Here is a 463,608-nt window from a genome sequence, read left to right on the forward strand (position 1 = left end):
TGTCACTTTTTATATGGTAGAAAAGACCAACAGCCGCCTCACTACAACTTCCTTTCAGATAGTTGTAGAGAGCGATAATGTCCCCCTGAGCCCCCTTTTCTCCAGACTAAACACCCCCAGTTCCCTCAGCTGCCCCCCGTGAGCCTGGTGCTCCAGCCCCGTCCCCAGCCCCTGCCCGGCTCCGGACACGCTCCAGCCCCTCAGCGTCCCCCCTGCAGTGAGGGGCCCAAACCCAGCCCAGGGTGCGAGGTGCGGCCTCACCAGGGCCGAGCACGGGGACGGTCACTGCCCTGGCCCTGCTGGCCCCCTCTGCCTTTTATTTGACATTCATAGGTGCTGTCTCCTAAAACTGCTAAAAATATATATAGTCATGAGACCACAGCACTGAATGGTCCTTTGTGGAATAGTATCTAGGAAAATATCAGATGCTTGAAACAAAAACAATTTCATTGACAACTAAGAATTCAAATAATTTCATACTTCTTTAACCCTCCAGAACATCTTTCCCCTCCAATATTTTTAGCAATGTTGACACAGTATCTTTCTTTTCTTTTTTCTAAATGTGATCTGTTGCTAGTTGCTGTTTTTCTACATATTTGGCTTTCTCCAGAGTTTATTACTTTGAAAAATGTGTAAATGGGACTCGGGATCTTTGAAGCTGAGAGTAAGTCTTTGTAGGAAAAAAGAAATGTTAGGCTTAGAATGCCAAACAGAATTCAAACTTTCCACTAACTAAAGACTTCCAGTTAGCACCAGGTTTGCAGCCCAAAAGATAAAGTTAAGTTGCAACATATTTGTGAATACTTGTAAACCCTAGAAATCTTTGATATTAGTTCCTACTGTAACAGACAAGAAAATGCAGAGGCACATTTTAATTACCTGTCAGGAACTAAATAAAAGATTTGTTTTATTGAATACTCCCTGTGTGTAATATAACTATGGAAACAAGTCTGAAATCCAATTGACTTTCTATTTACAGGCTCCTAAAGAGCTATTAAAACATAAAAGTGAACTACTTAAAACCTGTTTGAAGTTTTATTCTTCTTTAATGTATTTTTCACCTGTTTGATGATTGTTTATACTTTGTAGCATGATGAACTGTGACATTTTTTGCCATTTCATCATGTTGAAGATTTTGTTATATTTAAGTCAAAACATAACAAAGTTTGCCACAAAAAAAGCTGTTGTAAGAAACCTGACCATGGCAAAAATGTGTTTTAAGCCAACAGTGACAAAGCTCTTCATGTTAATTTTCAAGCTCTTATTTCAGCTTCATTTCAGATGGACAGAACAGGGCACTTGCTGCTCTGAAGAGATGATAGTCTAAACAAATTAGTCAGCTTAGAAAAGTACTAAGAAATGAACTTCTCTTACTACCATTGCAGATATGACAAATGGAAGCCTAGAAAGACGAATGATTTGCATGATAGTTCTTCAGGAAGCATAGGGCAAAGGCAGGAATGGAACTATCTGGTGACACCCTAGTCAGTAGATAATCAGCTATTATTTATGTTCCTATTAGTGATGTGCATCACCTGATGATCTAAAGTAGAGCATTAGTCTCCCTGAATAAACACTGTGAAATGCTGTGCTTGTCCACGAATTTGGTTTGTATACTTACAGAAGATCAAATGTAAAATATTGGTCTCCACAGAGCAGATATTTTGAGTCTCACCTAGGGCACACTTCCAAATACAACCACAGCACAGTCTGCTGAAACAGATGGAGAGATTGGCTCTCTAGAGGATCAGAGTATAATTTTTCAATGGTAAAATGCTGCTTTTTTTTCATTTTGACCAATTCTTCGTGTTCTGAAACAGCTGAACTTACAAGACAAGCACACGCCAGTGAGATCAAGATTACCTACAGTGTTGTAGTTATTATCCAACCAGTATTACCACTCATTACTATTGACAAGACCCAATACCTAGGACTTGGGTATATCATGGTGATCATGGGTGAATACCTGGTGGCAGAAGCACATTTTTGGGGCAGAAGAAATAATTTTAAAGTATTTTATTTTGTTTAGTTTCATGTCTTAGAAATACTCTGGTGTCTCACAAGGATATTAGCTGATTTTAATAGCAAACAAGTAATGCTTCTAATCATTACCTTGATACTCTATCCTGGCAGATGATAACTTCCATTTAACTACAACATCCTTCCCTGACGTACGGACTAGAGCCATGTGACATACCTACATAGGAAGTAGTCAGACCTTTGGAAACTCCAACTGATGTCAAGTACTAAAACACATGGCCCTGAACATGTCACTTCTCTGAGCAGGGAGACTGGACTAGACAATCTCCAGTGATAGGTACCTTCCAACCTCAGTGATGCTGTGATACCATCTCCTCACTAACATGAGCCACCATAAGCTCATTTCAGCCCCGTCTCAGCTCCCTGCCATGGTTTTCCACAGAACTTGTGTTCAGAATTCCCAGTTCATGTCCTCAAAGGGTTTCCTAAAAACCTCAGGTGTGTATCACTTCTCTCACATAATGGAGCTCTCCATAAAGCAGAGCTTGCCTCTTCAGGAGACAGAAATCTTCTCAGGGACATGACTGGGCCCATGAAATGAACTCCCATTTGAGGGATAAATCTATTCTTAAGACCTAGTTCTACCATATTCTGGTTCCAAGTGCAAGACGTTTCTTTCGCCTTGTGTTCTCCCATAGAAATAAAAAGCAAGATGTACACATGCAAAACCAAATCCAATCTCACAAATGAATATAGCAAAACATAATATCCTAGACACCTTTCATTCCTTCTGATAGAAGATGAGTGCAGAGACATGATGGATTTCAACTGTCAGACCGAACAGCTGGAGAACACCCAAACCCAAACAGGTGGAGTGCACCCTTCAGGGCATCAAGGGGTGCACTATAAGAAACGATGTGGACTAGAACTTGCAACCTGCCTAGCACTTCTGAAAACCGTAAGTAAATAATAACAATGTTTGTCTGATCATTGTACAATGTCTTCTCTCTGCTGGCCTGAGGAGTAGGGAACAATAAGGTTGATTGTACACTGGGTGGTCCTGAGGTTTTCCTTTAATTACAGTAAAGTGTATCTAAAATAGAACAACACAAAACAGTCTGCTTGGAAAAATCAAACCAGCAAATAATTTTACACACACTTACCTGCTTGCACGGTTTGCCTTCCTTTTTTTCATTTTATTGCACAGATAGGAGCAGGTGGGTCAAAGACATGTTTCTGACTCCGTAACCTTAACACTACTAGCCCCAGGCCATACAGCCTGCAGTGAGATATACAGGGACATTTCTGTTCATTTTTCCTGTTTCAGTGGACCTTACTCATTAAGTCCCAAAGTTCCTGATAGCCACACGTTGTTGGAATATCCTTTTCTCTTATTAATGGAAGCTACAGATACCATAAAAATGAAGTTCTAGAAAACTTTTGCCATTCATGCTCTGCATTCAATTTGCCTTCTGAGCTTTGCCTTCAGTGCAGGGAGAAATGGACGCATTAGCAGTGGTAGTTAATGAGACTTTGTTGAGCAGCGGTGTGTATTCTCAGGGTTTTTTGTTGTTTCAGCTTTTTCCTCCTTTCGTGTGCTACAGCCCAAATACAACATTATTCCAAACAAACAACATGTACCCTGCCCATTTGTAGCTACACCTGAAGGCATGGATTAAGCACAGACAGTCTCTTCCAGTAAGTAGAGGGAATTTTAGAGTTTTCTTGGACGTTAACTCAGTTTAATTGTGTCTCTAAACTGCCTTATGTGCATAGACTGACAGGGGTGGTTACTTGGAAACCATCCCCCCCAATTTTGGAAGCCCTGTGCCAGTTGTCTAGAACTATTCAGGACTGTGTATCACATTAGCCCCAAGGAAATTACCTTAAGCAATTATCTAATTAGGTAGAGTTTTCTCTCTCTCTTTTTCCACTTATATCCCATCTCTACCACCATCCTAGCTGTCATCTCATTTGTAACAATCACCCAAGAGGCATATACGATGAGAAATTCTCTGGCCAAGTCTCCCACTGCTTATACACAAATGACAGATTTGAAACACATTACAAAATTCCTTCATTCCTGCATTCCTAAGACAGCCCAAAATACTCAGCTCTATTATGTGAAATCTGCCTTCTGTTACAAAGATAGGAAAGCCATTCAGCTCACAAAAACTGCTGAACAAATTGTTTGGAAATTTTACATGCATATGCTAATACACTCGCTCTGCTTAGGTGGAGGTGCTCCCTGTAGCATCACTGATTATCGGATTATCTAGAAGACACCACATTTTTAATTTAGCTCTGTTTTTTATAAGCTGTGCTAATAAAATCTGCACCCCATGGAAAGCCCCTGCTCATTAGCTATTACCCAGCCTCAGGCAGCACAAGTCTGTTTACATTACAAATAAAAGATAAAATATGCTCATTGCCAGCTTCCCCCTTCCCAAGGGACACTTGTCATGAATCTATCCCACAAAACTATCTCTTCACTACTCTCCCCTGACTTCCCCTTGCCCCAGGACACTTTGCCTTCATTTATCTCTCTCGGACTTAACAAACCACTACAACTACCTTAGATCAATTTCTCAAATCACAGTTTAATTATTTAGAAGGAAGTGAGCTTTTGCTCTCCATTAAAACAACAATCCCTACCTCCAAGGAACAACATTAAATCATTGTTTAATCCTTATTACTGCCTTAGGCCTCCCTTGGTACTGCAGCATTGTTGAAACTTCATTTCAATATTTACCACTTTGATCACTTAAGGGCTGTCAGCTTTAATAAAATTTTATCAATTGGATACTTATATTATTCACAGTTTCATAAAAACAACAAGACCTGCCTTGGTATTTCACTCATATACAGGCTAATTCCTTTGACTGCTAAGGGATTTCATTTTATTAGCATTTACACATAATGTGTGTGATTTTTTAAACTGATATATATTGCATGAAGTTAGTAAACAGTGTCATACTAAGTTACGTGAATTTTAATATATGCATCACTAAGTTTACAACTGCAATACACACAAATAAGCCAACAAGGCAGATTTTACTGTGCAGCCTCCTAAAAAGCTTGATCTTTAAAGAGATTTGTCTATCTCAAAACCTCTCTGCAGAGTATAGACTAGTGGCAACTCTCTCTGGTAGGTACACAATAAAGATATCCCAGAGTCTTGGTTTGCAGACGGTTTTGCTGTCAAAGAACATGTTAAGACTTCCTACACTCAATAAAACAAAGCACAATTTGACAAGGAATATACCAGCTCAATCAATAGGCTAGCAGTAATACAGTGTTACTTCATATTACCACTCAGAGATCAGAGCAGAAAACTATACCAGGTCTGAAAAAGGAATTTCCAGAGAGTTTTGACATTTAGCTGTACTCACTTAAGTAGGAATGGCCAATTTCTATGTACTCCTCTAAGTGCTTCTTGAACAAGAGAGAATCCTGGAATCATCCAGTCACCACTACAGCCCCGGCACTTCCTAAATTTCTCTGGCAAGTGTGTGGTTTGTCACTAACAAAACCATGACCCGTTTAAAGCTAGAAGTTACAGTTTCTGTGGTCTCAGGTCTGCAATACATTCCTCTGAACATGCATAGTGCCATACATCTGTAAGACAGATCCTTCTTTGGATGGATACTACTGGCAGATTCAGCGCTGCATTTTTGCGATGATCAGCTTTGCACAGACTTCTCAGACACAGCTTATTTATCATACTGTAGAACTGTATCCTTTCTGTTAGAAGAATGGACAAGGTTTTCCCCAAGTGGATGTGAATTTATACTTTAAAGGCAAGTATTTAATATTAATAATAATTAATGCATTGCACAAGTCTGAGAAATTTGCACAAAAGAGATATTGAATACATCAAACAGTTCAGTGGAAGAGGCAAAAAAATCTGCATACTTTAAAAAATACTACTTTTTTCAAAATAACATATTACAGACCAAATAACATTCCCAAGAGTATTCACATCTATCCATTCTGCCTTTGCCTGAAAACATCTCCCATTCTACACTCCATGCTTCCTTTTAGACTTGCCTGCCCTTACCATCACCCTCTGTAGTCCATTTTTTAAATAGGTACTCCCTCTTCTAGCAGCAGACTTTCTTCTGTTTCCCTTTGTTTTTCAATTTTTGACCTTCATCAAATCTCTTTTGAAAATATCAGAGGACTTGTTTCTTATAGATAATTTCGGCTTTCATCAATTTTAAACCTCTCTGACCGCAGAGCCCATGTATTTATAGAACCTAAGTAAAACTTCGGAGAAAAATGTAGAAGACTTAAAAGATCCTGGTTCATTTTAAATAATGAATCATACACCAAGGATGCCGAGTGTGAAAATGTCAATTATTTAGAGATCTGGATGCTGTTAAGTCACTTTTGGATATAGGATTCTTGACAGCTTTCCTACACATAGTCAGGAATAACTATTCAGAAATTGCATGAAACTGGACCAGACTGAATAGGAAAAATGTTCTCCTCCTATGGAATAACAAAAGGTATTGCATTTTAAATTGAGACTTTACCACCTTGCTTTAATTCACTTTGGAACACAGATTCAGGTGCCAAAGTCAACTGGCTGCTTGCAAATCCTCTACCATTACTTAGCTCTGGAGAGAAAAGTCCTCCAAGGCTGGATTTTGCATTTAAAAAACAGTGAGAAAATTAAATAATAAATAAAAAGAAAAAAGGAACTGCTTGCATTACACTTCTTCAAATTCAGCATAATTTTCAAGACAGACTTTGCCGATCAAAAGTGATCAACTCTGCTACACACCTACTCCCTACATGCAAGTGTGCAGACTTTCAGTATTTTGTCAAAAACAGTGATTTCAATTTTTACAATGATAAGGAAACAATGCTTGGAAAACATCACTGGTTTAGCTTAGATGGTAGGGTAAGTTAGCACCCATGGCCATTTACAAAATGAGAGCCACAGCTGCACCCCATTCCTGTTGATGGTAGTGGAAATCCTGCCATCAGCCTCAACTGGAGCCAGGGTGTACCTATGAATTGTTTGCAATTCATCAATTGAATCTGCAGTAATAGAAGAGTTTTGAGTTGCAGACTGGGACCCTCAGCGTGCTCAAACAAATTCAGCAAAAAGTCAAAGAGCTTCCAGTCTACAAATAAGCCATACCAAGGCAACGGAGGGCCACAACCAAGAACTGTGTACTATGCAGTGGTCATAGGAACACAACTGCCTAGGGCTTTATTATAATTAAAAGACACCAAGACAGGCTTAATTTTAAGAGAAGCCTGGTAATTAACATTAAAGTTGAAAGAGTAGTAAAGCAGGGAGCATGACAATTAAACATGCCTGAGAATGTAAATATATGGATATGAAGTGCAGAGTGAATGTTGCCAATTTTCAAGTCAATTTTCCTAGTGAAAGCTCTAGTGGGGCAGACAAGAAACAGAGCTTATAAAAGAACCTGGTTGCAACCTTAGCCACAGAGTCTTGACCACAGCTCCATAATAAAATTACTAGTATATTAAGCATGTGAATGTGGGGTGATACAGAAAAGAAGATGGGGCCCCCATGGCTGGCTTGCAAGCCAACTGTGATTTTAACTAAAAGCAGATGCTGTTCAAGAGCAAATAGGTGCAACTTGCTCTTTTATGCAAGTCACGCTCAATCCACAACCATTTTCTTAGATGTACACCTTCAGCACAGGAGTTCATGTGGCCTAAATTGAATGTAATAATCCAGATGGGAGTATAGCGATTCTGCATCCTTTCAACTAGAGGGTCATGTTACACAGCTCTCCTATTTAAAAGCATATAAAAACGCGAGCTATTCAGTGTGCAGCTGAGAGTGCAAGAGCTTTAATCTTTACATTATCCATATGAACGCACTTTCTATTTTTGTTTATTGTGCCACACAAAGCTAATTGCTGTTGCTTTAGAAACAGCAACCACTAAATGGCAACAAATAGCTTCAGGCTTTGGTAACACCAACTTTTACTTTTAGGTCATCAGCTCTAACTTAACCCAGGTCAACCACAGCCGAAAGCTGTCACCAGCTGGGGGCATATGTAAAGCCAGGGGTCTGAATCCACCTGCACTTATAAAGTGAAGACAAAGAAATGCCCACAAACAGCAGCACGATCAGTTGGCTGAACTGCAGTGTCAGCAGGGAAATTGAGCTGTACCCATGTCCAAGGATGATCCCTCTAGGCACATGTGGACTGAAGAGCTGCTCCCATCTACTAAAATATTATTTAGTTACAGGAAAGGATTTCAGGCTCTGAAACCTCCAAGCTCAGCCCCTTGCTAAAGAGCAGAGCTCCACCAACATCATCAAGCTGTGACTAATTCATCATCTTAACAAGCACTGTGATTTCTAAAGCACGTTTTTTAGCATTTAATGTGAAATCTATTTGATGAAGTGATAGGTTTAAAAAGACGTCTTCAGGAGGATGGGTGGAAAGCTAGATAAGCTTTTTTGTTTGGTAGCTTCCCACCTGTCATGCTCTGTCCCTCTCAGGTAGACTGAAATAGGCCCAATTGCATAGGCTGCTACCTTACGGAGCTTCCCACTCACAGAATGCATCTTTTGTTACATATGGAGGTGTTAATCCCTAGGTAATCAACAGCTGAATTAGTTCATAACAAAGATGAAAGGCTCCCTGGCTTATGTTGTTGCTGAGTCTTATAGGTTTTCTTGTTTTATTTTATTCAAAGAACTATGGGGTGTTAACAACTTCTGCAATAAATCAAATAAAAGTAATATAAAACAAGGCCTACCAGTAGCTCCATCCTGGGTTTTGCTTGCACTAGGAAAGGCAGCCTGGCGTCATTGCAGGCACGTTGTTAGACACTGGAGGAAGCACAGAAACTTTTACCCTGGTGTCTCTTGAGCCTCATCTTCTTATGCAAATGTATCCAACCATGCCAGTGTGCTAGCTCAGCCCTTTTCCATGCAGGACTCTGGAAAGATAGAGAAATCATTCGAGTACTCAGAAAACAGTTTACTTAGGGTATTATTTGCCTCATATGTCCTCCTTGCCTGTGAATGAATCCAAACTTGTGATGGACTGCAAAAGCCCCAAACAGATACTGTTCATCCAATCTTTTTGTTGAAAGTAGAAGATGAGACTGCATGTTTGTAACTATATTTTCATCAGCTGCATGTACATTTACTAAAAAGATCAGAGTTAATCAGTTCTGCTGTCACTTACAGTATTATTTATCCTTTTTACTGGGAAATTATACCAATTCTATACTTTTGATAAAACCCAATTAAAACTTTCATCTTTTTTTTTTTTTCATCCTCACAGCATCCATTCAAAGTGGCATACTGATGGAAATCTTGAGATACAAAAGAAATTGGCTGAACCCACCAAAGTTACCCAGAAAGGGTTTGAGCCTCAACCTTTCCACTCAAATCTCTGCCTCACATATTTCTCAACTTGCAAATCTTTTCTACACTTTTTACATTTAGCACTGCACCATCTACTCTCCAACCCACATGTATGCTGAGTTTACCTGCTGACTTTCAAGTGGATTGGCTCTTCATTTTTTTCCCCCCCATTCCTCTGTACTTGAAAGCAAATTGATCAGTAACAAACAAAAACTAATATTGTATGCTTCCTACCACATGTGGGAAGCAGTAGAAGTGCACAGTGCTCTTATTACCCAATCCAATGACCATCTGTAGTGCAAAGATGCAACACGATGCCTTTACAGTGATGTCTCTTATTGGTTACCCATTTTTTGGTAATAAAAAAGGAAATTGTACATTCAGGTTGGGATATGCAACAATGGGTCTTCAGCCACTGAAGGAACTCAATACAGAATTCCAAATGTTAAAAGAATGAGATATGCTGTAAATGACCAAGGACTCTAGGCGGTGACTCACATTTAAACACTTACACCATGAAGATGTGAAAAGAAATGTTCTGTTTACATCAGTCTTCATTTAAAAGGCAGGTTACAATCAAATGCAATGCAATTTTGTATTATAAAGTAATCAAAATAAAACAAGGGAAAGATAAATCAAAATGCACAAACCAAAATCTATTTATGTTATTTGGAGACACTGTGGACTTGTCAGTTACTCTAGAAGAATTTTATGAAAATATAATTAAACTCCAAAATCGAATCACTTTTTTCTCTCATTATATATAGGCTGCTTTATAACAAGGCATATTAGGAATACTTGCCTTGCTTTCATGATGAAAAAAAAATCCTGTTTACTTTTATTATCAAGCATCATATTAAGAACCCCAGTCTGCAAGTGCCATACCACCTTTTAAAGAAACTAATTGCAAGCCACTTTCAATATTTCTTCTGTTTTTAATTTAATACCCTCAGAGAGACATAATTGGGCTGGAAGGGAGAGTATTCACTGAAGTCATGAATTTGCTGTATAAATACAAACAAGGAGGAAAGCTAATACAGTAAGGGACTGTGGGATTAATTTTGAAATTGTCTGATTAGTGGATTGCTGCCCGTCAATAATTGCCTTAGATTTTCCCAAGGCCCCGTCTTTATTGGAGTCTGGCAAGTGCATCTGCCCACAGATTCCGTCAATCAGGTCCTGCAGCTGGGAGGGTCTTCGGAGAGAGCACAATTGTAAGCCTGCTGGGGCGAATTGTTAGACAAAGCAATATATACCAGGCATGATGAACAGTCAATCTCTCTTCCATTGATAACATTTTACTTACTAGAATTTTCCTATTCCATTTAGTATAAGCTCCTTCAAGACTTGTTTTAGTGAAGTACTGTTTAGCTGAGTTTGAATGAAAACGTAACAAAGGTGTTTCTGCAGGATAGTATGAACACCGCACACACTTAAATAATACAGTACACTTGTGCCTCTTGCCTCTTTTTCCCCCCTTTTTCATTTTTTCTGGTGAGATGTGCTTTGCTCCCTTAGGATGCTATTAGGAGAAGTATGCAACATCAGAATTTTCCAAGTGCTAAAGCCACTGAAAGGATAAAAGAAAAATTCAGAAAAATCACCCAGAGAGTGTGGAGCAGATGTTGCTAAGGTGCAGCTTCATTTAATTAGCTCTTTAAATAAATAATTCCTGTAAACAGTTCTAGGAAAATAAAACCCCAAACCTTGTCTCTGTTTTCTGCACCAGTAGAAAACTATGAACCTGCACCCTCAACCAAATGAAATGTGTACAAGCGTTTCTTGGTGTATTGATCTGCTGATCTGCAGAGTGAAGATCTGCTGATCAAAACTATCCTATTTTTAAAAACATCAAAACATATTTTTTAAAAACTCTGGATAGTTCATTTATTGCATGTCCGTTCCTAAACATATTTATGTCTGTCTTGCCAGCAATTAGCCAGAAACATACAAAACGGATTTCTCTATGAACATAGTTTACAAACAGAGTAATGGAACAAAGATGTCATACATACATACATTTTTGTTCTGCAATGAGTATATTTGATATGCATTTTCCAGCTACAATTGTACTTTTTTATAGTCATCAAGATATAGAAGAGCTCCTGGAATGCTGTTAACTGCTTACAAGCAATGCAAAGCTGAAGTCTCCCTCCAAGGCCAGTGTCCTTCATTTTATTATGACCGGCAAAGCTTCAGTTCGAAATGCTTACAACGTTAATGTTGTAATTAACACTACTTTTACAGCCCACATCGTTAGCTTCTGTGGATTTGACAAGGAAGCTGATACTACTGGAACACAGCTTCGCCTGTGCCGAAACACGCCACCTTCATGCAAATCCCATCTGAACAGTCACACTCCTGTTCAGACACAAATGAAATCCCAGTTCACTGACAGTGGGTTTAAGCTTGGCTGGGGTCTCCCCCATTTATTTCTGTTTTACACACAGAATACAATCACTAGCTTCTGTTGGGTAACATTGCCAAATGGCTTTAAAAAGGGATTCGATAAGCTTATGAAAAGGGATCCTGCGATGCGATGCCTGTGATGGAACGAGATCGAACCCGATGGAAACTGGACTCAGGACGGCTATCCTGCCTTCTCCTAACCAGTTTTTAGTCTCTTGTTTAAAAACAAGCCAGGAAGAGACCTTGTAACATTTCTAGAAAAAGACCTTCCTTCATGCTACAAAGTCAAGCACTCAGAGGCTAAAAAATACCATCTATATTTATGCTTGGCCTCTTATAGTTATGCTATAGATATGCACTACAGCATTGCCTTGTCCCAGACAACACTTCTCCTGTGGAGTCCATGCCCTGCTTAGTGCAGAGGATCAGCACTGACAAGGATACCCTTAAACCCTTTCCTGTTTTCAGGTGCCTGATTTGTCAGTTTAACAACCAATCTTTTATTATCTTTTCCCACATTTAAAGATCATACAATATCAAGAAGTTCTCCTTGAACAGAGACAGACAGTCTGTACAGAGTTACGCCTTCCCACATGGTTGTGATCTGATAACCACCAAATCAGTTAACGCCGTAACTGTCACCCTGATTATAAGGCAAGTATTCTAGTATTTCTCACAACAAACCCAGATACAAGTTACATTTAAAGGACATAGAACACATGCTGAAATAATGAAATTGTACTTACATTTGAAAATAAAGCTCTGCAGTGCTCGGGTTTACCTATGAGTAACTCACTGCAGAGCATTAGCCGGGGGGGGGGGTGAAGAAAAAAACCCTACTGGCATAGAGAAATAATGATAAACCAGCAATATTCTGTTCAACAAAGACAAGAGAAGACTCGAGGAAGCCACTCCTCTCGCAACTGGAAAAGGAGCAGAACTGTTTCAAAGGGTTTTGACTGTGGGCAGTCTTGGGTTTGGAGATGAGCTGAAGGTCCACTCCTAAAGAATGGATTTTTTAATCGTTGTTTTGCTGGTATCTAAAAAGGGCCAGATTGTCACTGGTCCAGCAAAGCCTGCAAGCAATGGGAGGCACACAAAGTGACATTGGTCCTCCAAGAAACACAACTGCAACTTGATCCAAGCGAGAAGCTTAATACTCTGAAACGTGGGAAACAGACTGTAACAGAAACTGTCTTTCCTACTGCCAGGCAGACATTTTATGTAGTTTTGAAGGTTTTTATTCATTTTATAAGCTTCACCACCTGCCCTTCCCATCCATGAACAGTGCTCACATTATCATCACACACACTGAACTAAGTCTGTTAACAACAAACGTCAGAAGATGCTTCTTTCAGCTTTTAGATTATTGCTCACCGTGTGTTCCAGAAAACACAAGGCCTCATAAAACATACTGAAGATTAAGACACTCGGGCTATTTTGGACCAATTCTAAACCAGACAGTCCATAAGAGACAACACCTTGAGAGCACGCTCAAATTTAAAACTGAATAACTATCTCAGCCATGGAGCGCACCAGGAGAGATGGTCTTTCAGGTAAGCAAAGATTTGATTTCTTTAGAGGCTAACAAGCGTGTGCTTACATAAAAAAGTTAATCACCAGTGCAGATCTTAAATCACTGATGCTGTGTGCTCTTAGAAAAAAATTTTACCCAGTATGCAAATAGCTGGATTTTCTGCTATTTTCAGCTTCTGATTGGCTCTGCATCTATTCCCATGCACTGAAGATAGCAGCATGCTGATTTCAAGGGATCAAAGAAAGCTATGACAAATGAGTTTTCCAAGGACTCTTCCCACTAGGTATAAGTGAGTAAAATCCTGGTGGCTGAAAGTGCCCATGGTGTCAGAGCTCTCCTACTTCGCCGTGTCAATGGACAACACGTATGCTACACATGACAGCTGCACTCTCTCAGCCAGAAACGCTGATGAGCAAGGATTGATCTACTTGTAATAAACTAGTTAGAAACTGCAACACTGGGAAATGAGAAGCGAATCAATTAACAGCACATACTTTCTATTTCTTCCACTTGAAGCCAAATGGTTCCATACTACTCTTTAGTTGCACTATGCACTGTGCTGTGTTAAAGGAGATATGCAATTTCCTTTAGCTATAGCAAATTTTTACACTTTTTTTTACCTTCATGTGAGGCGCAGGGAGTCAGAGATAACTAGGCTCAGATTCCATTACCACTACATTACTACCATTTGCATTTCATCATCTTAACTTCATTCCCACAAGACCATTTACATGTCCAGGATGTTCTTCCCCAAATCCCTCCATTTCCTTCCATTGCCCCCTTCCTGCCCCACCCTCTCCTCATCACCCAAAAAAAAGCAGTCACAGTGCCAACAAACAGCCTCTGGTATGTAGCAGTTTCTGCTCTCTGCCAAGCTATTCCACACATTTAATTCTGAGGTGAAAATACTTTCCTAAGATTTCAGTTCTATTCAGTCTTTGTAAATGACCCAAGCATAATAGTGCTTCCCATGACATTATTTCCACATACCTCACTGTGAGTCACACACAAAAAAATTCACTGCTTGACCACAAATAAGGGCATAGTCTTTACTAGGAACATGACTGATGAAGAGATAGAAGAATGCAAAACTCCAGCTTAGCTGATTGCATACTGAGAACACTTCTCATTTAGCAACATACAAGGGTGGTAGGAAAAATAGATCTGTAAGATAAGGAGAAAATAATACTTTGATTAACTTTTCTATGGTGGTGGTCTCTTGATTACTTGTTGAAGACAAACAACCTCTCCACAAGTAAAAGCCTGAACTCAACCAGATTTAATAAACCTAAAGAAATCATGTGGCTCCTCAGTTTACTAAGTGTTCCTGTTACATTGCTCCTTGTGGGGAAGAACAAGGGAGGGAGACAAACCAAACAGAAGTTTCTAATAATATTAATTGGACTGCTGTGTTGAGCATGCCTTATTCCTCTTCTGTTCTAGAAGCCGCTGAATAAGGTAAAAGCTCTAACCAGTGAAACATGGAGTAAGCAGGCCAATTTCAAAAGCTTGTTAGTTGCTACTCAGGGACAGAGAACATGTGAGATGAGATTTGAGTTCTTTAGCCTGAGCTTTTGGGGAGGTCTAACATTCTCAGTGGCATGAGGGTCATCCTCCTCTGGGCATGGCCACCAGTCCTTTTGCGCTTCCAAAGAGCGGAGAATCTTTTAGGATTTTTGATGCAGCTAGAACATGCCCAGGGGAGACCTAACAGCTATAGGAACAGCACAAAAACCAGCAGACTGATTAACAGCAGCAAGCCCTGTTGTACAAGCTCACATAGAAGCAATACTCCAGAATTGGTCCCTCCCAGACTGAAGAATTTTGACTTGATCTCCAAGTTGCAGAAGCTGTATTAAAATCTGTGATGCAATATATGATTTGCTATTCAATTCTAGGTCTCTACAAATTGCCAAAAAGCTTTGAGAGAACAGGTTGATCTGTCACTCATGTCCATCTGGAAAAATAGCCAACCAAAGTTCCAACATGGATTAGATGGAAGCAACCGGTTGGCTCCTAGAGACACCTCTGAATAAGCAGCACTCTTCAATAGCCTCCTGGCAGGAGGTACCCGTAGCCAGCATACAGTTGTAATATCCACTGATGGGACCATTTTAGAGGTTCAACTGATGTCCTGGTCACAGGCCACAGTTCTCCAAAAACTAGTCACTGAGGTTTGCTGTAAGAAATGCAGACATATCAGTTACTTCTGAAGATTTATGGAATACCGATTCACAAGCATTTCTCAAGATGAAACACTTCTAAACACTTACAGCTTCTGCAAACCTGTGAGGAAGGTGAAGAACAGTTGGGACCAGTAAACCACAGTGCTCTCAAACCTTTAGAAGGTCTCTAATGGGCAGGCAGGGAATTACTGACTTGCCTAGCTTTTACGTATGCCCAGAGACACCAACTCCTTCACAGCTCCTTAGGAAACCTTGAACAACAGGGACAGAGTAACACGGACCAGCATAACCAGCTGACTTCCCCCACTTTCTAAAAGTATTGATAGTCTTGAATTTGGATGTCCTTAAGCAAAGCCAAGTAGCTACATAAATCACCCTCAGGAAGGCTAGAAAAGCAAAGGTGCTATCCAGGCTGAACCAAGAACTCGGCACTCACTTCAGAGCAGGTGAGGCTCCTTATGTAAAGCTCTGAAATCAGGCAAATATGATTCATGTTTGGTTTGTAGCTTCCAGGCATAGAGTTTCTAAGTGTATTTGTTGTTAAATAAATACAGACACCAAGTTCAAGAGGAACTACCACAAAGCTGTTAGATTATTTGTTCTCCTGAATTATGCATTACCTCTGCTCAGTATGCAATTTTTTCTAACACAAGTACCCCACAAAGCCCCAAATTCCAGCATGTCTATATGCCATATGGACAAGCTTCTCCAACCGTCTGCTCCTCATGGAAATTCTATTTGTTTTCCTATTGATTTTATTATGTTTAACAGCATACTAAATCATTCCTGAGGTTGACAAGTTTCTGGAAAATTGATATATGCTGTCTAGAGCTGCCTGAGGCAGGAATAAACCCAAAACAAATGGTTTCTTTTAAACTCTTGATTTGCATTACTACAGCCAGGCATACAAGTGCCATCTTGTTTGGTAGAAGAATTCTTCTCCTTTGTGTAACACCTAAAGCACAGGAAATCTTTAGAAGCTCTTCTTATGGGTCTGCATATTGGAGGAAGGCGATTGCAAAATACCAGACTATTTGAATGAGGGTGGGACTAAAAAAGCAGATTGTCAACCAAGATCAATGGGCTGGATTCTCTTGTGGGGAGGTAGAATGATGAGTAGATGCCTTGGAATCTACAGCTTAAGGCAAAAGTAAAATTTTCAGTGAGACTTAAAGACTTGTATTTAATTCTTCCCCTGAGAAACTGTACTTTGAAGCATTTAAGTAAGATCAGGATGAAGCAGGGTTTTCTTGTTTTGTTTGTTTATTTCAAATCTTGGAAGCATCACCATTAAGCACTAGAGAATTTGTTCCAAAGATTAGACTGCATCGTGAAGAGCATCTCAAATGGGAAAAAGCACCCAGCCAGTAATTGTTTCTTGGTTCAGAAACTAAATGGGCAGATGAATTAGAGAAAACGGTCTTGATGTTTTGAAGTAGAAATCTGAAAGCCGCAAGAGTTCAAAAGGAAAACTGATTAAGAAGAAAATATTTTAAAATCTCCAAAGATCTGACAAAAACTGAGAAGCTCATACCAACACATATTTTGCCTTGTTAGACTCTCATCAGGTTGTTATAATGGCTGTGTTCTGGCAAAGAAAAAAAACCCAAAAAACCCCAAGAACTTTCAAAGTAAAAATATTTTTGTGGGAAGTAGTTAAGACACTGAATTAGCTGACAAATAATGCAATTATATTTGCAGAGCTGCAGACATTTAAGACATTAATAGTTGTAAACTTGCCATTTTGGTGTGATTAAAAAAATCCAGAGGCAGAGATGACATTTCCCAATAGTCCCTGTGATGCCACAGAATAAGCTTCTGAGTTTCGCTAAGGAGAAACCAAACTAGCTCATAAGTACTAGGTCAGTCCACTGAGTAAGCAAGAAACCGCCTGTGAATTAACAGTGAGAAAAACAGTCTCAAAGAGATGTGTTTCATTTAGAGACTTTTATGATCATCCAAGGGATATACACAAATATGCAGAAGATGCTACAGCCCTCATGATCTTAAAGATTAAAAAAAAAGGAATTTCCATAACAAAACAGTACAAAAAGAGAAAATACTCATCTTAGCCATTGTAATGAGCTTCAGCAGAAGATCAAGTTTACCTCCTTAGAGAAAGCCAAGAAAATTCAGTTCATTTGCTAAGTGCTTATATACTGTAGAGATCACCTATAAAGCTCAGCAGAACTTAGATAATTATATTTATCAAGACAGTAGAAAATACATCAGCATTATCAATGAATGCATCACTTACAAAAGAAAAAAAAAATCTCAGCTTGTTTGCTTTGCATTGTGTGTTTTCAAGGACAGTAGCATGATATCACAGTTTCTATTTTCATACCAACAAAACCTACAAAATCTACTGCAGAAATATTACAGGAAAATTTCAAAAGGCCTGAGAAACATGATTGTATGCTGTGCTGACCTTCACACCATAGCAAATGGTCTTTTTTTCTCCAGTATACAAATGCAGTGAAGCTAGTAAGATCTGTCTCCTTTTTTCCATCCATTGAATTATTCCATAGTCTCCAAAATACACTGTCTACAGCTGGCTTTTAATTTTTATAATTAAAGCACAGAGCTGGGAGATTAAATGATGCCAGCCTTTTCCTAACTAATATATAGTCCCTGTGTCAACAGTTATTTGGACATTTGTAGTTAGAAACCTTGTCAAAGATGTTTGACTTTTGCTATAGGTGCTGTCTGTGCTCATCTGTTAAAAGACTGGAGTTTCTGCCAAGTTTTCAGGCAAGTTTGATGATTTCAAAGGAATAAATGTCTAATACACCAAAAATTCCCTGGAAAGGCCACATACACCTGCTGTGGCTGAAGGCTCTTCTGCCACTATACCATTGCCTTTGCAAACTTGACCAAATTGGTAAACCCTTTGAAACACCAGAAAAAACACCACCGAAACAATGAGCATTCTTATTAAAACAGAAGTCTAGAAAACTTCTGCAAGCATCTACGAACAGCAAAATTTTTATGGAGAATCATGCCTTCACAAGCACAGTGAGTGAAGACAAGTGTGGTATAATTGTTCTCCACTCAAAATAGGTAGAAAAATATATTATATCAAAGATGGAAAAAAAAAATTAATGTCAAGTTAAAGGAGTCCAAGACAGACTAGAATTATTTTATTAAATCAGGAACAACATCAGGCCGTGGGCTGTAGTTCAGTATTAAAGCCCAGGAAAGCGCATACCATCCAGAAGGTCAGACAAGTGCATCCTCACAAGCTGCATCCTTAAGGTGAAGTGTTACTCATGGAACACGCGTTGGAAAGAAAGAGAGCTAGGACTGTTAAATCAACTGTAGAACCAGTACACTGAGAAAAGATGGCCAGAAATGTTTTTATTTTGCACAGGTATAGAACAACATAAATGTCTTTTGACACCCTTGAGAAAAGTTCCTTAAACCCCAAGGTACATTCAGGTGTGTTAGTCGATAACTGAACAAGCCATAATAAGACAGGTAAGCAGATCTAATAATGTTCCTCAAATAAACTAAAGGCGAACATTTCCAGACCATCAATAGTATTAGCAGATGCTCTTTTTCAGTCTACTTTCAAAGCAACGTGAGCATTGACTAACTTAGCAATCACTTTTTTTCTACAACTACATACCCTCTTTTAGACTTCCAAGCATAAAACAGGCAAACTGAATGGCTGTTTTTTGAAGGGGACCAGTAGATGTATCTGCTTGTGCAGTACTGACTAAAGATTGAGACAGCAAGTCTTGCCCAGACAGAACAGATAAGAGATCTGTCTGAAAGTCCACTGGAATTTCATTTGCTCTGCAGACAAAACAAGGTTGCTTGGAGGTAATCCAATAAGTTGTTTCAACCATTATTAACAGAAAGGATTCAAGAAATGTGGCAAAACTGTTAGATTAAAAAAAAAAAAAAAAAAAAAAAGAAGCAAGGCTGAAGGTTTCAAGATTTGTTCATTTTCAGCACTCATTAAATGCCTGAATCTCCAGAACCTTGCTGACATTACTTAACCTTTAAAACAAAGGCTCAATCATAAAAAAACATTCTCATAAAACACGAATAAGATCCAATGTTATCCTCAGTCGAGGAATATCAACATTAAGCACTTTAACTTCCACTCTTTCTCCAGGACCTAACCCCAGGCTTCTTCTCTGCTTCACTTTAGAAAGTTTTGCTTCTGTTATGTTTCGCACTGGAATCAAACCTGCTTTTCCCACACCAATATCAACAAAAACTCCAAACGGTGTTGCGTTTTCAACTTTTCCAGTCAGAACAGCACCAACACATAAGTCTTCAAAGCAGACTATGCTTCTCTTGAAGTCAGGTTTATCAAAATCTGTAACAAGAAACAAGAAACAAAAATAAGACACTGGAGAGAAACCTTGTATTTTTTTCTAAGGGCTGTTTCCAGCTGATTGTTTCTAATTAAGAAGTCATCCCAAGGTAGCTGTAAGGTCCCAAATACTGCTTCATTACATTTTTTGAATAAAGACCCGTCTGTGATAAACAACTGATTTCTTGTATTTTATGAATCACTTTAAAAGACTACGATTAATGGAGTATTAAGTGTAGTGAACTCTGAAACTATCACAGGGGATCAGAGGTGTGTAGTATATTAGCTAGTGACTGAAAGATTCCTTAATTTTTCTTGGAGCTAGAGAGAAGGGACTTGAGGTGACTGACTTGAGCTAACCAAATTATACCTAAAACTTTATTCTGGTAGCAATTTATATACAAGAAGGTGAATACTCAGTCTCATCGCATTCTAAAGAGAAAAGTCAACAATGCACTGTTCTTAGGCTTGCTTGTTCATCTGCACTATGACATCACACAATCAACTGCTTCCTATGACATCGTATGATCAACAACTGCTTTGCATTGACAACTTAAAAATCACAAAGGCATGATTATAAGCAGGCAATACTGTCTTTCCACTGAAGATTCTCTTTTGCTTTTATATCTTCATATGTTAATAGCCCATCCTAGTGTAATTTAGATGTGAAACCACCAAAACAAATGGAGATCTAGAAAATACACATTTTCAAGATCATTAGTGGGAAATACTTATAAAATCTGCAAGGAAACCACTAATGAATCCAAAAAAGGGGGACAGAAAAGTTACTTTATTTTAAAGCATAAGTGTATTATTTGTTATTACAAGCCTACATCCTTGCTGCCTACCTTTATCTCTTGCTGTTGTAAGAGTATCCAGCTGTAAGTTTCATTAAACAGCAGCATCTCCAGATGTTTTACTCCACTGCTTACCTCTTCTTTCTTCCCCTCCACCTCAAACTGTTCAGCACTACTGCAAAGTTTTAACCAAGGTAGCACATGAGCCATGTGCTCCAGTTACACTTGTCTCCAGGATCTGGTGCAATAACAGAACAGAACTACGCACTACTGCACTATTGTTCCACAGACATTTATTACTACTGTTTCAGCTTGGTCTCAGCATTTCCCTCCATGGTGGAGGGCCAGCACAGATTTCATCAGTACAGAGTCAACATATTGAAACTATTTCATTTGTTAACAGCCATACAACTCCCCTTCCTATGGCTGAACATGCCATGACTTAAGACAGGATTCACACTCCTTACCTACTGAGCTGGAAAGAAACATCTGACAATGATATAGCTTTTACCTTTCCTGAGAAAAGAAATGGAGTTCCATGTCCATGAAATCCTGCTACTGACTTTAGAAGAAAATGCGCTCCTTCAGAACTGCTATGTAGAACAACCAAACTGAGATTACAGCCTTCAAAACAAAGGTTTACCTGTTCGGATGTCAAAGCCTTCAGGCTGAGTCAGACCATCAATGATCAGCTGCAGTGTGTGCACCGTTGTATTTAGCCTCTTGGCTGTACCTTCCAGCCCTTCCTTTTGAATGACTGCATTTACTTTTTGCTGCATATCTGCTTTTCCTATCTCATTTGTGTTTCCACCAATGAAAGATAAAAACCTGGGAAGTTCAAACAAAGGTAGATTTGTAACACCCTTTAGCGGGAACTGAACGTTTGATATATTTATGATTTTTAATTACTTTTGCATTGACGAGTGAACAAAACTTCTGATAAAAAAAATCAACAGCTAACAGTTTCTCAAGTGAGTACCTTCTCAACTCATCACCAATCAGACACATACACATAAACCTAGAGTCTATCTGTATAAATGCATCTCCTGGAACAGATTGCAAAACTAGAAGGAAAATTTCAAAATGTAAATTACTTCTCAGACCGATGATCTCATCTCATGCTAAAATCCAATCTGACTATGAATGAAAGATGTTTTTTACCATGAAAGTTCCCTAGAAATAAGTGAGAGTGCTGTAATACTGCCATTTTTATTGCCATTTTCATTCAAATTAAAATGAAATAAAAATGAAATAAAATTGTAAAACAACGAGCATTTTAAATACTAGATCAATATGAATATTCTTTAATCAAATCTAAAATAAACTTTACATACTCTTGTCTATGAACTTCATGATTAAGAATAATTAGTTTTTTCCAGAAATTAGGAAATTATCAAGTCCAAGTAGTTACACAACACAAACACCCTTATCCTTCCCTTTCATCACATACACACACACACATTGCAGATTGAGACACATTTGGCCTGGCATTTAAAAAGGCTGAAAAATACTTTAAAATAAATACATCTTGATCTGTAATGTCTTTTCTTAAAATAAAACAACAAAACCACATTTACTGAGGTTTTTAGTTAAACAGTGTTGGGACATACACTGAGAAGTGCAGAGAAGAGATGACAAAAATTCACGTGCAGACCCTACTCTTTGCTATCGGTAGTGATGCCTTACACGATGGTCTTTGAACACTGAATAAGCGCCCTTATTTTTACTGAAAGACTTAAAAATGCAAAGCAAGTCTTTAATGGATATAAACCAAGGAAATGATGATGTAGCTCATAGAAGCTGAGCCACATTGTACTAAGTAATTTGTCCTTTTCTCAGTAGATACTTCAGTTTTCTGTCCTGCTGCTCTGCTCCACACCTCACCATGAATAAGACTCTTCTACCCTGCTTTATCAGCTCCCTTCTTGCTGGAGGGAGGCAGATCGGTTTTTTGTGTGCTCTCCACCACAGCAGACAGATAGAATTATTGTCTCTGTCTTCCAGAGTCCAAATAAACGTTCATTCCAAATTCCCAAGAGATATCCCTCCCTCCTGTCCTTATCCTACTGCACAACAGGTGTGAACTACAAGCCACAGAAGAAGTGTGGACCAGCAGGTTTATGCCCTAGGTGTGGGGAGACATTCCACTCAGTAAGAAAGCTAAAGCCCCTGGTACTCAACCTCATTTCCCCCATCAAAAAGACATGCTGTGCTTTTATCAAAACCTAAGGCTAGTATTATTTTTGGAAGGCGACACAGTGGTGGTGTGGTTTTCTTGTTTTGTTGCTTGTTTGTTTGTTTGTTGGTTTTTCTGTTTGTTTGTTTGTTTTTTTACCTGAGGAAACTAACTGGCATGATTTCAGTTGGCGAGGGATAAAAAGCTATGCCCTGAAATACAAATTTAGATTTATTTTTGAGAAAGTCTAAATTGAAGGAACATAATTAAAGCAATAGCCAACTTTCAGTAAATCACAGATTCATCTTTGAGTGCAAGGGCAAAGCTTCAGTCCAAAATGACCACTAATTTCACCAAAAGGACATCCGTTAGAACTTGCCGTCAGAACTTCCACTTTTTTACTGAATTCGAGTGCAAGCATGGATATAAGTGTACTCTTAGTTCAAACACATAGATTTGCACTTAATAGTAATAGATACAGTTTTCACATTACTTTTCTTAGTGCATACAGATCTTTCATGTGGCAACATATGAAGAAAATAATTAAAAATTAGCAAGGATTTAGTGGATGATGATGTTCTCAGGATTTACTGAATTTTGCTTTGATTGACTGCATTTCAACTTTTAACATCACTTTTTGAAGTAGTTTAAGGTGGTCTGAAACAAAGTAAATACCAGAACAGACACAAAATTGTCTATAATATTAAATATAAATTTTTCTTTTCCAGAAACGAACAAAACACTACTCCTCCTCAAATATTTTGTCTAATAAGAGCCTATATTAAAAAAAATACCAGACCTTCTATGAAACCATCTTCTGTTGGTCTCAAAAAAAAGCACCAAAAGTGGTTGCGATGATAATACTGAAAATGCGCATACACCCAGGTAAAGCGCTCTTCATAAAACTCCTGGGGGCTGCTGGCTGCTGCCGCTGAGGGATGGACAATGTCCCACCAGAGCTCTAGTGACAGGCGGCAGCTGCCCCAGCTTTGACTGACATGCCAGATGTAACACAACAAACCCGACCCGACCAGCCTCATGACTCAACCTTCTAAATAATGTATGCTTTACCGCCCGCCTCTATAAACAAGTTTGCTGACATTCACGTACTTGACTTCATTTCACTTCACATGGAAATTCAGCTCTAGTACCTCCAAGTAACATTTTCTCACCATTAGGATTTTGCAGAAGAGCATTCACTTTGTAAATTGATAACGGGGTGGGTTTCGCTGCTAATAAGTGCAACCACATGGAGCAGCCATTGATGTATAGGAAAACCCCCTCTTCCATATAAAACTATCAAATGTGTGGATAATGCAATCAGAATGCACAGGACTATGTGTAGGCTGCTGGAAAGAAAACCAGCCCAAAAGAGAACACAACCTAGGTGCCTGAGCCCTCAATTACTATTCATAAAAGTTATGTGCCCCGGCCCCCCCTCTGGAAATCCCAAGGAAAGTACTTATCTAATATTAAAATAGATTCCTCATCTAGGAGAGGGTGATAGGCTTGGGCCCTATGTTATCAATTACAGTTAAATAACTTAAGACAGTTACTGTTCAGAATAAAATTTTGGCTCCACCTGAAGATCATGCTTAAACAAACACTCTGGTTTAAGTATATGAGAAGTCCACTGACCTCAGCAGAATTATTAACATTCTAGAAATCAGGCAATTGGTTAAGAATATTTCAGAATTAGGAAGTATATTATAAGCAGAACAGAGCACTGTAAAAAGGCCCAGCATGCAAATAAACACAAAAGAAAGAATCTTAACAGAAACAATATATTTATATTTTGGAAATTCTCACCTTTTTAGGTTAGGTTTTGGTAAAACCTATGTATTAAAATATTTCCAAGAACCAGTTTCTTAGTGATTACAGATGTAGTTTTTAAAAATACTGTTGAATCTATTTATATATGACTAACTAACTATATATATAGTTAACGTATCATTTTCACTCAAATGAACATAGCCTGAGGGCACTAAGAATAAAAAAAAATAAAAATCAATATAAAGCACAAATCCCTAACTGAACAGTGATGCATAATATTGATCATTTCTACTTCTAAACGTCATTGCTAACAACAAAGTTAAATCTTTCCTTATTAAAAAAGCAACCCAACAACTTCTTTTGAGAGCTATTTCAAGATCAGAAAAAAAGGACATAGTCAGTAGTAAGACTGGGATATGGCTACGGAAGGGGAAAAGGAGATTTCCCTTAATTTACATATTTTTATCTTCATAATGTTAAACTATCTCACTATGATCTTTGAAATATCTCACCCAATTTGTAAATGACAGTTCCAGCTGCACAACATGAGAACACAAATGATCTGCGCAAAAAATGAAAGCCCTTCAAGTATTTTCCTGGCTACATATAACATGCTATATAACACGTTGCAGTAGTTCAAGTGTTATGTTTATCTACTAGAATGATAAAACCTAAAGAGAAGTTAACAGAAATGGAAATGGGAAAGATGTTTTTTCTGAAGTGAGGTCATTCTCAGAAGATATACTATCCTTACTTTCTCCAACGCTGAGTGACTGACAAACCTTCTGTTCAAGGCACAACAACTCAGATAAAAGCTGCCAGAGTCTTCGGAGAGTCAGAACAGAGTGAAATTTAGCTGGTTTAGAGACTTTCAGTTTTACGGTTTTGAGATTTAGAGGCTGCTCAGAAACCTCAGCAACCACTTCAGTTCTAAAAGCAATCTTTGCAGTCTTACAGGACCTGCAGAGAATGGTCATGGCTAAATCACTGATGTTTTTATTTAATACATAATTTCATCCATCTTACTCAGATAAAGAAAGAAAAGTAGCATAAATGTAACAAATAAGCACATCATGTTCACTTAACATACACATCTGCACAAAATTATAGCACAGCCCTTGCAATGTTTAAGAGATAATGCAAATTTCAGTGGAATGCAAAAAACATTAAGAAAAGAGTAAAGATATTACCAAAGGAAGCCTTCAGTAAATTTTTAAGAAGTTACATTAAACCTCCCAAAAAGCTTCTTATAACGTGCAGGAGTTCTAAAGATTTGCAAGGGTTTTAGTCACAGTCATTTCTGTTTTATGTAATCATTTCCAGCAACACGACTTAAGAGCTGGGAGTACTGGATTCATTGCATTAAAGCAACATGATACGCCATTACATCTTGTCACAGTGCACACATGAATTAATGGTAATGCAACATAATCACTCTGAAAACAAAACAACTTCGCATTAGCACGCGCTTTGTTAGGTAAAATGTAAATTCATGACAGTAGCAAACTTAAATTATGTAGACATTTATATTTTAGTAATGTTTTGAAAATGCAAAAGCATTATTTGTATAATGCAGGTTTTGACTGTTCTTGTTCCCACCAGTGATAGAGATCCTCAATTTTCAACTGCTGATGCAGATTACACAGCAAACATTTGTGCATTACTCTCTGTAATTAGTTGCTGGAGACAGAAAGTTAAAGTTTCAAATATATTTAAAACTACTTACGTGGTTTAGCCAGATAAGGATATTTTCCCAGTATGTTTTTCCTCTAATGGATAAATTATTAATATTATAGATTATGTGACTACATGCAGAAGACCAGAAAGCACTCAGATAGGTTTATATGTTCAAAATGTCATAAACTAAGAATCAATGAGTTTCTAAATGCAAAAAGAAATTCAGACATGGTTACACGGCATCATAGCCACTTTGCTACCATACCATTAGGCATGCTGTTGTTAGCTGTTCTCTTGACTACTGATATATCACATAACTGAAGCGTAACCCAAGATACAAAATAGTGAAACATGATTAATTATCCACAATGAATCAGTACTACAGTTAAAGGAGATCATTCTATAAAGAAAGTTCATTTTTTTAAATTCCTTTTTTTTTTTTTTTAAATGCAACCAGTAGGAAGTTATGTAAGTTTCAAAAATTTCAACAAATTAAACAATACCACTTGAACTACGGGTCTAGTATTTCTAGTGTAACTGGAGGATAATTCTTTGTTATTTCTAAGTTCTTCTAATCATTCATGTTAATATATATTTTGCCTCACATAAAAGTTTAAAAATGTCTTTATTGGATAGCAATTAGCAGTGAAAGCCTTTCCTGCTCTTCTACTTAGTGACAAGATAACTTTCAAAAACGTGTCCTTGAAAATCCAGCTACTAATAGTCAGACCTGTGAAAGAACCATTCTTCTAAAGCGATGAATATAAACTATTAAGTATTAGGCTTAACAACCCTGATTCTGCAAGTGTTCTCCTTAATTAGGGCTACCCATTGCCTATGGAAATTATCATAAAGATTCATTAATTTACTGAGATGCACTGGTTTTAGGCTTTTTAAAAAGAAACGGAAGAATTTAGTAAAAAGTCTTATTTTGCCCAATAAATAGCTTGAACACATATACACACACACGTGTGTGTGCATGCAAGCACAGTCTTACTGAAGTGGACAAGAGATGCCTCTGATGATTTTGTAGTGAATTTAAGGAAGGGTATCCTACCACAATAAGAACTGTCCTCTGTAAAACACTCACATGTAGACTGCATTATTAAATAGAACAACAATCTTTTAATGGTTCAAACACCGTATCAAGTAACCATTTCCTTCCTGATTACTATTCCCCTTAAGCATTGCCTCAGTTGCTCAGTGACAACTAAGAGACCTGAACAGAAGCAAGGCAGCCCAGCAGAGAGCTGGAAAGGCTATCAAAGGACAAGCATGAAATTGCATAAAGGGCAGGAGAGAAAGACCACTTGCTTTCGGCGGCGTCTCCCTAATTAACAGTTTTCCTTCTGCATTTTCTTATGTGTCAGTACTTGCCTTCAAAGCTAGCAAGTGCAGCTTTTCAGCATAGCAACTAAGATACTATGGATCAGCTGCTACATCCCCCCACGTACAGAGCAGCAGAAACACCAGAGATATTTGAAAAATGATTGACCCAGCTATGATGGAATATAAAATGTTATCAACATAAATGCTTTGCTGAAATGTGCATCAAATCTAAATGTTTTACTTTGGTGAAGACTAAGCGCATGAACGAATGCTTTGCTGATTCCTCTTGGGGTTTGGAAGTCTTCCTGGGCTTATCAAGCAGCGTTATCAATACACAGCAAAGGGCAAGAAATGGATCTTCACTGCAGGTCAGTCTGCTCGTACGTCAAAAACTTCTCTTAAAGGCCTAACCAACCGCAGTGAGTAGTACTATCCTCTACCAGGCAAGGTCATAAACCTGAGCAATTAGCCAAGGAAGATCGTCACCTGCCATTTGCTAAATCACAACTTAAGATCTGTTATAAATATCAGTAAAATATTTCTAAACCAGACCGAAATGCAACCTGTCTGCCAGATGCTACAATCTGTGAGCAGCAAACACACATTCTGAGTACCAACCTTTTGCAAAAAGCATTTTTATGATTTATTTAAATAAAAGTCAGTAAATGTTAAGATTCAGTCATATGAAACCAACTGCATCCAGCAGACTGATACAACAAAGCAAAAATATTGTTCTCTTTCCAGCATTTTGATTTATAAGCATAACCTGGTTTAACTTCTTGGGGCTTCCTAAATGTTTCCTTGGTTTTTTTACCAGTTCTTTTACATTATGTACCAAGAAACTGGATATGCTCTACATGTTGTATTAATTGTACGTAGAAGATTCTGCCACTATAAACTGGTTTTCACATATAGACTTTTCAGAAACTTAAAACACAGCTCTGCTTTGCAGTAAAATACACTGCCTACAAAGTTGTCTTTTTTTTTTTTTTTAAATTTATTTAACTTTTAGGAAATTCTGATTCATATATTCAGAGGTGTTCACAAGCTTGGTCACTGCACATGACAAAGCCAAGTTTTGACAGTATGGAAACCATGAACAGAAATGTTCTGGTCATCTGCAAAGTGTGTTAAATCACCAGTAGGATGTTTACCAATACTTTTACAGAAATCGTACAGATTTTAAGTTAAGATGTTTAAATGTCATAAATCAATCATAGCAGCACCACTTGTGCCACTGTAGTAAAGATTACATCAGTGTTTCCATTATAAAACCCCTATTTTTCAGGGGTTTCTAATTCAGCCATAAAAATTGGCTCCAGCCTAAAGCTTGGCAACCAAAGTCACCACTTGGGAGCAATTCTTTTAACCATTTTTTTAATTTTTTTAAAATGGATTGGCCTTTCAAGCTACAAAATAGTTCAGAAAATTAGTGGTTTCAAATTTTGGTGAACTTCTATCCCTCAAAAACATTGTTTTCAAAACTGATAATTTTGTATGTCATAAATCTGTAATGTGGACTGCTGCTTTGCGGTAATTTGGATAGAAGCAGTGGATAAAATTCACCAGCTTATTTTGTTTAAAAATAAATGTAATTTCCCATGAAAACTTTTAATCCAATAAAATTTTCAGAAATTACTTTCTCATGGCAAGATGTGGTAGACATTGCATGAGGAAGCCTTTATGACTCATTTATGCAGCATCTATTCCATTCATTTTAATTTCTGTGGTAAGAGGTATGTAATACAGTATTTTGATGCTTTGAATTAAATCTATCCATCTTCTTTAAGACAACAGTTTTGCCCTTTGGTAACACAGATCCACCCGTGTGCTTGACATGGTCCCTGACAAAGTTCTGTGTAAGCACAGAAAAAGAAGAAAGAAAAACTTTGATAGCAGCAAAGCAACAGAACTCCTTTAAAATGTGTTTTGTTTAAAAATCTATTATTAAATACTAATTCTAACCCACTTATAACAGTCTCAATTTTTCTCATGCACATTATTTAAATTATAAGAACTATCAGTTAGGTTTTAAACCTAGCTTAGTTCTAACATATTAACAAGTCCTTTGGATGTTGGTTGATTTCAGTAAGACAGCTCAAATTAACAACATGAGCATGATTTGATCTTCAGGCTCTCACAAGCTTTCTCATGAACATAGGCTTAGCAAAAGAGAATGACAAGCCCAGTCCCCTGCCTGCCTATCAAAGTCAGCAAAAGTCTTCAACAGGCCTGATATACTTTGGACTGAATCCTTGACGCAGCCTGAATTCCGAGTAGAATTTTTTCTTGATTCATATTTAGGCAGCAAATTGGTTTGGAAAGCTGTTTCCATAAGTTCCAGGAAGCTTAACAGCTCATGCGCTTGTTTTTTGAAAAGTCATTTTAAATATATAATCATTGCTAAATTATAGCATTAGTTGCTTGAGGGGAAGATGTCTGGTTTATATTTAGCCCTTATGTCACCAGTGTCAATTTTTAACACTACACTTCTTGGCTTTTGTCAGTCTGCTGCAGACCTGTATTTTCTTTTCTTCAAACAGCTATTTACCATGAAAACACATGAGACTTATTTGCCCCCCCCCCCTTCCCTGCACCATTTGGTGATATCAAGCTAGTGTACGTCAATACAATCTATATCATAAAAGTTATCACCTTTGTATTTAACAAGCTTTCAAGGAAACTATCTTTTGATTGCAAGAAAAAGAAAAATATTGTTGAACAAAGTACCTTCACAGAAAGCACAGAAAGCACTTTGAGACTTTTTTTTTCCCCTCCACATCAAACTATGTGTACAGTTACTCAAAAATATAAGAATACAACAGAGAAAAAGCCCAAAGAAAATAGAAAAGTGATTCAGTTAATTGCAGAGGCAGACTACACTTACTAGTTTTGGTGTTCCATTAGCAGATACTGCTGAATTTTTATATTTGTATTGATATAAACTGATATTCTTTTGCACAAAACCCCCTGTAAGGTACAGCACCTACAACACACACTTGGATCCAAATACTTCACCTGAAAATTCAATCTAGACAGGCAAAGTGGTGAGAAACAGAACAGACAATGCCACAGCTGAAAACTTAAAAGCAACTGCATTAGCTAAAGAGAAACGACATGATCGGTAGCACTGGCCTGCAGCCATGCCATACTTCTGCAAGGGCTTTGCAGCTCTGGAAGTCCAGCAAGTCTGACCCTGAGAACATTTTAAGAAACAGCAAGGTACCTTCCAAGCAGTACTGACTGTGCAATAGGTGGCACCCTCCTCTCTGAATCATGCATAAACCTGTAACTCAAATCACTATCTTTTGGTTGTAATGTAAAACTTGTGCTCATTAATTATTTTTTTTTTAAAAAAAAGGGTTCCCAGCCAAATTCCAAATCACAATTCTATGATTTGTGATACCTACTAAAATTGTCTCCAGAATTTCAACTGTATGTGAATAGCTGAGCTACCCTATACAGTAATAATCCCACTCACAACTTCAGATACAAAAGTAATCTGCACTGCTCTGGGGAAAAAAAAAAAAGAAAAAAAAAAGACACAATTCTTTATTTTCTAACTAACCTGTGTGATGGTACTGTATGTAGATTAATTCCTGTAGTATTCCACTATTAACTGGCTACACTTTGCTCCCTGAAGCAACCTTTCCACGTCAGCCTTTAAGTGAAGCTGGTAACACTGTGAATACTTTTACTGATTATTTTTTAGTGTACAAGGGCTGGAAAGCTAAATGTACTATTAACCGAATCCTGAATACTTCATATTTAAATTGAATGAAATACAATATTGAAAAATCAACATAAATTTTAAATAACCAATTCTTATTTTTTTTTCTTTTACACTGACTCATTCTGAATAATCTCCAGTAGGGGTGACCAAGCTTCCTTACCCTCTAAGCCACCTACCTAAATAAGGTCATTAAGATCAGGACCTGATTTTTTTCCACAGCTGTGAGCAGGGCAAAGAACTAGAAACAAAGGAAGATGCATAAGGAAAAAAGGAGAAATAGTCATAGAAGATGAGAAACTGAAGTTACCCACACACTGCACGAAGAGCATGGGCTCTAGCAGGCAACTGCACAGTGGCCCTGGAATTAGACACACAGAAGAGCGAACTGTGGCAGGCAGGGAATGAGAACAAAAGTGCACTGCACACCTAGCAGAAGGAAAGCACACAGACCTACACACAGAAAGTTGTATATGCAATTGTATCCACTGGAGACAGAATAGCACACACACTGTAGGGAAGGTGTCCTAAAAATGCAAGGTTCTGTAAGACTTTGTTAGATAAGAAACTCAAGCTTCATGAACGCAAGAAATTTAGCGTATCTATCTGAGGCTTAAAGATGGTTTTGTTTATAAAGCAGGAAGCACAACTCTGCTTCTCCAGGAGTAATATTCTCAGAGATCATAAGAATCCTAAAGCATGTAGCTACTACTGAAATCAGCTCTAGCACCTTTTAAGAAAAGAACCTGTTCACCGCAACTCACTTCCAAAAATAAATATGTGCTGGTTTATGGTGGGAGATAACGTTTTTTCAAGAGGACAAACAGAGCCCAATTTCAAACAGGGCTGATGATAGCAAAGATCACAGCTTATACTAGCATTTACCGGCTGCAGTATCCCTTAACCAGGGGCACACATGGATTCCTAATTACTTTTTTCTGACCTACACAAAACCCATTCTCTTCTTTTAGCCAGAGATCACTTGGTAAAACCACCATGGTGTTCGTGTATTTGGGAACTTTATATATACATCGTAATTAGATCTCATAATATCAGAATTTAATTTAAAGGCTCATAATAATGACATATGCTCACATATGCCCATGTACTTATGTGCACACTCAAACACACAAACAAATTATGGTGGTCAAAATTCACTAAGCAGAAAGTCTGTTTGGCACATGCTGAACGTAAGCAACAATGTAAAAGCAGTTCTTAATGATGCAGAGGTATTAAACAACCACTGACTGAAAATGTGCATGGCATTTCAATTATTTTATTAAAAACAACAAATAAAATCATGTTTTAGTTATGGCCTTTTACATAATTTATGGGGGCAAGGTAGAAGAAAAAAATAAATCAGTTTTTAGACATTTTTAGAATGAGTTATTTGTCTCCATACTTTGTGATCCTAAAGTCCAAACTGAAAATGATGTGTGGCAAACAGAAGGAAATTGAGAAAAGGGACTTCAATGAGATGCAAAGTGGTGAAATGAAGATGACATTGTCATGAGAGGAAAGTCTGGCAAAGTTTTGAGAATTCACTGATTTCCTCACTGAAAAACAATGTGAAAACCAAACAAAGAATAAACTTAAAAACTTGCATGGAAATAAGAAGCAAAACACACCAATTGAAAACCCTCACTTGTAAAGAGCTTCTGAAGCACATCTTTTTCTTGAAGAAAGGGGAGAAAGCATCAAATTAATGTAAGTATTCCTGTCTCAAAAGGCTGAGCAGGCTGCTGTCTGAAAAATCAGTACTTTCATTTAAAAAATTTACAACATCAATTGTTCAAAAGCTTTTCCACCGCTTACCTCATTGCAATGCTGTAAGACTCTGGATGAATACAAGTTTGGTCCAAAGGATTGGGCTGATGGGACACACACATTGTTGGTTTACTCTTCTTTTTACCCTGTGCACCTGCTTTAGTCAAAACTGTGTGACTTCCAGATTCAGTTTTCTTATTACTGTCAGAAATCAAAAATGGACATGTCATTCTTAACAAACAAAATCCTAGCCCAGTGCCCACATGTGAAAAATGCAATCAGACTCATATATAATGTTCATTCTTAAAAAAAAAAAAAAAAAAAAGTACAAAACCCTTAAAAACCCATTCTGGGTGAATCTTAACCATACAATTACTGCACACATTGATATGTTATACTTTTATGCCATAATTTATTTAAAATAAATAAACATTGGGAAGGGATTCTGTGGTTCATAACAATTTCTTCACGATGACAAGATTATAAAGAAAACGCTACACAACCTATTGTATTGTTTGCAATCTGGATAGCAACTTCTGTTTGTAAAATGGGGACAACCACACCTACTTGATAAAAATCTTGAGGATACTTTCACACTTAACTGTCAATTAATAGTCTGCATAATTTTAAATCTCAAAAATTTATAAACAAAATATCCTGTTCATACCATCTTTAGGTAAGCAAATGGCATCTCAACTATATGTATAAACCAAGGAAAATATGTGAATGCTTAAACCTCAGAAACTCCTTAAACCACATGTATTGACTTCCTATACTTAAATTTCTGAAGAATTCTCCTCAAACATGGGCTAGGTAAAAATCTGAAAAATTTCAAATCAAAGTAACTCAGACCAAGACTTGCTTAGAACAGGAAAAAGCTAAAGGTTGGATATACCACCACAAATATTCAGAATTTATAAGAAACTTTTGCAAAAAATGTTTAATACAGCTTGCCTTAAAACTTACTGAATATATTACTGACTCCTAATCAGCTTCAGTTAGCATTTGGATTGGGCTCTGGTTTTGGTTTTGCTTTCTTTAATTGGCTGGATGATGAAAAGGCTGAAGTCTCAGAGACATCCATGGACATATTGCCCACATTGGTAGGAGGTCTTTACAGAAGACAGCAGAAAAAGAGATCCGTCCTCATGTGTGTAGCATATTTACAACTGGCACACTTCTTCCCTTAAAGTTTCCCTTAAGTAAAAAAGTATCCAGGATACAGTAAAGGCATCAAATGACTCCTACTGACAAAGGTTCCTTTAATGCCTCTTTTTGTTTGTTTTTGTTTCCTAAATCACAAAGTGTTCCTGCTTTTGCAGGACAAAAGAGACACATTGAAGGACCTGGACCTAGCACTCACACTTTGGGCTCTACCTATGCAGACCATCAGCAGAAATGCAGACATAACTTTCCATTATCAATTTTTTAAATAACCACTAGTTATTAACTTTCAAGAACGAAGCACAAAACCTAATTCACACAGCACTCTATAGCCATCAAGATGATTAGAGAGGACAAAAATGAAACCTTCTCAAAGTCTATTTCAAAAACGTTTGGTTTTGCCACCTGGGCCCACAAGAAATGTTGTGGAAGGCGATGGTGTTAGAGCTTTATTTTGGCCTCAAACTCCAAAGTTATAGCAGATTTCTCAGGTTCTACAGTGTTCTCAAGTTTTATAGAATCTGACTAACATCAGAAGCATGCTCCAGCAAGGAAAAAAAAAAAAAAAGCTATGTTCTTAAACATTTCACCAGTGAACTTATTGCAGCATTCACTAGAACAGATCTGTACAATATAAGACCTATCGATCATCTACAGCCTTGAAAGCAGTATCTTTGGTCTTCTGGTGCTTACAGCGCACACCAGTTGGCCTGCAGCATGTGCCGCCCTGCCAGATGGGCAACCAAGCTGTATACCTTCCAGCCGGGCAGGACGCCAGTCCTAATGGGCCTGCCTCCTGCCTGGAAGTTACGCGTGTGCTGTTTGGCCAGCAGCAACTGGGAATACATTATTGCTTCTGAGCATCGGGTTGGCTAAAAAATTGCATGTGCTTCCCAGGAAAATATTTTTTGAGAAGAGTCAGTGGCAAAAGGGTGGGGATGGTGCTACCACTGTGCCCTTTCTCTTTTCTTTATGTTAGAAGGAGAAATGGGAAAGGCAGGAGAAGAGACACTGCCCTAGAAAGGGCACTTTCAGTTGTGGAGAGGAAGAATTTCAGGTCAAGAGGAGCACAATGAATAGCTGCAAGAGGAAAAGGTTTGGTAGAGAAAGAGGGAATGAGATGGCAGGGAAAAAGATGACCCACTGTTGACAAACTGGACTTTGGAATGGGATTCACATATCTGAGACAGAGGGCAGTCACATCACGCTTGCTCGGCACAGGAGTATAACACAGAGAGTTTGATCCAGGCAGCTATTCAGCTTTCTCTCTCTCCAGGTAATGGATTTGAAACTTTCTGAAAATTCACTCTAGTTTACTACTGTTATCACCTGCAGAGTAATCTTTACCACATTAAAATGAATTTTAAAATCTCTAAATAATACCTGAAACAAGACTAAGGTTTTAATATCTCAGATCATGACACTACCGCATGCCAACTTTCTTCTACCGATTCAGTGGCAGAATTTATAATTAAACTTACATACTTATCAAACCCCTGAGTTAAAGGATTAGGCTTACTAGCCAGTATTATTCAGAGAAAGATCTATCTTCAACCAATGACTTCAAGAAGTTTCTTAAGATGTTGTCTTTCAAAGCACAATGGCCTGGGACTCAAGTCTCAAGCCTGAATAACAAACAGAAGAGGAGAAAAATATCTTCTGACACTATTTTGGATAGCTTAATCAAGATAGCTAACATCTCTGTTACCTGCAGAAGGTCTTTATATATTCTTGATTGAACCTGATGAAGCCAGCACACTGTTGGAAGGATTTGGGACCCAGACCTTTAACTTCCTTCAGCTGTTCTCGGTTTATAAATGGTCCATTCTTCTCTCGCCATTCAATTATATTTTTAGCTCTGTTAGCATTCAGTCCTGCAATGTGTCTAAGAGAAAAGTTTATCGAATACATTTATTACCATTGAAAAGTTATTAATACAAATGCTATCCATTATAAGGATACACATTATTGTAGAAAATCTGGTTTACAAAACTTAAAAACAGCTAAGAAATTTGCAAATAGACTCCCAGACCAAAGGCATCATCTGAAAAAGGATCCTTTCTCTTAGTTCTATGGAAGGAATCCACTCAAGTCAACACAACTTGGTAGAGCAATACAGTTCTGCACATACCTAACTAGTAAGCCAGGGACATTTAATTTATGATCTGTTCGCTCTTTCTGTAACGCCAATTCAATTTGTCATGTCTTATGGCTTGCCCCCAGCTGCCCTCTTCAGGAAATGATGTGGGAGAAGGGTTCGGGACAGATAAATTGTTCCTGTGAGAACAGCCGCCTTTCAGCTATTCTCTTCCAATGGTACTGCAACACCTTGCCCCAACATGAAGGGCTGACGTCTGCTATCCAGAAGGAGGGTGGCTGGGAGCAGCTTGCCTTCCTCACACAATCTGACAGATCCACAAAGCTTGTTCCTTTTCTTTCAGCTGCTCTTGACATAAAAGAGCAGCTGGGAACAGGCTGCATGACTTGTTCTGAGGGCAACTCAGATCTGGCAAAGAACTTACCTGTGAAGTGCAGCGGCAGTTAGCCAGGATCCTTCAGGAAGCAGCGGGTTTGCTGCACATTTTCTGTGTGTACATGAGTACAGCTTTCTGTGCATGGAGTATGTTAATCACAGAGGAAAAAGAGCTGTGGTGGGCAGTTACTCCTGGCACTAGAGAAGGAAATGTCACCCATCTGGCTCTATATATCAGATGCCATTACTTTAAGTCAATGGCAGCAGAGACCTGTTTGTGGAATGGCACAAACTGTTTCTAGAAAAACACCACCAGCAAACCTGGCAAGAATAGTCAAAAATCAGGGGGAAAACATATATTGAAAAAGTGTCTTTCCATTATTCTCATCCTCATGCAAAAGTTAAAAAAAATAATCCAAAGTTGGTGAAACCTCAGACTTAAATTGGAGAGACACACCTTTAACCACAGACAAAATATTAATCATTAGGAATGGAATTTTCTCCAAAAATTTCTTAGAAACATTATGAAATCCAGCTTATTTACACTGACAGAGGAACATGACACAGAATTCACAGAATTTTCCACTGATGATCTCAAGTTTTTCAGGTGCAATACTCAGCAGTAATGCAACTACTGTAGCACTGTCACCACTTCCACTTGTAATACACGTCAAGAAGTATATTTGATGCATCAGAAAGCACAAGCAGAAAGCCCTGCTCATGGTATATTCCAGCTAGGCTGACAGTTTCATACACTGTACATCTGAGGGAAACTTAGACTGCATCTACACAGCAGAACTGAACTGCTGAGGATCAAGTCAGATCCAGAACTTGATGCAACACATGCATATGATCATAGGCCAGGTTAATTAGACCAAAGTACTCAGCCAACATGGTTATCACCTGTAACCATGACAGGACAGTGTTACTCCATGTTCACAGTTTTGTGGCGACACTGCAGCACCTCAGCTTGGTACCCCCCTGCTGAACTGCACAATATAGTGTAACCTGCAGAAGGCTGATAGCATTCGCCCACTGCGCTTGCTCAAGTGGGCTTTTATTTGTGCAATGAAAACTGGTCAGCCTCATTTACCAACAGGTACTGCTTGCTTTCTTACTAATAGCTGATCTAAATCTGAAAGAAGGCAAGTAAATCAGGAGTCAGACCAAGGACTGGATACACAGAAAAGGAACATGGAAGAGAAAGTGGAAAACCAAAAAGAACTGAAAGAGAGCCTCTTCCAAAATATGGAAAAGCATTTTCAAGAATTATTATAAGGGGTTAAAAAAAATAAAGACAGAGCTAGCAAGAACACATTTTTCCTTTGATATCTACTATAATTGTCACTATCAAGCTTATGGACATTCTTTTTCTTCTCCTCCCACTGCAGATGAGGACAGCAACACTTTTGCTCTTCTGAGAGGCTGTTCAGCTAAACTCTTCTAATTCTCTCAGGAAACAGAATGACCTTTTAATTTCTAACCAAGAGAAATAAAACCCAGAACATTTTCCAAGTAAATAATTACTTAAAAAAAAAATCAGTAAAAAGGGATAAATTTTTAAGCAGTTCCTTTTAAATCTTTCCTTTTCTCCTTTCCTCACCCAACTTTTACAACGTGTTCCACTTAGCAGTACCTATAAAAATACCTTCTAAGAGACAGAAAGTACATTTGAAAATCCCTTTCTCAGTGTAAAAATACAAATTAATTATATGAAGTCCTACTAAAATTGCAGTGTTGGCTCAAAATTTTTAAATATCTGGTTTTCTCCAAAGAATAGTTTTACCCTGGAGAATCACACATACCCTTAAAAACTGACTCTTAATGATCCAGTGAAATACTGTCTTAACATGTCATTTTCATGTAATTGGAAGTTTAACACAAGAGCCATTTGCTCCAGCTGAGCTTGAGTCAGATGGCAGACTAAACAGAGACTCTGTGATCCAGAGCCATGTAATTACTGGAATAGGAAAATGTTTGACTCACCTTAATAGTATTTCTGAGCAGATGTTAATATCAACTCCTACAAAGCTGACACACTCTTCAACCACACTGTCCAGAGTTGCTTTGAGCAAAGTCTGTGATACATCATGCTGAGAAACAAAAATGGAGATATCTAGTTACTGAAATATCAAAGCATAGATAAATAAGAACTTTAAACAACACTAACATTAATAAAATAGTTGCTGGAACTCATCAGTACCTTATGTGAGGGTACCAGTTAAAAAGATAAATTGTAGAATGTATTTTTGAAAGGTTTCCATTATCTCTTTGCAACATGTTTGTTATCATGTTCATCCCTAAAATAAGGCATTCTTCATGTGAATTTTTAATAACTATTTTTTTGCATCATGTAAGAACAAAACTATATTAAACACATAATGATTACTCAAAAGGAGTATGCTTGTGTTCATACACTATGTTTTGTCTGTAATCTGATGCTTATTTACCTCTCAGTTTATTAAAAAAAAGTCAATATTTAAAAAATAAGGTATTTAGAGGAAAGATCACAAATGCTGTACTTTTTGCACCTGCACACAAAATGTTTGCAAAATTGTCCTATTTATGAGCATCACGCTACAGTACAGTTATTATTTATTAAAAGAACAAGTCAGGTATTGTATGAGGGTGGGCAATACATAAGGTACATATCAGCCCTGCAGCAACAAAATGTTTCAGATTTTGAACAGATATTTCTGGGAAGATTGGCAGGTCCTTGACCAAAGCACCACTAATGGAAATTCTTCGATTTTTTCCATTATTGTTCATGGTGTTTCTCCTTTTTCCCTGCCCAAAAGAAAATCAGTCACACTTGTCAAAGATAAAAGTTCTGAAGCTCTAAGATTTCTTTTTTTCCACAATGTAGGCATACTTCAATCTGTAACTGCACGTTCCCCACAGAAGCCCATCAGTGCTTAGAAGTCTGACCTGGAGGGAGAAGCCTCTCTAAATGCAGGAGCTAATTCAATCACTATGTTGGCTTCGCTTCAGGGCTCTTATACGTCACTCATGTAAATCTGGGTTGATCTGTTGTGGTTTTGTGATGCATTCATTTAGGACATCAAGCTGGATCCAAGCCAAGACACCCAAACACTTCATCAACTACTTTGTTTTACCTTCTAAGCTATTCAGATCTTTTAAAGATTTAACAGTTAAAGTAAACATGCCAACAGCATCAATCCCAGCTTACTAATATTGGTAGTTCATCAAGCAGTGCTTAATAACTGAAACAATCTTAAAAATTATGGCAGTGTATTTTCATAGCCCTCTCATTTCGGGTAATGGTAATGTGATGTATTTTCATGATGCGATACAAAATGAAGTTACAAACAGAAAGCACAAATTTCACCAGTATTATTCCTCCTATAAAAAGTTTGTATGCAAAAAGCCATGTACATGCATAAGTATGGGCATTTGCACACAGCCTTGGCCTCACAACCACAAAGCTTACTTTACACTTAACAGATGAAATGACGGTTTCTACTTACTAACGTGTTGCTACTGCAACACAATGGCTTCTTTTCTGAATAAGGAGATGTAAATCACGCCCCGCCCCCCCCCCCCCCAAACCACCAAAACCACACCTTAAACCACACCTTAAAAAGAAGTCTTATGGTTTTGATTTTTCTGACTAACTTAAGATACAGTTTCTCTTAGTGAGGATGTTCTATATATTCCCTCCTCCTCCTGTCATCAGCCAGGTAATGTACTAGAGATAGAGGCTTCCAGCCCACAAGCACGCTCATGCAAGGATGCATTTATGTAACAGTACAAGAACCAGAATAAAACTGTTCAGAAACATCACTCACATTTATTTTCTCTTCTTCGCCAAGTACAGCTGCCAAATACTGGGCTAGATTTTCTATAACGAGCCACAAATTAAAAATTTAGTAAGATAAAGATACTAATTTAACAATTGTTCTCATTATGATGAAGGCAGGCAAAAGAAGAAAAGAAATATGCAGAGTATTCAAAATTTTCTTCCGCTTTTAGGAAAAGCTACTGACTCCAAGGTACTGGGAAGCTGTTTATTATATAGTTTCAGAAGTTATATTAACAAGTTCCATCAACTGTCGCAAGTTTTGGCCACCTCTAAAAAACTTTCTCTAAACCAACTACTTGGAATATAAAGTCTGTGGCAGAGAGTACGGGTAGACTGCTGTTTCCTTAGGTTTCAGTCTCATTCCTTAAGATGATGATCATTCTTCAGAAGGAATAACATGCAGTTACGTGATTTCGAATAGAGACATTAGCAATTATCTCCACAGTGTCTTATAGCATAGGGTGTAGCAAAGAAGGTAATCCATAGATCAGGCCTAATCTTTCTAAGCAGTTCGTTGGCAGCCACTTGATTCAGCAGAAGCTTTATTTCCAGTCTGCTGAAAGTGAACCTAGATAGCAATTCAGCCAGTTGTACTCTGCCCAAAACAAGGGAACGATATATCACAATCACAAGCTAAGCATCCTGAAATACTTCTGCTAGTGGAAGAAAGACCAGTGCTCTCAGATCCTCAGTTTCAAATACAAAATTGGCATTTATTTGAAGATTTAAGTTTGTGTAAAATTCATGTGACAGAATACACACAATCTGGAAAAACTGTAATACTCAACTGTGTATTTTTTTGCCAAGACAACAATAAGTTCTCAGGTCTCTCAAAGATTATTTGCATTTTTTAACTGCATTCCTGCTTGACTGTCATCATTTAAAAAAAAGCAAAAGAAGACATGGCCCAAGTTGTTCTTTATTACTGCAACACCTAACAGTCATACCACTTGGAATGGACATCACAGCATGAACATGAACACATAGATAAAGAAAAGGTGAATGGGCAGATGTGACAGAACAGGATAAGCATAAGACAGCATGGCTAAAACAATCCCCAACCTACCAATACCTCACAGAAGTAAGACACACTCAGTTAGTGAATGACGTTCAGTGGCAAACTTAAGGAAAACTTTCCAGACTGCAGATCTGCCTCCCAAGATGTAGCTACTGACCATTACAGCTTCCTTTTGCAGTAACAAAGGAATTTCCACATCCCTCTTTACATTGATACAAAGCACAGAGAAGGATTACGAATTTAGTTTCTAAAAGTAGTTTATTAAAAACCTTATTATCCCAATATCATTGTCTAGGCTTCCTACTGCTAACAGGTTACACTTCAGATAGGTTTAAAGTGAAGTGCCTTTTCCAGTCTTCCAGCAATTTCACTCATCTTCTCAAATATCAGAGGTTAGATGGTATTATATACTTCTATGTACTATTTATATGCACTGGGGTGGTATCAGATTATTCGCACTAGAAGCACCCATACTCCATGCTACTCACTCGCTACAACAGATCTGTAAAGACAGGAATCCCTCTTAACTGTTGCATTAAGCACATCAGAATAAACCCTGCACAAATAGTGCTCAAGTCCAATATGCAAGGCTACTTTCAAAGCGTGCTTATGCAGAATTCTATGCTGCACAGCCCCAGCCCCTAACGATCCCTCCACACGCCAACATGGCAGATTGCTGCTTCAGCTGATCCCCTGCAAATCCTGCGAAATAAAACATTTTCATATTAACATTAACTCTGAATATACACCCCTATGCATGAGTGTGTACCTGCTAAAACTGTTCAGTATTGTCTTCTCTGTTTAATCAGAGTAACTTATTTATTAACAGTCTTTATTCGTGGAACAAATACCACAACTGCCTCCACCACTCCCCTTACAAAACCAGGAGAAACTAGCTCCGTCAGCCAGCTGAACCATTTGAATCAGGAGCTTACTCGAAATCAAGCAGAATTGCCCCAACAGCTATGCTTAACAGATAGGAGCATGTCCTTTGGTTCAATTTTCAAACATGATCTTGAATTTACCACCCAAATAAATTACCAAGGTTTTATTACAAGGATACTCAGAAATGACTACCATTGAAATATTCTCTGCTGGAACAGTATATTTGGAGCAGAAGACTTCATTTTGTATTATGATCTCTGAGCAATAAAAAGGATCGATACCCCCAGCTTATGGAAACTGAGGCCAGCAGAGATAAGGGACAAACTGCAGGATGTCCAGTGCAAATCTGCAAAGTTTCTTTTATCATCACTCTACAGAAAACAAAGCCACCTTGCTTCACAGATAGCATTAGGAAGTACTTAGACATCTGTTTGGTTTGAGTTTTTCGTGGGGTGGACTAGAAAATTAACCTGCCTGTAGAAATAACAGGCACTGTAACTGTGTTTTAGTATTTGTTTTCTAAGGAATTCTCAAGTGAGCCAGGCAACAAGACACATAAAGTTAAGTTACTTTATTGAAACTGCTGTAGTAAATCATTGTAGTTGATCAGTAAATGAAATTCAACGATTACATTTTTCTAATATTTTTATAAAGAGTATCCCAAATGCAACTTACGTTCATGAACCTGGAGAAAAATCAGAGGCCGCTATATTTTGATTTCTGATCATGACTACCATTCAAATTAGACTGTGGCAATTTTGTTAAAATCACCAAAAAAAGATTATATTGCATATTTCAAAACCACCATTCTGCAAACCCATACTAAAAAGCCAAAATAACTTAAGTTCATATACTTGCATTAAACTCAGCATAGAATGTTTAACACTATAGTGTTTAAGAACACTTGTCTATTATGCACATTATAGTTTTGTCCTATTATTATATCCCAATACTTCAGATATTTTTTTTTTTAATATGGTATGAAGCAGAGAGCAGGACTGCTGTGTCACCCAGTTTCAAGAGCTACAAACACTCACAGAAAATAATTAACATTACTAAGAATGTATTTGTTCCTTGAAAGGGTGCGACTACAACTGTAACAACTCCATTTTCCAGTTTCAAAAACCTGCTGATGTACACAAAAGGAAAGCAGTATTCTAAATAGCCTCTCTTATTATTTCTAGCAGTATACAAGTACAGACACTGTAAAAATAAATTTGTCATCAGCATGACTAATTTATCAAGTCAGAGAACCACTGTTCACATGAAGCCTGGAGGCTGTACTTAGTCTGTATGAGCATAGATGGTGGACCAGTACACTGACTTTGCCTGATCAAACACACTATACTAGTGCTAGACCCTAATTGGAAGCTTTTACACAGAAGTAAATTACAACTCTAAGCTCTTTACCTTCGACAGCTTGAAAAAAACCCCACACATACTAAAACAATACACATAACTATAATGCATTTGGTAACCTTTTCCTGGTCCCCTATAAAATCTTAATTTCAGAAAATACGGTATTATTGCATGCCTCTGAAAGAGAAATTCAGACAGCTTAAAATTCTACTGCAACACACAGCAATTTTTAAATACTATTTTACATTTACAAATAGTAGACATCGACCCAACTTGCCTGTGCATTGTTATTACTTCACCAAACCCAAGAGCCAAGCAAGGCACCTTTCAATGCAGTTGAACAAGAATTATTTGTACCCTGCAGAGCCTATGAACATGGTGCAGACATGACCTAATGATGCTGGTCACAACACAGTGGGGAGGGGAGTTCTCAATTCTGGGCAGCAACATGCAGGTTCTTGACCCAGGCTCAGCATTACGGTATTATAACAAGATCAATATTCATCCTAAATAAGACCTGAGCTGCACATCAGACAATCTATTTTGATTTTTGATCAAATTATACCTCACTTGTTCTTTGAATCCAAAATTCAACCTTCAATGAAGTAAAAGCAATTTATTTTTTTCTGTCTTTAAGTAAGTCCTGAGACACTTCTAACACCTCATAAACCATTATTTTGTTGGTACCTGCCATTAGCTTCTGTATCCATGAATTTTAATATTAGCATGTGAGACTAGAGAACATGCCTCCTGAAAAACTACTTTTCTTTAAACAGTGGTATAACTGTGCAAACTGAATGACATTTACTGAGTGAGAAATTAGGTGAGACAACACATCCCAAGCAAAGCTTTATTTTACACAGATTCAATCCATGGAAATGTCTTTTAAAATTTGAAAAAGGAAAAAACCTTCCTCTACTATTGCTGTGGCCTACATACAATGAGCTGCATTTCAAATGCTTATGAAACCACAAAAGAGAAATGCACTCAGGACGAGCCCTTAAGTATGGCAGGATTGATATAACACAAACAGTGTAACGAGAAGTACCTTTTCATGTGTAGAATTAGAAAAAAAATATAAAAAATGCACCTTACTTTTCAGGTGGAAAAGTTGGAAAGTTCAGGTGGGGGGGGTCAATCTCTAGTGTCCTCTGGAAAATCCCTTTCAGTTAGATTCTAAGAAAACAAGCTTATGCCTCTGATGTTTGATAAAAGGACCTAACTTCAAGAACTTCTTTTGAAGATTGTTTGTGGTTTCTCCAAATGTTATATTGTTATAGAATATATTGTTATCCTATGTACTTAGCTCTGACTCATTTCTTGTTTTCAAAATTCCAAATTCTGTTTATTTTAACAGCATACTACTATTACTGAAATAGCCCAAGAGAGGCAAATGGATTTATATTTTCCAAGAAAATGATAAAACAAAAACAAAGTCTGTCAGCTCTGACATTAAAAAAAAAACAAAACAAAAATGCATACTTTATCATGTAAAAGCTTCAAGCTACTTGCAAGTTGCTGGAATTCATGTTATATTTACTTGTTCTTGTGTCGTAACAGAAGGAATAGTACTGCTAAACTTGTTAAACAAATTCAATCCCATTACTAATATGTCTGATTTCTAAACCTAACTTCTTGGCGTGAGCAAGCTAGCAGCAAGTGACATATATCAAAAATCACCCTCCCCTTTCCAGAGCAGGTAGCAGCAATCTCCGAAACATATTGTTATGTGGCTAAGGGGGAACAATGTGAACTGCAATTATAAACAACCACATAATTCCTCGATATTTCAGTGGGACATTTTCTTTTGCCAATAACTAGCAAAAGTGATTGTCCAAACTTCTATAGAAAGCCTTACATTTCAATTTCAGACCCAACCTGCATTCTGGGGCTGTTAAAGCTCCACAAATATAGGGGATACCCTGCAATACTACAGAAAGATAAAGAGGGGACCTTATCAGGAGTGGAGTTTCCTAAATCACATGGCTGAAAGGCAACAACTTCAGTTGGGGATTTTCCTGAAAAGTGCTAAAGGATAAGAGGGGGAAAAATAACAACAACAACAGATTACACTGACAGAGGGAGAAAGAATAGTACATCTTTAGAGGGACAAGGCAGAAGTCACAAAGCCCAGGTGAGCCTGGTTATCTGTGGGAATTCTGTTTAGTCTGAAGTCAGTGACCATCTATCACCCTGCAGCTGATGGGTGAAGAACAGCAGCTCCTGGGTGTAGAGTTCCCACTGGCCTCACCTGGAGCAAAGGGAGCCCCCCAGAGATGTGAGTAGCTTGGTAAAAATCTATATAAATACTTGCATGTCTTCCAGCTCCACTAAAGACATGTTGGAGTTCCTCTCACCCTAATAAAGAATGTGGTACTTGCAATATTATTAAAAACTACAACAAAAATGCAAATTAATTTAAGGGTATTTTCTAGAAAGGAAAAATGTATCAGTTGCTATGCATTTGATTGTATCCTAGATGTTTAATATAAGCAACTTCTCATGCTCCCTAGCTTTCTCAATTAGTATCCAAACACACTTAGCTACTGCTGTACCAGGTGACTCATGCTAGCTCTGCACTGAGAACGTATTTAATACAATGACACACCCATTCCCTCATTAGAAAAAAACATGTATGCCAAACAAGGACATTCAGCAGTTTTTTAATCCCACACCAACAAAATTAGACATGATACAATTAAGAAGGGAAAAAATATTAATGTAACACCACCTCTTGAAACATTTGCTGGGAAAAACTTTTAGGTAATTTGACTTACCTCAACCCCTCCATTCACACATTCCCCTCACCGCTCCCCCCCCCCCCTTTTTTTTTTTTAAATAGATAACTTCAAACTGAATATGCTTAAAGAACACTTTCAAATCCTGCTGTTTCATTTTCTCCCTCTCTTCTGGCTCCTCCTTTGCTTTCAGGGGGCACTCCTTCCCACTTGATCCCCAAGCTCTTCCACTGCACAACTAAAGGCAAAAATAAGCTAGGAATGAAACAGAAAACAAGACAGTGCCCTGCAGAAGACACAGCCAAAATCAAATAAAGGAAGCTTATTTTCTCTGCTTACTAAAAAGCATGCACTTCAGTTTGATTGACATATGACAACTCAAAAAGTTATCCAGGGTAGTGTTTATTGAATGACCCATGGAAGACTGCAAGCTAACAGAAAACCAGGGAACATTAAAAAACAGAATGTTCAGTATCAGCGTTTAGGGATTCAAGAGGCAGAGCACAGAAGCATCCATTGTGTCATTCACATCTTTGATAATTGAAACCATTTTCAGCACCACTCATTACATGTAACAGCAAGTTATGTTTAAAGCAGAAGCATAAATAATTGACAAAAAAATCTCTATGATGCAGTAAGTTTGTGCCTTCTAAAAATCTGTTCTGCACTAAGCTTAACAAAATTTGGATTATAATGTATATTTAGTACTTCCCTTATTACATATATAGCACAAGCAAAATATTTGCACATTGGAGTTTGAAAAATTGACAGGACCGAATAACAAATCAGCTGCACTAACTTGTCAGCACTAAAAAAATTAAGTTCTTCAATGACAATTTTTACAAGTGAAAGAGAACACCAACATTTCTTTCATTCTCAAAACCAAGGAACATTTCAGAACCACCATCACTATTGACAGCATATGACTTACTACTAAAGCGATTAGCATAATATAAAAAGTGAGAAATGAACTAGTAGAATGGCATAAACAAGTATAATGCATGCACTACCTTGTACATGGAAATAGCAATTGAGTAGTCTTGCAATATACATATTTTTAAAAATAAATAAGATCTCAGCAGGTAGGAGGGGAAAAAGCACAAATCAAAGAGCACTTATTTCCCCAGTATCCCTGACACGACACTGTGATTTGTGGCCTCATAACATAACCCTTACTTTTAGTCAAGGTCTGGAAATTCCTTCAAAAGGCCTCTTCAAAACATTAGAAAAAAAATACAATGTTTAAATTATTTGTAAACTTATAAAATAATATAAAATTTTGTAGTGCAACAAAATAATAATAAATGCTTGGAACAAAGCTTTCTTAGGTATTCCCTAGTGGAAGACTTGTAAATAATCACTGCATCACTATTATCAACTCGCAAAGTTTACAAACTACTTACAAAGTCAGAGCTTCTAACGATTGCATATATGAATATATTAATTGCGAATGTGTAATCTGATTACAGATTATGGCATCATTCATTTTAAAGATTGACCTCTATTTCCCTTGCAAAATCTGATTTTTTTATAAAGGATCAAAAGCTTAACCAAAACAACTTTTAGGCAAGCTTGGGAAATCATAAAAAAAATAACATTAGAAAAAGTATTTGGAAATTCAGCATCCAATAGTTTAGAAACTCCTAAAGTATCTTTACGAATTCTGATTATAAAAGCATTTAGTCCAAAAAGCAACAGTACTGCCTCAGGTTTGGTTTTGCTAAAGTTTCTAAGGGAGGGGCAATAGAGTTCTGTATTTGTACAAACATTTACAGCTGCAAGCTGACATACCATCAAGCAAAAAGAGAATGAAAACCACCTCTGATTTTGCAGCACTTATGTCTGCCCGCCGCTGTTTGCAGAAGCATACCCTTACTTTCCAACCTGAAGAGCAACACGGAATCATCAAGGCCTGCTCCACTGAAATCCCTGGCTGATGTCCCACTATGGTAATTATGGACAGAAGTTCAATAGAAGTTTTATTTATGTTTGAGGTACTAGATGGATCAATCAAATGATTAGATAAGCCTATTCAATTTGTGCCTGCTTTGGAAAATTATTACTTATACTACGACCCCCCAGAATTATTAAATAAATAAAAAAAATTATTGGATGTTCCTTTCTATATAAATTTGTATTTTAAGAGCACCAAAAGACAATAGTTGTTCTAAATCACTTAGATTAAGGCATCAAGCATTCAACATTTCCTCACACAAGGCAGAAGTTGCTCTGATCAGAAATCAGACAACTGAGACACCTTAGATCAGCTATGGCCAAGCTTCACCTTCTGGAACACACAAAGCTTGGTAAGAAAGCTCAGGTACAAGTGTTGTAGAGGTCTACAGCACATGGCTGGCTAGGCTGATGCAAGGAGCAGAGGTAGTCCAAATAACAGTGAGATAAGGAAGACAGCTACGCCTGGCAAGTCATCATCACTAACTCTGTCCCAAGAAGGACAGATGTTCTACAGAAGAAAGACACATGGACAGCTAATGCCATTCCCAGCCTGCAACCTCATCTCAGTGAGATGTAACTGAGGATGCAGGTCTCAGCCACACAGCGATTTGGTGTGTACCACCTGAGCTTCAGATAAAATTCCTACATCCAAAGGCAAGCCTGCAAATACACACTTCTAAGTTTATTCAGCTGGAGTAAAGACCTATCACAATTTACTGATTAGCCACTTCAATATCGAGCATATGCTCATCTCACCTAAAAAGAGAATCTAGTAGGAGATGGGAACTTTTCATTAACTATGGTAGATAGTTCAGTAGACTTCAAATCGTAATTAGCTTGTCATATGATGATTGTAAAAACTAAGAAAAGTTCAAGGAAGACAATATGAAGCTGCATTAGAGGAAAAGTTTCAGAAAACCACTCTCTTTTTTACTCTTTACAAAACACAGGCAGTCAAGAATGTGAAGAGGAAAATGCAGCCTTAAAAAGTAATAGCATTGGTGATTTTGTGCTGCATGGAATGCTCTCCCATCACAAAGCCAGAACAATTTCCTCTTAAAATTGTTAGCTTAGCTTATTTAAAACAAAAACAAAAACCCTAAACTGCCCACATGATAAGCTTTTTTTTTTTTTTTTTTTTTTTTTTTCTCTAAAAAGCTTGTGATGTGCAGGTTAAAGAAGTTATACAAAGATGTTTTAATTGCAACATTCTGCTCTGTCTTCAGGAACATTTCAGTGCCAGGCAGAAGACTCTTGCTTTCTGACTTACACAAAGATATAACACTTTCAACAGATCAGGACTAGCTGCAGTTCCAAAAGGGGGTTAGCAGCATGGCACAACAGTAAGAGATCAAAGTCTAGAAAATCCACACATTCCAGAAGTACATCCTCCAAAACTATGGAGTCTCTTAATAAAACATTAAAGTACTCTTAACTTCTTCCAAACTTTCAGAAACATATAGCTGGTAGTACAGAGATACACAGTGGTGACCCTTTGGTTTTGGTGTACTTAATCTGTATATGTTGACCTGTAGGTGACAGAACTTCTGGTAGGTACAGTAACAGTGCTGGTTTTGCTAGGACATTGTGAAGTGAGAATAGCAATGACCTCCCCTGCCACAACCATACATGCACAAACATTGCAGAACCTTTAAGCTTCATGCTACTGAGATACAGGTACCTGAAAACAGTCCCAGTTTTACAAATGACATATCAAAACCACAAGAACTTAGTAATTTCTCTTAAGCCAAAGCAGTAGTAAGTGAAAAAGAAAGGACCACAATTCTTCATTTCCTGCCTGCAACCTCACAATTCTTCATTTCCTGCCTGCAACTTTAGCATCACTACTCAGAAGCAAAAAGCACACATTTTGCTTCTCCAATATTTTATGATGTTTGTGCACTGATCACTATGTTCTCTGATTGCAAGGTCTAGGGTCAGCTTACAAATGTTTTTATATCTTTGTTTTGAGTTGTCCCATGCCTCAATGGCAAACAATTAAAACATATCTCTAAATGTCCTTCACTTTAGAAGCTAATAACCACTTCTCATTAAGCAATTGTCTTGATTATCACAGCTTGAGAAAAACCCACACATTAAGCTGCCCTCTTTTATAAATTATTTTCAAGTAGCAATCAAGATTTAAATGCAAGTAGGCTACCCCCTCAGACTAACAGATTTAAAGTCTGGACAAGAAGTTGGAAAATAAAACTATTTAATAGCACAGATGTCATCAAATCATAGCAGTGGGAAAAATGTCTGCAAAAGCTGGTCCCAAGCTCTCCTGCTGCTACTTAACTGCAAGCAACATCAACTAGACCACTTTACATGCACAACCAAATAGGATGAATGGCTCAAATTGTTTCAGTAACTTTTAAGTACTTTCAGTCTTCTCCATCATTTGATTCTAGTGCCTCAGAAAAAGACATTGATACCTCATGATTCAGATTTTTCAGGAGAGCTTAATTTCTTCCCCCTCTCTTCCCACCTGCACACACTGCACCACATCACACTAAAATATGCATTTCTCAATCTGAAATTCTGTCTGCAAGTCTTAGCTACTGAACGAGTTTCCTTGGAGAGCTGCAGCACTAGAACATTTCCAATAGCTACTAATGCAGAAGCAGCACAAATTCTGCGAACAGATTGCAATGCAATAATTACATTACACAACAGCTTGAAATTTTAGCATCAAAATTCCTTTGTCACATACAAGAGCATTCTAATACAGTCCAGTTCCAGCTTGCTGTCTCTTCAGGTATCAGGAATGTAAATACACACCAGCATTTTCAGAAGATGATTGCATTTGCCCAGAATTCACTCTCATTTCCATCAGATTCAAAGGTTTCATAAAGCATTCACATCTTTAAATCATTTATATATTAATCTATTTTCTGTTTGTCTTAGTTATGTACCTCGCATTTTGTGACTGGAAGGAAAAAAGGCACAAACCCTACCCACAGAAAAAAAGCCATTGTGAAAGGCATCTCTAAAATTTAGGATGCAGACACTCAAAGACACAGAAGCCTTAGCACGCTTGTTCCCAAAGCTCTGAAAAACAAATCCCCACAAAACATTTAAGATACTCCATTTAGTCCAGACACTGGCATTTCAGAAAAGATTATGGAAGAAGCATAGCAGCTTACTAAATAGAACTGGGAAATTATATGGCACCTAGTAACAGGAACATGTTCAGATCTCAGGATGTGATAAAACAGAAAGACAGTCTAATGATGTGTACACAGAAGGAGGGAATGCTATGAAAACAGAGCATGGACATACTATTTTGCACACTCTTCAGGACAAAATCTGTACCATAACCCTTCTTACCTACACTTACAAGTGTTTTCAGCAAAATAGCTGGGTTCTTTACAGTGCTACTCAGAGTGAAGTACTTCTAACAATGGCCCTCATATAAGTAAGGAAAAGCTATGGCAAAAACAAATTTACCCAAGATATCTCTAGCATTAATTCATCATAACATACATACATAACATTCAGCAACGTGGATTTACTACACCACCGTAGAGAGAAGCAGCTGCAGAGACAGAAGGACAGCAGGCAACCCTGCCAACTTGCGCCTTCTGAGAAGGCAAGATTGAGAGCACGTTCGGGAATGCTATTTTAGAATAGCCTTAATTAACATTATAAGCAGTGTTTTGTTATAATTTAGGAATAAATGGGACCTATCACTGATATAAACCTCTTCCACTGAAGAGACAGAAATTTAGGAGGACATAAGGGAAACATTTCCTTAACTCCCCTCTTCCAGTTCATTAATATATAGTTACATCCATCAGCCAAATTAAAATAAAATGAAGGATGAGTACACAGCAGGAATGAAGGGTGGGGGAAAAACCACCAAAGGGATGGGGAAGGTTTTAGTATTTACAAAGAACATCCAGATTATCAGACCACTTACTCTTAAGTTTTGCGATGTCTAAATTTTTGCTAATCTTAAGGGAGCAAACAGGTAGGAGAATCTTTGTTCACAGCGGCATTTCTATACAAGTTGAAAAGTCACATTGAAATATGGTATCATAATTTAAAACTTAAAAGTGAATTGGGGGGGAGGGGCAGGCAGGAGGGAAGTGTTACAAGGCTGCTTAATTATTCTGCCCACATAAATGAGCAGAGAAAGTCCAGGCTCACCAAAGAATTTTCATTTTGCTCTGTAATAATAATATACAATACTTACACCATTGCAAATAAGCGTAACACTTGCTCTTGTAAAACCAGTGAGTTTGAAGACCCTAAAGGTACACTTACTTGGTTGAAATGAATATTTTTCTTTAAAGTTTTATCTTGCAATCCAAGATTTCTGTGATGGCAAATCATTATAGCGTTTCAGTCCCCAATTTATTGGTAAACATTGTCTTAACAGATCCTTAAAACAAAAAGACTATACCATATGACATGACCATATACATTATTGAAAATTTGCCACAGAATGCTAAAGAAAGAATAAAGTTACCATTAAATATGCAATAAAAGAAAAAGTTACCAATTTTAATGTTTAGTCCTATTTCTGGGACAATTAGAAGAAAAATCCAACCTGTTTTACTTGGAATGGGGACAGTGTGAAGCTGCAGCACAATGGCAAGTCTCTCCTGCTCTCTGTATTCTGCTACCTACTTTTAAACGAGGAATGTTCATTTGCAATCAGTAACACATGAAAAGAATACTTTCCTATAGAAAATGACACGGAAGACAGCATTTCAAAACGGTAACCATGTTCCACTGCATCGGAGGACAGTAGCCATTTACCTGTAGCCCTCAGACTTCCAAGTGCAGTTTAAGGTCCCTGTACTGCCCTCTGCATTTTGCACAGTTTGGGTCAAACTTCACAACAGCTCAGCTTTCCTTTGAAACACTGCTGTGTTTGGTCTGTTGAAGAATGAAATCTGCTTGCCCTTAGGGCTTGATAGAGCGAAAGGGCAAAATCCTGGCTCCATTTAAAGTCAGCGGGCAGTTTGCCATTTAATTCAATTGGTCTAGTATTTCACAGTGACCTTAAGGCTATACCAAAAAGCTTGTACCTGTGTATCCTGACCGCTTGGAGGAATAGTGGTGGCGTGTATTAGTTTTTAACAGTAGCATCTGGGTGGCAATTTTTACTTCGAAAGCTCACTTGAAGCTTGTAAGCATTCATTCAAAATTACAGGACAGAAGTGTAAACTGGTTCATCAGCATAAAATTTATCTTCTGGTTGGTACTCAAAAATTCACGTTAAAATTTAGAAACTACAGAACAAGCATCTGACAAAACATTCACTTTCACTTAGTCTAGATAATTTTAAAGAAAAGGATCAAGGAAATCATATTTTCTTTCACAGCAAGAACACACATGGTTTTTAACACTAACCAAAAGAGGCTGTACCAGTGCCCTATCGCAAGTGACTTAGAAGACATTTCAGAGGCAGAATAAGCAGGACATATTTTACATTAACATCTCAGCACCCTAAACAAACTACAGTGGCATGGGGTTGGATGATTAAATCAATTTGTGTATCACCATGGGTAGGTGCAAACTACAGAGAAGGTTTTATAAAAGCAATTAGCTAGCTAAGAGAACAGTAGATCAGATACCCTATGTTATGCAGAAAATAAGGTTTTCTAATCTATCATCACCTCAATGTACAAAGACTTGACAACAACAGTATTATCCATTTCCTTATAAAACAACATTCAAACGCTCCCTCATACAAATCACATGAATTTACTCTTATGGGACTGTACAGTTAACTTGTGGAAAACCCCAGATATTTCTTGTGTTTTACTTCTCACACTCAAGTAAAACAACAGTAGACATCAGTGATGGATGCCAGGATGCTTGGATCTCTACTTTTTTCAGTTCCTTATGTAAACAGTAATCTGTTTCAAAGCTAAAAATACTCCCCTTCCTTCTCAACTAATGTATATGGGTACTTTTGTATCCTTATTTAGAAGCTTGGCAAGAAATACAGTGGGTAACTGATTTTGTATAATGTCTCTTTCCCACTTTCAACATTCCGGTGTAACACTAAAGACCAATTTGATAAAGACAAGGGCTGAATAATGGTGTTATGCACTGCTTGCTTTTTTTAATAGAAATTAACCTGGTAATCATTGCTTAGAAAATTTGTTAAAATCATAAACTTGCCCTTAACGTCCATAACATCAAAAATAAATAGTAATAAAGGCAGATAATCACTTTTATCTGAACTTGTACAGTTATTAAAAAACATTTTCCACTTATTTTCATCATGTTAAATGAAAATATATTCCATCACTCAAATTATGGAAGTGCAACCTAGCACAACCTGCTAGCCTAGGGGAGGGAGAAAAGAGGAGAATGTGAATTAACCCAATTACTGGCAGAGAAGATATCAGGATGAGTACCCACTAGGTCAGGTTTAAAAACACATCAGAAGCACCAGTGTTAAAAAAACAGAAAAGAAAAATTAAAAAAAAAGAAAAAAGCTTGCGCTCCCTGTGCTGAGTAGCACTATTAAATTCAGATGCAGGGTTGTGTTTAGGTTGGACAGGCCCCAACAGTAGAACAAAGTCAGTCTGTCTTAGTACCATAACCAAATTCTACAAGTTAACAGCTTTTCATGAAAAGCTGCCATTTCAAAATGTCAATCAAACCTGAATATAAGTGGGAACTCCTGCAGAAATAACCAGCTGCAGGTTTGAAAAACATTTTTCACTGGAAGTGGAAACACAAAAGATGTTTGAATGAGATCTCTTTTCATTCCTGTAACAGTAGACGGTCATTTTCACAACATCAAGGACAAAAACACAAGACAAAATTGCAAATAACGTCTTGAAAGAACCATTTGCAGGGGTGATGAATGATTCAAGTTACAAATGACAGAATTATTGGCAAATGGAAACTCATTAATATGAAAAAGCTTCTCTTATAAGATTGCAGTTTGTCTCCACTTTTTCTTATTGCATCTGAATGATTAGGTTGTACGTATTAATTTCAATCCATGTTTAATATTCGCTTTCTCACCTTCAAGCAGCAGCTTGCACCAAGATTATCTGACTTGCAATAAAAGTACTATGTCTTTATGGGGGTTTAGGTGTTTATTAAACAGAAGAAATAGTCTCAGTTAATCAAAAAACAGTTTCTAACAAAACAAAGTTAAAATTTATAAACTGCTCACTGAAAGAACTCAAGTTTTCTCATTCAGTTCTGTACATCCAAACATACGTCACATTTACTCAATAAACCAAGGGAAAAATATTATTTCTGCAAGTGTAGACTATAATGGAAAAGCTTACGTTTTCCTTTCTAAAGGATACAGCAGGAACAAAGCTATTTTTTCTATTCTTTGAAAAATGTGTACTATCTCTGAAAATGGGTTTGCTATTCAAATACCAGCTTCATCAACTTCTATTCAATAACTGGACTGATGTAGCAGTGATTTATTTCACAAATCTCTATATTCAGGGCTGTGAAACAAATCTAGCCAATACAGATGCTTACTGAAGAGTTATACCAGTACTGAAAAAATTGCTGCCCCAAAAGGTAACAACTGTACTGTAGCATCAACATTCACTATGCAGTTTTCTCATAATAAACAAGTAATAAAAAAAGAATAGATTGCATAGTAGATTAACACCTCAGCATGTCTCTAAGTTTACAGTATTAATGTAGACATACTGCCTTATACTTATTTATCTCCTTTCCAGCATGACTATTGCTAAGATGATCGTGCGAATGGGATACCATTAACTCTTTTGAACGACACCATCTTTTTCTTGTTACACTTTTCACCAAAGTGAAAATATGTTTATGACTTACATAAAATTCATAAATTAGAATGAGATAAAATAGCAGAGTTATATTTAATATAACTGAACATATTCAAGACTTAAAAGTTTGAAGTTATCAAAATACAGATATGATTCTTCAGCAGCCTTCGTTGAAAACTAAGATGATACCCAACATAAAACTCAAACAACTCATCACTACAGCCTCACTGTAGTGAGATATCAGTTACATCATCCAGTTTCACACCATAGCGCTGTTTTCTATAGCATACATTTCTGACATCCAAAATCTTAATATTTTATCAAGCTGCATTTCTCTACCTGCAGGCTGCAGCACACTACCAAAGTTACCTGAGATTTTTTTTACATCTAAACTTCTCTTCAGCAGAATCACAGCACAAATTGATCACTAATGATTCCAACAAGAAGACAAAAATATAGTGAGATTTTTCATCGCTAGTCCTTGTTCTTATAACTTTGTATCACCAACATTTGTTTTTAGTAAACTGGGATATATACAGCCTACTCTGAGGTTTTGGGGATGAATAATTAGCTGTATGAAGCAACAGTTGAAGTAAGATTAACTTAACCATAAAATGTTGCTACCAAACTATTTAAAAACTGAGACAGAAGACAGAAAAGAAGGAAAGAAACAAACCGTGCCAAACCTAGTGCCTTAGCAAAGTGTTTTCTGAACATTCTCAAAAGCATAAGGTTTCCTATTTACTTCAGGAAACAGCTTACAAGTCAAAATGTGCTGGAGATTTTTTCATTTTGTTTTGTTTCGAGCTGCCAATTGTTAGTCAAAATTACTATTCATTTTACAGGAGTGTTAAGAATGCAAATGGTTAACAGTAGTATAAACTATATAGTTGGTTTAAGTTTGAATGTCTAAAACTATTACACACTGCATTCATCTGCATTCCCTGTTTATGGGAATGAAATATGTAGTCATTTGAAGTCCACAATATGTATACTGTGTTTGTAATAACTGCAGATTTTACAAGCACATTATTCTTTCCATTAGGATTAAAACCTCACCGAATAGCAATTTGTGAAAGAATTCTAGCAGGGCCCTGAGCCCAGAACTCTGACCTCTGATGAGATGCTTGGCAGCAACAAACTCTAGGTCTAAGCATAACATCTGGTTTGAGTTAGACTTCCTGAAAAAATAGCCCCTGTACTGGGGAAACTGGTATTCACTCAGCTTTGTCTATACACTTTGACTGACTTCAACACTGTTGCAGGGGATAAAAAAAAAAAAAAAAAAGAAAAAAAAGAAAAAAAGGAAAAAAAAAAAGAAAAAAAGAAAAAAAGCTTTGCCAGAATGCACGTCAATCACTGTAGACTTCTTGGTGGCCTCCAAAGAGCCAGGCACTTACATTAGGAGACACTGTACACATTCACTCATGCTTCTTGGGCTTTTTGCTATTGTACTTCATAGCTCAATGTTTTTTTTCAGAATTAGTGCCAACTCTGAATTATCTAATCCAAAACTACAGTGGAACACAAAAATATAAATTTTGCCTGAAGAAAGAATTTTTGTAGATTTTTTTTTTAAACAGTAATTATTTTAACTTCATTTTTCTTGCAAATTTAGACAGTGTCACTATAAAATAAATGGGAATATTCCCAAAAGAAACACAAACTCCCACTGCCAAGAAATCTGTATGAACAGCAACAGCTTTTGGTTGGCTCCCAAAATTTTTATACATTTACATACATTACATAGATAATAGTACCACAGAAGGTTAACTGTAAGGAGAATGCTGATACACTAGGGCAGGGTGTCCGGAGCCTGCTGCTTGTATGCATAATCGGCACAAGCTCCCCTAAGAAAGAATAACACAGGGATAGACCTGGTGCCTCCTCATTTTCCTGAGACAGAAGGTATGTTGTATCACAGAGTAGATGAAAATGAGGAAATTAACAACTTCTGCAGGCTCAGTACCAGTTGCACTTTGCCAAGTCTGACAGCCCAGGTAAGGAAGACAGGTGGTAGGTAGGCTGCACCTTCAGTAACGTACGTGGCTGCCAGGAAGTACGTGGCCAAACTCAGATCACCAGACTGATTTTCTTTGCAGAAGATTTTGTATTTTTAAATATCATGGTGAAGTCTTTTGAAAGTAATTGAGCCATAATAATGAAACAGCTAGCAACACCCAATGAGACCTGTTAACATTAACAGATACACACAGTGGCATTAAGCATCTTACACAGAATCAGGAAACTCAAAATATTTGAATTTGAAAGTAACAGATACAGAATTTAATGGAGATCTCTCAACACATTCACGGATGTTGCATATACATGCAGGTATCTGTAAGAGATTGTATAAGAGATATGTGATAATATTTATACACAATTTTGCTATGTACAGGTGAATTTTACCTTTGCTGGCACTATTAGTGGGACCTAATTCTGTTAGTAGAATACTCTTCTGCACCCTCTCTACTTGCTAAAAATGTGTTGTGGTGAAAAAAGCATCTGAAAAAGTATTTTCTTACATCTGCTCTATTTTACACAAGTCTGCCATGTGACTGTATATTGTCAATGCACTCAGTTTATTTTCTTCCTGTGATTGCTAATGCAATAATATTTTTATGCCTGATCTAGCAGTAACTTTACACTGGAATTAAATGTCAATTTCTATTTTCCATCCCCAAAATTCTAAATTAAACGTCACTGATACCGACCCCCTGCATTCAGGCAAAAATGCAGCCACCAACCCACAAAGGGACATTTATAAAATAAGCCTTGCTTGTTTGAACTGCAACACTGCCATCACTGGCGTTTCAGCTGGGAGACTTAAATAAATAAAAATAAACCAAAGTAATAAACACCATGTTTTATGGAGCTGCGCAGAGGGGAAAGAAAAAAAAAAAAAAAAAAAAAAAGGGTCCTCCAGGCTTAACTTGAATGAAAGATTAGACTTAAAAGCTGCCTCTCTGCCTCCGGAAGGCTGAAGGCCCACACTGCTCACGCCATCTCCGAAGGACAGTCAGCTGTGGCCAGCAGGGCCACCCACACCAGGGTCCGCGCTGCCCCTCGGTGCTGCAACGCGCTGCCCTTCTGCACACAACAGTACAGGAAACAAAACAATGCTCCAGATTAAGTCAACTTAGAAATTTCTGAGTGCAAAAGGAATAATGAATCACCTACCGGCGTCTCAAGCAACATAAGGTGTGTTGAAAAAAACTTGCCTCTATCCCAAGGCTTTGTAATATATAGTTCTGTTCTCCAAGGACTTTTCAACTACTGATGGTGCTCCAGTGGGCATGTTGTCCAAATGTCTGATGCGAAGATGTGAAACAATTTTTTATTTTTTTTTTTTAAAAGACATAAGTCACATCTGTCCATAGACTTTAGTTTTCTGGAAGACTGAATATAATTTTAGAACTATCATCGTCAGCTGGTTGACAGCAATAAAGACAACATTCACTTTAAATAACCCTAAATTATATACAGTTGAGTAAATTTGAATTTGTTTTGCTTTAAGGTCTTCCAAAGTTGAGGCCAACATGCTGAACAAAAATATTAAACTATCTATAACCCTGTGTCAACATATGATGCTACTGGGAATGGTAAGCGAATTAATTTTCCAAGGAAAATTAATTACTTATGACTTACAGTTGTAAAAGCAAACAACGTAACTCTGGATTAGGGCACATTTAATTTCTGTTTGGAGTAGCGATTAAATTAATTTCATATAATTCATGGTATGTAATGGAAAGCAGAACAAAGATGAAATCTTAGACAATGACTGACACAGAAAAAAGTGTATATTTATGTTCCTGATACAAAAATAAAGGTCACAGATATTAAGCACTGTCTAGTGAGACATGATTTTAGTTTCTAAAATGATTTTTTCAAAACTGTTTGTTAGGAAAAGTGTTATTAGCAAGATAAAAATCTAAAAAGCAACAAATTACAAAACATCAGAGAAATCTTGCATGTTATATTGTCTTTTAGTGAAAAGAGACTACAATTTTCAGTGATATCTATTAAATGACATAACTGCCACAGAAGTACTATGAGGAACACCACCACTAACTTAAATTCATCCTATGTTAATTAAAGTTCATCTCACTTTAAGGAATACAGGAAAAATTTGAATACAGATCCAATATTTAAACAAATACGTGCACTAACAGTGCATCACAACTTTACCATAAAATGTCTGATTTTTATCAGTTACTTACACTTTATAGTAAACAGCTACTGAGAAAAATAAAATCATAGCTCAAGTGAACCTATGAATGAGTTCTTGGAGCATTCCATAATTTGATATTGGTTCAAAGTAAAAACAATTATTTTATGTATTTCAGTGTAAAACATACCAAAAGTTCTTATTTTTAGATAATATCTACCACTAGAACCATACCTACTAAGAAACCATTTATGGGTTTAAAATATCGTAAGAATTTAAATTGCCAGTTATGGTCTCCTACTGAAGGGGAATACAAATTTATTGCTGATTCCAGATTTTTGGGTATCAAGTCAACAGCTGCTGTGCTATGAACTCACATGGAATCACTCAAAAGTACGATAATACTAGTATTTTTCCTTATGAGTCAAATGAATATACTGTTAATTCATGAAACCAAAACAACAGATGCAACAGATGACCGCTGCACAGCAAGCAGTGACTACGGAATTCCACTAACTAATGTAAATAATGAATATTTACATTCATGATGTTTAAATTGACCCCCCATACACATTCAAAGCAAGTGATTCACATCCCCACTGTCACTTTTACCTGACTTTGCACACTAAAAAGATGCTTTTACTATGGTCATAGTTTAATCAATTTTATCATTATAATGTTTACATTAAGATCTGACTAGAATTCATAACATAGCATCTTAAAGATTAAATTACTTCACATAAAAGATGAATGTTTGAGCCTGAAATGCAAGTTCTGTGAATACAAATATCACATCATGGATATAGGTAAAGCCAAGAGTAATCATCAGTGGTCTGGCTGTTGTTTTTTTTTTTACTGTAGTATTTTTATGAATGTTTAAAAAAATGTAAAGAACTTAGGTTATGAAAATTTAATTGAAACCTCAATGAAAGGAACTGAATGTTTTTTTCAATGCTAAAATTATGTATTTTCCCTTCAGGTTATTAAACACCTGAAATGTAAACAGGAAACCCAACAGCATCTCACCCATTTCTGAAGCTGTTCAATCAAAATACTTTTGCAAAGACAGACTTTTATCATCCTCTTTTCTGTTCCACCTTTTAGTCAACCAAGTGTTTCCAAACCAATGCACCAAGAAGTCTCATCCAGCCTGTTTGCAGGATCTCAGCCTCTCACAACTCCTGTTTTGCTCCTCTTGCCACTTGGCTCCCACATCAGAACAGTCTCTCAAAAGAGTTTAAATCTGCCTGACTGGATCATAACTCAGCTTGCCCGTGTTTGAACTAGCTCTGCCCAAGTACGTTTACGGAACGAGGAAAAAATAAAACTGAAATATTAAACAGGCTACCCTGTACCTGGGCAGTTCTGCTCAGGGGTTCCTGTCTACCTTTTTTGCAGTAGTCTGGAAGTCAACAACCTTTATACCTATTTTTTGTGAACAATAACATGTGCAATTTTAATCCGATTAGCGCACAAATCACATGAGACTTTGCACCAAGGCTGTTGTCATATGGCAACAAAAAACTTCCCAACAAACTTCTGCCAAGACAGCTGGTAATTAAGCAATCAGAAACAAACTGAAAGGGAGGGCAAACCTGTCCAGCAGCTGTTTCCTATCAACACCTTCTTGATTATCCCACCTGAGTATACCAACATTTCTGATTCTTCCCTACTTTTGCTAAAACCTCAGCAGCTCTACGAAACCCCACATATGCAGATACAAACTCCCTAACAATTAACAGCTGCAATGCAAAAGGGGGATTATTAGCAGTAATATCTAAAATTTACGTGCAGTTCAGGTTGCTTACAAAGGCACACCTCTGACAAGTTTTCAAATGTTGCCTACAGTGCATTTTTGGTGACAGCAGTGAAAAGAGATGCAGTCCATGGGCAGCTCTGTGAGTGACATGTGCAGATGGGGTGACACCACTGTGTTCTTGCACTCTTTGTAAATACACACGCACATATTTTCCTTCATTTCCTTAAAGTGGCAGCATCTCACCTCGCTGAGCTGGCATGTTTTCTCGGAGATGCCAGTAAATATATACAGATTACTAGCTAAAATAATTAAGAACATAACTTTTCTTCTTTCTGTATCCCTTTGTTTTGTTATAACTGGGCATAATAGACTAGCAAGAGTTTATTGTGCTTTGCTGGTGGGACAGCAGATTTTTGTTTGCCAGCTAGGGAATACGTAGACACAATCGGAGAGACTGCCAAGTTACAGGATACCATCCCTGGCAGCCAGTAAAACTGCTGCTGAAGATTAAATTACACAAACTTGCCAGAGGTGTAACTTACTTGGAAAGGAATCTTAAGTTTTACACACCTTTTTCATTTTCATTGGGGTGGGGAAGCGTCCAAAAACATTATGGGATGATCACCTCTCTCTGACAAAGCTGTCTGCAAAGATTTTACTCTCATGGACGTCAGATGGCTTGGTTCACAAGGCTTTACTTTTCAAAATGAAAAGCACATAATTTACCCTAAAAATGACGTTGGGCAAAAAACATACATGAATTTTGCTTGCTTTCCTCACAAAGCTAATCCTTCACCACTACTACAAGACAATTTAGGATTCTGTAAGTTGCTGGGTGTTTAAAATCCTGCATTAATCACAAACACATTCACCAGCCTACTCAGCTGCTTAAAAAAAAAAAGAAAGAAAAAATTCTCCCTACTGACAAGACATTGATTTTTTTTTGCCTGCCCTTCACAATATTTTATAGGTAAAGCCACCACACCCCATCCCTCAAAAAGTTTGTGTACACCTGAAAACTGAGTACTCCTCTCCTCCACAAATTTCAAAGCACGCAATCCCTTGCAGTATGCTGCAGAAACATTCTGTGACAATAGTGTATTTGCAGGAGACTACAGGTTCACAGGAGGGGTTGAAGTTTCCTTTATTGAGATACATTCCAGTCTTTCAAGTCCCAGTGAATTTGTTCAGAGACAAGATGCAATACAGAAGCAGCCCAGAATTTGTCCAGTTACTATTGTAAAATTTTATTTACAGTAATGGCAACATATCCTTTAGTCCATGTTGTTTAGGAATTTCTTTAGTATCAGAACAGCCAGCTTTCCCTCATGATATCCTAACAGTTTCACTCAGATTCTAGTCCACCAGCATATTTCCTACTAGATTTTTCAACTTAAGGTACACCCATAATTAACTAGCTGCCATATACTGCCCAAAAGGAGTGATATACATTCATTAATAAGTGGTCTGATTACTGTGAAATATATAGAACTGAGCATTGGTATCCTCAGACACCTAGTGTTTAAGCAAAGGTTCTCTTTATGCAATCATTTCAATTATAGTACAGAAAACCATAAGCAAACTCACAAACCTGCAATTTTATCACCGGAGGTTCACTTCTCTGTCTAACTGTATGCATAAACTCAGTGTAGCAATACAGAAGGAATGCTGAAGCATTTTGTAGACAGGCTGTTCAACTGGGTGCTGAAACCAGCAACCTACAATTCTGACCAGCAAACGTTCCGGCTGAACGGAGTTTCCACAGGAGCTATGTGAATCATGCAATATAAAGCACTGCTCACCTAATAAGACGTCCCATTTTCTTAATCAGAAAAATGTAAGTTGTAAACCCCCATACATTTGTTTTAATAAGCTTAATAAAGCAAGCTCAAGTTTGAGGTGGTTTTGACAATCACACCTCAGAGATTTAAAAGAAGACGCTCTTGCACATCGTATGTCATCATATTCTCACATCCTACATGAGCGATTCTCCTATGCTATCCAAGTAACACACCTAACTACTCATATACCCTATGGGTCAATTAAAAAAAAAAAAAAAGTTCTTAAGTACTTGGTGAAAAATGCGTATTTTTGACTGAAAAGTCAGCTAGCTCCAGTACTTTGCTCCATGATATTAAACAACAGCATACTTTGTGAAGGATATATAAGCAAAATCAGACACCAAGAAGGATAAAAAGTCTCCTATTTCACCATTAAAAAACTGTGTATCTACTTTAAGAAAAAATGAAGACAAAGACTTTCTTAAACCAGACACTGATTCTTTGTGATGGCAAATGGTCAGATTATGACAACTCTTGTTTGCAACAACTACTTCACAACTCTTTTCATTATAATCTTTCTATTTAAACACTAATGTTCAAGTTTCCACTATTAGAGAAATAATACAACGTTTAGTTTACCCAAAATATTGGTTCAGATAGTAAAGAAATGTATCTAAAGTTTATTAAGCCTCAGAACAGCTTAACAAATAAAGCTACCAAGTTATCTTTGCTAGGATTTTGTAAGAACAAGCTGACAAGCACCCACAGCGCAGAGGACAACCCAGCTTTTCTTGCAAGAAAGACAACAAGCAGAAATAATGCATAGGCTTGTTCAGCCCACACCGCTATCAAGCTGACCCAACGGTATCTGATCTGAGTCTTGTACTTAAAGATACCCTTCAGGTCCCTTTGATCCCTGTGTTTCTAAGATGTTGCTGTAGTTCACCTCCCAAGTATCTCCAAATTTAGTAACTATTAAGCATTAAATATACAGTCAGTTTCCTCAAGTAAATCATTTCCATGATGGGTGTCCAGAAGAGTAATAAAATCTTAAATGGTTTTACTGTCAAAAATTGGCTTAACGCCACTCCTTTCTAATACCAATCCTGTCACACAGGTACCTGCTGGAGGTATAGAAACGCTTGATGGGGTGTGATGCTACACACATCTTTTGAGAAAAAAGTGATTAAAGAATGCAACAAACTAAAAGGGCTACATGCACTTTCAGTCACGTGCAGGAGAGGCCAGGAACACTGTTCCACCATCGCCCACCAGATCTCCCCCGCATCAGCATGAGCATGGTGTGGCACTGAGGCAGGGAAGGACGGACCCACACGGGGATGGCCTGCAACAACAGAAAGCGTTCTACACAGCCCTCTGTGAGAAAGGGAAAAACCTCCTTCCTCCCCAACACGAACTGAGACACGACTTCAGTGAGATGCCTCGCTATTAACTAGCTGGCTGTAGATTTTAAAGTGGTTTATAGCTGCAATGCCATAATTATGACAGACCTGGTCCAATTAAGGAGGAAGCATATCTGATTAGAAGCATTCCCTAAAGTTGCATTGTCATTTAACAAAACATACCCAATCTTTTCAGGGAAAAAATCCTAGCCTAAAAGGCATATCAAATTGCAGCTGAAGTAATAAAACATCCTACAGGTAATAATCACATGCAAACCTGGTGCATTTCAATAACGAGAGGAAAATGAGGAGGAAAAAGGACAAGAGGGACATAAAATGCATTCCAAATTTAATTATTATTAGGCATGCTGATGAGGCTTTACAAAATGCTCCACTGACCAGGACCTTCCAGCATTATCTAGAAAATAAACTAAGAATTAGCTCAACCGTATTTTTTTTCCTGAAGGAATTGCTACTTAAGAATACTGTTTACAAATTTTATTTGGCACAAAATTTTCCAGCTACATCTGGGACCAAGTATCTTACCACTTCAGAGGCTACAAAACTACATATATTATCTCTTACATCCTTTGGGGATGTTAATTTTCGAATGTGTTAAACAGTGAAGATGGTACCATGTACAAAAATACATGATTAAGAGATTTTTGCACTCTAGAACTTATAAAAACCAAATAGGATATTGCTTTTTCAAGATCAGACATGGTGCATTTTTTCTAATATTATACATAACTTAGCAAAAATTCTGACCCTTCAACACACACCACATTTTATTCTTAGGCTACAAGTGAGTTTGTGCTTCAAGTAGCTCTCTCCCTAGAGGTTACTGGGGTTTTAGTATCCAGCAATTTTGCATATTAAATGAACAGCAAAAGACCAACCAAACTTAGCATAGTCCCTCAGCATTATTTCACCTTTCTGTGCCTTACAATACAAATTCAGATTTTGAATTTTTAAGAACTTTATTAATTTAATTCCCCCTTTACTTGAGGCTATTTGTCTTTGATGGGGACTGATAGACAAGGTTTACGCTAGTGCTGTTCTATTCTCCTATGAAAAATCGGGTTTCTATTCGAGAGGAAGGAATTTTTTTCTTCTTTAGGCATCTTTTTTTAAACTTTTTATTCATCTTCTTTGCTCTGGAATTCAATTCCCTAAACACAATCTTTGTGAAGCAGCTTTGTTCTCAACTCTTATCTACATCTTCCAAGACCATTACAACTGTTGTGGTAATTCATCAGCCAAAATTTGGTTTGCAGCGAAATAATGTCTTAAGCCACTAACTGCTTCTTCCCCGATAGGAATTTAGCTTTGAACTGGCAAGGAGAGGTGGCAAGGCAAGCGTATTCTGTATCAGGCAGAGTCTGGGCATCATCTTCATGTTCAACTACAGAAGAAATCATAGTAATATGGCCTGAAGGTGATAAATTAATTTTGGCTAGGTTCCTGTCTGGGAGGAAAGAACAATTTTCCTAATGAGATAAAGATGAAGGAAGACAAGGACCTTTAGGCAACTGGAATTTAGTCTGAGAGAGGCCCTAATAAATCAGGTTGTGCTTCTCTTTGTTTAAGGAAATACCTGTTAGGAGATCCAGGACCTGTTTATTTTTCTCTGACAAACCTGATTTTCTTGGTAGTGCACAAACTCAGAATCATAACTTGTAATGAGAAAAAAAGCAGGTAGTCAAGTACAAGTTTCAATTTTTTTTGTCATCTAAAATAAGTAAACACAAATCCCAGCTGATGGGACTCAATTTACAGAGATCTGCTACCTGGAAACTCCTATTTCCATACCCCAAGTATCTATATCCAAAAGAGCAGATTTGCCTGGGTAACTTGCACTAGAAGAACTAGAAAACAACAATACTCTCAGAAGCGTGCACATGAAGTACCAAGAGACCAGGTGGGAGGGATCCAAAGTCCCATGGAAGCAGTGACCGCAGAAGACGCAGCCCCTTCCGGCACAGACGCTGAGAAAGCTCGTGTTGTGAGCAGCAGATCTAACACATGGCCACTTCACTCTCCTGCAGCGCCACTGTCACTGCTGATAGCAGCACAGGGGTCACTCAGCTGAACATACAGCACTCCTGTGCCACAGTCCCGTTACAAAAGCTACAGCCTTCTTCAGGCAGGTTCTGCTTCACCAGCCTCTCACTTCAACCTCTGAGAAAATTTTCCCAGAAAAGGCAAAGAAATCAATGTCTCTGCCATTGCCTTTCAAGTAGAGTAGTCTGGGACCTCTGGCTATCTTAAACTGGTGTGTCCCAAGTCAGTCAGAACTCAGGGCTAGCCCCACTCCTCCCACAGGCTACGCATTGCTGCCCCATTATGCCAACCAGCACACCACACAGCCAGTACCAGCACCAGAAGAGGACTGGGGCGCTTGGGCAGGAATAGCAGAAAAGGCAGGAGCACGCCTTCGGGAGCCCGCACCTTGATCCACACACAGCCAGCATGGAACCATCCCTAGGGAAACCTCCACCCTCCCTGTGCTGCATGGCCTCTGTACGGCCCCCACTGCCCCCGGCAGCCTCCCGCAGCTCCAGCCTAAAGCAGCAGAGGCTGAGTGCAGTGCTAAGCGCTATGGCTGTCCTTCAGGACAAGAACGCCAAAACCTGGATTTGTCAGATTCTTAAATATCCCTTTCAGGGTGTTTAAGAAAGGAGAGGTCATATTTAAATGCTAGGTTTATAGTTACAGTGGGCTAAGGAAGTAACCACTTCTGTGAAAAGCCTGTTACATTTCTGATCGTTGTGTATTTCATCCTAGAAATAAATATAAAAGCTACAGCCAGATGTTAGATTATAAATTAAACATAGTCAAACCTTTAAAATTGTCTTGGACAATATAAAAGTAGGTACCTGATATACTCTTTTATCTGAGGGATTATATCAGCTATTACTCTGGGACTCCCTGTACAACACAACAGCTTTTTCCATGCCTGCCCTCTGAGGTGCCAACAAATGCCTGTTCTCTCTGAAGAAAGACCAGTTATAACAGCTTAATTCCCCTTCTCACCCTTTCCCTGCCACGAGAGAGCTCTCACGCCCAAAGGGCAGCAGAGCTTCTGACTTTCTTTTCAAAAGTGCAGGTTTGCTTACCATAGTGTCACAAAGCTCTAGTACCTCAGTATTTTCTGTATCTTTGAATGAGCATCTTACAGCTTCTGTGGTGATACTTAGGAATTCTGACAGGAGGTGTATCTATCTCAGAGGATTTATTCAAACCATGATGAGACTTAAAAGTATAGACAGCTGGGAATGAACAATTTTTTGTCTACTTCTACCAGGCTTTTAGGAATTATTTCTCTGAAACTTTTCATGTAACCAGTTTGTACATGAAGAAATAATGTGGTTGGGCCTTTATTGTAACACACCTGTAGTGGACCAAGAAGCTTCTCTGAAAGGGCCAGGAACACAGTACTTACCCTGCTCTGTTTCAGCACAAAGTAAATGATGCTAGCTTCAGCCATTGAGGCAGTAGCAAACTGCTGCAATACCCTCATTGCAAAAGTAATCTGGTAATAGGTCATGCTCAAAAAATCACACAACCACCACCAGCTCCATGCCTTTTCACTTTATATGTATGCTTGTACAATGTGCACATGAGACATAGTAAATAGTGTGCATCTATACCAATACCTTCTAGCCACAGCACTACAAATTCCTGATACTTACAGTATTCACAGTACACTTCAAATAGTAAAATACTCCATTTTGGAACTGATTTTTTAAAACTTTTCTTACCAAAAAAATGACCAACTTCTTCTCAAAGTGCTGAAATACCTTTTTTTTTTTAAATACTTTTTTTCCTTGAAGCATGGACCAACAACAACAATGAAACTGCATCACTTTTCATTATTGTTGCTATTGTTATAGATAAAACCAGTGGGCCTCCACAAGCAAGAACACAAACTATGCTTCAGACTGAAGCTCCTCTTTTTGCTAGATGAGCACCTCCTGATGTATAGCTGCCATCATTAAAGCACATTTTAAGTGCAATCTCGATATATGTGTTACAGAAATCTACAGTATCTCAGCCATTCAATCTCATTTTCCTCCAAAACTGTGGTATAGTCCATACTGAAAGATTAATCATATAAAGTTACCTTTTCCAATAAGCTTCGCAGTGAGCAAGCAACATGAGTAAATTTTATAGTCTGTGGCAATACAAGTAGGGCTTGCAAAAGCAGTACTGAGCAGCACCTTAACCAACAAAAATGTTGACCTCAGTTCTTTAAAAGCAAAACAGGATATACATTTCTTGGACATTTTTCACAGCACCTTTCTTTGTCATGCTACTTTTAGCAGTAGCACTAAAGCTAATTGCATTCTATCCCATTAACTGTCATGCACTAACCTGAAAGCACAGATCCAGACTGTTCTGTGCTTTCTGTTCTGAATTCTTTCCAGACTTTCAAATTTATTCACATGCTAAAGTTTCAAAAATAGAGAAAAGCACATGCTTAATTATCTTTTTTTTTTTACCTCTCTATTTGGTGGGACCTAAGCACATGCATAAATGCTTTCCTTAATTGATGCCAATATGCTATAAAATGACAATAACTTATGTACCACTTCTCAATATCATTCACTTCGTTTTGAAGGTTAAACTTACTTCTCAGAAATAACCTACAAAACTGCATAAAAATAAGAATTGTCAAACATTTTCCAATTCAGCTTTAGTAAATGAAATACTTCAAAACAAATACTTTTATTACAAACTTCTAAGAAGGAATGCACCTACGAGTACAAATTAATGGCTTCTAAATGGAGGATCAATATCTCATTGTATTTTACACAAAGAGCTAAAACCCCATTGCTGTAACAATACAAAAAAAGAGAAAGCTTTACAGATCAGGTTACCTGTCTAATTTGCTGTTTTTAATAGACTATACATCTGGCTACAGCCATTACAGAGTCTCAATCACAATCATTAAAAGTAGAGATTAGAAAAAGAGGTAGTTTATGACTTCTAAGCATTTACTACCATTCTATCAACCCTACAAATGTCTTTGAAAGGACATGTAAAGAGTTGACAATTAAAAACCTGCATTTCGGTGTTGCTCTATATCATGATAGATCACCTAGATTAAATGATGCGTATTATCTTACCTGATACATTCCAACTCCTATGTGCTTGGGCTCAATTTTCACTAGCTCAGCTAATGGGTCTTGGACACGTCTAGCTATGGAAACTGAAAAACAGAATTAGAGAATAACTATGGGTTTTATCTGAAAAAGCAGAATAATTTAATGGCTTTTTCTTTTTTTTTTCCTAAAAATCTTCTACGCATTAAATATACTTTTTTTAGCTGGAAATAATCAATAATATAGCAAAATCCTTTTTCGCTGTTAAGACACAGGAATGAAATGTACATGAATCAAACTCTTTAATTGAATAATTCAAGCAAAGACCTAAGGAGATTTTAAACTGTAATCATTACATTAAAAAAGCTTCTTCAGGCCACAGAATTAACAACAGAACTGTGTAAGCTAAATTTTCCCCTCATATCCATACTAAATGCATATGTAATATTTCAAATTAAACTCTGAAATAGCCTTTAAATTTACACCATAGATATGTAGAAACAAACAAACATTTTAAAAAAAATGGAGCAACACTTCACAGACTTATTTATCTAATATAGCATTTCCTAAGATATATATATTAGATACTCATGTATTATACATTTACATAATTCAACCATAAAATTCAGTGTTCGCTTCGAAAATGGTTCCTGGACTTCACTAATATAAACTGCATACCAAACCACATCAATTTGAAATCTGTCATCATTATAACCATGTTTAGAAAAAAAACCCAACAATTTCCAACATTTCTGGTGCCAGTAAGAGCATATGGGAAGTACCTTTGGTTTTCGAAATCCAAATGTTGAATCAAGACTGTGTTTTTGAAGCCTGTATTTATTAATAAATCCTTTACTTACTGAAATCTCAGAAAAAGCCTTATTTGCAAATGTCAGTTTTCAACTTTGGTCTAATTCTGCAGACACAGAGCTGCATCAAGTATTTGCAACTGTGCTCCCTTCCACATACACTGTACATTTACAAACCTTTTTACTTCTGAGTAAAGACAAAACAGGTTAGTTAGTTTAGCAGCTCTTAGAACATATATTCTTCTTAGTGAAGTAAACACTGAGGAAGAACAGGAGTGTCTGAAGGTACTGCAAAAGTCTTTCCAAAAAAAAGACGAAATGTCATTCCAAAAAAAAAGCCAAACCAAAAAAACACCAAACCAACAAAACCCCAAAAAACCCACACCAAAATCCAAATCCACCCACCCACCAACAACAAAAACCACCCACAAAAACAAAATCTAAACCCAAAATACACCAAACAAATAGAAGCAACCCCCATCCCAAAACCAATGAAAACCAAGAAAACCTAAAAAACCAAGGCCAGGACTTATGGCTAAGGCTGCTTTTCCTACCACGTGCACTTGTGCAAAAATGAGGGAAATGGGGTGGGACAGAAGAAAGCTACGATCCTTTTATAAGTGTCTTCAGAATCACCCACACAGCTGGTATTAGTCATTTAAAAAGACATTTCCTAAGAATTACTTCACATTTAAATACATTTTGAAGCAAATCAAGAGAGTGTTAGAGGAAGAACAGACAGGAGTCAGGAGTAAATACGTATATGCATAGTGGCTTGGTCAACAATACGTACATGACTTTTAAATACGAAAACTGGAAGTATCTCTAGTGGTTAACAGCTGATTTTATACTTACACACACATATAAAATCATGAGCATGATTATCATACACATATGGTATATATAAAACTATATAAGCACCTTCACCGAATCACAGAATCGTTTAGTATGGGTACACTACCTCGTCTAACACCCCTGCTGAAACAGGGTCAGCTAGAGCAGGTTGCCCGGGATCACATCCAGTTAGGTTTTGAATACCTCCATGGATGGAGATTTCACAACCTGTCTGGGCAAGTCATCCCAGGGTTTGACCGCCCTGACAGTAAACAACTGTTTTCTTGCATTCAGATGAAGTTTGCCATGTTTCAGTCTGTGCCTATTGCCTCTTGCCCTGAGTGAGTACTACAGAGAAGAGTCTGCCCCTCCTCCCATTGGGTATTTGTACACATTTGTAAGATTCCTTGAGCCTCCTCTTCTCCAGGAAGAACACTCCTAGTTCTCTCTGTTTCTCCTTGTACAAAAGGTGCGCCACTCCCTTAATCATCTCTGCAGCCTTAATTTAAATTGCAGCTACCATACGGAAGGGTGCTAAAGAGTTCCCAGCATTTCAGAAAAGGTCTTGACTAAACATTGACACTTGAAGCCAAAACAGTAAACAGACCTAACATTTAATGGCTATACAGGCTCTTCAAACCACAACTGCAAAGTTTATCAATTAAATGAAAGCACTGGAGATTTCACTTTTAAAGATTTGCACTGCTAAATGCACAGTTAACATGAAGTTCACCACTTGGTCATGCAAGACTTTTCATATCCTTTATTACCCATTTGAACATACGCTGGCAATGGCAGCTCACTAGCCTGGCTCAGAAAGCACCGTGCTGGCGACACCTGATATGCCGATGTCTCTGATAGAGAAGTTCTGAATTCAAAGGCAATCACACACGCCTTCTTGTCAAGAAAAATTACAAAAGGTTAACCAGTGTAAGTACACTGGTTATCGTTTACACAAGTATAGTTTACTGCAGAAATGCTTTCCTGTAACAATAATTCATATTAATTACATTGAAATACTAGTGGTACCTATCAATCATCACCTAACAAACAAAAATGGAACAAAACACCAATTAAAGTAGTATTGACGCAAACCAGGAAACATTTAAAACTGTATTTCTTCTGAATGCATTTATGTCTATGTATAGGTACTAGTCTTTCAGCCAGCTTTCTTAAACTCAATTTGATTAATAGCTGTACAACGTTTCAGAGAATTTTCTTCTTGTTCCATGTAATGGTAAAGCACATCTCAAAAGTTACATTTTAGATAAGCCAAAAGCAAATATCTCTTGCTGTCCACATCCCCTTTCATTAGATCTTCTAAAAATAGACAGCTACATGGATAGGTTGATCCAGGCATTTTCCAACCATAACCTTCTCTTGCAAACCTTCAATTAAAAAGTAAAAATTAGACTCTTCTTGTCATAATAGCTAGGTTACAATGCCGCCATATCCCTAGGAGGCTTCCAGCGAAGGCGTAGGACCTGATCCAGGAAAACTCTTCAGCACAGATGCATGCTGGTGTTCCCACCGGAATCAGCAACACTATCCACCCACATAGCGTTACACAGGCATTTAAGTGCTTTCCTAGATCAGGCCTAATAGTTACAATATTGAAGCGCAAAGATCAACTTAGTTGTTTATACAATTTAAGGGATGCAGCTCCTACGACCGATACCAGCAAGATAGCTAACCTGCAGAATTCCCACTAAAGCTGCAATTTTACTCCAGAACTTTTCAAATTTAAAATAAAAGAGCACAATAGGGAAAAGGCAAGACTTGACCACATTCTCTCTAGGTGCAAATTCAGTCAAGATTAGCATCTCCTGTCTCTTGTACAGGCAAAGAACACTTTTTCTTTGTTATAGTACTAGCACATTGCAATAGAAAGATCTTTTTAGGGGGCAGTGAGGCTCCACTCGGCGATTTTATCCACAAGGCTGAACTCTCACAAGTCAAGCAGAGCATTACTGAAATCATGAGGGCTCTGCAGAAGTGCAAGGTCTGTGCCCATGAACCAGTCAGAGACAGTAAAACCTGATGGTTTCACATTTTCCCCTTAAAAATAAAATCGAGATATTTCAGAATTTGTTTATATTGAATTATTTTACACTAATACAGGTATTCCCAGAAACTGTTTATATGCTTAAAGTAAGTTTTAGGAATGGCTAGAAAACATGGATTTTTAGAAGACTAACAATGAAACAGGTAATGCATTGTTACTTCTACAGTTAAGTTATTCTTCACTTTTGCCCAAACAAATACAAAATAAATTATATGATGGCATGCAGGGCAAAACCCAGAAAATCAGATTTCTCAAAAGTAATCAGGTGCCAAACATAAAATGTTTGGGATGCCATTCTTAAAATATGCTAGTCTATGTGAAAAAAACCCTATTCAATATTAAGTAGGTTATTAAGATCAGCATGACATGTCCCTTTATTAGAAAATCGTCACAAGAATTGCACACCCAATAAATGAAAAGATTCAAGTTATCAATTCAAAAGAAAACATTATTGCAATACTTGCATTGGCAGTAACGTTGTGATGCCATGCAGTAAATCCACGTAAAATATTAAAGCTTGGGAGGACAAGATGCCCTAGGTGGTCCTCTGAATTTAATGTAGATTAACTTCACTTCTAAATGCAATAAAAAATAAAGACGGTTACAGAAAGTATATTTACTGGAATCCCATCTTGTCATGAGGGCATATTCTGCCATTTTGTGAGAAAGGCATTTCAGCTGTTTGGTGGTCTCTATTCACTCCATACTTTATTTAACAAGATAAACCCATCAGACAGCTAAGTACTTTTGCCTGTCAGCGATGACGTGCAATGACAGTGTGGTGGGCGAAAAGCCTCCGTAAGAGTTGCTTGCACAACTTGTGTCAGTCTCAGTGTCTGATCTTCATAGAAAATACAGAATTATGTAAAAATGTTTTGTTTCCTAATGACTAATGAACAGATGTGGCCTCATGAACTTGCAAACATACTTAATTATCTGGTTACTCCTGTCTTAAAAAAAGATCATATCTCTCTTAATTCCAAACTGACAAATTTAAAATTATTTCCCTCACACATACACATCACACAATTCTGTTTTTACTAGTACTTTCTACAGGAAGTGATATCATTTTTCACAGGGATTAAAAAGGAGTTTCCACTCCAGAATACTGGTAATAGTTGTGAGGCTAAATCTTTTAGACTAAAGATGGAAAAACCTGCCCAGTCTTAACAGTAAGGGGCAAAACCAATATAGCAGGTTTTCAACTATTTCACTAGATGGTATCTGTACAAGAGCCATGTCAGCTGCCAGCCTTAAAAAAACCCAGAAATAGTGCTAACTTCTTAATTAGGCTACCTGCCTCCCTTCAGTAATGGAACATATCTGGAGCAATCGTTATGGCCCAAGTCAGACATGCACACTATTTAGGGTGCAAGGGAAACTAGAAATTTTCTCAACTACATAACAAAATTTATTATAAATGGTTTCAAGTATTGTGGCTGCTTGGGGCACAGCCTGCCAACTTCTGTGTTCAGACAAATCACAGATTAAAATGTTCTCCTTTTGCATTGCTGTATGCAAAAGCCATACCATAAAGCAAAACCTTAACAGCTATAGATAGGGAAAGAGTAAAAATACAAAGTTCTGCCAAATGCAGTGTGATAGATTGCCAGGAATGATTATGGGTGGAAGAAGAAAAAAAAAAATTTTTTTTTCAATTTATTTCAGTTACAGTGGTGCTCAAATGTTGCTTGCACTGCAAGCAGAAAAATATCTTTGGCCAGAATTCCAAGATTATGGCATTCCTTCCTTTAAACACACATGTCTTTATATAAGGACAAAAAGATGTCTCTGTCAACAGCAGTGACAGTTTCGCTACCTCACAAGAGTGGGAGCATTTGTTTGTGTTTTGAAACAATGTGAAGCTTCCAGCTGTGAAGGCAGTGGATGGTTTTACAAATGTTTTACAAGTATATGGCAAACACAAGCTATTAGGCTGATTGATTCAACCTCAATTTTGTCATAAATGAGACCATTCTGTATTTTTATTATAAACCCTCAGTTTTTCGCTCTTGCTGAGACATGCTACTATAACATCCAAGTAACTCATCTCCCCTCCTATTCTAAAATCACCTTTGCACTTAAAAGTCTGGGTTGAAACTTCTATGTCAATGAAATAAAAAAATAATATATTAAGGTAACCAGAGACTAACTCACAAATGCGTATGTAATTACTATCAATATATCATACCAGGGTAGATATGGAAACATTACAACTTACTTAAATCCTTTTATAAAGCCTATTATTGTGTTCAAGATCAATTACTCTCCATAATATCTGCAATAATGTTTACTCAGTGATCGATTGTTCAGGTTTCCTGAGTCCTGGAAGCTTTCTATCCTGTTGACCTGAATTTCACCCTCCTTGCAAAGGATACAGTGAAACGTACAGTAGTCTTTTCATTAAGCATTCTTTCTCAGTAGGTCAGGATTTGTGACACAGTTTTGAATCCTCATATATCTTCTTGGTGGGTTTAAAGTATGCAATTTATTTTAAACAACTGCTCAACAGCTGCAGTTCATCCAAAATTCTTCTGTGGCAAGCGAGCAGGTTTTTGTTTTAAAAAGGTTACATTTTAGTTTACTTTTAACTCCATAAAACTGATAATCTGTTATTTGCCTAAGATTAATGAAATAATGAATGACAATGTTATATTTGTTTACTACAAAAATCTTTAAAAGAGACGGCTTGAATACAAAAAGGAAGTAAGAAACACATTTGAAGAGAAAGCCTTGACAAGTGAATATTACAATGCAGCTTTTTAAATTCAGTATTTTTACTTAGAAACACACTCTCAAAACCACTTTTCCCAAATATTAGTAATTTCTGTGTCACAGGATGGTAGCAGGTTTTTTTTATCTAAGGTGAGATGGGAGACATATAATCATTTAATTGAAGCCTGATGTGATTTTTTTTTCTGTTACAGAAATGAGTTAGTCTTACAGGATGGTATAAATTCAGAAAAAAAAAAAAAATCTTTCCCCATCTGTTCAGCTTAAAAGGTAGACATCGTCAGTATGCTTTTCACATTCTGACCACTGGTACTAATTTTAGCTGCATCACTGTGCCATTTAACTGCATCACCATGCCAGTTATTACTACAAGTGAAAAATTACTTGAAGTTCTGTACTTACAAGAGTTATTCATTTACATCAGCAACAAGAATTAACCTTTCATAAGCGACCAGAATGTTCTTTCCTATGCCTATAGTAAGAAAAGCAGATGTAGTGGGTAATGCATCATACTGCTATATTAAATGCAAACCAAAACTCCTCTAGTTGAAGAGCATCCTTGTACTCATTGTTCCTCTGGCTCCACGCTTCAAAGAAGCAACAAAGCCTTTTAAGGAAAATACACAGACACGCACGTGCACAGAGTTACATCCAGAGGGACAGAAGTAAATCATTTTCATAACTCTTATGTTAAGGGAAACTAGCTTTACCAGAGCCTGCAGTAGTGCTCTGCTTCTGGAGACTGCTGTTAAACAGAACTGTTGGGGTATTTTTAGTTCAGAAGCGCAGAAAATGATGCTCTGTAAATAGAAGGCCAAGTCCATCTGCTGAACTCAGATTCATCTGGGATATAAGAAATAGGTAAATGAGAGGAAGGCAAGGTGAACATCACATCTTTCCACAAAGCATGCAAAGATCAAACATCAGCTGCAAACATTAACATGTGCACAGAAAATGATGCTCAGTTAACAGCTACACATACACACATCTTAGCATAGTGAAAATACCGATACAAAACAGGCAGACAGAAGAGCTTTTGCCTGGCTCAAAATAATACCCTGTTTTAATTCTGTAACAAAGCAGAATCCTAGGGGAACCTAAGCAGGTCTTGATGTTGCAGATTACAGAAGATCAAACTCCTCTACTGCAGCCCACTACTACGCTCTACAGCTTCAGGGGAAATACAGTGCTGATGAGCAGCATGCCATGAAGTTTGCATGGATTGGAAAACATTAGATCCTTGTCTAGAACAAGAACTTAAAGACTACAAACACCTCTAACACCTGTGTAAGAGCCCATTCAGCACTGTGCCGCTGGTCTGGGGTCAATTCAAGCCCATTTTTCTCTCTCTCTCAAAATCCTGATGCAGGCCCATGTGTCCATGCACAACTGCAAGAGGCCCAGTCATTTCCAGACTATCTGCAGTTAGGGACTATTTTCTAAAGTTATCCACAGATTCCTATAACTTCTGTTTAAACTGTAGAGCCTAGCTCACACCTTGAGGTGAGCTTTTGCTCATTAGTAGGAACTGGGTCCTACGGGGAGAAAAAGAGCATGCCCCTCTTTACATATTACTGCTGTTTGCCACAGTATAATCAAACTCATTCTCAAATGCTACAGAATACGGCAGGTAAAAGATGGAATACAATTTTACTTTGTACAACTGTAATTGCACACCACCCAACTGAACGGGCTGGCAAAATGTTTTAATGCCCAAGAATTCAGTGCTTGCTTTGTCCTTTTTGAAGACTTGTGGAACTTGCACCAATCCTCTACAATTAGCTGTAGAAATAAGCTTCCACTCAGAAAGCAGTGCAAATGGTTTAACCATAAGACTTCTGTCCAATCAAGTTTTTGAAAAATGACCTTCTCTCCTGAGTAGCCAAGGGGGAATACTGCTCTTTTAAGAAGAAAAAGAAATTAGCTTGAGTAGACATCAAGGCACTATGTCCCACACATCTAATCATCAAATTGTTTTACTTTCCTTAAGATAAAGTCAAAAGAAATTACATTTTTTCCGATCTCTACCTTCTACTTGCTGGCTAGTATGACAGCTCTGAACTGTATGTCTCTTATCTTTAACAGCACCCCAGGGAACAAAACCCTGTAGCATGACAGTCTCAAAGTCCTAACAAGCCCCCAAAGCCTACAAGGCTTTCTTTCGCATGGAAAAGTGCAAGTGGTGTGCTGAACTTTGAGTGTACAATAATCCAATGCGTTCTGCCCTGTGGAGAGGAGACAAGCAGATGGGATTTGACAATGCTAAGGCAAGTTGTGTGACCTTTTGCTCTCTTGGATTCTTCTTTATCCTCAGAAATCATCCTTTAGTAGCAACACAGTTTCTATACTGGATCATACCTGTGCATGCAGCACGACATACATGCTTGCCCTGTTAGTATTCCAAATCTGCAAAAAAGTAACTTCAAGGAATATTTTATCCATGTTCATCACCTTCCTAACCGGGTGACACAACTATGTGGTCTTGACAGAGGACCCCAGGCCCTTCATGTCTGAGAGGAAAACGAGCATTTCTTGGAGTTGCTGCATTAGACAAGCTCACATATGTTGCTCTTTTTTCAGCATCTGAACACAGAAGTGCAAATATAAAACCAAATATATATGATTGCACCAAGGTATGGAAACAAATTGGACAGGCTTAGCATGAGATCTCTAACAAGTGGTTACACAAACATAATATCTGAAAAGACATAATCCCCTTTCCCAGCTCATCCTGTGTTTAAAGAATTCTATGTATTCAGGTTTGTCTACATTTTTATAAATCAATGCAATGAAGCACATTAGATTTTATTTTGCTTTTTAAATAGTGAAAGAAGGAAGAGATTGCTTATTTGTCAGAGCAGTCATCCCAAAAGGAAAGGTAATTCATCAATTCAATGAAATGAAGGCATTTTTCATTTAATGTAACTGAGCATGTATCAAAAACAGGGTAAAATCCCAGTATGACTACGGCCTTGTATCAATTCTTCACCGTCAGGCCACTGTCTCATCAGAATTCAGCAGTTTCCTCTGGTTCTTAGAGTCATTAATAGACATTTATTTCATCATCGTATCCACTTCAAGAGGTGGAGAGGGAGCAAAAGAAAAAAATTTCTGATGTGAGCACATGCAAAACAACTGGTGCATCCTTTATCCTCCTTGGACTAAGGACAACAAAAAAGCCATCAGTAGCTGACCATACCTTAAAAAGTTTCCAGGCATCCAGGAGGTATATAAATTCCCTATTTTTGTGCATCAATCCTTCAACACAAGTCATACATGCTTACACGTTCTATATATACTTCACCCGTCCCTCCACAGTCTTCCCATTTTGTCTAGCCAAACTTGTTCAAGCCAACAGGCATTTGCAATGGAAATGCACTGAGAAATGGAGAAGCACTGAGAAAAACCAGAAAGTGTGGCAGTGTCTATGCACTGACATCTGCACAGACTTACTTTATTTCTCATCCCAGAAGCCTCATTTTTATTAGGAATACAGGTTTTGCACAACAAAATCAACTATTGGGCAAAACTCTATAGGACAGGATGGAGGTAGAACAAAGAGGATATCAACCTTTGGAAAACCATTTAATTCCAGAGGTCACAAGGCCAGTGATAGCAACTGAAAACAAGTCAGCACTGATTGTCACAGAGTCCATCCATTTGAAGGAGAAACGCTCGTCACCACTGAATTTTGCTTTTTTTTCTTTCACTCATGCAAAGAATATCACATCAAGACAGTCTTCTCAACCACTCAGATAACGGAAGACAACTAATGGCGAGTACTTTGCAAGGCTCAGTGAGCTGTTACTTACAACTGCTTCCAAGGGAAACGTGCATCCAGGCCTTTCATAAAAAAAAAATATAAAAAAATACAAGCAAATCTGAACCACAGAGACCTAGAGTAATCCAGAAGATCTTAAGATCTTATGGACAAGTTACACTGAAAAACTCCTACTTGAAGTTGCCATGAATAAAAGCTAACCAAAGGTTAAATATGAAGTGTTACACTGATGGTAGGTCAGGAGAAAAAAAAAAAAAAAAAAAAGAAAAAACAACAAAAGAACAGCCAAGTAAACATGAATTTGACAGCTTTACGAAAATTCCACCAAATTATACATTTAACAGCTTCTCTAAGAGGGTGGCCAGAGGACAGATGCTGGGGCAGAAACAGAGCTGCAGCCAGCCAGCCAGCCTTGCAGCTCCCTCACTACCGTTCCGCTGACTCTAGAGCGGGCAGCCACAAAGCCTTGAGGCGACACACATTAATAAGCTTTATAAAGGTGATCAACATTTCCAGCTTGCTAAGTACTTTTTTTATGATGTCCATTCTCCCTTGCAAAAATCCCCATCCCAAATCTTCAGCTTGTCCTTGGGCACAGCTGTTGGGAAGGAGAATTCAGGGAAGCCTTACATTCTCCTCTCCGTCAGGCTGTAACCCTATTGCAAGTCCCCATTACTGAACTCCAGTAGCGTGTTCTCTAGGCAGAACCCTCCTAATCTGCTGCAGCTGAACTTCCTCAGCCTTCAAGTAGGAAATCCTTTTATTGCTCTGGTCTATAAGCCTCTTATCTCCTAATTCTGTGAGGCTGAGAAATAGCTGTTCTACTCATTAATCCCACAGTGACTGTCAGAAGGGGATATATACCTTCTCACTACTGAAACACAAGTAACTAGGTTTCATCAGGTTCTTTACTATCTACTTAGTTGAGTCTCACTCCACAAAATCTTAGAGGACTTGAAGTAGCAGTACAGCATACTTCTGCACTTCCGTGAAATATTCAGATTTGGTGCTATAAAAATTTTGAAAGAACCTGGTTCAATGTAAAAAGATGATATCAGGAGCTGATACTGCCTAGGACAGAAAGAAGGTAGACATCTCTGGAAGACAATTCTACAGTTGGAGAGACCCTATTCCATTCTCTGCAATGTAGATACTAGCAAGTTGTTTAAGAAGTGAGCGTTTACTTTCTTTTCAAGCAAGTGCCATTTTGGCTAAAAGTGCTGTATGGATGACTGTAAAGACTCTGCACTACAGTTTATACATACACCAGTAGTTTATAATGAGATCTTTCGCAATCATTTATTACAAACCCACATCATCCATGACCTTCAAAGACAGCTCAAACTGGAAAAAAAACAAAACCAGTTGAGTTCTTGGCTTAACTAATATATTTTACTAGCATCCCCAAGAAACGCTGAAGGTTTCTGGGTTTCCCTCCATAAACAACACTTGGCTAAGGAGAAAATAATGAGGTAATATTCGTATCAGGACTGATGTCTTCTATTTCTCTGTACGAAGTGAAAACCTACTACAAAGAGTTGTAAACAGTGCTTCAAATATGACAGAGATCATACAACAAGATTGGAAACTAATATCTTATATAATATGCATTATTTAATATTTTATATTTATGCACCTGATGGACAAACATAGGCCTACCTGTGTATTTCAAAAAACCCCAAAACCCTTCAATAAGTTTGTGTTGAGAAAAATGTTAAAAGTGGCAAAATGTGTTAAGATCACAGATACCTCACGTCAGTTGTACCTTTTATTTTAACTATAAATGTCACACTTCATCATGCAGCTGTCAGCTTCCTTTAATGTACTAAATGCTATCATGTAAGCACAGATTCTGACATGATGTAACACAGCAATTAAAATAAAAAGCAAGTCAGCTTTGACACCAAGTCACCTTTCTGTTTGCTGCAAATTAAAGGAAAATCAAAAGTGCGAAAGTAAAAGCTAGTCAAGAAAAGTTTGCAAAAAAATCCAAACATCAATTAATGTTTCCCTCTAATGTCACATTTTTATGTTACGTTTTAAAAAAATGTCCACAGTTTTAATGCAGCTAATTACAAACTGACACCAAAAGAGACTAAGAAGAAAGTCTAAAACTTCTAGAAAGACTCTACTCTAATAAATATATTTCTACCTGTCAGTTCCACAACAGCCAACATCCATGGAACTATTTTTCACTTTCCATCCTACACTTATTCAATTTCTATCCATTCTGTGGCACTATACTGCAGCACATTAAAATTGCTGATGCTTTTCAAACCAGATGCAACAGCACTTAAGTTATGCCTGAAGCAATTCCTAGTAATAATGAAGAAATTATGAACTCTACATAATTAATACTGAAATTGGTCATGTATTACAAATCTGATTTTCACTTACTGTATTTGATGCACAAGACTAAATAAAAGTGTCTCAAATGTTCAAAAATTAATTTCTAAAAAAAAGAAAATCATATACATCTGGAAAAGTATATTGTTAATAATTAGATTTCCTCCTTTTCAGTGTTTTTCTGTTCATTTACATCAACTCTAAACCCACATTTAATATATCAGCAACATAAAAAACTTTGCCCCAAGGGAAAGTTAGTGGCATCTGTCACAAATACAGAAATGTCACATGCATAGTATTCACTCTGGCCATACCATGACACATTCAAAACTTCTGTGGCCCAGGGAAGAAATAATCACAATGGAGTCCATTTGCAGGAAGGGAGGAAAGAGTCAAGCAAAAAGAGGCTAAAGGCCTGTCCTGCAAATGGAAAGGCTGATATAGACATTTAAAGAATATTCCTGTAAAAACGCTCACTTGAAACATCAACTTAACACAAATCTCTTTTCCCTCTTCGTGGAAATAGGGATGAAGGGAACATGGGGCATTCTAGACAGTTTTACCCCCAGATACCATATAAATTCAGAACTGGTTTTTGCTGATCGACTACTATAACTTCCCAAGGATTTCCAGACCAGTAACCTGCCAGAATAACTTTAAAATTAAGAACAGTAAAATTCTGGCTGAAAAAGATTTATACGCGAATGTTACTGCATTTTCAAATATGATATACTGAGTATGACAGTAAATAGCAGGAAACCCAAGAAAATAAAAAAATGAGGTAGATAAACCAAAAAGGCACACAAATAAAAATACACAAATGAAGTAATCAAAAATAATCTCAGACTGTACAGCTGTCTCCCAAGAAACACAGTCCATTATTAGAATTTGGACACCAAAGAACCTGCTAGGAATTTGATCTTTAAAAATTACTTTTAACCAAACACTGAAAATAGTAACAGTCGTGGCACTTTTATATTTTTAAGAACTTGGGATGTATTATACCCCAGTGACATTTATGCTGAAGACGACAATTTTTTAAAAACTAAACCTAAATATTTCTTGAGGACTACATTCAGCTCCATGAACACTTCAAAGGGATCACAATGAATGCACACCTTTAAATTATCTGTTCCATTCTTATACTTTTTCCTAGTCTTTGAAGCATTCAATTGTTAGAGATATTGTGTACATACAAGGGACAAGAGAAGAGAAGGAAGGTCTAGCTCTTGTGTCCATGGACATGTCCATCTGCGAAAGTTTATGCAATTCATTGGTTATGTTAATCCCCATAAATTCTCCTGTACCAGCCTATTGAAGGAATACATGCACAAGGACCTTTACATTACAGGCCTCAGTAGAAGATGATGTCATAATTTGTATACCTACAACTTCAAATGTGAAATGATAGAATAATTCAAGTTTAGAAACAAAACATCCAAAATGTTCACTTTTTATGCTTTTGGCTATTATTATACTTAATATTATAAACAATACAATCTGAGAACTGAGACTGGAGCTCCATGTTGAAATGGTGATAAAATGAAATCCACCTCATACCTGCGCTTCTCAGGTTTGGGTCTAGGTCTGGCATTTCCTTGGACGCTTCTGGACTGACACTGTAGATAGATGCTCCTGCTTCACTGACAATGCTGAAAAATAAAATGGCAAATAATCAAAACACCACACAGACAAACAACACAACTGAAAGACTTAGTAAGTGACTTAAATATTTGGATTTTTTTTCAAGCCTCATGTTTTAAAAATATTTTGAATCAACTTAATACTTTAAAAAGTAAAACAGTACAGACAAAGGAAAGGATCTCCATTTAAGCCAAAACACCCCTCCTTGACCTGCAACATCCACTCTTTCTCAATTCTGGCACTGTTACAAATAAACACTGTGTGTGATATGAGCCCATGTAATCTTACAATGGAGAAAATGAACATGAGAAACAAATGTTACCAGAAGTAAATAGGCAAAGCAGCTTCCATAAACAAAACAAAAACCTACCTGACAGTATCATTAAAAACACCTACATTCTAAAGTCTAATATCAGTTAAACTATTACATGAATCCAAGTCACAAGCGTGCAGACATTGTCCGAAGTTAGCTGCCTAAAATACTCGGAAAATCCCATCTTGATACAGACTGAGCCAGAGCTGCAGTTCGCTTCTCAGTGGCATTTAATACCGGCTTCTCCCTGCTCTCACTGCCATCCCCAAAGAAAAACACAGACTGCATGGCTTCAGTAACTTAAGCTACAGTTCATGTATCTACCACACACCTCAAACTTATTCAGTAATAACGATAAACTCACCAATTCAAATCACAACACATAATTAAAAAAAACCCTCGAGTGCACTAGTTCCACTCAAGAGAAAACGGCAATCAAGTGTTCACGGTGTAAGTTTATTTTCAGCTGTGAAATTTTGTCACCACTGAATCAACAGTGTATTTCTTCAAATAACTTCAACAGAACTTGAATTTCAGGTTGCTAATTAAGGCATCATAGAGCTACTGCACTGGAGAGAAATACTATCGGATTCAGAACTATTCTTACTTTTACTATTCCACTCTTAGAAGAAACTTATCTTTGCCATAAGGAGGGAAACCACAATCCTTAAGAACCAGACCTTTCAATAAAAATCATAACTTTGCTTTATATTGTTTTAAAATTAGACGATAAGTTTTCCTTTTAAGAACACTTAGTAGGTCAAATTTTTAAATAAAGAAACTGATACCTAGAAGCCCCTCCCTTTAGGAAAAGCTGGAGAATAGCTCAGAGATAAAACACATTCACTTTCAGCGGTCTAAGCATGTTAGCAGTAAATAATGTAAGATGCAGATATAAAAGGCAACAATTTCTTATTGTTGTTTTTAAGTTCCCTCCCCACCCCAGTCAAAACTGGAATTTGGCAGAGTGCTTACACACAAGTCAGATTTTAGCTACTCAGAAGTCAAAAGACCATTTCAATATTACAGATAGACTGGATCTTTCAATAAATACAGAGAAAAAAAAATCCTGTCCTCTTTTGTATTAGCCTAACTCCAGAAGCATTCAAACAAGCAGTTTAACAGAGCAAAAAACTGCTCAGACCCACTGAACGGAGCAAGTGAAAATGAAACTATTTACATGATCTTTTAAAAAGTTTTAGTATTACGGCCATTCCTTCACTATAAATGACATTCAGAAAACAGTCCCATAACCGAGTTCAGAAATACAGTCATATCACAAAAACTTAACTGCTGAAAAAAAAAAAAGATGTTGACAGAAGCCTCATCAAACTGATTTTTCTGATGAACGGGTAGTTTAAAGAACAATGCAGCAGAAAGTATTTCTTAACCTGTTCACACCTTATAAAGGCAGCATCTGGCAAGTGCTCCCTTTTTGGATATTGCTTCCAAAAAACCACACATGTTAGCACATACTTCTAACAGCTTTTCACTAATCACTCTTCAATCTTTGTGTTCAAACAGATCCCAAAGTTACTTCTCATGCTATTTCTAAATTTAATACATTGATATTACACTTAGATTAAAAAAAAAACAAACAACAAACCAACCAGTATTTTGCACACATTTTTACAGTGCTGTACTATAAACTGTATTACTGCACACAGCTTATTGCTTCATCCCTCCCAGTATTTTGTGCAGTGAAAAAACAATGTGACCTGGATGGAAAGTTTAACACACTTGACATTTTATTGATTCTCTTTAATGCTACACTGACAGTTTTCAGAAGTGAGAGGATTGCAATACTATTATTCTATGGTACTAAGAGAATTGTGCCAGATGTTAAGTACTACAAAACCTCCTTGCTAAAATAAGTACATAAAATTAAACTCAGGATGGGAGAAAGAAACATCTGAATAGATCACATTTCCTTTCCTCAAGTGCAAGAACATTTATACACCAGGGGGAGGGGGGTGTAAATAAAAAAAAAATATCTCAAGCAAGAAAACAAGATATAAAAAGCACTTTCAGAAGCAGCATACACTGGCTATTTGACATCCACTCTGAGATGGTTTTGTACATGCATGCAGTTATGCTATGAAGTATTTGGTGTAGCAGACTTGGAAAAGGGGGGTGGGGTGGGGAGAGTTTCCGCTCACAGAGAACCCCATACTGCTGCACCTGAGACGGTAAAAGCCAGACGTTAAATAAATATGTTACCCAGAATAAAAGCATAGGGCTACAAACCCCAAAGAAACCATCCTCTGGTTCGTTCAACCATAGTCAACCAAACTTTTACAGACCTATTAGTGGCTTTCATGTGGTTTTATTTAGTTTGTTTTCAGCTATACTGAGGCAGTTACTAATGTGATACTGGCACATGCAACACTAAAACATTTAGCTTGATCACAACACTAAGATCATAAGCAAAATAGGTTTGGGAATATTTGTTTGCAGTTGTTCTGAATTTTGCTTTTTGACTAGACAGGAAACAGTCACTTTGGTTCACAGACATTTTGTTTGTTTCCAAATTCTAATAATTCTTTTTAAAAGGGGGGTGCTGTATAGGACAATTTAAGCTAATTTAATGTAAAATGCTGTACATCACGCTTTCAAAGGATACACACATTTTATGTCAGGGGACATCAAGTAAAGCCAAACCTGTTCAAATTGGTAGGTGGTAAAAATTTACTCCAAACTACTGTGGTCCACACTGTTCTTTAACATCCCACCTCCCCTTTTTTAAAGGATAACATTTTCAAGACAGTCAAAAGAAAGCCCTCAGAGTTGGCAAAAAATGTTATCTAAAAATCTGTACATCTTCAGAACTACAATTCATTTCCACTTTGACTTTTTAAGCCACATAATGCATTAAACCAGAAAACTAGATTTCCCCACCCCCTCACAGAATGAGATCCTTATTTCGGTGCATTCCTTAAGAGGAAAGATTCTTGCACTGACAAAAGTCTTGACAGTTACAACATTACTAAAAAGTTATTTTGCTATTTAAAGCCAAAATGTAGTAGGTAAATAAGGAAGTGGTCATATGATATGCTTATAGTGCATGAATGGATAGGTTTCATAAACTGCTCTCTAAATTAACAAAAAAGCAGGTAAAGAATCTGGGACTATGCCTCCATACTGTCTGCTTCCCACATCAGCCATCCTACAGATAAGGATTTTTCCTCAGTATCTCTATCCTACTTTTAAAAAATTCGAAGTGCCCTAAACCACAAAGCCACTACACAATACTTCTATTAACTTCTTAATTGTACAAGCAGGCTTGCTGCACAGCAAGAAAGCTTTCGTGTGCTGCACCCTCTCATTCCCATTTGTTAAGACACATTTTAAGCACTGTTAACCCAACATTAAATCTATTCCACGAGCACCACCTGGTGGACCCTCAGCTTCATGCTAGAGACCATGCCAGCGGTATTTTTAAAGAGCCTTTTAACATTTACTAGAACAAGTTATTTTCTTATTCAGCTTACATAAGCATATTTTTGGTATGAAAAGATAATTTGAAGATCCGTTAAAAACATTCAGATCTTCAATGTCTTCATTTTTACCTGAAAAAAACCCTTTCTTGTTATAAGTGAAGAGAATCTAAGAATACTTCCAACTTACAGTTGGTTTTTGTTTTTTTTTTTAATTCAAAGCTATTACATACCTACAGAAGTACATAATGGTAAAGATTACATGCTAAAGTAACAAACTGGAGTTACCAGCAGTTGTTTAACTATATTACAATTTCACGTACATGCATGTAATGGCACATTTTTTAGAACTTACAAGGTTCTTGGGTAGTAAGTTTTGACTGAAAACCTTTTCAAACCTATATGAAAAAATCTAACGTATGTATAACAAAAAAGATATATCGGGCTAGAGGGTTCTAGACTAAAAGCTGCATGCAGCTTCCTGACAACTATTTTTACATTGAAAAAATTTCCCCACAATCAAATGCAACAGTGGATTAATAATCTACAGAGAAAGAAAAAGTAACTTCACCCAACTTTACGTAACTTAGGGTTCCTACAATCTCCAAACCCCCGATTTACAGCTTGAAGCCTGTAAAACAACATTTTAAGAAACAATACCAGTACAAAGAAGAGAACAGTGTTAATACTTGGAAGAAAACCATGGTCACTCTAAAAGCAAAGGGTATGTCAACCTCAAAATCAACCCAGATTTTCATATTTGGTCATAAAATGATGGTCTTCCAAAGTATAACTCCTTTCCCAATCAAAATACAGTAATTGTGGTTTACTCCTTGTCCTGGTTTCAGCTGCAATGAGTTAATTTTCTTCCTAGTAGCTAGTATAGTGTGGTGTTTTGGATTTAGGATGAGAATAATGTTGATAACACACTGGTATTTTTAGTTGTTGCTAAGTAGTGTTCACACTAAGTCAAAGACTTTTGAGCTTCTCAGTCTCTGCCAGCAAGGAGGCTGGAGGGGCACAAGAAGTTGGGAGGGGACACAGCCAGGACAGCTGACCCCAACTGGCCAAAGGGATATTCCATACCACAGAACATCATGCCCGGCATATAAACCGGGGGAAGTTGGACAGCAGTGGGAAAAAAAAAAAAATCACTGCCCAGGGACTGGCTGGGCATCAGTCAGTAGGTGGTGAGCCATTGTATGGTGTGTTACTTGGGATTTTGGGGTTTTCCCCCCTTGAATTTCATTTCCTTTCTCTTTTTTTTTCTTTCTTTCTTTCTCCCTTTTCATTACAATTATTATTATCATTGGTAGTAGTAGTATATTTTACTTAATTTAAATGATTAAACTTCCTTATATCAACCCTTTTTTCCCCAGTTCTCCTCATCATCCTACCAGGGGGCAGTGAGTAAGCAGCTGCATGGTACTTTGTTGCTGGCTGGGATTAAACCACGACACACCTCTAACCCAGCTTCTTACATATTAACTGATAAATATGTTCTTCATACTTCTGGCAACAAAAGCTAGAGGTTTCCACAAAGGACAGAAGTACAGAAGGATTTAAGGATTATTCAGTATAACTTAGTAAAATAATTGGTTTAAGAATTATCCAGGAAAATAAAATGACATAAAATGACATAATATTTGCTATAAAAGAGCACTACATTTAGAAGCTCAATTGGAACACTAAAAGCTTTAGTTATGTTGATAGATTTGGTGATCAAAAAACAACTGAGGAGGGGTAGGGAACACTTGCTCAAGCACAGGCTCAAAAGATGACTGAGCTGTTTCATGAATGAGAAATCCATTGGGCCTTACTGAAAAGACAGAAGTCACAACTAGCCCCTGAGAGCCTTAAAAAAACCCAGAAAACAACAAATGGTTGAAAGCTACAGGAGTACTAGAGAAATAGGATGTCTGCATCTGTTCTTACCGGCCTCCCTACATACCGATTTCTGGCAACTAATGAAAACCACCCAGGGGTGGTCAAAGAAGCTCTTCACAGGAAACAGCAGTAGTCCCTTTATTTGCATTTTGACTTGTGTCTCGCTCTTTCCTCTCCTGTCAGGCAGGACACTGCCCAGGGCAGAAGCAACTTTGACAGCCCGTCCAGCTCCTCCTCATTACCACAGGCAAGCTGCACGTTTATTGCTGTCACGGGCAGAGTTACCTGCCATTCCCAGGACCTCGCCTTTGGGTACGTGAGTGCTCCAGCTCCTGTGCACCATGCACAGCACCGTTCCTTCTGCTGGGGAGTTGAATAAATGCAGCCGGTTGGCGACGGCAGCCCAGCGCAGGCTGAGCAGAACAGTGTGATTTATTCAGCCACATGCACTCGGCCACGGGAACAATGGGACACCAGGCGTGACAGACCCTGGCTCTGACACAGCTAAGCCATTACTTTTTTTCCTTATGAGGAACATATGTCATGGAAGCGCAAGATAAAAAGGTTCTGGTATATACTCAATGTAGTCAAAGAATAAAAAGCCTGAAAAGATTATTAAAAGCCAGTTCATTCTGACAGGTGAGATTAAATTAAAAATCTGCTCTTTCCCCCACCTCCAATACGTTAACGGTAAAGAAAGATGTTAGGATCACGAAAAAAGATTTTACTAGAAAGCAATCATTAGTCAACAGAATCAAGCCAAAACCCATACAATTCACCTGTGGTTTTAAATAATTTAAAGATTTAGCTTTAAATTTTAACAATATATTGAACTCGGGAGATATTCCAGTATTAAGTATATTTTTACAATGGTAAAATATACTGTTAGATAGGAATTTCATCAAATTTCCATTGCTTCATTCAAAACTTTTAGTCACTATGTACCACGTGAGTTTTGCTTATACAGAAGTCAATATCAGCCATATTAGACAAGAGGTGTTATAGTCTTTTTCTGCAAAAAATACTACAGAACAGCTCATAGTGAAGCCATTCAATAAGATTGGGGCGGGGAGGGGGGAGCAGGCACAAGTACAGCTCCTGCTCAGGAGCTCCCAAGCATGCAAGAAGTTAAGCCCACAGAGTGTCTTAAGACAGCACATCAAATGACAAGCAATGATACAGATCCAGCGTTGTTGCTTAGCCATATTCCGTAAGTTTCCACAGAAAATATTAAGTGAAATTCTGCCTACAACTACTGTTTCGAATTCACAACAAGAAAGTCTGTAAAGGTTTCTACCCATGTATAAATGAGCATGCTTGATATTTCACAAAGTTTACCAGAAATTACACCATGCAAAGAAGAAAGTACTTTTGTCTTGACCAACTCAATCTACTTTTTAAAGTAAAAACTATTAAACTATTTCAAACCAGGAACTCAGTCACGCAGCAAATTACAACAGAGAACAACAGTAGGTCTTTCAGTCACAAACCCCTACTTTTAAAACAGCTTGCTGACCCTACATCAGAACAATAAATAAATACCTTAGAGCAGCTTCTGAAATGACAGAATTTCAAGGCAACCATTCTTGCATTAGAGATTATTTCTCTCCTAAACACAAATGACATTTAGCACCAGTTAACGTGATGGCTTTCCTGGTAGACAGTGTAGATCTTTAGAACCTAGTGAAGGGAAAAGTATTAGGACTGTTTCTAACAGTGTTTATCAAGATAAGCTAATCACAGTTTGTATCATTGTTTCAAATCATTAAGTGCCTTATCTTAAAATAACATTGTCTTCAAATATATGATTTTCTGTTCTTCCAGTGTGTTTATGCAGAACTAAACTTCACTACAGAATTGAGTACACACTTTCAGATGAAGAACAATATGCAAAAGAAAAAAATAACTGTTTGAAAAACGAAATTATAGTTTTTCAACATCAGATAAAATGCAAGGATTCTTCAATGTCTGTTTTATAAGAAATTAAAAGGAAGAAGCCAAAGCTAGTTTAACTACAAAGACCTGCATCCAAATCTCAGCAGAAATGCATGACAAAGACCAAAAAAATAAGAATATTAAAAAATGCTATTATTGAAATAGCTGTCATCAAGTATTACCCACTTCCCTGCAAGCTGGGAAATATTAGAGCTAACACCACCCAACATTTTCGACTTTCACTGCTTGCGAGCATGAAAGAGGGCTGCATGGAGATTTTACATTCTAAGAGCATTTTGCCTGTAATCAAACATAATAAAATGATATTTCAAATGAGGAGAATTATGTTCAGGGACAAACAACCCGATTGCCTATTAGTACAAAACAGGTTTCAAGAATAGGGGGGAAGCAATTGTGGCACAGGATTTAAAAGCATCCCCTTTAAAAAAGTTACTGCTTTGGAAAATGCAGCCCAGTTCTACTAACTTCCAGATTTGGATGAATGCAGAAAACACATCCCATAAAGTATTTCACTGATTTCAGAAGAGTTCAACATTTTCTGATTTCAGCTCCTCAACTACCATCATTCCCCTGCCCAAAGAGAAGTGGTGTGAGAATTCCTGCCATTAAAACAAAAAGACAATTGCTACTTGCATTAGAGTGTCATGGGTTTGAGAGTTATTGCAAGATGTAACAAGTTACCATGCTTTAATTTCTTCCATATTAGATACAACTCTATGAACCCCTAAATAAAAAACTACTTAGCATACTAAACTAATAAAACAAACTGTATAGGTACAGCCTGGAATCCTTTATTCATCTGTGTATGAACCATGCCCTCAGCACATCCCTGCAAAGGGAAGAATGATCAGATATCTGTCTTCATCTTGTCTGAAAACGCTGACATTTTTCAGTAAGAAAAGGGTCCAAATGGCAGGTGTCAAAGAGCTTTAGCTTCACACGTGGTGCTAGGAGGCAGAAAAAACAACAGTAGCGTGTGGCCATGTCAGAGCTGCACAGAAGCTGCCGTACAAGTGCATATCTGAAAAGAGCAAACCTCATAGCCTGTTAAATCAATCTAGTGCCAGATGCTGTTATCAGAACAAAACCGGTGCTGTGGATTCATCCCCAGAAGAAATACACGTCCCATGTCTGCAGTGAAAAGTGAAAGACCAAGGGTGGCATGTTTCAAGACTGAAGGTGACAGTCACCTGTGACTGCCCCCACTGCTTTCACTGACAGTTTCAGAAAACAGGTCCTGTCATTGCTCATAAAGCAGCTAGAGTTGAAACTTCTTTCTGCTCTTGCAGAGAGCTTTAAAATATGAACTCCAGGTCCAAAAATCTACTTCCAATCTACCATCCAACTAAAAAGCAGTTAAGTAATTTATTTTTACTTTAAACACTGTAGTACAGTAGGAATTCCACAGACAAAATTTAGCTACTGCTCTTCTCCCTGTTGCAGCAATGCCATGAAGAGAAATGCAGCAATGTAGATTAACATAGAATATAATATTATCTAATGTAAGAGCACAAGTTTAAAAAGGAAAAAGCACATTTTATGTGATTACAATATGATAGCATTAAAGTAGTCCTAAGCAAAATTAATGACAATTAGATATATTCAAATACGTTAAAAAGTTACCTATCTATAACCAATTTACGTTAACAGTAGAAAAAAGGAAAGACAGTACAAAGAGGCTTCAGGATTGACAAAGAAGATGAAAACTCTAGAATTCACTCAAAAAATATAAGAGGCATGAAGATGGGTATGCTCCTTTATGAATACAGTTTATAATTTCAAGACCAATCCTGCCAGCACTCAGTTTTACACAACTAAATTATTCCAGTGACCTCAGGGGAACAAACCATATATACAACAGTAAAAAATATAGCCAAACACTGCCAAGATTTTACCTACCATCCTTTTGCTTACTGTGAGGGGGGCACAGGGAGACAAAGAAACACAACTGATTATGGCAGTCACACTTCAAAAAGAAGAGAAACACTAGGCAATGTTAAACCTCACATTCCATCTATTTATAGAGACCCTTGAGATGAAATTGCCTAGATGCATACATTAAAAACATGGCAGTCCAACAAGATGATGATGATGCTCCCCCAGAAGCCTAGCAAAACTGTTCCACACTGAAGAGCTCAAAGAGCAGCCTTAATTAGCCCCTGCCCCTCCCACTTCTCAAGAGCATGGTGAAGCCAACAAGCCAGCAGACCAAAGGAAGCTGCAAATTCCAGAGCACAAGCCTTCACCAATGCTGTCCTGCCAGCAGCTCCTTCTCAGCTCAGCCAAGCAGAAACGCCTGCAGTGGTCAAACATGGGAAAAGCAGGTGTTTCATCCAGCCCATCTCCAGCCACACAGGATCTTGCAAGAGGTAAGACCCACCCTGGCTGCTTTTGGGAACAGCAGAAATGTGGTAAAACACTGGAACTTGGCAGTTCATGTTCATGCATCGTTGCATACTCACTCAAGTTGGAGCATTATAAGTAGAAAGAACTAAGGTTCTGGGAACAAATAAGACTTTTTATAGGCAGGATTATTTTTTTTTTTAAGACATACCTAGATGTTGCTGTTACCTCCTACATTTGGCCTTGTCACCAACAGTTTATAATTCGTGAAACTGGTGTCTGTCTAATTTTCAAACCAAAACATTTCCCTGTTGCATGCACACACCACCCTTCTCCTGTGGGACACAGGACATTTAAGACACAGATGATCTATTTAAGGATCGTCCATCACATGCTCCACTGAACACAGGCTTCTCAACCAATTTATCTGTCAGTGAACTTCATAAAGCATTCAGATTTAGCCAAATAAAAATTGTATCAATAAGTGTCACATGTGAACAGGCAGTTTGAAATTACCTGGAAAGGCCACAAAACATGCTATTCAGTTGCTATTATTGCTCTCAGGAATCATTTTGGTCTGGTAGAACGCGCAACACAGATGCAGCAACTGTTGCAGCTAAAACACAGTTAGAAGGAGCTTAGAGTCACATTAACTCTCATGGAGACTTTGTCCCCAGAGTGGAATATAACTGGACCAGACCACAACATATGGAGCAAAACGCCTCTTGGAGAACGGCACCTCCAGCAACTGTCATTTTCTTTAATGCTCACTCTGGGCAGTTGGGAGGCAGCATGGCCAGTGCTGCCGTGCAGCCTCCACAGCCCTGATTCATGCAAAATTTTGACCTGTAACTTTGACTCCAGTCAGGCTTAATTAGGCTTTTCCCCTCACTTCCTACAATATCACTGATCTCCATACTCAGTCTCTCCTTAGCAAGCGACCCTCTCCCCAGCACAGGTCCACAAGGGAAGGCTGGAGTCAACTATATCCCTTCTACCAGGGCTAAGCAAGGCAATGCAGAGGCCCTCTGCATGGTCTGAGGGAATCACAGAACCCTCTGCTGCTGTTCCTCTGATCCCTCCCCATCCCTCTTAATACCTAGGCTGTATCTGAAAACATCATATTAAATATTATTAATGTACAGACACTTCTTGGCACAGTTTACTGAACTCTGAAGTACCCAGGTCTTCCACATAGAGAAACTCAAAATAAATTAAGAATTCTGGTATCAGAATGAATGTTGGCAGGAAAACTTCTTTGAGGTATCAAATACTAAGGAAAAGTGTGAGTTAGCTGTGTTTTTTCTTCTTAATTTACTTTGATTTGGAATTAATCTAAAAAACAAAAACAAAAAAAGGCTGTCTGCTTTAGTTCACAGAGGATACGTTCACCTCCTGTGTTTGTTCTCCAGCTCAACATACTCAAGACAGACGTTACATCAATAAATGGTACTTCATGCAGACCTGATCAAAATTATATGCTGCTATCTCACAAAATAATTTCTGCCAACTTAATCATGACAGTGCTCTACATTTTTTAATTCCTCATTTTTGGGTTTGTTTTTTTTTTTTGTGCTTCATTTTTGTAATACAGGAAAAACAGGTTGCTTTGACATTTTCTTATATTCTAGTTTATGACTATTTAAAGCTGATGCTAATAAAGAAGTGCTCCATTCTGTCCATCGGGAAAATATTTTTCTTCACTGGGAAAAAGGCTGTAGAACTGAGGTACTAGTTTAGTGCTTCCAGCAAAATCTATTAACCCTCTATGAAGGGGATGTAGCATTACAGTATAAAAAAAGATTATAGCAACAGACAGGAAAAAATCCAGGAAAGTTAAGAAAGAGTAGATTAATCATTCTTCAGGAAAAGGTAAAATTTTTTCATGCAAAACTGAAAAAAAATAAAAACAAACAAAGCTTGCTTTATACCTTAACAAGCATATTTTAATAGCTCATTTACTTTTCTCAGGCACAGATTTAAAGGTAAGAAGACATACTCAAATGTCTGTAGACCAACATAAGTAGATGGAGTGCTTTGCTATTAAATGATACGTTTTTCTCTTTTTAGGCCTCTAGGGTTCTTTCATGTCTTCTGTGGTGTTCCTCATTGTCAGTTTTAAATATTATTTTACTGATATCATATGCTACTGCTGGGCATCTACAGTAAGAGATGCTAATCTGAATCAAATATGTCTCCAAATGAAAGTGAGCTAAACATTAGGTGTATTTATAATTAACCATTTAAAACAGTGGATACTGCCTCATTTTATATTACAAACAGAAGTATGTATCAACCTAAGTGAAAAAACCAAGTAAAAATAGCCACCAAGTCCCCATAAACTTGAAATTGATTTATGAATTGCGTGTTTTTACAGAAAACAAATTCCTTTAGTAAGACTGTAACCAAAAGGGGGGGAAAGCCTGACATAAATAAATATCTGGAGTTAGTGAAATAAAGATTTAGTTAGGTAGTGCTATATTTGTTTTCCCCCTTCTCTTAAAAGGGAATAATTTGTTCCCTCAGATTGTGACAGATCCACACTGGAGACTTCCCATGAGTAATATCACTAGAACTGGCATAAACATATGCTGAAAGACCACTTCATTTAAAATATGTTTTTCATCCAGTTACAAACACTTCAAAAGAGTTATTCTTCTGTACTGGAGAAACTAAAAAAAAAACAAACCCAAAAACCCAAACCAAAAAACTTAACTATGAAATAGTCTTCTTTTTTTTTTAAGTTATCAAAATACAAAAGCACATAAGGGTAAGATGGCTTTCTAGTTTTTGAAGAGATATCCTTACATCTAAATCATAAAAACACAGCTAAACTATTTTAGGTCCTACTTTTTACACTGCAATTTTCAAAGTGATATTCCAGTCACAGGTGTGTTACACAATACTTAGATACTCAATCACCTGCAATTCTAACAATAAAATATCTTACAGTAAAGGTTGACACATTTATACATCTAGTTACTTGTGAGTCCAATGACAAATATTTTGCAGGAAAAAATATCTTGGAACATGCATCTTTTTAATCATGTTAGTCTTCTTGACTCCCCTTTTATAATGGGAAAGTCTCTTAAAAACATTTGAGGAGTTGCAGGTCACAGTTACGTGACTTCAAACAAAGGCACTGATGAAACTAACAAAACTGTTAGCTTATCCTTTTCAAATACAACTATGTAGCTTTCTCTAACAGATGGCAAAGTTTGCACCAGGAAGTTCATACTCAGTTTTTTCTTGGAAGGGAAAATAAATAAATAAATGAAAATCCACTAACAGCCCAACTTCCACCCAAAACCAAAGCCCTAGAATGAACTAGATTTCTTCCTTCCCCTATTCAAAGCTCTGTTCTCTCCTCAGTGCACACATTAATTCAAAATGAGAGCAAGTTATTTCAAAGCTTTCCTGCCGATTCATATTTGGGCAGCAAGAAAGGTAGACTGGAACCCAATTGAAGAGTCTTCTGGAAAGCATTGTAGAGAAAACACAAACAATCAGAAACTATGCTGAGTGCCTGCAGAGTCTGCAGTTGCCCCATCATGTGGGCCATGGGCATCTACCTCACACCTGCTTCTCTGGACCGGTCATTAGATCCTTACGTCTGGATCCTGCAAGACAAGCCCACAATGAAGAGTGAGGGTCTTGGAATGACATTTTCAGCTTTTGGAAACTGCTGAGTGACAGGGAATGACTGTGGTTGAAAGGCACCTGTGGAGATCAGCTGATCTAACACCCTCACTCAAAGCAGCATCAGCAAAGCAAGTTGCTCAGGGCAGTAACCAGTCAGGTATCAAATATTTCCATGAACGGAGACTCCAAAAACTACTACGTATTATCAGGAAAACTTGGATCCTCTGTAGCTGAGAACTGATGGTTTGATAATACTAAACCTCAGATGTATTTTTTTTTTTTTAATGTCAGTTTAAAAACTTAGCACCATGTATACATTTCAGAAAAGTACATATCCACCCTGGAACTGTCTCAGGAACAAATGGAGATTTTTTAAAAGTTAATGCACTATTGTATTCAAAGAGTGCTGCACTGAAAAGTCCCTAAATCCTAGCTTCCTCAAACGCTGTAAGTGAAACAAAACCCTGAAATTGTTTGGGAAATGAAAAGAAAGGAAATGTGTCCTTCTGATTCCTGCAGTAACAGAGTAAGCCCACTTAGTTTTAACTATCTGATGTTAAACTGTTAAAACTGTTCTTCTGTTGATAACTAAGAGCTGTTACTTAAAAAAATAAAAATAAAAACCACAAAAACACCAAAACCTCAATAATTTGGGGATCAGGGCTATAGAAGAAGACACAACACAACATTAAAACAATAATTGTCTGGATGAGAGCAGGAGTTTATCTGCTAGAGATGCCACGGCAGTGCAGCAGCGAAGGGCTCGGAGGCACGCTGGCTGATGCAGACAACTCCTACAGGGGGTTATGGAGAACATATGCCAGGGTGGGATACACAGCACCCTTTAATACGGCAGAGCATCTCCTGCCCTCAGGCACCTGCTCAGCTCTGCTGGCTAGCGAGGAAGGTGGCGGAGCCAAGCCTCATCCTCTGCCTGCCCCTGGTAGACAGGCCAGTACTATTGCTGCCATCAGCATCTCTGCAGCCCTGAGCTAGAGCAGCACGAAGCTTACATTCACACACCAATGCTGTCACATGCAACAACATGACCGAGATCTGTACTGGACCATCCCGGGGCTTTTACTGGTCAGGCTGTTATGAGGCTGACAGCATTTCTTACATCTGCTGCAGAGATAGGGTAACAAGCTCCTTGCCCACCAAAAGAACAAGGCACAAACATTAAATATTTACCCCCAGAGAAGGGATAGGCTTCCAAGTGTAAGCATAAATAAAAGTTCAGCTAATTCAGATCCAAATTATATTAAGGAAGTATTGATGTAGATTTTAATATTAAGGGTCTAATTGCTACTTTCCTTCCCCCCACCAATTCATGAAATTGCATATAGAAGCATCTAATCATAAAAAAACATGTAAATCGTTCTAAAATGCATATTTGAAAATTATTTTCTGAAGTCAGCTAAAGACTGTTCAGAATTCTGTTCAAGATGTTGAAACATTTTCTTAGAAAATATAAATTAAAATTACTAAAAACACAGACTGGCATGCCCTAGATTTGGGTTTAATCAAACCCTGAGAACCAGAACAAACACATTTCACAGGCTCCAAGTTTTAACTTCCTCTGAAGTTCATAAAGGCTCACATCACCACCACCATCACATGCACCATGTGATTTATGTGATTTAATTATATCAACTGTGGGACAGTAAAGAAGAAACCCCAAACTTATGTTTTGTCATTAAATCCAATGGAAATTAACTTACAAATGCTTTATAAACAAGGAGTACACACGAACGTTCCTTTAAAATTTTTACATGAGACCTGTTTTAATCATTAAAAGCTTCAACTTGTACTGAGTACAAAAGCTGGTATTTTAGATGACCCAAAGATGATTTACATAAAGAAAGCATCTCCCCCGAAGTTCACTGTACAAATTACAAATTTCACTTTATCACAATCTAATATTAATCACAAATTAGTTGGGTTCATAATGTTGGTGAAGTTGACCAAAAAATAATGAACTTTGCATTTTGTGCATTGTATACTAAAATATATATACATACACACACACACCCCTATTTACACAAATCATTATTATCAACATTTACTCTGTATCTTCACTTATAAAAACCTGGAAGGAATTTCCTACAGACCATAAAACTGAAAACAATCTCCTCTGAATTAGATGTCACCATTTTTTCCTTCTCGCTTAGCACCAAACAACCCCTTTATTCAAAATCCTGTCTCAATCAGAAAACATCACTCCTGCAAAAAGCAGCCAGTGAAAGGAAAAATCATTTCCCCTAACTTGCTCTGCTAATAACGACCAGAAACACGGTCTTTCCAGTGAGTGGTCTTCTCCAGAAATGCCAAGAGGTCATTAGGCAGTTTCCCTAAGGAGAAAGCTACAACTGAGGAGGGACCAGGCGGCTGTGGACATGCAGGTAAAAGAGACAGCAGGACGTCAGCAGAGCCAGACAGGGACAACAGGAGCAGGGAAAAACAAGAGGAACAGAGGACAGCCTTAAGCATTCCTTTGAAGGGAATTAAACATTCCTCTAAAAGTCCTTTTTGGTTGTTATTAGCTAAAGAAACAGGATATATTAAAAGGATGCTATATCATGATTTCAAAATTATTTTATTTTAAAACATTCAAATTGACAATGTCTCTTTCTATTTACTCTTATAGCTGAAGATTAGAGTTAACATTTCCTTCAGCTGAAGGATAATCACTGAGAAGTAACACAAGAATATCCAGTTTGATTTACTTAAAAATGACAAACTAACTTCTAAAAAATAACTTTAATAAAAGAATGACAAAGTAACTTTGTGCTGTGATTTTATACTACCAGGAAAAATAAACCAGGAACAAGTAATAAATGCATCACTGATCTTACTGAAAGCCCTCTTCCAAAGTACAACATCGTAACACTGACAAGAGAATCACCCATGGAGGATGCATGTCTAAACTGTTTCCCTGAAATATTTATGTCAAATTCAAATGTCAAAATGTATTTTATCCAAATGTTAGTTCTAGTTCAACCCAATAAAAGAACTGAACAGGCAGTAGGCATGTTGCCTTAGCTGCCAAAGCTATTTAACAAAATATAAAAATTAATTAGGTTTGAGAGAGAGGTTTTACGTGGAAAGCCAATTTAACATTACCAATAACTGTAATTTCATATAGACGGACAACTTCCCCCTGCCCTCCACCTCCAGAATTTTTATTTAGAAAGCTCCAGACAACTGAGCTGTATGATATTACTGGCAGTTGCAAACAGGATGAAAGTGAAAACATTTCTCTGAGCAACAAATCTGTTTTCAGGAATGCTGGGTATTTAAGAAAAGGAAAAAACACTAATGTACAGAACTCCTAGAAGGACATGATAACATCTACAACCATACTCTAAGCCAAAGCAACACAGATCTCCCAAAACTGAAAAGGAACAGGAAAACCAGTACCACCCTTCTCTGCCCTTTCGCTTCCCTTCGCCTGCTCCCAGTTGCTGCTCAGAGGGCCTGGTACAGAGGAAGCTGCTTCATGTAGCTTGTTTTTTGATGTCTCCTTTCAGACATACTTTTTCTTGCCTCCATGTCACCCACCACGAGAAATGGAACATTTCTCCTTCCCTCCACTTACTCATCATTGACAAAACTGCTGGGATCCAGTTATAGAAAAGAATTACTCTCAATAAGCACCTTTAGTTACAACTGCCTGACACTGCAGACATCTAAATTAATCCCTTTTCAAGATGAAATAACCTACTCAAAGTCCCTTCGAATCACACAGCACATCTATGCTCTCTGTCTCTCATGCCCTGAAAACATCATGTTTGCTGCAGTATCTATCACTGCTGTGGCTCCTTTCAATGCATTCACAAAGCCTTCAAAACTGCCATATACTTTGTTGATAAGAAAAGTAAGCATAGCCTGCAGTTTCACACAAAATTACCCCAAGTGAAGGTGCAAGATGGGTACCACTCACCCCTACACTGCCAACAGCCTCTAAGAGTCAACACACTGAAATCAGAAAGAGGAATAACAATTTTATGTAACTGCAGAAGGAAAGAGTCCTTGCTTTACTGACAGATATGCTGTATTTGCTCTCCAGTCCTGAAGATTCTTAGGCTATCAGCCACGTATTTGTCATTAATGTTTAATTTTCAAGTCTCCCTAAAATCCAAGCCATTTTGGTTTTTTTCATAAAATTGAGGTTTGTAACAAGTTACTCTCCTGGTACTGGAGGAATCTGTTAGCAGCTGCACAGGTGGCAATTTCCTGAGGTTTACTTCTCAAAACAATCCTGAAAGTATTTTCAGAGGGATCCAAACTTTGGATTTGCCCACCAACTTTCATTTTTACTGATTCTCAACAGTATTGATAATTTGAAGAATAAAGAAACTTTTCCCCACTAATGACAGCATTTGTGCATATGCTTACTCCTTTATTTTCTTAAACATTTCTAATTATTATTTAGAAATACATGCAACCCACACACACTCTCTAACAGAGATCTAGATCGAAGAATTTCATTCCAAAGTATCTAACATAGTGTTAGACAGCCTAATGTAATCTAACCACCTAACCTAAGCTTCTGCTATCAGCATCAATAATAATAGCACAGTATATAAAAATAAATAAATAAATCTGTATATCACATCACACAACAATAAAGGAAGCCCAGTAAGAGCTGAAATGCAGAGCACCAAGTGTTTCACAAATGAATAGGTATGAAGTTTGGCAGAATCTCAACTTAAGTAAAAACATATTACTGGCAACCTCACACAAATGGAAAAATGCTTACTTCTCCGTTAGGTTCCTACAGCATGTCTATTTGAAGACAAAACACCACCCAAATATACAACCAGGTCAGACTGTGCAATAATACTCAGTCTTAGTACCTCACAAATCAGAGGATACATCTTGTATTTATATAATTTTAATCTGGATGCTCTCAGCATTAATCACGATATTTGGATGCTTCCATTTAAATTAACTCCTGACAGTATTCCGCAAGTAATTCCTGCTGGACCTTTTTTTACATAGTGAGGAGGCTAAATAAATGTTTCCTCTCTACTAGTGAAAATTTACCAATTGCCACAGCTATTTCATGTCAATGTCACTTAAAACACACAAACATATGTTTCTGATGTCTCTTAAGTATGAAGAGGAGACAGTAATATCCCAAACACCACAGGCATCACTTATTTTAGAAAGGCAATATTGACACAAATCACAAGTTAGCATTTTAATGGGTTTAATCTACATTCACTTCTCAGTATCAAAGATTTTGTTAGCATGGAGATACCATGCTACTGTGGAGCCATGCTGTATAATCTCAGGCAATGGGTAAACGCTAGCAGTGTAAAATGGACAGACAGGGGTAATAAGCATCACACTGCGCGTTTCTGTAATCAGAGTTCTGCAAATGCAAATGAGGGGAGGATTGCCTATGCACAATTTCATGTATTTTAAATATGAAGTTTCTGGGTCCTTAGTTCTTTCTGTAGTTCACAGGCTTCTTCCAATGGGTTCACAAAGGACATGGAAGAAACCAGCCCACTGTCAGAAGGTTTACGGTCTCTGGAATGAATTCTACACTGCCACTAGTGAATTTTTTGACGCTCTGCAAGTCAAAAGTACGTCAAAGATCCATTGTGATTCAGCTTGGTCACCATCTAACCTCTTTTGGCTTCTGTTTGAGCAGGTAACATCCAAATCTGATTACATTCCATCTCTACTACAATGGAAATGGAGGTAATCACACATGCTGTTTAACTTTAAAGCAAACAAAAAAAAAAAAAAAAAAAAAACCACCTAAAAATACAGAGACACTGAACCAAACATGCTAGTTTTGGAAGCACTTAAAACAGTGCTGCAGTCTAAGCTTTTCTGGTTTGTTTGAGATCAGGATCAATACCAAGCCTGGAACATTTAAGGCTCATATCATTAAACTTTCACATTCCTAGCTGTGTACAGAGTATGACTCATTTTCTTCACGTGATGTCTTACAGTAACTGACCAAACCCTAACTTTCTAAGCCTTATAAGGAATAGACAGCAATTTAAAACACTCTCTGGCGTTACACGGAACAAGCATACTTCAGCTCACTCCAGCTAGAGAAAAAAAATAATAAAACCCTGTAATATTGGGAAAAGTTTCATAGATGCAGTTGCTGAGAGTCTGGCTCCAACGCTTGTTGTGAGAAGCCATAACATGTCATTAGGTCACATTTTTCAGCTGAAGTCCAAACCTCAGTTTTAAGCTTGGGCTGTACACCATTCACACTCACAAACGATTAGGGGAGGGAACTGTTCTCTTGACGTAGCCTGCATTGAAACGACAAAGAGCTGAAAGCCGTGTGAAGTTCCCATAGACTGTACTTCAGTGCTTCTGCCTAGAGGAAGTACCTTGAAAGTGCCCTGCCTGTTATTCCCTGACTGCACCCTCATTCTTTCTGCACCGCTTCCTCCACCAGCTACCCAGTCTCTCAGGCTTCTTGCATTCCTTAAGCCACCCCGTGACCTTGGCCACCACTCAGACACCTCTGAACAAAAGGCTCCCCACCTTCTCCTGCCAAGTACAAGGCAGCACACGCAGTGCAGACCTGCACGTAACCTGTCAGACACAGATGATGACTTGGAAGTTTTGTCCTTCAGTATCTCTACTAATACTCCAAACGTCATGTAAGTGATGCAACAGCCACCGTGAAAAAGGGTGGTTTGGGGACCCTTCAGCAAAAGAAGGTCAGACCGAATAAGAACACCAATTCTGGCCAAGTGGGCATGTTATAATATTGCCTTATGTTACGTTCATTCTGCTAAAGGTATTCCTGGAAATCTTTCCTTGAAATTAAACAGGTAAGAACCTTGTGGTGTCAACCAAATGGCACAGAAAAACTTTCAAGGTTGTAACCACGTTAAACAGTGACCTGAATCCTTTCAGTCTGAAATAAAAAGCTTATTTTTAACCTGTACAGTACCCCATCCCCTCAAAAATATCAGACACTCACATGAACTACTTCTGTTTCACTGTAGCAATCTAGCAAATTTAATATCTGGTCATCTCTTTTTCTTTAAATCTATTAAATCCTTCCTTATTTCTGAGCTCTGAAAGTAGCCTTAACAAGGGACTTTAGGCCAGAATAATTTTCATTGTCATCATAGAAAGTTCTTAAGAAGGGAGATTGCATTTGAAAGACTGACCAGCACACAATGTTAAGTGATAAAAATAGTGTTTTAAAGACTTCTACTACTGAGCCAAACACAGCCCACAACTATAATTCCCTAACTGGAAGCATAGTAGTATAGCAGTTCTATGCTGAACATTAAAATCGCTGCTACAAATATTTGGTAAAAATCTGACTTTGTTTTAAGTGAGCTTTAGGAACAAAACACCCAGTTGTTGCTCTATGAATACACCCCATGAAATACACATTCCAAAACTGCTTCCAGGGGACCTGATGGGCACAGACTGTGCAGAAACAGTAGCACTTGCTCATTGCTCATCCTTTGTCTGTCTCCACCTTTTACCTATCCAACATGTCCTTCTTTTGTGTTTGTAAATATTTTTGGATGGCTCCCTTTCTTCACCTGACTTCTGTTGTACTGCAATACCACATCTCTTCTAGCTGATTATCTTAAATAAAAAAAAAAAAGTGGGCTTTTTTTTATCTGAAAATAACAAAGTTCTAAAAGAAAACAGCCTGTGTACAAATTACTGCTCAGCAGGGAACATAAAATACAACTGAAAATAGAGAAGTAATACTCAATCCTAAATATAAAAAAATTACTTTTCTGTTAAAAAACAAAAGGGGAATGGTACAGGAATTATTGTGATCAATTTCTCAAATTTATTATCTGATTGACGGAAGTGTATTTGAGATCAGTATATTTCCAATTGAAGAGCGTGCAAAGTTGCCCTTAAACAACTTACCACATGCTTAACGGCTTTGCATCCTAAACTCTTCCCTAATTATACAGAAGTGATTTTTTTTTTTTTTTTTTTTGCTTGTCTGTTTAGTATCCTTTAAAGGTCTGGAAAGATTTACATACTGAGAATACATAACTTTTAAAATCAGTGCTTGACATTACTGCTACTATGATTTTCTTTTAGAAAGAGAAAACATAGAAAGGAAGTTACATGAATAGCTTTCCTCTCTCCCCCAAGACTGTTTTCCCATAGATTGCTCTGGATGCAAGTCAAACTACATGTCCTAGTGTTCTGGAAAAATGAACTTTTTTCTCAAGATTCAGCTTTCTTTCGCTAGTTAAATTTACTTCCTGACCCCCTGCCTTCATATTGCTGAAGTCTAGACTCCACATACATTTTACTTTTTCTGAACTTAAAGGAATTAATCTCTAACTACAGTGACATACTCAAATAGTTCCTGTTCTTATCTTAAAAACCTGTGAGTTATTTCTCTGAAATAGAATTCAAAGATGGCTCCATAATCATGTCAAGTGTATCGCTTATAAATTTTGTTTTAAAAAGTTTCAAATTCATGCTACACAAGTCAGAAATTATCACCTATTTCACTTGTCCCACTGTAACTTCACTTACCCATTTCTCCTCTTCTGCTCAGAAAAACACACCTAGAGATGATACCGGTGTCTACACTAAACTTTTAAAACAAGCAACAGTGCAGGGGCAGAGGGGAATCTTTACTTTCTTGGACTGCTTCAAAATCTAAGATTTTCTGAATCTTCTGAATTTCGTCTTTTGAATCAGCTCAATGTAGGATACCAGTCTGTGGATGCACAAGGAACAAACATTTGATGCCATTTTAAATGCGACACTTTTAACAGCCCATGTTGTGCTTATCAATAGACTATCTAAACTTAAGAATAATCAAGAATAGCAGGAAGAAGTCTCTATGCAGAGCGAGGTTCCAATTTACAGGACTGACTCCTGTAAATATAAATATACAGAAAGTGATTTTTCACTTGAAGTGTGCATGATCACGAGTTCTTACTCAGCTATGGCAAATAATCACAACAGAAAACAAATTCTAAGTGACAGAAGACATTTTGGCTGTAAATCACTACATAATTCAAAATGTTTTTAATTGACTATGACCTCTTCATGCACATTGTAAACCTGTTTGCTCCTCAGATTATTTCTTCATTGTTTAGGACTTCTCATGACTCCACTAGAGATTGAAAGAGATGAAAGCAGAACAAAGGTTCTTCAGTGCACATATTGGACGTGTGCATTGTTTCTGCCCTGTATGTATTCCTTTTTGCCAGAACTTTCCAAATTCCTTTATACCTTCTGTGTCAGACATCTAATGACCTAAGGTGTGTAGGTGTGCATACATAAATGTGTCGTCAATGGAGTTATATAGCTTAAACAGACAAAAATAACAGCTTAAAGAAAATATAATAAAAAAGAAATAGGAATAAAGTTTCCCATAACCCTACCCCCTTTGTACTCTCAAGAGACTTGAAACAACTGCATTAATGCAGCAAGCAATAGCTTGTAAAAGGATGCAAACCAGCTGAAACATTTGACAGACAGTGTTAAATACCAGAGGATTCATATCAACCACTTTATTTGAAAAGGTGCTTTGATGTTGGGTATCTTTCATGTACCTCTTTCATGGCACATTAATAAGGAAAACTGAGATGGGGTAAATTAAGTCCCAAGGTCATATCTAGAGTTACAGCACTGTGGGTACCTGATGAAATACGGATTAATGCTGCATGAGCACTGAATAAATAAAACCACTTCTGTTAACCACTCAAACAAGTTTTACAAGTAGTTCTGAACTTTATTCAGCAACTAGACTTCAGACATCTTAATCCCCCCACACTGCTTTGAAACCTAATTATCATAATGTGAACCCGAATGTTAGGTCCCTTTCAAACTGCGAGTGCTATGAAGCAGAAAAGTAATGGGAATTAAGCTAGTGTAACATTAGAAATGTAGAGGCATGGAACTTGAAAGTGGTATTTGTTAAAGCTGAGCGAGTATAATGTAGATATTCAACAACATAAAACACACATTTAAATTGAAAAGGATATTTAAAGCATGTGCAGACACCTATAAAATACAAGCGGACCTAAATTCCTGTAGAACAAATATTTCCAAATCAATTTCTTGCCACCAAGGTCCAACTTCAAAAGGTATTAAACAGTCCTATTCTACCTTAGCAGAACATTTCCAAGTATTCTAAAGCAGACAATTTAAACATTAAAAGAAAACTCAAAGAAAAATTTAAGACATTACGTTACAGACTTTCCCTATTTGTCACAGTACAGAAGTGCTTGAACTTAAGCAGCAGTAAATTATTAATTATGTTGCTTATAAAGTCTCAAGAGCAAGAAAAGGTTTTGCTGAAAGTGGCAGAAAAGGATTTTGTATCAAGTTTTTAAGCAAGTATAAGAGATATTAAACACCGAGACACCTAAAAAACAGCAACAAAAAAAATACGCTTGCCTGTCTGCATTCTTTACTGGTTGTTAAAAACAATTAACAATTCATGACACCTATTAAACTTTTTTTTTAAATATGAGCTGGAATACTTTATTCTGAGTGTGCATTAATGTAACAATCAGACCAGTAAGAATGTCTGTATTGTGACAATGAAACCACTGAGGCTGAAAGAAAAATTAAAATTGTGACTTTATCTTTCCAAATATGAGGATTGAGCTGTCCTGCTCTAGCATAGTTCACCTGTCATTCAGATAGGTTTCATTTCCAAGATGCCTACAACTGACAGCAATCAAAGAAAAACAATTGCAGTGATCGAAATGTGGAATGAGACTCCTGAAATATTTTTTCAAGGTTTTCATTTGATCCAAAAAGGCCAATGAAATCCTACAAGTTCATCTTCTGTCATGTTAATGTTGAACACACTGTTGTTTCATTTACATTTCTGGTCTTGTTAAAACAAATACACTTATCTAAAACAGAACATCTGTTTTGGTTATAATACAATGTATCTTTGGCAAGAACTCACAATGGAACTAACATAAATAATCAAGAATATTTATTGAACCTTGTAACAAAAACTGATTTGTAACAAAAAACCTGAAGACTAGATACGACTGTCTCTGGGCTCTAGTCCAGTCCTAATCTAAGTCAATAAACACGGCTCTAAAAGGGAAACTATATTCAAAAAGAGAGGAAAAGAAAAAAAAAAAAAAAAGTCAGTCCTGCAGTTATTTAGGTTGGATGTAGGTATCTGAAAGCACATTTGTTACAAAAACAGTGAAAAATATTTGCCTCAAACAAAAAACTGTCAAACTGAGCCCAGACACATTTCAAGCCACACGAAAAAATCATGCCACATGCCTCCTCTGCTACTACTGTCTTCACCGATATGTCTTATCTTTGGAAAACTTTAGTAAAACTGTATGTTGTTTGCACTTGCTATTGGTGAGGATTGTTCCTTTAATTGCTTGATTTTCATATATGTATCAGCATTGAAAAAGACAACGCAGTCATCAAAATATTGTAATGGTTTTGAGGGAAAATGAAATGAAGAAAATAAAGAATATTATTTTGGAAGTCTCTTTTCATACTGATTTTACTTATTTTAAAGTGAGAATCCGTTAATTTGGTTCTTGCCACACAACTAAAAAAAAAAAATAAGTGGTGAAATGGTGGTCCTATTTAAGTCTGTAGATCAGTGCTGTGTAGTCCAGTGCTGACTAGAGTCATATACTAAAGCCCAGGAATACCTTCATGCACAATTCTGAAATTATTGTACAGGACTTCAGTAACAGAGAGACTATTTCAGCACACTTCAGCATGTACTGCACATACATGCAACCAATTAAGTGTTCAGCTGGTTATTATAATTAACCTTCATTAGAGTGCATACCTGTCCAGATTATTTCTGCATGTATCAACCTTCTTTCCCAAAGTACAGACTATTAATGTCTCAATTCCCTGGAAATGCATGATCCAAGTTCCATATGATGAACCGGACAAGAAAGTATGAACAGATTTTTTTTTTTTTTTTATAAAGATTTCTGTTTCTGTTCTCCACTTTTAAGAAAAAAAAATAAGTAGTGTCATGTTACAAGCTTTATTTGCCAAGGAAGCTGAAGTCTGTAGTACTTCTCTATCAGCCACCTTGCTGAATGACCACTTAAGTTGATTGGGATTTTGGTTTTACAGCACTATAAAACAATCCATCCTCATCTGCCAAGCCACTTGACATTTGGACTCCTTTAAGGAAAAAGATTGTAAATGCAAATACTACTGGTGATTTTCTGAAACTTGCACACAGCAACGAACTGAGCACTGTTTTGCTGGGCAAGGTTTTCCACCTTCGTGCAGCTCAGTGCATCACTGCAAGAAGCTGAAGGCTTAGAAAATGGTACCATGTTAGATGCAACTGACTCATTCTGTTACAGTTTAAGTACTGGAGAGTTTTTCTTTTGTTCTGAGTTTTTTTGTTTGGTTTGGGTTTTATTTGGGGGTTTTGTTTTGTTTTGTTTTTTCCCCCTGCATTTCAAACACTAAATTGATTTTTAAACCCATTTTTTATACAGTAAATCCATTAAATGCAACCTGCTGAAGCAAATCTTTAAAAATTAACTGTTCCAACATTACTTAAATTGTTTCTTAGATATTTCAACAGAAAATCTATTTAAAGATCACTTAATTCAAAAGCATACAGTGGGTTTCCACAGAACTGATTATAGATCTGTATTCAGTCTATATATAAACAAAGCTCTCATTTTCCTCTATCAAGAGAAAAGAACATAATCAAGGGAAGACTCTACATGGAAACAGAAGTTTTTTGTGATCTGAGAGCACATGCTCTGGGGGATGTTTTTTTAATTAAAAAAATTTAAAACATAAAAAAGAGGATGAGCAGAGCACACGCTTCCAAATCACCTTTCATAGTTCCCCTCAAAAGGTATAGCAGTTCTCACAATGTATGCCTACTGTCACCTATTACTCAAACAGTAATTCTGTACTAATTGCTCCTCATTTACCATGTATCACTTACATTTTTGAACTCAGACTGACATAAATACCAGGCATCTCATTGGATTATCGGAAGTGAGGGGTGGATGACTGGACTCGTCATTCCCTTCTGTTACTAAGAAATACCAAGTAGATTAAGAAAAAAAGCTTTCTGGAGCTAGAAAGCAAACAGAATAGCTACCCTGCAGGATTTAGCAGCATAGCTGGGAAACCCCAGCACTGGATAATGCACTTAGGTGCACATAAAACCAGTTTAGCAGAAAGAGCAACATGGGAACCCCAATCTTTAAGAAACTCTTGTTAGGACTGTCAAAATGTGAAGAGACACACAAGAACGGCAAGCCCAGCTTCATACATAAACGCACAAACATACAGCAGTCTACAAAGTTCACCACCATCAAATGTCACCTATAGCATGCAGTACAAAAAAATATCATTTTTATAATTTTTATTTTAATATGCAGTACCTCAGTATTCCGCATACCAATTCTGAAGTAGGGACTAGCTCTTTACCATATATGAGCACAGCACAATAAAAATATTAACAATTACATATACCGAAAGTAAAAATGCTTTTGATAATGTTAATTTTCACTTCCAGGAATTAATCTGGCAGGCTAGACAAATGCATTTATATATTCAACCTACAAATACCACAACAAGTTTCAGAAAAAGTGAAAGGTTAAAAAAATTATCTGTCACTGCTAGAAAAAACAACCAAGTTGATAAGCTGACTTCTGCCTTAGAGTATTTATAGTAAATCCTATTTCACAAGAGCTTTTGTCTGTTTCAAGAACTTGGTAGCTCTACTGGCCCCAAAAAAATCAATACTGATAATTATGTTGCAAATTCTATAATACTGAACTATAAATATGGAGAAAATATTAAAGCAAAAGAGGAAAATGCAGTGAGAAAACCATCCTGCACAGTATTATAGAAATACATTTTTCTGGGTAAACTAACCAGTTATTTACATTTTATAGCATATGATCAATAAATGAACTCACTATTACTCTTTCAGACAAAAGTGCTTATGTCAACATAACAGATTTTTAAACTATATGAAGTGAACGACAGTGAAATTAAACATTTGCCAAAAAACACAAAGAAGATAAATACCTTCACTAGTTCTGCTAGGTATTAACAAGATACTTATTTCCAGACCATTTAATACCCATAGGATAAGCAAGGATTCCATACTGTAGTTGGAAAACACAAGCTTTACCATTTGCATTTAAATCTCATTTATCAAGAAATAAACACACAACGTCAAACAGGTTCTTGGCTGTTTGAGCTGCTATTCTCGCATACTTGGTTACAATGATAATAGCAACAGATTGAACCTCAGGAAGAGAAAATAAAATGCATCAGTGAGCCTCTCTTACTGACTCAGGAGAGCTACTCTCATGCTCCAAAGAGCTACAGCCACTTTCCTTTGGCTAGAAGGATGGGTCAAGCTTGACTCAAAGACAAGGCAACAAAAAGAAATACTTCAAAAAATTACATTTAAAACTACCTGTTGAGTTAAAATATGATGAACCAATTAATATCCCAGCAAGCAAAGTGGTCTTACCAGTAAACAACATCCAGTGGTGCAAAATATTTCTTCATAATTAAGTCAGCAAAGTAAGCTTCTGTTTCCCTGCAGGCCGTGCCATTGCCAATCACAACAGTGCTACAGCTTCGCACAGGATAAAAAATAATGAACAATTATGCTCTTTTAGACTTTTTCATGTATTGCATTCAATCCACAACAACGATGAAATATATCTTATTTTACATAACACAAGGCTTGGATTTAAAGAGAACATACTCCTAGTAATATCACATTGTGTTTAACAGGTTTTCAATGTGACAGTTCAAGAGATGAGTCAACGTTTTCACTCATTTGTAATGGAACCGAACAGTGGTAATATCTGCAGAAAACCCAAAAATGATGCTTTGTAAAATAAATGTAATGTTATTTACAGTTCTCAAACCCTTTCATCTCCTATTTCCCTCATCTGTTATGGGTCATGAAAAAGGGCAGAAGCCCAAGCAATCAGAATCTTAATTCCTTAATGGGAACATCAGTTTGCAACAGCTTGCAAGGTCATTGCCTCTGACTGCCCCCACCACAGTCAGCCAGCCATCAAATCGCCTTGTTTAAAGCCAGTCTAATGCTTGAAGACAAACTGGACTGTATGCTGTGGCAGTTCAGTGGCTGACTCAGTAGACCAGATGTCTGTCCACAGGGGATCCCAAAATAGTGGGGTACAATAACCTTTTAATCATGCTGCCCCTATTTGCGGGTCTGTCTGGAGATCTACCTGAGCAGGATTTCCTTTGCTTAATAGAACTCTTCCAAAAACTAAACGCGGCTTTTGGAACAGGGAAAGATCGATGAGTGGTTTGGGGGTTGTGGCAGGGGGAGGTAGGAAGCGTAAGGCTAAACTTATTCCTTAGCTAAATGTTAATTTCTATTCCTAAAAATAAATGGATTGACAGAGCTTTATAGGGATACATTCATAGCATGCAGCCTTAGTCATAGCCATGGCTTGATTTCACATTTCTAACATACACATAGTGTAAAAGCATGAACATAAGACTAAAAGAAAAATAAGCTCCAAACTACATAAAAAAAGAATATTTTCAGTTAAATCAGTAGAATTCTTGTTCTACGCAAAAGAAAGTATTTGTATAGTGAAGATTTTCATTATGTTTGGTACAAAAGGGTAATAAATGGCAGTTTTTTTAGCATACTTGAACTGTAGCAGAAGCCTCTTTATCTTCTCAGCTTCACAAAATCCTTGACCAGAATGCAAGTAAACGACATCGGTATGGAGTATCTGACCTAGAATAATGAGAAGCAAACCCATCTGATAAAAAACACAAAGATCAGAAAACTATATCCCGCAAAATTACTAAAGTTAATTTTATGATTCACAAAGAAAGTTTCTTAATAAGACATATTTCCCTTTATCAAATTAGAAGAAATTTCTGGTGGGCAGAGGACAAAAATGCTTTGACTGCTGAAGTAAAATGTGTTGATATATTTTCTAATTTCCTGGGTACATATCTACAGGACAAATAATGAGCATCTAGTCATATTAGGCAAATAAACTCTATTACATTATGAAAAACAGCAATCCACTGCAAAAGATTTATTGCTCTAGTCTAGTAGATTTTACAGATCCAGTAAAGAGAGATGAAAATTAGGAATGCAGTCTCAGGACTTCCAGTCCAGGAGCAATAAAACTCCAATGCCATCATCTCATCTATGACATTTGGAAACCACTGTATTAACTGGCAGCGATAGCTCATGGTGCAATGCAAGCTAATAACCATTTACCTTACCTTTATTGCCATTTTAATATGCGTCAAGAACACACCTTTCCTTATGCCCACCCTGGGTGGACATATTCTCAGACAAAAGAGCAATAAAATAAAAGGAAAACAAACTATTGTTGCATGGGCCTAAACAGGTAGGTATCCCCAGATCAGACTAAGATGTTCTTTATCTAAAATCTTAATTTAAAAGTTCTGCAAATACAATGTTTCTGACTTCTCACATTAACACACACCATACTAAACCAAAAAAACTGATAAAGTGTCCAGAAGTTCAAGATATTACACATTAAAAAAAAAAAAAAAAAGCCAAGTTATTAAAAGTATTTCAATTCAAATTCTTTGTTAAACAATAAAAACACCAGGTGTTCTCTTTGGTGACTACTGAGAGGCACAATTATTTGAGCCTCTATTCAAGAAGGCAGAAGGGATTTTAAATTCTATTTTACAGAGGAGTAATAACACCAAAGGAGACAGTGGAATCCAGGTGCCAGAAACTTAACCTTAAGCCTGAAGAAAGGAATTTGCACGACAATGTGTGGAAAACACTAGAAGCTTAACAAAAGAAATCCATTTTATAAAAAAGCAGGTTTTGAAACTATCCTTTCCTCTAAATTTTTTATCAGTCCTTTCAAAAATATTTGGAATCGAAACTTACTGGTTGGTGAAATAATTGCCAACTTGCAGCCATGTTTGTAGCCAGGATCTACTCCCATCAAAGTACGGCCCCTCACAGGGCTGGTCAGAAGCAACTGCCGCAGATTTCTGCCAAACATCATCACAGACTCTTTCTCTGCATCAGATGTCAACTTTGATCTTAGAAGGATGAAAGCAAATAACATTTTCCCCTCAGTTTTCAAACGCACTTTGTAATTGTTCCAAAGTTGTACGGCTTTTTCCAGTCATGTTTTCATTATCTTTAATTAGTATTACACTCCCAATCATGTTTTTGACCCTTTTTAAAAAAGGATCATCTAAATGATCATCTCATTCTGGCTCTAAGAAAGTAAATCAGCATAAAGAGTATAATAGAAACATCTACAAGAATGTACACATACTAACATACAAACATCATTATTTTGAGCAAAGAACACCTTCCCATCAAAGCAGATACTTAATTGCAAAGAAAAGTGGATTTGAAGAAGGCACGGACTGAATTCATCACAACTTCCCACTTATGAAGAATCACTGTCAGCTGGGAGGTACTTGAGAGAAACTGGAAGGGCCGATCCAATTCATTGCCAACACACCATGATTCATGAAGCATTTCATTTCATCTATGAATTACATTATTTAACAGTCGTCACTCTGTCAACTTGAGGTCTTTCTAGGAGGGTATTCTGCTTCCTTAGAACCAAACTAGTAAGCTGATGGGGCCATGACGTTCCCTACCTTTCTTTTCAATGTTCTTCAATAGAAAGAAGTGAGTTAGTGCAACAAGGATTGACTTCGATGACTTTAAGCAAGAACACTTACTGTAGAGTGTTATGAGAAACACATCGGCCTTGTTGAATGAAGGTGTACAAGACGCATGATGTCTTACTTGTCAGATGTAGCAAGTAAGACATCGACTGATAAGGACAAGTATTTTTGTCATGGTATGGCATCTTATATGAAAAACACAAAATTGAAAAGGTAACGGGGACACAAATATTCATCACCTACCTGATTTTTCTTTTGCAGGTACTCATTGCCATTTTCAGCTGCATTACATTGTCAATAACGATAATAATTAGGCTAGCAAAAGCAATCCAGTAAAGCCTTCATGTAACTTAAAGGTTATTCTCCTTTTCCTTTTACCCATCATGGAAAAAAGTAAGATCTGGATTTATTTTTACAGAAGAAAAAAACCCTGTATTCCAGTTAACTAACCCTATATAAGAACAGGGTGGGGGAAATTACTCCAGTTGTTTAGGTCAATCAGTGTGTGATACAAGCAGGCTACACACAGTTCAAGGACAACCCTCATGAGGGCTACTTGACATGACGAGATACGAAGCTGTTCTGAGCAATTTTCAGATGTGGAGGAACTTAAGAGTCTGATTTGAATTTGCCCAGGATCCAAACAAAACAACCAGTTCAGCCCTGTCTCATCCCAGCGTGGTACAGAGAGAGCTGTTAAGACCTCATAATCTCTCATTTGTAAAGCAACCTAGACAAGAGATCTAGATTCTCTTTCAAACGTCACTGATTTAACATTTTCTAAGGAAGTCTTCAATAGCAAAAGGCTCCCTTAATATCCCTGTGCTTTTTGATTGTGTATCACATGTGCCAAATTAACACAGACATAATTTAAAGTGAGATGGTGAAGGGTATATGTGCATTCCAAGACTCCTTAGCAATTCAAATGTGCCCTCACCGCCAAAGGGCAGCCACTGTGTATGGCCATCACTAAAAAGAATAACATGGGAATGGCTGCCCTAGTTCAGGTAAGTGGTCCCTTTATCCCAGTATCCTGTCTCCAAGGTGGCTATAAGCAGCTGATACAGCAGCACTAGTATACCTGTCCCATAATCATATCTTAGCCTCCAACTATTGCCAGCTCAGAGTATTTCCTGAGCTTGACAAGATTTGTCTCTTCGGTAGCCTGTAACAGATCTCTTGTCTACACTACCCAGCCTCCTACTGAACCCATGCACATTTCTTGTATCCACAGAGTCTGTTGGCAGCGAGTTCTGCAGGTCCATCACAAACTGTACAAAGTTGCCACCTTTTCATTGGAAGCTGAGTCTTTTTAATTGCTATGCTCCTCTAGGTCTTACACTGGAAGAGAGTAAAAATTTATCTCTAGAAACACTGTGCAACGCTTGATATGCCATTCACCTCTAAGCCCTCTCTTTTCCAAGCTGAAGAGTCATAGCATAGTCAATCCTTGTTCATGCAAATTATGTCATACCTTGTTCCCCTTCACTGGACCTTTTCCAGTTCTAATGAGCCCTTTTACTAACTCACTACCACCACGAGGTGAGGGGACCAAAATGGCCAATAATATTCCAAATATGGGCCAACTAAATCAATGATTCTGTTTTGTCTTTATTCCTTAAACAAACAATCTTATCTTTTGAGCACTTAACATTTATGTGGAGCTACCTTCTACTGTACCAAAGCATCTTTCTTGTGTCAGGATAGGTCAGAGCTCAAAATTTTCTTTATGAAAAGATAATTACTCCCTCTCGCAAGCATCATTTTATGCTCGTCTCCACTGAATTTCAGTTGCAATTTCATTTCCTGATCATCCTTCTGCCATTCGTAAGAAATTAAACAAAAATAGCCTAAACCACAGAATTAACTTCCAGGGAGAGTCCAGGGACAGAACAATTTGATGCCGCTTCTGAGAAAGTGGAGAAAACAAAGGATATACCTAAGCCTCACTGCCATATGAATCTTCTACATACACACACAACAGAGATTCAACCAATCATATGTGCATGCAAATGAAGTTCAGAAGTGGACTGTAAACAAAGGAAGATGAATTCTCTTAGACTGGAGGCTTTGCACAGATACAAGCCGAATCCCATCTTTCCTTCTACCCCAGAGATACGGGGTCCCTATTGCCCACAAGTCCGAGAGTCCTCCCACACTGCAAATTCACATTGGTCCACCTGTGAAGGGAGACTTGCACAGAAATTAAAATTTCCCCTAAACACATGCTATTAGTTATGTGCACCTTATGGAAATCATGTTTAAAATTGGCATGGATATACAGAAACTTTTATAGTAACAGGAAATGTTACTGAAAGTGCCAGGTGCGTAGGGGGAACATAACGTATGTCCTTTCTATTACATAATATCCTGTATTTTTTAATTTCAAATATAGACCTCTCTTCTCTCTCTAACTGTCTCTCACTCAACACTTGTATCAATGACATGATCTACTGTCCCAAGTACTGGCCCTTAATTTCAAGTTTAGGATAGTAACACGATCCTTGAAAAAATATCATGCTACCTCAAACAATCCAGCATCTTTCTCTTTTTCAGTGCACTACTGGCTTCATCCAAATGGCAAGATGCCCAGCTTCATGTTTTTCCAATCTGTGACAATTCTCATTAATAAGGCAGAGATACAAGGCAGAGGCAGATAGCAGTCCTCCTCTCCGAACAAAAAGAATGGTTATTTTGTAAAAAAACCAAACCAACAACAATAAAAAAAGTTGCTACTTTATGAAAAAGTATCTGTTAATTCAGAATTTCAAGCCACTCCCCTTGAAGTATACGAAGCACTCAGACTGTGTATCACTAACAGGTATGTTGTGATAAAAGCAAATAACCTAACCATGACCTACAAACTTCTATATTCAATGTTGTAAGAGTCATTTTTTAAATTGAGATTTATAACTCCCCACTACCATACACAGTCTGAGAGGCAATCCTTTCTGTGGAAAAATATCTGCAAACTAACTTCAGGTGCGAAACACGACATACAGAGGAATGTTTGTGTCCCTGAAGACAGAGGAGAGAAAGCACTCACTTCAAGAAAGCATGGAAAATTAGGAAAGGATTATCCATTAAAAAATATGTCCATGCCACATCACTTGCATCAAATCCTGATGGAATCATTCCATGAGTACTGCAACAAAATAAAATGTATTTCAAAGAGCCAAAACCAACACTGGACATTATTATACCAGATACAAGAAATGATGGTCCCTGACAGAGTGGAAGAAAGGAAATTAAACAATAAATAAGGTAACTGTCTTGCTGGCAAGTTTCATTCTTCTGATCACTAGGAGCACCAGATTTTTTAATACACTCTTGGAAACTTTCTGTTCCAACATTTAATGATAATAAAAAGAAAAGAAAAAAGAACAGTAGGGGCTGGGTTGGAAATATTAATACTAAAAGGAGGTATTGAATACTTTAGCAGCCCTTTGCAAGAGTCCTAAAATCAGCTTCTGGTGTGGGCAGAAAGAGAATAAAAGAAGGATAAGGGTTAAGTGGTCATGGATCAGGAATAACCCTGGCAGGTGCTTTGCATTCCGCTGTATAGGAGATGTTTCAGCTTTTCCTAACCAGACACCACCAAGCATGCAAAATTATCACAGAGTAAAGCATAAGAAAATAGCCACTCAGGAATAAGCAGCAAGCTTTGTTATCCTTTGTATTTATGACTCGTGAGCTACATCTAGGAAGTAGTAGGGAAGGAAGCTTTATTTTTTTGTAAATTAAGAGAACAGAAAACCTTCAGCAACCTACTGCTGCCACAGCCCTCAGTGTTATATACAACACACTGGCCACAATGGTCCTGCGGTAGGAGCCATGAAGCAAAAACACAATAAAAGAGCCTTGAAGGACCCTTACATCAGTTTTCTTTTTTATGATAAAACCAAACCCCACTCCAAAGTAAGTCTTTTTTCTTTATTTTAAAAGAGTTTGATTGTAGAGAAGGCTACGAATGACAACTGCTTTCACAATCACATAACAGAACCCAACAGTTGGACTCACCATCACAAGATGTTCATCATTTTGGCCAAACAGTAAACAGTACCTCCCCTAAAGTAGCTACATGTACTAGGGTCACAAAAAAAAAAAGTGAACTCAGCAGTTTCAAAAATCGATGAAATTCACAGTAGCAAAAAACAGGCTTATAATCAAGAGAGGTGAAGCAACTCCATTTGGACTACCTCAAAACAGGTATTAAAATTTAGGTCACATATCAGAAAGCCTTGCCAGAATCAAACAAGTTATGCTTTGAGGAGCTTCTCTTGAATACAAGAGAAGAATCACACCATCAGTACTGTTAACCATTAGAAGATAACACTTTTAGAATTTTTAACTTACTAATTCATAGACTTTTTAACATATTAATTCATTTAAATTATGTGGTACACTCCCATGAAAATACTCCATTTAATTCATGTTAGTTTGACACTAAGTGTTAAGCTTCCTTCACATTTAGAACAATATTATAGATCTTACAAATGACACTTTGTCTGATGACATCAATACTACAGTATCACCAGAAATAAGTTCACTGACTTCTCTAGAGCCATCACAATACCCACAAAATGGTATCAGACTAATGCTATGACTGATCTGTTCACCACAAAGTACAGATGACAAACATGAGGGACTTCCAATCACAAGTCTTACTTTGCTAGTTTCTTTGAGACAGGTAGAAGAGAAGGAGTCAGAACAATGTCACTGACAGTACTATTCCTGTGACTTGAAGAGATGCTGGGAAAATTTAGTGAACTAGTGGCTTACGTTAATTCAAAGAAAAAGATACAATTGTTATGGTAATGTAGATCTAAACTTACTTTATTAGATAAATGTACAAGCAACAGATATGAAAACATGTAAAATGTGTTCACACAAAGGCCATTTTTCTACTGTAGCCTAAACTAGAGAGGGTCACAAATTAACCAAGACTACATAGTTCATTTCTTCTGTAACCACAAAGGATTAAAAACATGCTGATATTTTCAAATGGATAAAAGACATTCTAATAAAAAAATTGGGGAAGGAATTGTTAAGAAATTGGTAGTATGAAAATACACGTTCATTCTGGGCTTACCTGAATTCTCTACAGAGGAGAGGATATATAAGGCGTTTATATGCATCCTCTACCGAATTTCGTAGTATCCTCATCAATTCTGCTTTTAAAAATTGTTTTGGTCTCCATCTGCAAAAGAATAGAAAAATATTTTAACAACATACACCAAAACTCAGATAAAAAGGGAATTTTCAAAAAAAAGACTTCTACATTGAGTGTAGTGTCCTATAAACTGCAGAATTACTACAATAATGCGGCAATGAAATCATAGCCTCAAATACGAATGAAATGAGAAGTTGCTCGTGGCTCTACTATCAGACAAGGCCTATCTTTTTTTTTTTTTGTAGGTATTAGAATGCAATCATATCTTATGTTTTAAAGAAAATATAAAAAAAAGTTACTCTTCATTTTGAGAAGTCAAAGCTTACCACAACTGAATGAAGAACTTGGCTCCATATTACCATTAGACTTACATTATTTGTTATTTCTCGACACACTAAAAAAATGACTACATCCTCTATGAGTGTCACTGCAGAGCTACTGACGCAAGGCAACCGTGCCAAGAGCTAAACTAACATTAAACAAACCCAATTCAAATTTCATTTGGAATGCTTTGAGTATCTATATTCAAACTCAAAATGACACCATCAATTTTGCAGCAGTCCTTAAACAACAAAACCCAAACAGTTTGCAAACGATTTTTGTCTTTTACTTCTTGCTAATATATTTGAAGTATAAATAATATTCTGGGAAAAGGGAAAATTAAATAAACAATACCAAACACAAGACTATGTCCCAACTTTCTCCAAGGCAAACTCTTTGGAGCATTCTGTTTTTTTAAGGAGACTGCACAGTGGTCATAGCTGTAACAACGATTACTTTAAATTCTGTCCTAAAATACACCTCAGTTTCAAAGCTCCCCAAAACAGAGATCCCAGATATTTATTCCATTGATCTTTTCAGTTTGGGCAACATTACTTGGGGGTGTGTGTGATGTACTTGAACAAGCACAACTGACTCACTGAGATTGTCCACCCAATGAGAAAGGAGAAAGACGGAGCAAACACAGCCAACTGTATCATAATCAAACAGAAGTAAAGACAGTGAACATTTTCTGTTACAGTCCACCTGTTTTTTATTTCTTTTAAAAATATTGATAACATTCAGATTCTTGTTAGTGTATTTTTTTTACATGCCTGACTCCCTAAATGCAAAGTGAGATACATACATATTTTTTAGTAAGTTTTATAAGTTTTTGTGGTTGCTTGGTTGTTTGGTTTTTTTTTTAATGCAACATGATAGAATTATGCCACTTGATAATGTGTCCAGGTGCAAGCCTAGGCCAAAAATAGGACTGAATTTTACTTTTGACTTTGTTTACTTGCACTCACTCAAATACTGGGAATCCTAAAGTGCTTGTACCCAGACAGCTTTTCAGTTGTTGAAGGGGATCTACAATTTCCTGAAACAGCTTTTCTAAGTGTCTGTGCATATAATAGTTGAGAAATGTGTGATCGAGTCAACATTGCATTAATACAGACAGACATGGAAGCAGAATTAAGCTTACCATTTAGTTTTACAACATTCAGAGTTGTGAGTCCTTAGCCACATGACCTCATCACTTTGCTAACAGTTTTTGCAAATAGTTCTATTATACTTATTTGTAACTAGAGACTCTTTCCATACCTATATAAAACTGGTAAAGGCTTTAAAGCCTCTTATTGCCATCCAGTTCTATAAACATGAAGTTTTTACAGGTGGCAAGTATGACTACACTCCCCCAGAGAGTATCCTCAGCATAAATATGAATGAATTTGGAAACCTGGCAGCTGTTTCTCCCTCTCTTTATCCATTCAAGCCAGTTCGCAAACCTTTCCCCTGTAAATAGGTTATCACAGCAGATGTTTTTATTACCTGCCTATATAAGTAAAAATTATTTAGACAACATTCTATTAGAAATTGCAACAAATGCAAAAATATCCAAACAATAAGTTCAATCATAGAAAATACTGCATTTTAATCATTCCAGTATTTCATGAGAAATGAGAAAAATCCACTTCGCTGCAAAAAACAAAGCAAAAGCATGTGTGTATATTTTTAAAGATCATTGCTGCCTAGTTAAACTTCCCTCTAAGAACAGATTTTTCTTGATTATTTAATCAAGAGCTGACTTTTGAAGCCCTTTAAATAAAGCCCTATTTAGAAAAGCCCTGTATAAATATTATCATCTTACTCTACTCTTCAGCTCTCCACGTGTGCATGCTCACAACCAGGACCATACCATAAGCATACGTGGCTTACACTAATGATACACCTCAGAGGGTGAAACTATACATCAACATAATTAACATAGCCCACGTTAAGAACCACTAGTAGTAATTAACAACTATTCCAGGAAAAGCACAGCTAGGCTTTGTTTTCCTTCAAGACATTATATGAAACGTACCAAATTGGTGACCACAGATAAAACATGCCTTTAAGGCCTGTACCATGGCCTTTATACAGAATCAGAGTATTTTGTCTGGAAAAATGGGAAGAAAAATTATCAAACACCAAACTTAATTTTCAAGGTTGCAATTCCACTTTGGAACAAACTCTTGCCCCTTCCCAAGGAGCAACTCTATGTTGTCTTTACACTCAAAGCCAGCTAAGCAGCCCCTCTCCGGTTGTTTCTCATTGATTCTTTTCCTGTGTCCCACTTCACAACCAAGTTTTTGGGACCAGTGCAGCTCTAGGGTTAATGGAGCTAGGTTCACTGTCAAACCACACAGATGCCATGTTCTGGGGGAAAATACAATACACAGGGTGAGGCAGAAGGGTTTTCCTTAGTTCTCAGCACAAACCCAAATTTGAAGAAAATATGGATGCTTCTACAGGATAATAGATATTCTGAACTCGCAAAGAAAATACAGTAAACTTATTCGAGAGCATCTATATAGAGCTCAATGCAAAAATGAAGAACTCTAGTCTTCCAAATCCACTTTGCTTCTCAGACACTTTTAATGCTAAAAGATTTGCCACAGCACACAAAGGTCAGCATATTCGCTACTAATTCAGTAGGCAGTAGATGATATTGTTTTGTTGCTAGAATACTGGGCAAACTCCGTAGCAAGGTGGCATTTCTGGTTCTGCAACTGATTTTAGGTGTGACCTTTAGCAGATTAGTTAATACCTTTGCAAAGCTTTGCAATCCTTGCCTCAAACAAAAGTTCTTAACCTTCTGCTCTCACCAGTAAATCAATACAGTGAAAATAATGCAACTCCCACCCTTGGACAGTGATTTTCAAACTTGCAGGGCAGAATGCACATTTACTATTTATCAGTTTGGTCACACCGTTGTCAACCTAATGAGGAAGATCAGAATCTGTTCTAGATGTCAATGCACAAATATCCACTAAAATAATTCCTTTGGAAGTTTTCTGATGGTGCAGAAGTTGTCCTTAAACAGTAAAAAGCCATAATCACATATAGCTTCATGAATGCTAAGCATTAATAAGTAGTTCCATTTCCAAGGTCAATATTCTTATCAACTCAGGATGACTCAGAAAAGTGTAATCAACCAAAAATATCTCAATTTACATCCCACTTTCATTTGTGTAGCAGTGACAAGCTGTTCCATTATCTGTGGCTCACAGTGCTTCCAAGTTCTGTCATAGATGCAGTAAAAGCAAGACTGACAGATATGTTCTGCCTACAGAATATACATCTTGCAGGGAGTTCAGAAATTCCATTGCAGGTATTAAAAATAGAATGATACTTAGGTGTGTTTATGAATCCTGATACTTCCCCCCCCCCCCCCCCCCAAAAAAAAAAAAAAGTTACTATTAGTCCTAGATCATATTATGTTATGTTATCTGGCCAAGCAAGTATTTTAATTCTTTCAGAGGCTTCCATGTTGGAAGCAGAACCATTGGATTTCTACAGTGAAAAGGAACATTTTTACCAGATCCCTTTCTCGGACTTGATGTCAAAGAAAAATACACGTTAAAGCAGTATCACAGTATACAACTTTGTACACTAAGAAAAGTGCATCTTTTCCTATCTTTTTTCCTCCTTTTGGTTATTCAATTTTAATGCAAAGGTAGGAGTTTCTAAGACATCTCAGCACAATGCACCATGTCTCAAACTACTGAGAAAGACAAACCTATCTTTAATACATACAAGGAAGAAGCACAGTTTGAATCACAGTATTCTCCAACACAGGACATCAAGATACAGTTTCCAAGAAAGACTGACAGAGATATTGCACAAAACATATATTTAACCTAAACCTTTGCAAAAAAAACCTCAAAATTATGCAACACTGAACATCTCACTACAGGCTTAAAGAAAGCAACTTGTAAGAGCCAATCAGTAAGAAATAAAAGAATCACCCAAAATTTAGAGCCCAGTTTTATAACTAACTTACTCAGAGATCAAAATCCAAGAGTCAAGATACACTATCACAGATTGAAGACAGCTACATTTAAATTTGTCTATTAAACCCAATACTTTTTAAAACATGCAGTTCCTTGCATTTGTGAAACCCAAAGTTACGTACTGCACTGATCTAAAATCTGAGGTAGTCCTCTTTAATTGTTGTAATCAGGCATGTGAAGTTATTTTTAGAAGTTAGAAGTATATTCTATTGGATTCTACAAATTCCTTTCAGTAAAGACTACTGGATGTGATGCATATTGCAATTTGAAAATGCATTCATACTTCATCAGCCATCACATTTAAAAAAAAAAATTGATTGCTTTAAAAATGATGCCAGAACTCCCCAAATACAGCCAAAGGCACAACCTTTTTAGCATAATACTACAACAATTGGAAATACAGAATAAGAATTATCCACTTGCTAATTCCATTTAATCTAATAAGTATTCATTTAAATTGTTCTCTTAATGCAACAAGACATGTGAGGTACATTTTGGTATGCAGCTGTCTATAGAAAAAAAAAAGATATTTCTGAAAGAATATGTATCCATGCAGACCTTTCATTGACACACCACCAACAGAATTCATTCTTCACCCCGTCAGGAATGTTGACCTTCACTGTCAGGATCTTCAGATTTTCCCCTCGGTTAATGGCCAGAATCTGAGTGCAAACATAAATGGCAGAGACAGATGACACACAGAATATCCAAAAGATAAACTTATCAACATTTGTGTACGCACTTGCTTGACATTCTGTAGAAAATCATGATGGTGGTACAGTAAATCAGTTCACAAAGTACTAGCACATACAGATAAAATCCACAATTTAAACACAGATTAAATCGTGCCATGGCATAACAAATCATACATTTTTTCCTGGAGTCTGCAATCTGAAGATCCAGTTTATTTTAAACACACATAATACAAGTCAGCATAAAATTATTTGATGGAATAATCTTGTTTAATAACCCAAATTCAAACTCAAGAAATTAATTGAAAAGTGATTCCAAGCAGAATCAGAGATCAGAAAGGGAAAAAATTAGTCCTATGCTTTAGGCTTCATTTTTCTTCCCGAGATCAAGCCATATTTAAAATTAATTAGGAATCAGAACTTGTGACAAAAAGGTAATCAGTTAGTTTGAAAGAGAATGAATTTAGGGTTATTCATGCCTAACTCATAAATAGCTGAAAATATTGTATACACTCTTTACATTAATATTAACAATCCAGTCTTAAAACATATGCACATATTTCTGGCAAAGTCTTGTGTACACAACTGCATATTCACGATCTAAAGCTAAATCTGGCTGCACACATGCTATATGCGTACAGACTTCGATTTTCAATGGAAGTCTGCGGCTCTATATTCACAACCAGAATCACAGTGCAAGTGGTGGATTCTGGAGGATACCGGTGGGTATCTACTAGTCTAATCTCATTATGAAGACGTTGAATGTTCACCTGAAGTAGGCCTTAGAAGATTAGAGAAAACTCACTGGCCAATGGATTTTAGAAACAGAGTAACAGTTAGAAGCAGCTACAGATAAAAGCCATATTTTCAGATTTCATTTTCCCCTCCAAAATACTTCGAAGTAGAAAAAAAAAAAAAAACAAACCAAAAAAAAACCTGCTAGAAGTTGACATTCCTGTATGACTACACATGTTGCTGTATGTAGCAGGCCCTGAGCACTGTCACAACAGAGCATTCTGTGTCAATCATGAACTTTAATTCAATCACTAGCTAACTCAGACATGTCACATATGTTAAATACAATGGTTTAAAATGACTCCAGGACATAGTACCAATTTATATTCCTCAGCCTTACTGCTCCTGTGACATACCAGGCCTGACATATCATTGAACAACAAAGCTAATAATAAAGATTGCATGTGAAATATTATAGTATCTGGTACCTTGACTGCCAAAGCAAATGTTTTCATGTAGAGATTAGAAAGACACATTTTAACAAATCAAGTGCTTTCACATTTATTCTGATATTATTTTTTTAAAAAAGAGAGAAAGTTAAAATGTCAAGCTAAAATGAAATCAAGATTATGCTCACGACAGAGAATGTATCTGATAGAATTATAATGTCATCATTCAGCATGCTGTTAGCGGGGTCAATATTTGCATCATGTTTTGTTTCCTGGCACTCTTGTCTGCAGTATGTGTCAGTCACCTGAACTTAAACCAGCTGTACTGCAGTCGCTAATATTATTTACATTTTTATTCTTAAACAATCTGCCTATTCTGAGTGACGTGCATTCAGAGAAGAATTATCATCCAAGAAATGCTGAATTAATAAAGTAATTAGCCCATTTCTCCCTCTAAAATAATAAAGGTAATTTTTTTTGTTGGTTGGTTTTTGTATTTTGGGGGTTTTTTTGTTTGTTTGGGTATTTTAAGGTGACAGGTTAAAATCTGGCTGTTCTAGAGAAAGAAATCTTTCAGTTCTGGAAAAAACACTCAACTGTTTCTATGTACAACTGGAACAGATCCAGGGGAAGCATTAATAAAAACAACATACATTTTTCAGAAAAAGCAAGAATAATTGATCTAGTCACAAGATTCATCAAACCTTAGTCTGTTTATCAGATAAATACAACATTCTTCATTTTGCACAACCCTCTTCTATGTTGCAGACAGACTCACAGAGTAAGTTCCATATATTTTGCCAAGGACTTTAATTTCCAGTTCCTTTTTAAGTATGAGATTCAAAATAGAGCACTTGCCTCAAACTTTATACTTTATTCATGGATTCTTTTCCTCCCACCAGTTTAGTCATCTCCAAATAGAGAAAAGCAACCCCAAGGAGTACACAAACACGGAACCATTTACGATTAGTCAAAAATTCAAATAAACTCTTGAAAGATTTTTTCCCTTGATTACAACAGTGCTGGTATAGCTACCCAACTACATCCTAAGAGAGTCCAGTCAGGTTCTCCTTGTTGCCAAAAGGAAGGAACTGTGTCTGAACCTCCCAACAGCAAAATGTTCCAGCTGGAAACACCCACAGGTATCTGACCGTGTCAAAACCTGGAGTCAGGCTTTTTAAACAAGGTTTCTTTCTCATTTCAGGTTCAGTATTTTAACTTTTTCAGTCACACAACCTGACTCCACGCCAGTCCCGATTATTTCATGGCATGTCTAAACACCCAAAGTAACAATGGCACAGAAAGTAAACCCCAGAACTACAGCATGTGCAACACCAGCTGCAGAACCAAGCTGCAGCTTAGTGCACACCATTTTAACTCATTGCAACACAGGCTGCAAGATATGCTCATAGCTACAAATGTTTTGGTCATAAAGATACAGTTTATTGTCTTACAGGTAACAGGGTAGTCTACTGCCCGTCCCCTTCACCTACATGTAATCTAGACCAGAGTTAGGGTTTTACACAGACCTTTAAGAATACTAGCACTTCCATAGTCAGACAATGACCCCTTTCAGTGCAGAATTTTAGGGAATCCTTTATTTGCAACTCTGCAGAGATTATTTAAAGCTGATCTCTATTTCTGCCTCTAGCTAAACACATTGAGAACACTTGTCTGTGTACAGTCACACAAGGAGTAGAGAAGGTGTTCAAAACAGTGAATTCTGCAAGTGTTCTTCAAACACAGCTATTTAACCTGCAGTCCTGAGGGATTAGTAAATGTTATAAATACCTCTGAGCTTCAGGCTTCCCTGTATCTTTTTTAGGTATAACCTGCTTCTAAAAATCCTGAGCCAAACCATAGAATTTCTTCACTTGAAGACACCCATACCTCTCCCAAAACACGTTCAAGAACACATTTTTAACCAGATTTTTGAATGCAGAAAATAAGTATTTCTCCAAAGTCTTAGGTGAAGGAGAAACTAAAGACTTTTAGGTATTAAAAAGGGTGGTTATAACCCAAGAAAACAAGAGAGAAAAAAATGGTAAATTGCATCAGTGGGCTAGTAAGGTCAGGTAATAAGGGAAATTAGAGGTTATGAGAAAGCCTTTTGGAAGTACAATACTAGGGTTTAAGCTTAAGAAAGAAATAGCAGGTAAAGAAAACTTTCTTTCCTTATTTAACCATCAAAACACAGAGGGGAGACAAAAATGCCATAGAGGTCTAGGCTTAGGATAACCAAAGACACTTCACAGCAGGTAATATTAATTACTTGCAAGACAACCCCCTTTTTGGGGTAGTGCATGGGATGTTCCCCTGAGCTGCTTTTGTAGGTCACCTTCAATTTCATTTTTCTGGATCCTTCCCTGATACTTCTCACCAGTTTCACCTGACAGGTTTGGTGTCAAATGGCTCAGTGCACTCTCAGTGCTGCAGCAAATATCCAAAAGAAACAAACAGTAAGTTTATCCAAGTTTGCTTCAAATACACTCCAACCAAATAGCTTCCACTAGTATGCAACCACTATCCCAGTCTCACCTCTAGAGACCATAAATTATCACTTAGCCTTTATCCCCCTCCCAGTAACACTTGCTATGCGCTTGTCACTAGGGGCAGGAAGGGAAGACATGACACATGCTGAAAATAAATCACACCAGTATTGAAATCTCAGATACATAAATCATATATATTTGTTTAATGAGAATTAAATAGACAATGGGCATACAAAATAAGCAGGCCTTTGCTCAGTTTCTTAATATGGAGATTAACAGTTTAGTCCTGCTTTTCAAGAATTTGAAAGCCTCTATTACCTTTAACTGAAAAGCAAAATCAAGTATCTTTAGAATCAGTTTTAAGCAACAAAATCCAAAAGCTATATTTAAAATCCTAAGAAAAAAATACAAATTTGTAGCTGTACCTGATGATGCTGAATGTTCTTTATATTACAAGAAAATTCATGGTACAGTTGGAATTTATCAATATCTTTTTCATTTCCACCTTTGGATGACATTTTTGCCAAGGCTGACTGGATACAAATGTACCTTTGCTGACATCTGGATAAAAGAAACAAATGTTAATAAGTATTTTAGCATAAAACTTCTACCAAGTCATTAGTGCTTTTATTAAATAAAAACGAAGTTTGGAGTCTGCTCAGTTACAACTTACACTAATTGCCTGCAAAACTGTATTACATATCTTAATGCTGAGACTGACATAACATATATTGATTGGAACATACCAAGAGAAGAAATTCAATCAGACCTCAGTAAAAGCTGCAGATGGCCCTTCTCCTGAAGGGAATGGATACTCAAAAGCCAGCATCTGCACTTGCTTGGTCAGTTATTTGTTCAACTTCACACAAAAAAAATTGGGAAGTTGCAAAAAAGTTATAGTAGTTATCCATTTTCAACAAATACAACATCTCTCTTGAATCTACCCAGCCTCAGAATTAATTTCTTGCTTTGCACACTTAACACCCATAAAAGTTTTCATTATTTTTAGGAGTCACAGGGTTCCCAAACAGAAAGCTTCCTGAACGCTCCTCATGATTATTATACATACAACATACCTTAGCACTGTGTATCCAATTAAGGAGCTTCTAGTGGTCAAAGGAATGAACGTGATAGTACATCCTTTACAAAACTACCCCTCCATTGAAATTATCACACCGCTGTGCTCTAGCCTTTTGATGAAGTTAGCCATTACTCATGATAAACAGCAAACAAGGGTCAATGAAACAGAACTGAGAAGATTCAAACTAACACCGCATGCTCCTAAGGCAGCACCTGTTCTTTGATAACCCTGTTCTCTGTCACAGATGGTACACAGCAGAGGAAAAAAAAACCCAAACTAACAAGCAACTATCACCCTGTCACACCAAGCCCCCAGACATGACAACCTTGAAGTCATGTAATATAAGAAAACTTAGATTCAGCTAATACAAAGGATCAGTAACTCCTTCTTTAAAAAGTTGTATTTGTTTGCCTTATTGACTACCAATGCTAAAATTAACCATTACTGCACGCTAACGAATTCAACTGGTGTCAAGTCATAAATATTGGAGCAATAGCTTAAGCAGATGCACCTCTGAAAACTTATAGCTTGAAGGAAGTGCAAGGAGAGAAAGCTTTCTCTTACACGTCACTAACTGCAAGGGCGATCAAGTCTATATGGAGCAGAGCCCCAGCGAATTTTTCAGTCTTTGGGAGTCAGTGTCATGCCATGGTCACAGCAGATCTCTCCTCCACTGATAACCAGAAAGGCAGAAAGACTAATGAGTGTACCTCCAACACAAGTGAAGGAATGGACCTAAATCAATTTCACAGTAACACTATTTTCATATCACTAAAAAGACAAAAAAAAAAAAAAAAAAAAAAAAAAAAAGGCAGTTACGTATCTGCACACTGGGAGACTGAATCTTACCATGCAACCAGGAAAGTTTAGGCAGTAAGAGTCAAACTTACAATTGCCTGATAAAATCCAGTGTAACTTTATCTTTAGCAAACATGTCAGCTAAAATATGCTGTACTCCGGCCTCTACTTCCTGGATAGTTGAAAGTCCTTAGAAGAAAAAACAGTTAACAATCGTAAAAAAACTAGCATGAAAAGTTACTTTACACACCTGCACATGCACTAAGAAAAGATATACAAGCTGAAAGAAAATTGATGCAAGATATCCAACTGATTTGTAGAAGTTTCAGTGAAGAACTCTAAATCATTCTAATTTTATTAACTAAGTTTCCTTTCTAAAACACCTGAAACAATTATATTTTTAATGAGCCTAAAGTGACCAATGCAGTATTGTAAGTCAAAATGACATTAAAATAAGAGAAACAATTTTTTTTTTACTTTGATGCTAACAGATCCTGACATTTAGGATGCAAACAAACTATTTACAATTGTAAAACTGACTATTCAAATATCATTTTTTGAGGTTGTAATAAAATGAGTAATTGCAGCAGAAGTCTACACATTTTGCTACCAATATGGAAACTGCCTAAAATCTTTGCAGGCAATCCTCTTTTCTCTGTGTAACAGGTTTTGTATTTCCACTGGTTTGTATCAGGAGTTTGCACAGTGACACTTCTGAGATCACAGTACCTTCATTCTCTCCCACGAAACACTGTTCAAACAATGAAATTATAAAATGTCTCCATAGACAAAGTATTCTAGACATCTGGTAACAGAATCATCCAGCTTTACAACACACAGAACCATCCTCACTTCAAAAGACTGGAAGAAATGGCACAGCATTCTCCTTCGAACAGTGGTTGAATTGGACCAGAATCATGGTAATGAAATTAAACGGACATCATGTATTTTACATCAATATATCTAACCCTGTTTCTAGCAATGGTCAGTAACAAATGTTTCAGAGCACAAAGCAAGAATCCTAGAGTTGGCAGATGCAGCATTAACTGTGTCCTTCAACACAGATTATTTTTCACTCCGTTGTCTGATGAACTACCATCTCAAAAGAGCTTTATTAACACCATTTTAAAAGAAATGCATAGCCCTAATAATAATAATATTTGTAATGAATCCAGAATCCTGCTTCTGGTTGGGCTATAGAGTTACACATCATATAAAAAAAAAATAATAACTTAGCCCATTTTTAAGAAGGGGAAGCTAAACTTTCCTGCCAGAAAGAAAAACAATGTGACGATAAAAAAAGTGTTATTACATGCCTGAATTGATCAGAAATGGAATTTGGATCCTTACACCTATGAGTTTGTGTTTCTTATGGTAAAAGTAATATTCATGCCAGAATACAAAGCTAAGGGACTTACAAGACATGTGTTATGCTGAATACGAATTAGGACACTCAAGTACCAGAAGTGTACATGGCAACACTATTTTAATTCTAGCAGAGAATTTCAATGAGACAAAATAGGCCAAAACCAGTCAGGATTAAAGAAATAATCCAACAGTTCCCATTCAATTAAGCATCACTCACATGGACATTTTACTGTGTCCATTACAAAAACACCATATGCTTGTTTAATTCGAGAATTATTTGACCATGCATACCTTCAAAAGGAAGAACAAAGTTTTATTTGCCTGCTTCCTTAACTTTGAAACATGAACTTCTGGTTTTATTTCAGTTCATTTTTAGTATAAGTTTAAAAACATTGAAAATTTAGAAGAATTGAATATTAAGATTTCATGAAAACATTCTGCACAGAAAATGCCTCATCCCTCTAAAAAAAATTCACTCTGATCTCAGGCTGTATATAGGTTGTCAAACGGGGTCCCAAGTTGATAAAAGTGACCCAGTTCATAGTTTCTGATGAGCCTTTCAAATACAAACCATTATATAAACTTAAGCAACATTATTTTTAGCACAAAATTGAAAATAGGTGTACTGATTTTCAAAACCTATGTTTATGCTGCAACAAGCAGCACTTCCTTCTGAATGCACCCAAAATAGTTTATTTGAACTTTCACTGTGAAGATTTTCTTTTGGCTCTTTAGACTCTGCCAGAATAGTCAGATATGTGGTTGCAATATACTCCTGTATGAAGTAATGGCATATGCTAACACACAGTAATTAAACAATCAGAATAGTTTGTAACTGATTATCAATGCCAAGTTAGGATCAATTTATAAACAATATTTAAATGAAATAAAAGAACAACTGAAGTGGGAAGAGTAAGAGTGAGCCTCACTAAGGAGGTTTGATACCTTTATGTTAGAATTCAAAAAGTAAATGTTGGGGCAGGGAAGAATAAAAGTATGTCTCTATTTTAACATCATACAGAAGGTTGCAGCAATCTTCATATTTTATTGTCAGAGGTTGCCCCCTACAGATTCACCCATAACTGCACTCACTAAGAAACACAGTTCTGTAGTCTCTATGTGACAATCATATTGTTAAAGTTCTGCTCAAGTTTCAGAGATTACATCTCCAATCCCTACTGTCATTCAGCAAGAAAAACTCAGCCAATCGCCAAGGTCAGGTTTTAGCAAGATATGCTTTGATGGGTGACATATACTTGAGTACAGAGTATGAGCATAATGAGCCTCATTATCAAAAACCAGCACTCAATCTTCAATAAACAGTTTAAGGAAGAGTAGAACCATGGAGAGGTCTCAAGTGCGCTGAGCAGTTCCCTCTCTCTTACCAGCAAATCCAGATGTCAACTATAACGACTCCAGATTTCTGTCCCTTGTATACCAGAATTATTACTATTTACAATACAAAAAGACAGGAAAGGTTGGAGAACCATGGCATTAAATGTAAACTCTTAACACATGTTGCTAAAAGAACTGCTGAATTTAAAACAGTTGCATAACTTTCAGCAACATCAGAACAAATAAGAGTAATTCCCCTTTCAAAATATTTTCAGACATTTAGGACATTACTGCTCATAGAAGCAAAGCACTTACCTTTGGTATTGGGTCTAATGTAAGAAAAGAGATTGAGTTCCATTGGATTCTGCAAGAGGGAGAGAGCAGCAGGTTCTAATCCCAGCTGCTTGGCCCTCTGGGCTTTGGTGCCTTTACTCCCAGTTTTATAAGGTGCAGACTTAAAACAAACAAAAACACCATTATTAAAAGGCAAGGAAGTACTTCAGTCATGCTATGTACTTTCCATTATGCACCATTTAGTTACTCAAGATTATGTTTAAGCTAAGGATGAGCTGAAAAAGACTAATGAACTGACCACATGATCCAATTCTTCCAAAGTTCTGCAATTTAATAGTGCTGTTAAAAGGCATCCGGATAACTTCCCTTCTTTCTTCAGCTTCTGTATCATTGTATGTGTCTTCTTCGCAACAGTACTAAAATGCAAGAGATTGGTATTAACAGTCACATTTCACAGTAGATTAAAAAGGCTATTGATTTTGAACTTGTTTATTAGACTGCTGAAGCTCTCTGAAACACCTGAAGATTGTATCTCCTGCTAATCCCCAACAAACCAAGTCTGATAATCCGAAAGAGTTTCTAACTATTACTCTCTTTCTCCCATTAGTTCAAAACTGCATCAAAATATCCTGTGGTAGCTTCAACAAAAATCTTCAAATACTGATACTCATTACTGCTATATACATTTTTACATTTGACCTGGAAGCCAAATAAAAAGCCCTTAAATTAAATCCATGCTTATGAGCACTTACAGCTGTAATTCTTATCAAGATAGTTCTGCAGCACCGGGTCTAGAGTACTAGATTTTAAACTCTTAAACCTACAATATGATACCTGGGCAATGCAAGCAGCAGAGGTGTTTTGTTATGATTTAAATTCCTTGTTCAGACAAGAACTCTCTCAGGCCACTTCCCCTCTTTGGAAAGAATCTCTTGCTAGGGTATAGTGGGGAGTACAAGGAGGAAGACACCTTGTTGACAGAACAGCTAGCAAGTCTGCTCCCTTGCCATCTCAAGAACACAGCCATCCAAAAGAGGGGAGGAATGAGAGCAGTCTCATCTACTGCTGCAGTAGGCTTTACTGATCATTTCTTTGCTGCAGTGGCCTGGGATAGTTTAGCCTGCCCTCCTGGTACATTACAGCCTCAGGTAGTGCTCTTCGCTAGAGACTTTGCTGCTCTCCAAGTAAGAAGCCAAGGGATTCTTAGTGATCTTTTTTCTAAGGGTACATCTTACATTTAACCAGGCTATGTACCTCCAGAACCTATAAACTACTCTTTTGGTAAGAGTTAGTTTCTCTGCAGTTTTAGTAAACTAAAAGATGGGTCATTGTCACAGAAGACTCCCTTCTGAAAGGAACAGAAGGGTCAATATGGAAATGGCCTCAAGCTGCACCAGAGGAGGTTTAGATTGGATATTAGGAAAGATTTCTTCACTTAAAGCATTGGAACAGGCTGCCCAGGGATGCGGTTGAGTCACCATACCTAGAAGTATTTAAAAGATGTGTAGATGTGGTGCTTAGGGACATGGTTTAGTGGTGGACTCGGCAGTGCTAGATGAACGTTTGGACTCTATGACCTCTAAGGTCCCTTCCAACCTAAATGTTTCTATGACAATTACCTCAGTTTTAAACTTTTTTTCTTTTGAAGTTCCTTTATAATTGTAGTGTGTACAAAGTACCAAAATAAGGGACACAAAAGCAGCAGCCAGTTGTTACTTATCTCCCCAGACACCTCCCTGTATTAACTTACTTACCGCAGCTCTTCCAGTGTTTGCTGCACTTCTCGCAAGGCATCGGCCTCCAGATTATTGATGAGCTCCTTCCGATACCGAGCAATAAAAGGAATTGTATTTTCTTCTTGAAAAAGGCGAATTAAGTTTGCACATACCCATGGTTCAACATTTGTTATTTCTGACAAGACCTGTCAAAAGAAGAAACAAACAACAAAACTAAAGCAATAAAACCCACCATTTAAGACATTTAAGAAACATGATAGATTGCTTTAAACAGCCCCTCATTCAACATTCGAAACCACTCCTAGAATATTATGCTGGCCACCAGGGACTACTGTCCTCCCTAAAACATGATGCCAGGTTTCCCATGCATCCAGCCACCACACTCAGTACTTCAGAAAGACATATAGCAACCAATGTTTCCAGAAACTTGAAACTACAGAAAAACAATGCAGAAAGAAGTGCCTCTTGGGAACAGAAAAAACAATAAAAAATATACCAGAAAGAAACAAAATACACAACAACTCAGAATTATTTTTTTTTTTAACAAACAGTGACATATCTCATGGTTAAACAAAACCAAAAAACACAAATCCAGAGGTGATCCAAATCCAACTCAACCAGTTTTTGGAAACTAGCATGATACTACTAAAGGTTTCAAGATGAACCAAGCCTCACAAAGTTAAACATGATTTTGTACAAATTGGGCTTTAGTTATAGTGTATCAATATGGAATGGAGAACAAACTACAAGTACCTTAGCTTAGTAACACTGCAACTATCACTGTTTGTTTGTACGTTGCTACAGTTACTTGCATAGATGGCTGATATAAAAGCCTTTCAAAAGTTTTATTCTGAAGCCTAAAAATATAACAACTCCTGCACAATCATATTCACTGCTTTTACAGCAGCAATATATAAAGATCAAATTCTCCATCCCCATTTCCAGGAATATTTTTGAAGACTCAAAAACAAAATATTACACCTTTCAATATAAGTACCAGGCAGTACTAAGGATAATGACTAGAATGTGTCCAATCTATTCTCATTCTGCTCATACTAGTCTTCCACAATCACACCCAGTCTCCAGAACAGGAGCTGTCCCAAAACTGTCTTCTTCACTGGAACAGCTTCAAAGTTAACATCCTACAACAACAAAGATGATACTTCCCTTGATGTCACTGTTATTCAATAAGCAATCTCCTCCTTGATAAAACTGTAAATTGATATACACTCTCAAATGAGTCTCTACAATGAAATGATCCACACTAACTATCTCTTAAATTCTGAAACTGTGCACAGGCATCCCAAATCTTTCAACATCCCTTCCTGCAGAAGTTTCAGTTGAGCCTATCCACGGAAAAACCACGCGTGCTGGTAGAGGAGAAGTGTGTAAACTGTTACATGCAAGATTTATATACTAAGGACTATCAAAATCACAGATATTAGAATAATGTTCAAATTTTAAGTTTTAACAGTTACTAACCAATAATAATATTTATGCATGCATTATGACAATTTAAGCAGAGTTTAAATGACTACTAACAAGACAATGCCTTTGACACTCCAACTGATGCCAAGAGGACTGAAATTGTATGTTAAGATTCTAAGTGCTAATTATGCAGGAAATTGTTTTGTTGATACCTCAAGAAAAGGAAAAGGTCTCATACCTGTACAATATCCCAGTTCATTTCAAATTCTTCTTTTACTTTGTTGCCTCCTAGATTTTTAACTGGCCTTCCTTCAGGACATGTAGTTGACTTAATCTTTTTAAAAGGTGGTTCATCAAATGCCAAATCCTCAGATTTCTCGTGTTTCACTTGATTTCCCACTATAGGAACACTTGTTGAGGGTTTTTCATCACTTTCTAAACTCTTTACATTCTTCCCTTGGAATGAATTTATTTCCGTTTTTTTAGGCACTACTGGCTTTTGATGTAAAGTTTCTGGTTTAGTGCCTACATCTTCTTCCTTCGGTTTTAAAAGCTGTATTCTATTATCTTCTGCAGGAGCAACAGGCAAAGATACATCCTGCCAAAAAAGGCATTGAAAGAGTATTAAGCGTTGACTGTTACAAACTGGTTCAACATTTCAATTAACACCTAGGAAGACTTGATACCAGACATCATTTTCCCAAGTGACATCTCTGTCTGGCAGCAAAATGCCAAGCCAGACATTGAGTAATGTGAAGTGTATTTTGCATGGAAGAAAAGATACAAACATACGCAGCAGAACTGCTATTTAAAAGAGCAAATAAAATTAGCCTGGAAAGACTTTATTTGGGCTCTCCTTCAGAAGAGACTGACCTACAGCCCTTGCCTCCACTCATCTCAACAAATCGGGGAACAGCAGAGCAGGAAAGCACTCTTCTAATCAGGTGTTAGGTGCAGCACGGGAACTGGAACTGAGATTTGGTCTGCCAAGATCTAGTTTAATCTTGGACAAGCCACACCATCTTTCCTGAATTTTGCCAGAGAACATCATCTTCACAAGCCAGAAGGACTGGCTTCTGTCATGACCTGACCATCTTTGACAGAAGTGTGCCTGACAGAAGTGCATCTTATATCCATCATAATAAAACTACAATCCTTACTGAGTCAAACAGCCATGCAAGGAAATATAAGTGCAGGCCTTCTTTTTGTTGTGGTTCCCAGCTGGTGAAAAGGTAGAAGACATCAAAGGTACAACACAGAAACCAGAGATATTAGTGTTTAGTTTTCATTATACAAAGAAGAACAGATGTATTTATTTTCATTTTAAAAGAGATCTCCAGGGAAAACCATGTCCCATTATCATTGGTCAAAATTTTAAAGGAAGGCACTTAGATCTGGGACACTTAAATATATAAGAAAGCCACATTTATCAAACATACTGAATATTCACAGTAACAGTAGAATCATATGAGCTGATCAGACTCAGGCAACCAAGTGAACCGGAATTGGGAAAACTCTGCTCATGTTACTTGCCAACCACAGTCTCCTGCTTACAGGTACTCACCATTTCCTCTTTTATTGCTACCTTCTTGACTTTCTTCCTGGCTACAGCTGACCGTGGAGCAGCAGCTTTTTTAGGTTTTGCCTCATTTTTCTTTGGCAATCTAGGTCTCTTGGCAATTTTGCTTTTTGGCTCCCATGCCTCCTCTTCCTCCTCTGATTCAGAGCTCCTGAAAAACAAAGGAGAGAACAATATTGATTATGAGAATAATAATAAAAAAAAATACATAAGCAAGCCAGTCTGAGTGTTTTCTGACATGAAAGGAAGTGAACAGGAAAAATTAGCAGAAAGGTAGGCAGTCTCAAATACAGGTCTTTCACGCTATTGCAGAGTGAATGGCTGGAACAATTTACCAAGCCTTCCTGAACCTGGTCACGGGGATGTGTACACACCTGATTCTGTTTCAACACAAGGCAATTCAGTTTCACCCTATCTTCACTGTGATCATGAAACAGCACAAGTAATTTGTGTTTTATGTTGAAGTTTTGTGCATTTAAGCTTTTTAATCAACCTCTCAGAAACTGAGTGCTGCTCTTACGCAATCTCTCATGCTTATCATAAACCTTAAAAAAATCCTAAGGAAACAAAAAAAACCTTACGAATCAAGAAATGAAGGTAGTTCATTGTCTTCTGATGTAAGGACTTTGGCTTCAGATTTCACCCTCCTCGGCAGAGAAGACATCTGAAACAGAGGCAAGAAGAGAGAAATAGAACATTTGGTTGAAGTTGTATTCTCTTATTCAGCCCTTTAACTTACTGCCAAGTATGTCCTCAAAACGTCTTCACCCATCACAAAATCCTCCTCTAGAGCAAGTTTGGATTTCTTAGTATCCAGAGAATTTAGGCCACAGCAGCACACATTCAACGATCTTTTCAACTGAGCAAACAGACCATCCAGCGCTACAGCCTCTGAAATTATTTTCCTCTTCAAATGGAGGTAATTATTTGGCCTGCATGTAAAGCTATCCTAGCAAAAGGAGTTCTGGTTCTCAGCCATATTATTGGGTGTCACTTATATACTATGCCAGTCTTTCCTCCATCTATCTAAGAAGCACAGAAAATAAAAATAAAATGTAGTAAAGTGAGCTCATATATGGTTTGATACAAACAGGACTCTAAGAAGATTGTCCATTTTGATCTGGAATTTCACCTTTAAAGACTCTCTGTTGTTCGTATGTGTAATAAAACAATGATTTTGAAAGAGCTGCTCATTAGCATATAGAAAGTATATAAAACAATTATCAAGAGTAAAAAGGGAAGGCATAGACTTTCTCTTGACCCAAGATTCACACCTACAATAGCCGTATTTCAGTTAACCAAGTATAGACTTTTTGGTAATAGCTGAGCCCATGAATTTCAATAATCACATTTGACAGTTTTAGAGAATTTTCGGTACCCTCGAAATTCTACCTGCCAGAAAATTAAAACTAAAAAAACCCCAAAAAACCAAAAACACCATAAAGCATTTCTGTAACTATAATACTCTTAAACACATTTTACCTTTATCTGGTAGAATTTCATCATTCTTCACATTATATTCTCTAACTTTTTGCACTTTGACCTTTGACCCATGCTTACTACTGCAATGCAAGCCTTATAGTCCCATGTTTGCACATACAGACTGGATAAGCATTTTGCAGAGTCCTATTCAACTCAAGGGTGAAATACTCTTTAATCCAGCTTCATTCTGGCCTCTGTTCAGGCACTAGAAGCATAACTATTGTTATAAATGGCTTTCAGCAAGTTTTCCTTGTAAAGCAGCACCAGAATTTCAGCGACAATTTTCAGCACCGCAGCAGGAGGACTGTTGAGGCCCACATTACATAGTACTAGCTGTTAGCTAGCTTGCCAAACACCACCTTGTAGCGACCATCACAGTCAGTAACAGGTCAGCATTTCTGTGCTGTTCCACTAGCTGAAATCCCATTCTGTGACTGGTTAGAATACGCATCTACCACGGGAAAACAGAAATCTCCACACAAACAAAAAAAAATTACTCACCTTATTAGCTTCCCAGGTGACTTTTTACTGTCAGTTCTGAGACACCTGCAACTTCACCCAGCCACTCTGCTTCTCTGTTTTCCTTCGCTTTTTACACCTGAACAGTCATTATCGTAGTCCTGAATTAATTATTTATTTCTTCCTATTACCTCAGAGGCAGAAAATAATGTTTCCATTTTATATTGTGCTTCAACCTGTGAATGGGAGAAACAAGAAACATTATTAACGTTTCCAAAACCAAGAGTTCCAGAGCTGGGTAACATCTGAGCCAGATGGATCTCTGATCCCTTTTTTTCAGGCAATGGGACACTTTTCACATGGTTGGGTCCCACAGTTCTCTGTCTTCAAACAAGGTTTTCATCTCACAATATCATTATCTGCCACACTTCTCCAGCTAGTTCAGCTAGCTGAGTATTTTTCAGTATTCCAGGCAATTTTGGAAACCGATGATCAGTTTTTTAAACACTAACCAGCTTCTTCATAGTTACCCACTGAATCATAGCAAGGAAGAAGGAAAAAGCCAACATGCATGTTCTCTCACCAGAGGTCTGTATTGCCTCTATGTAACACCACCCTGTAAACTTCCCTGCCAGTTCTGAACACTCAGTATATCACCACAATAGTTTTGGGGCTTACTCAAAAGCCCAGGTAAAAAGAAAGCCTCACCTGGAAGGTCTTTTTTCTGCTAACTTTTCCCTCTCACCTCAAGCAGTCAAGGTCAGGGTCCCAAAATATCTCAACATTTGTATTGTTAGATTAAGTAAGATTACAGCAACAGTAAAGTTAATTGTACTTCCTGCCATCCAACACTGGTGGCTGATTTAACTCTTTATATCAGCATAAGAACAGGAAACGAGCTCCTTGGTTTATGACACCAGGCGTTTTCCATATTCTTCATGAACAGATTGGTTTTCGCTCCTACATCCTTAAATCGGAGTCTAGTTTTCTTCATACAGTGCACTGAGTGAAGCAGAACTACCATACCAGCAGAAGAAAGCAGCAAATAGACTAGTAAGTGACATGCTATAATACTAAGTCTTTCTGGGACACTTCAATGTTTGTTTGTTTTTTTCTTTTGATTGCTCGGATTTTCGACTTCAAAAAATCATTAGATCATCTTTTGAGTGTTTGTTGTCCTTCAGAAAGCTCAAAAAACATCAAACATGTTTGATCCAAAAGATCAAAGTAGTTAAGACCAGCACAGAATCTGTCCTTTGTCCCACTCATCAATATTGTGTCAGTTCTGACAAGCACATAGTAAGTCGGGACTGTCCTCAGATATATAAACTCCAGCTTTAATTATTTTATTAACCTAAATTTTCTTGAGAAGAGTGGTAACTTAGTTCCTAAAGGCTTTTGTACCTGCACTTAAATTTAATTTGAACTAAGATGAGATGTGAATTTAAAGCATAAAACTTATCTGAGAATAACTCTGCATGAACAGACAAGCCATGGTCAGAAGCCAAAATGGAGTTCTACAGCTCAAAATGAAAGCCCAATACCAAAAAGCATCTGTGAGACTGACATCAAACATGGGGTATCGCAAAGGGGAAAAAAAAAAAAAAAAAAAAAGTCATGATATTTGACTGTAAGGCGGGGTGAAGTTATAACCACCTCCCCTTCTAATAATGCATACAACAAACCGTATTTCATATTTGTAGAACAAGAACCTTACACTTGCCATGTATATTCTTTTTGTTTACAAGGAATCATTTTTTTATTTGAATTCACAAAAGTACTTCTGATTTGAATCCAAATTACTAGACAGCTGTCTGTGAAATTTTCCTCCTGAGCTGCCTGCGCTAGGGTGTGCTAACACCTACAGTTAATGACTAAGAAAAACAGTTCTGTGATTCACTGCAGAGGGGGAGGCAGGGAAGAGGAGGAAAAAGCAACAAGTCTAAATGCCACTGATGATGATGAATAACTATTACAGTTTTTTTAAAAAAAAAAATAAAAAAAAAATAAAAAAATCTTAGAGATAGTCCCCAAAGGCAGGCAGGAAGACCCAAGAAACAGGCTGTAGAAAAAGCCAACTACAAAGGTGAAAAATTAAGAGTAACCAGTTTATACCGGAGTCAGGTCATAGCAAACATTTCTCCTTCCTGCATCTGTATTCACTATTGCTGTATGTTATTGCAGGCATTCACACTGCTCAGCATCTCCTGTACTTAGCACCTGAAGGAAGTAAACGTGCAGTATCCAGTGACGTGCACAAGTTACCCAGGCACCCTGTGCAGGATTTCACTGGACTATCGACTGGCATACTGAACTCCTGCAAGCTCTGTTCTATCAGCTCTCCTCAAATCCAAGGCTAGCAAACTTCCATGTAACATATGCTAACACATTTTTTCCTTATTTTATGTACATTGTCGGAAATTTTGCCTTAATTTTTAAAAATGTTGTTCTTTGAGAAAAAGAATTCTTAACAATCGTCTCACCAACAGTATTTTACTTCCATGCCAGGCAACACTAGCTAGGCCCTGGAAACTTTGGCCTTGCCCACATACTTAAGCTCCCAACTCCTGTTTCATTTCAGATCTGTCCACATACGATCTTTTGCTCCTGTGTGAAAGGCTGAAACCTGAATACTGAATCTTCACACTAGACCCTTGATCTTCTGTTCAAGGGAATCAAAACTCTTCTGCTTGTCCATCTCCCAAATGACAGCAGGCAGCATGAAACATCATTGCTTGGAACACCCAAATTCTCTTTGCTTCACACACTCAATAATCACTAAATTTGCTTCTCCACAAAACCCAAAACAGTTATAGCGTATTCTTCAAAAGTACTTCTCACTTAAAAATGAAGGAGGACTTTGCAGAGCTATTATACAGTCCAGTAAAGAAGAGCTGAAACCATTTAAATTACTGCTATTGCATAAAAATGTATCTCCCAGGTCTACTCTTCAAACAGTTTGGCATCAGTTTTGTTGCCAGTTCTTTTGTTCCCACCACTTCTATTCTCTGCATTCAATGCAGAGCTCCGCAACACGCTAGACCTATCCTGATGGCTGTCTTCTCCCTGCCTCTCAGCAACTCATTAAAATAAGGCTACTGTAGTTTGGTGTTGGGCCACACCAAGAACAAAGAAGAGTGACAGGGTAGCTCTTGTTATACTTCACTGTACAGAATCCTGATATGGGTATGCATAAACCAGACATTCCTCTGGTCTCTCTCCCCAAATAGGAGTTCTAGGCTGCATGTAGAACAGAAGTAGGTTGAGGCTTTAAAGGCCTTATTACGTTAAGGAGCAATCCAAGTCTCATTTAGAGACTGAAACCATCTTCAACCTCCCTATTCGTGCAAAGGTACCACCCATTAAAGGTAAATTTTGTATGTGAATCCAGGTGGCATAAGCAACTGTTTGCAGAAATAAAAGTAACTAGATGAAAAAACACTATTCCCTCCCCTTTCTCCCAAAACATCAAAAAATCCCTGCACTAGCGCAAGACTATGTTTTGTAGCTCCATGATTTGAGCAACAATTTTCTAAGTCAGAAATTGCTCCAGTAATCTTAATAGACTTTGACATCTTCTACAGGGCACTTAAGAAAAAAATTGCATTGAACATTTGAAAGTTACAGAAAAGATCATACTTCCACAGTATAATCAAAGGAATATCATTATGGCAAATTTAAAACTCATAACCTTACTACACTAGGTCACATAAATCCCTCATGACTACAGAAATACAAAACTGAGTATCAACAAAGTCTACTGCACCTTACAACTCAATCAAATAGATTTCTTTTACCTGAAGGTACAGGATTTGAAAAAAACCCAAACATCAAAACACCACAACACAGAACCAATGAAACACACCACTACCACACATATACTTGGAAATTAATTTCATTTCAGTAACTGCAAAAAATCCCTTCCCAGCAGAAAAGGACACAGAAACTTCTAAAGCTCTTTTGCAATTGAAGTAATGTGTTCCTTCCAAGAAGGAAATTGCCTATCCAGGAAGATATTCAAACTTTGCTCTGCAGCCTTTGCTTCACTAGCATGAATAAAATAGCAAGGATAATAGAATTTTGCATTTTAGTTTCTTCTTAAATCAAATAGTACTAGCCAAACGACAGTTTGTAACACCATCAAGCATCTGGGGCATGACATAGAAAGCACTACGAATCCCACATGACAAGTAAATTTCAGACCATTATCAGTAGCAGCAGAATGGCCCACTTCAGTATTTACACATAGGCTCTAAACAGTTGATTTTGCTTGTCATTTTAAGACACCTCCATCGTATGCCAGAGTAACATCCTAAGAAGAAATCAAAGTGTGAGCGTATTGTCAACAGCAAAGGTGAAACAAAATGCCAGACAGATCAACGGTGGAGACTTGTATGGAAATTGTTCTATCACTCCAGAAGCTTTTTATCACCTATAACAACCAAGCTGTACTTCAAAATCTAAATCCAACTTACTGTAATCCTCTCGAGGTTAAAACCTTGTAGAACTCAGAGCAGCTGGTGCAGTAGATTCCCAAGGACTTTTCCCGCACAAAGCCAGTCAGGCCTGCCTGGACAAAGGAGTTGCAAACACAGCAGAAGACTCCAGTGCTAACTGGAAAATTACAGCCAGAAAGAAAGGGAGAGACACACAGGGTACACACATACAGCAAAACAGCCCCCAGTGTTAATTGAAAAGGTGTAAGTCTGGTAGGAGTACCACTTACTGCTACTACTTACAGAAGTACCACCAAAACTGCAAACCACAAAGCCTGTACCCTTACAAAGCACGCTCTCCTCCAAGCCTGTTCCTGTAACTTATAGTGGTCCCACTGGGGAAAAGGAACAGCCTGCATTATGCAGCAGCCTGTTGCATATGAACCAGAATGAGGTTTGTGCAGGAAGGGGGATGGGACAAACACTTCCCATGCATTTTTTTTAATCCATTTACCTCAAACCACCTATGAAAATAGACAACTTTATCTGAAGTCAGAGGGATACTGCTTCACATTCAGTAACAGGCTGCTGCACCATGTGCAGCTACTCCAACCCACCAACCTAGTCATACAGTTAACACTCCCGTGCAGCTTAATTCAATGGGATATATTCGCCCCTGAAGGATGCGGAAGGTGCACATCTGTTCCACATGGCGACATGGGGGTTATCACACCTTTAACACACGTTTTGGAATCTTGCAGTCACAAGGGGAGTTGAGAGTAAAGTGCTGCTTGTGTTTCGGTGACTCACTACCCTCCAAATCGTTGCTTTTTGGCCCAGCAACGTGACTGAGCTTAAGATACACTTTACTATTCTCCCGCAGGCGACACCCTGCTCTCCTCAGACCCGCTGGCAGCGCTCGGGAGGAAGGACCAACAGGTAAATTTCACCCTCCTCGCCTGGAAGGGCGTCAGTTTCCAGGCAGAGCCACGGGGCAGGTCACCTCACCGCGCCCCGCTGCCCCCACGGCAGGCGGCGGGCAGGGAGCATCCCGGCGGAGGCCGGCAGCCCCGCACCCCCCGCCCCAGCGCCAGCCCCGGGGGCCCCCCCGGTCCCCACGGCGCTGCCGCCCGCGTCCCCGGTCCCGCTGACCCGCCCCCGCCGCTCCCGCACAGCGGGGCCCCGGGCACCGTGCCAGGGGAGACCCGAGCAACCCTTCGCCCCCGGGCCGGGGGCGGGCAGGGCGCAGACACGGTGGCCCGGGAACAAGATGGGTCGTTTCTACCCGAGCAACCGAGACAACAGGAGACCCCCTCGCTGCCGGCGCGGCGCGGCCCGGCACAGAGGACGCCGGGGCGAGCGCAGCCCCGCAGGTCGCTGCTCACCCTGCCTCACCCTCGGCCCGGGCCCGGCGAGGGGCGGGAGGCTCCCCCAGACGTTACCCCCTGCTGCCGGCTGCCGCGTTTGAAAGGGCCGCCAGGGCAACCATGGCGGAGTCGCCCTCCCGACGCGCCGCGGGGAGGAGCAGGAAGCGGCAGCCCCGCCGCGCCGCAGGAAGCGGGCACCGACAGGGGGCGGGGGCGGCCGCGCCCGCTCCCACGGACCCGGCCGGACCCGCCCCGTCCCCACCGCCCCGCGGCGCCCGCCAGAAGCGGAGGGGCTGCCGGGCGGCGGGGTCGGGGGGTTCCTGGGCTGGCCGTGCTTACCGTGCAGCCCCGCTGCCCTCCCGCTGCCGGCGGGATACGGCCGGGCGGCGCCGCCAGGTGGCGCTGGAGCGGCGGCCGCGGCGTGAGTGTGGCGCGGGCCCGGGCGCGGAGGGCCGCGGTGGCAGGGCCGGTGCCGGCGGCGGGCAGGGCGGGAGCCCAGAGCCCGTGCGGCTGTGGGAGTCTCTCCCCCCGCCAGAGCAGACCTGGGCCACGGGGCCGGGCCAGGCCGGATCCCCCCGCCTGCTCAGGCGGGCCTGGGCTGCAGGGCTCCCCGGGGAGGGCCGCACGCAGCCCGTGGTGACGGTCGGCTCCCTTCTGCCCCTCGTGTTGGTGCCCCCCCTCGCCGTGAGGGGGTGAGGGGCCCGCGCCTGCCGCCCTGCGAGCCGTCAGCCGCCGTCACTTAAACCGGGGACAAAGAGTGGGGGTGCAGTGTCTAGGTTCAGTTCTGGGTTGGTGGGCGTTTGAAAGGTGTTGGAAACATTTCCAGTGCTTTTTTTCTAGCCAACCCCCCCCCACACACACACTGTAATGTGGGGCTCGTTATTTTTCACAGGGGGGCTGGGAAATGGAAATCACATTTGTGTAAAGCTGAGGTACCGGGCCAAGGCTGGCCACAGAAGACACACAAATAAAAACGTGTCCTTTAAGCCCACTGGGTAGGTCAGAGTATGTACATCTACATACACATAGGATGTTTGTATTCCCCTACCCACACAGACTAGAACTTGCATTGTTTGTCCTTATAGCTATAAATATTTGTGCTCCAGTGCTGGAAATGATGTCCAAGTGTCAGCTGCCCATCTTAAGGCTTAACGTAAAGTTACATCTCCCTGCAATCTCCACGTGTTCCTTTTTCATCTCTATCCACCAAGTTAACATTCAGAAGGATGCTGTGAAGCCCATCTCATGCATGAAGTGTAATGGCTGCTGGTTTCTGGGGCCATCACTAGAAGAGTGAAACAAGTGGGCTGTAATGCTAAAGCTGCCTTTCGAGCTTCCATTACCCTAAAAGGTCTTCTGCTTTGTATCATAAATATTTGTAACTTGTGGTCATAACTACCAGCCAGCTCCTCCAGCCTTGGAACGGCAACGTCTTAAATGTAACTAAGGTGTAATAAACTTAAATAATTCATAATTTTTCATCTTGACTGTATAATAAATGCATGTTTAACGGTCTGGAATTACTTCAAACACAGTAATGTTCAATGCAGTCTCTCTCTTCCCGTGAAGTTTACCTGACCTCTGTAGCTTTCAGGGGCCCAGAGAGAGACTTATGCACATACTTGTCTTTATGCATGGGGTTGTATCTCTGGTGCCAAATCTTCAGCTGATATAAACTGTCATAGCTCTGTTGATTTAAATAGGCCTGTGATTTACACAAGTTGAGGATCTGACTCACAGACCTCAATAAGACTGTTCACGTCTTTAAAGGTAATCGAGTGTGTAAGTGTTTGCAGGCTCGGAGCTGGTTCACTTGGAATTTTGTCCTAGTAAGAGCTAAGCAAAGGGTAGTTTAGTCTAATAGTAGGGAAATATCCATTGCTAAGGCTGAGCTGTTGCAATTTAACCAGCTAATGTCATACATATGAAATCGTGTTAGAACGTCAGACAGTTTTTCAGCTAAACCCCTGTCATTTATAATAGGTAAGGTTCTGATTTTTTTGTATTTTGGACCAGATGCTGCTCTTATGCCAATGTGAAAACAAACTTTAAATATAGGAACTCAGTGCACTATATAACTAAGGACAAAAGGTTGTGACTATAAATAGCTTTAAAATCATATTTAAATACTTGGTCTGATTATATTTTGTAATACAGTGAAACTTTGTGCAGAATATAAAAATACTGCCTGTGTCATCTGATTCCTTTGATGCACTGCATTAAAATTCCTACGTCTAAGTACATATCATGGAGTCAACTTTATTTCTCTTCTATTAATAGTTTGAAATTAGGTCACTGTTCTTCTAAGGATGGGCTAAGCCTGTACAACTCATTTTAAGGAAATTAACTATATAAAATTGTTTGGAGATTTTTTTCATGCTCACCTACAGTGATACCATTCCTTATCTATAGTCAGTAATTTTACTGTCTGTTCTGATATATATGCATTCTATGCTAGCAGGGTTATTTTAGATTTGTTTATAGAGACCCCTGCTGCAAAAGATTAAGACTGACATGTCTCTAAACTTTTAAAAAGGCATTTACCCAATTATTTCAGAGTTCAGTTCAAAAGAACTAACCAGTTGTAAATTCAATTAGATATATAAAATGTGAAACTACCTAATTTGGATATTTTTCAATAAAGTTAGTCTAATCATACAAGGCTTTTTTCCTCTCTTACATGTGTAGGATTTACTTTCTAGTACAATGCAATGTAGTTACAAAATGAAATAGCTTTTCATTTCCCAAATGGAATTCTAGTTCTTTGTGCCACTGTTTTTTCAGAAGGGCTAGATTTGACACTAATAAATCATTTTCTGAACTGCTGCACATTAATGTTTTCAGAGCTCAGCTCAGGAAAGCACATGCTTACATTTATCTCTCTCCAGGATAGCGAAATAGTAAAAAAGGAGATTAAAGCATAGGACTAAGTTTAAACACAGATTACCCCTCTGGTTTCAGAAGGACTTAAGTCTCAGACTTATTCCAGTATTGCCCTGAATAGAATGCTTTCCCAAGCTTGGGCTTAAAAATTCCTCAGCACAAGGTATGTGCATGTGCTCTTTTACAAGCAAAAGGTCCACCTATGCTCTGTGCTGGCAAAAAAAGCTGTGTAGCCATAGCTAGTGCAGCATTAACCTGAACTAATGGGCCCTGCTAATGGAGAGCACATGAGCTCCAGCTTTATGCTGTTACAGCTTCCTAGCACTCTGCAGCCCGGACAAATGAGCATATACTTGCTTGCAAAAGATACGCCAGCTATAACTGTGGTAAAATCTCTCATCTGTGTATTAGTACAAGTGTTATCACACAAATACATATGCCCAATATGTTTTTTTAAAGCTGTGTTTAAAAGTATTATTTAGGCTGCAAAGCCAAGCAGAAAGCCATGCTTAGACGTCGTTGTGTAATTTTTGTACTGCCCTTTGTACAAATATTTACTGATGAATGGAAGCATCCCATGGATAATTGTGAGACTAGCACAGTGAAATAACCACAAGGAGGCAGAATGAAAATCTGACAAGCAACCTGAATTGTCCCTTTCCCCTGCACTGAGTCCCTCCATGTTGCATTCTCAGCAGCATACTCCTATGGCTGAGTGCAATTTCCTAAGTCTGATAGAAAGGTGAAAGCCAAACTGGTTGCAGCTGTCCCATATCCTATATTATCAGTGGGGATTGAAAACCATATCTTTTCTATGGTAGCCATAGTTCAATATAACAGCAGTCAATTTTTTCATTTTAGTGTAAGGTTATGGGTCCTAACAGTGGTCAGTGGGAAGAAACTCAGCATAGCTGCATTTCTTTCTCTTTTTCTGGGAGCCAGAAAACTGATGCCACCTGAAATGTCAGGAAGTGAGGTGAGCCATTGGGGCAATCTGCTGGGTCTTCCTCTCTCCTCCTTGAGAGCTGGAGGAAATCCAGTTCCTCGCAGTGTTCCCAAAAATTTGCCATTGGAGGCAGATGTGGCATTACTTACGGTATGAGAGTGCAACCTGGTTCTTGGCCATGTTGCGGGAACATGCTGAGGGTCATATGGTCTGTACTCAGGCTTCATAAAGAATGTAATCCATACTCCTCTGTTTCCTACATCAGCAGTTTGGCAGCTTGGGAGTTAGCTTCTTCTGCAGCCATTACTGCTGTTTTGGTGATGGTGTGAGCTGAATCATGAGATGCTCATGTGTTTTGCTATCAGCTTGGCAGACTGACAAGAGTTTTCATGGGAGTACAACTGGGAGATTTTTAACAGTCCATTTCTCAGCAAAAGGTGACAACATGTAACGACATAAAGATATATGTACATAGAGGAGGCCAGAAAGACAGGAAAATTCTGCTGGTGCCCTTTGCTTGTCAGACACTGGAAGGCCCCAGTCCAGAAGTAAGATAACTGCATGAACCTAAGCTAGTGAGCACTACTGAGAGGCAGAATATGTTAATTTGGGCATGGTGCCACATTAACATGACTCTACATCTTCCAGATGGAGGCTAGCTTATGTCTGGGCAGCTCAGAGCATGAGCAGAGTTTGCTTGTATCTGTTCGCACCTGTCTGCGTGGCCCTGCAAAAGAAAAAGCAGTAATTTTCCAATTAATTAGCAAAGGCCTTTTGCAAACAAAGCAGACAAAAGAGCATCTGCAAAAAAAAAAAAAATAAAAGTGCCCTGCTTTAAAACCTCAATTTATTTCTGTCTACAAGGCCTAGAAGAACATGGCCAGTGTTAAGTCTACTATCCATCTTGCCAATATATTCCTAAAGTGCTTTTATAATACCCATCTGGTTCTGTTTTCTTCTGTTTCTTCCTGCCTTGTATTTATATAGAAAGGTCTCTGAGAAAGAGACCATCTCACTGCCTGTGTTTGTACAAAAATACAGAGTGATGGCACCGTCCTCTGTGCCTCTGACTCCTAAACACTGCTGTGTGTCCAGCAGTGGTGTGGGTAATCTCTATTAAGTAACCATTTTATTTAGGCTGATAGAAACGTCAATCAGCAGAAGCAGAGATCTGTCAGGAAATAGTCTGCACTGTATTCATGTTTTCTACTTGTCAGCTGGACAAAACACTATTATTTTTATTTTGTTTGGTAGTGAGTACTTGTAAATGGAAGTTCCATGTCGCTGTTACTTTTGCCACTACTGCAAGCTTATTGCTTTGGTCAGATAGTTAGACCCTACTTTAGCTTAAGCCCTGCCTGTCCAGGGTACTAACGTGACCTCCACCGTCACAGACTTTGAGTGCCCCACAGTCTTCACAGTATTTATCATGATACCTCATAAAAATGAGGGTCGTCTATGCTCAGATCCAAAGTTTCACTTTGAAGAAGACACTGCAACCAACTTTCCTAGTTGAGCCAGCTACTGAGTTCTACCGGCCATTGCTGTGTAATTGCTCAGTATGTGTTTACGGTAGCTCTTCTTTGGGTGTGGATGACACAGGGAGCATGGTCCATATAATGTAGAGTCCCTACGCACATATAGGATGAAACACCTATTGTCAGAATGTGTTCAAAGATCTTCTGAATTGCTCCAAGAAAGCACTGGTATTTGTCCCTGCAGCCTTGTTGTTTCCCTGTTGTGAAGGCCAAAAGCACAGACAAATTACGTGTCTTGTGCAAAGGCAGAGAACCATATTCTTTGATGTGTATCTTCAAAATCCATTGATATTCCATACATGGTCCGTTACCTGTACGGCTGCAGAGAGGAAGATAGTGTGGCTCGTCTCTCACTTAATCTAGCAACTGTTTTGCAGAATTACTCCTGAAGCTCCGTTACGTGCTAATATGCCTAATCTATATACATAGGGGAATGGAAAAAGAACTAAGTCTTGGAAGAAAGGTAAGGGATACCAAAGGATGTTTAGATGAAGTGTAGACCATTGCTCCTGGGTTACTGCATGCATCTATTTTAAAAGAGAAGGTCTCTTCAGAATCAGAAGCAAACAGAGGAGAATCAGAGCTGAAGAACTCCACACAGTTAGTCCATTGAACTAGCAAAACCTGTACTATTATCAATAAAAAAGTATTTATCCTCTTTATTTTACTGCATATATACATACATATATTTACACATACATATATATACATATATATATATATGTATATATGTATATATGTATACACACTTGCTTGTCAGTTCTCTGCATGTGGGATTAAGATGCCTCAAAGACAAGTAAGTCTCCGGTTTCCTCTGCTGGCTCTGCAGAAGCAACCAGGTCAGGACCTTCACAGACACGAGGCCACATGTCTTGTTACAGAGGGACCGAATCCATCACTTCTGAGAACAGGAGATGGTGTTGGCAAGTGGAGGGGCCTCAGAATGTGTCCATTACTTTGTTCTGTTCTAACAGCAGCTTGAGTGCTTGCAAATTGATCAGATGCTTTCAGCAAGTTATGAGAAGAGCTTTGGTCTAGGGAGCATTAACCTGAATCTCAGGCTCAATTTTCTTCTCTGCTACAGATGTCCTGTGTGACCTTCAATGAGTGACTCTTTCTGTGCCTCAGTTCTTCATTGTTAAAATGGACTACTAATAACATTTCCTAAAATGATGACTGAGAAATAAAGAAGTTATCTAAATGCTAATTTGTCTCAGGATATCTAGTACTATGACTACATTTTAGCTACATACAAACTTTCTTTTTTCAAATTATCCAGATTGCTTGGTTAGAACTGTTAAAATATACCTGTATAAACTGTCATGCCAGTAACAGGCAGGGAACATGGCAAACATCAGATATTGTTGCTGTCCATGCAATGACTGGAACTGGTCAAAATTTTTCTGCAGGAATCTTCCTCTAAAATATAAGATTCTTATGCAGCCCCTTTATGTGCTAATACCTGATCATATCATAGTCATTATTTATCCTCACACACCATTTTGGATAAAATTCAAAAGAGGGTTTTTATGTGTGTGGCCAAATCCACACAACTGTAAAGGTGAAAATAAATCATGTAAGGCCATTATCACCTGCCTGAAATTCCTAGCCTGATCCCAGATAAGATCCAAGAAAGACGAAGCTCTTGGCTGCAGGGATGTGTTTTCCCTTTAGATCAACCCCTTCTGGAGCCAATGACTGCTGCCAACAGCTACTGCTGGAAGATCCTGATAGATGGTGCTGTGGCCATCCCCTGGTGAAGTCAAGGCTTGCTTTCTGGTTGTGGTTGTAATGTGTGTCAGTATTTTTACTAGCATGGCAGCCTGCAGTTTTGTTAAAAATACTTTGAAAATGGCTCTGTTAGCAGTCCTAGTGACCATTCTTTTAAGTAACTGCTATCAGCCTTGTGGACTCAGTCACAGTGTCTGTTCAGTTCAAAGTGTGCACAGCTTTCTGTAACCAGGCCAACATTTTAGAGTCACATAAACATACGCAATGCCTCATCTTTGCTAAATTTAAAGCAATGTTGTTAGGTTCAAGAAACAGTGATCCAGCAACCTTGGCTTTAATAGTAATAGCAGGCCGGCCACTTCGGTTGCTTGTATTTATTCTAGTTATCCTGCAGCATTGCAGGTCATTTGTTCTCTGACAAGAAGTTCCAAAAATTCCAGTGAATGGAGAATGTTGACACATAAAACTTTGTTGCTATTTCTGTAAAATAACTATTACAGTAACTAACTATATATAGCCAGAAGTAATTGCCTCTGTAAATAAAATACCAGTGAACACATTACAAGATTAAAAAGACTCTGAACTTCCATCACAGCTATTTGCTGACTGCCACCCATATACACATGATGACTTTGCAGTCATAGCTCTGCAATGCCACGAGACTTAATTTAGGATATGCATGGCATATTACACTTCCTCACATTCCTCAATGAAATGTTCTTCCACTAGCTGCTTAATTCTCATTTTAGCTGGTCACGTCACCTTTCATTGGTAAAGAACAGTCATTTCGTCAAATATACTGCAATGCAATTATTTATTAGTCTTACTTTACAGTCAGGATTTATAAATGCATGCTAAATTCTTTAGGTGACCATGGGGATTTGGATGTATTAGTTAGACAATATTATTTTGAAACTCCCATGCTTTAAAAGTCTTTTTGAAATGTCAGTTATAGGTTGTAAGAGTGAGATACATTGCTGGAAGATCAGGTCAGAAGTAATAAACATGTGGTCAATCTTTAAGAAGGAAGGTGGTATTAAACAGCTTGATACCATGCTGCTATAGGAAAAGACACTGGTAAAATACCTTTGAAGGTCGGTTTACAGTCATCTCCACCATTCAGTGAAGGAGAAGAGTTATTGTGCATAAACTGTGGGGGGGTTCTTACTAATGCTGAAAAAACTACAAAACCTGCTCATCCTTTATACCTTTTGTTGGTAGGAATTTAACAAGTTCACAGGTGAGAAGTTTAAACGGCACCTACATGAGGGTTTTAAAGTCCCTTATTTTTTCTTTCCTAATCTGTCATTATTTAGATGAAGCTGGTTTTGCATGTGGACCTGTCAGAAAGTATAGAAGTCTATTCCTATAAAATATCTTTTGCTGATTTGGTCCTTATTGTTGTTTCTGTTGATATTGTAATAAGATCTGGGAGTTGCTGTGGTGGAGCAGAATCCTACCAAGCTGTAGGCAGAAGAAAAGCAGATCGGTATCGTGTGTATTTGTAGGCATCACAGTAAAGGAGAGTTTTGAGTCTGAAGCCCAATGGGCATATGGGCAGGTGTCTCCAGGGAACTCCTAGGCATAAGGGCAGCATAGGAAAAATACTTCTGTACTTGAATTAAAATGTAAGAAAGGAGTTTTGCCGGCTTCTAAGAGTCAGTGATCAGAGAAGGGTGTTGACACTTTATTAGGAAGGAGCCATTGTAGGCAGAGTGGGGATGGGCTGCATAGAAACCTGAAAGTGAAAATCAGCAGCATGAGTTTATGTGAAGAGGAATAAAGGAGAGCAACCAGTATGTTGTTTTAGGTAAAAATCTACACAAATCCTTACAATACTCTGAATGAACAGGAATGGTGCGGGAATACATCTGTCATAACCGAAAAAGCAGGCTGGTGCTCCATTGTATCTTGGACAAGCTATGATTGAAGATTACACTACTGAAAAAATCAGCAAGACAGACTCTGAAGATAATTCTGATTAGAAGATGACACCTATGTTATTAGACCTGACAGTAGTGTGACAAGAAAGCGGATAGCAAGAAAGATTCACTATTGGAAACAAAATCATATTAACTTATTTGTTTTGTCTCTTTGTGTTTGAATACATTTGCAGCAGTTCAATCAGCTCCCTCAAAAACGCAGGTATTTGTGTTCTCAATTTGTTGTCAAACAAAATGACAACAAGCCACAAGCCATACGTCAGCAGTGCTGCTTCTGTAGCAGTAATAAATGCTGTTGATGGGCAATAACCCAGTGTCACAACAGTACCCCAGTCATGAATACACACGATGCCAAAGAGTACTCCCATTACTCCCCCTTTGTGTACCTGGATAGACCTCTTCTTCCCGGTTTGAGAAACACTTCTCCATAAAGTGTCTTTCTGGAAAAAAGTGAACTGGAAGGTTGAAAGAGAAACAAAGAGGTGCAAGTCCCAGTGCCCAGCCCATTAAAGGAGGTACTGAGTGAGTTTCCTGTGGAGTTTGGAAGGGCCCTCCATAGTATTAGATGAATTTTGGTTTGCCCTCCTAGGAAAGCTTTGGGAAGCTGTCTTGTAAAGCAGAAGAATGTGGGCAGGTAAGTTGAACAGCTGTTTGAAGGACAAATCTAGAAAACATTCCTATCCAGGACAATTCCCAGGAACATGATTAATCATGCCGTGTAAATCAATCCTGTATTTCCCATCTATTGAGGATGGAGTGTTTGTGCCTTTCCATTGCACTAATTGCACCTTCCTGGTGCAATAACTCACTGCTTCTTAGTTTCCCCTATCTTCAGCTGAAGATCCCTGAACTTATGACAGAAGGAGAACCAGTTCAGAAAACCATATATGCACAGCATGGCCTTTTCTATTCTGAAGCACTTTGCTGAAGTTACAGATGCCTTTTTAACCTGAACATATGCTTCACTACATAGCTTCATGGCTTTAGAACATCTATGATATGACTACAGGTTGTCTCCTGAGGCAAATAAGCACTCACCTGCTGAGCTGGGAAAAAAATCCCTATAAAGGGTCTTTCAGACAGCTTGCAATAAATACATTGTCAACCACTTCTTGCAATCCACTAATAATCAAGAAAGAGAAGAAAACCATCCACATCTTATATTCCACATGGTGATGCGCTCTCCTTGTGGGAAAAGGTGAGTGGTAACATGTCACAGCTTGCCAACTTCAAATACCTTTCTGAACACTGTCTCTCGTCAGTAGATTTGTATTCCCAAGGTAAGGAGTGTTGAGTTTCAGTGAAAGACTTGAAGGACAGTTCTATTAATGACCTAATGGATGAAGTAGGATTCAGTGGTTTTTACTCAATCCCAGACTTGAAAGGTTTGAACTCCCTCTCATATCTGCTTGTCTGTTTTCCTGATAGATATTCGTGTAGATCCAATCATCAGACAAATTTTTGAATCAAGAAGAGATCTGAACTCTTTCCAAAAATACAAAATAAAGGTCGTTAAAATTAGGTATTTAAATCCATTATATCTCAGTACAGTGCCATATTTTTAAAAGGTGCCAAGTACAATGGGAGCTTTGCCTCACGATCTTGTCATCATCCCTGGACACCTGAACTTTCATATTTAGATATCTCAGTGTGTTTGAAATTGTTAGTTTCTGTCCTTTCAGAGTGAGAAGAAAAAGAAACCTTGACAATTTTCTTGAGGAAAATGTCTCACTTAAAACTCATAACTTTGAAACAAAATAATAAGAAAAACCCACCTCAAAACAAACTAGGTTTCTGTCCTCTGCCATTATTAAGGCATAAAATATGCTACCGAAACATAAGAAAAATGTTATATTATTAATCCAAAAATAATTATTTTATGAAGTTACGAATTTATCAGCACAGACTTGGAAAAATGTATTAGAATTATAGATTAAATTCTACTTTGATTATACTGGATAATAGCTGTTTCAGTGATCATAAGCACTTGCTAATAACAACACCATATTACAGTTTTTAACCTGATTGGTATCCCCCCTTTCCTTCCTCTCTCCCTTATGACTTCTTAGTACAGATCACAGCTTTCTGTATTTTGGAGCAAGTGTAAGCTACTTCCATATGTTGGAGGAAGAGATACATAAAGGAACTGCTCCTTTAATTTATAAATATGTGTCTATCGTATAAAAATCCAACATTTCTCACCAGGGCTATATCTAGTGTAAAAATTTCAAATACAAACTGGAGCATGGGAGCACAAACCAGAAATCTCATTATTTTGAAGGGGATACAAAGGTATGTTAATGTCAGCGTAAACAAGCAGATTAAAACAAATAAATAGGGGAAAGCAAAACTGAAGCAATGATGTGCTACAATATTTTAATAAATATATACTTCTGTTTATTTATTTTCTGAAAAATGAAGTGGTGTGGGGACTGAGATACCTACAATAATAGTACAGTAATTCAAAAGAAGAAACATTAATATTTTCTCCATGCTGCTTTTTTAAGCATCACATCTAGACCTCTAGATGCAGTGAATTTCCTCCACTTCCCCTAAGAATGGGTGAAGGATACTGGACTCCCCAGGCTCAGAATGTTAAAACTGATACTGAGAATCTCCTAAGGGACTTCTTCAGTTATATTAATATTAGAAATGGGAAACATTTTTCATGAATAGCCCTTCAGAAAAATAACATGCACTTACACTTAGGAAATACATTTCCATCGAATTATTTTGACAGTTATGGTCAACACAAAAAAATAAATACACAATTGTTTTATTAGCTTTTTTCCCCAAAAAACCACTCTAACTAGTCTAATTTAAATATTTTAATTAACATGCAGATTACCTGGAAAAAATAATTCATATAACTTGCCCTATCTTGGATTTGTTAAGAGTCGGCAGCCCTACACTTGATTCTGTTGGATCAGTTACCTATTTGACTTTACAAAAGCAACGTTAGGGCAAGTGTACCCCTGGTAGTTCATTTCAATTCAGATAACAAGAAGTAACTGATGTAATTGTATGAGATTTAGATGAAGGCAGTCAACTCTAACACATTTCTTTTGGAGTGTCAGCTTTCCTTAAAAAAAAGGAAAGCAAAACCCAACAAACAAACAATCATTTTTTCATATGAAAACTTTAAATTCCATAATGGATTATTTGCAGTTGAGAGCTAGATTGGTTTCAGATACTAAACATTTGTTGTCTATGGTATTCTTTTTTGGTTTTTTGGCCCAAAATGCTTGGTATGTCCAAAAGTAGAAATATTTATGGTAGAGAGAAAAAGGATGTAATTTAGAAGTCATCTGCTAAACATAGATAAACTTAAGACTTATTTTTTGAATGTATTTAGATAAAATAAAAAAAAATAAAACAAACCCCCATTGGTTTTTTTGATTTTCATACAGAAGAAAACCTGTTTTCTACTTAGAACAAATATAATTTTTCCTTGCCTTTATGGAATACCTATCATATCCTAAAATGAAAGTATGAAAGTCAAGAGGGTGCTGTAAGGATAAACATGTGAAAGTTTTGAAGATAGCAATGAGGTGACAGAGGTATATTTACTAATTAAGTAGCGCTAACTCGGACTTGTAGTGTTTTGCTTGGGCTCAGAAGTTCCCTGTTACCTGTATGTAATAGGAGTGGATCGTGCCCTGTCTTGCTGCAAGTGTTGTGCTTTGCAGGATCACATCTTTTGCTTACTGCCCCTCTTAGTGCTGTTAGAATAAACTGGGATTACACTGAAGGAAGACATTTTTTACATTATTGACAGCTTATACAATCCAGTACAAAAAAAGACTAAGAAAAAGAGGAGCAGCTTTTGTCTGGACAGATAGTGAGGTGGGTATGTTTTGGGTGTGTAAATGCAGAAGAAAAATGGGGTATGACAAACTTAAAACCACACCCACAAAAGTAAAAAGGAGAAAGAAAAGTATAATAAAATGTGGAGGAGTAATTGTGACATGCTAATCCTTTGTGTCTTTATCCTGTTTGTGAACTCAGGCCCATTAAGGCATCCACATGTGGGAAAAGACGTCTCTGTCAGTCCATACCTCAAAGTTTTCTCCCAGCATTGACTCTCTCCCTTCCCTTAGGAGAAGTATGTTAGAGGAAAACCCATTGCTGGACTGTCTGTGTCTTGAAAAACTTGAAACTGCCACATATACTGGGAAATGAACCTTGGCTTTAGCGACTTCAATGACGTAAATATTATATACTTGTATAGCTAGGTACTACAGTTCTGTTCTCCAAAGACATGCAGAAATAAGTTTACTGAAGAGTCCTGAATCCTGACGTTTCAAATTGTATAGTGTTATGCACATGCATACTGGCCTTTTTAGGCTCCGACCATCATCATAACCAGTTAATGAAGCCAGGTAGAAAGCACAGCTCAGCATATCCTACATGTCCTGAGTGGCAATACTGCAAATACTGTAAATGATGACATCACTTCTTTGTTCTGCCTTAGGTTCTCAATTTTAAAACTTTTGAGTTCTTGATACTACAGTGGGAAAAGGCTGGAGGAAGGCTGTGGGAATCATGAGATACAGGTTTTATTAATGACTCTGTTCATGAGTTCATGTGATTTTAAGCAGGTGATTAGGACTAAATTCTCAAAATCGTCCACTTGAGGTACCTAAAATATCTCTAGTCAAATGTTATACAATTAAAGCACTCAAAATTCAGAAGCACTTCCAAAATGTAGCCCTTTAATCATTTTCTTTCTCACTCCTCTGCTCTGTAAAGTGGTGATGATACCTACTTTGGAAAAGCCTGTTCTCTTTACATTTAATTGGTACTACTGAACTGATGCATAATTTAAAATCATCAAAAAAAATTATCACAAACTGGTAATGATAGTTACGCCTCAGGCACACTTATTACTCCGCTGCAACTTATCAGCTGTGAAATGAGTTTACTTTGGAGTGTCACACATAATAGCAACAGATGCTTCAAACCCTGTACAGGGTTCTGGGTGAGGTGGTAGGATGAATCCTAGCAATGCTTCAGTACAGCGCACACACCCTGCCGCTATTCTCAGGAGGCTTACTACATCCAGCGATACCTGGGCACACAAGTAGCAAGTTGCTCTGACTCAGAGCTTCCCTTATTTTTATTTTTTTTCCCAATGTACCCACACTAAATAGTTCAGCAGGACAGTAGGCCATTCTAGCCTGTTCTTCTGGTATGCTGTACCCTGCCGTGTGCAGTATGGCTTGCACTCCTGGAGTGTATGAGGAAGTGGAGAATCATTTCTGTTGTCTGGAGGCAAACACACTCAGATTCCCTCAGAGAGTTTCTTTTGGGTAAGTCTACCTCAAATGAGGAACAGTTTCCAGCGTGTTTTTTCCACACTGTGGTACTCTATGGAGAGAAATAACAAGAGCAAAAGCCAACAGGAGTATGGGTAAATGATAACTGATCCCAAAATGCATTGGGTGTCCAGCCTCAGGGGGCTGTGGCAACCTGAGGACCAGTTTTCCTATGATGAATGGAATTGCATTTAGCACTAGACTGCATTTGCTCCTTGCCCAAAATTGCTTAGCTGGTAGAGAAGCAAGGAATGAAAAAGACCTGTCCTTTTCCCTACTTACTCTGCATGGTTGGTTTGCATTTGTTTGGTTGGGTTTGGGGGTTTCTTTTCATTCCATACAAAAACATTAATTCAAGAAGCATATATACTGGTTGGGTTTTTTTTTGTTTTTGTTTTTGGTTTTGGAGTTTTTTTCGCAGTGTGCTGCTCATGAAAGCAACAGCTTGGAAAGGCAAGGCTGAAGTTCATGTTCCTGTCCTTTTCTGGTGCTGATGCAGAGTGAGCTGCACCTTTAGAAAACAACTTCTTCGAAGGCTCACCCCATGTACATGGAGAGGCTGGTGTAGGGCAGAGGGTTCTCTCTTGCAGCCTGATCCATTCCAGAATTCTTTCCTTGTCACTCTGTCCCAAAATTACTCGCAGAAAGGACAATGTAATCATTGAGTCTGCATATCTGCAGACTCCTGTTATAGTCCTGAGAAATACCAGTTAACTGCAAGTTTCCCTGCCCAAGAAACCTGATGTAAATTCTCCATATGAGGGCTGATAAACCAAGAACAGGTCAGGTTTAGGTTTTACCCTTCACAAGTTTCTCCAGCAGCTCCATGTCTAGAACAGCAACAATCCCACAAATGTCAAACCCAGAGTGAATGTTGCCAGCAAGCAGAACTGCATATGTGAAGCCTGAGAGAATACGTGTACTAGACCAAGTGGAAGGCTGTTTATACATTTGGGGTACATTTCCAGTATAGAAATACCACTGTATTTGACCAGAGATGTACAGGGCTAAAGCTTTTTATATCAGTATAATAAGATCACCATTCACAAGCAAGAAAATAATAATAATAATAATGATAATAATAAAAAGCACACAATGGTGAGGGTCCCTGGCCCAGCTGTGTTTGTCTGGGATCATACTGCTCTACAGCCCTGCCTGAGCCAGACATTTCCAGCCTAGATGTGACCTAAGCATATGTTCTGCAAGTGGCGGTATGTTTTTGTAGCACATGCAGATATGCTTAAGTTGGCTGCAATCTATCTAGCTCAGATAAGAACTGCTCGGAGGGTATGACATCATGAGTTTCAGTCTTGGCTAGCAAACCAGGTGCATACCTGAAATCAGGCTGGCTGGTAGATGCTGCACTGAGGTCACCACATCACTGTGTCTGCCAGAACCAGGTACCTTAAAGCTGCAAATCCTGCAGTCCCACGTCAGTTGCAATGCAGATGTATTCTGAGAGATTTATTACCAATGAAAGCTACAAATCAGGTAGTGTTTAGTATGTTCTTTTAAAAGAGGTTGGGAAGAGTACCAAAAATATAATTACATTAGAGAGAGTTGGAAAGCTAATTCATCACACATTGACAAGATCTCTTTTTGCTGAGACATTTCGCAGAGGACTTCAGGAGTGCCTTAAGTAACTTCCTCAGGTGCATGCTTTGCAAGTGAAGAATAAATCAGTAGGAAATGGGCTGGACACAAGGGAAACCCTGGAATGGAGTTGGAGGTTGGACCAAGCTTTTTCTTCATCTTTAGAAAAGATGAATTAGCTGTTGGTACACCCTAAAGTTAGTTTGCAGCATGACAGGGGTGCAAATACTCTGGAGGATGCTTTCTTCATAACCATGGGTCCAAAATTAGATATCCAAATAATAATTTGACTTTCAAAGATAGCCCGCCTTAGCCAGTTGAAAATTTGATTTCTTGCCAGGGAGGGACTGATCCCACTAACACTCAACTATTGCCCTTGTATAAGTATATCCATTAAGTTCAAAGGAATTCAGTGAATGTATTCATACTAGCGAACATCTTCACATACATGATGCTTGGAATATCTTCATGTCCAGTGTGGATGCAGAGCCAAATTTCCTCGAATTTCACAAGGTTTACACCTTGGGTTCTGACTTTTATTTCATTTTTGACATGAAGATGTTTCTGAAAATCTCTCCTGCAAAATCAAGCCTGATTTTATTCCTTGTGTATCAGTTTAGTATAACTTCAGGAAATGATGGTCCTTTAAAAAATAAAACAACACAAGATATCCTCTTGTCCTTTCATATTGCTGTACTTGGAAAATCCTGAAAATTCCTGAAATTTCTTCAAGGTTTAAGCAGCTCTTCAGGAAAGCACTAGAAACTGATATAACTGATTAGTTTTGTAAAGACTCAGCCAGATGTATTCCCCTGCCACTGGGACTGTAAAAAAAACCAAACCCATAATCCAGTCAAACTACCAACCTTGGGCAAGAACACCTCAAAAGCAGTTGCAATTGTGGCTGCAATAACTGAACGAAGCCCATTGCGAGTCCTGGAAGGACTTTACAAACTCTCTCCACCAGATAGTGCTGTTTCTCCACAGAGCTATTGGAAATCCCCGGGCCAGGGAAAGGTCAGGGGCTGACTCGAGGTAACAGGCTGCCTGCAGCTTGCTCATCCCTACCTGCCACTCTACCTGCCGCTGCCACTGCCACTCTGCGTGAAAATACGCGCAACTTAGGAGAGATTTGCAGGGGCAAACCCGCATTGTCTGCGCCTGCCTGCATGCTGATGTTGCCATCCATTACCAGTTCAATGTAGTCTCTTTTCTAAAGTAAGAATGCAAATAGAAGCTGAAGCAAACAGGCTGCACTTTTGTGATCTCTTGGGGGTCTTTTCCTTAGAGCTTTACAGGACACTCCAACCATGCAGCAGTCTGTTAAGTCATCGGCTGGACTGAGGCAACACTAATGAAAAAGCAAACCACAACCTGCAGGCCCTCCCGCAGGTGAGCAGCGCATGCCCGGAGCAGTCCTGGCACAAAGTCAGGCGCACTTTTGTCTCAGAGCGCTCAGCAGAGGGACCTCTACCAGCAAAAGTTACTTCTGGGGAATAGATAGGTCTCCTTAACCAGTCCTGAGTCTATAGGTATACTGTAGGCCCTCTGTGTCCTTTTAAAAAAAAGCACAGCTGGGAAGAATACCTAAAACATAATTAAACTACAGGGCATGGCTTACTGCTGTGCTGTAGCCTTTGTAACAGAGTACAGAAATGCAGCTAGAGTGATTCTTGTTGCCTTTCTGCAGGAGAAATGTCGCGTGTGCTGCATCTTCCTCTGCTGACCTCCCAGTGAGAAACAGAAGGAACAGCATTTACCCTTCAACTCTTACAGAACCAAATCCTTCTGAATGCACAGCAAGAGAACAGAAAAAAAATAATTCAATAAACAAATATTAAAAAGCCTTTTAAGTGGAAAATGGTCTTACAGTTGGAATGTTCTTTGCAGTCTCTCTGCTCTTTGCTCTCTCTGTGACTCTCAAAACTCTTCGCTTAAAGTTTTTGAAACCATTGAGCCAGTTTTTCAGATGAACTTTTCAGGAAGCATTGTAACGTTGCTGAATGTACCCAAGTTGCTGGATTTTAAGAGTATTGTTCCAGGGTCATTTGGTAAGTTAATACCTGCTTAGTGTTAAAAGTTCAGTCTTGACATAAACATGCTTTCTTGAACTGCAAAAAAACCCCAAAAAACCAACAAGAAAACCCAAACAACATGGAAGGTATGTGTATTTTCCTAAGCAGTGTAAGGCTGGAGCTCTCTGATCCTAAGTGAACTTGTAAATCCTTATTAATGCAGGCAGTCTTCTTAGAAAAAAATGAGTTGTGAAACCAAACCTTAGCTTGCTTCAGCACATGGAAAAGTCCAGATGGCTCAAATCTCAAATTAGATATCAGGGCTTACCTATGCATGCAGTAGATTGTATATGTAATTAGCCAAATATAAGGTTTAATCATATTATTTTGTATGCTGTGTTAGTATTTTCTGTATTTGTTCAGAGTTTCCTAACACACGTTCAGGATCTCACAGAGAAGTCAAGTCATGAAACTCACCAGGAGATTGTTTACTTAAGGGCATTCAGAAGATACATTGTTGCAGGTCTCGTTAAAACAAACAAAAACATTGAAACAGTGTATCAGTTTGGCTTTATGTTTTCCAATACCTAAAGAAACAGAGTACATTGTTTACATTGCTGTTATGAGAGACCACACAAACACATCCAGAGGACAGATTTAATTACAGCATTCTTTCTGACACAATAAATGTAAGACCATATAGCTTAATATATAGTACTATATATGCTAGGTTGTGAACGGGGGTGGAAGGAGCAGGTGGTTCTTGCATTTCTGGTGGGGCCCATGAGTACGGACCTTTGTCCGCAGAAGTACCACGGTAGATGTGTCACGGCTGCTGCGAGCCTGGGAGAGGCTGAATTGCGAAGGAAGACATGTCCCATAATTGGCTCCATCTCACAGCTTTGTATCAAACGATTCTGCTTGGGGACTGTCAAGATGATAATTGAACATGGAGATTTTACTGTACTTCTATTTTGACTAGTAGATTAAGTGGCAACAGTCACCAAAAAGTCTTCCTTCCATTAACGTGAATGCTCTCATGACCCTTAGGGTTCATTAGTACCATATCTTCTGTCTGGGAACTACTCGGGAAGCACAGATACTGGAGCTATTTCATCAGCTCCAAATATAACACCTGCCTCCTGAGCCATTACCTGTAGAAATCCATAATTATCTGTTCTGTGCCCTCCAGTCAAGAATATCAGGTCCAGATCAAGGACTGGGTGTTCATGCTTTATGCCCTTACTTGACTGGATGCAGGCAATGGAGCTTCTCCCCTTTACGCCGCCTGACTCCCCCAAGCAGCCCGGCTGCCCAGCGCTGTCCCTTGCAATATGACATGAATTCAAATCCCGCCACAGGGCAAAGTCCAGCCCTTTTCCAATGACTTTCTCACAGAAGACTGGCAAAACCAGTAACCAAAAATAAATAAGGTGGTAGTGATTTTCATCAAAAGATTTCATCTAGATCCTGAGTACGTTCGTTCTGAGGAGGGGAAAGCCAGGCTGTGTGTAGTTTCCCGGTTATTTAATACTGTAGTTGGTGCCACGGTGATGGAAAGGACTGAAACCTTACATGTGTAGATAACGCTCAATTACGTATTAAGTACACCCTTTCAGAAGATTTTTTTTCCCCCCCTTGCGGGGCAGCGGCGACTGGCTCCCCGCGGTGCCCCCCCCAGCGCCAGCTCGGGGCCGAGGGCAGCGGGGAGGCGCCGGGGCTGAAGTGGGGCAGCCCCGGGCCGGCTTCGCCGGGCCAGGTGACCCGCAGGGAACAAAGGGGCTGGCGGTGACCCACCGCCACGGGGGGACAGGCGCCCGACACCCACCGCCACGGGGGGACAGGCGCCCGGGACGCGTTCTCTGCCCGCGCCGAGCCGCTACCCCTGGCAGCGCCTCCCGGCCGGGGGAAGGGCGGCCGCGGGCCGGGCCGGGCGGGGCGGGCCCCGGGAGGCCGCTTCCCCTGGCGGTGGCCGGCACTTCCCGGCGCTCGCACACCGCGGGGAAACTCTTCCTCCGGCCCGGCCCCCGCTGACGTAGCGGTGTCTCTGCCGCCGCGGCGGCGGCCGGCGGGCGGGGGCCGCGGGGGGGCGGCTGTTGGCCGCGGCTGCTGGCGGCGCGGGCCGGGGCTCGGCGCTGTCAGGCGGCGGTGGCGGGGCAGGGAAGCGGCGGGACCCGCCGCCCGTCAGGCGTGGGCCGGGGCGCGGTAGGGCCGTCCCGGGGGCGGCGCCGTCGCGGGGCGCGGAGCGGAAAGCCCTGCGGGAAGGGGCGGCCGCCGGCCCCGCCGCGCCAGAAGCGCCCGGCGTGGTGGAAGCGGCCGCGGCGGTGGCGCCGCCCGGCGGCCAGGGGCAGCAGCGCCGCGACCGACCACGTTAATAAAAGCGGGGGGCGCTTCGCGGCCGGGGAGGGGGTGCCCGGGGGGCGTTTTCAGCGCGCTCCGTTCCCCGCTTTACCCTGGGAGGAGGTAGGCGGCGGGGAAGGGGGGTGCGAGGCCCAGGCCCCCGCGGCGAGGAGGGCCGCCCGGCGGGTGCGGAGGGGCAGCGACCCCCGGCGCCGTGTCCCGGCCGGCCGCGGCTCCGTGCTCCCCCCCCCTCCCCCCCAGCCGGCACAAAACTTTCTGCGGGCGCGCGCGCTCGCCGGCTCACGCGCGCCCAGAGGCGCGCAGGGGCGCGCGCAGCCGGGGCTGCCGCCGCACACTCGCCCCACACACACTCGCACACGCACGCACACACACACACTGACGTCTTTTGCGCATTTCCTGCGCTGGAGCGAGCGGCGGAGCGGCACCGGCAGGCGGGCTGGGCTGGGGCTGCGCGGCGCGGCGCGGAGGGAGGCGGCCGGCGGGCGGGAGGCGGGCGGGGGGCGGCCGGCGGGAGGCGGGAGGCGGCGGCGGCTCTGCCCATCGCCAGGGCGGCGGCCGCCCAGCCGGAGCCCGCCGAGACCCGCGCGGCCCGCTCCGCTGCCGGCGCCCCCCATGCGCGGGGGTCGCGCCGCTGGGTCCTCGGCCTCGGCGGCGGAGCAGGAGGCGGCGGCGCAGGACGGGCGGCTGCGGGCGGCGGCGCGGATGGACGGCGCCCGGGTGGATGTTTGCTGAGCGCAGGCTGTGCGGTCGGCAGGGCCGGTGGGTCGGCCGGCGTTGCTGATCGGTGCCGCGGGCTGTGCGTGTGTGTGTACGCGTGTGCGCGTATTGTTGTGCGGCGCACGGGCGGGACTGGCGTGTGCGGGAGCCTGGGACCGCGGCTCTGCCGCCGCTGCCAAGCCTGATCCAGGATTATGGTCTGGGCGAAGGGAGAGGGCTCTTGCTCGCCCCGGGGGCTGGTTATGCTCGGGTGTTGATCGCATTCGGGGGTTTCTGCAGCCGCGGCCGCCTCCCCCTCCCCGGCGGCCCCCCTCCCTTGCTTTCCGTTAGAAACACGGGCAAGAAAATAAATGTATTCACTGGGTGTCGCAAGAGCAAAGGCTAAATAATCCAAGGTAACAGCAGCAGCAAGGCGAAGAGCCCCGCACCGTATCCTGCTCCCCCACTCCCAGACCTGCCCTCCTATTTATTGGCGAGACCTCCCTCCCTCCGGCCCTCCCTCCCTCCTTCCCTCCCTCCTTCCCTCCCTCTCGGTGCGAGTGCGACGGGCGAGTGTTTAATCCCGGGAAAAGTGCAGCCATCCAGCCATGGTGGTTTTCAATGGCTTGCTGAAAATCAAGATCTGCGAGGCAGTGAATCTGAAACCCACGGCGTGGTCTCTGAGGCATGCGGTGGGTCCCAGGCCGCAGACCTTTTTGCTGGACCCTTACATAGCCCTCAATGTGGACGACTCCAGGATTGGGCAGACCTCAACCAAGCAGAAGACCAACAGTCCTGCTTGGAATGATGAATTTGTCACCGACGTCTGTAACGGCAGGAAGATAGAGATGGCTGTTTTCCACGATGCCCCCATCGGGTACGACGATTTTGTAGCTAACTGCACTATACAGTTTGAGGACTTGCTGCAGAACGGGAGCCGCCACTTCGAGGACTGGGTGAGTGTTCGCGCTGTAGGTGCATACACGTAACATATGATTTTCCGTGGCATGGGTCCGGGTACAACATCTGTCTTGCAGAGCTAGGTTGCCAAGGGCATGTAATGGCCCTGAAGGCTTTTCATTATTTCCACACTTTGTTACACTGAGATAGTCATGGTTACTCTACATGTAATGCATGTGGTCTACGGGCAAGGGAGGAAAGAAAAATATGCTGAATCTAAGTCAGAGATGTATAATTACCACTTCAGTTTCTGAAATTACGTTACATAAATACAAGTCTGGTTATCTTGCTGTGTTTGAAAACCCCCAACCAAATGCATCTGTACAGACCGTTACTGCAGAACTCGGATCTGGCACATAGACCAAATTTATCATTTCAGTGTGAACGCTCTTGGTCAGCCTGGCAATGACGAGCCTCAAAAATCCAGACCTGACCTCTGATAATGAGACGCTTCGGTGTCTTCGTGTCACTTGAAAGCTCACTGCATCAACACTGATGCTCCTCCTTCCTTCCCCCAGCTGATCTACACCTTTATGCATAGAGCTAACAAAATGCTTCTTCAGATGCTCAAAACTGATAAAAGGGTCCTGGTGGATTTTGGCCCTAACCAGACAAATTCTGTCACCCATATACACAACATGTCTAACAGCTTCTGCAGTGTCTTAAAGACCCAGAGGCTAATGTGCCTCAGTGGGAAAACAAAACAAAACAAAAAACCAACAAAAAACCCTGGAAAAGCCTTGGTCTGACAACCTTGGGTACTATGATTTAACACAGTAACATCAAACAAACAAAAAAAACCCCTGCAGGAAACGTGAATACGCACATTTTGCATTTCTGCAGTTAAGCAGTTAAATGGTATATCCTCTAAATAAGATGTATAATATGACAATAGTAGCTGTCTTCTGATTTTAAATGCGCCCTGCTCGACCACCCATTTGAAATGTGTATGCTCATCTTTTTGAGTATTTACCTGTTCTGGTCAAGGATACTAGTCAGGGCAATATTTCTTTGGCAAACAGACAAAGAAACCAGGACCAACGTAAAAATAGCAAGAGTTAATAGCTCTGAGTTTCATGTATTCTGTGGGGCTTCTTTACTTAATGCAGTGGTATAAAGACATGTCAGAATGATGGAGAGGTGTGAAAGAATTAGGCTCTATTTATGCTGATTAGGAGCTGAATAACTTTACTGTTAAAACTTTTATGTTTACAACTTCAAAATATTTTTCACTTCTGCTACATATGTCACATTGTGATAATTAGGATCTAGATTATTCTGATGCTCTATAAAAGCTGCACATCAGTAAGCTGGGATGGTAAAGCTGGGTGATAGGCAGAGGAAAAATAGCCAAATCTGGAAAAGACAAATGCAGCGGTATTGCAGATGTCTTTTACCTGGATTGAATGATAATCAAGTTGTGGCTCTCCCAATATCAAGGGGTGTGTGCATGTGTTTCATCTTTGAGACCGATGGGAGGAGGACATAATCACAAATATCTAGTGAAAGAATAATAATTTTGTATGTTCTTTTTGTGTGTGGTACGTATTGTGAGTTTGTCACCAAATCTGGAAGGCTGCAGATGCCAAGTTTGAATTTTGGTGGTGCTGGTTGTGCTGGGATACATCCTGGCTCTGATTTTTAAGGTGAACTCAAAACGTCTGGTCCCTAGGTAAATAGTGGAATTTAACAGATTGAGGCCTATTGTAAACAAGATCTGGGAGGATCTACATAACTGAATCAGATAAATGCTGTGTTTTATTGCACCAGGATTCATTGCTGTCCAGCATTCACTGGGTGGGAAGAGATGAGGGACTGATTACGCATGTTGTCTGTGGATGTGACAGAATTGGGGACATGGCAGCAGATCATAACTGGTCATCTCAATATAATGCAGCTTCTGAAGCATTGCTTACCTCGTTTTGTGCTGTTAAATACTCATAGTTTGGATTGTGTTTGTGCAGTGCATATAATACACAGTGAACACCACCCTCCCTGGGTTGCAGTTAGAATTGATGGGGAAGCAAGTATTTATAGGATTATGCTCTAACCTTTCCAAAATCTTCCCATTTACTGACCGTGTCACTGTAATTGTAAAATCGAGTGTCTTTATTGCATTGTTAATAGGTGGGAACCTTTGGAGAACTGGCTCTTAGAAAATTGCAGGTTTTTTGGGTGATTTCACAGAGTTAAAATAAGGCCTGTGGCCATGATATCTCTGTAGAGTCCATAGTGAAGTAAATAGATTTATTGGTATCTTCATCAGTGTCTGGAGTCTATATTAAAACCTGAAAAAGAGAAGTCATCTATGAAATGAATGGGTTTCACAGTGCAAGGAAAATGCACGTGGCCTAAACCAGTGTTAGACTAAGATCTGCTGGTATGATACAGTCAGTTTCTTCTGTTTAATAAAAGGACTAACTCCTTCATTTCACTCTTGGCATTTAAAGCAGATAGTTTTGTAGTACTCCTTCCTAACTTTATAACAAGCAAATTAAAAGCAGCAATCACAGGAACCCATTTCTCCTTACTGCCTGAAATACCCAGTAAGTGCAACCTAAGAAACACTCCTGGAGACGATAAAGTCTTTTTTTGTGCCATTCTGAGGGTTTCTCTGTAGGCAGTCAAAAGTTTGAACTGGGTACCACATACTTGTTGAGTGTGTTCCGTGTAATTGTGCTGCTGCCCCTCTTCACCTCCAGGATGATGCAACAGTTCTTGCAGGACCGGACTGTCACTATTTAAATAGGTTTGAGAAAATGCTTGTGTGCTGAGAATGCCTCTTGTCAATATATTAATTACTTTAATGCTTTCCATCTCGTATAATTCTGCACATATTTTTATAAGGAAATTTCAATATTTGTTTTATAATTTCTGCACTAGGGTCAAGGTTACATTACTTATACTGTAATGTATTTCTAGGTTGTTGTCAGCAGTCCAAAATGCAAAAGAGACTTGCAAAGAAATAATGTTTTGGTTTTTTCCCCTAAAAAGAAAAGGTTTCTTTCTTTAGCCAGCTCACCTACTTTGATTGATTTTTGCCATTGTGCAAATCCTTCTATTTCTTCTAAGAGATGAGTTTTTTAGGAAAATATTGGGTATTTTTCTCACTGTTAAGCCTGTGCTATATACTGATGCCATGGTTACAGTGGAAACACTAATGATAAACAAGTACCAAGCTTGAAATCATGATAGCGTCTATTGTATTAGGACAAGTCAGACAAATATGCAAAATCCTGGTTCCTTTTATCTACAGAGTATTCAGCAATTGCAAAAATGATTTCTAACCTTATGATATGTGTAGTCCTTGAATATATATATTTAAAAAAAAATCAAAGTTGAGGCCTAAAACAGTGGTTCAGATTTTACTGAAGGAAGCTTTTAAATCAAACGTATACTTTTTTCTTTATTTTTGAAGATCAACAAAAAAATATTTGTTTGGGTTTCTAAAAAAGGTATAGTGACAATTAAAAAGATGGCTGCTTTTCCAGTGGTGCATCAATACAGACATAGCACAGTGAAAGTGTCAGTTTTGCAGATTCTTTTTAGTCATGGCTACACTGCAGTTTTAAAGAGAGCTTTGGATTTATGACATTAGAGGCTTTTCTGTAAGCACATAAAATGTTACACAGAACGGCACAGAGTATTCCTGAGGATGTTGGTGAACTTACACATTGAAAAATATGAAATACAGAACAATGAACAACCTGCGAGTTCTGAGTGAAAAATAAACTAATAATATGAAAGCTGTCGCTATATTTTTGAGTTAGGTAATTCAGGGAATAATGAAGTATGTCTTTAGCTTTCTGACATGTGGCGTACATAAATGTTGCACTTGAGCTGGTAATGCAGCTACATTTTAGAATAGAGTAGAATTGAGATCTGAAAGGAAAATTCCACTGATATTTAGCCTTGTGGTTTCACCCCTGTGAATTAGCACGATCAATGTTTATGTGTTTGGATGATTGGTAGTGTGGGTTCTGAGTTCAAGTCCACTTTCCAGAGTTGAGGAAAGATGAAATCAGTGTGATTGGACCTATGCCAAACCTTCCATCTGAGGGTCTTAGCCATTAGCCTGGCTGTATACGAGAAAACCTATTGAGTCGTCCTGAGAATCCTGCAGGCTGAGTAGTGGAACTCACTAAATCAGTCAGGACATCACAATGTTTAGCAAGGAAAGCCTCTATTTCCACTGAAAATATTTTACAGCTGTAATTAGGTTAATGAAACAAGTTTAATTTTCTGCTGTCTTGAAAAAGTCCCTAATGCTGTCAGGGAAAAAATAAAACGCAGATTTCAGTGAGCTTTTCTTTGTTGGTCCCAAATATCTTCTGTACCAATTTTTTTCTCTTCAGTGCTGCTTCTCCAGATCCAAATTTAAAACATTATACCTTTTTAAAAGCATCCTTTCATATTTCCATTTTATCAATATGAAATTAGTCATGCAACTGTGCCACCATTGCATGAAGCAGGTTTGTTACAAGTTAATGTAATATCTCAATATCAAGTTGATGATGAGTTAGGGGAAATGGCGTGGGGAAGAAGTACACTCTTTTACATCCTTGTTAACTGCCGAGTTATGCATTTTTATGTCATGCTTATAACGTAATATTGAAGAATTTTTCCTATTGGAAAGACTAGGTCTTTGAGTTGCAGTCCATACAGTTAGACACACAGGTTAATGGAGCTCTGAATGTCACCCCAAAGGCAACAGCAGGGGAGGGATTACAACATTTTTGCGTCCTTGGTCCCATAAGCTGTCCATGGATGTAAGAAATAAAACTGTCTCCTTCCAGCACCTCTAGTCAGAATTAACTGGAAAGACTTCTTAGGTGCTTATCGGAGTTTTTCTGTTTTGGTTTGGTTTTTTGTTTGTTTGGTTGGTTTTTTTAAAGTGCCATTTCTGTTGCTGAAATGGGAACTCCTTTCAGTCAGCAGTTGATCTGTTGTAGCTGGTAGACAGTGGAATTGTCATCATTTTAGTGCAGGTCACTGCATGTTGGCCTCTGCTTGTGCCATACACTGCAGAAGGTTGGCGTTAGGCTAGCAGAGTGTCACTGTGGGGTATTTCTATTTTTGCCTTCTGGCTGAACTTGTCAATGCTGATGGCATTGAAAGGCCTAGGATTTTGCTTGTGAAGGCTTTATGTCTCAACTAAACTGTAGTTCATGGGCTGCTGAAAAGCGTTATCAGAAGAATATTTGTTGAAATGAGAAGAAAGTTGCTGTCCTGTTTGACAGGTTTCTGCATGGCAAAGCTGTCACTGAGCAGCGCCTGTCGGGTTTGGGGGGCAGGGGTGAGGGAGCTACAGGGGATCAGCAGGGTTTCACAGGGACTAAGCCTGATTGTGAGGTTGAGCAGTTGTCAAGAGATCGCAGGTTTTGGAGAGTGATTTGTGCAGGTGGGGGTCTTCCTTGTCTTCTCCCCCAGCCTGTCTCCCTCCTGTGCCTTCTCTTTTTCCCTCTCTGCTGGGGATGTGGTGCAGTCACCACGCAGCTCACCCACTATCTCGTACCAATCCCTTTCTACAGCTGCGTAAATCTACTCCTACTCCCTGCTAGAAATGTTCTTTCCTAACAGCTCCTGCTTACCTGCAGTTCTACCCAGCCTGCTGAGAAGCAATAGAGGGGGGAAAAAGCTGCTTCTGTGGTTGCAGCTGCAGGGAGAGAGAAGGGGCAAAGTGGGGACAGGAAGAGATGAGGCATGGCGAGAATCCTGGAGGAGGGTAACGAATAGTTGCTGCTGCCCCACATGCTCCAGCTGCCCTTTTGGGAACAGCAGAAGGCTGCACATGTAGGAGATATGGATGAGCTGGCATAGGCAAATTGACTAGTTGAAGGCCGTATGTTGCTCACTGACCTGTTTTCCTTTGTTTGGTGTTTTTTGTGGTTTTGGTTTTTTTTTTCCCTACTTTGCTTACTGTATAGCTTTTGAAGTCTCAGTTCAGATGTGAAAAAAAATTGCTCAGGGCATGAAAAGCATGTAGTAGAGCAGGCATTTCACTTGGCACTGAATTATCATACACGTAGGTCAGGATTTGATCCCATGACTGATCAGAACCTGGTCCTGTTGTTGCTAATACCAATACTGATAAAAAGTTCCACATAGTGAAAGTAATTCTAATGAACTCTGTAGAAAGTTATTTGTTAGAACAAAGTTACCAGTTACAGACATCAGTTTATAGGTGTTAATTCAAAGCTGGACTTTAAGAAATGTCCAAGTGTGGTGAAAATGATTCCTACGTGTCCTTCTTGTGTTAGTTTTCAGGCAGTGCATATAATTATTCCAGCTCAGGTGGTTCCACAGACACTGCAGAACTTCACAGTTGTGAGTAAACCGCTGGGTTCACTGGATTTCACGCAGATGTGCTTCAATTCTTTCCTCAACAGAGTCCTGTGTTCCAAGTTTTCCAAGGGAAAACTGAGAATAAATAACATTTAAGAACATCCTTTACTTTTATTTTACTCTTACTGATTTATTATTCTTCTGCAAATCTTACACATGCAGACCTGCTTTCTACTGTCCTCAGCCATCAAAACTAAATCTGCCCTCCCCATCCAGAATTCTTTAAATACTGCCCAAATGAGGATTTGATTTAAGTTGGAATTGTAGGACTTGGCATCTAAGTGTGATTAGTTTCCACTCCCTAACTACACTTCTATTTAAATGAACATTTTGGGGTTTTTTGAAGTTTGAAGGGAGGCTGTGAATGCAATTTGTAAAAAAAAAAAAAAAAAAATAGGGGTGAGAGCCTTTCTGCTTGGAATTGGCTGGTAGAATTCAGTTCTGCTTTACCCTGTATTGTCTTAATCTCCTTTCCCTCACCCCAGTTATCAGACTGTAAGAGGAAGGCATCTACAGTTCATGGTAAGAGAGGTTTTGGAAACAATAGGGTATGCAAGTAATGGGAAGTCTGTGGTCAGGGAGTAGTGAGAAGAGACTTTCCCTCCATCCACATGGAAAGGTAGGGCTGGAACTATCTGGATATGGAATAAGATCAGAAGTCCAAAGACAGCTTGGAAAACTGCCGGTTCTGGGGAGAGGAAAGCAAACAAACTCTTTTGTCAAGCTAGACAGGGCACGGTCTGAACGGGCATATTTTAAATGCCCTTTTGAGTCATTGACATTGTAGCAGTTATAGGCGTTGCTACCATTTGGGGGCAAAGTGGTCATTACAGAACGCTGACAGAGTTTTAATTTTGCATTTTTAAGCAACTGCTTTCCTATTTGGCAGGCAGTAATTAGAAGATTTAAAAAGTATATTCGGCAATATTAACATGAAACTGCAACTGTAAAGCTAATAAATAATTCTAGAGATTGGGTAACTTTCATGGCAGTTATGTACTTTGCCCTATATTTTAGTAAGGTGAAATGCAAATGAAGATGATGTAAGAACATCTGCAGAATTATTTTCTGCTCTGATCATTATCCACAGTCAGTAGCTTGAATTACTAGTAAAGTTGATTTCTGAGTGTCTTCTTGCTTACATTCCTCTTAAGAGTTAAAAAATCTTAAATTATCATTGCTGTGATTTAACAGAAGTTACAGAAGCCAAGATTTCATTTATTTCTGAATAGCACAGCTAAAAAACCTAGCGATATTGGCATGCACCCATTAAATATAACAGGAGTTTTAACGTTTATTTTATTGGAAGCAGAGTTAGAGAAACACTACAAAGTTCTAAGAGATTTTCCCCCACTGAACTCTGTAGGGCTTGAGTTGTTCAAGAACAGAAGTAAAGACAGACCGTTGCTTTTAGAATTAAAAAAGGTGAAGTTTGATTCCATTGGAGGCTTGCAGGCAGCCATGTTTGCCTTATATCAGCTAACTTAAGCTGATTTAATTGTTCCAGACGATAGAATCATTTTGGTTGCTTCTGGTGTCCCGCTGGGCAATTTCATCACAGACAGGAGCAAAAAAGCGTGAATAATGGCTAGATGTTACCAAATAAATTTCACGTCTGCGTTGTTTAAACAGCGAGCCCCCATTGTATCTCTGTATCTTAAATGAAGAGTAGGTAAACTTAATACTTAGGGTTTCCAACTTAGTATCTTTCAGTACTTTACAGTATAAATATGTAACAAGCCATTTATCGTGGGGGACCAGGGTCTCATGCATTTTAGAGCTCTTCATTCTTCAGTAGGTTGGCTGTTTTAATGTAATTGAAAAATACATGGCTCTGTCAATGGTAATGTTTATAAGTATCTTTACATTGTGACGTGGTAGCAATGAAGCAGATGTAATGGTGGTGGAGACAAGAAGGGAAGGCTGATGTTTACTCTGCAGAGGTGATGAGGAGATGGTTGGAATTGCTTTGCTTTGTTTCACAGAGTAAGAGCCAGCAAGGCAGTAGTGTGTTCTCCTTCCTTGTTTTCTTTCACTTTCCTCTTTATCATCTGCTCTGTCTTCATGCTGCCAATTCTCAATCTTTCTTTATCTGTGCTGGCTTCAAGATGCTCAAGAAATGATAGGGTGACCTTTACAGGATTGCATAAGATTTTGATTTTGGCAATGCTAGCAGGCTACATGAATGAAATGCCCTGCAATAGGTCTCTGTACAGAGACCTATTGCAGGTACAAATTTCTTGCTGGGACCAGTTTACTCTTTGCATAAATAAGTCTTTGTGGTGTCTGTTAACTTCCCTTTATTTCAAGGTGAGATTGGTCCATGGTCTTTGAAAATGATGTCTGAGAATGTGTTGGAAAAGGAAGTGCTAAAGGTCACTTGTGCTGTGTCCGCTTTGTTCTCACGTGGTTCTAGTTGGATTTATTGAGAAATCTTTTTTTTTGTTTGTTTGAGTTTCCTTGCTTTTTCCTTCCTTGTAACACCATAGTTCCTTGGCACCTCTTGAACATCTGACCTCATCATGGCTCATTTCTCCTTAGTCCCACTGCTATCACCTTGTCCTTAAGTCCTGGCTCTGTGTTTTAACTTTCCCTTTATTGTTCTTGTTTTTACTTCCAATATATTCATATTGCTGTCATTCTCATCACTCCAGCTCCTTCCTTCTTCTTGTCACTGTGGTGGACCAGTGAGCTCCTTGTGTCAGTAGGACTCAGAAGCATCTTCGGTATCTGAAGCTGTATGGGATTTGCCCAGTCACTGTCATCCAGTCCGTGTCCCCACCGTGCTTCTCAGCAAGCAGCAGGGAGCTGACTGATCAGACAGGGGCAATTGACTGCAGTCAGAAGATGCACTGAGTTTGCAGTTAGTTGTGCTGTAGAAGTGGTTGAAGGAAGAGGTGTGATATGGTAGCTTTGAACTTCAAGCAAAATGCTCTGGTTTTAGCAGTCAGTGGGATGTTGAAGGAATGTGATCTGTCCCTGAAAACTGGACTCTCCCAAGCGATGTAAAATTTTAGTTTGTACTGACTGTTGGGATTTTCAGGGACTCCTAATCACAGAAAAGACCTAGTATTGTTTGGTATTTTTATTTTATATAAAGTGAAATTATGGTTATGGTCTTCAAAAATTACAGGCCAAGCACAAGTCAAAAAATGCAGATGAGGAAGCCAAAAGAAGTAGTAGGAAAATGCTTACCAGTGTGAAAGGTTGTAGCAGTAGCTTAGCAGCAACCTATCAGTTCAGCTTTGCTTGGTGCCCCTAACTTGAAGTCTGAACGGAAGAGGCAATAGTGGAGATTTTCCTGGAGGTATTTGGAGATCCTGATGCTTTCCATGATGTGGTGTTCCTGTTCAAGGAATTGACAGGGTTAGAAGGATAGCCCTCTAGTCCATGGTTCCCAAATTTCTAGTTATTTCTAAGTATCCCATATAGCTTTAAGAATGTTTGGGATCACCCACTTTTAGGGAACTGTACAGGATTGTTCTGTATAATTTCATTAAAGCTGGCATTAACTGTATTGTTGCATTTGAGCTTTTTTCTTTATCATTAGCTGGGTTAGAGCACTACCAGTACAATAATCAGATGCAGACACAATATATAGGGTTAATCTTATGCCCTAATGTCATTGAGCTGAGATAAGCTTTGTTAAGTTTTATTCCACACCTTTACTCTTTGTGCCAGCAAGTTCTCAGAGCCATGTCTAGGCTCTGAGGGGAGCAAAGAAGGATTTTATTAACCTCTTGTACTGATTTTGTAAAAGTGTTACCCATTGTATCAGAAGCAGGTGAGAGTGCTTTTCACCTAAAGAGCAAAACCTTGTAGCTCTTTCTGATGACCTTTATGCAATACTTTCTTAATATATATTATATATATAATATATATATAGTGAAATCCATTACTTTAGAAATAATATTGGTTTAGTGGTCATATTTAGGAGGTAGCTTTGCATGTGCATTTTTATAAGGCCATGTAAAAGGTTTTAAAATACAAATTCAGCTAAACTGATTTGTAACAGTTCTGTGATGCATTAGCAGCCCAGCACTGTGACCTACACAGGTTCCTGTGTTCTCTTTAGGTGCTCTTGCTTTGCCATTTCACACGTGTTCTTTGTGTCCGCTTTGCCCATATGTTGCAAGATGCCTTGTGTAGGGGGTCTCACATTACCTTCTTGTATATATAATTTAATAGGACTGTGAGATCCTGATCCTTTTTCTGAAGGCATTTACTGTAGGACAGGAGTATGGTATAAAAAAATAGATCAGGCACAGTTTACCTCTGTTTGTCATAGCCCAGTGTAGTGCAAAAAGCAGAAACTTTTCTGTGTTGGTTTTGTTGTTAAGTAGATGTGTGAGTAAGCAAGACCCAATATACCCTAAACAAACAGGAAAGAAGTTTAACTCTGTAGCATGTGCTGTATGCTAATGACTGGAGAGCAGACAGGGCATAAATTGTCTCGCACACCAATTCAAAGCTGATGTTCCTATATTGATTTTAATGGGAAATTCTTTGAGTGGTGTTCTTTGTTGCTGAAACTGTTGAGAGTACATGTATCATGGAGTTGCATGCATAGTGATTCTCTGCTGCCGGCTGAGTTAGGGAGATGGATAGTGACATTGCCATCAGTTGAATTCCTTCTATGTTTAATATTGCACTTTATCTATTTCTCAGAATTGAAGCCTATTGTAAATTTTTCAGATGTATGGAAGTCACACAAAGAGTTTAGGCTCCCGGTTCAGCAGTCTTTCAAAAGTGTTACCCAGCTGTCTTTTCATCAGTGGTTATTTCAGTGTTGTATCTGTAGTAAGCTCAGCTTCTGAACTGTGTATGAATGAGTTTGTGAGTGCACTGTGAACTGCTTGTTGAACGTGTTGGTCAGAACTGTGATTTCTCACCAACTAGCCTTGTCTTCAGTTTGGTACGCACATGTTTTCTTGCAAGTACTATTGTTCAGAGTGTTTTTAAAGGAAAAAAAACCCCAAACAACCAAATACCACAACCCAAAACCTTAGCGTTTTGCTTTTTCTGGCTGATACATTGGATATTTGAACAAAAAAAATGAAACTGATCTCTAGCCTTGTTTGACAGTGCTCTGGACATCAAACTGACAGGCTCTGACATGTTTCAACTGTTATATTTGGTTTAAAATGTGTACACTCTCCAGCTAAGCACTGTTTACTGTATCAGTGTTATTAATGCCATAAAGCTTTCAAAATCCTTAGTATAATCCAAACTTTACAGGTTTTTAAATCAGATTTAAAATCAGATGCGAAGTGTGAGATTGTAATTTTGTCTTTTATGCTGTTCCTGGAAGACCAAGGTCAAAAAAAGTGCATCTGAGTAAAATGGGAGGCAGGCAGTGAGAAATGGGGGCATCTCTGGTGAAGCCTTTTCTCCCTAGAGCAATCTCCCACTCGACTGTATGAGCTGCTTCTCTTTGGGACTTGGGTGTAATTGTGGCAATGATCAGTAAGACAAATTACAGGCCAAATGTTTTGTAGAACTGCCAGAAAGTTTGCAGTTCTTCCAGCAACTGTGAATCAGCCCTGCACCCTATGTGCAGACTAGTAAGTAAAATCTGCTACCCAGTAGCAGCGTGCTGGTCTGCATAACCCCTGCGTATAAGCTTTATGCACAGTTAATCAACTTACGATGCAAATTATGTGAAGTCTCGGAGACATTTTATGCGCCTATGAAAATGTACTTGATGCTTGTGATATCTTCAGTAAGACAGGAGTGAAGTGCTGAAACCTTCTTGGAGCATGGATGCGTACATTCTGGCAGGGTGACAGTCTTGAATGTGGGAGTTATTTCTCTTTGATAACACTCACAGTGTGTTAGGTTTTGCAGAAACAGAAAATTCATAGTTTCTTCCTGGAGGAGCTCATGCTGTAAAGTAAGAAAACTTACTATCTTTTGGATAATGAGGTCATAAACTACAATGTAAGATCTATAGAGGTTTTGGATGTGTGTATCAAGACAGAAGTACTGTGCAAAAGCCATAGAAAATGCATAATAATGTACAAATCCATACTTTTCAGAACAGAAATATGCAAAAGAAAGAAATGGTGTGCTATTCCAACTTTTGAAAATGTATTTGAGCCCCTTGGGGAAGCAGTAGTTGAGTAGTTAAGGGAGAGAGGTTTTGTTCATGTGAGTCAGCAGAGAGAGAGGCTGAAGCTTGTGTGCCAAACCAAGGAACATGTAAGACGGACAGTCAACAAAGTGAAGTCACTTTGTGATAGGCCAGATTACAAATAATGAAGATCATTATTTGCAGCAGGCTTTATTTAAATAAAAGTTTCAAAATGTCATAACAGGTCGCAGCATAAAAAAGGGCTGTCATCAGTATTGCCTGCTTTGCCTTAGTGTCTGTGGCAACAGGTGAGGTTGGTGAATTAATTTTCACAGTGCACAAAGTGTTCTTGATCCTGATTATTTTATGATCTGAAGTTTTAGTGAGCCATGAGATAATGTGTAATAACTCCATCAGAATCTTGCAGGCTGTGAACTAGTTGGACAAGTTTTTGCGTACTTAGTTGTCCTGCATCTACTTGTGATATCACGTTATCTCCTTTCTCCTGTCATTTTTGCCTTTATTTCCATCCACGTAATTCCTTCAAACAAATGAGGATGTCAGTAAAGGGAAATGATGGGATGGGCATTCACTCATAATTCAGGTAAAAGATCTCACGAAATGTAAGCCCAGCCTTTTGTATCAGTGGTTCCAGAAGAGGCCTTTGTCTGCTTTAGATGTACATGTAGTGATACATAGATCTTATCTGTCTCAGGTAGTAATGAAATTCATTTGCAAAATATCTGAGTCTGGAGAATCTTGAGCATAGTCATCTTCACAGCATTCCTGAGAGGAAGTGTAATGGATGGAGAAACTGTATTCCTCCATGTCACCCAGAAGTATGGCACAAGCGTTATGGTTTTAGTCTCAGAGTTTTGCAGGTGGTATCAGTATCCTCATTTGTACAGAGGTAAGACTGGGGCTGAGACCTACGCTACTGAAATAATGCTTCTGCCTGATACTTTTTAGGTAGCTCTCTTTCTGTTTTGCAGCTTCCTCACCTGTCAATCACTCTTCTTACTCTCCTTTTCTAAAACAAGGATTCTTACCATCACATTTCTGTTTTTGTGTAGCATAGCTTTTGCAGGCTATTGGGTTTATGTTTTTTTTTTGTTGTTGTTTCTCCCCCCCCCCCCCCCCCCCCCGTTTTAATTATGCAACCACTTTGTTGTGGGGATGCTTTCCTTCAGTTGTGAACAAACAGAAGTGCAGGGCTTCTGTATTGCTGCATCCTTGATGCTGGAACTTTCCCTTTAGAAGTATGGATCTATAAAATGAAGCTTCCAGGCTGTCAAAGCAGTGTCAATAGTGCAAAGTGGTGCTGCCTCTCTGGATGACTAGTTGGAGGCAGCACCGACTTTATGGTTTCAGTGAAAAAATTACCACCTAGAGGTATCCTACATGCATGTACTTGGAATGCCTCTGGTATTGAGCTTACCTGTGTATGAATATACATAGGCTGGCAAAGGGGCTGAAGAGTTGGATGTGCAAATCCCTTTGAAATGTAGAATGAATTGTTTTGAGCACCTTTGACAGTTGTCATCTTAACTCATAATTTTGTATATCATTTATAATCCCATAGCTGTAGTTAATATGGTAGAAGACAACAGGAGACAAAATGTAAAATTGAAGTATTTGTTTTTTGATAGTTCATAGACTAAATTCACAGGAAAGGGGACCTCCATTTGGGTCACTCAATTGAAGAAACAGAAAGTTTAATTTTCCATTTTTAGGGCCTCATCATTGCTAATAGCAGGAGAGAGGCTTAGGATCCTTCAGCTGGAGTTGTGTGAAGAGGGAGTAAGTGCAGCTGGTGTGTGCTGTGGAACAGCTGTGCAGTGCAGCAGAGCCTGATAGCCCAACACCTGAGCGTGTTTATAAAACAGATACAGTGAGATTACATTGGTGTTGCCTGCCTGGGAGACTACTAGCCTGTGGTTTACACAAGGCTGTCCCTGGTTTTGAAAAAGCCACAGAGTAACTACACCGGATATGCTAACATGGCTTGGGGTTAACATATTATGCTTCAGGATTGATCCTGAGTGGGATAAATTTGGTGCGGATTATAGCAACTGAGATTTTGTGAATTTGGGGAAGGGAGGTTTTGAGGAAATTGATGAAGGAGGTGTCAGTTTAGCTGCGCAGAGTTGTTTTGCAAAATTATTCATTATTTACTGTGTTTGGGCCTCAATGGAAGTGGGGGAAGGACACAATATACCTGCTGTGAAGAAGTGGCATTCTGTTGGGTCTTTTGATACTATGTATATTGTGGGGCTTACTGATCAGTATAAATTTAAGAGATGGATTTATAAGTGTAGTAAAGCTTTTCACTTACAGTTCTTTCATCCAAAAGGTATTGTGCAGACACTACAGAAAAAAAAGTCAAAATGTGGATTGTTAAGGTCCTTCATACTAAAAGTAGTCAATGACTGGAATATCGGTTTTGTAGTGTTATGCGAAGCTGAAGGCATTGGAGTGCAAAGGTGATGAGCTTAGGGCTTCAGTTACGTAGGTTTTTCATCTGTTTATTAGAATTGACTTTAAACTTACAACTTGCACATTTATGTATGGCCATCCAAAACTTAATAATAACTTTGCAATACACTGGTCAGCGATCTACAACAAGAAACCAGTGCCCTTAGAATATAGTCTTACGGATTTCCTTGATTTCAAACATATGTGGCTCATGAAATTAAATTAGAATAGTGGCTTAAGAGAGTATGTCAACAGTTTGATTTCTTACTGTAGGTTTATAGTAGAGTGACACCTTTGACTGCAGAGAAACTGCGATTTTCTTGCATTAGACAAACGTGGGAAGATGTGGTGCCCAAATATAACCAGTTCTCTTCAGATTCTCCTGGTGCCCCAGGTTTACGTTCCTGGAACAGTAACACTTATGAAGGATGAGCTTTATTAAGACAGAATGCTTTGAATGTATACTAGAATTGAATTAATACAGATATGTTTATTAATATTGTTGGCAGGTCCACTGTACAATGTGAGACCATATCAGTCATCGGTGCTTCAGTGTGAAGTAAACATCTGTGTCCTCACTTAAAATACAAATGTAGTATGTTTGGTGTTCTTGTCAAGGCTGACATATTTTAACAGCAAAAAAGAGAGTGCATGGGAGGGGTACCCAGCAGTCCTGGCAGTATCTGTGCTCACAGTTCCCAGTAAGAGCAGTAATGGAAGACCCTGGGCAGATAACTGCTTTGTGCCTCAAAATGCCACCTGCCCTGAAGCTCGGATCCTGCATCCCAGGGCTTACATCTTCAAACCAGGGCTCAATGCTACTTCAACCCTGCTATCCTAAGGGATACTACTTTTGCAGTACCACTTCCCTCTTGTACCTTACTCTCCCAGTGGTACTTGTAATCACGGTTTCATTGGCTGCTGTTTGCATCCCCTCAGTTGAAAAGCACCTCACTTCTGCTTCTGGCAGAACTTAAAATCATGTTGACAGGCCGCCTTTATCAAAACTACTGTGAAGGATCCTGGTTCAGAAACAGAGTATATAGGCACAGAAGACCATGCAGACCATACTAGCCTGATTTAATAAAAAACAAAAAAATTGGTTTGGCTCGGAATAATTGGAGTACATCAGTGTGAGAAGGGATGAAATAAGCTATCTTCATTTATTTGGGTATGTATGTCCCAAGTCATCCTGCATTTTCTTTCCTGTTAGGAATCTAGGAAAGGAGATGCCATTCTCCACCACCTGTGTGTTCTTTTTTTCCCCTGGAGAAAGAGATACTGGTAGCAGCTTTAGTTACAGTTAACGTATTTAATCATTAGAAAGCTTAATTTGAAGACCTACTTTGTTAAACTGTGTTTCCCAGTGGCTCCATCCAAATGTGAGATAGGTATAAGGGATAAAACACATCAAGGCTGCGAATATGTGTGGCGGGAGGAGGTAATGTTATACTGACTGGAAGGGACATGGGCAGCCTCCCTTTTAGGGTTTGTCTGAATGATAACTTGGCGAAAGCAGATACAGAAGGAAAATATGTTACTGAGGGAGAACAAGAGCAAGTTTGGTCAGGTATTTCAAGGCCAAGGCAACTCGGTTGTTACTGGCTCTTATTAGCATGCCTGAAAAAAGTAATGTTCTTTGCTTCAGCTGGGTGGCCCTCGGAAAGGAGAGGGATTCTTTCCTGCCTTTTGAAATCATCAAAGAATATGAGAGTAATCGTTTCCAAAGTTATCTCTATGTCGGAAAGCCTCGCTGTTCAGGATAAGCCAGGGTAAACAAAGGACAAATAGGAAGTGACTTTTAAAAAGTATGGATTTGAACCTGTGAGGTGCTGAGTGTCTCCAGTGAAATGCTGAGCTTGCTTGATTTTCAGTAAGTTTATGGCGCTCAGTTCCCGACAGGATCAAGTCCTAAGATTAGATCTACTCTCTGAAGTAAAATGAAGTTACTGCTCTCAGCTTTTTTAACTGCCAATATTTCTTGCAGTGCACATCATCACTGCTCTGTATGTACACAGACATGTGCAGCACTTGAGTAAAGACAAGCTGATCTACAGGGACTGTATCACTTTCCCATTTTCATTGTTTGTCTGTTGTACTAATAAGAACTCTGATATGAAAGTAAGACATCAAGAGGATAAAGCAAAATACCAGATGCTTATTGGCAAAAGGAAAAATCCCTCTTCAGTTTTTCTGTCATGTTTAGGAGCATTTGTACGTGGTTTTCTTTATGTAGAGTAAAATAATGCCAAATGTGTGTAGTACTTCTCATCAGTAGATTCCTAAGTGGATATCACTTTGATGAATGTATTCAATATGCAATCAAGACCTTTGGGTAGAGAAGCATGTAGTGGTGTAGTGCTTCGCTTTCAGATGAATTGCAGAGCCCTTCACATTTAGCTTTGCTGACTTCATTGGAGCCTTTCATGCTGTATGGGTATCTCAGTACACCATGGCCTGCATGGAGATTCAGAGCTTGCGAAGGATGTTTGAATTAGACAGCTCCTCTCCCACTAATGCATACTTTACTGTCCCTGTGAGGTTAATTTGCTACCAATATTCTGACTGCAGTCATTGTTGGTGTTATTTGAACTAAGGGTGGGTATAATGAGACCTGACTGCTAGTCATGCTGAAGGGGAAAACTACCTGTTTCTTCACAGGAGTTTCTAGAAGTTACACAAGGAAATCATATGCTCGAAGCATGAACTGAGAAATGTACATAGAATGGTCAGACTGATTCAGTCCCCTCATAATTTATTGCTTTTATGATGAACAAGTGGCTAAAATTTTTGCATCGGGTTATTGCAGCATGTAGAAATGAAACTGACGTGAAATGGTATTGCAGTATTTAATGGCATGACAGAGAGGCATGGTCCCCAGTCCCCCTGTTAGAGCCGCGCCCCCCCCCCCCCCTTAAATTTATGCTAATGTTGTACAAAAGGCTTGGACAATCTTGAGTCAAAGGGAATTTGATTAAGTTATACCTTTCCCTGGGCTTGTGTGTTGCCCTGTTTTCCGTGGCTTGAATAGAACTTGTGTGTTCATTGACCCTGCCAATATATGGGTTACAACCAAATTGGAGACAAAGGGAAAGAAAAATTAGACAGACTTTTAAAAGAAACAGTGCTTAATTCTACCAAAGCTCCTGCCTCAGGCTTCAGTGCTCAGAGTCTCATCAGACAGGTTCTTCTACTTCTGTTTCCTCATTCCTCCTGAGGAGAGTGAAGCTGACCATGCGCGATTAACCACCAGGCTGCAGAGCCTTCCTAGTGCTCCAGAGAAAGAGTGCCTCCATGCCTGTGGACCAGCAGCACCCAGGAAATATCTGAAGTACAGGTCCTGAGCTATAATCACTTAGGGTGGGGGATTGTTTTCTAGGGCGTTTTTTCACTTGGTGTGTGGTGACACCTTCTGGGAGGCCACAGGGAGGCTAAGCCAAATTTAGCAAGCAAGAAAGTTACTCCTTTGTGGTGGGAGGCAGTCTCCTGTCAAGCCTGGAGAGCCTTGTTTCCCTTTGTGCAATGATGCAAATCGCCCAGAAAATAATGCAAGGGACAAGCCTGGGAAATATGGCATATTCCTTAATATACAGTAATCTTTAGAGGACAATATTTGTAATCATGACATCAACATGTGGGAGAAGTCAGTATCTTGAAGTTGGTCTTTCTCACCTTACCTAAAGGATGATCTTAATACTGAAAAACAAGGTGGTAGAAAGGGCAGCAAATGCTGGTAGTTGCAATTCTGACCTCCTTTAGGATATAGACTTCCCGTTACATCTTCTTGATCTCAAGTATTTGGTGTACAGGACTTCCCTGAAAAATACTGATAAGAATAACTTCCTCTGAAACGTTTGCAGACCGTCCCTTGAATCTCTGGGTTCTCAGTGTGAAAATAAATGTGCTTCAGACAGTACTTACTCTGGGAAAAGACTGGACCAAATCTTACTCTTCACTGTACAGATAGGGTCAAAATTAGTTGAATATTAGCAAATAATTTTGGAACAGAAGATATGACTCCGTTTCCTGCAGCCAGGCCTGCAGTGATCAATAGTTGGGAAAGAACTGTAGCCAGTTTGTTTACCAATACAAGGAATAAGTAACTGTGTGATTTTTTTTTTTTTAATTTTTTTTTTTTTTTTTTTTTGGCTTGCAGACTGTTTGCTTCAAAGGGGGAGTCCAGAAGCCTATAGAGCTTTAAAAATACCTTGTGCTGGTTTAGAAGGTTAGGGCTAAATATTCCTGTTGTTTCCCTGAGTGTCAAGGAACAAGGAGAGCCACATTTATCCCCTCCTTCTCCACAGAATCTGCAGAATAAAGGATAGGAGTAGAGGTAGACCCTCTGTAACTCTTACTTCTCTTTTAGCTCATGAAGATGATCAGTAAATAGTGATACCTAGGTTAGTTTGAATCTGGTCACTCTGGGGGCTGTGAAGCCCTTCTCTGTTAAGGCAGTTGGGGACCTTGTGAGAAGGTCTCACACAGGAGGACACCTCTGGTAAGGTACTGTGAAGCACAAGGATGGACTGTTGCTTGGAAAGTTCTTGAAATCTGTGTGCTTATCTGGAGATCTGACTGGGAACTGAGCAGTCCTTCTCTTAAATGAAGGGGGTAATGCTCGGTCTTCCTTTGCCCTGTTGTGTTCTACTGGAGAGTGTGAATCAAAGCTAGCAGGGCTGTTGGTCCTGCTAGGAAGCATTGCCTGAGTGGGGAGAGGAGGGAAGAGGAGAACTGGGATCATAATTGCAACATTAAAAAAAAAAAAAAAGCTAATGTCTGAAATACTTCAGTATTATCCCAGAGAAATATGTGTCCCTGATAAATGAGCCTTGATATTGTTACTAAAATGCTTAGGAGAAGGTTATCATCACAGGTCATATGCAATCCTCTGTGGTGTTAACGCATCGATCTGTGTGTGTAGCGTGATCCTGTGACCTGGCTAGAGCAATGTGGCTCACAAGATGTACTGCAGGTTTATTGGATAAAGGTTATGAATCATTCCATACTGGATGATAAATAAAATTTGTTTATATTTGTGGAACTCTCTGCTCCCTATACATCTCTGACACCAATGCCTTAGGATGCTAACTACAAAATTGCATAGGCTCTTCTGGTACCTACAGTCCCAGTGGGCACCTCATCCTCAGGTGATCGTGCGCCTGAATCATGGGCCAAATACAGACTGAGGGGGCTCGGGCAGCTGCTCTGCCCTTGCTGGTCTGGTTATTCAGGAATTGCCCACTAGGAGGTTTCTTGTACCTTTGCTCGGTGTGTTTTGTTGGGGGCTACTGAAAGGCTTCCTCGCTCTGCAGACCTGACAGGCATGCCCGTTCCTCTAGCCCATCTGAGGCCGCCAGAGGTACCGGTTACAACTACAATATCAACAAAAACCTGCTATTTTCCCGGCTGGTGTGCGTGATCATCAACTCCTTTGATTAACCAGTTCTGGGTCTAGAAGTGAGGCGTTGTTTTTTCCATTCTTTGTAGTGTTTTTGGCAAGGGGTGGAGAAAATGTAGTTATTGCTGCTTTTTCTCTGAGTTTGTTTTGTTTTCTGCTGTTTGTACTAGAGCACAAAATGAAATGCTTTGCAAATAAACTAAATCTTAAAACTAAAAGGTACTTTATATTCCATCCTCACAGAGCTTGCGTGAAGATAAATAGGAACAGATCGTATTGGGAAAATATTTCTTTCCTCCTGGTCCTGAAAATAAAGCAAACTCCCCGTTACTGAAAGTTGCTGCAAGTAAAGCACAAGCAGACAGGCTGAGTGCAGCCGGCTACGGGCTGATAGCCTTGTTTTTGTTGTTGCTGGGGGTTTTTAACTGCAGATTTAGCCATTACAAATTGAACCACTAAAAACACATCAGTGTTATTTTGAAAATTCGTAGCAGATTCAGCTCAGACCAGGAAGTGAGGTGTTGTCCTTTTAAAGCCTGATATACAGAAAAGGGTATTTCTGACGCATGACCTTCAGTGAACAGGAATTCCTCTACTCAAGATCTCATCCTTACCATGAACTTCACTGCTGCAATTCATCCTCTCACAGCTGTGTGAAAAGTGACATACTGTGGAAAAAAAACCCAACCAAACCAACAACCATCCATTCTGAGAGATTTTGATCATAGTTTCTTAAATAAATAACAAGGGCTTGCAGAATACAGAGCATGATTTTTTTCTGAAATGTTTTATATGTAAATAAATGTAATTTTAAGTTACAACAGTTTGGTTTTCAGTAGGGTTCATTAGCTGTTAACTAAATAACTAATCAGATTGTTAAAATCTGTTTATCTAATTGTAAACAACACAATAGAAACTACTGGGGCTTAGTTGTTTTTTTTTTTAAATCTGGTTTGAATTTTGACTGGTGATTATTTGAAACTCCACACTGAAAAAAAATCTGGTTCTGTGTGCATTTTTTTGTGTATGTTTGTTTTCACTTCCCTTCCCTCCCCCCCCCCCCCCCCCTTTTCTTTTGCTCTCTTTCTCTCTCGGCCTAAGTTTACAGGCAGTGGAACAGCACCTCGTAACTGGCAGGTTTGAGAGCTAGGGAAAAATGTTTTTATGACTATAGCAGGTAACATGCCATACTTAGGCTGTGGTGGAGCAAATTAGCAGTAAAACTTCTGTGCAGATACTAAGTATGACTACAGTTGAATGCACGTGAAACTACAGTCTTTCTGCCAGAGATACAGACCCTGGAAAGCATTGAATTGAAGCCTCTTTGGAGCGGGAGAGGGAGGTATCTGGCAGGCATCGTTTTTAGGACTCTGCATTTCTAGAATTTGCCAGTTCCTGCTGTTTAACAACCCAGATTTGCTAACCTCTGGGACATATGGCAAGGCCTGCTTTTTTCTTCTGGTTCTTTGTGGAAGTGGGTGCGGGCTAGAGCTAGATAAGGATGAAGAAAGGGTATGTTGCTGGGATTCCTCCGTTTTTACTTTTGCTTTTGTTTTGTTTGCTGTATTTGGTTTATCCTGAGGCAATTTATTTCTAGTGTTTCATTTTAAAAGCTTGCCAGTGACAGAGAGATCACTGAGCAACATTCCATTGTTTGAGCAAGAAAATGAATAAATAATAGTTTTGTAACTCTAATTCCCTGTAGAAGTATTGCAGCTGCTGATTATATGGAGGCTGTATTGTTTTTATCTATAGGATGTGGTAAATATAGATAAGAATTTTTTCCCTGTGGGAGGTGAATTCTCAAAACCAAGTGGGTGCAGTGCATCCAAATAAATGTAAGTGATAATCCCTAATGAAGTGAAACTAAAGATGTTGTGGGACTTTGAGGCGCATTAGAAGGCAGTATGGCATAGGTGTCCCAGTGGATGCTGATACTTCCGTGGAGTGGGAGTGCAGATCAATCAGTAGAGAGCTTTAATCATAGGAGTTTCTACATTCATTCATAGGCTGAGGATGAAGTAGAAATTAAAGAGCTTGTGCAGTCATACCTGGAGAGGTGCTACTATGCCCTACCTGAGACACAGGTAAGCATTGTGCCAGGTAGTACTTATCTTTAGTTGCTAAAAAGTTTCTCGTATTTGAGTTCAGTATAATAAACTTCTGACAGTTTTACCAAAACTATTTTCAGAAGTAATTAAAAATTAATCAGTTGAGGAACAGAGCTGAATGGTATTTTACAATGTTGGCAAAATAGTTTATGATGTCTCAGTACCAAAATTTATGAACGGTTACAAGCCTCGCTTCAAAAAATCTGCATAATATGACTTTGCAGAAAATGTTCTAGCTTAATTATAGTAATGTGCTTCGGATTTTCCGCTGGGGTCATTTATTTTGAGTATGTGTCTTGTCTCTTATAACTGTAACTACGAATAAGTCTGTTGTTGCGCATGTGTTGCCTAAACGTTGCACGTAACTTTCCTGGAATTTGTAAAGCTATTCTGTTTGACATTAGTTGGCATACCTTGTTTGCAACCCTTGTAATCCAAAAATAAAATATTTACGTGTCTCTAGTAGCAAAGTACAAAGTGCCATATTAAGAACAACCATATACGGGCCTAGCTGTGTAAGATGCTGACTGTTGTTGATTCCCCCTAGCTCAGCAATTGGTTTTACATGTCTCTCGAAACCTTCTGCAACTGCTCTGAAGTTGCAACTCTGAAACCACTGTCATCATCTGGCTTGGCTGTGTGAGGGAGACGGAGACTAAGCTCTCTCGGTTTAGGGTGCCATCGAGCTGAGGTGCTGCAGTTGCAAGCAGACATGGGCAGAGATGTTGGCTGCTGTGGTTCAGCTCCTGGGAAGGGTAGCTGCCGCTGGATCATCAAAGCGAATGGAGCTATTGGAAGGAAGCAGGAACTTTTTGAGGAGTGTATACATGGGAAAGGTGTTTCTTTTTTTCAGAAAGGGGACTACCTTCTGGCCATCCTCAGGAGCTTGGGGGAATTGCCGGGCAGGCTGGAGGAGGATGCACTGGTCTGGCACCTAGAGATTTACTCAGAGCAGGAGTGTGTGATCCTCCAGGTTTCTGGCTGTAGGAGAGCTGTGTTGGCTGATAGGCACCCAAGCTACAAATAATGCACTTTTTCTGTGTTTGCTTTATTTGGATGTCCAATTAAATATTTGTTTGGATTCTGTCCCTAGCTGAGGATATTTTTCCTATGGGCTCTTGGTGTGTGAGAAGGGAAGGAGGCATGGGGCAGGCTGGTGGGCTTTCAGAGGTATGTTGAGGACTTTGTTCAGGAAGAATAATACTGTGCCAGCCCTATGGTCTGCCAAGTAGCATTTTACTCTTCACTGCAGAAAGACTTGTTTACGTACATCTTTACCCGTCCTATCTCCCTTTTTTTTTTAAAAAAAAAACCAATAAAAAAATCCAGTGTAGGGTAACAGTAATGACAAATCCTCTAAAAATTCATGCCTCAGTGTTAATAAATCAGATGTGCAGAGGTAGCAGTGGAATCTAAAACACATCTCAATGCTGCTGAACCATAGCCAGAGGTTTAGAAGGAATAAAGCATAGCTGGATTTGAGTTAGTCATGCCCTTTGACTTTTGCCTTGCATTATAATTTTTAGCTTGGAGAGGCTGAATACAGATGCAAAAGGAATATGATGAGCACTGCTTGCGTTATTTTTGTGTCATGGTGAATTTACCACCTGATTTTCTGTAATAGCATGAAAATACGTAAATTTCTTAGTGAACATTGAGCTATGCTGTGACATGGTGCTTTACTTAGAGACAGGTAGCCATTTTTCTTTGGGTTAGTATCTTTACATGACAACTAGTTGTCAGTTGGTGGAAAACAAAGAGTCATATTAACCCCATATGAAAATGGTGTTAATAGTTACAGTGACTCAAAACAAAGCTAGTTTAGGCTATGAAGGTGCAACCAGAGTGCTGCCAAACAGACTTTTCCTCTGACTGCACCAGGATTTCTGCCTTTATAAGGGTTTGCAGGAACTCTGAGAGGAAGTCTTGCTGTGGTAGGGGCTGCTGAGTCCGTCCCATAGGAAACCAGTGAGAGGAAACACAGGGGTGGCTGCAATCAGGAATAGGCTTGCTGCAGATCACAAGTGGAAACAAATGCAGTAAGGAAGCAACCAGCATCTCTTGTGGTCACTGGGAAGACACAATGAAATTTTTTGGCAGTGGGGCATGATAGTAAACCTGCATCATGAAAAGCCTTGGTCCATTTGTGATTGTGGGGAAAGATAGGAAAGGGAGAGGCCATTTCAGGACATACAGCCTGCAGAGTTGTCTGAGGCCTTTTGTGGTAAGGAACTTTTTAGTATTATGCGCCAGCTTCATGCTACTCGCCTTCCACTAGACCGGGTTGCTCAAAGCCCCATCCACCCTGGCCTTGAGCACTTCCAGGGATGTTTTAAGTATCACTTGTGCTTTTGTTCAAAGCACTCCTGGAACAACTCTTTGCAGTGGCTACTTGGGTTATTTTATACCTTGATTTAAAAAAAAGTGAAGACATTTGAAAATAAGCGTTGTAAAGTTGTATCTGTCAGTTCTTTGGCAAATATGAACATTATTTTCATAAAAAAACTACCAACAGATCTTGACCAACAAATTGGCAAATACATTTATTTATATTTTTCATTATAAAGCTTACTGCATCTATGTTAACTTAAGATTTTCAAAAAGTTTCAGGCACCTAGGAGAAGATACTGAACAGTACACTTTCTAAAAAAATAAAATGTTTGATCTGTAAATAAGCAAAAATATGTATTTTCTGTACAGCAAGTCTCAAAGCCAAGTAGCATGCTATAGAATTTTACGTATTGTGTGGCTTTGACTGATTCATATGAATGCTAATGCTCTGGTTCTTTCCACTGCTTCGTTTCTGCCAAGAACTGTTTTAGCATTTCAAACCTTCCAGCAGTATAAAACTGGAAGGAAGAGATTCTGTGATTTGCAAGGCCCAAATAGCAAAGTGTTGATGTATTTTATGCTTTTCGTAATACATGTATGTATATATGATTAATTCACATTAGTTTGTGCGGAGAAATATTAGTAGTATAGCATTAACACTGTTCTGGAAGGGTAACAATTTTAGTTCATTGCTGTCTTTGTTCCCTTTAATGTAGCCATCCTGAAATTGTGCCTAGAAAGCCTTATACCACATTGCAGCACAGTATTGTCAATGTAACCACTGCTCAGTGAGCCTGACCAATGTGATGTAGGGGTGTTTCAAGCTGCATGGCAAATCTATATGTTATATGGGTTCAGTTGCCCATAAAATATGAGATTATGTATAGTGTTTGCTATTTAAATTAAAATATACAAGCAGCATCTAATAAAACTGTATATTTCTTGGCATGATTTTGTAATTCTCTTACATTTTTACTTTAGTTGGAGGGTGGAGAGACATAAAGCTTTTCTAGGTTAGGTGCTTCAGCAGTTGTGGTTAGATGCGAGTGTGTAGGATACCTCCCCTGTCAACAGCCTAGAGGGATGCAGGAATCCTTGTCAGTTTTTACTGACACACTTTGATTCACATATAAAATGCCATACATGTGTCATCATGTATAGCCGGTCAAATGCTTGTGGGCGTTGGCGCATCTGCCAAAGATGAATTTTGCCTGGACGATAGCTTGATAAATCATTAGTGTAGTTTCCATTGTCCGTGGAATGAAGCTATAAATTCCTTGGCAGTCAGGGTTACCTGGAGACTAATAATAAAGGTTGCTAGTATAAAGGTAGCTTGCTTTGTTACTTCAGATGTGCAAGTGTGCCAAAAAGCAAGGCTAATGGTCTGCATTCCCAAGTTCAGGAGAAAGCCAGATCAGCAAACTGGAGACCTCTAGCCTGTCCTGTTTATTCCAGCTGGTCAGGACTTTTTTGTTAATCCAATTCTTATTTTGGAAATACTGATCTGTTGCAGTTTTGTCAGCAGAGCCTAGCTGTTTTCATGTAATTTACACAGGAGAAGTATTTATGAGGTCCTGTGTGGAATTACCACTCCTAGCCAGCAGCTCGTGATGGGAGCGGTTTGATGGCATGCAGGAGAGCGTTTCCAAGGCTGTGTTTCTTTGCAGTCTGTGGGTTTCTATGTCACATCTGAGTAGCCTAACCACGGTGCTATCTGGGGGTAAATCTCTCTTCTCCGACCCCATTTCATTTGAAGACCTCCAAAGATAATTGGTTTCATTCTAGTACACAATGGAATATGTTTGAAATTCAATGGGATGGAGGAGGGAAACCATCTTCTGACCAGTGTTGCACCGTAGTTAGTGCCCTGGGCATGCGCAAATGCTCTGTGCAGATACTTTGCCTGTCTCTGAATCTCACCTATGGTGGTCTCTGTGCTTGGAGAGTGTGAGAATTAGAAATTCCCTGATCTGTGGTGTTCTTGACAATTTTATCTAGGCACAGAAGAAATTCTGTGCTGTGGCACATTGTCAGCTGGTGTTTATTCACTGCTCTCTTTACATCATTAATCTTGGTTTTTGCCAATTTAAACCTCCCCGAAACTGCGGGTGCAACTGGTCCCTTTATTTATGATGGTAGTAAGGATTAAACTTCTTTATACAACCAGGAAGCTAAAACAATAGCAGCCTCCGCCCTGCTATGGATCCTGGGGGTTGCTGAGTGGGAGGCAGAAGAGGCAATCTGAACCGCTAGGAAGAGGTCAGGTTGATTGCCAGCAGTAATGGCATTCATCAGGGCTAGTTTTCAGATGCTTGGAAAAATGTGTGTTCAGTTGACTCCTTAGTTTATAAAACATAGTTTGATAGCAAATTCCAAAAAATGTGAGACCAGTTGGTTATGTAGATTTTTAAAGGGAGGCTGGATTACTTTATTCATTGGTAACAATAAGCTGTTTTCTAAAGAATGAGCAGTCAAATGACAATGCAACGTTGGGTATGACAGAAGCAGAGTCTCCGTTATCCTTCACATCCTGCTTTCTATTTCTGTTTTTAATTTTGTTGGTAATGCTAGCATTCTTAATAAATAAGAAACTATATACCTGATTCGATAAACTTTTTCCCAGCAGCCTTCGGTTCACAAATTATGTTTCAGAGTACTAATTAAATGGGGAAGCTAGCAAATTGTTGCTAGTTAGTTTAGTTAGCATTAGTCACACAGCTCTGCAAGAGCTTTTTGAGTGGATAGCATTGTTCTAAATACAGATGTAAATGTCATATTATTTCTATTTTTGATTGTAGTTCCTGAGGCTCTAATTTTGGTTAGACTGTAAGCAAAAAAGTAAGTCTTGTTTTAATAGGCATTTCAGAAAAAAGAAAGTTGCTGCCTCAGAGTGAATGATGTGTTAGCCATTTTTTTTGGTGGTAGTTCATTTAGCTTGAAAGGGAGTAGAGAGGGGAATTAATTTGTAGTAGTAGAGCACTACGCAGACTCCTATCTGTTGGAAGCATATATTAGCAAAGAAAAAAATCTGATCTATTGCATCACATCAGATCATGTCCTTGCATTCTTGCTTTGTCTGTGATGTGAGATAGTTCAACTCCTTTGACACAGGGGTATGCAGTAGCCAAGAGGTGGAGAATGAAATCATGAGGGGTGTGTGTGTGTGATTATAAAGAAGGAGGGAAATGGCTTGTTTCCCTTCTGAACAAAGTCTCATCAAAGTATCAAAAATTCTTCTGAGGTTGTGGAAGTAACTGATGCTGTGCTTTTAGTCTTATGAACTGGAATGTCTGTTTGGCTCCTACCTGTGGTTCACTTATTCCTAGAGATTTAAGGAAGGGAGATACAACTTGATTTCCAAGATGTCTAGTATTGCAATTTTTACTGTTATTTTTACGTGTTATGTTACTATCTGGGGGCCAAAGTTCCATTATTGAAGTGTTATGTGGAAGTAACAAATTACAATTATTGTGTAAATGATTCTGCTGTGTAGTGGATGCAGCAGATGCCTAGGACAGCAGGTTCAGCTGAGTTTTGAGATGGTTTTGTTTTTTTTTTACAGAAGTCAGATGTCTGCATAAGAAGTAGAGGTCAGAGCCATACAGAGACATCCAGATATTACTGTCATTGGCAAGTTTCTGATTGAGTGCTGGAGGCAAACCTCTATTCTCCTCGATTACATAGTGATACAAGCATTTGTTCTATTTGATACTGCCTGTTCATTTACTGTTGCTGGTCAGATGATAGAACATTGATAGCAGGTTAAGTCTTGAAGACTTACATAGACCCGCACAATGCCAGTTTTGATTAATGTTTACGCAGCTCCTTTAATTTAGTCTGTTTGGATTTAGTCATTGCAAGTGTGTGGTCATGATGACTGAGCATAACCTTACACACTATAATGTGCGTAGTCTGTGATTTTAGGCACTTGAAACTCTAGGTGTGCTCTTGGAAGGACCCATTTCCAAGTGCTGCACAGTTTTTACCGATAGGTTGTAAAACATACATGGAAGACGGAAGCGGATTCACTTCCTTGACACATACAGCGGGAACTGAGGTACTTGTATGGCAGGTACACTAAAGCCAAACTGGGGAAAGTTGTAAGAAATTTCCAACAGCACAGTCAGATATCTGAAACTTTATTTTTCTCATAAATATCATAACATACACATTTCTAACCTAGTCAGGGCAGTTTCTTAGATGTTCTAGTTGAGGCTTTGGGTTTTGGATATTCTTGATAAAAGAAGTTTCTACAGAAGAGTAACACTGGTCATAGCAGAAATGCCTGCAGAAAAGGGGTGCCTTTGTAAATAATCCTTTGCATTTATGTTCTAGTAAGCTCATCAGATCTTCCTTGAAAATAGTACAGAAAGCAGAGATGAGTCCCTGTAGTGAAATGCAGGAGAAAGCTATTTGTCCTCTGATTTAAGCTTCTATATGTAACTCTTGAATAACCTAGAGGTAATTATTTTTACATTGAAGGGGCTTTTAATTTTGCTGGAGTCCTATACTTTTGTGTTAAAAGTAGATACTTTTAGAAAATAATGACCTCTGTAGTAGTTTGAATGCTTAAATATTTAAACTCTGAACAATTTTGAGGCTGCCAGTATAGTACCTTTTATAATTGTGACTCAGCTTCTTGATACACTTCTCTTTTCTTTTTTTTGGAAGCCAATTGCCATCTTTTAAGATAGTGATGTTCACACTAGAGCTTGGATTAATTTCCTTCTCAATTTGCATCTTTTAGCAATTAAGGGAGTCTCCAACACTGTCACTGACATGTGAAAGGATAATACCATCTGTTGACCTTGAGAACCTGAATTGTATTGCTTGATGTCCAGCCTGTGATTGTGAATTTTTTCCTGGTTTTGTAAAATGATGTCCATGCATACTGTGGATGTTGTTTCTAAGCAGCAGTGTGTAATGACAATAACAACCATGAATGCAGGATAATAACTTTCAGAAGATATACTGATTCAATAATTTTACTGATGTTAATGAGTAATATGCTTAAACTTCCTCACTGTACATGCGTAGCAGATTATGAGTTCTATTGAATCATACAATAATTTGTCCGTCGAAGGCAACTGCTAAGAACACAGCAACCAGATATCATAGTGTTCCCTTAAAGGGAATTTAGTTATTTGTTAGGAGTGCTGCATGAATTGTGTGTTATTTTATGTGCTTCTGGTCCAGCATTCACTTTTGTCTCCTGTCCTGCTTCATTCTATGCTCAGACCAAGCGTACTGCTTGTAAGCTCTTTGTTTATTTTGGTTTGTATTCATCTCTTCTTCCCCGTTTCACCATGTTCCAGCAAAACTTCTGTCATCGTGTTTACAAACTATCCAAAAACATTTTTTCTTTCTTCAAGGTCTTTTGTGAAGCAGCCTGTGAGGAACAGAGCTTGTGAAAGTGTGTACGCTGCTAGAGATAGTCCATAGAGCATGTGATGTGGGATGAAGGCATAAAGAATTATGTTACCTCTTTAGGATGGTAAAACTGTAAGTGCAAGCTCTAAATTTCTGGTGAGGTAAAAATTGAAAAATACCATTGTTGTGTCCTGAACTGTTTGGCAGAAACTTCCTAGAAAAATACAGTTTCACAGACACTTCATTAATTTGAAATTTACTTTTTTTTTTTTACAGAAAATATTGAATGAAATTCTGTTTTCAGTGAAATGAGTGGCAGCATTTCAAGGAGTTCTTTAGTGGCAGCTTTGCCTGAATTTTAGTGGAACCAAACTTTCACTCTTCATTTTTACCACTTTTCATATTGAAGGATTCAACAATGGTTCATTTTTAGTAGATATGCTGAGATATTGGTGAGATACAACATTTTTATTTTTTGTGCTTGAAGGTAAAACCTAGTAGGTCACATCAATATATAGAATAATTTTTGAAATACTCTTCCTGTCTTGAAACTTACGTGAGATTCTTCAGGCAGAGTTCCTCAGGTGTTTCCCCTTTATATCAAAGAACAGCATCCAAGTCCTGCCAACACAAATAAATGAGAACTTTAATTATGATGAATATCAGACTTCTTATTCTTCTGAAAAGTAACATCTGCAGTAGCACAGTAGTCCATGTATTAGGTGTGTAACTTCCACTGAGTTGTTAGGAATTGCAGGGTTTCATAGAAGGTGCAAGAGGTATAAACATGAAATAATGTATCCTGAAGCTGGAAAAAAAATAATAATGCTGTTACAAGTTACTCCTGCTGTTCAGGTGCTTTTACTACGCGGAGCAGAAACAAAAAGATTTTGGGGGCTGTGCTGTTGGTGAGGCGTTGCTGGATTCCCATTATCAGTCTGAATGGTGGATCTTTGCGAAGCAGACACAGCAGCCACGCAGCCGCTGAAAGCTGCTGTTACAGCAATCCTTTTGTGCTGCTCTTTCAGGGTTGGTTCTGTTGATTTCTTCAACTCTGTGACCAAGTCTGGATTTGGCTGGGGTGACTTTGCATTCTCACTGTCTCACATGTCGCTTTTTCTTATTAAAAATGTACCTGGGTTTAGATGGTTTTGACTTAGAATTAGGAATGCTTCACACCTGTGGCTAAAAATGGTCTAATTAGCAGAAATGTGGGGAGAACCATGCACTCAGCATCACTGAGCTGTTAAATCAGATTCATAGGCTCTTTCCCTCGAGCAGGTAGCGTGTTGTTTTGGTCCCAGATTGCTTCTCTGGCATAAGGGCCATGCCAATAATTCATGAAATAAATCTTTGTGAATAAATGAAATTGATTTAATGTTTTCCATGTTGAATTATGTTGAGTAGAACAAACCTGTGGAAATACTCCTACTGGCTTCAGTGGAGATACAGGATGCACCCTTCAAGAAATTAACCGTGACAGTTAAAATTAATGCTGAGATTTGTGTAACTTTACTTGGTTGGAAAAAAGCTGTACTGCATATCTTAAGAGAAAGGTGTCAACAGCAGTGAGGAAGAATCAGAGTAGGAATCCACAAACTGGTGCCAAAGAATAGCAGAGTGTTTACACTGATTTGCTTGCAGTGGAGACCTTGGGTTTATACCAACACAGCAGATTAGTCAGTTCCAGTTATAACTTCACTAAAATAGTCCTCTAAATTGAAAGTTTTATTGAATTTGTTTCCCTGAAATAGACTCTGCACATAGAGCCTTGTGTTTTCTGACTGTGGGAGGTTAAAACCACTGTCTGTCTCATGGGGTGGTTAGCACAAAGTAGAGACTGAAGGTGTTCTGTTTTTCCGCTGATAGCGAAAAGACAGCAAGGCAACTGCATTTCATTCAGTTGTAATCCTGTAGCAACTGCAGAGTTGTTACAGGAGGTGCACAATTTGCACCTTCTTTACTATTACAGGTTATGTGTATTCCAGTTCCCTTGGCTAAGATTATACTTACCCACTTAACAACTGCACATTTTTAAACCGTTTTAAACTAACGTATCAAGCAAGCTAATGTGTACAAATTCCTGCTTGAAATTCCTTTTTGAATATGTGAGATAGGTAGGTAGCAAAAGAGATATCTTAGTATACTAATTTTTACATCTATTTTCTAGCACTTTGGAACCTTTTTGGTGTCATCTGGGAAACTTTGGGTAGATAAGAAAATAGATTCATAGAACCATGAAGTGTGTTCACATTTCTCCTGTTTCTTCTTAATACCTTAATAGAATAAACTTGTACAGTACGCAGGTATTTGCATAAACAAAAATGTTAAGAAATATTGTTTAGCTCTATGGAATTGTTGGATTCTTTTGGAGTCCAGATACATAGTTCATGTAATTTGGCTTAATAAATTGTAACAGTTACTCTACAGAAAGGAAATCTGTTGTGGAACTCTTTATGCTACAGTACAGATCCTGGAACAGTCTTCCGAGTTTATCTCGGTGTCACAGATACAATCTGTAACTTGATTAAATTTTTCATTTTCTTTGAAAGTTTTCATGCACTTCAATCCAAAGTATGTACATGGAGCATGGTATATCAAACACATTTGGTACCACTGGCTTGTAGTCTAAGAAAATATTGGTTAACACCTTTATTTTCTGATGAATGCCAGTGTGGGTCATAATACTAGTTCATTTGGAGTCCATCTGTATTTTTGTTGCTTGCTGACTTAGGATGACTTGTTGAATTAAGGTATGAGAGTAATGTATGTAATGTGAAAATGTGTGGGATTTAATTACTTACTGCAGTAACATCTAACTGTAATGGTCTGTTAACACAATGGTGAAAAACTACTTAGAGTAGAAATTACATGTTTGTTGGTGTGTTATATTATGACATTTATACCTTATTATGGACTTGTTATATTGTACGTATTTGTGTGCAAAATCAAATGTTTGTAAGTCCGGTAACAAAATCCTTATTGGCTTCAGCAGTGCAGATCTGGTGCAGTGGTGCAGAACTCAAAAGCTAATATGGACTGGAATGTAAGAAGAGGTACTATTACATGAGCAGTAGTGATACAGTAACTCTTTTCATGGCAGATTTTACTAATGTGAAATTATTTCACTAAAAGCTTAGATTTTAATAGAAGATTTGTAAAAATAAAATGGCTTTTGGAAGGTTATACAACAATATGTAGGATGCTGCTTTGCCGTATAAATTTAGTTGCTGTTGCAGCTTACAATGTTTTCAATAACAGCTCAATGGATTCTATACATACCATTTTTTAGAGGGGTTTTCATGATGATTATGAGAGACAACTTTACCGCGCAAAAAGCATATTTCTGAGGGATCTTCAGTATGGGAAGCTAAGCTGAATAGTAAATTTTAAACAAATTGATGATGGCCATCTCCTTCTAGGTGGGTGATTCTGCATGCTTTAAAGAACTTGATTTGGGCACAGTATATCTTAACACATTAAGGAAAAGGGTTTCAACCTCTTGGCACATTTGGTGCCAGTTAGCTAGACAATGACCTCTTTTTTGGATATTTTCCATATTGCACACATCTGTGTGCATGAAACTCCAAACTGTGTCTTCTAGCTGGAAGGAAAATATTCAAGGCTCTTGGGCTGAGCAGCAAAAGTGCTTTGTTGATTAAAGAGAGCACAGATTAAAGACAATTTACCCTCATTTTTTTTGTATATTTATAGATTTTAATATATAACCTTGAAAATAAAAAAAAGTACAAATAAAAATAATATTCATTTTTTTCTTGAAATTTAAATTCAGCATCTTTTTATTTTAGCTCAGAACATTGTTTTAACACAAGTTATTTAAATACTTCTTGCAGAAAACTTTCATAAATTATTATATGTTTTGGAAAATACAGCTCCAACCAAAATAATATGAATATGGTCCATATTCATAAATAGCCTGATACTATGAGTCTGTCCTTTGAGAAAGTTGCCAGTTTGAAATCTTTTACAGGATTCTTCTACTGTAAAACTTAGCAGTCCTGAAGGAGTTGCCTTTGGCTTCCACTTCTTAAGACATTTGCTAATCAAGTCTCTTCAAATGAAGGAAGCTGAATGACTGTCCTGAACTGTAGTCTTTGAATGTCAAGCATCCATAAAATGAAGTTTTTCCTCAAATCTTGATGAATTAGAGTACTTCATGAATTAGCTGAAATAGCTTTAAGCATTAGAATACAGTAAGAAGCTCTTTACATATAATTAATCGTATAAGATGGTATTAAACATGTTTGGAAGAAATGAAAGGCCTTGAATAGAACTTCATCTCAAGTCATGCTGGAACAAACATAGAAATGTTTGCAAATTTTAGGTCATCTGACAACTTTTGCAGGAGAGGCAAATTTATATCACTTGAATAAATATGGGAGTTTGAATACACATGTAGTAGTTAAGTAGCAGATATGCAAGCAAAATCCTTCTGAAGCTGGAAGGTTGCTACTGTACAAAGAGCAGGACTTCAGCCTGTTGTTATGGCCCAAGAAGTATATTGTTGCAAATCCGAAGTAATGAGTTCAAGCTCTCTTTGAATCTGCACCAAAGCTTGCTGCTAGCCAAACCAGTTCCGTACTGGTCACTGGAACCTGAGTGGTGCTGATGTGGGGTTAATTTCTTGGATTCACCATGCCTTAAATCGTGCTAGCTCTTAGGCCACCTTGATTACCAAAGAGTGTAGTGTTAGCACGTGCAGGTTTTGTAGTAGTTTTATAGTAGTCATGAGTAAACTTAATACTGGAAATTAGAAAGAAGCTTCTGGTCACATAAGGAGAAAAGTTCAAGAGCAGTATTCTTGGTTGATGATGGTGGCAAGATAGAAAGGTCGTTTTGGAGATGGGACATGATAATTTTGTCCATGACAAGACAGGAAAATTCCAGGAGATAGAAAATTGAGTCATGATATCCTTGGCAGTATTATGTATTGGTATCTCTCAGTGTGATTGAAAGAGGGTGTACTGGTTTTTGTTTCTGCCCTTGCCTAATTATAATAGCCTCATGTTGTTGTTTGGCTTCTGGTGGTCACCTCCAAAAGCTGGAAAAAATATTTTTTATCTTTGAAACCTATTTTTCCTTCTGATTGTTATTTCCCCCCCCTCCCCCCGCCCCCCCCCCCCCCCCCAAAGATCTGACAGATGTCACAGTTAGAAACACAACGTACCCAGACGATGGCTGCGCTGTTTAAGCCATTCAGGCTGTTTAGGGGTACCATATGTACATGCTGGCTGTTAAACTGATTGATGTTTCTGGGGTTGGGGAGTCTTTTTAGCCTTGATTGTACTGGCACGTATATGATCTAGGACAGGATCATCCAGGGTGGGAGAGGTGAGGTTCGTCTTGTGTTTGGGGGATGGCTTTTTTGTTCCTTTTTTTTGTAAAAAAAACCCCCACCCCACCTGTCTAGGCTGTCACAGACACTTAGGCTATCTCTGATTCCCTCCATCTCTCTGGTGAGATGTTTTGCAAAATTTCAGTCTTTTTTTTTTATCACCTTCCTGAAAATACTTTATCCTAGAAAATTCTATTAAATGAAAGAGCGGTTCTTCAAACAGGCAAAGGACTACCATGTGTTTTATCTGAAAAGGATCACAGTAAAGCTGGTTTAAAGGTATACCATCGCATCTCTGCTGTTACCTGGGTGTCGGTGTGTCTCTGCACAGTTCTTGAATTCACCTAGACTGTAGAGCAAACTGCTGCGATCGTGCCCTTCACTAGAAGGCAGTCCAAAGTCCTTTCTTTTGCATTTTCATCTGTGGGGAATTGTAACATGGTTTTCAAAGTTGCTTCATACTTGCAGCTCCCATGGATGGGTGTTAATAAAGTTATGCATCTTGTGGTGTAGCCCATTAGCAGAAGGACCCACTACTTCTCCCAGGTGTGATTAACCAGCCAGCCAGCAACCCGTGCTGTGAGATGATGGTCCCAGAGGTAGTGGGTTCTGGAAGGACTTGTCTTGAAAAGAGGTTTGAGTAGGCAGTGCTGATGTGAGAGATGCAGCTGTGAGATTTGGTAGAGAATGGTGAGGTACAGCATGGTTTGGTAGGAAGGTGGTGTGCAGTAAGACAGACAAGAGGGAGAGCCAGACTTGCATCGGTGGACAGAAGGCTTTTCTGCCAGACCTGGCTGTGGTTGGCCATGAGGGGTTTCACTTGGGCACCTAAAAATAGTCCAAACCTGATGGAAATATGGTGTATCATTTGTGTTAACAGTAACTTAAAAGTTAAAAAAAATTGATGTGACAGTTGTGATAAGTTGTATTTTTAATTATGGATGCACAGATACTTGCTCTTACAATAGGACTTATGTTTTGCTAAAAAATGAAAAATTTATGTTGTTATGAACGTTTAGTCACAGGTGGTTTTTTTCTGGTTTTTGTTTTTAATTTGACAAACATATTGCATTAAATTCAGGGGGTGCTTTAGTCAGTCCTTTGTGTGGAGATATGAGTAGATATGAAGTTTGGTTCAAAACTACATGAGACTGTAGCCAAAAAATTGTTTCATCTGCAGAATGCCATTTAAGATGAGTGATTTCACAGGATGCCACACAGATGCTGTTGTTCTGTGTCTCTGACAAGACCTATGAATATCATGTAGAAGAGACATGTTTTTCTTCTGTTTGCTGTTAAGCTTCTTACATGAAGCATGTCCTTAATAATTAACAGATTTTACTAGTGTGTTTTTTTTTTTCTTCCCCTCACTGTGGTACAGAATTCAGACACTGCTATGCCATGATCTTTGGTTCTGACCAGAACTTACCTTGGCTTGCTTAGCCAGTCTGTACTGTCAACCACCACGTGCATTTGCATATGGTATTCCTTACACTGGGCATTTCAGATTGCTGCTGCCTCTAGCTTGGGTCAGCTAACATAATGTGAAGACCATGGTCTTGTTTCCATTTCGCTTTGCTAAGAATTTCCCATATTCTCCTAAGTTGGAAATTTGTCTGGAAAAGCAATCCCTCGGAAGTGTGTGTGTGTTTTCCCCATGTACCGTGTTTGTTAACGGATGACAAGAAGCAATACCAGACATAAAAGGTTCTATGAAATGCACTTCTTTTGAATACTGATTCCTTGGAGCTAGTGCTTTGGTGTGTGCCCTGTCAGCTCCCTTTTCCCATAAGAGCTAGCGAGCCGTTCGTCTCTGCATGCACATTGTCTCTCCCTCAGTCCTCCTTGCAGAGCAAGGAGGACAGCGACTGGTATTTTGTATTGTGTAATGTTTTCGTTATAGCTGCAGCAGCACAGTCTAATTGGCAGCCAGAAACTCCGTGAAGTTAGCCTGTGTCCCCTTTCACTCATTTTTGAAAATTTTCCTGTCTTTTGAAGAAGTGTGGTTGCGCTTCTCTAATGACAGTGCTTCCACATAACTGAGAAGGAGAAAGGGTCTTTCTGCAACGGCAATGATCTCCACAGCATTGCTTGAGGATTATGTCTAACTTCTTGGCATCTGTGTCCTGGGGACCAGGTTCAGCTGACTCCAAAGCAGGCACCACGCCATCTGAACAGATGGGTATTAATGTAAGCATTGGCTATAGATGTTATGGACATGATTCCCAGTTCCAAATGTTACAAAATGTTGTCTGTCCTGAGTGTGTATCTTGGGGTGTAAAGGATTTGCTGTAAATCCAGCTCAGTGAAATGTTAGCTTTATTAAAAATGTAAGTCTTGGATCAACAGTGTCATTTGCAGTGTTGGATAAGGGTGTGAAGTTGCTCAGAGGAACTTGATTGTATTTTTGGAGAAGTTCCCATGAGCAACAGATGAAAAAGAAATCTGTGGTGTTTACCATTTTCATATGAATAAGTTACATTGTGAAGCTACCATGGAACAAAAGAATTATTTTTTTTCTGCACCTACAGGTAGAGATGGCAATTCATTGGGAATCTGATGAACTTCCCTCAGCTCGCCAGGCTTGTCTGCTCCCTTATGTAACCTGATGATTGTTTAAGGTGAAAGGCTCTTTCCCCCATTTGCTCTTTTTGTCCTGTATTTTTCCTGTGATGTCTGTATGGTACAATTGACAGATGTTCTTTCAGTCCTTGCTGACAACAAGGTGGTGTTTTTCTTGTCGTGGTCTAAGCAGTCCCTTGATTCTTCCCAGGCTTCTTCTAGGTCCCACCAAAGTCACTTTCAGCTCTCCTGCTGGAGTTTTTATAAGCCCTACTGTGTCCTGAAAGTTTTTTCAGGAGCTACCTGCTTCTTCCACTCTGCATCCTAACTTTAGGTGTAACGAGACATTTCCTGAGCGATCTAAGTAGAGGTGCCCAGCGATTAACATCGAGCTGAATTCTGAAATGAAGAAGCGTCCCTGGGAGAATAAACGGCGGCATCACCAGCCTTAGACCGTGACTCGTGGAAAAACGGGATGTGACGTGACTGGGCCCACTTACATCACGTGGAGAGAGGCTGTGTTGAAGTCAGATGTAGAGCCTACCTCTCAAGGTTCTCTGCAGTGTGGAGGATATGACCTAAATCCTATTCGTTTTCTCTTTTTATAACACAAAGAGATTAGAATATGTATTTATACTGGAAGTCAGCTCCTTTTCCACATGATCAGATTATTTATCTTTTACATCCTGCCAAAAGTGAACAGAATGCCATTTGTTTGTTTATTTGGCATTTCCAAACTATCTTTTAAAATAATTTCTTTTGGGAAGAAACATCCCCCAAATTGTTAGTTTTCTTACAGCATGTCTAGTCCAGATAATTTTAACAAAACGTTGATGTTAGTGGGATCATCCACTGAGGTCTTGGCTCTCATTCAGTCTGTACAGATGTTCCTTTAGACTCTTATCCTGTCTAGATAATAGGAAGCATGCCTAGTAAGCAACTGTGGAGCATGTTAGCATAACTCACGTAATTCACAGTGCCTCAGCATCCAGCCTGGGGCTGCGGACTCTAAAAATAGAACAACAGATTCTGCACAGCTTAATCCTACCTGCTTGTTAGTCATTATCTTCTTAATAAGCAACTAGCAGCTGTCTTTTGTAGAGAATCTTTCGTTCAAATGGTTTTACTTTTCACTTGGGAGTGAGTGTGGGGCTTTGGCCATCTTTAGTAAAGCATTGTGGATGTGTGTGCTGATACTAAAACAGTCATAGATACATGCAGGTTTTAGGATTACTTTTTTAGTTTATGTAAACTGAGAACAAAGAGGAACAGACGTTGCTTAGTAAGAGAGGAATAACTGAAGTAGCTGTGATGCTGTGATTTTTTTTTTAAAAAAAGTTTCAGTTTGTTTTTTCCTTGGGCAAGTGTATTCAATAAGGGCGAGATTATCTTCTCTCTTTAAGGATGTGCAGGTTGCAGGGGAAGGTGCAGAGAGTTTGCTCTCCTGGCAGACATCCTTTCACCCATACCTCTGCTCTCAGAGGCAACGTGCCGCTGTCATTATTATGCTGAGGGCTTTTGCCCAGACAAGAGATTTACGCATGTTGAAGCGAAAGTAGTACATGAGAACGGCAATCAAAAATATTTATGGCAACAGATTGGGAAACCATCAATTTGAGTTTAATTTCTGCAGCTTCTGGAGATAACTTTTATTAACGTCTGTAATTTTAGGAAGTAACTTAAGCCCGTGTTCTCGAATGCCCCTTGCCTGTTTAATTTTGTAGGTCTTGGTCCTAGTTTCTGTGTGCCTTGATATTTAACAAGGAGAAGGTATAGCTTCCTTTGTCTCTTTCTAAGCTCTGTACAAACACATACACAATCTAATGAAGCTTGGTTTGAGCCTCTAGGTCAAGCAGTAATACAAATACCCTACTCTAATGAAAGGATAAGAAATGGGAGAAAAATATTACGTAGTGTTTATGGAAACAGCAACAAGGCTGAGAGAACCACAAAAACGTTTTAAAATAATTGTCAGATCTGCAAGAGCAGTTCATCATCTAGGGATACATATGTCCTGTTCATTCCAGTTATTTCTTTTTGAAAATAGGACTTAGACATCTAAATAATTTAAACATTCTTGAAAATTTAATTGGTTTATAAATATGGATCAATATACTGGTAGCATAGCTGCTGGAGTTAAGAAATGCGACAGAAGAAAATGAAATTAGTGAAATTAGTACTTTTAAATTCCAAGGTAAGTTTATTACATGTGCTAATGATTTTATACATATATATAAAAATAAAACCTTTCTATTTTTAGAGATTTTATTTACGAAAATATACTTGGCTCTTGGTGAGTTTAAATAAATTGACTTTGCTTTCCCTTGTTTATGCATCTTTCTGTCAGTGATGTATGCCTTGAAAGAAGGATGAAGTTCACCAGCGGATGAAAAGTTTACGTGATTTCTGATGTCTATGTGGCTTAAATTCTGGATTTGGGAAATTTTATGGTTTAATTTGAGAGATAAATGAAAGCTGCACTGAAATGTATCCGTTACTGGTGGTGTTTCTGGACTGTGAGTCCCAATGTAGCTAACGTTAGTTCATCTGCTTTTAAAAATTCACACAAGAATCTTACTAGGGGCTTTTGAGTCCTCTGAAATCACTGGGAGGGGGGAACAACATATCTTGTTTGGTGTTGAACACTCTTCTGGATATGCATATATAAGACATGTGATTTACAAGGCTGAGAGTGGTAGTGATTACCTAACTGCTCTGTTGCTGAGCTGGCAGGAATTTGTGCTTGGTAGACCAAATTTTGACTGGAAAATTGGGACATCTTTCAGGACACTGTAAGTGTTCATATTCTGAAAATTAAACCCATTTCAGTTCCTCCTGTAGCCTCCCAATATAGGACCCAAACAAAACCATTAGCTGCTTTTGAAAAGCTTTCCCTACTTGCCTGGGGATAATATGGTTTTACATGGCACATAAAGCTCCGGACTTGCTGTTACTTGCTTCTAATACCCTGAGTTACAAGTTAGAATTTGACTGTTAGGTCCTTGTTCTGTTTTTCTCTGTTTGTACGTTCTACTGTCAGTGCCAGAGCACCACAGCTTTGACCTACGTCCAGTTGAAGGTTAGGAAATGTCTGGTTATTTATAACCAGCAAGCACAAATCTTGTCTTTTCATGTAGCAGTAGCTACACGCAAACATACTGTAATATAACTTTGTTGGTTTTGAATATAGCTATGTGATCTCTGCATCAGTCATCAAAACTGGAGATGTCAGGTCTAGTTTAAAGCAATTCAGCAGCAAAGACTTGGTATTTTAAGGCAAAACGTCTGTGAGATTGATGGATTGCATTTAATTTCATAGAACTATTACACATAAGTGAAGTTAGGTTGAAATTTGTACAATGAGCTATGGTGCAACCACTCAGATGTCAAAAGGATTTAATGCATAGACAAGTTATATTTAATACATATTTTGTAATGCAATTAGTTCCTAAATATGCGAGTTTATCACCTGATAAACTTTAGACACTGGCATCTTCTTGTACTTGACACATTTTTCTTTTAAAGGCTGGTTCACATCCCTGTGAAAATTGGTTTCTTTTATTGCACTGTTTTGGGTTCATGGGAAGTTACCAGCTCCTGGAATCCTTTCTTGCTGAAAGTTCTTACACAAATTATGTTCTAAAGCTTTTTAAATCTTGAACACACCCATAGTTCGTAATAAGCTATCCTCATATGCAGAAAGTATTGCTGCTGCTATTCCAAGTCAGAAAAAAAGAGTAACACCCTTGAAAGGTTGGTTTTAATATTGCACCAGTTGTTTTGTTGTCTGGATGCATATGATTAAAACTGTCGGAAAAAGGAGAAATTGTCACCAAGCTGTGCAAGTCCGGAGAGCTGCAATCTTCTACATACTTCTTGAGTCCCCACGTGAAGAAAAAAAAAAAAAAGTCCAAATTGCACAGTATTGATGGCACACTGACCAGCATGAAAGAGCAGCCTCTGGAGCAGAGGCTGCCTCCACTGCAGGTGCTCACCCGGCACAGTGGGGTGGCTTGGCTGCCGTGACAAATGCAAGCCTGATTACAGGCTGCAGGATGTTCTGTCAGAAATGAACTGTTGTGGCAGAGCATGCGGGAAAGGAGCTGTGAGAGTTCTGTGCTGTGGGACATTGAAGGCTTGTCTTGAGGGGTGTCCGCGCTGATCCCTGTGCTGGTGAGCAGCATAGTGAGTGTCTGAACTCGGCTGCCTGCTGCCCCTGGGCTGCCGCGCAGAAGCTACCCTGGTACTCGGTAGCTTTGATGGCATGGATGAAGTTACTGAAAAGGCAGTAGGCTATTCTCGTTTGATATTCCTTTTGCTGCCTTCTCGGCTCTGATGGGTTTTGTTGTTTGGTCCCTGGGAGCGTGCATCAGAGCAGCCAGCTTCTGTGCTTCACTTAGGGATCTTGAGACCTGGCAGGCATGGACGTGCTATGCTATGCAAAATATAATATTTGTGTTTTCTGGATGCTTTGAGTGGTTTGAATACCTGAAGCTATAGCATTAATAACAATTACAAAGTAACTTGAAGGGTAATTTTTATTTCTTTGGAGCTTTGGAAAGCTTAACTTAGCACAGTTGTCTTGTAAATGCATTAACTCGGGATCTCTGAAAACGTGTGCCAGAATCAGTTTGCCACGCTCCACTGGAAGGCCAGTGTTCCTGCAGGGCAGGTAGAAGATAAGACAGATGGCCACCTTAGGGTGAGGAAAGGTTGAGAAAGTCCTATTTCTGTGTTGGTAGAAGAGGACATCTTGGAAGTGCTCTGACCTTTGAGAACCTTCAGAAAATGGCTTGCAAATACTAGCTAGCAACGTGCTCCAGGAAATGAGAACTATTGAAGCAATCCTGTTGTCTTCATTCAACCTGCATTCCCAGTGGAGTCATTAGTGAGTCTGAGCTGAAGAAAAACCTCCGGTATTTTGCCCATCAAACACTTAGTCATTGTAGTGGTTTTGAAGTATTTATCATGCTGCATACTAATTTGAAAAAATCTTGAAACGTTGTTTGAATGATCCTGGGACAAACCTGGAATAATCTGCTCCTTCATGAAAGCAATGGTATCCTTATTATGGTAGAATGTGCTTTTTGGTTCTGTTGTCCAACACTGAAGCCTTGAACAGTCGCCTCCACCAAATAACAGATCTCCCAAGAGGTGATGGGCAGCCTAGTCAGTTGGTGACAGGACTCCAGTGACCTGATAGCTCTCAAACTCTGATCTAAACTGTAGTGAGAGGTTCTGTCCGATGCCTGGCTAGGTGTGAACTGGGCAAGTGGTCTGGCATTTAAAAGAGAAAAATCATTCCAGTGGGTTATAACAGATAATCTTATTTTCTTGACAGCAAGCAGTTGGCTTGTGCTGAGAGCGACAGCGCCCTGCAACTGTATGAGCCACGGGCTCTGTAGCAGTAGTAAACCAGGAGGTTTGAACTACTTCTCTTTCCCTCTAAGTGACCCTGGTTGGCCAGAGTGGGGACGTATTGGTGAGGGAACACACGTATCTCAGCTGTTCTTTGTGCGAGTGGAAAATGTGAACCTGATTTGCACAAGCACGAAACTCACATCTGTAGAGTTTTAAAGCAGTGACTGAAGTGGAGCTGCCGTTCCTGACAGCCTGCCCAGCCCTGCACCCTGTTCTGACTGGATGCACAAGTTCTAGTGCTCAGCTCCTCTGTTTTCGGCTTGAAACAAAATCTTCGTTGCTAGTTGAGCATTTCTCTCTGTGCTAATATTTCCAATGCGTCTTTAGTTCTGTAATTGTTCCACTAAGAAAACTGACACATAGATAATTAAGTAAAATTTTTTTTCATATCTGTAAGTTCTGCTGCCAAAAACCAGCAAATCCCTTTTTTTATCTTAGTGCGCAAATTGTTTCTAATATGCAACACATTTTTAATTTAGCCCTCACATCCGCATTATTACTATTTAAATGCCATAGCATATCTGTGGCACTGTTTGATGTATTCTGGATAGGAAGGGAGTTCTGCTCGAGCAGTATCAGATGTAACTCCATATGGCATTGTTGTGTGAGGCTAAGATGCTTGCCAGTTCCAATTTGGAACATGACATTCAATGCAAATATATCATGATACAACTGCATTGCAAGGATTTGAGCTGATTGCTGTGCTCTGCTGGTTAAAGGACAGTGTTGAGGTTATGGAGTATGCTTTTGCATTCAATACTTAACGAGATAAAGGTGCTCTGTATACTCAACTGTAACTTTTTTATTTCCCTGTCTCATGGGCATGCAATGCAGTAACCATTGTATGAGTAGGCTAAGGGGGGCATTGTTTGTAGGGTACAACCAAAACAGAACATTTTGGTATGTGTTCTGGTGATGTAATATTGTACACATCTTCTCTGGGGCAAAGAAAAAGGAACATGTTATGTTTCTGACTTACCTGAGTCCTTGCTACCAGAGTTACGTCCTAAAGATCCGAACAAAGACAGAGGTAGTTCCGAAAGGGCGGATGAGAGTAAGCAGGCAATCTGTCTGTGTATTTGGGGGTTTGAATTTCAGGTGCTCTTTTACAATATTGGCACCAGATGCTTCAGAGGGGACAGGTGGTTGGTGGGTTGTTATCTTCCTCTTCCTCCTCTTCGATACCAGCTAGTGGGCCACAGTGACGCAGGGGAGATCAGGCTGTACTTTGGAAAGGCTAGCCGTGCCTACGGCGATGTGCAGTGCAGTACCTTTTCCTGCCCCTTCTTTGATGTGGTCTGTGTCTTCTGCTGTACGTTTGCAGTGATAGTTGCTTCCAACAGACCCTTGTGAACACTGTGTAAGATTTGCCTTTCATGCATCTCTTGGCATACCATCATCTATATTCCTTCAGCGTGTTTTTCTGAGATTGTTCCTCCTACATCTTGCATGTCAGCATCTTCGTGGCTTCTTGGAAACATTGTCGATGTCTTTTGCTTTCTATCTTCAGCATGCACAGTTCATCCTGGAAACAAAATCCTTATCAAAGGTTATCTTAAGCTTTATGGAAAGAAAAATAAATCCCATAAATTCCAAGTAATGTGCCATTCATTTTGACCCAGTATACAGCTGAGCTAGAGTTGTGAATATGTCCAGAATTGCTCGTAATAGGATGGGAAAACCACACGAAATAACATGCTATATGTACACCTTCGCCTTCGCACTTTGCCTAAAAAAGAAGTGATAAAAATAAAGGATCAGAAGTAAAACAAGCACTTACTCTGTTGTTCGTAGTGACAAGTGAAGTATATCAATAATTTTGAAGTCACTGAAACAATTTTAGGATATTGCTTCTAAAAAAAACCATTACATTTTTGCTTGCTATATTAGAACTTCTTAATGTTATTTCACATGTGAAAAAAAAATCATGGTAAAAAGAAATAAATGTCATGGCAGCACATGGGCATAGCAAGAACAGATGCTGATTAGGTCATCTTGTTAGTGACTTAAAAACGTCACTGCAGATGGGTACAGAACTGACAGCCCATGCTGAGGAATGTATCATTAGTAAGTTACACAAGCTGCTAGGGAACAAGAAGTGGGGAGATGGAGAGATGAATCTGGGATCCTGGAAACCCTTATAACATGCTGAAAAACTGTTCTGTTGTCAATAAGAGTCCAGAATGCCTGAAACAAAATCCATTTTTCATAACTTGTTGGCAAGAGATTTTGAAATAAATGTCTGACATGTTTTCAAGCTGTGTGCAAATCAAAAAGATGATTACTCTGAAATCCGCGTGATAAAATGTTCAATTCATGTGATACAATATTTTAAATCCTTCTTAAGGGGACTAAACTTGTTAGCAGATGTTGCTTGACACACTTATCATTGCAGAAACAGAGGTACGAACTTGGTGGTTTGTGTGCTGACAGCTGCGTAGCTAAGTTAGGAGTAAACCAATATTGGACATGACTTGCAGTAAGTTCCTAATCATTTGTCACCTACAGGGTATGAGATGGCTCAGTTATTTTGTGTACAGGGCTATTTGCAGAGATCCTGAGCTGGCATGCAAAACATTGTGTGAGAGACTTTGTTAGAGGGTGGCAATGACAGATTTGAATGATTTGAAAAAAAAGTTTTCCATACAAAGGAGGATAATGGTACCAGAGCCTCCTGCAGCTCTGAGCTTTCAGTAACCTGCAGTGACAATTCTTTTCCGTCACGGCATGTTTGCCTAATTTTGCCAGCTGTCCGTTTGCTCAGGTGATATGTAAAGAATGAGGTTTGGCTTTTGTGTCTATTGAAGGCCATATGTATGGTTGCTGGTTGAATGGTGTGTTATGAAGGTTGGTACACTGTTTTGCATTGTGTTAATTATTGCTGATATTACTACTAATGGTGATATTACTTCTAGTCTCTGCTCTCAAATTTTAAGTCAGGAGCACAAAGAACATGTGATAAGCCTTAAAGATTGTAAGTTTTACATAATTTACATAATATGTCTTCTAGTTCTTGTCTTCTGTTTTTTGTATTTTCGGGCTTTGGTTTTCCTGGCAGGGGCTTGAAGGGTAGAAACTTTAAAAAAGAATATACAACTGAAAGCTGAAATTGCTGTGTAACTGTCTCAAGCCCAAGCGTTTTAAAAAACCTACAAATGAAGCAACACTGAATTGATCTTCAAACTTTCTCCCAAGTAACTACACTTGATTTGTCTGCATGGTGCTTCTCATGCTTGGGTTACAGCTGTGTTGCTTTAAAGGCAGATGTTTAAAGATCTGCTTGTTGCTTGCTTTGCAAGTTCTATTAACATACTCGTCAAAGTTACTGATACGCCTGGCCTCCAAAACTGGAGAAAGAAATGATTCACTGAATACAATCCATGATGGTACTGCAGCCATAGTTTTCTGAACACTTTGTGTGTCTGTTTCATTATTAATTTGTGTAGATTAATATGACCTGATCCCAATTTGTTTTATTTTTACATAGAATTTTCTTTTTTTTTTTACTGCCTCTTTCTTTCTTTGTTTTGACTTTGTGTCTGTGGGGACAAAGCTAGTCTTTACATCAACTGTTCATTCACAAAGCTCACCTCTGGGAAGATTTGCATCTATGCAGTTGTTCTGACTAAAATTTCCTGTGCGAAACAAGGAATTTGCATTTCAGTTAAAGAGAACAGAATCTGTCTGTTACAGTGTCTTCTGTTTTTCCCATCACCATGGTGTCTTAGCACTTGGTAATTTTGCAGGCTGAAAAAGAGCAATCCAATTTTATTAAGGGAATAGAGAGGTATCGAACATTTATTTAATGATACAATACAGTCGAAGAATCACCACATGGTAGACCTCTTGGTAAACATGTGTAAATGCATTAACCCTGAACACGGAGCTAATGTAGGTGTAACATTCTCTGGATGAAGTTCCCCTGACAGATGTGGTGTGTAGCACCCTGCATGCCCAGCAAGCAGTGGGGAATCAGTGTAGCTTGGAGTTGTGCTGTTACACGGGATCATCCTGAAAATCACTACATATATAAGCCACTGCAGTATTCCCTGCTGAAACTCCTCTCCCACATTTTCATCAAAGCGCAGCCATGGGTTCAGCAAGAATTAGGTATGCCAGCAAAGTTGCCGCTGTGTGAGCTGAACCACTTGCATCAGGGTTTCCTGATGCTGCTACCCAGCTCCCCTCTTGCATCAGGGTTTCCTGATGCTGCTACCCAGCTCCCCCATCCCCTTCTTTCCAGGAAGAGACGGCAGCTATGAAGAGCAGGTATTATATAAAAAGGTGATAAAATCTTTCTGATGTCAGAGCGTTTTGAGAACTATGCAAAAGACATTGCTGAATGCAAAAGACAAGGAGTTTAGTTTCTTTGTTGAAAAGAAATTTGGCAGGTTGAAAAGGACATGCTTTAAATTCAAATCTCTATATAAACTGTTGGCCCACTCTTTTTCTTTTGCCCTGGTGCAAATATGTGCAATTACTCTGCCTCCATGGGCTGTTCATAGAGACTTTTAGTGTTTTTTAAGTGTCAACTTACAAATGAAATCATGTGAACACCAAAATGCACAAAACTTAAAAAAACAAATTTCTACTCTGAATTTGTCTGAGACTAATTTTTTTTCCTGCTTTGAACTGGGAAAGTTGTAGCATTAAGACGAGTGGATTAGCCAGTTGTATAAAAATTTTACTGCAGTGGTTTATGAAAAAGTGAGGTATGGTAGGAAAGACAGAAGACAAATTAGAGATTGAAGAAGATGGGTCACAATAAAATGCATTTCCAACAGCTGACCTGATTTTAAAAAGGATTGGGTATGGGTAACAGAGACTAGTGATCACAAAATGAGGAAAAGCATCGGCTAACTTGAACACTTAAAGCTGAGTGAAGCTTTTAACATCTAGATTAATTAAGACTATACAGTGCTTGGGAACATACAGAAGTATAGATACATTGAATGGAAAACCCCAAATCCTCATTGTTGCATTTACTAGCATATCAAATTCAGGACTGGTTGGCAGACTACTTTTTTTAGTTTATGCCTTTGTATTTCAGACCAGTAAAAGGCCTCGCTTCAGGACTTTCTTCAGTATCTGTAACCACCGTCCCTTCACAGATTCCCCAGTCTTTTAGATAACCCAGATCATTAGGTAAACAGGGACTTTCTTCTGTGGGGACTGTTAGATCTATTTCACAGAATCACAGAATTGTCAGGGTTGGAAGGGACCTCTGAAGATCACCTAGTCCAACCCTCTGTCTGCTAAAGCACATTTCACAGTTTATATATTGGGACTATATTTTTCTACCATAGAAAACACATAGTTTTGACTGTCAACATTATTGCAGGTAAATTTAGATGATACTCTGAGCAGTACAGGTAGAAAAATTTTCTTTAAAACAAGTTCTGGCAAGCAGGTCTTACTATCCTCTAGGGACATTTGCAAATTTGTGACATGTATAACACCGTTTATGCAAGTCTTATCCCTAGAGTAAAGAGGATTGATATTGTAGTTATGACTTCCTACAAGATTTGTAGTATCAACAGTCTTGGTGAAACGGGATCAGTTTGGATGGCTTACAGAGGAAGCTCACTTTCTGCACGGTGATTTCCTTCTGTGGTGAGTCTTTGACTATTCTGAGAAAAACTGCTGTGGGTAAGTGAAAAAATGACGGCTTTTCCTCTGGTATTATCTGGGCTTTGGCACTGCAGTAAAAGGCAGAGGAAGGGAAGCTGATACTCTACAGCGTGAAAGTAGAGAGAGGTAGGTGAGAGATTGCCTACTTAGCATGTGCATTGCTCCTAATCCTCCTTCTGTCTAGGAGCCACACTTAACGAGAGATACCCAGACTGAGATGTAGGGTGTTTGTAGCATCCTGATATTTATATATATTTATAAAGCACCTATTTTGATAAATGTTCTTCGGAACCACTGTTGATGACATCTTGATGTTTGTAGCATCCTGCTACAAACTGATGTGAAAATGAGAACTTCTTGAAGTGAGGTGGGACCTACAAGTTGACGTACAATGTGAGGTTGCATGACACTAAGTAAGTTATACTGCCTGCTGTAGTACAGGCAGTAAAATAATAAGCACAGCTGAGCAAACCAGCTCATAGAAGTAAGCAGAATATAGCTGTAATACAGTGGCTTTCCCCATCAACTCAAGCATGGGTTAGCTATGCCACAGGAAGCAGCACTATTTATGTCTCTGATTTAATGCAATGTTCAGGTACCATGATGATGAGCACGCATAAAAGCATATATAGATTAGCAAGGAGCATTAAACTTTGTGAGAGGGAAACAGAAGAGGATTGTCTAAGCATTGAGAATTCTTTTAAAAATGTACAAGCCTCGTTCTGCATGACCTTTTTTATTGCTAGCCTCGTATAAAAGAATGAAGCTTATACTTTATCCTTTGGCCTCATGGAGCTGAAGTGCAGATAACCAAAAAATATTCAATTATCCTATCAAAGGAACTTTGGCCTTGACTAAATGAAGAGATAAGGCCTTTCATATGAGCCTTATCTGTAGTTTTCTGTATCTTCTTCATCAGTTGCAATACCTTCTGAATAAAATGAATAGAAGACATTTTTACTGATGCTAGGCAAGTAATGCATCTCTTGACTCTTAAAAGATGTGGCGCTATACTAGTTAAATGTGAATGACAAAATGGGTTTTGTCAAGTGTGTTCACCGTCTACAGCACGAGTGTCTCTTTTCCAAGGAGGAAGATTCAAACGAAAATTTTAGGACTGCAGGAGGAGGCATGTTCAGCAGGGTACTGTAATTCTGAGTGTTATATTCTTCCAGTTTCAGCTGTTAAAAGTTCCATCCCTTGTAAACTGCAATGACTTCAGGAGGATCAGCTTCAGTATTAGAGGTGGGAATGCAGGTATTCCCTGGCCTTGTAGCCAGTAGGTAGGAGCAATAATTGGGATAAAGAAGCTTCCTTCTTAATAGCAGTTGCTCTCTGCTTGTCTTTGCCTTGATGGTGGCTAAAGGCAAGCCAGGGATGGGTGTAGGAAGGGGCATCCCCCGCAGGCCAGGGGCACTGCTGTAGTGCTAGATGTCAGAGTGTGCTGGGGATTGGTGGCAGATGGAAGTGTTCCAGATCTCAGCAAAGTCATTCTAGGGATCTCATTCCTTCTTAAAAGTCAGTTCATAGTTATGCATTTGAGGCTTCTTACACTAGGCTTCTGACAAAGAAGTCAGTCAAATAGACCAGGGTTATTAGCAAAGGGAAGAGGGATAACCACCATCAGGTGTGTCTACAGCAAGTAGCTACATCATGTCCTCAGCAATTCTGCTTGCCATGGAATTGGTTTCAGTGGGAGTCTGGGGCACTCACGGTATTGTTGGATGGGCTGTCAAAGTGAGGAGGGAGTAACTGATGTGCATGGTATCATGAATATGGATAAAAATGTTGAAATTACCAGAATGGATCTTCCTAAAACTTTAAAGCCTTGTGTTTCTGCTGTGTGTGGCTCGATAATCAGTTACAGGCTATAAAATAAAATAGTTCCTTCAAATCAGAATGCCAGGCAAGGCAAAAGTCAGGCAGGAAAGGGTATTCAGGCTTTCTTCATTACGGAGCTGACTTCAGGAGCTAAACTGAGATAGTAAGTTTCCTGTGGAGCCAGTTAGTTAAAGGGTGCTTTTGCAGAACAACTCAGAGCAGAAGTCTCTCTCTCTAAACCAGTTCCATAGAGAAAGTAGGTGCATGGCACAGGCACCCAAATTTAGATGTCTAAAGAAGACTGTGTGAACACTATCCTAGAGAATATGTTGCCATAGTCACAAGGAGGACAGTCTGCATCCCATGAAGTATTTCTGCCTCATAATGATTTCATCGAATAGCTGTTGTAGTGTTTGGTCTTCTGAAAAACAAGATTATCAGTCCAGTTGGACCGTTATTTTTATGTTCAGGGTGGTGATTGGATTTTTCTGTAACAGAGTGAATGAACCAATGCATGTACTAAAGCCTCTCTGCTTCCAGCAAAACATGTCATATTTCACCTGCCTTGAGACTCAAAACTGGGAGTCAACGAGAAGAGCATGTAGACTTCTAATGTGCCTTTTCCATGAAATGACTTTTCCACCACCTTTGTTTTTACTGCAGACGCGTTGCATTTCTTTTCCTGTACGGTGCCAGATGTTTGATATTCAGCCTCCCTCTGCATATTTTTTATTTAATGGGAAAAGGAAAACTCCCCCCCCCACTCCATTCCTCTGTACAGAGCAAACATGAATAGGAATGCTAATTGACTTAAATCCATTGCAAAGAGCCTAATGTTAAGAGGAAATTAGCCCTCTTCCAGAAAGATTATATTGTGCTTCTTCCTAAAAAAGATGCCTTACTTCTTTAGAAAAGCAGTTGTTCCTAGCAGCAGATTGGGTATGTTACGAAATAGACCACCGGTCTGCTTAATGCGTGATGTTAAGTAACTGGCTGTGTGAATTTTACAGCCACATCTTGTGTATTACATGGAAGCAGTTTTTTTGTTGGAAATTTTAGGGCCTGTTCATTATCGATACCACTATGTTGTCTTCGATAGAATGAATTTTGGCACCTGGTGTACACAGAGAGGCCAGCATATCGCTGAACCTGCTGTCTGGTCAGATGGGACTCACACCCCCTCTGTCAGAGCTCAGTGCCGCCGGAGCCCTCGGTGGTCCCCGAACAGAGCAGCCTTTCTAATGACTTCTTCGAGGCGGTAAATCTTCCTGTCTAAAACTATCGCAAGTGGTGTTTGCAGAACTAAATCAACCTAAAATTTATGTCGCTTAGTGAGGTCACTGACCAACCAGCTTGCGAGATTTGGTTACGTTGTACTTTCTAAAAGCTTATTAAAAGATGTGATTTGTGTTTAGTCTGCTTTAAATGATTTTGAATCTCAGAATTAAATCTTCAGGCCAAGCTGGGAGGTCTCATCACAGCTGTATATATTGCATAACCCTGCAGAGTACAGGCTGTGGAGTTTATGCAGAGATCCTTGGGGAATAGGACATAAACATCACTGACTGACAGTTGTGTTACAGTAACAACACAACTCACATCTTTGCAACAGATCTGACTAATTTCCTTGTCAGCAGGTTTTTCAGTTTCCACTTAAGTCAGTTACCAATAAGGTGGCTTAGATAGAGATGATACCAAAGCTTTTTTTTTTCCTTCTTTTTTTTTTTTTTTTTTCAATGTACTAAGTGGTCCCTTGTGGCCCTGTTCAAATATGTGTTGCACTTGGTTGCGGGCAGCTAGTGGCCTTCGTTTCCCAGGAGGGCTGCATGCCTTTATTTTCAGGACATATAAATAGTGATTAAGTATGGGAGAAGAAGTGGCATAGAAACAGGTAGCTGATAATGCAGGTACAAGCTATTTATCTGCCTGACTTTTCTGAATTATGGATTAGAAGAGGGCTTATTAAATCCTTTCCTGGTGCTGATCTGTACTGCTGAGTATGGACAAAACTTAATAAGTGTCTTTTTCCTCATACCATATCAAACCAGTGGTATGTTACAGGGCTGACTGGAGGTAGAAAGCACGGTACTCTGCTTTTGTAATTCAGTTTTGCTTGAGCCTCACAGTATCAGCGTTGTGTATAGAGCAGCAAGTTGCACAAGATAAAGAGATGTTGCATTTCTGAAGTTTCACAAGCTTTATAATAAAACATTTTTTGAAATACGAGAAGATGAGAATCTTACAGCTTGACTGTTATTTCAATTTAATGGCAGACTTCTTTTAAAAGAACATAAACTGTCATGTAGCTGCTACAAAGCACCAGTAATTTCATGTTCGGTCCCCATGTGAAAACTCCTGTCGTTGGTTGTGTTTTGTTTTTGACCACTAGAAACCTCAGACATTGTTTTGTTTGCTGTGGCTACACGTGCAGCAACCGCAGCAAGTTGTTTCAAACCACTGATCAAAGTTCTGTCTCTACTGGTCATAGCTGTAATATTATTTTTTGTTTGTGCTCTCACGTTCACTTTGGCTTTCAGAATGCAGTAGGATAAAAGTTATATTTTTAAGAGGTGATTTTTTCCCATTTCAAACACTAATAGAAATGGCTGACTGACTGTGCCCTTGGCTCTAAGTTTGGACAGGGGGGCTAGAGCAACAGGTATTGTTCATAATTGCAGGGTTTGATGTTCTGTATGAATCTAGTTACTGCAGTAGCCTGAAAATGTGATTAATTTGGCCCGAGGTTCTTAGTGACAACTGGGAAAATTTCCAAACTGAAATTTGCAACAGAAGATATTAACACAGTAAAAGTGACTAAAGAAAATTTCATTTGGAGGCCAAGGATTACCCTCTGTTAAGCCAGATATGTCTTACCCTGTCTGTATGTCCCTTGAAATCTTCTTTAACGGTAGGAATTCCTGTTGTGCTTGCTTTGGGGGAAGTATTACTTAACCTGTATCTGCTCTTGCTACCATCTTCAGTCTCTTTCCTTTTCCCCTATCAAAAATTTAAAGAATCTGTCAGATAATGGATTCTCTTGAAAACCTGCTATTAGCAAGTAAAAGATTATACCGCAAGGTGAGGCAGAGCAATCAGCATGAAGACACTTAACAGTACTCTGTGCAGTTGTCTTATGAGGCTGGGACTTATGTCTTGCTCAGCATAATGAAGAAGCACCTGTGCAGCCTGAGTCATGATCTCTGCTTCTTGCTGCTGGGACTGTGACTACTCTTGAGAGGCTGCAATCGTAAATCTGCCCTCTTTAAAAAACACTTCCTTGCATATGGGTTGTCTTTATGGGAGATCTCAATCAGTGCTGGAAAAGGCAGCATCCACTGATGAGAGAAGGTGTTGAATTGGACTTTAGAAAAATGGCCAAAAAAAATTGCTAACCTTTTGAGATCCAGAGGAAATATCTCCTAAATTGCTGTGGTCTTGGCTTCACTGTACCTTTGCTTTCTTAACATTGAACTGTGTTTTATAGTCTTTCTGATGGGACACATACAGGGTTTCTTTGCCATAGTAGGAATTGCAGACATGAGACTTCAGGTATAATCTCCCTGGGTTTAACAGAGTTTTTCATTCACTATTAGAAGGTGATAATGGTGAAAAATCATCACTGTTGTTTAATACCTAGGAACTGTGTTTGTTTGGTTCTTGAATGTAGAATTTACCTGTGTTTAATGGCTAAATACTTGGTAGCTCTTAACACCTGCCAGCTAATGAGGTGGTTAATACTGTATGGTGTCAGACCATCGCTGTGCCCTGACATGGGAATGTCAATGGGAATGTCCGCCTGTGCAATGGGAAGCTTGCTCTTCATCCATTCCAGGGATAGCCCTACTAGGCTACTGCTGGCTTCTTCTGGGACCTCTCAATCGTGCTGGCTGTGCCTTATGCGTGGAGCAGGTGCAAAGTGATTGCCTGTGGATGTGGGATAATCCTGGAGCAAATCCTTGACTCACTTTGGTCCCAGCTCTGGGACTCCATCCTCGCGCTGGGACCGAGGTGAACAAAGCAGCAAGCTTGGCCAAAAAGGCTGAGCAACGCAGGTGCAGTGTGACCACTGGATGGCAAGTTAAAAACATTTGAGGTACATGTTCTCATAAAAGATTTTTGAGAAAACGGTGGTCCTCCAGGTTGGAAGAGGGCTGGAGAATTGGCAGGGTGTTTTTCCTATAGGTGTGTACTTGGTTTGGAAAAGAAATTGCATGAATGGAGTTGTTTGGCGGGGGGAGCAGCAGAAGTGAGGGCTCGTTTTTGCTTTAAGAAGAGGCACGCAAGATGGAGGTGTTGATAGAGATGTACACTCTGAATTTATTTATTACTAAATGGATGCCATTGTTCTTGTTTCCTTCTTTGTTTGGAGTAGGAAAGTGGTAACCCAATGGGGACTGTTTCACACAGACCCAAAATGAAGCAAACTAGGCCCAAGTGCTGGGCCTGCAAGCAGAGGATAGCTGATATCCACAACCCCATTTTGCTCCACAACTGAACAGCAAGTGTCTTGGCCCCTTTTCTCCTAAAGGTGCTTTCTGATTATTTTTTCCCCTGTTTCTTTCTCAGTTTTGTGGCCTAACTAATTCTCCAGATAGAAGAAAAATAGCCTCCATTTATTTTAATGGTCTATATTTCTGTCTGTAAAGGTTACATCTGTTTTTGTCCAAACTGTTCCAGTTCACAGGGGAACATTTCTGAAAGTGATTGGTCTTTGCTTCTGGATGCTGATGTTTTGTCTGCTGAAAAAACTGACTTTTCTGGTCACTGGTAGAATGCATTTGGAAAGATACGGAGCATCTGTTCGTAACTTGTCAAACAGATGGAGCCAACTAAGTGAAAAAACATTTTTGTGCCCATAGCCCCTTTAAAGCATTGCCTTCCAGCTGCTTCGTTCTTTAGAAAGGGTATCTTGCAGAAGACATACTGAGTGTCTGGAGTTGCTAATGCTAAGTCCAAATGCTTGCACTCAGATGCTGAATTAATTACAATACTAAGTCTGGATGGAGTCATCTGAATAGTTTTCTGTAATGCCTAAGCAGACATAACTGTAAGCCAAATCTCCGTTTTGTTCAGAGGAAAACTGAATTCTCCAGTTATGTGAAAGCTTTTGGATATGGTGCTAAAGTAGTGAATGAACAGGATGATACAATTTAGACATTTAGAAAATTTTTTACAGAGTTTCTCACAAAAGGCATTCAAGTCATAGGATAAATACTTACAGGGCAAAAGGCAGTGGTGTATCATTACTTGGAAACTGGCCGAAAGATGGGAGTAGGAATTTCTGCAGTGAATTTTCACAGTGGTTCAATTATTAGAGCATATCTGTCCCTGAAGATTTGTTTGAACTCTTTGCCTTTGTTGCTGAAATGAAGGTTAACTCTAACCATAAAGGTCAAAACTATGGACCTTATTGTCAGTGAATGGGATTGTTTTGTAGAGGAGTGGTAAAGTAGTTATTTAGCATATAGAAATATTTCTCCTCCTGAAGCTGGAGATGGCCAACCAGACTAAAAGGCAATACGTTTTACAAAATAAGTAACAAAGAGCCTTCTACGTAAACTGTAACTACCTGTAATTAGCAGAGCCAGTGAAAGAAGATGAACGTTCAGCACACAGGCGTACTTGCCTTCACTTACTTTGGTAAAGGAGCACCCTTAACTCTGTTAAGCTGTTGCCGGTGATGATCCCGCAGCCTTCAGAGTGGACTTACCCACTGACTCTGAGTGCCCTGCAAGGGACGGAGTGGAAGTCCATGTGGTCTGACACCTACTTCAGCTTCAGTGACAGGTTCTTCTCTCTGCAGCTATCTTTCCAGCTCTTCCCCTTCTGCAGCTGGGCAGCATATCTTACAGCACTGCTAGCCTGGAGGAGGATCAAAGATACAGAGTTTTAACTAGAAGACTTGGGCTGTTCGTTTGAGAGCATGCCTTTGAAGGGGGGGTGTCATTCAGATGGTGTTTGTGGCTGGATCAATTCCATGCTAATGCTCGCTTGCCTGGTTTGGGGAGAGAAGATACCCAACAGCAGTCTGTATAAAGCAGAGGCACTGCCCATACAAAGCTGGGAGAAACTTTTTTATGATTTCAGATTCCTGTAATAAACTGAACCTGCATACTGACAAAAGCAGAAGTCCCTTCTTTCTTATTTTTCTCTGCCACTGCTGTGTACAGCGAACACTTTTTCAGCCTTGCTAAGTTTGTGGTTGCACACTTCCTCCCTCTGTCCCCCTGCCAGCAACCTCAGCCTTACACCCAATCTGCAGAGTCTGCATGTACAAAGGAGAATTTCGTTTTTTCTTCTTCTGAAAATCCAACTCTCATCTCCGTTTACCTACCTCTGAAAAGTAATATATGTAAAATGATTGTGGAAGGGCAACCAGCTATTCTTCTGAACCAGGATAACAAGGGAATTAAAAGCCTCTTATGTAAAATTTGGGCTAGGTCTCAAAAATTTCTCTCTACCATTCTTGTTTTTCTTCCTAAGTCCTCAGCTTTGCCATCTGCACTCTCACTAGGGGCTGGGATTTTGGCTATGTGTGAAGTAGGGTAAGGCAGCTGAAAAATCGTAGGAAAAATGGCTGGTAAAGGTGCTCTGAATTCAAACGGTAACTGCTGAAAAGGAAGCACTTCCCTGCTTCTGTTAGTGACTTTACCATGATTGTTGCTGCTCTTTTCCTGTGCTTTAGGTTTACTTTCAGCTAGATTCTGTTGGTATTAGAGAAATATTTCCACTTCTAACATTTACAATTACAAATCAAATGTCTCTCCTTTTCACAATTTGAGAAGCTCCTTAGACACTGCTGAGTAAACTGGGCTCAGCCTTTTAAATGTTCTCTGTCCTGCCTTTTTAGCCTGGGTTTGAAGAAGAATGTACATGGACTTTTTCTTTCCCATGAGGACAGCAGGAGCCAAACCATTCTGTAGCCCAATTCCTCTCTTGTCTGGCAGCTGCGCAGTATGGCTTATGGCATGTGGAGTTTGGTGCATTTCCATTGGAATTTGCTAGAGTTGCACTGATTTATACCTGGTGTGAATCTTGTCTTTCCAAAATACTACTGTTGCAACAGAAAAGTGGATCTGAAAATTCCTTAACTAAGAAGCAATGTGGTCTTTTGTTTGTTTTGCAGTAACTTAATGGATCATTGTTGTCACGGAATCATTGTTATCGTGAACTTCAGTTTTCATTATCAGCTGGAAAAACTTGAATGCTTTCAAGAGTATCAAAAGAAAAACACCAGTAAAAATACCTTATTCGGTAGTTTCTGGTAGAGTGGAATCCCTGAAACTTTGCTATGACGGCTTTCCAAGCTGCCAGAGCATCTGCCTCAAATTGACATGCTGCAAACCTGACCTTCCCTGTTTTACTGGAACAGATGCTGGTATTCCTGTGGGCAGCACTTCCCTGTGTTCGTTCAAGTGCCAGTTTTTCAGCAGTGGTTTAGGAGGGGTGGTAGTTGGAAATACTCTCTTGTGATTGGAACAGAAATGGGAAGAGCTTCAGTTGTAGTAGTGACACCTGTGTTGGTTTTTGTAGCCATGGCACCCAGGCCTTGTTTTATGTGATAGAAACAGGAATTTTATGTTGTTTTTGGAGTATGAATCTCCCTGTTTGGAGACAGTGCATCTCATTTTCCAGCGGGTCTGTAGCACTAGAAGGACAGTCGTGCCCAAGAAGGAAGTCAGTCACTGAGTAACAAACTTTTCATTTCAGTTGTATGTGACGTGATTCGCTTCCTGCTTCAAACCCAGGTTCTGCGCTGGTAGGCAGCTGGCGTTTCGCACCCAAAGGCTGTTTCTCTGCAGCAGTTGAACCGATTCCTGTAGATGTAAGGCCCTGCAGTCAAAGGGCTGCAACAGAGAGTATACCATGTGCGGGTAGGTATAGGTTTGCAGTTGCCTACAGGATGAACAGACTACGTCATTATAAGGATACTGTTGGCCTTTACGAGACCCCCAGCCTCATAAACAGCCTGTATTTTTCTGTCTACGCTGGGGAGAGAAAGCCAAGTGAGGGGCTCTGAAGATAGTGGGGGAATCACTTGAAGAGATGTATCTGTAAAAGTGCAAATACTGTTTATGGTAACGGCTTCAGGTCCTGAAGGTTAATGGAATACTTTCAGAGTTTTGTAACTAGTCTGTTGTATGAGTATGTGCTGTGTAGTTTGAAAAGCAAGGATCTGCTTTGTTATCGTGCAGCTGTTTTAGTGTCAGCAGCTAAATAAATTGGATCCAATTGTGTGGCTTCTAGGATTCTGTGTGTTGTGAGTTAAATTTGCTGCTACAGCCAGTGCAGTTCATTGTAAGTTCAGTATGTTACTGAATATTTATGAATGAATATTTTTTGTGTTTTACAATGACATTTAGCAATACATTACAGCTAGAGCCAAATAAAATAAAACCTTTTTACAGAAAGAACAGAACTTGGGGGAAAATATCTCATCAGATACTTGCTTTTCCTTGACAGATAGTTTGGGGACCTGTTCTGGAATTTTATAAATGACTTGTTTGTGAATCCGAAATAAAATCTTGGCCTTGCTGAAGTTAATGAGTGTTTTACCACTGAGTCCAGCAGTGATAAAACTGGAGTTCTTGCTTCTACCCTTCTGTCGGCTTCTCTGTTCCTGAAGTGTGGTGAGGTGCAGGGATGCAGACAGGGAGAGGACTGGTCTCTTTCCAGCTCAAGAAGTGACTGCATGGAAGGACTTTCAGAGCTGGCCTGTCTGTAGAGAATACTTTTTTCCCCTACCCTCTGCTCTCCCCTCTGCTTCCTTAATCCTGCTGCCCACCTCCCACGCACTCTGTCTCTCTCTCTCTAGGATTTTCTATAGAGAGCAAGGAAGGAAGACCTGGGCGAAGAGGTTGCTGGCTATTAGCTGAAGCAGGTTCTGCCTTAAATGTTTACTTTTGCTGAAGGAAGGAAGGAAGACTGTTTGGATTTGCCTGATCTTTTAAGGGTCTGGACAATATTTGCATTTACTTTTATGTACCAATACAATAAAGCCCAACATAGAGGTGTTTTAAACTTGACCCTCATGTGCAGTGTTCCATCCCAGCGCTGACCAATCTGTCTTAGCTCTGAGCGATAAGATTGTTTTGTTTGTAACCACGTTGATCCAAGTGACTTACTCACCTACATTCCTTCTGATGTGCTTGGAAGCTCTTTTCTTGTTTTGAGCTTGGAATATTTTCAATACTTTTTTTTTTTTTTTTCCTGATGAATTCTCTGAAGCCAAGTTTAATGACTCCCTTTGACCTCACAGGTTCTGTCCTGCCTCTCTCTGTTGGTGCAATAAATTGTTTTAATTTGCTGCAAAATGTTTTTACTGAGATTTTTATATTTATAATGGCTGTTTCCAGGCTAAGGTAGAAATGAATAGCATATGGCTATTGTGAGAATAAAATATTAATTTTGGCAAATTCAGTCAATTCACAGTGGGTGTTCTTAGCCTTTAAAACAAAATTATCACATATTTGGCACAACTATCAAGTGCCTGCGTTTTGACTCTAAGCCTTAATCACCAAATGAAGAGAGCAATGTATTATTAACATATTATGAAGACACAGTAGCTATGACTGTGTGAGCTGAGGGCGGGTGTTCTACATGGCTGCCACATGGTAGGAAAGAGGACAGGTTGCAAAGTTAGGGCAGTATGCAACAATTAATACACTCAAAATGGAGTGCACTGAGCGATGTGTTTGGATCAAGCATTCCAGAATGAATTTGGATTCAATACCTAAAAAATTCTGCAAGTGTCTAGCTGTGTCTAATGTTTGATATCATCCAGAATATTCAAGTGTGTCTTGGTCTGTTGTTACCGTTGAGTCTCAAGGAAGAGGGAGACAGATTTATGCATTGAAAAGGAGCAGAAGAATTTCTGTTGGTTAATTGGAGACTCACTGATTATAAATACCTGCATAGCACAGCATCTGATGGGCAGTGCTGTGTGACAGCAACATAAACCGTATCACTTACAACTTTACTGTGCAGAGTCCTGGCAGCTTCTGCAGAATCCTCTCCTTGGGAAATGTGAAAAGTCAGTGTTGCATAGGAGGTCATTTGAGATTTTTTTTTTTTATCTGCACGGGTACATTCAAGTCACCTTCATTTATTTCTGAATATTTCACCCCTTGTCTGACTGCAGTCCAGAATGATATTCATATTTCATATTATATGTAGTGGCCCAGTGATGTTATTGATGGTGATTCTTATTTTCACAAGCACTAACAAAGCATGGTTTCATAAAGTATGTCATTGTGTCTGTGCTCCACTGGAGCATGATCTTCTGTAGTACCACCAGCTGATGGAAAATACAGGCTTGGACACAAGGCCATTTTCCTTTTGTTGTTGCATATAATATGGCCTTCAAGTTATGTCTGTTGTAAGATACTACATATCCTTATGAAGGGCCTGATGTTGATGCTATTGAAGGAGATCCCTAAACTGGGACAGATCTGTAAGACACTGGCGCTGTTAGCGAGCTGACTGGTGCTGTTGGTTATGGATTCATGAACGATCTTTGGCATTTAAAAACCGTGGAGCCAACCTTGTAGGCTTTGGGTATCTTTTGAGGATGATGAGGGTTTTGGGAGGGAGCACTAAATGAAAATTTCCTAAGGTATGAACATTTTTCATTCAGGTAAAACCTAGTTTCAGGAAAACTTGAATACTTTCTAAGAGTAGTTGGGAACATGCTGGTAGATGTACAATATTTTTAACTTGTGTGTATGTGCATGTAAGTTTGTGTGGACAGGCGTTGCGTCAGAGGCAGATTGCCCAAGGGGAGAGCAAGTTTCAGTTACCCTGCATATAATTTCTGCTCCCTGTCTGGATTGCTGTTTGGAAGTAATGTGACAGTATTACCGGCTCCTAGAGGAGAATGCTTTTTCTATGCATCTCATATACTAAGCAAATACAAACCAGAGGAGAGAAGAGGAGAGGAAAAAGGATGGGAAAGGGAAGGGGAAAAGTCCATGTATTAAAAAAGATTTTGATAATGACTTTCTCTGGAAGCCAGTGTCCCACCACAAGAGCATACGTTAAGTTGTAATTTGGAGATATTTTGATAATGTGCAAAATGCTTTCCAATGTCTTTAAGTAAGCTGTTCTGAGACCGAACCAGTTAACTGCTACTAAACATTTCTCATTGTTTTCTGGCACTGTTTAAAAGATCCATGAGGTTCTCACTTATTTCAAGGCCTTGTTCAAGACCTGAAATACTGGGAGGTAGATGGGCAGTAAGTATACTTGGAGCAATGGTTTTGTATCATGCTTTGCTCAATTGTGTCAGAGTTGTTTAATGGGATTACTGGAAAAGGGCAATAATAAATTATGAACAGAACTTAAATGACTGTCTGTCTCATGTTCTGAAATAGCTTGAGTTCAGGAGTCAGGAGTGATCTGAGATGGCAAGCTGGTGCTTTTATTTTAAAATGAGTTATGAAATAGGTGATTAAACTGTAGAATGTGTCAGCATTCTAGCTTACCGGAAGTGGGTCTCTTGAACAAAATGCTCTGTAACTGGGATTAGTATTAAGTTGCGTCCCCTGTTGTTGTGTCTGATCATGTCACAGAGCATTTGTCTTCCACATTTAGTCCCCATTCTTCCTTGGCTTCCAGTTTGTAAATAAGAGCCATTGATCAGCACAGGAATTCAAGTCAAATTAACCTTGAACTGGATGCTTGAAAGTCCTAGGTTCCTAATCCCTAGATACCATCCTTCATCCAGTGTGCTGTGTGTGTCTGGATCACTGTGCCTTTCTGTCATCCTTTCCACGTTGCTGTCTGTGTTCTAGACGTGTCTATACCCTGCTCCTTCAGAGAATTTGAGAGGGCTGAATTAAACATAGGGATTAATATGATGACTGGCATCTGGTTATTTCTTTTTAACTGTTCACAATGGAAAATTCATTTTTATTTTTTAGGCTGTAGCATTTTTTGAAAGAGCATGTTTGGGGTGGGTTTTTTTGAGTGAGTGATGATTTCGGTGCTTTTCTATGTTAGCTTTATTCTTACTTGAATATTTTTAAGGCTGCCATAGAAACCTCCTAAAATGTTGTTTGTAGAATGATTTGAAGAATTTAGAAATATGTCTTCATGCATTTCAGTTCATATGTATGCATACAAGCCATTTGGTCTCTTTCAAAAACTGGAAGGTTTTACTTTTTTTTTTTTTTTTTTTTTTTAAGTGATCAGGATGCTCTTTCTAGGCCTACTGTCATAGTGACCCTTTCTCTGTCCATGAGAGCTGGAATTGAAGCCCTCTTTAATCTGGAGCTTCTTTAATACTGCTCTAAGCTCCTGCTTAATGTCACAGGAGGTTGTTTGAGAGTAAATCGAGATGCTCTCTCCTGCAGGATTTAAATGTGCTGTTTCCACTGCCACATCCTGCTGATACAGTGGTAAAGGATTAAAGTGAAGATCTAATTTGATATGGGCCTAATTATAAGGCTAGCAACTTTAAAAGTGTATATTGCATTTCTTACTCATGTAGTGTATTTTTGAGGTACTGTGGGCTCTATTTATGGTTCAGTGCATATGTTGGCTAACTTATACATATTATAAACTATTTTTTCCCCACTCCTGTGATCAGTAAAGCCTGGCTTGAATTTTTCGGGTTTTTTTAAATTGAAAATGTAACTTTGGAAAACATGAAAAATACTGCAGTTTCCATTCGATGAGAGCATATTCTGCACTTGCAAAAAAACCAATATTGCCATCTAGTGGGAGTGAAGATTTTGACCTGTCATGCTCCTCCTAGGTTACTGTTGTCTAGCTGTTCTCTTGGGGTCATAATACATGTTTCAACTGAATGTACAGCAGTTCTTTTTCCCCAGAGTAGGGGGAAAATACCATGATTTTATTGCTGAAGTTACTCTTGCATGTACTGATGGATAATCAGAAATATTTTGCAGGTGTGGAGAGCCACGTGTGGCTCGTACAGCAGCTTTCTAAAGCATACCGCTGAAGGACCGGGTAGTGTTTCTGTGCTACAGTCTGTTTGGTTAATGTTACTGTGTTGGTGCCTCTCCAACATGCAGATGAATTCAAGCCTTTGAACATGCTAATTTTCTGGCACCTGTAAAGAATATTAGATAAATCCATCTTTTCTGTCTTTCAAGCCTTTGTGCAAAAATATATTGAAAGTCTTCTAGGATATATGTATAAAAGATGTATTGAAAATGTTCAGTGGAACAAACCAGGAGGTAGGATTTTGCTGAAGCTTTGGGATAGTGATTTCCAGAAAGTTTTTTCTGCTTTATTTTCCCCCCTCTGTTTCAGATCAGGGTCCGCTGGCGTTCGTAGAAATGGAGGCAGGATGACACCTGATTAAATTAATTTTTTTCATTGCCTTGTAACACTTCATACAACTTTTGTTGCCTTGTAACGCTTTTTCTTCTGGAATTGCCACTGGCTAGAATTGACTAAGTAACAATTTTTTTCTTGCATTTAATCATAGCATTTAATTAACCTCCCTGCTTTAGTCATCGGTCTGCAGCTTAGAAATGGAAGGTCCTGAGAATCTAAGCATTACTTGAAAATACATTACTAATGGTTTTAGTTAATTCTCATGCCCAGTCTTCGAGTTTTTGAATCAAAGTGCTAAAAGAGAAATCAGTAACGCACATTTTACCTCAGTCTGCTTCTAAAGAACAGAACAACAGCAGAGTGGTAGTTATGACAGTGGCACTGTTATTGCTCTGTCTTCTCTTTCATTTTTCCCCTCAATCCTTCAGTAATGAACTGAGTTTGATCTAGAATGCTTTACACATCTCCTGGCAAGCAAATTGCTACCTGTCTTTCTGAAAACCTATATGATCCATAAAAGAGACAAATTATGTGTTTTCATCATATTCAATACTGTTGACCCTTAATAATCTTTCTTTGCTTGAGGATATTTATCTGTTTTTCATCAATTGCAATTGGTACTGCTAAGTTTGTTTGTTGGTTGTTTTGTTTTTTTTTTTTTTGTGCTGAGTGCTGCATCACTGCTAGATGTCTTACCGTTTGTGTTTGGGTGAGGCATGTATGGCATGCTTTGGGAAGGTCAAGTTTGTGGCTGGAGAAGGTTTTTAAGTTCAGAGTTTGAGTTGGCTTGGGATGAATATCTGGGAGCCAGCCTCCTCATGAGAAGCACTGCATGATGTTCACTTCCTTAATTTGGAACAGGACTTCAAAGCAATGAGAGGATACTTATTACAGGTCTATATTTCTTATAGTGATAGCACTGCTCACATTTTAGTCTTAGCAAAGGTAAAAGAAAAAAAACTGCATTAGGAGCTGGTATCCATAATAGTGGCAAGAAAGGAGGAATAAAGGGGAGGCTGGCACACAGTAAGTGCTGAAGCATACAGGAGATGTAAATGACCGTGTCAGTATTGGATACTGGTGGAGACTCTGTACTTATCGCCTTTCAGCCTAATCTGTTTCGGTGGCATTCAGGGCTCAGGTGTCTGCCATTTTCCATTTGTTTCTCTAGCCCCGCAGAATCAGAATTTAAATGTGCTGTCCTGTAGTTGGGAATGGAACTCTGGGTTCATCCACGCTCTTCCTTACTCCACATAAAGTCACTCTTGCACCTTCAAAGCCTCTATTAAAACTTTGCAACCTCAAGCCTTGTCATAGGCTGTGTCCCTTTTCATAATAACCCTAGAACTTTCATATTATTTCTTTCGGTGACTTTCCCACTGTTTCCTGTCATTTTATTTATTGCAGGCTGTACCTTCTGCTGGACAAAGGCTGTGAAGGCTGTATCTTGTTTACTGTCAGTTGTTGTTCAGGCTTAAATGATGATGATGTGCTCTAGTTTGGGTGATGGCAGCGGTTTATATTTCAGAAGTAATACCACTGCCTCTGTTATAACTAATCAGGACTTTAGAAGACAGTTACACAGTATGTTCAGGATTTCTCAATAGTAGTTATCATTACCTTTTGAGTTTCAATTACCAGGGAGTATTTTAGTTTTTAGAGAGGCAAGTATATGCCATTTGTGGCCAAGTAGTGTTTGAAAAAAGATAATAATAACCTGTGAATGTGATTGATCAAAACTGTACCGAAGTACTAGAACTCATGCTGTTTGTCAAGGTAGAAAATCTGTTCATGCATGTGATCTGTATGTGATCCACTGCTTTTTGTGGATCCTCAGGTGTTAGTCATTCAGATGTGAAAACAACTTTTGTAAGCAAAAAAGGGTATTAAAATTTCTACTGTAGACAAGATTTGTGAAAACAGAGTTTTTCTTCTCAGAACAATGTTTTGAAATATTGTCATGGATTCTAAACCATCTTCTCGTCATCTCTCTTTGTCTCTCCTAGTACAATTTTTTTGCATGCTAAAGTAGTGTATTTAGTAGTAATTCTGTGACAGTATATGACGCCAAGAGAAGAAGGACAAAGCTGGTAAGGGGTGTGAAAATAAATTAGTCAGTAGCTAATGGTCTTTGTTAAAAGGTAAATATTTTTTTAAAGGACTTAAAAGGTAATTAGAATTAATCAGCAAGTGCTGTTACATTATTATGATACAGAACTGACAGAAATACTTCAGTTTTCATATTTTACATAATTTGGAAAAAAGGATCAAAGTATTTTGAGTTTTTCAAAGTTTCTTTTATTAATATTATTGGATTTCTGATACTATGTGAAAAGTATTTTGAGTGAAGAATAGTCTGTGATTGCATTTCCCTAAGTCTCTTTTTATTTGCTTTCCCATATTTTTCTTTGTTAGTTTATTTTAAAAAGACTTTTTTTTTTTAATATTAAAACTTTATGAAAGAGAATTGGCTTGATAAAAGGAGGAATGGTTCTTCAATCCCTATTTTAAAATCCCTCTGCATTTCTGAGGAGCTATTCCCCCAAAACGTGGCAAATATTTATGGGTATGCTACAGCAAGGATGATTTCTATCTGCTTACTTTCCTCTTCTTTCTCGAAGAGGACATGGGTATCCTGAAGTTACTGCCTTGGTTATTGTGTAGCCTGCAAAAAACATTACTTAGAGAGAACAAAGTTTAATTCAGGCCAGCTGCCTAACTTTTCCTGCTAATTTTCCTGCAGGTTTTCCAATCCATCCTACACCCTATGCTTGTAGAGCTACATTGCTAACCTTACTTGAGCTTGATTTTTTTTTTTTTTTTTTTTTGAGAGAGTTTGTATGTGCAAAGAAATATGGTTCAAGTTATTATGAGGGATATATAATATCTCTTATTATTGCTGTTCTCAATAAGCCTGAGAACCTATTCATAACCTCCTTCCCAGGGTGAATATTGTGTCGCCAAGAATGTGGCGACATCTGCAACCTCCTTTCCTCTTATCTACTCCTGAAAATTGAGATAAGGAACATATATTCCTTCTGTTGGTTGTTGTGGTTTTTTACCTCAAAGTACCATTTTTTGATTTTAGGGGAAAATAAGATTGTGTATGTAACTTTAATTGCCTTATTTTATGGCTTGAGAAACAAAGACCTTGATTTCTTGAGCAGGTATTTTCCAGGTATACAAGCTGTTCAGAGATCCTCCCTCCCTCTCTCCCTCTTTCTTTTTGAAATTTGTCTTTCCTGATCATTGCTCGATAGCTCATTACTATTCATATAGGGTTATTCTCTTGCTGCTTGTTGTATGTGTGCAAGGACACACAGTGGGTAGTTGAGACAGCAACTGAATGATCTGAATAATGAAGTTTAATAAAAGATCTAGAAATAAACCATATAAACAGGAAAAATTACTGCAGCTTTGAAATGGCTAATTATATTGTACTTAATGTATTCTGTGATGCATCCTATTTGATATCTAATTATAAGTACGTTTCCTATGCAATCATTTTAAATTCTCAAGACCTCATTCTCTCACCTGTACTCTCGCTGAGCGGTTCCTTTAAATTGTACCTATATGCCATTGTCTGTTGCAGGAGAGAGCACTAATCGTCTGTGTTGGAAATTATCAGCTGTGTTAGGTATTACAGAATGTGATGATACGCACAGCCTTTAAAAATAGCTATCACCTTTCTTGATTTTGTGTGCTGACACTGGCATGTTTGATTTCAGAAGGAAATATGGAAAGCTCTGAATTAACACCCACTGAACTCCTCTGGCTTTCACTGTAGTTTCTGTACAAGTTCAGCAAGACGTTGGTACTCCTACTTCTGCATATGATGCGTAGCCCATATATTTTCTTTTAACGAGGTCCATCAGTTGAACACTTAAGGCTATCACTGCGGCTACCTCCCACTTGTCGTGTAAGTGGATTTTCACTGATAGACCTGAAAGTGAGAGATAAAAATCTAAATTAAAACATGTCCTGGCCTGTTGTGATCGTTGCTGTAAAGGAGTTAGAGCACCATGCCCTGTGCCAAGGAACAACTTCAGTAAAACAGCTGGGATGCAGAAGCAGTGCGACAGAGAACATTTCTCTTTGATTACAGGAGAGGAGCTTTTAAGCTGGGCTGAATTTTATGTCTTGGAGGTAATTAGTAAACCATAGTGGAGGCTGTTCTTAGATTCCTGCCTGGAGATGGAATTGTGCTACAACTAAAAGGAAAATCTGCAATACTGGTTTTTGATGTAGCCAGTCTTACAAACTGGAGGTTTGGTGTTGTAACTGGGACAATAGAGTGAAAAATTACCTCAGGTCACTGCTGAATTGATTTTTTTTTTTTAAAAACACAAAACCGAAACAGTAAAAGTGCTAAGTGTCTTTAAATCTGTTACTCTATTTACTATGTATTTCAATTTTTGTGCTGTTTAGTAGAATATGACGAATTTGAAGCTTCATCTTCAGTATTTCTTCAAATGTACATTGCCAAGTTTGCCTGCTGTCTACGAAATATATGTTGCACTGATACACAGTGAAAGGAAATTGGATAAAGGGAACAGCTGGTATATTAAAGGTTTCACTGTGAGTAGATTCTGCTATGACATTAAATTCTGGAAATACAAAGATCTGTATGCTAAAGGTAAGCATATATATATAAATACACTATTAAGAATTAATTTCAGAGAGCGTATATTTTATGTATCTTTTGTATGTCATTGTCTTCTGAAACGGTAATGGTAATCCCTTTCCTCTTCCATGTCCTTGTCATGAAAATTCACGATCTCTCACTCCTTTTATTTGTGAGCCATACTGAGGCAAAAGGGCTTCTTTGCTTCCCCTCTCCCCCATTTTCCCTCCTAAGGACTCTTCACTTCGTAATTTCCAGAAACTTCCAATGTTTGTCTTGTTGCCTAAATGTAATTAAGCAAAAAAACTATCTCCACCACTTCATCTGTGTTTTGTAATCAGTTAAGATTTCTATTCCAATCTCAGAAACTTCCCTCAGTGGGAAATTGGGGAACATATTTTCCAAGAATATGAGAGTAATGATTTCTGAGATAGACAAATTGAAGACTGTGTGTGTCCATCAGAGGAGAGAACTTCCAAAAGCCAGAGCTAGCAGGATCCTCAAAGTCCCAAGTGCTGTGACCAGGGAAGTTTTGGGGGGGGAGTCAGCCTGAAGCTTTTCTCACTTCTGTTAAGTCTAAAATCTGTACAGATCCCAGGGTCTTAAGGAGTATGTGTTGTTCACTATATATAGTATTGTGAATGACATTCATTTTCATAGGTGCATTGAAGTGTCCTTTGCAAGTCAAGACTGCCTTTCTTAATGTAGTTTGTGCGTGTGTTTATTGGCTCCCATGCTATTTTGGACTAGGCTTCTGAAGTTTGTACTAACTGCAATGTCTGTCAGTAAATATTCTGAAACAATCTGCCTTTACATAGTTGAATTGAATTCATTTTAATTCAACTTCAAGATAAGGAGAGTGTTTGTCTTTTCCCCCTTGTTCTGGGTTTTATGTTGTGTTTTGAAGGCTGCAGAGTTGTTGTAGAGCTGTAAAGTGTTCCTGAATTATAATAGCATTATCAAAGGTCACTAACTTTATCCATTTTCAGGGCTTCATACTAGGTGAGTTAACAAGCTGTCCTTTTCATCCTGATCTCTTCTATAATTTGCAGTTGAATTTAAGACACTTAAACTACAATCCTAGTGGTAAACTGGAATTTTTAGAATGTTGCTTTTGTTCTTGGGAAGTGAAGTTTACATCATGCTTATGAATGTTTGATAAAAAGAACCAAAACTCTCAAAATGTGTCTGTCTGGTATTTCTCACTGTGTGGAAATGCTGTCCGTATAAAGCTAAAAAATGAACACTAGCAAAACTTTATTTATAAAAGATTATTCTTCAGGTACTGTCAAGATTACTTTCAAGTGCACATAATGATACTGCATCGATAATTGCATGCACATTTTAATGAACTTGTTCTTACTCTTGTGCTGAAAGTGCTGGTTGATACAGTGCTGTGTCCTGTGGCATTTCATCTCAGATGTGATGCGGTTCAGAATCAGACCACAGAATCCCCAACAGCTATCCACCAGACCTCATATAGTGTTGCCTATGGTCATTTTGGAGAAAATCTTCCAAACGCTCCCTGTCTGACTTGTTTCTTCTGTTCTTCGTTGCAAAGCTGAAAACGCCTGCCAGCTGTTTTTCCCTTCCATCCACTCCGACGCATTGCGAAGGTTGTTTCTGGAACTATTTCAGGGAGCTTGTACATATGGCTTTCTATTAGATGGGATCTATAATTCCTATAGCAATAGCTGCATCCTTTTACCATCTCAAATGATTCTGGGAAGTTGTTACATTATCAAAAAGCCTCATTTTGCAGAAGTTGCAAATGTAATTCTCCTTGGTATTAGTGGTATGTTTATCACAGTGTCGTGAATAGCATATCCACAGATTCTTATTTCCAGAAAACATTTATAATGTTTTCTATTACAGGGAGTATAACATCATTTGTACATACATATAGATAAAATGAAAAATAGGCAGAAAATTATGGAAGTCTCAAATTCAGTGAATTCCTCGTTTCATTGTTTTTTTTCAGATTCAGTGCAAGAGTTGAATTTTATGGAAAAGAAATGTTAAGATCCCATAGGTTACAAGCTTACAAAGCACCTTTTCAAAAGGTTTTGCCAGGAAATTTCAGCTGTGTGGTACAGGTAGACTTTGGCCACTGAGTAGACAAAATCGAGACATTGGCTGTGTCCTCTCTCCTTAGCTACCGCCCCCCCGGCTTTCTGTGCGTGATGCTGACCTGCACCAGCACCCGCCTGCAAACCCTCCCAGACGGTGCAGCTGCTGCAGCTCCACCACTGCAAATGTGATTACCTCAGTCTAGAACGCCTTTTAGGGAGCAGTGTTATTGATTTCAGAATAATGGCCCTTTTATCTTTCACTTATTTTTCAGCTTTCAGCGATTGGCTTTTTCTTATTATTGCTCCCATGGACCTATTTTGAAACCAGCACAATATTTGTAGTTCAGCAGAAATAAATGGCAAGCAGCGTCCTCTGTCCTTTCCATGAATAATGAAGCAGCAAGGGAAGGATTTGATCTTCAAAATCAGTAAATGTATTGATGGGAAGGACAGGAAGGAATTAAACACTTCTAACTCTATGTAAGCTTTCTTAATTCTAATGAAGAAAGAGTTGGGATTTTGAAAGTATTTGAAGGCAGATATTTGAGTACCTATTGGAAAACAGTGTAGGGATTGTAAATTAAGTATTACTTCAGTTCCAGGAATTAACTAACAGAGAAAAAACTTGCATCTACCTGTCTTCTCATGGCTTTTCTTCACTTCCCAGAACTACTGTGGGAGAGCTGTTCCTGCTGCTGGCCCCAGAAGTGCTCAAGCTCAGAAGTTCTGAGCACAAGAGCCCAGAAGCTCTGTGCTTTCATGTGTACAGTCCTTTCTTATTGACAACTAGCTTACTTAAATACTTTGCCTCAATTAAAAGGACTTCTCCCTGCCCACCAGCAATCGTCTTGCCTCCTCATCTCACCAGCAATAATTTTTATCCTTGCTTAACTGGTTGTATACCAAAAACCCTTCAACCTTTCCATCACACAACAGCTTTCTGACCTGAAGACCAGCTACTCTTCCTATTCTCAGTAGTCTGCCTTTCACTGGTATTGTTTATCCTAGAGCTGTTAGGTTTAGTGAAGCTACACTACGTGGACCCCAATAACTTTAAGGCTAACCTTCGCAACCTATGGTATCTTATCTTTCCTGTGAGATTTCTGGTAAAGTGATAATAGTATGTTGTAAGGATGACTTACGATACAGACATTTACTAAGTAGGATCTGAATTAGGACTGTCGATATTCCCCATGGGTACTCACCACCAGGACAGTGAGAACCATGCTTTCCTAACAGTTGGGTATGTTTGATCTTTTTGAGTGGAATCCCGTCCCCCTGCCAAACATCTGTCAGCTGTAAACTTGAGTTGGGCATGCTGTGAAAGAAGCCTAGCAAAGTAAGGAACTTAATGTAAGTTGCCACTCGTGTATAAAAGTACTAGACTGAATAGCTTTTCCCTTCCAGCTAAATAAAAGTACATCACTGGCAATCAGAGGGGTAGTGCTGCGGGTGGAGAGTGGAAGAGGAATATCTCTTCTATGCTAGTGCTAAAAGCAGAGATACGAACCTCATGAACACTGCTGATCAAGGTGGGGTTAACCCTGGCCAACAGCCTGCCTGGTGGTTTGCAGAATTCATGTTCTGTTTCTGGTAAACTGGGAGAACAGTTTGCGAACCCCGCTGGGGTAGGTGCTGCTGCAAAAATTCGCACAAGCTTTTGCTTATATTCAACAGCAGATGAAATCATATGAATATCGTTGATGTTTTGTGAGGTTAAAGCTGGGTCAGAATTTAACCTTGTAAACTAAATACTGTGTAATGCTTTCTCCACATTAGGTCATTACAACGTATGTATTCGATGGAGATACAATATGGACTTGTACGGGGTGGATGAGATTATGAATAATTTCTCTTCTGATGCTCTTAAGCAGCCCTGTCACCCTGAGAATGCCCAACTGGGATATTTTTTTCTTTTTGGTGAATTGCAAGAAATAGGATCTCATTATGTGATTTCTAAGAGTAACAAAAGTGCTTGGGAAAGACGGTACATTGCATTTTTTTTTTTTTTTTTAATTTGACCTTCCTGTGCCATGTGGTGGATCACAGTGGAGCGCTGGAACTCTGGTGATGGTACAGTTATGTGGCAAAAATATTCTATTAAAGATTTAGAGATGCATACAGCACTAAAGTAAGAAACGTTCAGGGATTTTATTATCACAGGATACTTTGATCTTTTATAACAATTTTCCAAAGAATAACATACTTCTATGGAATTCTCTGTGCCGTAGCCATCCATCCTACTTTTATCACAAGGTTCTGAGTGATTAATTAATAATGTAATTGTTATGTCCTCTAAAAAGTATGTATTGACATGAACTAGCAAACCTTTCTAAAATTGGAGGTTGAAAATTCTTCTGCAGATTGAAAATTCTTCTGCAGATTGAAAATTCTTCTGCAGATTGAAAATTCTTCAGGAACTTCTGATTCTTGCATAATGGGACGGCAGTTTTAAAAAGGCAATGAAGAACTCTTATCAAAAATGAGATGACTGCGATTTCAAGTCCTGAATGAAATGCAAAGCAGTTGGAGCTTGCATGATAATTCTGAGCTGGTTACTTCCCACTGCAGCAGGTTTTATTTATATTTTCATATTGGTATTTCTGTAAATGACACTGAATTTAATTTGACTAATCTGAGAATTATCCATTTAGTGTTAGTGCAATACTGAAAATTCAATTTTATATCAGAAGCACAAAAGCATCCTATCATCCTTCTTGTCTTTTGAGAAGTTCCTCAAGTGAGTCAGTTGTTAATATGAAAATTAAAGCTCATAGTAACAAAGGGATTGAAGAATAACTTAGTTCCATATATGAAAAAAACAACAGGGTATCTTAATTCCTGAGATGGATTAGCACTGTAATAAATGAAGTTGAGAACTCACTGGTGCACACACTGCTGCTAACAGAATATGTAGCAGTTTGGATTGGGTTTGTTGCCACATTTTTCGGGGATTTCTGTGATCTCACATGAGTTTTAGCTGCGCAGGAATCAGTGGGCAGTATTGAAATAGCCAGGCTTGTAGGAGTTAAGATGCAGTTTTAAGAGCCGTTTGTCCTTCTCTAGGCAGATCTTCACTGAAATGAAAATTGGGTTGAAAAAAGTTATTGCTACATAGTAAGCCAGAGAATGTTTTATTGGAACAGCAGAACTCAGAAATATTGCAGGGGCTGTAAAGCATCAAATGTATATAAATACGTCAGTGGCTGCGGATAAAAGGAAGTATAGATATTTGTGTTTGTCATGATTGATTTATCCCATGAAATTTTGAAAGAGTGCAGAAAAGAGTACAGAGCATCAGATTATATTATAGAAGTGTTAGCCAGTTTTAATTAGGGAGTGTTCTTCATCTGTTCCAGCCTTGCTTGTGTGGCTGCTGAAGCTTTCAAGATTTTCCAGGCTTTTTTGTGGGGATTCTAATTTTGGTTTTTTGTTCAAGTTTCCTACATCACCATTTCTTACTGGTGGTAGGGCGGGTTAGCCCCATACGGCACTAGGAGGCACGGAGTGAAGTCCTGTCCCCAAGCTGCCAGACACCCTGCAGCTGCTGCCAGCAATCCAACAATACAGCCTAACAGAGCCGGGGGAGCTTCTTGGGGAGGGGGGGAGTGTTAACAAGGCTAATTGGCAACGTGCACTCCATTCCCCGCAGCTGGAGGACATAAACCATGAGCGGACAGGGATTTGGTGTGGAGTTGGTGGTGGGGAGTACAAGCAGAGAGAGGTGCACAAGCTGGATTGAAGTAGTTGGAGTCTAATTTGCAGTGCTACCTCTGTGCAGCGTGGCAATGACCTTTGTTGGCCAAAGAAGGATTTCTGAAGGAAGACAGCAGTACCTGGGAGATGCAGGTCCCTGCCTGCCAGCTGCCTCGGCTGCCTGAAAGGCAGGCTATCCCAGAGTCAGTGCAAGTGGGCCCTTGAGTAATTAATGGGATCCATCAATGAAATCCCATGCTTTGATCCTCTGTGGTGTAAGGCCAGCTCCTTGGTGTCCCATCCCACCCTGGATCTCATCCCTTGTAGCAGGCTTAGGCTGTGCAACGCTGTGTCTGTCCCTTGCAGCCACAGTTACCTGGGCAGCAGTGGGCTTCCAGCCTCAGGTGCAGCCCTCGCTGTCCTTGCCCTGAGTTACTGCTGGGACCCCTGCTCTGTAAGCGAGGGGAAGGGGTGGTGGTGGCAGGGAAGGAGAGGTGCCTGTCTCCCTGCGCTGGCGGGGCTCACGCCATGGTGGCAGGCACTGAGTGCCGGGGCGCTGCCACGGCTGGGCTGGGGTCCCGTGGTTAGGCGGTGCAGCTACCTAAAGCCACCCGCTGCTGCTGCAAAAGCCAAAAGCTGTTAGCAGCAGCACTTGCCTTGCAAAATTGCAAAGTAGCACCTGCAGGTGCTGTGGGAAGTCAAAGCCTCAAGACTTGGGGCAAAGCACAAGTCCCGGAGAGCTCCCTCTCCTGAGGCAGAAGGTGAGAAAGGAAAGCTGTTGGCCAGTATGATGCAGAGGAAAAGGGTTCACAGATAACTTCAGTCTCCCCTCCTGTGTCTTTTGTGTCTGAGGTCTTCTGTCTTTCATCAGCCTACTAAAAAATTCAGCACTGTGCAGCAGTTGGGTATGCCGGGCGTTTCAAGGTCTGATTTGTTAGTATAAAACCAAAATGTTTGTTGTTTTACAGTGGTGTGTGGAAGTGGTTGTATATTCAGACCAGTGATTTTGAACCTTTCTATTCTGTGTGTTTTCTTCTTAAATGTTGATTTCTTCTGCAGATGTTCCTAACGAGAAGGATTAACAAAGTAACAGAAGAAAAATGAAGATTTTAAAATAAAACTAATTTTATTAAAGATGTTAAGCAGTTAGTAATTAATTTATAGATTTCTTTTAAACTATTCTTTGTTTTTAGATTAGAGCTCTTTATGTAAGCTTATAATTATTGTTGTAGGGCTTTTTTATTTGCTTTGTGTGGGACAACGTGTATGAAATTAAAACTAAATTCTTTCAGTCATTTTATTTCAGAGGAGGGTGTCTTCTTGGTTGTGTTAGTCTCATGTTGACCTTTGACAGGACCAACAGTTTTTGGATAGGAGCTGTAGTTGTTCTGTTTGAGCTAATAGCACAAATGTTTAATAAATTGTTTCCAAGCTGCGGTGGTAACACACTTGATTTTCTTTTCAAACATATATCTACTTTAAATTCTAAATTTTAAATCAGATATTGAGCGATATTGAATTATTGAAAAGCTATCCATTTCTAAGCTTTTAGAAAATGACAGGCATGCAATTTTAAACTTAACCAGAAATGTTGTAAATAATTAATTTTCACAGGAAATGGCAATGGATACTGAGGAGATTTAGAAGCTAAAGCTACTGATGGTCAAGTCCCAATGAATTGCTTGCATTTTTTAGAGTCATCTGCTGCTTTTTGTTCCATTTTGTCTTTCCGTAGCTTTGCTTGTTCTTTGGGGAAGAAAGGAAATTAAATTCTAACTCTTTTTCATTGAAGACCAATATGGTTGTAAAAAGTCTGACTACTTGGAGTCAACAACCTTGTGTGTATTGAGGTCTTATTTGCTGCAAATGAGGTCATTTTTGACAGCAGAATTACAAATGTTCTTTCAAATGCATGAATTGCTGCCTTTCCCTTTAGCTTCCTCTCTACTTATGTATTTATTTATTTGAAATCTGGGGGGAGAATTTCCTTTTTAATCCTTAGAAGTGGTTTGGTAAGGTTATGTAAAGAAACAAGATGTATACGGACCGGTAAATCATGAAGAATTTTTCTTCTCTTTGAAGAGCAATGGATTTAATGGAATAGAAAGTGCTTGTATGAAAGGCAAGACAATTATCAATGGCTGTCAATAACCCTCCCAGAAAAACCACTACCCTAGAAACAGGGCAGCTAGAACAGAGGTAACATTCGTGGCACTAGTCCAAACAGCTATGGGTTTTGTTTAATGCCTGTACTCTTTTATCCAAAGTCGTCATATTTTATGAATGGCTGCTTTCTTCTGTGTAGGTTTTGGGTGGGTTTTTGTTTTGCTTTAAGTCTTGTGTGGTTTAAAAAAACTAACTAAATAATTGTGATTCTGCCAGTATTCGTGACCTTAACAATACAGAAAGCCTTTCCACTGTGTTTGATGGCAGGGAAGGTCCACGCCTTTCCAGCTTGGACCTGAAAATCCTTTCCTTCTTGTGTAATTGCCTTACAAAATGGCCTGCTGCAAAACTGCTTCCTCGCGGTCTAGGATGAACAGCTATGCAAATTCTGTCCAGGAGAGAAGTACAGACAGTCATGTTTGGAAAAAACTTGGGTGAAAACTTCAGAAACACCAAGCTGATTTGTACGCTTCTCTGAAAAGCCAAAGGATGCGAGTGCCCACATGGCTTTGGGAGGGTGTTTGAGCACACCAGCCCCCTAGGTTGTGCTTACTTTTGGAGGGGGTTGGGCTCCCAGATCCACTGGGTATTTCTGAATGTCTCATTGTATAAATTAAGAAAAGAGATGGGGAAAGCAGGTGGAAATCTCTCTGGGGGATTTTGTTTTTAACTTGCTGTAATGGTTTAATAGTTAGCAGTTAGAGCAAAGCAGGTGTTTTAAGAGCTCTTATTTAACAATTATCACTCATTTCCGGGCTTCCTGTTTGTTCCGGCTGCTGGAGAACATCACGAAATCAGCCAACTGCTCTCAAAACCTCTTTTAACCCTTTGTCATCCACTGAAGCTGGGAAAACCCTCCATCAAAACTCCATGTGGCTGAGAGGCTGAAGTACATAGCACAAATCTGTTGTGGTGCAGAGACTGGCAAATGAAAACCAGGCTCTTGAAAATTGTTTGCCATAGGAGCGTTGCATTATTGGGAAAAGATTGTATCATTGTTTCATCTCTTTGTTTGATTAGTATTTTGGACCAATTGTAGGGAAGGAACTTGGGGAAGCTTATGGAGCTCATACAAGTTGGAAGATTTTTGTGGGTGTTTTTGTTGGTTTTGGTTTTTTTTTCTTCTCCCTTAACACTGTTCATTAATTAGTGGCCTGGGACGTGACAGATACATGAGTCTTTATAAAAACGATGGATTTATAATTCAATTTAATTTAACCATTATTGAAAAGCTCATATATGCTCTGAATATTGTTTGTCCTAAATCATCGAGATAGATTCGGACTTAGAAAAAATATTAGAAAACCATGAAAGATTTCCTTTTGTCTTCAGCAATTATTGTTCTGATAATATGCAAATGAGTTTTTCAATTACTTTATAAATGTTGCTCTATGGATTAGTACTACACTATGGTGAAAGCATAACTTTAATCAAGATTTTAAAATTAATCAGCTGACAGCACTCTGGAGTCTGATATTTTGACACAGAGCAAAAACTGTAAGACTGTGAGGGCTTTTTCGGTTAGTACTATAAAAAAGCTAACTGTCAAGTGGCTCATGTTAATATTTAATCATAAAATTAAATAAATGTGGGCAGTTATTTTCTGGGGCACATGCACAGTTTGCGTACTCAAAATGTCTTTTCTCTTTCTTTTTTTCCCCAAAGCAGGGAGCCTTTAAGAAACTGTTTCAGTAGGTTGAAAAATACTGCTGTACTTACTTGAGAGATAAAAATGGAAAAATGCTTTTTAATTCTGCTAGAAATTGGAATGCATCTGGAGGTTGCAGAGATGGATAAGAAAGGACAGCCTACTTACTAGTAATGGCCCTTGAGTGATGAGTCCTGGTGAGAGTGAGAAATCTGGGATTATATGTCTGTTCCTACATTTGTGTGCTGCTAATGGTATTTGTGCCAACCTCGGCTCAGTTTGTAATGGTTTAAATATACTTTTTCTAGTTTGCCTGAAATTATACTTCTGTCCTCAGTGTAACGGAGACTAGAATCAGGCCAGGTGTAAGCTCTGCCCTTGGTGAAGAAGCTGTTCCTACCATCAGAAAAGCAGTTGTTCTGCATGGGGCAGTGGGGAGGAGAGACTTGCGTGCGCTCTGCGTGTGCAAGTGTGTATGTGCACATGCACACCACAGATGCTGTGCAGGGTCAGTGGAGTTCCAGGGAAGTGCTTCATTATGCACCCTCTCATGAACATATGTCTATTCCCAGTGTTTCTGCTGTCATGTGTACTGGTACTAGGTGTTCAGGAACGGATAGTGAGTTTAAAAGTGTTACTGAATATAACGTAAGCTTTCTTCAGCTGAAACAACAGAGCGTTTTAGTTTTACAGTGTTAACAGGCTTGGGTTAGTTTGCATGATGATGAAGCAGTATAAATGGATAAAACCAATTTAATTTAAGCATGTAAGTAGTTAAATTGATTTTCAGTTTAATATGCTACAAATTCAGTCTTCAAAAGAGAACAGGGAAAAGAACTTGTATTGTGTATGCTGGTTCAGGTACCTTTCAGTTTTCTGGTTAAAAGTATATCATAGTATCTCTTGTTTCCTTTCAAGATAAAGTACATTTTTCTACAGTTTATCTCTCTCCCAGATTTCCTGTATATTTTCTAATACTGTGTCTAAAATCAAATTCCACTAATTCATTAGTGGGAATTAATAAATCCTTATACTGAAAACCTAAGGAGACAAAGCATCAGTGCAACCTGTGAATGGTGTCCAGGGAAAGGAGCAAAGTGTTTACCTTGAAATGCCAAACCAGGTTGTTATTCCTTGAAGTTCCCCAGAACAGGAGGTAGGTGTTCTATCCTGGAGCTGCTACGTGGGCTAAAATGTCTCACAGGCACACTTCAACATTACTGCTACAGAAGTAGTAATTCATTACTCCTGTTGAGAGCCTACATTGTCTTGTAACATTTTGCTGGAGCTACTCAACTGAGCTGAAATCACTATTGGCAGCAGAGTTGGACTTGATAGTGCGGGCATCTGATTCAGCTTATGATAAGGTCAATATTCTGGTCCACATAGTCCAATATTCTGTGCTGTTTTGGGTTGATTTTTTTTTTTTTTTTTTCCAAGGGGGTGTTGAGGATTTGGAGGCACAACAGAGGAGATTTTGAGTACTTGAATCCTCAAGGTGCATTTTGAAAACCTAGCCTCAGTTAACTTCCAGTGAAAGTTGTCCATATGTAGATAAATCAGCTGGTAGGTAGATGCTTATGAACTACAGTATTTCTATTTTTCTCTGTCCAAGCATGCTAGTAGTTGAAGGATGCATGTAGTTGAAGGGTTGCATGAGTAGCATGCTAGATGTTGTCTTCTAGTATCCTGGTCTTAAATGAAGTTTGAGTCTTTTCTGGTGGGTGATAGATCATGTGTGTCTTTCAGCTTTTGTTGCTTGAAATTATCTTCCTCGCTTGTTGTGCCTTACTGAGTCTTTGGCTATGGTTAGATCTCACAGGAGGATCTGTGTTTTAGGAGGAGAAATGGTAGTAGGAAGGAGGGTTTTGTTGCTTGAGCTGTGCAATGTGTCTTTCATTATTTCTACTTAGCTTTTTTTTTTTTTTACTGTAAACAATGTGAATTTCTGTCAACAATTTGAGATATTTTTAGGATCACTGTATTGTATAGGTAGTAAAGATATAATTTACTGTTGTACTATGGGCAAAAAAAATAATCACAGTTCAGTCACTTTTTTACTTTTAAAATATCATTACGAGGGTTTAGTCAGTGAGTCTGTGACAAAGGAGCATGTCAAATCCTTAAAAAACTGGGGTGCCTAGATGACTCAAGTTGATTATTTATAAAGAAATCTTTTCTTTATAAAGTCTGCGTCATGCTTTTTTTTTTTTTTATTAAATTCATGCTTGACCTTGAACTGTAACATTGAAACACAGAATAGCTCAGTCAGTGTGGAAGCAGCAGGAACTAATTCAGCAGTTGAATTTGTGCTCAGGTTCAGATTAATCAGTAAGTGAAGTAAGACCCTATGAGGTCACTGTTGCCAAATTAGTGCTGTTTCTCTTTCATATATGTATTGCTTTCAGATTACTTTTATTCCCCATTGTAGTTTCAGAAGTAGTTTTGTTCTTTCTCTCTGTTGTAGACAGCTTATAACAATATCAAAGAAAAAGCTTGATTATAAAATTTGCAAGATTTCCTCTTCTTCTTTTCTTCCTATCACATGCTGTGAATGGAGAAGTTTCAAAACTTTTCATGTATGTGGCAACTAAAAATGGATGTGTTTGCAGTTCTGAGAGACGGAACATTAACAAATGTTCTCCAAAGCCAACAGGTAATTCCTTGGCAATTCGTCAAGAAAGAACATGCAACCTAGGGGAAACCAGGCTTCTTGTAAAGGGAGCATTCTCAGCTCCAGGTGTATAAATCAAAGATTTCATGTTATGTACCGGGCTCTATTTTGGTGGGCTGGGAAATATAACCAGTTTTGTGTAGAAAGGATCAAATCATGCCATTCCTATAAAAGTTGTTGGAGTGTTCTTTTAGTGTAATAGGAGACTCCTCGACAGCTTTCCTCTGAGGGAAGGCAAGCATTTCTTCATGTTAGTTATTTCTTTTTCAGCTGCCTTAGTCTTCTCTCTCTTCAATAATAACATCAGAGAAAATCTTGAAATCTTCCGTGAATCTTATGTCTTGTAACACAGCAGTGCACAATTCTTTGCTTATCTGAAACTTTAGAAAAACAGGAATGTAGTGGGCACAGACTGCAGTGCCAACTTACTAGCCCTACTTCTGCCAAGTGAGGGTCAAGCAGATTTGCATCTTAATTCTTTCCTAATGTGTTTTTAGTAGGTACATCAAGACTGAACTCTTAAGAGAGGCTTAATGGATGTAATGTTTTCACATTCTTAGAGTCCAAAATCTTGAACTACTTTTATAATAGTACTTAGAGATCACAACAACTTATAAATATATCAGGTAGGTTGCATGGAAATTATGTGACTGCAAAATAGCAAAAATATGGCACAGCTGAAGTTGTAAAGAAGGGAAGAAAAATCTCTGTAGGGCCTTCAGATTAAAGGAACTGTGTGTTTTTGGAATAGGAGCTTGGCTTGTGTTTTGGAATAGGAGCATGGTGTTCCATATTCCTCTGTCCTTCAAAGTTGTAAGGGTTAGTATTGTTTTCCATTTGTGTTACTTACTTTCATTTGCTTATCTTCTGTCATCCATGAATTTGCACTTGTGCTATGAAAATAATACAACCTCATGAGCTGCCCTTGCTGTCCTGCTTGCAGGCTGCAAAGACAGCCGATGACAGCGCTGAATGCCATTTATTCAGTAGGAGCCACAGTGCTGGGTGTTCCCTGCAGTCACTGAACAGCTTCAGGCACACCCAGGGTCCCAGATAATGCTGATTTAGTAACACTCTGCTAGAGGTTCGGATTTAATGTGCAAAGATGTTTCTTGTGCATATGAAAGTTCTCATCCTGTGCAGAAGCATTTCCAAGAAGAGAGCAAAAATAAAAATAACAGGGAAGGCTTTTTGAATGGTTGCTTACCCCTTTTTCAGTCCTTAGCCTCCCACAGAGCAGTAGTGTTTTTCTACATTGGAAATTATTTCTGAAGATTATTCTACGTGGGAATTTTATTTATATTTGTCAAAGTTTGAGGAGTTAAAAAAAATCCACAGTGTTTGTGTACACTGTTTTTAAAGTATGAAACGTAAGCTAAATCTGGACTAATCTCTGTAAACTAAAACTGGATCAATTTTTCAGATAGAGATTTGTGGACTAGTGGGTTTGTTTAATACAGTATGTAGAAACCACAGCTTATATCTCTGCTCAGTGTCTTGATTTCTTCAAGTAGCAGGTATTAATCCCCACTTCTAATCTACAAAATTTGTCTTAGTATGCAGTTTCATTTTTAGTTTCAGGGTATTTTATTATTGGTATTTGTATGATGCATACAGCTATAAAATGAGTAAGAGAATTAATTAAACCTTAGGTTTGGAATGCTGCACTCAAATACAAGTCCACTGAGACATTCCTTTTTTGAGTTTGCTAAAATTAATGAAATTTAAAGAGAGAAGTTTTTTTTTTTCCTGACAGATTTGAGCCTAGCAGCATTGGAATGGTATTAAAGGTTCTGTGGTAGAGCTTCAAATGGGACTTCATTCAGCATTCTTGTTGAAGTTTTCCTCATTTGAAACCTACTCTGTATTCTTCTGATGGTGCTTTCCAGGGATAGCTACATGTGGTTTCTAATAAACCTGACTCATAAAAGTATCCCTGACTGTCATTGCATGGGCATCTTTATTTTTGTCATTCAATTAGTGACACAGTAAAATCAATGCATCACAAATAACGGAATGAGACAGAGGAAAAGCATGGACATCCTGATAACCATTACTGCAGTACCAGACATTTTCAAGGAGAGTAACCTTGAGACAGGTAATTGGATGGTTTTCCTGTTACGTGTATTCAGGTTCTTAAAGGGATCAAATATCCTTTTCTGGAGTATGTCAGCCTTGTATTCTGTTTTTACTGGCTTCATCTCTTTGTGGAGCTTTTGTGGAGCTGTTCTCTAGCAGTAGAGGTAGTCATGAGAGGGAGGTGATTTAGGGTAGAGAAACAAAATACTGTGCCAGTAAGGGCATAATTTCTTTCTGTCTTTCCCCAGATATGTTTGCAGTAAACATGGAGCCTTTAGGTCTGGCAGATATTTTTTTTCCCCTCTTTTAAAACCTTTGGATGACCAAGCCCAAAGAAGCTATCTGTGCAAAAGACTCAGAGTCACTGGCAGTGGTCTAATACGAACTGCAGTGGGTAGGAGGTTTGGCAGTTTGGTTGGTTTTGTGCAGCTCATTATCTTCGGGATATCTTTGGAGTTCAGCTGTTTTATTTCTAAAGGGTGATTCAGTCGTTGCTTCTAGGATGCAGCTGAGTAAGCCCACTGCGCTGCTGCCATGTTCTCCAAAAGCTGCTTTCAGTTTTGCCTTCAGCATCTCAAAGCTTTCTGGAAGGACCTGCTGTTTGCAGAGTTGAGCACTGCAGTAGCTTTTAGTTTCTGTTCATTGGTGGTGGCTCACAGTCCTCTAAAGCTGGGGTGGAGGGCAAAGCTGCCGTAAACTAGCAGCGTTGCAATGCGTGATCCTTCACAACAGCTCTTACACTGCCATTAAACTTGATTTTTTTATAGGATTTTTTTGCAGTATGAACTCAGGAATTATCCTGATTTATGTACAGAGTAAGGGGAGGTAAAAGGAGGATAAGTAGTTGAACCTAAAGCATACAGTGTCGTTTGATGTGTGCTCTGCTTGCTTAGCCATCTGAGAAGGAAGTAATTTTTTTATATATATTGTATTACCATTTTAATGCCTTTATAAAGGAAACACTACTAAATATTGACATGGTGCAGAAATAACAGTGATTTACATGTCTCAAATCTTGATACTCAGTAATATTTTTAGAAAATGACAAATATACGTAGTAATAATTAAATGTAAATAATAGATTTTATCCTTAGCTACTGAAATCTTGTTGTATAAAAGTATCTTTTCAAATAACTGCTTAAATTCCTAGGAAAAGCTACAATAAAATAGGAATTCAAGAGCCAGTGTAGGAGGGATTTGAATTAGTTGTTGCTGTAATAAGTTAATTGGACTGTGGTTCCCAGAATAAGCTGCTGTTTCTTGAACACTCAGGATTAACTAAAATTTCCAGCATATAACAGATAGCGCTTCACGTTATAAAAATGTGCCCTGGTCCACGGTTATAAAATCAAAGCCATGTGTGATGCAAATAACTCTGAGTGAAATATTGATTCATTGATTGTTAGTTAATTCTGTACCTGAAAAAAAAATCCTTGAAGTGTTGGTTGTGCAGACAGAATGTCAGGTCTCAAAATGATGCTGACTTTTGTGTGTATTCTCTTTTATTCCAGTATTGCTTTTTCTTGCCAGAAGGTGTGTTAGAGCTTGTGAGATCTGTGCAACATGCCTGTGCACTAGGAGAGCTAGTCTTCCTCTGTTGTTTTTAATGTTAGCATGTCTGCTGCTGCATGTATTTTTCACCGTGCATTTTTTATAACAAATGTTTAAGGGAGGATGGGAACCTTATGTCATTGAAATGATGATAAAATAAGTTCAAGTGCACTAATCAGGACTCAAGTTCATGCATTGCTGAGTTGGAGTGACAGCGAAGTGAAATAAAAAGCTCCCTTACTTTGTGGTAAATCTCTGGTAGCAGTCAGAAAAACTGTCACTGTCTAAATTGAATAAAACACTACAATTTTCAGAGGAGTGAAGGGTGCAGTGGGTGAGGAGTTTCAGAAGAGCCCAGTGTGGCTGCCAGGTTGTGCCTTCTGCTCACTTGTAGGGTGTTTCGCAGAAGCACAGAACAGTTGGGGTTGGAAGGGACCTCTGGAGGTCATCTAGTCCAACCCACTGCTAGAGCAGGTTCTCCTAGGGCAGGCTGCACTGAGTTGTGTCCAGGTGGGTTTTGAATGTCTCCAGAGGAGGCTCCACAGCCTCTCTGGATAGCCTGTTCCAGTGCTCTGTCACTCTCAAGGTGAAGAAGTTTTTCCTCATATTCAGAAGGGATTTCTTTTGTTGCAGTTTATGCCCATTGCCCCTTGTCCTACCACTTGGCACTACTGAAGAGAGTCTGGTCTCGTCCTCTTGACGCTTGCCCTTAAGATATTTGTAGATATTGATAAGATCCCCTCTCAGTCTTCTCTCCTCCAGGCTAAACAGGCCCAGCTCTCCCAGCCTTCCCTCATCAGGGAGATGCTCTGCTGGACCCTCTCCAGTACTTCCCTGTCTCTTGAACTGGGGACCCCAGAACTGGACACAGCACTGCAGATGTGGCCTCACCGGGGCAGAGTAGAGGTTCCTCCGAATGCACCCCAGGGTCCCATTGGCCACCTTGGCCACACGGGCACACTGCTGGCCCATGGGCAACTTGCTGCCCACCGGCACTCCCAGGTCCTTGTCCACAGAGCTGCCTTCCAGCAGGTCAGCCCCAGCCTGTGCTGGTGCCTGGGGTTGTCCCTCCCCAGGTGCAGGAGTCACCTAACCCACACTGCCTGACCCTACCGATGGGGACGTTATGGGGGACAGGGTCAGAAGCCTCACTGAGGTCAAGCCCCTATCTCCTCATCTACCCAGCCAGTCATTCCATCATAGAAGGCTGTCAGGTTGGTCAGGCATGATTTCCCCTTGGTGAATCGATGTTGACTGTTCCTGATGACCTTCTTTGTCCTCACATGCTTCAAGATGACCTCCAGGATGAGCTGTTCCATCACCTTTCCAGGGATGGAGGTGAGGCTGACCAGCCTGTAATTGCCTGGGTCCTCCTTCTTGCCCTTTTTGAAGACTGGAGTGACATTGGCTTTTCTCCAGTCCTCAGGCACCTCTCCTGTTCTCCATGGCCTTTCAAAGATGATGGAGAGTGGCCTGGATATAACATCTGCCAGCTTGCTCATCACTCATGGGTGCATCCCATCGGGGCCCATGGATCTGTGGGTGTCAAGTTTGCTTAAGTCATGTCTAACCTGATCCTCCTTGACCAAGGCGAGTATCTTCCTTTCTCCAAACTTCCTCTCTTGCCTCCAGGGTCTGGGAAACCGAAGGGCTGGCCTTTGGCAGTGACGACTGAAGCAAAGAAGGCATTCAGTACCTCTGCCTTCTCTCTGGCCTTCATCACCAGGGCACCCACCTCATCAGCAGTTTCAGTTTCAGGGTGTACCTGTTTTATAGATGTTACTTGGATGCCTGTAGGATCCTGACTGTTCGAGAAGTAACAGCTCTCCTTGTTGCTGGGTTAGGCAGACAGTGTTCAGCTTTGTCATTAAGTGGAAGAAACTTCATTAAAATATTTCTAAAATACCATGGTAATGTTTCAGGCTTATTGTTGGGACTGTTCATGGTGTTAAAACCTGTTGATTTTCTTTTACAATGATCCAGGATGATTATGCGAACAAATTGCAGGTCAGGGTTCAGATTTAACCTGTTTCTTATCAGGTTTGAAAAAATAAAAATAATAATAAAAAATAACCAATGTTCTTTAAGACGTTTTAAAAGTAAATCAGGAATTGTAAGGTTTTTTTCCTCAGCCTTTTCTAAGGTATATGGAAAATGCTGCTAAATTGCATTACTTCAATTCTGAACACACAGTTCTAAAGTTGCATATCTGTTTTTTCTTATTTTCTTCTGGACAGTATGAAAAAAAGACCAAATTACCCAAAATTAGTCACTTCTCCACGGCTGAATACCAACTACTATTTGAGCCAGATCCTGAGAATGCTAATTTATCCTTTTATCTTTACTGGATCCCACTGCATCTTTATCTTCAATAGTTAACAACTTTATTAGCATGCATGCATGTATGTATGTATGTTGAATTTTTAGAAAGGGAACCTTTTTTCCTTGATGGAGGAAATGATTTTGTAATGGGATAAATTGAAAGCACTTTTAAAGGCAGCTGCTTTGCAGAGAATGAAATCTGAAACAACCCAAAAGAGAAATTGTGTAGGCTCCTGGGAAAAGTTAAAATGCAGTGTATTTGACTGAGCCACAAGGAACAGATTGGATAGGGTCAGAGAATCAGAAATGGAAACAGTCCAAAACTCTCACTCTGCAGTATAACACAGACATCATGGAGATCTACAGGATTCCCCAGAGAGGTTTACTTAAAGGAGGGTTGCCGGGATGGTTAACGAGGTCATACTTGTGTGTGAATCATTTTCATCTTTGTTACTAGTAAGAAAAAAACCACTGTGTTAAAGGGGTGAGAGGAGGGAGGAGGGACACAACAACAAGAAAATCCCAAACCCACACACTCAAAACCTTTCTTCCCCAATACAAGGGTAACTTTCCTTCCTCTTTTGTCTTTGAAGTCTCTGCAGTAAAGGGACTGTTGCTGTTGCTCTGGATATTTGGGAACTCTTTCTGCACCTCTAAGCAAAAAAAATATATATGTGGCTCCTATTTCAGATCACCTTCAAGATAAATCTTTTCATGTAAGACTGGAGAGAGAGTTTTGAAACAAACTTTGATAGGGCTAGGTTTTGGTTATAGGGCTAGCCGAGGCAGAGATTTCTGCAGGCTCTGCAGGATAGTGCTTATGCAAATTGTAGGCCAACCAGAGATGGAGGAATGAGAAACAAGGGTATCCAAAACTTAGATGCATTCTTGAAGATGCCTATCCTGTCTGCCTCCACGCTCCTTACAGATGACAGATTTTTCATGACACTTCCCCCAAGTGTGAAATGATTCCTCCTCCTTCTGTAGGCTGCACATAGGAGGATTTATGGGTGGTCAGTGTTTTAAAAACTGGTTGGAAATTGAGGCAAAAAGTGTACCAAAGGCTGGATAGACTTGCTGCAAGGCTTATCTCTGCCCTCTCTGTGTGGAATTAGAATTACAAAACCTCATGCTGTAAGCCTCAAATGGACATGTTTTTGTAAATCCAAATGGTAAGGTTTGGGGAAAGTGATAGATGCACCATAGCAGAAGTATGTGCAGGTTTATCGATAGGCTACAATAATGACTGATTAATTGTAGTCCATTTAGCAGTTCAAATAAAGCTGTTAATATGGCAGGATGCCTAGAACCTGCAAACTCCAATGTAGGTAATGGTAAAGAGATCAGAGTCTAATTGCATAAAGGTGCTAAGGAGAGCCTGAACTCTTTAGAATTTGAACGCTAAATAAGAGTAATTATAGGAGGTGAAATAAGCACGTGAAGGGTGAATTAAGTTCATTGCGCAGGGTAACCCAGCAGGTCCGTAGCAGAGCTCCCAGTAGGATTTCTGAAAGCATTCATATTTTGAAGAAAATTCTTTATAGGGAGAAACTCTGAGCTCACTGGTTTTCCTTAAATAAAAGGAACAATGGGAGGTTACTTAATTTGGGTATGTAAAGTACCATTTAAAAGTTAAGGGCTTTTTAATCCTAGAAGGGTAAAACAAGAACTGAGGGCTAACCTGATGGATTAATATGAGCAGCAAAGCACATATTTCTTTTCACATTAAGTGACAAACTAGTGAAATGAGTTAGCAAGGGATGTAGCAGATCCTTCATCCCTAGACATTTCCAGAAAAGATGCAAAGTTAGCTTGGCTTGATAGAAGACTAAGTAGGCAGCGTGCTGTGCTCTCCATTACCAGAACTGGATCGTTCTTACACATTCAGAACTAAATTTTAAGATCTAAATGAACAAAAATTCTTCAGTTATCCTGAGTTTGGTTCCAGGAGACCTGACTAGTTGGCTGTATAAAATCTAACTGAAGCTCTTTCAAAGAAATTACCTAAACCTGAATACTCTTGTATTTAAAAAACCAAACAAACAAAACAAAAAAACAGTTGATTTATAAGCATTTTTTTCAAAGAACAAAATCCAAAATGTAAATGAGTGCACTTCCTATTTCATCATGAACTAAAAGAGGAACAACCACATTGCTGCAATACAAAGCAGGTCAAGTGTCGGGGCGTGGGTGTGTGTGCGTGCACGTGGAATTTTTGTTGACACCCCACCCCCCCCATATCCAGGAAATACCGGAAAACTTGCATGCATGTCTGAAGAGTGAGATTTTTAAACAGGTTAAGCCAGCATCTTTCATGCCAAACTCATATCTAACATGTGAGAACTCCACATGTGATTCAGTTTAAAACACTGCAGTAAATGAAAATAAATGCTAAAGAATAATACCAGTAAATGCACACACACTAGGATGTGTTTGTTCTTAGGGAGTTTTGAAGATGTGTCTGTTCCTGGTGTGCCATTTCTGGCTGGCGTACTCTACTCTGCTGTCTAACTTTTCAGGAACAGTAATAATAGCAGTGGTTATTTTTGCCGTTTCCTTTTCTGTAACTTCTGTATTCAAGATGTTACATTCAGGTCTATCCATTTTATGGAATATAGGTTGCCTGGCAGCACGTGTCAAGCTAATAAATTTTATTTTACTTGGGTTTCCCTTTCGCGTTTAAACATGGGTAGCATGGTCTATAGGCAGTTCCCTGTTCAGTTTTTCTTTCAACAAAGTGTTTTGTAGCTGACATCCAAGGAATCTTGGAGTTGCTCGGCATTTGTTATGGCTAAACCTGCAGAGGAAGTCCAAGTGAATTACAGATAATTGTAGTCCTCAGGATAACCATTTTGTTAACAGAATGAGCTTCATTAATCTTTCTAATCTGATAATTAAACGGAGGTTAAAACATCAGAACAAGGCAAAAACTATGTTAAAAAATAAACCACTGTTCAAGGGTATCTAAAGTTCTTATTGTAGTAAAGGGAAAAAAAAACCCAAAAACAAAAGAGAGAATGTTCCAATGATATTTTCTACTGTAAATAAAAATTCTGGTTCTTCTGGCATTTTTTTTGAAAGGCATATGGGATAGCACTGGGGGCTATGTTTTCTGTCAAATTTTTGAGGTATTTCTTGCCAATTCTGAATCTTTGTTCAAGAAACAAACAAAAAGTTGTGTTCAAGAAACAAAGTTGTGGTGCTATTATTGAATTCACTTTTTTCAGAGATTGAATAATTGAACATACATAAAATATGAATAATTTTATGTGATTGAAGCTGCCACATTTACTAGTGAAGTGTTTGTCTAATAACAAAGTTTTAGAAATGAACTTTTTCTTTAGGAAACAAGAATGACTTTGCTATTTAGATATTGGACTGAGACTTGAGAGGTGCAACCAGTTCCCGGTCTGTTATAGGCATCCCTACTTAAAACCCTAGTGTGGAAAGGGTGATGGACAGGGAAGTTGGGGGTCTCTGGGGGGTTGATGCAGGTAGGGTGTCATTGCTCTGTGCGTGTGTTCAGTATGGCAAAGGACTAAGGTATCTGCGTGGCAGCCAATTTCTGCAAGTACTGCTTGCAGTTGTGTGTGTCACATAGTGTGAAGGCAGAATGAAGTCTTTCATTCTAAACTGAACAAACATTTAAAAATATTTTAATTTAAAAAAAAAGCAAAGATACTTTTGCAAGTAACTGGTATTTTATTTTCTTGATTCTGTTTTCTTCTTCCTTTTTTCAAATTTCTTTAAAATTTAACTTTTAGTATAACTTGAACAAAGTCTCTCAATTGATGGAATTCTTGGCATGCTGTAAGTAGGAGAGCTATTTCCAGGAAGGATACTTCTGTTTAAATACTTGATGCCAATTCTGTTTTACTATTGTGGTTTGTATATCATGCAATGTTTGTTTATTGTAATGTCAGTGTTTATTGTAAAGGCAGCTCAGGTTACAGATACATATGTGAAAGGACATAGAGAATATTTGTGTAGAAAGTACTTTTTCCTTCCATCTTCACAAGCCAACAGAAGAATGTTTATTTGTAATTCTTGAAGATTGTGTATTCATGTTTTCATCTTGGAACTTTCTGAAGAATATTCTTTTTTAAACTGGGAAATAAATATTTCTGTGGTATTTTTGCAATCTCCTTCCCTTTCTTTAGCCAAATTTAAGTAATTCTATAAGGTGACTATTCCTTTTTTGCTTGTATTTCCAGTTTCTTTCCTCAAAAATAGAAGGTATCTGTGGTGAACCTGAATAGGAAAATAGGAAACACATTTTAAAAAATTGCTTTAAATTTACTAAAACAAATCAATTACAAAGATATCGAAGCAGAGACATCTTATTTTAAAAAATGACAAGCTTGCAATTTCCTGGATGAATAATAAACCATCTTAAGTTATAATGTTTTTGGTCTCTAGATTTAAAATCTGTTTTAGACTCAGAGTGAAGTTAAAAGAAGTAGAATATGGCTGTGTTTCCAGAATAAAATTTGGCATTTTTGGAGTAATTCTAGTATAACTTTGTTCTTGAAATATAATTTGACTTCTTTTTGTTTGCTTGTGACAACTTCATGCCAATTCTAAGCTGTGTATGTAATTTTTGTCTCCATATGTTCCCAAGATTGTGTCTCTTCCCTAGGTCCTTTGTTCTTCTCATTCGTGTTTTTTTATTTAAGATATTTTGCTCCCTGTGTTATGTTATGTCATGAGCTTGCCTAAGTTCTGCCTACCTGAAGTACCGTTCTCTGAGTGGTGTTCAGCAGTGCTGACAGGTTGATTATAATCCAGAATTTCATGAAGGGTACGCTAAGGTAAATTACTAAGTAAAACAGTGATTTTTGTCACGTTAAAAGACCAGTTTTGCAAAGAAAGAAGAGCAGTTTGGATGCTGGAGAATTTTCAGGCAAGCCTTGATAGCCTTTAGAGATGCTTCCTACAATAAGATATTGTTTGTTTTCTGGAAACTTGGGGGGAAGAGCTTAGTAATTTGTAGCTAATAAATGAGATAAAAGATGCCTTTGAGCACACCTCTAGGGCTATCTTAATTGCATATTCTGTAGTTTCAGCCACCAGTTGGGGGCTGGGGGGGAGGGAGTCTTATATCTAAATCAATTTGACAAAATAGAAGATTAAGAATTTACTAGTCAGTTTTCTCTGCTGATAAACCCTGGCTTGCAGCTGATGTTGGCGTCACACATCAACAAGCTACTTGAAAGTTCCAGTGAGTGTCATTAAAGTACAGTTTGTCCATTTGCAGCAATATTGAGTCAAGCCATTTCCTTCCTAATGGAGGATTAATTTCTATTGTGAATACAAATAGAGAGTACAATTAATGTGGTTGCCTTTCAGATAAGAAAGGCCTCTAGTCCTTTCTTCCCAGGGAGCTGAACTGAACTCAAACTCATAAACAGTTGTTGTTGTATTTTTTTTTTTTTTAATTGGAACAAATCCTAGATGTGAGTTTTGTTGCTAACTGGAACAAAGCCAGCACAGCTTTACTTACAACTGAACCTGAACTAGAACTGAACCAAAGTGGTTTCAGTTCCCTGCTGCTGGCTTCTAACTGGATAACTGACAATTGTAAATCCAGTAGGACCTCTCTTGAAAGTTACTGAAAGGTGTTGTGCAGTAGTGTTTGAATGACTGAAAACATGAACCTCTTGTGGGAAGGATCTGAGGTCAATGCTGAAGTGTTTGCCTCGTCTGTGTTGAGGTTTCATGTAAGGCATACTTATTTTTGAATAGTTTGTTTGGGAAGATCTTCCACATCAATGACACCCTGGTTTGAGTAAAGCTGTCAGCTGCCTCAGAGTTGGTGTCATCAATGTTCCTAACTTTTGTTTTAAAATACAGTAGGTTTATAGGCAAGTTCCAGAGTCTGTCTTTTCTATAGTGGGCTAGAATAAGATTCACAGGTTAAAAACTGCAGTGCAATTTCACATGATCTAAATATCACCATTTCCTAGCACTTATCTTGCCTTTGGAAATGTTGTCCTTCATTTAAAAGAAGATTTGAATTTACGCCACATTAGTTTTGGATCTTCCAACTTTTGACCTCCTTGATTTTTGAGGTCTAAAAATGAGCACAGCTTTTTCCTTTATTCTTTGTACGGTAATGCTGTGTGGATATTCCCGACTATATACTGTCTTTCCCAGACTGTACCTGGCATGAGGAGAGCACAAGAAAGCAATTTTTCACTGTAAAGAAAAGAAAAATACCATACGCTTTACAGGAAACAGGTAGCATTGCTTTGATATCTTAATCTGTAAAACTTAACAGAAGTTAAGTCTTACTTAAGGGAAGTAAGGAAACACGGAAGTTACTTCAAGAAGTAAGGAAAAATGTATGCAGTGCACCAAAACTGTTGTATGTGACCAGGAAAAGTACCAGTGAATCCTAAGGTTTATCCTCTGCTTATCCAAGTACTTACTGTTATGCAAATACCTATCTCATAAAGATTGTCCAGTGTTGCAAAGGTGTCTACTCAGAGGAAATACTACTGCAATTTAGGAGAAACTCCAAATATCTGTGTGAATAAATCATCACATGTGATTGATTCCTGTGACTGAACAAATGTGCCAGCTAGGACTTTGGCTTGGCGTATGGGCAGTTGGGTTATCTGAAATTGTACTGTAGTAAAATAATTTGACAGCATTTATCACTTTGTGCTTGCAGTCCTGATTCTTTCTTCAGCATTTTATTCCTAGAAGGGAGGGGGTTACCTATACACCTGTTTGTAGTTCTGTAGGATGACATTAAAAAATGTCCATAAGCAAGACGATAAATGTGTTTTAAATAATTTATGTCAGCTAGTTATTTCCTTATGGTTTGGACAGTGCCACTGTACCTAATGAATCAAAAAAAAAAAATGCTCTTGAAAAGCCTTGTGATGAAATTACAGGTCAAATTTTACCACATTATGCAGCTCCTTTATTCTTAAATCCAATAACAATCTAAATGCATTTAGCAGATGTTTCAAGCGAATGGCTTTATGCAGGCTTCTGTTTTGTAGGTGGTTTTACTGTCCTTTTACTCAGGTCTAGTTGAATATTGTTCAGCCAAACCCAGCTCTTATCCATCATCCTTCATGTTACCTCTGGGCTTGCATAGGTTCTTTGTACTTTACCTTCATTACTATTACTAAAGTAATGCAACCTCTGTTTCTAGTGTGGAGACGGTTATCGTACAGTGAAAATGTACTGTGTAACTCTGGCTTGTTCCTCTGCCTTTATAAGACTCACTAACAGAAGACATTTTACATCATCAGATAACCGTACTGGGTTAAATAAACCAACAAAACAGCACGCACATGTGCCTGGAACACTCATACTGGTATGAGTCTCCATGGAACTGTTATGTTCAGAGTGCCCTGAGTGGTTAGTCTAGGAAGTCTTGTCTTTTAAGATTATTGATTTCTTTTTCCACTCGTGAAGAAATTTCTCTGTCTGATTTATTTCCCTCGCTCACGAATTCTGATTGTAGGTATTTAGAAGCCCTAACCAGTTTGGGTATATAACTGTTGCAGACCTTAATAATAGTTAATACCTTGTGCCATACATACTCTAACCAACTGAAGCTTTTAAGAAAGTGACGACAATCTCTTCCTTCCGATCAGGGAGTCAGAAACCTGGTTTTGTACAGTGACCCTCACGTGGTCATGCTGCTTCATGCCTTTGCAGCTGTTTGTACTGCTCTGCTGTCTTGTTGCATGTAAATATAGCCATCTGTCCAAGTCCACCTTCTGGACTCTACCAGAAAATGAGCCATGAACACCGTAGTTCCAGTACGGTGGTTCACAGAAGGTATTCTTCCTTGTGGGGCTCAAACTGAGCATGTGAGTTCTGGGTGTACAGATGTGCATGCTTGTGCCCAAGCACACGTGCATTCGTGTGTCACCATGCATTCAAAAATGTTCCTTCGTCAGTGCCTCAGAGGTCTTAGGTACAGCGGATTGTGGAAGATCAAAGTTGTATCCCGTGTGATTCAGGGCACTCAATTGAATATCGGTATATGCTATATTAAGTAATAGAAGGATTCTTGTTTCAGAATTGCTTTGTGAATACTGTGGTTGTTTCAGCTGAATCTTGTTTTTCCCTGGCTGCTTCTGTTCTGTATTATGTCTGTGCATGTGTCTGGCACTGGAAAGTGTTTGATCTTTTCTGTAGGTCATGCAAGATGTTTGATGTCTTTTTGTTGACTTTTGGGTATGAGTAAATAAATGATAGAATCCCCTGTGGTCAAAATTTCTTAACTTTTATGTATATCATTGTGGTCAATTACAATGCGGCAAGCTGTGTTAAGTTTCTCTGTAATTGTAATAATCAAATATGTAACATTCATAATGAAACACAGATTTCCAAACTTTGTGGTGGTGCACTGGCTCTGAAAGAGACCTGCTTTCTTTGGCCAGAAGACCAAGAGGCTGCGGGGGGAAAAAAATCATGGAGGTAAACAGAGATTCTAGGGAAGCTTTCTCAACATGTTTTCTGGACAATTTCTATAAAAGTCAGGTTCACTTCATGTCATGAATGATCTAACATGTGAAATTTGTTAATTTTCAGATAATGTTATTAAATAAAATTTTCTCGGCTCTTTTGCTGACCTTACGGAGCCTATTACAAAGCTATCCATTTTAGGTTGAGCTTGCTAGGGATTCAGGTGTAAATGCTGGGGGAAGTTTGCAAGTTTGGTCTTACCTCTAGCTGTTGTTTTGGTCAAGAATTTGCTTCTGTTCTAGTAATCATATCATGCAAACATAGAATCATTTACATTGGAAAAGACCTTTAAGATCATCAAGTCCAACTGTTAACCCAGGACTGCCAAGCCCACCACTAAACCATGTCCCTAAGCACCACATCTATGTGTTTTTTGAACACCTCCAGGGATGGTGATTCCAGCACCTCCCTGGGAAGCCTGTTGCAATGCTTCAGGGAAGAGATCTAATACCCAACCTAAACCTCCCCTCATGTTTCTGTCCCTGAGGCTGTTTCCTTTTGTCCTGTCACTTTTTACATGGGAGAAGAGACTGACCGCCCTGCTGCCTGCAGCCTCCTTTCAGGGAGCTGTAGAGAGCAGTCGCATCCCCTGTGAGCCCCCTTTTCTCCAGACTAAACACCCCCAGTTCCCTCAGCTGCTCCTCACAGGACTTGTTCTCCAGCCCCGTCCCCAGCCCCTGCCCGGCTCTGGACACGCTCCAGCCCCTCAGCGTCCCCCCTGCAGTGAGGGGCCCAAACCCAGCCCAGGGTGCGAGGTGCGGCCTCACCAGGGCCGAGCACGGGGACGGTCACTGCCCTGGGCCTGCTGGTCGCGCTGTTTCTAACACAAGCCAGGAGCTGTTGGCCTTCTTGGCCACCTGGGCACACGGCTGGCTCATGTTCAACCAATGATGGTGGCTTTGAAAGTTTTTAAATTACTTGGTCTGCAGCCATTTTGACTATATTGAAAAGTGTCACTATTAATGTTTTCTTTTATATTCAATAAGTTAAAACAGGTATTCTATTAGCTATTAATTGAAGCAGAAAAATCTTGCAGTTAAAGAACAATACACAGCACAGACTGTTTCCAGTCATTTTCTATTAGATTACAACTCTTCCGATTTACTTAGAAGTTTTCATGGAAATAGTATTTTATCAAAATTGGAGAAGTAAATGCCCTTAAAAACACCAGATGTAACCCCCTCAGCCTTTGCAGATATCAGCTCTTTAAACAACATCCCTTCCCTCCTCTTTTCAGAGAAATTGTTCAAAGAGAAACTTTCTGTTATGCTGTGCTCAGTAAGGGTTAATACATACTGACTTCTCAAGTCCTGCGTGACTCAAATAGCCATCTGCAGTGACAGATCATGTGCTTTGGGGTTTATGCTTTAAGCTATCCAGATATCAGATAATCCTAGAACATCACAACAAGAGGTGCAAAGCAGGTTTTATGATTTAATTCTTATTGTTTGTGCAGTTGCTTGTTGCTTATGCAGTCCATTTAGGTTTACACTGTTGCCAAAATCCTAAACAGCTTCATGGTTGAAGGGGTTTTACTGGGTTTCATATACTGTCTAGCTAAGGAACAGCAAGAGTAAAACTTACTCAGCCTTTATGCTATTCATTTATGCAAAATGCATTTTTCTATTGATTGTTTGTTTCAGATCTGAGATTTATGCCAATGACTGTCCTTAAATTTCTCTTGAGACAAGCTGGCATTTAAATGCATATAGTGCACCTAATCTTAGTTGATGTTCTGGTGTTGGAACATGAATGGCTGATGAACTCATGATCAAAAGAAAACATATGGTACTGGGGCAATGAGCCACTGAAGATAGCAGTTTATCACTTCTTTGAAACAGGTCTCTGTTTGCTCCACAGGGCATGCAAAATCTCTGTGCTGGTGCTATCAGCTAGAATGAAAAAAACACCCTCAAATGTTAATGGAATGATTCAGGCTGTACAGTGGTCAAGAACATAATCTTGTTCATATTCAAATATGAAGTATCGGTGCAACCGGAATAACTGCATAGCATATTCTGATCTTCCTCATCCCTGTAAGATTAGAGAGAGTGTGTGGTTTCCTTAGCAAAATCTTAGTCTAAGACAATTCTGTCTTGATTTTCATTTTTTTGGGGGTGGGAATTACATCTTGCATCTGAGAGGAGGAAAATGGTGAACTTCTAAACAAGCTTAGAACTCATTTTTTTCAGAACACTTTGGAGTTAAAAGCTTGCAAAAAGAAAACCTTGAGGAAAAGCTGAACTATTTTCACAGTCTTTTGTGTAGTTTGATTAAATTTTGCAGTACTTCAGAGTTACCCAAGAATTGTGATGCTCTGGAAACGCTGCAGAGAAATGTTTAAGCAGTTTTTTTGTTTGATATTGTTTTCACTGATGAGTATTCACTGAATGGAAAAGAGAGGAAATTGCATCTTAGATATGTACCCATTAAAGTTCTTTAAACAAACAAAAAACCCCCAGCTTGGGCATCTCTGGTAGTGTAGGAAGACTGGATGCGTATCGCTTGACAAAGGGAAGCTTAACTGAGGAACAGAAGAAACGGTCCAGTGGGCAGTCTGGGCCTCCAGAGACCAGAGTTCAGTTCTTGTTTAACTGTAGACTTCTTGTATGGTGTTCTGGCAAGTCATTTAGTCTAGCTGGTGCCTTTGGGAGTATCTCATTTTACAGATGGGGAACTGTCTCAGAAGGGTGTTGAAAATAAAATCCATTAATGACTGTGAAACTATATAAATGCCTTCAATATGCTGAAACTTGGCCATGGCTTCAACGCGGGATTTTTCCTCTAAGTATGTCTGGTTTTATGGATGGTTGCCTTTTGTTCCCTGAAACAGGCTACTAATATGCTTTATTCATGCCTGGAGCTTTTCAAGATCTGTTCTGCTTTCCAGCAATCATTGTACTCATCTCAATACACTGCCACATCAGGATCCTTTTAGCAGCATAGAAGTTGTTTAAAGTACCTCCACAATTAATCTTATTTGCACCTACTAAAACTGTATTTTACCAAAAGTCACAGCAATAGTGTGGGCCAAGATAAACTGCTTTGGTAATCAAACATTTTGCTCAGTGATAGTTGTTATATCTTTTGTTAGATGTGAAGTATGTGACATGTATGTGCAAGGCATATATTTTTCAGTGTATCTTGCTTACAGCAAAGCTGCTGTTATATCATCTCCTCAGTCCCATCTCTGGCTTGCATCTTGCCTTGTTCCCTGTTGTCCTTCTGAACAGTCATGTCTGTTTAGTTATCTTCTCATGGTGTCTCTCTGCGTGTATAAATGCTTGGCTGCTTTCAGAGAGAAGTATTTTTAGTCAAAGAGAAGGGTCAGAATAAGAACTGCCATAATCAGACTATTTCTGTTGCATTCAGGGTGTCTGTTACATTCAGCTGAATTTGGCCAGTCATTCTGTTTCTGGTTACATACGTCTAAGGGCGTTTCACATGTAGTAATTTTCAGGGCATTTGGTGAAAAATTCCTGGAAACTTTAGATTGTGCTGTATGCATCCTTTGTTACTTATTTATAAAATGACATTGCATAGTCTCTAACTTCTTCAAAGTGTTGTTTAATGTGCAGATTCAAGGAAAAGGCATGTAGTTTATATTCTAATAATCTGACTGTTTTGAGGGTATTTATACACTATGTTTCTAGGCATTAAATTAGAAATGTTTTATGCAAAATTAGAATTGAATCAGTCCTTCTCATTCCACACTTGATTTGATACGTGAAAGACCTGAGAACAAAAGAAAGATTCCTGTTGATTTAGGGGATTCTGCTTTTTTTGGGGTGTTCTTTTTAGATGTAAGGTCAGCTGAGGGAACTGAGCTACCAGTTTCTGCAAAATTACTAGTTCCTGTGACTGATGGGACTGTCAGTGTAGGTACTCACTGAAATGAAATGTGGGTATTTTATACATGTAAAATCAGAACATGTCTATTTCATTCTTACTGGTATTAGAATGTTTTCAGACTGAAACATACTTTCTTTGTGAAAGAGACTCCCTTTTATAAACAGTTTGTTCTGCTTAGAGCATCAGCAAAAGTTCTGAATCAAAATCAGTAAGCAGCATTTCTAATAAATGGTATGTGAGAACAGTCCACTTGATGGGTAATGGAAATGTGGGTTCAGTGCTGCAGTCTGGTTCCCGAGTTGCTTCCAAAGCCATTTGTACTTCAGTGGGCAGAACAGAGATTTTGTGATGGTGATCACCAGCTTCTCCAGATGCCTGATTCTTCTGCAGGGATGGTGTTGCATTTTTGTTTGTGCATGTGCACACTGGGATTTTAACTGCATAAAGTATTCTGCTGAAAGCCTAACCATGCAGTACATAGTGCTGATACGAACAGAGTATTACAGACATCTGTTGAGTGCTATAGCAGTTTTTCAAAAGCCTCTCTCTGCATAGACATCAAAATTTATTCATGCACCTGTGCCTCTGATCTATTTTTTCTCGTTAAAAAAACTGCAAAGGGAGAGGAAGAGTATTTCAAAATCAGTAGCTTTATTGAAAAACAAAAAACATCCTCCACAAAATGTCCCCCACAAAACCCATGCTACCAGTTCAGAAACTGTTTTATTTATGGAAAAACACTCCACCATGATTTCATTTTCCTCTCCTCTGAGTAGCCACTGGCCTTGCTAACACCTACGTCCTGCCTGGTCTGTTCACAACACAGCTGCTGAGGTCATTTTCTTGATCTGTTGGTCTGATGACATCAGCTGGAGCCGTGCGCTCCTCTGCCGGCTTGCTCCCGAGTTGCGCAGAAGCATTTTTATGAGAAACTGCTTGGTGGCCGGAGGAGCTTGTGCATCTCACATCGCCCCGATGTGTGCAGCAGCCGTGGCCCAAAGGAGGAGTAAAAAAGCAGGACCCCCCCTTGTAACGGCCCTCTCAGGTGCGGAGAGAACCTGGAGGCAGAACAGGTGACCCCATGAAGCCGCACGCTGAACATAGGTGGGCAAGCCCTGGCATAGCCTGGACATTTTGGCGTCTGCTTCCTTTCCTCATTTACTGGCTGGTTTGTGAAGACCAACAGATTGCTCTCCCAGGTTATTAGTGTGAATTGGTGACCCCTGATTATTGTCTTATTCTGGTCGAGTGCCCTCCCCTGAGGTGGCTGGTGACGCAGGAGGCAGCTCTGTGCCATGGCGGCGAGGCAAGGCCCACCTTCCCCTGCTGCGTGGGGAAGCCACAGGCTCTGTGTGTGGTTGCCTTGCTGTAGTACAAGTGTCAGGAAAGTGAAGTTCTGGGGTTTCTGGAGAGCCCAGCTTGGCCAGGCTGGGCGATGAGGCACATGAGGTGTCTGTTTGGTCTGGCACCAATGACACATAATCCTACTGCTTTTTCACTTGGGGGAAGAATGGGGCTTTTGGGGGCACGTCTCCTTTTCTCATTTTCTCACCTGCCCTGTGTACCCCAGTTTGGTATGTGGCAGGCATGAACTCAAGTTCCTTGTGAGTGCCAGGGCCCTGGGGGCACCAGCAGGCCCCAGTGTCACTGCCAGGCCCCCCTACCCTGCCCATGGCCCAGGACCCCATGTCAGCACCTGGGCTTTCAGCCCCTGCCCCAGCAACACCGTGTCCCAGCCTGGGCCTGGCACTGTCCTGCTCCCATCCCCGGGGAGGTGTCTGATGCCGGGGGCTGGGGCTGCCCTGGTGCCTCCCTGTCTGCCCACTCCTGGCTGGAGCACTGGGGCATAGGACAGGCCCTGGCAGGCATGGCCCCCCCGAGGCACCCTGGCAGCGCACATGAAATTTTATCTGTGTGCTTTGCTTACTAAAATGGACTGAAAATACAGTATTCATGTATACCATGTTGCTTTACTCACTCTCTGAAATTGTGTGAGAGCTGTCATGTGACAGTAAGAGCTATTGATTACATAGTGTTTTAGTTACCGTTTAATTTTTGAGAGATGGGTGGCAGCAAAAATTGTCTTTTATGTGTGGGGCACCATTAAGATACTCAAATCCAGCAGTATTTAGAGTTGCTGATGAAATGTATGGTAAAATACAGCAGGATTTGTAATGAGCTCTTTATTGCAGTGCCTAAACGTACAGGAGCTTATTCTCACAGTCTGTGAGAGTATAGTGGCTTGATACTGAGCACCTGTATTTCATGCTGAGAGAAAGTGATCTCCCTAAGACCAAAGACTCCTTTAAAATCTACCAGAAGGGTGCAGAAATAAATAAATTTTGTATTTCAAAATAAGAGGATAAAGCATGTATTTCTTTCTCCCAGTGGGAATACAAAGGGGGTATTATAAACACGTGTTAACCAGCCGTCCGAGCCCTGTGTGTTCGTTTCCCCTGTTCTGTGACCAGAGCTGATCTGTCCCCCTGGGATCTGAATAGGTCACAGTGTTGTTTTTCACATTTGCATAGCTGGGCTCAGTATGAATTACAGTAAAAAAAATTATTTGATACTAGCACTTTTTAACTTATTGCCTTGTTTCCTTGGAAACAGTGGTGCAAACGTATGGCAGAACAGTGTTTTGAATATTTGATTTGTAAAATTCACTGGGCTAAAGCTTTCCAAGTGTTGAGGGCACACACTTCTTAACTTCAGTGAAGGTGCAGGGTCCTCAGGGCCTCTTTGTGAAAGGAGGCTCTGTTGGTAGTGAACTGTAGACCTGCCCATGTGTCCTGCCTACACCTTAGCTTCATGAGTTTTGGAAACTGTTTCCTGCATGTGCAGTCACTTGCTTTGGGAGCCATTCTAAGTTTTACTTCTAATTCTCTTCTTGATTGCAGATTGACTTGGAGCCAGAAGGGAGAGTGTATGTCATCATAGACCTTTCAGGATCATCAGGTGAAGGTAGGGACTTTCAATCTTTTATCTTACTCTTTCATGAATGGCATCTTCCAAGGGCCTCAGCAGTAGAAGTATTGGAGGAGGTGCTGTGCCAATATCCTCTTAAATCTGTATGAGCTCAAGTTAAAGTGAACACATTTTGATGTATCTGCCTGTGAATCAATAAGCAGTCGCAGTTTATCTTACCCTGTTAATCACTAATGGTAACAATACCAGCTAAAAGGACGATGATGAAATGAGAATAGCTTGACAGTATTAATTATCAAAAGAAACTTCCAAATTCTTACTTTTGGACGAATGTACCAATGATAAGATATCAAAGGAGTGTGTGTGTGTGTGAGCTTATTTGCTTTTCAAGTTATTCTCATATTTGATATTTTTCTACTAAATGCTTTTATTTGCAAGTAAAGTAATGACCAAACTATTGTAATGATACATGGTGTTTTCATTTTTATGATATAGCAGTTACATGTTGGAAAAAAACCCAAAGAAAGATGGAAGAGAAATATTTATTAAACAATTAAGATATTTTTCTGCTGTTAACTGGGAAGAGTGTCAGGTGGTATATGGTGGGAATAAAAGAATTTATGAAGAAGCACATTGGTTTATCTTAGTCATGGTTTTGATGACAACCTGACCTGTTGAAATGGCCTAGGTGGCTGGTTTAGGTTTGCGTATTTTAAAATTATGTCCACTGATCAGCTTTCCCCAGTAGCTTATAGAGCTCAGCTAAGTGACATTTTCATTGGTTCACAGTATGTAAAGAAGACTTATGTAAACCCTGACAGGAGCTGAAACAGAAAATGTTATGAAATGAAATGAAATGATTTTGGCTGGCACAGTTGAGAAACAGCGGAAGAATGCATTTATATTTCTGTTCTTCATAATGAATTGTTGTGCTCTGACCAATTAGTAACAGTTGCTTGCAAACCCACATATTGCTATAAATGCTGAATTTTAAAATCAAAGCAAGCTATTATTTAAACTTCACCTTATAGCCACATTTTGTACCCACATAAAATATGCTCTGCCTTTTTTTCTTCCTGCATATTGAAGAAAATATCAGTTGAATAGTAGTTTCCACGTGACTTGCTAATGACATGCCAATAATGGAACTAAAATGTGGTTAAAGATGGTGTAGTTCTGTCTTAGAGCAGGTAGATGTTCCTCCAGCCTTCCATTGGTAGTTCTTGATACCCAAACGAGCATTGTGTTACTGTTCCATCACAAGATGCATTCAGGTGTGTCGGACTGTCAAAGAGCAGGAAGAACGGTGTTATGCTGTTCTTCAAAAGTTCTTTAAAACTCTATAACCTTTTATACAGGAAAATAAAAAATGGCTATGGTAATGTCTCCTATATTATGTAGTGCATTACCCTGTGACACTTGAAAGGGCTTAGAAGGAAATTTGCAGAACTAGAATTTGTGTTGCTATGTTAGCATTGAAGTGGAGCACTTGAATGGAGACAGGCCACTGAGGGGAAAAAAGCTTACGAAATACTGTCTTATGGGAAGCCCTTGGAAAAACCAAGAGGCTTTAGTGAGGGTGAATTTGATAGAATCCTTCAGAAGCTGGTGTGCTTACAAAATGAAGTAGAACTTGTGTTTTAGAGCTTTCCCAGCCAATTTAATAACCATGGAGAAATGTTGTGTAGAAGTATTGCAGAATTCTCTAGGAAAGTTAGTTTTCCTCACAAGGGAAATTGGATCACGTTTGTACAACTGTTCATAAACTATTTTAGTGGGGTTTTTTTAGCGATGTAATGAAATCCTGTTTTTAGACTGCTTTAGTAGGGCTGAAGTCTAGCTAATTTTGGATGAGTCCCCTCTCACTTCAGCTGTCTTGGTGAAGAACCCTGTTTAACTTAACAACTGTATGCATCGTTCTGTAGTGAATAGAAACACTTAACCCACATGTAAAGTAACTTATTCTACATATTTAAAAAATGCCTATTTAATTTGGTTTATGTAGATATACTTATATAAATATGTATGTAAATAGAATACATCTGATATGTATTTTATGCGTTTCAGTGCGGCAGTTCACTGTAGTTGATCTGTATGCATTGCCTATAAAATGAACATAAGATTCAAGTTAGACTAAATGCATGACTTCTGAGTGGCTAGGGCTGGTGATTGCTATTTTTGACTTAATTTGTTAACTAGGATCTTGTTTTTGAACTCTCATCTTCATTGTGAATAGCAACAGGGTACGTAGCATTCTTTTCATGGTCTGAAAATGAGTATAATTTTTCATTTCAAATTCTGGAGGGGAAAAAAAATAGCAATTTATGAAAATAAAAATACCTATAGCAACAATGTTACCTGGAGGAAGCAATCATGTTGCATGTAACTCTGTTAGCAGTATTTAAAAAAAAAAAGGCAATAAAACATTTTTTTTTGATCCACTGAGATGTAGTATATACATGCCAACCAGTATTGTCCTGTAATTCTGTGTACTGGAAATCAGACTTGTTTCTTCTATGCAGGTTTCTGATTATCAGCAATCAATAACATAATTCAGTTATCTGGCACATCTCAAAGATTTTTAAGATAGATATCCAAATTCTGTTTTGGTATAATTGACTTAAGGTTAGTTGAATCCATTAATATGGGCAGAGAACTTTGTCCTCTATTATACTGCCTCTGAGAGGCAGAAGTCCTAATTTTGCAAGTGAACCCTTATGTGAATAAATTGCTATGTAAGTCAAAAGTTTACATATAAAATCCTAAATAGTAGGAAAAAAAGAAACTCTTTAGTAGTATGTTCTCAATATTTTTAGTATGCTTTTACAGAATATTGACATAAGATGTTGTTGCCATATACCTGTTAATATTCAATTGTCCCTTACTCGCAGCTGCCAGATTGCTTACCCCTCTGCTCCATTTGACTTGCATGGCAAAACAATGAGAACAGTTCATTGTTATAAGCAGACTTCCTGAACAGAAGTACACAATTACTCTTCCTCTTCCCCCCTCCTCTAAACTGAATCATTCATGGAGTTTCATCATTTGAGTGGCTTAGGAGTACAGAACAGATGGAAATACGGCAGCTTACAAAAGGAGGTAAAGAGCACTTCTGCTTCTCCCTGTCACGTTGAGACAGACTAGTTAAGAGACACCCATAGATAGCAAAGCCGCCTTTGCTGCCAGATGCTGATATTGCTACTTGCAATTTTTTTCCCATTCTAAAGACAAGCTATAAATCCATGGGAGGTCATAGTGCTGTGCCAGCTTCCTATATTGTGAAATTTCTTTCAGAAGCTGCCTGAAGGAGAAGCTCTACTCCTCCAGCACTAACAGTGCACTTGTTAGGGGACAGCCTGGAAAGCCCAAGGCTTTAGACTGCTCTCCACTGGGTGGCTTTCAGCATTGCCAACTCTTCCACTGGATTGCTCAAATCTCAGGGAATTTGGATTTTTTTCTGAAAACATAATTTTCTAGAACTTGCTTCCATTCAATTCTAGTCTTTGAAGCAGAAAAAGGTTGGAAAATACAAATGCTAAAGTCTGAGAAGTGAAAAGCAAACTGCATAAAAAGCCCTTACAAGAGCAACAAACCTGACAGGACCATTTTTATCATCACCTTTTTTTACACTAATCCTGTTTTGGACCCTGCTTGTAGCTGTTGAATGCTTGTTCTGTGTTGAGAGGGAGGGTGAGTAACTAGTCATTTTAGCAATCTTTTGTAAATTTTGTAGTAGGAACTGTGTGGCCCACATACTGAAAAGAAAATGCTAATTGAACTGTTTATCACACAGAAGGTGATGTTCTCGAAAGTAGGATTTAGTTTTTTCTACTAGAATTTGAACATTGCCATGTTTTGCTTTCAAAACCAGTTCTGCAAAATACTTAAGCATGCTTTGCTGATGTGGGCATTGGAAGAGGGAGAGAAAACAGCTCTTAAAATACAATTTAAAAATTCTCCATTTTAAACTGTGTAATGAGTATTTCTGTAACAGTTGTGGTCTTTACACTCTCTATGTCAAAACTGATCTGCAGGGTTTTTTACCTTCTGTAGATTTACTTTAAAATTCCTCTTTGCATTCAGTGTAAATACCTATTTATGTTTCCCATGAATGGAAACAGCTGTGTCAGTGGAAACTTCCCAAATGTAGGTACACACTGAGGTGTTCATTCACAGGCTAAAATAACTGCAACAGTTAATCAGTAAAGTTACATTCCTAAAAATATTTGTTTACAGTTTTAATACATTTATTGGATTTTTAAAGTTTTGACAAATAGTAACTACCCACTTAGCACTTTAAGGGATATTTTTAAAAAAATCCATTTGGTCAAACAAACAAATGGAGCTCCTGTGGACTTGTCAAATCATCCGGTAGTATTAGCTGGAATATTTTTATTAACTTCTTTGAGCCATGTTCTGTCCCATTTGCAATCATGTAGGATCTTTAAGAATAAGCATTTCTAATAACTTACTTTTGGGAGACAAGATCAAGGTGGTGGTGGTTGTTACTCTGCCAGAATATTTTATCAGACTTGCAAAGCATGTAATCAGTCAATTCTGCTATTAACCAAACATTGGGTGACTTCACTTTATATATGCAGTATATAAGAAAAATGAAGTTTATAGGAGGCTGGTGTTTGTAAGAAGTAATTAGCTTGGGAAAGATCTGTCATATTTATTTGCTGTTACTTTGCAGACTGCATCTAATGATTGCACAGGTTTTTAGTCTTGTATCTTCATCTGGAGAAGGGTGTTTATAAGTCTTTCAATGAACAGGAGACCCTATAAACATGCTGTGTTATTAATTTCTTCAGTGCTGCTTGTTGTCCAAGGTCATATTGATTTTTCTGTATTAATTCAGTGTTGCTGTGGTGTATGTGTTGTTTCTAGACTGAAGTACACTTATTGACAGTTGAATTGACATGCTTTGTCAGTGGTTTTTCATCTGTTTTAGTGCTTATAGAGTTTTGTGAGTGAAGTTGTTTGAATGATTTCAGAAATACTTAAGAGTTCTGGTGTAGCTGATAGAGATACAAATGCAGGCTGAAAGTTTAAAACTTAACTAATATGATGACACAATGATTAGATTTAAAAACTAGAATAACAGATGGCCATTAAGTGGGTAAGAGAGTTAAATCGCCTGAGGAATGATCAAAAACATTTTCAACTAAGTTAGTTTTACATAGACTGAGAGACAGATGCTGGTGTATGTAAAAGCTTGTGACCTCCCCGCTGCATTTATTATTGTAGATTTCTTCTTTCTTTGGAATTATTGGTTTATGTGTGACACAAATGTATACAGTTACTTATGGTAGCTTTCTACCAACTTATTAAGTTACCATTTGCAATATGTCAGTATTGAATCAACTGTAGCGTGACTTAAAAATGACCTTGGCACATTAGGTTTTTTTCTTAACTGTATTTATTATAGGCAATATGTAATTAAGAATTAAGAACTATTCTAAACTCTTTCTGTATGTACTATGTCTAATCAGTTGTAATGATTATTTTTCATTGTTATATGTCCCGATTTACATTATGCAATTGTATTTCTATACAATTACAGATTCCCTATTTTAGAGTGGGGAGTTGAACTGCAATAAAACACCGTAACTCATGCTGGAGGTGGTAGGTACTGCAGAAAGCAGCCTGTTGGAAGTTCTTGGTTACGTCTACAAGTTATGTAATTACAAGAGATTACGTTTTTCTAATACATTCATCTTCAAACTCATATGCTCATAAGATAACTTGTTTCACAGGATGAAGAACTTCAGGTGATATTTAATGATAAAGACTGTTAGCTGAAGTCATGGCAGTATTTTGTGAATGCATAACATTTTGTTTAGGTTGATTATTAGACCTTTTGCATCGAAATATCCAACAAAGTCTTTAGAATTGTGACTACATTAGGTTATATATTTAAATTAAAATATATGAGCTTAGAAGAGATTTCCTGGTTCTTCTCAGTTCATTTACTTGAAGGCCTTAAGTTTTGCAAATACAATTATTGCTGATTGTCATGTGTTATGGCAGAAATTCTGCTGGAAAAATGAAAATAGTACCAGTATAAGCAGGGTCATAGTTGATAAATCTTTAACACAGATATAGCTTGTTAAGCACATTATCCACAGGATTTTTTCCAGGCATTCAACTTTGATAGAATCAATACAACAAGAAAAATAGTATTTATGTTCTGTGTTGCAGCATCCTTTTGCAAAGATATGTTACTAGAAAATATCTCATGGGTTCCAAACCATCTCTACAATTCTCCGTGTGTCCATTTATCAGAGCTTTTGTTCCTTAGTTGTTCCTTGTAGTTGTTGTTGTTGTTATCATAATTAATTGTGCTTCTTATTCTTTAAGGGCTCAGAAAATGAGATCTGGTAGTGCTAGGAACTGTCTGAACATAGAACAGAAGAAGGTGCTTACACAGAAATCTGTCTAAATGACATGCATCCAGGAGCTAGTCTTTTTGCTTGGCTGTTTCAGGAATTTGTGTTAGTGAAAAGTGGTGTTTTCTTTCACTGATGTCTTCTATTGCAAATACAACTTTGGATTGGGTGGCTGTTTTTGTATTTTTTAAATTATCTCTGATTGTTGCAATTTTGGGAGATATGTGGTGCTGTTGGAAAACTGATGAGCCAGGATGTGAAACAGTTTCTGGTAACTGATGTTGGGGTAGTAAACTGGCTGTGAAAGAATGCTTGAGTTTGCTCAGAATTTCTAATATATGACTAGGTAGACAGACCTCAGCCGAATATTCTTCTGGTAGGTGAGGAGCAGTTCACCTCTTTTTCTAGAAACATTTCTCAGGTTTTTAGAAGCTACAAATTATTCTTTATTCCCACTGATACATCTCTTCCATCAGGATGTATCTCTAGCCCACCTTTGCTCTTCCTCCTGGCATTAGCATTTTTCTCTAAAAGAAACTTCCAAGTTAATCACCAGCTTTTTATTGCAAATAATTGCATTTTAAGATTTTAACACGGGAGTCAGCCTTCTTTATTGTATTAGTTTTGTCTGCTGGTTTAACCACTTGTTTACAAAGGTTACCGCTTTTCTAGACTTTTTTTTTTAATTTGCTTTTTAAATGAGAATGAATGGAGAACCTATTGTATAATAAGCCATGTTCCTTGTGGTAAACACATGGAAAAGAAGACTCACAGAGCCCCTAACTAGCTTCACTGCAGAGACCGTCTTATCTCTTATTTTGAAATGCAGAATTTGATTGAGCATTCAACACACACATATCCTTAACTTCCTCTGCGTTTTCATGTCTGAGAGAAGCTGATGTGTTGGAATTGGCTTAGGAAGAGTCTGAGGAGAGGCAAAGGTGGAGTTGGACTGTGCTGTTCCCAGTGGGGCCCCAACAAGCCTTTGTAGCTCCTCCAGAGCTGTAGGTGAAGCAGAAAGGATCTACACCACTGGATTATTTGTGGCGTTCGGGCAGGCAGTCTTCCAGGTATAAAATGTAAATTATCTGTGAAGTAAGGATGCTGCTTGGTGCCTGGGAAGCTGCCAAGGCTTAGCAAGCCACATGGATATTAAGTTTTTAGACTCGAGGCTGGGGCTTTTTCTGGGAGTTAAAATAATCTGAAACTATCTGAACAGGACAGTGCTGAACTGGCAGTGCTAACTGAATGGTGTCTGTCTTAAGTCACATTACTCAGGTAGGTTCATGAGTTAGAGCTCTTTCATAAATGCAACTCCCCCTGTAAGTTCTTAGGAATACTGCGTGCTGGGGGATACAGGGTTTGAAGTGTTCATACTGTATAGCTTTTCTCCCTTCCTGATGTAAAGAAAAATATCCAGTCAGAGAAACCAGGCACACATTTGTTATGCTCTGTTCAGTCTCGGTAAGTTGCTTCTTCTAAAAACCTAATCTCATTTTCTTATGCATAGCTTGAGTAAAGGTAGGATATTACACTGACTGTTTGGTTTTCCTACTGTAGGCTTCCTTGCTTAATAGAACACCAGAAAGCAGTAGCATGTGAGCCAACTTCAAATGTAACTAGAATCTTTGCTTTCAATGAGAACCTACTTCCTTTGAAGCTTTGGTTTTATGTAGGTAGGGTTTGGGGGATTATTTCATCCCTGTTCAACTCAGTACCAAAAGATCAGCATTCAGACCACAAGGGAAAAAGGGTAAAATCAAAGAGATAAAAGAAGCTTAAGCTGATTTACAAAGTTTTCTCCTTCTGCTATTGACTTCATTTTCTCCTCTTAGGAGGCATAATTCAAAACTATTATTAGCATGTCTTTTCTCTTGTGTGTTATTTGGTTTAATCTTAAAATATATCTGTGCTGAAGTGTGGATGCTTGTTGCAAAAATGAACATTCTTTTTTTCTTTCTTTTTCTTCTTGGAACTAGTCATCTATTTATGACTGTGTTTACAACTGGAAGAAATCTTTGCCTAGCCAAATCTTGAGTTTCTAGATTGTTTCTTTAAAACAAACAAACAAACCAAGAAACCCAGGAAAAAAAAAACCCCAAAACAAAACCAAAACCAAAAACAACCCGCAAGCCTTGCATTTATATTAATGTGGAAACTTGAAGGTTATGATGCTCAGCCAGACAACTTTGTCATATCCTAAATAAACAACTTTAAATAAATCTTTTGTCCCAAATCTGTTAGAATAAGTTCAGGTCAGTGGTTATCTGTAATTCAACTGACTCTGGTCTGTATTTACTTGTTGGTGTGGTAGGGGATGCGTTTTTTTCCAAGACAAAACTTCACCTGTTGATAGCATGGCTTCTGAAAGCAGACATTTGTGCATTGTTACCTGAATGACAATAACTGGAAGGTCTAAGAAGAGGAGCTGTGAAATAATAGTGTGAGAGTCCATATTAAGTTCTTTGTCCTTGCAAGTTAATACTGACTTCAGTAATGGCACAGGCATTTGGTTGGGAAAATGAACTTTGCAGGCTAACTGTTCAAACCCCAAATTTTTTTTAAAGGTATCAGTGCAAACACAAATCAGCACTTGGTGACAGTTCAGTCTGTCGGTACATGATTCTTTTAAACTGCACTGTTCAGTGAAGAGGTTCTCCAAAGGCTGCCTATGTAATTTTGACTTTGTGTGGCAAATGCCTTCATAACGAACATCTCTCCATGGATTTACAGCTGTCCCTTGGACTGTATCCAGTTAGCTGATTGAACATCTGGTAAGCATTGTGTGTTTGTAATAAGTCCTTACTGTATAAAGCTGGCTCAAGCTTTTCAGGCAAAGATGGATGACCTTGTCTTGGCAGGCTTCTAGCTGTTTGCCAAAACAACTGCCTCACAGGAAGCAAGACACTGGTAGAGGATTTGGTTTAAAGGCACCTTTGTATTATACTGTAAGAGTTTGTAATTGTTTAAGCAAAATTGCATTAGGCTGAAATAGAAAAGTAATGAAACTCTCATACATACCATGTTCCAAACTGCTGTCCCTCTTCTCCATTTATGTAGTAGAAGCTGTAATTTCCATATGTTATTTTTTGCCTAACAACATTGTGCAAGACCTTTGGAATAGGCATGTTTAGTTTTACTACTGCATATGCCTAGTGTGTTTTTGTAAGAAAACTGGAGAAAAGAATAAAATTAAAATCAATAGGGGTGTTTTCAAATGTAAGAAAGACATGAACTAATAATAATATTTGAAATAGACATACATCTTTGGAAATCTCTGTATGGGTAGCTATTTCATAATATAAGACACAATAATCTAACGCTTTTTGTGTAGCATGATGTGATATGAAAAATATAGTATCATAGTTTATATATATTGGTTTTGTTATACTTCATAACATACATAAGCTATGCTATGTTATGATTTGTTTGTATTTTGCTCTACACTGTTGTTGTTGTAGTAGTGTGCTGTGAATCGATCTGTTCCTTCACCCTTTTGCTGCCCAGCAAGTCTATTTATTGTTAGCATCACTGAGCAAAAAAGACTTGATATACTCTGTTTTGATGAATTGATGGAGGGATGAATAGATGAGGTAATACATACATTAAAGACAGGTCTAGCCGTGTTCCTGGCTATTCCATGTACTGGTGAGGTTGTGAAAACTTTGGCGTGTTGATGTCTTTTGTGAACATCAATAACCAGATGTTTACTGCCTTCAACGTAGTCTAAAAATGTACTTCTACTTTTAAAACATGAGTTATACACTAGCATAAGTAACTGGAGTAAAAAAACTTGGTTTTTTTGCTTGTAGTCTTGCAAGGTTAAAATATTTGAGTACAGCTGGAAACAGGAATCAGTTTAGGAAGTTCTTTCTTAGTGGAGGCTCAAAATCTGCATACGATCACATATTTATTCCATGAATCCATTGAAAATAAGCATTAAAAATGTTGTAATATATTAAGTAAAGGTTAATAATTGTTTTTGTTTTAAAAGCTATTTGAAAGAATCAGTAACTTAACTGAAAATTACCATTGCTATTTCTTAAGTAAAAGCCTGAATTTCAAACTTTTGGATGTTTTTAAAAAAGCGAATGTTCTAAAAACACAGTCCCATTACCTGTGCTCGTTTTCTACAGTATCTTAAATCATTTAAGTCTTTTGCACTTAGCATTCCAGAAGAGTGAACAATATTAAAAACCTGTGGTGCATAATATGGAGTTTCAGTAAAGATAAACCAAAGCATTTGAGAAAAGTTAATACATTATGTATTTTGCAAATCAGAAAAACTTCTACTTGCTGTTACTTTTTGTTTTGATCATGCAGTACAGCAAATGTCCCAATAATTAGACATTAGTTACAGTAATAAATAAAAATACTATATATAAAATAAATATAAATAAAAATATAAAAAGGGAAGCCCTTGTCTTTAGTGAAGATAGAACAGGTAGAAAATTTCATTTATATTAGAGTGTTATAAAGGAACACTGAGAAATACACTGTTTCTACTTCTCTGTTTATTATTCTTGGATCAGTACCAGGAAACTGGATCTTTCCAGTTAATTGTTAAGCATATACTTTTCTTCTTTGTTAGACTCTTATATTATAAAAAAATATAACATTTTTAAACTTCATCTCATCATCTTGCAAGTCTGCTCTGCTGTGAGTGGTGTTATTTAAAGGAAACATCTTCCATTGAAATTCGTGAATTTTCCATCACAGATAAGTGACCCAGGGTATCAGTTCACCTCTGTCTAAAATACTAGAAGCAGCCGTATTTCTCTCTTTTCAAAGCAATATAATTGTTTACATTTGCATAGCAATACCATAAGGCAAGAAAGAACTAGGAAGGAAGAATTACTTCTTTCCCCATTTAGACTTCAAAAAAATGCATCTGTGAATGTATAATTGCATTCATACTTTGGTCAGGGTGCTTGAAAATCTAGTCCATCCTTAATTAAAAATATGATGCTGTATTTAACTATTGTACAACACAGAACTGAAGCCATCTGGTTTTATTTTTTGAAAGAGTGTCCATTTAACAGGACCAGTCTCCCCATAATCTTGTGCAAGGACTTTATTTGTGGCTTGGTAAAAGTCAGATGACTACTGTGGAATTGGCTTCGCACCTGAAGAAAGTTTCAGGTGCAGAGGTCAGAATATTAAAATCGTCCTTGAGGCTTTGCCTCACCGGGTGAGTTGTTAGTTTAACAAAAACAGTCTTCTGCATTTCAGTTGTTTAATTAAATAAGCAACGCGCCCCCTCGTGTTCAATTAACATTATACTTAATACTATATTCAGAAGCAGAGTTCACAAGTATTTCAATGTTTTGTAAATGTCAGTGTAAGAATCACATAGAACACATGCTGAACAGAGGAAAAAGGAGAAGGAAAAGGTCTCATTAGCTGCAAAAGCAGTAAGTAAAATTTAAATAGTGGGGGTTTTGTTTTTTAGACTACAGCAATTTAAGTTTCAGTATCTGGTTTACTTTGGTGTTAGAACAGCTTGTGCACTAAATATGTTTTTATTTACTTTCAAAGACTTTAAAGTGTTTCTGGAAAAAACCCAGAGTTAAAGTTTATAAAAAAACCCTAAGGTTTTTTTAATAATTAATTTGTATGCATTCCTTAAGTACAGCAGATTTTGCTAATATCCATGATGTTTGTTTTAGTGCACACAGTTTTCATGCATTCATAGTTTTTAGAGTGAATAGAAATATATAGTGGTTATACTGAATACACTTCAAGACTGGTTCAAATACAGTACTTCATCCAAGATTAATATTATAGCTCTTGATGTATGCAATGGAATCACTGCTGAACCCATTTTATAAGAATGTTGTTGACAATAGAATTGTCTGATTAAACCCCATAACTGGAGCAATTTGTACATCTGTCATCTTGACTTTGGGCAAGATTCTTCTGTGAATCAACAGAGTCCTCTGGAAAATAGGAGTACATCTGCCTATTGTCCTGCAAGGCTGATAGTAAGTGGAAGTTCTCCTTGAGAGAAGGAGCTTGATGAAGACTGGAAAAGGACTTAAGATTTAGATTTATATCTTGTTTTCAGTCAACTGTGTGCTTTTCACTGAAAGAGTAGAAAGTACACTCAATGTGATCTAATGTTCTTGCAGTTATTTAAAATACAATTTATCCCTGTTTCAGAATCTTAAATGAACTTTTAGTTTTGGGGTGGTTTTGATGTTTTGGTTTTTTTAAGGATTCATTATTGTTAAAACTGGTTTTACTGGCTGTATTTACTAAACTACAGTTGAGGATCCTTTTTCAAAATCCTTCCTCTGGACATTTTACTGAATATATTATCTTTGTGTACAAATGCAGGAGTTATTAGTTCTTAGTTATATTTTAAATTTGAAAGTGGAAAGTTGACCATAATAGATTTTTCTCTCAGTGTGCAGTAATGTAGTCAATTTAAGAACTGATCTTAAACCAGCAAAACCAAAACAAAACAAAAGCTGAAGACTGCAAATTAATTTCAGAATTTCAAGATTTAAAAACTTTTAATAATAGTTTGTTTGGGGTTTGGGGTTTTTTTGTGTGTGTTTTTTTGGTTTTGGGTGGGTTTTTTTAAGGCTGTCTTCCCTGGTCTTTATTAAAGAGATAAATTATACATGCTCAGGGAAGGTCAGACATCTAGTCTTCATGGGGTATAATCAATATCAGAATCAACATTTCTTGTTTTGTTGAGATACTGCTTTGGAGGGTTAGATTGTGTTCATTTCAGAAGGTATACATCACTAGAGGTTGTTTAGCTTCTGTTAGGTACATTAAGCATTTCCCTTATTTGTGCTTGAGCATTTGACTAAGTTATATAAGGAAACCGTATCTTGTTCTTCAAGTATTTTTTCTAATTTTTTTGAGCGGGAGAAGGGGAGAGAGACTTCATGTACTCAGTAGTATCTTGTTTGATGTCTTCTCTGAAGGACTGTGTGCTCACAGACTTTCTACCTCAGGTAGCCAAGCCTTTTGGCATATTAGGATGTGTCCAGCTTTTCATGTTTCTGTTTCTTAGCAGCACCACAGACAGTCCTCATTATTTACAAATCTCTAACTCTGTATTGCTCCAGAAAGGCTAACTTGGGATATGAGCAATTAAATAGCATGAGCCTATATTTCTGTATTCTTTTCAGGCTTATCACCCATTTCCTGGGCCTCAACATGAGTCGGTGGAACTCTTGCCACCAGCTGGACAGCTTACCTGAGTTGTTGGGTACACTCTTTCCTTTAAAAACTGAGAATGACAACTCAATGAAAGGAAATACAAACATCTTTCTTCTGTGCCAGTTGAGCTACACGTAACAAACTATGAAAACTATTGGAAAATATTTCATTTCATTGCTTCTGCCTTTGGAGAAGAAAGCCTTTAAGAATCCTGAAATCATTTGCAAATAACCTTGTGAAAAGCTGATGCAACTAATACTGACCAATACATTCTATGCCAGTTTCTGTGCAGTATTAATATTTTTTTCTAGGGAACAAGATTCCTGATTCCTAATGTTATATATAGTAAAAGTAGTAAAAGCAGTTACCCTTTGCTGTGTGTATGGCAGATGTACAGGCTATAAAAGTTGTATTTGAGAGCTTGCATCTTTATTATTTCTTGTACAAACTCTTTTAACCATATAAAATACCAAAATGGAATTACTTTGTTACCAGATTCTTTTTTTTTTTTTTTTTTATTATAAATACCATATGCTGCTGAAGTCACAACTATCATCTCTTATGGTTGTATTTACCTAATATTTTGATTCCGTCTAGCATTACTGCTATAGTTAACATTACCAGCATTGAAGGACCGTATATAAGACTTTAAAGGTGGATTGGATTTGCAGTAGCACAGGTGAAACTGGAATTGTTGCCACTTTTTTTGGATAACATGAGGTATGCAGTATTTCTTCTGTGATTTTAATGAGGCCAACCCAGTTCCACTGGAACAATTTTACATCAATAACAGGTTTGGAAGACAACATGAAAAAAATCCATCTTGTCTTCCAGTTTCATACCTACACAAGAAAGACTTAAGTAAAGAATCTGCCTTTAAACATCTGGAATCTATTTCTTCAGCCTGCTGGTATCAATGTTGGGTTTTCTTTTTATTCGTTCTTCTCTTTATTCCCTGGAGACATATGGTTGGGGTTTTTAATTAGCTAGAAAATGGAAGTTTCTGTTAAGGCTTACTCAGAATAAAGTTGAATAATGGCACTGTTAAATTTAGTGGGATCTAAATTTTATTACTAGTTTCCTATTTTTATAGTATCCAACTTTTCCTTTTCACTTCAGTCCTTCTTCCTCAGATAACAGTTGAATACTGACTTCATAAATTGATATACATTAATCACAGGTGAGCTGAACATGAAGTGTGCTCTTAAAGATTAGGTAATTTCAGTTTGAAATTTGTTTAGTGTTCTTAATACTGACATCCTTTTTGGAAATTTACTGCTACTTTTTTGTAGCAACGTAATCAATAGCATTTCAGAAGGTTGTTTTCTAAGAAATGGGGGAAACCTCAGCAATTGTGAAAAAAGAGTTTTTATATTATTTTTTAAAGATATATATATATTATTATTATTATTTTCACTTGATTAGTACCTATTTGTAGTAGCTCCCTCTAGAGAACCCAACGGAAAAGTTGCAGCAATCACACAGTCTCTTGAGGCAAATACCTCTCCACAGAAAGAAACGTGGAACAAGCCTTTTTCTCCCTTTGTTCCTTAACTTCTGTGGGATGTAGCCACCTATCTCATTTAGGTTCTTGTGAAAATCCCACCTGATATCTGTCTCTGTAGGCACAAAAGCATTAATCTGTCCCATGGTTCTTTGTACAGGGTTTGATTATGCACAGCTCTCGGCACCGGTGCATACAAGTAGTGTTTGCTCTTGCTCTGAATGCTAAACCAAACAAAGCTCGTTTTATGCCTTGTTACAATGGGAGGAAGAGAGCAGATGACCATTAATCGTATTGTTTGAATTTGGAGCTAAAAATCAAAGTCAAACTTCTTTTTCTCCTCGTTACTGTAAGGTTGGCTTGTATTCATTATCTTGCTGACTGGCCTGTAGCTGCCTTCCCTCGCTTCCTGCCGAGCTGTTATCCTGGCCTCAAGTGCGTTGCTTCCCCTTCCACTTCCTGCCAGCTTCATCTCCAGAAGCGCAGGCAGGCCAAAGTCTGAAGTCCCTGCTCTGGCAAAACTGATTCTTACTCGGATATCGATATTTGGAGCTGTAATTTCCTGTAAATCCTTCCTTGCCGAGATCCTTAAAGCTTGCTATAGTTAGGATAAGTAAAAGCAGTTACATAGATGATGAAATCAGTTGAACAGCAGAGTGGATTTTCCACTTGGAGTTATTTTGGAAAGGCTATTGAAACATGTAATTGCTCTGGGGTGAAGTCACTATTTTGGTGTGGCAGAGAAACTGTAGCTGTCTATTGTTTAGAGTTCATTCTTAGCAGGGAAAAAAATCATTGCAAATTGTAATATTTGCATTTTATTACAAGTTTGGGGGATAAATTACACTGCCTTTATATAGCAATAATGAGGTATGGAGCTGCCAATCCAGCAGGAAAAAAAATAATTGCAAATTGTAATATTTGTGCTTTATTATAAGTTTGGGGGGATAAATTAGCTTGCCTTTATATAGCAATAATGAGGCATGGAGCTGCCAATCCAAAACACCACTTCTTATATGTTTTTCACTTGAGAAGATAAACAGAATCCATTGGGAAAATGGAATAAATAGGAGATACTGTTGTTAAAAGACCATTCAGATTATAAAACCAAAATTAATCTTACCATTGAAAAGATGAAAAAAAATTCGACTAAACTGTTTCTATCCATCAAAAGGACATACGTTTGTGTATGTGTACACACACATATATATGTATTTTTGTAGTTTAAAGAAATATTTTATAACTTCTTGTGATAAACTTTTATTATTAATACTTCTGTTTACTGTTATAAACTTTATTATTAAACTTCTTGTGCCTGGAAAATATTAGCGCTTGATATATTGCATCAGAAAAACAAGGAATTCCATTATGATTTTATCAAACACATTAATAATCAATAATGGTCATAATAGTATTGGTGTATTTATTTATATTGATTTAGTGTGTATCCTTTTTATGTTCAAATGACCAGGTTATTTAGAGTTTTAATTCAAGATTATCATTGTGCCTATCTAGAATAGGGATAATAGATGTTATCACTGAACTGGAAGATGCTAGTGTACACAAAAGAGCTTGTTACTTATTTGGTTGACTTTAAGTTCTCTCGGCAGTGCTACGTGTTCCTGTTGCACTGCATTGTGGTCTCACCTAAATACCAGTGCTCATCTCAGATCTTTATTTCGCACCTGGTTTCCCCCACCACATTCATCTTCATTTAAATAAAGAAAACCAAAGCAACTTATGTCATGTGTCTCCATCACAGTTGGTGATGACCTCCAAAATAAGTACTTCCTTTATTTAATATTGTTAAGTTTGAGATTGCTGCATCTCAATATTTAAATCCCATGCCAGAGAACAGCACTGTTTTGTGAGACTGTTATTTGCTTTTACTTCCTTTTTCTGCTTATGGCCTAGTTGTAATTTTTATATTCCTTCTGGCAAAAGCACAGAAATAGCTATTTGAAAATTAAATAAAAAGCCAAAAGGGAAAACAGAAGACATTTAAGAGTTTCTGCAAATAAGGAGTATGAAAAACTTGCTAAAATTTAAGCAGCAACTGACTATGCAGCAAAACATTATGTAAGGTATTTTCAGTGCTTTATCAACATCTGAGATAGGAAAAGAGTGTGTTTACAAACAAGTTGCAGGACAGAATGTAATGTAATTTGGAATTAATATTTAGAACATACAAACCATAGTTTTGATACCATGGTCTTACTCCTTCTGCTGGTATTGTTCATGTCCTTTATATGATAAACAGCTGAGATCTCCCATGTATGGCAGTAATTGCATTTATATGTTATTTTGTATCATCATAGAACACTTTATATATTGCGTAAGTTTTACAATGTCTTTAGAAGATGGGGTTTTGTGTGGAGAAACAGAGATATTGCCAGACTGGGAGGTTTATAGGCTAATGGGTTGGTCAGTGAATGCAGGATTCAGGAGGCTACCTCAGGAAAATGTATTTGTGGCTTTGGACAAGTCATGAATTTACCCCATGTCTCAATTCTCTTTGTGCATGAACATTGTTATTAAATAGGACTGCCAAGGATAAAATACATGGAAAAATGAATCAATCAGATAAGGCTGCAAAGAAGAGACAGAAGTGTGTTGGAGCTGAGATTAAATCTCACGATGCCCGTGCTACCACCCTGAACTCAGTCAGGCACTGTAAAGAAAAGGCTATGTAAAGCTAATGGATACTTCTTCATCAGATGCTAAATGACGGTAGCCTTTTAAATCCTTTTCGTTAAGAAAAAAAAAGCGCAAGAAAGCGCTTTTCTGATTCTGGAGGAAAATATCATTAAAATGTTGATATTTCTTGTTTTATTTATTTCTATCTCACCCCACCCCACCCCCCAATGCAGTACTTTAGAGCCTCCAGCTAGTAGCAAGTGCTTTATATTTTGCCTTAGGCCATTTTATTATAGCAGATTACAAGGCGGAGTTGCTTATTGGGAGCTGGATATGGAGTTTCAGTTCAGCTCCCTAAAGGAGGGCTATTGCCTGTGTGCTGCCTATTATAGTCTCAAATCAAAACTTCTGAATACTCTGAAAATGGAATAACTTTAAAATATGAATTTCTGAATTGCATACATAGATGAAGGAAATACAGGAAGTCATTCTGTCAGTTTAGAGGAGACATGATTGGTGTAGTTTCTGGTTTGCTTTACTTCCATGACCTGTCAGCTGATGAAGGCTGAGACAAAGATTTGGCATGCAAGTTTTTCCCCCCAGGATTCGTGCTAGGCAGTCTTAAGTATTTCCATTCACACTCTGTCACTTCAGAGATACATTAGAACCCACACTACGCTTCACCTGTAACCCCTTTGAAAAGAAAATCAAGTTTGGGATATAAAGACGTGCAGTAATACTGACATGAAAGTGATTAATTTTAAAGCTATTAAATTATGACTGAATCCCTTTTCAGGATTCAGAGCTGTGATCCTTATTCACGGAGGGCAGGTGGGGATTGCTGATGTACAGGCTGCAAATCAGGTTCTTTATCCTGCCTCATCTGTGTGACAAAAATCGGGGGAAAAAAGCAGCAGTTTATTGAATGGGTGCTAATTAGTTTGGGTTTTTTATTAAATGTTCTGCATTACAGATTTAGTGTAGAGTACCAAACTAGCTCCCTCTTGCCAAGTCTTTTATCCTTACGCTAGTCACCATAATGTAAGATATGGGCATTGCAATTTCCACACTGCATTATTTGAAAACTCTTGGAAAAAAGAGCAGTTGATTATGAAAATAGCTAAAACATCCTTTCAAGCTGCAGAAAGCCATGTTTGAAATAGGCAGCATGTGTGCTTTTAAAGAGGTAGAAGGGTGATTCTGCAGGTCATTCCTGGACTACTGCTTAGCTCATTTTGTGAGAGAACTTCAAACTATTTAAACAATCCATGACATTGTTAGAATATATTGTTAGAACACAATACATGTTTATAAAAGAAAACAAGAAGTTGCTTTAGATGATGGAAGAATTACTTTTAAAAGGGAAAATCCTTGGAGGAGTTTGTTTTGCTCTTGTTATTCAGAATTCATACACCATTAATGTTTAGTTCAAAGTATTTCAGTGCAGTGCTTTTACCTGAACAAAGTTGTGTTCATTAATAGTACAGGGAATGGATTTTGATTTGTAATTGATTAACTGCCTTAATGTGTTTGCATCAATTGAAAAATGCACTAGCACAAGTAAAAGTGCAATATTGCTCCAAGTAATTTTCCAGCCCTTTGTTTCAGTGGCTGGATGGCATTTAAGGTAACCGTGCAATGTAACGGATGCTGATTTCATCCTATATTGCTGTTATGGTAATGACTAATAGTGCTGATAAAAGGCAGTTGAGCGTTTGCCTAGGGCATGGAAAACAGACTCTAGGGTGAACTGTACCATGATGTCAACATTGTTTGCAATGCATGGATTCCATCATGGCTCTGTGTTTGTCCCATCTTTAAATAGTCCTTGCTTTTATGCAGAGTTCCTTTGTTTTGATTTACAGTAAAAAATCTTGCATCCGTGTTGGTGTTCTGCTGGATTAAAATGCTATTGGTACCATAGAGAAAAGCAAAATCTTAAAGTTTTAAAAAGGAATCGTTCTGCTTTTGATATTGAGGGAATACTTGGGTGGTCTGTATGAAATCGGTTGGTGGTCTAGCTCTAATTCCTTATGGATACATCAAAAACCTGTTTGTTATAAACAACACCCTTGCTGATACATGTGCAACATGGAGCAAGAACTAAGCTGCGGACAAATGAAATCTTCTGTAACTTTTAGATACAGCTTCTCCTCGAATACTGTCCATATTGGCAGAGAAAATTGCATACTCTTCACTGTGTTGTTTTATTACTGGATTTCAGAATCAGTGTGCAGATACAGTTTAAGAAGGGAACTCCATCCACTGTTCACTTATTTCTGAGCAAGTAGAGGAAATTAGGAAAGTTGTATTTGGATACCTTGAAAAGCAATTTTGCTGTGTCTTAACCTTTACGCATGCAATATACTTAAATCTTACAAGTTTTTATTGCCTTAGCCCTTACTGGTTAAACTAACAATTGGTAAATCGTATGTAATTTTTGATTCTGCTTATGGGGTTGTATTTTTGCAGCTCAGAATGGTCCTCACCGTCAGTCCAAAGAAGGAAGAGAAGCAACTGTAGCATGGGACTCCACTTGCTAACACTGTCTCCTGTTGGGTGGGGCTGAGGAAGTGCACGTACTGGTTGATGGGAGCCAAATAAATACATTTGTTTATTGGTGAGATACTTGAAAACTGTCATACACAGCACCATTAGATTTTATCTAATTACATATAAATATAAACAGAGAAGGTAGAATTACTTGTGATAGTTTATTACTGATATTTGGAGAGAAGCCTGTTACTTTCTTCCAATATAGAATAGGTTTTTTAAGCAATGATGTCACATGCAACTGTGGTAATTTTTATTTTGCTTATAATCTGTCCATAATGATTTTTTTAAAAACTTATGTAAGAAAAGTACATCCTATATTTAAAAAACCATGGCTTTTATTATTACTGTGAAGATATTGCTTAAATTAACAGGGATGTGAATAAGTATAGGACAGGGTAGAATTTATAAACCTTGAGCCCCTAGGTGCTATGTGAAACTTAATAATTTGCCTAGTACTCAGAAGGGGTATATTAGGGTTGCATCAATGTTGTTATAGCCACCTATTTTATGACTTGTTAAATAGATTTGGTGTGCATAGGAAGGTGTTAATAAAGTCTACAAATGGCTGTCTTACACCAATGTTTCTTAGAAGGATTCTTTGAGGGTGAGGGTCTTTAGAAGTTATAGCTCTTTTTTTCTAATTCCAAATAGAAAACCAATAATTTTAACTGCTTGTGGAATTTTAAAGTAGTATCTGTTACTTGGTTTGTGTGTAGATCTCTGCCTAGATGTGTTTATATTAAGCTTTCTTCAGTGTGATCCTGTTTATTGAGAAATGTTATTACATAAGTAAACAATGTATTGAATAAGTATACTTAGATGTTGGTATACTTTTCCAGAAAAAGCAGAAATGATAGATAGTAGAATTGGTAGATCATATAAAATAGACTGAAGACAAAAAGGTTACAAAAAGTGTGACTTTTCTGATGTGGAATAGTCTGGTTCTTGTGTGTGTGAAGTTTCAGAAACTGCGGAATAATATGAGTTTTGCACCTACATCCAGAGGCTCTGTTTATCTGTGGTCCCCATCTACACCTGTTGTGACTGGGAATGCCGCAGATGGTCTGATTTCAATGTCTGCAACATTTATACTATTGATGATGATGCTTTTAGAGGCATCTCTCTGGGCAGCTGTACACACAGCTGTGCAGCATGAGAACAGAACACAAACTATTCACCTAAACTTCTGTATCTGTCATCATTATAGGAATGTTTTGCAGTTTGTGTTTGTGGAAGGTGAGGATTCTCTGTAGTGCAATAGTTTTCCTGGTGCTATACGCCCCTCTTGTGTTTGACTGAGAGCCTTGTTGCCTCATCCTTTCATATGCGATAACGCTAATGCTCAGCTCCTTGCTGAGCCCAATAACCCAATGGAGTTTCTTGTTGGAGGATGTTTTACTTTAAACAAACCATTCATGTTTCTGCTTATGTTGTTTCCCAGTATTCTGCAAACCAGGAATCAGGAATGGGAGGTGCCCTAGCCGAACAGTCGTGCAGCTGAAAGGCTGCACACTTCCTCTTTACTCTCTCCAAAACCACTTTTGTAAGACCAGTGCAAGAAGTTTTAGTGTAGCTTAACTGACACCTTTCCCTGTGCATCTTTGGCAAGGATCACTATGATGAAACTTCATAAAATTAATTCATCAGCATGTTGCAGTGTTTTCTGTGTTGCTCAACAACATTTTTAGTGTTGGTTGAGAAAATTCTCAATGACAGTGAACTCTAGCAGTAGTAGAAGTGGAAACATAACAGTGTATTTCTGTTGTGTGCTTAATAGCAAATGCAGATCCTTTAAATGTTTAGTCTAAGCTGGCTTTCTTATTTGTGGCCCTGTTTTCATTTCAGTTTCAGAAATGTGTAATTTTGTTATGCTTACCTTAAATTTCATACACAAGTTGTGGACAAAACAATACTTTCTTGTTTTCAGTTATATCCAGAATGCTCCTCCTTATGGGAATAACCTATAGAGGGGAAAAGAAATGCTGAGAATATCAGATCCTGTTGATGGAACTCAGTGTATTTATTTCAAATTATCATTCTCCAAAGATGAGATTCAGGAGAGACAGTACTCTTTCTTATACAAGGCAAAGGGACATCTGCAGGTGCATCTGGAGGAAACACTTGGATCCTGTGTGATGCGCTCTGTTTTTACGGGGCTATTATTATTAGTCACTGAAAGGCAAGATGCCAGAACTGGACAGGAAACTTTTTTTTTTGTTTGTTTCTGTGAGAGTTTTTGACAAAAATATATCTTGCATGGAAGCTTCTGAAAATATACAGAGTTTTTTCAAAAATGTGATTTCCCATCCTCTCCCTGATATTTTTCCAAAAGGTGCTTTGTCAATCAAAATAGAATAAATAAATAAATAAGTCATCTTAATTAAATCTCCTTAAGTAGTGTGGGGTGCTTTTAGCTGAATTTCTGATAAGTAGTGTTTCTACTCAGCTTTGCATTTCGACAAAATAGAACAGAAACTTCCTGATTTTTTTAGAAGGTGCTAGAAACTCATAAAGGAGATATGAAACTCTTCATGCTCAGGTACATACTATTCAAAAGCACTGTGATGACACTATGGTAAATCTTGAAGGATGTACTGACAAAGAAATATTCTATGTAAGTCCAAATTGTTCAGACCTATTCTCTCTCATGATGTTTAGCATGTTTTTCCTCCATGCCCCAGCATATGCTCCCCCTGGAAAGAACTTAAAAGCTATTCCATCTTTCTGTGTCTGTGTCCCATAATTCCTAGCAAAGGAGATACTGTTTCTTTTGGGAACCTGTTGGCTTCTTTCAAATGTGATGGAGCAAGAGAAGTGCTAAAGGTAATTATGCTCCTATATGCACAGTGAAAAAGAAGTGGCTTGGTAGAGAAGGGAGAGTCTTCATGGAGGGTTCAGAAGTGCTTCCAGAGAGTTCATCTCAAACTGGTATGAAAGCAGACTTTGGTAATTCCAGGGTTTATGGAAGCACTTTTCTCTGTTGTGGGCATCTCCATTTATTTCACCTGTTGTTTTTCTAGCCTTTTTTTTTTTTTTTTTTTTTTTTTTTCTTAGGGGGGCTGTTGAAAAAATGCTTATTTCTTTGACCTCAAGTCTGTCAAAACACATGTAATTTAAATATGCAGGCTGTTTGTAACAGTCCTTTTCTCTGCACCATGTAGCTGCTAATTCCTCACTTCGCTGTCAGGGATGGACCTGATGGTTACAATTTGCCTTCTTGCCTGTGGCTTGAAATCAAGCTTGTGCCCCTTTTGAGCACTCTTGTGATCTGAGGGGCTTAATAGTCTGAGAGTTTGCCATACTTCACTGAAATGAGAACCTACATTTCGGTGTATTAGTCCAGTCTTTGACATTGAATGATCCATCCACCTCCATCTTGAAGACCTCACATAAACTCTAAAAATAATTGTCTCATAAGATACAAGTATTGGATCTACAATTGTGATTTCTAGCAGATGATGTTTGAGAGCTTTAGGAAGCAGGTCTGTTGCTAGGGTTTTGACCTGTCCATTTCGTAGAAAAAACATCTGCAGGGAACAAAACCAGTCTGTTTTTCTATGAAGCATCTATCTAGCAAGACCACCAATTCTATTCTTGAGGGAGTTTTGGGTCATTCCCTATTGAAGTTCAGCTGATTTCTGGTAGGGTTTTTTTGGGTGTGGTTTTGGGGTTTTTTTGGTAACAGTATTTGTTATTTCGGTACATGCATATTGTGATAGCAAAAGAAAAAAATATCTTTGAAATAGGATGAAGTTTCTGTGGTACCCCTACAGATTAGGATTAATGGGATTATCACAATATAAATTTAATCATTTGGTTGAATGCATACCAAAAGCATCTGTGCAAAATTAATTTATTCAATCAAATTTATTGTGATGACTGTACAATCTAACCTCATTTGAATTTTTGACTCATTAATATTTTGATTAGGTTTTAATTTTTTATGAACAGCTCATTTATTCAAAGGACCAAGTGATCTTGATGTCTAGAACCTATTATACTAAAGGCAACAGGATGAATTTGTGTTATGTCATCAGTTATAAGTTCTACTTTTTGATTGTTACATTCAGACTGTAGGTGGTACTTTGCAGTAACAGTATCTGGTTTTAGGTGGATGAAAGATCTTGGCCACATAGGTAACTTTTCAAAGGCCATTGTTGCCATTGGAAAAGTTTTGGTAGATCCTGTTTGGTTTTATGCTGATCCTCAGAGCTCAGTTTTGACCTTGGCAGCTCATTGCTGTGGTGCTGTTGTGGGCAGGGCTTTACAACTGAACCTGTGTAACTTGATTTTACAGGTGTTCACTACCTTTACAAGGGACTAAACACAGAACTAAGTTGCAGACTGTTCAGGTTCTGTGGAACAGGACTTCAATTTGTAATTGGTTGCCTTTGTTACTTTTGCCTGATACATTGCTTCCCAGAGGGATGGGGGAGGGAAAATAAGTTACAGGTGAATCAGTGATTGCCTAATTGTTGAGCAGAACTACCACAACGGAGGTCATCATGGATGAGCAAAATGGAGTAACGGTTTTTACTGTAACTTGAAGTACACTGTTATTTCTCTTGATTCCTATTGTTATCGTTCATAGAATGTATATATGTCTTGGTTTTATTCTATTGGTGTTCATGGAGCAGCTGAAAGAAATGTCGGAGACTGAAATCCTTTTAGCAGGTGCAAAATCAAGTCAGGCAACTTCATTCATACAGCTGCCAGTTTTTAGAGCATTTAACATCACAGCTTCCAAACATTTGGAGCCTTTCTGCCCAGGGGCATGGTAGCATCAGAGGCAGATGCAGAGTGGGTTTACATTTAGAATTAAATATGGCAGCTATTTAGATTTTTAGCACACACTTATGATGAGAATAAAGTGCCTTGAATTAAAATTTTAGAAAGTATTGGTAGGAAGGACAATCAATAAATAGGCCTGTCTAAATCCTAGAGAAAAAATGACTAATACTTAGGACTTAGAAAAAATAACTTAAGAAACTTCATTTCAAAACAAATTAATAAACTGTACTTGCCTTTTTGTGTGCAATGAAATTTAACTTTTGAGGGTAAGATCTGAGTCCCTTAAGAGTGAGTAGCACCTTTACCCTTGGCTGACCGCAGTCTTCCAAGGCTGCCCTATTTAGGAGGCAGCACATAGTTATGCTACGTAGTCATGGTCTGCTGTTTCCTCCTTTGGACTGGCTTCAAGAACAAGGTCCCACCCTCTCCCTGTCTATAGCTGCTAATTTGTTCAGCCTTCTGTGATCCCTGCTCAAGCACGTGCTGAAGATTTCCCTACAAACCCTCCACATGCTCTCAGGAATTTCTTTATAACTGCTTGGGATGCCAGGGACTAAGCTGTGATAAGGATATTGGAATTCAATCATTTATATAAGTTAGTGTTTTTGTATCGAAGTGTGAAGAGTGACTACAGTGTGATAAATAGCAAACACATCTGTGTCAGTTACATTTGGGCAATGAATTTTTGCAGTTCTATAAATCAAAGGTGCTGGTTCATACATGTAAATGTTCTTACTTCAAAAATGCACCTAAATACTAACTGAAAGTTTGGAGTTTTGAAGACATATCTTTTGGGCTCATTATGCTTCCTTCCTAATTAGTTTTACCTTTGAAATTGTTACACTGTTGGGTTTTTGCTGACAGAGTTGCTAATTGGCAGGTATTTCAGCTGTGAAACAGAGTGAGAACAGTGTGAAAGTGCTTTGAATTTTTAATTTTGGTTCTGTCTCTGGAGAAAAATGTTGTCCTTTTAGATCATATTGCTCCAAAAATAGAAATTTCTGAATGAAGATAATATTTGGGCTTTTATGCCATGCCCAAATATGAATGGTGTACCTATGAATAACTCCAATTAGGCAATCACTTTCTGAACCATGTTTTAAGGTTATCCTGCAGCATAATGTAGATTTGCTTTCAATGTGAGGAACGAAAATGCAGACGTTATGGCAAACTGTATTTTGGTTTGTATCACTTTTAGGTGAATTTCAGGTGATTCTGGAGGTATAGTACTGCATAAAATATGCCAAATATGACTCTAATCTCGCTCTGTCTTTACTTAGGAAAAGTCTCAGATGCAACAAAAGTCAAGCCTCAATAAAAGATGCCTACATTCTGCTGTATTTCCTTCTAACGATGAGAATGCTACATGAGTCATGTTTTTAACCAAGGAGATTAGCTATAGATGCACTTGCTAAGGTAGAATAATTTACTGCTTTTACTTTCTGACTACGGCTGACAGTTTTTCTTCAGTCTTACCATTTGAATGGATTTCAGATTGATAAAAATGTTTCACCTTTTCCAGATACTAAAATTTTCAGTTTGAAATACATGAAGCTTGGGTTAGATTAATTTTCAGTAAAGAAGATTAAAGCAATGTAATCAAAAGCTTTTCTGCTTGAACACACTCGTAGTGGACCAGTCTAAAACCAGTGTGCCCTTATAGTCTAAAAGTCTTTAACCATATGTTCACATTAAAGAAGAGATTAATCTGCTAATCTTCTGTGTAAATATGCATATATATATGTAAAATTTATAATATGTTTAGATTACTTTAGGAGCCTTCAAATTACATTTCAATACTAAATCCAAATTTGAATGAAAACTTTACTTTTTGACAGAGAAACATTCCAGAGTACAGAAGAGAGCCAGCCTGGCAATCATTGAAACTTTGACACATACAGTGACTGATCCATAAAAAAATATTTGAAGGGGGACACAGACACAACCCCGTAAAAGTATGTGTACTAATATTTTTCCATCTTGATTTAGTCATATGTAGTTAGTAGCAAACATGCCAATAACAATGTTATAGTTAACTATAATGGAGCAGCTGCAGTTGTATCAATAACGTTTTACTAAATGACTTTTGAATCCAGATGATAGGTTCTGAGTTAAAGATACTATTTTTTTTTTCAGAATCCAACTGATTATGTACTTGCCACCCTTCAAGGACATTCATTCTTGTCAGTTATTTCTGTAGTTTAACAAATTATTTCTAATTTCTACTTTAGATTTTTTCGAACTGTCTTGTTCTCACTCTTTCAATTTCTTAAGATATGAAAAGGAGAGTTGTTACTTGTGGTTTTGTGTTTCTTGTTTTGTTTCTTTTTTTTTTAAGTGAGTTCTTATTGAATATAATTCTTCCAGGAAAGTTAAATTTGAGACTAAAAGATTAATTCACACTCTAGCTGTACTGTTCTGTTCTTATCTTTCCAAAGAAGAATGCTTGCCACCATTAATGTTGGACTTACGAAGCAGTAAAAGATTGGCCGTTAGAAACTGTTTGCAAAATGTGTTTATTTTGTACCTTGATGCTGATAAACGGAATAGATTTTGTTTGCAGAATCACCATGACATTGAAAGATGTTATATAACTGCCATAATTTTGGTTAGTGGGAAGTCAATATTATGTAAATATCAGAATAACCCAGCTGACTGCAGCAGGAGGTTATAGCACAATCAGATTGATTTTCCGTAATGAATGTTAATAATGATCTGTTAATATTAACTACTTCTTTCTGCTGTGTGATAACAAGGGCTCCTATTCAGTTGGGGATAATGTGACAAAGCTTTTAGTGTTGTGTGACATCTCATACAGGTGTGGAGAAAGTCCATCCTATCGGACTACGGTCAGTTAAAGATGCTGTGGTGGGTTTTATCCTGTGCTGCTTGTTTCTGCGTTAGTACCAATGTCTCAAAATATTTTGAGCAAGCATCTAGGTAAGTCACAAAAGTAGAATTGCTTTGGAGGTCACGATGACTTTGCGTAATGAGTCCATTAGATGCGGTAATCAATATAAAGCTCTTGGATCTTATGAATATTAATGAAGCAATTGTAGCAAGGAGGTAGATGGGGAATTGAGATGCATTTTGATATAATCAGAGAAACAGTTAATGGCCTGGGTAGAATATGGGTCCAGTAACCACCTTACAACATTTTGGAACATTCTAAGTTATCATTAATAATGGAAAAGCCATTACGGCATTTGCAGCGGAAAAAAATTGTACAAGGCTTACATTGCATTCTGCCCACACAATGCTTCTAAAGACGCTGGTGTTGCTGCATTGTTTGAAATATTGTAAAACCAGTGGATCACAAGGTGAGGAATTATGTCATCTTTTCAATAGAAAGTAATATCAAATGTCGAACAAGAAAATGAGAAGCTAGCTAATAGGTCACTTCTCGCCTACTGCAGCAGCACTCTGAACTTGAGAAAGCTGGGATAGCTGTCTGGCATCCTGCATACTCAGTGATTTTAACTGCTGATATCTGAATCGTTTTTTCTGGGAGTTTTTGTCCTTACGATTCCCTCTTTTCTGTAAAGGAAAAATAATTGGGAAGGTTTTGTGAGGAGTTAGAACGTTAAGCCAATTTGTGCATGTGCCCACAGTTGTGTGCCTTTTCAGGCCTGTTTTCAGTGCAATGGCTACATCCCTCTGAGCCCTGTAAGCAGCATAGAAACTTGTGAAAAATCTCTGCTGACAGCTGAAATGTAAGAGCTGACTGAAATACATTGTGCTGGTACTATGGACTTTAAAAGCACAAGTGCTTGTAATATATAATCATCTAATCTCTGGCTCAGTTATTGGTCTGCAGAATAGGGTAAACAAAAATTTCTTACCTTACAGAGGTTGACTTGAACATATGTCAATAAATAACTGGCAAACATAGGGAGTCTGAGGTCAGTTCAGGCCTTGTCCTGAGTGTGGGACAAATCAGTCAGATGAAAGAGGGCAAGGGGAAAGACACAGAAAATGTAAAGAGAAAAAGGTCCTGCGTTATAAAGCAAGAAAAAAATCCTTGACAGAAGCGTGAAATTTTAAGTGTGAATTCAGTAAAAAAGCTCTGGCCTCTGAAAAAAGGATGCACAGTTTTCATTTCATGCAACAAACACAGTATTAAAGCCACAGCCTTTCTCATTAGGCCATGGAAACAAATGGCTCTGAATTGAAAGTCTAGGTCAAGGTTACTGTGCAGAGAGTTTGTAAGAAACTTGGTTCTACGAGCAATGACCACCTCACTCAAGTCATAGTACAAAATCCTGAGACTTGATTCGTATTCTGGCGTTTACTTAAGAAAACCAGTGTGCAATGCAATTAAGTTGTTGGGGTTGTTTTAACATAAAACCTAAGGGAGAGATTTCAGTATCATGTCTTTTACTTTGGAAAATCACACAGCTTCCAGATGCCATGGAAATGTGATTAATAAACTCAAAATGCACATAAAGGGCAAAATATGGTTAGAGAGAGCGACAAAAAATTTACATTGACAGAGGATATTTCAAAAAATAGATTTCCAGATAGTAATAAGTACATTTAGCTGCAATTGTTCTCCAGTGACTAAAATAAATATCTAAAAATAAATGTTGTCTATAAATAAATATTTGGCTTAATGCCAACTTTCTCTGCTGTTTATGGAAAAGCAGACGGAAAAAAAAAAAAAAAAAATCAGTTGCTGCGACTAGTTTTCCAGTATATGACCTATTTTGACCCTTACTCCAGCACTGCTGAAATGAGACTAGTGTGGCTGAAAATTGTCAGCCACAAGTCCCATGCCAGCAGAGAACTACACTAGGGACATTCAGAGGAAACTAGACATACCAGTTTTAGATAGAAGTTTGAAATTACAAAGGAATGATGTTACATAACTCTGTGTGTGTGTTTTGTTAAATATCTTCGCTAGGTGTGACCTTGACTAGATCTGGTTAAGTCTTTAGTAAATACTCTTTTGTGTTTATTTTGAAGATGTTAGACATTTTATTATTATTAGGGGGGTGTATTATGGCTCTTTTCTGTTCTAGAAGAATTTTGAAGGGCCCTTTTGCTTCTTCTGAATACTGCTAAGATGCTACAAATGTCACCAAATATACAAGCTTACAGCACTGATAACTTCCTCCATCTCGTAACATCCTCTTACTGAAGCTGGTGTCTCACACTTGGCATAGAGTTGTGGTCTGATGGTGGTCTAACGTTACTACCTGCTGTTTCACTACATGTCTTCCTGGGAGTATTTTTTTGTTTCTGCTTGGTATCAGTCAGAAATCCTTACATCAAATTTCAGTACCACTTATGACTGTATCATTAGTGATACCAAAACTTGAAGGCATGAGATATTTGCAACTGTATCTACTCTTAAAAAAAATACTGTACACCTTTATCTGGAATTACTGTACTCCCCTGTAACATCTGGTAATACTATTCAGATATTTTACTGTCTGTCATTGCCTTGGTAATTTTCATTCATAATCGTATTTGTATAGTTTGAGGCTAGACCTTGTAAGTTCATAAGTTCATTCATGACTTGAATTTCCCTTTTTTGATTGCCAGGTTTGTGGGGATATAAACATACAGGTGCTAGAGTATTTTTCAACCTTTTTTTTTCCCACACTCTGCAGTTGATGGACCACTAAATTAACATCACTGCACTGTATCACAGTTTATACTCCTTAGTTCTTACATGCACGTATATTTTAATTTTCTCCTTAATAATGAGGTAGAAATTGCTTCTATGTCTTGTAAGTAGTTTAACAAAATATGTTTTTATTTTTCTATATTTCTATGAAATTCTGCATCTAAATTTTAGGAAGTGGCTTCTCCACCTTACAAACTGCTTCCATTCTGCCTTTGTTTTTGATAAAGAACTTTTTCATGCAAAGCTGGGAATGCAACCTGAGTTAAAAATGCCTTTATGAGCAAGTCATTCTGCTTTCTCACAATCTTATTATGGTTTTATTAAAAATTGTTTAAAATTGTAGAGGATCCATTTTAATGTTGAATTATAGCCTTCATTAGTCCCAAACAGTGAACCATAAATATATGGCTGTAAAGGTATTTATTCCTTCAGCTATTTTTTCTGCTAGTAGTCCTAACTTGTTCCAGAATGTTACTGCTTTCTGTGCTCTGCAACAAATGGCATGGTTGCTGTTGGGCAAATAATTTCCGTGCTGCATCTCTGATGGCTGTGCCTACAACTTAAATATTAAGTGAAAGCTTCCGTGAGTGCTACTGTAGGCTCAACCCTCTTAATCCCAGTTCCTTGAATTGTTTCACCTGAAAGTGCTCCAGAGATTCCCTATCACCCCTCCCGCAGCACCCTACACCTGGAGTTCGGGGAGTGCAGCTTTGTCATTCAGACCTTTCACGTGGATTTCTGTATTTACAGTCACCAAACAGCTCCCTTCAGTTTGTGAACTGGAAAACAATTAATTGTATTTACTTTAATGCCATATCTGAGTATACACGTGTGATTTCTCAGCTTTGCTCAGACTTGTACTGGTTTTGGTTTGTACTTTTTTTTTTTTTTTTTTTAACCTTATTCTATGGAAAGACAAATTTCCTTCTGCAGGTGGAAGCACTGGTTCTCAGAGGATAAAATTTAGACCCTTCTTGGCTTCTCTGTGAAGTTTGCATTATTGTGGTGGGGTTTTGTTGTCTGTTTTTCCCCCCAGTTTTTAGGTGTTCTCTAGAGAGACAGGGTGCCAGGTGACATAGTAATCAGGCTTTTCATTTCACTGAAATGTCTACAGGTTGCACACAGTTTCTGACCCATTCTGTTTAGTGCTACATGGGCTTTAAAACAGCCTTTAAAATCTGGGGATTTTTATCTTTTCTCAAATAACCTCTGCAGCTACCAAGTATCTTAAGATCATTGTAATGGTCTGTTATTTTCCATCTTTCAGTTCTGCTTTCTAAACTTTTAAGGCAAAATCTGTAAAAAATGTGGGAGCCCTCTGGTGGCTGCTCCGACATCTACAGATGTCCCTGTTAATAACAACATAAAAGATGAAGATGGTTACTAACCTGCTGCCAAAGTGAGAAAACCCCGAAGTACATGCTTATTCTTACATGCAGTTGGTTTAAGTCCGATCAGTCACAGTTCTGGTAATAATTTCCATTACTTCTTGAATTACTACCAGTTTTCTGAAATAAATGCAATTTAAATAAAAGTTCTGAAACCCTTCCACCCATACGCATCACTTGTTTGCAATGTTATTTGCCTGAATCACTGGTTTGTATGTGCATATGGCAAGGTCTTGGGGAAGAGGTACCCATTCATGTGAATTATGAACCCACCCCACCTAAGGTCATTCCAGCTTATTAGGGGGACATAACCACAACCACAGCCCAAGCCCTGGCCTTTGCTGGCAGTGAGGAGTACATAATACAACCCTCCGTTGTTACATTTAATATTTTGTTTTCCTGTATGGTCCCAGCCCATGCTCTGAGGGCTCTTCTGTTTGAGGATTTCATAAAAATCAAGGCAGAGAAAAAACACTTGTATGTAACAAAAATAAAGGGATTCGGTTTGGTTATTGTTTCAGGTGCTTAGAAGGGCTAACCATTTTGAGAAATAAGAATGTTAGTTAAGATATAGACAGGACTATTGTGCTGCCTTTCTCCCTTGGATGCTCTTGCATTCAAAATGTATATACGTGATTTCACTACCTGAAGAAAAAGAAATCAAATACTTATGGAAGTTACTGTATAAAAGCAAATGAGCTCTTCCCATCTTAAGGGCGGTCGGTTTTGGGGAAAAAAATGAAGTTAATTTTTTTGACAAAGGCTTAAATAATTTAAATTCTTTCCTCTTTACCCTCTATTTCAGTCTACTTCAGTGGCAAATGGGGGGAAGGAAAGAGACAAAATGGCAATATAAACATTGAATGAAATAAACTGAAATGTCAGTATACTTTGTTTAGATTGCAGAGCAAAAATCAATCTACTTCGATTTTTGAAAAACAGTCATCTTTATTTTTTACCTATTTTAGACTCATTTTGTATGAGCACTTAAATTCTTGTTCGACACCCAGGTTTATTTTTATTGTCTTTAAATAATGGAATTCTGTTTCTGTTTAAAACAGAAATCTTTTGGCCTTCCTACACAGTATCTTAAAACCTAAAGATTTCCCCCATTAGAAGATTCCCTCTACAGATGGACTACTTCACTGCAGCAATATTGTATGGGATGTCCGAAATCATGCTGGAATCATCTCCTGGATCACATGGTTGAGTAATCTTCCGTTCAACTCCTGGTGCCTCTCTTACCTACAATATTTTTCAACCTGATCAATCCCTAGAAATCGCTTAAGAGTTGTCTACTGTCTGAAAGGAAAGGGAGGGGGGATTAAACCCATATGAAATACTCCAGTGTATGTACTGAAAAACAGTGACTCTTTCACGTTGACTCTTTATGAGTGTTGTATTACTCCACACAGCCGAAGCCTCAGGGTGCCTTGGCTTGTACTCTTTCTTAATGTGTAAAAAAGCACTTTTTCTGAAATAAGAGCATCTGCTGTGGGAGCTGCTGTGGAACAGCTGTTCCAGCTTGCTTCTCCACATAGACAACAACTTACATTGTACTTGCCGTCCTTTTTGGACCACTACAAAGCTCTCTTTCTTATAAAGTTGGCAACTAAACATTTGGGAAAATTTAGACTAATTTTGCCAATTCAAAATATTTCTGCTGACTGTACTATTCATAGCAGTAGTGTAAAGGGGTCAGACTTTATTTTTTAGTGCTATAGTAAGGTAAAGCACCTCACAAAATCTAGGAGTTTGTATACCAATACAATAGAAACAGACTATTTAATTTCTCCTTACTGTTTGATGATGCTGTCCCAGCTCCAACTAAATATAACAAGAGTATTTAGACAAAAAAGATATTTGCAATTGAATAATATAGCTATTATTCAAATTGAAAACACAATAAGCAGAGAAATCCAATTGTACTACTTATGACTTATGTGTGGTGGCTAGCAGTGTTATTACATTAGTCTAATAGAGCTGACTGCTGAAGAATATAATGAATTTCTGGAAATATAAGATGTGTACTTCCTATGCATGATTTAAATTGCCATAGTAATGATATACAATTCCATGCAAAAAAAAATTCCAAATGTTTCTTCATATCATTTAAATTATGCTTGATTGTAGTGTTGGAAATGAGTATTCTTCTCTGCTCTTCCTGAATGTGTGTGGTGGCAAATAATGTGTTGGGAAAGACCAAAAAACAAGGAACATGTGTCGTAAGATAACTAGAAAGACTCATGGTAAAACTCGAAACATGAAGTGAAATTCTGTTCTGTGTTTAGCAGTAAAAGAAGTTAAGAGCAACATTCTAGATACTGAAGGGGAAAAAAAGTAGGTGATGGAAAATTAGGTAGTTGGGGTTGGTTTTGTTTTGTCTTTTGATTTACACAGAAGTAATATAGGAGGTGTTTTTCCTTAGAATGGTAAGAAGTTTGAGGACCTCGAGTAAAAAATAGCAAGAAGTTTGTGGAAACATAGTGTTTATTTGTATGATAGTCACATTTACAGAGGTCAAATATGCAGAACACTTGAATGTCTAGATAAAGCACAATTCATGTTCACATTTGTATTACAGGTTTTTGAGGCCTTTCAAATAGTTGCAAAGAAAACATTCCAAACATGGAAAGAGCTTCAGAAGTGTTGAAATTGTTTCCTGAGTTTACAAGAGGGCCTGAAACAATAGCTATGAGGTGTGAATTGCTTCCTTCATTTCAGTTAAATGTAATTTGAATTAACTTGCTTGTAGGTCCTACTTTGAGAAATAGTTCAGGTAACTAGGGTTTAGGAGAGATGATTTATGGACCATATCTGCTTAGTCATGTTTGCAAATCCACAGGACTTTCATTTCCACCCTTAAAGTTCTATCTGACCTCGAAATCTTAAAACTTCATCAACTGGTGTTCCTGGTAAGTGGAAGTTTGTTTCATGGAAGTGTGAGGTTTGGCTTTTCTCTAGCTTTAGGAAGTCCTTATGTATTTTAAGCATAATGAATATTTTTAGTAGTCTTTCCACGAAAGATGAAATGACTGGGGGAAGATCTTCCCTTACCTGTTCCTTATTCCTCTGCCTTGGATTTGGGGAGGGAAAGGAGCAAAATAGCCCTACTTCAGCTATCAAATACAAGCAGGCTGTCGGCCTGGATTAGCACGCCAGGCTTTCACCCACGTGAGGTGGTGCTCCATGACCAACTATGTTGCAGTGCATAATGAGCAAATATGAAATTATGTGAAGAAAGGGATAGAGCAGCAGTGTTAGAAGTATTAAAATATTGTTAGACAAGTTAGTTTTTAATATGTTTTATTTCTGTTGATAGATGTGTTACTATAACTATTTCACATGCAGAATAGTCCTGGAATGAGGACAGCGAAGTCTTTGATAGACTTCTATACATCAGAAAATTATCATTAGTTATCATAGAAATATAATGATTGAAGAGTATAGCAGAAGCATATGTAATGGCCATTAGGGAATATATTTCTGTAAACTTTTCCTGAGAAAAGTTTGAGAGCACTCCAGTAAAACTAAGAAGCAACCACTTTTGATAGTCACCAGAAATCATAGCCAATATGGCTGATAATCAGCAGAGTATTTGGACACAGGAAAAATATTGTCATATCTAGAAATTGCATACAGACCCATAGATTTCAGTGTAAAAACCAGCATTTTGTAAAGTCCAAGCCTGAGAACTTGGAGGAGTTATGCCAAATGCATACGAGGCTTGCCCTCTTACCGTGTTCACTAGCACATAATGCACTAGGAAAACAAAAAGTAAATGCAAAAAGGATCAGGGAGCTTTCTTCTTCCATGCCTGTAGGAATTATCGTGTTCGTCGTCTAGCACAAGATATCCTCTCAAAGATACCATTAAAGCTGTGGTGGTTCTGAAGAGCTGCTAATTTCTGTCGTTCAGTTGCAAATACATTTTGAGGAGACAGCCCAGGAAACAGTGAATTATTTATCTTAGTACACAATACTACTTGCATTAAATTACATATTCAGCATTTATATTTACAGCTAATAGATCTTTTCAAATCTGTTTTACTATAGGCAGTTTTTATAGCAAACTTCTTCTGTGCCCTGTTATTTAAGTACTTTATCATTTCTAAATGAGTACTGCAGGGAACAGGGATTGATTTGAGATTCAGTTGAACCCATGACCAAAATTGTTATTGAAGATGAATGAGGTTCTTCTTTATTGTTTTCTACAGTTCTTAGAATCAGTCTAACTGGTTTTTATATGGTTGCTCTGGAGCAAAAATTAAAAGTATCTTATTTTTAATTTTATGGGTTTTGAATTCCAGATTCATTAAAATTGCAGGAAACTTTATCGATGCGTACCAGCTTGCATGCATATATTTTAGGTTTAATTCTCCAAAAGCATATTTTTTGCTTTTGTTTTAACCTCACTAAACCAGCATTAATTTCTGCACTGCTGTTAAAAAAGCCATAAGGGAGAAGACTTGGCTTCAAAATTACTGAAAGTTATGAATTTATTTCTTTCTGCTCTCTCAGATAGAGCTCAATAAATCTTTTTCTGAGAATCAAAACAACTCTGTGCTTGACGAGAAAAGCTGTTTGTTTAAACAAAGGTCCTATATTCTTTACATTCTATGAATTAAAGAAAACAGATTAAAAAAACGTACATTAAAATAGACGGTGAGGTTATGCTACTCTTATTCTTGCTCTTCCTGCTGGTAAAATTTGTGGAGTTGTAATTTACTTCATCAACATTCTCACTGGATTTGAATTAATTTTAACTGTTGGTATTTGGATTGCTCTCAAAAGTCTTGTAAGTAATTCATTGACTGTTAATGCCCTTCTGCATAGGATTTTGATTTCTTGCCATAAAAAATTATTATCTAGCAGTACCTTTTCTATTGGCATTTATTATTTTTCCAGCTTGCTGATGTGTAGCTTTCAAGATGAATGCAGTATTAATATTACCTATTCTACAGCTTCTTTGCTAGACTTAATCATTTTTAGTGTAGCAGCACAGGAAACTACTGGAAAGATGATTCTTAGCAAATGACATTAATATTGATGGCACATGATTAAGTCCAAAAATGTGTAAAAGTGGTAGCAGCACTGGGTGTCTTTACTGCACTTATGAAAAGGCAGGTTAAGTTTTAAGTATTAATACTTTCTATATTCAATAAAACTTTAAAAATAAAACATCCATCTTTCCCATCAGCAAATTCTGGGTCTTACCAAAGAAGAGGTAGAGAAAGTCAGTGCCACTCATAGTACAATATGCAGTTTGTTAATAAAGTTTATTTCTCTTTTCAGTGTAATTATGGATGCTTCAGGCAAGTGGAAGTTGTAGTGTGTTTTCTGAGATTAAGGTTATTAGGAACAGAAAGTCAAGTTAATAACCTTTAGAGATTTAGTATTACTTCCACAGTATAAGAGTACCAGTGGTAGTTTTGGGGGATGTAAAGAAAAACTTAATGTGCTTTGGCCTTTTTATTCTTTTGTTTTTACTTTGTAGGTTAGTTGTGGGTTTTTTTATTTGTTTAGGTACTGCTTTTTCTCAAAGGTTCCACAGGACTAAAGTAACCTTAATTAAGTAGTGACACTGTTTATTTTTATGTTTGAAACCACCATACAAAAATCAAAACTTCAGCTTCATTATCTGTAATTGTTTTAAGATTTGGAAAACTTATCAAGCTATTTGCCACTTTTTGTTCAATAAGCAAGTGGCCTATTTTTGGAAATCCTACAGGAGGAATGGTAACAGTGCTGATATTTACAGATCTTGACTTTACTCAAGTTGCCAGCATTTTATCCAAGAATATGCCTGCTGTTTGTATCAGTGATCATAGATTAGAAAGTATTTGAAATCATAATGAAGTTGTCACTGCTTGGACTTGACGCTTAAAGCAGTAAGACAAGTGAGGACAGGGGAGAGGGGGTGATGTTTGGTTCACTTTGTTGTGTGGTGTTTTTTATTTTTACAACAATCTGTTGTTTTTTCTTTCTATCTGAAGAGACCTTTGGGCTTCATATCTAATCAGTTGGGGAGGGTTATCTATTTTACAAGGAGTAGAAACTATTTTTTTTTTAATGGAACCTTGTATTATTGAAGAACCAATGAGGCAATCACATGCCTATATGGTTTTCTACTGAGTAACAGCTACTCTTTCTCCTGTCTTATTCACTAGACTGAAGAAACAATTTTTTGTAAAATGAGTAAGGTTACATCAAAAGTAGTATCACTTAAGTGCTCCGCCTTGTCCTACCCAGCTTGACTGGTGCACATGCCTAAGTGACAGGAGTGTATCCGTCGCAGTGACCCACTCTGTTCTTGTACAGAAAGCTGTTTGGACCACAAGCACTTAGGTTTTTGATGTGCTGCTGATGAATATTTCTCGTTCGATGTCAGTCTTGTTCACCAAAGGATACCTTGCTGTCTTTGTTTTCAAAAGGCTGAAATTTGCATTTGGGTTATTGAAATTAGAAGCTAACCCTACTCTGTATTTAGTACTTGAAAGATGAATTTTTTGGAAAATGCTCATAATCCACACTTCCATCCAGATATGGGTGACTGACAGCATTTCCTAATACCATAAAAAGTGATTCAAATGTGAATGCTGGAAGTTCTTTGTCCTTCACATGCACTGACTAGATATCCTGGGCTCATCATGGAGTGAGTTATCCCAGAAGATGGCTTTCAGCCTAAAAGAAAACCACTTTTGTTATGCTCTGTACTTACATACCTACACGTAAGCTGTTCTACTGAAATCTATTCAGGATAGGTAAACTCATAAAAGGCATTTTGGTGTGAATGCATATTATATACTACTCTATATTGTGATTGCTATTCCTGTGAGGACTAAGGAAAAATACACATTTGTGGTCATCACAACAGGTTCAGAGCATGGATCATTTCTACATATTTGTTCTTGCAGATTATCAGATCCTTCACTGAGGGAACTGTATTTCAAATTTATATGCTTTCAAAAATTTTTGGTAGACCAGGCCTCTATTTTTGTGAACATTACTAGGGCAGTAGGATTATTTTTGACTAGAGCAAATACTTGATGGATTAGTCCTTTTGATGTTCAGGAGCAACACACAGTAAGATGATGGAAACTTTACAATGGAATTTGGTTCTTGCAAGAAAACTAATGCATCAGATTTTTAATAAGTAAAGTATATATTTGAAATCTGGTTTCTGTTCCTAAACTTTTGGATTGTTATGCTTTGAAGAACTTTTTTGCAATAGGGTGTAGATGAAGATTTTAGTGCTATGGCAGTTCAGTGTCCCACAAAGATGTCTGGCATATCTTCTAATAAGGTGTCCCTTTAGTGCGGCGCTACATCATCTGGTTTGAAGTGGGAATAACGTTGTGACAGAAGCATGAACGGTCTGCCCTTGTTGCCTTCTTGTTCATTCAAATCGGAGAAGAAAGCAGGTGCTGAAAGACAGTAATGGTTTGTCTCTGTATAGTAATGAGGATTCATCTGCTTTGATATGTAACCTGACCAGCACAAGAGACCGTGCCTGGCAATTACTTGTGTAATGCAAACCTAAACATGGCTACTGTTGCTAATTTTAGACTTTCTGGCCTTGACAGTGTCCTTTATTTCAGTTAATTTTATTTATTTATTTATGCTTTTGTTAGGTCTTCAGGCCATGTGAGTTATGGCAGAATGCCTGGATTTCAGTCCTTGAATTTGGCTAGTTGTGTGTCCCCTGCAGACAAATATTCTGAGTGCTGGTCTCTCCCCAGGATATCCATTTACTCCTCTGCTGCATTGTCACTATTTATTATGGCTGTGTAAAAAAGCATTATGAATGATGATTAAAATCTCCTGAAGAGACTTTGCCCGCAAAAATCTTACTATCTAGCTTAAGCTTCAGATATTTTTTTTCTCTAGGAAACCAGTTTACATCCTTCAAATGTTGAAAATTTGATGTCTTAGGTATCTGAAACAAAGCGCTCCACTGGGCTATGATAGTCAGGTTTTGAATTTTTCCTTTTTTGCCATCCTCACGTACTAGTGGCCTGTAGATAGGTATGTAATTGTCCTGGTTTCAGCTGGAATAGAATTATCTTCTTAGGAGCTAGTGCGATGCTGTGTTTCGGCTTTGATGTGAGACCTTTCATTTCCTCAGGCCTTGTTAGTGGAAAGGCTGGAGGGGCACAAGGAATTGGGAGGGGATACAGCCAGGTCAGCTGACCCGAACTGGCCAAAGGGGTGTTCCATACCATGGGATGTCATACCTGGTATATATCCCAGGGGGGGGTTAGCTGAGGCAGGCCAACCATTGCTCAGGGACTGGCTGGGCATCGGTCAACAGGTGTTTCTTCCTTTTCCTCTGGATTTTATTCTTTTCCTCCCCCTTTTCATTATAACTGTTATTGTCATCATTTTTACTGTTGTTCATTCATTTTTATTCTGTTTCAATTATTAAATTGTTTTTATCTCAACCATCAAGTTTTGCGTTCCATTCCAATTGTCCTTCCCATCCCTCTGGGTGAGGGAGTAAGCAGGCAGCTGCGTGGTACTCAGTTACCAGCTGGGGTTAAACCACTACAGTCATGCAAGGTGTTGCTTCCTGTATTAAAAGTTGTATGTGCTTTGTACCAGAAGCAAATCAGTGGTTCTGAAGAATGATGCCTTTTATTGAGATTAGGCACCTCCATCATTCTTTTCTCCATTCCTCTGAGTCAGAGGAACGCTGTACAGCTGCTTGCCATTGGAAGTTGAAGGATGGGGGAGAAGAGGAAGAAGTAGCATATCTAGGGTTGTGACTGTCTTATGAGTTTGTAGCAATATTTTATTAAATTCCATTAAAATTGTTAGATGTGCTTTTATCTGTCATCATCGAACAGTTACAAAACCAGGCTCTAGTGAGGAAAGAAGTCTCTTCCCTTAACTACTAGTTTGGAACAGACTTTACACCTGGCTATATTGTGTGTAGGGCAATGGTGTTACAGGTCACTGCGAGGTTAAAATTATTTGAATTAGAGCAGCAACAGAGTTTAGCACTGGAGTTCATTAGGTGCTGTGTTAACACCAAGTTCCTTTGAGAACAGGTCAGTCATGGACTCATTTCACTGCTTTTAGTTTTGTTTTACAAAATCAAAGCAGCGTCTGAAAGAAATTAGTTGTATATAGTCTCAGCTATAGACAACTATAAAAGTTTAAAGACTTCAGTTGTGTGTATTAATCTGGAACAGAAAGGAAGGACTGTAGGAGTCCTTAAGAGTTAGGAAGAAACTTTCCAACTGACAAGCTATTGTCTGACAATCTACCCCATGGTGCGGTTACTCTTTTTTTGCTGAAGCAGCTATTTGGGCAACTCTGGGATAAAACACTGAGTTAAATGTGTCCATCTGTACAGCCTCTGTGGCAAACAGAAATTTTTCTTACCTAGTGGGTATAGGCTAAGGCAATTTTTCCCTGATTCCCTTCATGAGATATTAACCTCTTGTACCGCTATTATTAGGTACCCACATTGCCAGCTTTGCAGATTTGGTTTTTCATTCACTGTATGAGTCTCTAAGAGACACATTAGCAGGCTGTAACTTAATTTTCTCAGAATCTTATTGGGATCTAATTTCATGTACTGCTGTTTGTTGTTATGGAAACAGTATAATGAGTTCAGTTGTATAAGGGTGGAAATATCACATACAGTTTCTGTTCAGGGTAAAAATGACAAAATGGCATTTCTATAAATGGTGTTCCAGAATAAACTGCTTCAGTGGGACTCATGAAGTTTTCCTTCTAGCTAATTCTTCATCATTCTACAGTTTTTAAAGTAAGTGGCATAAAAAAAAATTAAAAATAAAAATCATAGAAGACTTTTTTTAGAAAAATAGCAGGAAGCTTCGTCTTCTCATTTAAAGTGTAAGAAATAATCAGAAAAGCCAAAGTGTATCTTTCTTTGAGATTATTTTAACTGTCAACTATTTTGACTAAGAGAACAATGCTTTTATAGTGTCACATAATTGTCTCAAAAATAAAATTATGTCCCAGTAAATTTGATATAATGGACGCTGTTACGCTTGAGGTCTTGGTTCCCTTCTGGGACTCTATATGTAAGTCTGGTTATAGGTGTTATTTATTTGGGTAAGATCTCTCTCTATGTGGATATGATGCAGTGCTTGCCTTACTTTATTATAATATCAATGTATCTCCTTTCTTTCTGGGAAGTTGGCAGATAAACTCACTGGAAGTCCTGTGTCCATGTCACTGAATACTCAAGCAGATTTACCATTGACTTTTACTTGTTTATCAGTACAGAGATGGATAAATGTTTGAATGCTTTGGGATCACCTCATACTTGGTGTAGTACTAAATTTACACCAGTTGTTACTCGGGCTTATTCCGTATATCGTGGAGCGTTTCTAAGAAGCACGGACTCCATTGCATCAGAATGATGAAAAGAGAAAACCAGAAAGCAAAAAAGATAGCATTTGCACTGAAGAGGTTATAAAGCAAAGAAATACTATCACTTTTTGAGCAGGAAAAATCCATTTCTGCATTGATATCCTTAAATAACAGTTGCAAAGGTGTTAGGTCAGAGAATTGCTTTACTGCTTAATTAAGGGATGTGAGAGGCAGAACAGAATTTAATGTCCCCAGAGTTGGGGCAAAACAGTAAGTCTGTGGCTGTGGTTGAAGCTTAACTTTCATAGAAGAGCTGGTAAATTTTTCCTGTGTTCCTTGGGGTATTTGCTTTGTCATCATCTGCCGTTTCCAGTCTGTCAGCATGGCAATGCTTCTTATCTTTTCACTCATCTGAAACATTCAATGTGTTATTAACATCAGTTTAAAAATAAAATGAAATATTTCCAGCAATAATATTAGTTAAAACAAGGCACAACTATTTCTCTTCTATCAACCTTTACTTAAAGCTTTTATTTCAAAGAGAGATGTTAGTAAGTGTGCCAATCTATGAAAGAAATTGAAATGCCTGGTTAGCAGTAAGCTGACACAGTGCATCAGTTGTGTCACCTTAGTGTGTTCTGGGTAATGTTCGCAGCTGGCTTTGTGTAACATCAAGGAGCACGCAGGTAGCTGTGGTGGGGCTGTTACTGCCTGTAAGGTTTGTGTGAAGGCAGGGTGATGATTAGAAGGGGGTGTGTGCTCAATGGTTGTAGCTTGGGTTACTGTCTATGCAGGTTTTATGATTTGCAATACAATAAACAAAAAGACCAGGTTAAAATATATTCAGAGAGAAACATCTGAAAGTCTTTATTCTTTCTTGGAGTATTCTAGAAATTTAAATGTGGGTTTATGATGAATTTAAGTAGGCTAGGTAAGTAGTTTTGGGGGAAAAAGAGAATGGGGTAGGAAGCTTTGTCTGGTATTTTTTATGTTTAATAAACCCTGGTTTGTCTGTAATGACATCTTTAACCTCCTCTAGCTATGATCTGCTTATTAATATGCAAATAAAGCAAGCAATTTACCACATAGTAATAAACTAGGTTTTGCATGACTATTCAAGCTTAACGAAATCAGACCCTGGCAGTCTGGCCAAATCCCAGAGTCCAAGGCAAAATTACCGTGATGGAAAAGACTGCAAGTTTGGGTCAATTTTCTTGTCTACCTGAAAATATTAAAAGAATACCATCATGCACTGTGAAATCCTTTTGTATAATCTTAGGTCCTGGTGCTGATAAAAAGCTGATAAAAGAGGAGGTGGAGATAGCTGAAGCTAGATGGACTGAGCATCTGCCCTAGCACAGGGACAGGATCACTCATATATATATTTCTGGCTGGAATGGAGAGAAGGGGAAATGTTATCTAACTATGGGAAAACCCCATGCAGACAGTTCTGATTATTTGCCACTGCCACTAGTAGTAAAATTTCCCTCTCTGTAATTTGCAAACATAAGAAATACAGCTTACCTGTTTTAATTATGCATCTTTTCTCCATGTATGTTCTTAAGGCAGTTTTTTCCAGATTTGGTCAAATAGACCAGATGGTCAGAACATAAATAACAAGAATTAAGCCCAAATATGGGTAGAGATACTCATCTCCAAAAGTCACCTGCCCTTTAAAAAGAAAAAAAAAAAGTTTTAAACTGGTAGTACTGCTAACTTCTGCGTGTTTGTGTAATTTACCTCCCCTCCTCCTATAAAGAGAGATGTGTTTCATTGCATTAAGAACTGGCAGGGATTTTTAGGTGTTCAGGCCACAATTGTTTAAATACCTTCCTTTAAAATCACTCTTAGGCACTGTTTGGAACATACTAGCTTCTGAACACTTCCAGATTATCTAGAGCTACCCTTATCCAATCCAGTCTGCATTTCAAATTCTTCTCATACTTGTACAAACAACATTGTGGTTCTTCCTTTAATACGGACTTTTACTTGCTAATGTTCTGCTGAAGAAGAAGAAAAGGGTAGAATTAAAAAACTGTCAAATAGTGTAACTGTTTCTCTGTGGGTAATCTTATTTTGTATATTTTTCTCATGATATTTGCTCTTTAAATGGCATTAATTGGCAGCATAATTATAAAACACAGAGGAATTAACATGCTGGGCATGCAGTCCTTATAGACATTGGAGAAAACCTTATACTCTGAAAAATAAGCAGTATCAAGAATGCCTTGTTGTTTTGTGAGCGTCTTGAAGGTCACTGCATGAGATTTTTTGTATTGCATATGCTAAATGTAATCATTATGCAATGAGTATGCAGATAATTGGTTTAGGCTTACATAGTTATGTTTGGGGTTTTGCATTTGTGGAACCTTGCTAATACTTCTTTCGTATTGTTCTAGCAGACTTGGGATGGAGGAGGAAAGACAGAGGAATAAAACCCTATGTATTTCTGGCGTGCTGGTGCTGTGTATGTGAGCATGTATATACGTACACGCACACATGTGCTCTATTACCTGTGATACATCCAATTGTTAGCTCTAGCTCTATATCCAATTGCATCATGTTTGTGTACTAAATAGATTGGTTAATAGATTTAACCCTGGAAGTTCTCTTATGTTTTTTTCTCTGGAAGAGGCAAAACTTTTTGTTTTTCAGAAGGCCCGAGTAGTTTATCAGATCTTTGTTCAATATCAAGGTGAAATCTTCATGTTTCTGCTTTTGCCAGAAGTGAGTATCTTCTGTTCTATGAAACGTATTTTGTAATACCTTTTATAATACCTTTAAAGATATTAAAAAAAGACATTCTAAAAGCTGGTGAAAGTAAAATTACTATTTATGTCAAATTGAGTATCCAAGAGAGTATTTACCTAAAGAATTTTTTAATAAAGTATCGATGTGTATGTTTCATATAGGGGACCCAGCACCTCTTTTGCAACACTGTGGTATCAAAAGCACAACATGTAGAGACCGGTAGTAGAGATTGTAAAACTTCAACAGTAGATGGTAATGTACCAACGTACAGGTCTTGCTGGAAATAATATATAATTTCACATCATGGTATATGGCATCTTTGACCAAAATGTAGGTGTTGCTGATATTCTCAAATGTGCTTGACAGAGTTGTCAGGTCTTCTGAGTTTGAGAGAAAGGGAGGGAAAGGATGGATGCCCCTGCCGTACAGGACAACCCAGGGCAGAGCAGACTGTTGGCTTTGTCTGACCTGTCTGACCAGGCAGTTCTCTGTGGGCACCATGTTTTGTTTGAGGGGACCTGGGGAGCAGCTGCCTCAGCAGCTCACCCCACCAGCATTCTTTGATGCGGGGCACTGCAGGCAGGGGGGAAGACAAGCCAGGTTTTTCAGTTTCTTGTCTCTGCTGGCTCCTGTCTGCCAAAGAAATCACAAGCAATTTCCTTTCCCACCCAAGGAAGCAGGAGAGAGCAGAGGATCTCCCCCATCGCTCCTCTGCATTCGTAGTGAGCTGTGGATCTCCCTTTTTTGACCGGCAAGGTTGTTTACCGCTGAGGGGTAAGAAAAAGCTTAAAGTTATCTGTTGCGTGGATGAGTTTTCAGAGTGTGGGATGTGAGGAAATTTTAAAAAGATGACGCCTTAAAGAAAGCTCCCGTTACTTTTCTGTGTTAGTGCTCCGTATTCTGTTTAAAAAACAGCCCTCCATGAAAGATTACAGCTGAGTGAGGGAACAGTTGGTTGCAAATTAATAATGAAAGCTAGACTGAGGATGGTTTGACAGTATTTTAAAATTAATGACCTGCCATAGAGTATTTCGCTTTGTTTGTCTGGACCTCTGACTGCCTTGGCAGTATAAATGAGTTTAGTAAATTAAGTTTATGTGAACTAGGTTTTGGTGCTTTTAGTAGAATTATTAATGACACAATAATACCATAGATGCTTCTGATTAAACCCAAGATATTGGTGAACTATGAATTGGGAAGCCAAAAGTGGAATATTGAATGATTATCATAACAAAAAATATAGTTCTGGCAGTTAAGCAAATAATACCATTTATTTTAAAATGCTTTTGCTCACAGTCATACAAACTAATTTGGCACATCTATTTTTCTTGAGATAAGTGTCTGGTTTTAGGAGAATTGTGCAGTGGTTTATGTGAGAGAGTGTTCAAAGAGAGCAGCCCACACATGAAGAACTTCACTTTTTGTATGTGTAATACAATTTAAGGGATTTATTTTTTTAAGACAAAGCTTAATTTCTGTACAAGACTCAAAACTGGTGGAAGTATAACATAAACATGTGCCTTGGTGCAGACATTTTCACAGCTATGTTATTTAGAAGCATTTGTCCAAAGTTTTAGTGATTGTGTCTGCAGCAACAAGGATTTGCTTGGTAGTATAATTACATGCAGGATCTGGCAAGAGATCTGATGTGTAATTAAAGCTTTGTATTGGGTTTGCATGGCAAGACTTGGTAGCAGGGGGGCTACAGGGGTGTTTTCTGTGAGAGGCTGCTAGAAGCTTCCCCCATGTCCAACAGAGCCAATGCCAGCCAAGACCACTGCTGGTCAAGGCCAAGCCAGTCAGATGGTGGTTGCAACTCTGAGATAACATTTTTAAAAAGGGGGAAACAGAGACTGGTTTTTTCATTATTTGTCTAATCTATGGTCACCGTGCTTGCTATTGAGAGCGTAGTTTGGAGCAAATTAAATAGCTGGTGACAGCATAGCTTTTAAATAGATGAACAGCAGTCATTATATGCAAACTTAATAAATGTATGTTTATATATAAGATTGTGTAGACTAGCAGATAGTCATCTTTATGGAAAACCAAGAACAAAGCAACTAAATATCACTTAGTGGCAATCCCTGTGCCTATTAGTAATCTGAAATCTACTTGAAAGGCTAGTGCCTGAGAGTCTGATTCTCTTACTGTCTGGCTGTGTTTCCAGCTACAGTTAGCCTTAAGTTATCCACTAGCAAAAAGAGCCTAATACTTACTACTTTCATAGACTGTAAATGCTACAGAAGTGCAAATTATTATTACCAATAACTTAATTGGAAGATAGTGACAAATGTAGATCCTTATAAATTGTTAAGAAAAATCCTTGTTTCTACTATGTCCTCCTTTTCCAGTTAGGTTGATAACCATTAGGCCATCCTTCCTTTTTATTTTGCTGCTTTAATTCTGCTCCTACATTGTGGGAAGGATCTCAGAACAATTCCTTTCCTACCTAAAGAAAGAATTAGACTTTGTTTGTTCTGACTATAAGATGCTAGTTTGCTTGTCAGCTTATTTTGTGGTACTGTTGTGGCAGGGCTGGGCAGCAGTGGTAGGTCCATGTCACCATGGGAGCACAGTGATTCATGGTGACTCTGGCATGAGCAGTGTGGCACAGCTCCTGTGACTGCCTGCTGCCACACACAGAGCAGCTGCTCACCTGAACCACTTTGATTTAATATCGGAGGGCATTCTGGAACCCAAAGACCATTGAAAACAAAATGGTTTAAGCATGTAAAAGCCTTGGCAAATCTCGGGCCTTCCTTAGATTGTGTGCCTGGTACATGGGTGTGCAGAGTGCGATGAGGTCCTCCTGGAGGTGCTGCAGGTATGTCCCGTGGCTCCTGGAGGTGCTGCAGGTATGTCCCGTGGCTGAGTTGGAATCTGCCTGAAGTGAGCATAATTTTCTTGCCAGGTGTGAGCAGGTGAAGTTGGTTTGATAGCTCTTCTGGGAGTCCTCATGAAACCTGAGCCCATAAGCTCTCTTAAAATACAGATAAGTAAGGAATACCAATACTGATAATAAACAGGTTTTGGCAGTGATACCTCTGTGTGTGAGTGTAATGTGGCTCTCAAATAAAGTAGGACGTAGAACAGACTGAGAAACACTGGAAGAGGAAGTTGGGGTTTTGTGAATATGAGCTATGGGAAGAGGAGGAGGAATGGTACTTGTAATGGATCTTTGCTTCTTGGAATTAATAATTCATCTAACCATAATAGTCCTCACCCTCCTCATATCTTTGAAAGATTTCTGAATGAGCTTTCAATGAACTCTTAAGAACAAGATTGTCTAGTTACAGTAGCACAGAGCTCTGTGCGTGTTAATCAGTCTAAGACACAAGACATAAAAGATCCAATAATACCTTGCAGAGTCAATACATCTTTTTTTCTTTGTTTTAGAAATTAATTCCAATTCCTGTCCTTTACTGGTTAAAAACGAGAGTGAGCACGTGCAAACATTTAGCCTGTGTTTGCTTTGCAGAACTATTCCATTAGATCAGCAGGCTGTGGATGAATAATTGAAATGTATAATGTAGGCTGTTCTGTATGTGTGTTTGTTGAATGGAGTTGACCTCTATTCTTTGTCATGATACAAAGTGAGTTCATGAACTGTTATTTAGTGTATTGATAGTGATTTGAAAGCTATTTCAAGGTATTATATGAGCATGTACGAATAACAGAGTACCTCATCCAACTCATAGACAAGACAAGGAGCAGCTGCAATTGCTGTAACTGCTTCTGGAACCTAAGCAAATTCATATTGGAAAAAATCTGTATTTTCTATTATCTCTGTTAACAGTTAGTCTGGGCATAAGCAAAAAAAATAATAATAATAAAAAAAAATCCCTGGCAGAGCAGTTAGGCACAAGGGGATTTGGGACCAACCGTTCTCATTAGTCTCTCTATGGTTTTGTCACTTTTTATCCATTATAGGCTTCTTTGGGCCAAAGGGACAGGCGTCACTGTGCACAACTGTTTAGGACTTTGATTATTCAGGAGTTGCTTTCACCCCTCACAAAGTACCCATGAAAATAATACTCATTTCCTTAAAACAGAAGTGAAAAAATTAGGCTACTTCTGTTGAAGGCCTTGTGGCGCTATTTTCACTAACCTTCTCGGAGAACTATGTTGGTGTTAGATGTAATTCTGATATAAGGAGAGATGCTTTTGCATCATCAGGGTAATTTAAATTGAAACAACATTAAAACAGTTGTAAACTTCAGTTTAATTGCAATCACAGAAATATCAAGCAGAAAAGGACAATCTTGAGATACAGAGTGGGAGTGGAACTGCCAAATTCAAACAGGTGAACATAGACCAAGGAGAGGGAAAACACTGAGATATTTGGATAGCTCTTCTTTAAGGATTTAATTCAGAAATTAATATATTCATTTGGGTAAATGTGTGATTTATTTTTTCTCTCTCTCTCCTTACTGTATAGCATAGCATGGCAAGCAATTTAATGTCATCTTGCTACCTTGTTTCAAAAGAATTTTATGGCAGCACCTCTCCTGTCTGCCTTGATCCAAAACTTGAATCTGGGAGTGTTTAGAATGCAAAGGCATAATTCCTGCTCTGGCAGTACACTGGGCATTTGCTTCTCCACAAACTACTTCAGATATAGCATATAAAAAAATAATAATCTGTGACAGAGTGACAGTGTTCACAGCTTACTCTTCCTATCTAGGTGATCCCTTCTATTCAGGAAGAATGCTTTAAAGTATCATCAGAATGTGTCACTCAGGATGGGGTGGGGGGGTGTTAAAAAGGCAACTACATCAACAAAGTGATCATTTTTGGTTCCTGATAATTCTGCCCCTGTTGCTTGTGAGCAAGAGAAGTGGGGTAGCCTGGTTCCAACCATGCCTCTCCCTCTGGAGTCTCCTGTCATACTTAGTATTTCTGCTTTGGCATAGGGTATGTCATATGGCAGAAAAGGTGGAAATTGCCAAATGAAATGTCTCTTCACTTTAAAACAAAGAAAATTGCTGTCCTTCAGTAGCAGCCTGCAATAGCAAGTGTGGCAAGTAAACAATGATAATGTTCGCCGAGATGTTCTGTGAGATGTCTGCAGGATATTGTAATAAACTTTTCCATGATTGGTTTCCCCAAACAATTGGCAGTCTAACAGCACTAGGGGACTGCAGTAAACAGAGCAGTTCAGTTCTGCTTTGTAAATGTTTCCTGGAATAAATAGGAAATACAACATTTTTTTGAACAAGGGAGGGGGAGAACATCCAAGTCAAGCAGCCTTATTTCATTCATGTCCTTTTGTCTAGTTTTTCCTATTGTCTGGATTTCTACCTTCAGAGGTGCCCCAGCTCTGGGAGCCAAGTAACCTAGGGGTTTAAACAGCATTTAAGTCCTCAGAATCTGGGCCATGCTTGGGATGCTGTTCTGTGCACCAGAAGTGGTGTGAAAAAATGGTATGAAGTTGGGAACCAAAGAAAGAACAAAAAGAGCTGTGGCACATCAGTGGCTCAAAAGGGGAGGAATTCGGGCATGAATGTTCAGAGAGGCAGAAGCCCCATTTGTAGAAGAAGCTAGCAGAGCACAACAGTTTTATCTAAGCTTTTAGTGTTGGCACTCTGTCTTCTGGTTTTGGCTGGTGTCTTGGGATAGATGTGTGGAATGTGATGCAGCAGGGGGGTGGGAACTTTAAAAGGGGATGGAAGATGGAAAACAGAAGGAGCTGGCCCAAATGAGCAAGCTGTGCTAGTTCCCTAGTACAGGGTGCAGAAGTTGTTTCTAACACTTTGACAAGGAGGCTTAAGTTTGTGAATGGCAATTATCAGTGCAGTCTATAGGTAGAAATTGTTTGACAAACTAGAATGTTTCTTCCTCTCTGTCCCTTTAAGCAAGCACAGATCATTCAACAATGCACAGCAAATCCAGCTTTCTTTTTGTCTTGTTCGAATCCACTGAAATAATAAAGGATTTCTGGGAACTGCTGCTTTGCATCTTTTTTTTCCAAATTGGTGCCAAGATTTGGATCTATCCCTGAGAGTCAGAATGCCATAAGGAATGCATTGGAGCAAAATTATTTTATATGACTGTCATTTCTTTGTTAAAATTAATTGATTGTAAATTTATAGGATAGATTGTCTCTAAATTTCATCAGTGAGTTTCAGAAATTACCTGTGGCAGGAAGGCTACAGTTGTGGCTTTCAGGACTGCTGAAATAACACTTTTAGAAGAATCATCAAAAGCAGATTGAAGCAATTCTCCATTACTGCTATTAAAGAGCAGTTTGACAACCTGGGCACTGATGCCAGGAAGGGGCTGTTTCATAAGGCTGGTTATTAGATGAAGTTTCTAGTTTGATACTTTCCTTTTATTTATATAAGTAATTTCAAAACCTGTACTCTGATGCTAGTCCAGCCAGATCTCACCAGATACAAATGACGTGATCACATACAGCAAGGGCCCTGGTTTTGTTTAGGATTTAGGTTGCAGTGCTTCAGCTGTCACTGCATGCCTCAAGGGCAACATCAGGTTTTCTTGGCTTTGGAGCTGAATGCTGGCAGATAGGGTTTCATAAGATCTAGCTCTGAGTTTAGCTCAGACCTTCTCAAAAGCATGGGTGAAAATACATTTTGCCATCCTGAGGGTGACAAGCCAGGGTTTTCCTACTTTAGGGAGGATAAATGAAAGCAAAAAATACATAAAGCATTCCTGCTCTCCCTGCAGGGTAGGAAAAGCAAAGCTGGGAACTGCTGCTGTTTAGCAAGGGCCACCCAACCGTTAGCTCAAACATCACAACATTTTAGTCTTAAGTAGAAATCTTGCTTTTCCAGGGCTTTGTTGGAGGGAAAGGGAACAGTGGGACATCATAGTTACAGATGTTAAATCAGCTGGTGATAGTCCAATATGAAAGCGGCTATGCAAATGTAAGAGCATTTCATTGTGTAAAACTAATGTACCTGTAATTACATCTCTAATTAATAGATGGATATGACAGTCCTTGATGTTGGGGGTTGAAGCCCAACATCAATATGCCTTTTTGTAGGGGCATATTGGCAGTGTCTTTTGGAGAATCTTGCAAATGTACAGCCTTATGTTTCCTGTTTGAAGGCACAAATTTGAAGAAGTTGTTATGGGAAATTGAAATGAGACTGTGTTTAAACTTGTGCTGTAATCTGGCACAAGTTTGTGCTTTCCTCGGACCTTCTTGTGATGATTCTCAGCATGTCGGTGCCCTGACCGAACCTGTCACGCAGCAGCACGAGAACAAGAGGTGATGCTCTAGGAGAGTTGACAGGGAGAGGATAATTTCTTCCACTGGCAGCATGGATTTATGACAGCCTAAAATGACTTTGTAACAAGAACCTCAGTGATTTATTTTTTTTTTCTTCCCCTCATAATTTGAATAGGAAATAGCTCTCTGTGACCAGTGTTAGCATTGCTTGGATCGCTGCTCTTCAGCAGCCAGCTTTCTAGCCATGTGATTTCATAGAATTTGGATCTAAGATAACTTTTCTTTTTCCCTAACTTTTTCAGTTAGAGAATACACCTGAATATCTATGTGCTTCTTCATGTACCTTTTTCAAATTAAAGTTTTGTTTTCCTCGGTTCATATACTTTATGTTTTTATCTTAGTTTCAAAGGGGTGTATACACATTAGTAAAATATTTCACAAGTTACAAACGATGTACTATTGTTATTCTAGTACTGTGGCTAGAGAAATCAGAGACCTTATGAATTATTCAGATGTATGTCATAAGGCTGCAAGCAAGAAATGGAGAGAGCCTTCACAGCCGAGTGCTGTGGGCTCTGACTGACATTGGTGTTAGAGCCATGCTTTGAATGGGCTCCCAGCCAGATGACCCTGTTAGGTCTTTTCCAGGCTAAATTATGAATGCACGCGCAGGGTTGGGGTGCAATGCTACCTCAGTCCTGGATGCAATGTAGACATATAAGCAAATAGCAATGTGTGAGTTAATAAAGCTAAAAAGAAGCTAAGTGTTACATTTCTTTGTATAAGGGAAGAAATTTTTCATAAGGGTAACTATAATTTAAACTTTTTGCTGCAACTGCAACAAAAATCAATTTAAAAAAAAAAAACCTTCTGCAAATTCAAACTTTTGTCCTTCTTATAAGTGACAACAAACAAACAGAAATTAATTATGTACAGTGGGAAGTTGATAACAAATACGTTCCACTATGACTATGTCTGCTGAGCTGAGCTGAAAAACTATTTAATACCAATGTTTTCCTTTAGTCATGTTTATTTTATGTTTTAGGTGTTGCATATTTCTCTTTTCAAATTTCATTTATCTTGAAAGAAAATCACAGGAAGAAAAACGTTAACATTCTGCTTAACTGCACATCTCTGAACCTAGCTTAATTGCCACTTGCCAATACGAGAATTTTTCAGATGCTGATGATGCAAATATCCTCTGATGTATTTACTACAGGTTCCCATTGTAGTTTCTTGGTCCTGAGTATGGTGTAGTGACTGTGATTTGGGGAAAGAAAGGAAAATTTTATTGCTTGGATGATTTTCAGTGATTTTTTTTTTCCCTGTGGTTTTATTTTTACTTTTTTCACTAATCTTGCTGAAACCAGTAACCAACCTGGTGCGGATATTCCAATAACTGTATGTGGTATTATTTTAAAAAGCATTTAGTAATATTTTGAACAAGTTTTTTCTGGTTTTAATACACTTTAAGGTACTACAAGTAATGAGATGTGCCATGATAGACACATGGAAATATATGGAGAGAAAGCATTAAAATAATTTTAGATAGCAACAACCGTGGCTTCTATTTCCAGTTCCTGAAAGGTGTGCCAAAACCTGGGGGTCTGCAGTAGCACAGCATCCAGCGCCATGGCGTTAGACCTGTGAGACAAAGCCTCGGTGCTGACAATCCAGTGTCCGCACTATGTGTGGTTTGGAAGTTTTACTTTGGGCTAGCTCTTGCCTGGCTTAGCTGTCCTGAGAAGAGCATTCAGTAATGCAAAGAAAAGCATGGTAGATAAGGATGATCAGGAGACTTGCTTCAAAAAGGCACACTTGATCTGGGATAAAATGCCAGTGTAAATGCACTTTATTTGCTGTAAAGAGGGGAGCCTCGTGCTGTCATTTTTGCCTCCATACAGAAACACTCAAGCAAACTGAAAAATCTTTCAATGATTATCATTTTGCTGCAGACTTGACTAATATCTATGAATACTGCAGGAAATCATAAACATAATTCTGTATCTGTCATCATTCATTCTTTTATTTTGCTGCAATCTAGCTGAGGACATTTTCAGTTTTGTCAGTAAACACTGAGAAGCAGAAAATAAATTGCTGTGGAGAGGGAAATTTAGTGAGCTGTGTAAAAAGGCTGCAAGATCCCTTCAGTTTGTTCCTTGGTTTTCATTGCAAAACAGAAAAAATTAATTTTATATATATATATATAAATATACACACCAAAAATCTTTGCAGCAGGTGTTCTCTGGAGCTTTCCTTCAGTACAATTTCTGCCTGGTTTCACTTGAGCTTGGTGAGCTGTAAAGCTTTCAGGCTCATTCAGGAATCATTGGTTTGGGTTATCAGGTTAACCATTTTTGAGAGTTTGTGCCAGGATTTTGCATAAGTCGAGGAGGGGGAATGGTTTATTTTGCGGCTCAGGTGCAAGTGTCAGCTGGCATGATGCTGACCTATGCTTGAGCAGCCATGCGGGGACCACTCTTGCAGGCTGGGGCCGCGCTAATTCTGGCTGGGTCTTGTTCAGCCCCTGCTCTGCTCTGGCTGGCGACTGTAAGGAGCCCAAGCTTTTCCTGGCTTGTACACGGCAAAATAAGTTCAGTTCTGGGAGGGTCTTGCTATCGTATGAAACACAGAAAAGTAAAAATAGACTGGTAGCAGGAGCGCCTGTTTATTAATGTAACCAGCGATATGGTTTGAAAGTCATAAAAAAACCTCTTAGAAATTACAGGTAATTGGATATGGATAAATTTTTTGGTTGTGCTTTCAAATGGGAGTACTTACACATTTTTTAGGCTGAATGTGGCATTACAATGATAGTTTGTTTGGGTTTTTTTCCTGAAACTTTATTAACAATTAGATATAAAATAATCGGATCTTGGTTTGAAGTTTCGAATGATACAAAACTTTCAGTCTCTAACAATTCAGTCTGCAGTAGCTGGAATGCTCTGGGGAAATACATACCTTTATCAGCCCTGGAGGGGTGAGTTACACGGAACTAATGCGTTTTTCATCAGTTATTAGCAGCAAATCATGTACTGTGCCCTGCACACCCGTTCGGTTCCAGGGTTTCCCGAGAGCCATACCGTGTCTGAGCAAGACATTGATTCTTCTGCCACCGTGTGGTTCTGTTGTTTAGAATCAACGACCATTTTAAGAAAGATGCACTACTGTGGTTTATATAAAAACTGAACATAAACTATCACAGTTGTTTTATTTTTGATCGCCTGAGTTTGTTAACTCATGTTGTGCTGTTTGCGAAGATTAAACTTTGAAATGCACGTTTAGAAGAAAACACCTCATTCAGGAAAATTGTGTCTTTTCATCTGCTGGCATTTACAGTAAATTACGTATCCTTGCTTCAATCTTTTTTTCCTGTTGAACAGAAATAATAAAGCTCTTTCTCTGATATTTTAGAAAAGGATTGGTTCCTACATTTTGAAATCAAAAGTGAAATTAGAGATTCCAGCACCACAATTGAACTGTACTGATTAAATCTTTTTTTCTCTTTTCCCCATTTTGCTACAATGTATTAAAAAGTTAGGCTTTACTTTAAAAAAGTGAGAAAATGCCCACTCCATATTTAACAGTTTTTATTTCAGTGGGAAAGAGACTTTCATAAACTTGTTTGCAGATGGATTCCTTAATACTTTTTTCTGCAAAATCCTTTTTTATCTATTAATAGGATTCAAAATTGGACCTTCAATATGAAAACCAGCTAAAGTAACAAAGGACAGACTTGGTATGCTTTGTAAAAGGGTATCTACATGTCAGACCTATTTCTTTTCTTTCCTCCTTTCCATGCTATTTTCATACAGCTCTTTCACATTTCTTGTCAAAATAACCAGCTGCCATAAACCCCATGATTATTACGTAAGCCATGCTGTTACTGAAATACTCATTAACATAGGAAGGTACATGTCATTTCACACCATGCATTGTCTGAAATTATAATTTTTGTTCTGAATAAGCTTTTTGCTTTTACTCCTCTATAATAGAAGATATTTTTAGTAGTAGGGATGAAACTAAGTTTGAATGTTGAAGTATGGGGTATATGTGTGCAGGCAGATTTGAAAGGTGTAATTAAATTGCTTAGCTTTTTTTTTATATATTTAATTAACTCTACTGAGCATTAACTCTGAGGCTCAGTCATCTCCCTTATACTGTTAATGTAGTTAGAGTACATTCAATAATAAAACCTGATTATTTTAATTGGTTTTGCAGATTTTGAAACCTTCAGTAAGTCAGCCTCTCTAGACAACAGCCTTAGTAGTTGATTCTCAGTGCTCATTCCTTTGTGCTTGACCCACTAGGTCTTACATTAATGTATTAATCAACAGGGCTCTGTCATGCGGTGTTTTTTAGGTCATGTTTTGATAGACCCACGCACCTCTCTGGAGGTTTTCTTGGATGCATTTGAGTACATTTCTACTGAGCTGATGGGCATTGTTGTAGATGTATTGAAAAGGCTTTAAAATTGTTTTGTAAAATACAATGAAAGATGTTTCGCTAAAGAAATAATGGGTTTTGCAAAGTGCTAGCACTTTCAGTGTGCACTGGAAGCAAATTCCATACTGCTGAGTATTGCTTGGGCAGATAAGGAAAGGCACCACAGCCAAAACGATTCAGCAAAGTTTGTAAATGCCAAAAAACCTTGATTTAAAGAGCCAAAAATATAATCCTTTTACATTTTCTTAAAACTAGGTCATAGAGCTGTTCAGGAGCAAATCTTTGGAGAATCCTTAAGTGAGTTCTGCTAAGCAAAAAAGGTAGTTCAGCCACCTGAAACAAATAATATTCTCATTAATGTTTTGTGGGTGTGAGCTTTATCAGCAGGGTAATGTAATTTTTCATTCTGGAGTTCCTGTTTGAGAATCAGACTCAGTATTCAATTCACTTAGCAAAGGAGACCCATTAAAGCAAGTGACAGCACAACGCTGCATCTAATAACAGCTTATATTGTCATGTGTCTATGTCACAATTTCTTAAATGTAAACTAAGCTTCTTCTATTAATTTTAAATTTATTTGACATTTTTACATATAGTGGTTCTCTATTTAATTTTTGTCAGGTGGTCTCTCCATGCAAGTTACAGCATTTTTTCAAGGTAGTTTATTTATGACTAGGTGAAACTTATTTATGACTAGGTGAAAAAAACCACAAAACATTGAAATCACATTGTTGTGCCTATTAAATGGTTAAGAAAAAAACTATGGTAATTGACATGAGATAATTGAAAGTTAGCTTGAATAGTTTTTCTGGAAAAACACTCCTGATAGTTTTCCGTACCGACCATAACTGAGTGTATGAGGATAAAATTTTTTAGGTAATTAGAACAAGTAGCAGAAGTTAAAAAAAAACACATTGTGCAATTTACGGGTATGATAAAATACGTCATGGTTGCTGCCTACTGTCATAAGGCAAAGTTAGGTGCTGAAATTTCTGATTATATGTTGGATCATAGATTAAAGCTTTCGGGGATCCTTTATAATTTATGGGGTATATATGGGCGTTATGCTTATGACTGAAATGTTTGTTCAGATTGGAGCCTGGAAGGATGGGGTGTTTGAACTGTCGTGTTCAAAGGTTTGCTTGCATTGATTATGAGTCCTCTTATTTTTAAATGCTTAGGATTTTTATAGCTCCTGTAGTCTTCCTACTTTAACAGCTGACTTGTTTCTTTATCTTTAATGATTTTAAACATTAACATACTGTTTTAGTTTTTAGAGAGGCTATGCTTCCTAGGAATTCCCCTTTCTCAGAAGTTTCTCACTTAAAATTTCTAAATGTTACTTCCAGTTACTTAGTAATTCAGCAGCAATTGGAAGCAGAGTTCATGGACCGTCACTGAACAGAAGTAGTCTTGAAAAACCTCAAAGAGGAATAGATTTTCTGCAACAGGGAAACCAGAACACTTTTACTTGTTGCTGCCTCATAGGATATTTGGTCATGGTTTTGTATGAGAGGCCCAAAATTTATGCCTGTATTTGACAGAATAGGTAAAAGATGGTAATGAAAGGGCTATCACAGTGGCAAAATAGAATTTACATTAGTAAATTTGAGAGCCTCTGTGCTGATAAATTAGCTTTCTTCTGCAGTGCTCCAAATTCCACAAATCAGGTGTGGTTATAAATTTCACAGGGAAAGGAGGGCACAGCAGAACTGTGTATGTCTCTTCAGACATCAGATTTGACAGTGTACATACCTATATGTGCCCATAAAAATGTGCCACATAATATGTACATTAAATAAAATATTTAGCCTGTCTTTCTAAAATTTTGCTTCAGTGCATCAAACATCCACATCCCTGTGCTGAAAACTCTATTTAGGAACACAAGTTCAGTCTGTTCTGGAGAAGTCCCCATACTGTGTGCTGCTTTAACTGCTTGGTTTCTGCAGAGCTTGAGTCCAGCTTGAACTATAGGGCTCTCTGCAGATCCTTATATGTATTACATGGGCAGAAGTGCTGAGCCTTCATTAGAGATCTAATCTTAACTGTAGCAAATGAGTGTTAAATTGTGCAGGCACTGTGATTAAAAATATTCATGTGCACTGATCTTTCTTGAAGACTAGTGAATGAATCACGATCTGTTGGAAAGATATGATAACCAAAAATAAAACAGAAAATCCTGAACTCCTGTCTCTCACGAAAAATATCTCCTTTCACAGTAAACCATACATACTAAATTTAAAAAGTTGATTGATTTATCTGCCTGCTTGCCTACCTACCTACTACATTGTAAATTATACATTAAAATCTTGCCAGCTTTTGTATGTGCTATTTTCATAGCTCTAGATATGGAAAAAAATGCGGGGGGGAAGGGGGCAGCCATGGCTAAGTCAGTGTTATGAGTAGGTTTTATAAATAGGTTTCCAACTTTTATTTAGACTCCGTAGTAATATACCCCTTGAAAGACCATGTATAATATTTTATTAAATATGACTCAATTTTTAGAATGCTGATGTGATAAGTAAACAGGTATTTAGATGATCATAGTGGTCATCCTCAAGTTAAGTGATACCAAAAGACTTTGGGTATCAGTCCTAGCGTTAAGCAGTAGTGAGTTTTCATCTGTTTCCTGCATTAACTCGTTTTGTGTTAAGTACTTTAATTATTATGTAATATCCCCTGTATTTTTTTTTATTGGTTGTGCTCTACCTTCTGCTTTTTAATTTGTATTTCTCTAAAAGATCTTTGCATCATATAAAAAGAAGATATTAACTAAGAAACTTTATCTTGCACATAGACATTTGTGCCACAGATCACATGACAGTAAATTAATTCCTGTAGTTAAATTAAGGAGAAAATATAATCTGATCATATTGGATCAAGGGGTCTAAACTTGGATTTTTGGGGATATCATCCTGGTGTTGTCATTGATAGTTTCTGTAACTAAAATTAGGCAAGGCAACAGAGGCTACTTGGAGAATAATTGTTGGAGAATGGATGTGAACCTTGGATACACTTGAATTTTGGACTGGCCAAGGCCCAGAGTAGCCTGCTTTAGCTGGGGCTGCTTGGGGCAGGGTTTGGGCCACAGACTGGACTCCAGTAATGCCTTCCAGCCAGAATTACCCTGTGGTTCATGAAAATGGTGTGTGAGAAAGAGTCAATAGTTTTCACTTGACATTTAATTATGTTTTGGGTTGATGATGATCTTCAAATAAAACAACATTTTATAGAAAAAAGTGTTGTTGTGCCTTTAAAATACATTAGACAGGTTTGTTATAAGTATTATATCATTTTGCATTCAAACACAAAGGACAGCTAGATGGTCATGAGCAGTCAGTCAGAATCACAAAGGACAGGTAAAGAGGGTACAGGATTAAGTGACCAGAGAAATAGTGATTACAGACTTGTTAAGAAGCCTAATTTTGTAGTATATGTACTACATGTATAACTGTTATGAACAAAGTGATGTATGTGGATCCTGCTGTCTTTTTATTTAGCTAAACACATTGTGATACTGGTTTCCCTTTGAAAAACACATCTATGGGGTGTGTGTGTATATATGTGTGTATACATTTAGTATATGTTAAAACCACTTGATAGGTATTCTTTAAGGTGTCAGAGATGTTTCTAAGATTTCCATTGGCTTTTATCTGCAACTGATTTTTGATTACCAGTTTCTGCTGAGCTGGGAGATGGTGGAATCTGTAAAAACAGTTGTAATGTGCTACAGAGTTAAATATAGTTCAGAATCAGAGATATAGACTTAAAGCTACTGACTATGGGCTAATGCCCTTTGTATGTTTCATGCTATGGGGAAAAGAATCACAGGAAAACAAAATATCCTTATTTAGTGATCAAGCAGTAGGATTCAAGGAAGCGATTATTTGATATTAGTTCTAAGCACTGTATCAGTCTCTAAGTGCTTAGAAATAATGGAAAGAAAATCCTGGGTGAATTCTTTGAACGCACCATGCACAGGTCATCTGCCACAGGTTTTCTAGGTGACCTTGGGCATGTCGTGCATCTCTGTGCCTCCTGGGTAAAGCCCTTTGTAATGTAGCAGTTAAAAAACAGGGTATTTCAGAGGAATTGTGACTACTACTGACAGTCGCATACGCTCACCACTGCTGTTGTACTAACCAAGTTAGGCTGGCTATGGGGGCAAGGCTGTATACTCAAAATATGGTTTTTTTTCATGTATTTGTGATATATGAATAATATATGCATGGGATAACATCAAAGTAAACAATTACTAAGGAAGAATAACACAATGATTTCTCTTAAATCCATATATAGAAGCCAATTGACTCATCCAGAAGTTATCAGCCTTACTTGTATGTTATTCTGAAATTAAAAATAATATTATTCTAGTATAAACCATTTTATTTATGTAGTTTTTCCATATTTTTACGTATCACAGATTCATTTCATTATTGGACTATATTTCTAGAATTTGAACTGGCATAATCACTGTGATTAGTGCATAGAAGATGAATACAAAATTCCTTGAAAGATGTCGTAGAGCAGATGAAACCAGCCATGTCATTTCCAGCTGTTGTTCCACTGAGACCCGGGGGTGGAGGGAAAGGGAGAGTGGTGTTTGACAGTGTAGGAGAAAAAAATTGATTGTAGAGAAATGGCATTTTTCAGCAGTTAGACTTAAATGAAAGGAATAACACCATTACATGTAAATAAATGGATAAATTTTTAAAAATTAGCAGGTGAGTCATTATTAACTAGTTCAATACAACCTGTTTTTTAATTTTACATAGGAGAAAATTTCTATTTTAATTTCTTAAAGTCTCACTTACTGAGACTCTTGCCTTCATTTTGTTATGAGTAAGGTATAAAGCACCTTAAAAACCTGTTCCAAAGAACTGTTCTTCTGAGAACTATTAATTTCTTTATTTTATATGTACAGAAACAGATTACTTTTGTGTGAGTTTATAGCAATATAATTCAAAACTCCTGGCAGTTTATCAGACTCGATCCCTGACAGTGACTATTATATTTTACCATGTACCCAATTTCTATCTGAAGGGGAATACGGTTTAGAGGTAGCACTTCTTAAAGACTTGAGTGATAGGCTGAAAGAATTCCTGTCTTAGGACCAGTGGTATAACACCATGTGAAAAAAGGTAACTTAACAGTTGTATTTCAGTAGCTATTAGTAGGAATTCACCCTCATGTTGCATGTATGACCAGGTGATGTTCTGAAATGTCAGATTTACGCATTTGTGGGAATGAAAGGAAGGTAAAAATGTGATACAACTAAAACAAGATTTTCACTGGTCTGAAGCCGAGTGCTTCCTGCATCTCATGATTGCCCTATTGGTTTAAAAACTTGTAAATGCCCAGGTCAGTTTATTTTGATGGTTCCATGTTCTGGAAAGCGGCATTCAGAGACTTTTCATCTTTATTGCTATTTCTCAAAATGCATTACATATTTTTATTTCATTACAGGTATGCTAATGGAAAAGTTAATGTTTTATTAAAGAAAAGACATTTAGAGAAAAATTTTTAACATGTAAAAATTTATTTGATTTTTTTACAGGTATTTACTTAAAGGAAGAGGTTTTATAGGAGACATTAGCTCTTACATATGCAATTTCTGGTAGTAAAATCTGTTTCTAGTCTGGGAGATGATCTCTTTCTTAAGGTGTTTTTGTCTCCTTATTAATGAGGAAGCAGCTTTTTTTTTTTTTTTTGTGAATTGAAGTGGTTGTAAACATCTAATTCATGAGTGCTGTGATGTGTCATATGGGTAGTTAAGTCAGAGGCTCCAGCTATAGAGCTGTCAAAATCATTTTAAAAAGAGGGAAGAAAAAAAAAAAAAAAAAAAAGTGGGACCTTCTCTCTAGTTCATTTTCCAAAGACAACAAGTGTTAAAAAGATTTTTTCGAGGAACTTCTGACACCTTCTTAGGTAATTCACACTTAGAGAGAGTAAGTGGGAAATCAAAATCTCTTTGAAACTAACTTGGAAATGTTGCCATATGTCTTACTCTTGAGATTATACAAGTGGGGTTTTTTTGAGGGGAAAAAAAAAAAAAAAGAGGGGGAGGGGAAAAAGAAAGAAATCCAGCCTCCAGCTTTCAACTGCCACATCCTTCAACCAGACAGTTCTGGGAACTGTTAAATCAAATCTCCATGCACCACACATCCCAACTTGTGAATTAGGTGATACAGCTTCCTGTGGTGGTATTTGACTTTACCATGGGAACAGCTAAATCAGTGACAGCAGCAATAAGGAGGCACTGAATATATTTTTTTCAACTTAAAGCCAGCTGACTTTCACATTCTTATTCAGCAGCCTGATAAAGCTAAGTTAAAATGAATTATGTAGTGTTTGAATATGAGCAGAGGTGCTTGGGAAACCAAAGAAGACAGAAGGCATTTGAGATCATGAGCTCTGACTTAAATTTTTTTTAAGGAAAGCTTTTTTTAAAATGTCTGCTATCTCTTGACCTGTTAATAAACAATAAACGGAATTAAGTTTTATAGGTTAGTATTTTACAATGGCTAGAACATTTTGTATCCTTACAGTCTGGACATAGGCAATCAAGATTTCTTTTTTTATCTCTACTGTAAGTAAACTGAGCCAAATTCCACTTGTTTTTTGTATCTGTTCTCTGGCATAACTGTAGAGCTGTAGCCAAGGATAGATCTTATCCTCGTGTGACTATGTATGTAGAGCATTAAGATGTACAAACAGTCCTCCATTGTGCTGCAGGCAGTCTCCTTGTCATTCCCTTGGCTCTCCACAGATTTTGCTTGGACCCCATCCTCCTTGTGCTGTGCACAGGTTTCCAGACGAGTTTGTGCTGTCAGTGGCAGGAGAACTTACCTGATACATTAGAATACCCAAAGGTAGTAACGCTGGTGTGAAGATAGGGTCAGTGCTGAATGGAAAATGGTTAGTACACTGGAATAACAACAGAAAAATTAAATCAGCAATCATGCCAGGAATTGTTTTGTCTCTGTTTTCATATTCTGATTTAGTCTCTGGACTAAACAGGGAGAAAGCTGGTTGGATCTTGAAGTAGCTTTTGGTTTGATCTTTGTGCTGAAGTGAAGAAGAAAAATCAGTATTTTTTTTTTCTAAGTTCCATTTTCTCTTAGCTACAGTATACAGATGCACAGTCCAGAGTTTAACAAATATTTTTCTTGGAAGACTTACAGGTTTAAGAAATGTTAGAAGCAGGTTTTCTCCCACACACATTGATTAATTCTTGTATAGTCTTCATGTGGATTTTGAAAGTCAGCCTTCAGTGAGTGCTGTGGGAATTTCTTACTACTGAACTGCGTTTAGTCTTAAGAAGTAACAAAAGGTGATTTGCTGCAGGAGGAAAAAAAAAATCAGTTAGAGTAATAGAATACTATACGTAACTGCCTTGATTTATTAAGCTGGCTTTCTGTACCTGTTCTTCTGTGTAAACATAGTTTGATTTAGCTTTAAGTATCACGTATCTAAAGAAAGCAATAGCAGGTCTAAAGCAGCATCTATTTTTTAGAAGTTAGTTGATTCAGTGAACTTGGGTGGCTCAGTATCTTTGGGAAACATCAAGTCTAACATATTTTCTGTAAGCATGAGGATATCCATTCCCTTAGAGCGCTTCAAGATGGGTATCTAGATCCCTGTGGAAAAAATATGGATCTTGAGTGCTTTTCAGTAGCTAGCTCCTTGTACATATATACCTGCTAGTTCTTATGTATGAGTTTTCTGTAATAAGAAGAGTTAACTTTACAGCAAATGGGTAGAAAGGAAATTAATTTACTGATGACAATAATCCTAAACTGAGATTAGACTTGGAGTTTGGGCCACTGAGTGATGTGAAGCCGCATTGCTCACAGTTTGTCCTACGGGGAGGAAAAGTAGTGTTCCCTGATGTGTTCTTTTTCATCAGCTCTAGGTTCACTTTCATTCCTCTCTCCCTTTTCTTTCATGTACTATTTTTCTCTGAGTTCCTTTCTCTAAAGTGACATGATTAAAACTCTGATTCTATTTTGGTCTTTTCCTTTTTTTTCCTCAATTCCCACAGTAAGGCACCTCATCATCCAACATCCCACCCTTCCCACTTGCCAACTGCTGCCATCAGTAAGTTCTTAAGCATTCTTGAATATTATGTCAATTTTAGAAAAATAAAATAAATCTTAATCAACACATCTGTTGCCTCTTCAGAGGCTGTTTGCCAATTCTTTTCCTTTGTGAGTATACTTTTTATTAGAGACTTAATCTGCCATAGGTTTGGAAAAATGGCTTAGGTCTGATTAGGTTACTTCAAGTAGTTGATTGTTAAAAACTTTACTGAAATTCTGACTCAATTGGAAATTACATGTCCAGTTAAGCACCTTTTCATAAGTCAGAAACATTTTTCATTTTATGTGAAAGATTGAGCCACACGGTCACCAAATCACTGAAAATGTGAAAGACACTGATAACATCTGTCTTAAGAAAGGTTGGAGAATTGGGATTAGATATATATGTGAACACTGGAGGTAGGAAGTTTGGAGTGTCAGTAAGGTAGAAAAAGTTAAGAACAAGTAAGTTTTTGTAACCCATATCAAACACAGAGTCTTGTCTTCTACCCATGTCTATATGTTATACAGTAAGACACAAAGTTTGACCAGTTGTAGTGGATTGATCTTGGGTGGATGCCAGGTGGCCACCAAGCCTCTCTATCACTCCCTCTCCTCAGCTGGACAGGGAGAGAAAATATGAGAAAAGGCCCACGGGTCAACATAAGGACAGGGACAAGACTCGCCAGTTACTGCTACAGGCAAACCAGACTCAACTTAGGGAAATCAAATTAATCTATTACCAATCAAATCAGAGTAGGGTAATGAGAAATAAAACCAAATCTTAAAACAACTTCCTCCCAGGCTCAACTTTACTCCCAAATTCTCTACCTCATCTCTGCAGCCACACAGGGTGACAGGGAATGGGGGTTTTGGTCAGTTCAGCACATGATGTATCTGCTGCGCCTTCCTCCTCACACTCTGCTCCTGCTCCAGCATGGGGTCCCTCCCACAGGATACAGTCCTCCACGAACTTCTCTGATGTGGCTCCCTCCCATGGGCTACAGTTCTTCATAAACTGCTCCAGCGTGGGTCCCTCCCGTAGGGTATAGTCCTTCAGGAACAGACTGCTCCAGCTTGGGTCCTGCCCTGGGCCACAGGTCCTGCCAGCAACCTGCTCCTTCCCATGGCATCACAGCCTCCTTCAGGCATCCCCTTGCTCTGGCATGGGGTCCTCCCCGGGCTGTAGGTGGGGATCTGCTCCGCCATGGACCTCCATGGGCTGAGGGGCGCAGCCTGCCTCACCATGCGCTTCACCGTGGGCTGCTGGGGAATCTGCTCTGGCACCTGAAGCCCCTCCTGCCCTGACCTGGGGGGCTGCAGGGTTGTTGCTGTCGCATTATCACTCTTTTCTTCTGGCTGCTGTTGTGCAGCAGGTTTTTCCCCCCTTCTTCTACACATTATCCCAGAGATACTACTACCATCACTGACTGGCTCGGCTTTGACCTGCAGCAGGTCTGTCTTGGAGCCGGCTGGCATTGGCTCCATCAGACATAGGGGAGGCTTCTAGCAGCTTCTTACAGAAGCCAGCCCTGTAGCCCCACTCCCTGCTACCAAAACCTTGGCATGCAAACCCAGTACTAATTTGAAGTCATGTGTACAGTGTACAGAGATATGTAAGATTTTCCATAAGAAAGTTTTGGGGTTGTCCTCCACTAGGACTCTTTTGTGCTTTTCAGTCTTTAGATGTGTTCATGTCACAGTTTTCAAGCTTTTCTCCATAACCTGAGTGCTAGATATATGTTGCTTTTTTAACAAGAGCCAGGGTTTTCATGTAATTATGTATTTCAGCTAGCATACTATACAGAACCTCAAATGCTGCAGAACTTTGCTGGGAGTCATAAGAAGCAGGAGAGAGATCCCTTTACTGTTCTTTTGCTTAATGACCTGCAAAAGGAAAAATCAGCAGTACGTTTATAAGTAGCAATCTAATATTACAAATTGGAGTGTATAATGGAGCTAGCGGCAAATGCATGGTAGGTCCTAAATCGCTTCTACAAAGTAAGATGAGTTAACACTGTGGTCTCACCTTACAACTCTGTTTTTTTTATTGTTTTGCAGAATTTGAACAGTAAAATAACCTGTATATTGAAATCCCAAAGCAAATAAGAAGTGTTAAAACTTATCATACTTAATCTTGTCAGTAAGAAATACTACTTCTGCCAGTGAGAGGTCATGAGGGTGATCATATCCCCCCCCCCCCCCCCCATCCCTGTCATGTGTCAATCCCCCTCAGTAAAAATCTATATAACATATTCAGGCTCTGGTGACAACATGCAAACTCACCATTTGCAATTACCTCATGATGCTGTGCCCATAAGCCTGGCAGGGAGAAAGAACATGCTGTTTAGCACATTTCCATTTTTACCATGCAGTAGATGCATAGAATGAACATCTAGCAGAGCAGGTAAGTAGTGCCTTAAATATTGGAAGACTTCCATTGACATCCGTGGCACAGTGAATACTTTTTCACATAGACATATCCAGAAATGCTTCGCTAAATTGGGATTTTAAAGTAATACACTGATAATAAATCATATGAGTCCTTCAGGATTTACATAATGTATCTATTACTGTTCTCTGAATGGAAATTAGTAATAATATATTTCATGTTGAAAGACAGATGGAAGAGTTGCTTTAATAGCGCTGCTTGTGAGTCAGAGACATTCTTAATTAAGCTTTTTTTGTGTGCGTGGGGTGGGGGGGTTATTGGGATAAGAAAAAATCCTCCTACATTTGCAAGAAAGACAATGGAAAGGAGGAGTGAGTTCTTTTGCTGCTGATTTTTGTCTCTTACAAATGATGGCAAGAACTGCCCACTTAGGAAATGGGCAAGATGAGGAAGGATGTTGGTAGAGGGTGACAGTATTGTCATAATAGGGCCCTTAGAAAAAGACACAAACCAGAAAGATCAGTGACATGTTGGAACACTGGTGAAAGTGTGTTACGGGTTATACATTGGGGCAAAAAGGGAAAAATAGTGGCAGGTGTTATTTATTGGTGGCAGCTGCCTTAGAGAACAGTCCTTTCTAAGGCGATGCTAACACTACTGTCTTTCACTTGCTTAATTCATTTCAACATTAGAGTAGTAAGAAATGAAAAGTGCAATGGTTGTTTACTTATAGGCGCCTACACCCTCCAGCCAAGAAAGGAACACGTTATCTGTGCTGTTCAGATGAGGACCCACTCTTTTACCTGTTGGGTGCCCTACAGGCTCCACTACAGAGCAAAGGTGTATCATGATTTTAGCGTGCAGAACCAACTTATAAAGTTGTAAGTGATGAAAGAAAAGGAGAAACATGATTAAAATTGCTTGCAATTACATTGGAAAGCTTGATCTTTCTGTCAGGCTGCCTGGCTGCTATCCATGAGGTGGCTCTCAGGGTTTCCTTGGTGCAGACCCAGGGCCTCAGGTTGCCATGGCGGGTCTCTCTCAGAGCGCGTTTCAATGACACCCCGTTCCCCAGCTGTTCCTGCAGACTGGTCCAAAGTTTTACCAGATTTGGCTTCCTGGCTGGCTGAAGAGCTGGCATTGAGGAGTTCAGATACCACTGGCAACCAGGTGCTTGTTTCTAACATGTATAAAGATACTATGGTGCATTCTCTAACTCTAAAAATTACCATGAATATGTCAGAAGAATAAGAAATAATTTATGAGTGGCCAGGTATTGTTTCTATGGACAACCCTAAGTATCAGCTCACTTCAGAAGACAAAACCTTTTAAGTCATTTTGAAATCATAACAGTTTGCTTTCTTGTTTCACTGTTGAAAGATTTCTTTCCCAACACTTATTGATTTGAGTTTTCAATAGTATTGTAAATTATTTGCCTAAACAGACAAAGCTACTGTAGTTACAGTGAGAAAACAGGTATAAGGCATCCTGAAACTATTTGGCAAACAGTGGCTGTGAAGATGATTTTCTCAGTTGTTACTTCTAATAACACATCCTGTTGCTTGGGGACAAATCCACTTGTGTTTATCAGAACTATTACAGTCTCCTCAGTAGGTTTCTCTACATGAAGGTACAGATATTTTGTGTCTTACGACTTTAATACTGTTGGGGGGAGATAGCTTCCAAATTTTTACAACCTCTATTTTAATTTGTTGAGAAAGATCATTGCCATTATTTGAGAGTATAAGAAAAAAGTCTAAATAAAATATTAATATATCACTGCCATTCTGCCTGCCCTTGAAACTCTCTTTGGCTTTCCTGAGCGTTTTCTGAGCAAAGTATTGAGAATGCAGTGCTGCTTAATTTATACCAAAATCAGTCAGACTAATGGAAAGGATTATTCCTGCTTGGGATAAAGGAGCTGCTTTGCAGTCTTCTCTGGTTTTCTCATCTATTACAAGTGTTGTGTGAGGCTCTTTTGAATCACAAGCAGTTCTGCAGTGGGTTCCCTCCGCCTTGTGGTGTACGAAAGCAAGTAGTTAGTACTTTATTAAGATAATAATATTGATAAAATAAATAGCAAAAAGAATCACTTTTCTAAAGTAAACTTACTGTAGTTTGTGTACACTTTTCATGTCTGAAATGGTGACACCTCAGAATGGCCTTTTTTCCAATTGTAGGTAAGGAGATTTCACTGCCACTGCGATGCACTCTGAAACCTGAATATGTGTATTCTATGTCACAGGCTTGAGCTTCGGGAGGAGTATAACCATTATACAAATATGTTTTGAAAGCCATCTTCTCTGGCCTGTGTAGGTTATACATCATAGGTCCTTAACGTGATTACATGGAGTCGTAAGGTTTAATATGGAGAATGTAGTGCAAGCAAGCTTTTTTACATGCATTTCTAAGCTTGGGTGGAAACAAGTTGTCGCTATCAGGAGGGGTGTCTGGAAACGGCATCAACAAGACGACTGTGAGATTTAGTGGCTTAAAGGCAGGAAGTGGTTTTCATTCCCCTTTTTACCTTCAGGTATCACAGCTTTTCTGCAGCTAGCATGTGACTGGGATGTCCATGGGGACCTGTTCAGTTCAAAGCAGCTTCTGTCCATCTTTGGCCTGAGAAGCATGTAAAATTTTTGCAATCGTCTTTTCTCATATCTTTCCATGTCTCTGGCTATCCCCAGCCCCTGGTCTTTTGCATGGTATACAACGGCGTAATGCTTGCCTTGCTACAGATACTTCAGTAGTTTCTGTGCTGGCAAACATTTGCTTTTTCAGGTTGCTATTCACCCATCCAGCATTAACTTATTGCAAAAGGATTTAGGCAGGCTATTAGCAAAACAGCCTGCCTGCCAGAGTAGTGAAACAAGATACATGTGAAAGTTGTGGAATTTCCCTCGCTGGAGATTTTCAAGAACCGTCAGAAAAGTGGAAGCTGAGGATGCCTGAAGTACATGAGAACCTTCCCCACTGCAGGAGGCTGGGCTCGGCCATCTCTTAGGTGCCTGCCACTTATGCTTCTGTTATTCCGTGGCAAAGGAACAAAGCTGGGCTTGAAAAAATATTTAAGAAATAACTCTACTGAAAGATGAGAAACCGCCGTCATACGAGGTTGTGTTTCATCAAGCTCTATATAATGGATTTCACAACTGTTAGATCAGAGAAGTTCAGCAGTCTTTCTATCACAAACACGTGCTTAAAATACTGTCATTCAGGATCTGTCTGGTTTAATAGTTACCTCTGAGAAAATAGCTTTGTCCTGAAATTTTCACAATGCTTGCTTTCCTTCTTAGCATCACAACACCATTTCCTTTCCAGGAACTGACAAATGCCAGCAGCTCAGATGTTGACCCTGCAGAGAGGTCACTTGACCCTGCAGATACTTCCGTAGCCTGGGGCTCTGTTAAAATATACATGCATGTGTACACCACTTTGAATGTTCATCTTCAACAGCAGCCCTGACTGGGATGTTTTGTCACATTTTCCTTCTTTCCTTGAAGATGGCCAAAGGACAGTCAATATAAGCATGTGTCATCAGAGAACTGACCACCAGCACTACCACCACAAGTGGTTGGGCGTGCTCCAAGGAGCACACTGCAGTCACATTGCAGGACAAGTCTCCATCTAGTCCCAAGGATGGCTTTTGGTCTGATTGGAGTTATAATACTCTTATAATAATAATGTAATGTATTATATTATATATGTAGTTTCTTAATTCCAGAGATAAGCTACTATGTTATCTTTAGTAAGTAGTTGATTTAATAAGACATACTGCACCTTGTTAGCCTTTCAGGACTTAACACAATCAATACTAACACCAAGCTACTAATACTGTTTATTACTAACACTGTTATCAACATGAATCGAATGTCAGTGACACAAACTATCTTAATTTTCTTCCTGTAAGTTTATCATGTCAAGTTATGGCACAAAAGCTGTTCTACAATTCACAAATTTGTTATTTTACGTTACTAATTAGGACATGAGTAGACCCATTACATTCTGTGGAGTAAGATTTTTCTCCTGAATAATGGCTTCAGTATTTACCATATGTAGAATGCATTTCCACCTCTCTGATTTCAATTGCAGATTTATTGACATAAGGGCATTGTGTTTAGAGTGAGGCTGTTTGTTCCTTCTGAAAGATAACACTGGAAGACCAAAATAACCGTAGTTAGCATGGGGGGTGGGGGGGTGGGGTTGGTTGGTTTTGTTTTTTATTTTTGTCCTGTTGTCTGTGACATCTCCTTTTCAACTGAACAAACTCTAAATTCTGTCTTGTGGAAAAAATCCTGGAAGTTGAAATTTTATTTTAAAGACCTTAAGAGGTGAAACTGAATTTTCAGAAAACCTGTCATATAGCAATAACTTCCCTGTGGTATTTTTAGCAATATAACTTCTTTTGTCAAAGAAAATATAATATGAAAATTGTAGTTACAAATTCTTTATTTCAGGAATACCATATTTCTTAAAATCATTAATGTTAAATACCACCCAATGAAGACATTGAGAGGGAGTAGGAAAAATCTGCCTGATTTGCTTACTTTGTGGATCTGACAGTTCTTTATCTATAGGAATTGCTAGATTCACCCTCCAAGATGAGGTCAGTACCCCATTATCTGTGTGAGTCCCCAGGGGTCTAAAATATAGATGTAGCACCCTATGTTTGTATCCATCCCCTACTTGTCCAATCAACAGTTTCTATAGAACAGAAGTATGTTCATTAAATACTAGATTTATTAAAACATGCTGTATAATCATCTGAGGACAACCACATGTAATTCCATGGTGTTAATATCTTAGGCTTGTGTAAGTTGTCACTAATTCAGCAGGCAGTGTATAGATGGAGAGTAGAAACTTGTGAGGGCTTATCTTGAAGGCTTTCTTAAGGCAAATCTCCAAGTCATTTGAAGGAGAGTTTTGCTTGAGCACGTATGGGAACAAGTTCTCCCTTGCCCCAGCCTCTGCTACAGCAAAGCAGATGGACCACACAGCTGGGGCAGCAGTGGTACTTCACCTGGTTGCTTCAGGTACCATGCTTCATGCTTCTGGTTTTGAACACTTGGTCAAAATTATTGCTAGCCAGCACAGTTGGGACATTTTTGAAAATTAAATCACACTTCGTGTACTGAAATTACAAGCAGACCTTCAGTATCTCTGGGCTTGGTAGTCCTCTTTATTTAGCAAATTCAATGTGAAAATACTTCCATTTGAAAGGATGTGGGGTGTTACTGTTGTCACTTCAGGTTTGAGTGAGCTAATGAATGTGTTCATGGTAATAATTAAGGGTGTAGAGAAGGTTTGAACCATTAATCATTTGGATTGCTTTATAGGCTTGGTTGGTTGTTTTGTTTGTTTTTTAAAAAAAGGAAAGGAAAAACAAACCCTGAAACAAAAATGTGTGCCTGTCACAACCCCCAATCAGTTTTATCTGTTTGTATGTCAAGGGAAGTCTTTAAATATATACAGGCAGAATCTCTCTTTTAGACAAGAATTTAAACATATAAAGATAAACATGTTTGAAGGTAAAGAAGTTGAGCCTCAGCCCATGCTACAAAGCCACCCACCATATTTAGGCTTGATTTACTTTAAAATGCAATTTATTCTTCAATGCATTCAGTAAATAGCTCATGTTAACAGACAGGACTTGTCAGACACCTATCTCTTCTAAAACCCATCCTGTGTGCATTTTTTCATTTCTTTAGTAATACTCATCATCGTTTTTTTCTTTAACAATATAGTATTATCTAAGGATCTGATTCTTCTATTAAACAAAGAATTGCCTGTCAGCTTTCCTAAAGAAAGCAGATTTGAGATACAGTAAGCAGGACCTGTATGTTATTCCTTGTTAAAGAAATAGTCTGGATATATTATACTTCTAGAAAAGACAAAGAAAAATTGCAAGCTTTTTCCATGACTGTAGTAAACTATCCAATTGATTCCTGTGTTCATCAGTAGCAGCTTTATGAAATTATGTGGCATATACTTTGCTATTTTTTTTATCTCTAATGTACACAATTAGTTGCATGTGTTACTACTAAGCAAGGAGCTTTTTTATTTTTAGGTTGTTTGGTTTTTCCCTTAAAGCATTAAAGGCAAAATCCTGTTAACAGTTTCTACCTAGAGAAATCTTGGTAACAATATATGCGCTTCTAGTGCAGAGGCTCAAAATAGTTTGGGAGTAATCCTTTGAGACCTAATTTTGATGCATAATGATCTGGTTACACTCCATCTTGAATCTGAGGAGTCCTGGACATTGTTCCTGCCTTTCCCACTTTCCAACATAACTTTAGGCAAATTACCTCTCCTGCCTCAACATCCTTCTTCCATTTAGACATTGTGTCGTGGCAAAACAAAAGCTTTATTTCAGTACATACACACTGGTTTAAATGGTCACGTTTAAATACAACACAAAGCTCTGAATTTTAATCTTCAGCAATAAAACATCAGTACAATTGTTCATCTGCATTTGTTGTTCAGTTAGGCTCAGTTGTAATTATTAAGGGTTGATGTGAAGCCAGCTGGTTTTTCTGGGTGGTGGTTGTAGTTACAGGTGACAGCAATGTGAAGACACCCAAGAGATCCCTGGGGTGAAAAGCCCTTTGTGACAGAAGTGCTGTGGAGGTGTCAGTGTTCTGTTGGACGCGGTTACCTGGCAGCTACGCTGGTTGCTGCGAGTGTTACTGTTGTACATGGCCTACAGTTTGTCTTTGATGGGGCAATAACCATTTAACTAAAGCATCTGATTTTGTTGCTGTTCTTCTTCCCCAAACACTGTCACTGTTAGATGCCAGTCTCCTCCAGATTAAGAGAAATGCCCAGCGTGTTCCCTTTTAGAAGTCGGGATTCTGAACAACAACAAATGCTGAAATACCTCTGTGCATGTAATCTCTCTCTCTTTTCTGCCATATTTTTTCCATTTTTTTGGTTTATTGTCAGAATTCTGTAAGTACTCAAAACATAAAGGATAAGAAATGGAAATGGCACATTTTGCTGTGAAGGATAATTCTGTCTGTTGTGGTTAGTGCTCCACACTGAACCCTTCTCATCTGTGTTCGAACTGTTTTAGTACAAAACAAGACCTGTCATAGTTGAGCCTTTGTTATTTGGTGTACAGGGTCTTTTTCCTCCAACTTTGGCCCCTTTGAGGGTTGCTGAGCGTTATGTGTTGCTTTCTTATGTCATGACTTATATTTCACGCATAACAGATACCACACAATTAACAGTGTTAAATGTAGTTCCAGACAGTTCATTTAAACATCCATTTTGCAAATATTTATAAATTCTGTGCAGTTTTGTATGCTAGATACTTCTGACTTTTATAACACTTCTTCAAGAGCTTGGAGTCAAGCCTGCAAGTCTTTTCAGTCTTTGAAATTGTAGACAATATGTTTATACGTACGTATGAGTCTATAAAAGCAATTACATGCTATTGCTTTCCAAATAATTCAGAGTTACTCTTGGCTGCAATGGAAAGTAGTGGCATTACTGGGTATAGTTTTGAGACAAAATCAGTTCTAAATTTGCCCATTCTCAAGTACTATCATATAAAGCCTCGACTCAGTGTGCCGCATTGACAGTATTCTCCACGAACACTTGGAAATTATCATGAACCTTTCTTACTGCTTCTTTTGAAAATGAAAGTTAAAGAAATGCATTTTAAAAGGATAAACATAATAATATAATGGGCCGAAGGACTCAAAATCAAACAGGGAACAGAATGTACGTTACGGAAAGAAACAGCTTTTACTGAGGGAACAATAACCCTCTGTGACTATTTAGTAGAAATCCTGGGAGAAGAAATTGTTTATATTGGAAATTGCTTATAGACTGACTGCATAAAATCCACTTAATTTTAATTTTAACTCCTCTGCTAAGAATAGAAATGTCACGCACAATATGCAGTATCCTAATGATATTTTCTAGAATCTATTACGTACCACTGTAATACCTTTTCTTGTTAGAATATATTTTAAAGGCCAATTTTTTTTATGTTTATATTTTCTAAAGTAGTCTTGAAAATGCTAGTTGGCTGTATCACACAAATGTCAGGGAATTTCCCAAATACTCCCTGTGTTCTGATAACATTTACTAATCTTTCTTTTCTTTCCTGCTTGCAAACAATCAGAAAAGTTTGGGGAGAGCAGTGTATCTCCCTTTCTAAGTAGATGTCTTCAGACAGTTAAATGGATGTCTCTAATATGGCTGTTCAGTATGAGATAAATGGATTTTAATTTAAATATATGACTATTGTTAGTGCTACTAGGAATGAATGGTTTACAGCCCTGGGTATGAGCCAGCACAGATGTGATCATTGGCTTCTGAGTCACCTGGGAAAGTTACTGCCTGGTTTTGTGCCTGTGGTCCACAACAGTGGTGTGAATCGTGCAATACGTGGCAGTGTTTTGCTTGAGGAATGTGGAAAAGCATTGTTTATGTGTTTTTGTTGGGTAACAGTGAACAAGCTAGCTGAACTTTATGTAAACTGAGTGTAAAGCTCATGGGTGAATTAATTCTCTTGTGACTTGGTCTGCTTTGATGAAAGGCTGGTGTCCAGTCATACAGTGTCCAGCCATGCACTGTAATGCCAGATGCTACCCCATCCCCCTCAAACAAGTTCTGCTGCTGACTGACGAGGTGGGGACTCTACATGGGCTGTGCTGAGAGGTGAGGTGGAGGCAGAGTCACCACTGGGGCGTCATTGCTCTTGAACATGCCGTTCAACGCTAAAGCAGGTTGCGGTGCACAGATGTGGCCATGTGCTAGTCTTAAGTGATAAATGTGGAACAGCAGACTGACAGGAGAGACAGTTTTGGGAGAACTCCTAATGGATCTCCAACGTCATCCAAGACAGGCCAAGAAAACTACCTTTCCCTGAGCTGGTTGAGCATTGAGGCCTGGCATTTAATCTGATAGTTTCAGGTGTATTGCTTGTATCTGTTCTCAAGTCAGTGCATTTCTGAAAATGACACTGTTTGGTTGTTTTATTGTAACTGTAAGTATTGTAAGTGGAAAATGGAATTTTATAAAAGCATTAACTATAGAACTGGAACTAATACAGTAAAATTTGTTTTAAGATTTTATTGATAAAAGAAAAAATAAGTAGTGTCATGATAATGTGTTTACCTAGCTAAAACACAAAGAGGATTTTTATCTGCTCTGTAAAATTACAGATGTTTTATCTGTGAAGAATTACACTTAAGATGAAAAAAATGAGAAAGGCAGTATTATAGAGTGATTATCATACCAAGTGTGAACTGTGCACTGTCAGAACATCCCATTTGTTTCTTATAAGCAGATAACTTTTGGGGAACCCTTTTCAGGAGAGTGGGATTTTTAACTTTCTTACATCCAGGCTGCAGACTTCAGCAAATTCTACAATCTGGATGATAACAAAATAACAGTTGTGTGTTAATATAGACTTACTTCCTATAATATTAACTTAAAAGATTTTTCAGCGGCTTTATAAAGTCAGTAAATCCTTCAGAATCTGGGAATAGGAGTCTTTGAATTTCCAACTACTTGTTACGTATTCTCTGCGGAAGGCAGTCTTTCTCTCAAGGAGCTGTGGTATTTATTAGACATCAGAGTTTTGCTTAGCGCATAAAAATAAACATAATTGATAACTATTTGGTGGTACTTAATCTCTTTCTTGAAGGAAGACCTAGAGCCATTCCTTTTTGATTGTTCTTTGGCATAAATAAAAGGGGTAGCTTTGCATCTAAGTCAATGTTTATTTAGTGAAAGCTTACTTAAAGTGGAAAAGAGTTGCCATTCTGGTCATCCCATAGATGTGTCTTAGGGTAAAAACCCACTCTGGGTGTGAAAGTTTTGTATGATGTTAACGTGTAAGGAGCTTAGGATTTTTAATGCAAAAATGAATTTGCTAGTGTCATGGGTTTTAGCCCTTGCTGTGCCGTGAAAGAAACTGATCTCAGTTCATGGGTCTGTGCTCTGTATTTTCCCAGGATACCCCTCTATTAGCTCTATTTAAGACCGTTTTCTAGGAATTCCTAAATCAATAACTTTTAATTTTACAACCATCAAAACCAGAAGTTTTTTTTCATGTTTGTAAAAGAATTTGAAACTATTACAGATCTGAGTTATTCTCAGACTTCTAATCTTCTTTGTGTTATTGTTAAGTACTGTACTGTTGCATAGAAAACTCATTCGTGTACATAAAAGCTTGCAGCAAACCAAGGTTGGCATCTTTGGGCCATCATAATGATTCAGGGTAGCTGAAATTTAGAGAATAACAAGTGTTAAATACATTTCAAAGTGTTATATGCACTGAAGTAGTGAGTGCATAGATTCAGTTGGCAATAGATTACTGAATGTAGTCCCCTCCGAATCTGATACTGTGTTTTTTCAGAGACACAAGTGGCTCAAAGAATGCTTGAAAAATATGTCTTTCATTAACAACTGTGTACTAAATATCCTTCATTGCCAATTAATCCTCAACTTTTGTTTAATGCATACAGAATACTATGGAGGCATTAGTGACGCTTTTCAAAATAAAGCTTTGGGGAAAAAAGACCCGATGCACTCTGGAGTATTTTTTTCCAAACTTTTTATTCTGAGATGTATCAGCTTCAGTTTTTACTTCCTCTACCATTAAATCTCTTATGCAATTGAACAGGAATTGGTTAAAGGGAACAACTTCCTTCTCTTGAACGTTTTGCTGAAAGTATGTTAGGATCAAAGTGGATTATTGGAGGCTGAAGCTCAGATCCTAATCAGGAATTCTACAAAGTAATCAATTCTGGATGGAATTTTTGTTCTACTTTGGAATATGTATTTGGACTCGGGTTTCTTGTACTTGTGTCAGCACTTTCTGAGTGTATGGGGACCAGGGGTTGCTGGGATTTTTTGTTGGATTTTTTTTCCTCCTCTGAAGATCAAATGAGATAAGTCTGAGCTGTTAACTGTGTAATTACTGTTAGAGAGGTTGTCAGTGTGCTTGACAGTGATAAAGCATGGAAGACTTATTCCCAGATTAGCATGAATTTACAGGTAAAGATTTAGAACAAGTAGAAGTTCCTCTTTTTGGTAATGAAAATGCTTGCCCTTTAGTAATTGGTGCTAAAAAAGAAAAAAAACCCGACCCATAATTTAGGGAGGTTATCTTGCACTGCTAGGTAGAGAAGGTTATTTTTAGTTTTGGAGAATATCTACTTATGTATTGCATTTGAGTTTTCCCATATTTGTGTTTGATATAGCCAGTGCTTATTTTTCTTCCTCTGTTTCAGCACCCAAAGACAATGAAGAACGTGTGTTCCGGGAACGCATGCGCCCCAGAAAGCGGCAGGGTGCTGTGCGACGCAGAGTACATCAGGTTAATGGACACAAGTTTATGGCCACCTATCTTAGACAGCCAACATACTGTTCGCACTGCAGAGATTTTATATGGTATGAAGCAACCCTGACTTTGCTTTCTTTGCAACTTTGAATTTAGGGGTTACCCTTCTGTTTTGCTGAGGTGTAAATGACATAGAGTAGCGTTCTTTTCATTTTAATATTAAACTGTCATCAGTTTTGCAGATGATGATAAAAGACACTTAAATTTCCATCACAAACCTTAGAATTTGTTGTATTTTAGTTTTTTCTCCTCTGATCCACAAAGTTCAATCTTTTCCTGCCTAGTACATACTATAAATTCTAGGTAGATGGCCAGTCTAGTGTTCTGTAGGTGCATAAGTATAGATTCAGATGGAATATTAGACCTTTACATTTTGCCGAGCTGATTGAATTCTTCCTTAGGTACTTAAGTATCACCATCCTCCTCCTAGGAAATGCCAAGCTCCTATACATCCTACTGAAGTTAATGGAATATGGGAATATTAGACTTCTAATGATCCAGGGGTTAGGGTGCTCAGTGTATGGGGTCTTTATTATTATAATGTATGTCAAGAACTCCCTTTTAGAAATTATTTACATTGATTTTGAGTACTCACAGTTTTCAAATAGGGAAAAGTTGCGGAGACATTCAGTTTTCTGCTATTTTTCAGCAACTCTGTTGATGTTTTCCAAAGTTACCTAGAGATACTGATTTACAGATAAGATCTGATGTGATCCATAATTGCTATTTCTTAAGAGTGTAATGAATCAGTCTTTCTTAATGTGAAACAATGTGAATTGTGCATGAAATCAACTGCATTCCTCTGAGAAGCGTCCGCAGGTTAGGCTTTACATTAGCTAAGATGATTTTAGGCAACAATATTGGCATATGCAATCTTCTGTCTATTTACAGGCCTGCTTGATGACTGTTTTACCAGGTTGTGGCTTCCCTGTCTGTGTACCCTTTGGCTTTATAGTAAATGTGTCTTCTAACTCCCTTCATGGCCTATTGTCCTACCTGTTACCTCTCAGCTGCTGAAATGTGGTTCCTAATTGGAACTGATCTCAGTGTAGGCATGCAGTTATCATATTGTTGGTTATAGGAAGCTATTCTTTTAAACTTGTGCATGTCCAGTAAAGAGAGGAAAAGGTGTTTATCATTCTTATAATCTATATTCTTTATTTTCTAAAACACTGTTTTATTTTCAGGGGTGTAATAGGAAAACAGGGATACCAATGTCAAGGTAAGAGAAAATCTACTGGGTAGCAGTTTGAATATATGTATTATGTTGTAATATATAAATAATAAGGTATTTTCATTAGGCATTGTATATGTACAGTGCCGAGAATTTAGCACAAGATGATCAGGTAAAGTTTATCTCCCCAAAGATACAATCTTTACAGCAAGTCATGGTAAGATTTTTTGAAACTTTTGGTCTTAGGCATCATATGTGAAGTAGGGGCACAGTTAACATCACTGAACAGCAGATCCTGGGTATCTCTTTATGTGCATCCAGCTAGGGGGACATATCTGTGGATGTTGGCTTCTTCATTTTTCACTTCTTGCATTTCAAAATTGTGAATCCTTTATTCTGCTTAAGATCCTTTGTTTAAAAATGCCAGGTAGTTGCAAAGACTGTAATTAAATAGATGAGATAATTATAGAGGTCGTAATTAGGGAAAGTTATAGCAAAGACTGCACAAGTACTTCATTTTCAACTCCATTTTTCAACTCAGTTTCTTAGACTCTTTAATTTTGTATGTAGTTAGCTCTTGGGATGATGTTTTTCTATTTAATTCTCATCTGTAAGATATGAAATAGAAGTAATGAACTCAGTGATGACTTTTCAGTTACAAAAGACTTGACTAAATATAATTTCAAACAAATAAATGCAAATAATGGTTTTACATGTTATAGTAAGAATAGAGTGTTAACATACAGCAGAGGTTCCTTGCGTTCTGATTATTTTTTTTCTTACAATGACCAAAGCTAGAAGAAAATGAAATTCATTATTTCTCTTGAACTCAAAAAACTCTTGAGGGTTTTTTCTTCACTTAATGACCTTGAATCCCACAGTACGATAGACCTTATAATTGTTAACCTTATCTTTCATATCTGCAAATGTTATTTATTGATTAAGTAATCAGTATGAATATTGACAAAATAGTTTTGCCTCCTGAAACCTTTTGCTGTTATCAACTTACAATAATGTGTTCTAGAAAGAATATTCAACTTTGTTTTTTCTGTTTGATGACTTTTACAATGAGTTATCCTTATGTCTCGTTTTGATGGGAAGCTCTTCAGACAGGAGTTGTTGCCATTGTGTCTCATGTGATGTGGAGATCATGGACTTGATCAGATAAATCAAATATGTAAAAATTGAGAAAAATAGTGGTTAATATTTCAGATGGTAATTTATAGTTTTAGATACTGAGATTTTAACAGATATGCTTAAGTTCTCTTAAAATTATTTGATCTCTTGAAAGTCTATTATCTTCTGGTTTTATAAGCCAGATTTACTTCATATGACTCAGCAAATCAGTCACTTGCAGCCTTTCAAGTCCCAGCATTTCTAGTCTTCCAAGATCAGTCTTATGCCTTCAAATAAATCTTTATGAAAACTTATTCTTTTATCTATTTTTTGTTTATAGTTTGCACTTGTGTAGTCCACAAGAGATGCCATGAACTTATAATAACGAAGTGTGCTGGCTTAAAAAAACAGGAAACTCACGATGAGGTAAATGTTTATAAAATAAATGTTCTAGATAAAAGTCTTTCATCTGTTCAAAGTAGTGTCATCTCCTGTGTTTAATCAATAAATGTTAGACGGTTTTGTGCCCTTCTGGTCATCTTGTGGTGTAGCATTTACTTTGGAATAACAGATTACCCTAACAGTTTAATTTACATGGGAATTATTATACAGCAATTTATTTCTGACCAGTAAACTTTTTGTAACATCTGAATGTTTAAAGTCTTAGTGAGCTCTTTGCACTCATTTTTATTTTAAAAATTCTCCATTTCTGAGTTTTGTCATTTTAAGTCAAAAGAAGCAGGCTGTGACCCTTTGTCCATTAAATGCATTTTGTGTGGCTGAGTCGTTAGCAGCTGATAGGATAGGCAGTATGCTTGCGTATCTTGCATCAACATAAAAGACTGCCCAGAATTTGCTTGCAAAGTCTCACCTCAACAAATACTGCATCCAAACTGTCAAAATGCACAACAAAAGCCGTCTGTGTGTTGAAGGTGGCCCATGGATATTGTTGTATAAGGCGGTAGTGATAACACAAAGTACTGCAAAGTTAATAGCTTGTCCAGCATAATTACTCCCTACCTGCAGCAAGCTTTTGTATATTAATGGAATTAACACAATATCTGCTTTATGTTATCATGCATTTAAATAAATCAGACATTACCTGAAAATGAAATTAGCTGCCTTCAGAGCCATACAGTCAGGGAGTTAAATACATCTGCCAACAGCACATTCAGCTCTGGATCAGAAGAGAAAACAAAGCAATCCTTTCACTTGGGTTAAAAGTGTCTCTCAGCTAAGGTGGCCCTTTCAGGCTTGGTTAGGGAGCGATGTGACCGTAGTGTTCAGCTCCCTTAGACTCCTCAGCTTTGGGTACCCTTTTATGGCTGGCTCAGTAGGGGACAGTTGGGAAGGGCAGTGGAGTTTTTGTTTTTTTTAAATAGTTGTAGCCCATAACTGTAATCAGTGAATGCCTTACCTTTTACAGAAGGTTTTTCTGTGTGTTTTAACAGAAAAGCTAATGAATACTCACTGTCTTGTTCTGTTTTGTGCAACAGCAAGGGCCCACTGTCTTTCACCGTAGGATTAGGTGAAGTAGTCTGTGGGTGATCCCAGTTTCTTGGCCACAAAGAAAAAGTACATTTCTTAATTTTATTTTTTATTAAAAATCTCCATTGAAATGCTTGGAAAAGCCTAGTCTTAAATTACAAATCAGAATTGTATGTAATGACAGTTTTAAGCCACTCTTTCAACTTTGATACGACTTTGGCTGAGACATTAACTGATCTCATTCTTCTGCACAATTCACTACAATTTCCCATACTGGAAGCATTCTTTAATACCTGCTTCACAACCAGTATTTTACATTTGAAACTTGATCACATGCATAGGATTGTGATAAAGGACTGTTTGGCTGGTGCTGGTTTTGTGTAGTACTTACAGGAAGATACAAAATCTTGCATAGATTTATATTCCCAGGCTCCAGACTGGTGGAGACTTGTATGCTTTGCTGATATAATGCTCTCATTGTTTAGAAGGGGTACTAGATCACTGGAGAGAAGCCAGCAGTAATAGGAAAGAGAAGGAAAAACATTAAAATAAATCTTATTCTATGCAGTGGCCACTAGAAAAACTTATTGGTTACATCCTTTAATTAGTAAGTAATCATACCTTGGAATCCCTGAACACAACAATTTATCGTTGTCATTATCATAACCTAAAGAAGAGTGGGATATGAAAAGGCAAAGGGGTTGTGGTATATTTCTCTTTCTTAGTCCTGTATTAGTTTGGCCTCCTGCTCCTAAAACAGTTGGGAGTGACTTCCTCGACTTCCACATTAAGAGATCCTTCCTGATAGCTGTGTATTTGTTGTTCCCAGAGGTACCCAGAAGTACATTTTAACCTTTATCTCTTGGACAACAGCAGCCCTTCCCCCTCTTTTCCCCAAATAAAGTAGTGAGAAGAGCTCTGGAGCTGGAGTGTATCTAATGCAAAAATCATCACCTGAGCACAGGCCTATTTCATCTTGTTTGAATTCTGTGTGGTTTCAAAGCATAACAGGGCCTCAGTGTACACTGATTATAAAGAAATCAATTAGAATGTAATATACTGTGCTCTCCTTTTTCAGCAAGTAGGATCCCAGCGTTTCAGTGTCAACATGCCTCACAAGTTCAGCATTCACAATTACAAAGTGCCCACCTTCTGTGACCACTGTGGTTCATTGCTCTGGGGTCTTTTGAGACAAGGTTTACAATGCAAAGGTAAGGATTACCACTTCAGAGCTTTTCTTTGTATGACTTGTAGACTTGGAAAGACTTCAAGTTCTTCTTTTGCAGCATGTACAGAAATTAATAAAAAGTAAACAGCAGACTGCGGTAAGGATTGCTGTCATGGTTAGAAAATAGCCCTTTACCCTGTCTGCAACACCAGCCAGTAAGACATACAGAGGACAGACGTGCAGAAGCACATTTTGCACTCACTGCTGCACCGGTTTATTGCCACATAGGAAATTAGAAGTTGACAGAAAATTGGGAGCATGAGAATTACAACCCTTCAGCTTACATGCCTTCTGTGTTTTCACGTTTTTGGTCTTGGTTGTTGAACTTTCTAAGCATCATTACTCAAGCTACTTTTCCCTTTACTACCATCTTCAAAAGTTACTATTATGTATTGGCTGGGCGAGGCAGAATCTGTCCTGTATGCCTATATCCAGTAGATGAGGTGTTCTCATGTTTAGCTAAATCGTCCTTTGTGACAGTCTGCCCCTCTATTCCAGAAAAGGAAGGATTCATCATGTTCTTCAGCTTAAGGACTATGTACTCTGTACAGTACCTGTATATGAAGGTACTGCTGGAAGGTGCATTCATGCCGTTCTGTCTAACAGAAATGGCTGGTTCCGTCTCTCCTCGTTCCAAGCACAGCTATATATTCTGGATGGGGGAGAAAACAGTACAAACACTTGCAAAGCATAGTAATACTTTAGAAATAGTGAATAAAATACTTCAATTAGTGAGTTGATGGGAATGATGTCATGAAGATTTTCAGATTCTTAGGAAGTAGTACCTAGTGGGATTCTAAGCATTTTCATTTTGTTACGCCTATATGAATGAGTAAGTCCATTTTCATAAATACAAAAATTATGTTATGTGCACATCTCAAGTACAGAAACGTGGAGTCACATGTGTATATATAAACACGTGATCTATGAAATATATCCTTTGCAGTATTTAGTATGAGACATTAGTATAGGTGAAGGTAAAACCTAATGTTTCGTGTCACAAAATGCTGAGCAGCAAGGGAAAGAAGAAATTTCTTTCATGGCAAAGTCATACACAGTGAGAGCATTCTGAAGTTCAAGCCTTCCCCTGTGGTTTGAGCTAGTGGGCAGACTAGACTATTTAGTAGACTAAATACTGTTACTTTACTACTAATGAAGATTTTGTTGAAATGCTCTTAATTATGGTAGAGATGTGTTCAGACAAGATTTTTCATTTAAACCTGATTTTTTCCCCTCTTTGATTTGTAATCAGAGATATAGTATCTCTCCACTTAATCTGTGAATATAGTAGTTCATTTTCATATTCTGTCTCAAGTACCATAGTGGTTCATTTGCTCTTAACTGTAGAAAATAATGTTATTTCTCATATGTATGCATTTAACCATGTAGCAGATGCATAGAAACAACAGTTCAGGGAGCCTACGTTGCTTTCTCCATGTCCATAAAAATACGGTATGATCTGCATAAAATCTAGAACTCAGCTGAGCTGGAAACGTCATTTTCTCTGTTCTTTGTTTTCTCTCTTAAGTGCCAAACAATGCTCGCTTCTTCAGAGATGTACTTGCATGCCCAGTGTGGTTATTAACACCACGAAAAATGTATTCCAGAGGTTTATTCCTCTAAAGGTTTTCTCTGCTGATTCCTGTGTTTCTTTTTATGAAATATGTTAATGAAGTTGGACTGTAGCAAATTTTCCTGGTTAGTTTATTTCAAGCAATTCCATTCCTCAGTGTCCACTGTTAAGGATCCTAGGTCAAATATTTTACTTACCACTGAGCTTTTGTCACTGAATGTACATACATGCCATGCACTGAAAGTGCCATGTGTAGCAATTTCTTTTTGCTCTTCTTGTGAGCTGAAACATATTTGAAAAGGAAAGGCGCCTGCTTTCTGAAGCATATGATTAGTCCTGCAGATATAGTACCTGTGTGTAGTCTCAGAGGCAAACGTGGTTTGTTTCTTTAGGGCTTATACTGTGAAAGCATCGTTGATGAACAGTATAATGAAATGCAGCTTTATAAATACGTACTTTTTTTTTCCTTTAAAAAATAATGGAGGAATTGAGCAATTGAATGTTAGTCTAGTATTTAATTACACTTGCAGTTTCACTTTCTTTATGTCTTGCTCCACAAGAGGGCACTGAAGTCTAAGCTAAAACATGTCAGCTGCTCCTAACAAACCCACACTACTATATTTTTACTGGAGCTATGTTCTCCCCCCTGTCCCATAACCTGGAAGAAATGCAACCTTTTTCCTTCTTACTAGTACACAATAGAGTAAGAAGCAATAATACACGAGGAACTAATGCTGTGCTTTCCGTATGAGAGTAGAAGTGGACTGCTAAAATGCAAGCTTTGAAGGACTTTTCTTCTAATTCAATTTCTTTGTAATATATATAGGATCATTACCTATTTTCATTGTTCTGTGTCTGTTCTGGGTACTGTGTAAAAACATTGTTCTGCATTACCATAGCAGAAGAATGATAACCAGGCTAATAATTTTATATTAGCATTGAAGTGTCACTGCAAATCCAGCTAAGTATTTTTCTACTGACATTACTTCTATTTGAAAAAGTTATTCATAGGTCCAATAAGGTCTGATTTAGTAAGGCAAATGCATGCCAAGGTAGTATTTAATTTACTCTGTTACTTTATCTTTCAGTTTGCAAGATGAATGTACATCGACGCTGTGAAACAAATGTGGCACCAAACTGTGGAGTGGATGCTAGAGGCATAGCTAAAGTTCTTGCAGATCTTGGAGTCACTCCAGATAAGATCACTAATAGTGGGCAGAGGAGGAAAAAGGTAATTTTACTATGTAGTATCACATTAAAAAATGAGATAAGTATGGCTGTATTGTGACTTCACTAGTTGGGGTTCAATCCCACTTTTTTTTTTTTACGTCAGTACAGAATTTTTTTAAGTCAGTACAGAGCTAAGACTTTGGCTTTTATTTATAAGTGCAAACGATCTATTCTGAATTTTGATCTGAAATTTATTTTAAACTGGTACAATTTTGCAAACCTGGAGTCTGTATAGATTCTGGAAGGATTTCCCCTTCTTAATTTTGAGGAAGGAGATTTGACAGACAGACAGTGTCTGACACAAGAGTTCATGAAAACATAAATGGCTCAGAATTGGCATCTGATAATTGATTGTTTGAGACACAGCACTGTTCCGTAACATTATAAATGCTGATAAATGAGCAATGTGCTGATTCTTATGAAGAGGAGCTATTTGCCAGGTGATGGCTCCAGTTATTACAGGAAGAATTAGGCTGTTCTAGAAATAAAAAGCATAGGTCACCCCAAGTATATCCAAAGTTGATGGAGTTATTCTGGATTGATAATACGTATCCTGGATCAGAATTTGGACACACTTTCTATCGCTATTTTTGTGGCTGGAATAACAGACCCGGTGCTCTCACTTATAGAAATAGGCAATTTTTCCCATCATTTCTTGGAACATTGACACTTGGGTCTGTTCATTTTCCTGATTATTACACACTTGGATCCCATGTACACTGTTTTAAAATGTTACAGAAACATGGAAAAAATCTGTGACTTCTGGGAAAAGATGTTGTTGTGTTGTTACTGCAACAACAGTTACTGTAACTGTTGTTACTTTAGTTTGCAGTGCTTGCTGATACTTGTAGTTGAATGTATTTATTGGATAGATTTCTACACAGACTTGTGATGGCTATGCAAAACTTTCCCACTCTCTGAGTATGCTTATTACATTTATTTAAATTTAGGAACCTATTTTTCTTTAAATTGCTGGTTCTGTCTCTGTTTATATTGTGCTCTCCATTTGATGTGATGCCATCTACTGTATGGTTGAGGTCCTGCCAGTGAGAATCAGTAGAACATTTTTCCTTTCCTTTGTACTTCTATGAGTGAACTACTGTTAAATTAAATTTCCTCTTGGCACCGGGGGATCTCATAGCTAAGTACCCCTTTTGGAATTGTTCTTAGCTAATTGCAGGTGCAGAGACTCAACAACCAGTTCCTGGAAGTGCATCATCAGAAGAAGATAGGTCAAAGTCAGCACCAACTTCTCCATGTGATCAAGGTCAGACATCTCTTTTTATTTCCTAATTGATATATATTGCCATATATTTGCCTTCTGTATGAGGAGTAAAAAAGCTATGAGCTCCAGCTCATCGTAGAACCAAATTAATCAAGTAGTTAACACCAGAAAAAGAAGCATTTCAAATTACAAACTGCAAAAAATTTTTTCAAAGGCCACCTTCTTATTTAAATAAAGTGACTTTACTTATAAAAGTAAAATTAAGTGACTTTTAAAGGGAAAATTTTAGAACACTCATCTCGAAATACTAAGTTTACTAGTTGAGTCCTTGCCTAACCAAATACTTTTATGTAAGAAGGTTATGTATTCTAAGAGTGAGAACATTTTAAATAGTACACAGAACTTGAGAGAGCCTTTAGTTACCTGAAAATCCACTCTGTTAATAAGTTTTTTAGATAAAATTGCCTCCTTGCAATTCCACAATGAACATTTGTGATAATAAAAACTTACATCCAGTTAGGTGTGCTGTGTGGTCTCTAGAGGCTTGTAAAACCACGTTTCCTTTCAGTGATATTTTTATTTAGGTTTTTTTGGTGCATAGATTTGGAGACAAATATTTCAGTCTTCACTGATATAACATAATTTCATTGAGCTAAACAGCCTGATTGACAGAATGTCAATGTCAGCAGCACTTCTTGAATCTGATCTGATTGTTCTTAAAAATCAAAAGTATTTGAGGTATCTTATGTACCATCACGTGTGTAAACTGATGATGAAAAATCTTTACACCAGGGCACAGGAAGACACTTTTTTGTCAAATTATTTGAAAATTATTTACAGTTGAGAAATTTCTCAGCCTTATTTTTAGGGAAGACACGTCCAAAGCTCCATGGTAGTAAGTACTGTAAAACTCTTGAGTTGAGAACTTTTTAAAATTTGTCAACCTTTTTGTTTCACAGACAGTATTTTGGTTAATGATTCTTAAAGTATCTGATGTTTTACTTAGAATAAGAACAAAGAATTTGTCTAAATTTTCTCTTAACTTTCACTTTCATAGCTGTCAGGTAAAGTTGCTTCCAAGGCCAGCAGGCAGAAGTATTATGCAAGAGCTTGAGGCAGACCCCAGTACCGTTAGTCACCAAGACTCCCTGTATTTAACACTGAGAAACTTTCAAAACCATTTAGCAGATCTACACAGTTGCTGCTTGAAGCAGCTAGGAAGTAGCCAAATACGTTATTGGTAGGCGTCTGATAATAGCTGGAGCCGAGTAGGATGCTCCATCCATGTTGACTTCAATGAGTGGGACACCCAACTATACTTTGAACTTTTGAAGTCACAACTCTAAAATACTTAAGCAGGAAGATGACTAAGGGCTGCAGGAAGATAGGGATATTCAGAACAAAGCACTTTTCTGTGGCAGAGGAACACCCAAAATCACTAAACGAACTATTTGGCTACTATTCTGACTTACCTTTCAAGTTTTGGATATGTCATTCTCTTAGGTTCATTTTAAAAGGCTTGTTAGAGGAGGGTTTGGGTTGATTACTGTAAGGTGGAGAAGCAGTTTGCTAAATATGTATTCTTAACCACAGAATGCTCTACACTGTATTCGAGGATGATGAAATGTCCCTTTCCAAACTGATACAGACTAACACGGGCTATTTTTCTGATGCTTGGCTAAACACTTTTTTCTCACATTTCCACAGAAATCAAAGAGCTGGAAAACAACATTAGGAAAGCATTATCATTTGACAATCGGGGAGAAGAACACCGAGCAACCGCTACAACATCAACAGACAACCAGCTTAACAAAACTGGGGAGAATGGTGAAAATGGGGAGCTCAAACAAGCTGAGACCAAGCGAATAGGCCTTGAAGAATTCAACTTCATCAAAGTATTAGGGAAAGGCAGCTTTGGCAAGGTGGGTAGCTTGCTTCTCTCCCCCCCGCTTCACTGTGCAGGCTTTTTTTGACTGTATTGCTTTGAAAGTATTCATAGTGACATTCAGAAAGTGCATCCACCCTAGGGTTTCCTTTTACCCATTGGGTAAAAGCAGCTTTTGTCCTACAGATCAGGAATATCAGCCTCCTGATCAGCTGGCATTTTCTTTGCCTTAGCTCACTTCGTTAACTAGGGTCAAGCCTTTTGAAACAAAATGTTAATGTTTCACTGTTTTAGGATATTGGTAATGAAGACGTACAGTTACATACATATTGTTCAACAATTAGTTGTGGTCAAGCAGGAGAAAATATCCCGGGAATAATGCTGTGGAGTCCTGAGTACATTCCGGTTTTAGATAATACCCAGTTCAAGTTTACTTACTTCACAGAACAGTTTGTGTGCTTGTTTTGCCTCGGTGGGTGTGTTCAGTGCTGAAGGAAGCATTTCCACTCAGATACTATGACTGCAAGAGGCTTGGACAGCTGACTGAAATACGGTGTATGTGGCAAAGGTGTAACTCGCCAGGTATCTTCCCACAGTAGGGAATTGATGAGGGTGGAAGGGACATTGCTTTATTTACAGGGCTTACAGTGCTGTGCAGTCAAAGAGCAGGACTGAAATGTGAGTGTTTCACAAGTACACTCTTCCTTCCTTGGTATACGGGAACTGCAGATGCAGGGGAACAGGGCTGAAGCACTTCTTTTGTCTCCCTGTTTTCTAATCCTTTCTCTGAAGATTACCTTGGCTCCAAGCCAGAACTGACCTTAAACAGAGTATAGGACTTGAACCTTAAACAATAGTAGTAGTTAAAATCGACAACATTAAACCAGTTCAAATGGTACGTGGGATTGTATACTAAGTTCATCACACGCTAATCTCACTACCAAAAGTGGGAGATAAAAGTGGGATAAATTTCTGTTCTATGTCAACTTCCTTCCTTAGTGTTTGACATCTCATTCATTAGTAGGTACTCATTAGGATATTTGAATGACAGGATAAAAACTTTTTATCTTCTGCATTCTTAACTAACAAACAAAGTAGATACCATCTGTTTCAAATTTAAAGAATACTAGAGGTATATATTTTTTAAATTACATTGGTTTTAATTTTATAAACGTGCAGCTTAATTCAGGCATGTATGTAACTGTCTTATTCTGTGCAAACTCACGTGCAACCACGCATTGATGGTATTTGTTGTTTGTGTGTAAACAGAGTTTTTGTTTGTTTTAGGTAATGTTAGCTGAGCTGAAAGGAAAAGATGAAGTATATGCAGTGAAAGTCTTGAAGAAAGATGTCATACTTCAAGATGATGATGTAGACTGTACAATGACAGAAAAAAGAATTCTGGCATTAGCACGGAAACATCCATACCTAACACAACTTTACTGCTGCTTCCAGACAAAGGTAAGCTACGTGAACCTTTTACCAGTTTCTGCCCAAGGAACAATATTCACCATTTCCAGAATAAAACAGTCATGTGAAAAGTACAGCAATATTTTGAAAATATTTCTGAGACATTTTTGGCGTTTCAGCAGGACTGAACAGGAGCACTGGCTACTGTTAAATAGTATAAATGCTATTACCTTGTAAGTACCAGGAGATGGCAGTAAATGAGTTAAAAAAATAAAAAACCCCAACACATACATAAACCACAAAAAAACCCCTACTAAGGTGCCATTTTCTGGGCTTCTTTGGTACATTAATAGGTGTATCATTTGTTGAATTAAGTACAAATATTTTTAACATGCAGTATTCAGTGCAAAAAATCTAAAATTATCTGGTCAGAAATAAGATTCTGGTAGAACACTCACCTTTTCAGTTTTCTTGTGTTGCATAATATACAACATATTCAAAAAATAAAGGAAATAGGTATACTGCTTATCAAATAAGTTCCTACAGTGCTAATGCCACCCATGTACTTGAGGACCTGGGAGAAGGAAAGGATGAGAAAGCTGATAATGAGAGCCTGTTCCCATGGCATGTTACTTGTTTGTAATTTATTGTATAGAATTACACTTCATAGCATGTTTTGGATTTGCTGCTTAAATGTAAGTGAATATTTGGGTGGTGTAGCTGACTCCATAGGATTTCTGAATCCCGTCAAAGTGCTTGAAACCTGCTGTGTTCACAGAATATTTCTGGGTTTTATTTTAGTCTCTTTATTTCTCTTGACATTTAGCTGAGTGGACTGTTTCTTACCTGATTGTCCAAAAAGCTTTATGGACAAAAAAAACCCCAAAACACAAGGTGAATCTGCCTTGCAGATAGAATACCAAACATATAATTTTATTTACAGTAGCATCCTTTATTTTTGAAGTGCCTGATAAAATGTTTTCGAAGCACTAAGGTTTGAATTTTTGACTGTTGAACTAAGTATTCCATTCATTTCAACAGGATGAGGTTTTGACCTGTAGGAAATAAGTTTAGACGTTAATATATATGTATGAAAGCAATGTATATAGATTGAAAAGCAATCAGCCTTTTTCAAATTTCTGTGTTTTGTGGTGGTTTCTTTCAGTAAGACACTACGTTTGAGTATGTGAGTCAATTTAAGGGAAAGGTTTCAAGATTAAATGAATAAATTAGCATTTTGAGTAAAATTAAAGGTTACTAATGGTGTATATGAGTGTATGTAAGTGTAAATACCTACATATTCATGTATTATAACCAAAACTATAAATGGCCGAAATGAGCTATTGCAATAATTATGTGTGTAGAATTAGAGAAAAGCTCTGACTAAAACATCTTCCAGCAAAGTTGACAAGAAAGATAGATAGGGTAGCGGGAAAACTGTAGGAAAATGGCTAGTAGGATCAAGATTATAGTGTGTTGAAATATGCAAATAATGAATGTTTAATATGTTTATACATTTCTTAAAATAGTGACAATGCATTAATATTTTATATGCTTTGAAGACGACCAGGAAGCTGTGTATAGAATTTGTGTCTACAGGATGTTTCATGTGTTCAGACTTTCATTTCATTTGAATGTGTGTGAACATAGTGTTTTAAGGTTTTAATGTATTATTTTAAAGTCTATAACTAGAATTGAGCATATTATTTCAGATGAAGAAAGTGATAAAAAAGATTGTACTGGAGTGAGGGACGAACTCTGTGAAGAGAAGGGAGACATTTAGGATTAAGGCAGACCGCACTCCCTGAGGTGTAAAATGTATATGCAGCCTGATGCGAGTCATGTGGCAGAACATCAGTAAAGATCAGTTTTACATTAAGTGAATTATGACAGAAGGTTCTCCTGCTATTCCTCTAGTTTCCTGAAGATTTCTTCCCTTTTATATTTCTCATCTGTTCTCTTTTGTGTCATGCTTTCTGCCTTCCTCCTTGCTCTCCAAAGCCATTCCTCAGGGTAATTCATCAGAATTCAGAAATTCTTCTTACCATCTTCTCTTTTCCCATATTTCTTGGCCAGAGAGAAACTATATGGCTTTGCTTGAACACAGAGGATCTGATAGTTAAGTGATGTATAGTTACAAGTCATAGGCTAGTGACTTATGAAACAACCAAAATACACCTAGTGAAACCCAATCACATTAAAAGTCCACAGCTGAAAAATTGAAGAGATTTTTTGAGTGTGGCCTATGAACAATTTGCAAAGAATTCTTTGTAAAAAGAAAAAACAAAAAAAGAAAAATCCCAAAAAACCCTCAGCTGCTAAAGCTACAAATTATTTATGAATGATAAATGAAAATGTACCAAATAAATTAGTCACTGAATGATTTGCTCAGGTTGAGAGGAAAAACACATAGAAAAACTTGCTCAAACAAACATGGACTGTGGTTAAAATAGCTTTACTGAGACAAAGGCTATTGTACGATAAAAATGTGTTTAACAGGAGTGTGTAGTTACTTACGCTGTGATTGTATGCTGTGCCATGGCTGCAGTGCTTTGCAGAACTGGTCCCTGAAGTGATCATGCTGGAATTAAATTTTACATTTCAAGTAGAGCATATTTGTTGTATACACCCTGACTTAATGGGAAGATTGACTCAGTATGCATTGTCAAAGCATTCAGAGGTTGACTTTATGTAATGACATTACGTGCTTTGTTCCTTTTCCACAAAAATGCGAACATATGAGTTTGACTGTATATATTGCAGTGTTTTCCTTCAGTAATAGGGTGAAGACACTGAAGAAAAGTTGCCTAATATGTTTTTTTACTGTAAGTATGCTTCTGTATTATGTTTTTTACATGGAGCAGACCATTTAGTAAATGATTCTGTTATTATCACAAGTTAAGGGATCATATTTAAAATTATCTTGGAATTCAGAAAGCATGCCAAATAATGGCTAATAACAGCATACCTTATACACTAATGTGTTTTTAGCCCTACAGATCTGAATTTAGCAGTCCCATGTAGCTTCTTCATTTTAAAGGATTATTCTTGGACTGGTATTTGTCATATACCTAGTTAATCCAAAAGCTAACTTTGATCAAACCAGTTTGTTTTAAGCCCATCAAAAAATGACTCACACCCCCAAAAATCAACATTCTGTATTGAAATTATATATATTCAAATATTGTACTTCAGGGGTTTGTTTGCAGTTTTCTGCAGTGACCTGGAAGTTAAGAGAGCTGGGTTCTGTTCCAAAGCTTGGGGTAAAGTGTGCAAAACTGATATATGATGGTTTATTAGCAATATTTGAGGTATGAACTCAGCAACCCAGTCCTACACATTAGAAGGAACAAAAAATTTACAGACAGGACCTCAGCTGATGCATGTTTTTACATGGAAGGAGCTCAGATATTTCAGTATAGCATATCTTATGTCACAGTTGGATAGTATTTTTCAACACCCTATACTATGGCAGCATTTCCCTTCTCGTTTTGCCAGAATATATGGTCAGTGCATCTATCGGTGTATTCAGAGGTTTGAGTTCTGTTTTGCATGTGTCTGTCAGCTGTTATATAAATGAAGAATACTGCGTTCCGTATTTGGTACTCCCATAGCTAAAGTTGCCCAAGGCATAGCACACAACGTACAGCATTTTTGTAATAACTGACCTTTGCTTATCATCCTCTTTGATTTATTTGGGACTTTGTTGTGTCCTTTGTTGAGAAACTGTCAGGTGTTTTTTCAGGACTACTACCGTTTACATCCTTTTTTTTTACTCTTCCTCATATCTTCTCTTTCTCCCCTTCTATGTACTGGTTCCTTACCTGATAGTAATGCTGATGCTGCCCAATTCCACTACCCAGTGTCCTCCTCACTCCAACCTTATACCATGTCTCAGTGATCAACTATGGAACGGTATCAGCATTAAGTTTTATTGATAATGCTTCAGTCAGGTGGCTGGCAAAGAGGATTTAAGTATTTATCTGAATTTAAGTATTAAGTATTTAAGTATTTTCTCTGAAGACCTTCTTGTATTTATGATACTTTTTTCACAGTTGGAAGTTCAGAACTGTGAAAATGAAAGTATTTTTTAATGGCAAGTTGAGATTCTACAAAATAAATTTATTACTAGCTTCACTTTATTCTTCCTGCGCCCCTGTCAACCTTCTTCATAGTACTTAAAATTTTCTAGACCTCTGCCCTGTGAGATGCATATATGTGCATACCTTAAAATTTATAATGAATTATTATAAAAATACTTAAGAAGTAAAATGTTTTAGAAATTATTTAAGACAGTGAAAGCTTTATTACAATAATTAATTATAAATTTAGAAGACTGGGGAGCTCCTGCTTTTAACATCCAGTGTTTGCTTTTTAATCCAATTTACAAAATTAGGTAAATTTGAAAATAATGCTCTCCTGCTCTTTGCAGAGTACTGTTTTTAACAAATTTGCTTTATACACAGACATAGTAGAGAGTACTATTAGTACAGAGTGATGTTCCTATTGAATGATAGAGTTACGTAACTTGTAAAGGACCCTTAGCATTATAACTATTTCTCTTAGAGAAAACAATTAATTAGAAAAGGATAGAGTAAGTCAGAAAGTCATTTACTACAGGTAAATAGTTAAACTTATCCCACCCATAAAACCATTATTTTTTTTCCTTATAATTGTCCGCATGTTAAAAGCAGTGTATCTGTTCATAGCGTAGCTCCTGTGCTAACTTGCAAAAGGCCATTCACATCTGTCCTGTGTTCTGGTGGCGTAAGGCAGGGTTTAGCCACATGACAGTGGCAGAACTGAAGGGGCATGTAGGAATGGGCTGTAGTGACACTATTACAACTATGTCGATGCCTTAACTTATGTTCTACCTAGTGGCTTACTACTGGTTTATCCTAGATTGTGAGTATTGTGGTTCAGATACTATTCCTTTCTCTGTGTTGGCACTGTGTATAGCACACATATAATGCTAGAAGGCTGGCATTTATAAAGCTAAGATTTAGGAGATTTTATTTCCGTTTCAAGCTGTCATGATGTTCCTTTGTGATTTCGGCAAATCTCTGAACCTCTTTCTGCATCAGACCCCGCTGTGAAAACCAAGAGTAGTCAGTCCTTCTGCTTACGACTTGTATTTAAATGTTTCCAAGGAGGGTTTCAAAGTCCAGCAGTACGACAGTATTGTGTACAAGTGTCAGTGGGGAAAATTAGAACGTTGCAAAAGGTGTAAAATGGAGTTACATTCTTAAAGTGACTTGTTTTATTTGTGTAAGAACATACTCAACAGCAAAGGGGAAAAGAATTGTATGCTTATGATAGTCATGTTTTCTAAGTTAATTTAAGAAGAATCATTGTAGTATATGACCAAAACTGTCTTTGGTAATGTAAAAGCAAGTCTTATTTTTCTTATGTGTGTTTGTAAAAAAGTAAATGTCTTCTGCAATAATAGCTCAGAGGAGCGTCATTTATGATATACGGTGCAAATTAACCTAACTGACTGGCCACTGTTGCATTCATCTGGGACTAATCAGAGCCTATAATCCATTTTATCTGGTATTCTTGTACTTTCGTTGCTAAGCAGCTAAAGCCATTATGCAGATATTGCTATATGGGTGTAATCAGTTTAACACAAGTTTGCATTGCCTTTTGTTACTGATTAGTGTCAAATTAGAACTTTTTAGAGCCCAATTCTGATCGTTATTGTCCCTGCTTCAGTGGATTTGTACGTGTGAGACAAAAGACTAAATTAGCCCCTGTATTTTTAGCTACTTTAGTGCTAAAATATTTTAATACAATTTAAATATAAAATTATTGACAAAAGTTTCTTAATGGTACATGTTAACTATGGTAAAAAATAGAATAAAATGGTAGGTAAGCATAGAGCATTGTTATTTCTACTGCTTTATTATGGTACTTTTTAATATACAATTATGCACAGCTATGTTCAAACTTAATTTTAATCTTTGTAAACTGTATTATTATATATACATATACACAGAATTTGTGCAATAGTAGCTATTTTTTAATTCCCACCAAGTTTGTACAGGCAGTTCATATCATAAGAAATTAAAGTGAACTGATACTGACTCATTCTTTGGAATATTTCCTGAAACACTAGAAGTTAGAGTGGTATATGATCATGCTTCGAATATCATACAGTCAAGAAATCATGTAAATAAATGAAATGTTGGCAGAATAGGGTTTTTCAGACATTTAAGTACTGCGTGTGTTAAATTTAGATTTCCTGTTGACTGCTACACAGTATGAATGTATTGACCGCCATCACTGTATTGTCTAAAAGTAGACACAGTGGTCAAGAATAGTTGGAACGGTGAAGCTGATGATTAAATACTGTAATCATTGTCTCACACACACACAAGCCCCTGTTTCCAGCACGATGACCCGGTTTTGGGAAACTTGCTATTATGCTGCTCAGTTATTGCTAGCTGCTCTTGAAGGATTATTAAAGCCTGGTTAGCTCACTGAAGATTCATTGTTCACATTAGTCCTTTTAGTGTTAAACTTCAAGTCAGGCTATCAGTGCAGCCAGGCTCATCAAGGGCCTGTAGGAGAAATTACTCCTCCAGCATCAATCAGAAGCATCTAAATGCTTCTCTTTCAGACAGGAAAGACTTTTATTTTGTGATGTTGCACCCAAACTGAACGGGACTCTTTCACACCCTCTCAAAGCTAGGGCTTGTTTCTCGTTTGCATGTATACAAGTGAGTGCTGCAGCTGCAGCTCCTTGGATTGCTTTGCTGTAACCAACTGAGGCCTCAACAACCCCTGGAATAGTCCCGGGTCTGCATCTGTGGCCAGAATTCACTGCAACTGCCGTCATGAAATAGGTGAGGGCAAGCTGGAGTTTGTACTGATTTTATTTACCTTGGTCCTCATGTCTGCATGTTAGGGTTTTAGCATTAACTATGCCAGTAGTTCACTGTGTTAGAAACATCTTAGTGTAGCCAAGCGTGAAGTTCAAGATTTTAATCCTGATGTGATCCTGTGCAGACAGGAGGTTTTTAGGACAACGGGTAGAGCTAAGGGCCTTTTAGGCACAGTTTTCATATCTCTTGGACAGTGTAGCTGGAACTACATATTGCACACTTTTCCCCTTGGGAAAAATGTGTTTCTCCAGTTGAGGCATGTTTGAGGGGAGGAGTTTTCAGACTATCTACCAGATGCTTTGCCAGTAACTTTCCTGGCAAGTCTGTCTGGCTTGAACACTGTGCTTTAGCAGAGATCAGAGACAGGAATATTGTCATCCAAACAGGGCAAAGGGGGTAGCAGATTTTGAACAGTAGACCCATTGCTTACTGGGTCCACAGAATCTCTGTATAAACTTTCCACCATGGCTGTGTTAACATCGTGCTGGTTGGTTCCTCATTTGCCATTCTTAATGTTACAGCTCCTGTGAGAAGGGCATACTGTTCCTCCTCCAGCAGGATAATTGAACAGTACTGCTTTAAATGAAATCCTACACATTGAGGCTGGATTGTGGCTTGTAGTTTAATTTAGTTTTGGGAGAGAGGAGTGGGAAGGATAAGGGTAATCCGCCTTGTGGCAGCAGCCGCTTGGAAGAAATGTGCCTGAATCATTTGTAGCAGGATCTGCCACCCTGCAGCCATGTGCTGTGACCCTTCTTTCTGTCCTTCCTCTGCACCTAGGTCTCAAGACCATCCTCAGACCTGCTGTAGGACAGAAGACACTTGAGTACGTGACCTATGTGAATCCAATGGTCCTTTTTCCTAGCATCCTTTATGCTTTTTCTTGTATTTTACAGCTACAAAGCTTTATTCACAATTTGCCTCTAATGGGTTTATAAAAATGAATTTGTAAAAATAAAATGTATATTTTAAATAAGTGGAAATGTAACGCTCACATGGATAGCTATAAGGATGCCTCATTTATGCTAGATAACAGTTTTAAAAGCTATTTAAAGGAAGCCTGTTCTGCCCAAGTGATTGTGGGAAAACATTTAATACTGTTTGTTAGGTGTTGCACTTTCTTAGAGTAAACAACCAATGCACCCGAAAGGAAGAGTCAGGAAAAAGGAAACTGCATGTAAAATTTGATTCTTCTGCAACTTCTTTTCTAAATGCAGGAAATTATTCTCTTTGGAATTCATTTGGGCACTTTAATACGACTTTTTTTTTTGGGGGGGGGGCAATAGGTAACAACTGTAAGCTTAGTAAATGATAATTGTACATGAGAGAACTTGACTATGGGAAAGAAGTGGAATTTACAAAACATTTGGTTTTGCATCTGTAGTAAAATCTTCATTGCCTTTTTTAACACATGCGCAGAGTAATTTTAGTTTTGGCAAAACATGTCTTCTGTACCATACAACATGTGAGAGATGGGCGAAACTTGAGTAGGGTATAACTTAAATTACACTTTATCTCTTCTCAAAACCATGCCATCAGATTGTTTTTACAGTGTTGAGGTGTGTGTGAGAAGGTTTAAGGGAATCCAGTTTATGCCACTTGTAGGTGAGTACTTTTAGCAGAAATACACACACTTTTTTTGAGGGCAGCAGAGTTTACTCTTGCTTAATCACTGTGGGCTAAGAGTAGTGATGCCCAGCCTATAGTCTCATGCCTGTGTGTGGGGAAGCATGTAGAGAGCTTCTTTGTGTTCCCACGTAAGGTGAGCCCAAGGCCATTCGGTAAGCTGAGAAATATTCAGTGCATTGTTTTATCCCCTTTAAAAAGATGACGAGGCAGGTGATCTATAATGTCAACTTAGCAGTTAGGAAAAGTGACTCCTTGGAGGAGGTTGAGTGGTGTATCACTTGTGAGCCTGTGAGTCCGCAGTGTCTCTACACTAGGGCTGAAATGCTGTGTAAAGTGTGTATACAGCTTCCACTAATAGGGAGAAACAGTAAATGTAGATCCATAAAACATACACAGGTAAACTGTATCTAATCATTAATGCTTTCTCTTCTCTTCTAGTAAACTGATCAGTCATTAAAAAGTAATTGTTCAGAACTAAGGAAACCTGAATAATGAAGACTCCTTCCAAGTCCTGGCTGTGCTTATTAATACAGTAGCTCATAGGACTGCAGAGAGTGTTTAGCAATTGGGAAATCATGACAGTGGATGTTAGATTTTGGACTTTTCTATTTCATCTTACAGCAAATAGCAATGAACTACCGTGAAACCCTTTCTTTTTCCATTCTGCACTTTCCATGTCTAAAAATGTGTGTAGTGACCTTAAATGAGACGGAAGAGAGGGAAAGGGCTGTGAGTTTTAGTTAATATTCCTTTTCATAGTAAGTAGCTTCTGATTATTACTGAAGCATTAATTGTTTATAATCTGGTCTCAAAATCTATTCACTAGCGTGTCTATTATATTATAAAACTAGTATAAACCAGTGTTTTAATTTATTTCCCAGAAGGGAAATCCTTCACTTAATTTGCTCAGTCTTTCTCTTCCTACACAGTGCAGCATAAAGATTTCACTTTTCCTGCATTGGGTGTACTAATCCATCTTTTCCTGCATCACAGTGTATTTAACGAGACTGTAAGTCTCTTTCCCATGCACAGGGACTCTGTGTGTGTAAGGTTAGCTTTGTTGTGATCAGATCACTAAGTCTGCTAAGGATTAAAGAGGTTTTATCAGAATGGTATGACTTTTAAAAATAATAGTCATCCAATGACACTACATTAAATAATTTAGATAATAGCAGTAGTGATGCTGGAAAAAAATCTGTCCACTTTTAAAGGTATTACATTATAAGGGAACTGAGCGCTCATGGAAGACACTCTGAAGGTTAACTTGCAGACTTAACTACTTCAGCTTGTATTGTTCCATACACAATTAGTAGTAAGTCTGCGTATTTCCATAGACTAATTTTTAAGTTACGACCTAGAGAAGCCACCCCATTTTATCCTTAATACATCTGAGAAGGACCCAGTTATAATTCTTCCTTTCAGAGTACGTATACCTTGCCAAGTACAAAGGAAGGAAAATTGTTCTTTAGGTACTTAACTTTCCATTCAGCCAACAGAAAGATGAAAAGGATCCATTTCATAAGTTTCTATAAATAAGTTTTTCCAAGAAGCTTTGCAGAATCACACGAGATGGGTAAATTCAAATACTCTAATTGGCAAATGGTTTCTTGAAAAGTCTGTGGTGATACTTATTTTCTCTTTTTTATCTTCAGAAACCCAATATTAAAATAATCATGCAAAATTCTGCTCCTTAAAACTGCTTCCTGAGTTGTAGAAAAAACTACCCTGAAGATGAAACACACTATTTTCTTCTGTGCTGCTTTACTCATTTCAGAGGGTTTGGATGGCTTAAATGATGGCAGAATTTTGGACAGTGTTTCCTGTTGTCTGACTAATTTATATTTGTGAATTGCCAGGGTTTTCAGCTGCGTGAAGCATACGCTTTGCCAAAAATTAATCATGTTCTGGAAACAGGGAAGTATGGAAAATAAAGTAGATACAATTAATGCTTTTAAAGGTCAGTGTTGCATTTATAGAACTACAGAAATCCAGACAGTGAAGAGAGGTGTATGAATAATAACTTTCAATAGGTACTGAAAAAGCCTGGCTCAGGTAACTCATGTTTATCATATAGCACAAAAAAGTCAGTGTATGGTGCTTACACAGGTCAATGGATATTTATGAAGAACTTCATTTTCAGGAAGGGTTATGAAAACATCTTGAACAGAGAATGTTATATGTAGACTAAGGATTTTACATAGGTTTATCAGGTTTCATTCATTCTGTGTGCTCATGTAATTTTTCTCTTGAGATGTGAATTTTTAACCTCTTGCTAGATTCCTTTCATGCTGTTTTGGGAAGCTGATTTGTATAAAGGGACAAAGAAAAGGCAAAACGAGGCTCTGGTCTCATGAAGGACTGCAGAAGACATACTAATGTAAGAACAGCCAGTGGTTCGTTTGGCCCAGTATCCTGTCTAGCAGTGCGAAAGCAGAGCCCAGGAATAATGTAGGTACAGGGTAAAGCTTATCATGACATTTTTCCAGAGTACTATCACAGTATCAGGAGATTGAAGAGTTGGGCATTTCCTGAGCCAAAGATGGTTTTGCATGTAATGAGGTGGCATCTTTGCACATAATATTGTTTGTGGGAAGTGTTAAAAGTTAGAAACTATTTAGAAATATAAATGTTGGAGAACATTGTGCTTTGTTCTACAGCCTGGAGTGCAGAAATCCTTTTAATACCACATCTGCAAACAGACAACCCTATAATGCAGCATAAATATTTATACTGTTTCTTTTTAACAATATTTCTGAAAGTGTCTATGCCATTAAAGATCTCCAAACTGTTGTAGCTGCTGTATTTCTCTTATCTTCTACAGTTGTAGAATAAGATATCTGATCATCTGAAAATAGCAACTAAACATACTGAGGTTTCTCAGATAGAAAAAAAAAACCAGGATTCCCTACAGGTGTTTTGATATGCATTTCCATAATGTATTGTCATGCATACAGCAGAGATAAAAAACAAAATTGCATGCTGTAATATAGGCATATTTGATAAGAACAGTTCTCAAGTTACGTGCTCCATCACTGAGAGCTAAGGTACTGAAAGAAAGAGATAAGTGTTACAGTATCTTGTGCTTTCCCATCAGGAATGTAAGCAATGAACCACAGCTGGCAATGTCATGCCAGAGCCAAAAGGGCATCATGCATAATGCATTAGACTGAATTAAGAAGCCTGCCAAAGAGTGATGCCATCCTTTTTCTGATTTTCGGTCTGCAGTGTTCTTTTGTTGAATTTCTGAAGCAGAAATGAGATAAATGTTATGTTAAACTTAATTCAGCCACTTCTTAACACATTTATTTGAGCATTTCTTAAAGAAAAGATAAGGTATAAACAACTCTTTCAGAAAGGAGAATAGCTGTGTTGGATATATTGATGAGTATAACCCATGGATTCATTTATGGACCCGTACAGGAGAGTAAGTTCTAAAGGAGAAGTTAATTAGCTTCTTTGGACATCCAAGAAATCTACTTGTATTTTTATACAATCAAAGAGCCAAAATGAAATAAGGTTTGGGCAGGAAAAGGGGCTGTCTTCAGGAGTTTAAAATTCGCTGTAGCCCTGCGATGTATTTAACCCCTGGGAAGTACTCTGTGGTTGCATTCAGATGTGAGAAACTTGGTGGTTGTGCTGCTGCGGTCTCACTCATACAAGCTTGTGCCACATGTTCGCTTTGTGCGTTGCATGTATAAACATCCCCTTCATGCTTGCAGTATTCAAGAACAAGTCCCTTAATGGCAACTGCTGTATTGCAGCAGCATAGGAAAGGAGGCTTGCAGGGCTTTTCTAGCATAATGAGAAATGGGAAGATCATATCTAATGAGATTTCTGGATCAGAAATGTGGGAGTTTTAGATAGGAATCTGAATGTAAAGAGGCTTAAACTCACCAAACCTCTGAACTTTTGGAAATTTGCCATGAATCTGTGGGAAAAGTTAGGGAAGAATTGTTGCTGGGTGATATGCCCGAGGAGATTAACTGCTTTCCACAGTCAGTTCAATGTGGTATTATTATATAAAACACTCAAAGTGGTTCAGATATCCCTTAGGCTAACATGTAATCTCAGCCACATGTGTAACCCAATATCTGAGTATTGTTTCACTCTGCTTTTTAACTGGATTTAGACTGACGATTTGGGTCTAAGAAGCCACAGGCAGCTCCCTAGAACCTAAAATATCACCAAGTTCAGGATTTGGTATGCAATACAGATTTCATTACAATTTGTTAACCATTATCTGATTGCACACTTAACATCGTTCTGCAAGTAGCATTGACAGAAAGGAGTCTTGTTTACTGGCCTTGTCCAGAGAAAAGCAATGTTTTATCCATTAGTAGTATGTTGTTTTTAAAGTTGTTTACATTCTTTGAGGAACTGCGGAAGCTACTGCTTGAAGAGGTTAGAGGACGTTCGAGTTTATGGGTTCTTTTTGAAAATATTCTTGAAGCAAATGCTAAATTACATTATTCAAGTAACAGACAGTGGAGAGAACATTGTGTCTTGGCAAACTGAATTTACTGTGTTATATTTGAATAAAGAAATCTAAACTATGAAAAAAGAGTTCCCAGATCTTATCATGATACAGTGAAGAATTATATATTTCTTTTTGATCCTACCCTCAAGTTTTCCTTGCAAGTTACTACCTTTGTCAAATTACTGCCTTTGTCAAATTACCGATGGTCTCGTAATGATAAACAGACTACAAATAAAATTATTTGAGGGTTACAGTAGAATCCTTAGAAGGTTAAAACCATAATAATCTGTTAATGAAGAATTCTGAGGTTTTTAATTCTTCTTCTTTTTTCTTTTTCTCTGCAAGGGTAGATGTCTGTTAATTTAACAAGTTACAATGTATGATCATTCCTTAAAGCTCTCCTTTGAATTATGTAAATTGTTGTCCCCTAGAAACCTTAGGCTATAAACTTCAAAGGCATCTCATGAAGCCTTGAGGTGAAAGTAGAGGAAAATTTCAAAAAGACCTCTCTCTTGTGGAACTAAGGACATGGGAAATTGTGTCAGTACAACTGAAGTTTGCTTTGAAATACTGGGTTAGCTCGAACACAAAGTGCCGAATGGGAAGCTTCAAATCACTGGTGGTGTACTTATTGAATCACAAAGGCTAGGTCTGTGCAAATTGGTACTGCTGCTCTTTTGTTCCTAATTCCAGAGAACATTTTTAAATGTTTAATATATTTTTTTCTTAGAATGAAATATTGCACTGAGCCAAGGTTACAGCATGTTATATTCCCTGAAAATGTTATAGTCCAGGGATAGTTGTAGAAATGCAACGTGAAACCGCTGCAGCAAATATAAACTCTTGAGTTCAACATTTTGTAGTCTTACAAGGCCAGAAATTTATCCCACTGAAGTTCTTTCTCTCCTAAAATATGAGATTTCTTGGTTAGATACCAGACACTGATTGCATCGTTCTGCTTCACCGGCTTGCCACGTTGGTAAATCAGTTCAGTTCTTGTGGCTTGAACTATGAAAGGTAAAAACTTTGCCCTCTCCTTACCTTGTTTCACATAACACCAGAACTGCTATAAAAGTAAAATAAACACTGGAAGTTACTACCCTTTTTTATTATTTACTTTTAAAATCGTTATATGAAACTTTGATATAATTTCTGAAATATGCAATTCACCAGATGTTGTTTTTAAGACACTGATGACTGTGAACAAGAAGTTGTTCATATATTATGTTCTTCAGTGTGCTGAAAAGCTTTGCTACTTCAGGGACAGAACACTCCACAGCCTGGAGTTTGAAGCCTAAAATAATTGAAATAAGAAAAATAAATACAGTTGTGTTTCTCTAATACACAGTGTAAAATCAGTTAATTTATAATGAAAAGAAAAATAGCTTCTTTTTTGTTTATTTTTTTTTTTAATAAGAGCTCAAACTTAAATACATCTACCAGAAGGGAGAGAGGGATAGTATGTGTCAGCAATCAGATACAGGTACTCATTTTTTTTTTAGTAATTCAGCAAATACCTATTACGAGTGGTGTTTTAAATTTTTTAGTTGCAATCCTGTGTGCATTGTCTAAAGAGAATTCATTATTCATGCATTATTTAAGGAAAGGCATTTTGCCTTAACTTTGCGTATGTAGTAGTAAAAAAAAATATCCTGAAAGGAGTTTTCTGTATCTTCTCAAACCATAATGAGGCTTCCATCACTCCACTGACATTTTCATAGCTGGTGCCTGTAATCTCACCAAGACACTGACCGTATCTGCTTATTTTCTTGATATAAAAACCTGTTGAATCTACTTTAAAACTTACTGGTATTAAACAGCAACACAACACAGTATATGGATATTCTTCTTTTTTAGTTACTGCTTATCAAAACCTGTACTTATTTTTTTATGTTTTAAATCTCTCTGTGTTCTTTGTAGTCAGCTTTGTTACTGAGAAAAGGGTACTGAGAACTCTGTTTTTAAAGGCATGTCTTAAAAAACAAAGTTCATGTTCTTACATAATCACTGTTTGCATGGAACAATTATATGAAGCTACAAAAGTTGTACCTGGAGTTGTAATTTGATCTAGAACTCATAAAAGTTATTTTGGTTTTGATTAGGCTCATAATAATGTAAGCAAGATACTGTGTGATGGTACTGTATAGATTTTGGGAATGTTTTATAGCATTTTACTGCTGCAGTCTGTCATCTGATAAGAAAGTTTATGGAACAAATACAGAAAATCAACGCAGTCCATACCTGCCAGCCAGGTATAAGTAATTGAAAACTTCTTCCAGGATAATGCAGAATTTGAGTGGGGTGGGGGCATTGGGTTTTGTTTGTTTGTTATAATAGTGACTACATTAAATTTCATTAAGCTGAAAAAGTGAAATTAACTATTGAGGGGTGAAAAATGTAAAATAAACAGTTTGGATCTGTTTGTACAAAACAAAAACAGTGGTGTTTTGTTCCAGGCCTTTTGAAATTGACCAGTTGTGGTTTCACGATGTGTGCAGTCTGATTTGAGACCATGTTGCTGCTGATGGTGGATGAGGACACCTCGTCCTCTGCTCCCTCTTGCCAGCGCTACTCAGTCTTTCCTTTGCATCTGTTCCAGTGAGCCCTTGAGTGGATGACTTGGATCAGTTTGCTGGTAGGGCTGAAAACTGAAGCAGCAAAAAATAATATGTGTGTCAACAAGCAGCTATAACCTGCCTGACACTCACTGATGCCTGTGAGGCAGCAAGTGAGAAAGAGACCGTTGCTGTCCTCAGTAGCAGTTCGCTGCTGGGACAGGAAACCAGCTGTGAAATCCCATGTAGCCCTGCCTGTCCAGAGAGCAATGGATTTTCTTCAGAAGAGTAATAATAATAAAAAAAATTGAACGGCATTTTTTTCACATTTGTGCTTTGTGACTGTAATCACCTTAAATGTGATCCTGAACTCTTTATTCTCATGATTGCTATTAAGTCGCTCATGAGAATGGAAAACAAGATTTGTGGGTCAGTTTTGATCCTTTTGAAGATAATGGTTATATTCCCACTGACTTCAGAAGGGTCAGAAATATTAGCCTTTTTTTTTTTTTTTTTTCTGTGACCAGAAAGAAGTAAAGAAGTATGTATTGCAGATGAGATGTGTCATTTTGTCTTCTGTTAGAAATTCAACTTTTGGCACTGCAACTATGTGAGCAGCATGTGCAATTGCTATTTTGTTTCTGTTTATTTATTTATTTATTTATTTATTTTTGTTTGTTGTTCTAGTGTTTATAGTCAATGAAGCCTCAGTAGTAGTTGTTATACATAATTTAATTACACTCTTAAGGTGACATGCCCTAATTTTCTGTGTCCATCTTTGAAAGTAATTATTTCACTTCTGCACAATATTAGATTATGTGGATTAGACAGTATGTTACCTATGCAGTAGCGGACTTAGAATGCTTGATCCCAAATGGAATGTAAAATATCTGAATGTGGATTTTTACCACAGGAAGGAATTGGCTGGTAGATTTCTGTGTATCAAATGCAGCACTTGATTTGCAGAACAGCTAGAAATTGCAGAGCGTTTGTATAATAACGTACACTTGTGCTGGCATTCTCCAGACACAGCAATCTTTCAGGAACTTGCTTGTCCTTGTGTATTCTCCTTTCTTCAGGCAATTTTGTCTGAACTTTCTCAAATATCCCCTGTGACTGCCTGGCGCAGGACCGCGAGCTCTCTAGGCAGGACCAGCCCCACTCCTTGACCGCTGCTCTGCTTAGCATCACTGCCAAGTGTATGGCTGCTGGTTTGAAGTCTGCAATCTTGACATCCTGTGTTTGAACAAGACCTGGCTCAGTTAGATAGATACAAGTCTTAACCTGCTGGCTACACTTAGCTTGTGCCTTACCAACTGTTACAGGAGTTTGTGGGATGAAATGGATAAAATAGGGAAGTTGAATAGACAAAATGACGAGAAAGGTATGCACAAGTGAGTTTTGATTGTGTGTTGTGAGGTGTTTTCTCCTATGTCTTGAAACCAGTTGACTGAGTATTTCTGCACACTTTTGGCTGCTTTTTGAAACTGTTTCTCTTTCCTGTTCTAAATCGGAAAAGAGGATGCAGGAACAGTATGTTTCAGGAGACAGAAACAGGTTAGTCTGTCACTGTTTTTCTGGCCAAACCACGTCTATAAAGCATTCGCAGGAATATGTTTGTATACTCATGCACTCAAAGCACATACGCTTTTTCTAGAATGTATTACTATCCTGGTTGTTCAGTGTTCATGTGCAGGTTAGTTATTTTCATAACCATTTCTTTATTGTGTCTGCTATGATTCTAAAACTTCTAGAGATGCTTAAAGAAGTTCGCCTTTTTATTTTTTTCTTACTGTCCAAAAGATCTTGGCTTTATTCTTGAGTTGACCTGAATTTTTTGTATACATCTTTATGATGAAAATGACATTCACTTTACAGATGAAAGCTAGATCTGCTTCAGTGATTTTAAACATGGGTTCTACTTAAATTCATTGATTTGTACTAACAGAAGATTTGTAAAATATTTTTTTACATTGTTATGTGACTCAATACTAGAGAAACAGTTCAAATCTCACATAAAAATGCTTTGGACTGCAAAAAAATACATTGAAACTCATTGGCACTAGGAAGAAAAATGCTCAGTATTGGAGGCTTGTGACTGATGATGCATGGAAATACCTGGTGGTTATTGTCTAGCAAGAGGAGGGTCACAACAGATGCCCATATGATTAATTTTCTGTGTTACAGCACAGTCACATTTTTAATGCAGAGGGAAATTTTCTGTGTGAAGAGTAATACATAGGAGTATATTATATTGGTAAGCTGTTCATATCTGTCTTTCAACAGAAAGACTCTTTTTGCTGTAAATAAACACTGTACGTGCTGGAGGCTAGGTGATTTCATTTTTCTTCCAGTTTTCAAACCACAGTGTCTTTCAGCTTTCTATTTCCAACTCTTCAGTATGCTGAATATGCTGAAGTAAATACTAAGCTCTGTCCTAAGGCAACTTTCAAGATCTATGAAACTATGGATTCACCTGGATTCAGAGGTAGATTAGCTCCTGTGTATATCCAAGTTATCTCTGTTAGGAGTTCTTGAAATTTTTTTTCTCTAAGGATTCCTGTAAATTTCTACAATCTACAACTAGGTATGTCTTTTCGTGTAATTACTTTCAATCTGGATACAGCACAGACATTTTAAGTCAAGCTTGGTACTAGCAAATTTTTGGGTTGGATTTTTTGTCTTCCTCCCCTTAACGTATGCACCAGGACTCTCGTTGACCTCCATTAAAGGTGTTTGTTAAGTGCAAAATTTTATGTCCGGGATGTTAAACTGTGTGTGGTTTAAAGAAAAAAAAAATCTAGGTTTGCACTTTTAATGACCCAAACTTTCATTCATCATAGATTTCTGCACTTAATCTGTTCTAGGATCTCTGCCATAATCTTATCGCTTTAATTATAATCCCAAAAAATGCAAAAAATGTTATATAACTCTTTCTGAACTTGTTTGGGCTTCTTATAGACATGCTTCTGTTGCAGAAAAAAACATTATGCAGTCCAACAGTGGCACAGGGAAAAGTCATGCAAGCAACAATTAGGGTCTGACTTCCTAAAAAGAAACTTCTAGATATATAGCGTTGAAAAGAAATACACCTTGAAACATTAGACATTAAATCCCAAAGAAAAGTTTCATTATAGTTCTCTGAGAAATGTAGACTTCCAAAGACTGGAGTTGAGTAAATTTGAATTTGTCAAATTGAAGTTACTGCAAACTTCCAGGGTTTTCTTATGAAATCAGGTTCTAAAAGATTAAAAATGTGTGCCATAAAATTACTAGAATCATCTTGTGTCTGTAAATTAGAAAACTGCTGTTTTCTTGGTTTCATATAGAACTAAAACCCACTTGGGATTTACGGATGTTGTAAAACTCTATGCCTGTAGGTGTTACCCAGCTAGAATCAGAATGGCTTTCTGCCTTTCACCATGGTGAAGGGTCTCTGCATTTCCTTTCAGGGGTTCCTGAAAGAAGGACTTTTAAAAAAGAATATTCCTGCATATTCTTGCCTGTGCGAGGAAGCCATTTACAAGTTCATCATTAATGTTGTCATAATTATAATGCTAAAGGCAAGGAAAAAAAGGAGGATTTTTTTTCTTTTCACAAAATCCTTTTTTGTGTGTGTATGTGTAGATTAAAGGTTTTTAAGGGCATTTTTATAAGCGCTACAGACATCTTGAATTATTCATTAACTCTATTTCTGAGTTCCCCTGTTTATTTGCACATGCTTTTTCTGTGTCTTCAGACTCATTAAATCTGTTATATTTTAATACTTCTTTTTTTAAAGTGTCAAATAACAGGTCATATAATCACAGTAAAATTTCGGTTTAGAAGGGACCATTTCACCCATTGTGCCTGTGTGTGTGCCCAGACATACACAGAGACACTGAAAGCAGGGTCAGCTTGATCCGTTTGCCCAGAGCCATCTCTCTTGCCTCAACAGTGCAAGCAAATGTTAATGTGACAGTAGTCAGGCCATTTGCAGAGAACTCAAACTCATTTGGTGGGAGCATAATAAAAAACGTTTCTGCAGGATTAACCTTGTGAATAGTCTACTGTGTGTTAAAGCGTTAAAAGAAATTCCATCAGGTATCAGAAACTTGTTGGCTGTTGAATAATTTCACAGAAGTGATATGTAGCTGTACATATTTGTGGGTACCAAGAAGAGAATGGCAAAATGAGAGTGCTGTATAAGCATTTTTACTGGTGTTTAGGCCATCAGAATTATTGGAAAATATGACATACATGTTGGACCAGAGCACTCATTCTTGGTGAATAACTCATATGTTTTACAACCTGAGAAATTGTCCACACTCGAATAATATGAACATCATAGCTGCCATTAAGCTGCCACCATTATCTATGTCACATTAATTCATAACTCTTGTGGCATTCATATAATAGATTTTACAACTATAATGTACAGGACACAGAAGTTGTTGATATTTAGGAACAGCCCACTTGAATGGGTATATTGTTATTTTTAGTAGATATCCAGACTTCCAGTTCTTGTCTGATTTGTCTTTGAAGTTTCTGGATTACAGTCAAGAATAATCTGGGCATTTTGAGGGGTATGTCACGTTTTCATTTTGATAATGGGGAATTGCTTGTGTAATTTTTTGGCTTTGATGGTTGCCACGTCAGAGTTTTGCTTGAAGATCACAGTAGCACAGAAAGTCATTGTTTTATTTCCCCTTTGTTAGAGCTTTAAAAGTCACCCGTGTATGATTGGTGATAGTGAGTGTCTACAGTACCAGTCACATCCCTGTATCGCTAACAGAGGCTGTCAAAGGAACCCTGGGGGCTTCCACAGTTGTTCTGCCTGGAGCAGGGGACTTTCCTGGCCAGTTCTCCAACTGCGCTTCGATTTGTAATCCTTTTTCCATTAGTCGTTGTTGTCCGTCCTAGAAGAGGCTCCATTCGAAGTTAAAACCCTGTGTGTATAGTTGGCAATTTCCTCTACAATGGATTTTTAAGAACTTTGTTTGGACCAAGGACTGTCAGGAGTTTGGCTGCTGCTTTCAGACTATAAAGATCACCTTCATTTATTTTTAGAATGTATGTACACTTTATCTTCTTGTATCAGGGCTATTTCTTACCAGACAATCTCAGTATTTTTTACTTTATTTTAGTATTTTTAATGTAGTTTTGCTTGGAATACGTAAGAGTAAAGTGTAGCAGCAGTATTTGGGGAGATCACTCAGGAGTTTCCATTTCTAGCCAGCATCCACATCTGAATTACTGCCTCTGAGTGGAGAGAGTGACTTCTGAACCCTCAAAAGCTGTTGGAGCATTCATTTTGGTTCCCTCCACCCCTGCTTTTTTTTTTTCCTTCTATTTTTGATAGGGCTAAAATAAATATTGCTGAGGTATCCAAGAATCCACGGAGTGGGGGTGGAGGTGGGGTAGTTTCTCCGAGTGTATCTCCTTACATGGCACTTATCACAATAGTGCTTGTGTTATACATTCCTCTTCTATGAGGCAGCATCATGATATGTAGCTGCTTTTTTATTTCCTAGAAACAATTTTTTGCAACACTTTGAAATTGCTCAAACACTCGGTTTTTCTGCAGCAACAAGTTTAGAGAAGGGAGAATTCCAGCAATGAATAGCTCCAAGAAACTATGTTGGCATACAAAGTATCTTATATAAGAAGTCAGTTTTCTTCTTTTTTTTTTTTTTTTTTTTCTTTCTTCCTCCCTTTTCTGCCCACCCCTTTCTGTGCTAGTCAAGGCCTTTGTTATAGCAATAGGCCAGCTGGATGCTACTTCCTCTGCTTAAGTGAAGTTCAAGAAACCAGCTGCTGCTTAAAAGAAAACTGCTTATTGTTAAGTTCCTCTTCTTCCCCCTGCCAAGGTTAAACGTGTCCCTTCTCCGTCAGCACCTCCAATGTAATGTGTCCCTAGATATTGTGGGACACGCCTTCAAGGATATAAACCTCGTCTTTACCAAGCTACCTGCTGACGAGGCAAAAAGATAGACAACAGCTTCTAAAGTTGACTTAATGTTAGCCAGTCACGCCAAGATCAGTTTCCCTTCCTTTAGAGGATTTTTCTTATCCCCAAAGTAGTGCAAGGTGAAATTTTGGCTCTGTGGAAGTCATTGAAGACTTCTTTTAGGAAGATGTTCATTTTATTTTTCTTACTCTTGCATGACTGTCTTCATCACTCTAATAAGGAGCAGTATTTTTCCCTCCTCCTTATAAGCCTCTTAAGATCCTGTATAAAAACTTGTACTTTGCAATTTTTAATACAAGAATTTGCATGATAGCTGCCCAGAACTTTTTAGTCCAGTGATTCACTCACACTTACATCTAGTTGGAAGTGATTGGCAAAGAATACAGTAATATCTTCCTCCTATATGCAAACAGCTACTTTTAAAGAAATGAGTCAGCAAAGTCTTTAAATGTTTAGCTTAAAAACAAGAACTCTGTAGCCTCTCCTCAAAAGTGTATCGTGGAACACCAAGGTCAAGTCATACAGGCAAACACAAGTTTAGAAGAATTCATGGCTGTATACTGAGACTCCCTGTGAAATTCAGCCTTCTGAGTGTCCAGTATGATGCAGTCCTTAATTCCGTGATTGTGTACATTTTTATCCCAGACCATTGCTGCAGTAAAGGAGCAGGTATCTTTTCCTCTAACTGTGATAATATAATCAGTTTGATGCCTTGTTCAGGTGCCAGGTACGAACCTTTATTTCCCAGTCTGTGTGTTTGTGGTTCTCTCACCGTGCTGCCTGAATGCTTCACAAAACAATAAGCAGGGTACCCCTGGGAGCAGCTCAAACTGCTATGGCTGTTTTACAGCTGGAGACCTTAGGCATTGCAGCCATAATCTTCAACACTTTTATTTTTGTAAAACATCACCTGTACCTAGATTTATTCTGCCTAATGGTAGCACTGAAATTGGAGATAAACTTTGTCTTCATGTAGGGAGCTGAGGTTGACAAGGCTCCAAAACTAGGCATCTTTACTAGTTATCTTAAATTTAGATGGAATAAAATTGTGCCCAGAGCATATGAAGACATTTTCAGTGTGTTTTATACTCTGTGAACAATGTTCGTTTTACTTCACATGTCACTGTTAATGTCCTAAGCTTGTGCAGAGAGGGTGAAGGAGAAGAGAAATAGGTTGCAACCAATTCCTAAACACTTTTGGATAAGAGGTCTCACTAGCAGAGTTGATGCTGTAACCAAGACAAGGACAGATTCCCTCAGTTTAAAGTGACAATTAATTCTGAAACCATCTTTTCTCAAAATCAGCTTCATTTAGGGCATTTCTTTAAGCTTTCCTGTAGTAATAAAGTGGCGTTTCAAAAGAAAATATAGTCATCCTTTAAGTGAATAACATCAAACTGCAGGCTAAAGAAGCAAAGAGGGAATAGATGAAGATGTACAAGCATTCTTAATTCTGGTATTTCTTAGGTTTTGGGGTTTTGACTGCTTCTGTAATGCTTTTACGTATTCTTGTGTGTGGTTTTGTACGTTTATTTACAAAACACATATGCACTTTTGTGTGTGTGTATATATATTCACAGTGATGGGAAATCAGGCTTAGTCCTTTAGCACCAAATCCAGCTTTTACTGTTTAGGAGCAATTTCACTTAGTTCAGGGATGTACATTATTTGGCCCTGCTTCTTGTCTTTAAGGAGTTTCAGATACACTGTTTATTTTCTTCGGGGAGATCTATTCTTTGCCGTACTTTGCCTGCGTTTACTAAATTTGTGGTAAGTCTCCAGTAAAGCGAAGTCTACAGTGATGTCTGAAGCCTATCATAAATGCATTTATCAGAGTTATTTCAGTAACATACATGTTGTTGTGTGATTAATGATACATGATTTGATGTCAGAAGAGTTTAAGTGTTATTGTCACCTCCTAGTTTGTACATCATCACATCTATTCAGAGTCAAAGGAACTGAAAGGTAAAATTAAAGGCTTTTCCCAGGTCTTTCAATAGGTCATTTCCTATGTAGACATACCACATCAACATTCCATGTAACATATCCATTTCACTATATCCAGCATTCTGTGTGGTTTTGTCATGATTTAGCCCCAGCTGGCAACTAAGCACCACACGGCTGCTCACTCAGTCCCCCACAGTAGGATGGGGAGAGGATCAGAAGTGTAAAAGTGAGAAAACCACGGGTTGAGATAAAGACAGTTTAATAGGTAAAGCAAAAGCCATGCACACAAACAAAGCAAAACAAGGAATTCATTCACTACTTTTCATCAGCAGGCAGATGTTCAGCCATCCCCAGGAAATCAGGGCTCCATCATTTATAACTGTTACTTGGGAAGACAAACTGTAATGCCAAACATCCTCCCCACCCCTTCCTTCTTCTTCCCCCAGCTTATATATGCTCAGCATGATGTCATATGGTATGGAATATCCCTTTGGCCAGTTCGGGTCAGCTGTCCTGGCTGTGTCCCCTCCCAGTTTCCCGTGCCCCTCCAGCCCTCTCACTGGCAGGGCTCAAGGAACTGAAAAGTCCTTAAGTGTAAAACATTATATAGTAACAACCAAAACCCATCAGTGTGCTAATAACTTCATTCTTACACCAAATCCAAAGCACGCCACTGCACCAGCTACTAAGAAGAAAAGTAACTCTGTCCCAGCTGTAACCAGGACTGTTTAAGAGTGCATCATTAATAGCGTGTAACATGGCAGCTTGTGTTGAGCAGAGATTGTTGTAAATCTGTAGCACGTCTTTCACAGTATTATTTACAACCCTGGCATCTGTCCTGGCTTTGTATCTTCTCCTGATGACGTTGTTTCTGAATTCACATCTCTTCTAGAGACACAACAAGAACTCCTTTGTCTCTCCAGTGGGATCCTGAGAATGCTATCTGAAGTGTTAGCATAAGTTTATTTGTAGTAAACCAAAAAAAAATAGTTGTTGGCTTTTTCTAAGCTTCTGCCTGGTCTTTGCACCTGGCCAGTGGGGGACAGTGTGCTGGGCTACTGTTTAATATGCATCTCTGTTGCACTTTCATTGAAGTGAGAGGGGGTTGAAGCTATGTTTATTGAGTCTTTGTGATAGTCCTCAAAGGCTAAAAAAAAACACAACTGTGTCCAACAATGTTAAATTAATTTTGAAAGCACTGTGTTTAATTGTAGCTGCTCTGTTTATCTTAAAGTATTTCTGGAACTGTGTATAAACCGTAGTTGGATTTCTAAAACTTGGTTACCTAAAGCCAAGTTCCTAAAAGATAGCTAAACAAACAGGCAAGTTGTTGAAAAGTTGTTTATGAAAAACCTAGAATCTGAATCCAGCATGAGACAGAAACGTATGCATAATTTTCAAATAACTGACAGTCCTTTTCTACAGAAGGTTTCGACAGATTTATATTGCATCATAATGTTGTTTATTTCAAGTCAGTTGTCCAAACAAAGCAATGCTAGATGTTGCAAATCCATCAATACTTACTACATTGCTGCTGTGCTCAGTGATAAAATACATGGATGATAGAAGTGTTGTTATTTTTTTAGCCGTTCCCCAGAATATTCCATGAATGGGAAAAACAGAATAAATCTAGGAAGGCCAGAACTGTGAAACTCACTAATAAAGGAATAGTTTAAAAGAAACAAAAAAAAACCCAAAAAAAACCAAAAACCCCACATGCTTGCTGTGATGTCTTATCTCAGAGATAAATAATTCACAAAAATTATCTGCTGAACTCTCCAGAAGAGAGCCAGCACAGCAAGTGATGTAGTCCCCCAAAGGCTGTGTAATGAACACCTCCCAGGAATGAAAGAAGATGGCTTTACAAGCAAAATTCAAAGAAAAAGGAAACACATCCCTGTCCTCCATTTTACACCCAAGATCCCACTTGAAATATAATCATTGCAGTTGAGTGATGAATGCCTGCTCATAAGTAGAAGCCACTAATTTAATGTTTTCCAATTGCCAGAAGGCTATGTATAGCATAAGGTAGCAATATTGAAATATAGCCCACATAATTATTAATTTCCTGGCTGCAGGACAACTAAGCCCAGTGGAAATCAAATAGTGAACTCCTGTCTCTCACCTGTAAGATAGTCCGCAGGTAGGAATGAACGGCATAACTTGTTAAAAAAAAAAATGTATTAATGATTTTCCCTGGAAGAGGTGCTGATCCACCTCACCAGAATGGTGCACAGCAGCTGAAGCCTTAATGAAAATGGCTTAGGAGTATATGACACTTGGGGCTTGAATCCCCAGATACATGATTCATGGAACCAGTTGGAAAAAGAAGAAACAAACAGGATAACATTACACTTAGATTTATGTGCATTTCTTATTTTTGCAGTTTAAGCTGATGGTAATGGGACATGTAGTCTTTCCACTATCTGTAGTATCTGTTTAACCTCATATATTACTTTTCCTCTGCCACACAGAAGCAAGTTGCTTTCTGTTCACAGAGAAATCAATAGTGCAGAGTCTGACTGTATAATTAGTGAAATTTCTTGGGTCTGGAAAATATTGTTCAGTAAATTTATTCCCTGGCTACTTTTCTCCTTCACACACACACCCACCCTCATTCCAGGGGATTCCAGGGAGTCTGCCTCAAAATGTAACTGCTTAGAGAGTAAACTCTTTATTGCCTGCTACTCTCCACAAATTAATAACATCACAAGTCTAGCAATACCGTTATCATTCCTTCAGCAAGTGAATTCTACTTTTGTACCAGGGGAGAAAATTAATATGGCTATGAGTAAAAGAATCATCTGGAGTTCTGCTAGCTGAGCAAATATTTATTAGATATTTAAAAAAACCCCAAACAACTACTTCATAATTATCATATAAATCTCAATAAAGTGTCGTGAAATTAGATGGAATTGAATAATGTGCTACCAGAAAAAATTGAAAACAACCATTGTGTTACCAGAATGCTTATCTCCAGGTTAGTGTTTCTGATCTTACTAGGTTTTACGTAATTCACTTTTTTTTTTTTTTGTGATTTTATTTAATGTGTTTTGAACAAAGGTTGTCTTTCTCCTTTGGATTCAGTGAGAGTGAAAGGCTTTTAGAGCTTTGTAAAGTTTTAAACAGGTTATAAACAAGAGTGATTTTTTAATTTGGTATAGACTAGAAACTTCTTCTGCATCCGAAGTAGGAGTCATGTCCAAATATTTCCTCTGTCTAGTTGGGGTAGAAAAAAAAGTTGTTTATCCTTGCTAACATACTTTTGCTTCCAGCCCTTACCAGCCTATATAACATTGCAACCAGCAGTGAAAACAGAATTTTCATGAACTTCAAAAGTAGTTCTGATTTGTGTATACTATAAAGGTTTGAGTCAGTATTCTGCCCTACTCAGCTTAATGTTTGTACATAGATGGTAGTATCTAGTACCAGTACTAGAGCATTTTACTTGGTCAGTGTCCAGTACTGTTAAACACAGTACATCAGCTTTATGGCTGGTCTAAACAATCACAGATCCATTGATTCAAGTGAGTTTTAACTTGCGCATACCTGTCAATAGGTTATTTTTTCATATGAGATCAGATTACCAAAAGCTTGCCAAGAACTTAATACCATGCTGGAGTTGGATCTTGTGGCCTCAATTTACTTAAACTTACATGTTTTCTACTCTGGTAAGACATAAATAAACTGGCATTGGAACGCTCCGCAAGCTGCAGAGTGCACAGTGCAACTCAGGACACTTCCATGGCCACCCCTTTCTGAAGGATAAGTGCCTTGCCCCTCCATAAGCCAAGATCACTCTGGCAAAGGTCCAACAACTCGTTGTGTTGTGATGGAAATAAACACTTGGAAGCAACCAGTTCACTATCCAGGATGTTAAATATTTTTTTCAATAAAACAAGACTGCATTTAAATCAGGTGGAAGGGCTCACTTTTAAGCTTCACCGGGAGAAAAAGTGGTAAGGCTTGCTGCACTGGCTAACACAGAATTTAGTGAATATGAACGCCAGATACTTAAATCAGGTCCAACCTGACTCACTGTATTTTAACCATCATGTCGTCTAGTTTCTGTGTAATTGAATTAAGTGGATTTTTTTTTTTCCCATCGTTTAATAATAGTAAGCCTGAACGGCATCTTCCTGGATTTGGTTTTGTTTACATGGTAGAATAGAAGCTCATGTAACAGACCCAAGGAGGTCTGAGATCCCTGTTTTGCTCCCTGTGAAGGGGTTGCCTTGAGGCCTTAGAAGGAGTAGGATGCAGTCTAACACACTCCTGCCATCAGCAGGTGGTGAATGGACCCTTAGTGATTGTTGCCAGACTACCTTTAGGGCTCATGTGGGAACCTTTGATATTACACTTAGACTCTTTTTCTGGTGGGATGGATTTAACTGAAGTTTGACAGCTGGAGGAAAAGGGCATCTGCTTTCAGTTGGCTGTGGAGCATTATATTGTTGACATTGGGGCAGAATTCATTACTTTGCATTTTTTATGGTTTATTGATGTGGAGTTTGCGGAATTTAAAATTTAAGATGCTTACTAAAAGCAATTGTTTTGTCATGACTGTCTTGGGAGGAATGACTGCTGTCTCACTTATAAATAAGGATAATATGAGAAGTGCAAAAGAAGCTGATGATTATGCTGGCTCTGATGCCTTGGTAACTTGCACAAAAGTGGAAATTCACCTCAATAATGCGCTGATTTCAAAACCTAAAAGGACTTCTAAGATGAAAAGGCTAAAAATCTTCCACAATAGTAATAAACTGCTTGTGGTGCTAAAATGCTAGCTAGACAGTAGATAAAAATGGTATTTTAAATGGTACTCAAGTAAAGGAATTATTTTCTGCCTTGAGCAGAGGGACCTTACTCATTCTTATGGCAGTTTACTGCAAAACTTGTCTTACGACTGAACTTGTCAGACTGAAGATCTTCCCTTCAGCTGTGCTCTTGAGGGACTTTAAAAATGTCTTCATATTCTGTAGAATTTCAATACTAATGCAACATGTGAACCACTGCACATACCCTCAGAAAATGCACATCACTGAGTGCTGTCTGTGCACTTACTCACAGGGCAACTTCACACTTGTAAGAACTTGATCTAAACGATTTGACCAGAAAACACTTTGAAGCTAACAATGCAATATCATCCTAAAAAATAACCTATTAAATACTGACTAAGGTCTATTTCTAGCAAAGTCATTAATTTAGCAGCAGGGTAATAACTGTAGAAAGGGGAAAAAAAAGAGAAAGCTAGGAATTTTCTTTCTTGCTCTGGCATAGTGTTTTTGTTTTACTTCCTGAACTACAGCAGCTGAAATAATTTTATTGTTTTGTTCCTGCTCACTGCAGACATAGAAACATGTTTTGGTTGGCTTCAAAGTTAGAATGAAAAAAAAAAAAAAAAGCCTACCTGATGGGGCAATGGAAACATTACTTTTTTTCTAAAAGGCATTTGAGGTTCTATGAGTCAGCGTCGTTTATATTTTTTCCAATGCACAATAAGTGAAACTAAAGGTGATTCCATGTCACAAAAGCAAAATGCATATTTTGAAAATACTTTAGAAACAAAGGTGGTTATGCATTTTTGTGGAATTACTTTAGAGTATTCCTCTATCATTTTCAGTTTTAAGTATTCTTGTAGGAGGATAATGTACATCCATAATGTTCCAATACCTCATATGAATCTGCATAAAACTCCAGTTGACATAAATACCTGTACTTTGAAACACTAAGGTGTTTTGTTTGAGGTTTTTTTTTGTGTAGTGGTGGTGGGATTTCTTTTAATCTGCAGCTTGAAATCAATCTGTTTGTGTAGGAGTACGTCCTGACTTTGTTTCTGGTATTTCAGTGAGATCAGAAAATATGTATGGGCAAAAAACCCAGTAAAAAAAAAATAAGATCCCATTCTACAGTCGAATCTATTCAAATTGATCTTTCAATCGCTGTAGAGTCTGTAGATCCATCTGACTGGAGGCTTGGAACAATAATGAGCTTTATTCATAACATGATATTCTAAAGGAGATTATTATTTTTTAATACCCCACTACATTCTTGAAAGCACAGGGTTTTAGTGAAAGCTTGTAGTTGGTCAATGGAATTTTTTTACTGCACTTTTCCATTTGATCTGCACTGTTGCACATTAGCAGATGTCACAATTCATTGATAGAGGCAGACCAAAAGGCTCTGAAAGTCTTCCTGTACCTGTAATTCCTGGGGATCACATTGTATCAACCATTAATTGTTTGAGATATGGTTTCAGTTATTTTTCGCCTAAAAAGAAAGTATTTTTGCATTACAGTTATGTGTTATGCAGCTCATCCCCACCTTCTTGCCCACCCAGTTTGAGTGATTGTTTTTGGAGTTCCCTAACCATTAGCACAGCATCTGACTATTTGAAAGAGCTTAGTATTATCCACAGATTTGCACATGTCACTGTTCATTCCCTTCTCCAAGCCACTGATAAAGATGTTGAATAAAACTGGGCTCAGAAGTGATCCTTGGTGGGACCCCACCAATAAAGTGACATTTTTCTGCCAGTAGTAAAATATGGGTTTGTTAAGGATATTCTTGCCTTATTTTCTCAAGATGTGATGCCACACTGACTTGTATGCTGTTCTCTCTTCACCTGCATTTCCTCAGCTGCTACTTGCGGATATTACTAATATTTCTTTTGCTACCCATAGTCACCTAGTTCAAATGAAAAGTGCCCCGTGAGGCATATTTTTAAAAATAGTCTTTTCTGCAATGGTGTTTACTACCCTGTCTCTCATGCTTCTCGGTGTAGATTGGGCTACCTCACAAGTATTCCCAAGTTTTTTTGATTTGGACTAGAAATGATGCTGTCGCTATTATTTTACAGATGCAGAAATGGAGCATAAACAAGACAAAAAGTTGTTGAAGTTATTTTTTCTGTTTCCACTGTGGGATGACATACATAGACTCACTCACTCTGGGAGTCAGGGGACAGTTGTCCTCTCAGGTGGTCGGGGTGAGGTATATCTTTGCATTGCCGTTGGCATGTGGCACAGCATAGTGGGTAGTGGCAGTACAGGATTTGGGCTGAACCATTTAGACTGCAGCACTGTCCTGGATGGTAATGCCCCGTTTTCTGTCATTTGTCTTGAGGCCTTTATTCTGGGTGAAGAGAGAAGCTGCAGTCCTTTGTGCAGTGGACTTTCCACTCTAGAAGTCCTGCATACATGTTCTTGCCAGTTGAAGTTGGTGTGAACTTGAGTTTACATTAGCCCCTTGTTTCTTTAAGATAAATAAGTAAAACATAGTTTTGAGGGATTTTAATTCAAAGGTTTACTGAAATTGTTGAGCAAATTTGCAAACTTCATGAACCATGGCCAGGTTTTAGTTTCTGAGGCTAATTCATTCCATGTGTTTGGTAGCATTATCTGCTTGTAATGGCTCCAGATGGCTAAAAATTTTGTGGTGGTAAAAATACCAAGAATCTAGTGTAAATTGAATGTTTCCACCTTGTAATTTCCCTCTCTTATGCTTTGAAGCATGTTACATTTTCTACTTAATCTGGAACTAAACTTTTCTGACCTGGATCCATTCTGTTATCTCTTCGAGCGTTTTTTAGAAGCATCTTTCCTTCTAGACTTAAAAAAAGTGGTAACCCTGAAGTTTTTTCAGTAACTGTCAAAATAGGAACTTTACTGCATTCATGCACATACACATTCCTTTTTCAGTTTATCTTATAGTGCAACACATTCTGCAAATTCCTGATGCACACATCTTTCTTTTTTATGGGCATTCTGCAGAGAAGTAAACTGCCAGGCTGTTCTGTAATCATCTTTGATGTTGCAATAAATGCTGTGTTCTTTAAAGTTTTTTAACCTTTATCCAGCTAAAGAAGAAATCAAAGAGACAGATTTCTAGATAATTTAAAAAGACTATAGACAGTAGATAAGTTGAAGTCTGTGTTTGCTGTGTATCAAAACACTTTTCCTCCATGGAAAGGTAGAGATTCATTGAGCCGCTAGCAGAAGTTTAGAGACCTCATCAATAAAATAAATGTATATTCAAAATGTGCAATTATTTCCACATACAATCATGTATTTACAAGACTAACATTTTAAGTTAGCCATGCTTCAGTACGCATTGAAGATGTCCAGTGAATATATGCAACCTGAAGCCCCCATATGTGTGCTGCTCCAAGCAGCAGGTGCAAATCTGATCTCACAAAAGCTTCGCCCAAGTCAGAGGTCAGTGACTGTTGGTGATGTCCTCGTGGCATCACTTGATGTGTGTGTCCCTGCTCGTTGCTTCAGAGGGAACTTGCTGGTCCTGTTTTAAACGTTCAACATTTTACTGAGGCTTAGAGGGAGTTCAGCCTTACTCAATCCAGAGCAAAGTCCTGGTCTGTAACTGGTAAGGCACTTGCCATCTCCATAGTAAGCCAAGACACCTCTTCCTCCGCTTTCTTTCCCAGAAGCAGCTTGGCTACTGATTAAGTTATGCGAGGGACAACCTGTGCTTCAGACAGAAAATCTTCCTGTACCTGAAATATCACTAGCGTTTCAGTACGTGCCAAGGGTTAAATGCTACATTTGAGGCTACAGGGGACAAGAGTGCTCAGCTCAGCAGAAAGTCCTGTTCTGAGATAGTCTGTCGCTGTCCTCATCTCCCTCTGTCTCCGTATGTATGCTGGCCTTTTACCTTTTGCGGAATAGGAGAATCTGTGCATATATTAGTTATTTTGAAGCAGACATAGTCATTTGAATTTGTATTAAACATGTTAAATGTTAACATTTTTAGTCTTTATATGTAGCTATAATTTCATTCTCCCTTTTTGTTGTGGGTTTTTTGGCGGGGGGAGGGGGGGGAGTTCTGCATGACAGCAAATCAAAGCATGGAACATTTGAATTTGTGGGTGGAACAGTGGTGTGTGCAAGAGACACAAAAGAGAGCATATGAAGGTGAAGTTTGTCTCTCTGGCAGCTGCTTTCTAGCAGAGCAGGTTATCTGGTTTCTGCTTAACAACAGAGGCTGCACAGGGATTTGCTCGGAACATTTACCCAGGGTGGAAGCTCTGCCTGTAAGCTGCTATTCATACTGACCTCCATCTCCGCTTGACAAGGGAATTTTGATGTTGTCATGTTTCCACAGACATGTTTCAGGGGAAGCACTGAACATCTTGAGAAGCTATTATATATTATCACTATCTAATGAAACTGTTAGTGTTAACTATTACCTAGGGCAGCCTAGGAGTAAGAAAGTTAGTGTAAGAGGACACGAAAAGAGAATGCAATTTTGTGTTTGACCTCGTACCAAGTGTGAAGTTAACACCGGGTCTTTTAGTCTCCCTTTTCCCAAACAGCCTGAATCGGTGATAATTTTGGATTGTCCCCTCTGAACAAGGGATACACTTCCCAAAGTGTAGATGAGCATCTCTTCTTTCATTGTTGCACTCAATGCGATGAAGCTTGCTCAATGGGAAATAGGCTGGGCACCTGTAAAAAGTGAGGTATAATGTGTAATCCCTGGAACTTAGCAAAGTGAGGCAGTTGCTGAGGCTCCAGCACTTGGCAAAGGCTGCAGCTTGCTCAGGTTAGGCAGAAGATGCCCTGCAAGTACTTTTCCTGGTGTTGCTTTGACTAGTCTTGCTGTTTCGTCCCGTACATCCTAACTCTACACCTTCCTGGCATATGCAGAGTCCCTGTGCAGAGGAACTTTCATTCTGTATTACGAAGTACAATATCAGTGGAAAACTGGTCTGTCATTGGGTCTTGTTATGGTATTTTATTACAACTAATAATAGTATCTGGTTTAGCTCAACATATGTTTTTGTATATGTACAGTCTGAAGGACTGAGCTTGAATTTGAGGAAACGAGCATCAGCAGGTTAATGTGCCAGCCACTGTTAGATTAGTATGCATTAATACCTGTAAGAAAAGAGATGTCCTGAAGAAAAAGCTGGAATTAGATATTTCTGAATGGAAACATTTCTTAACTTCCTTTAGAGCAGCAGCACATCTATTTTTGCTGTCATAATTATTTTGTTCTGGCTCAGCCAAGTTCCCAAAAAGAAAGTCTCTTTGGTAAAGACTGCAAAATAATACTATGCTGTTTTTCTTTCATGTGAGTGGAGACACAGTTACTCATGCTAATGTGTCATTTTAAGGAACTTGAAATCCTCAGCAAGGTTTTGTTAGGACAAATGCAACTATTTTTTACTATTCAGAACATCATGTTCAACTAAACTGTAGACTTTTAAGTTATTTCTGGCATCTGGGGCATAGTTTGTGAACTGATATGACAGTATCTCATATAAATTTTCCATCTGGGTGATCACAGTGCAGAAGTTTCTTGCTGTGTCGTCAAGCTAGAACCAACTGTTGTCACTGGCTGACCTTTGTTTTTAAGTACGTGGGAACATTACTGAAACGCCTCACATAATACAGAAGAGCCGTTTCTCTGGTAGTGAGTACCTTTATGTTGCCAAAGACTTCATTCATGTCCTTCTTTTGAATGGAGAACAGGATTCCCTGTCCTCCCCCACCACTTTCTAACTTTCAAACAGTATAAATGAGCCAATTTCTTACCACTTAATCTCACAAAATATCCTGTAGGAGTCAGTGGCCTGGTCTAATAACAAGTTTGAAAATCAAGTCCTAAAACAAGGCCAGAGAATAATTTCTTCTGCTCTGACTTGAGTAAAATTGCTGGATGCAAAATACTGTGTGCTTCCAGGTCCATTAGTGAATAGATTATTATTTTTATTTTTTGATGTATGTAAGGGAGATGCTAGCCAGCTAGAGACTAGAAAATTATTAGCTCCAAAGAACGAGAAACTTGTACTGACAGACTGGTAAAAGCCCTCTTTTTAATGCTCACACTTTGTTTCCTGAGTTTCATTTGGTGATTCCTCTTCAGAAAAAAAATTAACTGGGGGGGATGTACCAGTCTTTTCACCCACCTCCCTTTTTTCCTTAGGCAAAAATCATTTAGAAGCGGTAAAGCGTATTTGGTAGCAGATGTTTCTGTAACAGAGAGAGCAGCATAAATGGAATGTCTAGGCAGCACGTATAGACACTGGCCCTGCTGCAGCACGGTTTTCCAAAGATCATTCCCACATTACAGGGAAAGAGGTTTGAAAGCTTTGGAGAGTTCTGGTTTACTTCTTTAATAAATGCACTAATGTTCACATCAAGGTCCTACTAGCCAAGAGAACTTACAATACAACATACTGAATGTTTGAATAACTTTTTGTACCTGTCTGCATTGCCTCCTTTCCTTCTATAGTGTCTACTATTCTGTTCGTGGGCAAGTACAATTTTGAGCCGAAAGAAGGGGCAGGTTTCCCAATGCTGAATTCTGTAATGGAAGACAACTCTCACAGGCTGGTGCAATGGCAAAAATGTTGCATGGAGAGAGAGGAAAGCTCTATACATCTGTGGTTTCTTTTCTTACAAATGCTGAAGATGTAAACAGTTACTGCAATTGAAATATAAAATATGCTCATGTAATTCTGCTGTAGTGCCTGTTTTGGTTTAGTGTGCCTGGTCTTGATATATGTGACTGGAAATCATAACAGATTTCTTTTGCTGGGCAGCTTTTATACAAGTAACTCATTGGTAAAAACATTGCAGTTCCTCCTGGATCATGACCGATGGTTTCTTAATCTGACAACTTCTGCCTTTCACTCAGCTGATTGCATCCCTAGAAACAAAAAGCACTGTTGCAATATATCATGGCTGTGATATAAAGACTTGCCCACTCAGCTAATTATTTATGGTTGTTTTTTCCAGCAATAATGGGCAATTTCTCAGAAAATGGTTGCTGGATGAGTATTATGTCCCATCATTTTCATTATCTTCCTTAACTGGGTTCCTTTTCCTTCTGATACTGCTGCTGCTGGATCAACTGGCTGCATTCCCCAGAGTGTTTTCTATTAGTTAGTGTAGCATCTGATACATTTCCCTGTGTGCTCAGATGTTAACTAGATCCCCAGACAGCATAAGAAAACAGGAATTATAAAGACAAGAAAGGTTCCAGAACCAGGCTGGGGGCTGAAGAGACACCTAGGACATGAGCCATCTCTGTCTAATCTCCTTGGTAGAATATAAACAGGTTAAAAGTTGTTCTTAGAAGTCTTGAAGTGCCTTCAAAAACTATATAGTTAGTTGTAACTGGAAGACATTGTTTATATTTTTCCTGTAAGAATCAGAACAAAGGTATATTATTAGCTGCATGCACATTGTAACGTTTTCTGCATAATGACATTTTGCAGGCTTGATACAATTTTCTGCCATGTGCATCAGGCCATTAAATAAGAGATCTTTAAAATTATCTCACCAGAACAGTTCTTTTTTCCAAACAACACCAAAAGAAGATGAGATCAAAGAATTTCATAAAAGGCGCTTTTCACAGCTTATCTGTCATCAAATGAAGGTATTAGGGAAATGGCCTGAGAAGCTTTTCCTACTTGATACCCCTTTTGAAGTGACTAGAACTACAAAACACACCATTTCTGCAGAGGATTCCAGTTGTGTTTCTCCCTTGTGTGAGAGGAAGGGCACCAAGAGTGTATTACACCAGCTGGCATGCTTCTGGAGTCCCTGCTCTCAGGGCTTGCTTGGACTTTCAGGGAGCAGGCAGGAACTGGGGTTGCTGCCCCAGGGAGCAGTAAACTTCCCTGAGTTCACTGTGGAGATCATGGCTACCAACACTGCAGCCTGGGGCAAACTGAAAGATTTGCACTAACTCCCAGAAGAATCCAGCGAGAACAGAACATGTATCTCTCCAGGATAATTTGAGGTTAAAGATTTTCCCAGAGTTAAAAGGCTTTTTGCTTTGGTTCATTTCTAGGTTATCGAGCTGATGAAATGGCAATGCATATAGTTTGTTCTGCATCTTAATTGCATGCACTCAGCTAACAACTTCTACATATTACAGCATTACAAATTTAATCCTAATCTAAACCCCATTGGAGCTAGAAAGAGTCTCACCACTAAGCCCTGTAGATACTGTGTCAGAACATTAGATATCATATTACAGGTGTCATAGAAAACATTCATGTAGGCAGAAGGAATAATATCCATTAGTGACTGAGAATAGCAAAAAACAAAATTCTAATTCTTTCTTAAAGTGGGAAGAAACTAAAAAGAATGAAAATGTTTGCACTCACATTATAATATTTTAGGGTCTTAAGTTGAAATTTTTGTTTAATCAAGAAACTCCAGTAGAGCTAGTATTTTATGTCATATTCTCAGTGAGTAAAATGACAGCTCTACGGAAAGCAGGCTGACAACTCTCCACCTGCTGTTTCTGTGCTGCATTGAATTAGTCTAAACTTTATCTTGTTTTAAAAAGAGGATTAATGAAATTTTGAACCATATTTTCTTTTTACTTGCCCTAGTGTGAGCCTGATACACCAGCTAATCCAATGCATAGTAAATCTGGCCCAGATAGTAATCTGACAGAATTCATTATCTAAAAAGACAGTAGGAAGACTGTATTCAAACATCAGATACTCATAAATTATACAGGAAAAAAGCTCTAAGGGATGTAACCTTCATCCATTATTCTGATGTGTATAATTGTTAGTTGCAGATTCTAGGGTATAGTTTTTATTCATATCCATACTTCATCATTTTCCAAAATTTATGGTACAGATTAAGACCTCCACATTTCAGTAGTGATGTTGAAGTCAGTGGATTTTGCTGACCACAGTAATGGGGGATTAGTTCCTTTGAATAATTGCAACAGTCAACTAAACTTTCTAGAAGTATCAGTGTTAAGGCGATAACAAAATGGCCCATTTTTCACTCTCTACGAGTCTGGGACAGGCTGACTTCTCTTTATTTTGAACAGTTTTAGAGCATTGTTGCTCTAAATAAAATGATAAAATCTGTCTTTGGAAAAATCATTAAACAAGACTTCCTTCTTGAATGCCAACCTAGGTAAAACCTAATCATGCCTTGACATTTTTTGAAAAGAAAAGGTGATGTCCACAAGGCCCTGGCTAATGTTTCCTGCTGTGAATCAGAAGCTGTAATTTCCATAGTTCTGTGACCTACTGCTGGTACATAGTAAGTCTCCCACCCCCAGACGGTTTATCTCAATGCACGTACCCTAGCCATATTTTGCTGGTTGAACAGTACTATGGGGTGTGTTAGGGGCGTGAAAAACATAGTGAAAATGCCATTCTGTTCCAGTATTAATTGGTGTTCCACAGAGAGGCAACATAAATCTGTGTCAAAAGCAACGTACCAGGTCTGCTTTATGAAGATCAGACACATATGTTGCTTAAAAATCATCTTCCAGTTACTCACATTATAGATGAGTAAATGCTACAATGCAAGTGTAAAGGTCTTGAGAACCTCTGTACTGATTCTGAAAGCACTGTTTGGAAATGAATTGTATTTGATCTGTAGCTTTTTCCGGCCCTCCACATGGTGTGGTATGGTAGGGTAGAGAGGGTTTTTTTGAGAATTATTCCAATGTCTTAAGGAGGACCAGCTATTCTCAAAACTATTTTCAAGACTTTAAAAGTGTGTTTTATCCCACAGACTCTCAATTGACATAATGTCAAGGGTCTCCATGAATGGAACAGAAATATTTTGTGATCACTTTTGTAAAATCAAGAAAAATCAATAACCAGTTCTTTGCATAAGAGACAAAGGTGAAAAGCACAGAAGTGTTTCTGTGAAGTCAGTATATAGCTTGCAGCACAACTAGGAACTGATATTTTGAGTAAGGTAAGCAGAAGAGGTAATGCAAATGATTTGCAGCAGTGAACAGAGTTCCCAGGGGTATTTTCTAAAAGTGCTGAAATAGACTGCCAGTCAAGGCATACTTATCAGTGGTGATTTTTAAGAGCTGATGAGATTAATTTCAGGAACTGATGCAATTTTTTGACCTGCAAAGCAGAATGTTCAAGCAACACTGTTCACTACTGGCTTCTGCTGCTGGCAACGGGACAGAGAAGGGAACTGAGCATTTTGGGCACAGCAGGAGACCCTGCTGCAATGGAGTGCAGACAAACCCCCTTGCCCTCCAGCAGACCAGACTAGCAGAGACTTCTGTTTCTAGGTCTTTGTGGGCCAAGCGGAGTCCTCTCAGCAGGGCTGTTCAGGTTCATGGTTAGATCATTTGTTCACAGTGCCCAGAGACTGCCTTGCAGCATTGAAAAAGTTAGTTCCCCTTGGCTTAGGTACAGCTGATCCTGCCTGTCAGCTGTGGGATAAGCTAGATGACCTTGCAAGACTTCTTTATCCAATTTTGTGCGGTTCTCTGACTGTCTCCACTCTATGTTTTAACTTTGAGGTCATTCTTTCTTTCGAGGGAAAAAAACCCCTGGGTTTGAAATTGAATGCTGGGCAAATCTGAGCAGTAAGTCCCTAGCTATAGTAGTGTTCACCAGCTTGAGAGAAATTTGAAGTGTCTGGTTGACAAAAAAATCCTTTAATACAGAATCTGAATGTGTGCCTGTTTTGTGAAGTGGAAGATGCAGATATCCTGTGTGAAATTTAAGATATCAGTTCCTATGGACAGGGCATTTATTCCAAGAAATAGGAGATTAATAGAAATTGTTCCCTTCTTATTTGGAACTCTGTGAAAGCCCTGGTACAAAACAGGAAAAACAACACAGTTATCCCTGAGTATAAACACTGAAATCAGAGAGAGATAACGTGTTGTAGTGTCCTGTTGAAGATTGTTACTGTAAACTTCGAAAAGGGATCACATGAACAGGAGAGAGCTTTTTGTTGTTTTCTTTAGTGTTGTACCTGGATTTTCTCTTGTTTTTATATGTGTCCCTCCTAACGCTGGGATTGTGGAAGATGAATCTGCCATTGTGGTTAGTCTTCGGCTCAGGGTGTTAAAGATTTGTGTATAGCTTTGTGTACAGTGTGCCTGTGCAATTTCCATCAGAAGCAGGAAATGTTTATTCAAGTTGTGAGGGGTGGGACAGTTGCTGTAGTTTTAGGTAATTTTAAACAAACTAAGCATCCTGTTTAAATAGAGTTAAGTAATCACAGTTTTGTACTAGTTGGGAAAGAATTCCATACGTGCATGATATGAATAAAATATCATCTTCCAGAGCATACCAAGGTGATACATTTATATGACTTCTTGTGCAATAAAAGCTTTATCTTTGACTTTTGTTTTGCAACAAGTTTAGTGGCTGAACATATTCCATCATGTAACAGTACTCTGCTAGAATATGAACTAACTTGCATTTAAATGTATCTGTATTTATTACACATATTAGTTTCCTTGATATTTGCAGCAACCTGTGGACGAAACTAATTCAAATACAACTTTTGAAACTGGATGGAAAAAAAGTGTATTCACATAAAGAACTTAGTTTAGGGAACTAGTGAGAATCAGGAAGAATTTATTCACAGCCAATTGTATGAAAATATAAATTAAGGAAAAAAATGGCAGCTGGTAAGATTTATCTACTGTGAATTTTACCTGAGTCCCTGTTTGATGCCTTTCCTTAATTCTCTGGTTTGAAGTGTTGGAAGGGTTGAACCAGGAGATTAAAACCAGTAGTGAAAAGACTTGTTCTCAGGCTTGTAGCATGGATGCACTTTTCAGATTTGAAACTGGGAGACAGATTGCATGATTTACTTTTGGTTTCTAATATTTCAGTAGCGAGGCTGTGCTGAACTGCATATTGAGTCCCCCAGCTGGTAGGACTCGTTTGAAAGGAAGAAAAAAAACTTTGTACTCTTCAGATTGCAGTGATAATTGTACTTGGCCTTATGTCTATCAATGGATTGTCTTTAAGCTGCAATCTAATGTTAATGAGATTTTAATTGGAAAACAAGCAAAGGACAGACAGGTTAATGACTGATAATTTAAAAATTAAGGGCTACACAGTAATTAATGTAAACAGAACATCAAAGTCTTTCCATGTCTAAGCATTCATACAGTGTTTACGTAGAAGCTTGTTCCTCAACAATGGTATTCAACATCTAAACAACTAATAGACTGTACAGTGTCATCTGTTAAATCAACACTGATTGGCAAGATTGTCTGGTCTTACTAGTAAGAAGGACTTGGTCATTACTCACACCTCCACAAATAGGAGCTGGATTGAGTCTGTTATGACCCGAGAGTTTATTGCTATTGACGTTCCTGGAAATCACCTCCCCCCTTTTCCCAATTAAAACCATGTGCATTATTTGAAAAGAAACAAAAGGTTGATGCTCTATAGAGTGGAACTCATAACATCTGAAAATAAGCAAATATAAACCAGCAGGGAGTGCACATAATATATATATAGGCTGATATTAACAAAAAGTATATAAATAAAACTGAAAATTAGAGAATGGTTTTGAAGAGGGAAAGTTATGCTAATAATCGGAATAAAGAGTAAAAGATTATTTAGAAGGATTTACTGTAGAGCTAAAGGAAAGATATTTTGAATGTCAAGGAGGATGAAAAATTAAATTGGGGCACAATTAAAGCAGTGGAATGAGAGAGAAGATGAAACAAGATATCTAGTTTAAGTGACAAGTGTACTTCTCAAGATAGTGATGGGGACAGAGACTAGAAGAGTGGTTGCTTTTGGACTCCAGTTTTGATGACACAAAGCATGCAGGAGATTATCTCAGTTAAGAAAGTCAAGAGGTGAGACTGGAATAATAGAGATGTTAAGACAGGCAGTTATGCATTGCAATATAGTAGTCATTTATGGTCATACAATACTATGATAATACGGAATGAAGTTGAACTTCTTTTTATCTTTTAGCCTGTTTCATGTCCACTTTACTTTTAAAATCTCTTATCCATGCTCTCTGCTCTCTGTTTTTCTTTCTATTTATTATTTTAACTGTTCTCATTCAACCGTACCTTTTGAGAAACTCAAGAAAAAGCAGGTATGGTTAAGGGCTAAAATAAACCCTGTAAAGGAATCTAATTACATCAGAAAACATATTAGCTTACTTGGCAGTACTTTCTTTTTGCTTTATAGATGCTAAGAGAGGATTATGTAAATAACATAATCATGTAAATTTGAGTCCCAACTGATCATGTCATTTTTCTGCCAAAAAAAGACCAGAGAGTGGTTTCAAGGAAGTAGTTTTCATAGGGACTGAATATATTTAATTAAAAAAAAATGGTACCTTCTAATGTTCGTCTGGCTTACTGTGCATGTTGTGCATCTTCTTGTTTAGCCCACGCTACTCAGTGAGAATTAGTATTTTTCTTCTCTCCAACTCTTTTTCAGACACACTGTAAAAAGAGAACAGAACTTTCAAACTGTTGGGTTTTTTTTCTGTGAATTCTCATTGGGAAGCTGAAATGTGCACACAGGAAAGCTGGAAAAGTAACTTAAAATATCAGCATCTAGCAGAAAAATGCAACAGCAGAGCAATTTCAATCAGTCAGCTGTTAACTCTGGGTTTAGTAGGTATACTTTTGAAGAGGTGGTGAAGTAAGCTGCAGAATCTGCCAGAAATACCCCTTCAAATTGAGAATGAGACGTGCATAATAAGGAAGATGTGAAAGAGGATAGAAGAGTTAGCACTCTCCAGCTCTGGGAATGGAGCTGCTGCTAAAACTGTTAGGACTGTCTTAGGGCAAGATACTCTGCTTGCTAAACAATCCAGTTTAATTTTCAGTTGGCTAATGTCCTACAAAAGACTGAACCAAAGTAAATGAACTTGAAGTTTTACCTAAACATAATTTCTGATGTTTAGAATCAGTAATTAGGCATTTGGTGAATTTCATAAAATAATTCGTTCTGTTTGGATCAAACATAGAGTATTTAATATAAAAATGATACAATGTGTATCCTGATATATTAGGAAATGGCCCTGATCTATAAAATTGTGTAAACCAGGGGTTTTTTTGTTTGTTAGGTTGGGGGGGTTGTGTTGTGTGGGTTTTTTTTTGTTTGGGGTTTTTTTTTGTGCACCATCCCTAGCAGTTGGAAGAGTGGTGCTATCACTGTTGGGAGCAGGAGCTCGCAGCTCAGCGCCAAGTTGAAGATCACCATTTGGGAGTCACAGCTGTAAGACACAGCACAATCATTTTGCATCAGCATCCTTTGTTTTATGCTTGTGATACAGGTGCAGCAAAAAGGTAGCAATGTTGGGAATGAGTAGGGCTGCTCAGGAGAATGTGAATGGCAGCTTCCTTTTCCTGGTTGTGCCCACTCACATCCAGACTGTTGACTTTGGAAAGGTTAAAATAGCAACGTAAGAAGGTTCAGTTTCAGCAAGTGTTAGGACAAGTTACTTTAGCCAGGTATTAGTCAGACACTCCCCAGCCTGCAGTCCAAATGGGTTTTGTACTTGAAACACAACTTTATCCATGTGAAATAATCTGAGGCAACATGTTGCAAAGGGACACTTGTACCAAAACTGCTCTTCAGAAATACTCGGCCTGTAGAGCAGCGATGAGGAGCCTAAGGAAGAGCAATACCTGCATCTCCTTCTTAGGGACGTTGCATTCTCTTATGTTACATTACAGTACCAATATAGCTATGCTTGTGACTGACTTTATCAGAAAACTGACTGCATCGGTGTTATCCTTAAGCTCTAGCTTCTGAAGTTGTTAGACCATCTGAGAGGTCTCAGTTTTTCGTTTAAAAGCAAGGCTGTAATTCTCATCAGTTCCAGAGAGTAATCAGAGAGACAGCACAAGGACCCATATTTTTGCTTAAAACAAACAAAGAAGGTGATATTTAAAGCCGACACTAATGTGAAGAGATCTGCATTATGTTATGATTGTTAACTTTTCTTATCAGCAGTACTGAGCATTGCAAAAAGAGTAGAGGCATGGCTCTGAAGCCATGCTCTTTTGAGTGTATGATACAGCCAGAAGCTTTGATGCTCTTCTATAGTAGGTTTTCCTTACTAGGGAATGGTAAGAAAAATGTTGGGAAATGTACCGAAGTCATTAGCAACATTTTACAAAGAATGCCGGTCCACCTGGATCCTGAAGTTGATCCAGTCTGGCAGTTTGTGTTTTCCCAAGATACAGGGGAAAGGCACAAAGTTTTATTTCTCCATCCTCTTTCTGTAATCAGCATAAAGTCAGCCAAACATTTCTAGCCTCCTCCAGGAAACTTCCCTGATAAGTATAGTATTTAGGCACTTAATGAGCAGCATTAATGCACATGCTTAAGTTTAAGGCTTTTTTTAAGTGCTATGCTTTGACTCTGAGCCATAGAGTAGTAGATGATTAAAGACAAATGGCAAACAGTTATGAATTTCTGGACTCACATATATATAAACCTCGTAATCTACAGGCTTGGATTCACATGTGGAGGTTAATTAACTTCCATCTTCTGCTGGGTTTGCTTGTCTTAAGCAATGTTGCATCTTGTCTCCTTTTCTTCAACCCAGCACACCAGCCACCATGAGCTAGAGCCAAACTGCAATGTGACGTGAGAGTTGTAGAGGGGCTCCCTTTGGTGAAGCCATGCTTACACACCTGTGCATCGTATGACCAGAGAGCAAAACATTTGTGTCACGTGAGCTAATGCAGAGCAAGGGGTATATGCTCAGATCCATTCTCCATGTCCCAGAATTACCTCCACCTCTGTGTAAACTCACGTGCATGTAGATGTAGATATTTTACAGTAACAAAGAATGCAAAGTAGGCTTCAAAACAAGGGTAGACGGGCACATAGGTGATTATTTAGGGCTGTTAGTACAGATTAGGGAAAACTATGACAATTTATTAGAAATATTTATGAAAAATAGGATCTAGATTATGTAAAGTGGATGTGTGTCATTTCTCTGCTTATACCTTCATCTGCATTGCCAGTTTATGTAGAGGAATGCAGGCAGTGGGTTGATGAGCATTGATAACATGCAGCTGTGGCCTTGCCTCGAAGGCAGTGGCTTGATTGACATGGATGATGTGCAGCTGTAGATCGTTCCTGCTAAGTGGTTAAATAGCCCTGAGGAGCGTGGTAGAGGGGGTTGGTTGGAGGAGGGGTAGTGTGGTCTGACCTCTGGAGGAAGGAGAAACAGCATGGAGAGTAGATTCTGACAGAGGTAAAAGCCTTGTTGCAGCCTGCTAGCTGGCTTGTGCTACAACAACTGGTGCCCTGTGTGAGGCCGAGTTGGACTCTTGACTACAACAAGTTTAGATCATAAATGGTCCAAGATGCCAAGCACACCTTTAGTTTATGGGTGTTCTCAATTCTGACTGTTTTGCTGACTAAACTTTTGTGGGTTTTTTCTGAAATGCACTAAAATGGGGTGATTGCCTGAAAATTTTAGTTGTTGTTCTTAGATAAAGTTCATTCCTAGTTCTCCATCATGGAAACGGGCTTGAAAACTTGAACTTTGAAGTGAAAAGCATCAGAAGAAAATAAAAAGCATCTGATATGTATTTTAATAATGTAATTATATTTCATTGTCTTATGAGAGTTTGAGGCAGTTCAATAAGTTGTATGTAAGTGTTCGCGATTAGCAGCACTGGTTTCTCTAGTTTAGGAATTCTAATTTTTTTTTTATATAATTTGGGAAAGACACTTTGCAGACAGAGTAACCAGTAGGAGATAAGAGAAGAAATAAGGAGCCTGAAATTTGCTCAGCAGCCTCTGTTAGTAGTTGACAGAATTGACTTCATCTTGTCATTGTTATGACTATATTTTAAAAGAAATGGCATATTATAAGTACTTCTGTTATTATATAAAATAGGTTATTATTCCATATGTATTTGCTTGGAGATTTTTGTATGTGTTGCTTATTACCACATTCCGATTCTATTCCCTTTTTCTCATTTCTCACTTTGAGACTCGGGTCTTTTCTTTAGATTTGGGGGATTTTTGTTGTCAGCTTTTCCTTTTTTAGACTCGTAACGTTTGTTTCTTTCATTTCTTGACGTAAATGTTCCAGTTGCCTGAATTGTAGCTTCAATCAGTCTTTTGTGTGACTAAATACATTACCTAAATAGCACTGTTTAATTAATTTCAGGACCGCCTCTTTTTCGTCATGGAATATGTAAATGGAGGAGACCTAATGTTTCAAATCCAACGCTCACGCAAATTTGACGAACCTCGATCCCGCTTTTATGCAGCAGAGGTCACATCAGCACTCATGTTTCTTCACCAACATGGTGTCATCTACAGGTACTTTTTTTGATCCCAAAGAAAGTATTCTTGAGGCTTTGGGCTGGTTTTGGCTGAAATTCTCTGTCTCTTAGCAACCAGATTTAGATTAGTTGTTTGTTCCAGTTTGCTTACATAGAACTTTTTTTGGCTGTTTATCATTGAGAATGTTAACATTTGAATAGCTTCTGCAGCAATCGCCAGCTGTGTGTGCCAGTTTAGTATTATAGTCCAAATAAAGCGGTTTTGAAAAAGCTTGGCACAGTGAGACCCAGAGGTGACCTTTCTGCGGATCGGCGCGCTCTCTTCACTTTCCTCTCTGTGCCATGGATTTCCTCTTGGTTTCTAACTCCCTGCCACTTCCTGAGTTTGTTTGTCCTAGTTGTCTCCACACTGATACAATCAGGATGGTCCTTTGCAATGCTTTGCTTATGCCCCTTCCTCTTGCCTGTTTGGGTGAAGGCTTAGTCACCAGCAGGAAGTGGCTCTTTACAGACAATTTTGATTTGCTTGCAAGTGCCCCGCATCTCTTTGAACCTCTGCCCCCTGCAATCTCTGATCTTCAGCACCCGTGCGCACACATGAAAAAAGTGCATATTGTTACGCTGTGGCAAAGCATGCATTTAGGGATAGGCTTTTATTACTAAAAGTAAGGAATCACTTGGAAAATTTTCACCCTGATGATAGTGTGTTTATTAAGTCCTTTATCTTGTCATTTCACCAATCCTCTCTCTTTTTGTTTCTAGCAGTCTGTCATTGCTTGTGATAAATTCAGGCTTTCACAAGCAGCATGCTTTACAGGTTTTGTGATACCGGTCTGTCTACCAAACATCCGAGTTCCGTGGAATCTGGGTTTTGATATCCTCTTGATATTCTCACCCTCTTTCAAGTTACAATTTTGATTTGGAGCAGTCATTTCAGGGGCAGGCAGCCTCACGTTTCTTGAGCAGAAACACAAAGATGAGGATATGGAATTTGTCATATCTCTGGATTCATATTAAGGCTGATGTTAAGAGGACTAGAAATTAAAAGAAGTTAATTTTAGATCTTTAGTAACTGGGACTGAGTGGTAACTTCCATCAGAGGCCATTGGCTTTCCCACCAAGTGGGATTCAAAGGGGAACTTCTCAGAGAAGGAGTCTCCTTTGCAGAGACATAGCAAATGGCAGGACATTGCATCTTCTGAGGAAAATAAATCTCTGTGAAAGTGGTCTTTCAGTCAAAAATCCAGTTTCCTTTAGAAAACTTTTTTGCTAGCTGCAGCCATTAGTCTCCATCTTTTATTAACGCTGGTATGGTGTTTGCATACTGGGTTGGACTTTCAGCCCTACCACTTTGCATAAGTTTGTTTTCAAGTGCTGAAGATCCAACACATTTCTAACTTTTGCTGCCTGTATCACATTACCTATTTGTTGTCTTCATTTATTTCCAAAGCTGTGTGTTTGTACATTTGGATAGTAGAGTGTGGCAACTTCAGAATTTGTAAGTATTCATCATAAGGGAAATGGATAAAATTGGTATTTAAGTGAAAGATTTTGAGGATTTGTTTCCATAAAAAGTCTTGAGCTAATTTCCTCTTCCTGAAAACTGGAGTTTAGACACTTTGTAATTAACAGTCAGTTTCATGATTTCTGTGAACCAGCAGGAAAGAATTGGTAAAATTACCTTCCCCTTTCTTTATATGAGTGCATTCATTCTTCCTTTTCCCTTTCTGCTCCCATCCTTCAGTACACATCCTTTTCTCTCTTTCTCCCTCTTTTCCCTTGTCTTGTATGTAGCTTCTGCTGTGTTTTGTTTCCTGGCTGCATTGAATTGCTTAGTGTGCCTGTATTCTCTGACTTTTTATCATCAAAATGCTTTGATCTTGAAAGAAGTGTCATTCTGATGAGACAATGCTTTGTAATTTACACTTTGCAACATACTCTCAACTTCTGATTCAGAGACTATGATGACATGTCTCTGGCATGTTACAGTAAAACAATAAAATCGTAAATGGTGTGTTATATTGGGTGTATTATCAGAAGAGGAGAAATAACATGAGTTGTAGGATGAAAACAGAAACCAAAAACAACAGGTACAACATTAGGAACAGATTTAGTTGTAGTCTGCTTTGACACAGACTCTTGGATCTGGACATAGTTATATCCATAAGAATAACTCATTTTCTTAGCCAGGGGATAATAGGAGCCTCAACTATTCACAAACAGGCTATCCCAGTTACTCTATAAAACACAAGTAGAAGGAAGAAGTTAGAGATTATCTTAAAAGAATTAATTGTAAGGAAATGTCACAATCCATTCATAGTGTCCCAGGCCCTGGGAGAGTGCATTTGCTGATGTCAAGCATATGTTAGAATAGTTGTCTTGCACAGAACAGTTTCAGCCTGATTATTTATTAACCTCACTTGCATCATTTATTACAATGTTAAAAATGCATTGGGATCAAGTCGCTCCTTTACATCTCCAAAGCTCTTAGTAGCTGGCAAACAAGGAAAAGTGTGTGTGTGTGTGTGAGAAAAAAAGAAAAGAATACCTATGCTCCTGAATAACTACCAGTCATAACTACCTAACATGCCTTCAGATATTTTAATAAAGAATACTTGTCTTCTGTGTAATTATATCTCCAGAAAAAAGTTGTGGTGTGAAATTAATGGTTATTCTCCAAAGTGGGAAATGCTGCTTGTGTGGGCAATACTTCAAGGAAAGTAGAGAGTATATAAATAAACCAAGACGTTTGATGGAAATGCGTGTTTCAAAATAGCTGCTATACCTTCTGATCTTTTTTCAGCCATGTATGTGGAAGTATTTGTTTAGAGCTAAACACAGTTATATTTTTGGAAGTAAATAACTAGCTTTAGCTCATGCTTTGGCTTGTTGGTTAGATTTTTAGAAACTGCTATGATGATACTAAATGATAATCTATTATAATAACTAGTTTATCCTCATTTCCCCTGAGGTTCAAAGAGAAAGCTAGCTCCCTGTTTGGCAATAGAAATGATTCTGTAAGTTCACACCTTTTCAACTGGCCCAACAGTTGTTTCCAGACTTGTCCAATTAGGTGTGCTCACTGGAATTACGTACCTTCCTTTTGTTTATTAAGTTGGAAATAAAGACGAGCCTCACAAATTTTATATATAAAGATGGTGCTGTTACTAAATGTATTTTGTATGATAGCTAACCTTTAGGATAATTTTCAATGTGGCATTTTTGAGGGTATGATGTTACTGTTGTGTCAAAAACACTTCAACAGCTTAATAATATTTGCATTATCCCTGCCACCTTCCCTCTCATCTGGCATTCAGCTGTGCAGGCGCATGTCAAGCTGGGGCCTGATAATACAAGTAGAGTCAATCAGACACCAGAGAAGTTTCAGTCGCAGTTTTTGGCAGTCCTTGTTGTTTGTGTTATGCAATTGCACCACTTTGAAAAAATGGATCCAAGCTTCAGAAACCTAGGGCTAGACTCTGAATCTCATTTTGCCTGTGAGCTGAACTAGACTTTGAACTTGGTGATGAAAGGTTGTGGACTATATTCACTGTCACCTATCCCTGGAGTCTGGTGTATTTAAAGTCATTCATTGTCAGCTTCATATATATACTCTTACAGGGAAGATGCAACCAACTGTGTGTTAAGAAACGGCCAGTTCCATACTCCCCTCTTGTACTGACTTCCAAAGTTCCTGTGCACTTTCTGCAGATACATGTGGATGTTACGTGTTCTTGTTTCGCCTGCAGTTGTTGGGCTGAGGACAGGAGTACCCGGGTAGGTGTCTCTGGCTCTTGTTGTAGGAGTTCAAGTGAGATGACACAAGCGGCCCACTCAAACATACAAAAACCTGTTGTCTCCCCAGGCAGGGACATCAGTGCTAGAATGGGGTGGGTACCGCTGTCCCTAGTTCATATGACGAAGGGAATAACTGTGTGAGTTAAACCTTGTTTCAGCGAAGAGCTAAAAGGCCAGTGGTTGCATGTTGCATGATCTCTGGCACGCTCCAAGACCATTCGAGTGATTAAATGGGGTACTCTTGCTGAAATACAGGGTGAAACTGAATGTACACAACTTCGGTTCACCTGAGAGCATGAAAAACACCTTAACTGGCAAATTAGTGTCACCTGCTCTATGTTAACCCATTCTTCTTGTTTCCAGTGTAAGTTCTGTGAGATGGTGCCTTCAAATCATACAGCACCTGGTCACAGGGGTGCCCTCATTCGTAACTATGGGTTATCATGTTTCTCAGCAGTATGAAGTAATAATCCAGCCTGTAACTTGTTGCAGCTTTCTGAGGCTCTGTGCACTCTGTAATTAATATGTTGGTCGTGATGAAGGATATATTAACAGTGAATTGAGGAGAATGCGACTATAAGTATGCTGATGCCAGTCCTTGAATGCCTCCGGGCTTTTTCCGTATGCAAATACCCTAAGAACTTGTTTGAACACTAACTGAATTTTTCCTTAGATGATCAGTTTTCCCAGCATTCCCATTTATCAGGGCAGCACACACCAGTGTTTCAGAAAGAACTACTACCTAAAATTAAAAGCACTTTTATTAGTGTGTTTTTATGTGAAATAAGAATATTTAGAAGTCTGACTTCACTGGCGGTTGTATGATTCAGAGCAACCTTGGCAGAGGAACTTGTAGTTATATTTACACTGATGAAAATGTTGCATGGTCAGTGGTTAACCTGTTAAAAGTCATCATTCTCCCAAGTTGCCTTACTGTGTTATTTCTGAATAGCAGCAGCCAAATAAAATTCCCCTCCCCAGCTTTTTTTTTTTCTTTTTAAAATGCAAAACTAGACATGGAACATTTTGGTTTAAGTGTGGTTTTAGGTATGTAAAGAACATCTTACTGCAACTCAAAACAGTTAAAGGTTAAAGTGGTGTTGGAGCTATGGTCCGCAAAGGAGGGCAAGAAAGACCTTGTACCCTCATATAACATATTCAGACCTAAGCCCGGGAATCTCCTGAACTGAAGCCCTTCCCCGCATAAACTGCCCCTTGCAGGTGTCTGCTACAGAGTTTTGTTGCTCACTTGCACCAGAAGCAAACTATAACTTCTATTTCCATCACCTTCAGCAAAAGCAGGAAGCAAGGGGTGAGTTGTGCTGCAGCATATGTGTCTGAGTCCCAGTGTCTCCAGGGACTGGTGCCCAAGCCGTGCCACCTGACCAGTGCTCCTGGCTGGGTTTGTGCCCCAGGCTACATGCAGGCTCTGTTCTGCCTGGTCTAGTTTCCAGAACTGAACATGAGCTCCAGCAGGATTTTAGTCGTCGGCCTCCTGCCCTTTTTGCACTTTTTCTTGCTGGATCTAGGCAGGCCCGCAGTCATGAAATGCATAAATAAGCAGGATGTCTTCCCCGCAGGAAAAGGCAGTGGGCCGGGGTGGAGAGAAGCGGGGCTGAGGGAGATGAGAAGCAGGAAGGAGGGTTGGTTCCCAGGCTTCTGGCATTTGGATCGAGGGAGTCCACCCTGCCATCTGCCCAGCTTATGTATTGTGCTAAAGGCTGCTGTCGTATAGGAGAGCCTTTGACAAGGTTTCCAGCTGTGGAAGGATGAGTAAAGGCTGTGGGAATAGGATATGAACCACAAGGTCTTGCCAACAGTAGAATGCTTTTTCAATTTCTCCTGGGTTTGGAACATAAGAAAGTCCTTAGTTGGCTCTTGCGTGGGAGTGGGGTATGCAGAGGAGCCATGCCGGGCAGTTAATATTTAGAAGGACAGACCAGCACCATTGACCTCACTTGGGGAATGACAAGGTACTTCCAGGGGGTGTTCCCGGTAGCGAGGTCAGCATTGTTTTTTTGCTTCGTGTTTATTTGGTGCAAGATTTTCTTGTTTAATGACCATTTGTATAGTGCTGTATTGTGTAAATAAAGCTATGACCTTTACCTTCTGATAACAGTATAGGAGTGAGTTAATGTTAAATGAGAGAGGGCAGGGAGTGGGAATCTGCCAGGGTTAATGCCAAGTTTACATTCCTGTGAGGGCAGCCATGTTCCGGTACGCTCAGTAGAAAGGGCAACGGCGCTTCTCGACAGATAATAGCAGTGACAAGTTACAGAGCATATTTGTATTTATTTCTGGGTGAATATCAGTGGTTTTAGATGATTGATGTTTGTGCTTTATTTTATAACAGGAAGAAATGTGTGTTATCTTTCTGCACTTGATAAGATTTTAACTGAGAGAAACATACACAAAATAAAAAGCCACTAGAGCTGCAGTACATGTCAAACTCAAATGTACTGACAGAAGACAATCCCTGTAGTTTTCTTAAAATGCTGAGACACAGCTTTGTTTCTAGAGAAACATGTACACAAGTTCCAAACAAAATCATATTTTCCAAACAATTTTATAATAGAAGAAAGAGAATGTTTTTTGTTTCACGGTGCATTAAAAATCTGAAGGTGCTTCCTAAATGTAAATCTGCTGCTAACAGGCAAAAGTTAGGACTGACTTTTGCTGTGCCCTTCAGTAATGTTTGTCTTGAAACAAAGGAAAATATTTCTATAACCCAGTTGCAGTGATGTTGAAACTGTGATGTTAAGAGTAAGGCTTTGCCTTTTTGCATGCTATTGAGTGCATCTGCCAAAGTTTCATAGTAATGCAGAGAAGAGCACAGCAAATGTGGTTCTGCGGTGCTAGGCACTTCACAAACATTTTGTTGTGCTTTTCAGATGAACGGAGAAGTTGGAGGGTAATGCAAAACGTTAGATGAAAGCATGTAAGGAACTGTATTTATTGGTTTTTAAATAATGATATTAAAAATACTAAACAACCATAAAAGAAAATTCAGATGATACACTTCAGTAAAGACATTTGCATACAACTCCTTCCATCTTTTGGTCAGAACCTTGTCACTTTTGGCTCAAAGTCTGCATTTATTCTCCTTGCCCCCTCTTCCCCTCACCCTTTATCCACCTCCTTATTATAAAAGAGCTTATCACTTAGATGCTCCAGCAAACATTTCTGCGTGCAGATCACTGTATTCATAGGCTGATTTTGATTCAGTGAGACTATTCAGATGCATGATGTTTGGGACCTGGATAATTTGGGACCTTGGTTTGACTTTTCAGTTTGAAAGTGTGTTTATTTTAAAATAGAAAATCATCACATTTGAGAATGCACTGTTATTAAAAAATGTTATTTTGCCTACCATTGCAAAAGGTTGTGGAAAATGAGATTTTTAGCTAATCTGAAAGCTAACGTAACTGAGTTATCACTGAATCTTTTGAAAACTTTACATAAGTCTGTTTAGCTGACAACTTGTATTCAAATGTAAGATAACAGAAATAATATTGCTCCCCAGGAGGTTAACTAAAATGGCCTAATGAACTAAGCCAGAGAAAATGCAGCCAGTAAGAACCCCAGCATTTTGGGGAGCGCACCAAAGTCTCTACTGCTACCAAACTAAACAGTGCTAGGATTACATCAGAAGGACCTTGGACAGACTAGGTGCCGTCTAACCAGGGAAATTGGAAAGTAGAAAAAAATGGATCAGATGGCCATGGCTGTGCTGAAAATGAGTGGAAAGGTGAGGGGGAATAAGGCCAGAGTGGTAATGAGTCACTTCACTTACCTTCTTGTGTCAGAAGTAATGCCTGCCCCTCTCCTCTGCTGCCAGTGTTTCACAGAGTCCCAACAAGCAGCTGCCCAGAGCAGCAGACAAGAAGTACAATGCTTTCATCAGCTCAGCACCATCGAGTACACGTGGAGGCGGCATATGTGGAGCAAGACTAAGCAGGAATGGCAGAGAGACCACGGCCAGCTTTTACTGAGATGGGAGCTTGTGTGGTTTCTGCACTGTGGTACGCCCAGGGATAGATGGCACCAGGGAAAACACTCTCCTGCCACCACCAAATTGAATGTTGAGCCCCAGGACCGCTTATGTTGGGGGTATAATGTTTCAGATTTTAAAAAAAATAAATTCTACATTAACAGGTCTTCGCTTCTTGCCTCCTGCTTCTCGAATTTGTTTCCAGTAGTCAGTCTTGCAAAACAGCAGAGAGAGAGAAAAAATGAAGGGGAGAGGCCAGAAATAGTGCCAACACTTATATAGGTATGCTTTTTCCTCCAGACTTTGATTTCCTTCTACTGATATACTGAAGTCACAGAAAATACTGTTCTTCAGAACATGTCAAATGCAAATAGTACATACAGTTGTGTACATTTTTTTAAATGTAGATTTGACAGTGGGAGTTGTGAAAGTATTCTTTGCAAGGTGTTCCAGTCTTAGGGCATGTGATTGCCCCTTCAAGGGGAGAGAAGGGTGGGATGGCTTCAACAGTAGGCAGCCAGTATCGCAGCTGGTAGGGGTACACTGTGGTATGAAACTGAATAATGCAGAAGTAGTACACCACCACCCCCCCCCCCCAAAAAAAAAACAAACACCAAAAAACCCCCCCAAAAAAAACAAACCCAAAGAAAGCTTGGTCACTAATAACTTGAACGGAGGAACTTCATATGTTCAAAACGTGGAATATTAAGGATAAAATTAAGTAGTAACAAATAAACATTATAGCACTTTACCAGGTATTTATTGTAGGGTTTCCAAGGGCGATCCTATGGTCTAGTAACACTCATTTTTAAAAAATGCCTAAATATGTTCTAACACACACAAATAATGAGTCAGATGGAATTGCCATGGTCAATTAACTGGCTAATGGATATTTAAAAGCTTCCAAGCATCAATAAATCTGAAGCAGCTCTAAAGGAGTACTTGTAGAACAAAAATAATGTGCACTTAAGAAACTGCCTGAGTACATATTTACCTAAACTTAACTGCTAATAAGAGGACAGCAAGTGTTTATGATACTGTATACTGAGGACATAAAAAGGCATACCCAATGTGTGCCAGTTCATTTGCTGATAATCTGTAATAGGTCTAAAGATGACATAATTATTATAATGAAGCCCTGATTCTCGTTTATATGAAAGTCTTTAAATACCTGAGAGCACAAAAGGATCCCCAGATTGTGAACGAGGACAGCAGGGAGCAGCCCGGCAGCATACCCCTTGCACATGGCGGAGGGCAGTCCATTGCGAGCTGCCTGACCTGCCTCTGCCAAAACTCCATAAGCTGGTTTCCACAGACACTGAGGGAGAAATGCCCCAAGCGGAGATGAGAGAAACCTTATGGGCAACACTGGCTTTTAGGCAGTTTCTCTTTTAGGCAGGTTTTTGAAAATTCACAAAAGAAAAAGATGGGGATTTTTTGTCAGCTGCTACAAGATCAGAGCCAGTGGTATGCTTGCACGTGCAGTATGACAAAAGTTCTGGTTTTCTGTGGGTGACCCAAGAGGAAAAGGATTTGGTTATGATTTTTAAAACATCAGCTGATGGGGTGGAAGTTGTTCTGCCTATGAGCAGAAAGGTCTGAAGAAATTTTGAAACAGCATCCTGGCAATTCTCTGTGTAGTAATAACAAGGAAACGTTAACTGATATCAGTGAGCTATAGTTTCTAAAGCAAGACATAATTCAGTGACATACCTGGTACAAGTCATTACCTCTACAGTCTTTTTTCCCCTGGCTCAGCTATGGGTGCTCTTCATTAGACCAAGATAATTGTCTGTATAAACCAAATCCAAGAGGCAATTAGGCTAAAATCCCAAAATCCTGCCATAGAACATGGGGTTTATTTTTTACACACCTTATTTAATAGGATCCATCTAAAAAGTGGTCAAACGGTTGTTTGTGTAATTGCAGCAATGGTAGCGTGGTGGTATGAAAGAAAGTGGAAGGGATGATGCCTGGGGCAGAGTGGGCAGTAAAGGGTTGAGTTCTGTCATTGCTGATGGAGTACTTCATGTCATCATTTAAAGTCTCAGTCTGGGTTGAGAGTCATACTACAGTGCCCCTTAATATTTCATTTGCCATACTATCATGTCTTAACAAATGCTACAAATTGGCTACAGAGACTCTAATATCCAAATTTGTTTCAGGGTTGGGCAACGTTGAGTTTAATACATTGTATGTATGTCTTTTGGGATATAGCATAACTTCTGCAGTTTCTCTCTCATTTTGTTTTAAAAGTGTTTTGATAATTTTATCAGAGATTAATGAGTTCATTTTTAATTGGAATTCAGAATGTGATAGTACACAATAAAAATGTTATAAATGTGATTATGACATGACATGGGTGTATAGAGGCTGCTGTCCGGTGTATAAGAGACTGTTTCTTTAAAAATCAGGTTTCTCATTTACAGTAAAAGCTCTTTCTGACACCAGAAGAGCAAACCGATTTTACAATAGAATTAAATTGTACTTGGTGTGCTCAGTTTAAATCTGTCAGAAAGATGCAAAGAGACTTTATTGAACATTTAATGTAATGAAACTTTATGTAAAATAGTTCTTCTGTAAGCTGTATAATTAGGTTGCTTGCTAGTCTTTGCCCCCATAACTGTCTGGAAGTTTTATAGGATAATTTCAGATTGTATCAGAGCATAGAGTCTGGTTAGCAGGTCTCTGAAGAGAGACCTAGTGGCTGAGCACATAGAAGTTACAAAAATAATTCTTCACACTCAAAATATTTTTTTTTTTAGTGTTGACAGCATTGTTCAAGAACAGCCCACTTTGGTCAATAGTTTTTACATTATAAACCTATGGAAACTAGTATTTACGTGCAGTGACTACCCAGTAAGTACCAAATGTTACAGATAAAAATCATATTTTATCCTCTCAAATCTTGTATTCAGAATTGTCTTTCTCTTGTCATTTGGGCTGGACCATTAGGCTCTTCTCAGTAGCCTCTCTGTCTTCACAGCTGAAGGTAAATTGGTATAGCAGTGTGCTAACCTTAATGTTGGCAGAAGTGAATGCACTCTAAATTGCCTAAGTCATGCCATGTTTTATTTCTTGTGAGTAACCCATGACTCATCTTTCCATTGCATTCATATTAATTAAAAATAGTGGGGTGCCTTGTTTTGAGTGATTATATTATATGTTAGCATTACAGCTAAAGTAGTGTTCCTGAGCACGTGCTTTCTGGAGATGGGGGAAGTCTGCAGAAGCTGCATATGAAACAATGCTGGAGCTGAAACTTTCTCCACAAGAAAAGGTTCTCGAGGAATGTTTGTGCAGCTTTCTGGCACAGGCGGGAGGGGGGCGAAAGTAATTTGATTTTGCTGCACAATCATAATTTGAAAAAAGCATCTTGTAAAAATATATCTCTCTGAATTATCATATATACCCTTTTTAATTACATATCGAGGCAAGGTTTGAAGTTGGAACCATCAGTCCAAAGCACAAGCTTCTGTGACTTCTGTCTGGAAGCAACATTAGGAGTTTATTTTATGCATAGATCAATATAGAAGGGCAAGCAACTCACATTTTTTCAGGCATTTTCTTCATACTTTACAGAAAATAATAAATATTATTCTTATTTTTGCCAGAATCCCTCTGCTGCAGTAACCTTCCTTCAAACGTAACAGAAAATTGTTAACTCTACAGAATTTTGAAACAGCCAAATATGGATAACAGAATGCTTTTAGAAGGTTAAAAAACAAAATACATTGAACTCACTGTTTTTACAAGAATTTCTGCAGAAATATGTTAAACTGCTGTTGACTGCTGCTGTTTTGAGCCCTTGATAAATGCAGCAGGGTTAGAAAAGGTTTTAAATGAAAATCCTACATATCTTTCCCAAGCATAGACCACGTGATTGTGTAAAAAGATGTTTAGGCATGTGAACTATGCCACTGAAATCAGAATAGAAGCAGAAATTATTAACATCTTTCTTCTAGTGATTCCATATAAGTAAACATTTTGTTGGAAGCAACATTTTTGCTGAGTTACATAATTTCATTTATGCTATATAAGTTATTTAGTTCATGCTGCGTAATATTACATGCTCCACTCAGTGGAAAGGCTTTCCATAAAAAGACCCAAGAGGCTGAACTGAGACTAAAGTGAGGTTGGAAAAAATCAGTGTCTGTACAAAAGTTCACTGCAGAGTTTCTTTTTTTCTTCTGACTAAGAAAGCATTTTTCTCCATGGAGACATGATACGGAGCTTTAACAAGAGCCTACTTACTGCTAGGAGCTGTGTTTGTTCCCTGCTAAGGACACCCTTGGGAACATAGGGAAGAGAATTCTGAGTAATTTGTTTCTTTTATAAAAAGAAACACTGTATGCAAAAATCTTCAGCAGCCTTTCTCCTTTCCACTTTCTGGGCATCATAAAGCTGCAGAGGGCATTGACTAGTACAGAAAAGGCACTGGAATGTCAGCTCATGAGGGCGCGTTAGTGACCTGCTCAGGATTTACTCCATCACCTGTGTTTGGACATCTTATTGTATGTCCCATATTGTGGTTGCCAGACTAAAATCTCCCCCCTTTTTTTTTTTTTTTTAACGTATCTTCTTTAGAGGTATACAGAGTGTATAGAGTTTACTCAAAGGAATGAAAGAAAGAGTAATTCAATTTGTAAAGTAGGTTCCCAGCATTGCTACGTTTCAGTTTTTCCCTAAATCTAACGGTGGTTCTGTCTGTTCCTGAAGAGAAGCACAAAATAAACATTACTGAGGATGTAAAAGATTTGTGCTACCTTTAAAAGCAGATTGTAATATTTTAAGAGCTTTTCATATTCACTGTGTGTTCTCATCTTGGAGTATGTTGAAGGTCCGCTCCCTTGGCTGAATAATGGGTATTTATGTGAGTGTCGTTAGTTTTTGATCAACAACCTTAGCTGAATTAAAAAGTGAATGTTTACTAAAGTTTTGAAGCTTGAAAAGTGGTGGAGGGCAAGGGGGAACAGGACTCTAAGGTGAGCGCTGGAGGCCATCTGCTAGCACTGAGCAGCCTCCACGCTGTGCATCTCTGTTCAGGTAGATAACAAGGTTACTTGATGTGTTGGCTTTCAGTCTTACCACAGTGTTCTGGGCAGGCCAGTCTTCTCCTTTACGTAACGGAACTGAACCAAAGCACGTGGTTTTCTTAGTCGCTGCTAGGAAAACATGGCATAGCATGCTTTTCCCTTCTTCAGTGTGTCAACAGTATGCTTGGAACTGGTCATTTCCGAGGGAGGTGTCAACATTGGTGTTACATTAGCAAGTAAAAGAATGTTATCTGGCATTCATGGAAGGAAAAAAGACTTTTTCTCCAGGAAAGGAAAAGGGTCAGAGCACGGAACAGGGATGCTATATACCTTTAAACAGTCTGCATTTCATGTAGCAGCAGGATGACAATGTACAGGATTGGATCAAATTAAACTATGCTATTGTAGCTTTGACTTTTGTTTAATAGTAATGTCAAAACTTACACTTGATCTTAATAGGCAGCAGGATGGAAACAATAGGCTTCCATCTGAGGGAAGTTTTTGGCCCAGTATTGTGCTTGTGAATGAAAATCCATCTCCTCTGTTGGACTTATATCATACTAAAATAATATTGGTATTGTTACGCAGTGTGAGGTTGATTGACCTTTAGGCTAGAGGAAGTGTAAGGCTAACAAGTTAAATGCCATTGAAAACAACTATCTAAATCATAAATTCAGACTGACCTGATTGATGCATCTGTGATTTAAGGAAGAAATTTGGAGATGTGGGATGAGATCCAGGACTAAACATCTGAAAGAGAGCGACTGAAGTACTCGACTTTAGTTGATTAAAGATACTCTGATCCTGTTTTTCTCTGCTGTCTTGACCTTACTAAAGTTCAGTTAGTATGTAATGGAAAAAACAACCGGTTTGATAGCAAAATACAGGAAATGCCTTCAATCATGGCTGATTACAGTAGCAGCTTTTCTTCTGTTGGGTTTGTTGGGGTTTTTTTTAGAATGCTCTTTCTATGTACCTAAAACGATGTAGAATAATAACGTTTTGTAGCCCTTTATTTGGGGTGTCCAAGCAGAGCAATTAAACATCTGGCTTTTGATGGAAATGCATGTTGGGAGGTTTTGCACAGGAGAGTGCTACATGACCTAAGTGAGAAAAATTAAGAATTATTACAGGTCATAACTTCAAAGCCTAGCAAATTGTGTGTGTGTGTGGCAATTCCACCATGAGTAACAAGACAAATGAATGCAGGTCTCTCTTAAAAAAATCTGCCTTTGTTTGGCTTTCTCCTACAAAAAAATAGAAGTTTTACAACTGATTTGAATGAAATCTCTATCTGGAAGACAGGAAGCTGGGAAGCAGCTTATGCTAAATATACACAAAGGCTCATATTCATCTCACCTAACTTTAGGAATGCAACTGAAGCTTCCAAGTCAGGATCCTGCTTGTCCTGGAGTGCATTTACAGTCAGTGGAGAAGGTAGGCTTCTTTATGGAACTGTGCAGCCCACATGTTCCATGAATCATCCACTCAGAGATATCTATGGAGATGACCATGGAGGGAGCCTGTCACAGACTGTGGTACCTCAATTAAACTAATGTCTCATGGGATATATCTTTGTCAGAATCCTGGAAAATACAGGAAAGAAAATTACCATAAAACCAGAGCAAAATATTTCAAAGCTCTAGATACTTTCATGTTTAAGGTAAATTTTTTAAATGAATGGAATTGTGGTTGATTACATTATATACTTTTGTTCTATCTTTCCCATTATCGGTATAAGGCAGTAATATATCCTTACTGTGGGTTATTAAGAATTACAAGGCTTCATTGCTGAGGCAAATGAGTGAGAACTGCTAGAGAAATGTAAGATGCTACCTGGATAGACAGCATTTGTTGGCTGTATGTTTTTCTATTCTGCTTACGAAAGCTTCACACAAAAATAGAAGAGAAGAAAGAATTTCAGTAGTTTTGGTTAGGCACAGAAACTGCATGCCTGAAACCCAAGTACTCTTCTCTTTGTGTTTGCATAATTTGTATTCCATTGTTCAAATGACAGCGATTTTCTCATCCTGCCTACTAATGTCACTGCAGAAAAAACCCCATTGCTTCTGGTTTCCAAAGAAAAACTTTTGAACAGATCTGAACTTAATGTGTCAACAGATACATTTTCTTTCTAAGGTTCTGGCTGGATTTTTTCAGGACTGAGTTTTTGAGACTTGATCTGACAAGCTTTTCTAGCTTCATGCCATCCTTTCACTGCCTTTCATCAAGTGGTTTTATCAAATAACGATTTAGTATTGTTTTGTTTAAAAGGATTATAGACTTACATAGTAGGCACTTTTTGTTTGCGCTCCACCTAACCTATTGTTATAATATGCAATCTTATTTTTACGTTATTTGAGATATAAAAATAAGAGCTCAAAGCATTGAACCCCACAGAGCAGAATACCGCAGCTTGAGTCAGTCCTCGGATAAGCCTGGGGACTCTATTGTCTCAGTGGGATCACAGAGGTGTCAGTGAGGATGGGGGTTTATCACATTACATATTTAGTAATGACTTCACACGTGGGCTTTGTAGCAGAGGGTGAAAAAGTAAATATCATCAGTGGTAGCACAGCTTTCACCCCGTCATTCCCAGCCTGAATATGTAGAGCCAGTTAGAATTTTTTCAGCTAAATTATTCAAGAAAAAAGGGTTTAAAATGGTGGTTTTAACCAAAGTGGAGGCAACGAGAAAGGAAGGAAGGAAATAACCCGAGAGAACTGCTCACAGCCTTAACGTCAGGGCGCTGCTGGGGGTGGTGGGGACCGGGGTGGCCAGGCAGCTCCGCTCAGTTCCGAGCCAGGCGCTGGCCCAAGCAGCTGGCCATCGGCTGTTCGCACGCTACTTTCACAAACAGCTTTGGACAGTCTGTGTTTTCACCCAGCGTGAAACACAAATGGTTTGTAAAGTCTCAAGAAGCCTTACAAAATGAGAAAATCATTTGCTGTCTAGTTTAGCTGCAAGTTTCTGAGGCAGATTGTTTGTCCTGGACAATAGGCCTAATATGAAGGCAGCTCCATTTGTGACGGCTGGGGCAAAAGCTGCAGGCGGTGGGAAGGCAGAGCTGCCACTGGGATCCAGCACAAAGCACATAAGCAGGGTAAGTCAGGAGGCACAGCTGTAGTGCTACATCCCATGCCTGCCTCAGGACATGGAAAAATCGTTGCATTCCCAGGTAGGGGTCATGGAAGGATGAGGTTTATAAAGCAGTGTGATGCGAATGTAAAGAGCAAACCTCTCTTGAAAAATAAATACAAAACGCTTCCCTCTGTGCTTACCCAGTTTTTGAGAATGTTTTACATAACGCATATTTGAACTTGTACGCGTTTCACTTATGTTCACAAATAAAAACGTGGAAATAATAAGAAAGGAAAAGCCACACAAAGGAGAGCTGTTAAGTGTGATATATTTATTTGTCTGCACATTATTTTAAGGAAACTTCGCATAGCGAGATAAGCAGATCAGGCACTGTAATGTCCTACACTGCTACCGACAATTGTAATAAAGTTCTGGTCAAAGCCATTAAAAAGCCATAAATGGAAATTATTTTATAGAAAATGTTTTTATGCTACCAGAAAACTCATTGGTTTCCTTAAGCTACTGGAAATGAATATTAAACCTTTGTTCAATACGTCATTAAGACTTCAGTAAATAGTTAGGGCCACATAATGAACATGCAGCCACCTTTTCCGTCTCAGGACCTTGCTGACCTGAAAGTTCTCTCAGTGGTAGACATTGCTGGAGCAGGTGATGTTATACATTGTGCAAGCCATACTTTTGCCTTGTAACAGCTAGGGTTTGCAAAGCCACAGATAGTAATTGTGTGTTTATCTCCTTCTGATGTCCTTGGTGGGTAGAGAGCAAACTGCCTTTTGCTACATCCCTTCTCCCATCTCTGCCACCCCCCTAGTCCACAAGATATTTGTGCAACAGGCATGGTGATGGATGTTGTGTTATCGAAGGAAAGTAAACGTGTGTGTTTTTAAAAATAAACATGCCTGACAGTGTCACTATGGTCACATTAAAAGTCAGCGCTTCCCATTAAAGTTTACCCTGCTGTCTGAACTATCACTGTTTTCTTCGATTAAAAGTAGCTATAGTAGCTCTGGCTTTATTTGAAACCAAGTCTGTGCTCTTAATTCATGAGCCTCTAGCCATTATACATACTGATACACACCAGTATGAGGTGGATTCGCTTTATTCCAAACATAGCACTGCTGAAAACCAGCGGTTTTCAAATCTGTGCAGCAGGTTTTTCTGTCTGTTGCTGAGTATGGCTCTGCTATAGTTTTTGTGATAGACAATGTCTTCATTCTTTGATGATATCAAGTCCTGTAACAGTGACAAAGAAAATGTGTATCATAAGTCAAACAATTATTTAATGGGCCAACATAAAATTAAAGCAGAGAAATTCCAAGATTTACACATAAACACAGGCAAAACTTCCTGAGATCTTCTACAAAAACAAAAGCAGCAGAACCATCTTTTTCTCGCCATTGGTCTCACTCAGGTTTCCCCCTGCTCCTCCCTGATAACAAGAACTGCCCTACTGTCATGAATCCACTTATAAGCATGAACAGTCCAGTGCATGTCCTTACTCCATGGGCAAGGGAGGTCACATCAACTGGTAGAAACATTGAATTACACTGCTGTTACAGCATATTTATGCACAGTAACATCAGAAAGTATGGGCTCCTTCTTTTCCGTACATTTTTTCAAATGGGAAAAAATTATTAGTTTATGTTTTCTTAGAAGTTACATTTTTGATTTTCCCATTTATCTCTGATCTGTTGCAGGGGGGTGGGCAAAAAGCCTTGCTAGTGTGTTGTGTCTAAAATAAAGCAACAAAATAATCCACTAGTGGAGTACAGTCCTAATGTATCTGTCCTGTAGTTTAGGTATTGAAACAGATTAAGTTGGTGAAAGCTAATCACTAAAGAAGCTAACATCAGGATATTAAAATTGTTGACATTTCTTTTTGTTTTCTGACCAGTTCCATATATGACCATCTTGTTTAGACTGTAACCTAGTACATTCATTATTGATAAATTGAGGACACCAATGGTTTTGAAGAAACAAAAAGATTTTGGTGAATTTATCAGTCTTCCAGAAAATGCAATTTCAGAGTGTGCTGCAAATGATCCAAGTTCTGTGATATTTACTGCTTGTGATTGCAACTCATGTTGAAAATGCAACTTTAACTAAAAATATAGTAAAGAATAAATCTGTGCTGGGTACAGGAGAGACTTGTTGTTTCAGGTGAGCGTCTTTATCTCAAAAGCAATTTGGATGTCACTGAGTAAGTTAGAAAGTGATTCTAGGAATATGGAAGTCTTACCTTAATTAAATCAGGGAGAAAATTAATCTTGTTGAAATTGCTAATTGATATAATAAACATATTACCTTCAGTTATGAATTTCAATAACTGGAGTAACTAGGGAATGATTCTGATGGTTTTCTATGTTGTTGGGGAAAGTTTCCTTTTTATCTTCTGTGGTTTCTTCTGTGAACAGCTTGTCTATTTAAAGCCTGCAGAGAGGATGTGATTTTCCCAGGCAGGGGAACAATGGTAATGGTTTCAAATACACTATTGAAAGGGTTTATTGCAGTGGAAAGCCACCAAAATAAAATGGTTGTTCCATAGCTACGTACTTTAGACTTGTGTTGCTTGTGAATCTTTCCTCTTTGATGTTCTATAGATGTTTAGTAAGGTACAGTCCTTCACTGAACTTTCATCCTATAAAGAAATATTCTTGCTTCCAGTGTTGTTATTTGTAGATAATTATTATGCCTCATTCTAACCCACACTGTGAAATGTGATTGCTTTGTAGTTTTGTTGCTCATTCAACAGTTAGAGTGGAAGCAGATGCTGTGGATATATTTCATTGTAAAGTGATTGCTTAAACCAGCTTGTGATCATGTTTCTCAGCTACTTGATCTTGTTCTTCAAATATAAATTTATTTAGTCACTAATGTTTACCATGTTCAAAGGCTACTGTTAGTAATGTTTGGCAGACTTTCTGATTTTACTGGTCAAAACCCATTTTGACTGTTTAATTGCCTTACTTTCAACACAAAAATAATCTGTTATCGAAATGACATGTGTGACACACAGGGCCACGCATACAAGGTGGTTATCTCACTGTTATCACGGCTGTTGGGAGTCAGGCTGTAAGAACCCAGTCCTGCGACGTCCTCATCCACTGAGCATTTGTAGGAAGCCAGGGCAGTCAGGGTCTCATGGCACTGGTGGGTGGAGGAAGGAATGAGCGTAGAGGAAGTTTTCTCACAGGTTACCTGCTGTTCTGACTTGCACAAACCTTTCTGTTATAATCCTGATCCTTTCTTGAGATCCTGCCAATCATTCCAGCTTCTGAGGTGATTGTGATGCTGGCAGGTATCCAGAAATAGAAACCAAGGCTTAAATTTCTGTTCCAAGCTCTCTGAGAAAGAGGAAAAAAAATATTTTAAAAAACCAAACAAAAAACCAAAACATTTTTATGCAATTGACTGCTCAAGTCAACTGAACTGACTTTACAAAGTGCCTTGGCAAACAAACAAAGGAGAGAAATAGCTTAATGTAGCATTACTGCATTCAAGTGATCTGGGCACTTTCCTGGCTTGTGGTTGGGTTGTTCGCAGTTGCATGTAATTACTCAGGTTGTAGGAACTCATTTTGTCAGACACAGATGACTTTCTTAGTTCCTACAAAAGGAATGCAAAATGAGAAAAAGAAGGATTTAATAGACCTTTGTCATTGAGCTATTGGACACTTATTATTTGGTGTGCTCTGATTTAGAGGTAGACAACTGGCGCTAATACCAGGAACCAAATAAAACACGAAATGGATCAGAATGGATCGTTATGTACAGACAATTAATTTACATTCCAGATAGTGATAGCTTTTTGAGATGTAGGAGAACTGGCTGTTTCTTAGAACAGTTCTGGGGAGATAATGGGTCTTAAACTAAAACTTATAGGGTTTTTCCAGTGACACTGTTGCTCTGAAAAGACAACCTTCCTTGACAACTCTCTTTCTGTTACTTTTTCATTTGTTTCCTCATCACTGTCTGTTTTGGTTTAGGTTTGGGGTTGTTTTGTTTTGTTTTTTTTCCTGTGAGGTGCTAAATAGCACATGACCTATTCTCTTGCATTTATTTAGCTAACTAAGGTTTCTTTGTCCAAACTTGCATAATTAGGGGTTTTTTTTTTGTGGGGTTTCTTGTTCAGATTTTTGTTGTTCTTTTATTTTTTTAAATCTGGCAACTTTAAATTGAAATAATGGTTTTGAATGGCTTTCAATGCAAGTACTTTTCTGGACTATGATAATCTTGTGGGCTAGCTATGAATTTGGAACTTTGGCAGACTCCCAGCTTACCTCTTAACCTCCCATCTGTATGTTAATGGGAGCCATGCTGCTGTTGTTTTAGCCTCTTCCAAATTTCTTTTTGAAACTATGATGCGCTTTGTGATAATAAAAATCTACTGGTATTAAACTTCTCAAGAAGTTCAACAAGGCCAAGTGCAAGGTCCTGCATGTGCGTGAGGGCAATCCCAAGCAATACATGCTGGGTGGAGAATGGATTGAGAGCAGCCCTGAGGAGAAGGACTTGGGGGTGCTGGTGTACAAAAAGCTCAATGTGGCCTGGCAATGTGCTCCTGCAGCCCAGAAAGCCAACCATGTCTGGGCTGCATCAAAAGAAGTGTGGCCAGCAGGACAAGGGAGGTGACTCCCCCTCTCTAGTCTGCTCTCATGAGACTCCACCTGCAGTACTGCGTTCAGCTCTGGGGCCTCCAACATAAGGACATGGAACTTGTTGGAGTGAGTCCAGAAGAGGACCATGAAGATGGTCAGAGGGCCAAAGCACCTCTCCTCTGAAGACAGGCTGAGAGAGTTGGGGTTGTTCAGCCTGGAGAAGAGAAGGCTCCGGGGACACCTTACTGCAGCCTTCCAGTGCCTAAAGGGGCCTGCAGCAAAGTGGGGAGGGACTTTGTACAAGGGCATGTGGCGACAGGACAAGGGGTGATGGCTTTGAACTGGAAGACGGTAGATTTAGATTTGATATAATAAGGAGGAAACTCTTTACTGTGAGGGTGGTGAGGCACAGGAACAGGTTGTGCAGAGAATCTGTGGATGCCCCATCCCTGGAAGTGTTCAAGGCCAAGTTGGATGGGGCTTGGAACAACCTGGTCTAGTGGAATGTGTCTCTGCCCACGGCAGGGGTGTTGGAACTAGATGATCTTTAAGGTCCCTTCCAGCCCAAACCACTCCATAATTCTGAGCAGCCTCTTCAATTTCATCTGTTCCTGTCATAATGATTTGTATTATGATCTTCTTAACAGTCTGTTGAGATGGTGGCTGAAAGTGGTTCCAAGATTACATCAAATATAATTATACTTTGATTTCTTTATCTGAACATCTTGACTTTTTGAAATATAGCTTGTATTCTTCTTTAGCTTAGGCACATTCAAGATAGCATTTGGAAGGTTAAAAGCAACAGCTACAAGCTTATTTCCTTCTTCCATCTGCAAGAGCTTTGTCCTATTGTTCTCCTTGATCACATTGTACTTTATATTACAGTCTTGTCTTAATGGAGGTCTTTTGATTGTAACACTTGTAATTCATGGGAACAGCAGTTTTGGGAGTGCACATGATGTTTGGAGCAGGAATCTTTATTTTGTTTATTTGACTTTCTTGGGGGAATAAAGCTGCTGATATCTGCCCTTGCATTGGTGTTGGACAATTCTTGCAAATCACTTTCCAGAGATGGGAAAAGGTGGTTATTTGAGGGGTTAAATGGTTAGATGTAGGGGATTATTTTGTAGCCAGCTGGATCTTGGGTTATTTAGGAACTCATTAAAAGGATGACCTTAAGAAATGATAAAACATGTAGTCTGCTTCAAGGGACCTTACATGGGTGACCAGCTGAGGACCTACAAGAGCAGCATAACTGATCTGGAGATAGCCAAGTCTGGTGTAGGTCATATTGCTTGCAACAAGCATTTCTACAGCCAGTATATGCTTCAGCTACATAAAGCATATCTGGTAAAGCTAGTTTGTGTGGGAGACAGTGGATTTACTGTTAGTCAGGTAAATCTGACTTTGTTTTGCCATGTCAGACTTCTTGTACATGCACAAACCTCTTTGTAAGAAGTGTCTGATTTACTGCACAAATGTCCAATGATTATGCAGACCTTGAGTACTAAGTCCACTGTGTGCCAGAGATACCTGATTTTTACGTTGTCCTGTGTGCATGCCTAAGAAATATGTTAAATGTGGGCCAGCATATTTGAAAATTTTGAAAAAGTGTCAAAAGAAAAAAATAATAAAATCTAGCTACTGAAATTTGGCTGATAGGGAGAAAAGAGCATTTCTGGGAAAATCCCAGCTTACTGTAGCCTTGGACATGTCCACAAAACCCCTTAACATAATGCAGCCTTGGAAGGGTTGTTTAATCATTTAATGTGTGTGAAAGCTTCCACCATGTTGCAGCACCTGCAATTCCAAAGTCTGGTGTCTGATAGGGAGACGTTTCTCCAAAAGAAATCTTCAGACTAAGGTGAAGGCTTCTCATTCCTCACTCAGGTGGAATTTGGTGGCATAAAGGACTTTTGCAAAAAAACCTGTATCTTTTTGTAAGCTTTTGGGGTGCAATTTGTTTTACAGAGGCCAGCATGGGATTTTGTTCCTCTATCTCATTTAGAACTTGCCTACACACTTTTTTTTCAGTTCTACCTATTGGATTTTTTTCTAATTATTCTAGGAAAAAAGTTCTGATCAGAAAGTTACTACAAATTCACCCAAAGACATGTGTTCTGCTTTTGATTCTCACCTTTGTATGCATTCATACATACAATGCCTTCATTTATTACTGTGTATTTTTAATACATGGCAGAGGTACCTAAAGCCTAGACAGGAGTATAAACATAAAATGATCCATGCAATAAAAGTGTGTGTGGGGGGGGTGTTTCCTTTGTTTTATGCTTGGTTTATTAATTATACATGATAAAATGTTTTTAATTGGGGTGTCTTTTCATGCAAGTGAGGGTTCTTTTACGCACTGACTTTCTAGAGGCTTTTGTAGTTTAGTCTAAAGCAAGTGGCAGGTAACTTAAACAGTACCTAGCATCCATTGTGTTGGAACATGCAATGACCATAATGGTATATTTAGAAAATGTACAGAGGGCAAGACAGGAAAGGTGGATATCCCTTTCTCAACCTGTTTTTAACCTCACCCAGTTTAATAACCAAAGAATTGTGTGGTTTTGACACAAAGACATTTGTACAATGGAGAGACAGAGACAGCTGCTAAGATGTGTTGTTTAACAATGAATGCAAAATATTCCTGTGAGATTATTTTTGAGCAGGTTTAAACTGCAGAAAAGAATGCTCCCAAAGATGAGAACTGTTGGTTTTCATCCCTCTCATTGCAATCTGAACTTTGAATTGCTGGTATGCATTAAGAATCCAATTCAAAATAATCCAAGTCTGAAAATGCCTATTAATTCAACCCATATGACAGAGTATAGATTAATTGGTACGCCTTACTTTGTGCTAATGCAGAAATTGAGAAGGGTTTCATAAGACGTTGTTGACCTATTTCACATAGAAAGTTAGATTCGTAGCAAACAAGACTGAGCTCTTTTCCAAACATTTTCCATGCTGTCTTGAATACAACTGTGTTTTCATGCAGCTAAACAGGGAGTAAAGGTCTGGTCTTGCAAAATGCTTGTCATTGCCTGCTTCCTTATTGCCTTTAACTAGGTGACCTGTTTAGTGACTGCTTCCAACTTTTCATGCACACGTGAAGAATGGTTTCTCAGTGGTGTTTGTGAAACCATCTATTTGTCATATTCCGTGTTTTTATGATTAAATTCAAGAGTACGTGATCAAAATTTGAGAGTTGATTTAATTTTCGGCCTTTCTATTTCAGGGACCTGAAACTGGACAATATTCTTCTGGATGCAGAAGGCCACTGTAAACTGGCTGACTTTGGGATGTGCAAAGAAGGGATTCTGAATGGAGTGACCACCACAACCTTTTGTGGCACACCTGACTATATAGCTCCGGAGGTATTTTTTTGCACTGTACTAAGAATACGGATATTATCGTTCACCAGACTGTTACATGTGTAATCTTAGATACTTTGTGCATGTAGATGAAAACAGTAGAAGATGCAAACTAGGCTGTGGTGTAGTTTTGCCTAGGTAATCTTGCAGAAATTGATTACTGCTCACAAGCAGTGTTTCACATTGATAGAAGTGACAAAGCATGTTTTTTTCTATTATTTGTTTCCTGAATTAACAGTATTCTTCTCCATACACTCATCTCTGACTTGGCATTATTGTGAAAGCACTTACTAGCCTTTAAGGTGTTAGACGCAACTGAGTACTGCCAGCACTGGTCTTTAGTAGTTAAAATTTATTTTTTTTTAATTTTTCATGAGACTTAGAAGGGCACATTCATATGGAAGAGACCATATGTTTGGTGTCATTTTGCCTAGTGTCCCTGTGGGAATATAATTTTTTTCCATTCTTTAAAGTATCTGTGAGTGAAAGATACTGTGTTTGTGGTATTTCTCATCATATGGATGAACAGCAAATATAGACTTGCATAGAAAGGTAGAAAATTTCCATATGTATGCTGCATATCCATTGGCAACACCCAAAGTAATTTCAAGCCATTCATTGAGTAAAAGAAATGGCTGAGAATCACGCAGGTTTTACATAGCCTAAGTTGTAATATTATGAGATGGATTTCCAAGTGCCTAAAATGAATTGGTATTGTACAGTTAGTCTTCTAGGCAGACTTTGCTCAGTTTAGTTAGTAACCTGTGCATCTTCTGGCTGAAGATTCAGTGTGCTGATTTAATGTAAAAGTGTCATTGCTTTGTCTTTCATCAACCATAAATTTGCAGCAGGGAAAAATGTTAGTTTATTATTTGTTAGAGAAGATAAATTAGAAAACTTTATTGTTAGTGTTCATGGCTGTCAAGCTTTGGTAGCGCAAGTGATAAGGTGTGAATCATATTCAAACCATCATGATATAAATGTGTGTCTTACAGAGTTTGAAAAGTATTACAGTGTTTAAAAGAAAATAAATACCAGTGTGATGGTTTTGGTTTCATATGAATTCTGTTCTGATTCAGGGTATTAATTGAGTCCTTTGACAAATGCTTTGGAAATTTTTAGTGAAAAAAAAGCAATAATAAGATCCGGGGAACTCTTACGTGGAATCCTGTTCTCACTGAAGTCAGTAACTCAGGCTTCCGTTTTGTCGTCTTAATTGCAGAAGTTTATCTCCTGTTTCTATTTCTCTTGCATCGTGGTGGTATGTTTCAATTTTCTGTTCTTTAGCAATACCTGAGTTGCAAGAGTGCCCAGAACACTTGAAAAGTGCATTTTTGAAGAGTATAAATTTCTGTAATTAAAGTCTATAAAATGTAATATCCATTCAACTAAGAATCTGGCTGGGATCCAGACCTCTGTATTCAATGTTAACTCATTTTTGGTTTTATGTTAAGACTGAATTTGGTTTTATGTTGGTCATGATCCCCAAATACAGCACTGAGCTCACATGTCTTCTGACTGTAGCGCTAGTGTTGTTTAAGGGGGTGGTGGAGTTGTTGCCATTCTAACTCATTTTAAGGCAGACAGCTTAGACAGTTGCCCACTCTACTTTTCCCAGTCCCCTGTCATGCTGAAACTTTGCAGCCAAACTACAAGCTTCTCAGTGAAAAGTAGCCAGGAACTAAACTTGTACGACACTAGTTCTGTAACACCAGGTAGTACAATAAAACTCCATCATGCTAACCTTCCACTCCCCACTTAAATTTACTTGCTACAATGTTGAATTTGTGCCACATGAAAAGTTGTGGAGTGGTAGCCAGTTTTTCTGAAAGCGAGGGAAATTAAAGTGAGTACTACAGCCATGCATTATACAGCGTTTTAATGCTGTAAAAAGAACTTGAACAAAAATGCTTTTGGCTTCCTTCAGCCCTACCTAAAGGACTAGAATAAATCTCTCTGATGAGCGCCATGCAGCATTACAAGCTGGTTCAGTTTGTTTTGTTCAAGATAGAAACAAGGAAATGTTTCACATTTTCCACCAATCTGTTTTGTATATGTGATCTTTTTTCCCCCCTATAGCGTGACCTGCTTTAAACAGTTTGGAAGGATATACAGCTCTCTTGCTCATGGGCATACTCTTTTACTCAGGGGACTGATAAATTCAGTCAGTACTTCTGAGAACAACTATGCATTGACACTTAGCTGTGTTTAGTGCAAATTGCCTGGGTAGGAAACCATGCCTGCCTGCTGTTGCTGAAATCAGTGTGGGATTTAGTCCTGCTTAGGCGCTGTTGGAAAGAAGGGGTGTATTATGTTGAAACAGCAAGTGTGCAGCCAAGAGTTTTATCTAACTTGTCTATTCAATCCAATCTCTTTTTCTGTACCAGATCCTCCAGGAGTTAGAATACGGCCCATCAGTAGACTGGTGGGCTCTGGGTGTTCTCATGTACGAAATGATGGCTGGGCAACCCCCCTTTGAAGCTGACAATGAAGACGATCTCTTTGAATCCATCCTCCACGATGATGTCTTGTATCCAGTCTGGCTCAGTAAAGAAGCCGTCAGCATTTTAAAAGCAGTGAGTCTTCCATTACTCGATTTCCTCGTCCTCTTCCTGGGTTGGGTTTTTTTTTTTTGGGGGGGGGGGGCGGTTACTTGATTAAAATTGAATTTGCTGAAAGTTGTTGAGAGCAGTCACCGCTGGGAGTTCAAGCACAGTTCAGAGTGCCACTGTTAGGATAATGGGGCCTGGGATAAATTACACCGCTTGTGGGAAAGGAACAGAATGTTTGTATTCCACGCAGTTGTACACTGTATAAATCTGTGTACTGCAGATTCATGTTTCAGGGAAAACCCAACCAACTAGAACTGTGCTATCACTTTGGCACTTTATATGCTGCATGTTCACTAGTGGGGGAAGCACTACATAATTAAAGAAACAATGTTTTTATTTAACCCACTTAAAAAATTTCTTGTTTCTCTGCCTTTCTTTCCCTATCATCAAGATAGGTTGAAAGCCCTTTATTTGCAGTTGCATATTCTATTTTATAGTTCACATAGACAAGACTGAAAAGCAGTCTTACTCTGGTGTAATTGTTTCTGCCCTGATTGGTGGTTTTCAGTGACTTGACAGAAATGTGAGTCACCAAATGCCACAATTTTTTTGATCAGTCAAAATGTGTTACTGGGCAACTTCAGTTTTCAGACTGCCTTTCCGAAATCAGGTTTACTTCATTAATATGACACTGACATAAATTCTTTTTTCTGTACTAGTATCATCCGAACATAAAAAGTAAAACAAAACAGAAGCAGTATGCCAATCCCCATAGGTTTTTATTCCACTTTTCCATCTTCTTTGAAAGTGGAAAATTTCTACCTTTCCACATCTATTTTTCTTTCAGCATCTGCAGTAAAGTAAGGGAGACTTTCAATTAAGAGGGCAGCTGGTAAAGTCCTGCAGAGATCTTCATACAGGGTTACATTTTGAAATTTTATACAAAACTTGAAAAATTCTGCTTTTAACACCAGTGGACAGGTAACACTTTCGGCAGAAATGTTCATCTTGATCTCTTAATGAAAATATCTTCAGGCTCATTCTAGCTGAGAGAGGGAGGTGCTCTAGCAGATGATTAAAAGCAGAAGTCGAAGTCAAACCTCTCAGAAATGTTTGCTGGAGTATCTCTTTTGTTCCATTCAGTGTAGTGAGAACATGGAGGATTTAATGCTGACCTTTGCACACATTCTCCTGTCTCCCCCCAGATAGGTCTCTGATGACTTTTTATTAGCTGACATCATACTTTCATGCATCAATTTTTGTTTCCAGACCTTTCAACTATTTTCAGTTCAGCAATTAAAATGTATGGACTTGAGCTGTAGAATTCAGGCTGATATCTAGGATTCAGGGTATTTTTTTTGGCATGTCGTAGAGAAAGGGTTGTTGTCAATGTTCATGTCTGCATCTGAATTTCACTGAAGTCCAAGAGATTTTCGGTAATGTTTTGGTTTCACAGTCTGTAAGATCTGTGTTCCTTTGTCATCCACAGGCTTCTTCAGTGAATCTATATTAACTGATCTTTCTGTTATTCTCAATCACAGAAACATTTGTTGGAGGGGAAGAGTTTAACTCTTGGCTAAGTGTGTAGTGTAAGAGCCATTGTAACTATTAGGAGAAGGTATTTATTTCACAGAGAAAAGGGAGAAACAGATTTGACAGTCAGAGCCTATGTTATCTCATTGGTCGTGCAAGAAGTGAGATATCTGTTTGTGTTATACATGTCATTCATTAGCCACACAAATGCAGACACAGAACTGGGCTGCAGATGTGAGCTGTGTACTTTTGTGACTGTAAGTGCAAGGGTGTTAAATCCTCTAATTACTTCTAAAGCTGACTTCGCTATAAATTTTCATGAGGCTGTTTTCCTGGGTCTACATTTTGATAGTAGGCGTGGTGGTTTGTATTTTGCTGTAGTTGTAGCACTTCTTTTACATCTTTCTGTCTAAAGTTAATCCTTAATGCCATTATAAACCTTAAAAAGAGAATTGCATCCATTAAATAGGATTGCACGATAATAGTAGAGCATTCCTTATTGGGCAAGATTTTAGTTGGCACAGATTGATATAATTTAATGGAGCTGTGCCAGTTTACACCATAAAAAGAAAACGATTCCTTATACTTAGCAACCTGCTGCCTGTGCAGCTATGGTGTAAAACATACTTGAAACTTGTGTTCTTCATCTGATTCTTGTCCACATTCTGTTAAGTGAAGAACAGGAAAAACAGAGGAAAGAAAGAGGCGTCTATGTATTTTACTGCTGACTGGTAGCAAGGGATTAACTTTGAAACACTTCGTTTCCTCACATTGTGCTTTGAGACATGGGTTTTATTCTTTAGAACCTGTGTATTTTTACACTCCTCCAAACAGCATATAAGGAAAGTTTAATAAGAAGACATTCTCTTGTATTAAGCAACAATGTTTTTGTATTTTCTGAAGAAACGGTTTTCCTGTTATTTCCAACAAAACACTAAGGCGGATAATTTTACAGCTCAGCACTACAAGGCAGCACATTGCTTATCCCATGAAATCCCACAGATCTTAGTAGTCCTCTTTCTGTGAGTTGACAGGAATTGCTATTTAAAATTCTTTCCTGTCTGGTAAGGAAAACAATTCTTCATTGAAATTAGCTCTGTGCTTCTCTGCAAGCAATGGAGAGAGGTTGTGTCTACAGTGTGTGTTCACTGTGTACCCAGGTGACTGATCTCTAGGTACAGAAGCAAAACACTGCTTTTAAGTTGTGCCATTTATTTCAAGAAGCAAAATTTTGGGAGCCTGATGATTCTTGATTTGGGCCCCAAGTTGCATGGCTATGTCAGCAACCTTTTGTCTCCTGTTGTCATTTAAGTCAGTAGGAACTCTGATCTCAGAAAGCTTCTCTTTTCATAAAAGAAGGTTCCTGCCTTAATATGGGAAAACAAAAAGGCAACATTTAATGGCTGTGGCTGTCAGCTCCGTTGGCAACCATCTCTTCAACACTGTACAGTTAACAGCTGTCTCTGCCCTCACAGTTGCATCATTGTTGATGCTGTTGATAAACAGGGAATACATTTCAGCTTGTGCTTCAGAAATAGAAGCTGAAAAAAGTCAATATTTATTCCAGAGGATGAAATTTATAGAACTAAAAGTCCACTTAAGAAGTTTGAGATTATTTCATTGTATCTGCCTATGTTAATTCTGTTTGTTGAAGTATTCATTCTTAAAATTTGTTCTCCCCGATCATCCATTTCCAAGTTCCATGAAGTCTGTGAAGTACAGTACTAAACTGTACTATCTAGTCATATATTCATGTCCTGGGCTTCTTAAAAATTACATGTTCGGATGTTTTCCCTGCCTCTGGCTTAAAACAAAGATAAACCATTGCAGATACTAGGATCAGATTTTACTTCTTTGATACCTGGATTATATGGTACAAAAAGCGTATCCTGTAGTTTCAGTGTTCTGTTTCTACAAAATGTGTGGCTGCTGGTTCCTGGCCTGCTCGCTCCAGTCCTGGAGGTGAAATAAAGCAGAAGAATGTAGGAATGTGTTTTGTGGTTTTCCAAGAGACCTCACCAAAGTACAGTAATCCTTTCAAAACCTTTGCTTCTCCTGCCCATAGAAAATATGGCCTGTAGTTTAGATACGACTTGTCCACTTGCAAAAGAACTTGTGGAGCAGCTGAACACAAGACCAAAGAGGATTGTCTTTGGAGTGGTGCATGTATGTCAGAAACCAGAGAGAATTTCCTCGCTGATCTATGTTATATCATTAAAATCATAGCAATGGTATTCTCCTGGGGATGGTTGATCTAGCTATCTAAAACCATCTTAAGGGCTTCAGTATCTACTTATCTAATAACTGGAGTACTAAGGCAAGGGTATGTATTGTAGTGATTTATTTTTTTGGTAAGGGTGTCTTTTTTCTACAGATATATAGTATAATGTGGTACCTAGGTTAAATAGGCACTGGACAATTATCACATTTTGTTTCATGTGTACACTTTTTAAAAAGATTAAATGTTATAGTAATGGCTCCATATAAATGTACGGCTAAGTTTGGCGTAATTCTATAATATGAGTGTGTGATGTGTACAAGAACTGCATTTGTTGGTATTTGAATTACAAGGTCTCTATGTCGACATGCACTGGGGAATAAGTAGAGCAATTGCTAATAAAAGGAAGAAATAACAGCGCAAAATTAGGATAAATATTATCAGCTACCATCGTTTGATATCAATGTCTTACACCGGTTGTGCAGCTTTTTGCTGAAAGGAATAGTAAGAGTTTGAAAGTGAGAAGTCTAGAAATTGCCACACCAGAGAAGACCAGTTAGTTCCAGGTGCTTCCAGTTGCTGCCACTAACAGTGTGCTAAAAATGAAAGGCAAGGTACAAGTTATGTCATGAGGGAAGCTTTCTGCTGGTACTGATCACTCCATGTATTTCCTGAAACAGGACACGGGCAATTGACATAGCTCCAGGTGCTCTTCTGGCTTGTATTAGAATAAAATTCTAGAAATTAGTAGGAAGGTTATGGCTTTTCATGTGTCTGCTTGAATGAACTGTATGATTCTGCAACCTACATATCCAAAGGAAATAAACAACAGTAAGCATAATATGTAAGCCCTATCCCCCAAAATAATAGTTAATATAGAGCAAATAAGAGCTATCCTGACTATCTATTTGGAAATGTCTGTGGAGGGTTGAATATTTTCTTTCTTTCCTAGAGTATTTTTGGCCAAAGCTGGAACTAGAAGTGCTGAAAGAGAATCTGTTCCTGTAGCACTCCCAGCCAGATGAAATTAGGAGGTCTCAGCAATCAGTTGAAAGAGCTTGCTGCAGGAAACGTACACTTCAGAGTCTCTGAATCTCCTAGTTTGCCTGGAACCTCTGAAATTTAGAGGGTCATCCTTGTTGTTCGTACAGAAAAAATAACTTTCTGAAAGGAGGCTGTCTCTAAAATCTAGGTTTTAGGAATTGTAAATGTGTAATTGGACTGCAAATGGTTTCCAGCCACTGCCATCCATGTTTTAACTTTTTCCTCCTCTCCCTCCTCCAACCCTGTAGTTCATGACAAAAAACCCCAATAAGCGACTTGGCTGTGTGGCATCACAAAACGGGGAAGACGCGATTAAGCAGCATCCGTTTTTCAAGGAAATTGACTGGGTTCTTCTAGAACAAAGGAAAATCAAGCCACCCTTCAAACCTCGGATTGTAAGTAGCAGTTTGCGTAACATTCAGAGAAAACTTGGTTTGATAGATCTAGTTGTTGGCTTTTCTGAGGTGTGAGATTATCTGATGCAACATTTGGGGATTGAAACAGTAACATAAAAAGTGCACTGAAAAGATTGCCTCGACGTTTTTTCTGTGAAGGTAAGTGTCAGGAGTAGATTTAATGCACAGGAAGATGTCCGTGTTCAGTCACATAAACCATGAGAGGGTTCAAGGCCCTGTTTTAATTATTTTCCTGTGTTCCTAAAGATACCTTGATCGGAAGAGTTTATTTCAGTTGAGTATATACTGTATTTTCTGTGTGAAATCTGCTACAGTCCTGCATTGCCAATGGCCACTAGATTTTGCAGTGAAAGACAGAGGAAAGAATTTCTGGTTAATATTTTAACTGAAGATACTCGAAAAAATAGCTTCCTGGGCCATTGTGGTTAAATAATTTGGTGTACTTATATTTTCCTGGGTAATAATCAAGTATTTCTATTTTAAAGTAGCAATAACATGTAAAGAGCAGCTCCACATGCAGAAACTACAAAAGCCAAACAAAAATACTTTACTTATTCTTGTCTTCCTCTGGATGAAAATACTTAGTTCACCAAATGTCAGCTTTTCAGCTGGGAATGTGTGCAGTTAATTTTGTGCTTGGACAGTATAAGAGAATAATTTTATGATAAATCCTTTGATTTTTGTCTTTTGACTCTGCACATTTCTAATCACAATGTTTGATTTGCCTGTAAATACGATGAAGATACTTATTTGTTTCTTTATTTAGGTAGTTTACAAAGGTATTTAAAAACAAACCAAACCCAAACCAAACAAACCAAAAAAACCAAACAACTTTGGGCTCAACACTGAATTCTAACTTAAATTTAGAGGTGAAAAAGTCCCCTCTGTTATTGCAGAATTGATGTCTGTTGCATTTAATGCATTTACTTTTAGTCCAGTGAGATGCATGTCCCCAAGTTGCCTGCATAGGTGGTGGCAGTGAGGCTGCCTGTCCAGAACTGGAGCCTGACGTAGCTTCTCAGAGTCCACTCTTGGACAAGTCTCACCCTCTGTAGCTATGCAGAAAGAGCCCAAAGAGATTGACAGCTGTAAGTGAAATTTTGCCTTTATGAGTGTCTTTCTAGGAGTAATAGTAACATACAGTGTTATCGTATGAGGAAGTTTTTAATGTATTTCTTTGAGAATGGAAACGTAATGTGGTAGCTACAGGCAGAGGGATGCCTGAGCCAGCCCCTGCCCTGGAAAGGGTCCAGCCAGCGGGTCATGCTGGCTCCCTTACCCTGTTGCCCCGCTCTGCTCTGGAGGTGTGACCAGGCTGCACCGAGTGCCTGAGCTGATCTACAAGTCTCTGCACTGCTGCAGGAAGTGTAAACCCCAAGTTAACCACATGTAGTATCTGTCTGAAGCCTATTTAATACTGCAACTAACTGCTTTCCAGTTAGGTTCCACAGCGCTCCAGTGGTCACAGCCAGCCCCAGTTGGTGTTCAGCTGAGTCGCGTGTGTGTAGCTCTTTGCCTGTTTTCAACAAATTTGGCCTTTCATCTCACAGTAATTTTTGTTGCTTTGCTTAGTATTCATCAGTAAGACAGTTACCAAATCAGGATGCACAATTCCAAAGTAATTTTTACTTAATGCCTGCATCTAGTAAGACCCAGATTCCTCAGGTCTAGTCTGTTTATTGGCTGTTCTCCTTTCATGGTCAAGATGCACCGTCCCTTTGACAATACGTATTTTTATGAGGCCTTTATTATTTTTCGAAGTATTCCTGCTGTGGTGGTACTTCTTAAAAGTCAGGAGGCATTTAGTATGTGAGATGTTTTTATTCACTGCTGATATAAATACTTTCTCAGTGCAGCTTCTTTCTCATTCTGGTAATTATTTCACTTCTGTTACATTGTAAAGTCATTCCTATTTTATTAATTTCTGTTGTTTTGTTCCTTTTGTCCTTTTCTGCTTTCTTTAATGGTATTTTAGTTGGCTATTTCAGCTTTAGTAGTGGTTTCAGATTATTTTGGCGTAGTCCTTTTTATAATTTTCAAGACAGCTGCTTGCTCTTTAAAAATTGTTAGGATGATTTTATCTCTATTTACACCTTTTCTCATTTTTCTTCAGGCTGCTTCTGTAACATCAGATTTTCATACTACTTCTTTCCATATTATATATGCCAACTTTCTTTAGTCTACCAAATTTGATTCCTGCAGTTTAGTAGCTCTGTATGCTTGGGTTTTTTCTGAACTCTTGTTTTTTATGGTGGTGAATTCAGGTAATGTGTAGTCTGTTACAGGCATCCCTATTACTTTCATGTTCGCAGTCTGCTAAACTGTATTCCCCAGTAACCTGGTCCTATCAACTTTTACTGATAACTTTGCTACACTTAGAAAGGATATACCTTACATATTTACACTATGTTTATGATCTACCAGCTGTATAACTTTTGCAGTTGTTTGGATTTTGTTGTTTTGTAATTTTTGGGCAGGATCATACTGAAATTTTTACTTGTCCTGTTAAAACTGAACAATTTATTAGTTGGAAAGTAAAGTGTGATATATCTGTAGGCTGGAGAGGAAGATCACCTGAATAAAATTTAATTATTAATTATGCACCTTCAGAAATGGTAAAGGAATCTAGGGCAAAAAATTTCAAATACTGAAAAGATGGTTTTGTATACTTGCCAAGCTAGAGATTGCACTCAGTTTGAAAAATACAGGAAAGAGGGAAGAAAGTGAACACTAGTGAAATAAAGTCTGCTTTAAAATCTGGATAGGGAGTTTCTCTCTAAATTCAGTTGTGGGTGTAGCATTGAGATTCATTGATTCAGATTAACAAGCTTAACTGTTCCATAGCTATGGAATAACTACGGAAAAAACAACTAATGCCTGCATTTGGGATGTTTTCTGGTTTTTAACACCTTTCAGTATTGATAAAGGACTGTTGATTATTTAAAAGTTACTTGTAATATTAAAAGGGGATTAAAAATATATATTTTTAATCTTATGTTCGGGGAGCCTAGCTCTGTGAAAATACCTATGAGAAGAGAGGCCAGATTATTAGTCAGAAAATAGACATTCTTGCATGTTACGTGAGTGTACATGTAAGTAGGAAAAAAAAAGCATAAAATGCATATATAGTCATTTGTGCATTCAAATTGGGTTTTGCATGCACATACAAAATTTTGCTCATGCAAGAATGCATATATTTACACAAATATTCATCTATTTTCTGACCAACTGTTAAGGTGACTAAGGGGGGAAATTTTATAATTACTATATGATACAGACTTTAAAAAAAAAAATCCATAGGATCTATTCGAATGAGCTCTGGGCAATGTGAAATGCTGATGCTAAACAGGTAAAGTCATTAGAGAAAATCGTCAAACACTGAGGTCCCATCAGACAATGGAATAATCTGCCAAGGGAGGTCACAGAGGTGCTAGTGTGGAAACACCTTGCTTCAGTTCCTCCTCACTACTCCACTGCTCCCAAAAACATGCAAGTTCCTTGCTTAGCACAGCCCTCTTCCTCTTCTGTCACCTTTTATTATTACTCTGCCATAATAGATTTTCTGAGGAGCTATATTACATGGTGCTGTAAGGCTTGTGCTTCTCAGTTGTTCAAGTATGTAGTCTTAGCTCTGCCAGCCTTAAGACTGAATTTTTCAGCTGGACTTGGAAGAAACACGGCATGGCTGTTTATTAGCCAGACTTTTGAGGTCTGTGTTTTTTTAAAATCTCATTCGCACTGTGGATGGATGCAAATATATTCCTTATTATACCAGAACTATACCATCAGTGTCCTTCTAGTTTGTACATGATTTGATTATCTAGTGATGTTTTAGAAGCTGAAATTTCTTTCCTAACTGTTTTCAGCCTTGGAATGAAAATTACTGAAGTCTAAAAGGTCCTTGAAAAACAGACTATACTTTCTGAAGGCTTGCAAGAGTGCCCTGGGCAGAGCACTCATACAAATGGCTGAGGTTTAGATTGCTAAGCAGTGACAGGAGTGCCACACCAGGTTGTGCTAAGTACAGACAATGGAAGCAGATTGGATGGCCCTGAAACCTGCTGTGAAGGATCTTTGGCTGCTCCTCCAGCTTAATGTCTTGGAATAGAGAATACAAAGGGTGAAAATGCACTGCGGACACCTCCTATGATGCATATTTTCTACCAGCCCTTCCTTTCATAAATCCAGAATTACGAGGCTTCTCAGTGGCAAAATTATTTACACATATATATTATGGTTTACCATACTGAGGGCTTGTATACTGAGGGCTTGTTCCATGTAGAGCTATTATAAATGTTAGGCTACTATAGAAAGAGTAGTCGTTCTGGGGTGCGTCCAAGCAAACTTTTGGACAGCTATGAAGAGGATATTTGTTACACCTGAGCTCCAGTGACCTTGACACTGTCTCTTGAAGATCATTTCTGCTGTTCTTCAAACCCAATTCTTAATTTCACAGACTGTCTTGAAGTTTTCTGAATATTTTTCTTGCCTGCTGCTTTTAATGCAGACTGAATATGTAATTGAATATGCAAGAAATAAGTACAGTTTTAGTGCAGACAGATATCTTTTCTCCACAGCCACTGTTGTGAGACACAAATCCCTTTGAGGCATTTTGTTCCTACGTTGAGATATTTTGTCTCATGTGTCCTTCCTGGAATTTGATCCTGTTTGGAGAATGAAATTTCCCTAATCGGTAACCATAAGATCAGGCTGTGGTTTGCAACATAATTTATTGCCCAAGGACCACAAAGGCCTTGATAGTATTCCATGATTCTCTGCTCTCTGTCTTTCTTTGTTTCCATGTTTATGCTCCTGGCTTAGCTGAATTGCTTATTTCAGTTTTCAAAATGCATTTGCCACGTTACAAGTGAAAACAAGGGTGCAGTAAATTAATTTATTACCAAAGTCATTGGTATGATTGTAGGTGTGGTAGATCTTGTTTAGTGACATGATGGGATGATTCTGTCTGTCCTATACCAAATAATAAAATAGGCATTAAAAACAGCAATTGAAACAGGTTGCTGCTTCACCTTTAATGTGTATTGATGAAATTTATATTGTGCCAAGTTGTTATTTACTGGCAAAGCTCATATTTGAAACAGTGAAGCTTATTTACTGGCAAAACTTATATTTGAAACAGTGAAGCAAAGGTATATTTTGTTGTATTTTGCTTTTTCCTCAGTCTTCTCCGTATCTTATTAGATTCCCTGCAAGAAATTGTGTGCCATTTCTGAAAGCACAGCTGGCCAGCTGCAGGCTTTCCAGACTGAACATGCCACTCGCATCAGTCAGTGAAGCTCAGAGAGGTGTGCATAAGTGGCATAAAGATACATGATAACCCAGTCATACTTGCCAGGCATGGAAGAACATCACTGTCCAAAATTTGTTGCTTATTTGACTATCGGTGGTAGCCTCATGTGAGCATCAATTTAATTGAATCATAGAATCATAGCATAGTTTGGGTTGGAAGGGACCTTTTAAGGTCATTTAATCCAACCCCGCTGCAATGAGCAGGGACACCTTCAGCTAGATAAGGTTGCTTAGAGTCCTGTCCAGCCTGATCTTGAATGTTTCCAGGCACAGGGCATCTTCCACTCTCTGAGCAACCTGTGTCAGTGTTTCACTACCCTACCCTCATCAAGAAAAATTTCTTCCTTATATCTAGTCTGAGTCTGCCCTCTTTTAGTTTAAAACCTTTACCCTTGTCCTATCACAACAGGTCCTACTAAACAGTTTGTCCCCGTCTTATAAGCCCTCTTAAAGTATTGAAAGACCACGGTAAGGTCTCCTTTTCTTCTTCAGGCAGAACAACCCCAACTTTCTCAGCTTTTCCTCAAAGGAGAAATGTTCCATCCCTCTAAGTGATTTCTTCTTAGTTATTGTAGACTTAGACCAGCACAATAAAATCATGCTCCTGTTTCTTATGCTGTTGGTCACAACGTGCTGCGAAGAGCTGTGAGCTGAAGGAAGCTGTTAGGTGCTGTGCACCAAGGGCAGTCCCACCACAGCACAGTCCTGTCCTTTCAGGCTGGGTTTTTACTGTCAACCCTTGAAACGTGCATGCAAACAGACTTGTCATTTTCATCCAGCCTGTTGTAAATGTCAAGGTTGGGGAAATTTGAGACTTTGACTAAAATGTCCTCAACATGAAAAAACTGAAGAACTCTGAGCCAGAGGGTAATACAAAGCCTGGTAAAACAGATGTTTGCCATATGTATTTCTTTTTAGCAATTAAGCCAAAGTTTCATCCCTAATGGCTTTATCAGTGCCTGTGGCAATCCATTCATAGTGTAGCTTTATGGAGATGAAGTTAACAAAATAATCACATTACGATGATGTACTGTGAACGTGCAGCTTTCACAGAACAATACATTATTTTAATTTCCTCTATGCATTCATAATTTCTTGGTCTTCCATTTTAAAAGCTCGCTTTCTTCAAGAGCATTAGAAACAAAATGAACAAGACAGTCTATTGCAGAATTGTAACTTGCGGTATGGAGCAGCAGCAGCTGCTGCTGGCCCATTTATTTAATCTACTGTGACTCCCTTCGTTTTGTAGTCTCTTCCATTCCTACTGTTACATCACTGAGAATGTTTTCTGAATATTTGTATGTTCCTTCTTCAGTTCTGACTTCTCAGGGGTAGAGAGTTGGTCTAGCAGTTAAATCAGAAACCGGAGAATTGCAAGATACATAAGTTCCTCTACCAGATTTTCTGGAAACTTGTGGTGTGGTCCAGGGTTTATCACCTAATCTTTTCATGCCTCAGTTTCCACTTTGTGGTGATCTCAGGGGATGCTTAATGCAAAGTTCTGTGACAGTGAAGAAATATCCCTGAGAAGTGTTAAAAACCCAGTGCTCAAGATCAGCCTGGCTTTTAAATTGACTGAATGCGTAGCACTTCCCTTGGAAGACTGTTCTATGGTATACCAGACCTCAGTGTTAGCAGATTTCATCTTGATCCTCAGTCTCAAATTTCCTACGGTAATTTGCACCTCTCTCTCAGCTCTAGCAACTCTTAAGATAATAATAAACCATTATTAAAGTCCCTCCCCCCTTAGTTATCACGATCTGAGCCACATTGTCTGTATGCAGTTTCCTTGTGAACCTAAACTCCCTTGTTAGGTCTTGACTTAAGGATGCCAGCAATGTGTCCTCTTTCAGTTTTGTGCTGCAGCAAAGGTTTGAAATAAAATCATTCCCAAATATGAAAATCTAGACCTAGCCAATGATTGTGGGTTACAGCTGGAGTAAGCAAGCACTGGAAATTTTCCCCGCCCTCCCCCCCCTTCCCTAAATGAATGAAAAACTGGCAAAATTTTGGCAACACTTTGTCGATGGCTTATGACAAGCTGGATGCCCACAGTGTTTGGAAACTGGGATAGCAAATACAATTCAGCACCTACAGAGTGTGCCGCTGGCTTGTTTGCACAGGCAAATGGGCAGAGGCCGCACCTGCCTCATGGGTGGGTGCCTCACTGAACAGCTCCCAAAAATGTGTTCAGTTAGAGAGGTGTGCGTTTAAATTGCTGCAGCAGTCGTCTGCTTACTGTGAAATATGGCTGGAATCCTTAAAGAGGGACCACGTTTCTGGAGAAAACTTTCAACTATATTAGCCTGACACATAAGTTCTGTAATCTCAGATTTGTTTTCATACATGACTGCTAACAGGCGAAGATTTTTTTTTTTTTTTTTTTTTTTTTTCTTTTTAAGAAGGGATTTTTAACCTGGTGTTGGGAAGTCATGACACACTTTTGGTGGGGGTTTTTGGCACACCTCTATCTTTTTGTGACAGTGGATTGTATCATCATACGTGCAGAATTATGACTTTGCCTTTACACTGTGGGGAAGAAGCCCTGTAAAATGCAGTATCATTCAGTAGCACCAAAAGGAACATAAGAAATTACAGGCCAAGTAAATTTCTTTTTGTATAAATGTTCTCTCTTTTCAAGTTTGCTTCAGTGTGAATGTCCCTCTTTAAGGTAAGGCCTTCAATATGGGGAAAATGTCAAGGTAGGTCCATTTTTAGGCCTAATAACCTTGAGGTGTCCCTTCAGTTTCATAATATATTTCCATTCAGTCATCAGTGCATGGCAATGAGCATTTAGCAGATGGGCACGCAAGGGGCTATACTGCATGCTTTTGCATGAAGTGTTACTGCTTAGACAAAACACTGGAGAGTGATCTTGAGACCTCAGACCCTCATGTACCATTATTAAACATTGCACATTATGTATTCCCCACTTGCTTCAGGCATTTCAGGCATAGGAAAACAGTGGGCTTTCTTCTGAGAGTGACACCATGGTGATTAATACTGGTTTACAAAAAAAAAAAATTTAGAAACAGGGAAGAATATTTTTCAGAATGGCTAACATATATCCTTTAGAAAAACTAAAGAAAAATGAATGTGGACTTTCAGGACAGCATTTTTGTTACAAACAGCCATAATAGTTAAAGTCAAACACTTTTCTTTGCATGCTGCCCCGCCACAAGGTATCATGAATTAGAGTATTTCATGTCAGCTGGTTCCTAAAAGTTACACTTTTCTGCTGCTGGTTCAAGTGTTAGCCAGGTCACGGCTGATTGAGAAGCATTGGCTATTGGCAAACGATGAAGTTCAAGATCTCAGCTGAGCTTGCAGTACCCAGTTGTGAACAACACTACCGTAACTACCTGCAACGTAGCCCTTGCCCATCGGTCCAGCATGTGGCTGGGCAGGGCAAAAAAGTCTGTAAAACTTCTGCCTCTTCCCTCAGCTAAGTAAAGGATCTTGATTTCAAAAGTTTCAGCTAGCTTGGCACTTTGTACAACCACTAAATTTGCTGAGTGTCAGTATATAGTTTTCAAGGAACATATGTGCAGTTTGCATCACAACTTAAGAGGAATCAAGAGTAACTGAGCTGGTACTTTTAAGGGATTTCAGTGTTGTTTGTTTGAATCAACAAGGTTCTGTTTTCCCAGAATTTGCTTATTCAGTTAGTCTTGTTTTTTTGTTTTTTTTTCTCTTCAGAACCAGTGCTTGCAGCAGCTGGTTTTAGCTGTGATTGCCACAACACTAGAATTACAGAAGTTTTAAAGCTACTTCCCAGCACTGCAGATTTCCAAATATTTATAAATTAAACAACTTTTATTATGCTGCTTTTGATTCTGTACTGGAGATCCAGCAGTATTTGTTTAGTTTTGTGGAGTTCTGGTCTTACAGCACTAAAATCTTTTCATACTGAATTATATAGGTTCATTTAACCATCTGTTAAACATACATTGTTAAGTGGTGCCCATTGGAATGGAGTGATAAGCAGCCCAAATGTTCCTGCTTTCCTTTAGCACTTCCTCAGAATAAGACAAATTCTATTTCGCTTTTTGGCTGCTTTAATCTCCAGTGCAATTTTCAGAAAATAAACCATTAAGTGAAATCATCTTATTACTTACAGTGCATTCTTAAGCATTCAAACAGAAATACTTTAATTTTATATTAATATAAATAATATTCCTGGGTTGGGCCTGTTTCTGATGTCATTAGAAGCCATTGGCAAAACACCAGGTGATTTAAGAAGCAGTAACACCTAGCTCATTATCAGACAGTGGAGAGGAATTTATCAGAAGAAAGTGAAGATTCATCAAAGGCTGGCAGTCCGTCACTAGTCCCATTCACAGCTGGAGTCCAGTGAACATAGAATGTAAGAGCAGATTTGTCTTTGGGTTTATTTCTTGTGCAGAACTTTTTGTATTAGCTGTACACCATGGTAATGCAAGCGTAAAGTTAACACCAGTGTCTTACTAGGATGTTAATGCAAAATGGGCAGCAAAGATTTGTCAATGTATGTGTTCACAGCTCGGCATACTAGTGGAAAACAATTCCATTGACATATGCACTAATATCAGATGGCGGGCTGAAGCAGATGATATGTAGGCACTTATCTTCAGTAGGAGAACAGGGAAGGTGTCTTTAAATGGTAAGAAATCCTAGCACTTCATTAACTGCTGCTTTCCTGTTATGCTGCTGTGCTGTTACAAGGGATTTTGTTACTGTGGAGGCACAGACCTTGTACTGGTCCTCTCAACAGCATGCTCCAGGAGTCATATGCTGAAATTATGCGGGATGACAACAACATTCAGTCTAGATATTTATGAAAAACCTTAAGTGCAGATCTTGTTCCTTGATTTGCATGCCATATTTCTGTTTGCAAAGGACCTACAGAACAATGATTCCCTTTGCTTAATTGTGGCATATGGAACAGAAGGAGTTGAAGATCATGATTGCCTATGACCCTCTGAAGGATTGTGTTTATATTTGACAAGAACAAGAAGAAAAAGAAATTCAATTTGTGTCCCCAGATCTGCAATAACAGCTTGAGTTCCTGGCAAGACTAGGTTCCCACTGTATAAAAAGCCATATAAGTGAAAGACAGTCAAGAGATCATAGGTAATGATAGACAGAACACAATCCATGTATAGGAAAACAAAAATAGGAAGAAAATTAAATACATAGTGAAGGGAAAATTGCTCAAGCTTAAAGCAGATCAGTAGCAGAACCAAGAATGAAAGCTGTGTCACTACAAACTCTGCTATGTCTTATTGCATTCTTTTAATATATCTGTGTTCTGAAAAAGCAGTTTTAGTGTCTGGAGGAAAGGTGGAAAGGAGATACGCTGAGATGCAGAACTAGTAGGCATTCATGTATAATTGCGCAATGCCCTTTTTTTTTTTACAGTCTACAATTTGTATGACTGTGCATTAGTTTAAAAAAAAGCTTCAGCTGCTTTCTAAAAAGTCACGTATCTTTATTTTAATCTGTCTTGGCAAAGGCTTAAAAATAATCATCAGACTTCAAAACATGATCTCTAACAATTCAGTAGCCTTGGAATTAAGCCATCAGTGTGTAGCTTTCTGTGTATAAGGTGAGACCTGCTTATACCATTTTTCTGTATGAAAGCCTGTCATGCACATCATCCATGTCAAACTAAAAGCTTTATTCTTAATGAGCTAGAGATCATCATCAAAGAGCATGAGTTTCCCAAAATGTTTTGAAGGCAGTCTTTCCAAAAACTCTGTAGCATTCCTGCTCTACAGCCTATAGTGCAAACCATTCTAGTGTGTAGCTGAGTCTTGGAACGATGCTCCCACTGTACGAGCTTGCTGTTACCTTTCATGCTGTGGCGTTTCTTTGCATCCAGTGTCACAATGCACATGTCCATGCCTCCTCAACAGAGGAGGGGCTCAGAATCACAAGATATTGCTATATATTTGTAATGTCGTAACATATTCAGGAAGGTTTCCATAATGTGTTATTTTTCTGTAATTAAGTGGAGTAAGTGACCATAGGCAGAATAAAATTTTGGAAAGTCAGTCGGTCAGTATTTATTCAGGATACATGGCAGAGATCTTGCAATATTTCATTACATCATTCACCTATTCACTAGCATCAGAGTCTCCATAATTTATTCCTTTTTTGTATGTGTGTGATTGCTTAAAGAATGTAAAGCAAAATAAACCTATGCATCTTTTACAGTATAAATGTGGACAAGTATCTCAGTGCACTGCTAGACTATCTGTATTTCTGTAATTTTTTTAGTAATTTATGGGACGTCTCCTGGAAGCCACTGGAATTTTAGGGACATGTGCCCCTCGACTTACCAACTCTTTTGCATCACTTCTTTCTCTTCTTTGCAAGTCAGCTCTGCTTTCTGGGTGTAGCCAGTCCTCTGCACTGAAGCGCTAGTGATCAGGAAGACAAAAAGGCTTCTACACACGTATTGTAGGATTCACCAGCAGCTCATTTTGCATGTCACAGCTGCACCAATCCTGACCACTGTTACTCTGCTGTAACAACAATGGTTACAATGCAATATCAGGAGAACAAAACTGAAGATGGACTAATCTTGGATGTGTGCCAGGATGTAAGCGGGGAGGTGACGTTGGTGATCATGACCTTAGAGCAGCTGAGGATGTTAGTGGGGGCTTGCCAATATAATGTAAATTAGAGAGGCACACATATAAAATCTGCACAGCAGTGTGGATCATAAAACTTGCAGTAGAAATTGCATTGTGCAGATGAAGTGTATCTTTTCATGTGATTGTTCCGTTGCTTTCTCTCCTTGTATTTCTTCCCCACCCCAAGAAGAAATATAAAATTGTTTCCCGTGTAGTTAAACTCTCAAAGAAACCTACCATACGGGAATAGCATAGTGTAGAAATTCAGAAGTTAGCACTCTTCCCCTCCAATTTTTTTCACTCTAGAAAATGCACATATTCTACCATAGCATAGCTTATGTGCAGTGGCTATGTTATGATTAAGTTCTAATGGAAGCAAGCCCTGATAAGGCGGACAAGATGGATCTTGGGAGTAAAGACTAACCACAGGTGGGAAGCTGTAGTGCTGACCTCCCCTGAAGTTCCTGTGAAATCTGTCTCCATTGATGTTATGCACAGAGATGACTTGTGCTTTAGCAATCGGGTGATGAACAAAGCAGGTCTGGTTATATATAACTTTAGTGCTGGGTACTTACTCATGCTAAAACCACACCCAAGTAGGGCCATAGGGCACAATGCTTTTACAGTGACTTCTTCTAGGTGAGGTTCGTTGCCCAGACTGCAAACATGGGGTGGTTGTCAGTGAACCTGCAGAGCTTTGGTTTTGTTTGCCTTGCTGTTTGTTTTGTTGTGGTGGGTTTGGAGTGTAGGATAGGAAAAAAGTTGTGCAAAAGTGAAACACTGAGGCTGCCGTCCTGGCCATGTAGTCACATAATTGTTTGTACCCCCTAATTGTTTAGGTTATTCCTCTTTCCTACTTGACCCATTTCATATTTGTAGGAAAGGTACATGCTGTTTCAGTATACAGGTGATTTCAGTTTACTGGATCACGAGTGATCCCTTTTAAAATTCATAGTCCTCTGAATTAGCTTGTTGTTTGTTAACTATCTATGTATTTCCATAACAGATTAAATGGTGGACTGCATAGGTTGGCATGCTTTTCAACTATTGTTCCACTACTAACATCTGTATTGGGTGGTTTGGGTTGGTTTTTTTTTCCCACTTCTTCCTCTTAAATAGGTGTCCTTTACATTTAATTAAAGCATAACGTAGGAGCACAAAATCTCACCCTCTGCTTGGAAGTAATGAATGTTGGTATACTTGTAAAAACTACTTGGAGTCAAAACCCTTTTTATTATTATAACCTTCAGCTGAATATACTGCAGCTCATGGTGGATCTGTTGTAACTCTTCCATGCGTGAATAGAACAATTAACATTATGAAAAAAAAAAAAACTTGTGAAGTTATTCTGATAACATATATTTCATATCTTCTGAAATAAGACAATCTAGAAAATACTTCTAATACTGATACAGATTCTCAGGGCATGAAATGCTGTGAGGAAGCATCACCAGGATACACAGAAAGACAGGCCTGAAGTGTTGTGCTTCTCAGCCTGTTTCTTTCACAGTGTTCATACTGAATTTCTCTCTATATAGAATGAGTGCAAAAGTGAGTGCTCATTACAAATGGTCTCAACTTCTTAGAAACTACTACACCAGGGGTCCTCAAACTTTGTAACCAGGGGGCCGGTGCGCGGATGAAGTGGCAGGCAGTCATCTGCGGCTGCTTGGTCTCCCCCCCCAACCCCCAGCGGGATGTGTGTGTGTGTCTGTAAATACCGGGGCTGGATTGAGGACCCTGGGGGGCTGTATCCAGCCTGCAGCCTGCAGTTTGAGGACCCCTGTACTACACCTTTATAAAAAGAGATCCAATCATTGGTCAAAGTGATCGCGGCCTGTGCTGTGGTTTTGCTATCAGAATAGAGAGGTGAATGAGAGCACAGTGAAATGTGAGGTTAGCCACATAACTGCGATTCAAACCAGTTTGTTTGATGCCTTGAGTTTCCATTTGTCTTGAAAAAAATGCTCTTAAAAATCTTATCAGTGATGAGTAAATACAAAATATTTAAACTCTGATCATCCTGATCGAAGAACAACTTCTTGGTGATACTGTGTCAAATGCAGGAATCATTTATTACTGAAGCAAAGTTCTGGATAAAATTAAGTTATACTGTGTAACACATATGAGAAGGTGTGACTCTTGCTGTGTCCCCCCGTTCCTGCTGCACGGCTGTCACGTGCCCCCGTAGCTGCACATCAGAAGCTGCAGCAGCTTCCTGCCCAGTTTTAGTGTGCCAGTTGCATGTTTGATTTGCTGCTGATACAGCTGGGTGCTGCACTGGAAGGGTTCTCTAGTGAAGCTCCCCAAATGAATGACAAACTAGGATTTCACTGTGGGCTTGAAAATATATGAAGAGGCATCAAGCATTGCTATTGACAGAAAATTGCAGTGGGGTAAAGTTAAAGATGCTCCATTCAGTGATGCGGAAAGGCCAATCTGCATTTCTGTGCTGACAGTATCTTAGACTGTGAAAATAATGGATGAGCTTTGTATCTATTTTGTGTCAAAAGGTTCACTTACTGGAAAATGTCATAGCACAATATTTTTTTCTTCCAGTACATTGGTTCATTGTCATAATGATAATTTCTGGCCTCAGTTACTTATATTGGCTGGCTGTTCTGCATTAGTTTCTTATTCTCTAGTGAACTAAACAGACATCTATTCATTGATTTAAAGAGGATTCCTATAGTTATATTTAAACCACTTATTGTGAATTTGTAGGAAAATCAGACTAAAATACAAAACCTAGGCTTTTGTGGCAGTGTCATTTTCTAGCCACCACCTCCATCTTTCACTTTCTCTGAGCAACCTTTGAACCTGCTGAAGAAATCCAGCCTGGTATAGTGGACCTATTGAGCTTGCAAAAGATTTGAAAGAGTTTTGGTTATTTTCTGGAGATTAAATGAAAAAAAATGATGGAGTAGAGAGAGATGCCTCTTAAGGCCTCCAAGCTGGAGAATTAATTTAATCCTCATTAGGCAGAAGAGTCCACTGAGCCTCTTGGCCTCATGACCCAGGTGATGGATGAGGTCCCTGGTTTGGAACACCCTTTGTCAGGTCCCTTCTTGCAAGTATTTCTGTGCTGTTTCAATACTGAAGGCTCCTGTTGTTCACATTTGGTTCATGTGATTAATGGAAGGACTGGCAAGTTCTAACTTTCTTACTGTATTTTCAGTGATAAAAACATCAGCTTAGATATCTTTTTTCACTGTTGCAATTCATATAGTCTCATCTATTAATCATTAACAGTCAAGGTTGGTGGTGATCCCTGACACACTGGAAACCTTATTAAGCATGTTTTTGAGAGGTTTTTTAAGCATGCATCTGTGACTGCAGGTAGAAAATTAATTTTTTTATTGAAATGGTAGTGAAAATAAAACCAGTTCAGAAAACCACTGTTTAGCATGTGCTTATTAATAGCATACAAAGCTTCTTTTAATCTTTTAGTAACTATATGAAGATATTCAAGAAGAAAAGCATTTTGACTCATGAAACAACATCCCCATGTCCAAAGTTGAACAGGCCAATTAGGAAAGCTGATTAAGTGGTGTTTTATGAAGAGAGAGTCTTTTAAAAATTTTCCAATATCTTTAGCTTTTCAAACAGAAGCGGTAATCTTTAAATAGAACAAAATGAACAAAACATGACCTTGATTTAAGAATTGTAATCCTTGATGGGTAATAGGTCATATTGATATTTATTAATTCAAGGAGTTCTACTTCTGTAACATAAGTGTTACATCAAATCGGATCGTATCACCCACATGAAGCAAGTCCACATCTCCCAGGATAAGCAGGGCACGCTAGGGTAATGCCCAGATGGGGCGCCTGTGGAGCATTCACAGTGCTAGAAAAAAAGATCAACTAGCCAGAACATTTCCTGCACAAGAGGTACTGAGTCACTATTTCTTGTCACTATCAGAGATACTGTGCTGGTGGAGAAGCCATTTTTCAGCTGAGGTTTAGAACTGGAGTCATGTACTTCTTAGTCATTCCAAGTGCCATGGCACTGCTGCTGCTCTGGCAGATGGAGCCGGACTGCCTGCGTGCTGCCTGCAGTAGAGCAGTCTGCGTGGTGTGGAATTTAGCACTTAATGTTGGAAGCTCTTGGGTAACTGCTGTGACCCTGATCTTGTGTAGCATTAATGCATGGTGAACACAACGTGTTTGGGTAGTCTAGGGAGAAAAAAAAAGTAGCATCTGAAACCTAATCAAATTTCTGTGTGTTTGAGTGGACAGCTGTGGTTTTGGAGTTCTGTTTTTTTCCTAATAATCCTAGTTTCTCCAGTCATCTGAAATTGAAAAGCCTTACTTGGAAAAAAGTTCAAAAAGTTAAAAATAGTGTCCCAAAGTCTCAGGAGCTGCAGGCTAAATAAACAGAATCCCACCCATTTTTTAATTACTACATTTTTTATAATGCATTTTCCAGCCAATCAAAATATTTTTCTTGTTTTCTTCGATTTTTTTAATGTTCAAAGTTGGGTAATAGCTGCACACTGTTTCCTTCATATACTATCCTTACCTTGCAGATCTTCCTTCTTTTCTCAGCTTCTGTGCTAGGAAACAGCCACAACCCTTCATTCCTTCATCCTGAACCCTCATGCTACAACTATATATTGATTTGTGCTGTTGGCCTGCAGAGTATTCACAGTGCATGTACATTAAAATAGCAATAGTAGCAGAAATGTGACCAGACCTGTTTTGTCTTAGCAGATGAGTCCTTGCAAAATAGTCATAGCTTCTGGAAGAAAATGCCTAAGTTCCAAAGGAGAGTTTCTCAAATAAATCTTCCTGTTGGAAAGAAGCACTTGTTATGAACTCTACCTTTTGTGTTGTATGCCTTCATCCACTTGCTTTTGTTCCCTGTGATTTATTTAATCTCACTCAGTTGAGTGAGGCTTGCGAGTATATAGTTGCAATCTTAGATTGCTCCATACTTGTCATGTTAATAAATTTGGTGATTTACATCTATGCTGCCAAAAAGACATGGAATTGCTTACAAATGTGAGAAAGTAAAAACTTCTATTTCCTTTTTCGGTCTTGAAGGCATATTTTAAGAAGTGCTAGGCTTTTAAATCTAAGCAAATACCTCTGGTTGTTGTTCCAGTAGTGTTGGGGACTCAAAGTTGTGCTGGAAGTACAATTATTTTTAATCGATAGGATTTAGGTACACCAATGTTGGGACAGTTTTTCAGATGTACTCATCTGCACTCTTTTTCTCCTAACACCTTCACAAATCCTAGTGATGGTTTTCTGGAAAAAGTAGCTATTGGTAATTAATTGCGCCTGATAAGCTTTGTCATCTTATTCTTTTAGCTTCAGCAAGGAAGTAACACTTTTCACAAATACATTCAGTATGAAAACCTGAAAATAATATATAATGTACTTGTTATCAGCTAGTCCAGAGCTTATTTGTCCTGCATAGCTAGTGATTAAAGTGTAAGTGTAGTCACGTTTCTCTTGCACATAACTACAGTTTGAATTCTACTTTCTACAAATATTCACTTACCTCCTTCTACTTTAGTGACTATTCCTGTAGCAAATTCGTTGTACAAGTATGTGAAAATACTACAGTAGGACATGGGGGAACCAGAATAACATAGATGTAGTTGCAATGTAATGCATTTAAAAATTCACATGGAATTTCATTCTTATTTTGCAGTATTTGCCCAAATGACTGGGAAAAAACATAAAGCCCAAAGCCTACGTCCTTCATGCTTAGTGTAGTTCGCAGTATATGGGTCACATACACTTTATGTCCAGTCTTTATGTACGAAATCACACATGTAAACAATATATATATATATGTATGTGTGTTTAAGTCCATATTCCTTTCCTTTTAATGAAATCTTGTAGACAGAAGATGTGGATTTTTGGTTGTGTGCACTTAGAAAGTACTTGATTTACAAGTCACAGTCTCTTGCATTTATATAGAACTTTCTTTCCCTATATCTATAAAATTCTTCCAAACAATGTAGGTGAATGTTGATGACCTTTTTACAGTTCTGAGAAAGAAAACTATTTGGTTTAGTGCCTCAGTAGAGCTGATAAAGAAATATATTTATATATATATATTTTATAGGAAAATTTACCTACATTGACAGAAGATATATATTCCATTTGAAATACTTTAGTGTACTTTATGATGTATCATTTTATGAGTTTATAGTTTTACTTTGTAAGTCAAATAGCTGTTCTATTTCTGGTATCATCTTAGTTTCAGACACATGCAGGATGGACACAAAGCTAGTTTTCAATGTGTCAGTGTTGCCTCCATTAAGTGTCACTCAGGTAACTATTAGATTTAATGAAACAGAGAAGAGAGACAGTGTAAAGGAAAATGGCTGTTCCAGTTCCCTGAACCTGTACATGCCTGAAATGTGCTGCTATAACATGGGAAACAAACAGTGCAGGTCTCAAGGAAATGACCATGGGGAATGTTTTTCCCTGTAGCCTTATTTTTTTTTTTTTCATGTAAGTGGTCACAGGTAGTCACCATCATGAGCACCACGAGGACAACAAGCCAGCCTCCCCAAGGTTGTCTCTAGTTAATAGGTTTTATCCCAACCAGCACATGTACAGTTGCACTCTGTTGGCCCAACTTCACTAAAGTAGTGAAGTGCTTTAGACTTCAATGGGGAAATCCTGATGCCATTGAAATAAAGAAGAGTTCTGAGGTGGATTGCCCTGGAGCCAGAATTTCACACTTGGCCGTGGTGCTCCGAATGACATTCAGTTGCTGAGTTGCCAATGTGGAACTCAAGGGGTATGGTCTGAGAGCTGTTGTGAGGTCTACATCTGATTTTAAAGTTGTGTGTAGCCAGATATAAACAGTTAACTTAGAGTTGAAACAGTAGGCTATATTGTGGGGAAATCAATTAAATCCGTTCACTCTGTGCCTCTGAAATGAGATATCATTATGTTCAAATCTAAGAGGATACAGCCGTACCACCTACTATGCCAAAGCCTTCTTTAAACTAGTCCTGATCTCAGCTTCCTGCTTTATCATCATACTGCTATTCCTTCGCCTGTCAGAGACCCGTGAGTCTCTGGGAACTCATTTATAGTACTGCTTCTGTGGCCTCTCCTGAACTCATTTATAGTAGTTGCTCCTGTAGCTTCTCTCATATGTGTTATTCTTTGTGTGAAGTAGCTCCTCTTTTATTTTGATCATTCCAGAAAATTCTGCTCTTTGGGGGGATGGAGAGGAGGGAGAGCACCTTGTATTTTACTGTGCTGTTTTGCCATTCACCTTATTTGTATTTTTCTTCTCAGAAAACCAAAAGGGATGTAAATAACTTTGATCAAGACTTTACACGAGAAGAACCAGTACTAACACTAGTGGATGAGACAATTATAAAACAAATCAATCAAGAAGAATTTAAAGGGTTCTCTTATTTTGGAGAAGAGCTACTGCCATAGACAACATTAGGCTGACAGATGACTGATTCTGCAAGAAGTGATCCTGAAGAGGTGAAATTACTGAGACTCATAGATAAAAAACTACTTCTCTTACCCCGAGCCCATATCCCCAGTTAAAGTATATATTTATTGTTTTTTCCTTTAATCTTCTGATCTGAAAGCACTCTTAATTTCTGTCTCACAAAGCAATGCAAAACAATTTTGTATCAGAAATTGTAGATGTAACACACTGCCGTATATTTGCAACTTTTCTTTAATTCCTAAGATCTCCCTAGAGGACAAAATCGCATCTTTTCCATGGAAAATTAAGCCGTGCTGTTAAAAGCAATGTAGCAGATCACATTCTGTAATTGTCATACATATTTAAACTAAGAAGGTGAGGACTGTTTCTTCTGCACTGGTGGTTATGGTGAGATCTGTACTCAGATGCGGAACAAAAAAGTCATGTGTTGCCCTGTGGCAAAAGCAAAGAGATCTGCCTGTGTGGAGGTGTAATTTGCAATTACCAGTTTATTGTGGTGAGATACAAACTTAAAATAAAGCTGGCCAGAAAAAGCAGCACATCAGTTAAGGCTTTTGATGAAGTTCCTCATACAATTTATGGAAAACTCTTAGGAATAAGAAGAGTCACAAAGATAACTGTTTGATTTAAAGCAAGAAATAGATATTACATGGATAGTTATTAAAGGGCTAAAGAATAAAAAGCCTGTAGTACTTTAACACAGCTATATATAGGCATTTCACAATTTTTCAGGCAATTGGGTGTACTATCCATGTTACCAAATTGACTATCTATTTAAAGGAACGATTAATGTGATGGCAAGCTTGCAAATGTTTACAGTTAATTTTACATTAAAAATTAATTATAAACATTATAAATTTGCCTTTTCTATTGTAGCTAAGTTGATAAATGATTTCTTATTTATATTTATTTTCTCAGCAGTGTGTTACTTTTGCACACTTTTACAAAACCATAATACTACTGTGTTTATTGTTTTTTATGTTTAAAATCTAAAAAGAAATCTGCTTTTAGAAAACACAAAATAAGGCTACACATGCATTATGTGGAAGTGTGTTAAAAAACTGAAGATCAAGTATTCACAAACTGACATTGTTGGAAGTTGTAAATTGAATTTTTTTGTGTATGAATTGAAATGGTAACTCATGTGGACAATATTACTAATGTGAAGTTACCTCCTGTAGATACGCTAACAGTGTTATGTACTTATATTTCCAGGAGTACCCTGTGGTTTGTTTTTTGGGGTTGTTTTTTGGTTGGGGTTTTTTGGTTTGGGGTTTTTTTGGGGGGTTTTTTTGTGTACATGTATCGCTGAGGTCATTTTATTATATATTTTACTGGACTGAGTGAGCGGTCATTGGAATCCATTTTAATTGTTGCACATGGATTTCCAGCTGCACAAAAATATATATACTTGTGATTGGCAAAGTGGCACTAAAGAAGCTTTTTTGCCTTTTGTACAGGTGAGATTTTGTATATAGTGTTTGCTGCAAGGCCTGTGGAATTCATTGAATATAGAGGTATCAACTGCTGCATGTTCAGGCATACTATTAAAATGTTAGTCTATGAAAGAATAATTATAATAATGTCCATGTGCAATACTCTTGTATGTGTATTGGTTCAAGTTACTGTCAGAGAGATGAGGTTTTTGTTATAAAAGATGTAGACATATATTAAGCTATACTAAATCTCTTGTATAGTTCTCTTCAACTCTATTATGACATGATAGAGCTCACAAAGAGAAAGGAATGTTACAAATCGTGGCGGACAAAGTGTGAATCATTGGCTTTAAGAGATAATCTCGGTCTCAAGCAAATGAGTTAGTCTGTGTCGGTTTTGCGTCTGGCTGCTCATAGCCTGTTACTGATGACAACATTCAGTTCCATTTTGTTTTGTTTTTAAAACTCAGGTGTAATTATTATATATATTCTTATGATGATTTCAAAATATTAAATCTTATGATATATCAATTAATGTGTTGTCTGGCCTACAGGTGTAATAATGGATCAAGCCTTTAGTTTAATTTAATTTATCTTCAGTAAACTTTTGTACTGGGAAAAGACTAGTTTCTGGAGCTGAGTACCAGCACAGAATGATCTTAATGATTGCATCATCTCAATGTTTAAATTTCTTTCTCTTTTAGAAATATATTGTAGAACTGCCCATCAATTTGTGTCTCACCACTGGCTCTGTTTATTTCTCATCACAGTTAGCTTTTGACATCCAGGCAAGAACTGATCACAATGCTAAAGCGTTCTTTTCCATAGGTGAGTAGACGGGGTAGGAAGACGTGTTGCCGGATAGTGCACTACTGTTTATACAACAAGGGGCCTTTACACAAAACTCTTTAGCATTTCTTTTGAAGGAATAAAAGCATCCCATAAAGCTTTTGTAAGCAAGCCGTGTAGTCTGTATTCCCATTTCTAACATGAAGATAATTAGCAAACATTGGTATTTCAAGAGGCCTCAGCACCTGCAATGTTTGGTAGGATGCTAAGAGAAAAGTGAAGGAGATAAAAAATTTTGCATGGGCAGATATTTCTTCAGTATAAATAGCTAGATCCTCTGCATTGGGTTTACATCAGAAGGTTTGTCTGTTACCTTGAACATTTTTTAAAGATAAGTCTTAAAAATGGACATTCTGTTACATTTCTGCCTGTTCTGTAAAATCTTTCTTGTTCCTTCTTTGTAAAATGAGTGCAAAATGCCAAAAAGATTATTAATAATAATAATAATTATAAAGAATCCATTGTTTCTTGTTTTTCCTCCCAAATAGACTTTATTAAAAAATGGAAACACATTTTTCTCCATAGGGTGAAAAATAATTGTCTCAAAAAAAAAGGCTTACAAATTACCTCTTTTTAAATTATGTGCAGAATAGTTCTGGCTAAATATAACATGTATTCAGTTGGGGGGGTAGATTTTTTTTATTGTGAGGATTTATTTGTACAGAACTTTTTTTCTTATGGATGTAATTTGAATCTCTTGCCATTCATTAGTGTTATTTCATCGTAAACATTATTACTGTGCCAAATGTACTGTATTCAAAAGGATGTGAATGTGTATTGTTTTGGAACCTAATAAATACAATGATGTTAAATCTTATTTTTTTCCCCAAAGTTTTCCTGAGTATTTCCTAATGAGGAAGAAAGAAAGATGAAGGATGAATATTTTTCCTGTTACGTTGTACGAAATACTGTGAGCTTGTCTTTTAGGAGTGGGCTTTTTGCAAAGGAAGGATTTGCTAACAAGCACCTCATCTGTGAAGCACTAAACACTGCAAGAGAAACACAGGTAACAGTGCATGAACAGTGTTTATCTTTGGCAATGTAACATTTACCTCAAAAATACCAAGCAGGTGAGTTTACAGACTTTTTCTGCTTACCAGCTACATAATGGTCACTGAGTTCTGCCTGATCCCAGCGTTCTGCTTAGCTGCATTGTTAAAACTCACTTCAGTAGGGTGCTTTGTGTACAAACACATGAGGCTACTTTAGTCTTTAATTGGATTGATTAGAGGGATTAATAGGATGTATAAGTTTAATTACTTAGCATCATAGAGCTTATTAAGTTATTTATTTAACTTAAATCTGTCAGTGTGACATTGTCTGAAATATTCCAATATTTCATTGTGTTTCAATTTGCACCTTAAATACTTCCCATTTTCATGGTCTAAAAGTCTTAATTTCTGTTTCAGTAGATCAGCTATCAGCACACTCTGGCAGTAATTCCAGTTAACAACCTCCAGTCAGTATACCTAGCTAGTAGATCTACTAACTAGCTTAAAAAAACAAACAAAACCAAAACAAACAAAAAAAAAGAGACATTAAAATTTATTTGAAGAGTGTCTTCTGTTCAAATTGCAGCTTTTGCATAAACCTCCATTTTTCTTCCTTCGCGCTGAGTCTTCTCAAAGTCACTGAGTGTATTCGGTGCCTATGAGCGTATTCCAAATCTTGTGTGTTCACAATGTTAGCATGAGCTTTGTCACAAAGATTTTACCAGTTAAACAGCTACATAACATCTTGATTTTCTAGGTATATTTTGCAACCTTAAAAGCATTTGAAGAACTTAACTATCATCTTACAAACAGTAAGCATCACTGGTCTCCAAATACATCAATCTATATCATGTTTTCTCCTAATGGTGTAACTGATGTCTGTTAAGGAGAGTTTTTATCCTTGCTGAAGGACTGCGAAACTTGGAAAGAGACCAGTCTTTTGAAGAGGTATGAGTCTGATGCATTGTCCATCCATGCTATAAATGTGGTACTTAAGGTTCAGGGAGGGAGTCTTAGCTGTATCTGTCTGCTTCTGTGGCCTTCCAGATAGGGAATGTTGAATTACTTTACATTCAAAGATGTTTTTAGCCTCCTAATAGTCTGGTCAGGTACATGAGTAAATCAATGTGATAGGCACCTAAACAAACTGATCAAATTCAGAATAATTAGCCAGTCAATTGAAGTGTTGAATTGGTTGGCATATCCTAACTCTAAGAAGCTACAGAAATTTAATTTGGATCTTCCACTATACAGACTGTTTGAGCAAACCAGTTTTTTATTTAAAAACACATGAGGTGAACATGCCGCAGGCATGAGGAAAAAATGAGAATGAGTTAGAGTGGACCTCTTTCAGGAACAAGAAATTTCATCTGAGTAACATAAATAAGGTAGGTATTCATATAATCGAAAGGGGGGTCTGAGTAGCCGTATTGGGTCAAA

General features: G+C 38.4%; 2 protein-coding genes across 7 annotated transcripts; one reads left to right on the top strand and one right to left on the bottom strand.

The window, feature by feature from the left end:
* Window positions 1-18,827: 18,827 nt before the first annotated feature.
* SRBD1 (S1 RNA binding domain 1) lies at window positions 18,828-147,289 on the bottom strand. 4 transcript variants are annotated; one of them, XM_056357355.1, is made up of 23 exons: window positions 147,187-147,289; window positions 145,784-145,922; window positions 141,351-141,544; window positions 139,949-140,031; window positions 139,353-139,518; window positions 138,027-138,386; window positions 136,379-136,545; window positions 134,923-135,040; window positions 134,646-134,694; window positions 131,720-131,816; window positions 130,174-130,309; window positions 125,939-126,042; window positions 120,984-121,091; window positions 115,128-115,285; window positions 113,885-113,975; window positions 112,716-112,823; window positions 84,575-84,666; window positions 70,471-70,553; window positions 38,690-38,796; window positions 35,939-36,115; window positions 33,115-33,267; window positions 21,258-21,442; window positions 18,828-19,820 (listed from the first exon to the last, which is right to left on the bottom strand). In XM_056357355.1, the coding sequence occupies exons 4-23, from the start codon at window positions 140,029-140,031 to the stop codon at window positions 19,531-19,533; spliced, it is 2,832 nt and encodes a 943-aa protein (XP_056213330.1). In that variant the 5' UTR covers window positions 141,351-141,544; window positions 145,784-145,922; window positions 147,187-147,289; the 3' UTR covers window positions 18,828-19,530. The 4 variants fall into 4 exon arrangements, with proteins under 4 accessions (XP_056213330.1, XP_056213327.1, XP_056213329.1 ...); XM_056357352.1 differs by having other exon boundaries at window positions 134,646-134,784; XM_056357354.1 differs by having other exon boundaries at window positions 134,646-134,784; window positions 147,140-147,279.
* A 21,454-nt stretch (window positions 147,290-168,743) lies between these two features.
* Window positions 168,744-461,993, top strand: PRKCE (protein kinase C epsilon). 3 transcript variants are annotated; one of them, XM_056357343.1, is made up of 15 exons: window positions 168,744-169,091; window positions 271,375-271,438; window positions 349,948-350,107; window positions 351,245-351,279; window positions 352,688-352,773; window positions 354,914-355,046; window positions 357,725-357,867; window positions 359,037-359,133; window positions 360,799-361,013; window positions 362,264-362,437; window positions 407,737-407,891; window positions 431,617-431,755; window positions 434,140-434,328; window positions 439,348-439,494; window positions 458,723-461,993. In XM_056357343.1, the coding sequence occupies exons 1-15, from the start codon at window positions 168,744-168,746 to the stop codon at window positions 458,867-458,869; spliced, it is 2,232 nt and encodes a 743-aa protein (XP_056213318.1). In that variant the 3' UTR covers window positions 458,870-461,993. The 3 variants fall into 3 exon arrangements, with proteins under 3 accessions (XP_056213318.1, XP_056213321.1, XP_056213319.1); XM_056357346.1 differs by lacking the exons at window positions 168,744-169,091; window positions 271,375-271,438 and adding an exon at window positions 299,326-299,401; XM_056357344.1 differs by lacking the exons at window positions 168,744-169,091; window positions 271,375-271,438 and adding an exon at window positions 317,130-317,355.
* Window positions 461,994-463,608: the final 1,615 nt, after the last annotated feature.

Source organism: Falco biarmicus, chromosome 12 (genome assembly GCF_023638135.1).
Source record: "Falco biarmicus isolate bFalBia1 chromosome 12, bFalBia1.pri, whole genome shotgun sequence".
NCBI classification, from domain to species: Eukaryota; Metazoa; Chordata; class Aves; order Falconiformes; family Falconidae; genus Falco; species Falco biarmicus.

Excerpts from the sequence above, each read along its gene's own strand:
- SRBD1 (XM_056357352.1), bottom strand. The coding sequence starts at position 140,031 with ATGTCTTCTCTGCCGAGGAGGGTGAAATCTGAAGCCAAAGTCCTTACA. Across the intron at positions 126,043-130,173 it reads AGAACATTCAGCATCATCAG|ATTCTGGCCATTAACCGAGG; the intron begins GTACAGCTACAA and ends GTTTGCACTCAG. Across the intron at positions 113,976-115,127 it reads GGCAATTATTTCACCAACCA|GTCAGATACTCCATACCGAT; the intron begins GTAAGTTTCGAT and ends TCATTATTCTAG.
- PRKCE (XM_056357343.1), top strand. The coding sequence starts at position 168,744 with ATGGTGGTTTTCAATGGCTTGCTGAAAATCAAGATCTGCGAGGCAGTG. Across the intron at positions 271,439-349,947 it reads TTCAGGATCATCAGGTGAAG|CACCCAAAGACAATGAAGAA; the intron begins GTAGGGACTTTC and ends CCTCTGTTTCAG. Across the intron at positions 407,892-431,616 it reads CAACATGGTGTCATCTACAG|GGACCTGAAACTGGACAATA; the intron begins GTACTTTTTTTG and ends TTTCTATTTCAG.